Consider the following 576716-nt stretch of genomic DNA (forward strand, 5'->3'; position numbering starts at 1 on the left):
TCCAGAAACAGTAAAGCAAGGAGGAATCAGGGACAATAAATCCCCAAAACTCTCCTCGGATTTTTTGACCAGTGCCTTCCTTTGGCCAAAGTCTACTAGGAGTCAGAGGGCAAGAAAGCCTCAGGGATGGAGTCTGCAAAGGTTTGCCTTTCACAGCAGGAAAGGGTGGACTGCAAGCTGGAAAGTAATAGAGGACAGGACACAACCACCCCTCACAGTGTTCAGTTCATTAGCCCTGCCCTTATCTGCAAACATCCTCAATATCCTCGTCCCTCTGCCACATGGGCCTTGCAAAACCCAGCTTTCTGCTTTCTCCACACCTGGATCCAAGCAGGGGGTGTGGCTGCAGACAAGTCTCACTTTGAATTTATGTCCACAAGTCTCAAGGAGCCTCTGCTGTCTGATTATGTTCCCCTAATCCATTCACCCTCCCACAGTTTGACCCCATCCTCTCTTCAAACCTCATCCTCACTCCTGATGACTTCATTTCATATTTTACAGAGAAAACAGAAGCTATCAGAAGTTGTACAAAAAACAACTGATTATCATAGACTTAAATGCAAAAACTAGAACTGTAAGGTTCTTAGAAAAAACGAGTAAATTTCTGTCATCTTGCATTAAATAATTTCTTTTTAAAATGTTATTTATTTATTGGAGAGAGAGAGCGGAGTAAGAGGGAGACCACAAGCAGGGGTGGGGCAGCAAAGGCAGAGGAAGAAGCAGGCTCCCAACTGAGCAGATAGCCCATGCCATCCAGGGACTCTGAGATCTTGACCCAAGCAGAAGACAGACAACTGTCATTGCTTATGGGCCCCAGTGGCCCATAAGCAATGATTTCTTAGTACACAAAGAGCAAATGATAAAAAAGAACACAGATCCATTGGGCTTCACCAAAATTAGAAACTTTGGTGCTCCAAAGAACACCTTCAAGAAAACAGAAAGACAAACACACTAGGAGAAAATGTTTTCAAATCAGGTTATCTGAAAAGGGACTCGTATCTAGAATATATCTTAAAAACTCATAACTTAATGAATTAAAAAATAATAATAACCCAGAATATAGCAATGGATTTGAAGAGACATTTCTCCAAAGATATACAAATGGCTAGCAAGCACATGAAATGGCTAAGAATCAACAGCATTAGTAGGGAAATGCACGTCTAAGACATAATAAGAAGCAACCTTAAACCACTGGGAGGGATAAAATTACTCGATAGAAAAATAACAAACAGTGGCAAGGTTGAATAGAGACTAGAACCCCCAGACATTGCTAGTGGGATGGTGAAATGGTGCAGCGCCTTTGGAAATCAGTCTGACAGTTCCTCAAAAAGTAAAACATAAAGTTGCCATGTGACCAGCAACTCTAGATAGACACCCAAAACAAAAGTCCCTATAAAACCTACACACTAATGCTTACAGCAGCATTACTTGCAATCACCAAAATGGAGAAACAAACCGAATGTCTATGAACTGATAAATGGATAAATAATATATGATATAACGGTACACTAGATATTATTTTGCCCATAAAAAGAAATTCTGATACATGCTACAACATGGCTGATCCTCAAAACCCTCATTTATCTTAAGTGAAAGAAGCCAGTGAGAAAAGACCACAATTCTATGTATGTGAAATGTCAGAATAGGCAAATCTAGAGAGGCACTAGATGAGTGGTTGCCAAGGACTGCCAAGTCCGTGAGGGAAAATGGAGAGTGAGTGGTAACGTGTACAAGATTTTTTTGGAGGGTGATAAAAAAGCTCTAAAATTAGAATATGGGGATGGCTGCACAACTTTGTTAATGTTCTAAAAACCACCAAATTGTACACTTGAAATAGGTGAACTATGTGATAAAAATTATAAAAATTTTAAAATTTTAACTTAAATTAAAGTTAAATTTAAACTTAAATTAAAGTTAATTAAATTAATTAAATTTAATTAAATTAAACTTAAATTTAAGTTAAAATTTTAAAATGTGTTTTCAAAAAATACAGTTGAGGGGCTCCTGGGTGGCTCGTCATTAAGCCTCTGCCTTCAGCTCAGGTCATGATCCCAGGGTCCTGGGATTGAGCCCCCCATCAGGCTCCCTGCTTGGTGGGAAGCCTGCTTCTCCCTCTCCCTCTCTGCCAGCTTGTGTTCCCTCTGTTGCTGTGTCTCTCTCTGTCAAATAAACAAATAAAATCTTTACCAAAAAAAAAAAAAAAAAAATACAGTTGAATCCTAAGAGACAGAATGCCTAGATCAGTCATAGAAGTCAGCAAAGGTTTCAAAGAGATCACACATGAATGAGACTTGAAGGCACAGTGGGAGCAGGCTGGGTCTATGAAGAGGATAGGAGAAAACATTCCAGACAGAAGCAGCAGCAGACACAAAGCTGGGGGGAGCATGGAAAGAGAGTGTGATCTAGAGGTGTGGGGTCGGAAATGCTTGCACTGAGATTGGGTTTGAGCCTGTCTGTGTAGGCAAGGGTCAAATCATGAAGGGCTGTTTCATACTCCTAGCTATCCATGAAGGAAAAGGAAAACCATCAAAAATTTTTGAACCTGTTAGATGCATCATTGTAATGTAAAAACTGAAAGGTGATTTGGAGGTAAGCGAAACTAGTAATCACTTGACCGGAAAGGAGAACAGTAACAACAGTTAATTCGTAGAGAGCCCTAACTCTCTACTAAGCACTTTCCTGGAATCGTCTCATGTAATTGCATCACATTTTAACTACAAGTGCCTTCTCTTTATAAATGATAGCTGTATGGCTTGGTCCCTTGCCTCCTTAAGGTCTTCAGGCAACTGTAACCTCCCCATGCTTTCCCTATTCCTTTTACTTTCTTTTTCTCCAGGACCCTCATCTCAACTTAACCTGTTTCACTTTTCAAATCCTGTTTAAAGATCCTCTCCCCTCTCTAGAATGAAAGCTCCTAAGAACAGATTAATTTGTATTTTCCATTCAGTTCTTTATCCCCAGTTTCCTTGCATATGGGTAGATGCTCAATATTTTTTGAATAAATGAATACATAAATGAGGAAATCGAGTCTCTCAGATTAAGTAACTTGTCTACCGCCATTCAGGTAATAAGTGGCAGAATTCTGACTCAAAAACCCATCATCTTAAACCACTCAGCAATTCAACAAAGTTGTCGAGAATTGTGTAGCCAAAAGATAAGTCTCCTCCTGAGGCTGTGGCAGTGGTAAGGGGGAAAAGGAATAGAATTACCTGAGTATGACAATAGTTTGGATATGGAAGGATGCTAAAAGGTATCAGTCCAGGATGACTGTGGTTTCTGGATTTGGCAAACAGGTAAAGAGTGGTGTGATTTAAGAGAAAGAACACAAAAGAGTCTTAGTTTGGGTAGAAAGATTAAAGAGGAAGATCTGTCTTTCCCACAAACCTTTTGTACCATCTCTCTAGATTACTAAGAAATGTTAATAAGTATCAGGCAAGTAAACCCAAACAAATTCTGATTGTCTTCAGTGAGAGGCAGGGAGGGATGGGGATGTAGGTGAGACCGAACAGGAACTGTTCCTTAAAACAAAACAAAACAAAACAAAACAAAAACTAGTTCAAGCTTTCAAAAAATGTTTTTTTAAGTCCCCAACAGTGTTTAAAATAACTCTGAAGTTAATATTTAAGATACTAAAACTGAAGAAGTCACCTTACCCTTGTGTAGTGAGACTGTAATCCCATGTTTTGATTACCGTGGTGGTGGCTGTGGCTTACAAGAAGTGACAATCTATATGAAAGCAAGCACTGACACCCAAGCCCAGAGAGGCCAGGAGGGAGGGAAGGCAATGCTTTCGGCCATGCACGCCACAGCACGTGGCCATTCTCGACCCGCCGCGGACTCAGCCTGTTAACTAGGAGCGGGAAGCTCGCGCCTCAAACGACTGCCAACCTCCATCCTGGAGCGGAGCAGTGGGCGTGCCACTCTAATTCCTTACCCAGGAGAGGCCATAGGCAGACGGCCTCCGGTCCCCAGGCGGCGCTGTGGGCTCGCAGGGGCGACCCCGGCACGAGCGAGTGCCGTCTCCCCGGTGCGCATGCTCACCCCCGCTGTGGGCTTGCTTGCTTTTTTTTTTTTTTTTTTTTTTTTTTTTTTTTTTTTTTTCCGGGCGGCCCCGGCGGCTGCGTACTGGCTGTGGGATGGGAAGTGAAGCCCCAGCGAGCGGCAGCGGCAGGGCTGTGAGGAGCAGCCAGGGGGAGGCGGCGGCGGCAGCTAGTCGGTGAGCAGCTGGAAAGAGCGGAGCCGGGGAGGAGCACCTGCAGGCACGGGCGGTGGCTTCACCATGGCGATTCGCAAGAAAAGCACTAAGAGCCCCCCGGTCCTGAGCCACGAATTCATCCTGCAGAATCACGCGGACATCGTCTCCTGTGTGGCGATGGTCTTCCTTCTGGGGCTCATGTTCGAGGTGAGTCCGCCCCGCGCCCCAACCGCCCCGTCGCTCCCTCCTCGGGCTTCCAGCCTTGGCCCCTCGGCCCAGGACCGCGGGGGACCGGACCGGGGCGGGGGAGGTACCGGCCCCCCGGACCCCGAGGTGGAGGCCTGCCCTGCCCTGCCTCGCGCCGGCTTCGGGCTGCCGAGCCCCGGCAGGCCTGGCCGCCGCCCGCAGGACCGGGGGGCCGCCGCGTCGCCCCCTTAGCCGCCGCGCACACCCCGCCCCCGCCCCCGTCCCCTCCCGTCGGCCGCGCCGCGCAGTTCCTGGTTCCCGCGAAGGGTTACGTGGCAGCCGGCGAGGGGCCGGCGGGCGGCGGGGGCGGCCCCTGCGCTGCCGAGCTGGCTCCGGGCGGGCGGGCGAGTGGCTGGCCCTGGGGCCGAGTGCGTCTGGCGGGCGAGGGCTGGAGATGCGTGGAGGCCAGGCCTGGCGGGGGGCCGGGGGGCGGGGGACGCCTGTAGGACAGAGTTTGGGATGAACGCGAAACCGACGGAACCGGGCGTCCGCTCCCTATTTGAAGGGCGGTGGCCCGGGGCAGCGAGTGATCGCCACGAGTTCAGCACACTGAGGCACACCCGATTGTTTTCATTCTTCTCTCCCGAACCGGTATTATTGCCACTTGCCGAACTTTTTGCCGTGCTTTTGCTTTTCCCTTGAACAAGGTCTGATCCGTAAATCTCGCTTCTGAACAGCAGTGCCAAGAAGCCGAGTAGATTTTCTTTTTGTTTCGTGAAGTATGAGAGGATGGAAATGTCAGGAGTGTGTAAATTCTCTTCCCACATATCTAGTATTTTGATGACTTATTTAACAGCTGTTGAATGTGGGTAATAAACTTTGCAAGGTGAACGTGTATATAACATCCTACGGTTTTCTTTCCTCCGCTCCTCAGTACACACGCCCATTCCTTCTTGAACTTCTCAATTTTTCTGTATAGATGCTATGCCCCGTTAAATACACTAATTATTTTACTTATGAATTGTTTGTCTCTCTCCTCCTGGAATATAACCTCAGTGAGGGCAGAAACTGAGGTTTTATTACTCTGTTTCCAGTGCCCAGAATAGCACCTGGAACATAGTAGGTGCTTAAAAAGTATTTGTTGGATGAATGACATTAAAAATTCTTGAGAAAAACTAGTAGAATGAGACTGCCAGTGACAGCTGAATACTTTTTTTATTCATAAGATGAATAAAATTTTTAAGTGGAGTCCACGTGGGTTTTATAAATGTTATGAGATAACTTAAAATTTTAGTTTACTTTTGCTTCTCTTCTGAGGCTTTTCTGGATCTACACAGATGTTTTTATTCCTGACAGTGCCATTTATTCCACTTAGCCCACTGCTAAGGAGCAGTAGGTATGATGGAGCGGAAGGTAGAAGAAGGAAACTAACATTATGTCCCACGCTTTTAGGCTGGCCCTGTGCTACTTACCTATCAGGTGACCCAAGTCTAAGCCTCAGTTTTTCAACCTAAGGAAATAACAGCACCTGTGGTATTCTCACAGCCATTGTTAGGTTACCAGGATCAGATAATATGGTGTGACTGCGTCTCATGGTTGTTTAAAGTACTATATGAGCGTATCATATTAAAAGTGCAATTCTAAACATTTGTACTCACTTTCTGAATTTTATGTTTTTATATACTTTCTGTTTTGATATTAGAAGTAATACCTTTATATGTACAGTATATTCAACAATTTTATAAAACTTGTCATAGCCCATCTCCATATGGTAAGAATTCCTGACTCTAAAAATCTAATCTAAGAATAATATTACCTGCAGGGTATATTTACAATGCTTTGAGTGAAATGGAATATTAATCAGAAATCCTGACACTTAGAAATGGTATAACTTCGCTTTTTTGTAAAAGATTTCACAGTCTCTTACCACATTTCTCGGGAAGTTCACCACCTATACTTTGCCTCACATATCAGTGATTTTTTTTTTTTTAGACTTTATTTCTAAAGTTGGAGAGGGGGGTAGCCACAGGGAGGAGCAGAGGGAGAAGGCAAGCTGACTTTCTGCTGAACGTGGAGCCTGCCAAGGGGCTCCGTCTCACAACCCTGAGATCTTGACATGAGCCAAAATCAAAGGACTAAATGACGGAGCCACCCAGCCCCCCCATGTCAGTGATTTTTTTATAATAGAGAGTGGTTTTTATTTCTGTGTAAATCTATAAAATTTATAAATCTAAATAGAGACAACAAAGATCTAAATAGAAGCTTTTAGTTCAAAAGAGAATGTAAGGGGCGCCTGGGTGGCTCAGTGGGTTAAAGCCTCTGCCTTCTGCTGGGGTCATAATCTCGGGGTCCTGGGATCAAACCCCGCATGGGGCTCTGCTTAGCAGGGAGCCTGCTTCCCCTCCCCCACCCCCGCCTGCCTCTCTGCCTACTTGTGATCTCTCTCTCTGTCAAATAAATAAACAAAATCTTAAAAAAAAAAAAAAAAAAAAGAGAGGGGCGCCTGGGTGGCTCAGTGGGTTAAAGCCTCTGCCTTCGGCTCGGGTCATGATCTCAGGGTCCTGGGATCGAGCCCCGCATCGGGCTCTCTGCTCTGCAGGGAGCCTGCTTCCCTTCCTCTCTCTGCCTGCCTCTCTGCCTAGTTGTGATTTCTCTCTGTCAAATAAATAGTAAAAAAAAAAAAAAAGAGAGAGATAGAGAATGTAAGATATGGAAGAGCAAAGTTTGTGCAAGTTGTATGTTTTTCTTACCACATGTTAAAGTTTTAGGATTGGAGTGCATGTTATATACATATCAGGAAAAATTGACAAAGTTAGTTTGGCTGTTTGAGTTTTAAAATAATTGCTGCTGAATCTCAAAATTAGCAGAACTATAGAATTACAGTATTTGTGTTAGAATAATAGAGAAGTTGATATTTTTGCAGTCGAACTTCTTAGGCCTTTTGTGTAAATATATTAAGGAAATGTCGGAGGATTTATGGAGAAATTGACAGAGTGATAACAGATACTGTATTACTAACTAAAATGAAAAATCAATATAAATATACTGTAGAAGCATAGATGTTGTAGCTAAAGGGGCCGGGTTCAAGTTAGGGCTCCGCAACTTGCTCCCTGGGTGACCTAGGGCAGATCATTTAACTTCTCAGAACTTGTTTCCTTTCTATAAAACAGGGCTCATTGGGTTACTCGGAGAATTAAATTAACTAACGTGTATCATGGCTTTAGTTCAGTGCTTGGTTTACAGGAGCCATGCCATAAATAGTAGCTATTATCATTCATTAGATATTTATCAAAGTTGAAAATAGAAGACAGCATTTTTCGGTGAAAAAAGTGTCCCATGGTTAGCTTCTAAAGAGATTCTATGTAAAAAGGTTGATTTTTTTTTAAAAAGGTAGTCTGTTTTGGAAAAATCTAAGTTTGATTTCCAAGAAACTTCATGTTATCAAGAATTGATTGTAAATTTTGAAATCGTGGTTTTAATTACAGTCAGTATCTGTCCACATAATACAAATCATGGTCTTTGGTTAATGGCTTCGTATTTGAGTTGGGAAAATTTGAACAGTTGAAAAATAGAAGGGTGCTTGGGAATCCAGGTGAGGATAAGAGGAGTGAGAAGTTAGGGTTTCCAAGAGGAATATTTTCTTCTGGAAGGGTGCTTCTTTTCAGGAGTCTAGGTCGTCTGTGCCGTGCCGATTTGGGGAACCAAATCTTGGAACCATTTTGGAGGGTTTGGGTTTGTTTTTGGGTTTTTTTGTATTTTTAAGAATGACTCATCTTAATGCTCACATTTTCTTTCCATCTCGTTTTTTAAGAACGTAATTTTATTTAAACTTAAAGTGATGGGGAAATAGAATGTGATATTCAGAAATTATCCTTATTTTTCAGGCATATAGTCAATGTAGTAAATCACACCTGCCTCTAACAAGTACACTATAATTTGAACAAGAGAAAAATAGCAACCCCAAACTGGTGACCTCTTGATTAAGGAAACATTAGGATATTCATGATATTACATACAACATAGAATTAGATAATTCCTTAGAGTTTGTGGAGCCTGTTTAAGATGTATCTGAGTAAGTTTCCTTCTTTTCTTATAAATGGAAAGCAGTGTTATCAATATCCAAAACTGTCATAAACTCAGTTATTTTTACTTGTGAGTGTATTATATATTTCTGCAGCTTATTTTATTCCAAACTAATTTGTCTTCCTATTAATTGATTGTAATGTTAGTTTAAAGTAATGCTGGCTGGAGTGTGAGGCTTAGGGAGGCCCGGAAATGGCTAGTAGCATGATTTTTCTATAAACTTTATGAGGTGTGTAGGTTTTATTTTTCCTCTTGCTGTACTTAATGCCACATGCTAAAATAGCTGGAGACCCGATTTTAATTTTATTTGGAAACCTACCATAAAACTATAATCTAATTTTTGTTGCTTTTGACATTTGATATTAAATGTATCTTTGAAGAATTTCACTTGTCATTTGTAAAGGACTCCTGAGAAGTTTTCTTAGCTACAGTAATGGTGACCTCATATTCTAAACTAGAAACAGGTATATAGAGAAACTATGTATGTGTTGATATATGTGGAGTCTGAATAAAGATATCAAAAAATGAAGTTTGGTCATCAGTCAGCTTTATTAAAAGTAATCACATGAAAGCAGTGTTGCCCTGGAAACTCATGCCATTATTCTGCTCTGATGCATTCATGTGAATGACCCAAATGGTAGTACCAGAACCCTTGCTGGCCTTTTCTATGCAGGTGACTTTTTTAAGCAACTCACTTTAGTGGCCATACCATGGACTTTATCATGTAGGCTTGTGTTGTTTCCAGATTCTGAATTCCAGTATAGCAGAACTCAGCCACGACATTCATGTCGCTTCACCTCCTTCATTCTGCTGCTCATGTGCTGACTGTCCACCTAGTCTAAGCTTTTATGGTGCATTGCCCCCCTCATTGCTTTGCTCTCTCCCTGCAGACTTTAACTACTTGTCCACACTCCCCAGACCTCAGCTCCCTTTCCCTCTTGGTCTTTTCTCCATATTAGCCCTGTAAATATCCAACTGTGGAGTCAGCCCGCCCTCTGCCTTTTCTCTGCTTCTGCATTTGTGGATTGCTAAAGGTTGCCAGAGAAAGTCATTCACTTGTGCTGATAGATTATATTACAAATCAAAAGTTTCTAATCTCAGACATCAGTAACACCCAGTGATCTTTTTTACTTTTCTCTGGCCAGCTCCTTCCCTATAGGAGTGAAATAAATACTCATCTTTCAAATCCCTAATTATGCTTAACAGATGGCTTTGCTGTTTTTTCTCTGCCACGAGAAAAATAAGAATTTACTAGATGTTCGTTTCTTCATTTTTCCTGCCTTTTGAATCTGTCTTATCCATTACTGCCTTCTTCCCCATTTAAGAAGAAAACTTCAAGATTAACTTCTAGCTCTGTCCTCACATTTTATTTCCTACCAGATCTTTCTATCCATTACCCCCTTAAATGTTTAATTTCTTTCTTTTCCCTGGCATCTTCCTGATTGCCCCCACATACGCTCAGTCTCAAAAACAACATAAATCTTGACCTGGCATCCATCACTGGATACCACTTTGTTTCTCTTGTGTTCTTCAGTCTGTGGTGTGGTTTTTACTCTCACTGCTTCATAGGAATCACTCAAGCCATGACTGCTGATGGCTTCTTAAAATGTCCAGTCCATTGTCCTCTTTTCCTGCCAAGTGTCTTTTGAAATTTCGACTTTATTAACCACACCTTTTTGAAATGTTTCCATTCTTGGCCTTGGGGGCATCAAGCTGTCTTCATTCTTTCTGCCTGTCTGATCATTTCTTCTTTCTTTGCCACAAGCTTTTTCTCTGCCCACTCCACAGTTGTGATGTTGTCCTACTTCTCTACAAACACAATGCTGTCTCCATAGATGATTTATGTACCCCCACATTTTCAACTACCTACTATAAGTAGAGACTCCCAAGTCTTTAAGCAAGAATCTCCCTGCAGAGTGCCAGGCTTAGGCTTATCTGCCTCTTTCCACCGAAATATCTCACAGAAATCTAAGTCCATCTAAAGCTCAGAGTTTTCTCTTTTCCCTAAAAGCTGCTGCTCCTCCTGTATTCCACATTTTTATTAATAGTGTTACTTTTCACCCCTTTATTCAAGATGTTAGGTATCCATACATAATCTTTGATTCTTCCTCTCACTCCCACACCTTATTCTGCCTCAAAAGAATTGTCTCTGTCCCACTACCACTGCCTTAGTTCAGGCCTTACTATCTTTCATGTGGCTCTTGCAGAAGTCTTATATTTGACTTGTGTACTCAATCCAGTTTATGTTTTATGTAGTATTAACAGAATTGATCAGTCACTTAGCATGGGTCAGGCCCCATGCTGTGCTCTAAACATACAGTGAAGAAACAGGCATGGTCCTAGCTCTTTCGGAGCTTACTTTCTAATGAGTGTGACAGAAATTAGTGATATTATCACACTGAGAGTATGTGTTTTCTAAAAAAGGAACACACTTGTTAATTTCACAAAGGCTCTCTTGAAAAGGTGTGATCGAACTGAGATCTGAAGGGGGAAGGTTTTCAACAGGGTTTCAGATAGAATCGCATGTGCATAGACCCTGTGATGGGAGGAATCCAGGAGGCAGTGATCTGAGTTAAGAGTGAAGAGGCAGAGGGGAAGGGTCTTGGATTACTGTATGGGCCACATTAAAGATGTTGTTCCTCGGGTGCCTGGGTGGCTCAGTCAGTTGAGCGTCTGACTCTTGATTTTGGCTCAGGTCATGATCTCAGGGTTGTGGGATCCAGCCCTACATTGGGCTCTGCACTCAGCCAGGAGTCTGCTTGGGATTCTTTCTCTCTCTCTCTGCCCCCTCCACTCATGCTTTCTGAGTAAGTGAACAAATAAATAGGTAAGTAAATAAATAAATGAATAAAATATTTTTAAAAAAAGATTTTATTTTTTATCCTAGGAAGGATGGGAATCCAGAGAAGAATTTTTAGGGTGGAGGTGGGGGATGGATGGGCATGTGAAAGGTGTTAACATGGTCAGAAGTTGATTCTGGTTGCAGTGTGGAGAATGGATTTGAGGGGGCTTGAAAGACCACCTACTAGGTGTATCCATGATCTTTCCGAAAAGCACAAATGAACTTCCCCCACCTCCTAATTGTCTAGTTGTGTCAAAATAAAATCTAAAGTATTTAGTCCAACAAAGAAGGCCCTTTCTGGTGCTTGAAAAGTTTTCTAGGCTTTTCTACTGCTTACTGATGTGCATCCATGCCGGACCTCGTTTGCTGCTATTTGTGCAGAAAGCCTTTGTGCTTTCTGTTCTTCTACCTATGCTGCCCTCACCATCCCCTCTTACGAGCCTAGGGAACTTCTGTTTTCCAAAAAGAAGCAGTTCCACACCATATCCTCTGAGAAGCTTTTCCAGAAAATGCCTCATTCCCCACGCCAGGAAAAAAAAACAAAAACAAAAAAATAATTGTTTATCGTGAATACCTGTTGGTTTATAATATTATAGAATCAGGTATTCTATATTGTTATAACATATTGTTATATGTTATATGTATAACATATTATAATATTATAGAATACCTGATTCTATAATATTATAACAATATGTTTACCCATCTTCCTGACCCAACTGAGCTACAGGTGGTCAGGGATTGTATCGTTCGTCTTTGTTATTCATTCTTGTCTAGCACATTACCTGGTGCCCATAAATACTGAGTAAGCATTCCATTTTTCTGTTCTGACCACTTTACTTTTACCAATAATCAGGTCAGTTAAATATTTATTGACCACTTAACTATCCCAGGTATGTGAGAGATAAACGCACACACACCACAGACCCCACCTTTGAATCATTTTTGTGGTGGTAACCGCGCTTCCTTTTCTTTCTTAATTTGCATTTCAATTTTTTTTTAATATTTTATTTATTTATTTGACAGACAGAGATCCCAAGTAGGCAGAGAGGCAGACAGAGAGAGAGGAAGGGAAGCAGGCTCCCTGCTGAGCAGAGAGCCCAATGCGGGGCTCGATCCCAGGACCTTGGGATCATGATCTGAGCTGAAGGCAGAGGCTTTAACCCACTGAGCCACCCAGGTGCCCCTCAATTTTTTTTTTATAGGAACTTTGTTCATTGTATAGGTCTAGAGTAGAGACTCTTTGTCAAATCCCTGTTTACTGAAACTAAAGAGTGTCTCTTTTGAATTCTTAAAGTTAGGAATAACACAAACTCATCTAAACTGCAGCACTCCCAGGCTCAACCCCTAGGTGATCAGGAATTCAGTTATGCCTGTCACAGTGCCTCGAGAACTAGGGTGCCCTTGATTCTTATATTTGGGGGCAGCACTTACAATGTTTTCCTTCCTTGATCTGCTATTTGGGATAAGGTCACAAACTGACTTGATCTTTTTTTTTCATTCTTTCTTTCTAGATAACAGCAAAAGCCTCTATCATTTTTGTTACTCTTCAGTACAATGTTACCCTCCCTGTAACAGGTAGGTAGTTTTCTTTCAAGATTTTCTATTTAAATAGAAGTAAGTTTTACTTGAACAAATTTGGAGATGATCATGAATGCTAAATTCTTTGATTTTAATAGATTTCATTCATGATTAGATTGAACGTTATTTTAATTTTGTAATGCAAGATGTATTTTGTTGACTTCACCCTATAGATTATATGAAAATCCAATTTTATGTGTCTGACCTTGATTGTATATTTTGTAAATGAACTTGACTTTCCATGGGAGAACTTTTTTTTTTTGCCTTCTCTTCCCTCTGATCTTTTTCATAAGAAAATTCTAAGAATAGATATTATATATTTGTTTAAAGTGTTATTATTCAACTAAGGTTTCTAAAGATACAATGTTTAGGTTCAGTTTTTCTGACCTATGAGTTATGTTTTAGACCTAAAGTAATCGTCCTTTTGAGCCTAATTTATTTTTGTGTTTTTGTTGTGGTCTACCTCTAAATGTCAGTAAGCTCTAGGAGTTATAAACTACACTCTCAGGCTCTATTTTTTTAAAGTTTCATTTCTTTTGTTTGTTTGTTTTTGTTTTAAGTAGGCTTAAAATTTTAAAACACCCAACATGGGGCTTCACACCCAATGTGGAGCTTGAACTCATGACCCTGAGATCAAGAGTCACGTGCTACACCAACTGAGCCAGCCAGGCGGCCCTAAAAGTTTTATTTCTAAATTATGCAATGTGAAAGTCAGGTTGTTATTGAGAGTTGATTGTAGTTGAATACAATTATACAGTTAACGAGCATGGATGAGGGTATTTGGTTAATTAAATATTAATATACTCAAGACAAGTATTGGCTCTGTATTTAGAATATAGGACCAGTTATATAACATTGAATTAATTGGGTTTAATTTAGTTACATAGTTGTATACATGCCTTTGGCCCTTAAATAATGCAGAGGGTTAGGGGCTTTGACCCCTGTGCAGTCAAAAATCAACATACAATTTTTTGAGTCCCCAGAACCTTAACTACTAATAGCCTACTGTTGACTAGAAGCCTTACCAATAACATAAACAGTTGATTAACACATATTTTGCGTTAAATGTTTGATATACCTCATTCTTATAATTAAGTAAATTAGAGAAAAAAATGTTATTTTTAAAAAGATAAATGTTATTAAAATCGTAAGGACAGGAATGTACATTGGCAGTACTATATTTCTTGAAAAAAACCTGCAGGTAAATGGACCCACGCAGTTCAGACCTGTGCTGTTCAAGGGTCAGTCACATTTGATTTAGTGATTTAGATATCAGGTCACTCAAAATCACAAAGTTGTTTTGAAATTTGAATATGCCAGAGAAGAATAATGCTCTTTTTATCAAATAATTTCCATAAACATAAAGCTTGAGAACAATTTGCAGCAACTCGTAAGTATTTGATTAAGATTTGTTTTGAAAAATAGAACAATTTCGAGGATTAAAGACAATTTTAAGTGATAGTTGCCTCTATCTATAGTGCTTGTAGGTCAGAACTCATTTAGATAGAGGTTAAATCAGTTTTTCTTTTGTTTGTTTTTTTTTTTTTAGAGAGAGATCACAAGTAGGCAGAGAGGCAGGCAGAGAGAGAGGGGAGAAGCAGGCTTCCTGCTGAGCAGAGAGCCTGATGCGGGGCTCGATCCCAGGACCCTGAGATCATGACCTGAGCCGAAGGCAGAGGCTTAACCCACTGAGCCACCCAGGCGCCCCTAAATCAGTTTTTCTATCAGAATCATAATGAATGTCTAGTTTGAAAAGAGGTAGAAAATTTCAAAAGTTCTTTAAAAAGACAGACAGATAGGCTAAATATAATTTTGATGCAACCTAATCGCTACCTGGGATAATAGCAATTTTACAGTCTTCCCAAGGATCTGAGTATGGCCTCCCTTTCCCTGTTTTTTGGTCTTTGATGGCTGTAACTAACATGTGTCAAGTCTTTTGTAAGTAATTCTTGAGGCCTTGGATTTCTGGGTAGTCTTCAATTTTCATTGCTTCTAAGACTCAAGATATCCAAAAAAAAATCACCTATAATGTTTCTATAGAACTTATTTATTAGTTAGTGTTCTTTTGTTTGTTGCCATAACTATGTTGTACTTAGTACTGTTCTTATAATCTTACGTATATTTTTGTGTATGTGTGTTCTGTCCTTTTTGGCCTTCAGAAGAACAAGCTACTGAATCAACATACCTTTATTACTATGGTATCAAAGACTTGGCTACAGTTTTCTTCTACATGCTAGTGGCGATAATTATTCATGCCATAATTCAAGAGTATGTGTTGGATGTAAGTATACAATCTTAGAAATCTATACTTGATAAAATACTAGCTCTCCATACTTATAGTAGTCACATATTAAATATGCCTTATAATATATTCTTAATTACTAATGGTTATTTTTATTTTTAGAAAATTAACAGGCGAATGCACTTCTCCAAAACGAAACACAGCAAGTTTAATGAATCTGGTCAGCTTAGTGCATTCTACCTTTTTTCTTGTATTTGGGGCACATTCATTCTTATATCTGTAAGTATATACTATGCTTAAATTTTCATTCCTTAAAGTATTTATGTTATATACCCAGAACAGAAAATGATGTCCTATTTTTAATGCTTTAAGCAAATCCTGAACCTTAGAAAATCCCTTCTCTATTCTTGTTCTTATTTAAGATTAGGAATTCTCCTATTGAACTAGTATAAATCAAGTTTCAGCAGTAAGCCTCTCTTTTCATTAGTTTTCATACAGCAGAAATTCTAAACTGTGTTTAATGTTTCAAAAAGTCTTACTCGTTTTTAATCAGCCGAATGTTTTTATATCCTGTAGTCATTTGCAGATATCTCTATAGTAGCAAAAAGGGTAAGTCAGTGATAACTTCTCCTGGGTTATGTGAATTGTAATGTTTCTAATCATTTCTTCTTTTAAAAACAGTCCAAGTAGTGTCCAAGCAACTTAAAATATTTTGTGACTTTTCAGTTAAAGCTATCAAATCCTTTAATTGTATCATTCTAACTAGTGAGGGGGGGAAGGTAGTGTTTATGATAGTATTAACAGTCTCTGAAATTTATATGCACTCTAGAGTTTACATATTTTTTAGTTTGTTAGGACTCATAATTTTTTTTAATCGCCCTGTTAGAGATGAATAAACAAGCAAAGTGTGTAATAGTTAATGTTGGAAATAGATTAAGACTCAATCTTTCCAGGGCTCATGCTTTAATGATACTTTAATTTTTTTAAAGATACTTTATAAATATATGTAATTTCTGCTTAAAATATTGTATAATTTTCTTAAATATAACAATGATACATTTCAATAGGAAAATATTCTTATTAAAGATAAGTCACTTGAGAGGTTTGTTGGGGTTTTTTTGGTTTTTGGTTTTTTTACGTATACAGTAATTCTCACTGAATAGATCTGGTTGTCTAAGAAAAAGATTTGGATTAGTGTATGGACATAATCCTATAAAACTTGACAGCACCTTGATCCTCCATCTCCTGTCAGGTGCTACATCTTTGCTGAAACCCTTTTCTGATCACCCAAGACAAAATTCATCTCTCCTGTAGGTGTTGTTGCCTCTGTTATGTACCATTACTGTTTTTTTATTGTTTTATGTTTGTTCGCATACATGTATTTTTTACTCTATTGGATTGGAAGAATTTTGAAGGCCAGGAATTACGCTATTTGACTTCATATCTTTCATAGTGATTGTCATTTTGCTAAAATAAGCAATTCAACTGAATCAAAGATAACTAAAACAACTAAGAAGTTTTAGCTTCAGTGGGTTCTTTGGAGCCCGATCTGGGAATCTATAAATGTGCAAGAAATGAAAATACTGTCTTATTGTCCAAGAAATTTGCATTATACTCAATAGGCTAATTTTTATATCTTCTTTCTTAGGAAAACTACATCTCAGACCCAACTATCTTGTGGAGGGCTTATCCCCATAACCTGATGACGTAAGTCATTTTAGCAGGCTTTTCTTAGTTATGGACCATGATCATGTCACTTTTGAGCAGAACCCATTCTTGTCATTCTTTTTAACACTTTGGCAAATTCATACAATAGGTATGTCATTGGCAGTCCCTCTGCCATTAGAACAAAAACTTCTTGTGGCCTTACTTTTTTTTTATGTATGTGATAATATTTCCCACATGTTCATTAGCTGAGAAAATTGATTTTAACAATAATCTTAATTTAGTTCCCTTCTCCCTCATCCTTTCTCCTCGTCAGTTCTCCATCTTCTCCATACTTTTGCTCCTCTTCCACGCCCGAGTCTCTTTTTACTCCTTTCATTTCTTCTCTTACACTGTAAACTTCAAAGTAGCGATTGTCTCTTTTTTATCTTCCTAGCCCCCAAGGTTTCAATACAGTCCTGTAAAAAAGCTCAGTGTTACAAAGACATTCAGCTATGTTACTCATTCTTCAAGCCCAGCTCTAGCACAACTATTCCATATTTTCCCTTGCTGCGTTAGCCTATGTTGTCTTTTGCTTTCCTGAATTTGTTGTTTCTGTGTACAATATCTTAGGTAATACCTCAACATTGTCTTGGATGTTCTATAATTGTTTCATTTATGTAAGTCTTATATTGTGCCCATGCCCACCAAGACTCTGTGTAACTTGACAGCAAGTAGGAACTGTCTCTTTATATTATATATCCTTCAGTGTGCCAGGCCATATGTAGGTGATTGTCACCTAGACAACATTCAATAAATGCACTGTGATGTGAGCATTGGAGAAAAAAGTACAAAGAGAATAACATGACCATGCATACCTTTGTTTTTAAGTCCAACAATAATACCCATGCTGCTGAGTCATTCTGCCTTTTTCAAATGATACTAATCCAGTGAGCTTTTATGCAATAAACATCATATTTATATAGGACTATCTCTCCTCTCCCCCCCCACCAAAATTTATTTCCAATTGGATTTTGGTTTTCAGTTTTAGAAGTCTAGAGGAGAAGGAGAAGGGAGAACAAAGAGAAAGCAGGAGGACTGGAGGGATATAATTCCAGAGACTATTGATTCTAGGCTGATGAGCTCAATCTCCTGGGGAACATTCCATGCTGTATTCCTCTTTCTGATCCTGGTTTTCCTCCATTTATTTGGGAGCTCTCTCAGTGTTCCAACCAAGTAGAGTTACCATATTTCCCTAAGAAAAAAGTCAGGGGGTGTTTGCAGTTGTGATTATGTTCTTCTAGGCCCCTTCACCTTTGTGTCCATCTTTTTGCCCTTCCTTCTTTCCTCCTGGTGAAACCTTAAAGGTCTGTAAGGTGATTCCCTCAAAGTCATGCTCCTTATGTCTTTGGTAGCTAGCATGACAAATCAGTATTAATTTACTAATAGACTAGGGCGTCTGGTTCCTCCCCGCTAGCGTGCAGGTCATCAGGGTTCTGCAGATAATGTCTTTGCATCTGTTGTTTAATCTAGAGGAATCAACTGGTGGTGAGAATATTCTAAGGAGATAGGGAAGTGGCTGCTGGGGAGTTGTTAAAGGGGAGCAGAGTACTGCAGGGAGACCTGAAATGATAACACAAAGGTAGCTACTTTGTACATCCTGATTTCCCACGTTTGTTTTTACTTTATTCTTTAAAAATAAGGTGCTTTAAAAGGTATTTTTTTCCTTTCTTTGCAGATTTCAAATGAAGTTTTTCTACATATCCCAGTTGGCTTACTGGTTTCATGCTTTTCCTGAACTCTACTTCCAGAAAACAAAAAAAGTAAGCTGGGATTTTGTATTTTTACAAGTTGTCTTGTCATTTTTTTCCTTTTTTTGAAAAGTCACTCTAAAATTGGACATTTTCTCATGTCTCTAACCTCGATTTTTCTTTCCCACCTCAGCTCTTCCCAATTATTCTCCCACCTCCCCTCTTCCCACAAAGACTAAATATCTTCACATATTTCTTGGGGAAAATCTTTGGTCATATTTTAACTTAGAGTGGAATCTTTTACATTTGACATGTTAATCACTTGTCTTAAAATTATATTAGTGGTAATTTTAAAATTTAAACAAATTTTGAAATCTGTAATATTAATATTACAAGTAATGTAATATTAGTTGTATGTTATTGATATTCTTAGGAGTTTCACAAATGAGACAAAAGGATAAATCAGATTATTCTGCAGCTAACAGTTCTATGTGTTAAGGCCCAGTAAAAAAAATTCAGTATTAAATAAAGTAAGCCGTGGTTAAATACTCAGCAGTAAAGCTTTTCCTGAAATGGGTGGAGTGTTCTTTTTAGCATGTGAGAAAAATGTTTGTTTGTTTGTTTGTTTGTTTGAACAAATAACAACTGAAGCAGTGCAATATCCTTCTTTCCGTTTTACCCTCAGTACTTCTCAGGTCAGACTCTGTGATACTGCTGAACACACTTTAGTTTCGAAACTCTTTCTTCTCTCAAACCTTTACCACCTCCCTGTTGCTTGAAACTAAATACAGCAGGTCACCTGTGCTCTGCGGTGGTTTCTCTGGTTTGTACCACCTCCTCCCTGCTCCCTTTTCCTCTGTGCTCTCCTTAGGCTTCATTCACACTGATACTCTCTAATTTTATGATCCCAGCACATCTTTTTCTGGGAATACTGTTAAATTAATTACACATTGTTACTCCCTTTTTAGGGGAGAGATTATTTTTAAAATCCTTATACAGGAGTATGGACAAAACAAGTTTAGTCCTGAGTTCACAACTATTGAAGCTGGGTAGGGCTACGTGGGGTTCCTTATGCTCTCCCTTTGTTGTATATGTATTTACATGTGTCCACATTTAAAGCTCCCTTACTTTTCAGGATAGAATTGTAACATGATCATTTCCTTTCTGACTTCCCCAAAGCCACACTTATTTGTATATGTACTACAAGTAGTTAATCCGGAGTATAGCTACCTAATTTATTATTGCGTTGTGTCTGTGGTGTTTGTGTCCTGTGTGTTTGTCATCACTGATGCTGTCTGCTATGATGGGAAAACAGCATCAAATAGAGTTCATTTACTATGGCTTGAAAGTTCTTTTTATGTTGATTTCTTTTTCAAGTGGAGTGTTTTTCTAGTTAAGTTGATTGTAAGGATTAGGATGATAAAACCTTTGGCTTAGAACGGTGTTAAGATCCTTAAGCTCAGTTTCCAGAAGCCCTTCCATATTCAGTAAGCACCTAGTGTGAACCACAGATGTCCTTGAGCTGCACTGCCCAAAACAGAATCCACTAGCCACATTTAAAGTAATTATAATTAAAAACAAAATGTACTTTCTTAGTCACACTTAGTCCTACTGCAAGTACTCATTTAGCCACATGTGGCCATACTGTCTACCATTTTGGATAGCAGAGATAGAGAGCATTTCCATCATTGCAGAAAGTTCTGTCAGGCAGTGTTGCTGAGAACATCATTGTTTCTTAGTATCTTACTACTGTGGCTCAAATATTTAAAGCTTTCTCCATGTCCAGACTTGTATACCCATAGATATAATACCTCAAGGCTCCATTATTAATCTGTATGTCTCTTAGTCATTGACCATGTAAATAAGGAAGGACATTTCAAAGTAATTGCTCATTTTAGTTTTCAAAGTTTTCCTTTCTTTATCAATTCCTGCCAGATGGCATTTCTCCAGAAATGCAATCTAATTTTTATGGAATAATTTGCATAACTTAGAACTTAACTGAAACTATTTTTAACACCTACATATGACAGTCGAAAGTAACTGTTTCAAGTAATTAACATAATTTGAAAGTAACAGCTGCATATGTGTTAAACAGTTTCTTAAAATTTACTCTATGAAAATTATTTTTGGAAGAACACTTTACTGGAAGAAACTAGTACAGTGATTGTTTTTGAACTGATCCTACAGAGAAATGAAGAAAGAAAGAAAGGAACACTACTGTTAGTAGCAGTTCAAGAGGTGTGTTAGTCACAAATAACTCGGTTTCTTTTAAGGAGAATATTTTAAGTACATACAATATGTATGCTTTAATATAAACATTATTCCATTTTGCCCATAAGAAGATTCACAATGTAATTTCTTTTCTTTTTTTTTTTTTTAAAGATTTTATTTATTTATTTGACAGAGAGAGATCACAAGTAGGCAGAGAAGCAGGCAGAGAGAGAGAGAGAGAGAGAGAGAGGGAAGCAGGCTCCCCGCCCAGCAGAGAGCCCAATGCGGGACTCGATCCCAGGACCTTGAGATCATGACCTGAGCCGAAGGCAGCGGCTCAATCCACTGAGCCACCCAGGCGTCCCCACAATGTAATTTCTTATCCAACTTGAATATGTAGCATTTTGGGGAAGTCTCAGTGAAATAGCCAAATGTTTTATTTCTAATATTCAGTTTATTTAGTTTAATTATATATGCGTGTAAATATTTGCATATCCTGTGAATATTTTAAATTAGAAATAATGCTTTTCCCCCTCCCCACTTCATGGAAGGTATATTCACACTCTCCACATGCAGCTTTGTTGTTCGTATCTGTCATTCATCACCAGAGCCACTTTTTGAACCCTTTCAGTTTGTCCAGAGTACATCATCATCCCTCTACTGATTCCTCTACGAGGCCCTCTATAAACACTTAGAAATCACATTGATTGAGGTTTTTAAGGCTGTGTATCTTACCCAACCATGTATTTCTTATTTAAAATAATCGATATAGATCCCTATTACATAAGAGTTTTGAAAAAAAAATTTTTTTAAAGATTTTATTTATTTGACAGAGAGAGATCACAAGTAGGCAGAGAGGCAGGCAGAGAGAGAAGAGGAAGCAGGCTCCCTGCTGAGCAGAGAGCCCAATGCGGGGCTCGATCCCAGGACCCTGAGATCATGACCTGAGCTGAAAGCAGAGGCTTAACCCACTGAGCTACCCAGGCGCCCCAGAGTTTTGAAAAGTTTTAAACATGAGATGGCTCCATCTGTGGTTTAGGAGGAAATTTTGGCCTTATATGTGGGCATATTTATGATACTCAGTTTGAAGTCAAATTTTTTAGTACAGTGTAGTTAAAACACTTTTTTATAAGAATAGAAATTTACTAGGGCACCTGTGTGGCCCAGTGGGTTAAACCTCTGCCTTCAGCTTAGGTCATGATCTCAGGGTCTTGGGATCGAGCCCCGCATTGGGCTCTCTGCTCAGCAGGGAGCCTGCTTCCTCCTCTCTCTCTGCCTGCCTCTCTGCCTACTTGTGATCTCTCTCTCTGTCAAATAAATAAAATAAAATCTTTAAAAAATAAAAAATAAAACATTTTATTTAAAATTATAGTTAAAAGTGTTTTGTTGTGTACTGTCTACAATCACGTTGTACGTTGCCAGTGATTTAAACACCACATTTTGGGAAACATGATATGTGTATCATGGGGGCACCTGGGTGGCTCAGTGGATTAAGCCTCTGCCTTCAGCTCAGGTCATGATCTTAGGATCTTGGGATCGAGCCCCACATAGGGCTCTCTGCTCAGCGGGGAGCCTGCTTCCCTCCCTCTCTCTCTGTCTGCCTCTCTGCCTACTTGTGATCTCTCTCTGTGTCAAATAAATAAAATCTTTTAAAAAATGTATATCACGTATATACAGTGACACCTATATTCATAGCATGTGAAATAGCATTTATAACATTGTGGGTGAGCTGTTCTGAAATGATTTTAAGACCAGAAAAAGGTCCCCTTGTGTTGAACTTCAGCATATTATCTTGACACTGTTCTCCTATTCTCTCTCTCTCTTTTTTTTTTTAAGATTTTTTAGTTGAGAGAGCATAAGCTGGGGGGAGGGGCAGAGCAAGAGGGAGAAGCAGACTCCCCACAGAGCAGAGAACTTGATGTGGGGCTTGATCCCGGGACCCCAAGATCATGACCTGAGCTGAAGGCGGACGCTTAACCGACTGAGCCACCTCAGGGTACCCCTCCCTCTTTCTTGTAAGGAGAAATATTTCATTAGAAGTTTAAAAATTAAGACAGCTTATTTTCAGAGATCCTTCTCTCTCCAACTGGAAGAACCACTGTAAACTTGATACCATATCTTGGGTTTTTTTCCCCAAGAGTCTCAAAACATAGTAGTATATATGGTACTATTTGACTGTCTTATGTTCTCCCTTTCTAACACTTGATCTTTGTACCACTCTTACTAGAGAAGAGTTTTCAATTTCAAAACTACAGTTGTAAAATCTCTACTCTTTATCCAGAGATTCGGGGAGTAACTCTACTGAAATGTAGAAGAAGTAGTAGAGGGCCAATAAAGGCCTGCGCTCAACTGTACTAGATGCCAGAGATGAGTTTAGTGAGGTTCCAGAGGAATACAGTTCAGTTCACTTAACATCAATCCACCATTTAAAAAAATTACAGTTAGCAGCCATAGTACATCAGTAGTACTAACCAGGCTTAATATAGCCTGATACTGTATATAAGTCAGGCTACTATGACTGTGTTCCATATATACATGGAAACAGCAAAAAACAAAGTAGAAAAGAGATGTGTATGCATTTCATAAATTAACAAGTGTTTATTGAGTTTCACACGGTCAGTTTTGGGGCGCCTGGTGGCTCAGTGGTTTAAGCCTCTGCCTTCGGCTCAGGTCATGATCTCAGGATCCTGGGATCGAGTCCCGTATTGGGCTCTCTGCTCGGCAGGGAGCCTGCTTCCCTCTCTCTCTCTCTGCCTGCCTCTCTGTCTACTTGTGATCTCTCTCTGTCAAATAAATAAATAAAATCTAAAAAAAAAAAACAGTCAGTTTTTACAAACATTTGTGACTACAACTCAGATGAAAAGCTAGATTTTACATCATAATTTAGTGTGTATGTGTGTGTGAAATCTGTAATAAAATTTTAATGAAATAGTGTAATATGCTGTACACAGAAATGGGTCAGCGTGTTTAATCTATTATGCATCTCTATTTACAGGAAGATATTCCTCGTCAGCTTGTCTACATTGGTCTTTACCTCTTTCACATTGCCGGAGCTTATCTTTTAAAGTAAGTTGGGGTTTTGCTTGGATATGGAAATGGACGGGGTAGATAGTGGGTTAGTCTGTTTTAATTGGTAATTCATCTTTACATTTTAAATTTGTCTTTTTAACAGCTTGAATCATCTAGGACTTGTTCTTCTGGTGCTACATTATTTTGTTGAATTTCTTTTCCACATTTCCCGCCTGTTTTATTTTAGTGACGAAAAGTATCAGAAAGGGTAAGTTGTTTAGCCATTCTATTTCTTGTGTAATTAAAGTCAAGTCTGTGTTGCCAAGGACGGTGCTATTGCCAAGGTCCATGCTGGGGCAATTATATCACTCTGTAAGCTGTTAGTAGTAGCTTTAAATAAAATAAAACAACTTTACAATTCAGGTTGGCATTTTATTCTCTAAAATGGGAGTCTCATCTTTGCTGGAGAGATGTTATATTGGAACTTAAAATTTTGAAGGTTTTGGGGGTTTAGTTTTCTGTTATAATTGCCCTTTGGTTTAATGCATGTTTTTCTTTTGGAGGAAGAGTAATGGGGAAGTAATAATAGGAAGGAAAGAAGAAAATGAAATAAAAGATTATATAGCCTATTTATAAAAAAAAAGACTATATAGCCTAAAAGGTACTAAAACATTTTGTTGGAAAATTGGACTGAAAACAGAATTGGAACAGTATGACTTGTTAAAAAAAGAAAGTAAAACTAGGCCTATTAAGTGGGAATTGGGTGTCCTGTTTGTTAGCAGGACAACTTTTGTCCGGTATTTTTCAGAATTTTTCTGTGTACCAGTAGTCATTAATAATACTACATTTTTAAAAAGGAGATCAGCTAAACGAAAAGTCAATTATTTCTTTACTGAACTTCTAGAATCTTAAAGCTCCTGTGTTATATATCTCCAAAAGTGTGATATAATATATAGCAGATCCCAAACATTTTACTTCAGAATCCTTTTTTGCAGAACAGTAAGAAATTTTTTTTATTATTTTTATTAACATACAATGTATTACTTGCCCCGGGGGTACAGGTCTTGAATCATCAGGCATACACATTTCACAGCACTCACCATAGCACATTGTTTTAATATGCATTTGCTCAGTAGGAATCTGATTTCTATTAGAATCTATTCCTATCTTTGCAATTTTATGAGTTTGACTTAAGACATTTTCTTACAGGTTTTCTCTGTGGGCAGTTCTGTTTGTTTTGGGAAGACTGCTGACTTTAATTCTTTCTGTACTCACGGTTGGCTTTGGCCTTGCAAGAGCAGAGAATCAGAAATTGGATTTCAGTGCTGGGAACTTCAATGTGTTAGCCGTAAGGTACAGCCCATTTTAACATTTTTCTTACTTTGTACTGCTATATAGGATATATTATCCATTTATGATATAGATCACCTTAAAAAAATAAAGAGATGCAGGGAACACATTCATGTGGTTTCAAACCTGCTGCAGTCTCATATGTTTTAATTGAAATGCTAAGGGATTTCTTTTTTAGAGATTAACTATTAATGGGATAATTATTTATTAGCATCATCTTGTCACCATTGGGAATTTAGCACCAAGTTAATCCTGTCAGTGTAAGATAGAATACTTCATTCAGTGGCCATTGCTTTGATATACTCTAATGTTTTGTTTATTAACCTTAATATCCTCAGAATTGCTGTCCTGGCATCCATTTGCATTACCCAAGCATTCATGATGTGGAAGTTCATTAATTTTCAGCTTCGGAGGTGGAGGGAACATTCTGCTTTTCAGGCACCAGCTGTGAAGAAGAAACCAACAGTGACTAAGGGCAGGTCTTCTAGAAAAGGAACAGGTTTGTATTCAGTAAGCCGTGAAAAAGCTGAAGTAGAAAACTTTTTTTTTTTTTTTTTAATGTTGTGGGGTCTTATTCTAAACTTAATTAAGATTTAAAAAAAATTTTTTTCATTTGAGAGAGCAAGAGAGCGCTGTGCACAGGAGCAGGGGAGGGAGCAGAGAGGGAGAGAGAGGGATAAGCAGATGCTGTTCTGAGCGCAGAGCCCAACGCAGCGCTCAGTCTTATAACCCTGAGATCATGACCTGACCTGAAACCAAGAGTCAGACACTCAACTGACTGAGCCACTCAAGCATCCCTAAGTCTTACAAAGAAAATTTGATTCTGTTTTTAGCAAAATCAGAAGCAAAGTAAAACCCATTCAACAATTTGTTGATTCCCAGGGTCAGTTATTTCCCAAAAGCTGTCTAATAAACTCTCTTCTCCCAGGTTTTCCACTAGACCCGTTTATATGGGCCATTTTAGGAGTGAATAATAAACCCAGCAAGTGGTAGTTTGTGCTTTCAAGCATCTTACTCGTATTTAAAAAAAAAGAAAAGAAAATCCTCTTTATAGCCCCTCCCATCTGCCTTTAGTTCCCAGTAGAACAGCTTTTTCTATAACTTTTGATTGCTTGATCCTTCATCTTTGAGCCTGCATCTACTATCCTCTTTTCTCCTTCTGGCTTTTGATTGAAAATGCATTGACATTGCCATAATTTTTTCAACTAGTATTTGGTGTTATACTTGGAATTGTAACATAGAGGAGTTCCAGTTTTAAAGATGCATCAACTCTGGTTTGCTCCTTAGAAGTCTTGATATTTGATAGTTGTGCCCTCCAGCCCTATCCTATTCAGGCTTGTCTCAGCAACTGTTGGGCCTTTGCATTTCATATAAATTTTAGTACATCTTGGTCAGTTTCCACTCCCCTGCCCCCGGCCCTGCCAAAGAAACTCTTCCTGGGATATTGGATTAGAATTACATTGAATCTCTTGATCATTTTAGGAAGAAATGAACACTTCAGCCTGTGAATATGGTATATACTTCTATTTACCTAGATTATTTTTAACTTCTTTCAGTGATACTTATTTAATGACCATTTTGTGGGGATCTAGTAAATCACATACCATAGGGTTCACCCTTTAAAGTGTATGTTTCAGTGGTTTTAAGTATATTCATAAAGCGTGTGAACCACTAATTCCAGAACATTTTTATCTCCCCAAAAAGAAACCGCATGCGCACTAGCAGTCTTTTCCTATCCCTTCCTTCCCCCTGCCTCTGGCAACCACTTACCTATTTTCTGTCTCTGTGGATTGCCTTTTCTGGACATTTCATATAAATGGAATCATATAAATTGTGATCTTTTGCAACTGGTTTCTTTCACTTAGCTTGCACTTAAAGTTCATACATGTTGTAGCAAATAACAATACTTTATTCCTCTTCATGGCCAAATACAAGTCCATTGTGCAGGTATACCAGATTATGTTTATCCACTTACTAGTTGATGGACATTTGGGTTGTTTGCACTTTTTAGCTAATTGAATAATGCTGCTGTAAACATTTATGTATAAGTTTTTGTTTGAACATCTGTTTTTGCTCTCTGGGGTATATACCTAGGAATGGAATGGCTAGGACAAATGGTAATTGAGTATTTAACATTTGCAGGGGAACCAATAAACTGATTTCCGCAGTGGCTGCACCATTTGACATTCATCGTTCTTACATACGATATTCTTTTGTCCCCTGCAGCATTTGTTGAAAAGACTAATCTTTCTCTATTGAGTTGTCCTGATATCCTTGTTGAAAATCAGTTGATCAAGTGCTTACAGGGCAGAATAAATAACTTAATTTCGGTGGGGAGAGGAAATCATTTGATCAAAAAGTAGGAATTTATTTTTGGACTCAATTCTGTTGTGTAGATCTATATGCCTCTTCTTATGCCAGTACCACCCTGTCTTGATTAATGTTACTTTCTAGTTCATTTTGAAATCAGGAAATGTGAGTCTTCCATTTTGTTCTTTTTCATGATTTGGTTATTCTGGGTCCTCTGCACTTCCGTATGAATTTTAGGATCAGCTTGTCAATTTCTACAAAAGCCAGCTGGGCTTTTGATATGGATTACTTTGAATTTGTCGATTTCCTTGAAAAATAGGAACATGGATGTCTTTCCATTTATTTGGGTCTTCCTTCATTTCTATTAGTTAAATTTTGTAGTTATTGTATAAATCTTCTTTTTATTCCTAAGTATTTTATTCTTTTTTTTTTTTTTTAAGATTTTATTTATTTATTTGACAGACAGAGGTTACAAGTAGGCAAGAGAGGCAGGCAGGGAGAGAGAGGAGGAAGCAGGCTCTCCGAGGAGCAGAGAGCCCGATGTGGGGCTCGATCCCAGGATCCTGGGATCATGACCTGAGCCGAAAGCAGAGGCTTTAACCCAGGTGCCCCCTAAGTATTTTATTCTTTTTGGTGATATTGTAAATAGAATTGTCTTCTTATTTTCATTTTTGAATGTTTATTGCCAGTATATAGAAATGTAATTGATTTTTCCATATTGATCTTTTATCCTGCATTTCACTGAGCTTTTTAGGATTTTTTTTCTAAGATTTTTTTTTAATTTATTTGAGAGAGAGTGCATGAGAGGGGGAAGGTCAGAGGGAGAAGCAGACTCCCTGCTGAGCAGGGAGCCTGATGAGGGTAGATCCTGGGACTCCAGGACCATGACCTGAGCCAAAGGTGGTCACTTAACCAACTGAGCCACCCAGGTGCTCCTGAGCTTCTTAGGATTATTATTTAGTAGTAGGGTTTTTGTGTGTATTCTTTCGCATTTTCAGTATGCAGGACTATGTCATTTGCAGATGGAAATAGTTTTACTTCTTCCTGTCTAATCTGGATGATTTTTATTTCATTTTCTTGCCAAACAGCCCTGGCTAGAACACCCAAAACAATGTTGAGTAGAAGCGGAGAGAGCAGACATCCTCATCTTCTTCCTGATATTATCAGGAAAGCATGTAGTCCTTTACCATTACATATGATGTTGCCTGTGGGTTGCCTAAATGCTTTTTTTTTTAAAGATTTCATTTATTTGACAGAGAGAGATCACAAGTAGGCAGAGAGGCAGGCAGAGAGAGAGAGGAGGAAGCAGGCTCCCCGCTGAGCAGAGAACCCGATGCGGGACTCGATCCCAGGACCCTGGGATCATGACCTGAGCCGAAGGCAGAGGCTTTAACCCATTGAGCCACGAGGTTCCCTTCTATTTCTAATTTATTAGTATTTTTATCATGAAAGGATGTTAGATTTTGTCACTTGCTTTTTCTGCATCTACTGAAATCATCAAATGGTTTTTGTTCTTCGTTTTATTGGTATCATGTATTACTATTAATTGGTTTTTGAATGTTAACCCAACAGTGCATTCCTGGGATAAATCTCATTTGGTTATGGCATATAATCCTCTTTAGATATTGTTTGATTTGGTTTGTTAGTATTTTATTGAGCATTTTTATATCTATAGTCATAAAGGATATTGATTTGTATTTTTTAGTAATGTATTTATTTTCAAATGTAAAACCAGTCTTACATTTCTAGCTTAAATTCAAGTTGATGATGATAATACATAGGTTTTAGTAGATTGGTGTTTTCGGTATATTTGTTAGGATTTTTGTACCTGTGTTCATATAAAAGATTGGCCTCTAATTAGCCTGGTTTTGTTTTTCTAATGTTCTTAGCACATCTTGGTGTAAGGGTTATGATAGCTTTATAAATAAAAGTATTGGGCAGTTTTATCCTTTGTGTGAAGTCAGCATTCTTTTTTACTTAAATGCTTGGAAGAATCTACCAGTGAGGCCATCTAACCTAGAATCTTCTCTGGGGGAGGATATTTACCTATAGATTAACATTCTTTAATAGATAATAGGATTATTCAGATTTTTATTCCTTATTGTATCTCTTTTGGAAAATTGTGTTTCTCAAGAATTTTCATTTCATCTAACTTGGCAAATGTATCAGTAGAATTTTTTTTAAAGATTTTATTTATTTATTTGACAGAGATCACAAGAGAGGCAGGCAGAGAGAGAGGGGGAAGCAGGCTCCCTGCTGAGCAGAGAGCCCAATGCGGGACTCGATCCCAGGACCCTGGGACCATGACCTGAGCCAAAGGCAGAGGCTTTAACCCACTGAGCCACCCAGGCGCCCCATGTATCAGTAGAATTATTCAAAATGTCCTTTTATTAATTTGTGTAGAATAGTAGTATTTTTAATTTCCTATGTTAGTAATTTACGCCCTCCCCCCCTCCCCCATGAGCCAAAAACTAACATTTGTGGGCTTTTTTGATTTTCTTAGTCGTATCATTGATTTCTGTTCGTGGTTCTTTGGGCTTGAATTGCTATTTTGTTATTTGTGGTTTACCTTCTTGAGATGGATCTTTACATCATTGATTTTCTGCCCATCTCGTGAATTACTTGCAATTAAAGACAAGCTTTCCCTTTCAGCAGTGCTTTAATTGAATTTCACAAATTTTGATATCTTTTTCATTATCATTCACTCTAGGATATTATAATTCCAGTCTGATTTCTTCTTTGATCCACAGATCGATCATTTATTAATACATTGTTTAATTTACAACTACATGGGCATTTTCTAGTTTTCTTTTTGTTACTGATTTCTAGCTTAATTCTGTTATGGCTAAAAAACATACTCTGAATGATTTCGGTTCTTTGGAATTTGTTGAGACTTTCATTATGGCTCAGCATGTGTTCAGTTTTGGTAAATGTTCCATTTGGACTTCAAAAGAATGTGTTTTCTGAATTTCTTGGTTATTAGTTGTATATCAGGTCAGATTTGTTAGTTGTATTTTTCAATCTTTTATATCTTTACCGATTTGGTAGAAGGAGTTCTATTTGTTTAGTCAGTTATTGCAGGAGATACTGACCTTTTCCTTGTAGCTTATCAGCTTTTGCTTTAAATATTTTGAAGACGTATAAGTACATCAAAATTCAGGGTTATTATAAATTCCTGTTGAATTTGTCCTCTTTCGGAACGTCTGTCTTCATTTCTTGTAAATGTCTGTATTTACTATAGCTACACCAACTTTCTTTTGATAAGATGTTATGGTGCATCTTTTTCTATATTTTTCTACTTTAAACCTTTCTTTGTCCTTCAATATAAATTGCATCTCTTGTCAGCAGCATATAATTGGATTTAATTATCTGACAGTTATTGTCTTTGTTTTTAGGAATATGATTTTCTTTGTATTTATCCTATTCTCTGTCATACAGATCTTCCTGAATCTTGGCTTGACTTCTTTTGTCATTTTTGGAAAATTCTTGACCCTGATTTCTTCAAATATTCTTCTGCCCCCTTCTCTCTCTCCTTTCCTTCTGGAACTCCAATATATGTGTTAAACCCTTTTTACCCTGTCCATGCTTTCTGCATTTTTCATCCCTTTTTTTCTGAGTTTTAATCTAAGTATTTTTTTTTTCTGGTTCACTGATTTCTTCTGTTGTGCCTAATCTGCTATTAAATTCATTTATTAAGTCCATATTTTCAGTTACTGTATTTTCCAGTTCTAGGATTAAAGATTTCATTCTCATGAAATTCTCCATCTTTTCATTTATTTATTTATTTATTTATTTTTAAGATTTTATTTATTTATTTGACAGACAGAGATCACAAGTTGGCAGAGAGGCAGGTGGGGGGTAGGGGGTGGGGAAGCAGGCTCCCCACTGAGCTGAGAGCCCGATGTGGGGCTGGATCCCAGGACCCTGGGATCATGACCTGAGCCAAAGGCAGAGGCTTTAACCCACTGAGCCACCCAGGCACCCCTTCATTTATTTTTATTACTCATTTTATGAGTCCCTGTGTGATAACTCCAGATGTGGATCACCTGAGGGCCTTTTTCTTTTCTTTTCTTTTTCTCTTCAACAGTAAACACCTTCTTTACGTGAGTTGAAGATAGGAGGGAAGAGGATGTATTTACCTTTTGGACCTTGATTTTCCTCAAATAGAGCTCCAGCTTCTTGCCCTCTAGCATATAGCCCTCTGCTCAGCCACACTGGCCTGGTCTTCAAGCAGTGCACTCAAGAAGCCTGCTCTGATGGAACTGCTGATTGTGGCTTGCTTTTTCCTTCCATTATGTTTCTTCCGAATTTTCTTTGATTCTTTTTTGTTTGAAATCTCTTCCTCCTTAGGAGTCAACTTAGCCCCCTTCTTAAGCCCAGAGGCAGTACATAGTGGGACTCATACCATGGTCAGGATGGCATGCTGTCAATGAGCACAGTACCCTTCCTCACCAGGGTCTTGGTGTGGACTACTCATTCATTGTTGGGTACTTTGTAGATAACATCAGTAATTCCTATTTGGTGCTTCCAACACTCAGAGCCCCAGGAGACGTTCCCCACACCCAGCCTCAAGGCAGGTTACTTCTTAATGCCTCCCCAGATTGGGACTATGTGTATGGGGCAGAGCATCCCAGTCATCCTTCTGCTTCTTGTGGAAGGGCTTTCTCTTGCCCCTGGTCTTGCAAGTTGTACCAGTTGTCCCAGCAGATGCCCATCACTTGGTGCTGGCTGAAAAGAGTGAAGATCTATTCCTGATATATTTTTTTCTCTCAGTTTTTAGTACCTTGGTCTTGCTTTCTGGGATGCCTGGTAGTTTTTTAATTGAATACTAGGTGTTTTATGTAAAAATGGGTGTAGGTTTTAGGCGAGTTTATAGAGGCTCTGGATTGAATATGGGTAGATCATTCTGTCCTGTCAAAGCTGATCTATTTCCAGTTTACCCTCATTCCTAGAACATCAGCCATTTGTATAGTCTGTCTTCTCTGACAGACTCTGGATTCAGATTTTTTTCTTCTCTCATTATGAGACCAACCAAGTCTCTGTTTAGTTTTGTATTTGCATAGGAGTTGCTTTTTGTTTGATTCCTCTGAGTCTTGCTTTGTACATGCACATTCAGTAATAAGCAGATGCCTTATGGGAAAAATACAGAGCCGCCTTGGGTTTTTGTTTTGTTTTGGTTTTTTTTTTCCTTTAGACAGCCATTTTTGTATTCCAACTTTAATGGACATTTTTGGAGGGAGGGTTAGTCTAATAATAGTTACAGATCAATCGATCGATCGATAGATACCTCCATCATAACTTGAAGAAGGCAGCCATAGAATACTCCTAAACATAAAAGTTATCCTAAACACTGACTTTGTATCTTGTAAGGAAACATATCCCTAAGAACTTTGTTTACAGACAAATGTGAAAAGGTTCTTTATTGCTACAAAAAGTACTGCTCCTAAGACTATTCTAAAATTCTTGTCATTGTTTTTTAGAATTTTCTGTCTTTTCTCTATCACTTTTTTCTGCTTTCGGTAGTAATTGCTTTATGTTTTACTGAGAAACAATTGATAGTTACTTTTTTAAAAAATTGCTACTTCTAGGGGAACCTGGATGGCTCCATTGGTTAAGCATCTGGCTCTGGATTTCAGCTCAAGTCATGATCGCATGGTTGTGGGATCAAGGCCCATGTCGGGCTCTGTGCTCAGTGCAGAGTCTGCTTCAGTTTCTCTCTCCGTTTCTCTCTCCCTCTCCCTTTCCCTTATACTCTCTCTCAAATAATTAAATCTTAAGGAAAAAATTGCTACTAAACATGTGTTTAACATGTTACTGGGTTGGTTTTTTTTTTAATTATTTTATTACCAGGTTTTATGATTGGTTAAATACTAGTAAAGATTTATTACTGAGAAATAAGTTTTACTTAAGGGCATACAGATCTTTATTGGGTTTTTAAATTTTCTTTTCTGAAGGTACTTTTGTGTATAAAGATGATTTTATTTGCATTTCTTTATAAAGGAGAGTAATACTGAGGTGCCTGGGTGGCTCAGTCAGTTAAGCATCTGCCTTCGGCTCAGGTTATGATCCCAGGGTCCTGGGATCAAGCCCTGCATCTGGCTCCTTGCTCAGTGGGGAGCCTGCTTCTCCTGCTCCCCCTGCTTATGCTCTCTGTCTGTCAAATAAATGAATAAAATCTTTATTTAAAAAAAAAAGAGAGAGTAATACTGATTCTTTTCTCTTTTCAGAAAATGGTGTAAATGGAACAGTAACTTCAAATGGAGCAGACTCTCCCCGTAATAGAAAAGAGAAATCTTCATAATGAATTATAATCTAACTGATTAATGTCCCCAAAGAAATACGCTTTTTACTATATCTTTCAGCACTAGAGATTTTTTCTGTCCTTGAAAATACAGTTTGTGCTCTTTGATTCTTGCTATTGTACTGTTTCATGCATTTTTTAAAGGGCATTTGAGGGAAGGTTGATTACTATGAGTGAGAAAAATATTTAGCTTAGACTAAGCTACCTGCCTTCAGAATAGTTTAGGGACCACCACCATATTTTATTTTGTTTTTTATCTTTGAACGTTTTTCTAATGATTTGGAGAGAGAACTATTTACAAAAATTCTACATATCAGTGATAAAATTTCTTGCTCTCACCAATTTTTTATATTAGCAAGATGGCCTCTTCCAGCAAGGTCATATTTTTTTAAGTTATCTTTCAGGGTAAAAATGGAAATACTATAAAGTTGGAAGTCAAACTTTAATATGTTTTCAGTGTTCTCTAATTTTTAGGAATTTTTGTAGTCTTTACACCTGGGAAAAAAGATTTGTAAATTCACTAAAATAATTGTGTGCTTTATATTATAGGTAATGGTTGTTAATGTTACATCCCCATTTAAAAAAAAATAGTATTGGTTACAATGTGTGGAGATTATTGCCATATATATTGAATCAAAATACATGAACATAAAAGTACCTGTGGAGTAAAATCTTTCTTGTGCATTTTCAACACTTGTGAACTGGAAATCAGAAAATTAAATATGTACTATAAAGAACCAAATTCGACTATAGCCCTTTTTGATATGTTTATTAATAATGATTCTTAATGGGGCTTGTTATAAGATCAATATGCACAGCATCTTAGAAAAATATTGTTTAACCTGCAAACCCTTTTTAAAAATAATGCCTATTTGATTTATATCTATAAAGAGAATGTCGGATAATTATATTTGGAAAAACTGCATTAATCTTAAACTGAAAATTCATTTGGCTAGTCTTACAAAAGACAGTGCTTTATGTTAACTATAGCTTTGGTCCCACCTTTAATTGAGAAGCATTTATCTGTATAAAACATATTTTTGGATAAATATATATATATATATTTGTATCTCTACAGAAAGGCTCTAAAAAACAATTGAGTAAAACATTTGGTTCCCTTTTCTATAATTATCCTTAAAAATTCTTATAGCTATATTTGGTTTTTTGTTGTCTTCACAGTACCTATACTGCTCCTTTTGGTGTTCACATCTTGTTCTCCATTTCTCACTTTTGTCACCAACTCATGTTTGTGCCATTTTTAGTATAAAAGTTGCAGGCTTGTTAGGTCTGCAGTTTAATAAGTTGCCATGCTGCTAGAAAGTTGTGCTTTCTATTTCCAGCTGTTGACTTCCTGGAAAAAGTAGTAGCTCTCTGTAGCATCATGGAGTTTCAGTGGAACCAAATTTTTGCCATTAAAAACTGGCATTATATTGAACTATACGTTGAGAAATCAATCAAAATAAAATTTTTACTTTCACAAGCTGTATCCTGAACGTTTTCTTTATTGTTAGCAAGTTTTTATGCTATCTTAGACGATATAATCTCATTAAAATGTACCATGTTTAAAGAAGTATACTCTTGATAAACATTTAGAATAGCCTTTCCCAAAGAAGTGTTCTGCAAAAAGGATTAGTTTCATATAATATCTGAGAGCTACTGAGGGGGGAAAAATGGTTAATAACCAAATTCAGAGACTACTGAGTTAAATTTAAAAGGTGTTTCTTTACTACAGGACTGTTCAACCCTTTATATGCAGATAAGCTTCCTGATCCACTAAAAATGTTTGCAGTAAGAATATAATGTGCAGTGTTTTTTGGGCTGTGGAAACCCACAAGTTTCCAAGTTTATATGGAATAACTTAACAGCATTGTTTTCTACACCATACCATACCATAGGTTTAGGAAAAGGAAAGAAAAAAGCCCTTCGTTGGTAGCTAAAACTTGATAGGCACGCATATAGTCACAAGTAAAATTGTAAATTGTATAAGCTCTAGATCCCCTTGCCCCACATGCTCTCAGGAAAGTCTTTACTGGCCTCCAGATTGTGCAGTGTGTCACTGTCACCCAGGCTAAGGTCAGCTTTGAAGCCTGATGGCAAGCATGTAGGACCGTGACCCAGGACAGCTGTCAGATTCAGTGAGTAACCTTGAACTAGTTGTTTTGCCATTTGGGGATTCAGTCTTTACCTCTGTAAAAAGCCTTTTTGCTTGCCTTTTAGAGTATGATTGTGGGTGGTCCAGGTGGACTATTTTGGAACAAAAGTATTAAGAGCATTCTTCTAAAATTCAGAAATTCTGCACAGTCAAAATCAGAGCTAATCCTGAAGCAAAGCTTGTGTAGATGAAGAAACGGGAGAGATGAATTTTTTGTTGCACATTTTGTTAGCAATAACCATTGACACCTTGTGTCTGCAAGGTGTTTCTAAATGTTTTCACTGAAAACTAGTTCTACTGCCTGTCTACATATGGACAAAAATATAAAATTGTTTTTAAGAAGTGATAGTTAAATTGATCACCTGTTTGCAGTTTTTTTCTCAATGTTATTCGAAGCATTGCCATTCATTTCTTAACTCTCTTATAAGCACCAAATTTTAATATATAAGTCAGTTTGGGGGGAATCACCATCAAGAACTTCCCTCCAGAACAAAACAATGATGTTCATGCTTCCAAACAACCACATTTGAAGTCTACCAAAATAAAAACAAAAAGCCCCACACACAAAGTAGCAAAAATCACATTCTAGGAGTTCTATGCATTTAGCAGCCTTTGCTTGTGCTGTCCAATCATCCTTCAGCTGACTTTCAAAAAAAAAGTAACACCCTACCTCATCAAAATAAACTTTTCTATTTGCATTTTTTAAATTAAAAATAATGATTAAAAGAGAAAACTCGAATTCACAACTGCCTGACTCATTTCAGTGTACAGCATATGAAGGTCAGAAGGGCCATTTGCAGCACACATGATTAGAGGATACTGGTCTTCAAGGTTCATTTTCTTTTACAAACTGTAAAATACCGGCAATTCCAAGTGTGGCAGAAGAGGTGACATCTGAGAATCCTACAGGACAACACAGGTGCCCAAGCTATTCATGGAATGACGGCTTCCGTCAAATTGACACAGTTATGCTGTGTAACGTTATTTCCCATCCTGTTACAATACTTTCACTGAGAGGTCAAGAATCAGTCTGAGAAATTCCCATGTGGAATCTTCTGGAGATGCAGAGATTGGAACTGCTGTCAGATCATTAATCACATAATCAAACTCTCCCTTCTTTGGCATATGTCTTCAGCACTGAAACGCAGTCTTCTATAAGGACCTGAGAGCAGTCTCCTTTAAGATTGTCTCAGGCATCACCACATGTTTTTCACACGTATGTCTTACATCCATTGGCCACCATGTGGTCAATCTCTACCATAGTGACCATCTTTGGTTTCAGTTTGACAATTTCACGTAATATGCCCCATCTCCGTCCCCTAGAATCAGTGTGTCTTTGCCGTTGTAGTCTTTTTCACTGCCCATGATGGCCTGGGTATACCTAAATCACTCTCCGCAAGATTAACTTCCCCACCAAGGATGAGAATATTTCCAAATTACTTCGAGTGTAGAGTTTCAATGTTCTGATAAGGCGAATCTTCATCATACACCACTTCCTCTACGTCATAATCAACCAGGCAACAATTGCAGTGGGCCAGTATCTGTCCATGGCCCCTCAAACTATGGGTGGTAATTGCTTCCCCTACCTGATACTGTGCTTAGTTCTTTCACTCTTTCTTCCACTTCAATCAAAAGATATGTCAACTTCTTGGCCTAGTGAATCACCATCATAACTCTGAAGGTCCAAGACCATCACTCCATGTGGGTAAACTCTCAAATTGGCAAAGCTGCCATTGTTGTCTATGCAGGCCGCTAAATAGCCATGGTCCTGCCAGCTGTGGAGACTGTCATCCCTTGCTCCTGGAAAATGGACCAGAGGTCTTTTAGAATGGTCTCACCACCAGCTGTGATGCTGAGCATGAAGTTGAGCAAGCTATGCCATGCCACTGCCGTAGTGAGGTGAGGCCCTGTGCTGTGCCTGGGCAGGTGGCCGCGGGAGACTGGGAGGCTGCGGGACATGCCAGGCTGCAGCCCGTGGGGTGTGCCCACCTGTTTACATTTTTAAAGGAGTGGCTTCAGAAGTAATCCTGGGGAATTGCTAGGGTAAAGCTTAAACAGATTGTTCTCTCAGAGATCACCTTGGTTGTGTTAGGTGATTCAATTAACAGTCATCGACTATAAAAATTTCCGCACAAGACAGGTTTGGGAATTTCAAAGCAGACATTAACAAGTATTAGTTGGGAAAATGAAACACTAGTAACCCAGGTCATGAAGAGAGTGAATGCAGCTGGGCAAAGTCTCTAGGTGCTTTAGGCGAACCATCAGAGACTATGGACTCTGAAAAACAACCTGAGGGTTTTGAAGGGTCAGGGGTGGGAGGTTGGGGGAACAGGTTTTGCATGGAGTGAGCACTTTTTTAAAGCTATTAGCCATCTACAAAAAGCGGTGGACCACCATGGCTTCGCTCTGTCTTGTGAAGACAGCAGAGAGTCTCATACTTCCAGACAGACTAGTCCTGGGTTTAAGCATGATTTGCTTTACAAAAAGCTCTACTAGGTATCTACATGCCACACATTAAACAGCTTTATCCAAAACCATTACGGAGAAGGCTAAGCCCATTTGCCTAGCCTAACTATTTTTAGTGAAAACACTGTTTGCTTAAGGCTGAAATCAAACATTTGAGGTATCCTGAAAACAAGCACATCAGAAAAAAAAAATATTAAGAGGTTTAGGTCCATCACATAGTCTAAATCATGACTATTCGTAATTCTGAGGGTAAGGGAGTGAAAGCAAAAAGCATATTCTCTTTTGAAGATTCAACCAATTCAAGTGATTTCTTGATTTCTGTTATTGGTTTCTATTAACATTAACAGGCACAAAATGGTAAGACTAGCAGACCAGGGTCCAAATCTTGACTCCTCCAATGATAATTCTCTGTAATCTAATGTCTGTGACTCGGTTTCCTGAGATACATAATAGCACCTATCCCACAAGGTAGTTCTACAAACTGAGATAATGCACATAAATTGTGCATAGTTCCATTTCTGATGCTCATAAAATGTTAGCTGTCAGCTCCTAAGGTTGTGACAAACACAGGAAAGGAATGACTAATAGTGTTAGGTAATTTCAGTTGACTACTTCTCCATATATGATCCATTATACAAGGTATTGAGCATTCATGCTCTATCTAAGGCAAGTACAGTGTTCCATGGGTAGGCAGGCCAATAAACTGCCATGAAATGTTCCTTTTGATAGCCATTTGATCCTTGCAAGACTGCAAACATGCTTATCCAGCACAAAAGCTCATAAATCAAACATCCAAGTCTATACTGAATCATTTGTACTTAGGTGATCCAATAATTATAAAAGCAACAAATACCATGTATAGTTTCTAAAGAATGATTTTTTTTAAAATCAGATACCTAGGGTTTATGATACTGTAGTTTCTTTAGTTGGTATATACAACATCTAGAGAATTTTTAGTTGCTTGGAATTTCCTTACCTTCTAATGGGAAGAATAAAACTCCATCAGATGAATGAGAATATTTACCTAGGATAAGAAAACAATGTATTATAAGCAATGTTTATCAACATACTTGAACTAATCTTATAAAATGTCCTACGAATCCAGTTCTGTAAATGGACTGGAAGGATGGCTGTCAGAGTCTGTGTGTGGGATATACACAAAAGTGTGGATAATGCATGAAATATGCTAAAATCCAAAGACCAAGTTCCTTACTCTGTTGTCTACTTGCTGATTGACTTCTGAACTAATCCCTTTTTTCCTTCATCAAATATGAGAAATTATAATAAAACTTTTTTATGAGAATGATAGAGAATCATTTTTTAAATTCAATTTTACCAGGCTAATTTAGGTTAGTAGTGACCTCCTGACCAATTAGAATGGTCCTTTTCTCTTTCTTGCTGATTTCATTCACAACAAACAAAACAATAAGATACAGGTCATTTGTTACATAGATCAGAAAGGGAAAATGTCTATACTATACATAATAAGTACATGAAGAATGAAAAATTAAGTGTAGTTTTTAAAAGTGAATTCCATAGCTAAAATTAACAACACAGGGAACAACAGATGTTGGCAAGGATGTGGAGAAAGAGGAGCCCTCTTGCCCTGTTGGTGGGAATGCAAACTAGTGCAGCCACTCTGGAGAACAGTATGGAGGTTCCTCAAAAAGTTAAAAATAGAAGTATCCCATGAGCCAGCAATTGCACAACTAGATATTTACCCAAAAGATACAAAAATATTGATTTGAAGGGATACATGCACCCTTATGTTATAAACCAACATTATCAACAATAGCCAAATCATGGTACCAGCCCAAATGTCCATCGACTGATGAGTAAAGAAGAGGTTGTATATAAACACAATGGAATATTACTCAGCCATCAAAACGAATCAAATCTTGCCATTCGCAATGACTTAGACGGAGCTACAATGTATTATGCTAAACAAAATAAATCACTGAAAGAAAAATATCACATGATTTCACTTATCTGTGGAATTTAAGAAAAAATACAGATGAACATATGGGAAGGGGGAGAAAAGAGAAAGAGAAAGAAACAAGCCATAAGAGACTCATAACAATAGAGAACACACTGAGGGTTTATGGAGGGAGCAGGGTGGAGAACAGGCTAAATGGGTGATGGGGATTAAAGAAGACACTTGTCATGATGAACACTGGGTGTTGTATTTAAGTGATGAATCATTGAATTCTACTCCTGAAATGAATATTGCACTGTATATTAGAATTTAAATAAAACTTTAAAGAAAAAAAGAAGGTAAATTTCATTCTGTAGGATTAAGGTCTAGAAAACTACTGGGAGTGTTAGAAGACTGCTAATATGCCTAAATCCTAATACACAATGGAAGCTTTGAAAAACTTGAAAGAAAATAAGCAAGGCTTGGGGTGCCTGTGTGGCATAGAGTTGGTTGAGCGACTGGCTCTTGGTTTTGGCTCAGGTTCTTGACCTCAGGGTTGAGAGATCAAACCCCACTTCAGGCTCTGCACTCGGTGTGGGGTCTGCTAAAGACTCTCTCTCCCTCTCCCTCTGCCTCTCCCCACCACCCCACCACTCCCCCCCACAGCCCGCACACACTCAACTCTCTCTCAAATAAATAAATAAGTCTGAAGAAGAAGAAACAGAAGAAACAGAAGCAGCAGCAGCAGCAAAGCTTGGCTCAAATTTATCCTCAGAAGAACTAACATAACTGCACTCCATGAGTAGAAAGCCCCAGTTAACACCTAGAAGTCATTTCTCTGTTGATATTATAATACCGTGGGGCAACTCTGCCACCTTTCAGATATATTATAGGTACTGCGGAGTAAGAAGGAGATAAGGAGACAGTTATTTAGCAAGAATTCTCTTCCTGCAAAGAAATACTCCACAGTGATTCTCATTGAAATTTATGGAGCCCATCTCTAAACACTGGCCGTTATACAGACAGCGCGGGCTCATCGCCTCTCTGCTTCTAATATAGAGCATCTTAATTTTGCATAGCTTGTGGGTTTTTGTTGTTGTTGTTGTTGTTGTTGTTGTTTTAATGAACACTGAAACAATAAGGAATTTCGAAAGCAAAGCCATCTTGTGGACCGTAGCTTTAGGTTTAAGTAATCACTGCTTTCCTTGTTTTACTGTATTTTGATGAGAGCCAACATTCTGATTACAGTCCAGCATCTCCGGTCCGGCAGGCGGTGCCAATCACACCCCATTATATATGGATGTAGAATAAGTGCCCGTTAGGGGCTGCGGCAATCACCACCCTAATTTTCCGCTCACGCTCCATCCACGTCAGCGCTCTCGTCTCCAGAGGTAAGAGCAGCTGTACTCTCTGTACTAATTAACCCAGCCGCCCTTGACATTTGTTCCTTTTTTTTTTTAAACCTAATGTCGCAAATTCTCTGTGAAAGAAAAGACTCTCAGCCTGTGATTTTTTTTTTTTTTTTTGCATTGATTATTTCAGCTGTTTTTGGGGATCTGCCTTTGCATCTAAAAAAGTACTCTTGTATTTCACACATTGAGGTTCAAAATTCTGAACAGAAGACCTGCATGTGACCGTGACTAGATGCGATAGGATGGCCCGTGGCGGGCACTGAGGGGAATGGTGGCAGAGAGCTTCACTCATTGATCTGAATTTGGCTTTAAAAGCATTTGACATTTGTTTCTTCTTGATGTTACCAACTGCCTAAAAACCTGATTATGTAGGATATTTTAGCCTTAGTGATTCTCATTTCCCAGAAGCTTAGTTTTGATGGGTTCCTGCCCTGCTCTGACTCTCCTTTAGCTCTGCAAATGTCTGCTTTTGAGAGAAGAGCTTATATTAATTACACTGTGTCTTCATAGTTCCCTGTATGCAGCAGGGTTCCGGTGGCTAGGGTCTTGCATCTGAAATGGAAGAAATGGGGAAAAGATGTTTGCATTTTTATATCCTCATATAGCAAAGCAACGGCCTTTTCTACTTCAGTCCCATAAACATTCTCCCGAAGCTCATTATTTATCCTCCACACTCTTTTTTTCTATACATAAGGCACAATAATATTGCACTTTATTGATTCTAAAATGTACTCACCCGAAACTTTAGCATCTCTGGTTTAAGAGTGGGGTTTTTCAATCAGTGGCATGTCAGTTTCTAGCATTTTTCTTAGGGTAAAGAAAATAAGGATTTAAGAAACCTGGTGAATGCTTCGATTGTTTGAAATTCAGTAAAAATTGGTAGCATTTACTGAAGTCTTACCATGTCCCAATTATTATTTTAAGTGCTCTCCCATCTCATTTTGACCCTCCACAGAAACCCTATGAACAGGGACCGTTCTTAGCCCCGATTTGCAGAAACTGCATCAAGGAAAGATGAAGGGACATAGTAAGCAACAAAGCCAGGCTTTGAACACAGGCGTGTCTGATCACGTGCCTGTTGGCTACTATGTCTTCCCACACACCTTCTCCTCCAGCCAAGCCTGCCCACGGAAGAGGATCATTCGATTTGATCTTCACTGTTCTTCCTTCCAAGGAGTTTTGCAAAGATAAAGTTCTAAGTATAGAACACTTATCATGTAAAGTCAAATAGTTTAGGAATTATTTTAATTTATTCAATAACACTAATAGACTTTTTTTCTGGATATTACAGGGATACAAAAATTCCTAGAACACAGTCCCTGCCGTCAAGGATTCACAGTCTAGTGTGAGAGGCAGACATCCCAGACAATAGTATTAACCATGGGGAAGGTTCTAGAGCAGGGATGAGGACCAGGGACCTCCAGTATGAGGTACCTCAGGGATAATGCTAAACTTGAGCCAGACTCTCTGGTTGCTGAGAGAAGGATCCCCTGAGGAACTGACCTTGAGATTGAGTTTTGAATCATGAGAATTGACGTCGGGCTTCACACACAGTGTCAGAGGATGAATGAATGAGTGAGCGAATTATTCAGTCAATCACTGAAAAAGAAATCAACTATGGCTTGGAAGAAACTGAGCCTGCAACTTGGGGACACGGATGTGTAAAGAACAATCGGTGAAAGACAGCCTCAACTCCCATGTAGACAGCAGGTGCTGGATGCCTCCCAGCTCAGGGAAGAGGTTGTGAGGCAGTTTTGCAGGCCCAGACCACCCCTACCGTGGCCTACAGAAGATCCTATTAAAACAGTGCAGGTGAGGGTGGCGAAGGGTGCCGGCACATTGCCTCCAGCCCTCCCCTCACTGGGCACTGGGTGTGGGAATCCCAGGACCACTGTGCATGAGGCCGCAGCGCTGTGCCTCCCACCAGAAGAGCCAAGGTTGGACAGACATTCTGAGGAAAAGACAGCTTTTTCTCAGGCCCAGCTTTCAGCTCCAACTACTACTATGTCAGCTTTTATGAGTGCAAGTGTTTTTTTTAAGACTTCATTTATTTAGGGGCATCTGGGTGGCTCAGTTGGTTAAGCAACTGCCTTCAGCTCAGGTCATGATCCCAGAGTCCTGGGATCAATCCCCTGTTTTGGGCTCCTTGCTCAGCAGGAAGCCTGCTTCTCCCTCTCCCTCTGCCTGCTACTTCTCCTGCTTGTGCTCTCTCTCTGTGTGTGTGTGTCAAATAAATAAATTTAATTTTAAAAATATTTTATTTATTTATTTGAGAGAGGCAGTGCAAGTATGGGGTGGGAGGACTGCAGGGAGGGACAGAGCAAGAGGGAGAAGCAGACTCTCCACTTAGCAGGGAACCTGATGCAGGGCTCGATCGCAGGACCCTGGGACCATGACCTGAGCTAAAAGCAGATGCTTAACCAACTGAGCCACCCAGGAGTCCTGTAAGTGATTTTTTATGACCTACAAGACCTCCGTGAGATCATCTCCATGGCAGGGGAAAAAAGGAGCTCACAGAGTGGGGTTTGAAGGAGCAATGAAACAGATAAAATGAAGTCTCTTCATGATTCCACCCTACCAAACCCCATTCACTGAATGAAGAGATTACGAGCAAGAATCAGGAGAAAAAAGAGAAGATGGCATGCAGCATGGTTGCTGTGGCCGGGCTGTCACTAGACAGATAAGGGGACGTGAGGTGCAAACATGATGCCCATCCCCATCCAGGCGGGGAGGGACAACCTAGGCGTGATTCCCACCCTCACCAGGCTTACAGTGTGAAGACAAGTAACCATCTACAAAAATAGAAGGAGAGATTATAAGCGTCAGAAAGGGAGAAATCCCTGTGCTTGTAAAAAGAGGACGTGGGGGAGAGGAGGAATGACCTCTCTGAGAAAAACCAGTGCTGAGCTGAGAAGCCCAGGGTGAGGACAACTGAGGCAGAGGGTGAGGGAGACCCACCAATGACACATGTGCCATTTGGTGGGAGAGGCAAGAAGGACAGGGCCCCCAGGACTTGGTGCCGGGCCTGGGGACTCCAGCTCCTGGGCTCCTTCCTTGGTGTCAAGATATCTCCCTAGTCTTTCCATGGAGAATCATGTTCTGCGGGTGTATACACTATGCTGGGTCTAGTGAGGGAGTATATTCATCCTTTTTCCCCTCTCTGGTGTCCTCCACAAGTCTTTTTTTTTTTTTTTAAGATTTTATTTATTTATTTGACAGACAGAGATCACAAGTAGACAGAGAGGCAGGCAGAGGGAGAGGAGGAAGCAGGCTCCCCGCTGAGCGGAGAGCCCGATGCAGGGCTTGATCCCAGGACCCTGGGATCATGACCTGAGCTGAAGGCAGAGGCTTTAACCCACTGAGCCACCCAGGCGCCCCCCTCCACAAGTCTTTCTCCTGTGAAGACACTGGTGAGAGCAAGATTTCCCGGACACTCAGCAATATTTGTAAACCTGACAGGTAACGCGCTTGCATGTTTTCCAGTGCATATACTTAGTGTTACGTTACCATTTTGTTCCTTCCCCCCCTATTATTGAGCACTATTTTTTTTCAAAGATTTTATTTATTTATTTGACAGAGAGAGATCACAAGCAGGCAGAGAGGCAGGCAGAGAGAGTGAGAGGGAAGCAGGCTCCCCGCCGAGCAGAGAGCCCGATGCGGGACTCGATCCCAGGACCCCGAGACCACGACCCGAGCCGAAGGCAGCGGCCCAAACCACTGAGCCACCCAGGAGCACTATTGAATGAGAGCTTGTAGTCTAGTAAAAGAGATAAGATACTGCACGAAGTAGTTTGGAAGGAGCTTGATCTCAGCGGGAAGGCCAGAAAAGATGGCAACTGGCTTTTAGGGGCAAACATGGTTGATTTCACATTTGCAAGCTCTGATTTAAATCAGAGTAGAAAGCTACCCGAAATCAGCTACAAGGGGTCTGCTCTCTGGCTCTCGAACAATTAGTTGAAAGGCTCCCACTTTGAAAATAATTCCCAGCCCCCTCCTCTTTTAAGCCAGTGTTACTCGAACTACAACCCAGGTACCAGTTCTTGTTCCATTCTGCAAATTGTCTGTAACCAGTCTGCAGTGAGATAAGCACAGAAACAAAGTGAGCATTTAGAACTTTTATGGCAATTTGGCAGAATAGTTTTATGTCTGCTGAATTGAAAGAAAGAAAGAGAGAGAAGGAGGAAGAAAGGGAGGGAAGGAGGGATGAAGGAAGGAAGGAAGGAAAGAAGGCAGAAAGAAGGAAAGAGAGAGAGAAAGAAAAAGAATTGAGCTTGTGTTTTGTATGCCTTTGGAGGTTTTTTAAATTGAATTTTCTGTTTATTTTATTATTTTTTGTAAAAATATTGATCCACAATGGATTTAAGACAAAGCCAGTCCTTTCACACAGGTGTTCTGAGACTCCTTGCTCAACGCCGCTCAGGGGACCTCAAGGGCACTCCACTCAGAAGAACAGGCAGCTCAATACACGAAGCTCCCGAAGGATCCAGAAACACTACCAACAAGTCAGGACCCACCCTGTACACTTTCTCATTCAAAACAGAGCTCTTGGCCAGATTGCTGGCAGCTTTCCAGATTTCTGCCAGCAGGAAGCACAGATAAGGAAGCTACACTCCCCTGGAAAAATCAGACTGACCCAGAATGACGCCACCTAATTTCTCGTAAAGCCCACAAAATGTGAGCTGGCCAAACAGGGGCACAAAGAGACTGTTACCAGTGATATCTTCAGAACGAAATGTCACTTCTCTTCTTCTGACTTTAAAGGAGGTATAAGAGTCTTGAGTCCATATAGTCACAGAGCCTGTGACAGAAATCCCCCAAAGGCCATGACTGTATCATCAGTTAAATAAAATCAGGTATGACAGGTATGAAACCAGCCCAATTGTGTCACTGCACTCCGCTATACGGTTGTTCCTGTAGTGACTAAGAGAGGTGAGGTCTACTGTTAGACTGATTTTAGCCAGCGAGATGCCACAACATCCCCAGTGGGATGCTTCATTGCAACTCGGGTCTAAGGATACACTCATTGAGCCAGCCCTTTGGCAATCATGGACAATTGAGATTAATGTGTCCTTAGCAAACATCGCCAGGCTCCTGTTATTTGTATTCTTAGCTGTACTCAGATGTCTTCAGTTGGTGTCTTTCATTAGACTAAATGAGTTGGAGTTTTACAGGCAGAAAAAAATATCTTCCCATATCTTCTGTAATTTTCCCACATGTCTATTACATTCTGTGCCCAGTAGGCTCTGAGTAAATGTTGACTAACCCGTTAATAAAATGATGTAAATCAAACAGCAGGTTCCCTTTTTTTCACTTTCAGCACATTTATTCTCTTTGCTAGTGTACTGTTTTATTCAAAGCTCCACGAATTTGATTTAAATTTTTGGAAATAGAGGAACAGAGGGAAAAAATGATGCAAACTTAGTGCATTTGGATCCTGTGTACTCACGTATCACACCCACTGTAGAACTCGGGAACTATGTACCCATGCCTAATTAGCTCCGGCAAAATCCAAGCTACTCACCCATTGAGGAAGCTTTCAACTGATGAGACTTCTTGAAGGGAAATGAAGAAAGAGAGACCTAAAGTGCTTTTCTTTTCTTTTCTGTTCCCTTTTCTTACCTCTTCTTGAATTTCCCAAAAATTATGCAGAAAGGCTCAGATGGAAACCGAATGTTTTCTTTCTTGTAGTAGTGAAGTCAGCCACAACATCCCATGAACAAGGGCCTAGAGGTGAGGGAACCTGGAAGGCATGAGGGTAGCAAGGCCAAGGAAAAGAGAGCCTAAGCCGGATCTATGAAAGCAAACCTCAGGCCATCACTGTAGATACAAGCTCCATTTGGAGGAGAATCAGCAGCACGTAGGTCATAGAAATTCTGTTGCATTCTTCCCTCATCATCTCTTTATCTCCTTCTTTCCTGCATTCACTCACCCCATCCCCATCTTTGCATAGTCAACCCACTTCCCTTCTCATAGAGAAAAGAGAGGAACTTGCTTGACTAGGGTGGTGGGGGTGGGAAGTGCCCCACATTATATTTTGAAAGGAGGGTTCCATTTTCATGTGTTACCCCATTGCCTCTCTGATTTCCCTGCAAGTGGAGCCAACAATTCCTTTGAGAAAGACCCAAAACTTTTCAAATACAGTCAGTCTCAACCTCCCCAGATAAGATGGCATCTGTGCAACGAGGCCCTTTGAGAATTACAAGCTGTGTTTTTGAATCTTATTACAGATTACAGACTGTTCCAGAAAAGACCTATTTGATTATGCCACTGTAAGGCCATCTGGTAACAATATTGTTCACATAGAACAGTACCGTTCATATAGAACAATATTGTTCCGAGGACAATTGTGTTCTAAGTGAGCACAAGTCATAAGAGGGAAGGTAAAGCTAGAGAAAGAACTACAAAAAATATGATCAAATCATCAGAGGCCCAAGTCTCCAGAATCTTGTCCTTTTTCAAATGACCTTAAGAAAGCTGAAAATTAGGCAACAGGGGGAAATAAAAGAGAATACAAGGCTTTGCCTGTTCCTTCCTATTTCCTTTGTTTGGTTTTCTGAGAAATGTGTTTTGTAGCATAATTTTGGCATATCTGCTATTGGCAGAAGCTCATAGAATAATTCCTTCATTAGTGTGCAGAATTTGGTTCAACAATTCATTCTGAAGTCAGAACTTCACTACCTGTAATGGAATCACATAGGCTATATTAGGATATTTCTTAGGATATCAGAAATGGGATTTTGGTTTTTTAAAAATCAAGAAACAAAGGGAAGGAAGGACACAGAGAAAGAAAACTGGGGGAAAAAATTAAGAGCCAACTCTGAAAGGAAACAAAACATTTAATTCCTGCTAAGGTGGAGCCCAGTTACTTGCATAGCAATGTGTTCCTCATTAGTAGGTGTTTGTGAGGGTACAGAGGATGTCACGGAGAGATATGGGATGCTTCCCTAAGTCTTTCATAAACTTTCTCCATTCACCCCTAGGACAACGCCACACTCCTAGCTAGCTAACCATTTGCAGCAACAGGGGAGAATGAAGGCAATCCAACAACAGAGAGGTAGGTCTAGATTGTACCTGAGGACCTCTGTCTCCTTTCTTGGAAAAGGCTGCAGCTCCCTAACATCCTAGAGACTTGTGCACCCACTTCATTCATAGTTTGGTATCTAAAAGCAGATCCAAAGTGGAAAGAGATTGTAACAAGGTTCTAAACACCTGTTGTACTTGTTTTTAAATGGCAATACTAAGTGTGAGTATAATCTTTTGGGGGAGATGGAGGCTTACTGGATTTGGAGAGTTTTTACTCCTTCTTAAAGATCCTTTTAGGGGGTGCCTGGGTGGCTCAGTGGGTTAAAGCCTCTGCCTTCGGCTCAGGTCATGATCCCAGGGTCCTGGGATCGAGCCCCACATGGGCTCTCTGCTGAGCAGGGAGCCTGTTTCCCCCTCTTTCTCTGCCTGCCTCTCTGCCTACTTGTGATCTCTGTCTGTCAAATAAATAAATAAAATCCTTAAAAAAAAAGATCCTGTTGGGTTCCACTTGCTAGATTAGTAGTGGTAGTCACAGAGGGGATAGGGTAATTAACAAATATAGAACCCAATTCAAAGTCTGACCCCAACCAAAGATACGGACAGCAAAGCTCCTACACACACACACACACACACACACACACATACATGCACACATACATACCTACACACAGTGATCCTCCTAGGCAAACTAGCCTTAATCTGACCTTGCAGGGCCAGTGCCCATCAAACCACAAGACAGAGCTGAAGAAGCCAGAACCCCCTCTGACACTCTCTGTGTCCAGAGGTGGGTTAGTATCCAGTTTTGACCTATAGAGCCCAATATTTGAGCTTTCATTGAGATTAGCAAAGTGTGTTGCCATTCACTCATTCTTTCATTCAACCAACATTTGAGAATTTGCCAGTGTCCTAGCCCTAGATAGGAATGCGGATATGAATAAAACCAAGTCCCTGCTCTCATAGAGCTTAGATATCTGTTTCTTTGTAAATCCCTTTAAATCAATCCATGGAGGAAGGATAGAATATGAATACACTATCACAACCAAACCAAAGAAATAAAATATTTGATGAAAGCTGTGTGCATATTCTTGTTTCCTCTTTCCCAAGTCACATGTGCCTCTGCCCTCTGTCTTTCCCACATAACCCAAGCTTAAAAGCCAATGTCTTCAGCATAAAGGAGTTTCATTCTCATAGTATTTGTAAATGATTTTTATTTCATATTTCAGAGTATTTATAAATGATTTTTATTTCATATTATAAATATGAATATTTATAAACATTTCTCATAGTATTTATAAACTAAAGCAAACTTTGGAGCTAAAGTCCTCTACCCAAAAGAAACTTTTGTGCAAATGGGCTGAGCCAGAGGCATCAGGGATGGCAACAGGGAAAGGAAACATGGAGCTCAGAAGAGTGGGGGGAAATGGCTGCCATGTTTTGGATGACTCTTCCAACTGGAGGCAGGATTCTCATCTCTGGACTGGCCCAATAGGCAAGGAGTGTAGTCTTCTGAGAGAAGGAAGAAGGTAAAGTCCTGGTAAGATTCAGTGGCAAGGAAATTTGTTGTTTGAAAGCCACCGATGCCTCTATTTTGTATTTTTTTTTTCCTCAAGGAACTCAACCTTGAAGTTCATTCATAGATCAGCAAAAACTACTGAGTATCTACTTTGCAGCATGAACTATTCTGAGCACTAGACACATACATCAGTGAACAAAGTGGGCAAAAATCCCTGCTATCGCCGGGGCTTATATTCTAGGAAGAGGATAGAAAACAAAACAACACAGAGCTTAGAAGGGTGGAGAAATGGTAGTCTATCAGCAAGTGATAAGTACTATAAGTAATATACTATATACTGCATATATTATATATAAATATAAAAAGAGGCCAGGGGAAAAGAAAGTTATGTGGGGTGTGCATCATTAAAATTATGATCAGTCAAGTGGAACTAGGTTAGAAATCATGAAAATAATTTTAGAACACCCAATGGCTTGGAAGGTAGGTATTATGTATGCTTTTAAATAATTCTAAGGTCCAAAAAGAAATGGTGGTGGAAACAAGAAAATATTTTGAAGTATTCCATGTGCTGGATGTTCCCAGCCCCATTTGACACCCCCCCGACCCCACACTGTTCTCAGCACTGCCGCAGTCCAAGGTTCTTCTGGGCAGCATTTGCCTTCTCTGGTGGGGCAACTTTCAGGGTCATTAGGCTGCAGCCACTGTGTTCTACTTCCCACATTTGACTCTGCCCTATGTCCTGCACACCCCATTTTCTTCCCATCCTTGGCTCTGTCCTGCACCCAGGGCACTGTCTTATCTTCCCATCCTTGGCCCTGCTCAGCACCCAGCACTCCTCTCCCTACCCATTCACACCTCCCCTCCCCCTATGTTTTTCCAACCCACATGTCCAAGTTCTATCTCATCCCTGAAAACAGCCTCCTCTTGGCCAGACTTTGGACCCAGAGCTGCACATACCTACAGCACAGCCTACATCTGAGACAGCAGACTTAACACCAAGACTCATCTATTCCCTGGATGTGAAGGGCAGGAACACACTCCAAGTGGGCAAACATTTGGCCATATGGGCTCTGTGCCATGGAAGGAGTATAGGCTGAAGTGGGTCAGAGCCAGGCCCAGGAAAGGGGTCCTCTTGTCTCTGGATAAGGAAGTGACCCAGTGTGCACAATCTTGAGCTAATACTGTTACTGTTACTATAGCGTCGCTGCCACCACCACCACCACCACCACCAATCATCACCATCAAGGGATACAGCGTCTGTAAGTGTACCTAGGCAGCCTTTGATTATTTCCCTGTCCCCGAAGTGGTACTCCTTAAACCACAAAAACCAAATACTTACTCCATGCCATATTTTTGTAGTGTTTTGCCTTTGAACAAACATTGTTAATGACATACTCTAGAACTGGTTTATTTTTGTTTTATTTAATTGATTCCATAACCTAACTAATTATGGAATAATTAGGAATAATTAGTTAGCTTTGTCACCTATTACCTCTGAAAACAAGGTAACTTTTCCACTGTAAACAAGTGAAAAAGAAAGAAACAAACAATTGCTAAGATTAAGAAAGAATCCCCAATCTACTGGCAATGTGGGTGAAGCAAGTGGTGGTTGAGGGTTAATGAAAGACATAACCAAAGCATGTAGGAATTAACCTGAGGCTCACCGCATTTGAAGAAGAATGTATATGGAATGAAAAGGAAAAGGCCCCCACTTACTCTCCACACACATTCCCGTTCCCATGGGAGACCACTATCCAACATTTTGTGTCCTTCCCAAAAGTTTTCTCTGCTTATACAGACACCTTTATACTCTATGCAGATTCCCTTTTTAACAGGCAAGGAGAGTACCACAACTTGGATTATATTAATCTGAAATTTGCTTTTTTTCCCTTAATAATACATCATGGGCATCTTTTCAGGTGAGTACATAGAGAGAGCAACCACATTTTCCTTACTAGATGCTTAGTATTAATGGATATCCCCATTTATGATCACTGAAATCATTTCTATTATTTGTATTTCTACAAATAGTATTACAATGTGTGTGTATGCATATGTATATATTCATACGTGTTTCTGAATTTGTAGACCAGAGCCCAAGAAATGGAGCTGGTATAGGTCATATAGTACACAACTATCTTCCCAAAGTGCTGGTATCTTTTATATAGCCATCAACAGTGTGCCTTTTCTCCCTCACTTACATCAGTTAGACATATATCATATGCATCTTTTGATTTTTGCCAATCTGATAGGTAAAAAACTTTCTTACTAATTTGCATTCCTTCATTTCTTCAATTATTAGTTCAATTAGTATACATTTATATGTCCCTTGTAATTCATTCCTTAGTGAAATGCTTGTGTAAATCCCTTGCTCATTTTTATTGTGTTTCTTTTCTTTTTCTTATTGATTTGTAATAACTCATTTACTTTAGGGTTCTTAATCTTCATCCAGAATACTTGTGATAAATATTGTCTCCCACTTGTTACTGATGTTTGCACTTGTTTTTAATGTTTTTTTGCTGGAAAAGGTTTCTAATTTTTGACTCAGAACTGTCCCTTATTTCTGAATGGTTTCTGGGTCTCCTGTCTTACTTAGGAAGTTCTGTCTTACCTCTTGAATATATTCTCCTTTTTGTTTTCTTTTCAATGTATACCTGTTTTTTTTTAAAATTCTACAAATAATATAGAAATTCATACTCAAATAATTCATATAACACAGATGAATAAACAGTAAAAGTTATTTTCTCTCTTGGGGCACCTGGGCGGCCCAGTCAGTTAAGCATCTGACTCTTGGTTCCAGCTCAGGTCATGATCTCAGAGTGGTGAGATTGAGGCTCCACATCTGGTTCCGTGATCAGCAGGGAGTCTGCTCAAGATTCTCCTCTTCTGCCCCTCCCCCACACTTGCTCTATCTCTCCCTCCCTCTCTCTCTCTCAAATAAAATAAATAAATTTTATTTATTTTATTTTTTTAAAGATTATTTGTTTGGTAGAAGAGACACAGTAAGAAAGGAAACACAAGCAGGTGGAGTGGGAGAGGGAGACGCAGGCTTCCCGCTGAGCAGGGAGCCGGATGTGGGGCTCCATCCCAGGACCCTGGGATCATGACCTGAGTTGAAGGCAGGCACCTAATGACTGAGCAACCCAGGCGCCCCAATAAACCTTTTTTTAAAAAAGTTGTTTTCACTCTTTACTCTTGCCACTCTCACTTATTTCCCTGGAAGTCACCACCGTTGACTTAAAAGACATCTTTGCCTTGTCACATTGATTCTCATTTCATCTCATTTCTAAATGGGCTCAAGACTGTTTCCAAGGATATAAACAACACAGAATAAATTTATTTTAAGTTTCCCGGGAACTAACATTATAAAATGGAAAACATCCAGGTTTCTAAGATAAAAATAAGCCACGTGCTCATGATAAGCACAATTTCTGATTCTGAGATCTGAGAACATTGTCTTACTGGGAGGAGCTGGTAATACAATGAGCCAGATCCCCACGTTCACACTTAGTGGTTTCAGTCAGCTTTCTTTACAACAGCATTCGAGGTCAATGGCTTCATGCCATCTGATCAATTTAAGATAAGCCAATATGAAGCCCTACAGGTTAGCACCTCTCTGATAGAGTAAATTGTGGATGAAAGGATTTATGACACAATCTCAATTTCTTGAAGACAGTGATCAGAGAAGGGAGCAAAAAGTAAAAACACTGCAAATCTTTGCGTTTCATAAAAAGTGAGCCAATGTCTGTTTTTATTGTAATTTTGATATTGAGACAACCTTGTGAGAACAATTACGAATTGCTGCGTAGTAAGTAAAGCCAGGCGAATCTACGGAGGATGCCGGGCAATGGGCTAGAAGCATCAACGAGTCGGAAGGAGGGCCCCACCTGGCTCAGTGGCGCTAGTCAGGGGTGCAGGGGATTGGGAAGAGGACAACAGGGAAGCTGTGACCTCAGGGAGATGCATATATTGTCCAGAGCAAGAAGCTGAGAACATTCAGGAATGACAGAGAGAGTATACAGGGGTTGGCTAATGCCCAAGGGCTCGTGTAAGGGTTTCAGGACTTCCGCGAGGCATAGGAGCCATAGACAGAATGAGGAAGCTGTGATACCTGGGTAGAGATTAGGAGGGCCGGAGAGGAGGAGTGACCTGGTGTCTGGGGGCTTCGAAGAGTGAACAGAACTAAAGGCATAATGAGGTGAGTCCTGATAGACTCAAGAGAGACTGGTGCAGAGGCTGCCAGTGGTTTTTTTTTTTTTTTTTTAAAGATTTTATTTATTTATTTATTTGATAGACGGAGATCACAAGTAGGCAGAGAGAGAGAGAGGAGGAAGCAGGCTCCCCGCCGAGCAGAGAGCCCGATGCGGGACTCGATCCCATGACTCTGGGATCATGACCTGAGCTGAAGGCAGAGGCTCTAACCCACTGAGCCACCCAGGCATCCCCCTGCCAGTGGTTTTTTATTAGCAGTTAAATTATCTCCTTTTAGTTTGTTAGTTTTCTTCATGTGTTTTGGGATTTTGTTGGTGGCTTTTGTTTTCCTTTCTTTGGTTTTGCTGTGGGGTGTGTGTGTGTTGGGGGGCTGAAAGGTTTGCTTTGTCATTTCTTTCCAAGCTCACTCCCCGCCGACCCTTCCAGCCCTTTCTGCCCTTTCTGCCTTTCCCGCCCTCTGGGCCCTTTCCCTGTTGCCCGCGTCAAGGCTGCTGCGGTGGGCTACGTGAGCACCTGGTGTTTCCCGGATCCTCCTTCAACAGAGACGAAGGGACAGGGAGGTGGCACCAGACAGTTTGCAGTTGGTTCTGTGCTTGCTGCTCTATGCCGTATCGTGCCCGAGTGGATGGGCACCTTCATTCCAGTTGCAGCCCCATGCGGTCCCCGGCTCTTTTAGACTTGTTTCACACTTCGAGGCGCCCCTCTCTGCCCCAGGTTCATCCCTTGAGCCTGCCTCTCCTCTCCCAGCCAGGAGGGCGAACGCTGCAAGGCACCCTGGGAAATGTAGTTCCAGCGCTACCACACGCCTTTCTCTGACTGCGACAAATTTCAGCCGGATCAAAGATGTGAAGGTAAGAAGGGAATCTAATTTTTAAAAAATAATCAGAGCTAGGGAACGTTTTTAGAAGAAGATTGTTTTATAAATCCAAAGATAAATGATGGGGACGCCTAGGTAGCTCAGTTGGTTAAGCGTCTGACTCTTGGTTTGGGCTCAGATCAGATCACCTCAGATAGGGTGCTGAGATTGAGCCCATCTGCGCGAGGAGCCTGCTTAAGATTCTTTCCTCTCCCTCTGCCCCTTCATCCCTCTTAAAAAATAAAGAAAAAAGATAAATGATCATATAGTGAATTAAGAGCTGTTACAAATCAGTTTTTTATTAAGATATAATTGATATGTAACATGATATTAGTTTCAGGTGTACAACATAATGATTCACATTATGTGTGAATGTTGCAGAATGACCACAAAAAGTCTAGTTAACATCTATCACCTTGCATAGTTACAAATATATTTTTCTTGTGATGAGAACTTTAAAGATCCACTCTCTCAGCAACTTTCAAATACACAACACACTGTTATGATCATGGTCGGCATGCTGTACATGATCTCCCCAGGACTTATTTCCGTTTATAACTGGAATTTTTCCCCTCTCGACCCTTCCACGAATTTCACCCACCCTCTCCTCCTGTTTTCTGTATCAGTTTGGTTGTTTTGCTTCCTTAAATTTCATATATAAGTGAGATCGTAAGGTATTTACCCTTGTCTGTCTGACTTATTTCACTTAGCATAATGCCCTCGAATGAGCAAATAGCAAGAGTTCCTTCTTTTTCTTATTTCCTTCTTTTTTAAGGCAGAATAATATTTTGCTGTACACATATGCCACATTTTCTTTGTCCACTCATCCATTGATAGACACTTCAGTTACTTCCATATCTTGGCTACTGTAAAGCTTCAACGAACATGACGGAGGCAGGTATAGTTTCAAGTTAGTTTTTTCATTTTCTTACAAATTAATTTTTAAATAACCAACACCCAATCGAAAAATCAACAAATACAGACAGTTCACAGGGAAAACCCAACAAATATATATATTTTAATATGTAAAGAATCTAAAAACATCTCTTTGAAAGAGAAGCAAATTAAAGGTATATTAAATATTATTTTCACTTGTCTGTCTCTCAGGATAGGTTCTCAGCTACTCTATCTTTGTATGGTGTTGACCTATCACAAAAGCAGATGGGTCAAAGAAATGCTTAACGTATATTTGGTGGGTTTGATATCCCTCTGCATTTAAACATACTGTTCCTTCCTCAAAGAATGTTCTTTGACGATTTGTCATATAGATTTACATCTAACTCCAACTCATCTGTCAAAACTCAGCTCATCTCACCTTCTCCAGGAAGCCTTCCTTAGTTTACCATCGTGACCATCCCAATCCTATTAATCTCTCTTCTGACTTTCTGTGTAATTTTTTTTAATTTGATCATATCCTTGTCTCATTGATTTCAGTCATTGATTTACTTGTTCCTTTTCCCAACCACTCTGCGAGAGCGCCAACTCTAATTTGATTTTGCGTTCCCAAGGCCGAGCTCATTGGAAGCACTCAAAGATTCTTTGTTGGACGTATGAATGAAGAACTTGTTACTTCGCTAGATTATACATAGCTGGTTTAGCGATGCTAGGTTATGTGCTAAGCACTCTCCACTGGGAGGCAGTGTTGTGCAGTGAAAAGCTCTTAGCTTTGCAAACCAGAAAACCGGGGTTTCCACACGTTCTGCCCCCTTCTACCTGCCTTTCCCTGGGCCCTGCACAATCTTAAGTCGCTGGCAAGACGGAAAGAATGAGCAGAGAATGTTTTCCTTACAGAATTATTGTGCGGAATGTAGATAATTTAGGTAGATCACTTAGGTCAAGTATCCGGCATATTATAGATGCATTTCTCATAAGCTAGCTCTTGATTACTTACTTATATAATAGTCAGCACAATTGCAGGGGAAGGCCTAGATCCAAGAATTGTTCTTCACAGTCATGCTGCAAATGGTCCTCACTCTCGAAGCTAGCAGCCTACTTCTCACCCCTGACGGAGGGCTCAGGCTTCCAAGCCCAGGGTTCAGAGGTTTGGGGGGCTCTGTAGGACTAGGAGTTCCACTGGGGCTTAAGCAAGTCAAGGACTTGAGGGACTATTATTGCCAGGCCCTGGTTCAGCTGCGTGTGCATTAAATAGATTTTTGTGCACTGGCCTGGGAAACAAGCCACCATCTATAATTCTGTTTCTATGGGGAAAGGCTTTCTGTGTTCCAAACAACCAACTTACTAATGAACTCCTGGAACACAACCTATTTGTCGACGGGGACCGGCTGACTGGGTTTACATGGCCGAGCCAGCCGCCTGAGCGACTGCACAGTGTTGATCTAATTATAAGGAATTCTCTACGGTGACTAATCTAGCTGTGGTCGCCACAATTGAAGAGGAATTTTGAAAAATTGGAGAGTGTTCCACAAAGAACCACAAAGATGATTAAAGGACTGAAGGAAAATCTAGTCTGGTCTCTATAGTTTTAAGAGGACTGTAGAAATTACTCATGTAATAATCACTCTCAAATGAGAAAAGTATTGGATTCTGTACTGTGTCAAGTGCATTGGTCATTTGCTAATTGACAATGAATTCATTCGTAGAGAAGGGAACCGGTGTTTGTTGAACCCTCTCGGGGTATCAGACACATCACAGGCCTTTCATATACAGTATTTGAATTTGTCCTCATCGCCACCCTGTCAGAGAGACAACATTATGTCTATTTCACAGATGAGGAAACTGATTTTCAGGGAGATTCATTTGTCAAAAACTGGATTGCTAATAATGCAGAACACAGATTCAAACCCAAGTCAAGTTAATGTCAAAGCCCGTCTAACCAATGTTCTGCCCTCTAGCCAGAATGACCTTTCTGAATATAAACTTGATGATGTCCTTTTCCTGCCTCAAACAGCTCTGTGCCCCCACTCTGCTCCCAGGATGAAACTCGACTCTTTACACAGCCAATGGGACCCCGAGAGTCTTGCCTCCTGCACCCTACCCTCATCTCCTGCCTTTTCCCTCACCCCCAGGGCTGTGTCCAAATATCTTCCCATTTGTCTCTTCCTCCCTCTGCTTCCAGCCTCCTAGCCTTCACACACGTGGTTCTCTCTGCTTTCCTGCTTTTCCTCTTCTGTTGATCAACTTTCTTCTCTTCTGTGGATCTCCACTTGTACATGCCTTCTTTTGGAGTCCTTCCGCACGCCTCCAAGTACAGACTAATCGGTCCTTCCCCACCATCTCCCAGTGTATCACCTTTCCCATTACCATAGCATTATCACACCTGATTGTAACAGTGTGTTAATTTAGCCTTAAACATGCCCCTCACCCCCGCCGCCACACACATACACCCCTCAATAATGATTTGTTAAACGAATGTTGAATGACCATATCACAAGTTATTTTTACAATAGTCAAAATATTGATATCTACAAAACATTTACCTTTTTTTTTTTTTTTAAGAAGATTTGAGGTTATCCTGATCATAATAATGGCTCTCCCTTATTTTCTGGTCTGTTTTCTTGAGAGGAAGGAAAGAAATACAGCTGCCAGTAGGATGCTGGGTGTTGCATAAAATGTTTGCATGCCCATGGGAGTGTGTCCCCGGTGCACACTATCCATCATCTGGGTCATGGCAGAAAAGAGATTGAGAACCTTCCAACCTCTTCTAGCTTCAGGAAGGATCCACTGAATCCATTACATTCGAAAGAACATTGATCCTTGTAACTCCCTCCAGAGAGAAATCTCCAACCCTATCTGGTGTCAAGTGACCCTTGCGGGAGGGAAATTCTTCCTTTTGTTTAACTCTAATAAGTCCGTTTGTGTGTGTGCTCTTGGCAACAGAGTAAAAGCAGCCATCCCCCTCCATGCCGTGGGTCCTCTGAAGTTCATGTCCATTGTTGACATGTTGACTTCTTAAGTCATCCCGAAGCGTTTCCTCTCCAGGCTGCATCATCCCAGGTCCTCTAGCCCTTTTTGGCTGGTCACTGAATGACAATTTGGCTTTTGCTGTGAACTCTCTTCAGGTTCTCTCAATCCCATCGAGCTACGGAGACCAGAGCCAGCCCCAGTTCTCTGTTACAGCTCAGATCAGTGCAGAGCCGTGTAACAATTACCTCATGATACAGACATGCTTTTCATTTGCCACAGTTCTCTGCTTGCATTTTTTTTAATCATCAGAACTGCAGGGTTGTGACAATTCCTCCCGGTCAACAGGCCATCCACTAAAGCTATACTTTCAATTTTCCAGCCAACTGCTTTTGAGTGGCTGGCACCTTGCCTTTGAATATGTTCACTTTTCAGCTCCAAGTGCATAACCCTGAATTTCTCTCTGCTGAACTCCATCCGGCCTGTGTCCCATTATTCCAGCTGACCAGCATTGCCTTCTCTGACTACTCTAGCCTGCAGAAATCTTTTCCTTTTGTGGCACCTCTGGGTTTGAGTTATCAGCTGCTTACTTCCTGTGGGTATTTCCTCTAGATCAGTGCATTAGTCAGATTAAGCTAAATTGTGCTGCTGTAAACCGATCACCCTCTAAATCTCAGTGGCTTAAAACCATGGTTTTGACTTTCTTCTTTTCTTATTTGTGCTACATCACCCACCCTGACCAGCAGAGGGGCTGTAATCATCATGGTCATTCTGAGGTCCAGATTCACAGAAGTTCTACCATCTTGGGACACCGTCACCTCAGTGTGAACCTTTAGGGTTTGTTGGGGGCAGGGGCACAAAGCATGGGGGTCAGAAAGTGTCACACATTTCCTCGGAAGAGAGGGGATATACGTTCCTTATGCTACAATCTCTTTGGTTAAAGCAAATCACATGATTGTGACTGATTCCAAGGGGATGCATGTTCAGAAGGAGAGAAGAACTGAAGAGAAATCTTGGTATTCATTAGTAAGGTCTCCCACAACCCATGAGATTCTAAGTTTCCTAAACACGATGATTTGTTTTGTTCTGTTGTTGTTTCTATATCATCCATAAATTCTTGTAAGAAGACTTGTGGATCCTGGGCGCATTTTTCTCCTGCTGAGCATCTCTTAAAATATAGAAGCATTTTTCTATTCCATGAGCCAGATTATATAGGAAGATGTTAGGTTAAAGACCAGATTCCACAAAAAGCTGCTAGCAGCTTTTTAAGATTGAGTCGCTAACATCCACTTTTTCTCTACTGATAAGTGTGCTCTGCAAGACAGGATTGTTAGGAAACCAGCGGCATGAACTTGTGAGAGACCTCTCTCTCCATCTACCAGACCCACTGATTGGACAGATGGGCCCTTATAACTGACATGCAGGTTGCAAATGCAAGAGGAAGAGCTGACCATCCCCAGGGTGCTTTATTTTATTATTATTAATTTTTAAAGATTTTTTTTATTTATTTATTTGACACAGAGAGAGAGCGAGCGAGCACACAAACAGGAGGATCAGCAGACAGAGGGAGAAGCAGACTCCCCGCTGAGCAAGGAGCCCAACATGGGGCTCAATCCCAGGAACCTGGGATCATGACCTCAGCTACAGGCAGACACGTAACCAACTGAGCCACCCAGGTGCCCCATCCCCAGTGCTTTAAAATCTAAATAAGACAAAGGGATCTGGTGGAGACCTTGAGCACCACAGAAGATAAAGGACAGTGAATTACGAAGCAGAGCCTCAATCAGCCTCAAGGAACTCTATGATCTTGGGAAAGTCATCCCACCCAGGAGACCTTGTCTCCCACTCTGTCTTGGAATAGGGTGGGACTTGACCTACGCTTCTTAGCTCTAGCTGCTGATCAGAATCCCCTGCGAAACTTTTTAAAAACAGATCCTCAGACCCCCACCTAGACCTTATAAATCATCTAGCTGAAGGAGCTAGAATATTCAGAGTTGAGATGATCATCTCTGATGATATCTTTAAATGTGAACCACCCCACAGCCCCAACCTCGTTCTTCTCTCGAACTTTTCTCACTCGGTGCCATCCGTTTTCCCAGGACTCTGTGTCTTCAGTTCAAACCTGAGAAGCACAAAATCGAATTCGTCATTTTCTTCAGGCCCTAAAACCACTCTGTAAATATCCAGATTTCAGGTCGGTGAACAGTACAGCCATCCATCCAATTACTGAAGCCAGGGAGAACTGGATGCATTCTAGATTCCTCCCTCTTCCCACCCAGTTAATCCTTCAGTCCCGAGCATCTCTCTCCTTTATGCCCAGAGTCACACCGCCCCAGCTCAGGCCGTCATCCTCTACCTGGATTATTACACTAGTGTCTTTCTACCTTTCCCTGACTTGGATCTGCCTGATTCCTCCTCTTCCCCCATCCAGATTCCTTGATTTCAGAGTGATCATTTCTAACATAAAGAATCTGTTAAAATGTCTTCAATGATTCTCCCTCTGCCGCTAGTTTAAACTCTAAATACCCCTGCATGGTTTGCAAGCTCCTTCAAGTTGTTCTCCTGCCATTTCAGGGCCGTTGGCTGTGGCTTCCTGGTTCGCAGTATACCCTCCAGCAATATTGGCTAGCAGCGGTTCCTGAATTTGGTTCTCTCCAACGGAAATCCTCTTCCTACACCTGCTTTCTGGATATGACCTGCCCACCGCTAGCTGTGGGAAGACTCCACAGTCTCCTCCCAGAAAACTGACCAACCTCTCCTATGCATCCACTGAACTCTGCTCACACTTCCGTTATAGAATTGGATTGGATTATAATGGCTTCTCTGCACATCCACCCCGGACCTCCTAACTGCCCCCAAATAGAAGCTACTAAGGGCCTGGAACACTGCCTGACAAAAAAACCACAAACACATGATGAATGTATGAATGAATGAGTGAATGAATGATCTGTCAGTTCTAAATGTCCTGTAAGTCCATGTATGCTTCAGTGCGAAATATGAAGTAGAAGATCCAATTCCGTGGAGAAATGAACACCTGGGCAATGTTGTGCCGCATGGTGGGTATGAACGGAGGTCTGAGAAGGAAGTAGAGAGTGGGTGGCCCAGAGCAGGGAAAGGAAGAATGACAAAGTCATGGGGTTGCAGCCCAGGAAAATAACATCTTGACCCCACCTCTGCTCACTGTGATCCTTAGTGCTGACGTTGTGTGGGGAGACTGAACTAAGTGAAGTGGCTAGAAAATTAAGATCTACTTGATTGAAAGTCAGTGAATAGTATGATTTCACAGAATAATGGCCTGAGTTCTTAAAGCAAATTATTTTCACTTCCAGCCACTTTTCTCTGACCTTCTCCACAAGGATTGACATGTGCTAAGCCTAAAAAAAAAGCAGAACTATCCTTAGAAAAACTAAAAAATGCACAACTCTTAAAGTCAAGAAACCTTCCAATTGGCATTTCCTTGGAGGAAAGCTTCGTTGATGGGCCCCTTAATGCTCTTGCAAGGACCAGGACTCAAATATGTGACTTCTGTGGCCCAAGCCATCATCACCATAAGAAATGTCTCTCTTTTAATATGTTTCTTGTTTAAACAAACCTTAGAGGACTATTTGGTGCCAGATTCTTAGAACTGGCCGTACAATGAATTTTTTTTTCTTGAATGTTTATGCTGCCCAGCCTGTAGAATTTAACTTAACAAAGAAGGTTTAGTGTAAGGTAGCCATGTGGATGAATAGTTTTTTTGTGTGCTTGCTAAAAATGGGGGCTCCAAAGAACAAATCGAAAACCCATTAGGAATAATTCTGCTTTACCCAGTGATGGGCAGAAATCATGCAGGGAAAGGGAGGAAATTATAAAAGACCTTATTCTAAAGAGGTAACAGAGTCAAATGTCATCAAAGAACTGGGAAACCAAAACCAGACCAGCCAACAGCCAACAGCTTAGCTATAGGAATGAGACGCCACAACCAGCTCTCTGTCTCTCCTTCTGTGTTTCTGTCTCTCCCATACACACACACACACACACACACACACACACACACACACTTCACAAATGGAATTCACTCCATCAGAACTGTGTCAGGGCGGAGAACCTCTTTTGGCTTGATACTTAAACTTGGCGATAATTACTGGTATGAAATTCTTAGGCAGCAAAGAACAGCAAGCGGTGTTACTATGATCCTCCACGTCAAAAGTGTTTCACTCTAAGAAGCAGCAGGAATGATGCTAACATGGGCTATGTGGTGGTTTTAGGCCATCTCTCCTTTTGGACAACCCCCCCCACCACCACCACCGCCACTTTTGCTCTGTATCCACCACAGCGCAGATCCACAACCAAGAAGAAGAAACCCCAAAGCCAAATAACAAGATCATGGAAATTCTTTCTGCCCCTGAACCTCAGTCTGTAGCCTCTGCTAGTGGAAGGGATTGGGTCAGGTCAACAGGAGGAAAAGTCTCCTCTGACCTCGACCTTTTTCACTCTGGTTCCTCACAGACTTTGGATGAGGTATGGAGTCCTGTCTTGGGTGTGGCCGCAGACATAGAGCGGTCCCCTAATCGGGACAGTGGAATATGTGGATTCAGTAGTGGTCGATGTTCCTGCCATTCCCTTACTTTACTATGAACTTGCAACTTTTTTCAAGGTTGCTTATTATGCTAAAATATAGGTTCCTTGGAAAGGCTGACGATTACTCTGTGAACTTCAGTTAGGCCCGTAACAGCGGCATTGTATCTGACTTGTCTGAAGTACATCCTTCTAAGGAGATGCCCGTGTTCTACCAGTCAATGCCTCTTCCCAAGAGAGCTGTCCTTTGTCATCCACACTGTCACCCCCATCTTCTCTCTATCACTCAGCCTCACACCCACCCTGGTAATCTATTCTGGCTGCCATAACAAGATATCATACCGGGGCGGGGAGGGGGGGGGGCTATAAACAACAGATACTGATCTCTCACAGTTCTGGAGGCTGGGAAGTCCAAGATCAAAGTGCTGGCAAGGGACTTCCCAAGGTATGTTCTGAGGCCTCCCCTCTTGGACTTTATGTGGTTGTCTTCCCCCTGTGAGCTCACACAACCTCTTCTTTGTACTCAAGTTGGTTGTGTGTTAGATGAGGGTTGTGGGAAAGAGAATGAGAATAAGAAAGAGAAAGCAGAAACTCTCTAGGGTTTCCTCCTCCTTTTATAAGGACCTGGATCAGGGCCTGAACTTTAGGACATTAATTACCTCCAGAAAAGCCCTGTGTCCAAATAAGTCATCTTTAGGAGTTAGAGCTTCAAAATATGAATTTGAAGAAGACACAGTTCAGTCTATAGCATCACCCTGGCTTCCTCCCTCCCACCTAGTTTCCTACTTACCTTTGGCTCTAGCAACTTAGTGGTAACAGGAGGAGATATGAGAGGAAATGATATGCGATATGAGAGGAAAATAACTAGGGAAATGGTTTCTGCTGTCTCTACAGCACAGAAAGGCATGTAGAAAGAGGAAATGGATTAACTGAAGGGAATGGTACCACCATTTGTTTAGTTTTGCAGGCTTAAAACCCAAGACTGGAGCTTTAACTCTGGACCCCTCTGGTATCAGTTAGCTATTGCTGAGTGACAAACAGCTCCCAATGTTAATATTTAAAACAGCATTAATTTATTATCACTCACATATCTAGAGCTTACTTGGATTTTGCCTGGACCAGGCTGGGCTCATTGGGCCACTCCTTTTAGCTTGCAGCCTCCAGGATGCTCTGCTTCTTGGAGTAGATCTGGGGGGTGGAGCTACTCCACATTGTCTCTCATCTTTCTCAGACCAGTAGGCCCATGTGGGTATGTTCCTTTTATGATGGTGGCTGAGGCTCAAAAGCAAAGCAGAAACACACAATGTCGCTTAAATCCCAGACTTGGAACAGCACACTGGCATTTCTGTTTATGTCATTGACTAAAGCAGGCCACATACTCAAGCCCAAAGTCAACAGTGTTGACGCAGGAAGGGGTGAAAGATTCAATATACTACAGCTTCCTCTTCCTTACTTCCCATAGCTGACCCTTTACATGGGCTTATGTTATCCCCTCCATCTCCTGAATAGGTCTACTTCTTACCCTCTCTTCCATCTCCATCCTGGTCTGAGCTGTCATGTTCTACCTGTACTCAGCAACAGCCTCCTAACTGGCCTCTGAGTAAACAATTTTGGACCTAACCCCCAAAATTATTTTTTTCAAATTTTCCAATCTGCTCATTTCACTTTCTATGACTCGTCTTGGTTCTGAAGATAAAGACAAAAGTTTCTTATATCAGCTAGGGCCTAATGTAATCTCATAGCCATCAACTTTTCCACCTCAACTCGGAACCCACTTCCTCTCATTCTCCGTGTTTCAGCTCAGTGCCTTTCTTCTAGCCCTTGGTTAAGTGCCGGGCTTTCTGTCACTTCTGGGCCTTTAGAATGTCGTTTCTGTGCCTCAAACCCTAGTCTCTACTCCTGCCCTCTTAATTCTTTTTTTTTTTAAGATTTTATTTATTTATTTGACAGAGAGAGAGCAATCACAAGCAGGCAGAGAGGCAGACAGAGGGAGAAGGGAAAGCAGGCTCCCTGCTGAACAGAGAACCTGATGAGGGTCTCGATCCTAGGACCCTGAGATCGTGACCTGAGCCAAAGGCAGAGGCTTAACCCCTTGAGCCACCTAGGTGCCCCTGCCCTCTTAATTCTGATTTATCCTTCAGATCGCAACTTGAACATCCCTTCTTCAAGAAAGACTTCCTCAATACCTTTTACTGCATCAGCATATTATTTTAGAAAGTCTCATATCATCATGCACCTTTACTTCACGTCACTTTTTACATTTTGTCATGATGCGTTTCTTTGTGAGATCATTTAATTAATGTCTCATCTCCCCAACCACCAGGGGTACCTCCATGAACACAGGCACCATTTCTATTTTTGGTAATCATTATATCTCGGTGCCTAACATGGTGCTTGGTACATGGGGAAAACTCAAGGCATTTATGCTGAATGAATGAATGAACAAACTGGTCCAAACAATCAAAGAAACAAAACTAACTCTTTTCAGGGTGACTGGGTGGCTCAGTCCATTAAGCATCCGATGGTTGATTTCGGCTCAGGTCATGATCTCAGGGTCGTGAGCTTGAGCCCTGCATTGGGTTCTGCACTGGGTATGCAGTCTGCTTAAGACTCTTTCTCTCCCTCTGCCCTTGCCTGCCCTCCAACCACCCCCCCCAAAAAAAACCCCAAACCAAACCTAACTCTTTTAATTTTCTTTCTCAAGAACCTGAGAACACTCATATACTTTTTATTAAGATTTAACACAGACATTGTTCAGAGAAAAATGTAATCCAAGACAAATTACAATTTCACAGAACATTCAAGAAATTTTTAGTCACAGACTCTTTCTCTCTGTATCTCTTCTATACTTAATCCAGGTTTAGTCTGACAGAAAAAAATATCCCAAGATCTAGGGACCCTTTTCTATGTTTCACTTCATGTGTGAGTCTATGACTGCTGAGTAGACCTATTATAGAGCATGAATTCCTCTAAAAACAAAACAAAACTATGATTGATTACATGTTAAAGGAAGACAGTATTATTCATATTTTTTGTTGAAAATTATCTTTACTATTCTCAATTCCAAGAAACAATTCTGTATTATTAGCATGATGTTAGACTGTTGCATTGACAGCTGCTGTTAGTGGTCTCCCTTTAACCATGCTCTTTGCAATGTGACTTTGTGGTTCACCAAGAGATGGAGTCTGTTTTCCCACCCCTTGAATCTGGGCTAGCCTTCTTATTTACTTTGGCTAATAGAATGCAATGGAAATGACATTGAGTCAGTTATGATGAACACGTGTCTCAAGAAACCTTGCATGCTTCTGTTCTTGGACTTCTACTATTCCATAAAAATGAGCCCAGGTTAACCTGTTGGAGGATGAGAGGCTATGTGGAGCAATGTCAAGTTGTCACAACCAAGGCAATTCTTGATCAGCGCCTGCCAACCTCCAAGCAGAGAGCAGCCAAGATTGCCTTGGATCACAGAACTCTGCTCAGCCAACTTACAGATTCCCAAGTTAGATAAGTGCTTCTTGTTTTAATTTGGCATGGTTTTTATTTGGCAATAACTAACTGAGACGGTGTTTAAAGCAATATAACTAGGTTTCTAAGAGAAATTACTACTACCTCACACTTTTTGCTCCTGCTCTCAAATCATAGACTATTCAGAAAGACATATCTGGGTTTAAATCTTCTCTAAAGCATTTATTAACCAGATGGCTTTGGGTAAGTTAATTAAATAGTTCCAAGCTTCACATTCCTTACTTATAAAATAGAGTTAATAATATTGTGGCAGAGAAGGGATCTATTATCCTTTAATATTTTCTGTTCCTTGCTCTGAGTTTCAGATCCCCACATTTTTAGCTGGGCACATAGCTCCTCTCAAGGTGATTTTATGTGACTAAGTTCTAGCCAATGAGCTCTAAATGAAATGTGATGTAGTAGAAACTTTCCTAAGGAAGCTGGTACAGTTACTTTGCCCCCTTTTCCTTCATCTTTTTCTCTCTGATGACATCATGACTACTAGCCGGTGATAAGAGAGAAAACTATAGTCTCAGAGGACTTTGTAAAGCAGAACTGTGAAACCAACACTTCAGTGCCTACCTCTGTGTTTTTATGCAAGAGAAACAAAATTCTCCCTTGTTTAAGACATTGCCGTTTTAGGGGCCCCTGGGTGGCTCAGTTGTTAAGCATCGGCCTTCAGTTCAGGTCATGATCCCAGTGTCCTGGGACCAAGTCCCACATCAGGCACCCTGTTCGGCGGGAAGTCTGCTTCTCCCTCTCCCACTCCCCCTGCTTGTGTTCCCTCTCTCGCTGTCTCTCTCTCACGGTCAAATAAATAAATAAAATCTTTAAAAAAAAAAAAAAAGTCATTGCCATTTTAGGAGGCACCTGGCTGGCTCAGTCCATGGAGCATGCAACTCTTGATCGATCTTAGGGTTATGGGTTTGAGCCCCATGTTGGGTGTAGAGATTACTTAAAAACAAATTTTTTTAAAAAAGATTTTATTTATTGGGCGCCTGGGTGGCTCAGTGGTTTAAAGCCTCTGCCTTCTGCTCAGGTCGTGATCCCAGTTTCCTGGGATCAAGCACCGTGTCAGGTTCTCTGTTCCTCGGGGAGCCTGCTTCTTCCTCTCTCTCTCTCTGCCTGCCTCTCTGCCTACTTGTGATCTCTCTGTCAAATAAATAAATAAAATCTTTGGGGAAAAAAAGATTTTATTTATTTATTTGACAGAGAGAGAGAGAGAGAGATTACAAGTAGGCAGAGAGGCAGGCAGAGAGAGGTGGGGGTCGGGGAATCAGGCTCCCTGCTGAGCAGAGAGTCCAGTGTGGTGCTTGATCCCAGGACCCATCATGACCTGAGCCAAAGGCAGAGGCTTTAACCCACTGAGCCACCCAGGTGCCCCCGCTTTGTCAAAGTTTTAACTCACTAATGTAGTAAGCCTAACAGAGATGGCAAAACAGAAAAGGATTTCGAGCAGGCTCTATATAGTTCTCTTTTCCTCATAAACATTCCAGAAGTCTATTAAAATGCAATCTTCATATGAACTTGAAAAACAATGTTATACATAAAATATTATATTCACTAAGATAATATAGCTTATTATTAAATTATACATGAGCTTTAAAATACTGAACAACTTTATTTTAGATATTGGAAGAAGAAATACTTTTTAGAAAACTATTACCATTGTAACTCTGCCATTAGCTCCTTTGGTATTCCCTACTGTGAAGATCATTATTTTGAGACTTGGAAAGTCAGCAAAAAGGCATGCAGAACCTCCCCCAGCACTGAATCAATTTTTTAAGACAAATTTTCCTCAGAAATATGGTGAAACACAGAGAAGTCATTCATAATGAGTTCCTCAAGCAAAAATTCTTTTTAATTATTCTGACATTGGAAAAAGAACTCACAGAGAAATACTGTTCATAGTGGATTCCATATAACATTTGATAGTTATGTGTCATTACCAAAGTAACTAACAGGTCCCATTTAACTGGAATGGGGCTTTTCCCATTAAGGTGCCTTTTTAAATTAATCAATTACAGAAGCCTATTGTGAAGAATTTTCAGTAAGTAAGATTCCCTCTGGAAATCGATAGAGATTTTTTAAATGCCTATTAAGGAAAGTTGGTTAGAAAATTGCACAAAAGCCTAAACTAATTAGACAGTAAAGTCAAGAAAAGGTTTCAAGGTATAAGTAGACTTGAGATGTCTTAAGAAAGGATGGCAGTCTGACTAGTGAGAAACATAGTGAGTACATGAGGAACATAAGTTAAGGCAGGAAGTAGGGTAGCCTGTGGACAAGTTGCCTCTCAGTAGTGGCCAGTGAGATATTAGCTGGAAATAGTAGGACCTAAGACTGGGAATGCAGACTGTGACATTGTGGACAGCATGGTACCAGATGTTGTATCTAATTCACTCATAATCGGTAATCATTAAAGTGTTTTTAATAGAAAGATAAAAAGAAATCAATGCTGAGTTCACTAGGTGAATTCTACCAAATATTTATAGAAAAGTTAATCCAATTATTCATGAATTAGTCTAAAAGTTTGTGAGTGAAAGTGTACTTCCCGACTCATTCTATGAGATCATTCTAGAGGTATTACCTACTTTAATACCAAAAACCAGGAAGAGGCATCACAAGAAAAGAAAATTATAGACCAATATCCCTTATGATTATAAATGCAAAAATCTTTAAGAGAACACGAGGAAATCAAATCTAGCATCCTATAAAAGGATTATCTTCCATGACCAAAAGGGATTTATCCCAGGAATGCAAGGTTGGTTGAACATCAAAAAAAAAAAAAAAATCAAGTGATGTTGCCATACGATAGAATAGCAAACAGTAGCAATAGCCACATTTTTTAAAAAAGATTTTATTTCTTTATTTGACAGACAGAGATCACAAGTAGGCAGAGCAGCAGGCAGAGAGAGAGGAAGGGAAGCAGGCTCCCCACTGAGCAGAGAGCCCAATGCAGGGCTTTATCCCAGGACCCCTGGGATCATGACCTGAACCAAAGACAGAAGCTTTAACCCACTGAGCCATCCAGGCCCCCAAATAGCCACATATCTTAATAAATGCAAAGTAAGTATTTGAAAAAACAAACCGTCATGATAAGAAAAAAAATCAACAAACTAGGAAAAGCAGCTGACTTCCTCAACCTGATAAAAGCCATTTAGAAAAACTCACGGCTAACATCATGGTCACTGGTAAAAGACTGGATGCCTTCTCCCTAAGATCAGGGAGAAAGTGAGGCTCTCACCAGTTCTATTCAGCATTGTAACTGAGGTTCTAGCCAGGGCAATTAGGCAAGAAAAAGAAATAAAAGGCATGCCAGTTGAAAAATAAGTAAAACTATTTGCAAGTGATATGATCTTGTATACTGAAATACTAAGGAACACACACAGACATATCCCACTAAAACTAATAAAAAATTCAGCAAGATTGTAGGATATAGGATCAATATGCAAAATCAATTTTATTTTTATACAACGAGAAATTCAAATATGAAATTTAAAAAGCATTCTACTTATGAAAGCACCAAAAGGAATCAAATACTTAGGAATAAATTTAACAAAAGAAGTGTAAACTATATATTCTGAATACTGAAAAAATTGTTGCAAGAAGTTAAGAATGATCTAAGCAAATGGAAAACCATCCCATGTTCATGAATCAGAAGACAGTATTGTGAAGACAGTAACATTTACCAAATTAACCTACAAATTTAATGCAATAGTTATCAGAATCCCAGCTGTCATTTTTTTTTTTTAAGATTTTATTTATTTATTTGACAGAGAGAGAGATCACAAGTAGGCAGAGAGGCAGGCAGAGAGAGAGGAGGAAGCAGGCTCCCCGCGGAGCAGAGAGCCTGATGCGGGGCTCGATCCCAGGACCCTGAGATCATGACCTGAGCCGAAGGCAGCGGCTTAATCCACTGAGCCACCCAGGCGCCCCGCAGCTGTCATTTTTGTAGAAATTAACAAACTGATCCTAAAATGCATATGAAAACTCAAAGGACTTATAACAGTCAAAACAATCTTGAAAAAGAACAAAGTTGAAGGGCTCACATTTTTCAATTTTAAAACTTAATTTTTTTAATGAAGACTGTGCTGTGGCATAAGAATGCACACACACACACATGCACACGCAACACACACACACATAAAGTAACATTGAGAATCCAACAAAAATCCTCACATTTATGGTCAATTTCTTTTTAAGAAGGTTGTCAGAACAATTCAATAGATAGTCTTTTCAACAAATAGTATTGGGACAACTGGATATCTACATGCAAAAGAATGAAGTTGGACCTCTTCCTTACACCATATATAAAAACTAACTAAACATGGATTAAAGACATCAATGTAAGAGCTAAAAGATAAGCTCTTAGAAGGAAACAAAGGGGAAATCTTATCTTGGCTTTGGAAGTAGTTCCTTAGATATGACACCAAAAGCACAAGCAATCAAAGGAAAAAAAATAGGTAAAAAATTGGACTTCCTCAGAATTAAAAACTTCTATTCATTAAAGTACACCATCAGGAAATTGAATAGACGAAGCACAGAATAGCAGAAAGTATATGCAGGTCATATATGTGATAAGAAACTTATATCTAAAATACATAATATTCTAGTCAATAGCAACAAATAATCCAATTTAAAAAATAGGTGAAGGATATGAATAGATATATCTCTAAAGAAAATATACAGATGGCTAATAAGCACATGAAAGAATGCTCAGCATTGGGGAGTCTGGGTGGCTCAGTGGGTTAAAGTCTCTGCCTTTCGCTCAGGTCATGATCCCAGGGTCCTGGGATCGAGCCGCGCATCGGGCTCTGCTTCCTCCTCTCTCTCTCTCTCTCTGCCTGCCTCTCTCCCTACTTGTGATCTCTATCTGTCAAATAAATAAATAAAATCTTAAAAAAAAAATGCTCAGCATCATTAGTCCCAACGGAGATGCAAATCAAAACCATGAGGGCTCTTTACACCCATTAGTTTGGCTAGAATAGAAAAGGCAGGTAATAATAAATGTTGACAACAATGTGCAGAAATTGGTGTCCCCATATACTGCGGGCAGGAAGTAAGATAGTGCAGCCATTTTGAAAAACAGTGTGGCAGTTCCTCAAAAAATTAAACATAGAGTTACCCTATGTTCTAGCAATTCCTCTCCTAAGTATATACCCAAGAATATGTTCCCACACAAAAACTTGTAAATGAATGAGCATATAGTAATATCCATAATGGTCAAAAGGTGAAAGCAATCCAAATGTTCGTCAACTGCTCAGTGGATAAACAGAATGTGGTATGTCTACATTCTACACCATTGATGACCCTCAGGAACAATATGCTAAGGGACAGTCAGTCACAAAAGACCACAGTGTCTGACTCCATTTACATGAAAAGCCTAGACTCGGGAACTCTATAGAGACAGAAAGCAGATTAGTGATTGCTAGTGCTGGACGAAGAGATGAGAGGATTGGGAGGTGAGATTGAAGGGGCACGGCTTCTCTTCGGGATGATAAAAATGGTCTAAAATTGATTGTGGTGATGACTGCACAACTCTGTGGGCATACTAAAAAACCACTAAATTGTTTTTAAAAATCAGCTCTGTGTTTGAGGGAGATCACTCTGATGGGAGTGGAGAGAAATAGAAAGCACAGAGCCCACTCTTCTAAGCTAGACCCTAGAAGACCGCTCATCTTCAGGCCTTCTCTCTCTTCACTCTCCATGCCATTCCCTTAAAATATAATTACAATACACTTAGTCTCAAATCTATGCTTGATAAATTGATGAATATGCTAGAGGGCGAGGCTTAGGAAAAGGAGATTATAAAAGGAGCTAAACTCTTCAGTGATCACTATTATTTAAGTCACCAAGGGAAAAGACCCATTTCTCAATGGTTTCCTTAAAGATGAAGAACTTTTTTTTTCTTTTTAAGGAAGTTCTACCCCAACACGGGAGCCAGCCAGGCACCGCTGAAGGTAAAGAATTTAAACATAGATTCTGGGCAAGAAGTATTTAGCCAATGTAGAGCCTCAGACTAAATGGTGAGTAAGTTTCTGTTTTGTGCCCAACACATAGTAGTCCACAGCAATGTTTTTTTTTTTAATTTTTTATTTATTTTTTATTTTTTTATAAACATATGATGTATTTTTATCCCCGGGGGTATAGGTCTGTGAATCGCCAGGTTTACACACTTCACAGCACTCACCATAGCACGTACCCTCCCCAATGTCCATACCCCCACTCCCCCTCTTCCAACCCCCCCTCCCCCCAGCAACCCTCAGTTTGTTTTGTGAGATTAAGAGTCACTTATGGTTTGTCTCCCTCCCAATCCCCTCTTGTTTCATTTATTCTTCTCCTACCCCCCTAACCCCCTATGTTGCATCTCCACGTCCTCATATCAGGGAGATCATATGATAATTGTCTTTCTCCGATTGACTTATTTCACTAAGCATGATCGCAGCAATGTTTTTAAAGATAAATTAAATGAATTAATTTTAAGAAGAAAAATAGACTTTATGATAAGTGTTATGTAAACATGGCCAAGAAAAACATTGTGAAATGAGAAAATGACACATAATCTTAAACTGGAGATGGAGAAAAAATTAAGAATGAAGAGGAAGGAATATTCAACCATTTAACAAGATAGCAAGCCTCTGAGTTACCTCATGAGTTCCTTCCATCCCTTTCAGAAAAAACAATTAGAAAGAAAAATAAATAATAGGTTGTAAAGTTATATAAAGGAGTACGAATATTGCACTTTAAGAATCCAAACAAGAGGGGCGCCTGGGTGGCTCAGTGGGTTAAGCCTCTGCCTTCAGCTCAGGTCATGATCTCAGGGTCCTGGGATCAATCCCCACATCGGGCTTTCTGCTCAGCAGGGAGCCTGCTTCCCCCCTCTCTCTGCCTGCCTCTCTGCCTACTTGTGATCTCTCTCTGTCAAATAAATAAATAAAATCTTAAAAAAAAAAAGAATCCAAATGAGACAAAAACCAATTAATGTAATCCATCACACCAACAGTTTAAAGAAGGAAATTCATATGATCATATCGATAGATGCAGAAAAAGCATTTGACCAGGTCAAATACCCATCATGACAGAAGGTCTCTCAGCAAACTAGAAATAGAGGGAAATTTCCTCAGCTTGGGAAAGAATAAAAAAGGAAATTATACAATCCAGAAACCAAAGACTTTTATGGATGCAGAGAGAAAAAAGAAGTTGTTTCTCACGCAAAAATTTACCAAGGTAAAAAGTGCAATAGAGGTAAAAGAGATTAAGTACATGAATAAAGAAGTAAAAACAAAAAAAATAAATAAAAAGGAAAATAAAGTAAAACAAGAATAAGAATCTGTCTTCAATATCCAAAATCAAAAATAACAGTCATCAGAAATACCACCCTGGGACAGGCATGGTCTCCCCAGCCAGAGAGATCTGGTTTCTCACGCCTAGAGAGCTCCTGTTCTTTGTCCTAGGAAGTAATTAGGAAATTGGGAAGAAATAAGCCCAAGATTCGGGGATTACTAACGGCCATCTCACAGGAATGATGATTAAAATATTGTGATTAAGAATCAAGGACTTTTAGCCCCTCTGACTGCTGATTACAAAGTGATTAGTAGGGATTACTGTGAGATTAACAATGTTTGCAAGGAAGATGATTAGATTCATTCCAGGCGTTAGGGACAGAGGTGACAGATGGTTTAGTTACACCAAGAGAAACTGTAAAACACACAGTAAAAGGCAGCTGGATTCTTATTCTCTTTCATTTGAAGAAGAAAAAACAGCTCTTGATGGGTGAGGACATGTTGTTTAAAGTTATATAAGGCTTACATCATACCTTTTCAATTTGTCAGGAGTGCAAAAACGGTATGATTAGTTTCTGTCTGGGAGGAATGGAGAGATTCAGATAATGACAACATTAAGGCTAGGGTGTCCGTTTTGTCCTTTCTGTATTAATTAAAAGTCTTTGACGAGATTTATGATGTGAGCTAACTTGCTTGATTTACTATTTAGACAGGTGTGGAAGGAAATAGAGTAGTTTAGAGGTTTAAACTAGGACTTGCATATGCAGATGACATGTTAACGATTTTATCAATGGATGAGTCCGTAAAAACCATCCCTTGAATTTTTGAAACATATGTCTAAAGCAGCTGGTTCTAAAATAAGGTTAAGAGCAACTATTTGCTTGATAGGGCTGACAAATAGGAACAGGTGATTGTCTTGGAAGAGGCTGTTGTTTAAAAATGAACCAATTGGGAGTTTAGGAGCACTTGGGGAGCGTCAAAACTGAAAAATCAAACAGCAAATAGATGTAGCAGATAAGTTAGTATCTCTCTAGCAGAGTTGGAAGTTATTTTATTGTACTGAATGTGTTGTTAATCAAAAAACTTTCTCATTGCCCTGAGCCATATGGAAGTGATTTGCCATGTTTTTCTTGCTGTCCATTTGCAATGTTATGTTTGAGCGAGCTGGCAGAGTGCCTTTTAAAAAAATACTATCCTTACAAAGGTACCTTAATGAGCTGATTGAAGACAAGATTCTTTGCCCAGCAACCATAAGTGAAGCGGTTGTCTTAACTTGAAGGAGAGTCTGTATAAAAAAAGAACTTGACCATGTTTATTTAAAAAAAAAAAGATGATGAAAACAAACAAATAATAAAATAAAATGGGGGAAAAAAAAAGAACTTGACCAAAAAATTCTTTCCCAAATAATTCTGTTATTTTGAGACGTACTTAGGAAACGTGTACACTAAATATACTGACTCTTTAGAATTAGAGAGAGAAAAAAGAAAGAGACTTTCCAGTCTTTGCAGTTGGTAAGCATTATATTATAACCTTTTGGAAACCTTTAATATGATGAGGGGACTTACTGACGGTCACTGAATATTCTCTCGTGGCAAAGTAAGTGGATGGAGTCACCGGTTGTAATTTTAAATGTAAGAGCTGAGAAGGTTTTCATTGAGAAGTGACAGAGCTCTGGCTTTGTCTCGGAAACAGTGTTCCAGAGGAGGAGGATGGCTAGTGAAAAGGTCCCAAGGCAAAGGGAATGTCTGGCACATTCTAGAAAGAGAAAAGAGTCAGGGAAGCTGGCCAGAAGCAAGCAAGAGAATTAGTCAGAGAAGGAGGAGATGGAGTTAGAGAGAGAGAGAGAGAGAGAGAGTCTGGATCATACTGTGCCTTAAAGATTAGGGGTTTTGAGTTTTGCTAGAACAAACCCATTTCTGTACCTCGGAGAGCACATGCACAGAAAAGATTTGGGCAATACATTTCTACTTGTTTAAAAATGTCCATATCCCAGGTCTCAGAGCCCTTGGAGCGAATTGCCTTTGGACAGCTTCAGATTTGGTAAATTAACAATCCAGATTCTTCTTATAAGCAGAGATAGCCAGAAGCAAAATACTTTTAGCCATGGGTTGGAATCTCTCTGGGGAGAAATCAAAGTTTTTGGCTTTTTGAAAATTGCAAATTGCCAGGGACCTGAGGCAAAAGAGTTTAGAGCTTGCTTTCATCAATACCTGTGATACAATTACATACCTTCCTACCCCCCCCCCTTTCTTATCAGAAGGCTCCTGTTAACAAAAAGGGCACAAGTCGAAGCCCAAATTCTTTGAAGTAGACACTTGCCTTATCAGGAACTCATCTGTGATGTCAGCATCTCTAAGACATAAAAACCGAACCTGCTACATTAGAAACCAAGTAGAATTTCTCCAAGTCTCATTTTCCTCTCTGTGTCATCCAGCTGTTGTAAAGAATATTACTGTCCATTAACCACTGATCTGTGATGACACAAACCAAGAACAAAAGATATCTACCATTGCATTCTGCATTTTGAAGACAGTGTGGCCTCATGAATATGTGTTTTTCAAACTGGGCTCACCTAACATCCTAAAGTCCGTGTCATGAAAAGAGAAAGCATTTCATTGCCTTCTCAGAGACCCTGATTTGTAGAAAACATTATGTACTGATGTATATTAAATGTGGTGTAAACACTCTAAGAAATTCAAGTTGTATGCCAAACCTGGAGTCAAAGCACTCAGAGGGGAAAGGACTTTACCACACATGATCAACCTTGAAAACAGGGATGGGAATCACTCTTCGTTCTGCATCTGCTTCGGGACAGAAGTAAACCATCCCGGGGCACCGGGGTGGCTCAGTGGGTTAAGCCTCTGCCTTTGGCTCTGTTTGTGGTCTCGGGGTCCTGGGATCAAGCCCCGCATTGGGATCTCTGCTCGGCGGGGAGCCTGCCCTCTCCTCTCTCTCTGCCTGCCTGTCTGTCTTGTGATCTCTGTCTATCAAATAAATGGATAAAATCTTAAAAAAAAAAAAAAAAAGAAGTAAACCATCCCTGTGTAAAGGATTTTTTGCACACCCCATATGCCATTCCCACACCTCATTTTGAATAAAAAATGACATGTGAGTTATCTGTCTTCCAACTATCATATTTCATTGATTTAAAATCATATATTTTCCCATTTTCTCTCTCTGAAGTTGGAACATAGCTCACAGTGGGTGGCATCTTACAATTATAATTGTCAGCGTTTTAAATTTTTTAGGGGTACATAAAATAATAATGCATCTTACAATTAGTCATGCCTTAGAATCAATCAGGTATGGTACATACAAATAAAATTATTCCCTCGAAAGCCAGATAATTCTTCCTGAAGCAGTAATTTAAATATTTCTTGTGACAGAAATTTTACAGATTAAAAAGGATTTAAAGATGTACCAGCCACGTTTGACATGTGAATCTTGTTTGAATCCTGATTTTAACAAATGACTCTAAAGGACATTTTGGGAGCAATCAGAAAAATTTGAATACTAATTGCGTATTAGATGATACTAGGAAATTACGGTTAACTTTCTCGAAGTGTGATAATGAGCTTGTGAGTTGAGAAAAAGTTTCCTTATCTTTTAGAGAAATGTAGTGAAATATTATAGATGAAATCATTTAATGTCTGGGATTTACTTTAAAATAATCCAAGGAAGGGGTGGAGAGAGTTCAGAATGGGGAGAAAAGAGCGACTGTATGGTGGTCCTTGCTGCTGTGGGGTGACAGGGGCTGTAATTCTTTGCTGTACTTCTGTATGTTTGAACCTTTCACAATGAAAAATTTAAAAATGTCCTAACTTTGTAAGAAAGCTAATGTATTGATGTACATTCAATGTGGTGGAAACACTCAAAGAAATGAAAAAGAGAAAGAAAATAAATTTCCTCCTCAAAATATATTTACAACTTAGATAACATGTGTTTATTGACTGCTCCCATATTCCACAAATATTTGGAAGTATTTAAAATTTTAAAACCCGAACATATACAACTTTCTTTCTAGAAAGTACACATTCTGGAAGAGAAATGCTCATGAAACGGGGGCCGCGCTGCATGGCTGGAGACTCGGCAGGCAGAGGCAGGCCCCAGGCGGTGGGAATTCTAGCCCCACCATGGACAAGCCGTGGGACTGGAACAAATTAATCCAATCCTTCCGGGTTCAGTTTCATCTCCTACTGAATTGGGATAATATTAGCGGCTCTATCTGTGGCACAGAGTGGAGCATCGCATCAATAGTAAATATAACGGCCCCTTAAATGGTTAAAAAAAATTTTTTTAAGTGTGCTCTTTGTAGCAAGGGTTCAATAAAATGTACCATCAGATTAGAATCTGTGTCAACACAGCAGTTGGGAGAAAAAAAAATCAGTCATCTCACCGATTATATTGCCATGTGACACCAAACGACCAGTTTGGCTGAGTTTCTCCCTGACGTGTCTAAACAGTACAGATGTCGCGATCAGTCCTGGGCCACGCTCAGAATCAGGTACTGGGCTGCCCCCTCCTCCCCCACCCTCCCACCCCTCAGCTTCACGCTGTGCTGCTCTGCAAGGCTCCAGCTGACTCTGTGCTAACAAGGTGAAAGGAAGGGAACAGGGTAACAGGTGGTTAGACAGGTTGAGCACAAAGCGGGTTGGGATTCACAGAACCCCATTTGAGACCCTAAGAGACAAGCAGCATTCATTTGTACCAATAGCAAGCAAAGGAAGCCCCTCCCTTGCCTGGGTCCTACGCATGTGTTAGTATAGTTCCAGATAGTTTTTAAAGTTGACGACTCTCTAAAATATATAACCTCCAAGCCTCTTGTCTTCGTTCTGTGTTTCTTTCATCCCTATTGGCAATGTATTGAGTCCGTTCTTGGCAGGAAGGCATCCCTGGTGTGTACTGGGGAAAACTGTCCAAGGAGCCGAAACTCTGCTTTTTCAGAATTTCAGCTCTTCGCATATAAAGTGAGATGGTTGGAACCGAAAGAGATGGGTAAATTGAGCCAAATAATTTTTTAATCCCTCAAAGAGGATTATAATACCTTTCATTTATTAAAATGCTTATATCATTTTTTAAGACAACATGAGAGAGAGTACAGGAGGGGTAGAGAGGGAGGGAGAGGGAGAACCTTAAGCGGACTGCAGGCCCGGGCAGGGGCCCACATCGGGTACGATCTCATGCCCCTGAGATCATGACCTGAGCTGAAAGCTAGACTCCCTCACTTAACCAACTGAGCCAGCCACCCAGGTGCCCCATAAAACGCTGACATCATTTCTTTGTGAAACTTCCTCTGTTTCAGAAACAAATCTTGATTCTCTTTTCACTCTCTCATAGAATTAAAGTGCTGTTCCACTGGAAATGAGGCAAGTCTTTCCCCTGATTTTCTCTTTCAGCCTCAGCAACGTGCTTGTACCTCCTACGCCTGTCCCTGTTAAGCCACATGATCTCGTCCAAGTCACTTAACCTCTCCAAACAGCTCCTTCCTAACCTGCAAAATGAGTAAGTTTGATCAGATGCTCCTTTTCAGCTTCTGACTCTTTAATCTCTACCAGGATGCTTAGGAAGAAAATGCCTCGATGACAATATTTTTTGCCAAGTGAGGTTCAACTAACAAATAACTGTTCTTATAATTCTTTATACTTAAAAATATTTCTGACATGCATTTTGATTCATTTAGTAAATTCAGATATGACACTAGCAGATTAAACTGACAGAATATTGAAACAAACATATATCAAATCCAAGTAAAATTTATTCTAGGAATGCAGGGGTGGTTTGATATTGATAAGTGTATTAATATAACTCAGCATCAGGAAGGCTAAAGAGAAAGAAGATATGAATATATTGATTGGTAAAATGATATTCTATGAAATTCATACATTTTAAAATTCTTATTTCTAAACTAGCACACAAGGGAATCTTTAGTAATATGGTAAAAAAAAAAATTATCTTAAGTCGGTAGCCAACCACACACTTAATGGGATTCACAAAAACTTTCTATGTGGTCCATAGTCCTTGAAACTTCTAAAACTATCAACAGATTTTCTGTGTATGTGCATTTTTCTAGACTTAGCTTCTCTCACATTCTCAGAGGGATAGGGACAGAGCATACCAAAAATGCTCTAGAGGCATTACTATCATTATCAGGAACAAGAAAAAAATTCTTGCTATCACCACTATTATTTAATAATATTCTGGAATTTCTAGCTAATACCGTAAGAGAAGAAACAGAACCAAGAGGCATGCATAACCACTAGGGATGAGAAAGTTTAGGTTAACATTAGTTGAGGATAATATTGTATTAAGTTCTTCTCGTTACAAGCCTTGTAAGCATTCTCAGCTTGAATTAGTTGTATCAATCGATTATGAAAATACACCAGAAGTCAAGAGGAAAGGAATCAGTCACACTGAGTGGGACTTTGCCCAGGACAAAGGAATATGGCCAATTGTCTGATGGCAGGTGTCCCTGGTTCTTTACTCCTGTAGTACCCCCTGAGGATGATTGATCTCTTATTTCTGCTGGAAATCACTCAACAGGATCTACAGGTCCCTCCTTTGTACACAAACTTGCTCTTCCCAAGTTCCTGCCTATCAGGCCAAACAGAAGTGTCTATAAACCCTGATCTAAGCCAATGCTCCTTTTAGTATGAAGGTAAGTTAAAGGAGCAGTCCTCATCCTCACTGGTGTTCAGGGATACCCACACTAGTGTTCAGGATCCATAAAACTGAAATTTCTGGAATGTGCCATAATACTGAACGTGGCTATCTATGAACCAGACCCACATGTATTCACTCTCTGTCAATACCTCATGGGGGAAAACCAAACCAGCCATTGGCTCTGATCTAGGGAGGGAGAGTAGTTAAATTAGATGAAGTCAAAGTGTACATTCAGACTGCTTGCTAGTGAAACTGATTTGGCCCAGAGGCTTACATAAGCCTAGTCTCATACATATCAAATAATCATTATGATGAGGATAACAATGGCTATTATCAGGAATGGAAAATAACACAGTGGTTAACAATATGACCTCTGGAGCCAGACGGTCAGGATTTGAATCCCAGCTTCATTATTTACCAGCCGTTTAATATTGGGCAAGATATATAGCCTCTCTGTGCCTCAGTTTTGTGTATAAAATGAGGGCGATAGAGTTGTATTGAGGGCTCAAAGAGTTATTACCTATAAAGCACTTAGATTATTCAGTTAATGCCATATAAATGTTTGTTAAATAAATGCCTCCTAATGTTCATTGAGCACTTATGATGTGCCTGACACCATGCTAAGTACTTTACATGCATTTTTTTCCCACTTAAACCCCATAACAGGGGCACCTGGGTAGCTCAGTTCGTTAAGCATCTGCCTTCTGCTTTGGTCATGACCCCAGAGTCCCAGAATGGAGCCCCGCACTGGGCTCCGTGCTCAGGAGGGAGTCTGCTTCTCCCTGTCTCGCTACCCCTGCTCATGCTCTCTCACTCTCTCTCTCAAATAAATAGAGGAAATCTTTAAAAAACAAAACAAAACAAAACAAAAACCTATAACAACACTATGAAGATGGCACTAATAGTATAACAAGATGCTTAAAAGAGACTCCAGTTCTGCGTTCCAGCTGAGAAAAAACATTAGCAAGAATGCCCACATTCAAGAGTGAGTTGCTAACCAGCTTCCACAGGACATGCAAAGAAGGCAGCTAAGAACCATTTTGACCCTTCAGTAAAAGAGGCAAGGAGGGGGAAGGCATCTTTGGAAAAGGACACTGTACATGGGAAGAGAATAGGAATATTTTCCTGACCCCAGACCTAGTGAGAAGGGCATTAAGGAGAGTTTGCCCAGTGTCTCTTGGAGTTTGGGGTCAAAGGGGTATGGCATCATTTCTAAAAAATCTAAAGGGCTGGGACTGTCTTTTTTTTTTTTTTTAAGATTTTATTTATTTATTTGACACAGAGAGAGACAGCAAAAGAGAGAACACAAGCAGGGGGAGTAGAGAGGGAGAAGCAGGCTTCCCACCAAGCAGGGAACCTGATGTGAGGCTCAATCCCAGGACCCTGGGATAGGGCCTGAGCTGAAGGCAGGCGCTTAATGACTGAGCCACCCAGGCACCCCAGGCTGGGACTTTGAACGTGTGGATAGAGCAAAGAGAGTTATCTTCACTAGGAGCAAGCTGACCTGCCGGGGATGGCAGGTCAGAGGTATGTGATTTCCATGGATAAGATGGCCAAATAGGAGGGCAGACATGGGAGTCATTTTAGAAGGGCCTACACCAGGGACACTGGACTATAAGCAGAAAGTGGGAGGTCATCAGGGCCTACAATGACCAGTCCCAAGAGAGAACTTGCCCAGACTGGTGCCAGGGGCACTGCTAGTACGTTCCCAAACAGGGTCTCCAAGAAACCTGCAGCAACATTCCATGAGAGAAATAGTCATATTAAACATTTGTTATCTCCAGAGAACCCTAAAACCAGTGATAGTCAAGGAAGATCACAGAGGGCTCAGCTCCTCTGGTGGTAAGGGTGGGATAGGGAGGTAGGGAGTCAGGGTACAGAGATGGGCAAGCATAGGTTGGAAAGAGAGAAAAAACCAACCAAAGCCCACCCAACACTTTTCCCTTTGTGGACTCATATAATGAATTAGGACGGACATCAGGGAAAGGCGAAATGAATTTCAAGTGTAGATTTTTGCACAGAACTGGACATTGCAATTACTAAAATGTGACTGTTCTGTGACTATATGTGACAGAGAACTTTATAGTGCCCAAGAGTGACTGGAGATATCCTAGGACCTACTTAAGATTTCATCCAAGGGACAGGGAAATATTAGCCCTCTAGAGTGGGTTTGAGTGGGCAGTAGGGGAAAGAAAGCTATTTTCTTTTTTTTTTTAAGATTTTATTTATTTATTTGACAGAGATCACAAGTAGGCAGAGAGGCAGGCAGAGAGAGAGAGGGAGAAGCAGGCTCCCTGCTGAGCAGAGAGCCCGACGCGGGGCTCCATCCCAGGACCCTGAGATCATGACCCGAGCCGAAGGCAGAGGCTTAACCCACTGAGCCACCCGGGCGCCCCTATTTTCTTTTTTTAATTTTTTAAGTTTAAATTCAATTTAATTAACATAGAGTATATTATTCGTTTCAGAGGTAGAATTTAGTGGTTCATCAGTTGCGTCCAACATCCAGTGCCCATCACCTCAAGTGTCCTCTTTAAAGCCCATCACCCAGTGACCCCACCTCTCCCACCCCGTTCCCCTCAATAAAGTTATTTTTGGTTTGCCCCCTATGGAATCCTGCTCTTTAAACAAAATGGTGGCAGTGAAAATGATAATAACAATTAACAACCCTACCATTCATTGACGACTTACTATATGGCAGTTTGTGTTTAAAGGACATGAATGTCCTTGCTCATTTAATCCTCACAACAACCCGAGAAAGTGAACGTAGGGGTTTTGTAAAACCCACTTTGCAAAAAAGGAAACTGAAGCTTAGGGAAACCAAGTAGCTGCCTATGGTCGCACAGCCAGTAAATGGCCCATCTGGAACGCACGAGATGTCAGCACGCAAATATGAACGCTGGCAAATCATCCCTCTCCCCACCATGAGCAATTTAGGAGCCCCAGAGCAAGTCAGGAACTCCCTCCTGTGGAATAGAGAATGGCTGCAGGGGACGTGGATTTAATCCAGCATCTCCAGGATCATCCATGCAGATTTCTATGGGTTCCACTAGTGTCCTGATCTCCAGAGCCCTCTCCGAACTCGTGTGGCTAGTGGGAAACATTCCTGGGTAGGTCTCTTTAAGGGAAGACAAGGAAGAAGATTCATGACATACATTTGTGGTTTTATAGCAATAAATAGTTACCTTCCTTAAAGGTAACCCTTTTGTTAAGAGTGCCTTGGATTTTTTTTTTTTTTTTTTTTTTAATGAACTCAAGTCTGGGACTTGCCTGAGGGCCCAGGACTCTTTGCTCTGTTGAGTTTGAATTGGGTACAGGATCCTGTTGGTCAGGTCTGAATTTTTAACTCTGATACAATCAAACAGTCCTTTGCATTACCTGACAACTTTGTTCCTGTGTCCCCATAAATGGTAAGCTTGGGGTATTAGGCCTCTTACCTGGCAGCTGGCTATCCAGGCTTGGAGGCTTCAGCTGTCTGAATGACCTTCCGTGTGGCTTTTAACTCGACCCTGCTGTTTCGGCTCGCCTCATGCCTGCTATAATCAGTGAGCTGACTTTGGTTCAAGTTCTTGAGGTGAACTGTGAGATGAGAAAGATAAACTGGGTATTAAGAGTTAAGGTAATGCTCAGAGTTTGAAAGATGATCAAAACTAACTGAACATTCAATGGCTTAAGTTTAGGAATTCTCAAACTAGTATAAATGTCCAACAAGGTTCTCACTATGAAAATGGTTGTGTCGGGGTGCCTGGGTGGTTCAGTGGGTTGGGCCTCTGCCTTTGGCTCAGGTCATGATCTCAGGGGTCCTGGGATCGAGTCCCGCATCGGGCTCTCTGCTTGGCGGGGAGCCTGCTTCCTCCTCTCTCTCTCTGCCTGCCTCTCTGCCTACTTGTGATCTCGCTCTGTCAAATGAATAGATAAAAATCTTAAAAAAAAAGAAAAAAAGAAAAGAAAAAATGGTTGTGTCCTGGGGCATCAAGGTGGCTCAGTCAGTTAAGCATCTCCTTTTGGCTCAGGTCATGATCCCAGAGTCTTGGGATCCAGCCCTGCCCAGCTCCCTGCACAGTGGGGAGCCTGCTTCTCCCTCTTCCTCTGCCCCTCACCCCGCCCATGTGCTCTCTCTCTTTCTCTGTCAAATAAGTAAATAAATAAAATCTTTAAAAGAAAATAGTTGTATCCTAACACGCTGTACCTTTGTTACCACACCTGAAGGATTTGAAATAAACCACATGTATAGTTAGAAGGAGATATTGATAAATGCACAAAATAAAATAGTAAACAAAAAGCATATATTAAAACATTATGAGCAGTTTGCTACTGGTAGATGAAGGGATGAATATAAATGGAAAAGAATTAAGACTCTGAAATAGTTCTAAATGTGAACATTTAGTATAAGACAAAGGTGATAGTTCTATCTGGAGGGGAAAGAAATGTTGTTGGGACACTTGGCTAGCCATATGGAAAAAAATAAAGTTTGGATTCCCACCTCAATCCATATTCAAAAATAAAATCCAGATAGCCCAAAGATTTAAAGATGAAAAGTAAGGGGCACTCAGTAGCTCAGTGGGTTAAAGCCTCTGCCTTCGGCTCGGGAAATGATCCCAGGGTCCTGGGATTGAGCCCCGCATCGGTCTCTCTGCTCAGCGGGGAGCCTGCTTCCCCACCCCACCCCCACCTGCCTCTCTGCCTACTTGTGATCTCTGTCTATCAAATAAATAAATAAAATCTTAAAAAAAAAGATGAAAAGTAAAGCCGTATAGTACTAGAAGAAAACATAGTTTTTTTTTTCATTTTAACCTCAAAGTAAGGGAAAACTTTCAAAGCATAAGACAAAAGTCATAAAGGGACGCCTGGGTGGCTCAGTCGGTTGAGCTTCTGACTCTTGATTTTGGCTCATGTCGTGATCACAGAGTCATGAGATTGAGCCCTGCGTTGGGCTCCACAATCAGCATGGAGTCAGCTTGAGTCTCTCTCTCTCTCTCTCTCTCCCTCTGCCCCTCCCCCTGCTCTCTCATGCTCTCTAAAAATAAGTAAATAAATAAATAAAATTTTAAAAATACAGAAGTCATAGAGAAGATGAATACATTTGACTACATATATTAACTATTTCTATGTGAAAAGTTACCATAGAGAAAGTTGAAAAGCAAAAACAGACTCAGAAAAAAATGTTTGTGGCAGACATGATCAAATAACAGGTAAATTTCTGAGAGTCCTTAGAGAGGAAAGAGAAAGAGAAAGAGAAAGAGAAAGAGACCAAGACAGGAAAATAATGGAAGAAAGGGAAAAGAAGGAAGAGGAAGGAAGAAGAAACAGACTTGCCAAGACATGAAAAAGTTGTTTGCAGACATATATGTTTGTTTAAACACAGGAAAATATATTCATCTTCAATTGCAATTGAAGGAATGCAAAATTTAAAAACAATATTCTTAATGCACAGAAAGTCTTATAATATATTATCTAACAGAGATCTGGGGAAACAACCACTCTCTACAGTGTGAGAAGATAAATTGGTACAGCCTGTATAGGAAATAATTTGTTAGTATTGAAAACAAATGGGTTGCTCAATCAGTTAAGTGCCTTAACTCTGGCTCAGGTCATGATCTCAGGGTCCTGGGATCAAGCCCAGCGTCAGGCTCCAAAGTCAGTGGGGAGTCTGCTTGTTCCTCTGCTCCTCCCCACTCGTGCTCTCTCTCTTTCTCATATAAATAAAAATTGTAAAAAAAAAAAAAAAAGTTTAAATGCTAACATCTTTGACCCAGCAGCTCGGTTTCTAAGAATTTATGTTAAGAGTCACAAAGACTAAAAAAAAAAAAAAAAAAAGAGTCACAAAGACTATATGAATATGGATGTTTATTACAGTATTTTTAACAACAAAACACTAGAAACAATTTACATGTTTATCATTAGGTGCTAATTAAATAGATTATGGTACATTCATTCAATGGAATACTATACAGCTGTTTAAAAAAATTACAGTTTTATGGACTGATATAGAATAGTCTCCATAATATACTGTTAAGAAAAAAAGTACAGTCTATAGTAAAATGTGTAGATTATGCTCTAATTTGATATTATTAAAAAGAAAGGGCCATTCTTACATATATATGTATGTAGGTGCATATGTGGTTGTTTAGGAAAACTCTTAATATCATTTTGGAAGTAAAAATGGTATAAGCCATTCAAAGAGAAAAAAAAACCCACTTTGATTATTTTTATAGTGGCAGCAGAATCAATCTGATCAATTACACATGATTAAGGACGTCCTTGACTCATTACTCCAAACCCAGCTCTCATCCTAAAGGTTTCATTTTTTTTTTAAATAATGAATTTCAAGTATAAAAGTGCCTCTTCCAATTTCCTGTTTTCTTCCCAAAAAGATAAAAATAAAGAATGTTCAGTTTTTTACATAGTACCTTCCAATGCATCATGGTTTACGACTAAAGTTTGCTCCAGCAGTTAAAAGCAGAGAGGCAGGATGGAATCCTCCCAGCAAGTAAGCAAAAAATATCCCAGCATCCTCTGGATTACCTTCACTTTTTACAGTTTCCTATCCAGGGCAGAGGAAGATGATCAAAGATGGGTCACCACTCCAGGACCTTGTGCCAGCAGGCCAGGGAGAGGCATCAGGAAACCAGAGTCCCCAACTTTCTGTCTGGGAGCTTTGGTGGCCTTGAAGACTGAAACACCCTATATTACATTTGTTGCAAAGAAGGCTTAAGTGAATAAATGTATTTAGAAACTAGCCTAGGCTCTCACTTCCCTGAGTAAGTGATGCCCATGTCAGATTTGAGCCCTTTTCCTGGATTATGTCTCAGACCCTGTTATGACTGGCAAATGGAAATGAGAATAAACCCAGCCTCTAGACATGTTAATTTGATAGTTTCGTCGCAATACATTTAGCAGCAATCAAAATAAAAGGAAAATATTTAAGTTGGTTCTCTATCAACCTTAATTTTTCCATTCGCAGCTTAGTAGCTTATGAAACTTTAAAAATACTTGATGAGATTACTTCAGTCTGAGGCAGTGGTTCTTAGTTGGGGGGGGATATTGACCCCCAGGAGACTTTTGACAAAGGCCAGACACCATTTTTGGTTGTCACAACCGGAGGACTGCTTCTGGCATCTAGGAGGTAGAGACAAGGGATGTTGTTAGACATCTTACCATACACGGCACAACTCCCCGCGGCAAAGAGTAATCCAGGGTAAAATGTCCGTAGGAGACAAGATGGGAGACCTTGGTTGCTTGTTGCCAGTATAGCAGGGGAAGCCGCCCCCTGCTTTCACTCAAGTTCATGACGAAAATCATCAGCTTCTGTTTGATGTACAATCATGAGCTTGTTGTTTGTGAACACAATGCAGTTCTAAAATCGATCAGCTAGCTCGTAAAGTACGTATTCTTAGTATTTCCTCCTCTCTGTCTCTTCATCTCTCCTTCTTCCTCTCTCCCACTTTCAGGCTGAGTTACATATTCTTCCAGGCTCTTCCCCAAATACTCCATACCTCTGCTACCTCCTTCATAAGAACAAGGGCTCTGTGTGCTCTGCCCCATCTACGCTGGGCTACCACCCTCAGGGGGAGGTGTTAGTTTCCCTTCTCCCCTCGCCCGACTTCAGAGCGCACCTGCGCTTAGACTGCACCTTCCCTGTCACACCAGCCTGTGATCTCTGATGGTCACATCAGCCTCCCCTCCTCAGGCGGGGTCTTCTTCATTTCCCTATCTCCACAGCATCTCAGATCAAGCCTCACTGAGATAAATGATGGATGGACGAACGCATGGATAAATGGTTATATAGATATGTCCTGTTAAATTTGAAATCTTGTCACATTTATCATATCCAATAGAGATTCTCTGCCATGTAAAGCAGACAATCTATTTCAGTTTTTCTGTATGCCAAAAAAAAAGGGGGGGATTGAGAAATATTATAGTATCCAGAGGCTTCTATGAAAGTATTCAGCTAAAAATGTAAGTTTTCATCTTGAGTCAATGTTTCAGTGTCTTAATTCAATTCCCAGCGACCTAAGAAAAGCAACATTATTCCAAAAGTATTCTATTGGAAACATTTCCTAGGAACAGTTTATTTGGTTGATCTTTCAAATACTTTGTCACATGTAATAATATCTGAAGTAAGTGTTAAAATGGCTTTACAGTTTCTGTGCAGGGTGATCTGTTGTCTGGTATAATCTGTCTGTAACGTTTTCACAGGGAATGTGTAACCCTATTGTGTCTGTATAGAGAAAGCTACATAATCATATTTGGCTTGGGCTTTTAAGGACTTTGCCCTTTCCCTTCATCCTACCACCATGGAGTAGCTCTTTGGCACATGGAAAAGATATCCAAGTGTGTAAGAACGTAGTGGGATATCTGGGTGGCTTGGTCGTTAAGCATCTGCCTTTGGCTTGGGTCATGATCCCAGGTCCTGGGATCAAGCCCTGCATCAGGCTCCTTGCTCAGTGGAAAACCTGCTTCTCCTCTCTCCCACTCCCCCTGCTTGTGTTTCTTCTCTCATTCTGTATCTCTCTGTTAAATAAATAAAATCTTAAAAAAAAAAAAAAGAAAAGAAAAAATCAGGTGGCTTGTCCTTTCTTACTCAGAGCATAAGATATACAGAGAATTTTGTTTCTGTTTTTTCCCATTGTTTATTCTTTGAATTATGAATGTATGTTTATTTATTCATCCATACTGCAAAAGTGCAAAGACATCACAATGGTTCCATTAAAAAACAACAACAACAACAACTTTCCAACTCCTCATTCTCCACTGCCAATTCCTCCCCCATTAGGTAAACATGTTTTTATTAGTATTTTAATTTGGGTGTGGATCATCAATACAGGTGCAAACTTCAAAAACTATGAGAAAGTGGGGCGCCTGGGTGGCTCAGTGGGTTAAGCCTCTGCCTTCGGCTCAGGTCATGATCCCGGGGTCCTGGGATCGAGCCCCACATCAGACTCTCTGCTCAGCAGGGGGCCTGCTTCCCTCTCTCTCTCTGTCTGCCTCTCTGCCTACTTGTGATCTCTCTCTCTCTCTGTGTCAAATAAAAAAAAAATCTAAAAAAAATAACTATGAAAAAGTGGAACCTCCCGCCAATTTCCCATTACTCCAAAGTAGGTGATTACTGCCATTAATTTTATTTGCCCTTCCAGAATGAATACAGAGTTTTATAACATTGAGAAAAAAACACTTCACACTTTAAGCTAAATATTTCTGACATATAATTCACTAGACAATATATTAACATTTGTGGTCATTCCCCCCATACCCTCTTTTCAAGGTGTCTTTAGAGCAAGAGAAAGAAAAGGCACACAGGATATTCTCATTAAAATCTGAGTCGACTACATAAATTTGTTTTTTCTCAGAAGAAGGTAGCTCAGTGTTTAGATTTGCTGACTTACTAGGGAGGTAGAAGAGGAATCTTGCAAAACCTGGAAAACATTTTTCTAAGGCAGAGGTAGGAAAATGCCTCGCATTTTAGATCTGGCCCCTGGTTGTATTGAGCAAAAGTCATATATTGGCTTCAGATCCTACATTGCTTATAAATCCGAATCACAAACATCTCTGTGTGATGCAATTGTCCCAGGCAAAGGCCAGTGGTTTTCCAGGAAATGTCCTCAGTATTGTATGTGATCAAGAAATGTGCTCTCAGCGTTTTCCTAAGATGAAATCGCACTATTTCTCCATGTGAGAAATGCACTTGCCAGGGTGGACATTTCAGTCACCCCATAAAATGTGCACTTCCAAATCTATCAGAGAGCCGTTTAAATTATGGGTCAGAGTATGGGTCCGAGGCGTAACATGACAGGCAACTTTCATTTTCAGGCTTGCTTGTTCTTATTATTTTACTTTACCTCCATTTTTCCTCCGTATTTGTGTAGAAAGGAAAAATAAATTGTCAAATAATTACAGCACTCAAGCAAACAATATGTATACGATATGAACTGTACAGATTTTCTCGAAACAACACCTTCTATTTAATCGTGACCTGAAAACTCTCAAATCTCAGACTGCTCTAAAGGCTTCCGAAAAACATTTTCTTCCTATTTTAAATCTCATTAACTTGCTATTTTATCCTCACACTGCCCATACACTGAAAGTAGAGAGAACAGAGCATTATTACCTGTCTATGCATGAGAAAGCTGAGGTCACAGAAATAGCCTAAGTGCTCAGGGACACACACACACAAATCAGAGATAAAAATCTAGAGAAGATCTCTGGGCTCCCTTATCATTGTTGGCTCTGCCGAGAATACCGTGTTTGCGACATTCTCTCCTTTGCCTTTAACTAAGCAGCTCCCCTGCCTGCAACATCACACTGTTCATTTTGTCAATTGGAAACCAATGAGCAGAGAGGATGAGTGCCTCCCCGCGTGACCTGGAACCAAACACAGGAGCTAAAAATAGCACGTGCAATTGCCAGGCCCTAATCCCTCACTCAGCTCCTTTAACCTCACGTTTGGGGTCCCAATATTAGAAGATATTAGAAGTCCACGGGTCTCCTGGAATGACGGCTTCTCTCCTGCCATGGAGCTTATTGCTTCCGCTATCCAAGCCAGGGTCCTTGCTTTGCCTTTGACAAAGGGCAGGAGGGAGGGATCTTGGGGCTCCAACTTCGGAAATATGCAAAATGCAGAATTATAGGACAATTCAGGACAAGGTAGCGTTTGTCTGGAAAAAAAACAAATAGGCCAGGAAAGAACAGTTTGAAGGCCTTGGAAAACTGTCTCAATTTCCAGTTTTCTTTGCTCATGTACATACCCCCCTAAATAAGGGCACTTTCGCAGAGTAACTATGTGCCACTACGTGTCTGCGTAAGGAGGTTACGTTGAATTAATTCCCCTGGAAATTGCCCCCCCTCAGACATCCTGAAGCTGAAAATCCATTAAAGTCAGATTGAAAGAACATGGTAGTTATCTCAAGAACATTTCCATGACAGAACAGTTCCCTTGAGCAGTGAATTTTTCATTTTATCTGTTTTTAACTTTAAGGCCCAGTTAGCCTCCAGTGGCCTCCACAAGTTGCTCACCAGTGATTTTCCCAGACACGAGAGAAGTTCTGTAACAGAGAAGGAAAAAAGTTGGAGAGAGTGAGAAAATAAGATTGTACAATTAATTAGAACAAAAACGGATGCCATTTTCTACCCAAATGAGTGGACTAGCACACAGAATAAGCACTACATTTTTGGGCTATAGTAAACTCTTTTTATTATAGAAGTAAGTTTTTCTAATTATAGGAAAATTAGAAATTGCCTGTGAACAAAAAAGAAAAATCCACAGTCACATCACCAGAAATTACTATATAATTTATTGAATTTCTATCATGTTTTCTTTCAGCTCTTTTTCTGTAATACATGTTATCTATGCATATTCATGCAAAGCAGACATGATACACATCATTTGGTGAACTACTTATACCGCTTAACTATATAGCATAAATATATTTTATGGGAATAAATATTTACCTACATAATTAATTTTAATGGCTCTGTAACATTTAATTGTATGAATGTACCTAAGTTTATTTAAAAACATTATTACTGGTACCAATTTTTCAATATGACCAACAATTCTAGAATAAACAGCCTTATACAAATGTCCTTACATACCTGTTTAATTATTCCCTTATAAAAATTCCTGGAAGCAGAATTTCTGGGTCAAAGAAATGCACATTTTTGGACTATTGACTCATTCAGACCATTTAAAAATAGCAAGCAAAGAAGACTGGAATACTCTCTTTTAAAGGCAACCTGAGCAACAGAACATTATATTAGAGGAATAAATGAAAAACTGTGTCAGGAAATAGAAAGTATTTTTTAAAATAATTAATAGCTGGCAACTTTTGCAACTCTAATTTTAGCTCTAAATCTTGGTGGTTCCTGTGTGAGAAGAGAAAGGAAATGCAGAAGGGATGAAGGGATAGACAACAAAAATCTATATTAAAGAAATCAAGGGAAAGAGAAAGGGGGATACAGAGAGAGAAACACTACCACCTGCTTTAATCCTTCAATCCACTCCACACCATTCCCCCTTTGCTTTTGGCAAAAAGTCTGATATCTCTAAATGAACTCAGCCCTAAGTGTCTGGGCCCAAAACTAATGAACAAACACATACCCACTCACCAACATTCCCAGCAAAGGACACAGGTTAGGCAACTCCAACTATCTCCCAGTGACATCAGGATAGGGACCTTTTTTCACTTAGTCTCAAACTTTTTAGCATAATTTTATTGGTTGACCTTTCTATTTCACTTTCTTTTCTTTTTTTCTTTAAGATTTATTTATTTATTAGAGAGAGAGAGAGATTGCATGTAAGAGGGGGGAGCGGCAGAGGAAGAGAATCTTCTAGCAGACTCCCTGCTGGGCTCAGAGCCCCAGGAGGGACTCAATCTCATAATCCTGAGATCGTGACCTCAGTGGAAACCAAGAGTCAGATGCTTAACTGACTGAGTCACCCAGGCACCCTGCTATTTCACTTTCAAAGATGTAGGAGAAACGGAAATATTTTCTAAAGTTTCTTAGAATTATCAGAAGTAGTGTCAAAACTGTGATAAATTATGATTATTTTTTTAAGGATTTTATTTATTTATTTGACAGACAGAGATCACAAGTAGGCAGAGAAGCAGGCAGAGAGGAAGGAGGAAGAAGGCTCCCTGCTGAGCACAGCTTAGCTGTTTTCTACCTTAAGTATGATAACTGTGGCACGTTGACATTCAGTGGACAAATATGTACTTGGAATCTTTAACTTACATTCTTCACAATACTATAAGAAAAAATAAACTGGGTCATGGGAGAGAGCAACTTTTGATGAAGGGTTAGGAAGCAGCACTGGGCACAGCTGGTGAGAAAGAAGCCAGCCAGCAAGGAAGAACATTCCAGGCAAAGGACACAGGTTAGGCAGCCCAGACAACAATATCAAGGTGCATATGGCTCATTTGCAAATATGGACCCTTGAAATAAGAAGAAATGATCTCTACTCAAAGTGAAGCCATATTTAGCAGTTGTCTTAGTCCTTTCAGTCGCTATAGCATAATACCATAGGCTAGGTGGCTTATAAGCAACTAAAATTTATGTCTCAAGTTCTGGAGTCTGGGAAGTCCAAGATGAAGGCACCAGTGGATTTGGTGTCTAAGACAAGCCAACTCCTTGGTTCATAAATGGTCATCTTCTCACTGCGTCTTCACATAACAGCAGGAGTGAGCGAGTTCTCTCGGATGCTAGATTTCAAGGTACCCATTCAGGGCCATGGGGGTGGGGTGTGGGTTGTGGTCAGAAACATTCACTCTATAGCAAGGTCTTTATAACTGTAGACAAGCAGGCATAAACAAACTTCTGACCAAGTAAAAACTTTTTGATTAGTTTTTCTCTGTTTTTAACATATCACACTCAAATTAGCACTCAATCCATTAACAGCTATTATTTTCTTGTCATAATGGAGTAAACATATAGCTTGTTCCCTGAACAAGCTTAAATCTGCTTGAAAAAAGAAAATGAATACTGGAAGAATCAAAATGCGTTGAAATGTTAAATGTGAGGCATTAGCGGAAAGTTCAGTGGGAGTTCATAGATCATTTCAGAGAAAAGGGAGTGGTCTAAAGTTGGAGGTGGGACTTCATCCATTTCATCAGCAAAGAGTTGCAACATACTTATACTTAGGTTAGATCCTGGTGAAGACATAGACCCTGGACAACTGAAATATGCTGTTGTCCTTGAATGGCTCATTGTCTAATGGAGAGAGACTGCAAATGAAATAAATAATTACAAAATTAATGTCATAATATAGATATGTATAAATTGTAAAGGGTGCAGAAGGTCTTTATGGGAGCAAAGAGGAAGACTGACCCCACATCAGAGGAAATGAGAAGAAATGATATCACGCTAAGGCTTACAGAATGACTCAGGTCCTGGGGGTGGGGGATGGGCAAAATGGGTGAAGGGGAGTGGGAGGTACAGGCTTCCAGTTGTGGAGTAAGTCAGTCACAGGCACAGTGTAGGGAATATAGTCAATGGTACTGTGATAGCGTCGTACAGTGATGGATGGCCTGGATGGCTCAGTCAGAAGAGCAATTGACTCTTGATCTCAGGGCTGAGTGTAGAGATTACTTAAATAAGTGAATAAACCTTAAAATATGTATATATAAGGTCAGACTTGCTGAATCACTATGTTATGCACCTGAAACTAATGTAACATTGTGTGTCAACTATACTTCCAAAAGAAAAAAAAGAAGTATAATCACCCCTCCCCTCCAAAAAAGAATGAATCAGGTCCTATTTAGGGTTCTAAATGCTGATGTTTAAAGTGGACCCTTTAGGAGCACCTGCCTGGTTCATTCGGTAGATCACTCAAGCCTTCCTCTTGAGCCCCATGTTTGGTATAAAGATCAATTAAAAATAAAATCCTAGGGACACCTGAGTGGCTCAGTCGGTTAAGCATCTGCCTTTGGCTCAGGTCTTGATCCCAGAGTCCTGGGATGGAGCCCCGCATCAGGCTCCCTGCTCAGCAGGGAGTCTGCTTCTCCCTCTCCCTCAGCCCCTCTACCCAACTCGTGCTCTCTATCACTGTCTCCCTCTTGCAAATAAATAAATAAAAATCTTTTTAAAAATTAAAAATAATAAAATCCTAGGGTAAATAAATAATAAAAAATAATAAATAGGGTAAAAAAATAATAAAAGCCTGGGTAGCTCAGTGGGTTAAGCTGCTGCCTTCGGCTCAGGTCATGATGCCGGGGTCCTGGAATTGAGTACCGCATCAGGTTCCTTGTTCAGCGGGAAGCCTGCTCTCTCTCTGCCTGCCCCTCTCTCTGCCTCTGCCTGCTTGTGTGCTTTCTCTCTCTCTCTCTCTGACAAATAAATAAATAAATAAATAAAATCTTAAAAAAAAAAACTCCTAAATAAATAAATAAAAATAAAATGAACCATTCAAATCACCCATAAGGCACTATCTACATATATACTATATAGATATCTAGTGTCTAGTCAGCCCAACACAGCCAGATTTTCCTCCACTTTAGGAACAGATTGTTAGTTCTTCTTTGAGTACCAGATGAAGAGTTGGCTTGTGTTTATTGGCTCTGTTGTATGAAAAACACTTATCTTTAAACACTGGGATTACACCCTCTGTGGTGAGATACTCACACTAACATATGAGCGGCAAAGGGGATCGGAGCAGACTGAAGAAACAGTAGACTCAAGCCTCCCATCTCATGCTCATTCAGAAGCATAAAGTCATCCAGGAGAATGAGCAGGTATCATTGTCCCATTTCTCCGTATCTCCTTATAGAGCATACAGTCAACTTCTTAAAAATTAAACTCCTCTCTTATGTAGCTGCTCACCTTGTGAAGCAAAGGGAGAAGGGTGCTGTAGGCAGGGGAACAAGATGGGGAAAGCCAGGCAACAGGAGAGGATCTTGGCCTTCTCAGAGAAAACTAAGCCATCCAGGATGGCTAATCATTGGGTAGGGTGCAAAGAGTTTGGCAAACGATGGTTGGACACTTGTCATATCATAGAAGACTTTGGATTTGATGGTGTAGGCAATGAGGAGCCATCTGATATTTTTAAATCAGGAGGTGAGGAGATGGGCTTTATTTTTGGAAAGACCATTTTCATAGCCTGTTGAGGATGAGGTCAGCACATTTTTTTCTGTAAAGGGCCAGATCATAAGTATTTTAGGCTTTGTGGGTCATCCATTATACATCACGTCTCAGTCACAAGGACTTCTATCTGCCTTGTAGCACGAAAGCAGCCGTAGACAGTGTGTAAACAAATGGGAATGGTTGTGTTCCAGTGAAATTTTATTGACAAAAACAAGCTGTGGGCCAGATTTGGACTGAGAAGTCAAGTGTGTTGACCCCTGGATTAGAAGATGGTGAGGTTACAAGTAGAGAGAGAATAAGTAAACTAAGTGATAGTCCAGGTCAGTGGGTTTCAAAGTGAGGTCCCCTGACCAACAGCATCAACGTCACCTGGGAATTCTGGGGTGGGGGGTGGTCCCAGGACCTGAGTTGGAACAAGCCTTCCGGGTGATTCCAACGCTTGCTAATGCCTGAAAACCACTGATCAAGGACAGATGGCAGAGAAAGCGTTTCCATATTTGGGAGGAGGCCGTCAGAAAGAATAGGACGGGACAGATTTAAGATGTTCCAGCAAGATCAGATCTCACCTTCTAACATACTGAGGTAGAGGAGACAGAACTTTGGTGGTTATTGGTTGAAAGGTAGGGGAGATGGAAAACGGTAGTTAAATTCTCTTCATTGGTTCTGATCGCTTCTTGATCTTAGTATCTAGAAACAACACCAGGCATAAAGTTCTCATAAAGTATCTTTTGAATGGATCCATGAGTGATTACTTCAAGGTTTGCAGTTTAGGTGACTGAATGGATGAGAAATGGCATTCACGGGACGAGAACACGTTTTATTATCTTCGAACAGTTGGAAGGAAAGAGGACAAAGGGACATGTAGGAGTGCCAGCTTTGCCCATGACGTGCCAGCCCTTTTGTTACTATATTATCTCATTTGTTCTTCCAAACAGTATTTAAACAGCTACTATCATCACCATTTCCCAAATGAAAACAATTGAGGTTCTGACAGATAAATAATGTGGTGTGCGTCTAGTGCAGATAGTGAATCGTAACAAAACTCAGGCTCATGCCACCTTGCAAAACAGAGTTCTGTTTTTGAATTCCGGCCAGACTTTGCAGAATAGGAAACTCTAACGAGAAAACACCATGGAACTTTACTGCTTACAAAGCAGTTTCATTGATTACTTCTCTTGTAGGAAATCTCTGTGCAGCAGAAAAAAAAACATAATGTTGTAGGTTCGAGCCTTGTCACTCCTGCTGGCCCGGAGGTAGCCATGTGCTCGTCCATAAAGTGGAGGTAATGACGCTAATTATTGGGCTGCTATGCAAGTCAAATGAGATATGTGAAGCACCTGGTATGAGATGAGAGCTCAATAAATGGTGGATATTATTATTTTATAATCCTTAATACAGTTCAATGTCAAAGCTCTCTGTAACAAGGATGAGGGGCCACTCCACCTGCCTCCCCTGCCAAGAAGTCACCTGAGAGAGGTCCTCTCAGTTCAAATCTCACAAGTACCTCTTCATGGGTTCCACTGTTTTGCTTAAAGAACTTATCTCCTTGTTCAAGATGTGTTGACATTTAAACAGGTTTTGAATTTGGTAAGACCCATTCCATTTAAAGGCGGGCTTTAGCTCGCATCTTTGCTCTTGGTGGCCCCAGTGGTGGTCCGCTGGCAGGTCTTAACACTTCTTTCATACTGGTATTCGTTTTTTGGATGCTTTCATTTACTTCTTTTTCAAATCTGAAGCTTCTCCGTGGTTTTCCTGTGTCCATTCCCCAACTGGTCAAGTCAAACAAAGGCTGGGTTTGGGGATGGGAGGGAGAGAGAGTCGTCCTTGAAAGAAATGCTTCCTTGTTTCAAAGGAATTCACCTACTGAGACGAAGACAAAAAAGATACAGAGTGAAGAGAGCTGGATTTGCTAAAGAAGCAAAACTCATCACCAATTTTTGCTTCATTTATTCTTTTTTTCTTTTCTTTTTTTTTTTTTTTTTTGGTACTTAGAAGAACCTAATGGAGAGGGTGGCTATCCTCCTTTCAAAACCTGAGAACATCACTTCTTCTACCTCCTGAAAGACAAGTTCTGAACAACACTAATGCCTTTATCTCAGAGAAGTTGGTTTGTGATGATGTGCTTACCAGCTCTGAGAAGAGAACCTTCCTGTTTTCAACTGTGTTTTAGGTGATTTTAGAAAACAAGACTACCGCTTTGCAATGTGCTAGGTAAACAGCAGTTTCCATTTCAAGGGGAAATCATACTTGACCATCTTGCCTCCTTGATTCCACTAGATTAGGAAACAAGCAGAGATAAACACAGCTTGGTCGAGTTGGTTGTACACCAAGGGAAGGAATAACTGGACCTTTTAAGATAAATGGAACTGACAAAGAGTGCGTTCTGTGAAAAATAAACACACCTATAAGAGAGTTATTTTCAATACTCATATCCGCAAATGGTAGTTCAATAATTTTGATGCGAGGGTCTTTTTCTCAAGATTTAAAATAAAATCTTTCGGGCGTCTGGGTGGCTCAGTGGGTTAAGTCACTGCCTTCGGCTCAGGTCATGATCTCAGGGTCCTGGGATCGAGTCCCGCATCGGGCTCTCTGCTCAGCAGGGAGCCTGCTTCCCTCTCTCTCTCTCTCTGCCTGCCTCTCTATCTACTTGTGATCTCTCTCTGTCAAATAAATAAATAATAAAAATCTTAAAAAAATAATAAAATAAAATAAAATCTTTCCCTGACCCTCCACCATTTAACTAAGCTTTTAGTCATCTGATAAAAATCATGTTGTCAGAAATGACAGAACTAATTTGTGACTTTTTCCCAAATCAATTTTGATGTAATACAAGATTAAATGAATAGTTTCCCTTTTTTCCCCCCCTCCATGAATTAGAACAAATTGTACTGTTCGCTGTGTCCTGTCGCACAGACTGGCTTGACAGAAACCTCAGGATTTTATTGCAAGATTTGGAGAATAGTTATTAGAGATCCATTTTCCCTCAACATTTATTGGATTCACAAAAGATAACCAAAGATTTCTCCATTGTGGGATGAACACATCTAACGTAATGACGTTTGGGATGACTTTAAGGCCTAGTCTAGGTATCTCAGACCTCTCAGAGTCCTCCCATTTTTGTTTTGAATTTATTAACTGGGATGATAAGAACCAACGTCTCCCCACTGGTGTCCCTTCCACTCAGTAGTAAATTGGGAAGAGGGGGAAATCACACAAGCTATGCTTCTGGGGTTTTCTACTCACAGCAATTCACACGTACAGCCCTCTGCCAATGACACCCGTGTTTTAACTTCTGACACTCACACAGGCAGTTTCTCACATGAACATATGTTGTTCTCCCCTTTCGAGGAAATGAATCCCAACCTCTTGCACACTAGCAGGCCATGATTAGTTCTAATCCCAAGGTTTTGTGACAGGAAAATTGACTGTAAGAAAATGAGGGAAACTGACCAAGAGAACACGGAGTTCGTTTTTCTGTCTTCCAAAATGGCGTCAGATCACTGCCCCAAACTTTCCTTCAATATGCTCGTCAAAGGGTCCTCAAGGAAATCATTTTGAAATCCATAAAACTAATAAACCTGCTCCTTAGAGTTGTTTTGCTTTGGTACAATATTTGGCAGGAAAACGTGGTCAAAGAGAGTGCATCATATTAAATGGATTTTATGTTTATTGACTCCTCGTAGCTCCACTTAATTGATTTATGCGTGCTTTAGAAAGCTTTATGCTCTGAAACATAAAATATATAATTTATAGTTTATTAAGTCCTGCATTTGGTAAAAGTTGGCTTAAGGCCCGACCTAGGTCAGGAACTTTACCCTTTGCTTACAGCACTGTTTCTATAAGAAAATAATATTTGATGCACTTTATTCCCACTTATAGTAAGTTTCCTGCTAATATAATCCACACATAAAGGCTGCTGGTGCTCCCCAAGTGCTACCCACTGTCGTATTCCCACTGTGTTTGAAGGAGATTTTTTTTTCTGTGTTCTTTTGTGACTGTGAGTTGAAATAACAAATGAGAGAATGTAGTAAAAAATAAAGTGTATCTCAGGACCTAAGGTTTTATTCTACTGGTTTTTAGAACTGGCAGGAGTGGCCTAAGACCAAATGGAAAGATTATTACAGTAGCACTAGGACTTTGAAAACTATCTTGTGATAACTTAGCTGTATCTACATAGTATATACATTAAAATAATAAAATAATAATAATATGATTGCTACATGGGTGGAGTGGATAGGTGCCAATATTAAGAACTCAATTCTGGGGGCACCTGGGAAGCTCAGTGGGTTAAAGCCTCTGCCTTCGGCTCAGGTCATGATCTCGGGGTCCTGGGATCGAGCCCCGCATCGGGCTTTCTGCTCAGTGGGGATCCTGCTTCCTTCTCTCTCTCTGCCTGCCTCTCTGCCTACTTGTGATCTCTGTCTGTCAAATAAATAAATAAAACCTTAAAAAAAAAAAAGAAGAACTCGATTCTGGTCTTATGTCACCAAGGTGCCACATAAAGGGAGACCTATGAGTTCTGGACCCATTGCCCTAGCCCATTCCTGGTACCTCATTCTATCCTTCTGCCTGCCAATATTCTCTTCTCAGTCCTCCCTCCAGAATAAACTTGGCAGGTGTTTTTACTCCTGCTTCCCCAAAACCACCAGGGCAATCTACTGAACTCACCCTCATTTGGTAAGCAGGAACCAACATATACGTAATATGAGAACTAAAAATCAGCACTTTGCTCTGAAGATACAGGGAAAACTGAAGGCAGAGGTGGTGCTCTATATAGGAATTTCTCTGAATCATCATAGCCAGTATCACTTACTTCTCTTTTGAAATATGTCATGGGTGGTAACTATGACGTGTTATGTTTTGTTTGTATTCTAAGCACTAACCAACATTCAGTTAATAGCATCAGCGGAAGAGAGTGCCTGAGAGTGAGGTAAAATGGCGGTTGACGGAAACAGCACCGAGATTTGGCTTTGAAATGTGCTTCTGTTAAGACACACTTACATCTGGGCAGATCTGATTTCAAAATGCAAACAAAACCAAGTGGAGGCACGAGTCAAGAGAATCTTGCCTCCTTATCCCAATGTCTAGTCCCCAGCCCTCTGCCTTCCCATACAGCCTGGCAGACTGCTCATGTTCCCCACAGATTAACTCACCAGCCAGAACCTCTGCCTCCCCATCTTACTTGACTCAGGTACCTTTGTTTTGTTTGTTTGTTTGTTTGTTTGGGATTGGGTCAGAGTGTTTCCTTTGCTCACGGGTAAATTTGATGTAAAAATCATTGCAAATGTGGAAAACTAAAAAGTCAAAGTCAGTAATTATTGGGAACTGTGGAAGTGCTGTTTAAATTAAAAGTGAGATTTGCTGCAGGTGATCACCCTGGACAGATAGTCAGTGGCATCCCTTCGTGCACCTTGCAGATTTTTCCACAGGAGGCTTAATGGTCCACTTTGTGGATTACCGTACAGTGTCTTCCTTCTTCAACCTAGCCTCTCTCACAGGCTTTCTTTAGGGCAGCTCCCAGTGTTATGATGGAGCCAGACAGACCAGTAGTCTTCAGTTTCCAGGAGTCGTGTCCCATAGGAGCTATGGAAGTTTGGGTACTTGATTAACCTTCGTGAGCCTCATACCTCTTTTAGTGAGAGAGTTACCAATTCTGTGTGCATTACCAATTCTCTAATGCATCTCCTTCTATCATTCTGCATTGATTTACAGAGCGACATAATATTCTGATTATTTTCTTTAGCACTAAGTTTTGTCTTTTTAAGAGCAAATAGTATTATTCCTTTGGATTTGGGGAATGGAGAAAAGTTTTTTGACTCAGCATAGGTATTTACTCCATTTTGAGTGTGATCCATCCTTCTTGCTTAATTGTGTATAAGTTTGAACTGCTTTCTCAAGTAGCTTCCCGATATAGACTACTTTAGTAATAATATCTCGTCGTAAACCTGAGGGATGCATTTATCTGGGAAGGTACCTAGATTGGAAAACATTTTGATTGTGTTGGCCAAATTGATGCTGAGTCATTGCCAGTTGAGTGAATTTTATTGTGCCTGTGGTAGTGGTCCTCATCTTTGAAGCTTAGGTCCTGTGTCGCCTTCTCTATGAAGCTTTCCTTGATAGCCTGATGGGAAGCTATCTCTTTTTTTCTCTGATGTCCCATTCTGTTTTACTTACATATTCTTACATTAGTTCCAAATTCAATTTTTTAATGTTACTTTTTTAACCTTTCTACTCAATTTCAAGATCTTTGGGAGCATGAAATACATTTATATTAATATAAACAATGATTCAGTGAGGAAGTCAGACAAAGCTTTGTATCTATCAACCGTAACCTTCTCTCTGGAACCTTCTCTGAAAGGTTGAGTCCAGTCCAAGCCTGCCCAGCCTTCAATTCCTATAATCTCTATTCTAACCAAGTAATTTGCCTTTAACTATATACTTCCACAGTAGTCTCTAATTATTTTATACTTTTAAAGCCACTAATAGATTATAAACTTCTTGAAAGTGGGGACTGTCAATGAAGTAAATAAGAATATGTGAGGGTGCCTGGCTGGCTCAGTTAGTAGAGCGTGTGACTCTTGGTCTTGTGTTGTGAGTTTGAGCCCACGTTGATGGCAGGGTTGACTCAGTACTAATGATGATAAAGAATATCTGTGAAAGCTCCAAAAGAGTGTGATTCAAACAAAAGGGCTGTTGTGTTTTTGCTTTTTCATAGTGCTCACTGAACAATCTGACACTTGGAAAGAATTCAACATGTACTTGTTATGGGACTAACCACAAGTATTCATACAAGGGGAAGTTTCTGCTCAGGTAGCTGGGACTTTCAGATCAACTCTTATCTTTTTTATTTTTAATAATATGAGAAGATAATGCTCTTAACAACATAGGAAATGACCAGTGCATGGGAATATTCATGATTTGTGAGGTAAGTCAAGATGAGAAAGAAAACTGACCCTAATAACACACAGAGTGAGTGTGTATGTCCCATTTCCCACATGGCATGGGAGGATGGCACATCTAACCCCAGTCACGCTGTAAGCCAACAGGACCCAAGTCTGGGTTGCCTGTCAGAAATTATCACCAGAGCTGAAAACACAGATCAGGTACTTGGTCGACTCACCATGATCTGACTCAACTATCTCCACATACTGTCTAGACTTCTTCAGGTCGACTGTCCAGGAAACATCAATTGCTGATAATCATGCCTCAAGAAACATGATAATTTTACAAACTCAGAGCTGGGTCACAGAATGATATAAGTCTATAGAACCAACATCCAAAGTCAACCTAAGTCATTTCTTCAGTGGAAAGATATTTACTAAGCATATACTAAGTAAGAGACCAACTTAGGTGCCAGGGTATGTCAATGTGTAAGACAAACCAAATTCTCTCAGGAAGATGATATGCTGGTACCTGAGAGAAATAACAAAGCATAAACTGAAGCAGAACTAATATAAATTCAGATAGTGAAGAGCACCATGGAGAAAGGTAAAACATGTTAAGGGTTTTGAGAATGACAAGGGGCCAGCAACCTAATTTTTTTAAAAGATTTTATTTCTTTATTTGACAAACAGAGATCACAAGTAGGCAGAGAGGCAGACAGAGAGAGAGAGAGAGAGAGGAGGAACAGTCTCCCTGCCAAGCAGAGAGCCTGATGCGGGGCTCAATCCCAGGACCCGGGGATCATGACCTAGGCCAAAGGCAGAGGCTTTAACCCACTGAGCCACCCAGGTGCCCCCGGCAACCTAATTTAGAGAACACAGTACTCGAAGGCCTCTCTGTGGGGGCAACATGGAACAGACACCTGACGTAACATGCTTCTACAAGGCAAGACACTTCCACACGGACAATGCAGTGAGCCCAGAAGCCCTGGGACATGAACCGCCTTCATGTATGCAAGGAACAGTAAGAGACCTGTGTAACTAGAGACAGGAAGAGTGAGAAGCGAGATCCAGATTATGCAGGGGCTTATACGTCAGCTTGTATTTGAAAAATTTTGGAAAGTTTTGAAGGCTTCGGAGCAGAAAATTAACATGATCCAGACTACAGTTTTAAAAGATCATTCTGGCATCGGTGGAGGGAAGAGATCCTATGGGACACAATACTGGAAAGATGGAGACCAGGTCACAGACTATTGCTATAGTCCTAGCTAGTGATGACAATAGCCTAGGTCAAGGTGGAGGTCCTAGACAGGGGGAGAAGTGGTTAGATTCAGAATATATTTTGAAAGTAGTGCCACAGGACTTGCTAATGGGTTGGATGGGGGATGTGAAAGAAACAGAGGAGTCTGACCTTTCTCATCAATGGTAGATATCAGAAAATAGTCACTAAAATTCAGCTGCATAGGAATATGTGTGTCCAGATACACGCCTACACTGATAATAAGAAATAAGAGCTGAAGTCTGTCAAACAACTACTTCACCTTAAAGCATCCAATTAGCGACTGGGTTTAATCATCAATTGCCAAGTAAATGCTTGAACTGAAACTCCAGTTTCTTTCAATAACTTTTGTATGTATGGCCACATGTGTATCTCTGCTTATTTATATATGCAGCCTATAAAGCCGGGTAGAAATCTACATCTGCAGGACACTAGATCAGAACTCTAAGGGTATTGTTTTCACAGCCCAGCACCATAGAACTTTGGATGAAAAGAAGACAACCATCTAGAGATTCTCAGGTCTCTAACTAAGTAACTATAAATTCTCATTTTTATCCAAAGATTTGCTGTCATATGAAACATAGCAATCATGTGAAGATATCATCCCAGAATAGCAGTGGCATATCACCTCATTAGTGACTGCTTTACTTAGGCCTGTTCAGATCCCAGGAAAGCACCCAGAATATAAAATCAGAAGTAAATTGTAATTGGGCAAAAACACCAAGTATACGATACTCAATACATCCGAAGAAAATATTCATGATAGAAAAACATACATAGACCCAGATACCAAAACTGAAAATGAGGCAATTACCCTCCTTGCAAGAAACAAAGAGTCAGTCCCCAAATGCGGGGTGGTTTAAGTTTTGTTTTGAATAAAAAAGCGGGGCAGGGAGGCACCTGGCTGGCTCAGTGGGTTAAGTAAGCATCTAGCTCTTGATTTCGGCTCAGGTCATGATCTCATGGGGTCTTGAGATCAAGCCCCGCCTCAGTCTCTGTGCTCAGGGGCAAGTATGCTTGAGATCCTCTCTCTGTCCCTCTCTCACAAATAAATCAAATAAACCTTTAAAAAATAATAAAAAACAAGATGCCTGGCTGGCTCAGTCAGTAGAGCATGTGATTCTTGGTCTTGGGGTTGTGAGTTTAAGCCACACGTGGGGTATAGAGATTACTTAAAAAAATAAACTCTTAAAAAAAAATAAAAAACCTAACCACCTGGTTTGCCAGTGCAATTCCTTCAGATAAATCAAGTTACTCAACAGTAACAACAGTTAATATTTACGACGTCAAAGAAACTTCACAAATTATTTCACAAAGCATCCTAGCATGGGAATGTCTCATATTTTTATGGATGAAGGATGAAGAACGTGAGGCAAAGGCCCAGCTAATGGCTTGCCTATGGCTATTGAGCAAGTTGGCAGGAGAGCCAGGAGGAGAACATAGAGGAGGAGCTGTGTGGGTGAGAGGCAAGATGTGAACTTAGTTCCCACTACTAATTGACTCACGCATTGAATTATTCAGTACATAGCTCTTTTTGGCATAACTTGGATAGATTCTCTTTTCCCCTCATTTCAGCAACTAGAAGTAGAAACGTTTTTACATTAATAGACAAGTAGTAGACATAATCATAATAACGCTAACAAAGAGAAAACCAGACAGGACAGAAATGAAAGACAACTACACTTGAAAATGTCAAGAAGTAGAAAAATCTATTAAGGTTATAGTATCAAAGATAATTATAAATATGTTTTCAGTTACATAATTTGGCGTGACACAATTGTGGATAACACTGAACTTTGCCGAACGTTTATAAATGATGCCTTCGGGAATCGAGAAAGGGCAAATGTGTGAAAATATAGAATACAGAACTAGAAGGAGAACTATGACCCAAGGAACAAGATAATTAGGAAATCATAAATATCTCTTCTAGGAAAAAATCTTTGTGTATTTTAAGCCAATATCAGAGATATTGGTATGTTCACGTGACTTTTTAAATATTCAGAGCAATCTGTTAATAAAATTAGCAGCCAGAATGAACTTTCTTAATTAGAGCAAAAAGATGAGACACACCCCCAAGTAGAGAACAAATCCTCAAGACCAAGACTGGAATGAAGCAACACAACTTTACCCTGAGTTCTTGGGGTGAACAAATAGTCAAATAGGCTGAGAAATGACTAAAAATGTAGTTAGCAGATTTTTACCAAAACAGATGATTGGTCACTAAAATGTGTATATTCTTCAGGCTGCTGATGTGTTATGAAATCACAAAAAAAGTTACCCATGCACACACGAGCTAAACTTTGAAAGCCTTTTGACCTAATGCGTGTAATAAGCACTCTTTTCTGCCAAAAGGTCCAGTCAGTGCAGAGAGAGCTTGCCTCCAGAATGCCAGACATCTGTGCAAAAGCTGCAAATTTTGGTCAAGGATTTTAATGTTTTGTCGATATGATGCCAAACATCTGGGTATTTGAAACTATCTAGATAATTGACAGACTTTTGACTTTTCATCCAGATGTTTGGCATCAGAATTAAATACCAGCTTATTAGTTAAGTTTGTTTGTGAGGTGAAAGAGCTCTCAGTATATCCTTAAAAGAAAAAAAGAGAGACTTAAAGCCATGTATACAATGGGATCCCAGTCTTGAAAACAAAGAAATTCAGAGGGAAACATACTGAAACATTTAGAGCGAGTATTCCGTCTCTGGATGGCAGGATCATTGCCCATCTTGGTTTTACTTATAGTTTCTAAAAACTTTTTCTAATGTGCTTCAGTAAAACAGGCATGGCTCTTATAACCAGAATATTTTAGTGCGATTAGGCAGGATCAGTTAATTCGGGAACTAAGAAAGTTTAATTTATTGCTTGGCACAATGTATGTACAATTATAGCTATGAAGCTACCTCCTAGCAGGTTATGTTGGTTTTAGAAAAGCAAGTCAAAAGTAAGATAACAAAGTTTTGAAAGCTCTGGGAATCTGATAACTACTAGGCACACATGGCTGGAAATAGCAGACTTGACCAGATTTTTTTTGCCCCTGATTGATTCAACTAGGACTATTTTCTTTTCTTTTCTTTTCTTAAGATTTTATCTATTAGAGAGAGAGAGAGCAAGCACACGCTGGCGGGAGGAGAGGAGGGAGAGGTAAAAATAGGCTCCTGGCTCAGCAGAAGCCCCAACACAGGGCTCGATCCCAGGACCCAGGATCATGACCTGAGCCAAAGGTAGACGCTTAACCGAATGAGCCACCAGGTGGGGGTGGGGGGGCGGGGGGGGGGAATTTCGGTTCCTCCTACATCCCAGTCTAAGCCTGCCCACACATACACATACAAGCTCATATCACCTGAGCCATTCCCAGCAATATCCAGGGTTTGGCCAAAGCACTGAGAAGTCTGATCCCAGCCACACCTTGAAGCCACCACTTCCATTGCCTTTCTACCTTCTGTCCCAGGCCCCTTTGCTAGGGTTGACAAATTAAATTTAGCTCTTATTCATTTTCATGCTGTTGAAAGTTTTGACAGGTAGAAGGTTAGTGTCCTCAGTATATCTAGTCCAGATCCCTCATTGTATAGTTGGAGAAATTGAAGCCCGGGAGCTTAGATGCCAGGCCTATGATGGTACATTCAAATCTAAAACAAAACAGGGTCTATTTCCAGCTAAGGGCCTTTCTCACTGCACAGCGCTACGGTGGCTGTTCTAATCTCTAAATTTCTTCATCTATAAAATAGACAAAATATTTGTATCCAAAATGCTTTGGGATATTTGAGATTGAAACTAAATATAAATATGGCACTTTTCTTTTTTTCTTTTTCTTTTTTTTAATTTCTTTTCAGTGTAACAGTATTCATTGTTTTTGCACCACACCCAGTGCTCCATGCAATACGTGCCCTCCCTAATACCTACCACCTTGTTCCTCCAACCTCCCACCTCCCGCCCCTTCAAAACCCTCAGGTTATTTTTCAGACTCCATAGTCTCTCATGGTTCATCTCTCCTTCCAATTTCCCTCAACTCCCTTCTCCTCTCCATCTCCCCATGTCCTCCATGTTATTTGTTAATTATGGTACTTTTCTTATATATTTTGTGAAGTCTGATATTCAGTAATGCTTACAAAAATTAGATATAATCTAGATAGATGCTCCCAATCCTAAAAAAAAAAAAAAAAGATACTCCTAAAGCATCAGAATCTTAATTGTTCTGAAGTCTTTGAGAAAGCCAGTTATTATTGACATGATCTAAACAGTTCCACGTTAAATAAAGACCAAATAGTAAAGTTACCCGGAAACTTTTGAAATGGAAAATTTGAGATCCCCTTTTAAAAGCAATGAAAAGAATAAGGGAGTCTGTTGGGTGCAGGAAAAAAACTCCCTTGTTTTTCAGCCTTTGTAGAGAGCAAAGCAATCATCATTCATGGATGAATCCCAGACACTCTTCAGTTGTTGTTAATCCAAGAAGTTGTTCAAAAAACAACACTTAAAGTAAAAAAGTAAAAACCATACTCTTTATTTTAAAGTCCTTCCCATAGGTGGAAAACAAATTGAACTAACCTGAAAAAAACACCAGGTAAACAGATCTGAACTAAAATGGTCCCTCTTTCTGAGCAAATTTCAAGCTATACAACTTAAGAAATATTACTTGGGAAAGTTTCTGTCCCTCCTGTTCCCTGTCCAACAGAAGAGAAGAAAGAATTAAAATAATCATTTCTAGACAGAGAGTTCTGTAGTTACATGCAACCTGCTTCGCTCAGTTCTTCACAGCCAGACCCAAGAAACACTTCCATATTGTAAAGAAGATCACAAAACACATGCTTTGCTGTGTTCTGGAAACACCCTTAACTGTGAACACTTACAGCTTAAAAAAAAAAAAAATTATTTATTTCCTCAAGACATGTAAAATGTGAAGAAAAGCAAGAAGTGAATCTTTAAATACTTTGCCTTTTCTGTGCTTTTAAGTTTTATTTTCATGAACCAGGGCTTAGGGCCATAAAGTGACTAGTACGCAGGCTCATTATTGCTCATATATATGTGGTATTTATGTTTTCAAAGCATTTCGCCGTCATTAACTTCATGTCAGCTAAGCAGGATATTGGCCTTGATGGAAAAATGATCTAATCCAGTATGGAAAATTCTGTTCCTAAAAACCACACCTGAAACAGGAAAACTTCTCATTTTTTGTGCCAGAACCTTCTCAGCATGGACAGCTCACCGAGTATGTCCCTAAATCTTTGCGAAGTGAGGTTGTTCGGGGAATTTTGTCTCATGGAATGTTTTTGTTGTTATTGTTACTGGGGGTGGGGAGTGTTTGTTATTGGCAAGGATGGTGGCATTTTTGATAAATTTTGTTTTGTCATGGATTGGTTTGGTTTTTCAGAAGGGAAAGAAAAAAAGCATGCTTCACTGAAGTCATTGTCAAGCTAAAAATTGGAGCCTGCCGAAATTCTGGGATAATTTAGCTGATGGTCTAGAACTACCTTTGAGATAGAACAAAAGGTTTTTAAGGGGGCGGGGGTGGGAGGATCAGGGACGCTAAGGACGGTTTCCCCAGAGAAAGGTCAAACAACCGAATAGTCCATTATAAGGAAAGTTTCCAGTCAAGTTTTGATGGAGGGAGCAGCTCTGTTCTTTGCACAATTGCTAGTTTTGCAACCTGTCACTCACTCTCTTCTCAAGAACAGTTCAGAGCTGCTGAGCTGTCATGAACATGACTTGATTCCCATGAATTGACTGTGTTCCAAAACCTCATTATTGGAAAACTTTTCCATTTGATGCTAAATATAGGGTATTATATAAACACAATGTATTATAGGTCAAATCCTGCTACCACAAATGCTAAGAGGCTATCCAATTTGGAGTTAGGAAGGAAAATTGTATTAGAATTTTATAGTACACATCAAGTCTGATCACAATTGTATGAAACAAAACTATTTTCAAACCCTAGTCAATGGGCAACATATTTCAACTGTCAGTGTAAAATCCTTAAGATTTCTTCAAAATGGAAATTACTTTCACTTTTTAAAGATTTTATTTATTTGAGAAACAGAGAGCACACAAGCAGGGGGAGGGGGCACAGGGAAAGGGAGAAGCAGACTCCTCGCTGAGCAGGGAGCCTGACGAGGGGCTCAATCCAGGACCCCAGAATTATGACCTAAGCTGAAAGCAGATGCTTAACCGACCAAGGCAACCGGGCACCCTGAGAGTTTCTTTAAACAAAACACGAACTATTCTCAATCTTTTTTATCCCATGGTGATCTCATCCTCCTAAACTCATAGTACTTATTTCTAAACCACTCATTTAGAATTTCATCATCTATTACTTGATGACATGCTCATGTGTTATTTAAAGCATAACATTATTTAGCATTTTCTGTGTGTTTCATTTGTCTCTTCAACTTGATTGTAATGTATTGGAGGGCAAATACCCAGGTTTACGCTTGTGTGCTCTTCATATGACTAAGTCTAGAGAAAGTCCTTGATGAAAGTCCAGGGAGAAGAGACTAGAAGGAAGAGGCAAGACAATGGTATGGCCAACTGAGGCAGAGGAGAGGCCCATCTGAGAGGGTTTCTTGGAGATTCCGGACATTTTATTTAATGAGGAAACCTCTCATACAACACCTGAGTTAAAATAAGAGTAGATTTCATACAGCTTTCTACCTACAGACAGTCCAGACTTATAAACTCGTAGCTCTCAAATGCATTTCCCAGAAATGGGAATGTGAGTTGATCTCTCCAGCTCTAGAAGCAGGTTAACACCCATTCTATCAGTCCTCTCTGTGCAGAATGTGTTGGTTTCAGTTTCATTGCCCATGTGCAGACGGAGGCATCTCCTGTCCCGGATGTCCTTGCAAGGGCAGCATGTAAGACCGTCCTTGCCGCATGCCTGCCGCTGACTCTGGCCCTGAGCTCATCAGAATGTGCCCTAAGACCCAGGCTGTTAGTAAGGGCTGGATACAACAGCAGCACTTTGTCCCAAGCACCTAGCACTCTGCTGAATTAACCTGAGGCTAGTAAGCCTCTGGTTTTGCCACTCTATCTGAAAATTCTAAGTTAAAAGCCTGTTAGGTAAGTGATCTTCTGTACTAAGGAGTATTAACCCTTACACTTCAAGAGAATCTTTAAAATTTCAGTCTGACCTTGATCCTGAATAACAACAGGTTGAAAATACAAAAATCAAACCTTTGTACCTGTAACACAGACTATCTCCTAGAGAGTTGGGTCTGGGAAAAAGATCTTCCTTCTCGTCTTCAGCTCCCAGGTCCCTGCAATCTTCGTAATATTTATTTTGTTCCATTTACTCCCAGTAATTGCCCTACAAATAGGGTGATCGTCTAATTAATTGTCCAAACCAGGACACTTGGGATTTTGTTTTATTACAGATTTTTTTTGGCGATTTCTAAAATTGGGATTTAATTCACATAACATGAAATTCACCATTTTAGATTTTACAGTTCAGTGGTTCTCGAATATCTTCAGAGTTGTGCAACCATCACCTCCGTCTTGTTCCAACATGTTTTCATCTTCCCTAAAGAGCACCCCGTACACAGTCAGCAGTCCCTCTGCATTCCTCTCTCCTCCAAACCTGAGCAGCCCCTCCTCTACTTTTGCTCTCTATGGATTTGCCTGTTCTGGACATTTCATCTAAATAGAATCACCTAATCTTTGGCCTTTTGACTTCAATCACTTCACTTAATATTTTCAAGGTTCATCCCTGTGAGAGAACACCTCAGCACTTCCTTTCTTTTCGTGACTGAATACTATTCCATCGTACAGCTGTACCATATTTGTCTATCCGTTCATTAGTTGATGGGCATTTGGTTTGTCCCTATCTTTCAATTATAACGAATAATACAGCTACAAACATCCACTTACAAGTTTTTTTGTGGGTATCTGTTTATATTTCTCTTTCTTTTTTTTTTTTTAAGATTTTATTTATTTATTTGACAGAGAGAGATATCACAAGTAGGCAGAGAGGCAGGCAGAGAGAGAGGAGGGGAAGCAGGCTCCCTGCTGAGCAGAGAGCCCGATGTGGGACTTGATCCCAGGACCCTGAGATCATGACCTGAGCTGAAGGCAGAGGCTTTAACCCATTGAGCCACCCAGGCGCCCCCTGTTTATATTTCTCTTGATTATATAACCAGGAAAGGACTTTCTGGCTCTTATGAGAATTTATATGTAAGTTTTGGAGGAACCAGAACCCTGTTTTCCACAGTGACAGCACCATTTTACATTCCACAAGCAATTTATGAGGGTACCAATTTCTCCATATCCTCACCACACTTATTATTTTTCCTTCTTTTTTCTTTTCTTTTTTTTGGATAATAGCCTTCCTTGTGGATGGGACACAGTATCTCATTGTGGGTTTTTTAATTTTCATTTTCCTAATGATTAGAGGCATTGAGCAAATTTTCATGTGCTAATTGGTTATTTGGGGGATCCTCTTTGAAGAAAAGTCTATGCGAGTCCTTTGCCCATGTTTAAACTGAGTTATTTGTTTTTTTGTGTTGAATTGTAAGAGTTCTTTATGTATTGCAGATACTAGACCCTTACCTGGCAAATAACTTACAAATATTTTCTTCAAGATACATTTATAAATGAAGGGAGAGAGCTTTTAGTATTTATTCAGATAATACAGGCATACTCTGACCCTGTTCCAGGCACAACAGGATATATATCAAGCCACCTGTTGAGGATCTTGACCCCGCAGGTTGAAGAATAAATGTTCTGTTAATTTTAATGGGACAACTTATCTATCCAAACAATCAAATAAAATTAATGAAACTACATACCCTCCCTGCACTATCTATAGTGCTACATACTGTAGAAAGGAATCTGAAGAAATATTTAAAAATTCATAAGTCTTCAAGCAGATCAAGGTGAGAGCACAGAAGAAATGTATGCATAAACAAATAACTAATAAAGCAAGAGAAATTAGTATTAAGGTACTAAGAGAACTTCCAGCCGTGAAGGATGGGGAGCACTGAGATCAAGACAAATAGCATTTTTTAAAGGATTTACTAAGGGAACATAGTATATGTATAAGATATGTGCTAGAGGGTCAAGATGCGTAGAGCAACCTCGTATGCTCTTACGGTAAGAGAAAGAATGAGAAATAGGGTACGTGTGGGCATCTGGGTGGTTCATCCGTTAAGCGTCTGCCTTTGGCTCAGGTCATGAACACAGGGTCCTGCAATTGAGTTCCACGTTGGGCTCCCTGCTCAGTAGGGAGTCTGCTTCTCCCTCTCCCTCTGCTGCTCTTTCTCCCTGTCAAATAAATAAACAAAATCTGAAAGAAGGAAAGAAAGAAAGAAAAGAAATGCAGAAAGAAAGAAAAGAAAAAGGAAGAAAATAGTGTGTGTTTCATGTGATGGTTCTGTTCTCCCTTTTCCAGCTTCCTTACATTATCACCCCATACGGAACAAGGTCTCTAAAAATGATAAACGTATATATTATTCTACAGTCCTGCTTAGGATTCTATTAAAAGGCAATTCTTGAAGAAATATAGCAGCTGTTCAAAGTACTTTGACTTGTTGTTGCTACTCATTGCATTTCATACTGCTCCCACTGGACATTAGCCCTGGCTTTGTACTCGCATGATAGCACTTAAAGCTCTCATTGCTGCATGTGAACATAGCCACCTTCTGGTAAGACAAGAAACTCTCTGAGGACAGGCGCTTTCTTATTCTCATGTCCGCTCTGGTGCCAGCGTCTTCCATCCACCCATCCACATCTCCCTTCCACACTGCTCTCCTCTGCTCTTGCCTCCTGGTGGCTTCCTGTTGGGTAGATTCTGCTGAGTTAGTCACTGGGGAGCCCTAGATGGAGACTGGAGGGAGAAAGGAGCATGAGATCAGGATACCTGCCCCCCCCCCCACTCCCCATCCCTGCTCCTTTCTGTGAGGTCCTCTGCTCCTTGCAACTCTCTAGCGGGGCTCCTTCACCCTCCTTTCACCTTGTCCCTTCAGAACCTAGGGGTAGTAACTGTTGTGCTGATGTTGGCCTTGGGTCCCTGCACAGTCCCTCTGCACCCAAACCTTTGCAATTAAGCCCTCTTGTAAATAAATACCTTCAGATTATCCTAACTTAAATGCACCATCTGTTTCATCTTGGGACCCTAACTGATACAGTCCCTCATAGTACCCCATATTTTAGTGGGTGCTTAGCAAATATTTGTTAAATAATTAATAAGTGAAAAAATTAATAAATGAATAAATAGGGAATATGGGCTTCCATTTCACCTTGTTTCCCTTGACAATTACTCGGGTAGTGGTAAGATTTTTTTTAGATTTTTTTTTTTTATTTATTTGAGAGAGAGTGAGTGAGCATGAGTGGGGGTGGGGGGTTGGAGGAAGAAGCAGATTCCTTGCTTACCAGGGAGGCCAAAGTGAGGCTGGATCCCAGGACCCTGGGATCATGACCTGAGTCGAAGGCAGGTGCCCAACCCACTGAGCCACCCAGGGGCCCTTGGAGGTGAGGTTTTTGATAACGGCCATGGCCTTGATAAATTCTCAGTTTGCACTCAATATATAAATTTATTTTGGGGGGGAATCTATTTTTTATTTTAAAATGTCAAGTAACATATCTCATTGTATGATAAATCTGCTTTATTGTACACCACAATAATGAAGTATATTGTTTTCTATATGGCCAGCAAAAGCACATGAAGGTAGAAACAAAGGATATTCTTATTTTATTATTTTTTCTAAGTTTTACAATGTAAGTGGCAGTTTTTCTCTCATTTCAAAAACTTCCTATACTTTTTCTTGCAATTTCTTTCTTCTTCATTATTCCAATTTCTGTCTTTGACAGTTGTTACACTGACTGCTTTGATCACAGGGCAAAACAAACAAACAAAAAAGTGGAGAGTAGTACAATAAATTTTAACTTTAGTCTTCTTACCTCTTTCAGTTTTGCCTTCACTTTGTTCACTCTGATTTTCTCTTCTGTTTTGATTGTTTATGGGGTGTGTGTGAGTGTGTGTGTGTGTGTGTGTGTGTGTGTGTTCAGCATAGACATGCTAAAGAAAGAGGAATTTTTGACTTTCAAACATACTTATCTAAAAACATTTTTTTAAAGACGTATTTATTTGAGGGAGTAAGGGACAGGGGGAGAGAGAGAGATTGAATCTCAAACAGACTCTGCACTAAGGGCAGAGCTCTACATGGGGCTCCATCAACGACCCCAAGTTCATCACCTGAACGAAAACCAAGAGTCCAATGCTCAACCGACTGAGCCACCCAGGCGGCCCAAAAGACATTCTTTTCAGACTACCAGCTTTCTCACAGAAGCAAGAACTCCATAGCTAACTTCCCTACACAGACCAATAAAACTTGTTTGGCTTTCATAAATGAGCCCTCTGTGCTCTCATTTTCTTGAGGGCAAGGAGAAAGAGCTGTAGCATTAGCCTTCATTTTATCCCTTTGTAGCAGAGTTTCTACAAACTTGAAGAAAAAATGTCTATCAGAAATAACACGTATGTCTGTGTGGATTCTTTTTAACCAAGTGATGTGATTAGAGTGAGAATAAGAAAGATTATCAAAATCGGTAATACTGAATTGATACACCAAATATAGCCGTGAGAAGAAAAATGACAGTGGGAATACAGATTCACTCTCAACTAGGGATTAGAAGATTAAAAACTTCAGCCTCAAAGAAAACATTTGTGCAACAACTTTTTGGTGGATTCCAAGTGAGTCACACCATAAATCTCTTGGATGGTTATCTGACTGGGCACAATGGGTGTGGCCACCATTATTTGACTGGACACGATCCCTACTGCTTTCTAAATTAAGAGCTCGGTACATGACCTTTTGGAAAAGTTTCTCTCAAATTATTGCCTAGGCTTGTCATGGCTTGTCCAAAGCAGTCAAACAACTTCAATGTGCTTTTTTTTGCTCCAATCTAGCTGTTCTGAGCCTTGATGAGACTGACTATGCTCCTAATCTATTGAGATCATGAGGAGAAATGGCAGTTTGAATGCCTTTAACCAGAACATCCTGTTTTGATGACAATATGTTTGTTGGGTTGTTTTCTTCAAATAAATACGCCATTCTTAATTATGTATTTTTTCAAAAAATAATTCTCAGGGATGCTTGTGTGGCTCATTGGGTTAAGCGTCTGCCTTCCCCTCAGGTCCTGGGATGGAGACCTACATCAGGCTCCTTGCTCAGCGGGGAGCCTGCTTCTCCCTCTCCCTGCTGCTCCCCCTGCTTGTGCTTTCAATTGCTCTCTGTGACAAATAAGTAAATGAAATCTTTAAAAAATAATAATAGTTCTCAAAGATGGCTAAAGAGAAGTTCAATCAGAATTATGGTTGTATTAATTTTCTTGTGGAGCCTATAAACCAGAAATGAATTGCATCACTATAGTGTGTTCGAATGTCCAATACAGCCCTGATTTCAAGCCAGTTAAGCTGAATTTTTGATTGGGCCAATTCACTGACATAAAATTTCAGGAAGCTCAGCAGTCTTAGAGTTATATTCAGACGGCAGAACAATAATGAATGTTCCATTGCATTTTAGGCATAATTTAGGGTGTACATCAAACCTTGAAGATCCCAGAGGGGCAGAGGTTGTATTAAATGGCATATTTTTCATCCTTTTATTTCTTCTTACCCTGTCTCAAAAAGCTTGCAGAAAAAAGAATCATTTCTTTCAGGAAAAATCCATTTCAATGGACTTTCCCTTCAGATGGAAAAACAGAGTGAATTAGAGGAACGAGTTCAGTTCATTAGAACACTCCCGGGGACCCTCTGGGGAAAGGCAGGGAGAAAAAAAACAACAACAAAATAAACCCAAATCGAAAAATGAAGATTTACAGTATGTTTAGGGAAACAGACAAACAAGCAAAGAGAACCTCATCCCAAATCATTATGTAATGATGACCCAGGAGTGAGAGCAATGACAATTATAGTCTAGAGCTATACTGAAACTTTCCTACCGTGAAAATTGTCACCATAAGGAAAATACCCAATGGTGAGAGCGGCAAGTTCTGCGTGTCCCTCTCGACCAAGAATCTATGAAGTTGTTGTAATCCTCCACTCTTCCACAGCCCTCCAGAAGGCACCTCAGGGGTTAATGTGAGTGTGACGCCGCTATCTGGGGAACAAATCAAATTTTAGGCACCCAGCCCTGAAGCACGTAAAGGGGTTTGTTGGCGGTTCGATTAGGGTGCACAACTGCTTCTCTCAATTCTACCAAGTGTCCTGTCCTCGGGTGGAAGTGCTGCTTTAGGACCGAGGAGCAGAAATAGCCGTGTGGAGGGGTGGAGACCGCTTGCTCTGAAGGGCTTTTTGTCCGGTGATTCTGTGACTAAAGATAATATTTGTTTATCTTGTATGTTTAACTTGTGTCTTGTAATCCAGAGCGCTGGAAAAAAAAAATGTGGAATTACAAGTAAGTTAGTGAACAAACCCATACTATAGGGTATAATTTCTAGGCATGGGAAGGGCAGGAAGAACAAAATCAGCAGTTAGGACAGAATGTATTTTTTCTGCGCTCTCTCCAGCCCTTCCAGTAGGATAATTGTACAATTCAAGTGCTGATTGCGCAGCAGCATTTGATAGAAAGTTATGTTGCATTACTCGTAGAAGCAACTTGACTTGCAATCCTTTCTGACTTAGCACTCTCAATTCTTGCCCAGTTAAGTGACTTTTAAAATAATAAAGTAGAACACAAAGTCTTTCAGAGGCGCTCAGAGGACGGAAAGCCCAAGGCTGCAGAAAAAGGGGGATTTAAGACTTTCAAAATCATCCAGTCACCCAAACCTGAGTGAAGCAGCTCTGTGAAGATACCAGGTATTATTAGAGAGCCTTGGACGGCGGGGGGTTGTGTGGCGTCTAAGGGCGACGCATGTAGGCTCTTTAAGGAGACAAGGCCCAGGCACATTCCAGAAGGAGAAACTATGTTCTGTCACTCTGTCACTGCGGAGTACTCTCAGGGAGATCAGCTGCTCCTTTCTCTCTCTCTCTCTTTCTCTCTCTCTCTCTCCTTCCAGGCTCAGCTCAATACTATTGAAGTAAAGCCAACAGCAAGTTAGCAAACCAGCAGGGGAGCAAATTGATTATACAGTTAACTGTGGAAAAACTGAAATTCTTTATTAAGGGAAAATGAAATCCAGTTAATTTATGCTTCAACAGAGGCTCTCCCCACGTGGCATTTACTCCGCTGGCTCTTTGACTTCACTGCGGAGCTGTAACGCGGCCAAAAAATGACAGAAGCTTTACTGATTTAAAAATAAGGCAGGTTTTGAGCTACGCCCCCCCCCTTGCATGATGATTTTTCCAGCTACAATTACTGTAACTCACTCATTATAGAGGATAACATAGCAGGCAAACAGGCAAGAAAAAAAAGTGTGGTAAAACAGTTGGCAGGATGTAAATTGAAAGCCTTTGCCATATAATTTTAAACAGTATTTATAGAGAGCGCCCATAATACGGCATTCAACGTCTCACACAAAATCTCTTAAGTAGTAGAAACATTTACTGAAGTTGTTAGCAAAACTAGTGGACACTAAGAAGTGAACGAAATTAATACAAATCGAAACCACAAATTCGAAAAGGTAGGATAGGGAGATGAGGTCCACCAGGTGGGCGTGATTTACTAATGATTTACACACATAGAGAAAGCTGTTTCAAGATCTGCATTATATACTTTGTCTTGTGAATTCCTAAACTGGCTCCAGGTTCAGAGAATTGCTGTGTGTTTAAAAACTCTTGTATTTTGAGATCACTGGAGAGTCTCAGATCGCGGTGAGAAATAATACAGAGAGTCCGCGTACCCATTGCCCAATTTTACTCCCGGGCAACTTCTTGCGTAATTATGGTACAATCTCACAACCAGGAAATTAACACCGATCCAAGCCAGCAGCCGTCTTCAGTTTCACATGTGCTCGTGTGTGTGTGGGTGTGTATGCTCAGTTCTGTGCTATTTTGTCACATTAAGATCAGCGTGTTCACTGCCACGATCAACATATCTATTACTATTTTGCAGTAAAAATACAGTACTATACATCTTAAGAACAACTTGCTCGACTGGTTTACTAATAATTCAATATCTGCCTTTCGTTCAAATATTTATTAGCCCCCATTGCAGTGTTAACACTGTGCCAGACCCTCTGCCAGACCCTAGAACAGGGCAGAGCTATCCCACAAGTACAGTGAATTGGGACAATTGCTCAACATGGCTAAAAATTCTGCATAGTATAACGACCCTCTGGGGCCAGGGTAAACTATCAATAGAGACCCCTTTCCCCAGTCTTGGGCTATAAGATGCACTTTCGTAACATCTTCTCTTCCTGTCAACTTCAGGTTACTCAGAAAAGGACACATGTTGAGCCTTGTATCCCTTTAGAGGAGTTCATTCATTCATTCATTCATTCAAAACATCTGTTAAACACCTACTATATACAAGGACTTGTATTATGCCCTGGAAATCCATGGATGAATAGAACACTGGCTCTGTCCTTAAGGGACTCAAAGCCCAGTGAGGGAATATGAGATTGACTCTGCCTTCAAAGAATCTGCATTTTAGTTACATACTGGACGCTGAATGATGTGAGCAACACAATAAGGGCATGGATGGTAAGAATCACTCACACATGGGGGAGACCATAGGCCCAAGGGGGCATAGGCCCAAGCTGAACTTGGAGTGATGAGGATTTGCCTAACAGAGGGCTAGAGGGAAAGTCTCATTTTCAAGGGCAAAAGCAAAAGCAAAATATCTCATTTTAAATTTAAGAAGTGAGGGACACCCATCTGGCTCAGCTGGTAGACTATGGAACTCTTAATCTTGGGGTTGTGAGTTCAAGCCCTACACTGGTTGTAGAGTTTCCTTAAAAAAAAAAAAGAAAGAAAGAAGAGAAATGCAAAACTTAGGAAGCAGGAAAAATATTTTTATCAACTGGAACAGGAGTTTGTGTAGGGCTTAGTGAGTGGTGACACCAGATCGTGCCTTTGATCAGATGCTGTGGCCTGCAATGTCAGGCCTACAACTGGCCTTTGGAGTTTGGGTAATTAAAAAGATAAGGGAGCCTTTTGAATATGAGATTAATATGATAAAAACTTTGCTTCAGAGTAATCAGTCTGGCAATGTGAAGTTTATGTTAAAGATAAGAGAGTAAGTGGTCCATATATACACTGGAATATTACTCAGCCATCAGAAAGGATGTCATTTGCATTGACATGAATGGAACTGGAGGAGATTCTGCTAAGTGAAGTAAGTCAAGCAGAGAAAGACAATTATCGTATGGTTTCAGTCATATATGGAACATAGGTAATAGAGTAGAGGACCACAGCGGAAGGGAGGGAAAACTGTATGGGAAGAAATCAGAGAGGGAGACAAACCATGAGAGACTCTGGACTCTGACTGAGGGTTACAGAAGGGAGGGGAGGGGGACATGGGGTAACTGGGTGATGGGTATTAAGGAGGACATGTGTTGGGATGAGTACTGGGTGCTATACGAAAATAATGAATCATTGAACACAAAAACAAACACACAACAAAAACTTGTGCTGAACTAACTGATGCTGCCTAACTGAACATAGTTGTTGTTTTTTTTTTTTAAAGATAAGAAAGTAAACCAGATTTTGGAAACATACGTTTTTAAAAATTTAGACTTGTCCATAAAAGAATAACTCTTTGGTGGGAAATAAAGAACTTTCAGGACGCTTACAGCAGATTTCCCTCATCATCCTTCCTACAACATGGAAATGCAATTAAATAAATGGACGAGTTTATGTCTGAAGAAGTAACACATTCACAAAACCATAATCTTGTAGGCTAAGAGCTAAATCAGTGGAAAGGTAGGGAAACCAGCAAAGGGATGAATTACCAAGAGTTCAGTTAATTGAGTAAGGATATTTTGAAGGTGTTCAGACTTAACCTAAACATTAAAAGAAGAACGTACAGATACAAAAATGGGGAGGTCAGGGGTTTGGCCCTCCAGGCAGGAGGAACTATAAACCAAAAGTACAGAGTAGGCATGTGTAGGATGGATTCAAGGAACTATGAACAGAGCAATTTGCCTGAGGCAGAGTGTTCATGTCCTTGAAGAAGTTACAAAAATATATACAGGAAGTACAGAAAATCACTGCTGTCTAAAGATAGTGATTCCTTTAGATTACAGAATAAAGAGAATGTATTATGCCTATTATTATAATACATTTCTATGTCTTTTTAAAATTTGACATTTACCATGTTTTTGTAAGTCAGGGGAATTTTTAAGCTTTTTTGTAGAATGGGTCACATAGGGTGCTCAGTCAGAAATGCCCCTTCTTAGTCAATAACACTGTTTTTATTTGGGGGTACTCTGAGGTAATAAAATGTGGTCCATTGGAATCCTGTCTCTGATCACCTTACCGTCTTGGTAACACTGTGCTAGGCATGCCAGTGGCTCTGAAGAGGTCTGAGGAGAGTCATTTCACCTGTGGGGCAAACTGGAATTACTCTCCAGCAGAAGGACTAGATAGAGCAATTATCAAATGCTTCAGGGGAAAAAAAATACCTTCGTATGTCAGGAACACCACATGCTAGGACCCTTTGTGCAAAACAGAAGTCAGTAGCTGTTGGCAAAGTTATTACAAGAAAATGAATATGGCTTCAAGGAGAAATTTGACCCTATATTTCACCATTATGTATGTGTTACTTAAGTCAACAAAATTTTCTAACCCAAGGTATTTCCCTTTTTGTGCAAATTAAGCCGATTTCAAAATTAAGTTTTCAAATTAATTATAGGGTAAGGAAACCAAGCACTTAAAAACTATGTGGAAGGTTAATATACAAGATTAATGACTATTTCCATTTCCACTGAGATTAGAACAAAGGTTTCAAGTGTGTTGTTTGAGAGATTCATGTACATAAACATCCAAGGGAAGGCTAAGATACCTAAGAAAGTTGGTAAATGTTCAGCCCTAGAAATAGACAACCATCCACTTGGAATGGCTTGAATGGACTGTACTGAGTGTGTGAACTACCCAAGTGACCTTCAACACTAATGGGAATATTGATTACCTGGGGATCCTGTTAAATTTGTGCATCTGAGAAAGGGTCTGAGATGTTGCACGCCTGGCAGGCTTCCAAAAGAGATGCTGCTGCTAGTTTGGAGACGGCAAGGAGCTACACAACTGAACAGTCTTCCATAGCTCATCCAGGCTTTTGAATCTTTGGCAAGATTGCTGTCTTGAAAGAAAAAAAGGCGGGGGATTGCTGTCTTGACACATGCCTTAATTCCATAGAGCATATGGGGACTCCCTGGAGCACCTGGTGTAGGGGGAGCCAGGGCAGGGGAGTAACACAGCATAGGGTAGGCACTGGGAGCGGTATCCCTGACAACCAAATTATAGCATCAGCATCAACAGTCAACTCACACTGGACCCAGGAGGCTGTACCTTGGAGCAGGCCAACAGGAGTCTCCAGATAGAGTGATGCCTTCAGTTAAGCTGGGCAAGGAATCTGGATGGAAGCCCTTCCTCTGAGCTCCAGATTTCCCCGCGAGCTCCCCTATTATTATGCTTACAGTATTGTATTGACATTATCTGCTTGTTGAGTCTTCCCTCTCTGGTTAGGACACTTCTTGAGGCAGAGCCATGCCTTCCATTCACAGCTCATAGAACTTTGCTCCGTAAATATTTGTTGAATCGTTGCATGAATGATGAGGTACCACATCTCTTATTTGTGCTGTTTCCTCTCCTGGAATGCCTTCCCCATCTGTCTGACTGATGAGATCCAAATTTCCTGTAAGACGCAGCTCAAGGGCCCCTCTTCCCTGAAGTTTCCCCTGATCCTCCTTTCCACTGGCTGGGTAGTGCTGTCCCCTGCCCTTCTGGGATGTCCCCGCTACACCTGGTGCATGTCACCATTACTTCATCATGTGTCCATGAGCCCCTCAAGGGCAGGCGCTGTACTTAATTTCATTTTGACTCCCTGGCACTTAGCACAGTGCCATATAGGACTAAGTATAGCAAAAGCCATGCAAAATTAGGAATTCAAACCACGGTAAAAGCAAAAGCGGTATTTTATATTGAATTAGTCCCTTTCATCAGAGGATATTAAAGGATATTAAATTATTTAACAAGTAATGCTTGTTAAACTTTGTTAACAAGGTAACTATTACACTACCGATATTACAGAAAGGTACCCTTGGAAAAGGAGGATAAGCTTTTAGAAGACGATTTAGGCGGGACCCCAAATTTCTGGATGGAAAAAGGGCAACATCGAAAGCTATTTAACATTGAGGGTCCACATAATGCCCTCTATTCAGATCTGAAACATCTCAGTGACTGCATTTCCAACCCCTCACCCCAGTGTTTGGTGTCACATAGACTTAGTTCAAAGTGGAGACTTGAACCAAATTCAAATCCTGGAGAAAAATCTAAACCTGGAAGAAACCCTTTGTCTTAGCTTCTGAGAGCCAGTGTTACTTACTCCTAGATCAAGATCCTTATTGTAATGGATTTTTTTTTAAACAAACGTAACTTCATGGCAATGAGTCCTCAATATAAAACTCCCCAATCAGGCCAAGTCAATCTCTTTAAAATTTTCCCAACAGTCACAATTTATAAAACATGTAAGCCAAACCCAATAAATCAAGTAAATAGCATTGCATAATGGAGGCTTAAATATAGAACAAGACAAGCCAGAAAGGTTCAATTAAGTAAATGCTGTACATATGCCTAGCTTTGGTGAGGTCAGTATAATATATTGGGTTATTTTAGTATAAAGCCAAATAAGATAAGATAATTTAATGATTAAATAAAAGAGAGGAAGAAAAAAGAATAAAATGAATACTTGAGGAAAATAAAGTGGGCAAAATTTTTTTAGAACAAACTAGAGTTTTGAATTACAATATAGTCTTAACAGAAGCTCTTGAATAAGAAAATAGTCAGGAAAACTGGGAAACTCTCTCTCTCCCTATCTCTCTTTTCTTTTTCTTTCTTTCTTTCTTTCTTTCTTTTTTTTTTTTTTCAAGTAGACTCCATGCCCAGTGTGGAGCCCAGTGAAGGGCCAGAACTCACAACACTGAGATCAAAACCTGAGCTGAGATCAAGAGTCAGATGCTTAACCAACTCAGCCATCCAGGTGCCCCGAAATTCTCTCTTTTTTTTTTTTTTTTAAGATTTTATTTATTGATTTGACAGAGAGAGAGAGATCACAAGTAGGCAGAGAGGCAGGCAGAGAGAGAGGAGGAAGCAGGCTCCCTGCGGAGCAGAGAGCCCGATGCGGGGCTCGATCCCAGGACCCTGAGATCATGACCTGAGCTGAAGGCAGAGGCTTAATCCACTGAGCCCCCCAGGCGCCCCCCGAAATTCTCTTAACAATACAAAAACAGAGTGAAATTCTCTGAACAAATAGAAAGTGATATCGTAATTGTGATCTGTAAATCCCGAATTACTTCCAGATAATTAATACATAGCAAAAGCAAACTGTATGCACATAAGGTAAAGTTACCATAGTGGTATTAGTCTACCAAAGGAGTGTGTAACTCTAAATCATTTGGGTAGGAAATGAAAAAAAAAAATGTATCTAATTACCCAGATATTTTGCCTACACAGTTGCAAAATTATAATATTCCAAATTATCTGGGAGATTTAATGAACTTATATTTTTCCTATGACTGTTGCATTCTGGAAAACCCTTTCCATGTCTTTGCAGTAGAAAGCGTATCATATCAGTTAGGAACAAGTTACTCATGAAACTATAACTGTCAAATGTATGCACAATACAATATCCATGAGCACATGTCTATAATGATTATGCTGTTGAAAATTTAATCATTATTACCTTTTCTTTTCTAATATTATTTGCTGCACATTCATTTATTTTGTTCTTCACTATTGCTCTCTAGCAGGAAAAAACAAACACCCTAACTGGCCTCAAATGTTTAAGAAATACATATTAGAGAAAATTTTTAGTAAAGAAATCTATTCACAAATATATTGTTTTTTGTGCATTGGGAAAATGCAGCCATTATTTAATTTTACCCCCCAAAAAACAAACAAAAAAACCTTCTGTACAACTTGCTCATCCTCATGGTCTCAGAGCATAACTTGGAGGATTACTGGGGTGCCTGGCTGGCAGCACTCAGTAGAACTTGAGACTCTTGGTCTTGAGGGTTGGAAATTCTAGATCTACGCTGGGTGGAGAGATCACTTTAAAAAAATAAAATCTTTTAAAAAAATAAATAACATTGAGGATTACTTTTTCAGTCAAACCAGATTTTTCACCAGTTTCCAAACACCTTGTGCTTTTTCATCTGTTTTCCTTGTCTCATATTAATTTATTTACTCATTTAACAACTTTAACCACCTGATAGCTATTGGACACCATGCTTGATGCAGGTAATAAAAGATATAACGCACACACACAGTTGGTGCCTTCATGGAGCTCATGATCCTCTGGGGCAGATAGATGTTTGCCAAGCCATTCTATGAACGACCTTTGAATTCTATGAAGCTACAGAGCTTCTGTTGGAGAATGTGAGGGAGGTCAGGGAGGCTTCCCTGAGATTGTGGTACTTGAGCTGGTGTCAAAAGGATGATTAGGAGTCAACTAGGTGAACAGATGGTGGAAATGGTGTTCTAGGCAGAAGGAATGGCTTACATAGAGATCATAGGGCAAGAGAAAGGGTATTTGGAATGGAGACTGCCCAGCATGTCTGACTAGACCAGAAAGAAGGTAAGATTGCATTCAGGTGAGGCTCTGGAGACAAGGTAGAAGCTAGACTATGTCCCTTGCAAGGGCCTTGCAAACCAAGTGAATATATTTCATCATATGCTAAAATGTTCCTCCCTACCCTTCAATGAATGTCTTCAAAACCCTACCTGGCCTTTCTCAAATGCTACCTCCTCCAAATGCTTTCCCCACTGTTGTTCTCTTCCTCTGTGCTCCAAAGCACTCTGATAAAACCTGTGTGATCTCATTGATCCCTCTCTACTTGGTACTATGGTTATTTTGACACATACCTTTCTCCCTTGGGTGCTACACAGTCTCAGGAATGTGAGCTTATTCACCTGTATTCCACTGTATTCCACGCATACATAATAAGGGCTCAATAAATATTCTGAATGGATGGAGTCCATCCATACTTCTGGTTCTGATTCACGCTCAGCAGTGTGTGCCCCTACTTCGTCACTATCAAAAGTGCAAGTAGTTCTAGGCTGTGCACAAAGGGTTTGAGGAGATATCATAAACTGGAGACATCACGCATCTGGAGATATGACTCAGAGATGTGGGGCTCATGAAACAACTCGCAGCTCAGTGTCTACCTTCACGATTGTGTGGGGCTTAGCCTTTACTGCGTTGTGAAATTTCCTGGGAATGTTATGTGATCCTGAAGACAGGTGACCTCTAAAGGCTGGTGCTCACTTTATCCATGACCAGCTTCCACATACATAAGAAACAATGGCTACATAACACTAAACATTTCTAGAAGAGTTGTAAATAATCAGTGTCCAAGTGTTGGGCTAAAAGAGAAAAACAACAAGAGGCATGGAAATAAAATCAGCGTCTCTGAAGACTGGTACTTAGTTTTTGAGAAAAGAATGACTGCTTTTCTTCCTTTTATTTATTTTTTATTTTTTTAAAGATTTTATTTATTTATTTATTTGACAGAGAGAGACCACAAGTAGACAGAGAGGCAGGCAGAGAGAGAGAGAGGGAAGCAGGCTCGCGGCCGAGCAGAGAGCCCGATGTGGGACTCAATCCCAGGACCCTGAGATCATGACCTGAGCCGAAGGCAGCGGCTTAACCCACTGAGCAACCCAGGCGCCCCAATTTTTTTTTAATTTTTTTTAAAGATTTTACTTTATTTATTTGACAGAGATCACAAGTAGGCAGAGAGGCAGGCAGAGAGAGAGGAGGAAGCAGGTTCCCCGCTGAGCAGAGAGCCTGATGTGGGGCTCAATCCCAGGATCCTGGGATCATGACCTGAGCCAAAGGCAGAGGCTTTAACCCACTGAGCCACCCAGGCGCCCCTTCTTCCTTTTTAAGTATGGCTTTATTAAACACCGTTCAAGGAAATGGTATGAATTGAAGTCATCCTTATTTGCCAAAGAAGGAAAAACTATCATGGATGCTATTAACGACCGAGTAGTCTCTGAATTATAAGCAGCACAACGTTTAAACGCAAAGTGACCATTGACAAGAACCAATCGAGCAAGATAAAATGTAAATAGATCAAGAAGACCGAAAAACGAGAGGAAGATGTAAATGAAGCAGAACAGACTAAGTAACCCCATGTTTCCATGCGAGGCTTGCTAGGTCCTTCGCTCGTACGATTGCGTCCTCACAGCATTCCTGTGTGGCGGGGTACTATTGTTATCTCCATCTCACAGGGAGAAAACTCAGGTACAGACGTTAAATAGTTTGCACAACATCACACAGCACAGAAACAGTATACCCAGGATTTGGGGCTTGGTAGTGTGGCTCTCTAAGGGGTTGCATTCTCAACAGGGGCAAAAAATTAGTTTGTTTGGTTTTTTTTTAAGATCTTATTTATTTATTTGACAGAAAGAGAGAGAGCACAAGTAGGCAGAGAGGCAGGCAGAGGCAGAGGGAGAATCAGGCTCTCCGATGAGCAGGGAGCCCAACGTGGGGCTCTAACCAGGATCCTGAGATCATGACCTGAGCCAAAGGCAGATGGTTAACCAACTGAGCCACCCAGGTGCCCCCCAAAATTAGTTCTTGGGGGTGGAGAGGTGAGACAGTCTTAGGTATTCCCATAGTCTGTGGTCTTCTAAAGGGCCATGGTACATAAACAGACATATGGTAAGTCAATGTAGTGGCATTTCATGGGACAGGGTGGGGAGTTGGGTAGGAGAACGAGGTCTAAAAAGTCTCCTTGTGGGGGAGCAATAATAAAAACAAGGTTGAGGGGCGCCTGGGTGGCTCAGTGGGTTAAGCCTCTGCCTTCGACTCAGGTTGTGATCTCAGGGTCCTGGAATCAAGTCCCACATCTGGCTCTCTGCTCAGCAGGGAGCCTGCTTCCCCCCTCTCACTCTCTCTGCCTGCCTCTCTGCCTACTTGCGATCTCTATCTGTCAAATAAATAAATAAATATCTCTAAAAAAATAAAGAAGTAAATACAACAAGGTTGAGAGACACTACTCTCGAGTTTGTGCTGTCAACTCCCATTTCACAATGCCTCTCAATCTTCATGTTATGTTTTTTTCTTCTCTCCGAGAACAAATTGACGGGGTAACACATTTCATTAATAATGAGGATTCATGGGCTGCATAACAATGTGGATTCACAATCTGCTAAAATGTGGCAGTTCTGAAATAGCTACACTTCAGCTCTCACCAATTAATCCATTATGCATTTCTCAGCTAAAATGGAATTTACCGTATACGCATTACTTCTGTTGGTATCTGTCTTAGTTACATAACTCTAGGTTCCTATGACCGAAGAAAATTCTAGACAAATGTATGGAGTGGGGACAGCTTATCCTGGCCCTTCCCCTGTTACCTTGCAACTCATCATTCCCCCCTCTTAGTTCCCTCTCTTTCCATTTCCCCCACTGGTTCATTTATTCATTAGCCCCATAAACATTTATTGAGTACCCCATGCAATTTCATCCATGCCTATGATTTTAATGACACATATATGCTATTGGGTCTCATTTATTTAATGAATCTGAAGCCTCAAATCCTAGCATTGATTTCTCCCCTGAAGTTCCAAAGGACCAGACTGCGCAATGGACATTTTGCCTTCAAGTCTCCCAAATCACTTCAAACCCAGCATATCCAAAAGGTAGTCATCTCTTCCATGTGTGCTTCTCCTCTTGGTGTCTCTTTTAGAGGGGTGACAGTTGTAGCCACCCCATCACCCAAGCTAGAAACCAGCCAACCGGTTGTTACCATTCACCTTCAGCCAGTGACCAAGACTTGAGCATTACGCTTCTTTGGCATTTCTCAGACCTTCCTCTCTAGGCAGACTACTGTTCCTAAATTTGGAGTCTTATTGCCTCTGCCTGGAAAACTGCTCCCAGCTTTGAAACCCTTCAATAACTAGCCATTGCTTAAGGGATATAGACCCTCTATGATCTGGCCTCTGCCTACTTGTCTGCTTTGTGTGCTTTGGATACACCATCCCATTGCCACTCAAACCCTGAGCTTTGGAAACATGTAACTTCTTTTAAGCATTGTTACTTTGAAAATGTTTAAATCCAGAAGCCCAAATTCCACCAAAGTTACCTTTGATATATAGATCAGAAAACATGGGGGAAAAAAGAAAAGAAAACATGGTCTTTATTTGTTTTACTTAAACATGGATTTCTATCTAAAGTGTACCCTTCTCTCTTGGGGTGCCTGGGAGGCTTAGTTGTTAAGCACCTGCCTTCGACTCAGGACATGATCCCAGAGTTCTAGGATTGAGCCCTGCGTTGGGCTCCCTGCCGAGCAGAAAGCTTGCTTCTCCCTCCCCCACTCCTCCTGCTTGTGTTCCCTCTCTCACTGTGTCTCTCTGTGTCAAATAAATAAATAAAATCTTTAAAAAAAAATAAATAAAGTGTACTTCTCTCTTTTTAAAGTGTGCTCTTCTTGAAAGCAAGGACATTAGACTAAACATATTTCTATCACTCCTGCAGTGTCCTGCATACAGTAGATGCTCAATAAATAAATTTTAACAATGTCACTATTGACTATTATTTTACAGACTTGCATGTTCTTTCTCTTGGAAATAAAATTATGTTATGAGACCACAGTATTTCTTATTCATGTAATTTGATGGGAGGAAAGACAAAATAAACTATAAATTCAATTTGCAGACTTACTTATTGAGGAAATTGAGATATTACTAAGTAAAATATAGATATCCAGTCCAGCTCTTTCAAAAGACAAATACGTAAAAATATAGCTACTGCTAAAATCAGTTTGTGACATGCTTTCTCAATTTACTTAATGTAATTATAGCTTATAATCAATATATAAACAACAGAATTCCCAAGCAACACACAGATCTCTAAAAGAAATTGATTAGAATAAACCGTTTTTGCTAAAAACTTGGGACTTTAACCAAAACATATATTTTAATTTTAGAAGGAAAAAAAGTTCATTGAATCATAGGTACCCAGTAGCTACAAGCATATTTACCAAATCTAAATTCATTGCAGGAGATATAATGTGAAATTATCATTAAAAAGAATTTACGTTATAATTTGAGTTCTTGAGAGTCCAGTATTTCTTTTGTTTTGTGAGTGAATCTCAGGATTTTCTAGTTCAAGAGCGCAGGGTTTTGGCCTAGCACCAGTGTGGAATGAAGACTCTATCTTATAAAATCCTGTAGAGCAAATACATCCTATCTGTGCTCTCTCTCATTCTCTCTCTCTCTCTCTCTTTTTTAAATCCAAGTCCTGTACTTCCCATTGGACTAGATCCACAGAGGTATTTCATTTGTGAAGCAAAACTATCCACTTTGATCTCAACAGTCAAGAAAACTCTTAGAAAATTTGAAACTAGTAATAAAATTGGATTTGCAGAATTCTTTCAGTCATCAGTATTAGCAAGTAATGTAAATACAGTACCTGCACAAGACTTAGCCGTATACCCATCCATACTTAGGTTTATTATCAACCACTTGGTCGTGTTTAATTCACCCCCAATTGCTTGCAATCACCTCAAGGGTACAATCCTCTTTGCCATTTACTATTTCAACATACTTTTACGTCTAGCCTGGTGCTATGTTCAGAGTGCTCAAAAATTGTCTTTCCATGTGTGAATAAATCTGGGAATACCTCCTTATTTTTTAAATCAGATATAATATGAATAAAAACATTTCAGTACATCGTAAAATCAGACTGGTCACTACCATATCTTTCAAAACTCTGTAAACAGTGGCTGGAACAAATAACCTGTTTGGAACATATTTTAATTAAAATTCACACGCAAAGCCGTCATAAATATATATTAGACCATGGAATTTACATAGATTTATTGGTATTAAAATTATCTAAGCATTTTCAAGGATTGGAATACATAGAGTCCAAGGAACTAATACTTCATTCATCATGAAAGACTAATTTGCTTAATGAGCATATGGAATAGGCACTCACCACGTGAAAACATTTTACTGTAACCACCTCTCACAAATGCTGTACTTCCAGTTCTTGCTCTGTGGCGGAAAAGCTGCAATAAGCAAACACAAACACCTTTGTGGTAATCAATAAGTAACATTAGTGCTACATATATTGCTACTCCCAGTATGTTGGGTCTGTTTTGGTTTTATGTTCCAGTGTACAGCATTCTCATTTGGTGATGTCAAGAGAATGAAAGCGTGCTGTTTATAAAATGAAGAACTGAGTTTGCTTTAAATATCGCTTCTTACAAAAACACTCTCAAAACGTGGAAGCGTGCCTTCAAGTTTAACAGAATAATGTATATTGGAAAGGGATAGAAGCAAATTATTTATTAGACATATACTATAAAAATACTTATTTCATTAAAGACAAAAAAACCCCAAATACGTAATTCCACAAAACCACTGAAATTGAACTGCTCTAGCTTTTAAAGTTCTTAACCAGTCTTTACTTATATGCCAACCTAGTTTTTCCATTTGGTAATGATAGATTAGAATAAACTATTTTGGTAAGGTAGAGTTTAGGTAGTGTTTTTGTGTTTTTTTTTTTTAAGATTTTATTTATTTATTTGACAGAGAGAGATCATAAGTAGGCAGAGGGGCAGGCAGAGAGAGAGGGGGAAGCAGGCTCCCTGCTGAGCAGAGCCCAATGCGGGGCTTAATTCCAAGACCCTGGGATCATGAGCTGAGCCCAAGACCCTGGGATCATGAGCTGAACCCAAGGCAGAGGCTTAACCCACTGAGCCACCCAGGCGCCCCAAGTTTAGGTAGTGTTTTAATGTCATTTGCAACAATTCACTTTATTATTGACCCAGAACTCCAACATACAGCTGCTTTTTTTTTTTTTTAAGGACCATATAGTTTATTTGAACAGCTATTATTTTTGGCCAGGTTCTGAAAATCCATTTATTAATTAGAAATAAGCTGACAGATGAGACAGGGAAAAAAACCCTATTTATTAAAATCAACACACCTCCTCTTTTACTTCATTTCCTGGATTCTTGACTCTTTAATCCAATTAGCAGTAGGCTGTGGAATATGAAAGAGAATCTGCACAATTATTACTCAGTTAAGGGTGCTTTCTAATGACCTGGGTGTCACCCTTTTGTTCTAGTGGTGTTACTTTTTCTTCCAGTTAGGAAACAAAACAAATCTTTTTTTTTTTTAATTGCGTGAAAAGAGTGATTTTCATTTAGTTATAGATTATCAAAAGTAGTGCTACACTAATGAGCCCTTGGTGACAGCAGACAGACGGATCAGTTGTTGCCCTAAGGAAAGAGGGTGGCTAGGACGAAGCTGGGGGAGGGAGAAACCACCCACCAAGGGCACAAGGAAGCTTGGGGAAGTGATGGATGCCTTCACTGTCTTTATCAATCTGGTTGTTTCAGGGGTATGTACATATGTCAGAGCTTAACCAACTGTATTTTTTTTTAAGATTTTATTTATTTATTTGACAGAGAGAGGGAACACAAACAGGGGGAGAGGGAGAAGCAGGCTTCCTGCTGAGCAGGGAGCCCAATGAAGGACTCGATCCCATGACCCTGGGATCATGACTTGAGTCAAAGGCAGAGGCTCAACCCACTGAGCCACCCAGGCGCCCCCAACTGTACCTTTAAACATGATTTCTTGTATGCCAATTATCCCTTAATAAAGCTGTTTAAAAAAAAAGTAGTTCTGTTATAAAAGTAAAGGTAATTATTAAAGTAAAAGTAATTATCAAGTGACTGACTTACACCATGTTCCTCAAGGGGTAAGAGGTTTTTCCCTCTACCTCATTTTATTTGTGATGTAAATTAGAAAATTTAGGAAAGCTTACCTAAGGCGAGCATAACTTTCTATTTATTCTTCTGCTTGTTTTCTATTATGGTTCATAGTGACAACATCATGAAAAAATGCCAAAGCAAAGGATTCTTAACCCGGAAATTTAGAAATGTACTAAAGTCCTACATTGTTTTGAGTTCACAAATCATCTTTTGCTGATGTCTTTATGATCTTGGTCTTTGATCCTTTTTGTTCTTCAGTTTGGCGATTAAAATTTAAAACCTCACGTTTATTATTTTTTATACTCCCCACTTAAGATTAATTATGATTGTTTCATAGTTCCATTATACATATTTAATAAGTTTAAGTCTTTCCCTGGATAAGAAGAGAGTGAGATGTCAAACAAGATTCTTAAGGATGACTTTACAACTGTCACAACTCTAGGAGAAATTGCCCCTCATTATGTATCAAGTGACTTTAGTCTAGAAAGGAGCATAAATTTGAAAATGAAAAAGGAAGCAAGAAAAGATGAAAGAGAGGGAAGAAAGGGAGTACTAAGAAAGATGGCTAATTTAAGCGGAATTGTAACGCATGTCCGGCACTCCTCTTTCTGATAAGGAGGACATATTCAAGTAGTTCTGCTTAATTGAAAGGCTTGTCACCTTCTGGGACAGCATCCCCCCCCGGAGGGTGGGGGGCAGAGAGATAGCCTTCACTTGGGAGGAACAATCCAAGACAATGGTGCTCAGGCTATTACCCCAACCACCACACACATATTTTTATCAGGCTTCAAATAATTAGAAAAATTGAGCCTATTATAGCATTGCAACCAAACATCTTAAAATTGTGCTCTGATAATTCCTTAAGGTAAACTGATGCATATGGTTCTCGGCCAGACCCAGCCAAACATGCTTTAGCACAAGGCAGTAAAATTGCAAACTGGAATTTTGAAGTTTTAAGGTTTTGAAATGCAGAGAATCCAAACAATTAAATATTGACATCAGCCACAATAAATTTTCTTCTTTTTTTTTATTCTTCTTATATGAAACTGAAAATTGCAACGAAACATAGTCAGTAGTTTCCCACAGTAAGTAACTGAGATATAGTGAAATCTTTATTCTCGGCATTTTTTTTTTCCTTAGCAAATTAGTTCAGCATGGCACAAGCTGGATTCCACACCGAGGGCATATCGCTTGTTGAGCAATTTGCCCTGCAGAGTAGTTGCTATGCTGCCTTGCTTCAGGCAAAATACTAAACTAAATTTCTGTCTCCCATCATCATTGACAGTAGAACAGCTGGGAATTAAAGATTTTGAGATACATGATAATTCTTTCCTTACAAAGTAATTTTTATATATAAAACAACAAAAGTGTTTTTTTTAAGATTTATTTATTTCCTCTAGAGAGGAAATGAGCATGGGGGCGTGGGGGTAGGGTTTAGGGAAAAGGAGAAACTTAAACTGACTCTGTGCTGAGCTCAGAGCCTGAGGTGGGGCTCGATCTCACAACCCTGAGATCAGGGGCCTAACATCATGACTCTGAGATCTGGACTTGAGCTGAAACCAAGAGTTGGTCATGTAAGGGACTGCACCACGCCAGCACCCTAACAGCAAAAGTATTCTTGAGAAAACTTCAGAAGGAAAAATAATATCAACTCTATATGAGAACTACCTCACTACTTTCCCATATTTTTATGTCACTTAACCTGCTATTAAGATATATTTTATTTAAAATATTGGGCACCTGGGTGGCTCAGTCAGTTAAGTGTCTGCCTTTGGCTCAAGTCATGATCTCAGGGCCCTGGGATGGAGCCCCATATGGGGCTCCCTGCTCAGTGGTGAGTCTGCTACTCCCTCTCCCTCTGCCCCTCCCCTTGCTCATGTACTCTCTCTCTCTCTCTCTCTCTCAAATAAATAAATAACAATCTTAAAAAATAAAAATACAAGTAATTTTAGGCTTTCCATTTACACTAAAAAAAGGCTTCATACACACAGGTTTCTGTAAATTGGCACTTGTGGCATGTTTATGGTTTTGTCTATACCTAACTAAAATACCTCACTTAGCAAGCTGGAGAAGCTACAGTGCCTGGTTGGAACCTGCCTGGTGTGACTTCCTACAGCACAAATGTAAACCAATGGTTTGGCATGATGTTGAAAGAGATTCACATGCGTGTCATGAAATTTGGGGTCACGGGCTGCTCTCATAGCGTCTTCCTCCTACAACCGACTTTTGCTGCAAATAGTTTGCTCCAGTAAGTTGAGAGAAACAGAACAGGGGCCTAGAACTCAGGGAAGGTATAGCTGTTTGTGCAAATTGTGGGAAATAACAACTCAACTTCTTTTTTTTTTTAAGATTGACTGATTGATTTAAAAGAGAGCGAGAGCAAGAAAGACCGAGAGGGAGAGAGAGAGAGAAAGAGTGCACGTGAGTATGAAGGGGGAGGAGTAGAGGGAGAGAATCTCCAAGCTGACTTCCTGCTGAGTGTGGAGCCCATCATGGAGCTCTATCACATGACCTACAAGATCATGACCTGAGCCAGAACCAAGAGTCGGAACCAACTGACGGAGCCACCCAGGCGCCCCACTACTCAACCTCTTATAACATTAAAGACAGTTTACAAGGGCTTCAGAATATTCAAAGAGTAGGTTATTGAACAATTTGCTTGTTGTTTAGTGCTAAAATATTTACATGACATGGCACTATTTTGCTGACTAAGGAAAGTATCCATACAAAAAGAAAATTAATCTGAGAAAAAAAATCAACTGCTTTTAAACAGAGATGTAAGATTAATAAATGAAAAGAAGTATTGTCCTTCATATATTTGATTTTAATAAAGCATTCATATGAACACGTCATTCCTTACATTCAGATATAATTCTGTACCTGACAATATTTTAATCCTTTTTGAAGTAAAAGTGATATATTTAAAGATTCCTATCTCTTAGCTTAATTTTCATTATATTTCTAGTTTTACAAGTTTCTCTGTTTTGATAAAATGTTCTCCATTTTTCTGCCTGAAAACTAAGGACGTTTATTACTTTCAAGGCACCTTTAAAAATGTTAACACTGGGTCTACCATCCAATAATATGTCTGTAAACACTAATTCTCAGCTGAGAAAACAAAGGTATCACATTAAATTGAGAATTTACTATTTAACCCAGTAGCCAATAACAATACTCAAGTAATTAGAATATATGACACACTGACTGTAAGTTACACTTTCTTCAATGGTTTAAAAACCAAGTCAGAATTTTGCGGTGTTTCCTTCTCACCCCCATATTTAATCATCACTCATTCCAGCCATTGTTACTCAGATTACTACTACATGCCAGGCACAACGCTAGGCACAAAAACAAAATGACAAATGGCAAAACACATAGACCTGGACTCCATTCTCTAGGAACTTGCATCAAGAATTTTGAATGGATAGATAAAGCCACACACCAAAGCTTTGTAGTCAAGGGCATGCTGGGTATTGGAGAGTTCACTGTGCATACCATTAACCTGAAGCAAAACTGTATTTTCTGCTAAGTTTTGAGATTAACATACAATATATTATCAGTTTCAGGGGTACCAGTCTGTGATTCATCAGTCTTACACAATTCACAACGTTCACCATAGCACATACCCTCCCCAGTATCCATCACCCAGCCTCCCCAGCCCTCCCACACTCCTTCTCTTTGAATCAGTTCTTAGTTTATTTGCTAGTGCCTATAACTTAGTCAATTTGAATTGATTTATTCAATACAACTTCATGTAACCATATGAATGCTTTACAGAAGTCGAACTTATGACATGTAATAACTTCATCTATTAATCTTATAGTTCTGTTTCAAAATGGTTCATTTTTTAAAAGATTTTATTTATTTATTTGACAGAGAGAGACAGCGAGAGAGGGAACACAAGCAGGGGGAGTGGGAGAGGGAGAAGCAGGCTCCCCACCCACAGAGAGCCCAATGTAGGGCTCAATCCCAGGACCCTGGGATCATGATCTGAGCTGAAGGCAGACGCTTAAGACTGAGCCACCCAGGCGCGCCCCATTTTTTTTCTTAGATTTTTCTTAGCATGAATGTTTTTATTGATCATCAAGGCAGTGTCATGTCATTTATATATTTTGCTTGCTCGGACATATGTTCAGGATTTTTAAGAGCATGTTAGTTCAGCTTATCAGTTGTAATGGACGAGAATCACTAGTCTGTTTCCCAAACCTGTTATTTCCTAGTAGGAAGTATGAGGTCATCTGTCTTCTTGACCCAGAAGGCACAAATTATCCAACTACAGAGAGAAGAGTTTTTGCTGTGTACCTGGTATCTAATTTTTTTTTATCCACCCAGATTTAGTCCATGAAAAATATACCTGATAGAGCTGAGATATATGGAGACAGTGGTCCAAATAATTCTGGAAAGTCTAGCTTCATTTACATTCCCATCTCTGATTGTGCCTTAGACCTGATGCTAGGAAGACCAGATGAGTAGTGGATTTAGGGTAAGACAGGCTGGAGAGCAGGCAGTCCTCAGAGAAATGTTCCCCACCAGAATCATGCACAGTGTTCCTAGCATGGAAGGCTCCACCAGGCCAGCTGGCTTTGGCAAAAGAGACTGCCCTCAAGGGCAGCGCAACCTGGGAGAGGGTGTGGGGTTTCATTCATCATCTTTTGCTACCCTCCACTTCTTTTCCATTGTTTCCTGAATTAAACATACCACCTACTTGTTAAAAATCAGCTCCTGGGGGCATAAGCGAGGAAGACAGGTCAGGCTTGACTTTGAAGTTCAGGCAGCAGGAGGAGAAAAGTGAGGGTCTGATGTAGGTAAGGGAGAGAGGCAGGTAATAGGGACAATGGATTGCAGGCTCCAGTGGCAAAGAAGGATGGTTGGAATTGAGGTAGTAAAAGAGTAAGAAAGCTGACGAATGGAGGTAGTGGCATGGGGTCCAGAGGGGAGCCAGTTTAAAGTTTAAGGCTATAATATGGCCACAGGAGGGAGTGGCTGACATAGTGCTGGGCAGTCTTTAAAGGGGAACGGCAAGGTGGAAATCAGCAAGATCTATCATCCTTAGCACAAGGATGCCTTCCAGGAAACGAGAGTGCTAACGGAACCAGTTCTATGGAGGGAATCCATTATTGCCTAGTCTCCAGGAGATGCATTTCTGACATCACTTATCTGTCGTCAACATAGGTTAATGTACAAATAGGGATTTATTGGCTAAGATCTCTATTTTATCTACATCTTCTAGAATTTTCTTGATGGATCAAGTAGAACATGACCCCCTTGTCATTCACTCACCTAGAGCTGCAGACCACAGCGACCTTACATTTGAACACCCTGTCCATTTAGGGGTGAGGCTGGGGGTAAACTATGGTCCACGAGGGTTTTTTTTTTAACTGCCCATGAGCTAGAAATGGTTTGTACATTTTTAATTTTTATTTTTTTTAAGACTTTATTTATTTAATTGAGAGGGAGAGAGATATAGAGCCTGAAGGGGAATGGGCAGAGAGGGAGAAGCAGGCTCCCCACTGAGCAGGGAACCCGATGTGGGGCTTATTCCTAAGACCCTGGGATCACGACCTGAGCCAAAGGTGGATGCTTAACTGCCTGAGCCACCCAGGAGCCCAATGTACATTTTTAAACAGATGGAAAAAGCCAAAAGAAGAATTGTGAGAAGTGGACATTGCATGAAATTCAAATTTCCGTGTCCCTAAATAAAGTTTTATTGGAACCCAGCCACACCCATTTGTCAGTTACTGTGGTGGCTGCTCCCCTACTCTAAGGGCAGTGCTGAGTAGTTGAGACAGAGGGCGCACCTTCCCCCAAGGCTGGAGTATTTACTATCTGGCTCTTTACAGATAACGTTTACTGACTCCTGCCAGAAGCATTAAAATAACCCTTAATTTATTTATCCTTTGGAAAACAAAAGATTTGCTAGGCACCAAAAGACCCTCATCAGAAAACAAGATGTTGATCATCGGAGAGACCACTGCCCTGCTAAGAAATTGGCCAGCGGGATTCAGGCTGAGGGAAGGACAGGAGTGCCGTGTGCTCCCTCTTCTGCTGCTGTGGGACCAAAGTGTGCTGAACAGGATGGCCTGCGACAGATCTCGGGGAGATCAGACCCCACTTAAACCTTTGTACTCCACATGGTTAGGCAGTGTACCAGTTCTTTTCAGTCTCGGCTTATTATTCCGTGAAGTGGGATAGAATCATTACCTTACTGGGCGGATGACCTGTGATAACCTTTACACAGAGAGACCTTCAGTGAATGTTAGTTTCTTTCTTCCCTCCTTAGCCGTGGGATCTTAAAGAATGAAGTACAGCTTACGTCACCAAGAGACCATTTAACACACTGCAGTAATAAGAAGAAAAAAAATTATTTTCATCTTATAATCTTCACACTTCAGAGGATTCAATTAGAACCTATAAAGAAATCTCAGCCTTTACGTGGAGTCAAGCAAGGAAGAATGAAAGGAGTATGGTGGCGAAAACACACTGTTCTGTACCATGAATATCCCAAATTAGGAGCTGGTTAAGACATTAGAGGATAGCCAGGTGACTGAATATTGCAGAGCTATTAAGAGAAAAAGAACTGTTTTTAAGGACACATGTAAAATGTAAAGATATAATACTTAGTGAACAAAGCAGAATACGAATTTTAGATAGAATACAAGCTCAAGTGTATTTAAAGGGAAACACACAAAAAGAAGAGTAAGGGATAAAGAGCCCATGAACCGTTTTTTAAAAATGGTTTTATTGAGGTGTCATTCATGTCCCAGGACATAAACTTTTAAGACAAAACGGGAGATTTTAAAAAGATCTGGACTTGGGGTACTTCAAGCTACCTCCACACGGAGCATGTTTAGTCTTTGTGGGAAGCACCCATGTAGTTCCAGCTTTCAAGTCCTTCATTTTGTGGCCAAGGACACTGAGCCCAGAGAAGTGAAGAGACCAGCCTAAAAAAATGCCACAAACTGGCACCTGGGTGGCTCAGTTGGTTGGCGGCTGCCTTTGGCTCAGATCATGATCCTGGAGTCCCAGGATTGAGTCCTGCATTGGGCTTCCTGATCCGAAAGAGTGTGTGTGTGTGCTTCTTCCTCTGCTCCTCCCCCCTCCCCCCCTTCTCTCTCTTGTGCGGTCTCTCTCTTTCTGAAATAAATGGATAAAATCTTAAAAAAAAAAAATGCTTAAAAAAAGGTACCCCAAACTTGAAGCAAAGCAGGAGCTAGAACTTTAGGCTTCAAGTCCAATACAACTGAAACATCCCAATCGTTTAAATCCTCTCTTGTTCTCACCCATACCCACATATAGCTTTTATGGCAATTCAATTACAGTATAGACGCCTGTCTAGAGACCACTAATTCTTTAAAACAGTTTTCCTTTGGTCAAGTTTCTCTGTGTCAACTTTTATTCTTCTTTATGCGTTTCTCTTAGTCTGTATACCCAATACATGTGCTGTGTTTGCGAGCCTGTGGAATTTTTTTGTAAAAAGCCCAAGAAACTCAAAGGGCCCTTTTATTAGCATTTGTTGGAATCTCTGACCTCATTTTTAAATTTAAATTTTAAATTCTTTCCTCTTCAAAGTTTGCCTCTTTAGAAAGTACTTAGAATCTTTCCTTTTAATTTTTCAAGACAATAGTTACTTTTAAAAATACGTATTTCCCTCTCCAGCCCTCCTGAAGGAAGAGCTGGGCTTCTCTCAAACTTAAAACCCCTTCTCCTCCAGTAGAGGATTCTCTGCCTAGAATTTAAATAAAAACTTGAAACATTAAATAAAAAAAAAAAGGAAGGAAGGAAAAAAAGAGGGGGTGCCTGGGTGGCTCAGTGGGTTAAACCTCTGCCTTCGGCCCAGGTCATGATCCCAGGTCCTGGGATCGAGCCCCCTATTGGGCTCCTGGCTCAGTGGGGAGTCTGCTTCTCTCTCTCCCTCTGCCTGCCACTCCCCCTGCTTGTGCTTTCTCTCTCTCTCTAACAAATAAATAAATAAAATCTTAAAATAGAATAGAATAGAATAATTAGAAATTATAGGAAAGTGGGATGTAGGTAAATACCATAGTTGTATCAATAACAAATGGGGTTTGAGACTGAGGTCAAATTTGAGGGTGCCTTGAAATAACAAGAACTGGTTAAATATCAGTATAAATGATAGAAAAAAACTCATTTTCATACATGATACTTGAATTATTCAGAATTATAGGAAAAGAGAGCTGCAGAGTTAGATTAAAAGTAAATAAGCAAGAAAAATACAAGAGAAAAAGGGCCAATAGGACAGACCAAGAGTAGAATAGAAAATAACCTGTAAGGAAGGAAAAAAGAGCAAGATAAACAAAATACAAGAGTATCTCATGAAAAAAGTACAATCATTCCAAAGTAGAATTAAAATATAGTCAAGAACATCACAATGATATATTAAAGGAAAGAAAAAAATGACAAATTTTAAAGAAAACAGATCGTATATAATAGCACAGTGGTTAAAAAGAGATGCTATAACAGAAAAATCATTTACTATTTATTTAAAATATGCTATATAAAATATACCATTTTAGTTCATTTAAAAAACATTATTTTAGGGGCACCTGGGTGGCTCAGATGGTTAAGCATCTGTCTTCAGCTCAGGTCATGACCTTCAGCTAGGGTTGGTCTCCCAGTTCAGCAGGGAGTCTGTATCTCCCTCTCCCTCTGCCTCTCCCCTTGCTTATGTTCTGTCTCTGTCTGTCTGTCTCTCTCTCAAATGAATAAATAAAATCTTAAAACAACAACAACAGAACATTATTTCAGGGGCACCAGTGTGGCTCAGTGTTTTGGGTGTCTTACTCTTGTTTTAGCTAAGGTCAGGATCTCAGGGTGGTGAGACGGAACCCTGAGCAACATGTGGAGCTCCATGCTTAGTGTGGAGTCTGCTGGAGATTCTCTCTCTCCCTCTGCCTCTGCCCCTCCCCCTGTTGGGCTCTCTAAAATAAATAAATAAATAAAATCTTTTAGAAAACCCATTACTGTAGGAGTGAGCAGACTGAAAATAGAAATTTCTTAAAGGGGTGCCTGGCTGGCTCAGTCAGAAGAGCATGTGACATGGAAAGAACCTAGATGTCCATCAACAGATGAATGGACAAAGAAGATGTGGTATATATACACAATGGAATACTATGCAGCCATCAAAAGAAATGAAATCTTGCCATTTGCGACGATGTGGATGGAACTAGAGGGTATCATGCTTAGCAAAATAAGTCAATGGGAGAAAGACAATTATCATATGATCTCCCTGATATGAGGAAGGGGAGATGCAACATGGGGGGTTTGGGGTATAGGAAAAGAATAAATGAAACAAGATGGGATCAAGAGGGAGACAAACCATAAGAGACTCTTAATGTCACAAAACAAACTGAGGTTGGACGGGGGGAGGGGGTAGGGAGAGGGTAGTGGGGTTATGGACATTGGGGAGGGTATGTGCTATGGTGAGTGTTGTGAAGTGTGTAAACCTGGCGATTCACAGGCCTGTGCCCCTGGGGCTAATAATACATGATATGTTTATAAAACATTTTTTTTTAATTATAAAAAAAAAGAAGAGCATGTGACTCTTGATCTTGGGGTCAGTGAGTTCAAGCGTCACACAGTGTATAGAGATTACTAAAATAAATAAAGCTTAAAGAAAAAACTTCTTAAAGAATTGCAAAAATGTTCCTACTTAAAATTTAACATATGAACAACCTAGTAAAAGTCAAGAGTCAGCAGTGAAATCAAGCCCAATGCACTAGAATCTGCTCAGTAAGGAATCTGGGTGTCTTGCTCTTTCTGAAATCCTCCAAAATTCCTAAAAAATTCTACAAAAATCTTACAAATTTCAACTATAAAAAAATCCTGAAATTATGCCTGAGGGCTCTAAAACTTTCAGCCTGGCACTGATAACTGATTATGGACACTGATGGGCAGTATACTGAGTATACTACCCACTTTAGTGCTACAGATATACCACATTGCTGATAGTATGTTTATAACTAACAGTAATATATGAGTAAGACTTTTTTTTGCATTTACAGCAAGTTATTAAACTGCTATATTGCTAACAAAGTACTAGATTTTTGGTCACAAAAGAAAGTTGAGTTAGGCTGTTGTAACAACTGTTTCAGTGCTGGGTATATTTACAAAATATTATAAAGAGATAGTGCTCCTTGGCAAAGTAGTCCGTGATGGTAGTTTTGGCAGAAGCACTGTATGTAGGGAAGTCCCATCCATATCCAGAGTGTCTAGTCCATTAAGAAGAAATGCTGCCCCTTCCATTATGGAAATGGCCAAATGTAATCAACCTACCATCAGTTATCTGACTAATCACCCTGGAGAAGAGTGCCATAGAGGGGATTCAGTGTTGGTCTGCACTGCTGGCAGATTGGGCACTCAGTGGGGGCCATAGTCAGATCAGCCTTGGTGAATGAAAGTCTATGTTGCCAAGATGGCCACATTGTTCATGAACCCACTGCGTGATGACAAAAGTCACTGGGGTGGGAGGTGGACTGGTAGCCACAGAATGGGTCACCCTATCCACTGTTATGGTATTCCACATAACATTGCTTTTGATCAAGGAACTCACTTCACGATAAAATTTATTAGCCTTACTATGTTCCTGCCATCTTGAAGCAGTTTGTTTGATAGTGGAATAGTGGAATGACTTTTTGAAGACCCAGTTATAGGGCTGCTGATAGGTTCTCCAGGAGTCTGTTTATATTCTAAATTGGCAGCCAAAATACTGTGCTCTTTCTCCCACAATCAGGATTGATGGGTCCAAGAATCAAGAGATGAAAATTGGAATGGCAGCACTTAATACTAACCCAGTGATCCAGCAGCAAAACTTTAGCTTCCTGTTCATGTGCCCTTATGCTCTGTTGGTCTAGAGGTCTTAATTCCAGAGGCACCTGAGGGGCTCAGTCGGTTGAGAGTCTGCCATCTGCTCAGATCATGATCTCAGGGTCCTGGGATCAAGTATCTTATCGACTCCTTGTCCAAAGGGATCCTGCTTCTCCTTCTGCTTGCTTGTGTGTGCTCTCTCTCTTTCTCAAAAATAAATAAAATCATAAAAAAAGAAAAAATAGAGATCTTAGCTCCAAAGGGAGAACTGCTTCCATCAGAAGACACAGCAATGATTACAGTAACTAGAAGTTAAGAATGCCACCTGTCCACTTTGGTCTTCTCTTTCCTCTGAATTAACTGGCAACAAAGGGAGTTACTGTGCTGGCTAACTCATTGATCCTCATTGCAAGGGCAAATTGGGTGGTTTACCACACAATGAAAGTAAGGAAGAGTATATCTGAAATTCAGGAGGTCCCTTAGGGCTTCACTTAGCACTATGTCCTGGATTAAAGTCTATGGAAAACTACAATGATCTAATTCTGGCAAGACTGTTAATGGCCCGGATTCTTCATGAATGAAGGTTTTGGATGCCCTATTGGGTAAAGAACTATAACCAACCAAGATGCTTGCTGAGGGCAAAAAGTATATGGAATGGGTAGGAGAGAAAGGTAGTTATCACTTATGACCATGTGACCAGTTACAGAATGAAGACCATAATTGTTACAAATATTTCTTCCTTATTTTGTTATGAATATGCTTGTGTGTACGTGTGTATGTGTGCATGTATCTATATATTTGTTTTCCTCCGTCTCTATTCCCTTATCATATAAGATGTATATGATTTATATCATAGTATTTAAAGATTGTTAACTTTACATTATAGTATTTAAGTTACTAGATATAAGGGAAAGAGTGACCATGATCCAAGGACTTTGAACCTCTTCTAGGGAAAGAGTTAGCATGTTTTCAGTTGTAATAGGGTTAGTTGTATCATGTTAGGTGGACATATGACTTTGTTATTGTCTTTATTTGGAAATTAAGTATGGTTTAAGGAGATGTGTACAAAAATTAAGTTGATAAGCAGTAGACTGTGATGATTAATTTTATGTGTCAGCTTGTCTAGGCCGTGGTGCCCAGTTGTTTGGTCAAACACCAGTCTAGATGTTGCTGTGAAAGTATTTTTTGGGAAGTGACTTAACTTTTAATTCAATGACTTTTAATAAAGCAGATTACTCTCCATAATATGCATGCTCCACATCCAATCAATTGAAGGCATTAGAAGACTGAGGTGTGGGGTGCCTGGGTGGCTCAGTGAGTTAAGCCTCTGCTTTGGCTCAGGTCATGATCTCAGGGTCCTGGGATTGAGCCCCACATCAGGCTCTCTGCTCAGCAGGGAGCATGCTTCCTCCTCTCTCTCTGCCTGCCTCTCTGCCTACTAATGGTCTCCCTCTCTGTCAAATAAATAAACAAAATCTGAAAAAAAAAAAAAAAGAAAGAAAGAAAAGAAAAAAAGAAGACCGAGGTTTTCCAGGAAGGAAGGAATTCTGTCTCTAGGCTGCCTTCAGACTGCAATATCAACTCCTCCAGGATTTTCCAGCCTGCTGGCCCACCCTGCAAATTTTGAATTTGCTACCTCCCATAAATGAATGAGCCAATTCCTTCAAATAAATACCTCTAACCTCTCTCTCAGTCTCTCTCTCTTTCACTTCTCTCTCTCTCTCTAGATATGTAGATATTTCCATTTTAGGGTTTGCAATCATAGGTAATACTATAAAGAAAAAATATATTATGGATATCTATGAAGATGGGATTTAAAATGCTACCCAATTATTATAGAGTGAAACCTCTATTGTATTTTGTAAAATTTTGTCCTTTGTTATAATGCTGCCATAAAATGACACTGAGTACTTTAATTAAGATGATAAATCAAGGGGCGCCTGGGTGGCTCAGTGGGTTAAAGCCTCTGCCTTCGCCTCAGGTCATGATCCTAGGGTCCTGGGATTGAGCCCCACATCGGGCTCTCTGCTCTGCAGGGAACCTGCTTCCTCCTCTCTCTCTGCCTGCCTCTCTGCCTACTTGTGATCTCTGTCAAATAAATAAATAAAATCTTAAAAAAAAAGAAAAAGAAAAAGAAAAGGACAGGCAATCCTCAATGGACTTATTTCAGAAGTCTCCTTGTTCATTGTTTGGTTGTGAGATGGACTATGTTTTCCTCTAGCAACAAGGTTTTGCAAGGAGTGTAGATTCTCAGAGCTGCCTTCCTAAAACCTGTGACATCCCACGCAGTACTGCAGGGGTAATAGTGTGGAACCCTAATGCGCATGAGCCTGAGGGAAATCAGAGCTATGGCTGCTGCCCTTGCATAGGGAGTCTGCTAAGCATCTCTAGAGTAAGAAGGTGAATCTTGGAAATGGGAGTACACTTCTGCGAGTACTCAAACTCACCTGGGCTTGGCATTTCATCTTGGGGGTGGCAGCAGGGATTTGAAGCCAGGGAGACAATCCGCTCTGGAGCAGAGTAGGTCTCAGATACGAAGAAATTGTAAGATTGTGAATGAAACCACTATTAAGAGGCGAAAAGAAAGCACTGAGTGGCCTACCAAAGGAACAGGGAAAAAGGAACAAGAGTGGGGAAAGTCCAGGCAGAGGCAGAAAGAGAATGAAGTTCCAGTCAAACCAGAGCCTTGCCAATCTTAGGTGGTTGGTTGGCCGTGTATGAATCAGGGGACTGAATTTACTAGAAAGTACTGAGCGTATGAGAAAGTAATGGTTGTTTTTAAAACTTGGTCTAAAAGAAAAGCAAGATCTAAATATTAGCTTTTGTTATTTTGTGACAAAAGAATGTGCTTAAGTAAAATATTTGTCATAGGGGGAATTTTTAAAAGTTGTTTTTATTAATTACTGAATATACCCAGAATATTTTTAACATGTGTGACAGATATTAAAAACAATATATATTCACATACCTACAGTCAGTTTAAAAGTTAGACATTCATCATCTCACAAGGCTTAGGATGGGGCAAGAGAACATTTGCAATCTTTCAGGTAGTTGTGTGTTCAGAACCTCATAATCATCTTGGGGAAAAACTAAGAACAAAACAAGCCAAGAGCCTAGCCGCTTAATCAAGGATGTCAAAAACTGACATTCATAAATAATAGACTAATTAAAATATAATATTCATTGACCCTGTAAATGTTTTGAATAAAAACAGAGTTTTATATTTTAAAGCCCAAGAAATATTGCTAGAATGAGTCGTCTGTGGTAAGTAGGACTATTTGTCAAGTGGTCCATGTTTACAAAGGCCTATTTCAAAAGAAGCAAGAAGATGGCTCTTTTACTAAGGAAAAAGAGCCGTTATTCAGATGTGCTCTTTTTCTCGAAGACATTTTTCTGTCCTGGCTATAACTGAACACTCACATTCCCCTCCAGGACTAGGATTTTGTAAGAATCTCACATTTTAACCAAAGGAGTTGTTTTTTCCTTTGAGTGTGCTTTTAGCTCCCTAATACAGTATTCTTGAACTGCGTGAGATTTAAAAACGTTAAGACTCGGGTAAGAAACAGAGTCCTAGATGCATTTAATATCATGTCCAGAATATTTTCATAAAGAAGTTCTGGAGATGGGTAGTGGTGTGATTGCACAACAATGTGCATGTACCTAATGCCACTGAATTGTACACTTAAAAACAGTTAAATTGGGGGCGCCTGGGTGGCTCAGTGGGTTAAGCCTCTGCCTTTGGCTCAGGTCATGATCTCAGGGTCCTGGGATTGAGCCCCACATCGGGCTCTCTCCTCAGCAGGGGACCTGCTTCCACTGCCCCCTGCCTGCCTCTCTGTCTACTTGTGATCTCTCTCTGTGTGTCTAATAAATAAATAAAATCTTTTAAAAAAAGTTTTATTAAAAAACCCAGTTAAATTGGCAATTTTTATGTTACAGATATTTCGCCATAATAAAAAGATGGCACCAATCAGCCAACAAGATGTGCAGGTCCTGCTGGTTATGGGTTCAGATGCTAGTCTAGAACATGCTTCTCTATTCTGTGATCCTCATCAGCCTACCTGCATGGACTTTTACATTAAGTGAGTTAAGGTCAACATCTGGTAGATCCACACACCAGTTCTTACTCACCCGAGCACACGAGTTGTGATTCTCATATTGCACTTAATTTATTAGATTCTATTTTTAGTAGCTAACTTTACTTTGGAGTTATTCCAGATAAACATAAGAGGGAGGAAAATTATAGGAAAAATGTCAGTACTTCATAAATCGATTATATTTGTATGTATGTTGTTTTACTTTATTCTTTTTTTTTCTTTACTTTTTGTACTTACCCTAAAACCAAATAAGCTTTATTGGCTCCTGTATCTACTTACATTATGTAAAGTAATATTTTAGGAAGTCTCTGTGCTAAAACCTGTGAAGGATATTAAGAAATCTAAAAATGGGGGCGCCTGGGTGCTCAGAGGGTTAAGCCTTTGCCTTCGGCTCAGGTCATGATCTCAGGGTCTTGGGATCCAGCCCCGCATCGGGCTCTCTGCTCAGCGGGGAGCCTGCTTCCCCCTCTTTCTCTGCCTGCCTCTCTGCCTACTTGTGGTCTCTCTCTCTCTCTGTCCAATAAAAATAAATAAAATCTTAAAAAAAAAAAAAAGAAATCTAAAAATGTGATCCCTGCCATCAAGGAGCGTGTAGTCTAGTTGGGGAGACATCAGTAAATGCACCAATAATACTTGTAAAATTGAAGTGTAATATACATAGTTACACATGTCCATATCTTTTTTTTTTTTAAGATTTTATTTATTTATTTGACAGAGAGATCACAAGTAGGCAGAGAGGCAGGCAGAGAGAGGTGGGGGTCGGGGAATCAGGCTCCCTGCTGAGCAGAGAGCCCGATGCGGGGCTCAATCCCAGGACCCAGAGACCATGACCTGAGCCAGAGGCAGAAGCTTAACTCACTGAGCCACCCGGGCGTCCCCACATGCGCATATCTTGAATGAGTTGTACACAAAATGTTTCATGAAAGAACATGCTTGTGTCGTCTCCACTCAGATTAGAAGTAGGATTTTCTCAGCATCCCCGAATCTCCCGCATGTGCTTTCCTAGGTGCCACCTACCCCCGCACCCCCAAGAAAGTGGTGGCAACTGCCTTGGTGTTTGCCACTATAGGTTAGTTTTGTCTGTCTTTGACCTTTTTGTAAATAACATCATACAGGGCTGTTCTTTCATAGCTGGTACATTTCACTCAAGATTATTTTTGTATATGATATACCTATGTCATTGTTCATTTTCATTTCAATATAGTATTCCACTGAGCAAAACCACTATAATTTACTCATTCTTTTGTTGAGGAACTCTATTGGATATATAATTAGGAGTGGAATTACTGGGTCATAAAGCAGACATGCTCAGCATTAATGGATATTGCCAAACAACTTTTCAATTTACATTTCAAGTTTTCATTTTCTAATTGTTTTTAATATATAGGAATACAATTGAATTTTGTATATTGACCTTCCATTCCAGAGATATTAAATTTAATTCTAATAGTTTGTTGATTCTTTTTTATTTTCTACATAAATGTTCAAACGATTTGCAAATAATGACAGTTTTACTTCTTCCTTAACAATAGTTGTACTTTTTTTTTCTTTCTTTATCACATTGGCTAGAACAACATGTAAAATACTAAATATAGTAATAGTGGACATTCTGTCCCCAGTTCTCGTTCCCAGTCTGAAGGAGAGGCTGTAGATGTTTCACCATTGAGTTTGACACTTGTCGTTGGCTTTTTATACATGTACTTCATTATACTGGGGAAATTCTCTTATTCCATTTCTTTAGATGCCAGTGGTATTTTGTTCAGGCATAATTTACAGACTGCTAAATGAATAAATTGTAACCATACAACTCAATAGTTTTGACAAAACATTGTTAAAATGTAACCATCACCCAGATCAATATTCCCTTAGGTAAATACTTAGGAGAGAGCTGTTGGGTCATATGGTTAAGTGTATGCTAACTTTAAAAGGAAGTGCCACACTGTTTTCCAAAGTGGTTGTATAGTCCTGCCAAACTACAGAAAGTCCGAAAGAGAGTTCCAATTGTTCCACATTCTTACCAATATTGGAAATTGCTGTACTTTATAATTTTAGTCATTCTAGGGAGTAAGTGGTATCTCTTGTTGTTTTAACTTTAGTTCCCTGATGACTAAGGACTTTGAGCATCTTTTCATTTGTTTATTGACCATTCACATGCTTTTGTAAAGTGCCTTTTCAAGGCTTTGCTCCATTTGTTACCGGAGTATTTATTATTAATTCAGAGGTGTTCTTTACTCATTTTGGATAGAGTTATTTTGCCTGATAGGTGTGTTGCAAATATGTTCTCCTAATCTGTGGACTGCTTTTTCTCTTCCTAGTGGCATTTTTGATAAGAAGTTTATAATTTTAATGAGCCTGTATTATGTTCTAGGAATTGTTATAGGTACTGAGGAAATAAAGGTGAAAATGATGTGTGTTCTAAGGTAGTAAAGATATTCAGTTAAGTAGAATAAAATCTTAGCACAGCCTGTTAGCCATGCTGCAAAGTCAGCTCCATGATCTTGCATAAATTAATTTCTCTGCATCTCAATTTTCTCACATATAAAACAGGAATAATAATACACATAATGCCTACTTTGACTGGAAATAGAGGTGCTTGGTTGGCTCAATTGGTAAAGCGTCTGCCTTTGGCTCAGGTCATGATGCAAGGTTACTGGGATCCAGCCCACATTGGGCTCCCTGCTCAGCAGGGAGTCTACTTCTCCCTCTGTCCCACCCTTTGTACCTCCCTTTGCTCCTCCCCCTGCTCCTGCTCTTCTCTCTCAAATAAATAAATAAAATCTTTAGAAAAAAGGAAAAAATATATGTAATATGCTTGACCTATATTAGACACATTTATAGTAGCTATAATATTTAAAGGATTTGGAAAGAGCAAATAATAAGAATGAAATAGTTGGGCAAATAGTTGTTTAATAGTTCAATCATCATATTGTTAAATGTTTTAACTGATTCGCCTTCTGATAACATTTTTTAAAGATTTTATTTATTTATTTGACAGAGAGAGAGATCACAAGTAGGCAGAGAGGCAGGCAGAGAGAGAGAGGGGGAAGCAGGCTCCCTGCTGAGCAGAGAGCCGGATATGGGACTTGATTCCAGGACCCTGAGATCACGACCTGAGCTGAAGGCAGAGGCTTAACCCACTGAGCCACCCAGGCGCCCCAGCTGATAACTTTTTTTAATTAAAAAAACAAACAATCAAACCTTTTTTAAATAAAATGAACTATAGATTTTTGCTTTTGCAATTTGAAAGGAGAGTGCACCAAAACAGAGGTAAGTGTGCTATGCATGGATTTAGTCAACAAAATAATATTCCTTTTTGTCTTTATAAAGAGCTCCATGGTTAAAGTACATTAATTAACATCATTTTGAGTCTTGCAACAATTGTACAGATAAGAAACAGATATTTAGTGACTTGTCTAAGGTCACACAATAAGTAGCAAAGTGCAATTCATGTTTATTTGCCTATCTTCTATATTTTTACCATACCGTGTTCCCTTTCATTATATCATGATGCATGATTGTAGTAGTAATAATACAAAAATGGTGTTGAAGTTTCTATTTTTATGTAGTTTAACTATGAAGACAGTGAGTAGCTTGAAATTGAATGGGAAAGAAAGGCAGTCAAAATAGAAATTTCTTGTCCTGGAGCCCCTGGGTGGTTCAGTCAGTTAAGAAGTTCATTCAGTTACGTGTCTGCCTTCGACTCAGGTCATGATCTCTGGGGCCTGGTATTGAGCCTCACTTTGGGGTCTCTGCTCTGCCGGGGAACTTGCTTCTCCCTCTCCCTCTCCCTCTGTGCTCTTTCTCTCTCTCAAATAAATAAAATCTTTAAAAAAATTTTTTTTCTTGCCCTATAGTATTCACATTCACATTGTTCTAATTTTTCTTAGGTATATTGTTAAATATATAAATTGTTTTTCTTTGCTATTTTATATTGCATTTATAAATTGGCTGACTTTTTTTTTTTTTTTTTTTTTGGTTTGTCTGCTTGCCTCATCCATCCATGGTCTCTCAAGTTTCTGCTTCTACTAAATTTCAATAATTTCCTTCCCCTTTATGATTTCTACCCACATTTTTCCCCCTTATTGGCTTGTCCTCTGTTGGTAATATACCTAGCTCCTATATCTTTTTTTTCCTTTACATCACTAAGTCAATTTCTTTATTTACTGCCTTTTCTTCCTTTCCATGTTACATTATCACAGTGATAATTCACTAATAGCTAGTTTTTGTAACAATTATTCTGGCTATTCAGTGATAATTCACTAAAGGCTGATTTTTATAACAATTATTCTGAGGTCTCACAGAAATCTAGTTCTATCAAAATACTGAGAACATTTTTTATAAACAGATATTAAGAATGAAGCATTAGAGGGCGAGGTAGGGAAGGGGACATGGAGATTGAATGAGATAATGTACCACTTGTTTATGTTTTACAGATTCAGTTAAACAAAAAAAAATATGAGACCTTGTTAGGAGTATAATACAAACTAGAACAAGACATGGTTGAGAGTCCTGAGTAGCTTACAATCTAGTGAAAGAGAGAGACTAATATATACACAGCTTCAGTACAACACAGTGTTATTGGAACAGCAGCATGAAGGGCCAAAGGAGCCCCGAGACGGGAGAGCAGAAGTTACAGGATTCCTCCAGTTTCCAGGCAATTGAGTAGCAGCTGAACGTGGAACTTACTATGCTATGCTGTCAGATGTGCTTGTTTTATTTTGGTAGAAACAGTCGTGTATCTTGAGCACATAGTAAGTTTTATTGAGAAATATGGAAATGCAGTGGGGAGTCATTTATTTGCACAGATATCATGGGTGGTTTTTGACAATGTGAAATATACTGTTGCAGAGGACTGATGGACTCAGGACTTCTGCCAAAAAGAAAGCAAGAAAGAGAATCTGTTAACAACTCAGTGTTAGGGGTGAGGACAGGAAAGAAAATCTGAGTCCAGCAATGTGACAGACCTCAGGTGACTACTTCCTCATTGTAGGAATACTACGGACCAATACCAAATACTAATTTGGTGAAAAAAGACAGTCCTTTAAAACCCTCCATTTCCTGTTTCTTCTCCCAGGTTTTTGGAGAGCTGTGGGTTTTCAGGGAACATAATTGTTATGCCAGGTAATTAAAATAATCTTTTAAAATTTACTAAATTAATACACAGTCAATGCAAACATTTTAAACACTGAAGTTAAGTGTACAAAATAAAAGTGGAAGTACCCCATTACACACCCACTTATTATACTCCCCAGTGATAACAATTTGTTGTAATAGCCTTCCATTTTCCATCTATAGTTACACACACACACACACACACACACACACCCACACATTTTCTTTCCCAAATAAAATTGGTGGTATTTCCACAAATTTGAGGTTGAAGATATTAAAAGTGTGGGCTTTGGAGCCCGCCAGGACTGGGCTCAAATCCTCTCCAGCTTCTTGGCTGTTTCTACAGGCAAATTACTTTATTTCTTTAAGTTTAAATTTTTTTGTGAAAGGTAAAAACGGTAATTACCTTATAAGTCTTGAGGATCAAAATCAATAGCGTATACAAATTGCTCAGGACAGTGCCAGGCACATAGTTAGTGTTCAATAAACACTATAATTATTGTCTATGGCAAGTGACCTTTCTCATAAGACTAGAAGGAAATTTGTTATGCAAATGTTGTTCATTTTTTCCAACTATATTTAAGTGGGGAAGAGCCTGCTTTCCCAAAGCATGAAACTGATCTCAGTAATAGTCAAGTGAGAATTCTCCTCGAATTTTTGGTGCAACTCTCCTGCACATCCTCCACCCCAACATCACTTTCTGACGTCTAGGAAGTGGACTTTCCAATAAAAAACTTTTGTGATTCATGTTGGGACGAGAATGCTCAGCCAGGTTAGGTTTTACACACTGTGGGCACTTTTGCTTTATCAGGCGATTGCTGGGTGGCACCTCTTTCAGTCAGCCTCCCGCAGCCGCGCCCCTCCATCCCTTCGGGAGTTAGGGCTGCAACAGGAGAAGCCTATCTTGGTACGAGCGGAAGGAGACCTGATGGACGAGGGGCCCCTCTATAATGCAGCAGGAGACGCGGGGTGTGTGAGGTGCGTCCTAGGGGTGCAGGCTGCCGGCGGAGGGGCCCGGTCCGAGCGCCGGCGGGAGGCTCTTCCCTGGGCGAACCTGGCACTTGGCTTTCACGGATCTTCGTCCGGGGCATCTTCCCCGCCGTCTGCAGCCCCAGGAACCCACGGCCTTCACTCTGCAGCCCCGGCCAGTCCCATCCTCTCGCTTTCTTTTTTGGCACTGCCCTTTGCCCTCCCATGGAGTCATCTGTTTACTCTCCCTTCACTTGCAGTCACCCATAGGTCACCCTCCCTTTGCCACAGTCACCCATTTTGTCCCCTTTCCCTTCTCCCCCTCACTCTTCACCTCTCCCCGGGTCGCCTTCTCAGAGGACGCTGCCGACGGAGATGCTGCGGACCCCGCGGCCAGGGTCTGCTCCCCGGAGAACCCTCCGTCCACCTTTGCCCCCTCCCCGGGGGCGCGGGAGGCAAGTTTCCGCCCCGTCCTTTCCCCAGTGACAGGACTTGGCGGCGGCCACGGCCAAGGAGGCGGAGGGAGGGACGGCCTGGCTCCCGAGCCCCCTCCCCTGCTCGCGAGCTCGCGCGGTCTGTGTCTCTCTCCGCAAGTGCGGAGACGCGGAGGAGGAGGAGGAGGAGGGAGTTGGGGGAGGATCTCCATTGAAATAAACAACCAGGCAGCAGTTATTAACACGGGAACATGGCGGCCGCAGCCTCAGCCACAGCTTCGGCAGCGAAGGTCAGCGCCGACGGCAGCCGGCACCTGACGGCGTGACCGACCCGAGCCGGTAACCGCGCCTTCCCTGGGGGCCGCGAGGGCGGGCGGGAGGCGGGCGGCGGGCGGGGGGCGCCGCGTCCCCACCCCCGGCCGCGACTGTCCTTCCTGCGCCGAGCCCGGCGGAGCCGTGCGCCGCGGAGAGGGCTGTTTTTGTGTGCGGGGAGCGCTGCCGGAGTGCGCGGAAAACGGGAGTTGCATCCCGGAGGCGCCGCGAAGCTGGGGAGTTGGGGCTTGGGGGGTGGGGAGGGCGGGAAGCGGCGGGGAGACGCGGAGTCCCTGGGAGAGAAAGGAGGCGCTCCAGCGCTTTGCGAGAGCTCTGGAGACGAGTCCCGGAGCGCGAGGCGGGCGGAGGCTGCAGCCCGCGGCGCCGGCGAGAGGTGAGAGCCGAGGCGCGGCGGGGAGGCCGGGGGCGCGGGCGCGGCTCCCGCGGGAGGAGCAAGGCGCCCGCCAGCCCGCCCGGTGCGGGGTCTGCGAGCAGCGAGGCTCCTGTCCCCTCGGGGGCAGAGAGGCTGAGACGGGAGGGTGAATCCTGAGAAGGTGCATTCTTTAATGGAAACGCGGAGCGACTGCAGCGGAGGGTGGGAGTCGGGCGAGGGGAGGCAGGACTCGGGAAGTGCTCGGGGGTGTGTGAAGGTGAAGCGCGATGTCAGGGGCGGCGGGCGGGCTGAGACGCCGGGAGGAGGGAATCGGCGGCCCGGCAGGCGGGCCGGGCCCGTGTCAGCGCCGGGGGCGGGGGGCGAGGGGCGCCGCGCGCCGCGGGCGGAGGGGAAAGAGCTGCGGCGGGCAGGGCGGGCGGCGCGCTCCGGCCGAGCAGGCCGGGCGGCGGTGGGGGTGGGGAGCCGGGGGGCCGGACCGCGGCGGCGCCGAGCTGGGCTCGCCCCTGACTTAACTTTCTGGGTGCGGGCATGTGTGCAGGAGGCGCGCAGGGGCCGGGGCTGGGGGCGGGAGGCGGTCCTGGAGGTTCCGGGTTGGCTCGCCAGCGCCCCCTTTTCTCTCCCCCTTCTCTCCGCCCCTGAAGGGACAGGCCCTCAGGGCCCCAGGCGGGAAGCGGGAGGGGCCCTCCCGGCTGACTCGCGACGGTCACGCCCCGGGCCCGGGGACACTTCTCCCTCGGGCCTCTGGGGGCTGCTGAGAGAGGGGCCGGGGTCGTCGCGGCGTGCTGGACCTCCCCGTCCCCCGCCCCTCGCCCCTCCGGGGAGTCCCGGAGGCGCCTCTTCCGAGATCGGGGGTGGGTCGGTCCCTGGTTAGATGGTTCCTCCCTTTTCCCCCTCCCTCTGTGGTTTCCGGGGCCTGCGGGACCGAGGGGCGGGAATCGGGGACCCGAGCCCCTTGCACCGGCCCAGAGTTGGACCGGGCCTTACGCCTTCTGGGTCTGTCAATGGTAGGGGAAACTTTCCCAAACCGGGGACCAAGCCTGAACACCTCCTCTGCCACCTCGTCCTCTAATCCCACTCCCACTCCACCTCCTCCAACGCCTTCCCCTCCCACCGACCCGAATCTCGCTGCGTGTGACTGATGGGGCAGTGAGCCAATCGAAGGCGGGGAGCTGACCTGCCGGGTGTCGGTAAGCCAATCGTGGGGACCGGAGGAAGGAAGGGGGCGGGGTTGCTTCCCGACCAGTTAGAGAAGAGTTGCACGCGGGGCGGGGGAGTCATGGAGACGCTGAGCTAGCCACTCTTGTCCATCCCTAGTCACCCGTTCTTTGGTCTGTGCGATAGTGTCACTTATAGGGTCTCTGACCCCGGGGGCACGTAGGTTACGCGAGATACTGTATTTTTCTTGGTACCACTAGAGACGTCGTCTTAGACACGACGAAGTCTAATGCCACTTAGTATGTGGCAGTAACTCTCCGAGGCCCGTTTCTAAAATGGCATATATATTGTAATGATCGTGTTCTGGACCTCAGCGGCGGGTTTACGTGCAGAGGATCATCGGAGTTAGCAGTTTACCCCTACCTCAGTTTCACTTAGCTCCTCCAGGGTGGGAACGGTGAAATTTGCAAGGGTACTCTGAAAATGAAGGCATCGGGATAGCCTTACGTCAATTGATTATTGGGAGTGTAAAGCATCATTGTTTGTCATGGCTTCACTGGTTCCTTGTTTAGTTAGACCGCCAGCTCCCAAAGTGCGCTTGGAAGTTCGGCATTTGGGATGACATTTAAAAAAAAAAGTTGTCGTTTATGGTATGCGTTTTCTTTGTTTTGTTTTTTCTTTTTCCTGAGTAAACAAAGTGAAGTTAGGAACCAAAGCATCAGTGTTTGAAACATAAAGCGTTGGTATTTAAGAAGCAAAGCTAGTCAAAGCATATTTGTCTACAGAAAAAAGTCTAAAGTGTAGTTTGCTGGATTCCTCCCACACAAAAGATTCTTAAAAAAATAAATTAGTTTTGTTCTTAAACACACTGCTGAATTGTATAGTGTATGTGTACTTTTCTGGTTTCTGCAGGGTTAGGAGACATTTTTGGTTGTTTTATATTGGTTGTTAGGTTCAGTCCAGTGACTTTCGTAACTCCTGACTTTTAAGAATAGAGAGGATAGGTCTTTGGTTCTCAATAAAGAGCACAGGTTGCTCTTTAGGAATAAGCTGTCTTTAAAAAAGGCAGCAGCTGCTATAGTGCTTTTTTATGTGTGTGTATGTGTGCTCCTGTTCTTTGTTGGTGAGGTTTAGTGCACACTGACAGCAGCAAGGATCCTTTTCCCAACTGGAATTTGTAAAATCTTTGGGAGTTCAAAGAATGAATCATGTTAAACAGAATGAATTCATTCATTTCGTGTTAAGTATCCCTTGAATTGAACTGATCTTGAGAGGCTTTTTTTTTTGGTGTGTGTGTGGGGGTAATCTTATGTGCATGGTATTTATCATATCTATTGCTTTCTCAAGATTTTATTAATATTTGGTTACTATAAGAAAGAATTGAGGAACTATAGTTTTAGAAAACAGTATTTATTACACTCTATAAATGTGTTCTGTTGCAATACACCGTTCTCAAATTTATAATGTGAATTCTTAATTCAGTATAATTTTGAGTGTTTACATAGACAAAAATTAATTGCATTTTGCTGTAGCCCTTTGCATGTTATTTTAGTGATAAAATAATAAAAACTGTGGGGATAAAACATTTAGCTGCCAGAAGTGGGGAATATCATAAATTAAACATTCAAAATTTGACAACATTGAAAATCCCCCATCATTAGTTAATTTAGTTACTGATGGTCACTCTGACATGTGCCCTTCTCTCTTTTTTGTATGTATAAGAGCAACACATGATTTTACTTTATTTTCTACAATAGTCCTTGAAAATGTTCTCAGATTCTTGGTGGCAGAGAGTAGCAAGTCCTCTAAAGCCCGGTTAGAGGGAAAAAAAAAAAACCTCTCAAGCATATGGAGACATCTAGAAAAAGATGTGCATCGTCAGCTGTGATTCCATTGTGTGCTCTCAGTCTAGATCTGAGCCTTCTTCCTCCTGGGGATTTCAGTCTTAATAGAGGAGTTCTTTGATTTTTAGATGTCAGGTTACAGAAACAGGGTAGAAAAAAGCTCACCAATTATGAATTTAATGTTTTTTAGATAGTTTGGCTCTGATTTTAACCTTTTATTGGCTAAATATAATTTATATGACTTTCATTCACGGTTAGAGGAACATTTCACTGGAAATGTAAAATGTAAGGGGACTTGGGCTGTGGTATGAGTGCATAAAGGGGTAATACTCCTTGGTTGGCTTTATCTATAGCTATATCTTATTAAAGCTTTCTAAGCCTCACAATTGAGGACCTGTGGGCAATGCTTTCATTACACATCCTATATTTAAGGATTCAGTACCCTAGCTGTTTCAAATCACATCAGGTTTAAATGTGACCCTTAAGTTGACAGCTTGAATTTCTTAGAAAAAAATGTTTGTGTTGTATTGGTTTTAAAAGTGATTCTTTTAAGCAATTGTAGGATATTAGGTAGCAAAAAAGAAGTCTCTTTAAACAATTTTTCTAGAAGTTCAGTTTTCTGAAATGCACAGTGTGTTCTTATTTGATGTTTTGATCACTATTATGTCATGGTTGAAATTATATTTAAAAGCCTAATTAATGCTTAGCTATTTTTATGACAGAACTGCTGTTTAAGAAATTACTGGCTTTTCAATATTCTGTGTTTATAGTTTTGTTTGGGATTTTTGTTATTACATGCTCTGTCAATTTTAAATTAAGAGAATAGGAGGGAGAAAGAAAATAAGTTACTGCTTTTAAGGTATTGGCCTTTTACTGCACTAAATCTTAAAATTGGTGGAAATTAGTATCTTTTCCCCTAATGAAATAATCATACTCTATTTATATACCAGTGATGAAAGGCAAAGGAAAAGAGAACAAAACCTTTAGTTTCTTATACTTTCATACCTGAAGCTCATTTTACCTCTATGACTTGCTTTCTAAACAACAACAAAAAAAATTCTTAGCATTTATGTGTTTGTTTCCTTTTTTTTGTTTAAAGAGTTGTAGAAGGGTTTATGAATTGCAAACTGTAGAAGGAATGTTAAGTCATGTTACTCCTTAGAGTCTATTAAAAGTAATGTCTGGAAAAGCTATAAAATACAGTTTTAGTCATAGACCCTCAATTCAGAGAGCTTAAAGAAACTTGTACTTTATGGATTCTAGGTACTAAATTCTAAATAGAGGTGAGATTGTGACTTCTGTGAATATTTTAGAAGCTGTTTTAGTTTTTCTAGCTGTTGTAAAACTGAGGCAAAACTGGTTATGAAAAGGACTGGAAATCTTAAAGATAAACTTGTGTTTGATGGTAATTGAAATGAAAGGGCTAGATGGTCCGTAGGTAGATCACAATGCTCTTGGCTTTTAGGGCAAAGATTTTATGTCTTCCCTATGAAATGTTCATCAGTAACCACATTTCTGGCTTCTAGTGGCTATGATGACATAATGCAATTGTGGAAAAATTGATTCCAGGACAATTTTCAGTCGGTTCCCTAGTTGGAAATTTCTAGAGGAGAATTAAGTAAGCAGGGAATCTACGAGGCTGTTTTATTTAGCTGCTTTTGAGGGTTAAGATGTAGAATCTTAACTTTAAGAAAGAGAGGAGAACTGCTTACTAGGTAGAAGTTATTGGCAACTTGTTAAAGGTTCTGAAAGAAAAACTGGTAGAATTTATGCCTCAGAGGCAGCTAATTATGAACTGTTAAGGGTTCCCGATGAGTAACTTAAATCCCACATTGGGCCTTTTAGATCTTGTCTTTGCATTCTTGCCTCATTTAACCATTGTTTCATTCATTTGTTCATTATTTATTTGATGAGTATTTGAGTATCCCAGCATTTGGCGGTGTACGTTGATAGTGGAAACCATCTATTACGAATCCTGTGACTTAAAGGGGAACACAGAGTGGGTGATTTTTTTCACAGTGGGGAGCACAGAGAAGTTGGAAAGGTACATGTTCACCTTAATTTTCAATTTGCTTGGATACTAATGATGTTTTTTTGGTGTGTGTAATTTTAATTATATATTATCAAAAAAGTTTGATTTGGGTTTGAGCTTTTCCCCCCGAAAATAGGATTGTTTATAATAAGTTGTTAAATGTCTCCTTAGCTGAGTAGCTTACAATCAAATAATTTTCCTTTAATGGAGGTATGAATATTATAATTAGTGTTGTTTTATACTGTCTGGAGTCATGTCTTGTGTGGTCAGCATGGCAGTCTTTAGTTGGTGGAAGGTATTAGGGCAGCTAGTCAATTCTGCGGAGAGAGTGTGCCTTGCTGCTCTAAAGCTACATATTCTGGGCCTTCACACCCTCAGTTTCTAAAGGATGGAAAACTCCCATGTGCAGCCTTACACAGGTGTTCTTCTATGATTATGAGTTTTCTAGATTTAACTCATTCTTGCTCTTGACAGAAATGTCTAGTGGGAGAGTAATGACAATGCAGTGTACATGATAATAGCAGCCCTCCCTGAGAGCTGACAACCTGTTAGGGGCTTTTTGAGGTGTGTTTCATTCTTTCTTTTTTTGCCACAGCCCTGTAAAATAGAGGTTACCTCATTTTTCAGAAGATGAAGCTTAAGGGAGATTAAGTCCTTGTGCCTATGAGCAAAACTTCCAGGGGGTGGGGGGCGGATTACCCTTGACCAGCAAGGGCAAGGAAACAAATCGTAAGGATCAGAGGGAATGGTGAGTCCGAGAATGTCTTCCTTTTAGGAATCTGATAAAGAACACGTTTGCAGGCCTTTTTATAAGGCAGTCAGTGGAGGTGTTTAGTCCATAAAAGGGATGGATAGATTTGAGTGGTTCTAGTCCTGCAAATCATGCCAGCAGGTGTCCAGCAAAGCCTTGCATCCAGGCAGGCCTATACCTGGCCAGTTGTTACTTATCTTAAGATCTACAGACAGTTTCTGGCTTTTTAGTCATCAGCCCAGTGTTTTACGATTCTTAAATTGCAGGATTCTTGTTTTTTAATTTTCAAAAAATAAGAACTGTAATAGATGGAGTAAAAACAGGTAACGTTTATTGAGTGTTTACTAAAACCCATGCAGGGTTCAGGTGCCCTTACTGTATACTGTGCGTGTTTCTCCCTGTAACACAGTGAGGTGGGCACGCTTATTAGCATTCCTATTACCTGGTTCATGAAGGGGAGGCACAGAACTGTCAAGTATCTTGCCAAGGGTCACACAGCCAGACTACTGGAGAAGAATTCGAACCCAAGCAAACAACTGCCCCTCAGCTCTGTCCCCTTAATGGGTGTTCTGTTAGCTGGTGGGCTACACTTCTTTCAGCATAATGTGGTGGTGTCTTATGGAGTACTTTGTCGAGGTGACATAGATGAGTAATTCTCCCCTAGGGAAGTGGAAAGGGGTAGGAGTATATTTTGAGAAAGTCTATCCAGGTTGCCTATTTCTCACCATAAAACAAGCTAGGAAAATAAGCTCAAGAAAACTTGGGTGTGGGGACTAGGAAGAAAATAGAGTGAGAGCACTCTGTGGGGTATAGGTTTTAGAAAGGACAAAACACTGATACAGATATTTGGCTTCTTATTTCTTTACAATATATTTAATTCTAGTGTGTTTAACTGTTAGGTGGTGATTGTGTGATGCATGTTTTACAGATTTTGTGCAATCTCTGTGGCGTGGATGACTTGGTGTTGAGATACTGGAGTCTTAAAAGAAGGCTGATAATGTATGCAGTCACCTGACTTGGGCTCTGCTATTTGTGGAATTCTTCTGCCTGCTCAATTGTTTGCAAGGAGTGAGGAGAGCTTTCAGGGAACTCTTCACCTGTGCACGTGTGGGGCGCGGCACACACTGCTTCCAGCTCCTGGGGACTGAAGACCTGTTGTCATAGGTGAAAATATATAATGCCTGGTATTTTCTGTTACTCATTTAGTGTGTCCATGTGAAACGTGAACCCACATATTCCAAGGCTCAGCTTACGGAGTGTGAGTGAGTTCTGGAAGTTCCTGTTGTTGCCGACTGACCTCTGCCCGTTGAAGTAGACGTCTAACTGATCACTGTCTTTTCTAGCAGATTATTTCTGCTTATGAAATCAGCTTATTAATCAGACATGAAGTGACTTCCCTTGCCTTTGGTGGTACAGTTGCATTTGTGAGAATATTTAATATTAACTTATCTTAGAATTTCTAATTCTATTGTTAATGTGCTTACTGGTGAAAAGCTTTCAGTTATTGTCAAAATGTAAATTAAAAAATGGAGTTGCATATCTTAGAGGAACTTAGGTTGTTACTTGAGTCATTTCTAGAGTCAAACTAAAGGGGAAATTTAGATTGCTACATGGATAACAAACTTTCAGGGGCATCTGGCTGGCTCAGTCACTAGAGCATGTGACTCGATCTTGGGGTCATGAGTTCGAGCCCCATGTTGGGTATAGAGATTACTTAAGACAAACTAAAAATACGTTTTTTAATGTGCCTGTATTTATTTTAAAACTAGAATTATTCATAAGTGTGTTTATCAGGTTATCACCTCTGGTTATTGTTGGAACATAGGTGAGTTCTTTCACATATAATTTTAGATTCCTTAATAAGGAATACAGAAATCTCTTGCTAAAAATCTGAACGTCCAGAGTATGAATTTCTGTGAACATTGATAGCGTTTCCTGAAATTACAGAAGGTGGTTTTCATAGTTATGGAGACTGGCAGTAGGGGCTTGTGGGTGTTTAAGGGGATTGTGCTGTCCTGTCCTGGTCACCTTGTGCCTGCAGCCTTTGGTGGGGATCCCATTGGGTGTGCTGTGCACCCAGACTCAGCTTCTGTGCTGCCCAGTCCTTTGAAGTGAGGATGGGCTGGTAAATAGCGGCACGGCTTTGGACTGCTTCACTTTGGGTATAAATCCTTATAGACTTTTCTCCTCTGTCTCCTTTTCTCCTTCTTCCTTGGCCTTCTCAAAATTTTTTTTTTTTTTTTTCCTAAAGGATGGAAGATGGCTGGTAGTGAAGGGAACACAGTCAAGATTCTGGAGGAAGTCTGTTACTATCATTAGGTGTTTCATGTATGATCATGATCTGTGGTTTCCCTCTAACAAACACACTGGCTTTGCTAACAGCACTTAGGGAAGAAGCTAGCTATTTGTTAAGTAAGCCATTAGGTTGAAAACAGATCACTTAACAGGCGCAGTGCAGTAATTGGCTGATTTGTTGTTAGAAGTTAGTCGGTTGCTGGACAACATTGTGGTCCAGCAGACTGGGGGGTTGAGCTTCTGTTGTCTAATAGGACTGAGTATTACAGTCCCTAGTTTTTATGTATTTTATTTCTTGCCTGTTTAAGGATATTGTTACAAACTTTGTAGTGTTAGATGTCTTGAAACTGTTCTTTAGATTCAAGTGGTCCAAATGATATAAGTTGGAAATAGACAATTTAAGATGGATGGAAATTGTAACCAGATACCTGAAGCCTTAGGCATACCTACCTCTTTGGAGTTTCTGGTAGTGTATTGTATTTTCAATTTCTGGAATTCTGTTTTGATCTTATATGTAGTGTTCTTGTTGCTGTTTTAAGTAGTAATATCTTGATTCCTCAAGACTCTTCTGTAAAAGTGTGATGTAAAAAATTTGTTCCATTAAAAATGTTATTTTAATATATTATAGTACCACTAGAATGTTTTCTAAATAAACACATGGTAAGTATAAATAGTGGAACCTAGTGAAGGAAGTGGAAGTCATGTAAAGCTCTTTGATTTTTGCTGTGCTACTTGTTATTTTAAGCAGGAGGTGTGTACAGTTAATTAAGAATTTTAATAAATGAAAGATTTTAAGCAGTTACACCAAAAAATGATGTGATATTCACTGTGAACTGAACATATTGACAGTGACATTTGATAGTGACAAAAGTCAACAAATTGCCTGGACGTTGAAGGACATTAGAAAATAAAATTGGAGCATTACCCTTTTCTAGTTAAAGGATGCTCAGCATTCTTGTAATCATTGGTGATCTCATTGTAGTAGTAAATATTTTCACTTTGAGAAAAGGCATTAAGGAGAAAAGAGAGGGGATAAAGGGAACCCCAGATTTTCGACTCAAGGCGAACAAAGCCTTGGGCAGGAAGGACCTGGGTCCAGATACCTCTGGCCTGGCCTTGCTTCCCTGTGGTAGGGCCAGTGAGCTGGGCCTCCTGCAGAGGTCAGAAGTCTCACTAGTAGAGCCCCCCCACTCCCCTTCCCACTATCACTGGGAGCAGCAGCTGACCCTGTAGTGGGGAGGGAAGGAAGAGCTTGTGGTAGACAAGAGTATGGGGGGAGACCCAGGGAATTGAGGTCCCAGATGCTCACCTGCAGAATTGTTGTTTGCATCTGGGTTTCCCACCAAGAGTTGTCTGGCTCTGACATTATAATGTCTTCTGATCTGGATCCATAATTTGGGCAGTGCTGATGGCCTGTTCCCTTCGGGTACCACTGAGCCCCACAGCCCTTCTACCCCTGTGAGGTGAGAGCAGATAAAGACAAGATAAGGCAAGGGAAGACCTTCAAGGACTTGAGATTTTCAGACTGAGCACCTTGCCTTTACCTGGCTTGGCGTCAGAGGAGTGAGGGAATCCAGCATCTTCCCCCCAAAGGAATCGAGTTTTTCTGGCTATGGGTGCCCTTTTCCATTCCCTTCTTGAGAAATTTCTCATTGAGATCCAGGTGCCTCCCACAGACTCATTGTAGATTTTCTTTTTTCTTTTTTTTTTTTTTAATATTTTATTTATTTATTTGACAGAGAGGTCACAAGTAGGCAGAGAGGCAGGCAGAGAGAGAGAGGGAGAAACAGGCTCCCCACTGAGCAGAGAGCCCGATGCGGGGCTCGATCCCAGGACCCTGAGATCATGACCTGAGCCGAAGGCAGAGGCTTAAACCACTGAGCCACTCAGGCGCCCCTCATTGTAGATTTTCTGAACCTGCCTCAGTTGTTTAGAGTTGTTGACAGAGTTGTTCAGAGTTGTTGACAGTCTTGGAGAAAGAGATCAAGTGTATATGGGGGGTGGTGAGAGGAGGAAGGAAACGCATTCAGAAAGAAACTGGAGAGGCCTAGAGAGGAGTTGCTATGTTGAATCAAGGCTAAAAAGGTTAGCACCATGCAGATGGAAAATAGCAATGCAATAGAGTAGCCTGACTGAAATCTATAAATTAGTGAAGGTACATAGAGAAGAAATCCAGGCTAGCAGATACATGCCCTTGCGGCTTTAAGGACCTGCTACTAGTTTATCAACTTGATCATACTGAGTAGTTAACTTACAGTACTTGTTATTTCAAGTGGAATAGGCTTTTTATACAAACTTTTTTTTTTTGAAAGTTGAGGTAGATAAATTGTGGATTAGTTCCTAATAGCAGTAAAACAAATTAGAAATTTTTTAAAATTTTATTTGACAGAGAGAGAGCACAAGTAGGCAGAGCTGCAGGCAGAGGGAGAGGGAGAAGCAGATTCCCCTCTGAGCAGGAACTCGATCTCAGGACCCTGGGATCGTGATCTGAGCTGAAGGCAGATGCTTAACCGACTGAGCCACCCAGGCGCCCCATCAGATTAGAATTTTTTATATAAATTCTTTGGAGTTTAATATCAAGGAGGAAAAACTAAAATGCTTTGAATAATCAAGCATTAAAATTTGCCGGTCTTTTTTGTTCAGTAAAGATGCTTAAAATGACAGTATGCATTGGCTTATCTGAATGAAAGGAAATTGTACGTGTTTTCTTATGGGTTTGCTAAAAGTTGAGTAGTAAGGGGGCGCCTGGGTGGCTCAGTCAATTAAGTGTGGGTCTTTGACTCAGGTCATGATCCTGGAGTGCTGGGATAGAGCCCTGCACTGGGCTTGCTACTAGGTGGGAAGCCTGCTTCTCTGTCTCCCACTCCCCCTGCTTATGTTCCTTCTCTTGCTGTGTCTCTCTCTGTCAAATAAATAAATAAAATCTTCTAAAAAATAACAAACAAAATAAAATACATTTAAAAAAATAAAATTGATTAGTAAGGGTAGAGTACATATGTGTATATTTTTTATTTATTCATTCATTCTTTGTCCCCCTCCTTGAAAATAGTATTACAGGCAGCTTAAAGGCTTTCATTTAAAAAAAAAAGGCTTTCATTTTTAAACTGTATTTTGATTGACTTAACAAATTCTTCTTTGGCTTGTCAGCCATTAATAGACTGATCTTCCCCAAATATCCCTTTTGTAATAATACAAGTCCCCACTCATCACAGAATAACATTCCCAAACACTTACCAGATAGGTCTATCACAAACCCATTTTTTTTCCCCTATTTCTACTCTTACTCGAGCCTTTGTACCCGACAGTCTGTTCTTCCTGGCCTTTGACCATATGAGTTCAGGCTCTTTGATCTGCCTCAAGAAGACTAATGAGTTATTCTAAAATTTAGGAAGCAACCCTTTGATATAAAACTCAATTTATTGGGAGTTTATATTACTGATCTTAGTTAATAGCAAAGTATATGATCAAAACAAAGAGTATACACAGAGTCCAACAGTATTCGGAGGTTATTAGTAAAGATGCTTATTACATTGGATACAGATTTTACAAAAAAATACAGAAGTCCACTTACCTTCAAAACAAACAATAAAGACTTAAATTTTGGGCTTTCTTGCTGCTGTAAAACTGAACATTTTTCACACCGAGACTTATTATCTTTTCCCCTGCAGAATATTTTGACACTATGGTGAGAAGAGGGATTAATAATCTCAGTTTATAGTGGAAAGAGGAGAAAAAAGGTAAAGAAAACCTTGGGGAAATTCAGTAGTTCTGGAAAGGTAATAAAACAAAACCAAACACAGAGAAAAGTATACCTGGGTTGGCACTTAAATACTTCCGTTGAAGAAGTGATAAAAAAAGAGGATGGAAGCATCACTTGAAGGGCTGATGTCTCAATAGGTAAATAATGAAATTCTACAACTATCCAAAGAGCAAAGCCCTCACAGCCTGCACATCAATATATACTTGTGACAACACCTATAAAAGATATTCTCAACCTTCTTCCCAAATCTCTACTTAAACAATAATTCTCTATTTTGTGGGATCATTTTATTTGCAGAGCAATTCAGAAAGCTATCTATCTGTCCGTCTGTCAGCTATTTACATTCTGTCACCAGCCAATTAAAGTAGTAGAAACAGTATACAGCTCAGGTGGAAAAGCGGGGTGGTACTTTGGGGTCTGCAGTGTCGTATACATCTCTTTGCCTTAGCTCCTGTGATGCTGCGATAATGTGGTAGAACAAGTGGCCAAATAAGAACTATTTCAGTGCTGTGTATGCTCCTTTCTCCCTTTTCCTGTGTGTGTGTTAATGTATATGTATGTGTGTGTGTGTGTGTGTGTGTACGCGCGCGCGTGTGTGCATTGGAGGAACTATTTGAAAGTTACAGATGACCTTTTATCCATAAAGCACATTGCCTTAAAATAAAGCCATATTTTATCGAACTGCATATAATATGAATGTGACTGTTAAACCCAAGAAAACTGATGTCAAATATCAGCTGTCTAATGAGTTTTCCCAGTTGTCCTCAAACTGTTAGGTTTTGGGTTTCAAACCAGGAGCTAATCAGGTTCCCCCTTTGCATTTGGTTCTGTAGTCTCTTTTAATATGAAACGTTGCCCCTAGTTTTTGTTTGTTTGCTTTTTGTTTTTTAGGCTATTTCTTAGATTTTTTTTTTAATTAAAAAAAGTTTTTTAAACTTTTTTTAAATTAAAAAATTGAATTGTGGCAAAATACTTATACAGTTTATACCTTCTTTTTTAAATGTGTAGTTAAGTGTGTTAAGTGCATTCACATTGTTCTGCAGCCAGACTTTTCTGTGTTAAATATCAGGTTCTCTAGGGACGCCTGGCTGACTCTTTGGCGCAGTCTGAAGAGTGTGTAACTCTTTTGAGCCCCATGTTGGGTGAGAAATCACTTACATAAACAAACAAACAAATATATAAACAATAAAAATACCTCAGTTTCTCCAGAAGTGTTAGGAAAATTAAATTGTTGGGGTGCCTGGCAGAGCCTGTAACTGAAGCCTGATCTCAAGGTTTAAGTTCTAGCCACACCCACGTTGGGTGTAGAGATTACTTAAAAAAAAATAGTAATAAAATACATTAATTTGATGAGGGCTGAAGAGAAGCATAAGCTTTGAGAGCTGTATTGCTTGAGATTGTGGCATCTCAGGACATTTTGTGGGCATGCCCTCTGATGAGCGGTATGTCTGGGCCTAGACACAGGTTCTAGGAGTGCCTCACACGGAGATCCATGACTGGCTCTGGGTGGGGGTGGGGGGGTGCAAACAGAGCTGATGCAGCCTCTGAGAACCTTTACCGTAAGAGAATGCTAGGAGTTGTTTTCCTCCTGGAAAGTAGTAGATTTCTCTCTTAGGCACAGGAAGGGAGTGGAAAACTGAATTTTATAGCACAGTTGGCTAAATAGAAAGCTTTTATTCAAATACTTCTTGGAGTAACACCATAGAGACAAAAATTTGCTGAGAGTTTAAGGAGTTTGGCAACTTGAGTTTCTTGAATACATGACTATTCCATAACTTGGAATTTGAAGGTTTCTGTTTCCTTTTTCCTTTTTTGGGGGGGGGGTTGCAGTGTCTTTATTTGTTCTCCCTTCTGACTTTTCCTGCCTGCCCCCGTGATTTCTACCTTTAGTTTCTATTTAACATCCTATTCTCTTTTCTGCTTCAGAACCTTGTTAAGGTAGAGGACAGCCCTCCTGTCTTCCCTTGTTAATCACATGGATATCTGGGATTCATTCTCAGTTTGAGAATAGAGTCTAAAAGTAGAAATCATTCACAGATGTGCAGATCATACCAGCCAGATACCTGGTTAATCTCACCAACCCAAGCATGTAGAGAAGTAGTAATTATGCTTAATGTAGATCTGAAAGCCTCAGTGGAAAAGTTGTGAGTGGGAAGAACACTAGCACTCAAAGAAAACAAGAAATAACACAGGAATTTAAGTAACTCCAGAATAGCTCTGAACTTGAAACTTTCAGGCTTCAGGAAAAAAAAACAAAAAAAACCCCCAAAAACCAAGGTTCTCTTCTCTTAAAGTAATACTCTTGGAGGTGGAACATCCTTAGGCTGTTGGCCATGTATGTTGCACTTGACAGAGCACAAGCAGGGGGAGGGGCAGGCAGAGGCAGAGGGAAAAGCAGGCTGCTGTGGAGCAGGGCGCACCGAGTGGGGCTCGATCCTAAGACCCTGGGATCATGATCCCAGCCAAAGGCAGATGCTTAACCGACTGAGGTACCCAGACATCCGCTGCCCTGCACCTTTCTTAGAGGCAGCATCTTAGAGGCCCCCCCCCTTGCTGCATCAAAAAATGAAACAAAATATGCTGCTCAGGAATAATGAGAATATTACTGAATTAATATTTATACTGGGAAATCATATACTTAAGAGATGCATAAGCAAAATGAAGGATGGAAGGAAAATGGGATTGTACATAGGCCTTTTTATTTAACAGATCTGGGCAGACTGATTGATTTTACAGAGAGTGTGTCCACATGCGCACAAGCAGCGGGAGGGGCAGGGCAGAGGGGGAGTGAGAAAGAGAACCTCTTAAGCAGAGTTGGGGCTGAGCACAGAGGCCTAAGCCCAGCTTGATCTCACCACCTAAGATCATGACCCCAGCTGAAACCAAGACTCAGATAACTGACTGAGCCACCCAGGTGTCCCCAAATCTGGGCAATTTTAAAGTGCATAGAATTTAAAACAAGTGATTCAGAAATCCGATTTTCTGATTTTTTCTTTCTTTTTTGCAAAAATTTCCTGAAATGTCTTCCAGACATACCAAGAGGTAATCTCCTTGTTCCTGTCATTTTATATATATTATGCTGCTTTTAAAAAATGTTGGCATATTAGAGAGGGCTGGACAAAAATTGTAGCTGCATTTCTGAGTGGCTCTGTGCTACTTCCAAACAGATAGGTAGCAGGTAGCAGCGTGGGTCAGCAGGGAGGGAAGTCTTTTAGGAAATGTAACTGAAGCAGCAACATTATGGACAGATTGGGGAGGGGCACAGAACTAATAGAAAGAAAGTGCTATTATTGTAAAACGGTGGCTACACAAAACCCTCAGAACTTTAGAGGTTTGTGTATCTAATTTTTCTGATTCTGTTTCTTTATTCCTTTGAGCACTTGTCATTTAGGAGAAAATACTTTTAAAGATTTTTTTTTAAAGTAATGTCTGCACCCAGTGTGGGACTTAAACTCAACAACCCCAAGATCAGCACTCTCCTATTCCACTGACTGAGCCAGCCAGACACCCCTAGGAGAAAAGACTTTTCAAATGTGAAGTATTTTCCTATTTTCTAAACTGATTTGGAATGTATCAACATTCACTCAGGCCTGTGCTCTCTTCTAAGGCACAGATCTGTTTGTCTCTCCACCATGTAACTGTAAACTCTAAATTCCATGCAGCAGAATTCTAGGTAACTCCTGGACTTGCCCTTTTCTGTCTTTGTTCACTGGGTGTTATTGTGTGTGTGTGTGTGTGTGTGTGTGTGTATGTGGTAGTAGTAGTATTTTAATTACAGTGCCTTTTGTCTTTTCTGGTTTTCTGCATTGTATCTGCCGTAGGTTTAGAAACCAAAAGAAACCAGATAACCAGATTTGTTAATTCAGCAAAAATTTAATGAACACTTCCTATATACTGGACTGTTGGAACCCAAAAATTTAAAAAAGAAATGTCCCCTATCCTTGGCAGATCTCACAGGGAAGGAAGGAGTCATGTGGGCAAGTAATTACAACATATGCATTAGAATAGGAAATTGTATTAGAGGGCTGGTCAGATATTTTATGGGGGCAAATGGTTCATTTTGTGAGGCAAGGAAAGGCTTTACCAGCCACTGGCGTATTTGATTTGTGCCTAAAGGGCTGATTGAGATTTCATCAGAGAAGAGAAAAAGCATTCTAAAGAGAGACAGATGCATAGGATGAAGATAGAAAATATTATAGTATGTTTCTATTTTATTTTTTATTTATTTTAAAAGATTTTATTTATTTATTTGATAGAGCATGCATGAGCTGGGGGAGGGGCAGAGGGAGAGGGAGAAGCAGACTCCCTGCTGTGCAGGGTGTCTGATGTGGGACTTGATCCCAGGACCCTGAGATCGTGACCTAAGCCAAAGGCAGGCACTTCTGACTGAGCCACTTAGGCGCCCCTCTATTTTATTTTTTATATGCACTTTTAATAAGATTTGCATGAGAATCTAAGAGACTCTTATCTGTAAAACCAGTGATCTTGGGGCGCCAGGGTGGCTCAGTCGGTTAAAGCTTCCCACTCTTGGTTTCTGCTTGGGTCATGATCTTGGATTCGCGGAACTGAGCCCTGCTTCTGGCTCTGCACTAAGTCTGCTTGCCCTTCTCCTTCTGCTCCTTCCCCTGCTTGTGCACTCTCTGTCAAATTAAAACAAAACAAAACCAGTGATATTTAGAGCACAAAATTTGGGATATTTATTTTGAATGTTTAGAAAGGAGTCTTTTCCTCCCTTGTCTCTGTTTTAATTCTTGCTTGTGTTCTGCATTAGGGAGTTCTGTTTACTGTTGCTGTACAGTGTATATTCCATGCTTGGTGGCATTATGCCACAAATGTCGTGGGCCAGGGTTGGAAAAGCCCTGATGGACATAGCTTCTCTGCTCCATGATGTCTGGCACTCAGCTAGGATGAAGTCTCAAAGCCAGGGCTTGGCAATGGAATCAAGTGAAGGCTTGTCCGCTTAACATGTCTGGTGTTTGATGTAGGCTGTTCGCCAGGCCCTCAGCTGAGTTCCCTCAAATACCTTTGTATGGCCTCTCTACCTAGCGGCTCAGGCTTCCTCACAGCATCACAACAGGGTGCAAGATGAATTAGAATTAGAAGAAGAGTGTGTGGGATTGGAGGTTGTGGTCATCTTGGGGAACCATCATCTGTTAACAGGCTAAGTTGGGGAAAGTTGCAAGTGTTACTGCCCTTTAAAAGAAGAGAAGAGAGGAAGGATTCATTGTTTCTGGAATATCCAAAGTGTTTCCATATGAGAAGTAATGAGCAGCTGTTCTCTAGTCCTAGAAAAGGCAGTGTTCTTAAAGTATATCTAATGGGATTTTAGTTAGATGTTTAGAAGAACTTTCTGATAAAAAATGATGTACCTTTTTTTTTTTAACCGGAGGAAATTTGTGTGATTTAAAAGTAAATTTAGTACTGATTAAGTATATATTGCCTATGGGTGGATGTGTCGCCTTGAGCAAGTGATTTAATGTTTAAGTCCAATTTCCATTTTTGTTAAATGGGGATAATGACTGTTTGCCTCACTGAGTGCTTGAGGATCAAATAGGTTTTATTATTAATGAAGCCAGAATGAATTAGATGATTTTAAAGAAATTTTCTGGTAACAGATTCTCTGTTTATCAGGGATTATTAACAGGAAAATTATAGGGCGTTAGTGAATCTTTCTGAAATTGTTCTTTTAAAGATTTATTTATTTATTTTAAGAGAGGCCATGCATGCTAGAGCACAAGGTGGCGGGGGTGGGGGGGGGTGGGGGAGGGATGGAGGGGCAGAGGGAGAGAATCTCAGGCCTGAGATGAGCTGAGCCCAGAGCCTGACGCTGGGCTCAGCCGCACGAGATGAGATCACAACCTGAGCCAAAGGAACCAGGAATCAGACACCTAGCCGACTGTGCCACCCAGGTGCTCTGGAAATTTTTCTTTAAAATCTAGAATTATTTTTTTTTTCAGTACAGAAAAATGTGCCCCATTATTTTTCTTTCCTATGCATGTATTTACTGTGTAGAACTCTCAAATGATAATGGCATGTATTTTTGGACTGTTTGTTTTAGCAGGAACATTTCTAGCCCTGAAGGCCACTCATGATATGAGTAATAATTAACATAGTCCCCCCTGAAAGCACCAGGAGGGTGCTGTTTCAGCAGATCGTTTTATAGATTAAGGCAGCTTTTTGTTCAAAAGATGCTTTTTTCTTGTGCTGGGAAAACACGGATGATAAGCATTTTTATTCTGAGTCTCTAGTCCAAATTTTAGAATTTATAAATGGTCTGCTTTGCTTGTCCAAATGGAAATTCCAATGTCTCATCGAGATTTAGAAAAGTGTGTGTGTGTGGGGGGGGGGGTGTCTCTGCTTTTTTAGACTCTTCAGATACTGTGGGGAGCCCGGCTTGAGAGTCCTTTGGTCAAGGTCCTCAGCCAGGGTTAGGGGTATGGGATTCTTCTTTCCACGAAGAATCCCAGCAGCCTGAGATGAACTACAGGGTTAGGGAACCTCAGTGTGCAGATTCCCCTGCAAGACCATCTGTTGTGCGTCTTCGTGTCATAGTAAGACGTTTCTCGGTAGAAGAAAGATCAGAAAACCATACAAAACAAAACAAAACCATAAATTGAAGTAATTGACATTTTACGTACCATCAAGCACAGACTCATCCGTGGGAAAGGCTTTTCACTTTTAAGGATAGAATGAAAGTAAAATCTTTCAAGATCTTGTCATTGGTTTTTTTCTTAGTCACTCATGAGATGATGTCACTTCAGGGCAGAAAGATTATAAAATCTTTCTTAGAGAATTTACTAAAAACTTGAATGTTCGGGGCACCTGGGTGGCTCAGTGGGTTAAGCCTCTGCCTTTGATCTCAGGGTCCTGGGATGGAGCCCCACATCACATCACATCACATCCGCTCTCTGCTCAGCAGGGAGTCTGCTCTCCTTCCCCCCCCCCCCACCTACTTGTGATCTCTGTCAAATAAATAAATAAAATCTTAAAAAACTTGAATGTTCTGTTGGCAGATGTTAATATTACATTTCAACAAACCTTGGAGTTCTTAACATGCAGGAGTTTTTGGTTTTGAGTTTTGGTTTTGGTTCTTGGTTTTGTTTTGTTTTGTTTTTAAATTCTGTGAAGTCAGTATGGAGTAACATTTAGGGGCCACATTGCTTTGGATGTGGGTCTGACTCCATTACTTGGACAGGTGTGACGTTGTGCCCCAGTTTCCTTAAATGTGCACTGTTGTTATTATCATTACTTTGTATCTCCTTCAGTGGTCAGAGTTTGAGACACAATTGATGTTCAATAGATCTTGGTTAGTTTTTTGTGATTGCAATTCAGAGTAGACCATTTTAAACGCAAATTGAAGGGGATTCAAGGAGCTGTTTAGGAAGCTAATCCTGAAGACTAGAACCGCCTCTGTGTTCAAGATTATTTGTGGTCAAGTTTTTTTTTTAATCACCTTTATCAATTAATGTGTGTTCCAGAAATGCAAAGGTTATGCAGCACTCTATATTATATGTAGAGTCTGTAAGGATACATTATAAACTATTTTGTAATTATCAACTCTTTGAAGTAAATGTGCTACCACTCTGATTATAGAATGATTATTACTATAGTCACATTAGCATTTTTTGCACCTAGTAGGTCTAATTCAGTGGTTCTCAACAAGTGGGAGTGGGGAAGGAGGACAAAGATTATTTGATGTATTATTTGGGCTATCAACATTCATATCCTTTTTATGTTCATGTTGTTCCATGGTAGTTGAAAGCAAAACTGATAGTGCTATTTTGTGCAAAAGATGGAGAGGAGAGTGCTTTAAATCAATACAGTTAAAGCTTTTTATGTTTTGGAAAAATTGGAGACATTATTTTTTTAAAGATATATTTGGGAGAGCAAGCATGAGTTGGGGGGGAATGTGGGGTGGGGTGGGAAGCTGAGCTGAGCGTGGAGCCCAGTATGGGGCTTAATCCCAGGATCCTGAGATTATGACCTGAACCAAAGTCAGATGCTTAACCTACTGAGCCACCTGGGTGCCCATTGGGGAGCTGCTTGGAGAATGTTTTATTTATCATATTAAAGCTTTCAGAAAAAGTGCATAAAATTTGCCTTTAATTAACCTGGGAGATTGAATGCTTATTTGGCATACTGGTGATCAGTGGTATTCTCTGCAGGAGATAATATGAAGATTTCTCAAAGAAATGTCTAATGGGACCTCAACGTTGGAGTCACTTGACTATTGAGAAAGAAGCGGGTTTGCTGCTGAGTGCGCCCGATGCGGGGCTCTGTCTCACGACCCTGAGATCATGACATGAGCTGAAATCACGGGGAGAGATGAGATAGTTATAGTTACCAGTGAAGTACATTTAGAATGTTGGTTTATGAAAGTCAGAGGAATAAATGCCTTTTCTTATTAGTAGAGTAGGAACAGAGCACTTCTGAATAACATAAAGAAAATTTCTAGGATGACTGTAGTCCACATCTGTATATAAAATGTAATCATTTAAAAATATTTGACTTAAAGGACTCCAAACATGATTTATAAATCTTAGTAACACTGTTATACTTTAAACTGTTATCTACTACTTCACTTCTAGTCAGTCTTCTTTTTTAAATTAGTTAATTTTTACATCATGTTCAGTTAGCCACTATGTAGTACATCATTAGTTTTTGATGTAGTGTTCAACAATTCCTTAGTTGTGTATAACACCCAGGGCTCCTCACAGCACGGGCCCTCCTTAGTACCCATCACCCTGTACCCCTCCTCCCACAAGCTTTGAACCACGTGTAATGAGTAATGACAGGTTAAGGGACTAAAACAGAAGGAGATGATGATTCCAGGTCTTTCTCCTCCTTGGTGAGAGCTTTTCGTTTAAGTCTGATTGTTGCACATTCACATGGGAAGTAGCATAGCCTCTTTCACTGCCTAGCACCCCCTTGTCATTTTTAGGTAGTCTGGTGGCTCGGCAGGGCTTTTCTGGGATGCACTAGCATCCGAAGGAACTCCGTTAGGCTCTGGGTGCTTTATTTCATTTCATGTTTACCTTTCAGAGAGACGCCACTGAAGAGGATATGAAAATTCATCGTCTTCTACCGTTTTCCTTAGTTTTTCATATTTGTTTTTAATCTTGAAATAGGAACATTTATTAGTAAGTCAAATGAGCTATTCAGTCAGAGCTGTGGAAACTGTGGGGTACCATCTGTGTAGTTTGTGATGTGCCATATCAACTCATTTGAGCTTTTAGCAGGAAAAGTGATATAAAATTGCAGAGCATTATTATTAACACAGTTGATTCTATAGTGGATCAGGGTGAAAAAATGAATCTCTGGGGGACAAACTGCTTTTCTGTATTAGTTGTGTTAACCCTTCTGGAGACTGTGATATCACTGAGTAATTTACCAGTTGGTAGGTACCAATTTGCTATCTTGGTATGTTGCAAAGGAAATGTATCCATGTTTGACTTAGATCAGAGTCATTTTTACAGGGAAACTGTCATTTTCATTTACAGTAGATATGTGCTAACTTCCCTCCCTGGTTCTTCTTATGGAATTCCTGAGCAACAATATCAGATAGCTACATTTTGTATTCTAGATATTGTTGGTGGGCTTGGAGAACAAATATTTAAGCTTCCCCGACAAGGAATATTAGTGTTTCCTGGTCTTAATGTGACTTGATCCAGTGGAGCTAAGACCTTTTTAGTGTTTTCTTCCTTGTTGAAACAAAGCAAAATATGTATTTAAATTTTTTTCAGTAATATTGAGATGTAACTGACATATAACCTTGTTTTAGTTTAAAGTGTACAATATAGTGATTTATGTCTGTATTGCAAAATGATTATCACCGTAAGTTTAGTTGGCATCACATAGTTACAGATTTTTTTTCTTGCCATGAGAGCTTTTAAGATTTACCCTCTTTTATCAGCTGTCAAATTTGCAATAAAGTATTGTTAATTTTAGTCACTGTACTGTACACATTACATCTCAAGAAATTATTTGCCTCAGAATTGGAATTTTGTACCTTTTGACCACCTTTATCCCTACCTCCCTTCCCCTACTTCTGGAAACTATGAACTTTTTTCTTTTCTATGAGTTTGGGCTTTTTAAGGTTCTACCTATAAGCGAAATCATACAGTATTTGTCTTACTCTTACTTCACTTAGTGAGGTGTCCTCAAGATCCATCCATGTGGTTGCAAATGGTAGATTTCCTTCCTTCCTGACTTTCACCAGACCACACCTATGGCTCTTGATAGCTTATCTCATGTTCAGTGTTTTTTTCCTGTATATATGTGGGGTTTGTATCTTTTCTTAAAAACTAGTTTATTATTTATTTTAGAGAGAGAGCACATGGGTGAGTGGAGGGGCAAAGGAGGAGGGAGAGGGAGACTCTCAGGTAGACTCCCCGCTGAGTGCAGAGCCTGCTACAGGTCTCCATCCCACAACCTTGTGATCATGACCTGAGCCAAAATTAGGAGTCTGAAGCCTACCAACTGGGCCACCGTGGGCATCCCTAGGTTTTGTATCTTTAATGAAATTATGATCTCCTATAGCCGCAACTTGGGATAGTGTTAAGTGAAAGGAATTTGGATTGGGGCGTTTGGGGATCAGGTCTGGCTCCTTTATCCATGAGTTGAAGGCATGGGCAGATTCTTAGCTTATAAAAATATTCTCAGGGGTGCCTGGGTGGCTCAGTGGGTTGAAGCCTCTTCCTTCGGCTTGGGTCATGATCTCAGGGTTCTGGGATCGAGCCCCGCGTCGGGCACTCTTCTCAGCGGGGAGACTGCTTCCTCCTCTCTCTGCCTGCCTCTCTGCCCACTTGTGATCTCTGTCAAATAAATAAAATCTTTAAAAATATATATATATTCTCATATAATTCATGTAACCTCAGGATTGCGTGAAGAGTAAATGAGAAAATACAGAATAAGTGCTTTATAATATGTCATTACAAATGCTATTTGTTATAGTTATGGGCATGTTTAAGTATTGCCATAAGATCTTAAGCTATATGATACCTGGACTAGCTGTTGACTCTAAATGAGAGCTTCACAGGTTACTGGAAAATGTCAAATAAAATGTGTTATTTTAAAAATTGTCTAGGGATGCCTGGGTGTCTCAGTTGGTTAGGTGTCCTACTCTTGATTTTGACTCAGATCATGATCTCAGGGTCATGAGATGGAGCCCCTTCTCGGGGCTCTGTGCTGGGCTTGGAGCCTGATGGAATTCTCTCTGTCCCTCTGTGCTCTCCTCTCTCCCCTTAAAAAAAAAAAAAAAATTGTACTGTTTTGATCCCTGTACCATGTACTTCATTATCTCAGCTTCAATTTTGCATTTTTAAAAAAGATTTTATTTATCCATTTGAGAGAGAGTGAGAGAGAGCATGAGAAGAGAGGTTAGAGGGAGAAGCAGACTCCGTGTAGAGCTAGGAGCCCGATGCAGGACTTGATGCTGGGACTCTGGGATCATGACCTGAGCCAAAGGCAGTCACTTAACCAACTGAGCCACCCAGGTGCCCTTCAATTTTGCATTTCTGTCATCACCTCTATAACCTTGAATCATGTAAGGAATATTATTTACATTTGGTAATTGTATGGTGTTGCATTAACAACCCCATTTCACCTACTAGGCTGGAAAAGAAAATATGGAAGTACTTTTACATGGTTAGTGTTACTGTCTATAGCATTAACATTGTACCTTTGTAGGGCTTTCTATAACAACTTTTATCACAGAGTCCTAGTATATTTTCAGCGAGACAGGTTAACATTACTACCTTCAGTTTAACAAAGAAAACAGGCAGTCTGAAACAATGGAAACTTGATATTTGTAAGTGAATTGAGTTAAGATTAGGATTTAGGGTCCCATGGAGCATTAAATAAAATTCATTGAAGTACTCTCTTGTTTTTTGTGCTTTCTGTGCAGCTTCCTGAAATTCCTGAAATTAATATTTTTGGTATTGGCTAAAAATCTTTCACAGCTTAAAAAAAAGTTAGTGTAGAAAAGTTTAAACCTACATAAAAGTAGACAGAAATAATACAATGAAATTTGATGAAAATTACTTTGAAGGAAATCCCAGATAAATCATTTCATCTTTTTAGCCAGTTTTATAAAGAGCCGAATTCACAGGTTGTACATAAATTAACAGATATTGGCTGAAGGAACAAAATCTTGGGCTGTCCAGTCTTTTAAAAATTTTGCCTCATGGTGGAATAATCATAGAATATGGCTATTAGACTTAGAAAGTGAGCCCCTTGCTACTAAAGGAATCTCAGTAGTGGACATTAGACTAATAACACTAAATTTTAAGCTCTGAAGGGCAGGGATCTTGTCCTCTTTGCTGAGCACAGTGACTGGCACCTTGTAGAGTAAATGAAAAAAATTAGTTTGAAAAGGACTTGTTGGCAAATGAGTCTTATGTGTGTTCAGTGTCATTTGGAATTTAAAGTGGGGAGGGAGGAGAAATTGGGAGGGCAGAGAATGAATTAGAATTTGCTTTGAAGGAGAGAGAGGATTGATTTTGTCCAAACCTGATTCCTGAAACTTAGTAGGATTTCATTTTAAGAAGTTATATTCATGTGACTCTACTAAATGAAACAGAATAAAAGGTAATTTGAAAGCGTGTGCATATAATCAGTCTTCAGTGTGCAGATGATTTGTGGCATTACTGTTCCTTTCATTTTTTTTTCCCTCACATTAATAACCTGCTTGACACTTGTTTTCCTATCTTATTTATAGAAGGAGTAAAAACTTTATGTTAAGTACTCATGTTTGCATATTCAAAACATTTAGAACTATTCTGACTGCCTCTTTGAGCCCTGGTGAGTTATTTATAAACTTTGTAATCATTGACATCTTTATATCATTTGATAAAAAACTCACTGTGAGAAAATAGCATTTCGGTCTGTAATCAGCAGTTGGTCATCTTATTTAAGCTTTCATTGATATGCAAGCTAATAAGTAAATCATTATAAGAAGATAGAGTAAAAAGTTGAGTTGCTCAGAGTTATATATAGAGGATACAGACAAGTCAGTTTGGTTGCTAATTTTAATATCTAACATTAAGATTTTTAGTTGCTATAAGGAAGACTTTTCTCTCTTGGGGATATGCTATGTATAACCAACAAATGCAGTTCATTTTTCCCAGCGACTGTCCCCAGTAAACTAAAATTGTGGCAGAAACAGATAAAGTGACAGTGATAACATGAACTACTGATAAGAGGAGGATAGGCAGTCTGATGAATTCATCAAACAATAATGCATTTGTCTGGACCCATTTAGAGAAAAGGATACTTCTGTTCGGCAACTGTACCGGTTGAGAGAAGCACTGATAAATCTTAGAGAATTTTGAGTCTCCCTTCTCCTGTCATATGCTATACCTTTTTTTTTTTTTTAAAGTTTTATTTATTTATTTGAAAGAGAGAAGGCGTGTGTGCATGAATGGGAGGAGGAGCTGAGGGAGAGGGACAAGCACACTCCCTGCTGAGCAGGGAGCTCAAGCAGGGCTCAGTCCTTGGACACTGAGATCCTGACCTGAGCCAAAGGCTCCATTGAGCCATTCAGGTGCCCCCATACCTTTTAAATAAGCATTTCCTTCCTTCCTTCCTTTTTTTTTTTTTTAAGATTTTATTTATTTATTTGACAGACAGAGATCACAAGTAGGCAGAGAGGCAGGCAGAGAGAGAGGGGGAAGCCGGCTCCCTGCTGAGCAGAGAGCCCGATGTGGGGCTCGATCCCAGGACCCTGGGATCATGACCTGAGCCGAAGGCAGAGGATTTAACCCACTGAGCCACCCAGGCGCCCCTAAATAAGCATTTCTAAAACAAGATTTCTCTTATACTCATGAAGGTAAATATTTCAGTGGAAGATGATAGAAGATTTCCCGATAGGAAACAAAGATAATACTTTGAGTTTTTATAAGTCTTTTAGGAACCTGCAAACTGTTCCTAAAACTATTTTTGATAATTTAGGCTTACATGGTATTACATGTTAGCTTAAATTAGGAGGGAATACCATATAATATTATTTTCTAAAATACTTCTTGAGGCATCAAGCAATTTATCAGGAGAGACTCTCTCCCAGATTTCCTACCAGTATCCTGTAATTGCTGGTCCTTACGAGAGGAAGATGGCTCACAGACTGGTTATGAGCACACCGAGGAGCCAGAACTGCCTGAGTTGGAAACCCTGTTCTGCCAGTGGCGTTGTGGGGATCATGATAGTGGTGTCTGCAGTTTGGTTCTCTTGCTGGGAAGATGAAAGGAGGCACTGACAACAGGGCTTGAGATGTAGTCAGAGTGCTGTAAATGACTGTTAATATTACGGTGAGCATTGACGGGCTGCTTTAGCAAAGTTGAAAGAATAATTGTTTCTTAATTTTGTGTTCCAGTTTTTAGCATAGCAGCTAAAAGAGCTGGGACTTTGGAACTGACATAACGTGCATTCTCGTTGGCCGCTATTTTACTAATTGTTGAGCCTTAATTTCCTCAGTTTTGAAGTCATGATATCTCATGGGATTATGGTAAGAAGTCAGTGTAATTGTTTTTTGAGTTGCCAGATCCCTTTGAGATTCTATTGAAAGCTGTGAACCATCTCCCTGGAAGAAATGGACCTCGTTCACTTCACAGACCACCCCCCACCACATTTCATTTCACGTACTACTTCAGCCATCTGTGTAGAGACATGTATGGATTTACATTATAATGGGGGTGGGTACCTGTACAGAGGTATTGGTGTTCGCATTGCTACACATGGTTCTGTTTCCTTCAGCCTAGAGCCAGGTTTCCCTGTCAAGCTTTAAACATTTTAACATATTTTATATAGTTTATAAAATCATTAAAATGATATTTTAAAATGTTTCATAATCACAAAAGTCTGTTTGAAAATCTGCATATTTAATCATTGCTAAATAATTATTTGGATCGTCTTTAGAATCAGCTCGTGGCTATTTTAGTCAAGAACGTGGATAGACACAGGGTGTAAGCACTATCTCTGTTAAGACTGCGTTACTGACACAAATCTTCCAGGAAATAGATAACCAGAGGGAATCCATTTAACATGATCTCTTTTGGTTCTAACTTGGGAAATTTTTATGCCCAACGATGGCATTTTGAAACCCAAACTACGATTTGGGCACTGATAACTAGGCCAATATGAGCCTATGAAAATCAGAGGCAGACTTATCATTGTTAGTTTAAAGATTGGAGGACTATCAGACTTTTCATTTCCTTGGAAAACAAGAATTAAAATTCTCTGCTTTTTTTCGCATTTAATTTAGATTTATAAGCTCCAGTGGTAGCAGCTGTCTCGTTTTAGATTTTGTGCAAGAACTGTCACATTTTTGGTGCTCAATTAATGTGTTTTTACTTTCTATCTAAATTAATGATTCTGCCCATGAACTAATTTGCATATTTCCATTTGCAGTATTGCAGAAATGGGAAACATTCTTTTCAATTCAGTGCCTGGAATTCTAGACTAAAAATTCCAGTTCATCAGGCAATAGCACAAAAAACAGTTTTATTTGAAAATACAAGATAAAGCTTTTTTTTTAAACTTTTCAACCTGTTTTGCTTCAAAAGGTAGCATAAAATTGCCAAACTGATTAAAGATATAGAAAATATTAAAAGATTTCATCATTTGTAATGGGTACTTTGGCTACTACTAATAAATGTAACACACTAAGTATTACATTTTTACATTTTTATACCGAATCAGATTCACCATATGGCACTGTTTCTTTTTAAGATATTTCAAAGAAATATCAGTGTGTTAGGATTGTAGATTTCTAATAGATGGGAAATAAGATTTTCTTTGAAAGGTTGGGCTTATATTTTAAAAAAAAGTTTCCCTGTAATCAGGACTTTAGGAGTACATGTTACCCACTATGTAAGAATTACAGAAGAGCTCAGTCATTTTTTGGTTATGTTTTAGTATGAATTTTGAGTCATTAGGGAGCTTAGTTGATTAATAGGTCTTAAAAATAAATACATAAAGCACTTTTTCCCCCCCTTTGGTTGATCATAATCTTGGCATATAGAAAAAAACATTGTATAAGTGCATTTACAACAGAAAAGGCCATCATCATCATTCATGGAAAATCAATATATATTTTTCAAAATTCAGATTGATGCTCCCATGCCATCAGTGTTAGTTAAAGCTTAGGGGGTGCTTCAGGGGTCAAGAGCAGGCCAGCTGAGTTCTTGCATCATCAGTGACTATGAGATTGACTTTCTGGGGCAGCTGTTTCCGAGCATGGGTCCCAGAGTTCTTCTGACTGAAGATTAAAGATATACCTGAATAAGATTTTGACAGGGAATGGTATTAAGTGCTGCATTTATCTGTAACACTGCCACCTTGGGCTAAGATGAGTAGATTTTGCCTTGGTCTATGAACATTGACTTTCATTGGTCTTTTTTTTTTTTTTTTTAAATAGAAGTTTAGTGTAAAGTAAACCATCCAACCACAGACCTTTCAAATTTTGTTGCATTTGTACTTGTTTAATAAGCTAACAACTCAGAGATGTTAGGTCTACTCATGTTCTTCTCTCGATCTTCTATAATAGAGTTTTTCAAACTGTAGGTTATTCCCCGTTAGTGGTTGATGACTTTTGAGCATTATGACCAGCTTAAAAACAAAGCTAGAGAATATAATAGAAAAATTTCAGAGTGTATCACACAAAGTATGGGCAGAGTATAACTGTAGATAGGTATGCACTGTGTATCCAGGCTCCTGTGTGGTGTGTGTATGTACTGGGTCACTGCGTAAAACTACTTTCACTGTGAGTTCTGCTCAGAAAACCTGGAAAGAGGTGATAATATCAGTTATTCTTCCTGAAGGAGACCAGCTAATGGCTTATTTAAATTTTGAGGGTGCTTATCCCTAAAATAGGAAGTGATAGTGTACCTTCTGGTGAGATATTGTAGAATTGTCACTGCATTCTGTATTTGGAAATACTTACTCTACTTCTGCCCTGTTTGTGTTTGTTTCCCTGCTTCACTACTGTTATGTTATGGAATAATAGCTCTCAGAAAACGTGCCTATGGACTGAGGTATTTCATTACTAAAATTGGATGGAAGGGTGTTTTTCCAAACAAGTTAATGGATAGAATTTTCTCAGCAGAAGTTTCCTCTTCCGGGTTGTCTGACTCCTGAGCAAGTTTTAGACTGTGCTAGGTGTTTAAGAATCCCAACAGGTTCCCCTTGACTTCCTGATCAGTCCCTAAGTCTGAATTAGTATCATAAAACATGGGCAGAGTATCAGTAGCAATGGCACATTCACCTGGGATGTTGTTCATATTTAATAGTACTATCACAAACATATCAAATCACAGCCCTTTATCTTCTAAATTTCATTATTTTTGCCTTCAGTGATAATTTCTAGCTATTTTAGGGGTTATTGAAGCATTCTAGTTGCTTTTGATTCCCCGCGACACAGGATGAATCCTTTTTGGATTTTCTGAAGCAGCTCTCTAACCTGATGCCATAGGCAAATTTCTAGCTAAAAAAGGCTTTTCTTTAACTTAAAATTCAGATGATACAGAGTTGGGTAGCCTGCCTTTAGGACGATCTTTTCAATAGTACTTCGGTTCATATAATACATATGTTTTATTTTTATTGATGATTATTTTAATTTTTTTTTTAAATGATTTTATTTATTCATTTGTCAGAGAGCAAGAGAGTGTATGCACATGCCCAAGGAGGAGCCACTGGCAGAGGGAGAAGCAGGCTCCCCACTGAGCAAGGAGCCTGATGCGGGACTTGATTCCAGTACCCTGGGATCGTGAGCTGAGCTGAAGGCAGATGCTTAACCGACTGAGCCACCCAGGCGCCCCTATTTTGATTTTTCTTAAATTATGGAAAATATGGTCATTGTAACAATCAAACATTAGAGAAGTATGTAAGATAACAAGTGAGAGTCTTTCATTTTTCTTTCAACAGTCCTCTTGCCTGAGAAGAGTTAGTAATATATACTCATTTCATACCTTTTTTTTTTGCATTTACAGATGATATTTCAGATTAAGAATGAAGAAATAAAATCACAAAGTATCAGTTCTTAATTTTTCCTACTTGTTACTGTATAGACTTATGTTTATTAACTATATATAATTTTTTCCTTGTAAAGTTGTCCATTTTGGAAAATAAAGGTCAGTAAAAAGAAAGATAATCTTTTTGCAGTTTCACTCTTTAGAGAGAATTCTTTTACATATTGTTGTAGATGCTTTCAGTTTCTTTTACAGATGTACTTTTATGTATAGATTTGATTGAAACTAAAATGGGATTATGGTTTTTTTTGTTTTGTTTTGTTTTTTTGGGGGGATTATGTTTTTAATGTTGTTTGCCAGGCTGCTTTTTTCCACTCAGTAGAGTGAAAAATTATATGAATTGACAAGCTTGTGTTAAAATTCATATGGAAATGCATAGACCTAGCATAGTCAAAATTTAATTTGAAAATGAAGAGCAACCTTGAAGATCTTACACTATCTAATTTCAGGGCTTACTGTAAAGCTTAAAGAATCAAGACAGTCGTATTAGCATAATGACAGTCACATAGATCCTCGGAACAGGATAGAACTTACATATATATACGTACATATGCGATAGTTGCTTTTTTGATCAACAAATGGTGTTAAAACAATGGGGTATTAGTATAGGAAAGAAAATGAACCTGTCCTTGACCTTTTTCTCATAAAATTTCACTTAAAATGGCTCATAGACCTAAATATAAGAGCTTTGCAAGAAAATACAAGACAAAGTCATACCAACCTTGGGATAGGCAAATATTCTTAGAAGACAAAAAGCACTAAGCATAAAAGAAAAAAATTGATAAATTGGACTTCATCAAAATCCAAGCCATCTGCTCTTCTAAAGAAACTGTTAAGAAAATGAAAAGGCAAGCCACAGACTGAGAAAATACTCACAATATTAAAGACTTGTATTTAGAATATGTAAAGAGCTCAAGTTATTTATTATTTTTTTAAAGATACTAATTTTATGGGAGTTAGTTATATAGTTACATAGTTTAAAAAGTCAGAAGATTACATGAGAAGAACTCGGGTTATAACCTAATATTAAGAAATCAAGCAAATTTTTTGATGTTTGAAAGCTTTAGACTGATACTGCATAAAAAAGATGCAAATGGTCAATAAGCACATGAAAAGATGCTTGATATCAGAAACCATCAGGGAAATGCAAATTAAAACCACAATAAAATAGAACAGCCTAGGGGCGCCTAGGTGGCTCAGTGGGTTAAGCCTCTGCCTTTGGCTCAGGTTATGATCTCAGGGTGGTGGGATCCAGTCCCGCATCGGGCTCTCTGCTCAGTGGGGAGCCTGTTTCTCTCTCTCTCTCTCTTTCTAAAAAAAAAAAAAAAAAAAAAAGAACAGCCTAAATTAAGAAAAACTAATACGGTGTTAGGGAGAATGTGTAGCAAACTGTAACTTACTCCTGGTTGGTGGGACTGTCAACTGTACTTTCACTTAGAAAAAGTTGACTTGTTTCTTAGAAACTTCCTAGTGAAGTTTAACATACATTTACCATGTCACTCACTGTTTATCTAAGAGGACTGTAAATAAGCACATGTCTGCAAAAAGACTTCTACCTGGAGGCTTTATTTGTAACAGCACCTTACTGGGGAAAAGCCAAATGTCCATCAACAGGGTAAATGGTTGAATAAATTCTAATATTCTTACAATGGGATACTCCTGAGCAATAAAAAGGACAAACAAAAAGGACAATAAAAAGGACAAAAAGCAATAAAAAGGACAAACTCTTAGTTATTAATGAATAACTAATAGTCATGTGGATGGATCTCAGAACTGTTAAGCTGAATAAAAGAAGCCAGACATGCACTGTGTGTTCCATTTATATGAACCTTTAGAACAGGCAAAACTAAGCTGTAGTGATAAAAAATCAGACGAGTGATTGACTGAGGTGGGGGTGGGATTGATATTAAATGAAGAACATTCTGAAGTGATAGAAACATTCCATATATTAATTGCAGTAGTACACATTGTTACATGTCTGTTAAATGTTATCAAACTGTACACATTTGTTTTATACACATTTTTACGTATGTTTCGTAAGGTCTAAGCTTTGGTATAGACGTGCTTTCAGATGCTTTTTTTTTAAATGGTGGAAGGTAGTGCCTTTGAGAAGAGAGTGAATTCTACAGTTCTGCTCCCCCTGCCCCACCACACAAATTTAGGATAGGCTGAATCATAAAATAATTTAAAATGGGCATTTGTGGCATTTCTGAGAGTAGAATTTTAGGGAGGGGGATTCCTACTTAGGAGTTGTTCCTCTGACCTTAGGACCGGAGTTCTATATAACCTCTAACCTTAGCACTCCTGAACACATATTAAAATATTAAATTCTAATTTCTGTATTAATTTTTTCCCCTTCTTTTCCAGTAACTGAGAGAACCTTAGTAGTGACTTTTGTATGGGGTGGATGACCTTCGAGCTCTTTGAGTTTTAGAACAGAATCTGGTTTCCAGAAATACTCTTTTAAATTCTCCTTGGAATTTTTTTTTGGTCTGTAGGGTTTCAAAATGAATGTACCTTTCTGTCGATTTTTTTTCTTGTTTTATTTTCCTTCTCTGTTAACTCAGTAGTCCGGCTGACTGATTTTTTTCATTTTTCTTTGGTCTAATGGATTCCAGTTAATACAATTTTAGCCTATAAAAATTTTTTTCCGGATACCTTAAAAAATTATGTGCATTACAGTATGCATTTGTGAAAATTTACTATTTTTTATTTTAATGTGTTTTATTTGTTAATTTAACATTAAAGAAGTCTATTATCTCATAATGAATTTTTAAAAACCTTAACAGTTTTGGGAATAACTCCCTTAAGAGATTCTGTGATACTGGCCTGAAGTGATAGGGAATTTCCTTTTCAGGGTTTTGAGGAAACTGATGCAGTGAATGTATTTTAAAAGCCTCAGCAGTTCTTGTGTCCTCTTGGGACTGATGTGTTTCCCCAAGTGTAATATATTTGTGTTTATATGGTTTAAAAAACCACACAGCAGAAATACCTACTTCACAGATTTATATTCATAGGATCAAAGTTTTCATTGATAGCTGTGATAATAAAATGCCTATACTTTTATCAGAATATCAGGACTTTCTGTAAATCACTTACTACTTTTTTAGTATCTTTGTAAATGAAGTTCCTTGTTGATTTTTGTCCACAAAATCAAGCTGTATATTTTAAATGAGAACTCCTAAACATTTGGTGACTCTTTTATTTTATTTATTTTTTCAAGATTTTATTTTTAGGGGCATCTGGGTGGCTCAGTGGATTTAAGCCTCTGGCTTTGGCTCAGGTCATGATCTCGGTCCTGGGATCGAGCCCCTCATTGGGTTCTCTGCTTGGTGGGGAGCCCGCTTCCCCCTCTCTCTGCCTGTTGCTCTGCTTACTTGTGATCTCTCTGTCAAATAAGTAAATAAAATCTTAAACATTTTTTTTATTTTAAAATAATCTCTACACTCAGCATGGGGTTCAAACCCACAACCTCAAAATCAAGAGTCTCAGGCTCCAACCCACTGAGCCAGCCAGGTGCCCTTGGTCACTCTCTTTCAAGTGTTTAAGAATCCTAGATTGTTCTGTGCAAACCTTCCCTTTATTTTATGTATTTTGTACTGTGATTAAAAAACACATATAAGATTTACCATCTTAACCAGCTCAGTGAGGAGCCTGCTGCTTCCCCTTCACGTGCTCTCTCTCTCTCTCTCTTTTGCAAATACATGAATAAAATCTTCTAAAAAAATTTAAATCCCTAGTCTAGAATTTAAAAAAAGTTGACCCTATGCCGTTTACTCCTGGTCAGCTTTCTGCGTTTTAGGACTATTATCTTTTATTTTCTTACCCTCATGAGCTTCTTATCGTAGCTTCTATTCCTTTAGGGTACTTTCCCTGCTTTGTCATTCTCATTTTTTCTTTTTTCTTTTTCTTTTTTTTTGGCCTCTCTACAGTAGTATTTTTTTGAAAACAAAGAATAAGCCACACAAGTGGAGGAAGCAGATGTGCTTCACCTTAAATCCATTATTTTTCCTGTAAAACTTAAGTTTTTTTTTTAAAGAGTTGATCTTTATGTATACGAAACACATTCTCTTAGGATGTGCCCAGATGAAGTCACCATGGCTGAGAACCACAGTTATAATGAAATGATGGCATTTGGAAGAGCATGGGCTAGGTATGACTTGGTGTGCCAGTTCTCCTACTGCCTGTTATTCTTTTAGCTGCCACAAATCTCTTGTGGAAATGGTATAAACTGTGATGTATCACAAAAAATTAAGTTTCTTTTGTTTTAAAGAAAAATTTTTTTTTAATATTTTATTTATTTGACAGAGAGAAATCACAACTAGGCAGAGAGGCAGGCAGAGAGAGAGGAGGAAGCAGGCTCCCTGCAGAGCAGAGAGCCTGATGTGGGGCTCGATCCCAGGACCCTGGGATCATGACCTGAGCCGAAGGCAGAGGCTTTAACCCACTGAGCCACCCAGGTGCCCCCAAAATAAGTTTCTTTTGAAGTGGAATAAGTACTTATGGGAGGACAGTAATTTCGTATTTCATGACTGCTACTATTTAAAATATAATTTCCTTGATTGGGAGGTAATTTCTAGAGAGTTCCATGAACAGAAACCTGAACTTTTCTGACATAATATCCTTCATTTGTCTGTCTTCTTTTTGTAGCTCTTACCTTTTCCTTGTGTGTGCGTGTTTTAAAATATTTCATTTAGGGGTGCCTGGGTGGCTCAGTGGGTTAAAGCCTCTGCCTTTGGCTCAGGTCATGATCCAAGGGTTTTGGGATCAGGCCCCACATTGGGCTCTCTGCTCGGTGGGGAGCCTGCTTCCCCCTCTCTCTCTGCCTGCCTCTCTGTCTACTTGTGATCTCTGTCAAATAAATAAATAAAATCTTAAAAAAAAACATTTTGTTTATAATCTTGAAGAAAAGATGAATGAGACATTATCTGCCTTTACCACTTGGTAACTTCTTGTTTTACTCTTTAGGCAAACACGGAAGGTATAATGGGCTCCAGGACAGAAAGAACCTACTATGTGTCTAGAACTTTACTCACGTTGGCTTGTTTAAGCTTCACAGTATTCCTAGGAGGTGTGTCCTAGCAGCTCCTGGCCATCCCCTTGCCTCCTACATGTATACTCAGCCTGTGGAATGGTTGGCACTGTCTCAGACTCATCACTGGCAAAAGCAGAATTTAAATTGAAAGCTGATTATCAAGATTGCGTGCCTTCTGCTCTTTTTTGCCGCCGAAACTTGTGGATTAATTGGGTCCATGCTACTCAACATTATGTATTTACCAATCAAAAAACTAAATTCCAATTTGTAACATTTCTCTGATATGTTATAATGGAAGTAATTTTAGTACCATGTTTATAAGCCAGTTTTTATAGCACTAGCTAAAAACCACAAACTTGAATAAAATTAAAATCCCAGTTTAATAAAGCAGATTACTCAGGGCTCATACTCAGTTTACATTGGTGTATCTCAGTTTTTTTTAAAGAATCAGTTGTACTAATGGCATCCTTAAATGGACAGTTTTCAAAGTACGTTTAAGCTGTTTGAGTTACAAAAATTGAATTTGTGTGGAAACTTTCAGAATACATCCTGTGTGAAGTGAACTGTGAGTTTCAAGTGAAATCCATGCATTTGGATAATGGATAAAAAATAACAAAGCATTTAAAATGCCTTCGAAATGTATTTTTTAGGCATAATATTAAATGTAGAGAAATTAGTAAATGTATAATGAAGTAGTTAATAGAACAGACTTGGAAAGTGTAAAGAACGTCATAAACTTTTTTGGGGGGACTAATGTCCTTTTTTATAGAGGATTTTATAACGTAAACTCTACGCCCACTGTGGGGATTGAACTCACAATGAGATCAAGAGTTACATGCTCTGCGGACTGAGCCAGCCAGGCACCGCCTGACATTTTTGGAATGTTTAATTTTGTTTACTATTTTAGTTTAGTAGCCATGACATCAAAGATGCTAATTTTATGATGAACTTTCAGAGTACATAACAAACTAGAATTTCCTACAGGGAATGAGAAAGTAAACTGCTCAGTTTCGGGAGGAATAAGTTGGATTGACTGACTAATAAATGAGATCTTCTAGTGCTCAAATGGTACCCTGTGGCCTAAGAGAATCAACAAAGCTGTGGAGCAGCATGTAGTTCCTCTTGAGAAAGGCTTAAAACCAGTAATAACAGTTGTCCTAATTTTTCTAAACGTAAGATTTTTACATAAGTACAGCTTGTCCTGTGACACTTTAGAAATACAGTGCAGGGTTTTAATAAAATAAACCATCTCAACTATATTTAATTTGTTTTCTAAGAAAGATGAAGAGTTAATAAATTTCACTGATACAGTTAACCAGTTACTTTAGCCTCTAGTAGATTTTTTTTTGACTCAAAAACCTAAATAATGGCTTTATTTCCCTGCCTTAATTGATTATGTACTATTTTACCTTTTTAGTTTTTCTTTTATCTTTTCTTTTTCTTTAAAGATTGTATTTATTTGAGAGAGAGTGTGGGGGTGAGGTGGGGTGGGGTGGGAGTGATGGGGTGGGTGGGGCAGAGGCAGAGGGGGAAGCAGTCTCCTCGCTTGAGCAGGGAGGCCAGCGCAGGGCTTGATCTCAGGACCCTGAGATCATGACCTGAGTTGATGGCAGACGCTTAACTGACCGAGCCACCCAGGCACTCTACCTTTTTGGTTTTTCACTAATCTACCCTCAATTCCCTTTGCAATTAAGCTTTCTAAAACTTTTCCTTTCATTTCTCCCTTAACTTTTCAGTGTCTTGTAATTGCCGATTGGTTGAAGTCCCGGCCCAGTGTGTTCTATATAGCCTCATGCCATGAACTCAAGCCTTGAACTTTGGCTGCTATTAACTGATCCTTGCTTGTGGTGTTCTTAGTCTCTCTGCCCATCTAAATCTTATGCGTGCTTTACAGTTTAGAAGATTAAAAGCTTCATTTAACTTTCCAGACCAAGCAAGCACACTTTTGTTTCACATTTGATGAGAATGTTGCTGCTATTTCTATGCCTTCCGTTTGGTATGTAAGCTATCATTCCTTACTATATTCATCTTATAACATTATTAAACTCTTACATTGTTTGTCTCACTTCCTGGTTGTCATTTGAAATCTTCCTGAGGGCAGTGTCCTGTGCTTTCTAGGTCTGAATTTATATTGAGTTCATTCCTGTAGCATCTACTTCAGTATTTTGCCCATAAAGAACTATGTGAAACACATAGAATTTATAAAATTATAGATTTTTAGAGCTACAAATATTGGTCAAATGTTGTTATTTATAGTTGAGAGTCCGAGTCATATAAATGTTGATTTGGGGGCATAGCATCTTCTTGAAAACATGGTATGTCTTGGGCATGTTTTATTATCTGTGTTATTTTTATTTCAGCAATGTCTTTATAATTGTATTTCATTTTCGTTGCTTTTTATAAGTAGCTTTTAAGAAATCCTAAACATTTAGATATGTGATTATTTTACAGAGAGACTTTTCAAACATTTTGAATAGTACTACTTAATACATGGAAACTGATTATCAAACATTTAAATTGAAAATGTTTGTACCTGCGAACTGGTTTTTACTAAAAGCTGGAGTACTGTGATTATTGGTCCCTCTGTGCAGTAACTCCAAAATCTATGTTATACTCACAGCAGTCCTATTTTATATATGTTATTGGTGTGACTATGACTCTGTTGGTAGTCTTTTCACTCTGTCTGGAAATGTAGTCCACCTCCTGAGGAAGAAAGGGAAAAAATAGTAGCATTTAATTCCATTATTCCCACAGAGCTTCAGAAATTGGCACAAAAGTTTTCATGTTAATCTCACAAATGCTGTTATTTTGAATTTATTTCATTTCAAAACAATATTCAGTGTCTTTTAATGAAATATAGGAGCTGAAACAAGGTCAGTGTTGTAGAAGGGAGAAATAAGAATGGATGGGGGTTTGTATGAAAGGAATAGCAATGGTTGAAAGAAAACTGGGCTACTAGTAACTTACATTTATTTCTAAAAAAGAGTCTTCCCAAGGAGTTGGTATGGTGTTGTAAAGGTTCTACATTAAGTCAGACATGATTGGGTTGCTGTTACTTTCCTTCAGGACAACTATAGAAGGTTTCTGCTGTGCCGTATCAGTTATGAGCTGTTGCACATAGATTTGGAGTATACTGGTTACTGTTACTCTGCGTGCATCTTTTGTCTTTGGGAAGTTTTAGCACATTAAGGGAGTAAAGAATAATCATCTCAGGGTGCTCTGGGTGGTTCAGTTAGTGTCTGACTCTTGATTTTGGCTTAGGTCTTGATCTTGGGGTCCCAAGTTCAAACCCCACATTGAGCTCCACTCTGGATATGGAGCCTACTCAAAAACAAACAAATAAACAACAAAAACCCCAGTATATCATCTCATACACGGGGTTGACTAGTATTTGACTAGTATTCTACCAGAATGTGTGAATTATAGCCACGGAATTCTCTTGGAGTCCCATCTTTGCTAAAACCAAAATTCTAGAACAGCAAGCATTTAATAAGTATACCAACTTGCAGGTAATTTTTTTCTTTCTTTTTTCAACCAATGGCTGTTTAATTTTACAGAGTGGTTTTTCTGGCTTATTTTCTGGATATTATTTACAGACATGTACTCATGCAGGCAGTGGAAATACAACTCTGAATTTTGAGTACTTAGGGAAAAAACCAATGTAAAAGGGAATTAAAATCTCTTCAATAGAAAAAGCTCATTTGTAAATTTTAGGTTGACAGCTATCATTTTTTTTTTAAAGATTTTATTTATTTATTTGACCTAGGGGATCACAAGTAGGCAGAAAGGCAGGCAGAGAGAGGGGGAAGCAGGCTCTGTGCAGAGAGCCTGATGCGGGGCTCGATTCCAGGGTCCTGGGATTAAGACCTGATCCAAAGGCAGAGGCTTAACCCACTGAGCCACCCAGGTGCCCTGACAGCTATCATTTTTAAACACACATGTATATCCATATACCTACCCACACGTATTTTTTTCTCACCAAAGTCTTTGAGTATTGGACTCAACATTGAGCCTTTTCTTACTAAGTTGGACTAAGACCATATTAGAGACAGTTCACCTGGAAACATTTAATATCCTTAATATTATTTGTTCTTTTTCATATTATTTTTATTATTATAATAAATTTGTATTAGAAAAATATGCAGATCCTGCTGTGGAAGCTCTGTAAACCCACACTCTAAATGTTTCCCCCATCCTTTGCATTGGTCGAGTACGGAATATTTTGGACCAGCTTATGTCCTCTCATACCTCCCTTTTTGGATACCCCTTCTTCTCCCTAAAATGTGGTCACAAGAGCATTGTGTTATGAGGGCTGTCCCCCAGGTTTGGAATCTGCTTAGATTCAACATGCAGGCCCTAAGTGAGTCTTGTGGCCTTGGAGGCAGGGTAGTGAAGAGAGTGCTCTGCCGGTAGAGAGGCACGTGGCTCATGGCTTTAGTGGCTTTAGTGGCTTTAGTGGCCGTTGTGTAAAGCTCTTTTCCCTGACCAGGTGCAGACTTGGGTAATTCCGTTCAGTGTTTGCTTATTTCATTATTTCCTCCTGCCCCTTTTCTTCATTCTTTCATTAAAATAAATGGTGAATAAGGGCCCTTTCACCTGTTGATTTTCCTGGGTAGTATCTTTCTACACATTTTTTTTTAAATTTTTTTTTTAAAGATTTTATTTATTTGACACACAGAGAGAGATCACAAGTAGGCAGAGAGGCAGGCAGAGAGAGAGAGGAGGAAGCAGGCCTCCTGCTGAGCAGAGAGCCCCATGTGGGGCTCGATCCCAGGACTCTGAGATCACGACCCGAGCCGAAGGCAGCGGCCTAACCCACTGAGCCACCCAGGCGCCCCTACACATTTTAATTTATCCTCTTCTTTTATTGTCATGTATTTGCCCATTTTACCCCTTGCTTTTTTCCCCTTATTAAAAAAAAAAAAAAGATTTAGCCTGAGAGAATTTCCCAAGGTGTGGGGGGTGGGGAGGGGGAGAGGTAGAGGGAGGAAGAGGATCTCAAGCAGATTCCCTGCTGAGTTTGGAGCCTGGTGGCGGTGGAGGCTCCATCCCATGACCCAGAGATCATGACCTGATCTGAAATCAAGGGTTGAGTGGTAAACCCACTGAACCACCCAGGAGCCCCTTTCCTTACCATTCTGAAAGACAAAATTAGGGAACTGTTTTCTGTCACCACACTCCAGTGTGGAATGCTTGAAAGGCATTTTAAAAGCATTTATGTCTGTAATTGGAAAAGGGCACTATGGGGGACACCTGGGTGGCTCAGGTCGTTAAAGGTCTGCCTTCAGCTCAGGTCATGATCCCAAGGTCCAGTTCCACATAGGGCTCCTTGCTCAGCTGAGAGCCTGCTTCTCTACCTGCCACTCCCCTGCTTGTGCGCACTCCCTCTTTCTCTCTCTGGCAAATAAATAAAATCTTAAAAAAAAAAAAAAGAAGTAAAGGGCACCATGGGAAAATATGAGCTTTGATTGTTAACATTCTAAAAGTCCATAAGATGAGGGTGTTTTTCTCTGAAAGAATACCATATGGGCTAAAAAAAAAAAGTATGCTATATAATCTGGTTCTGAATTAGATGATTTAGAAACTATATAAATGCTCAGAGAAAGGAAAAAATAAAATTGGCTCTATGTAGCGATTCCTTGTTTTCAGCTAGGACAAGATTTTATTCATTGGGCTTATTCCTTACAGCTTATTTTATAAAGTCCTGTGCGGTGTGAGTTGGTGTTCTGTAAGCATTCATTGGGATGAAGTGAATATATTTTTCTGTTCCAGTTGTCTCTCTGTACCGGATAACTATTTACCTCCAATGAGATAAATTACATAAAAATGGGAAATAAATAGAAAGATGTTAGGCCAGAGTAAGGTATTGCTAAATAACCATGTCATTTGGCCATTGTACCGAAATGCTCCTAGATGTGCAGCAAACACTTGGCACCGCATCAGAGCACACAAACAGAGATGATCATTCCTACTACAGAATTCCTGTGCTGATATGTACAGACTACAAAAACAAAACAAACCGGAAACAAACTCCAAATTCCACTTGCTTTATAAGACCCTTCTGGCAGTTACTGAGTATTGCTTCGCTCCTTAAGTTCATTGGTATAAAATTGTTCTTTAAGTATTGTTGAGCAATAAAATAGTAATGGTCAAAAGAGCTTAGGCTGTGGCATGAGACAAACGGGGTGTCAAGTCTTAGCTCTTCCATTTATGGCCCTGTGACAGTAATCATCTGTGGGATTAGCATCCTGGCTTGAACACCTTTGTGTTCATTGTTTACAGCTCAGAAAGAGTATAATTAAATAACAACTATTATTGGCATTTTTACACTGCACTGGTTTTGGACTTCCGTGTGTATTATCTGATTGAGTTCTCCAGGGTCCTTTGACTCTGTTTTTTGCCGTTTCCCAGTTTGCCCCATTTTCTCTCCCAAAAAATTATAGTTTCCTTAAAAAGTCAGAATTGCTGTTATCTTCAACTTAAAGTTGATTAAACGTTTCCCCATGTATTTTATGTTTTTAGCTTATACTGTTTCTTTTTACCCTTCCCTCCTCTTTCTGCAGTACTGTATTGGAGGACTGAGTTTTGTAAGTTTATTCTCATTTCTCAATGTGGTAACCTTTTTCCTAGTGTTCTGGGATTGGCAAGTAAGATGTTCTCTCCCCGGATATTTTTCCTGGCAATTGAGACATCTACTTTCAGTCTTTGTCTATCTGGAGTGAGTCGCCATATAACAATACTCTTTTCCCTTTATCATTTTTGTGCCATTGTTTGAGTCTTCTCTGCTTATGTTTTTTCACTGTTGTGTCCCACAGTACTGCACATAGTATTCAAGTGATAGAAGAAACATAGTTTTATAACAAGGTAAAGAATGTTTTTTCCCCCCAGGACACTCCTCGTGATGGTCAGCACTCTCTTGACCTTACATTGAGCATTTTTTAAACTTACAAATTATTTAACAGGCAGTATAATTCATTTTAAAAATGTATAATTCTGTGTATTTTGACAAATACATATAATCAAATGTATATAAATATATAGTCATGTAACCATATATGTAGAATAGTTACCCCAAATTTTTACTGTGCTTTTTTTTAGTTTATTTATTGTTTTAGTTTTCTCTATACCCAGAGTAGGGTTCGAACTCACAACTCTGTGATTAAGAGTTGCCTGATTGAGCCAGTCAGGTATCATACTGAGCTTTATTTCAATCCATCCCAACCATCATCTGTTAGTCCCTTACAAGCAGTGATCTGTTTCTGTACTTTTGCCTTTTTTAGAACGATATATAAATGGAATCATACAGCCTCACAGGTTTGGCTCCTATGTGTATCAGTACTTCATTCCTTTATTGCTGATAATATTCCTTAGTATGACTGTACCACAGTTTATCCATTCATCACTTAAAGGATGTTTGGGTTGTTTCCAGGTTCCAGCTATTACGAATAAAGCTGCTATAAACTTTTCCCTACAGATTGTGTGAACATAAAATTTCACTTCTCATAGATAAATATCCAGGAGTGGGGTAAGTTTAAACATGTTTACTTACAGACTTCATAAGAAAGTGCCAAATAATTTTCTTTTTTAGGATTTTTAAAATTTATTTATTTACTAATTTTTAAAGATTTTATTTATTTATTTGACAGAGAGCACGTGAGAGAGGGAGCACAAGCAGGGGGAGTGGGAGAAGGAGAAGCAGGCTCCCCACTGAGTAGGGAGCCTATGTGGGGCTGGATCCTGGGACCCTGGGATCATGACCTGAGCCAAAGGCAGACGTTTAACAACTGAACCACCCAGGTGCCCCAAGATTTTATTTATTTATTTGACAGAGAGAGAGAGAGCCAGACAGCACAAGTGGAGGCAGAGTAGGGGGAGAAACAGAGGGAGAAGCATGGTCTCTGATGAACAGGGAGCCTGATGTGGGGCTCAGTCCCAGGACCCTGGGGTCATAACCTGAGGCAAAGGCGGACAGGTAACTGACTGAGCCACCCAGACAAAAAATTTTCTTAAGTAGCTGTAACATTTTACATTCCCACCAGCAATGAGAGAGAATTCTGGTTGCTTTGTATCCTTAATAGTACCTCTTACTGTAAAGTTTTTTCTTCTTGGAACCCTTCTAATGGGTGTATATCTAGTTGCAGTCTGAGTTTGAATTTTCTTGATGACTAATGATGTTGAACATGTTTTTGTGAATTTATTTACCATTTGTATATATTCCTTGGTGAAGAGCCTGTTAAAGTCTTTTGCCCATTAAAAAAAAAATTGATTTGGGATGCCTGGGTGTTTCAGTGGGTTAAGCCTTTGCCTTCGGCTCAGGTCATAATCTCAGGGTCCTAGGATCAAGCCCCGCATTGGGCTGTCTGTTCAGAGGGGAGCCTGCTTCCCCCTCCCTCTCTCTGCCTGCCTCTCTGCCTACTTGTGATCTCTCTCTCTCTCTGTCAAATAAATAAATAAAATCTTTTAAAAAAATTGGCTTGTTTTCTTACTGAGTTTTGAGAGTTTTTTATATATTCTGGTCAGAAGTCTTTTATTAGTTTATGTTGATGTGTAAATATTTGTAAGTATTTTCATCCAGGGGGTGATTTTTTTTTCACTTATAAATTTTTTGATAGATTATTCTGAGCATTGATTTTTATACTATATAAATAAAAGCTTTTAACAAGAGCATCTAAGTATGCCTCTGTTCATTAATGTAGAGGTATGGTTTTGATTATCCTATTTTATTTTCCTTCTTTGACTTTGCCTTTGTTTCCTTCATTCACCTCTCCCCATACACACACACACACCCATTTTTTATTTGTAAATTAGGTCTTTTAGGACAATACAGTAAATATCTATGCTCCAAAATAATCAATCTTGTCACACTTATGTTTAATGGACTTTGAAACAATGCAGCTGTATAAGGGAAATGAATTCTGTTCTCTGTAGAAGGATTGCTTGTTTTAACAACTATTGAAGATGGAAGCATTTATGCCATAGTCATATAGCTTGTCAAAACTGGATGTGTTCCTGTGTTTAAAATATTTGGGATTTTCCAAAAGTTGCCATTTCCTCTTGATCCTTTCTAAGGAGGGTTTGGTTTCTGATTACACTTAACCCCTACTTCACTGTTCAGTTGCCTTTGAATAGACTTAAAGTATTTAGTTCATTTAGAAAAATGGCTGAACTTCTTAAGTGTTAGCATTCCATCTGCAAATGGTGGACATTTAGAAATGTATTTATATATAATTGGATTATTTTGGATTTCTATAATAATAGAACAGGTTGGTTCTAAGTTCTGTAAAAATAGATTTTCAGGGAAACCTGAAGACAACAGCATATTCTATTCTTTTTGAATCAGTGGTAGGAAATAATATATGTCAAACGGTCCTCATTTTTCCTCATTAAAGAGCTAGAATTTGTATATAAGAATCTAAAATGAATTAGAATTTCATAATCATAATTTAATTCTTTTCTACTCAGTCATTTCCGTTTACTAAGGTTTTCATTTTAAGTACATGGTCTATAGAGACATAGTTTTGTTATGAAGAAGCTATTGTTAAAAGCTGATAAGATATAAGAATCAGGGTCATTTTACTTAACAATGCAAAGTTATTAACAAGGGTGACTTTGGGCATAGACTTTTAATTTTGTCTCTAAAAATTTTTTAATTTGGCTTTTGTTAAAAAAGTTTTTGCTATTTAAGTGATGTGTTTAGCTGAAGCTATATTAGAATTATTATTTAAAAAATAACATTTTTAATAGCAGAGGTATTTCAGTCCTCTGATCACGGGGAAATGAATGGTTTTGTGTTAATCTTGGCTTTTAAACAGGTGTGTTGCAAGAAACCCTTTTGGTGGGATGAAATAACCATGAACATAAAATCTTCCAGTGACCTCTTTTAAAGGCTCATGTACTGTAATTAACTACCCTTTAAATATAAGGGTTCTGTTTGTACTGCTAATTAAATTCATAGTTAAGACTTGTAGGGCAGCATTTAATTTATGTGTTGTTTTGTCTTGGGACTTCAGTAATTTGGAAGGTGATATGAAGGTATAAATAGTGAATTTGCATCAAAATGTACCAGAAAGATACATGCTAAATTCTCAGATCATAACCTGTCTAAAAACCAAACATAAGGGTGAGAGAAACTCAAAATTTTTTATTTCTCTAGCTATTTACTGTTGTTTTACTTTAGGCTCTGTGATTTACCTATTGATACTGACTAGACTTTAGAATATCATATATACATAATATGTACTTAAAATTTGCTTGGTTATATCAGGTAGATTATTTAGTATATGATGTTGATATACTACAAATAAGGAATACATTACTAAATTTGTTTGGTTAATGCAGAGTAGGGATACCTTCAGCATACATGTCTTAAAGTTTTTGTGTTTATTTCTCTCCCCTAAAAGACTCCAGTAAAATAAAGATGAGTTTAGGAAGAGAAACAAGCCTAACAAGAATGGAACTGGGAGGGAGAAGACTGTACAGTTAGGTAAAATGAAGTGATCCACACAGAAAGGAATAGGGTAGGGTGTATGTATTTGAAATGCAGATAAAATGTAGAATGATAATCACAATGTTGATTAGAAGAAAAGCATTTAGTACATTAACAGTGTTGTACAACTACCACCTATGTGTAATTCTAGGTGTAATCTACGCCTACGTGTAATGTAAAATTCTAGAATTTGTCAAATGTAAAATTTGTAAAATCTAAATTTTGTAAAATGTAAAATTATAAAATTTGTAAAATATAAAATTATAAAAGATTTTTCTTACCCCAAGAGGAAACCCTATGGTCATTAAACAGTTACTTCCCATTTCCTGTTCCCACAGTCCCTGCAAACCCGTCTGTGTTCTGTCTCTATGAATTTACTTCTATGGATATTTTATTGTAAAAGGAATCTTGCAGTATGTGACCTTTTTGGTCTGGTTTCTTTTACTTATTTAGCAAAGTGTTTTCAAGGTTCTTCCACATTGTAGTGTATATCAGTACTTTATTCCCTTTTATAACTAAATGATAATACATTAGATGAATATACCACAATTGGCTTATCCAGTCTTCCATTAATGGAGATTTGGGCTGCTTCCATCTTTTGTGTGTTTTGAATTGTGCTGCTTTGAACAAATGTGTACATGTACTTGCTCAAGTACCTATTTTTACTTCTTTTGGATATATACCTAGGAGTGGGATTATGAAGTCATATGGTAATTCTGTGCTTAATTTTTTGAAGGAAGTATCACACTCTTTTCCATAGTGGCTGCATCATTTTACATTCCTACTGGCAATGTACAAGTTTTCCTATTTTCTGTAATCTCACTAACAGTTATTATTTTCTTTTTTTTTTAATTATTATTATAGCCAACTTAGTGGGTATAAATGGCACCTCATTGTGGTTTTGAAATGCCCAGTGATATTGAATGGCTTTTCATGTGCTTGTTGGCCATTCATGTGGCTTCTTTGAAGAAAATATCTCTTCAGGTCCTTTGTTCATTTTTTTAATTGTGTTATCTTCTTGTTACTGAGCTATAATAGTTCTTTATGTTTTGGATACTAGACCCTTATCAAATATGTGATTTGCAAATATTTTTCTCCAATTCTGTAGGTTGTCTTTTCATTTTCTTGATAATATCCCCTGATGCACAACTGTTTTTAATTTTGATGAAGTCCAGTTTAACTGTTTTGTTTTTGTTGTTGCTTTTGATGCCAAATCCAAGGTTGTGAAGATTTACCACTATGTTTTCTTCTAAGAGTTTTATGGTTTTGGTTCTTAGGTTTTGGTTGTTGATCCATTTTGAGTTAATTTTTCTTAAAGATTTATTTATTAGAGAGAGAGGATTTGGGGGGGAGGGCAGAAAGAAAGAAGACTCCTACTGCCTATGGAGCCCGACGAGGCACTCTATCCCATGACCCATGTGATCATGACCTGAGTTGAAACCAAGAGTCAGAGGCTTTTAACTGACTAAGTCACCCAGGTGCCCCTTGAGTTAATTTTTGTGTATTTTGTGTATTTTATGTGACATGGGTGTTCAGCTTCATTGTTTCTTGTGTGGCTATCTTAATTGTCCCAGCACTATTGGTTGGCTAGACCATTCTTTCTTTTGAAATTGGGAAGTGTGAGTCCTTAAACTTTGTTTTTTTCCACTATTGTTTTGGTTATTTGGAGCCCCTTGGAATTTCATATGAATCTGAGAATTGGTTTTCCAGTGTCAGAAAGAGCTACTGGAATTTTGATAAACATTGCATTGAATCATTCAATTACTTTGGGTAATATTGCCATTTTAATAATATTAAGCCTCTGAGGTGTGAACATGAAATGTCTTTCCATTTATTTAGGTCTTCTTTAATTTCTTTTTTTTTTAAGTTTTTATTTTAATTCCAATAAGTTAGCATAGAATGTTATAATAGTTTCAGATGTACAGTTTAGTGATTCACCAATTCCATCTATCTAATTTTTTTAGGGAGTGTTTTGTACTTTTTGTACTTTTGTACCAGTCTTTCATCTTATCTGCTAAATTTGTTCCTATGTATTTTATTTTGGATGCTATTATAAATGGAGTCATTTTCTTAATTTCCATTTTATTTTATTTCACTTTTTCTATTTTAAGTAGGCTCCATGTCCATCATGGAGTCCAATGCAGGTCTTGAACTCATGACCCTGAGATCAAGACCTGAGCTGATACCCAAGAGTCAGGTGCTTACCTGACTGAGCCACCCAGGTGTCCCTTCTTAATTTCTTTTATAGATTATTTATTGCTGATATATAGAAACAGAGCTGGTTTGTGTGTTTGTGTGTTGATCTTGGACTGTGGCAGAAAATATACTTAAAATAAATTTTGAGGGGTGCCTGGCTGGCTCAGAGGGCGAGTAACTCTTGATCTTGGGGTCTTGGGGTCATGAGTTCAAGGCCCACATTGGGTAATGGGTGTGTGTGTGTGTGTGTGTGTGTGTGTGTGTGTATGTATGTAAATAAGTAACTTAAAAATCCAAAGAGATTGCTAAAAATAAATAAAAAAATAAAATAACTTTTAAAAATCCAAAGATTTAAAATAAATTTTGAAGGTTAGAATTTGATAGCCAAAACAGTGTGGGAGAAGTATATTTCAAGCACAGAGAACTCCTTGAACAGACATTTATTAAACTACCTTTGCCTGGGGATAGTGGGGAAAAGCAAAGAACTATACTGGGGGGAAAAAAGCACAGATAGTAACTCTAATAGAAAACAGATTATGAGACAGTTTAGGGAGAGGGCAAAGAAAAAAATGAATCCATATCTAATGTTTTCTGTTTTGTGAAAACAACTAGCCAAACTTGATGGCTAAGTGAAATAATGAAGGTGAAAATACATGAAAATCTAGCAAGGCATTATGGAAATGTAAGGTGAAGTGATTTCTCCCATGCCCTTCGGTTTCCATATCAATTTGTATAATAATCAACTAATAGGGAAACTAATTTGTTTTTAGGGAGTTTGGCTGGTTTTAAAGAGTTAATCAGCAAGAAATTGTGACCTACTTGCTTTTGGGAACAGAGCTGTTTACTTATAATTACTACACACTCCTTTAGTAATGAAATATATAGTATATGAAACTTTCCAGCCTTTATCCTTACCCTTTTCACGTTTTAAATCATTGGGATGGTAGTTTAACAGAATTTTCTATAATTCAGTTTCTTAGGTGTATAACAACTAGTGCTATATTACTGTCCCTGTATTGCTGTAAGAATGATGAGTTTAATGTTTCTGTTTTGTGCTAGAGGGACATTAATTGGGAGGGAAAAAAGAAATCGACTTTTACAAACAGAGACAAGGGCTATAAAATCTCTTCATAGTCTTCTAAAATTTTTTAAAAAACAGGTAAAGGCTATTATTGTAATTGTGTGCTTGGTCAGAGAAGTGGGAAAATACTTTGCTCTTGTGTGGAAATAGTTTCATTTGAATATAGCATTCCTCTGCTTCAGTCGAAGTGGAGATAACCATTTAATCCCATTCGGAATCACAAAAGAGGTCAGCACACTTTGAAAAACTTCATATTATTAGATTAACTTTTGTGTGATAAGTAAGTAGGACAGAAACAGGAAAAATAATTACTTAAAATGGGGATGGCAAATTTAAGTTCCCATTCTGTCTTTCACTGTTCATTGTATCCATAACAGATACTGCTAATAAACCATAGCTTTTCTGTTGAATTTTGTTCTGGCCTTAGAAATTTTCTCAGTCTACGGGCAGTATTTAGGAGTTAGCATGTGACAGGAAACCCGTTTCTGTCCTCTGTTGAATATGAGTTTCACAAGGGTAATTTTCTCCTTCATTTTATTCATTCCTTTATCCCCAGTACCTAGAATAGTGTTTGACACAAAGTAGAGACTCAGTAAATGTCAAAACAAATAAATGAAGAGATGAGTATCTGTTTCAGAAAGTGTTTGTGAGATAGGCAGGCTTGGAGACTTGAACTTTGATTCCTTTGTTAAAGCATCAGAATCTGTTCCCCTTTAGGTGGATGTTTGTGTGATTTTATTAGCTTAGGTCAGCACAGTCTTTCTTCTGGTCTTGAATATTCTTGCATGTTTTTCATACTGAGCATGGCTGATCTGGCCATGTGCCACACATATGGTTGACATCTTAGAGTAACAGAGATAGAAGTACATTTGATAGCTTGATCAGTATTCATTTCCCAATATATAATAGCTTAATTTTGTTGAATTTGCATTTAAAATATTATAGACAGTGTGATAATTACTGCAATGTCAATGTGGATTAGACAGCTGACAAAGCAAACAGTCGAGGACCAACATCTGTGCCAAAACACCTTTAATTACAGTAGGCTTTGATCGGCCTATTTTTTCCATAAATAAATTCATTATATTGGAACTGTTCAATCTCTGAGAATAATAAGCCAACAAGTTTTTTTTTTTCAAAATCTGTACTACATGAAAGAATAAATGTCTTTTTCCATTCTTGCTTAAGTAAAGTGCTGTTATTTTTTAAGATAGCTGTTAGGCAAATGTATTTTTCATAAAATCCCCTAGCATGAAGTAGATGCTTGTTTTAATTTTTATTAATATTAAACTTCTAATATTATGTATCTAAGAAATTTTAATATTTTTCTGGTAGATGCTATTGTCGAGTGATTTTGTCCTTGGGAAATTAGAGACATATTGTTACTTTTCATAAAAGACGGAGGGTAGGTGTCCTTGGTCTCTGAACTGTTGGATTAGGGCTGTGTGACAGTTTTTAATGTATTTTCAGACCGCTGTATAGTACAGTTATTCTGTGCTAATTTTGGAGAAAACAATTGTTACCACCTTCAAAGGACAGGGATGCACAGATGATCTCTGAATTTTCTACTAGAATTACCTTTGGGAGCATCTGTATGAGAAAGCACAAGCTTCTGAGTGTTTTGTAGTTGAATATAAATTTTGTTCTTTCCAGTCTTTTAGAACTTAAACTAAAGCTGCATCAAAAAACATGAAAATAAACAGTTGTAAAGTTCAGTAAGATTTATGATTTAGTATTTGAAAATAGAACATGGTTATATGGTGATGACTTTTAAAAATAACTTTAAGATCATTTCTTATACAAAACAATGCCCTGATAATCTAAGATGAAAATGACGTATGTTTTCATATTGTTTATGACACATTGCAATGCGTTTGAAATTACAGCTGAAACCTTTGTTTCTACCCTTGGGAGAGGTAGATTGTGCAAATAAAGAGAGCAATTCCTTTTTTTAGAGAAGAAATGGGTTTTCTTTTGATGGTTAAGGCAACATGATGGAATCCAGGGCTAAGGTCTTGGCAGGCATTATGTGCAATTAAGGAGATTAAATATGAAACTTTCAAGTAGTTCTGTGGCTAAATTATATTTACCATACTTAACAGTTTATAAGGGTCAGTTTATTTGTAAAACATATTTAAAGACTTTATTGAGAAGTTAAAATGTAAACACAGAAATCCCTTAGAGGACAGTGCAAACAGTTACATAATCAAGTATACTTGAGTTGTGTAGGTCAAAGCATAATTATCTTAGAATTTTTTTTTTTTAACCTTAGAATTTGAGATAAGGTAGATAGCATTGTTGGCTATCTGGGGTAGTGGTTTTTTGGGGGGGGGGTCTAAGATTTTATTTATTTATTTATTTGACTGAGCGAGCATAAGGGGGGGACTGGGAGAGGGAGAAGCAGGCTTCCCGGCTGAGCGGGGTGGAGGGGGGGGGCTGTTGCAGCACTCGATCCCAGGACCCAGGGATCATGACCTGAGCCAGTGGAGATGCTCAACTGACTGAGCTACCCAGGCACCTGGTGGTACTGACTTTTGTAAGGTGTGGACAAAGTGTAGCATGTTGGAAACAGACCACACTGATAGATAAAGCAACCAAGTTCTAGTCCAAGTTCTGGACCATTAAGGACATTTTTTACTTCAGTCAAATTATTTAATTCTCCTTAATCCTTTTTTTTTTTTCATTTTTGAAATGTGTGTATGATCATTTATAAATGATGTTTTTGTTTTCTCATTTCTAAACTCTTCATCTATTAAGCTAAAAAAGATTTACCAGATTGAAAACAATTTTTTTAAAGGAAAAAGTTGGCTTATCTAAACTCAGTGTTTAAGAATGGTTTTGGTTCTTTTAAACACTCAAATTGGTTGGTTTTCTTAAATATGTTTTCTTTAATGATAGTAGACTGTCACTGTGAAATGACTTCAAGCTAGATTGCTGCAGTTAATTTTTTTTTTTAATATTTTGTTTATTTATTTGGCAGAGAGAGATCACAAGTAGGCAGAGAGGCAGGCAGAGAGAGAGAGAGGGAAGCAGGCTCTGCTGAGCAGAGAGCCTGACGCGGGACTCGATCCCAGGACCCTGAGATCATGACCCGAGCCGAAGGCAGCGGCCCAACCCACTGAGCCACCCAGGCGCCCCGCTGCAGTTAATTTTTAAAAAATATTCTCAAAGTAAAATTTTAGTTTGTGTTAGTAGTTTGGATGAAACCTAGTATTTTCAAATTAGGAAAAATTGGAAGCTCTCAAAAATAGTATATCATTAAATATAAAAACATTAAAATGTAGGGTGGTTTGAATGATCTGTTACAATACTACTAAGCATAGTAGCAAAATTAGCCCTTACGAGTGTTATTTACCATAAAAGCTTTGTTTATAAAGGATGAGCAGATTGAATCAGAAGCAAAAATGGAGCTTTCTTCTGGTCAGCCTTATTATACAGGAGAGTGTTTTGCAAATTGGGGTATATGACCTGTAAGTAGGTTGTAAAATTAATTTAGTGGGTCATGGCTAGCATTATAAAAAATATAATGTAGAGGTGCCTGGGTGGCTTAGTTGGTTGGGTGTCCGACTCTTGACTTTTGGCTCCCATCATGATCTTTGGGTTGTGGGATCCCGCCCTGCCTCGGGCTCCATACTGAGCGTGGGGCCTGCTTGGGACTCCCTCTCTCCCTCTTTCTCTCCCTTCCATTCACGCTCTTTCTCTAGGAAAAAGAAGGAAAAATATGATATAGATAACAGTATATTACATGTAGTGACAGTAAACACTTTTTCATGCAACTTTGATTTCAGTTATTGTGTATGTTGGTTCACAATGTAAAATGTATTTCTTAACTGACCTCCATCTTTAGTATGAGCACTTAGCACAGCACATAGTATATTCAGGGTAAATGCTCAGCTGCACAAAATCTAATTTAGTAAATCTATGGGAGAGACCCCAAAATACTTTCAGTAAAGTTTTCTAATACAAAATGGCATTAAGAAGATTGCTCGAAGTTTTATGCTGTGTTGGGATGGTTTTGTTACATGCCAGTGGCCTTCCTGGTTATAGGGACTATGTCTCATTGAGTTTTATATCAGTGTGCATGATGGGAAGGGACTAATTTTTAGAGTCAGAAATCTGGGTTCTATTTTTGAGTCCTAACACATATAAACTTTGGAACATTTGACAACTTTTTCTAGTACTCTTGAGCTTCCACTTCTTTATTTAAAAAGGAAAAAAATAGTACTTCATGATTAAGAGAGATACCACTTATAAACACCAAGTATTTTGCCTGGACATATTAGATGCTTAATAAACATTTTATTAAGTTAATTTAAAGGCTATAAAAATAATTGAATATTAGTGTTTATTTTAAAACACTGTTTTGAGTATCCTGGAAGAAGTATGGAGTGTAAGATTAATTGGATCACATCTATGGGTAGACATTCCCCATGACCTTTTGCAAAATAAAAAGAAGCCATAATTATAAAAGACAGCGTTTTTTTTTAAAAAAATCAAACATTTCCCAATTAAGAAAGTGTAATGTGCAGGTTGTAAATTAGAAATCAAGTAGGCCAAAATCAAATCAAAGAGTTACTTGTTAAGATTAAAAATGAATCCAAGTAAACCCTCCTCAAGTCAAAAAGTCCAGGTAGAGTCATTAGTAATCCTTGGAACTGTTGATGTTCATGTGTAAATTATATATGCAGGGATGAAAAATAGAAGTATGTTTAGATGGAATCTTGATCTAAAATGTTGTTTAAAATTAGAAGCAGACAGGACTGTTGAAAGAATAGAATATTCTTGGCTTAATTAGCAAACAGATTCAGTCAATCACTTCATAAAGTGGTTCACTCTGTAGTTTTGAGAAAATTAATGGCTGGAGTTAATGGAACTGTTGGCTGGATTTATGTATTATAAAGATAGGTTATCTATATAAATCCCATTATAAGAAAGTTTGTTGAGAAGTCACCGAAAGTCGTGTGTCAACTAGTCTTGCTATGTGTTTTTTTAAGATTTTATTTTTAAGTAATCTCTACACCCAGTGTGGGGCTTGAACTTACAACCCTGAGATCAGGGGTTGCATGCTTTACCAACTGAGCCAGCCAGGTGCCTCAATATTGCTGTATTTTAATATTTAGATATTGAAACAATAATGATTGAATCTGGTTTTACAAAAGAAAAGCCTCCTTCATTGGCAAACTGGAGTTATTTTAGAGGATTATTAGAGTATGTTGATGAGAGAGAAACAGTGAAGATTATCTGTGAAAGCTTTATAAAACCTTCCAAAGTTCAGATCCAAAAGGAATAAAAAAATTTTGTGTTACTGTAGAGTGGAGGAGAAATGTTTATTCATGGAGCCACATTGGCTTAAAACTGGAAATAAATATTGGTTATGAACTGTCATTTCTCTAGAAGAAAAAGTGTGTGTGTGTGTGTGTGTGCGTGCGCGTGCAAATGTGTGTTTGTGGATCCCCAAGAAATTGGTACTAGGAATAATCTCATTCCGTATTTTTGTAAATGCTGTAAAGAAGGGTGTATACAGTCAACATTTAGCTCCTTTGGGTAGTGAATGCCCCAGGGAAAAAACCTCTAACTGCTGGTAATGTATGAGGAAAAAAACTGAGTGAGCTAGTGTGGTATAGTTTTCAGTGGTTTATTTAGGAAAAATCATATGAATTGTATTTATTAACTGAGGAGTCCTGAATTCAGTTGTAATCGGGATAAGAATCAATAAGCTGTTGTAGATGGCTCTCTATAGCTACAGTGCTAAGATCAGTAAGATGCTAGGCATTCTTTGGAAGAGTGTGAGAACGGCATGTTATCTTGCCTTTGTACAAAACTATGCTTTAGAAACACAAAAAAGAGAAGTGCTGTATGTTCTTCTGTTAGATGAAAATAATGAACTAACTGGACACATGGCAGTAAACTACAAATACTTCTTAGAGCTGTTAATACCGAGAGGAGGACATAATTGAGGTTATTGAAATAATGATCTTCGATAAATTCTTCAGAGTCCATCACGCTGGAATTGAGGGTGGGTTAAAAGTGCTTCTAGGAGTTTCATTGTAAGAGTTAAGTTTTAGGATAACTTAAAGAGCTCTCCTATATATTCAAGAGTAAACTTGTGGAAATTAGTACTACCAGATAGGATATAGATTGAAAAAAACATTCATGAAAATTAGATTCACAGATGATCCTGCATAACAGAATATTAAAGAAAACTGGAGATAACCTAAAATGATGTTTTTTTCCATTTGGAAAATGACATGAAGGTTTTCCTCAGTGTCAGACAGAATTCAGAATTTGGTGGAATGCTGACCTGACTGCACATGCAGTCACTTTTCATTTGAAAGTTTGGGGAGCAGAGTTGTCATGACTGGAGACCACCCGGGGTGTGTAGCGTCTCTCGGTGCCCTTGAGGCGTCAAGAAGTCCCCTTCTGGGGCGCCTGGGTGGCTCAGTGGTTTAAGCCGCTGCCTTCGGCTCAGGTCATGATCTCAGGGTCCTGGGATCGAGTCCCACGTCCGGCTCTCTGCTCTGAAGGGAGCCTGCTTCCCTCTCACTCTCTCTGCCTGCCTCTCTGCCTACCTGTGATCTCTCTCTGTCAAATAAATAAATAAAAAATCTTTAAAAAAAAAAAAAAGAAGTCCCCTTCTGTATTTAGTTTGCTAATAGGTTTTTTTTTTTCTTTCCAATTTGTATCTAACGATATTGTTGTATAGTTTGCTTATTTTGTCTGTTAGGTAGGTGCTCTCAGGTAAAAATTTATTTTTCATGATTATCACAGGGTTTTAATTTATTCTTGAGGCAAATTTTTGATAATGTATATTTTTCTGGAATATTATCAATTCTATATTTTTTCAAATATTGGCATAAAGTTGTTCCCAATATTCTTCTATGGGTATTAAAAGTCTCTGTTGGGGGTGCCTGGGTGGTGCAGTCAGTAGAGCGCCTGCCTTTGATTCAGGTCATTTTGATTCAGGTCATGATCCCGGGGTCCTGGGATCGAGCCCCACATCGGGCTCCTTACTCAGCGGGTGCCTGCTTCTCCTCTCTGCGGGATTCCCCTCCCCCCAGCTTCTGCTCTCTGGCTCTGTCTCTTTGGCAAATAAATAAATAAAATCTTTAAAAAAAAAAATAAAAAAAATAAAAAATAAAAAAGGTCTCTGTTGGTAGCTATAATTATGTCTTCCTAAGTTCTTTCTGCCACCCCCCCGTTTTTTTTTCTCGCTTATTTTTTTGACATCAGATTTATAAAGTAGGAACTTTACTATTTATTCATCATTTTACCCTAATATAATGCCCTCATATAACAGGCCCCCAGTTAACTTCTGCTGAACTGAACTGAGCCTGACTTTAGCTCTTCTGTCTCTGGCCAGTAGTGTTTGTACGTTGCTCATTTTTCTTTCCTGTTTGCCTCCATCCCTGAAGGCAGGCGTTTTCAAACATTTTTTCCCTCTCTTCTGTGCCAGTGTATTCTTTTTATTGGTGATCTTATCCTATCCTAGCTATTGCCGTCGCCTTTACTTGGATGGCTCCCGAATTTATAACCCCAACCTGACCTCTCCTCTAAGCTCCAACTGCTTGCTTGACGTTTCTGTCTGCTCCACCTTCAGTGTAGCCCAACCAGGGTGAAACTCTTTCCTTCCCTCCACCCAAACCAGTTCTGCCTCCAGATTTCCTGTTTTCTGTTAATTGGCGCTGCCACTCTCCCCGGCGCAAAACATCAGTCATTGCCGCTCCTTTCTTACCTTCTACGTATCCTCCCCTGCCAGGTTCTTTGCAGCCCACCTTCACCGGGTCTCCATATGTAGGCATCCCTTTTGTCCCCTCTGTCCCCACGTGCATCTGTCCCCACGTGCATACAGACCCTCAGTACTTCGCGCCCTGGCTGTTGCAGCACCTCCTGCCTTTTTGGCCGAGCCCGTTCATCTTCCGGACTGAAGGACGATTTACCTTGCTGCCGTACCATCATCAGCGCACGTGGTAGCCTCAAGTTGCACAGCTCTCCAGCAGCCTTCTCCAGTAGGTCCGACCCCCTGAGCTTTCCAGGTCTTCAGCAGTCATGCCCACTTCCATGTTGGTGTGTCTCTCCCTTACTGCCTTGCCCATGCTTGTGTTCCAGCGTGAGCGTTTCATCTCTGTTGCTTTCTTGTATTGTCCAGCTGCTGACTCTTTTTTTTTTTTTTTTAAGATTTTATTTATTTATTTGACAGATAGAGATCACAAGTAGGCACAGAGGTAGGCAGAGAGGCAGGCAGAGAGGCAGGCAGAGAGAGAGAGAGGAGGAAGCAGGCTCCCTGTCAAGCAGAGAGCCCGATGCGGGGCTCGATCCCAGGACCCTGGGATCATGACCTGAGCGAAAGGCAGAGGCTTTAACCCACTGAGCCACCCGGGTTCCCCCAGCTGTCAACTCTTCAAGGAATACCCTTTCCTTCCCCCGTCTGTCGAAAGGAAGCTTGTCAAGGGTAATCTCTTACATACTTGGCTGCCTTTGGGAACCTGCAGAACATTTCTTGGTTTTTGTTTTGTTTTGTTTTTCCTAGGGCACTTACCTCCCTTTGTGATAGAGCCATTTGTGTACTTACTTAATATACTAGATCATAAACTCCTAGTGGGGAGGAATTGTTTCTTAGCTTTTTCTTTTTTTGTTGCCTCAGAAGTTTGTTGGCAGGAAATACTGATTGAAAAAACTTCAAGGAAATTTCTTTCTTTTTTTTTTTTTTTTCCTAAAGATTTTGTTTATTTATCCGACAGAGATCACAAGTAGGCAGAGAGGCAGGCAGAGAGAGAGAGAGGAGGAAGCAGGCTCTCTTCTGAGCAGAGAGCCCGATGTGGGGCTCGATCCCAGGACCCTGAGATCATGACCTGAGCCGAAGGCAGCGGCTCAACCCACTGAGCCACCCAGGTGCCCCTCAAGGAAATTTCTTACACTCTCTTCCTTAAGTCTTCCTAAAACATTTACTGTAATGTGAATTCACACTATAGAAGCGCCATAGACTTGGCCTTTCTAGAGACTTAGCGGCCGGTGTACCCATCCTGCTCCTGGGGGACTGGTGTTACCTTTCTCACAGGTGCAGTCTTTATAACTAAAGCTTCTGCTAGGAGGGAGTCTAGAGACATCACAACAGAACATGAATTTCTGCTGTGGCAGGCCTCAGTTGTATCTTGTGTTGTCTCTCTTTTTTGGGGTGGGTGGATGGGGCTTATTTTGTTTAAATGAAGGATTTCAAGAACTCATGATGGATATTTTAGTTTAAGGTGAGTTAATGTATGTGAAATGTGGATTTATAAATATAGGAGGTAAATCTCACTATTTTTGTCTCTTAATCTGTAGAATGAACATGATTAAAAATGAGAGATTAAATTTTATTTACATTAAAGAAAGGCATTTTAGGCCATTCTGTCAGTATGTTTTACATGGATGGTATTGGCAAATATTAAAATTATGCTTTGGAATTATGATTTGAAAAATCCTGATGAACCTGTCCATTAGCTTGTCAACAATTTAAACTTTTGAAATTCCATCATGATAAAAGATTGGGGAATGTATGGGAATATGGTGAACAGATATGCATAAGAATTGTATTAAGCATTTGGGGCGCCTGGGTGGCTCAGTGGTTTAAGCCTCTGCCTTCAGCTCAGGTCATGATCTCAGGGTCCTGGGATCGAGCCCCGCATCGGGCTCTCTGCTCAGCGGGGAGCCTTCTTCCCCCTCTCTCTCTGCCTGCCTCTCTTCCTACTTGTGATCTCTCTCTCTGTCAAATAAATAAATAAATTCTTTAAAAAAAAAAAAAGAATTGTATTAAGCATTAGTTTGCTACCATTTATGAAGGTTAGGTTTCTATTCTGCCCAACAGCTTGAGTACAGAGATGGATGTGCTAACCCAGTCTTTGTTCTATGGCTTCCACTTCTCCCTCCCTCCTTGCCTTCCACAAGTGTTTTCTGAGTTCTTAGCATGATTAAGGTACTGGGCTAGAAACCAGCGATGCAGTGGTGAATAATGCAGATCCCGAAGCTTCTAGGCCGGTGGACCCCTTGGTTATAGATGCATAGGATAAAGTTCCTGATTTTGTAAGAGGAAAGTAATTTCCTAGTTTATATTTTTATTTTATTTTTTAAATGTTTTATTTATTTATTAGAGAGAAAGCACTAGCAGGGGGAGTGGCAGGCAGAGGGAGAGGGAACCATATGCGGGGCTCGATCCCAGGACCCAGAGATCATGATCTGAGCCAAAGGCAGACGCTTAACTGACTGAGCCTCCCAGGTGCCCAGTGTTTATCTTTTTAAAGGAGAGGCAGGTAGCTCAAGTTCAGTTTGATAGTCATTTCACCAGTAACCAGAATTTTAAGGTTTAGAAGTATAAAAATACTGTTCTCAGGACAGGCACAGACATTTTAATCTGAATCGTAGTATACTGATCTCTGTGAATAGGGATGTTACCAGGAGTTAGTTGGCTTATCTCTGTAAATAGGGATGTTATGAGAAGTAATTAATGTTTAGCAAGCACTTTGATATTTACGCCCAGTGGCTGTAAACAGTTATTAAAAAGTCATTTTACAGGTCAGAATGGCAGTGCAGTGGTGGGGCCAGAGTGAGAGCCAGAAAAGCAGGGTCTTTACAGCTTTGAAGGAGACATGTGAAAATGTTCTGTTCCTGAGTAAATGTTTTATTATTAAACATTTAGAGTTAGGATTTCATCTGTAGATTTCTGTACGCTTCCCGGTGTCCGAGGAAACCATGTCAAGCTCTATTTATGAACACACATAACTTGATTATTTGTTGATTAGAGTGGTGTATGTACAGTACCCCGGATTCTAACTCTTCATATGAGCGTAACTCCCTTAGAAGTGTCATTTCATGGGGAAACCGCAAGCACTATATTCTTTGTATTTGGGCATGAGCAGTGGCGGGTGGGAGTTGCAGTTTGGTGTGGGGAGAAAGATGGTGGACATGGAGCCCTGGTCCTAACCGTCTGCTCGCCTCCTCTTGGCTTCTCCTGGCTGGCCCGTAACCTTGAAGTTGCTTATTGCTGTCTCCTTTGACACTTAGTCAAGCACTTGTATTCTTTTGTCTCAGTCACTTAAAAAATTTTGAGAGTTTTAGAATAAAACTTCTTCAGATCCTGGTGAATAATAATCATAATCATAAATCTGTGATTTGGAGAGCAGTTGCAGAAAATAGTAGGCAAAATAAGTTGGCGTTTATCATAGATTATTTGCGAGAGGGATTCAATACTTGCGTTACATTTAGGAGTTTACAGCTTCAACAAATCCAAATTATGAGTGATTGGTCATCTGAATAGGATTTTACAAGTTACTCGGACTGGGTCCAAGCATATGTATTTCTATAAGTAAAGGTTTAGTAGCTATCAAACTGCTGCTAATTGTTTCTGTAAGCTCACTGGGTTCTGTGGTGCTTCCTTCTCCCCCAAGTGAGGAGAGAAGATAGTGCTCATGGGGGCAGTGGTTGAGTGCATGTGCTGTTAATCCCATGGAAAAAAATTACACTAAGTTACTTCTTTAAAAAATGCTTTGAAATTTTATCTGGCTGAAAAATTACTGGAGACAACTCCTGAGCAGAGAAAAAAAATTTATAAACCATGCATGGCACGTTTACAAATTCTTTGAAAAAACTTGTCTCTGAAGGTCTTTGGAGTGATTATTTATCCCTCTATTCCCATATGTCACACATTGCCTTTTTACCCCTGGGGAGTAACCATATTGCATTATGTGATCCTTTGGAGTTGTATGAAATGATAATTTAACTTCTCAGATGTGGTTAATCTACAGGCCCCGCTTCCTAACCATTAGCATACATGGCATGACAGGCTTAAATGTTTCCAGGTGTGATTAAAGAACTTGGACGGTAAATTACTCCTAGATTATCTTGGCCACTGTAATTTACTACAAAACTGCAGCTTTGGCATCAGCAGTCGAAAAGAGTATGTTAACAGTAACTCCACTTTGAGACACATTTTACATCAAATAAATTAACTGTCTTCTTGAGACAGTTAAGTGTTTCTTTTTTATACTATGCAGAACCGTATTTTGTCTTTCAGATGGCTGAAGTTTCGTTAATAGGCACTCTGGATTTACATAATTGAATTGTTTTGTAAGACCTAGGGTAGTTTGGGAGTTCTCTCCCCACTGCCATCAGAAGCTCTGCTTCCCTCAGCCCCCGCTTTTTATTTCTGCCCTGGTCCACAGAGAAGCCATCATCTTTCCTCCACTCCACAGCTCGTCCCACTTCAGGGAATGGAGTCTCGTTTTCCTCCAAAAAAAAAAAAGGCTCACCATTAATCAATGCATAAGAGAGCCCATTTAACACTCTGTTGTGTTGTTAGCAGTAAAAAATCCTTGGAGATCTAAGAGGATGTGTTCTGTTTTGTAGCTGGCCAGAGGCAGAGTGAAAGTTGGGGCGAAGGTAGCAGGTGGGGTGAGATGAGAGAGAGGCAGCAGGCTGGCCAGCGGTGCTGGAAAGCATCCTCAGCTGAGCTCTCCTGGCACACGCTGTTCTTACCCATGGTCGTCTCTTCAGCTTAGCACCTGCCCTCAAATCTCCAGTCCCTGTACTGGTCTTCAGCCCTGCTTAAACCGTGTCTCACCTTTCCCTGCCCATTACCTGTCCTGGAACATTTTCTGCATCCTAGGGCGCCTCCCGTCTGGCCTGACTCTGTGGGAGAGAGATATAGTGTTCTCTCATTCCCCAGCCGAGGGGAGGCAGGCGTGTCCTCTATCCCACTGCTGGAGGGGAGGGAGATGCCCGAAACCCCCCGGAGATTTCTTACTGAAATGTTTTTACTCATGCTGTTAGCTTTTACAGAACTGTAAGCATTTTCTAGTGCTATACAAATAGAATATATGTATTAAAAAGGCTTTTGTTGCTGGTCTGAGGCAGTGTGATAACCATTTATATAACATTATCATTTTGAGAGTGTCCCAGGTTCCAAACAATTAACCTAAAATGGGTTTTTGAAAATATTTTTCTAGGAAGACCATTTTATCTGCTGCAATGGAACTCAAGTTCAGTATCCTCCTTCACGTTTCTTAACCTGGATTTATTTATTTATTTTATAAGTGAACTCTACCCCCGACTTGGGGCTCAAACTCACAACCTTGAGATTACTGACTGAACTAGCCAGGTGCCTCTTCTTAACCCTGTATTGTAATGAAAGCTTCAAGTAAGACTCAGATTCTTAGTGAAAGAGAAGATAGGGATCTTTTTTCCTCGTAATTTTGCATTGGTTGCCCGTTTTTTAAATCTTTTTAAAAGATTTTATTTATTGGGTGCCTGGGTGGCTCAGTGGTTTAGGCCACTGCCTTCGGCTCAGGTCATGATCTCAGGGTCCTGGGATCGAGTCCCGCATCAGGCTCTCTGCTCGGCAGGGAGCCTGCTTCCCTCTCACTCTCTCTGCTTGCCTCTCTGCCTACTTGTGATCTCTCTCTGTCAAATAAATAAATAAAATCTTTAAAAAAAAAAAAAAAGATTTTATTTATTTATTTGTCAAAGAGAAAGCGAGTGAGAGAAAGAACACAAGCAGGAGCAGCAGAGGGGGAGAGAGAAGCAGGCTGCCCACTGAGCGGGGAGTGTGATACGGAACTTGATCACAGGACCCTGGGATCATGACCTGAGCTGAAAGCAGACGCTTATCCAACTGAGCCACTCAGGAGTCCCGGTTTTAACATGCCAATGTAAATCGTTACTGATTACTTGGGTTTGGGGATCATCTTGGAAGTATTCATGGTATGGAAAGATACATCCACTATTTTAGTTATTTTTGACATTCTAGTAAGGGTGTTACATATGGCAGAATGAAACTTAATGGACCAGAAGGGGCATAAGGGCATAAGTAGAAATTTTGCATGATTTTATTCACAAAAACATAAATTTTAAAGGAATATTTGATCAGAGGCATTGAATAAACTTCAATTCTCCTAGTGACTTTGTTCCTTGAAAATTGTTTACTAACCTATGGGGTTATAACTAGAGGCATTTGCTAATGTATTTGCAGTGACTGTTGAAATAATTCAAATTTATTGACCATAGGAGGATATTAAATATTTATCTTTTCTGCTTAGTGCCTGTAGTGAAATAGAATATAAGTTAATGGTTAATGGCTTATAGGCTGTTATTTTTGAAATAGTCCTTTTATGTACTTTATCCAGTGGTGTTACTTATATTTTATGTGTTAAAAAGCATATCTGGAATCAGCCATACATAAATTTTCCTGCTTAGCAAAACAATATTCCAGAAGAGATATTTAGCTATGTAGGGTGTGTATGTGTGTGTGTGTGTGTTTAACTGCAGAGGGAGAAAAGTATGTAAGTTGTGGGCTATACACAACTTACACAATATACAATATACACAATATACACAAGTTGTGGGAGATATCTCTTTTTCTTCAAACAAACAAACAAACAACAAACAAACAAAGGGGCACCCGCATGGCTGGCTTGGTTAAGCATCTGTCAGACTCTTGATTTTGGCTCAGGTTATGATCTCAGGGTTGTGAGATTGAGTGCAGCCTGCTTAAACTCTCTCTGCCCCTTCCCCCTCTAAAAATGCAAAAATAAAAAGCCCAAATAGAATGGAATAATGATGTATTAATGTTATATAGTGTGTGTTCTGGCACATATGTGATACCTAGTATAATCTAGAATTATAAGGTTGGTAGTAATTCAACATATGAGAATCTGGCAATTGCATTAGATTAGTATTAAGATAACCAAACCAAAAAATGTGTTTGTAGATGTAGAATCAGAGAAAAAAAGCTTACTTATTTAGGTTTCCCTCAAAGTAATGATAATGTCGTATCAAACTAAAAAGGTCTTAACATGAAATTTTATTTGAATTGGTATGAATGTTAAGGACACAAAGCAGTATTGTAAGTTTTAAACTTTAAGGAAAATAATTTATAGAATTATTTTGAATTCCTGAAACCTAGATGTTCAAATTGACTTACAAAAGATTATAAGAGAAGTTGGTTTTTCTACACCCCTGAGGGACTGTTTGAGGGTTTTTGTTTTGTTTTGCTTTCTATTATATTAATTTTCAGGATTCCAGAGTTGACAACATTAACGTGGTTATGTTTTTTAAAAAGTTTAGATATTTTAAATTTTATTTATTATTATCGTTTTTTAAAGATTTTATTTATTTATTAGAGAGAGAGAGCGCGCACGAGCAAGCGCGTGTGCGCACAGGTAGGCAGAGCGGCAGACAGAGGGAGAGGGAAAGTCAGAGTCAGACTCTCCTCTGAGCAGGGAGCCGGATGTGGGAGGGACTTGATTCCAGGACTTTGGGATCATCCTCTTAGCCGAAGGCAGCCGCTTAACTAACTGAGCCAGCAAGGTGCCCCTGAATATCTCGTATTTTAAAACTACAAGGTACTTAATTTAAATGCCATTTGTTTGTCAAAACAAATTACTTAGATAACTACTTCTGTATGTGATACTGTTTCAGTGATATTATATCATGTCAGGTTTATTACTGAAATCTACAGTAGTTTAAGATAAGAACAGACTTTAAAAATACTTCAAATCCTAGTGTCATTCCAAAAAATCTTTAATTTCTTTAAGAGAAAAGAATCCTAGAAGTTTTGTTTTTTTTTTAAATTAACATATAATGTATTATTTGCCCCAGGGGTACAGGTCTGTGAATAGTCAGGCTTACACTTCACAGCACTCACCATAGCACATACCCTCCCCAATGTCCATAACCCAGCCACCCTCTCCATATCCTAGGAGCTTTTTTAATTGGCTATAGTTTGAAAGTTACTGATATAGAAAAAAGAGATTTGTACGGAATTAAATTTTTTTGTATAACTGAAATGTAACATTTACACAAAAATACATTGAGGAGACAACATGGTATTGAACATGTATTATGAAATGAGTATTCGAGTATTTGAGTATTGGAAAATTTGGCCTCAGGTCCTTTCTGTATGTATCTGCCAGTGTTGTGAAAAGTCACGTAGCTTATTTCTCCTGCTGTTTTGCTGGATTGACTAATTAGAAAAATATAAAGAAATATGAAGATATCAAGTAATATTTTAAGTACTAAATAGACATTCATGAGTAATATCTGTTTTCTTTGTTTAAAGAATATTCATTTGTAAATAACAAATCAGTGAAGGTACTTTTTGGGCATGCATCATCACAATACAGTTTTACTGACTTTCTAGTTACAAATAACTTAATTTGTGGCTATGCCCATGTATGTTGAGGGATGTACACATTTAAAAATTGAAGTACCAGGACTTCATTGTGTCTTTGTGGTATCACTTGTTTTCACAGAACATAAACTGCCTGTTTGTTTTACAAACACTTATATCTGTAGTGCTCACCTTGGGACAAGCATTGCTCTAAGTGCTTCATTACTATTAACTCATTCACTTGGAACCTGATAGCAACATTGTGAGGAGGGTATGGTTATTACCTCTATTCTGCAGATGGCACACAGAGGTTAGGTAACTTGCCTAAAGTCCCATAGCTTGTATGTAGAGGGTCACTGTTCGAATCTCAGTGCTGCCTCCAGAGTGCGTGCTCTGATCTGCTGCCTTATCCAGAAAGATCTTTCTTGGAAAGTTGAGTCCAGATTCTTTCCTTTTTCAGGCCCCTTCCTTCCATGCTTTTGCTGACCAGACAGGGGATGCTGGGAGGGATTTGTTGGCAGGAATTCTTACCATCTTGCTCTTCTAGATGTTTGCGAGGCAGGCAGCATGACAGCTTCTGAGTGTGAGTGACCTGGATCCGGCTTTGTGTACAGTCATTCACAAATCCTCACTCTATAGCAGAAAGTTTCCTGGATCAAGAACGAATTCTACCCTCTTATCCTGGAAATTAGGGGCTAAGAATGTGAGTTATGTTCGAGTTCATGGGAGGAGCTAGCAATATGGAAGAAGATAAAAGAAGATAGTATTATCGCCTAGTGGAAAATATGAGCCCTGTATATAATAACACAAGTGCCAGCGTTAATGGGGCTGCTTTTGTCCAGGAAGGCTTTTCTAATACGTTCCAGGACAAGCCATAGCAAGGGCTCATTTGTTAGAGTATAACTAGCGATTCTTCTCAGCAATGGAGGAGAGGCCGTGTGTGTGTATACACATGTACACAGCTGTCATTCTTAAAGTTGTCAATATTGGGTCTGTACCATGTATTAAAAAATAGTCATGTATTTATGTTAGCCCTAAGCACTAATTTGTTTTGCGAGCAGCTCTTGGTCCTTGACATCTTCAGGTGTCTAAACCCATCTCCCCCAGTATTGGGAGGGGCACTTGTCTTTCAGTTTCACCTGCTTTGTAAGATGACTGTCTTTGCCTTCGACTTTACCTTTGTCCTCTCTCCCTGCAGCGCCCCCACCAAGAGTGATTTTGAGTTATCTTAAAACAAACCCTGAGTCGTACACAGCAGCATTATTCATGATTATTCATAATCGCCAAAAGGTGATAGCAACTCAGTGACAGATAAAGAAGTAAATGCAGTGTGGTATATGTGCACGATGGGATATTATTTAGTCTTAAAAAGGAAGGACATTCTGACAACATGGATGAACCTTGAAGATAGTATGCTTAGTGAAATAAGTCGGTCAGAGAAAAGACAAATAATGAATCCATTCATGTGAGGTTTCTAGAATGGTTAAATTCATAGAGACAGGAAATAAAATGGTGCTTGCCAGAGGCAGGAGGGAGTTGAGGGGTGGGGAAAAGGGAGTTATTATTTAGTGGGTGTAGAATTTGAATTTTGCAAGGCAAAAAGATTTCTGGAGACTGGTCGGACAATAATGTGAATGCACATTCACATTCAGTACTGTTGAACTACACCTGTAAAATGGTCATGATGATAAGTTATATGCTTTGTGTGTTTTACCACAATTAAACAACAACAAGCCTTTCCAGTCTAGTGTAAAATCTGTTCAGGTGTTTTAGTGCAGTGTTTTAATTGACAGACACTTATTGGTAGCAGTTGGCTCCAAGCCGGTCACAGGCAAGTGGCTGCTTTCTAGAGAACAGACATTGTGGTATAAGTGTGAGTGTGTTTTTATCATTCCAGAAAAAGCTTATTGTGGAAGTTGAAGAAAGGGGTAAGCAAGTGGCGGGGGGCAGTGTGAGCAGAGCTGGACTGTATTAGGGTGGCTGAGAAAATGATCGTGGTTTATGTCGGGAGAGCAGAATGACTATATTCGGGCAAGGGCGTTAGCAGATTAAATCCAGATTTGTCATTTTAACTATTTTATTTCTCAGCATATCTACCAGGTAGAGTATTTGATAGCTTCTCCCAAGGATCCATTTATATATCCAATATAAATATAAAATGGAATATATATCCAGTATATTTCATTTATTGGTATTTATGATAACTGGTATTTTAAGAATGGTTCTGGGCTGTGAGTTATTAGGATTGAAGGAAAGATCAGGTCAGAATCCCCTGCCTGTAAGAGCTGCATGCTCTAAAAGAGAAGATAAGATGTGTGGACCAACAGAACTAAAATACAAGACAGTATCTGATAAGCAGTATAAAGAGAGTTTTGTGGAAGCACAGACTAGAGAGATCTGATTCTCAGAGGTGAGGTCAAGGAAGGATGAAGTAGGAGCAGAACCTTGAAAGCTGAGAAGGATGTTAATAGGTAGAGAGAAAGGGTTATGGATCTAAGGTGAGCACTAGATCCAGAGAAGGCCAGGGTGATCCCTGCTAGGAAGGGCCAGAAGCTCAGTGTCCTATGGAGAACAGGATGCTTGGCAGTTGTAATAAGAAGAAGTCAAGAAAGACAGGTTGGTGCCAGATCGTGGAGTATTTTGACTGTCGTCTTAAGGAGTTGGAACTTAATTACATAAACAGTGTTGAGCTCTTGAGAGTTTTTTTTTTTTTTAAGATTCTATTTATTTATTTGACAGAGAGAGAGAGATCACAAATAGGCAGAGAGGCAGGCAGAGAGAGAGGGGGAAGCAGGCTTCCTGCTGAGCTGAGAGCCCAACTCGGGGTTCAATCCCAGGACCCTGAGATCATGACCTGAGCCAAAGCAGAGGTTTAACTCACTGAACCACCCAGGTGCCCCATCTTGAGAGTTTTAAATGTGGGAATGACATGTGTTGACATCATCAGAGGTCAAGCTGACAAATGCACGTTAGGAAGCAGGAGGGCTGACTTGGTCCTATTTGTGATTGTTTAATTAGGGAGGCTGATTTGGTTCTCTGGTGTCCATCCCAAGTAGGAATCAGATTGGATAAATAAATTGGGAGGGATACAAATTAGGCCTTATAATTTAGAGAGAGGTGTTAAGAATTGTTCCGGATCACAACATAGAGATAAAAGCTATTTTAAGGATCGTATGGAAGAGATTGTATAGATGAGAGATGTCAGTGAAAAAGGTTATTGAACAGTGAAGTTATGAAGACCTGGACTAGGGTAGTAGCAGTAACAAAAAAGGAAAGGATTGATATGAAACAGGGGAAATGGTGAAAGGAAGGGAGGAAGAAGTTAAATTCACAATCAATGAGCATATTTTCTGTTCATAGCATTTGTTGCATGATAGTATAACTGACCAGTATTACCCACTCTTGGAAAATAGATATACTGTGTTGGTCAGGTGAGGGGCCCTGGGTGAAGAATTTGGGTTTAAGCCAGCTGATGGAGGGCCCTGGGTGGCTTTTAGGACTGATGAATTGACAGGTGCACATCATGGTCACCATCAGTGTACTGGGTTTGTTGACTGGGTCCACAAGGGCATCCACACCAGACGTTCTCAAACCTCCATGCCTTGGCACCCTGGTAAACAGCAGACCCTTCAGGAACCCTGTGAAATTTTGAAATTTTGGGTAAAGTTTTTGCATATGGTTTTTTTACATTGTCTGGCAGCAAGTGAAAAAGAATCTAACTAACCAGATGATTCACTGTGATGCTGGAGAAGGGAAATGAACGCTGTTACTGAGCAAGAAGCTTAACCTCTCGGGCCCTGCTGAGGACAGAGTAGTGTTTACAGCTCCCTGTTGGTCCTGGGAGGGTTCAGGAGATCCTACTAGGCCCCGAGCAGTGCAGAGCTGAAGGGGACCTGGGGTGATCTTAACAGCCCCGGCACCCTAAGATACGTGTCCTTGTAATAGCGAACACTTCTGATTATTCTTGATTTTGTGCAGTTTGGTTCTGGGTCTTAGTTTCTCCCAGTCAGCTAATAAAAAAAAAAAGTCCAGTCTTTGAACATGCCCTGCAAGTGGTCGGAGAAGACCAGTCCTGCCAGCTCTTTGACAAAGGCTGTAACCAAATATTGAGTTGGATAGAGATAGAAAATGGAATTTGGAGTATGAAATCTTAGGTTCGAATCTTGGCTTTGCCCATAGCAACGAGACTGTAGGGAGATTATTTAAACTCAATTTTTCTCTGTTTCTTCGTTAAATGAAGCTAATATTTACCTTTCAATTCTGCTCAGTTGAGCTGAGATAGTAACTGTAAAATGTAGGCACTGTACTCTGTGAATAAAAATAATTTATTCCCTATCTCCAACGGGATGATTACAGTGCTTTATACTCTGTATTAAGCAACCATGTCCAGTTCTGTAAAGCATGAGTTTCCCTGAACTATGGACTCTTGGAGTTTGATCTTTAAAGATTAGCACCAAAAACAAGCCTTGGTCAGGAGTGAGTTTTTTTTAAATGGGAAAAAAATTAATTTGATGTAAGCATCAATATTTGTTGTAAAGTCTATTTAAATTACAGTATATCTTGTATATCTTAATGTGTATTCTTTTTACCACCTGCTCCCCAAACACCAGCAATAACAATAAAACGTAACTACTAAAATAGTCAGAGGGGATTTTGGCAGAATTTTCTGTTAACTTCCACAGAAAAAGACCCATTTTAATACCTAGAACAAGGAATAAGTTGGGAAAAAGTTTTAGTCAGACCAGCATTCTTGAAATAGACTCAGAATCATATTGTAATATATTGTGGAGCATGTTCAAGTGTAGGTGGTTTTCTTTTAATTTATTGAGCATAGTTTTAAACCTGTAAGTTTTAAACCTTACAAATCAAGCCATTTTAATTCACAGTAGACTAAACTTGGCTCAGATACTCTCTGCTGAAACACAAGTGTAGTTGTGTTTTTTAACTGAAAAAGTTGACTAGCTTTTTTTTTTTAATTCCTAGAGATTAAAAAAAATGGGAGTATTTACTTTTTCCAGTTTTAGCTACAAGCAATTGTGTTGGCTTCATCACCAGCCCCTTCTGAATTGTAGTTACTGTTTACTATATACTTGAGTTTTTAGTAAAATAGTTGATTTACAGGTCTTAAGATCGCTTCCATTATCACATAGGGACTGCTTTTCATAAGTATTGTTTTTTTGAAACCTCAGTAAAGGAATTCGTGTAACTGGGAAGATAAAAGTAAATCCGTTGACCTTAAAGTGACTTTGCAGTCTAACCTTTTTGAGCATCTCTATTCATGTCATGATGGAAGTCATGACTTATTGTTTAAAACTGTAATTTGTCTCTGTGTGAAAATGCATTTTTTTTTCATACTGCCTTTCCTGGGACTATAACATCATAATGATTTTGTTAACAATATATTTGATTGCTGCCTCACTGAATGAGATTTTGCTTTAGAAAATTTAAATGTAAGCACTTAAAGATAAAGCTTAAATGAAAATCAAAGCCTAGCTTAAAATGAATTTGGATAAGGTCTGATTTTTACTTTGGTTTCTCTGGTGGTATGCAATTGAATGCCAGAAAGAAAAAAATGTAGATATAAAAACAACATCAAAGTGTTTTGCTTTTTAAAAGTTGACACAAATTAATACATAGCAGTAGTTTCAGACATTTTAGCTTATGGTAGGAATATCTCAGTTACTTTGACCTACGCATTTTCATAGTGAACTGAAAAGAATTGTGAAAAGGAAAATATCTATATACATTTTATATAGTTGTGGAGGTTTTAAAAGTAGTTTAAAATTTGTAGTAGCATTTTATATTTTGGCAAGGTAGAATTTTGAATTAGAATAAATTCAAAGACCTGTAGAAGCTATAGTAAAAATTCACAGATTGAAATGACTGTGATTACTTCTGTGCTATACTTTATCCTGTTGGGTTATTTTAAGCTTTTTACTTTAGCATTGTGGCATTGCACTGGTCAGTAAAAGATTCTATTTTGGTTTGTTTAGTAACAAAACTTTATGCTGTTGTTTCTATATGCAGAACAGTTTGAAGGGATAATAATGTTACTTTTGACCATTTTTGTAAGAAAAAATCCAGGAATTACTATGTTAAAAATGTAATATTTTTGCCAAAGTTGTAATTGAAGCATGGAGTTTGCTTTTTATAATTAAATGCCCTCATAAGCAATTTGGAATGAACTGTTTCTCTCCTTTGCGTTAGAACTCTTTTCTATGCGGATTCCTCTGAAGTGAATGAGAGCATGAGAGGTTTTAAAGTAAATTAACTTATTGAAAGTTTTTGTTTAAGAGAGAAGAAATTGCTGTATTAATTTCTTATCTATTTGCTTTGCATAACTCCCTTTTTCAGATGACTGAACAACCAACTTTAGATGTTAGAACTGCTTTATTTTATTTAACCACTTCAACTAGAAGTCTTTCCAGGTGTATTATACACATTCATAATCTTTAATATTACATAAGTATAATTTTTTTCCTTGGGACTGTGCGTGAATTTTTGTTGTGTTCAACTTTTTTTTTTTTTTAGATTTTATTTATTTGTTTGACAGACAGATCACAAGTAGACAGAGAGGCAGGCAGAGAGAGGAAGGGAAGCAGACTCCCTGCTGAGCAGAGAGTCCGACGTGGGGCTTGATCCCAGGACCCTGGGATCATGACCTGAGCCGAAGCCAGAGGCTTTAACCCACTGAGCTACCCAGGCGCCCCAACTTTTTGTTTTTATGCTGTGTTACATTGGACTAGTACAGATTTTCATTTATTGTGTCTCATTTTTTCTTCCGTAAGTGTCAGCTGGTGCTTTCTACTGTTGACATTCATAAATCCTCTCACCATGTTCCTCCTTTGATGCAAATAAGAAATGAGGTATTAACAGTTGTGGTTTTTTTCAGTGTTTTATAAAGTTAATATTAACCCTTTATCAAAGATATTATCCCCATCCTAGAGAGGAAAGATGTTAGATTTGGAGAGGTTAAAACTTACTGAGGGTTAGGAAGCCAGTAAGTGGCAAGATGGACTATGACTCAGATGAGTTTTTACATATGTGTAAATATACATACATCTTTGTAAATCCTATCCAGATCAATACATAGACTCTTTCCAGAGCCCATTAGTCTCACTTGTGTGCCCCGTCCCCTTAGTGTCCCCTCAGAGATAACTACTCTTCCGCTCTTGATCCCCATAGATGGATTCCATCTCTCTCCCCTCTTAATTAGTTTTACCTGTTCTTGAACTTTATAAAAACTGACTCCTATAAATGTAGTTTTTGGTATCAGGCTTCTTTTGCCCAGTATTGCATCTGTGAGATTCATCCATGTTGTAGCGTTTCTGTTGGATTCTTTTTTCATTGCTGCTTAATGTTCCGTTAGGCGAATATATTAAAATACATGTATTCATCCTATTGATGAACATCTGGGTCATTTCCATTTTTTGGCTATTATCAATAAAGCTGCTATACACATTTTTTTTTTAAAGATTTTATTTATTTATTAGAGAGAGAGAGCAAGCACAGGCAGACAAAGTTGCAGGCAGAGGCAGAGGGCAAAGCAGGCTCCCTGCCGAGCAAGGAGCCCGATGTGGGACTGGATACCAGGACGCTGGGATCATGACCTGAGCCGAAGGCAGCCGTTTAACCAACTGAGCCACCCAGGCGTCCCTGCTATACATATTCTTGTCTGTTTTTAGGTTTTTTGTTTTTTTTTTTTTTAAAGATTTTGTTTGAGAGTGAGAGAGCGTACAAGCGAACACAAGTGCGAGAAGGGGCAGATGGAGGGGGACGAGTTAGGTTCCCCGTGGAGCAGAGAGCCCAGGACCCTGAGATCATGACCTGAGCTGAATGTAGACGTTTGATGGACCAAGCCACCCAAGTGCTTCCGTGGTTTTAGTGCACTCACTTCTCTTGGGAAGAAAGTATGGTGACCTTTCGTAGGTACTGCCAATCAGTTTTTTTAAGCGTTTGTACAAGTTTACCCTCCTACCAGCAATGTATAGGGGTTCTAGTTGCTTACCATATGTTGGTATTCTCAGTGTTACTAATTTTTTCCCTTTTTGATTTTACTTACTCTGGTAGGGTATCTAGTTTTATATCAGGGAGATGCAAACTGAAAGTTATGTTTTTTTAAAAAATTTTTATTTTTTTATTAACATATAATGTATTATTAGACCCAAGGGTACAGGTCTATGAATCATCAGGCTTACACACTTCACAGCACTCACCATAGCACATACTTTCCCCAATGCCCATAACCCAACCACCCTCTCCCTTCCTCCCTCCCCACCACAACCCTCAGTTTGTTTTGTGAGATTAAGAGTCTCTTATGGTTTGTCTCCCTCCTGATCCCATCTTGTTTCCTTTATTCCTTTCCTATCCCCCCAACTCCCCACGTTGCTTCTCAACTTCCTCGTATCAGGGAGATCATATGATAATTGTCTCTGAATGATTTATGAAAGTTATGTTTTAGAATGAAAAAATATTGAATGTAAATGTACATGCTTATTCATATATAGAGATTAATTTAATACTGCTGAGGTTTGGTTTTGGTTTCTTTCCTAATCCTTGTCTTTATAAGCGAGCCTTGATTGCTTGTTTAATCACTGAAGTTAATAAAATTTTTCCTACAATAAGGACAAGTGCAATATTCTAGAAACTACTTGTTTCATTCAGAATTTTATTTAAGGGAATTTTCAAAGGAATTTAGGATGGTAAAGATCTTTATTCACAAATTTACAAATTGTAGAAGAACTCAGTAATGACCTTTCTCACTGAAAAATCAAGGTCTTTTTTGCCTCAGAATACAGCAGTGACATACGATCTCTAGGACTTGATCTAGGATTTTATTCATCAGTTGATTTTCATGATCTTACAGTAAGTTACTCTACTAAAAATGGCTTGACTTGATCAGTTCTTGTTTTTCCAAGTTCGTGCAAGTTCCACGTGTTTGGCTTTCCTGTATGAGTCTCAGGTACGCTGATTAGTCAGGCGGTCTCATCTGAAACTAATGTATAATAGTGCTGAGTTGTAGAACTTGCCATACCAGTTTCATAGTGTTTGTGTTTTGCTCAAGTAGATGAAAGGTTTATTTAAGTGTGGCCACACTGGTACTGCATTCCTGGTGATCTTGGTAGGTTAATGACAATCTTTGTCATAGAAATCAGGAAATGTGGGTTGAGCCTCTGGGATGCATGTTGTTGGTTCATTAAAATGCAGGCTCCCAAAGGACTGAGGATTATTGGAAGCACTTGGTAGGTAATGCAGCTTTAAAAACCTATCTGTCTGTCTATCTGTCTATCTTCATTCTGGTTTTTCACCTCTTTGAATACATCAGTGTTTAATCATATTATCTAATGTATGAATGCTTTCTCTAGTGAGACTAAACATGACTTTGGAAATCCACGTAGTTTTCCTTCCACAGTTTAGTAGGTTTGTTTTAGCTGGGATGTTTTGGTTGCTCGTGAACTCATACTGTCAGATTGTACTGCTGCTTTGTTGAACTGGTTGACTTTTAACTGAATTAATCTACCAGCCAGTGTGATTGGTCCACTATTTTTTGGTTACTATTATTATAGAGAATGGGTTGAAGAATTGTTTAGAATACTTATCTTTGAAATATAATCAGTTAAAGCATGTTGGTACTTAGAAAGGTTTGAGGTATCCTTTGGACAGTATTTGAATGGATTGTAATGATTATGGATTTTATAAGAATTTTAGGATAAATGTAGCTGTACATCTATGAGGACAGGAGGCATAGTGCAGTATTCTTTTACTGGGCACAGTGAACTTATTTTAGGTATATTCCTTATGTAATACCATTATTCCAAATGTAAACGAATAGATGGCATGATTGTTGTTGATTTGAAGACTGGTCACATGTGCTTGTGTTGTAAGGAAAAAGATGACATGAAGCAGAATGTATTAACCTCTCTGGGTGAACTTTAAGAATGTATGTAATTTTGTAATAGAGATTGAAAATTTTGAGGTTGGGCAAGGAAAGCTAAAGCAAAGGTATGGGACAGGACTGAGTGAGTTACTGATTGTCCTGTCGAGAGTGCCGTCTCTAGAGAAACCCAGTAAATAAGTTATTTATTAGAACCTCAGTGAGGTAGCTGACTGAGGCCTTTTATTTTTTAAAGACCATTTCTGCCTTTTGTAAATCAGTGTTGAGTTTATAGACTACCACCAAGAAAATTTACCTGAAAGTTTAAAATCGCTAAAAGTTAAACTTCTTACCACCTCTCCTCTTCTACTGTTTACCCATCTAGAAGATCATGACTGTTGGGAAAATAGCTTAAAGCTACTGGTGTGTCTAGGAGTGAGTTTGCACAAGGGCACTTCACCAGCTTGGGGGCTTAACTCTTCAACATTGGATATGTTTGGATATGGCCAGCAGTCTTCCTGATTCATCATATATAAGTAACATTAAATTAAAACTAAAAACTTGGGCGCCTGGGTGTCTCAGTGGGTTAAGCCGCTGCCTTCGGCTCAGGTCATGATCTCAAGGTCCTGGGATCGAGTCCCACATCGGGCTCTCTGCTCAGCGGCGAGCCTGCTTCCCTCTCTCTCTCTCTGCCTGCCTCTCTGTCTACTTGTGATCTCTCTCTGTCAAATAAATAAATAAAATCTTAAAAAAAAAAACAACTAAAAACTTGCTGTCACTTTTCCTTGTGTGAACCTTCCATATTACAGATAATTTTTCAAAAGACATGCCCTTCAATTACTTTAAGTTCTTTGTATAATTGTAAGGATTACAGCACTGTGCTTCTGCGTGCTCTCTCTCTTCTCTGTGTCTCTCTTTTTTTCTCTCTCTGTACTTGAAGAACAGAAGGGTCCGTTTTCTGTGACTTTATATTAGTTTTATTGCTGTCACCATTTTGAACTAGTAACAGTGAAATACCTGTATCCTTTTACGTGTTTGTGAGAAAACATACATAATAAGGGTAAGAGCATGTGTGCTTTCTGCATATATGTATGACTGCTGTGTATCGGGTAGGAACTTAACAAAGGTAAGAAGGTGTGTAATTTATGTACAAATACACACACACACACACACATACAGACTCAGCAGTTTGTGTTATAAGTACTGTGCAACTTTGAAAATAGTAGTACATTGAAGTATATCATATAGGTACTAAGGGAAAATTGAGACAAAATATTATTAAAAACAGTTGGAGTTTCTGTGGAAATCAAGACAAGTGAAATTTTTGGCCTGTCTTGCTAGTTAGTTATGGAAGAGGTAAAGAGTTGTACATGCTGGTTTGCTGGTGGCTCCATTTGAGTTGTCTCTGTCACTGGTATGGTAAATATGTCTTGGGGAGAAGAGCCTGCTGCTTAGAATGTTGGTGGTAATGGCTTCCATTTATGAGGTGATGAGGTAGAGGTGACTAAGCTTTGGCCACAAAGACCAGACTGCTAGACCAAGTTAATGGACCACCCATGGCAAAGATTGTGGGGCAAAGCTAAGTTTCATTTTAGCATCTGTGAAAATTAGATTAGATTTTAAATTTAAAAATACAAGTGAAAACTGTAGTAAGAATTAATAAAATGAATGAATGAACGAGTCTGCCCTTTGTTAACTAGGTTGTAATTAAATAACATATTCATGAACTACTAGTTTGTGGTGTAAATTGTATTTTCTGAAAATCACTTTGGCTTCAGAGATCAGGAGCCTTGCCTTACAATCAGTCAGTCGTATCCTTTGACCTAGGAATGCCACTCCTACTATTCTGTTTCAAGGAAGTAGTCGTATATCTAGATGAAGATTTATGTACAAAGATTTCCACCTTGCCATTTCTGTAAACAATGAAACAGTACTGTTAAATAGGGATGAACTGGTTCAAGTAAATGCTGACATATTCTTATGAAAGCAACAGTAATAATAAGTAAAATAACATAGTAGTAAATGGTTATTTAGACTTAAATGTAATCATGTAATAAAGATATGCATAGAAAAAACACTGAAACAAATACACTAAATAGAAATAGAGCCGAACTATTAACAAAAGGTGTTTTAGGGGTGGAGGGATTATAGTGAACATATTTTTCTCTCTCCTACTTTTCTCTGTTTTTCAAAATGAACATTTGTTCATTTTATAATCCTAAAAAGGAAATCTAAAAAGAACAGAGTAAATAATAACTTCATTAAAGGGAGAAAGGTAGAACTGACTTCACCTGAGGAGCTGCTCCAGCGCTGAGGCCAAGTTTGGGAACAGAAGACCTATTCCTGCTCTCTATGGAGCAAGTTCCAGGGATGGCAAAATCTCCTTGGGATGACTATAAAAGGGTATTAATTTTCTTTTAGAGATTGTTGGTTTATGGAGTACATTCTGGTAGAGTAAGGACAATTTTAATACAACTTTTTTATACCCTCTGGCACCTGGACTTGCTAAATTTATAGGGAATAAAGGAATGAATTTGGTTCTAGATTTTGAACACAAATTGAGAAGATAAACGTCAGCATACTTTTTGGAGTTGGATGCCATATATATTGAAAGGATGCAGATGATTTGGGAAATTTGAAAATAATCACCAGCTTATTTGGTATATTTTGTCCTAAGAATGTGTATCTCAGACATATGAATGTCAGTCTTGAGAAATGGACTGCTTTATTATTTAAGACTGATCAGGAGAGAGAGAGAGGAAAAAAGTAGTTGCAGAGCTCATTAGGATGTGTGGGACCAGTCATGGGGGCAGTTGAAGGTCTGGGCCCAAGGAAGTGAGACCCTGAATACTCAGGGACGTTTGTTCATCCCTTCTGAGGATCAGGATTGCATGGAAATACTTAACTTGCCATGTAATACTTGAATAGTTGTGTGTGTATGTATGTGTATGTGTGTATTTTATTTAAATTTTGGCCCTTTTTGGATTTTATTTTTTCCTAGAAAATCTGAAAGTTACACTCATAGGCTCACACCAGATGACAGAAAGATTAAAGATAATTTGGTAGGCAGTATTTACCGAGTGAAAGAACATAACTCTATAATCAGTAATTGGATTTACCCATTGTTTTATAGAAACTTGGTCGTGGTGATAAATTCAGTGTCCTCAGGAAATTATTTCCCCCACCCCAGCCTGAATAAATAGCAAAGGAGTTAATGTACTCAATACTCATTTAAGATATTGTATTAAATTTCCAGGTTAGGCTGTTACCACTCTAAAAATCAATAACTTTTAAAAGTTTGCTAAATGTTATTCTTTTCCTACCGCAGGAAAAGATTGTTTGCTTTTCACTGTGAAAATTACTTACGTCTCATCCTGCATTGATGTGCTTTCTTACTGTTGCTACATTCAGTGTCCAAATTGTAATTTATATTTATAACTGCTTCTCATCTATTAGTCATCCGTGATATTCTCTCCTGTTTTTAAAACATTTAAAAAAAAAAAACTGACTCAAAGAAGCTTTTCTAGTGAACATCAGTTATCCACCAACCATTCTGCATAACCGTCTTCAGCCAACTGTTATACTAAGAATATTATGCTTTCCTGCATTTTTCTTTAATTCCTCGTTTGTTTATTTCCTATAGATGATAAACTCTTTGAGGGCAGGGATTAGGTTGGATCATTGATGTGTATGCCAAGTTTCCAGTACTAGGTTGTGTACACAGTAGACTCAATAAATACTCACTGACTAGCTGTTGAAAAATTTGATGAGCCTCCCAAAGTGTTTAACATAGTTTGAGTAGTTTATGAATTAGTTAAATCTGACTCAGTAATTGGCCGTCCTTGGGTTTTAAGTAGTGATGGAATAGTGGCTTGCGTCTCACTAACGTCAAGAAAGTACCTAGTAGAAGAGTCTTATGACACAGCCTAATGACAGAGATGCTATGTGGCTTTGTAGCACCTAGAAATACAAGGGTAAAAATACTTTTAAAACAGATTCTTTGAAATCTTCCTGAAAGTCCTGAGCACTTCACTTTTGAAGCTATTTGGCTAGTTGGTTGATCTCTGCAACTTGAGTAAAGATCATAGTCATTGCTGTAATTACTAGGCACCTGTTGTGGGCCAGAGCCTTCCATACGTGGTCTTCACGCATGGAAGGCTCTTCTGTTTTCTACTTCTCTTCTGTTTTCTTATACACTCAAAAACTCAACATGGTACATATTATTCACATTTTACAGTTGGGTAAACTAAGGGGAAGAGAGGTTTTAAATTAGCTTGTTCAGGATCATACGTAATGGTAGATGGCCGTAGTCAGTATTTGAACATTGGTTTATTGGGGTCCAAAACATATAAATTTAATTATGTCTTAAAACCTCTCAGAGATGAGGATACTAAAGGGAAAAGCATGGATATAATAATGGAGTTAGAGACTAACATTTTGAATAATACTAGTAAATTTCCTATTGCTCTGATAGTATTGCCTGTAATCATAAATAGTTGGTGTCTTGCTTACTGAGGTCTGTGGTTTTCTGTACTTGGAATCAATACTGCTTTCTAAGTGAAAAGGAAGCTCGTAATTTTTTTTTAAAGATTTATTTATTTTAGAGAGAGATGACGGGGAGGGGCAGAGGGAGAGGGAGAGAGAGTCTTAAGCAGACTCAGTGCTAAGCGTGAAGCTGGACACAGGACTTAATCTCACCACCCCAACCAAGATCAGCACCTGAGCCGAAACCAAGAGGCGGATGCTTAACAGACTGCGCCACCCAGATGCCCCAGGAAGTTCATAACATTTATCTATGCCATTTGTGTTATAATAATCACTACTGTTTATCTTAAATATCAAATCTTCATAATAGGAATGAACTCATATTAATAGTCTTGACTAAGATCTAGAGGCACAATGACTTTGTTGAAGAAAGCAGATTTCAGTAAGAACCATGCCAAAAATATTGTGGTATAGGTTATCAGTGTATATTTAATGGAAAACATGATGATTTTCTTAGTGCTATATTTAGGTGATGTGATGAAGTAAGTAACTTATTGGCAGTTTATAGATAGGTTTCTCTGCTTTGTCATTCTGCCTTCCTCTCAAAACTTTATTTTAGAACTTAGACGAAAGCATTATCTAGGAAGCAAATTTATGAGGTACACTCTAGCTTTAAAAAGAAATGGCATTCCTAGTACAATAGTAAGCTGTTTTACTTCTTCCTGTTTGGTGAAGAATGTCCTAGTATCCCTACTTCCTCTGTGAGGAAAAAAATGGATGTCACACAGCCAGCTCTTCAGGTAAACCTACTCAGATCTCTTTTGAGTGAGTAATTTCTTGAATGTTCTGAGAAGAAAACCAGAGTGCTGCTTTAGAGAGTTCTGTAGGGATTGAGATAAAGTGTTTGGGATTTGTGTGGGAAGGTGTCTAGCTTCTTGGAGTCAGGTGAGAGTTTCATAGGCCATGCTCCCTGGGCTCGGTAAAGATGTGGTGCCTTTAAAACAGTGCAGTAAACAACCCTTGAGCCCTTGTAAACAGAGTTCAGGCTCCAAATCTAAAGACTTTCTCTTCGACTTCAAGAGGAAACTAGACTCTTAATGGTTACACAAACATAGTTTACCAAGAGCAGGTTTTACATGAGGCATACCTGTGAATTACTTCCCCACATGGTGCCACCTCCGCCCTCCGTTGTGCGTCAGGTGGGTATCTTTTTCTCCCTAGAAAGCATGCACGTACTTTTTAATACTTCGGACAGTTCATGATTAACTAAAAAGGCCCATTTCGAAGCAGTGTTTCTTTAGGCTTTTTCTGTGAAAGTTATAATCATCTATTTAGCTGAATTTCTGGCTGCCTTAATATTATAGCCCAGCAGGGCGGTGTTTCATCAGAATCAGATGAAGGCTTAGCTTAGTCCTGGGACCTACTGATTTCTCTTACTATCTTGGTTCCTATCTGGAAAGCTTTCAAGACCGCCAGCTGTGTGGCCTGTTTGAAAGCAGGAGGCTTGTGGCAGGAATGTGGGTTTGCCCTATTAGTGTTGCAAAATCACTTCTTATAGAGAGTCTTGCTTTTCTCTTGCCTCCTGTAGTCTGGTTTTAGATTATTTTTCTTGTGGTTTTGGTTTGTGATTGTGTTCTCACGGCTTTCATTTCCTTTATTCCTTTCCCTTCCTTCACAACAGACAATGAGAAGGGAATAACTTTGAGGTATTTTTGTATTTGTTTACATTGCCAAGTTATATAGGCAACTTCCCTTTTATCTTACAGAAAATAAACCCAGGATGGTTAAAAATACTTGAAATCATCAGTTTTAACTTGTGTTCTCAACAATGCTTTCATTGTTTAGTCTAAATATAACTATTGATAATATGGTTATATTTCGAAGGTGTGGACATTAAAGAATTACCCACAATGGCACCATCCTCACACAACCACTTAGTATTTTAGTGTATTTTCTTTTAGGTCTTTACGAGATCATTCTGTTTGTTTTGTTTAAGTGCTTTTACTGGGGATGAAATTCATACATTGGAATTTTACCTCATTTTCTCAACCCTTTCTTTTCCTTAGAGGTGTTCAGTACCCAAAGAAATAGCCAAAATAAAGGAAGAAGAAATCACAGGTGGAAGGACTTTCACATTAATAACAAGTTGGATGATCAGTCCTTTATAATCAGGGTCAGGTGTCTTACCTGATTTCTACTATAAGTTATGATCAAGGAGTGATTACAAAGGACAATGCATTATCTTCTTTAGCACTCCACACTTACTTACCAGTATTTTATTGAACATGTTGGAGTTTTAGGCATTCAAAGAAAAGGCTCTGATGTGTAGGAGTGAGTAGTGTCAGTCCGCATGGGTTTATCATTTCTGCACTCATTTTGGTTAAAAGGAACAGTAATTCACCACTTCACCACTGAAGGCAGTGTCCTCTGGAGAGCATTGATTGCTGACGCAGAGCTTTATTTCTGTAATCTTTTGGAAGAGAGCTCATCAGTGAGAAATGGTTAAATTCTCAGAGTTAGAAGACATGTTATTGAAAATACAGTTGAGAAAGGCAGCAGTCTTCTTCACACACACAAATACAATTTTTATATTCTAAAAGAAAGCTAAACTACTGATGAAAAATTTCAGAATGCTTGAGTGTTAATCTTTTCCATTAGGCTTATTTTTTTAAGTTCTGTTTTTCCCTCAGGAAATACATACTGCTTGCTTACATATTCAAAGAGCATTTCAAGGCCCTCACTTCCCAGTGTTATACTTGAAAATGAACTGAAGGTGAATAAATAGTCCATTTTAGCAGCCTGCAGAGTGCACATTTCTTATTTCCCCCATAGAAGCTAATTGTGTTATGGAGTTTGGGTAGTTTCATTTTTTTGATGTGACCTCCAAAAAAATGCTGTATGTTGTTATTTCTCTTTTCTTTGGGTGGGAGTGGATCATACGTTATATTTATTTTTACAGCCTGCTTTTTACATCTGCCAATACACTGTAATCATCTTTCCAGGTCAATAAATGTTTATTTCTCTACTTATTATTTTCTTTAAAATTGTTTTTTAATGTTTATTATTTAATGTTAATAATCATAATAGCTGAATACATTTTTACTTTTGCCATTTTATAAGTGAGTCTTGGTTTTTAGACTTGTTCATCTTCCTTAATCGGGCACATTTGCACAAAGGTGGCTTTTACTCCACAGCTGAAAATAGGATAACTATAGGTTGGTGATGCATATTATACTTCGACAGATTTTGTGAGTCTTCTTGTGGTATTCTGTGCTTTATTTTAAAATATGACTTGTTCATGTATTTGTGGATAAGGAAGTGGCTTTTGAAATTTACTCAGTATCTGAAAATTACCTTCCACATTCTAAAATGGATTTAAGAGAGAAGTGGGTAGGGGTGTGTGTGGGGGGACACTTGTGTAAACATTTAAGGATTAGGAAGAACAGAAATATCAGAATTTTTTAGGCAACACTGACTGCTTCTATTCCTAAAAAAGATTTTTTTTGATGTAACTTTAAAAATGAATACATAACTTATTCTGCTGTAGTTTCTTTCATTTTTAAACATATTTAATTTGTGAATTACATAAGCATTAAATTTCATATATATGAGGGGAAGAGTGAGGTTTGAGACTAGAAGCCACAATCTCTTATTTTCTCAAAATAGCTCTCTTCACTCTGCCATGTTACCGCTATTACCAGTGACAAGTCATACCTCTTTGCCTGAAGTGGTGAGTTCTACCACTTTTAAAATACCATTACTAAAAACAGCTCAAGTTCCTAAGCTGCCTTATATTTCCAAAAGCATTTGAAAGTATTTTTGGACCTGCTAAACATCATTAGATGGAAGTAAGAAGAAAGTGTATTTAGTTAATTTGTATTAGAGAATTCATAGTTGTCTGGAGGAAGGGTTAGAAATGTCTCATTCCTTTGGGACCTAAATAAATTCATCAAGTGTTACAAAATCAGGAGTACAAGATACATTCAGATTAGCTAATTAGCCTTTGCCTCCGAGTTTGCTATTTTATAAATAGGGCAAAAAAACCACACTACAGTAGTTACTTCCATGTTAACTGTTAGGTTAACTGGGGCCCAGTGATTAAGTAATTTGACTCACCCTTTACTTGGAAATGTTTGCTCCCAATTTTAGACATGAATCCTTATAATATTTTAAGATTGGTTCAAATATTATTGCGGTAATGAATATTTCCTCTAATTACATGTCTTTGCTAATACCTTTTCGAAGTGTGTGCTTCTGTCTGAATTGTGGTCTCTGCTAAAGTCCTTCAGTGTCAGTTCTGGGTAATTGTTGAGCATGACTGCTGAGGGTAATGTTTTCAGGTGATGTCATTTGTGTCACCAAGAGTACACTTTATGATTTCGAGAAGGTTTTTGCAGTAGTTCCTCTACTCCAAGTTGCTGTTTATTGTAAAATACAGTATTGGATTAGCAGCTTTCCAGGAAAAATAAAGAGAAACACTGTCACATTAAATGTACACTTTTAAGATAGTTCACCTTTTTAGGAAATATATATATTCTGGGGAAGTAAGAGAAAACTATAGTTTTTTTTTTTTTGCTTAGCAAATGATTCTCTTTTTAAAAAAATGTATGGAAATATTTTCAAGGATGGGTTCATTGGAATAAAAGTGCTTTAGAGTGTGAGTTGGTATTTTTTTTTTAAAGATTTTATTTATTTGACAGAGAGATCACAAGTAGGCAGAGAGGCAGGCAGAGAGAGAGGAGGGGGAAGCAGGATCCCCGCTGAGCAGACAGCTCAATGCAGGGCTCCATCCCAGGACCTTGAGATCATGACCTGAGCCGAAGGCAGAGGCTTAACCCACTGAGATACCCAGGTGCCCTGAGCTGGTATTTTTTAAAATGTTAGAAATGTATATTGATCAACACATATGCGAAATAGTACATGAAACCGAAAAGCTTGTGTACACTATGAATTTACATATATTTTCAGATTTATTTTACCACTAACCCTTTTGGTCAAGGAATGTACATCAATTTAGGGAACCTTGATATATGCCAGAATTTTAATGACACATTTAAGCCAATGGCATTTAAAAAAAAAATAATTTTGAGGCATAAAGGCCCCAAATTGTGTTATCTTAGGGAATTTAAGATCTAGGATATTAAGATTTAAAGAAACAATGTAACCACTCAAAAATAGCACCGTATTTTTTCTTTCTTACTAGCATATAATTTATTTTGTAGTTTAAAAGTGGCTTACTCTGGAAGTTTAAGCAAAGCCGAGAGTAAGAAGATCAGATTTCTAGGCTTTTCTGGAGGGGGTCCTGAGTGACTTGAATCAAATCACATAATCCCAGCAAACCTCCTTTTTGACATTTGCCTCATACATAAAATTATTACGTACTCAAAGTCCACCTCACAGAATTGTTGTAAAGATAAAATAAATGAAAAATAATCTCTAAGTGTTTGAAATTTGTTAAGTTTAATGTAAAATTAGGGAAATGGTTGTGTCTTGATATTAAGCAAATAAAAGATGTGGGTGTCTTCAAACCCTATTTATTTCGACTAATGGCCCTTTATTTGAGGACAACAATATTATTTATTTATTTTTTAAAAATGATTTATTTCTTTGACAGAGAGAGAGAGAGCAAGCGAGCACAAGCAGGGGGAGTGGCAGGCAGAGGGAGAAGGAGAAGCAGGCTCCCTGCAGAGGGGGGAAGCTGGATGTGGGATTCGATCCCCGGACCCTGTGATCATGACCTGAGCCAAAGGCAGTCGCTTAACCAACTGAGCCACCCAGGCACCTCGAAGACAGTAGAATTTTTTAGAGCTAAAGTGGGATTTGGAGATAATTGTGCCACTCTCTTGTTTTTTTACTGAGAAACTGAAGCCAAGAGATAGTAAGTAATTGGCCTTGAGTCTTATAGGGAAATCTAGGAGGACAGCCAGGTCTCCTGACGCAAGTTCTCATTCCATACTAGCCTCCCAAGCAGTCTAGAAGAGAGAAACAATGAGCTACCTGTTGAGTCAGATATTTTTGAGTATCTTCCTCCCAGATATTGTTACTTTTTATAATGAGATGTTAGTATTATCATTTTTAAAGTCCTAATTCTCGCTCTGTTTTGACTTTATAGTATATTTCGGCTAAAATATTAAGGAATTGCTTTTTAGCAGATTTTTTTTCTTTTGTGTCATGTTTTAAAAAAGAAATTTTGACAAATTACTGTGTAATGTGCTAAAACTGAAATGATGAGAGAAAAGATAAACACGGGCCATTTATAATTTCAGTTATTATTTGTCACACCTTTATAGTTTTGATGTTTAAAGCACATAGAATTTGTTAACATATCCTCTCCACCATACCTCTTGCAGTGTTTTGAAGAGAAAATGAGAAGGTATGTTTCTTTGTGACCACTTTTGAAAATATTATCCTTTTTTTCTTTGCCTCAAATATTTACTGAGACAGAAAATAGCATTGCTTATTTTTATTGAGCACACTTAAAAAATAACTGGGTATTGAATAAATGTGTTATCAGTCAATACATATTTGCTGAGTACCCTCTACCGAGGTGGTTTGTTAGGTGCCGATGATTTTAAGGCATGCTATGGTCTTTGGGCCAAGAGGCCATGAACATATTTATTTACTGTTGCATTCTTTTACAGCATGAGATCAAACATTTTTCTGTATTTAAAAATACCTAGTTTTTTAAAAAAAAACTTTTAAAATAATTTTCTCTATTTGTTTCTTTTTGCCCTTGTGTGAAATTTGAATAAAGAAATACTGTAAATAGAAAAAGTGTGAATAATTTTAGAACCCTCAGAATAATATGAAAGGTTAAATTGTCTATGCTTTAATAAAAGAAGCAGTTAAAATTATTTTAGTCACTGGAATAGTAAGTGTGTTTGTTTAAACTGTAGCACACCTAGACAGAAATAAATCTTGTTAAAACAACAACTTACTACTGACCTGCTTGCTTTGCCCATTCTGGGTCCCCGAATCTCAACTGCAGTAAAATAGAAAAAGTCTCCTCGGCACATTTGTAATAATAGCTCTAAAAGTTTCTTTAACCTGATACTTTATGAAGAAAAAATAAAAAGGATTAGCTACGCATGCCTTGAATTTATAGTCTGAAATGAGAATCCAAACGTTTTATTGTATACTATAGTTACCTGAGGCATGCTTAGATACTGCAAACTGGAAATGACCTTTTGTGGGATTTTGATTCAGTCTTCAGTTCTGTCTCAGAGAGGAACCCCAAGTCACTCTATGAGTTTGGTCTGCATAGTGGTTTGATCTGAATTGTTGATTATGTTATTTTTGTGAAAAACATTAAAAAGTATATAAGAAGACACTGGTATACATAATACTTTCTAGTCTGTAAGTTCCTTGAAGTCAGAACCTTTTTTTTTTTTTTTTTTTTTTAAAACATCTCCAGAGCCTGCGTATATTCCTATTGATAGGTCCTGGTATTTTAAATATTTGTTGGATAAGTGAATAAATGGATTTATCTTATGCACCATAATCTTCTTTTGTATCTGATACCATTCTGGGTTTTAGCTAGTCTTCCTGAGACATTTCCTTTTTTGCTTTAAAGTCTTTATTACTATTTATGAAAAGCTGTTAGTTTTTATTCTAGTTATCTGTTGCTTAAACTATTACGTCTCCTAATTCTGTGGGTTATGAATTTGGACAGGGCATAGCAGGGATGGCTTGTTTCTGTTCCATGATGTGTGAAATCTCAGCTGATATGACCAGGAACTGTTAGGAGCTGGGACGGCTGGAGAGCGTATCTTTTCTTATGGCCTCTTTACATGACTGGGCTTCCTCATAGTATGGTGGTTTCAAGGTAGTCAGACATATGTAGCAGCTCAGACTCTGAGATAAAGGGCTCCAAAATCATAGACTGCAGGTTCAAAGCTCTGAAGTTCCAGAATATCACTTCTGCCGCAGTGTGTTGGTCAGGCCAGTCACTATGGCAGCCCCAGTGTCAGGGGGAGGACGGTTACTCTTCACTTCTCAGTGGGAGGAGTGGCAAAGAGTTTATTGCTGTCATGAGTCTTCCAGTTTCTAGTCTTTATGTATTACTTGCCATTGTTACTATTAACCTTATTAGGCTGTGGTTTTATTTTAGAATGTTCAGGAAAACGTTCACTGTTAAGTACTTAGGGACCTGATGGTAGCTCCTTTCTCCCAGTCTCCATGCTGTGTGTGGCTTGACTGCCTGGAGTACTCTTTGTCCTAGACCTGTGCTAGGGAGGAGCGTTAAAAATTTCTTTGGGTAGAAGCAAGAACTTTTTGGTTGGGAGTTCATGCTCAAAATGAATTTTCCCCATGGTGCCAGAAGGGAGTACCTATACTTGTATTTCTGTGTGCGTGTGTGCACACACATGTGTAGAAATACACCATTTCATACCAAATGGCCAGTGGTACTTAGAGATCTTGATTTTATGTATTATTAAAAATTTCCCCCCAAATCTAGGGAACCGATGACGGGATTGCCAAATTTTGAATTTTGTCAAGTTATTACCTGAAAAAAAAAAAATGACCATCAGCTACAACCACCATTTCAGAAAACAGAAGGAAAATTTAACCCCATAATATAATAAGCTCACAATCTAATAATAAAGGAGAATCCTAAAATTTAATAAAATTTACCTTTATAGAAAAATAAACCTCTACATTTTTTCCTCATTTAGGTTTCAACCTGGAAAAGCTTTGTTCTTGAGCTATATGCAGACATTTTAGGAACCACTCTGGTAGGGCCTTATTTTGATCTATCAGCGGAATTAAAAAAAAAAAAAAAGTTGTACCTGAAAGATTTTTCAAAATCTACATTTCATAGCCATATTTATTATGTAAACATTAGGGGAATTAACTGACGTAATGGTCCTTCTGAGAAACATCCATTTTAGTGTATGTTACTCGATTCCTTTTCAGTACAGAAAGGTGTTAGTTTCATTAAGACCTATAAAACAAAATATGATTTAAATCACCAGCGCCATGCAGTGTTGTCTGGTCGTAACAGAGTTGCTGTTCGCAATCCGCTGAGCTCAGGTTCCATCGAGTTCAGCATATTCTATTATTTGTGTGAAGATACTTCAGATCGCTCCCCTTATTTGTCTTTCCTTAAACTAATAGGAAGCTTTGTCCCTCAAGACTTGGTATGAATGACATTGAAATAATGCTAGTCTTAGTCTTACTCCAACTGTAAGCATAAATGCGAGTACCGAAATGAAATGACAGAAAGTCATCAGTGATAATAATGGTTATCCATATGATTTAGCATATCCATATAATTAATTTTAGATTGTCATCGGAACAAAAATATGGTACTAGAAAATTTTGTGGACAATTGTATATGCTATTGGACTTTGAGGCTCCCAGATGGAGGAAAAATTCAGCCACCATGGGCAGTTTTCCTAGCTCTTCCATGTTAGGTTTTTAGAATTGCTTTCTTTTCTTTTTAAATTCGATTCTTTGTGTTGGATAAAGTTCTCTTCTTGTCACAGCTCTTGAATTTTTTCTTCACACCTGTCTTTTAGCCTACAATAGTAGTATTTTCTTCCGTTTTCTTTGCTTATATAGGCATAACGGGCCGATAATTGAATAATCTTGTTAGTGACGCATTTTGGGGCAACTCACTGGGTCGTACTGAGTGAATTTGTTGGGTGACTGATGCTTGTGGCTATTTTTGTAATAGCTGGATGTTAGAAAGCATCTCCTTGACACCAAATTGTTTTTTCTGGGTGGGGAGGAAGGTGGTGGGTGGGGCCAGAAGTGCAGAGGAATGGAGCCGGGGAGAAGGAACTGAGATGGAAACAACAGAGGAAAGTGGAGGGCTTGAATTCAGAAGAACAGAGATTCCACTACTAGTTCTTCCTCTTGGTTAACTTCAGCAAATCACTTAAGTTCTGACTTAGTTTCCTCACCTGCAAAATGGAATTGATAGATGCCGTGTGGATGAAACCTGTATGTGGGAAACAGTAAAAATAATGCTGGTAACAATTGTATCACAGCAGCTGATACCTGATACTTAACAAAAGGTAGCTCTCCTCCTTACCCTGTATATTTTGGATATTAGAAAGCTCATTTCCAGATCTTTTCAAGTTTAATTTATATTTTGTATTGTTAGATTTTTTTTTTTTAAAGATTTTATTTATTTATTTGTCAGAGAGAGCGTGCACAAGCAGGCAGAGTGGCAGGCAGAGGCAGAGGCAGAGAGAGAAGCAGGCTCCCCACTGAGCAAGGAGCCCGATGCAGGACTCAATCCCAGGATCCTGAGATCATGACCTGAGCCGAAGGCAGCGGCTTAACACACTGAGCCACTCAGGCGTCACTGTTAGATGTTTTCTTACATGTTCTAGATTCATAACTAAGTTACCTCTCATACATTTTAGTGTATGTAATGCCCTTCTGTGATGTGAAGGTTGACACATAAATTTGATGATTTCTGTAGTAAAGATATGATGGGAAAACCAGTGTCTTTAGGGTAGTGTTTGTTTTGGGGCTCATAGAAACTGCTTTAGTAAGATGATGGAGTGAGGTACTGTTGTTGTCAGGTACTAGTGAGGTACTAATCTCTTTGAACTTCAGTTTCCCCTCTTTAAAACAAGTAGTTAAAACAAGTTATTTTCAAGTTTCTTCCAGAGCTAAATTTTTATTCAGAATGGTGCTAATGCCACAGGATTCCCATTTTCTCCAGTATTCTTCACTGTTTTTGTCAGAACGTAGACATGCAGTAAAATGAAAAACTGCATTTTAAATTTTTTAAAAAAACAGGAAACTCTATATAGGCCCACACAATAAAGCACATTTCTGATGAAATATCTTTTTTGGTAATATTTTTTCTGAGTGACAGTTGGATCCATGGGTTGACTCAGTGACATCATACAGACAATAAACATTTGACTAGGTACTAACTGTACTCCAGGGATAAGCTCTCCATTTTCCAACATAGTAAGTTGCATAGCTTTTTTCTTAGGAATCTGGTACTGATTTTTGGAATACCATATTCTTGCTGGAACTCTGTAAAATATTGCTACATTTAATTATCTTATATAAATTTGTAATTTTACTTTTTAAAAACTTACCTGTGACATAAGATTACAACCATGAACATATATTATACATATGTGTAAACTGTTTTCAGCTTTTGAAAAGTACCATTTAGGGCTTGCTAGCTACTTTTCCCTCTGCTTTTATTTATTTTTTTAAAGATTGGTGCTGCCTAACAGGCGATCAGAGTGGTATGAACTTAGTGCGGGAGCCAGGTGGTCATGGGCTTGACACCAGCTCCATCACATGTCCTATAACTTTAGAGAAACTGTGTTACCTTTTCCTGGTTATAAAATAGGTGTGACAGAACATCTTTTTAAGAAGACTCCTATCCTCCTTCATACTCTGTGTGTGTGTGTGTGTGTGTGTGTGTGTGTGTATGTGTATGTAGGGGGAGCTAATGAACCTTGCTTTTATTGTGTTGAAATGATGATTAGCTTAATATGGTCATATGCTTTTGAAAGGTGTGCCCCCCCCCCTTAAGGAGGTGGGAACTGACAGTGACAGTAATTTGGGGAAAGAGGCCTGTCCTGAGAGAGAAAGCAGAAACTCAGAGGGGGGACAGAAAGTTTGTGCTGGTCCTTGTGAGGCTGGTTTTTGAAATTACTGCTAGTGCTAGGGGTGAAGATGGTGTCCCTGCCCTGTGTAGGCAGATTATGTAGTTCGTGTTGCTTTTGGTACAGTTACTTACCTCTTGTTGCTCCGTGGTACCGAGGTAAGTTTTACACAGGCTTGTGTGCATTGTCCTCAGGGATATTAGGGAAGGGTTGTAGGCTTATTTTGTGTGGGTCAGAGTGGTCACTGCAGCATTGATTAGTGAGGAAAACCTCAGGAGAAGGTAAGTTTCTGAGAAGAGTTCACAATCCTATTTTATTTTCTCTCCCTAAGTGGATTTCTTTCCTCTACTGTTGATATTTGCAGGGTATGCATTTTATTAGGGAAGGTAGACATTTCCTCTCAGACTGGTTTGTTGTGAAAAATAAACTGATAATATATGGAAATCCTCTACTATTCTGGTATACACAGTAAGCTTCAGGAGCTATTCTCATTTTAAGGAGAATGAAAGGAAATATCCCAGGCAAAGATTATATGCATTATTGGGAGAAAAACAGTTAAAATTCTACTTGTTGCGTGTTGGGGCCTTTTATTTTGGGAAGACTGGTTATCAGATTGGCATGCTGTAGTCTTGGTTGGGAGTCATCTCAGAGCCTTTTATCTTTGTTTAAGAAAGATTAATTTCTGCTCAGTAACTTGTTTTTTCTATTCTCTCCTATAATTCCATTAAAGACTATATTATTGTGTGAAATTTGGGCCTGAGCTCCCTAATTAGAGCCCCAGGACTTCTGTAGGCATGTTGTTTAAAAATCACTAATCTAGGGGCGCCTGGGTGGCTCAGTGGTTTAAGCCGCTGCCTTCGGCTCGGGTCATGATCTCAGGGTCCTGGGATCGAGTCCCATGTCGGGCTCTTTGCACAGAGGGGAGCCTGCTTCCCTCTCACTCTCTCTGCCTGCCTCTCTGCCTACTTGTGATCTCTCTCTGTCAAAATTAATAAATAAAATCTTAAAAAAAAAAAAAAAAAATCACTAATCTAGCAGCAGGTTGTTTCCTTAACCAAAGGGGGATGAAAACTTAGCCTTGCCCTCAAGAAGCCCACAGTCTAGAGGGGAAGATTAATTTTAGCATAAGGTAATAGTGATAGTAATCATTTGCACATGCTGTGCCCAAATCCTTGTATCCTATTCATTTGTCAGTACTCTCAGTTTCTTCAGTCTGCTTTGTATCTTTGTCATTCCAGTGAAACTGTCCTAGGAAGGTCATCAGCACGTTCAGCTTGCCAGAGCAAGTAGAAACCGTGGAATTCTCAGTAGCATGGAGAACTCTCTTCTTGGCACTGTCTCCTCTTGGACTCTGTAGGACCTGTCTTTGCTGGTCTTCTTTCTGCCTATGTCTTCTCCCTAAGTAATTTTAATCATTTCTTTGGATGTAAATGCTATATTTAGGTTAGTGACTCCACAATTTTTTTTTACCCCTGCGCCCCCAGAGACTCCAAATTAGTATCTTTAGTTCTCTTCCAGATGTGAGCCATGTTCTTTCAGCTACACGTATGACATTAATTTTTCCTGTAAGTCTGTCTCTGGACAAGAATACTATTCTTTGAAGAGTTATTGTTTTATGATAGTTGCTTTATTTTCTTTGGTTCAGACCATTCTGAGAGACAAAAATGAAAGGAATGATCATATGAGATTTATGAATTTGATGGGGAGGTTGTTTTTCACTATATCATATACACCAGTTATATATGTGCACCTGCCTGTAGCTTAGAATTTATTTATTTATTTATTTATTTATTTATTTATTTTGGCTTAGGTATTTTTATAGAAATAGTTTTTTTTTTTTTAAAGATTTTATTTATTTATTTGACAGAAAGAGATCACAAGTAGGCAGAGAGGCAGGCAGAGAGAGAGAGAGAGAGGGAAGCAGGCTCTCTGCTGAGCAGAGAGCCCGATGCGGGACTCGATCCCAGGACCCTGAGATCATGACCTGAGCCGAAGGCAGAGGCTTAATCCACTGAGCCACCCAGGCGCCCCGGCATAGGTATTTTTAAACTGATCATATATCCTTTCCTATATATCTGTTTAGAACTTTTTTTTTACATTTAGTGTAGAAGTTATTCAATTATAAATCTAAGTCTCTACTTGTTTTAACTTACAATTAACTGAACTGAAAGCATTTTATTAAACTGAATTAAAGTAACAAAAGAATATCTTAAGATGGGGCTTCAGTAATTTAGGCACCAGTTCTCAAAAACGGAAGATTTCTCTAAGCAAAACCTCAAGTTTAAGAGCCTTAAGTTAGATGTATAATAGGCAGAATGAGTAGTTGGAAAGAATAATTACAAGGTCAATTAATGTTAATACAAAAGTTATGAGCTAAATGTCGTTTTAAGGCAGTCTTGAGATGACAGTGTTGAGCATCTTAAAAGACTTTGGAAAATGAGAATTATTTGTTAAAGAGTTTAATTAGTTAAGAGTCATTGTCTGCAGGGTAGGTAGAGACTTTTTTTTTTAATGTCAGAATAAAATTTTATTCTGCTATAGAAAGTTTATTTTACTATGCCCAATACATGGCAGCCCCAGAAGGAAAACCTGGCCAATGGAGATTCAATGTCCCTGGCTTTTCCTGTCATGTCACTTCCTCTCTCGTTAATTGCAACAGACCAGTTGCTATTCTTCTGGAATTCATATTTGCCATTATCTGAAGGAATACAGATTTCTTAACACAAAATGCCCTACTATGTACTAGGATAGTAGGTGGCTTCATGCCTTATATGCAGTTGGCATTTAATAAATTTTTGTCCAGAGAATATTAAAATTAATTATACATTGTGAAGTCTGACCATACTTGGACCTTCTCCCTCCCTTTGATTTCACATATACCTATTATGTTGTCCTAATGCTCTGATCAAATAGACTCTGATGGACAATAAGACCTCTGGAAATGCACTGAACCAATTAACATGCTTCATATAGCATATCATTTTAGGTAGAGACTTTTAAACAAAGAAAACATAAGCTGTCGGAAGTATATATAGAAGTTAATCAGTTACCTTATAAATTATTCTTGAGTAGTCTAGATGTTATTTTTAGCATCAACTTAATAATTGGGAAAGAATTATACCTTATATAGTCCACATTCTTTATACATTATTTATATTATTAAGATTTTTGCAACACATCAAATTTGGGATCTTAATATTATAATATTTTGTAATTAATAAGAATATTTTACATATTTAATATTATATTGCTTAATATTTAATATAATATTTTATTAAAATTTGTGGAAGCCATACTTTAGGATACTTTTTTATATTATATAAAATGTATGTAATATAGATAAAATAAAAATAGAGTGTCTTGTTCAATAATCTGAAGTAGTTCTCATAATGAAGTCTTAAAAGTATGACTTTTCCTCTTGATGTAATACAGTTTTTTTTGGTTTGTTTTTTTGTTTGTTTTTTTTTAATATCTTATTTATTTGACAGAGAGAAATCACAACTAGGCAGAGAGGCAGGCAGAGAGAGAGGAGGAAGCAGGCTTCCCGCGGAGCAGAGAGCCCGATGTGGGGCTCGATCCCAGGACCCTGGGATCATGACCTGAGCCAAAGGCAGAGGCTTTAACCCACTGAGCCACCCAGGCGCCCCTGTAATACAGTTTGAAACATGCCGAGGTAAAGGTATGTTCTCTGGGGCCCCTGCATGGCTCAGTTGGTTAAGCATCTGCCTTCAGCTCAGGTGGTGATCTCAGGGTCCTGGGATCAAGTCCCCTTATTGGGCTTCGTGCTCAGCGGGCAGTCTGCTTCTCCTTCTGCCTCCCCCTCCCCTTGCTTGTGCTTGCTCTCTCACGCGCGCTCTCTCTCTCTGATGAATAAATAAATAAATTTTTTTTAAAAGGCATGTCTGTTAAGTTATTTGAGAGTTTTTATGTTTTTAGCCAAAAGAAAACAAATTATCATACTACCACTGCATTAGTCCCGTGACCTTGGACAGAGCGCGTCACTTGTCAATTGCATTTCTGTATCTACAAAATGGAGGCGAGAGTAGCAATACCTGCCTCTTAGGGATATCAGGAGGGTGAAAGTGGGTAACTTATATAAAGCCCTCCGCCAGAAAGAAGCATTTAGCCAGAAGCATTTAAGAAATCGCAGTGATTGACGATGATGATGGCGGTGGTGCTAGTACACCAGAACAGCAGTCTGTGGCCCATCTCTCATTCTGGTCGCGCGACATGCTCTTTTAGCTGGTATCGCAGATGTCACTTCATTTTCTTCCTAGCTTGCTTTGCTTCCTCTGGCTCTGTTCCTAACTCTTCATGTAAATAGATAGATCGAGAGAGAGAGAGAGAGAGAGTATGGAGCCTATCTTCTCCTAACCCTCTGCTACCTTTTGAAAAATCATCAATCTGTAAGTTTAATGCTGTCAGCAATCTTTTTCCATGCAATGTGTGCTCAGTCCTGATTTTTTTTTTTTTTTTTTTGCCTCAAAGTCATGATGTGTTATTTGTGCAGCCAAATTGATGCTCTCCTTGTCAGATGTTTACATCATTTGCTACTAGAATTGCCTTTGTTGGGGTGCCTGGGTGGCTCAGTGGGTTAAGCCTCTGCCTTCGGCTCAGGTCATGATCTCAGGGTCCTGGAATAGAGCCCCACATTGGGTTCTCTGCTCAGCAGGGAGCTTGCTTTCCTCTTCCCCTCTGCCTGCCTCTCTGCTTACTTGTGAGCCCTCTCTCTCTGTCAAACAAATAAAATCGTAAAAACAAAACAAAACATAGAATTGCCTTTGTCCCTTACATCCCTTTAGTGACACGGTAATCATAACTATCACCTAGGAAGAAAGGGCAGGTACATAGTGGTTTTTAAAAATTGTTTATAATTTTTTTAGCATTGAAAAATTGTATAATTTGCATAGCATGAAATGCACCCATTTTAAGGGTATTATAGGATGAGTTTTAGTGAATGTACGCAGGTATGTGTGCCTTGTGTTTCCTACACATCTTTCTTTAGCATCACCGACAATCTAGTTTTAGAACCAGTCTGTCAGCCCAAAAGTTCTCTTGTGTCCATTTTCAGGCGATCCCCACTTCTGTTCCTTAACTCAGGACGGCACTAACCTGTTTTTTTCTTCTGTAGTGTTACTTTTTCTAGAAATTTCAAATTAATGGAATTACATAACATGTTATCTTTGGCTTCTTTGATTTGGCACGTGTTTTTAAAGGTTCATGTTGCTGTGTCCACGAGTCATTCCCTCCTTGTTGTCGAGTGGTATTCCAATGAATGATGTCCTGCATTCTAGAAAATCCATCCTCCAAAGATAAACAGTTGGGTTGTTTGCACTTTCCAGCTGTTCTAAACATAACTGCTAGGATCATCCTTGCACAACTGCTTGTATGGTCATCTGTCCCCAAGAGAAGTGAGAACACACGTTGGTGTGAAATTGTTGGGTTATAGGATGAGAAACTTCTAAACCATTTTTCATTGTATCAGGTTTTTTTTCTTCTATGGTCTTCATTTTTATTTTATGCATGTAAAATATACATTTATGTGGTGTAATAGCTAAAAATTTTTTCCTAATCTACAATGATTTTCTCTAAGAATAGTCTTCTACAAGTTTTGTAGTTTAGTTCTTAGTTTTAGGTCTATGTTTCTATCCATTTTGAGTTAATTTTTGTACATGGTACGAGGTAAAGGTCAAGGTTCTTTTTCCCTCTCTATGTGTATAACAGTTTTGAGCATCATTTGTTGAAAAGACTGACTTTTTCTCATTAAATTACCTGGGACCTTGTTGAATATGAATTGATTTAAATGTGTGGGACCGTTCCTGGACTGTGTTCTCTTCTGTTGTTTAGCCTTACGCTAATACCCCACTGTTTTGATTGAACTTTATAGTAAGATTTGAAATTAGGTAGTTTTTTTTTCAACTATTGATATTGTTTTAAGGTAGCCCTGGTTCAGAAATTTCCCAGCAGTCTCCTTGTTTATATGTCTCTAGAGGGTTATGAGCAGATAAGACCATTAGGACATTCCAAGGAAAATTGGTTACTTAGGGTAGGACAGGCCTGAAGCTTCTATTTTTTTATCATTTCATTGAGTTACCTGTCAGAGCTAGCTTAATTTAGCAGGATCATATACTTGGTAGGATAAATGTAATGCCTACTGTATACCAGGTGCTTTATGTAATCATCTCATTTAATACTGCTGCAAACAGGACATTATTATCCTCATTTTATATTTGAGTCCACAGTAACGCTTCCTAGGTCACATACCTAAGCTGCTGCTAATGATAGAATAATATTAACAGCAGCAGTATTTATATGATAAAGCCAGGTTTCGAAACTGGTCTGTCTGATGATGCTTAACCCTATGAGATTCTTTCACTGTTTCGTGCTGTCTTCTTTTTCTTTTCTCTTCTTCTTCTTCTTTTTTTTTTTTTTTTAAGATTTATTTACTTATTTTAGCGAGAGAGTTTTGGGGTGGGGGGAGCAGAAGGAGAGAGTCTCAAGCTGATGCCATGCTGATGGTTGAGTGGTCTCACCACCCTCAGATCATGACCTGAATTGAAAACTGGGAATCGGAGGCTTAAGGGACCAAGCCACCCAGGCGCCCCTCCATGCTGCCTTTTAATGGTGACCCATTGCTTTGTAGAGAGGCAGTTTGTCTTTTTTAGCTGCTACCGTGGAAATAGCAATGGTAGTAAGAAAGAAGAAGGTGACATGTATCTCTCCACCCTTTCTTGTAAGGTTCCTGCCTCCCTTGTGTCAGTCAGCCAGGACCGGGAAAGACTTCTTCCCCTCTCCCTTCCTTGAAACGCACTCCTGAAGGAACTTGGTGAAAAACTGTCGAGAGTAGAATGATGTGACTTTCTGGCAGAGTTGTTACTGCCCATACTACTGGCTTAAATGACTGAGATTTTCCCTTAGTAATGTCTTAAGACATTTTGTGATTCTGTGGGTTTTTTTTTTTTTAAGATTTTATTTATTTATTTGACAGACAGAGATCACAAGTAGGCAGAGAGGCAGGCAGAGAGAGAGAGAGGAGGAAGCAGGCTCCCTGCTGAGCAGAGAGCCTGATACGAGGCTTGATCCCAGGACTCTGGGATCATGACCCGAGCCCAAGGCAGAGGCTCTAACCCACTGAGCCACCCAGGTGCCCCTGTGATTCTGTGTTTTTAAGTATTTTATTAATACTTCTTATTCAGAATGTTACACTAAGATATTTTGTACTGTGGAAATGATCCGCACCTTTACGTGTCCTATATCTTTTTTCAGCATAGGTGCGTTGGCACCTTCTCCTCATATATCTTAGCACATGAATGACAACTTACTGAATATTATAGATCAAGCAGTAATATTTTAATAACATCATTCCTACTAATAATCACAACTTTTGGCTGTTGATTGTTGCATAGTGTGATGTCCTTGAGCGAATTAGTTGTTGGTATAGAATTATAATGGGCTTAAGTAGGCCAGCATAATGAATACATTTAGCCTAGCAGAGCCGGAAAGAATTGATGACTCCTATTACATAACAGTTTATTGCACACTGCTCACTGACTGCCACTTGAGGAGAATCCATTCGTTTTACTTACTGTGATAACTTCTTATTTGCATACAGATTTTCTTTTTGTTTTTCATGAATCATCTCTAACACCCTAGCTGCATTTCATTACATTGGATGATCTCCAGATCTCCAGACCAATCAGGGCCTGGTAAAACTCAAAATGGACTTTTTTCTCTTTCCTTCCCCTTTAGACCTCTTTAGATTTAAAGTAGTAAACATTAATACACAGAAAACAACATAAGCATGTACTTGTTTGTATTCCTCACTGTGCATCTTGGAAACAAACTTCTTTAGTGCAGTGAAAGTGATTCTTGTGTGGATCAGAAAAAATGCTGCAGGTCTTTGCTCTCAAAGATTCATGCAGAAGAGCAGGTGCCTTCATGATTGAAATGCTCATTTCTTCCTTACCTACATTTGCTCTTATAAATTGTTAAGATTGTCATATATGTACATATAATTCATATATGTGACATATATGGCATGTTTATATATATGTCACATATATATATGGCATTTCTGCATTATTTTACTCAAGTTTTTTCTTGAGATAAATTATTCCGTCACTTTTGAACTTCTTTATATAATTATGACTTAGATTTTTATTTCGACAGCTTCAGGCCTTTTGATTCCTTACGGTAAACTATGAATCAACAAATTCAGATTGCAATGTGAGTTTTATTTATTTGTTTACTTAGCCAACATTTACCATGCACTGTGTTACTATGCTCTGGACGCTGGGCTGGTCCAAAGGAAGCAGTCTTGACATAGGGATCTTGGGTCTCTGCTGCTTCTCAGCTTCCAGTGCTCCTGATGAGACCTAAGCAGCTACAAGGAAATGTAGTAAGAATTATGGTGGGAACTCAAAATTTGTAGACTAGACACCTCATAATTCACAATGAAATGAGGCCTTACATATTTTACTTTTTTTTAACCAAATAGAAGTAATGCAGCAAGTCTGCTTCTTGATTTATCATACAATTTAATGGCGAGATGTTATTAATGAGTTACTTGTATATTGGTTGTAAAATCACATCCACTCTAATGAGTCCAAGAGGATTCTGTGTCTTTTTATTCATGTTTGCTTGTTTGTTTGCATTGCAGATTTCTCTTGGATTTGGCTACAAATTTATAGATCTTCTGCACTGTGTACAGGCACAGGTGAGTCAAAGTTAAGTCTTTCTGTTGGAATATTTTGATTTTTAAGTAAACTCAAATTTTAAAAAGTATAGTTTAGCAAAATAAATTGTAAACAAAGCAAGTATAAATAAACAAAATGTATATTTCTCAGCATTTCTGTTGTATTATAAAAATTCTGTGGAAAGGTATTTAGAAATGAATTTGAAGGTCAGGTGATCTTACCACTTATCAGTGTTTACTGTGTATATTTAGGAAGAGTTTACACATACCCATTGGATGAGGTGATATAGAATGTCCCAGCCTGGCAAAATGTTTACATTTCTTTTTGTATATAAATAAAAGAATAGCTGTTGTCAATTGTGGCAGCAAATGGAGCTAAATGTTTTAAATTTAATGAGCAGGCTTTTCTTGTCCAACTAGTCTGAAATAGCTTCTCAGTCACTTCTTAACACACAATCATGATAGATTTTTATCATGATATTTATTATCACCTGATATATTCTTATTTTTTTACAGTCTTCCCTACGAAAATATAAGCTACATGAATATTGAGACTATTTTTGTCTTGGTGAAAAAATGGTATCCCTGACTTGTAGAATAGCACCTGGTATATGGGAAAGACTGAATAAATCTTTGCTTAATTATTGGGTAGTAAATACTAAGAATTTATTTATATTCAGAGTCATTGAACTCTGCTTCTATAAATAAAAGCTAGAAATAGTTTTTATAATTATTTTTAAATACGAAATTAATTTATATCAGGTACTTAAAGTATATGAGTCTTAAATGTTCTGAGAAATTACCTATGTTGCATATTTTATGTCCTAAAGTGTGCTTAATCAGGATAGAATTCAGAGGGTAATGCTTCCAATTCTGTATTTATTTTGTCACTACCCTAGAAGGTTCTTTTCAAGTTACGGACAAACCTGAAGCAGGTCTGAAAACTTCTTACTTCCTTCCTTACTGGATTATGCTACCATATCAGATAGGTTTTGTGGTATCTTGGTGGGGTGAGGGAATTAAAAATCTCTAAAAACCAGATAATTAAAAAATTTCCCACTACCTGTCATTGGAGACAAAATTTAACTTCCTTACTTAGTTTTCGGTTTCTAGATTGGGGAGATTTTTTGGGTCATTTTTCCACCGTCTATACTGATGTTTGAATTCGTTATCCTAGAGCTATAGGAGGGATGCTTGGCTGACTTAGTTGGTAAAGCATGCTGCTCTTGATCTCTTGACCTTGGTGGTGAGCTCCAGTCCCACACTGGTCATCGAGCTTACGTACATACATACATACATACATACATACATACATACATACATAAATAACGCGATAGGAATACACAGACTACCTATTTCCTTCTGTCCTTGGCAGTTTTCTTTAGATGTTCAAGTTACTGGTTGCTATTATTAGTTTCTCGGTTTGTTTGTTTTGTATGTTTTGTTTTTTGATCTTTCTTCAGGCTTTGGTCTCTTCTGCCACCATGATTTTCATTTATAGAAAGAATTAAGTCTGATCTTTAGGGTTTTTTCCTATGTAAAATTTTATAAATTATTTTATTTCTTATTCACATTTAATTTTATAAGTGCAACTTGCAGAGATTTCCTTGATAATATTAATAACAGCAGCTATTACTTATTGCTCTCTTACTGTGTGCCAGGGATTATGTAAGTGCTTTTGAGTTATCTTTAGAATAACAGATAAGGAAATTGAAGCTTAGAGAGGTTAAGTGACTTTTCCAAGGTCATATCAAGTAAGTGGCAATTTGTCACTCCAAAGACCTTGATTTTAACCACCAAGCTCTATTTTATGTCCAAATGACCCTGAATACACGTATATTTGTGGCAGTAAGTATAATATAGGAAAATCATGTTGATACGTGAGGACTTCAAAATTAATTTAAAAGTCAAACATTATTTTGCTTCTATTTCATTAGCAGGTCCTAACTTTTAACCTTTATTTCAAACTGTGAAACATGACAACTCATTAGAAATTTAATGACTACCTAAACAATTCTACTAAGTTGGAGCTAAAGTTCCATCCTGGCACTTTCATTTCATGCTCACTTTTGGGGACGGGGGAGAAGCACATGAGGGAAAGCCATTTGGATTCGTTTTTCCGTTATAAATGTGGTATGCTATGAATCAGCATTCTTTATCCCTTGAAATATTAGAAATTATAGTTTACAGGTGGCATTTATAGTTTGGTAGATGAATCATTTTTCTTAGAACAGGTTGTATGAAATGTAGTGACTATAGAATTACTTAGAACCCTTATCTTGAAAGGTAAAATAATTTATATCTCTGGCAAAATATTTTTAATTATTTAAGAAATGAAGTGGCATGGTTTTGAGAGCAGAGTTGGCTCAAATAGAACTTCAAATAGAACTTTATTTAGTTTATTTTCAGGGCTGAGAAGGACATTATATAAAAATATTTTGAGTCTTACATGTGTAATATTGTGGACAAAATGTTCTCGAAGACAGTGTTGTTGAATACATCATAAAAATTTTGATTTGAGAACAAGATTGATTATATTTCCTCACACTTTCCAACAGGTTTGTGTCTATGAGTACAAATACAAATTTCAGATTTGAGTATATGGAAAGGAATTTCTGTAGTTTGAATTAAAAAGTCAAAATTTATTTAACAGACCAAACTGTGATTTTTCATCTATAGCTACATCAGTATTTCCATTCCACTCTCACATTTTAAGCATTTTTAAAGTTAGCCAGTAAAATATTCTTAGAATTGATAGTCAAAACAGGAGCAAACATTAGATAAATCTGTTTGACAATATAGCCTTGAAATGTAATTTTCTCTTCACTATGGAAAATTGAACTCAGTGTGGAATCATATGTACTTTGTATTTTTTTCTAAGTCTGTTTTCTGTATGCCAGAAGATTTGGGATGGGAGAACAGGGTGGGGGAGGAGTGGGTGAAGAATTGTTTACACCCACTAGTTAGAGCCAGACTCTTCCATGCTAATAGATGGAGAGGGAAGTTGTCCAAAGTACAATAAAGTGTGATACACTTCTTGTAATACTAATATACTTTACTGTGTACTAAATACTAAAAATCTTATTAAGCATTTCAAGACATAAAAGAAATTATGTCCATGTTGGCTATGGCTGTGACATAGTCGAAAGTACATTTCAAATGAGTATTTGTTGGGTTTTGAATTCCCTCTTCATTCATAGATGTGAGATGAATGGCTGCCTGATTTAACTAAGAGATGTGTAAAATTCCCCTGAACACAGGGTGGCTTGATTTGAGTTGGAGATCTGAGCCATTGAAAATCAGTATTAATATAAACAAACATTGAAAACATTAAATATATATATCTTCCTTTAGGCCAAATCTGCGGACATTTAATTGTATTGCTACTTTGTGGTGTTTCCTTGAAATGTCAACATGGTAGGCACTGTGATCTGGAAAGTAACAAATATTTTGACAGCTGGCAAAATGCCCTCAGTCATTTAACTATGGGAGCTGGAATCCTAACCCTAGCCTCCCTGGGTAGGCTCCTCTGGTTTCTGTGAGCAGAGCGGATTGCTGAACTCGGGCCTACTGGTAGGTGGAAATTGCCTTGCAGTGGGTGTTACTGACACAGAGCCATCAGTTGGAAACTGTTTGGATGACAGGCCAGTTTTGAAAGCATTTTTACTATTCCACTTTCCTCCTTTTTTATGTACACACTAGCGTAAACAGACTGGCTTACTTTTCCCCATGAAGCTAAATTCATTCAACACTCTTAACTTTCCTTTCTCGCTCCCCTCCTTCCTTTTACCTTTAGGGCCATGATTCTTTTCCTTCTGATTCTCCTTCCTTTTGGAAATATTTATTAATTATTTATATTATGCTAGACTATGCTAAGTCCCATGGAAACTAGCACTTTCAATACCCCAAATTATTAAACTGGAAAAGGAATATTGCTACAAGCTTAACTCCATATTTCCTCGCTCAGTGTTTTCACATTGAATTTTGGCTTTCTGATTTTTCTTTTAAGGAAAAAACCCGAGCATTGATTTGTGAATGTCTTTTCTTACTAAAAGTCTTAATCTGTACACGGTAGTAGAGGTTATAGCACCAGCAATGACAACAAAAAGCTATCTGACATAAGTAAATGTTTCGTTTGTATGGAGTTCACAAGGCTTTCAAAGTGGACTCTGGGAAAGGTACACACCTCCTGAGGTAAGTGTGCTGTGCTTAGTCAGGTTGAGGTAATCACAGAGTCTAGGGAATCTGTTTAGAACCATATCCTTGCAATTTCCATAGGTACAGACAAGCGGAGTGTTGTTGTTAAGTGTAGAGTGTTTTTGAAAAACATACCAGAAATACAGGGGAGCCTGATCTTTCTGATTGACTTAAATTTTAGAATAGCAAAATTTAAAATTGCAGACAGCAATTTAAAAACATGTTTTTGGGGACACCTGGGTGGCTCAGTCGGTTAATTGTCTGCTTTCGGCTCAGGTCGTGATCCCAGGGTTCTGGGATCAAGTCCCGCATCTGGCTCCCTGCTCAGTCGGGAGCCTGCTTCTCCCTCTGCCTGCCACTCCCTCTGCTTGTGCTCTGACAAAAAAATAAATAAAATCTAAAAAAAATAATAAAATAATAAAAACATGTTTTTAAATAAAATTCATAGGGCTGTTTCTTAGATTATAAGAAAGTTGAGTTTCAGTTTAGAGCCATTTTACTGTGAGATCACTTTCTTTCTTTCTTTCTTTTTTTTTTTTTTTAAGATTTATTTATTTATTTGAGAGAGAGGGTGTGGGGAGGGAACAGGGAGCCTGAGGCAGGACTCCATACTGCTGTGACTCTGGGATCCTGACCTGAGCCCCTGAGCTGGAGGCAGATGCTTAACTGACTGAGCCACCCAGGCACCCGAGAATGCTTTTTTTTTTTTAAAGATTTTATTTACTTATTTATTTGACAGAGAGAGAGAGATTGCAAGTAGGCAGAGAGAGAGAGAGGAGGAAGCAGGCTCCCTGCTGAGCAGAGAGCCTGATGCGGGGCTCGATCCCAGGACCCTGGGATCATGACCTGAGTGGAAGGCAGAGGCGCCCAGTCGCCCTGCTGAGAATGCTTTTTTTTTAATTGGAAGTTCCTAAGTGTGACTTCTGTTGCTGTAGCTGGAGTTTTTGGAAGTCATTAAAATTAAAAGTATCACCAGTCTATACGTGTATAAATCTTTTGAGTTAACATGTCTTAGGGGAGGTAGCGCCAGAGTGGGAATTGTCTGAGAAGATTAGAGTGGACACTGATTTCTCAGCTGTGGTTTTCTGTACTGCACTGCGGGTGGATGTGTGTGGAAATGGGGAGAAGTGGTTTATAGATGGTTAGCAGAGTGTTTTCCTGCTTTGTTCTTGTTGTGTTGGCCTTTAGATTTCAGTTCAAACCTGTATACTCTTACCTGGATACTAGAGTCGTTAGCTTTAAGGACAAGGTCCACAGTGAGCAAAATTTCACATGAGTGAGACCACAGTAACTTCAGGAATACATGGCACTTGATTTTAGGATAGTAGGATTTTTAGCTAAGCCGTTCACTCTCACTTTGGAAGGAAAGTGACACGTGTTATTTAGAAGATAACACATGTTATTTTCTAGATAGGTGTTGAATTTGAGTCACTTGACCTTGCCAGAATCTCCTTAAAGATAAAATGGCAAATACATCAGGCCACTTCCACTAAACACGTCATAGTCTACTTTCGAAGCTCAGATCATTTTATGTTATTCTCCATTGTTTACCATATCTAGATGTAAAGGATAAATTAAACATTTATTTATGAAATTATTCATATCCATATAATTAAGTAGGTTTTCTTTTCTTTTCTCTTCTTTTCTTCTGTGATTCTTTGGCCTTAGGATATAGATGTTTCCGTTGAGACTTCTGTGGCTAGCTTAAGACTCAGATAAACTGGAGGAATCCAGAGAAGTTAACAGCAAATTTTACAAATTGTGATTTTTAACCTGCTTCCATGCATTAGGTTGTCTAAGCATTATTTGCTACCTCCTGAACGATTCATGGGTGTCTACAGTCAATGGAAATACATTTTTTGTCCTAGTTACACCCTGCCTTCCCATCCAAAAAGAACTAAAGGAGGATAAGATGTATTTAGCACTTAATAATGGCTTAAGGGTAATTTAACCATATACTGTAAATGTATGTAGTTTACTTTTGAAGGATTTCTTAAATATATGTCTGCATGCAAGGTTGATTTTTGTGGTATCGTAGCCTATAGGATTGTTTGCCTTCACTGCTTTTTTTTTTCTTTGTGAAGTATTTAAAGATACTAAATTGGTTTTGAACTGATTAATTTGAGGACTTTCTTTAACAGTTTTGACTTTTTGATGCTAGTTACATAAATGTTATAAGCAAAATCATACACTTGATATTTTGTGGCCTCGACCTAAAGGTCTGGAAATTTGCCACCTCTCAGTGTCAAAGAGTTGGAGCACAGTTTTGCTACACTTCCTTGAGAAGTGAAAAGGACTGAAAAGGCAGAAGTGTCATAGGCCAAGGTGAATTTCAGTGGAAAGATGAATGGGGAAGTTTAGACCTACCAGTGCCTTATATGAATACTGAGATATATGAATACTGAGGTGTTTTGACTTTAAACTCTAAAATAGTATTTTCAAAAGAAGCAACTGTGTCATAACCATTGAATTGGTGGCTTCAATTAGTGTAACAAGAGTAGGGGTGAAAGGAAACAGTTGATTTCTCAATTTCTTTCAGTTCTTTGTCACTCAAAGAGTGATTTGATCTAGGGACACTTGGGGACTCAGTTGGTTTAAGTGTCTGCCTTTGGCTTTGGCTCAGATCATGATCCCAGGGTTCTGGGACCGAGTCCCATATCAAGCTCTCTGCTTAGTGGGGGACTTCCTTCTTCATCTACCTGCTTCTCCCTCTTCTTGTGTTCTTTCTGGCAAATACCAAAAAAAAAAAAAAAAAAGTGATTTGATCTAGATTTCTAATTCTTTTCTTTTATTAAATGGCAGTTTTATTACAGTCCAGAAAATAAAGTTTTGTTTCATAGGTTATAAGACAAAGTATAAAAAAGAAGATAGTTTTACTGACATGTTTTGAACTATATTGTGGTTACTCATGCTATTATATTTGAATAGAATAGAAATGTAAAATTCCTTTGACTTAAACATCTTTTAGACAAATTAGTCTTGTTTCATGAGCATTATTTATATACTAAATAGATTTTTTTATTTTTTATTTTTTTTTAAGATTTTATTTATTTATTTGACAGACAGAGGTCACAAGTAGGCAGAGAGGTAGGCAGAGACAGGAGGAAGCAGGCTCCCTGCTGAGCAGAGAGCCCGATGCGGGGCTCGATCCCAGAACCCTGAGATCATGACCTGAGCCGAAGGCAGAGGCTTAACTCACTGAGCCACCCAGGCGCCCCTAGATTTTGTTTATTAACCTAGTGGAATCTAGAGTTTATCTTTTCTTTGCAACTAGATGCCTTGGAACACGTAAGATTTTCTCTAATGTAGACATTGGGTGTTTAATGTTGTTGCTGCTTCCAAATACACAGATTTTCATAAAATCTTTGTTGTCTTACGTGTAAGTTATTACTTCTTTGAACTTGTCCACTGATTTATTTATATGACATGTCATGGTCAGGTTCACACTTTCTCTTTAAAGTATCTTTTGAAAATATAAAAGCCTTTTGTAAAATACTGCTGTTATTTTGTGAATGTATTTTTATTTTAACTTATCCAAATGCCAGTGCATTATTGCATAACGTGCACTCACCCTATTTATCTATTTCCCATCTTACTTTTCCCCCTCCTTATTTTTAAGAGGAAAGCTGTCCACTGTGCCGGCCATAGGCCCCACAGACATGCTGCCATGGTGGCTGTCCTCGAGTCCCTGAGTCCTGTCCTGCAAGTCTACACCTGCCACACCAGGAGCTATACACTTACTTACTGAGCCTTTGTGATTATTTTAGGGATAGCAAATAAGAGGCATTTATTTATTACTTGTTTATTCCAGTACATTTGGTATCTTTGGCTTATTGTGATACTTCTGCTTCAGTGTTTCATTTAATTAAGTCATTATTTTTACTGAGGTCTCTGTTGATGAAGGGTCCTATTTCCTACTAAATTACAAGGGCTGGTTATGAAAATAATATATCTGATCATTGTTTACATAGCACGTTGAGGTTTCATGAGGTAGTTAAAGTTTTCACAGTGATTTGAAGCAGAGATAAATATAGGTTACCTTGAGGGATAGAGAGAAAAGGAAAAACAAACATTTACTATTCCTTTTGGCAAGACATGGTTCTTGGCCTTGGCATGCGTTGTATCAACTTAAACCCGGGATAAATTCCTTGTGTCAGAATGTGAAGCATGTTCTGAGTGTCTCTAAATTCTCTGATTTGAAGTTGAAATGAAACCACTTTTTATTTTCGAAGTATTCAAATTTTATTTCTTACGCCATAATGTATATAGTGAAACAGAACCGGGTCTTTCAACTCATCTGCTTTTAATTGAATCTTGTAACAGTTGCAAACAAGTTTTGTGCTGCCTTCTAAACAAGTTAAGTAGGAAAAATTATTCTGATCTCAAAAATGGGAAGTTTTGATTAACTGATCCCATCAGGTACTGCAACATGAGCTTTGTCAGAAGAATATGCTCAAAAGTTGTAAATCAAAGATGTGAAGAAAATTGAGTTAGAAGTATCCTACTTTATTTTTTCTCATTATGTAGAACAACATGTCAGTTGATGTTCTTTCATTGTTTTATTCACAGAACATTCTTCACATTACAGTTGCCTGTATGTGTATAAGTAATTTCTGTGTCAGTGTTATTATATATATATATATATATAAATTTGTCTTATTTAAAATAATAGCACTATAGGGGTGCCTGGCTGGCTCAGTTGGTGAAACACATGATTCTTGGTCTCGGGGATGTGAGTTTGAACCCCATATTGGATGTGGAGATCACTGAACAATAAAATCTTTAAAATAAATTAATTAATTGAATAAATATCATTATATTGCCAAATAGTAATAACCATGATGTAACCCCAGACAGGTAGAAACTAGGACATGAACATAAATTAAGAGGTATATGTTTAAGTCATCTGTTTAATTAAGTGTAGTTTGCTTATATTTGAGTACATTTCTTAGTTACAGAACAGTCATCAGTGTGGTTTCAATGTAGAGACACAGATCTGGAAACAAGTATTATAAACACAGATCCTGTTTCAACCATAGTACGGGTGGAGTGGAAAGTCCTTGGAAGTGAAAGATGATTTATAATTGCTAGCATGCGTATTGTGCTTATCATGTGCCAGATGGTGTTCTGAGTTCTTCTCATAATAATCCACATAATCCTCAAAAGAAATTTATTAAGTAGCTGCTGTTACATTATCATTTTAGGTAGGGGAACCGAAGGCACTGAGGGGTCCAGTTGACTTGCCGAGTGATGCTCACCTGCTTTTTATTAGCTTGTTAGAGGCAAAATTGGGATTCAAACCTCAGGTGTCATTGGTGATGTTTTTGTTTTGTTTTGTTACCAAAAATTGAGTGTATTGGGGAATAGCCAAGGAATTGCAGTTTGGGAAACACTTGTTGTAACAAGCTACTTGTGAGTCTTTTGAGGGTTTTAGGTGGGGTGTACTTATATGCAAAGAGGGGGAAGTCCCTCCAGACTCCAAGCCGTAAGTTTGTTGGCTTGAAAATTGGGAGTGATTCTTGGGAGGATGTTCATTGGTTAGGAGATAAGTCTCAGTCTTCTCTAAATCAGACATTTAGTGGAAATCGGTCCCTTGATTCTTAAGTTCCATTCTTCTGAGGGCACATGCACAGGGTTTTCCATTTCATATCCTCAAGTTCCATTTTAAAGCTTTTATTTATGGGATGCCTACATGGCTCAGTTGGTTAAGTATCTGCCTTCAGCTCAGGCCTCCTTGCTCCTTACTGGGGAGCCTGTTTCTCCCACTCCCTGCTTGTGCACACACTCTCTCTCCCTGGTAAATAAATAAATAAAATTAAAGATTTGTATTTATTAGACAGAGCATAAACAAAAGCTCAGGGTGGGGTTGCGGGGGTAGGGAGAGAGAGAATGCTAAGCAGTTGCTGCTCTGAGTGTAAGGCCCGGATATGGGGCCCGATTTCACAATTGAGATCCTGACCTGAGCTGAAAGCAAGAGTCAGACACTTAACCGACCGAGCCACCTGGGTGCCCCCTCAAGTTCCATTTTAGACTGAAATTTTTCCCTTTTGATCATGCTCTTTCACAGAAAGCATTGCTGATCAACCACGTTGTTTAGGCATTATTTTCCTTCTCTCTTTCTCTTTCTCTCTCTTTGATTAGAGACATAATTAGATGGAGTACATTTCCCTTGGGGCTGAGGAGGACCATCCTCAGGTGTCTTGTGCCACAGAGGAGAGAAATGGCAAGTGATTTTATTGGACTCTTTAAGCAACAAAAGAATAAGAAATGGAGAATCTTAGTCATGCTTCTCTAAGATGGTTAGCTCATTGTCTGGTCAGTTGAGCTTTAGGATAAACATAAACACAGTACTTTTAATACAGTGAATATTGATGGTGCTTTGCCTATAAAAGTTTGCTCTCTTAAAAAGTAAAGAACAGGGGCACGTGAGTGGCTCAGTGGGTTAAAGCCTCTGCCTTCCGCTCAGGTCATGATCCCAGGGTCCTGGGATCCTGCCACACGTTGTTGGGCTCTCTGTTCACCCCACCTGCCTCTCTGCCTACTTGTGATCTCTGTCTGTCAAATAAATACATAAAATCTTAAAAAAAAAAAAAAAGTAAAGAACAACAACGAAAAAGATAAGGAATTTCAAAAAAGAATTTCAGACCAACCAAGTATGGGGAAAGGTGTCACCAAGGCTTAGCATTGTGTTTACTGTCCCCTCCCTTCCTGTAAGGTCTGTAGGCCCATATTCTTGTGGCAACTAGTGACCCTGAAAGTCCATAAAGTTGCTAAATTGTGTGTCAGAAATGATTATTTGACATTAATTAATAGAGGAAAATGCAGGTCACAGAAATGATACTAAGCTGTTCCTTGGCTTCAAATGAAGTTACATAGATAATTCAAGTAGTAGGATTTGTGTTTAGACACAAATTGATTTAATATGCGTACTTTTGCTTGAAGGATGCAAAAAGGGGCCAGCCCAGTTTTGTTGTTGTTGTTCTTTTCTTTAAAAATAACTTTAGAACTTTCCCTGAATTAAAAAATATTAAAAAAGGGACACCTGGGTGGCTCAGTGGACTAGGAGGCTGCCTTCAGCTCAGGTCATGATCCCAGAATCCTGGGATCGAGTCCCACACTGGGCTCCTTGCTGGGCGGGGAGCCTGCTTCTCCCTCTCCCTATGCTTGCTGCTCCCCCTGCTTGTGCTCTCTGTCTGACAAATAAATAAGTAAAACCTTTTAAAAAGTATATATTAAAAAGGAATTTCCTGGGTTTCCCGTAATGAGCTTACTTAGGACTGTTTCACACAAAGCGAAGGAAATTTTCAATTCCAAAGCAAATTTATATTTCTTAGAGTGACTAGAGAACCCTTTCAATTACTTTTTAAAAGCTTAATTTATATTCAGGTACAGTTTCTATTTCATGTTGACTCTTAATTTTCAGGTAATCGTGATGTAACCTAACTGACATGACATTTACATTTTACCAAATGTAAAAAAAAATTAGGCCACCCATTTTCTCAGATTTCCTCCAGGTTTTTTTTGCATAGGGAAATTATACCTGCTCCGTAGGATTAGTGTATAGTGTTTTTAGTTGCTTATGAGTTTTGTGATATACTCATATTTACTATGAATACAAAAGGGTTTTAATTACTTAAACCACCTCAAATGTATTTCATTCACAGCTGCCATTTGCCTTTTTCTCTTTTCTCTTAAAGCTGTTTTTAAGCATATACATGATGAAGTTACAATTTAATAAATACTGTCAACTATGCTTTTAATGTTTTGATAGTTCATGCTACCTCTTAAATCAGTGGTTAAATTTAGCTCTAAAAATTTTGCTTTTGAGTCTTTATACTGTAACTATGGTTTAGTGTCTGAGTCTTTTAAAAACTTTGATATACCCTCTAGTAACAGCTTGACCACATACTTTCAAAAGAAAATGTGGAAATAATATTTTTATATCAGAATATAAGCACGTTTTAAGCAAGGATCTTTTCTTGCCTACCTACCTACTGCTAGTGCCTAATATATATTTTATTGTATTCTTAATATCAGCTTGGGAGAGAGAAGTTATCCCCATTTTATAGATGAAAATACAGAGTTTCAGAGAGATTAGTCAAGCTCAGATAGTGAGGTGTAGGTAGAGCTAGAATTTGAACCTGGAACTATATATTTCCCAAATCTAATCTTTCTCTAGAATAATTTAGAGCTTCCTCTAGTGGTACCAGTGGAACTTCATGATTAGTTGCAAGCCCTGACTTGTTTTTCATTCCCCAGCCAAATATAGTCTATATTCATTTCTGGAAGAGTTAAGCATCAGACTCTTAATTTTTGGCTCAGGTCATACTCTCAGGGTTGTGAGATCAGGCAATACAGCCTGCTCAGGATTCTCTCTCTCTCACCCTCCGCCCCTCCCCATCTCCCTTTCAAGAAAGAAAGAAACATATACAATGGGGAATGCACACAAAAAAGTACTAGACATCATCAGTCATCAGAAAAACAGAAATTAAAACCAAAACAAAATATGCTAGACATGCAGTAAAACATACAGTGTTGATAAGGTCAGGAAGAAACTAGAACCCTCATATGACATCCCTTGTTGGTGGGAAAGCACGATGGTGCGGCCATTTTGGGGAACGGATTGGAAGTTTCTCATCCTATAACCTAACAATTTCACACCAACGTGTGCTTCACTTCTCTTGGGGACAGATGACCGTACAAGCAGTTGTACAAGGATGATCCTAGCAGTTATGTTTAGAACAGCTGGAAAGTGCAAACAACCCAACTGTTTATCTTTGGAGGATGGATTTTCTAGAATGCAGGACACCATGCTTTGGAATACCACTCGACAACAAGGAGGGAAGACTCGTGGACGCAGCAATATGAACCTTAAAAACGTGTGCCAAATCAAAGAAGCCAAAGATAACATGTTATGTAATTCCATTAATTTGAACTTTCTAGAAAAAGTAACACTATAGAGGAAAAAAACAGGTTAGTGCCGTCCTGAGTTAAGGAACAGAAGTGGGGATCGCCTGAAAATGGATACAAGAGAACTTTTGGGCTGACAGACTGGTTCTAAAACTAGATTGTGGGTGATGCTAAAGAAAGATGTGTAGGAAACACAAGGCACACATATCTGCGTACATTCACTAAAACTCATCCTATAATACCCTTAAAATGGGTGCATTTCATGCTATGCAAATTATACCTCAACTCTGCAACTCTGATGTCTTCTAGATCATTACAGCTGGAGTAGCTAGAAATAAAACTTAGAAATATGGTTATTTTTGTTGCTGCCTCCAGTGCCACAAAATGCCCATTTCTTGAACATTCTCATCAATAGAGGTTTTATTGTAGAGTCTCCCCATTTCACAGGTAAGAAAACTTGAAATTCTAAAGCTGAGTGTTTTTTCAAAACAAATACCGCAACTATTACACATATTGAAAACTCCTGCCGTGTTCCAGCCACTTAGTCCTGGGCCTTGGCCACGTAATGCTGCATGGTGTTAAAACAAGGCACTGTGAGCAGAAGGCTACATTTCTCTTAGAGGTCTCTGATTCTGTTCAGTGTTGTTACTTTTGCTGTTCCCATCCGACAAAACTCCATGGGACGATGAGTTTCCAACAGAGGCGTTTCTGAGAATGCTCTCTGGCCACTTGCAGTTAATTTACCTCCCCCCCCACCCCCCGAATCTCCTAGAGACCACAAACATAATGTTTCCTGTGTTACCAGCAGCTGATGGTCCCTGAATGGAAGAGGGATTTAAGTTTCTACAGCTACAGAAATGTCTTTTATACCTGGAATTTCCAATAATCTATTCATTCCTAAATTTTAATGAGTGAGTCCTGATGCTTAATTAGCGCCTTCTGTAGATGCTTCCATAGCCAGGATGACTGATACATGTGCCATTCCTCCCCTCCCCTCCTTCCCCTTGCAGCTATCTGTAAGTGATGTGGTGTTCTTTACGCCCATCCGACAGGGTTCTCATCCTTGCTGTTATATATGGAATGGGAAGCCACCTACAGTGTTATACCAAACCGTTCTTCAGGAGTCTGGTAGGCATGGGTAGATACCAGCCCTCAAACCCAATTCTGATTTTTCTTTGTCATATTGTTCTTTCTGCTATATTCTACCAGTCACTGAGGACAAAGATAATGTCTCAATTTCAATACCTTCCCCCTATGCCCAAGAAAAGAAATTTAGCCTAGGTGAACACCCAATTTTGTAATATTTCACGAACACTCTATTCAGAAAAAGTGGCTTCACCCTTCTTACTTCACTGATAGGGAAGTAGTTGGTGTACTGAGTATAAAATTTAGTATTCCTATATCTTGCATGAAATTGGAGAGAATTTTACATAACCAAACCTGATCCTTTAGTTTTACCCAGTTAGATTCCCTAGGAAACAGGTGAGTTTTTATTTCACCCATAGTTGTGTAGGTTAAAACAAAAAATATCTAAGAATTAAAGTGAGTAACGTGAACTCCCACAGAATCACGGTCTTTTCTCAGTTGAGTTAATTCTCATGCTGGCTTTTGTCGTTCTGAAAGCTTCAGATGTCCTAGGATTTGGCCTTGGCTCTGCAACCTACTTGCGTTGTTTCACTCACCAAAGGAAGTAGTAGGAGTCCAGCTCTGGTACTAGAAGTCATGCTTTCCACTAAGATATCCATAAGAATAGGGCATATTCTTTGGGCTCTAAACCACATAAATGTGCAAAATGACAGATGATGGAAAGGTAGGTACAATCTTATTTTGATGCCCAATTATGGGCTAATACAGATAAGTGATTCCTGATGTGTGGTCCTGGATCCTTGACTGTCCCAAAGAAACCCAGTTCAAACAGAATAAGCAAATTTGGAATTTATTAAGTGGGAAGTCCAAGGCTATAACTAGCTCTGGGTACACGTGTATAGGAGGACGTAAATAATCTCATCAGGACCTTTTCTCTTTCGTCTGTACTTTTTTCTGTGTCGGTTAGGAATTCAGTGAAAGCAAAGAAGGTCAGCAGCAGCCCCAGCTTACATCATTTTAACAGTCAGTGTTCCCTTTAATGAGAGCGGGTTTTCCCCCCTAATAACGCCAATAAAAATCTCAGGAACAACTCATTGGCCCAGGTCACACTACCTGCCCATTTCAGAACCAGTCATGACAAGGAACTAAGGGTAAAACTAACATTTTGGTCATTCCCTGATCACACCAGGGGTTCTGTGAAAGGATGGATCTGGGTCCCAACAGGAACCCATATGACCTGACAATGAAGGGCTGCTTGCCTCGCTTGGAGAGCAGTAGCCAAGATTAAGGTTTGTGTTTCGTGTTTCGGGGTTATTGTTGTTGTTGTTATTGTTGTTTTCATTTATTTTTTTCCCAAGTCCAGAATTTAGAAAAGTCTTATCTATTCACAGGAATTAGGTTTGCTAATAAATAGCATGTCCTTCATCAAAGTCACAAATATGTGTTGAGAATCCATTCTATGCCATTCCTTGTATTAGATCCACTAGCTAGAAGAAAAGACAAATTTTGCTCCCTTGAAGCTTATGTTAGCATGGAGATCTTGCCATTTAAAAAGGTACAGTGTAAACGGTTCTGTGGGTAAGGGAAGCACCCACACGGGGTAGGTGGGGGCATTTCCAGGCAAAGAGGGCCACATGGAAAAAGGTCCAGTGGTGAGAGGGTCATTAACTGAAGTGGTTCCTATACCTGCAGCAAATAGGGCCCAGATGATATAAGAGTCTTTTACTTGCGAAGACGTTTTTACTTTAATCTCGAGTGAAGGATTTAGTGCAGGGAAGTGAAATGATGACAGGTTGTGTTTAGGAAGCATCCCCTGTGCTGGAGCGAATGGACTGGAGGAGAACAAGACAGGAGCACATTTAGGCTATTGAAGTAGTCCAGGTAAGGTGATGGAGATTAAAGAGACTTGAGGAATATGAGAGCAAGTTGGAAGGAAGGCAGTAATCGAAAGTTCAGGGAGGGAGGAATCATTGTAGGTCCTACAAAAAACCTGGGTTTTGTCTCCTTTGGATATCTAGTCTCTCCCCTATGGTCTACATCGTCCCATTAGCAAAAAATAATTAGTAGATTTTCTGTACTGACAAAAATATGAATAGGGGAATGTTTGCAGCAGCATTATTTATAGTAGCCCCCAAATAATTCAAATGTCTATTGGCTAATGAACAAGTAAAAAAAATGTGTATGTGCACTGCAGAACATAATTAGGCAATAAAAAGAAATGAAGTAGGGATACAATGCTATAAAATAGTATGAACATGAACAAAATATTTTGTGAAAGAAGCTAGTATTAATAGGTCACGTATTATATGATTCTGTTTATATGAAATGTCCAGAATAGACAAGTCTATATAGATACAAAGTAGATTAGTCATTGCCAAGGGAAACGGGCTGGGAGTGGGGAGGGGAGTGGAAATGGGAGAGACTTAGTTTCTGTTTAGAGTTTGAAAATATTCTAAAATTAATGGTGGTGTTGATTGAACAACTCTGTGAAACCACTGAACTGTACATGCCAAATGGGTGAATTGTCTGTTGGAAAAAACATGAGTATGGGAGTAAAGTCACCCTTATCTAGAAATCAACAGACCATCTGGTAAAACCAGGCATATAGAATACATCAAGAAATAGCAAAAAAAAAAAAAAAAAAGGGAAAAAACCTCAAATGTCTAACAGTAAGAGAATGGGTAAGTTATGATATATATTCATAAAAAAGGAAATAATGAAAATCCTGACAATATATCTACATTTAAAAAATTAATAACTTACAGATGTGTCCTAAAAAATAGTATGTTTGGAATATTTAATTTAGGAATAACCTAACTCTAACCCTTAATACCATTAATGTGTTACCAAAGAACACCATTTAAGAAGGCAAAGAATCAATATATTTTAGAGTGATTTTATTTTAAAATGTAGAGGTGGGGTTTTTTGTGAGGGGAGGGTCTTTTAAAAAACTCTTAGGGTCTGTTTCATTTAACAGAAAAATTTAACGTATTGCACATCTTCAAAGGAGATCAAGTAAACAGTTTCTCCCCTAACTTTGAGTTTAAGAGGAAAGAAAAGATTATTACTTGAAACAACAGAAGAGGCAGGATAATTACAACAACATTAATAATGTAGGGCAAAAATTCAGCATGATAGAAAGCATGGCATAATCATGGGAGGTGAAATAACACCAATAAATCCACCGGGTTATAGAAGGAAATTAGACATTGAGCATCACCAAACATGTATGTTTTCTGTCGTTTATACTTTATTGGGAAAACATTTTGCAAACCACTTTGACCCTTTGATGGCATTTTAAAAAAATTGAGGTATAGTTGATACATAACGTTAGTTTTGGACATACAACATGGTGATTCAATATTTGCATATATTGCAAAATGATCGCCACGGGAAGCCTAGATAACACCCATCACTGTTCATTGTTAGAAATTTTTTTATCTCTTAGGATGATGTCTCATTTTATTTCTATAGGATCACTAAACCAATCAGGGAAAAAAACAAAAACAAATATTTTTATCTTAATAAGGAAACCAAGGAAATGAGAAGTTCTAGAGAGTGCCCATGGTTGGGATTGGGGAATAATGGGTAAAATAGAAAGTGGAGAAACCTTCCAGCGGTCTGCCTAGAGAGAATCTTAAAAATAGTTTTAAGACAGACTTCGGCTTCAGTAAATCGGTATTTTATCATCATTTTTTGTTATTGATTGTAAAATTATTTTATTTGTAAAATGAGACAACAAAAATATAAGGTAGAATAGAATGTTAGTGGCTAATAAAGAATGAAAAATTATCAAAGATTTTAGAATGTCGTGTATTTGTAGATGATGTCTGTGTATTTTAAAGGTCCATGTATCCAAATTTTAGAGGATTGTTTTAAGACCACTAGCTGTACTTTCATTTAAAATTTGGCATTCAGAAATCCTTGCTGTGGCATTTTTTAATTTGCTTTTTAAGTCTCCTCAATTTGCTATCCTTGAATCTTGTCCCCCTCCTAAGAATAAGTCCCTCATCTTAGAGACTAGAGGATTTATTTTTCTTTCCTGAGAATTTCCTCTCCTTACCTTTTTAATTGCAGTGCTGTTATGGGTCCTGTCCCAAATTTCTTTCTTAATTTTCCTCTGTTTTCATTTAATTTTGCATATCCATTTCACATTAGGGATGTGCCTCTTTTTATCTTAGGAAGAAATTGGTATTCTCTGAGTGAGTAAAATTCTCCTACTTAAATTAATGGCAAACATTGAAGTATGTTTCTGATAATTAGAGAGTCATTAATAGAGGAACAATTCTAAGTCTTTTTAAAAGTCTTTTCAGTCAGTATTTTACATTATACCTAAATTGACAAAAAAGCTGTAAAAGCTGTTCGCAAAGTTTAGTGTGATTTTGAGAGCAGAATGAACTTATTTTTTGGCCAAAATATTTCTGCTATACCACCAGCTGTATAGCCTTTATAATTTTGAAAAGTGTTCTTATTTAAACATAGGAACTGACATCTATCTAGTAACATGGTTTTATGTTTTTGTTTTTGTTTTTGCAGTTGTTTTCATTTGAGTGCATGTAGTCTGCTGTTGCCACATCTGTCCCATCCTAGTTCTCTGAAAGAATTGCCAATTAGAGTTTAGTTCTCTGTGTTGATGTTCTAATTAATCAGGGAAGGAATTTGCTTTTAAGTCTATGTGAAAGTCCTTGCTAATTGGAAACATTAATTCAAAATTTCTTTCATATTTTCTCCACTGAACTTCTTCGTTTAGCCGGGTTTTGGGGGTTTTGTTTTAAAATTAGAGTAGTATCACGCTGTTTCAACTTGTCTTAATATTATCAAGTTCTTCCATATAAATAGTTTAAGCAGCATTTAATCATTTGTACTGCCAGATTATTTGGTTTAAAAGAAGGCTTCAGAAGTGTTCTTTTAAATATTAATTTCTCCTGTCCATTGAAAATAAATTTCACAACACAGAGTACTAACCACTATATGATCACGGCAAAAATAAATTTCAAATTTACATGATCTACATAGTGTCTTTTATAAGCTAAACTGGAACAAGTAATACTTTCCTATTTCTTTTAAAGGACTATATTCTACCCTTAGATACTTTCCCATTACTCCTACTGAACTTATGGTGATGATTTCAACTTAATGGAAATTTCTTGTGAATTAAAATTAGAGTTTGGCAAGTAAAGTTTGATAACTGTAATGAAGTAAATAAAACTGAAAATGAGAATTTTAGAAAATGGCATTTGTGCCTTTTGAAATTTTTGGATTGATCGCTGATTTAAAATCATCAGCGCTGTAAGCCAATTTCCTGACTGGGTAAAGTGTCCTTTTTAGTAGACGTGGATTGCCTTTTTATATGCAGACTGAAATTTTAATAGATTTAAGTGTATTGTAAATTTGTTTAGTTGAACTCACTATCAGCTCTTCAGTGCTGAACCCTGGTGGTGGGAGTAGTACATCAGTGTTTCTTTCTGTTGTACATAGTGGAGCTGGAATGAGTGGGGTTAGTGAGCATACTGAAAAATGGGATTTTTAGTAGCAATGCACCTGAGGTTCTGAGTATGAATACTTTTTGATTCACCTTCTGTATAGATTCGGGGTCACAAGCTTTCAGTTTCTTAAACGAGTCTTAGAATAATTACTAGCATTCTGAAAGGATGGGAAAATTCTGAAAGTCTTTGGGAAAATTATTTTGGGGAAAATTCAACCCTTTTGCCAAATGTGGAAATAAACATAATTTGTTTAATCAGTAAAGACTATCTGTAATATGAATGTGAAATGGATTTGGGGATAGAGCTCTGTATTCTGTGAATTTACATTTGGGTAGTACCAAAATTGTTCTGAGAATTGTTCAAAGATGACATAAATCAAAGGATTTTGTGATTGGAAATAAGTACTGTAAACTTTTGACCCTACCTCAAAAAAAAAAAAAAACAAAACAAAACCCCGAACTAGAGTTGTGTTAAAGCGCCTACAGATGGCAAGGTTTAGCATATAGTCAACTCTTACCCTTCACAGCAATTATGATCAGGTTACACTCTAGACACTTAGGAAACTTCAGTGTTTTAATGGGGTAAAGTTGGATTTCTGAATTGCCTTTAGGGTGCTTATATATATTAGAGAATCATCAGGAACATTTAGCCTAAAAAATTCAGTGTTTCGCCAAGTTTTTATTGTTGCTTTCCTTCTGTGTTTCCTTAACATACTTTTTTTTGGCATGAATTATAAGTTAAAGCCATTTAGACTGGGATTTCTGAGATCTTTGCTGACTGCCTTAGGCTACTTTTATCATTTAAAAAACTGGAGGTATATTTTCATAACACATAAATAGGTACTGATTAACGTTTTTGTTCACTGCAGTAATCTTAGAAGATTTATAAACACAGACATTAAAAGCAGTTCACAAGTCCTTTTCTTAAATATAAAATACCAAAGATAAACTCATTTTTCTAATAAAATGCGTAAGTAGCTATATATATTGTATAGGATGTTTGTGATTAATGCATTTCACTGATACTATTTCTCCTGGCTTTAAATGACTTAAAACGGGGGGACCTTGAAAGGATCATTTTATTCATTGGAAATACTTAACTCTGTTTAATACTATTAAATACGTCTTCATAGATTGAACTATAAAAGGGTTATTATTTTACATCTAAAAGAGGATTTCTATTTAGGAAATTTGAGACTTTTTTTTTTTTTAACATTAAACTGTTTGTTATTTCTGACATGGTGTCCCTTTTTGTAAGATAGTGTCTGATAAAGAACTATCATGATTTCTGCTGATGACCTCAACCACTATAACCACTGTTTTTTTCTTTCCCTTGTGTTCCCTCTTCTCTTATATACCCCCTTGGTCGCCTCCTCTGGGTTGATTTGTAATCTGACTCTCACGACAGATGTTAGAAGGTGGAGTAGTCTCTGCTTTTAGACCAATCAGTTAAGAGGCCGCTGTATTAAACCTGTGGTCAGAAGAAAATTTCTTTATCCTTTCAAAATTACTGCCATCAAAGGAAAAGTACATGATAACATAAAAAATGACAGAGCAAGATGAAGGGAGGAGTAGGAGAGACAAGAAGTCAGACAGACACAACTAAGGATGTTTTAGAGGCGGGGGTAGGGTTTTCGTGTTGAAACTTGTGCTTTGCTTTGACTGAATCGGGCTTAATTTCTGTAAACATCCCTCCTTCTGGGATGAATCAATGCATTTCAGCCATGTCTGTACCTGCAGCAGAATACTGATGATGAAAGTTTATAGGCGGTTTAAAGATGAGGGGAGAAAAGTGAAAAGGCTTGAAGTTTCAGAGATCCCACAAGATTCTGCCAAGTCTGAGCACATGCTGAAATACCAAAAAACAAAACAAAACAAAAAAGTGTGTACTTTCAAAACACAGTCTGTTAAGTATTTAGAGGTAAATTTCCCAAAGTTGGACCTCGGTTGCCTCAAAATACATACTTACAATAATTTCTTTTGGTAATTGTACTTTTGTGCAGAGTCCCTAGAGTTTTTTGAGATCTTTATCCAATTTACTAGAATCTCTATAAAATGTTTTCCTGTGGAAAGTACTTTCCATGTTGAGTGAAAGGGCTTAAATAGGAATGTCCCTCACTGGGCAGTGTGATGGAGGAGCGAGGGAAAGAGCGAGTGGTTGGATGCACCGTGTTGACGAGCACGAGAGTTGTGAGGGGGTGCACAGGTACCCCAGAGCAGAAGCAAAGCATCATTTTGTCGCTCCAGTTGGCTGTGATGTCTGTGTCCATCCCAGTGACGAGGACCTGGCCATCCTGGGCTATTGCTCACTCTCTGTCCAAAGCTTGGTGGAACAGAACTCCCACATGATTCTGGTTTTACTTACTGATGTTGAGAGCGTGAACATATAAGCTCTGGAAAGCGTTTGGTTGCTGTAGTTTCCACACAGTCATGTCCAGTGAGAGCATCTTTTAGTAATTTACAACTTTAGAAGTGGAGTATTTGTTCCCTTAGAAATCTTACTTTATTAAAGAATTTAATTTAAGAAAAGGGGAAGAGCTTCTCAGTTTTCCCATCAGAGAACACAAAAGAAAGTGCATAATGACTGCTCAGTATACAGTCCTCACAGAAGTGGATCAGTTTAAATTTACAACTTAGGTACCAGTTACAGGCTCATATAGTCGGTTGAAACATGTAAAAAATTAGTATTAATAAGCTCAGCCTCCTTGACAGCACTCTGGTGCTTGCTTTGCTCCCATTTCTTTGAGTTGATTATTTTCTGTTAACTGAAAAAAGCCTCCAGGGGCGCCTGGGTGGCTCAGTGGGTTAAGCCTCTGCCTTCGGCTCAGGTCATGATCTCAGGGTCCTGGGATCGAGTCCCGCATCGGGCTCTCTGCTCAGCAGGGAGCCTGCTTCTCCCTCTCTCTCTGCCTGCTTGTGATCTCTCTCTCTAAAAAAAAAAAAACCTCCAAATCTGTCATTTACTGTACTGCATCTTGTTTACAGTCAGGATGAGAAATGAATTAGTTTAGTTGAAAGATGACAAAGAGAGGGCTCCTTGCTTGCTTTAAGAAAATGCTTAAAAGGGGAGCTTGGGTGGATTGGTCGTTAAGCGTCTGACTTCAGCTCAGGTCATGATCCCAGGGTCCTGGGATCCAGCCCCACATTGGGCTCCCTGCCTAGCAGGAAGCTTGCTTCTCCCTCTCCCACTCCCCCTGCTTATGTTCCCTCTCGCTGTGTCTCTCTCTGTCGAACAAATAAATAAAAATCTTAAAAAAAAAAGAAAAGAAAATATGCCTTCATTGACTTTTTTAATGGGCCATGATATATTTCATATATCTTCCCTTTTACTACATATTACAAACAAATCATTAACAAAATTAGCATTCCAAAGTGTTTTTATAGATTTTTGGTTGCTAATTTAAACTGCTTTGAAAAGTCCTACAAAACAGTACTTTGAAATAAATATGGGGTAGGTAATTCGTTATAGTTGTCTTTTTCTTTATCTTTAAACTAATTGCTCATATGTGTATGTTCAAAATATATGAGTTCAAGCATGATTTCATACCGCATTCTTTTTTATTAACTAAGTGAACACATTTATTTAAACAAACAATATTAATGTCTGTTGATTAGGCAGATTTCACAATAGGTTTCCTTGTGCACCAGAAAAGCAAATTCAAGTTCCTTCAATGAAAGTAACTCCAAACATCTAATTTCAATATTTTTGTCGTTGTTATTAAAAGGGGTAGGGGAGGGGCGCCTGGGTGGCTCAGTGGGTTAAAGCCTCTGCCTTTGGCTCAGGTCATGATCCCAGGGTCCTGGGATCGAGCCCCACATCAGGCTCTCTGCTCAGCAGGGAGCCTGCTTCCCTTCCTCTCTCTCTCTCTGCCTGCCTCTCAGCCTACTTGTGATCTCTCTCTCTCCATCAAATAAATAAATAAATAAATAAATCTAAAAAAAGGGGGTGGGGGTAGGGGAGCCAGGGTGGCAAGAAAGACCTAAAGTGGTGGTAAGATATGATTTCTGTTAGTAAGAATCATCTGTCCTCTGGTAGTAAGTGATTTGCATGTCATTTGCTTATACTGTAATCATCTTTATTTCTTAGCATCTTTGTTTTAGAGCTAGAAGAGGCCCAGGAATCATGTAAGTCTTTAAAAATTAAGGCCTAAAGTTAATAAATGATTTTCTGGCTGTTTCATAGATACTAATGCGCTCTCTTGGGACATGAATCCAGGTTCTCACCTTCCCAGTTCATTGGCTCTTGTTATCAAATCATATAGCTTCCCCTAATTGTTTCTGTAAATGAAACATTTGGACTGGTTGCTGTTAGTCAATCAAAATGTAATGTGTGTTGATCCTGGCAAAATCCATTAATTGGGATTTCAGTGAGTGTGTGTATGTTTCCTTTTAAAACCTACCTGATAAGGCACCCTTAAGGCTATTAGATTGAAAATTAAAGTTGACATAGAACCATCTATAAAATTTCTTATTGTGGGTGAATTTAGATTGACTTGTTTTAAATCAGAATGTAAATGTGTGTGTTTTGTATATTGATAAGTGTTAATTGGTTTCTGTGTTCCTAGTGAAAAATAAGAAATACTCCTATGAAAATTAGCATTGAAGTTGAAACCACAGCTTTACTGTTTCTCTGTTTTTGCATTCATTAGTTCGGTGCTGCAGTGGTTGTTTTTGGCGATCTAAACATTAGAATGATGCTGGTTTTTGTACTATAGAAAGTGATCAGGACGCACATAAATGTAGATCGATTATCGTCTCTTGTGGCAGGTGTGCTTATGTGTTAAGGTGAGAATCAGTGGTGTGATTGCAGTTGTTTTAGGAAAGTCCTGTCTGCTTTTGCTGTACAATATGAGTTCAACCTGGAATATTATGATGCTATTAATATCATGTTTTCAAAGCCTGAAATGATAAGGAAAACTACTTTTGTAATGCTGGTAGGTGCCAATGGTAGGATTCAATTTATACAGTTGATATTTTAAAATAATATTTGCTCAAGAAAAATTCCTGGGAGTAAATACATTCCAATCTTAAATAGTATCTTCAGACAGTGGAAATATAGCTGTTTTTCTCCTTTCTTTACTTGTCCCTATTTTCCACATTTTTTCCTAGTGAACATTTTTCCTTATAAAAATTATAAGCTGGAATTAAATTATAATTATTTGTCCTTGTTGATAAGCTAGTAGATAGCTAATAATGTATTTATAATTTTTTAAACTTACAAGGGCCTAATTTACCCAAAAGATTCCTGTTTAACCTTACTGTTTAAGCACTGAATCTATATTTAACAGCTCATTCCTCCAGTAACTGAGGTTACTTTCTATTAAAAGTACAGAATTGTACAGAATTTGTATCAGGTGCTGTTCTGTTTTACTTGTATTAATTTAATATTGCACTTTTATGAGATTTTTGTGGTGGGTGGTGGGGGTTGCTCTTTCAGAGAAGAAGAACCTGAGGCATGGAGAAGTCAAATGATTTTTCTAAGACAACACACACAAAAACCAGTGCAGCCAGGATTTGAACTCGTCTGTCATGAGAGTCAATAATTTTAAAATTATGTAGTGGTTGCCTAAATTTTTGCATTGTGAATAGAAAACTATGACCTAAGAAGAAAAGATATAAGGAAAAAAAAAGTCAAACTATGTCCAATGTTAGATTTTGCCTACACACTGAATGATAAATGTAGAAATTTCTGTCTGTTGCCATACCATGTAAAAATGGCCAGATTGAGTATCATTAAATCCAGAGGGTATGTTATAGGCTAGATGGTCTGCTGAAAATTAGTTTTCAGGGATGGATCTCCATGTGCTCCCAAGTCACTGAAAAGGGGGGACAATGAGAGATCTGTGGCACTGCTGAATGGGAGAGTTGGGCCTGGTATAGTAAGACGGTGAGGACAGGTAGCAAATAATGGTTTAATGAATGAGTTCCAGTTGAAGGTCACGAGGGCAGATGCCAAATTGTAGAAATTGATTTCAAGAACAGCTGCTTCTTACAAGGGCAACTTTATGTAGCAGTACGGATTTATAACAAAGGTTAATAATTCTGAAAAAACAGAGCCAGGGGGCGCCTGGGTGGCTCAGTGGTTTAGGCCACTGCCTTCGGCTCAGGTCATGATCTCACGGTCCTGGGATCGAGTCCCGCATCGGGCTCTCTGCTCGGCAGGGAGCCTGCTTCCCTCTCACTCTGCTTGCCTCTCTGCCTACTTGTGATCTCTCTCTGTCAAATAAATAAATAGGATCTTAAAAAAAAAAAAAAAACAGAGCCAATCCTTAGTGAATTCCCATGTATGCTACTTAAGATAGGAAGTCAGATATTAAAGTAATTTTATGTAAAAGGAAGTAAAATTTTATTGAGATCATATTTATTCTAATGAGCAATTTTGTAACTTCTTTATTCTCTTTCAAACACCAGTTTTCTTGGTGTTTTAGCAGAGCCTGCCTACCTACTACCTGTACTTTATGTGATAAATAGAATGATAAAGACCTCTTAAATAATTTTAGGGCCGCAAGAGTTTACTATTTAATATACAATTAAGATACTTTAATTGGCCATTTTTGTTGGTCCTTTGTTCTTTCATATATTAGCCAAAGATGTCATTTTTATCACCTAGCAGAAAGAGAATGGATCTTTATAAGCTCTTCTTTTAGGAAGTGGGGATATTGGCATCTATTGAAACAACCTAGTCAATCTCTGTAGGACTAATGAATTGAGTGGTAGATATTCCCCTAGCATAGTAATATAGGTCTTTTCCTAATTTACTCATTTTTCATTGTCCTCTCAGATAGGTGTGAATGTTTTCATTTTATGGAAATTAATGACAGAATTACGTGGCCAGAGAGTACATAGTGGAGCCCAAGTTTGAACACAGACCTTCTGACTCCAAGTCCATTGATCTATTGTATACATATGTACATCACAAGAAAATGTAAAAATTCAGAGCTCCAAGTATAAGCATTAGTTATTTTTTATTAAGAAATTAGACAATATAACTGTAACATTTCAGATTTTGTTTAACCAGAGAATATTTACTGAACCCTTACCACCACAAAGTACTATGTAAGTTGCTCTGTGAGAAAAAATGATCTCTTGGGCTCTTGGGTGGCTTGGTCAGTTAAGCATCTGCCTTCGGTCATGATCCCGGGGTCCCTGGATCCAGCCCTACTTCAGGCTCCCCGTCATCAGGCAGTCTCTTCTCCCTCTCCCACTGCCCCTCCCCCCACTCATGCTCACTCTCTCTTTTTCTCTCTCTCAAGAATAAATAGATAAAACCCTAAAAAAAAAAAAAACAAAACCCTCTTGCCTTTAAGAAGCTTACAGGTGTGTGATGTTGACATATACATTAACCAAAAGATCCATACACATTAACAAAAAGACCAGGGCAGGGTTTTTTGGGTTTTTGTTTGTGTTTTTTATTTTGGTGATTAAAGATGAATAACTATTTTGTTTTTAATTTTTTTAATTTTGTCAAGTTTTAAAATTTTAATTCCAGTAAATATACACTGTTAATTTTAGGTGTACAGTATTCAGCAATTCTGTGCACTACTCAGTGCTCATCGTGATAAGTGTATTCTTAATTCCCTTCATGTATTTCACCCATCCCTCCACCTATCTCCCCTCCGGTAACCATCAGTTTTTTTCTCCACAGTTAAGAGTCTTTCTCAGTTTGTCTCTCTTTTTGGTACCCCCTCCGCCTTTGTTCATTTGTGTTTTTTTCTTAAATTCCACATATGAGTTATATGGTATTTGTCTTCCTTGAACTGGCTTAATTTCCCTTAGCATTATATTCTCTAGCTCCATCCATGTTGTTTCAAATGTCAAGATTTCATTCTTTTTTATTTTTTTTTAAAGGTTTTATTTATTCATCTGACAGAGATAGCCCAAGCAGGCAGAGTGGCAGGCAGAGGGAGAGGAGAAGCAGGCTCCCCACCGAGCAAGGAGCCCAATGCAGGACTCAATGCCAAGACCCTGAGATCATGACCTGAGCCAAAGGCAGCCACTTAACTGACTGAACATCCCAGGCATCCCAAGATTTCATTCTTTTTATGGCTGAATAATATTCCATTGTGTGTATATACCACATCTTCTTTATCCTTTCATCTATTGGTGGACACTTGGGCTGCTTCTGTGATTTAGCTGTTAGAAATAATGCTGCAATAAACATAGGGTTACAGATAGACCAAGACATTTTTAAATTCCTGTGTAGGATACATAGGTATTCTATGAGTGACCAACCCCAGAACTATGTCTGCTGCCATGTGTGTACATCCAGTAAATACTTAAATGAATGAATGAATCAGTGAGTCCAAATAGAGTCAGTTGGTTAGAGATGAATTTACGGGGGGAGAGAAGACTTGGGGCAAAGGCTTGGGACAGGTAAGATTTGGGTACCTGAAAAGGGATGGTGTTGAAGTGGTGGTGGTCCAAGCAAGAGACACAGCGTGAACAAAAGAGGAAGAGAAGGGAATGAGCAAAGCCTCTGCCGAGCTTTGAATAGAACATTGGCCAGAAAGAGAGCCCTTTGTACAGAGAGAACTAAGTAGAAGATACCATTAGACATACAGCGTGGAGCTAGGTTTTGAGGCCTGTAAATGCTGGGTTAAAGTGTTTTCCTTTTATTCTCTAGGCAGTAGCTGCCCTCAAAGATTAAAAGTTCAGGATCTGATGAGTGACATTACCAAAATGGCATTTTATGTTGATTGCTTTGCTTTTGGTGTAGGGTGAATTTGAAGGGTGGAAATGGAGGGGAGGAGAAGAGTGAGGGAGCCTGTTGGTTTAGAGCAGTGGGCACAGCATTCCAGCTGGACTTAGGGTCCTGACAGCAAGAAGGCAGCTTGTCAGAACCTGGCTACTGATTGTGTTAGGAAAGAGAAATTCAGTGTAAAAAAATAGAATTACAGGGGCACCTGGGTGGCTCAGTGGGTTAAAGCCTCTGCCTTCGGCTCAGGTCATGATCTCAGTGTCCTGGGATCGAACCCCACATCGGGCTCTCTGCTCCACGGGGAGCCTGCTTCCTCCTCTCTCTCTGCCTGCCTCTCTGCCTAGTTGTGATTTCTCTCTGTCAAATAAATAAAATATTTAAAAAAAAAAAAATAGAATTACACATAGAATAATAGCTTCAAAGTGCTCTGAGAACCAAGTGTGTTCTCAGAAGTTCTGTGATCAGAGCCAAGAGATAGCATTCTTTTTATCTGGATTTTAACAACTTAGCAACTTAAAAATATAATACTTTTTTGACATCCCCCCATTTTTTGGGATTATTTATAGCTTCCTCTTCTTTTCTCACAGGTAACTGCTATCCTGAATTTGTTGTTTGTTCTACCCATGCCTTCTATTTTTGTTTTTTTACTTTTACTCTTTGTGTTTTTATAATATTTGGTATTATTTTCTGTGTTTAATTTTTTTTTCTTTTTTTTTAAGATTTTAAGATTTACCTATTTATTTGAGAGAGAGAGAGAGTGCAAACACTGGGGGAGGGGCAGAGGGAGCAAGAGCGAGAGTGTGAGCGCGCGCGCGCGAGAGAGAGAGAGAGAGAGAGAGAGAGAGAGAGAGAGAATTTCGAACAGACTGCCCCCCGAGCGTGAGCCTGATCTGGGGCTCAGTCTCACAACTCTGAGACCATGACCTGAGCCCAAATCAAGTCAGATGCTTTACCAACTGACCCACACAAGCACCCCTGTTTTCTGTGTTTTAAAACTTAATTAAACAGTACCACACTGTCTATATTGTTCTGCAACTTGCCTTTTTTCGTATACCATTATAGTTTTTTTGAGCAAAAAAATCTGTGTATTTACAGGTCAGTCACATGTACAGTATTCCATTATATGAACATTTTACTATTTGTTTTTCCCTTGATGAATATTTAAGTTGTTTCTAATTTTTTGCAATTACAAGCATTGCAGGAGCAAATATTTTTGTACCTGTCACCTTGTATACATAGGCAGGTTTGTTTGGGGTGTTACCTAGCAGAGTGATCGATTGCTGGGCTTTAGGATATGTGATAAGATTTAATATTTGAGGGTGCCCGGGTGGCTCAGTCGTTAAGTGTCTGCCTTCAGCTTGGGTCATGATCCCAGGATCATGGGAACGAGCCCCAAGTCAGGCTCCCTGCTTGGCAGGAAGCATGCTTCTCCCTCTCCCACTCCTCCTGCTTGTGTTCCCTCTCTCGCTGTGTCTCTCTGTCTAATAAATAAATAAAATAAAATAAAGATTTAATATTTGACAGTGTTAAGGGTGTGAAATGGTATTTTCAGTTTAGTTTAAAATGAATTCTCTGATTGACATTGAGGTTACACATTGGGCATTTGGGTTCTTTCCTCTGAATTACCTGTTAATATAGTTTGCTCACTTTTAATTGGGTTGTATTTTTCATACTGATTTATAGTTACTGATATTCCAGATACTTCAGGTTGGCATTTTTAACCTTTGGTTAACTCTTTACCTGCTGTTCCTTTGGTAATCTGATAAGACTATGTATCAACTTTGGGGGCGCCTGGGTGGCTCAGTGGGTTAAAGCCTCTGCCTTCGGCCCAGGTCATGATCCCAGGGTCCGGGGTTCGAGCTCCACATCAGGCTCTCTGCTTAGCAGGGAGTCTGCTTCCTCCCCTCTCTCTCTCTGCCTGCCTCCCAGCCTACTTGTGATCTCTCTCTCTCTCTCCATCAAATAAATAAATAAATAAAATCTTAAAAAAAAAAAAAGACTATGTATCAACTTTGATTTTAGGCAATGTCTAACAATGGCACCTGATTGGTAAACCGCATCTTGACTAGGCTACATGGAATATAAATACCTGATGGGGGAGCCCTAGCATTGAGCTTCCCGGGGTGCGTGACTCTTACCAATGAGTAGTTCCCTTATGAGGACCTTGGGAGCTTTGCCTATGAACTTGGTAAAAGAGATACTGGCTTCTTTGGAGCAGAAACATCTCAAAGGGATACCTCCTGCGTGTAGGCAGCATGCACCTGAGTTAAATGGATGCACGGTCCGGCAGAAGTATTTCCTCAGCAGAGTGGGGCCTAATGCTTCCCTGCCAGCAAGCTGTGTCCTGCCTCTATTCTTCTCAGGAGACTGGGGCCAGGTGTTGCTGAGGATAATTGTGTGAGCCTGAATGCGGAGCAGAACCTAAGAAACCCCTTTGAGGAGTGTTGCAGCTATGTTAGCACTTAAAATTATTTGAAAGAGAGTTAAAGCATTAGCTTCTTACATATTATACGCTAATGAAATAGCTTTGTCTTAATTTTCTTAGAAACCATCTTAAAATATAGCCTCTACATCTGGATTTTGCAATCCTAAACCTAAGTAATAGACTCTGTTAAGGGAAGTGGGGAGTATCATAATTTCTTTCTGTATTGCTCTGCTGTCTGAGTTTCCGTTGTCCAAAGTGGAAGGCGTCGGCTAACGAGGCCATGCTCTGATCATTTTTTATTGCTTTTGATTTTTAGAAGAGATAGACTTACACCAGTGAGCACAACTGATGGTTCGCAGATCCCCGTTGGAATACACACTTCTTCAGCATGTGGTCAGATCTCTCCAAATTCTTAGCTCAACCCATCAGTGTGATTTTTCTTTTTTATGGGAGCATACTTGTCCAATATGACATGTCATTTAATAGGAAAATAGTATTTGACATGTGAAAAACATTTCACATACATTTAGTGACCTATTTGAGATAAGGAATGTATACTGTGTCCTATTCTATTTAAAAGTATAAACACATATTTTCTGATTCAGTTAAAAGAGTTGTTAAATTTGCTTTCTGTGGAGACATACCTATCTTTGTATTATTTTAAGAAATTATTTCAGTAAATTTCAGACTTTTAGCTAATCTTTGATAGACCCATGTATAGTTGACAGCCCTAATTCAACAATATGCATTTGACTAACTCTTGATTTTTGGAACAAAACGAAAATGGTAAAACTTTATCTTAGATGGTGCTATAAAAGGTAAGAGGCTTAGAGGTGCATGGCTGGCTTGTTGGAAGAGCTTAGGACACTTGATCACAGGGTTGTACGTTTGAGCCCCACATTGGGTGTAGAGATTGCTGAAAGTAAAAATACATAAATAAACTTATAAAAAATAAGAGGCTTAAACATGGCTCTTTCTGTTTTCTAAAAATGATCATAACCATAGACGTGAGAGTGATGACTCTGCTTGCTTAGTACTTCATGTCCTTAGAGATAAAAGAGTTACAGTCTTTTTCGGATCAAGGTTGAAGTTAAGACTGCTTTCTCAGGCTTTCTTCCTTCCTCCCGCATTTATCACCAGCTGACTTTTAGCCAGATAGCACTTGCCTCCCTGGCCTCTTGTGCTCCCTCCCTTTCCCCCACGCTTGTATACAGGCGTACCTTGTTCTGTTGTGCTTCACTTTGTTGAATTTTTACAAATTGAAGATCTGTGGCATCAAACTCTGAATCAGGCAAGTTGATCAGCTCCATTCTTCCAACAGCATTTGCGTACTTTGTATCTCAGGGTCACATTTTGGTAATTCTCACAATACTTCGAACTTTTTCATTATTATATTTGTTGCGGTCATCCGTGATCTTTGATAGTACTGTTATTTTGGGGTGCTGTGTACCCCTATGAGGGAGCAACTTTTTTTTTAAGTTTTTATTTGAATTCTAGTGAGTGGCCACAGTGTAATATTAGTTTCAGGTGTACAGTACTCCACACTTTCTGTACATTGCCTTGTGCTCACCACAAGCGCACTCCTTATGCCCAGCATCTGTTTTAACCCATGCCTGCACCCGCCTCCCTTCTGGTAATCATCAGTTTGTTCTCTGTGGTTAAGAGTCTGTTACTTGGTTTGCCTCTCTCTCTGTCTTTTTTTCCCCCTTCGCTGGTTTGTTTTGTTTATTAAATTCTACATATGAATGAAATCATATGGTATTTGTCTTTCTCTGACTGGCTTCTTTGCTTAGCATTATACTCTTTAGTTCCACCCATGTCGTTGCAAATGGCAAGATTTCATTCTTTTTATGGCTGAGTAATATTCCATTTGTGTGTGTGCACGTATACATATCACACTTCTTTATCCATTCATCAGTTGATGGACACTTGGGCTGCTTCCATAATTTGGCTGTTGTAGATAATGCTGTTAGAAACATCGGAGCATGTGTCCCTTTGAATTAGTATTTTTGTATCCTTCAGGTAAATACCTAGTAATGCAATTGCTGGATCATAGGGTAGTTTTGTTTTGTTTTTTTAAAGATTTTATTTATTTATTTGTCAGAGAGTACACACAAGCAGGGGGAGAAGCAGGCTCCCCACCAAGCAAGGAGCCCGATACAGGACTCGATTCCAGGACCCTGGGATTATGACCTGAGCTGAAGGCGGCAGCTTAACTAACTGAGCCACCCAGGTGTCCCGTGTAGTTCTTTTGTTTTTTAACTCTTGGAGGAACTTCCATACTGTTTTCCACAGTGCCTATACCAGTTTGCTTTCCAACCAGCAGTGCAAGACAGTTCCCCTTTTTTCCACATCCTTACCAACGCCTGCTGAAGAATTTCTTGTGTGGTTGATTTTAGCCATTCTGACAGGTGTGAGGTGATATTTCATTGTGGATTTGATTTGTATTTTCCTGATGGTGAGTGATTTTGAGCATCTTTTCATGTGTCTGTTGGCCATCTGGATGTCTTCATTAGAGAAATGTCTGTTCATGTCTTCTGCCCATTGTTTGTTTGTTTGTTTATTTGACAGACAGAGATCACAAGTAGGCAGAGAGGCAGGAGGGAGCAGGCTCTCCGTGGAGCAGAGAGCCTGATGCGGGGCTGGATCCTAGGACCCTGGGATCATGACCCGACCTGAAGGCAGAGGCCCCAACCCATTGAGCCACCTAGGCGCCCTTCTGCCATTTATTTTTTTTTTTAATTTTTATTTATTTTTTATTTTTATAAACATATAATGTATTTTTATCTCCAGGGGTTCAGGTCTGTGAATCGCCAAGTTTACACACTTCACAGCACTCACCATAGCACATACCCTCCCCAGTGTCCATAACCCTTCCCCCCTCCCCTAATCCCCCTCCCCCCAGCAACCCTCAGTTTGTTTTGTGAGATTAAGAGTCACTTATGGTTTGTCTCCCTCCCGATCCCATCTTGTTTCATTTATTCTTATCCTACCCCCCTAACCCCCCCTATTGCATCTCCACTTCCTCATATCAGGGAGATCACATGATAGTTGTCTTTCTCCGATTGACTTATTTCACTAAGCATGATACCCTCTAGTTCCATCCACATCGTCGCAAATGGCAAGATTTCATTTCTTTTTTTTTTTTTAAAGATTTATTTATTTATTTATTTATTTGACAGAGATCACAAGTAGGCAGAGAGGCAGGCAGAGAGAGAGGAAGGAAGCAGGCTCCATGCTGAGCAGAGAGCCCGATGTGGGGCTCGACAGGACTCTGGAATCATGACCTGAGCTGAAGGCAGAGGCTTTAACCCCTGAGCCACCCAGGCGCCCCGCAAGATTTCATTTCTTTTGATGGCTGCATAGTATTCTATTGTGTATATGTACCACATCTTCTTTATCCATTCATCTGTTGATGAACGTCTAGGTTCTTTCCATAGTTTGGCTATTGTAGACATTGCTGCTATAAACATTCGGGTGCATGTGCCCTTTCGGATCACCTGCCCATTTTTAAATTGGACCATTCATTTCTTGGGTGTTGTGTTGTATACGTTCTTTTTTTCTTTTTTTTTCTTTTCTTTTTTTTTTTTTTTGGTCAGAGAGAGAGAGAGAGAGAGAGAGGCAGCATGAATGAACAGGGGGAGCAGCAGGCAGAGGGAGAAGCAGATTTCCCACTGAGTAAGGAGCCCGATGCATGGGGTGCCTGGGTGGGTTAAAGCGTCTGCCTTCAGCTCAGGTCGTGGTCTCAGGGTCCTGGGATTGAGCCCCTCATCGGGCTCTCTGCACAGTGGGGAGCCTGCTTCCTCCTCTCTCTCTGCCGGCCTCTCTACCTACTTGTGATCTCTCTCTCTGTGTTGAATAAATAGGTAAAATCTTTAAAAAGAAAAAAAAAGGAGCCCAATGCAGGACTCAATCCCAGGACCCAGGGTCACGACCCGACCCAAAGGCAGATGATCAACTGACCAAGCCACTGAGGCACCCCTATAGATTCTTTATACATTTGGCTACTAACCCTTTACTGGATATGTCATTTGCAAATATAAGATGGCAGACCTAATGGATAAATGGCCTGATCAGTTGGTCCCTTACCTCTATCTCTCCCTTTGCTCCAGCCTCCCTATTTCCTGAGACACCAATACTAAATTTAGGCCAGTTAATAACCCTACAATGGCCTCTAATTGTTCAAGTGAAAAGAAGAGTTCCTTGTCTCTCACTTGAAATCAAAAGCTAGAAATGAGGAAGATCAGTGAGGAAAGCTGAGACAGGCTGTAAACTACATGTGCCAACACAGCATCCATTCTGCAGCCCATCAATCAAGGAGTGATTTTGACTTTACAGTCTTATTATGTAAGAAGTACATTTCATAAAGTTTAGCTGCCATAGATCGAGAGCCCTCTGATGGATTTGGACAAAGTAGACTAAAAACCTTCTGGAAAGGATTCACTGTTCTAGGTGCTATTGAGAACATGTGTGATTCATGGGGAGAGGTCAGAATATCAATATTAACAGGAATGTGGAAGCAGTTGATTCCAACTCTCATGGATGACTTTGAGGGATTCAGGACTTCAGTGGAGGAACTGCAGGTGTAGTAGAAATAGCAAGAACTTGGGGTGCCTGGGTGGCTGAGTTGTTAAGCATCTGCCTTGGGCTCAGGTCGTGGTCTCAGGGTCCTGGGATCAAGCCCCTCATCCGGCTCCCTGCTCAGTGGAAGCCTGCTTCTCCCTCTCTCACTCCCCATCTTGTGTTCCTGCTCTTGATGTCTCTCTCTTTTTTTTAAAAAAAAGAAAAGAAATAGCAAGAACTAGAATAAAAAGTGGAGCCTGAAGATATGATTGAATTGCTACAATTTTATGATAAATCTTGAACAGATGAGGACTGACTGCTTATGGATGAGCAGAGAAAGCAGTTTCTTAAGATGGAGTTCACTCCTAGTGAAGATGCTGTGACAGTTGTTGAAATGACAACAAAGAATTTAGAATATTACATAAGCTTTGTTGATAAAGCAGTGGCAGGGTTTGAGAGAATTGACCCTAATTTGGAAAGAAGTTCCATGGGTCAGATATGCAAATATCTGATATGCAAATATCAATGCAAATAGCATTGCGTGCTAGAAAGAAATCATTGGCAAAAGGAGGTCAATCAAGGCAGGAAACTTAATTGTTGTCTTATTTTAAGAAATTGCCGTAACCAGTCCAGCCTTCAACAACCACCACCCCGATCCATCAGCAGCCATTGGCATCAAGGCAAGACCCTCCACCAGCAAAAAGATGCCTACTCACTGAAAATTCAGACAACGGTTAGCACTTTTTTAGCAAGAGAGAATTCTTAATTAGTGTCTTTATATTTTCTTAGACATAATGCTATTGCACACTTAATAGATTATAGTATAGTGTAAACATAATTTTCATCTATATGCTCTGAAAAAACATTTCATTTGATTCACTTTATTGCGGTAATGGTTTTATTGTGGTGGTCTGGAATCGAACCTGCAATGTCTCATTACATCTCCAGCCTATTGAGAGACCATGGTTTGCCTGAGGATGGGCAGTGGTGTCCATGTATGCCTCCCACAGTGATCCCAGCCATGCCTCTGTGTGAGTTATGATTCCAAGAAATGCAATAAGTGTAACTGTCATTTCCTTTTTCCATGTCTGGAACCAGTTATCATTACTGTGCCTCTCTCCACTTCTCCATGTAGAAGTACTTTAATGTGTATAGATCAGATTTGAGTAATCCAGATTGTTATTCCCATTTGACAAGGGGATTAGGCATATTAATTACTGTGTGTATGTGCTTGGTCATTAAATTTACATGAAAGTTAATACAGTATTAATGCATGGTCAAAGAACCACATGTTAATATATATACATAAACACATATATGGTAATACAGTATATATTACTGTAGTAGTTAAAGAACCAAGTCAGATTCTGGGTGTGAATCCAAACTTTGACAAATGGGGATAATATAAATATCTGCTTCATAGGGTTGTTATTAAATGAGATAATGTGTGTAAAGTGCTTAACACTAGGCTTAGCACTTGGTTAGCACTCAATAAACATTAGCAGTTCTTAAAATTACTTTAATTTGAAGCTTTGATATTTAAAAAGGTATTAAAGTATGAGGTCCTTGCTAATTTCTTTGCTACAAGTATTTTTATAATGTCTGCTATAAGTACTAAGGGTTTTTTGATTTAGCTTTACAAGTTTTACTAAACTAAGATTCAAGTTTTACTGCAGTGTTTTGCCACCGTAGTCACTATTTGCCATATCCTGACCTTTTCCTTTCAACTAGAGCAGGCATATGATTTTGTCATTTCTTCATCTTTTCTCTTAAAGCATATTGTCATATCATGAAGGGATGGGGTTAGCTTTGAATATTCCCCTTTTATACAATATGCTGTTTTATCTTTATCATGACCTATCCTAGGAACCCAGATAGTGTGGCTTTTCCTAATGAAGTAGCTGTTTTGTTCACTTACCAGTTCATGCTTCAGTAATTATAGTGATTCTTCCTCTTTTTCGGTAAGCTCTTTGTAAATATTTTTAGTTAATTTTTTTTAATCTGGGAACTTAAAAGGTCTGTTATTTAAGGAATAAGTTTCTTATCAAAATGAGTGATATTGGTCATGCTTTTAAGGAAAACAAATTGATAGCCTTTAGCATCTTAAAAGTGTGAGATAGATATTAATGTACTGTTCACTAATTTTTTAAGTTTACTGTTTATTTTTATTTTTTGTTTTTAAAGATTTTAAGTAAGTTCTACACCCAAAATGGGTGTAGACCCAAAATGGATCAACCCCAAGATCAGGAGTCACATGCCTCCCCCCGCCCCAGCAAAAAAGGGGTGAAGCACCTGGGTGACTCAGTTGGTTAAGGGTCAAACTCTTGATTTCGGCTTAGGTCATGATCTCATGAGATTGAGCCCTGTGTTAGGCTCCATGCTGGGTGTGGAGCCTCCTTCAGATTCTCTCTCTCTCCTTCTCCCTCTGCCTACCCCCCACTGTCCCTCCCCAGCTTGCATGTGTTTGCTTGCTCGCTTGCGCTCTCTCTCTCTCTCAAAAAAAAAAAATTTATATGCTTTACCGAATGAACAAGCCCGTCTGTCCACCCACCCCCCCCACTGCTTGTATATGCTTGCTTACTCTCTCTCTCTCAAAAAGAAAAAAGAATCACGTGCTTTACCTACTGAACCAGCCAGGCACCCCAAGTTTACTGTTTAGTTGTGGTTATGATACTTAACACTTGAAGTTGAACATTTAACAATAATTTTTTTAAAGATTTTATTTATTATTATTATTATTTTTTTTTTTTTTTGAGAGAGAGAGCAGGAGCCAGGGAGAACAGCAAAAGGAAAGGGAGAAGCAGGCTCCCCACTCAGCAGGGAGCCCAGTGTGGGGCTCCATCCCAGGACCCTGGGATCATGACCTGAGCTGAAGGCAGACACTTAACTGACTAAGCCACCCAGGCTCCCTGAAGTTGAACATTTAAACTATTGACTTGTTTTTCATTGTTCTTTTTAAAGCAAATGATTAGGTGTAATGCCTAGGTCACCACCAAGAATAAATAGGCCGCTAATCCTTATTAAACCCTACCCCATTGAAACAGAATTAAAACTCATTTGAAAGTAGTATGGTGCAGAAATAATATATTTGAAATGTTAAGATTTATTTCCACTCTCTGAGCATGTAGCCATATATTTATAATAGCTAAGCTACTGGAGTGACTGCCTCTCATTTTATTTTAGATAACTTGGTTACAGGGGACCGTGTTCTATTTCTTAGAGATATTGAATATGGAGGGAAGAGTTTGAGTAGTTGTTTTCTGTCAGATTTTCTTCACACTTTATATTTGCCTTGTCCTTCTGACTAATAAGTCTTGTGTTTCACACCTGAGTCAGGGACTCAGTGCAGTGAATTTGTTCTTTATTTAGTCCATTTAATTTCTCATTTACATATGGCACAGTGCATATCAGCCATTAGACTTCGACATGGGACATCTCCCCTAAATTACAAAACACAGAAATACATAGGAAATGTTAGTAGAAGGATTGAGGGTTTCAGGAAGTTTGTCTTATTCTTATTCATTGCTTTGACATATTCTTTTTTTTTTTTTTTAAGATTTTATTTATTTGACAGAGAGAGACACGGCAAGAGACAGAACACAAGCAGTGCAAGTGGGAAAGGGAGAAGGAGAGGGAGAAACAGGCTTCCCGCCAAGCAGGGAGCCTGAGGCAGGGCTCAATCCCAGGACCCCAGGATCATGACCTGAGCCAAAGGCAGATGCTTAACAACTCAGCCACCCAGGCGCCCCTGCTTTGACGTATTCTTTAGACTCTAAAATTTAGGCACCATTGTCTAAGATTTTAAATTCTAATCCTAGTTTTATGTTTAGATCGCAGTAAACTTTTATACACCTAATAGCTATATAATAATAATTTTTCATCTGACAATTTACAAATAATAGTAATTTCTTTCACATGTGTTTTAGTAATAGTTTTTCATTATGAAACCCCATAAAAGTCTCTGGAAACGATATTGAAATATAACAAAATTATTATGGTTGCCATCCACTATAGCAATTTATATTACATACCAAGGTGTCTTAATCAGTGCTGTAGAGAATACAAAGATGAGTAATACACAGACTGTGACATCAGAGAGCTTATAATCATAGGGTTGGACCACTTTCAAGTTTATAATTTACTTAGGGTATGATAAGTATGTGGACTATAATAACCATGATACACCAAGAATACAGTAGTTTTTTACATTTGTGCCCTCAGGTTCTGATACATTGCTTGGCGCATATTAAGTGATTAATAAATATTTATAGCTTTACTGAAAGTTGATATCAGATTAGTTTGATGGTTTCCGGGCATTGGGAAAGGGTAAAGGGCTCTCTCTCTCTCTCTTTTTTTTTTTTTTTAAGTAGGTTCCTCACCCTATGTGGGGCTTGAACTCACAACCCCCAAATCAAGATTTGCATGCTCTACTGACTGAGCCAGCCAGCCACCTTGGGAAAGGTCTCCCTCGAGCGAAGGGCTTAGGGACAACTTCCTGAGGAGGAGGCCATTGATATGATAAACATTGGAGGGTCTATAGATGTACATCGACATGAACGGCAGGAGAGGTCAGTAGAAGGGTGTGAACGTGGTGGCCACAGGGAAGTGCCAGGCCACGTCTGAGAATACCGTACTCAGGTTTGGCCAGAACTGAGACTGTGGAGCTAGGGGACTGTTTGGTGGACAACAATGGCCAGGCTCCTGTTTGATTTCAGAGAGTAAAAGTAAGAGAAAAGGAGAGAGACCTGACGTTTATTGAGTCCTACCATGTGCTAAGAAGTATGGTAGTTGATTACTGTTAATTATCACACTTAATCCTCAGTACTCTGTGGTAATTTCCATCCTGTGTTCAGCTTCAAAGAACCGTGGTGGTAGAATTTGATACTGGCCCTAAGGGTAAGTTGAGAGAGGGAGAAACCTGACACAGGGAGAAGTTCCTGGAGAAGCCTGCTAAGAGAGAAGGAAATCCTGGTAGTCGCAGAGAGATTGGACAGAAGCTGGTGCAGTCAAAACAAGCTGCAAAAGTAGAATCTAAAGATCCTGGACATTGATTGGATTTGAAGATGGAGAGAGAAAAGAGTTAGAAGGTCTTACCAACAACAGAGATGATGAGGCGGCAGATGTGGCAGGAGGGGCTTCCTCGGAAAGGGGAGGAGCTCCATTTCGCAGCAGCTGGCTACGGAGGCCTGGGAGCGGCTGGAAGCTGGGCCCTGGGGCGGAGGTGGTATCAGCGGGCTGCGCCCCCACCTTCCTGGTCTACAGATGAGATCGGTGAAACTGCATCTGCAGATACTAGCTGCAAGGAGGGGCTGTGTGGGGAGAAGCGAGGAGGTTACTCAAGTAGTGCTGGGCAGGCTTGCTTCTCCCTCTCTCTCTTCTCCCCTCCCTTCCCCCTTCTTCTTTCCCTCCTTCTCTCCCTCCTCCCTCCCTTCCTTCCTCCTTTTTCTTTCCTCTTTTTTTTTTTTTTTTTTTTTGGCTTGGTGGCAGAGGGAAGTGGGCCCAGCACAGGTGAGACAGATAGGATGAGAAGTCTAACAGTGCGGTGTCATTGAAGCCAAGTGTTGAAAAACGTGTTCTGATAGAGGCCAGATTGTACAGGGCTTGAAGGAAATGGCAAGAAAATAGGGCTTCTTAGGTTATCCGGAAGGGCCGTGATTCTGCGTGTATCTGGGGCGGGGCGGGGGGCTGTCGGGCGGTCGCAGGGATTGGAGGCTTGCCACGTGTCTGAAGGCCTAGCAAGGAGCGGGACAGTCCCTGGCTGCCCTCTGTGAACATGTACCCCATTACCCCACATAGGAAGCACCTCAGTGAATAGTTGATGACTACATGTTGGGAAATTCTAGTGATTTGTGTAACACTTCTTTGTCCCCCTTTATACCCTGAGTTTACTGAATGGAGCTGAGTCACCTGCATGCCCCTGCAGTGCTGTACATATGGCTGCCGAGGTATAAACATTTCTTTAGACCAGCCTCCTCAGGGGAAGAACTCAGGCTTTGGACTCAACTGGTCTGACTTAGAACTTTTCTTCCTACTAATCTGATTCTAACCAAACTATACAGCGTTTTTCTAAGCCTCGTTTTTCTCCACTGTAAAATGGGGATAAATGAGCACCTCTGTTACAGGGCTCTTGAGAGGATTAAAGATACAGTGTAGTCCGAGTGGCTGGCGTGTGTGGTTGGCCCCAGTAAGTAACTGGTGTTTGGCAATCTTCCTATTGTGTAACCTTGAATAAGTTACTTAACCTCACTGACCCTCGGTGTTGTTGTCTCTGAAAGGGGAAGATTAAACCCATCTCATGTGGTATTTGAAGGAACCAGTGAGATGCCACATGCAAAGCCCTTAGCTGGCACAGTGCCCACGTACTTGGCAATCACGGAGCATGTGTGCCTTTCTGCTTTTTGTGTATAAATACAGTGGCTAAGAGCACAGACTGCGGAACCAGACTGTGCAAATGCAGCTTCTGGCCCTTTTACTTACTAGCCATACTTGACCTCCCTGCGCCTCGGTTTCCTGTAAATTGGGAGAAATCATAGTCCCAGCCCCATAGGATTGTGGTGAGGAAAACAGATATGAGTGTCAATAAAAAAAAACTTAAGCCCATGCCTGGCACATGGTCAGCGCTAGATGTGCCTGATTTCTAAAAACGTGTCGTTAGTGCTTTCTTTCCCTCTCTTTAGTCTATTAAGTAGTTTTAACCTGATGTCATCTGACTAGGATGTCTTGCTTATAAAGAATGGGGTCCCTTTATGATGATATTGGCCCTGTTTGTGGGGTGGGGGAGAATATCATAAAACATTAAAAACAATAAAACTGCCTCTTTGTGGTTGGGCCCAACTGGATAACATGGCTGTGGCTTGGAATCTTCCATATACAATGAAAAGGCTACACTTTGGCTCCCATTCTGGTCAAGATCCACTCCAGAGCAATGGCAGGCTGGCTTAGATGTTCTCGTTGAAAAACTTTTTTGTCACTTGCAAATTTGCCTCCATTTCTCTGCTCCCCCCTCTTCTGCCAGCTGGTTTCCAGGAACAGTGGGGAATGCAGTTTGAGTAGAACCCAGGAGGAAGCAGCAAAATTGGAAGGACAGGTGGTGAGTAGTTGGCCAATCTGGAAACCTCTCCTCTCCTGCTGGGGAAGATTTTCTTTTACTAGCAAGGCATTTTTCTAGCAAAATTTGAAATTGTGCCCCTCGCTTCTTCAGTCCTGTCAAAGATAAAAGCTCTATTTTCAAAGAACTACAGAGTTTATTATGTCATTGAGGGCATGGCTGGGTCTTTACTGGTGTCTGAAACAGGTTTCATAGAAGAGAGGTGGCTGCGTCAAACCAACAGATTCCGCTCCCGTTCCTGTGGCACTGTTGCAAAATCTGTTGTGCTGTGTTGTGTTGTGTTGGTATCCTCTCTCCCCTAGGAGAGACTCTGGACTGCATCTCCTCGGTGATTCTTGGCCGCCCCAGATCCCTCTCCCATTTCCACCCTGGTGTTGAGATGGCAAGCAGACTTCATCTCTGGTGCCAGCTCCTATTGATTATAGTGATTGCCTGGAGTGCTGTGTTGAGAAGAATTGAGAGGCCACATACAGGCTCAGAAGTGATTAATTAGCAGTGTCTGCTGTACCTCGGGAGAAGGGGTGACTAAGCGTGCGCTGTGCGTTTGCCAGACTTTGTGCATTCCGTGATAGGGTTTAGCCTTGAGAGCCTCATTTTTGTGTTTCAGCATTTTTGTCGTCGTATTCGTATAGGTCACTTACTTTATTCTACAGTAAAGTACAAATAAGTAGAAGTGATAGAATCGTGTATTAGCTAAGATTGTGTGGGGTTACCTCTGTGAACTTTTTTGCATTGCTTTAATTAAGGAGGATCTTAGATACCTAACTTACTCTTCATTTTCTCACTTCCGAAATGAGTAAATTGTTCTCTGACCTTTTTGTTGAGGTTCTCTTGCTTAGTTAACACATGGTTTTATCTTTATTTTGTAAGTCTGGCAGAAAATACTCCAAAATTTTGGTGGTAATTCTACTTATTGGACTAATAGTAAATGAACATGAATCACTTGAAACCTTGGGCACACAGCAGGCAGCTAGACCAGACTTGGGGCTTATAAACATTTCTTTAAAAAGGAGATAGAAGGCTATTGAATATACTGCAAGGGAGCAGCAGGCAGGGCAGCAAGAGAGAGACTGTCTGCGGGGGGTTATAATCATTATAGAACAAACCAGACATGGTCATTCATAAAGGCATAGTCACGTGTGTGTGTTGTCCTTTGGCTTCCCTCCTTAGAGGCCAGGAATAATTTTGGTCTAACCACTCAGGTCTAAAGGTATTACTTCTTATTGTTTTCTTTTTCATGAGTCAGGGTAAATCTTTCCTTTTCTGGCAGCTGACAGAGAATATGCTTTCATTGAGGCAATAATGATACTGTTGAAAATGTAAGCAAAATTCCAAATATGAAGACATTTTTTACATTCTCTAACTCAAGGATGGATATAGTAGACTCCTTAGAAAATTGTTTTACCGTTTTAAGTGTACAGTTCTGTGACATTAAGCACATTCACATTGTTGTATAACCATCAGCAATATCTGTCTCCAGAACTTGTCTTACTCAGTTGAAAGTCTGCATCCACTAAACACTATCTTCCCATTCCTTCTCCCCTCCTTTCTCTGGCAAACACTGGTCTCCTCTATGTGAACTTGACCATTCTGGGAAGCTCATGTAGAGATTCTAACCTCTAGTTACTTATTTCACTTAGCATGTCCTCAGGGTTCATCCATCTTGTAGCATGTGTCCACATTTCCTCCCTTTTTATAGCTGAATAGTATTTCATCATATGTATGTATCACACTTTATCCATTCATCTGTCGGTGGACACTTTGGTAGTTTCCACCCTGAAACAATTGTGAATAATGCTGCTATGAACATAGGTGTATAAATATTTGTTCAAGTCCCTGCTTTCAGTTTTTTTGGGTACATACCCAGAAGAGTCACTTGGTCATTTTATTTTCAATTCTTTTGAGGAATCATCATCCAGTTTTCCGTAGTGGCTGTCTCACTTTATAGGCCAACAACAATGCACAAGGGTTCCAGTTTCTCCACATCTTTGCCAGTATTTGTTTTTTAGTTAGCTAGTATGTGTGTTTTTTTAAAGTAGGCTCCATGCCCAGCGTGGAGCCCAGTATGGGGCTTGAACTCATGACCCTGAGATCAAAACCTGGGCTGACATCAAGAGTTGGATGCTTACCTGACTGAGCCACCCGGGTGCCCCTCTAGTTTTCTGATAATAGCCATCCTAGTAGATGTGACATGGTACCTTGTGGCTTTGATTTTCATTTCCCTAATGACTATTGAGGTTGAGCATCCTTTTATGTGCTTATTGCCCATTTGTATATCTTCTTTGGAGAAGTGCCTGTTCAAATTCTTTCCCCATTTTTTAAAATCAAACTGTTTATGTTGTATATTGGATATTGATCTCTTATCAGATATATGATTTGCAAATATTTTCTCCCATTCCATAGATTGCCTTTTTATTCTGTTGATAATATCTTTTGATGCACAGAAGTTTTTAATTTTGAAGTCTGACTTAACTTTTTTTATTTTTTAAGATTTTATTTATTTACTTGACAAAGCGAGATCACAGGCAGGCAGGCGGAAAGAGGCTCCCCACTGAGCAGAGAGCTGGATGCGGGACTTGATTCCAGGGCCCTGAGATCATGACCGGAGCCGAAGGCAGAAACTTAACTCACTGAGTCACCCAGGAGCCCCAACATTTTTTTTCTTTCTTTCTTTTTTTTTTGGTTACGTGTGCTTTTGGTGTTATATCTGAAAAATCTGTTGGATTATGAAGCCCAATATCATGACATTTCCCCCTATGTTTTCTTATAAGACTTTTATAGTTTTAGCTCTTCTGTTAAGGTCTCTGACCTACTCTTAAGTTAGTTTTGTATATGTAAGCCAAAAGTCCATTTTGGGGGGGGTTGTGAATATCCGATTTTCCCAGCACCATTTGTTGAAAAGACAAATGTAAGGACCCCATTGAATGGTCTTGGCACCTTTGTCAAAAACCATTTGACCATATATGTGAGGGTTAATTTTGGGGCTGTTAGATAACTTAGATAACTTAGCTGACATCTAGTCTCATATTTCTCACTGATATTATTGGTACAGTTTCCTAACTGTTCTCCCTAACTCGTATCATTTCTTGAAGTCCATTTCGCTGGTAAACTTATCTCTTTTTCTCTCTCTCTCTCTCTTTTCTCTGTCTCTCTTTTTCTCTTTCTCATTTAGTTTAATCTTTTAAAATATTTTATTTATTTGAGAGAGAGAGACAGACCACAAGCAGGGGGAGGTACAGGGACAAGCTGACTCCCCACTGAGAGCGGAGCCTGAGATCATGACCTGAGCCAAAGTTAGACATTCAACTCACTGAGCCACCTAGACACCCCTAAACTTCCTTTAAAAAAAAGTCATGTTAGGGGCGCCTGGGTGGCTCAGTGGATTAAGCCGCTGCCTTCGGCTCAGGTCATGATCTCAGGGTCCTGGGATCAAGCCCCGCATCGGGCTCTCTGCTCCGCGGGGAGCCTGCTTCCTCCTCTCTCTCTGCCTGCCTCTCTGCCTACTTGTGATCTCTCTCTCTGTCAAATAAATAAATAAAGTCTTTTAAAAAAAACAGCTGCTCAGTTGGGTTTCCTATTTCCTGCAGGATGAATTTCAGCCTCCTTAGCTCTGCAGATAAAGCTTATCCTCCCCTTGTTCATGCCCACCTTTCCAGCATTTTTTCCCCACCACTTTTTTTTTTTTTAAGATTTACTTATTTATTTGAGAGAGAGAGAGAGAGTGAAAGAGAGCATGAGAGGGGAGAAGGTCAGAAGGAGAAGCAGACTCCCCATGGAGTTGGAAGCCCGATTCGGGACTTGATCCTGGGACTCTGGGATCATGACCTGAGCCGAAGGCAGTCACTTAGCCAACTGGAGCCACCCAGGCACCCCCACCACCTTTTTTTTAGGGACCCTCATGGGGATTTCCTTAGAGCACTAGTAAGAGATTTGCTTTTATTCTCTCCTGCTTGTACACTTATTTCTCCCCTTCCTCATACACTTGATACAGTCCTACTTGTGTCCTGCTATCCTTTGAAATATTTCTTGGTTGGGCCTTCCTTTCCAAAGTTAGGCATTCTCTCTCCTTGATCCTATAACAGCCCAGACCTTGAAATGGCATTTTTTAAAATCATATTTCATAAATTTTGCCGACTTTCTCCTTGCCCTCCTTGATTATAGGCCTCATGAGGTCAGGAATTTTGTTCTGTTCATTTTTGTATGCCCAGCACCTGACTTAGTGCCTTACATGACATTGGCAATTGATAAATATTGGTTGGATGAAATGAATTAATCTAAAGCTTAAAAAGGAAAACTGTTAAGGAGAGAAAGACAGCAGGTCAGGTATCAAAAATGTTTTTCCTTTCTTAGAAACTATTGCTGTGGCCTGTGGGCTCCAAGGAAAGACTTCTTTTTTCCCCTTAAGATATTTTCCCTCTTACTCTATACTTGTGACTATGATTGCAATCATTATTACCCTCTTCCAGACAAGGACACATAATCTTAATGATATTTTGAGAGGAAGGAGAGAATAGGAGAAGACAGAAAAAGAAGGAGCCCCAGTGAGGGGAAGGTGAAAGAAATCATCCACCTCAAAAAGCATTCACAAGTGACACTTGAAGTTGAGTTGGGATTGACTCGAGGTTCTGAGATACAGTGATCTGCTGTGAGGGATGCAGTCTTATAGACCAACGTAAAACACATGTCCCTTAGCACCTTTTGTCACAAGGGCCTCTTGTGCCTGTGAAATTTGGAATAGGTGGATAATTAATTATTTGCCTCAGAATATGGCATCTCCCACCCAAAGAGCAACTTTTTGTCTAACTTTGATGATTCTGCTTCTGTAGCCAAGTTTGTGAATAAATGAAGATTTCTGGTCAGATTTTAGTTAAAACAGGTTGACACAAAAGTCTTAACATCTACCTGCGTAGCACTCCTTTATGATACAGTGAGAGGAGTGAGCCACATTCTTCCAGTGCTCTGTGTGTGTGACTGACATGTTCTTTTGGCTTTATTTGGGAGAAGTTAATGACTAGAGGATTCAGAGAATAGCAGGACCAGAAAAACAAATGTGGTTAATCCCCAAGAGTTAAGGATGACAAGAAGGTTTGTGAGGCCGGGAGACATCATGCTCAAAGGACGTGTTACTGCTCTTCTGTGTTATCCCTGCAACTGCAGTCCTCTCTAATGTTTTGAAGGAGCAGTATGGTCTAGGCTCCGCCTTTGGTTACTTTTCGGACCCTCAGCAACAGTGTGGGACGTTTTCTCCCTCAATATGTCAATGATTCTGAAGTTAAATGTTTGAAAAAGAAGGGGTGCTTGGGTGGTTCACTGGGTGAAAGCCTCTGCCTTCGGCTCAGGTCATGATCTCAGGGTCCTGGGATCGAGCCCTGCATTGGGCTCTCTCTGCTTGCCTCTCTGCCTACTTGTGATCTCTGTCTGTCAAATAAATAAATAAAAATCTTTTAAAAAGTACATACTGGAGACTATGGAGTTACCCCAGTTTGGGAATTTGAAATGGTTAGCTTCCAGGGTCCCGGGACTGGGTGGCCCTCACATTCTTTTTGGTTCCGAGATTTTACAATTCTAAATGGTCATTGATCCTGGCAGAACTTTTTGGGGAATAATGTCTATCTTAGAGGGATGGATTCTACCAGTGAATTCAATTCTTGAGATATATAATCTGCTTCCTGAACCTTAGGCATTTTTGGAAGCTTGAGGTATAAAACGTATAAACCCCGATAGGTTCCTATGCTTTTCGTTAATTCTAGCTAACAGACCACCTCAGCATTTTAATTGAAATCTCATGGTGGTACTCCAGTGACTTCAAAGAATAACCTCACCTTTTAAAGGCAACTTACTTTCGATGGTACATGTGTGCTAGTTGGGAAGAATCTGATTCAGTACTTGAAGCCTTCAAAATCCTTGGATGAGGTACAAATGCTGAGATGGGAGTATAGTATGCTATTTGTATATTATTTCATTTCATGAAGTGGTAACTTGGCAGAGTCATATTTAGAAGTGATTGCGCTCTATCGTCCTTCTCCTCAGCTCTCTTTTGTGTGGGTATAATCGACTGCAGTAGTATCATAGGCATTTATGCACTGCTGTTTGCATAAGCCTTTTATTGGAAATAACCCAACAAAATAGCTCTCACTGCTCGCTTAGCACAGTTGGGCCTTCTCGAAGGCTCATTTTCCTCTGTATCGAAAGAACGAAATCTTTGGTTAGTGATGGCAGGATAACATCGATGGGCAGGATATTCACAGATAGGCCTTTTCCCTTATCACGGACTCACCTCTTGAAGAAGGAGGTCAGGGGTCTAGTGACCTAATTCTGTGGACTGTATGTCTAATGAAAACAGCCAGTTCAAATGGACATTACTTTTCTTTTCACTTGATTATCTTACTATTTATGACTCTTGTTCCTCATCATGGTAAAAATACATTTAACAGATATATGGTTCCAAGATATTTTATCAGGTTTTAGAAATCTGATCTATGTAATTACAGTGTTAATGGGTTTATAAATTAATATCCTAGATGACTTAGTTTGTTCACACTCGGCAATTTGTTAAGTGTGACATCTTCAGAGTGTATCTCATTTTTAAAATATGAATAAATAAAATATATGATAATAGCATACCACGACATCTTTGTTGATTAAAGATTTGCTATTTTCTGGCTCAATTTATTTATTTGTATTTTGGAAATTTAGAACAGTGTTATAAGCCCCCACATACCCTTTACCCAGCTTTAGAAGCTGCCAGCTTTTTAAAACTGATCATTTAAGTAATGCCATTATTTTAAAATTACGAAAATCACCCGTGGTCCCATCCACCTAACACAACTCTTAACATTATATATTCTTTTCCTCTTTCCTCAAAGTTATAATTGATATGGCTTCCCTCTTCTTTTTGTGGAACATAATCAAACTAAGAGCTGGTAATAGCTCCCCTTGATTGATGTCCTCCTCTGCTAGGTGCTAGGCTAGTTGCTTTCAATGTAATTCCTAGAATCTGCACAATAACAGTGGCGTATAGGCATGGCACTGCTGCTCCTCCCGCCCCCCGCCATTTACACAGCTGAACCTGACTCCGGTTAGCTTACTTGCTCAGGGGTCATCTAGGTAGTATATCACTCCCAAGGTTGCACTCCTGCCTTTCTATAAAAGGGCCTCTTCAAAAGTATTTCTTTCATATTGCTACATAATTGCCTTTAGAAGTAAAAGAAATGTCAGGGCGTAAATTGGACCAGTAAGCTCCAAAGTAGTGCTCGGAGAGTTGGTGCTGGGAACTTTAAGAGCAGTAACTCTAAGAGCAACACGAGGTGTGATCCCTGCCCTTCAGTCCCTGTGCTGCAGTGTGGCTGGACCTCGCCCCTGTGAGATGCTAACGCAGAATATAAAACAAGACTGACTGTGGTATTATTAGCTGTAAATGTTCTAAAAGCTCCACAGAGAAGGAGATGGTTGAGGATTGCGCCCCATCTGTAGAGAAGGCTGCTAACAGATTTAGGATTTCAGCTAAAATTAAAAAGACTGACAACGCCAAATGCTGGTGAGGATGTGGGGCACCCAGAGCCCTCGTGCGTGCGAGTGTGGCTGGTGGAAATATGAGATGGTAAGAATGTACATATCCGTGGGCCCGTGATTCCGCTCCTAGGTGTTTACCTCCAAGAAATGAAAGCGTATGTCTTGCAAAAGACTTATATGTGTGTATTGGTAGCAGCTTGTATATAATAACTCTGTGTTAGTTTACTTCTACTGTGTAACAAATGAACAGAGACAAACTACACCCACATATTAGCTCACTATTCTGTGTAAATCAGAGATTCAGGGGTGCCCATGTGGCTCAGTCACTTAAGCATCTGACTCTTGATTTCAGCTCAGGTCATGATCTCGGAGTCATGGGATCAAGCGCTTGTTGGGCTCCTTGCTCAGCGGGGAGGCTGCTGGAGATGCTCTTCACCCCTGCTCTCCCCCTCTTTTGCTACCCCCCCAAAGATCATAAATCTTAAAAAGGAAAAGAAATTCAGCATGGCATGGCTGGATTCTATGCTCAGGGTTATCATAAGGCTGAAATGAAGGTGTCAGCAAGAACGAGTTCTCATCTGGAGGCACTGGAGGAAACACCCACTTCCAGCTCATTCTTATTGGCAAAATTCAGTATTTTGCAGCTGTAGGACTTGAGGTCCTGCTTGCTTGCTAGGTGTATGCCGTGTGCCACTGTCAGCTCTTAGAGGGCCCCTGCAGTCCTTGACTTGTGGTCCCCTCCAACTTCATGTCCACAATGGTACTTCAAATCCTTCTTGTGCTTCACATTTCTGAGGTTTGCTGCTGCCAGCGGAGAAAACTCATTATGGTTAGACCAGGCCCACCCCAGTAACATCTCTATCCTAAAGTTAGTTGTGCCATATAATACAGCCTAATCACTGGGGTGAAAACTCACCATACTTGGGCTTATGCAGGGTGTGTAGACCAGGAGTTGGGGAGGCTTGCAGAGCCATCTTAGGATTCTTTTTACCACAAGTCCCTATTGTAAACAACCCAAGCCCCATCGAGAGGAGAATGGATAGACAAACTGCGGTATATTCGAATACCCTTATGCGGTAACATGAATGGGTCTCAAAAACTTTATGCTGAAAGAAGCATAAAGAGTCCTTATTGTATGATTTCATTGATTTGAAGTTCTAGAAGAAGCAAAACTAATCTGTAATAATAGAGTAAGATTGGCAGTTGGTGGTGGGGATAAGGAGAGAGAGATTGCCTGAGAATGGGCACAAGAGAACTATTCAGGGGGCACAAAAGTGTTCTACATCTTGATAGGAGTGTGGGCTACATAGGTGCTTTCATTTTTCAGAACTCATTTTTTTTTTGAAGATTTTATTTATTTATTTGACAGACAGAGATCACAAGTAGGCAGAGAGGCAGGCAGAGAGAGAGGAGGAAACAGGCTCCCCGCCGAGCAGAGAGTCCGATGCAGGGCTTGATTCCAGGCCCCTGGGATCATGACCTGAGCTGAAGGCAGAAGCTTTTTTTTTTTTTTTTTAAAGATTTTATTTATTTATTTGACAGAGAGAGATCACAAGTAGATAGAGAGGCAGGCAGAGAGAGAGGGAAGCAGGCTCCCTGCTGAGCAGAGAGCCCGATGCAGGGCTTGATCCCAGGCCCCTGGGATCATGACCTGAGCCGAAGGCAGAAGCTTTTTTTTTTTTTTTTTAAAGATTTTATTTATTTATTTGACAGAGAGAGATCACAAGTAGATAGAGAGACAGTCAGAGAGAGAGGGAAGCAGGCTCCCTGCTGAGCAGAGAGCCCGATGCGGGACTTGATCCCAGGACCCTGAGATCATGACCTGAGCCGAAGGCGGCGGCTTAACCTACTAAGCCACCCAGGCGCCCTGAAGGCAGAAGCTTTAACCCACTGAGCCGCCCAGGCGCCCCTCATTTTTCAGAACTCTTGAACTTTACTCTTAAGATCTGTTTATTGGACTGAATGTAAGTTTCACCTCATTTTTTTTTTTTAAAGATTTATTTATTTGACAGAGATCACAAGTAGGCAGAGAGGCAGGCAGAGAGAGGGGAAGGAAGCAGGCTCCCTGCTGAGCAGAGAGCCCGATGCGGGGCTCGATCCCAGGACCCTGAGATCATGACCTGAGCCGAAGGCAGAGGCTTAACCACTGAGCCACCCAGGCGCCCCGTTTCACCTCATTTTAATAAAAAATGAAGCATTACTCTATGGAATCCTTGTTTTACCTCTCACCAGGCTTTTGGTTTAAGAATGAACCACACTAACATATATAACCACCATCAGAAAACATGAAAGCTAGAAACAACTTTGCAAATTATCTAGTCTAATTCCCTTTTAAACACTACTGTCTTGATGACAAAAAAAGTTTAAAGTTGCTGCAGCCACCTTCTGTACTCAGGAGGGGAGCTAGAAAATTTTACCTATTTGTGCTTGCCAGCAGAAAATATGACAGAAGGACAGATTTGCTAACAGCAATACATCTTGAAGTGTAAGTGCAGAATCTGGATCAAGACATTTTACTTCGATGTATTTGGCAGGAGACATTTTCTTACTGCTGTTGATTTGATCGGGAAATTCATAGCATTTTGCTGTTGCCTGTGATTTGGCTGAGAAATCATTTGTAAAAACTCCATTGTAGCTAGTCAAGGACACATGGTGTTCGTTTTAGAGTATTTGTGACCTCAGCCTACCTCTGTAGAAGTGATTTCTGCGATAACCAAAGATTTGATAATATGAGTGGGAGAAGGACATATGTAGGTAGATGAATTTCACAAAACTGCCCCTTGTAGTTCCTGTGCTATTCTTTAAAAAAAGTTTTCTCTCATTATCTACTAGGAAAATAATTTCCTATGATACATCAATTTCCTGTGATGCCCTATTGACTTTAGATTTTAAGTGCATACTGAAAATATTTGGATATCTATTAAAATCATTACAATGCTAAAAGGTTTTATTTTTTTAACAATTACTTTAGTCATCTTAATAATTCTGAATTGTGCTTTGACTTTTTTTGTGATACATGTGCCAGCATTTAAAATTTTTTTAATTTATTTTCTTAGAAACATTTTATTTTCCAATTGAATTTCTTCACAGAGGTCTTCAGGAAGCTTATGTTCCTTGACACCTCTGTAGTCATTTTAGGCTCTGTTAGTTATTAGGGCAGCTTTCCAGAGTGGTGGTGGTTCCAGTTAGTGATGTGGAAAGGGTGATGTGGAGAGAATTGGTAAACAGCCACTCTGTCTTACCCAAATTGTTGATATAGTGTGGAGTGGGTAATGTAATCAGAGTGAACTAAGACTCTTGGGATTAGAATTGACCAGTTCTTTTGAGTTCTGAGAAATTAAGAGTTTTTTTGTATAGGTAACTTTTTTTTTTTTTAAAGATGTTATTTATTTGACACAGAGAGAGAGATCACAAGTAGGCAGAGAAAGAGGGGGAAGCAGATTCCCTGCTGAGCAGAGAGCCCGATGTGGGGCTCGATCCCAGGATCCTGAGATCATGACCTATTCCGAAGGCAGAGGCTTAACCCACTGAGCCACCCAGGTGCCCCTGTATAGGTCACTTTTATATGATAATCCCTCTATGTAGTTGTGTCTATAACAGTTCTTGGTTTTTCTGTATTAAAGACTCTAATTTTGGCGTGGTTTACTTATAATTGTAGTTCATGTAAAATGATTTTGTGAGAGGAAAGCTCTTTGTTTTGATCTCCAGCTATTAAAATAATTATTCTATAAAATATCTGTACACAAAAAGCCAGGTCCTGTATGATTAACACTTATATGAGGTGCCTAACGTAGTTAAATTCATCGATACAGAAAATAGATGACGGTTGTCAGGAGCTGGGGAGAAGGAGATATAGGGAGTTGTTTAATGAGTATTAAGGTTTCAGTTTTGCAAGGTGAAAAAGTTTAGGAGATCTGCAAAATAGGGAATAAACTTGTCATTGGACTGTATACTGTAAGATGGTAACTTTTATGTATATTTTGTCATAGTTAAAAGTTAAAAAAATTGTGATATCTACTTTTCATGCTACATTTGCAGTGAGCACTGAGCAGTGTATAGAATTATTGAATCCATATGTTATGGACCCAAAACTAATATAAAATTGTATGTTAATTATACTTCAATTTTTTAAAATCCCTGTTTTCCATTTTTGAGATAAGAAAACCAAGGCAATAATTGTAACTAAGGAATGTAAAATGTAGCTTAATATATTGATTTCAGTGTAACAGATTCTTTTAGCCGCATTGTGTACATCTGTCTTCAGTGTGCGTTGTGCTTCAGTATGGTTTTCTCCTGGGGCAACTCCTTAGCCCATCTCTTTCTGACTTCTCAACACACTCTTAGACTTAAACTCCTTCCCCAAATTGCTTGCTTGGTCGATTTGATTTGAAAAGTTTTAATAAGAAGACGATCATAACTGAAAATGATGTAAGTCTGTAATGTAACCTGCAGTCTCTTTGCCTAGTATTTTAACCTGTTACTAGAGACTGTAAGAACCGTTCTGGGACAAGGACTCTGTGTCAGGCACTGTGCTAGTGCTTCCACATGATGTGTGTCGCGAGTCGATTGTTTATCAGAAATAAATCAAACTGGCCAGACTGAAAGGAACTTTTGATTATTATTTTGGAAGATGGCTTTGGCCATGGGAACATTTTTCTTCTTCGAACAACTTATAAGTTACTTGATGAGGATATATTCCTAACAAGTGTACCTTTTGGTGTTTAAAAGTGTGCTTACATATGTTTTACTAATATAGGGAACCCATTTCCAATATGTGGATAGCAACAATGTCTCCAAAGTTTTTGTTATGCCAGATCTATGAGATTTAGATCACTGGGGGCTGGGCTCCAGAGAATGAATGAGAGAGCACGCCTTTTCTTCTAACTATAGCATTTATATCACTGCTCATAGGGGACTGTTGATGGCCAGCATGCTGCAATGTACTGAACGGGAGGCCATGCATCAGAGTGTTTGTTTTTAGCAGTTATTTTTAATAGCAGAGTTAGAAATTGGTAGCATTTTCATTTTAGGGTATACTTTTTTATTTATTATGGTAATTCCAAGAAGAGTAAATAATTTTAAACATGTGTATTGAATGTATGTGTGCATTATGCCCACGTGTGTGCGTGTGTGTGTGTGTGTGAGAGAGAGAGAGAGAGAAGAAGAAAAAGACATTCTCTTAATAACAGGAGGGGTAGAGGCTTAGTCTATTATCATAAAGCTCTGCTAATGTAGCTTCTGAGTCATGTGACTGCAGAAAAGGCTATTATCTCAATGAAAAGGAAACCGGTTTTTAGAGCAAGCAATAGAATAGAAGCAGGAAGAATTTTCGAGTGTTCCACCATGCTGGATTGTCAAAGGGGGATCTGTCTGATCAGCAGCTAAAAAAGGATTTGTGAGGCTAGTTTGTCAGCTATCGTTAGAAACAAATGATAGAGGAGATAAGCGGCAGGGGGCTCAGCATGTGCTTAGGTCACATCAAGGCATAATGTTGGTCTGGTTTAATAGAGGAGATTTATCTCAGAGGCAATAGATGTTTTGCTAATTGTGGGGTTTGGGGGGGGTTTGTGCTTTTCTGAAGAGTGATGTGTGGTATTTTTATTTACATCACTGGTGAAGAGGAAGACAAGCTGCTGAGCCCCGGTTTGAACTGCAGAGGCTGCGGACAGTTACAAGGTGTGTTTCCCAAGTGCTCTGACTTAATATTTGGTAATGTTCTTGGAATTCTGTGTGCTGGCGGATCGGAGGTGCGTGCTGTCCAACAGAGGACGGAGCCTGACAGCCAGGCAGTGACAGTGTTCTCAGGAACAGATAGATTCAGTGCCATCCAGACTGATTGCTTCGTGGTCCTTATTTCTTTTGTATTTATTTCATGATTAAAGGTTTTTTACAGTGACTTTATGTGGCCAGATACAATCTCATGCTTGTTTTAGAAAATATTTTGATAAGCATTTTAAGAAGAATTCGATCCAAATCTTAATCACTAAGGAATAAGTAGAAGCTTTATATTTGTATCTCTGTGGGGTTTTTTTCTTTTTCAATATCCTTTTGTAATTCAAGCTTAAGAGAGTTTTGCAGTGAATTTGAATTTACTTAATTCTTGGTTAGTTAATAAAGCTTTCTTTTTTGGCTGAGGCCTTGAATGAATGATTTTTTAAAAAATTATATATAGTACCTAACTTTCTCTGATTTCTTACATCCTTATACTATCACATGCAGAAAGCTAAAAACATAGTTAATCTTGAGACCGCTTGTCCAAGTTTTTCTCATGCTAATGCTATTAATTCTCTTAGCAGTCTGTACTTTGTTCTTAACCTTGGAAGGTGTAGTACTTAAAAATCTAAGACTGGGGAAAAATAATCGTTAGCTTTATCTGAAAAGGGTTAACTGTTAATGTTGTATACCCAAGGAATGAATTCACTAATATGTTTTTTATTTAACCTCTAGAGCAGATATGCCCCACTTAGGGAGAATGCTTTCAAATCATGTATTTTGAAACTAAACTATTTTGTACATACCTTCTTTTTTTTTTTTTACCTTCTTTTTGAAATTGACATTGGAGAAGGTAAATCTATCAGGCTCTGATGTACTGTATAGACAGTGTACAAAGAATTAAATTATTTTATCTTTTGCAGTAAAAGATGGTGAGAACCGCTCAAACAATTTTTAATTATAAGTGCAGGAGATTCTCTCTCTCTCTCTTTTTTTAAGATTTTATTTATTTATTTGATAGAGAGAGACAGTGACAGAGATAGCAAGAAAGAGAGCACACAAGCAAGGAGAGCAGCAGGCAGAAGGAAAGGGAGAAGTGGGCTCCCTGCTGAGTTTGGAGCCCGATGCGGGACTCGATCAGAGGACCCTGGGATCATGACCTGAGCTGAAGGCACATGCTTAATGGACTGAGCCACCCAGGCGTCCCCAGGAGATTCTTTTCCTGTTTATATCTACAAACCATATCTTAGCATGATAGAGTTTAACCATTCATATTATTGAGATTTTCTTTTTAAAAACATACTGGCACTTTTGTCAATCTACTTAAAAAGACAGCTTGGTTCAAATAAACAGTTAATTAACTGTGATTGTGATCATTCTAGAATTTTTTTTGACTCATAGGACTCTTCCTGCATTCTTGCAAGTAGGCTGTAAGACAGTTACTGGTTTAACCCCAAGACTCACTAGCATCACATGTTAAAATTTTTGAATAATAAAATTTGTATAGCTTGGGGCACCTGGATGGCTCAATGGGTTAAAGCCTCTGCCTTCCGCTCGGGTCATGATCTCAGGGTCCTGAGCTTGAGCCCCGCATCAGATTCTCTGCTCAGTAGGGAGCCTGCTTACCTCTCTCTCTGCCTGCCTCTTTGCCTACTTGTGATCTCTCTCTGTCAAATAAATAAAATCTTAAAAAAAAAAAAATTTGTGTAGCTAGACTGATTGGGTTTTCCTTGTTTTTACTTTTAAGTTTTATTTTGTTGCCTTACCTGACTTTAAATCAATGCAAGGATTCTGGAAAAATTCAAGGTGTTTTTACTGAGTACCTGCTATTATTACAAGATACTCTTGGAAACACTATGAGAAAACAAAGGCAAATAAGATATTTAAACAAGATAACCTGTATCTGGCACTGGAACCCAGTCTCAATAAATGTAATTATCCTGGATCTTACAGGACTTTTACATTATTAAGGATTTTTTTGTAAAACTTGTTTGGCTAATCAGAGAATACATTCCTGATAACTCTGCAACTTTTTCCACAAGCAGGCTTAAATGGTCGTTTTAACTGGTCTCCATTTGTGCCAGTTCATATGTCTTTTGTACTTACAACAGAAATACGTTCATTTTTTGCAGTCTCATAAAACTAGAATAGCTTTTCTGATCGTGTTGCTTTTCTCCTAGGATGCCAAACACCAGTCCTTTACAATTTTAAATTACTTTTATCAAAGGACAAATGATACATTGTGTTATCTACAAATATCTTTACTTTTGGAGGCTGGGGAGTAAGAACCCCAATCTTATTATTAGAGTTAAAAGACAGAAGTTTTGACGGTCAGGGTAGTGCCTAAACAGGCCAGATGACTAGACTTGCAAATCCTGCTACACTTAAGAATTCCAACACAATAATTAACCACAAATATTATAATCAGGTCTGATCTTGTCAGGCTGAGGGGGTTTGCTTCCTGGAATGATTTTTAATTTATAGGAAAGATAGGGTAATTGGGGAGGGGAGGCGAACCATAAGAGACTATGGACTCTGAAAAACAACCTGAGGGTTTTGAAGGGTCAGGGGTGGGAGGTTGGGGGAACAGGTGGTGGGTGATGGGGAGGGCACGTTTTGCATGGAGCACTGGGTGTTGTGCAAAAAGAATGAATACTGTTACGCTGAAAAAATTAATAAAAAGGGGAAAAAGAAAAAAAAATAAATAAATAAATGACGTAAAAAAAAAAAAAAAAAAAAAAAAAAAAAAAAAGAAAATACCAAATTAAAAGTGATCTTAGTTAGTATTCAGTGTTGTAAAACTCCATCAAACATGTTTATAAGAGATTTTAGGGGTTATTATTATTTTTTTTGGAGAAAGTCAAAGTTTGGGAAGATTTTGGCAAGATGAAGGTGTTGGGCAATATTTTAGACAGTTTAATTCTTTGAAAGCGAAGGGGATATAAAAGGGATGAAGTAAAGAAGTCTGTGCAATAGCCTACAAATTGTTCCAAGGTACCTTTTACAGGGTTTACTCTAAAACTGATCACTCATGAATGTGGAGAGAAGCTTAGAGTCCGTTGGCTTGCACATGTCTCCTACAGGTGTTGCAGTCCTTAACATTAAATAGAGAAGACTTGGCATTTCTGGTGTGTTAACAGGTGTAGCAGTGACCCTCTCACCAAGCTTAGGTTTAACACGCAGAGTTACAGCTTGTAATATGATGATCACTAACATAGGATAGCATAGACCTACATTAGCTTTAAATGTAAAGATAACTTAGTTATTACTGTTTATCTATTTTTAAAGGTTTTGTGAGAAACACCAGATGCTGTAGTTTTGACATTGAATGAATTGTTCTTTAAAAACCAGCTGAGTTGAGAAATATTTTTAAGTAAAAGCTAGACATTTGATTCCATCATTTTAGATAGCAAATCAAATCATAATAATAAATTAATTGGCTAGAATGAAGGGTTGTAAAAGCACTCTCTGAGATTTGTATTTAAAATTCATGTTTTATGTCTAAATCCTTAGATTCAAGTCAAAATAAATAATAAATATTATGCAAAAACTTTCTTGGATAACAAGAACTTTTGAAACTTTTGGTTTTTTTAATTGGCCGCTCCAAGTTTTTGCTTTCCTGCTTGAGAATTTTAAGTGAGAAAATACCCAATTTCAAAAATGTTAGTTTTATGTATGTTTATTAAAGATAATATTTTGTGGGCTTTTATCTTTCCCATCTGTGATGAGGAAAATGACAGTAGCAAAACAATTAACAGTGATTTTGTTAATCATGAAGTTAACTTTCATTTGGAGCTTGTTATGTGCCAGGCATAGTTCTAAGGACCTCACATATATTCATTTAGTCTTTTTTTAAAAATTAACATATAATGTATTATTTGCTCCAGGGGTACAGGTCTGTGATTCATCAGTCTTCCACAATTCACGGCGCTCACCGTAGCACATACCCTCCCCAATGTCCATCACCCAACCACCCCAACCCTCCCACCCCTCTCCCCTTCAACAGCTCTCTCAGTTTGTTTTCTGAGATTAAGAGTCTCTTATGGTTTGTCTTCCTCTCTGGTTTCGTCTTACTTCATTTCTCCCTCCCTTCCCCTATGATCTTCTGTCTTGGTTCTCAAATTCCTCAAATCAGTGAGATCATATGATACCTGTCCCTCTCTGATTGACTTATTTTGCTGAGCATAATACCCTCCCGTTCCATCCATCATTTAGTGTTTATAGCAACACTGTGCTATCCTGTATGTGTTTCACAGTTGAGGAAACAGAGACACAGAGAGGTAAAGTAACTTGTCCAAGCTCACACAGCTTAATAAGTAGTAGAGTTGGATTCAAACAGGTAGTTTGCCTTCAGAATCTGTGCTCTGAATTACTATGTAACTGGTTTCAAGTAGTGTTGCCGGTTTATTCTGGAATGAGAACAGGATGAACAGAGGGACAGGAGAGAACTGTGTTAAGACTGAAATGATTTTGTTTCTCCGTGTTTGTACTTTGATGAGTTTTACTTCTGTTTCACTTCAAATATGTAAGATGAAAACATCATTCAAATGGTGTTTGGTTTGCACTGAAAAGAAACACGTTCGTGAAAAGTAACTCAGCTAAGGCAGAAATGTGCTTTCGAGGAAGGCGATATGAAGGAGAGCATTAATACGGGGTAGCAGAGAGAAATGTACGGGGTACAAGAAATGGACTGTGAATTACCATGAGATTAATGTGGCGAGGAGAGGTTCTGAGTTGTGGGATCTGAAAGATGTGTATCACGTATTTTCTTACTTAGCTACTTTCCCTTTTTTTTGGCAAGTGGAGCCCTTTACTCACCACATTGCTGTGATGGAGCACGCAGGTATTAAAACCACAAAGAATTCGAATTCAGACACTGAGAACAAACACCTCTGGAGTATAACCCGTTGCCTTGAGATTTGTTGTAAGTCATTTCGTATCCACACAGATTCCTTAAAGAGGAGTTCCCGTCTGGATAGTCTTTCGGAAGGGGATCCCTATGGTTCGTCAAACTTTAACAGCTAACAGGCATATTTATTCCTAGGTGATGTCACTCATTCTTGTCAGTATTCATGGTAGAAAAGGCTGGACCTTACTAAATCCTTGTAGATTGGATTTGAGTGGGAGCGAGTGGGAGAGTAAAGTATGGATATAGCTTTATCATTTGTCTTTGGTCTCCCTTGATGTACCCTCCATTTTATTTCAAAAATGCAAAAGTAGCCAGTTTCATTCTTGAACTTAAATCCTCCTGCTCATTTCTTTAACTGTTTAGTGTAGGATTTTGTTAGAGGCTTCACTAGTACAGGAGAAGAATAACCGACTGTCCCTGGGGGTGAGGAGAGGAGAGGATTGATCAGGGGACACTTAGTGGAGATGTTGAAGGTTGAGCTGCTTCTTAGATGATCACCAGGCCCTGGTGGATTTACAGGGCACTCTAAGCCTCTGCTGGCCATCATAGGAGCCGCTAGCCACAAGTGGCTTTTGATCATTTGAAATGTGGCTAGTGTTTTTTGACCGCAGAATGCACTCAGATTTTGAAGACACTGCCCCAAAAAATGTAAAATAGCTCAGTAATTTTTACAGTATTGATTGCATGTTGAAAAGATACTATTTTGAATACAATGTGTTAAAATATATTGCTAAATTTAACTGCAGATGTTTCTTTTGACTTGCAGTGTGGCTATTAGACAATTGGTGGCTCAGGGTGTCTTCTGCCCTCTCTTTTGCTTTGAGCCAGGAGGACAGCATGTGTAAAGGGAGGTGGCGTGAGGTAGCAGTCTTTCTCATAGTTGATACATCTGTGCCGACATAAGGGATACGCTAATGAGCAGGAAAGTATAGACCCTTCCCAAGCCCACTGTCTTCTAATCTGTAACCAGATTAGAAGTAACCAGCAATTTGATGTCCACATTCCTTGGCAGGGAATAGAAGGCCCTTTCATGATCTCCCTCTACCCTTCTAGATTCATGGCTGCCCCCCGCCCCCAAACACTGGCACCTGCAGACATTGTCCCATGTTCTACATTTAATGAAAACTACAGCTGACTCTCATTATTCGGGGGAGTTACGTTCTATAAAGTCATGGCAAACAGTGAATTAGTGAATGCGGAGCCATTGCTTCTAGGGAAAATAGAGTTCGGTTTCTCTGTGTCTCTGGTCATGACATTTTAGTTATTCGATTAATACATACCTTTATTTTAAGTGTGTTTCTGTTAAATACACCTTCTTTAACATAGATTAACATTTAAGACTTCACCAGCAGTGTTCTAACTTGGGCCTGGATGCAGCTTATCTAACACTCGCATTTTCTCCATAAGGCGCATCACAGACTCTTGTGCTTGGGAACACTAGACCTCACTTCACTATGTGTGGAGGCCATTTGAAACAGGGAAAGTCACCAATAAAGAGCACAACAATGCGAAAAATGTGGCCCTGAGGATACGGCAGAAGGAATACTCCTTCTGCAGTGTAAGAATTGAAGCAGGCAGGCAGTATCACTTTGTTCAAATAGGAAGTGCTATTTGTGGAGTACCTACAACGAGCCAAGTAGTTCAGATAATAATGACTGTTAATAAAGGCAGCTGGCTCTCTTTCAGGAGGCAATTTCTGTGCATCAGGCTGTGCACTTACATAGTTGATTGCATTTAGTTTTCATACAAACTTTAGGAAGTGATTATTATTTCTGAATTTTACTGACATGGAAACTGAGGCTCAGAGAGGTTAAGCACCTGTCCCAATGTGTTGCACAGTGATTGAACGATGAAAGCGAGAGATGAGCCAGACTCTCTCTGCCTCGGGGGCTGAGGAGGGGGATGAAGTTCAATACAGCTGTCATGCTCAGTAGGGCTTTTGTCTTCGGTGGGAGGGGTGGAGTTGCAGCCCCTGGTCTACAAATTCCCCTGCTTCTGAATCTGTCGGACAGCCTGAATATTGGAATCTGGAGGAACGGAGCCTGTGATACCATTTACTGTGAAGAAAGGCTGAGAACCGCCATGTATTTGTTGACTGTGGTGGCAAAGGTGCTCTCCGTCTGCTTCAGCTGCTTCTGTTTCACCAACTAATCAAACATTTCAAACTCAGTGCATATCTTTTTTCTGCTTTGTAACTTTGGCTCCTTCGTCGCTCCATATGCCTGTATTATCTTGTGGTTTCCTTCTTTGTGTCTTTTCAACTTCTCTCTCTGCCCACGAACAGCCCTCCTATATTCCACAGGCTGAGAATCTGTTAGACTCGAGTGATCACCCTTATCTTTGCCTGGAAGGAACTTGGGTGCCAGATCACTCCAGTAGACCACTGGGCAGCCTGTAGATGGGACACCTGCGTCGAGTGCCTCATGATACTGGGGTGGTGTCTTCTGGGGGAGGAGCTGGATAAAAGCAGCCTTGGAAGAGTCTCCTGAGGGTCTTTAGGAAGGGGTGTGGACATGCTTGTTAGGTCCAGAGCAGAGCACGGTAGAGTCTGGTGCTACGTGACATATACAGAGACCATCTACGGGACTCTGTGCCTTGTGTTTCTTCACATCAGATATTAGAAGGCTGATTTCAGTTCCCTGACTTTTCTTCTTGGTTGTTTGTAGAGTGTAGTCGTTCATGTAGATGAAACTGGTCTGTTTGTTTATTATCAGAGTTACCCATTGCCAAGTTAACATACAGCTACCTCTGCCAGGGTAGAAACAGAATTCCTACAGTGACCCATTCCAGAGGCCCCTTCTGGCTTCTCTGATCGGATCTTTCGTCACCTCCAGATTCTTTCAACTCCCAGGTAACCTTCAGACAGTTGGAATTAGATTCTGGAACATAATTTTCTAATGTACTTGGTTGGATATGTTATCAGGGCACCTAGGATTAAGTAGGAAGAAAGACAAGGTAACAGATGTAAACAGGAAGTTGTTTCTTGTATAGGGGTCATTGTGAGCACAATGTACCAAAGTGAGAGAAATTGACCCAATTATTGCCACAAAAAGCAGATTTTCACTGGTATACAAGGAGAGGGCTGTGGGTGTAGAGATAAATTGGGGCACAGTTGAGTTTGTGGGGTCCTGGCATAATCCTAAATGTCAAACCACCCAAGTTCAGCAATACTTTGTGGTTCAGGCAAGTGATGCACTGTGTTCACTGTAGTTACATTTGGTACGTGAAGGTTGTGGAATTAGTCTGCGGGCTGGAAATGAACAGATCGCAGAGGGGCATATCACTGTGACATGAGAACTCAAAAGGAAATTCAGGGAAGAGAAAAGTTTGTGTTTCCTTGGTGATACCAAGAGGAGAGAACAAAACCTCATTCGTTCCTAGCATAGCATTGTACGGTCTTCAGCTTTTGGATCCTCTGTTGGTTGGTCAGTTCACATTGGAAGGTCAGTAATTAACAACGTGTGCCAGTGCCAATCCCATGTGGCAGTTCTGGTACAAACTCTCTGTCCCTTTCATGATGTTACAGTTGAAGATCCCCATGGATAGACATTCCACAAACTTTGAGGGTGATGTGTTCATCTTTTTTCTAGCAATATTTTACCTAGATCATTTTCTTGTACCATCACCTGACAACTCTCCTGCTATATATTTTGAGATAGTCATTTAATGGCTTTTTAAAAAAGATTTTATTTATTTATTTGACAGAGATCACAAGTAATAGTCGTTTAATGGCTTTTTTTTTTAAGATTTTATTTATTTATTTGACAGACAGAGATCACAAGTAGGCGGAGAGGCAGGCAGAGAGAGGAGGAAGCAGGCTCCCTGCCGAGCAGAGAGCCTGATGCGGGGCTCAACCCCAGGACCCTGAGATCATGACCTGAGCCGAAGGCAGAGGCTTTAACCCACTGAGCCACCCAGGCACCCCCGTTTAATGGCTTGTAATTAGAGAGCATGAGTAAGTGTGGAAAGAGCATGGACTTTGCAGTTAGAGCGTGGTTTGAAACCTAGCGATTTAACATACAAGCTTTGAGACTTCGGACAAGTCATTTGACTTCCTTGAATTTGGTTTCTCTGTAAAACAGGGGATGATATCTGCTTTGTAAAACCCTGTGAATTAAATTAAATGATGCAGTGCCTAGTACAATGTCTAATACTTAATAATTACCAAACACCTTAAACACCTTTTCTCTGTGAGATATCCCTTCAGCATGCTTGGTGTGTTTTCTTATGCATGTTTCATTTCCCCAGTAGTTTAACGTACACACACACACACGCTTGTTTAAATAAGTTCTTAGTGTCTGTTCACTGACTAAATTCCCTATGAACCTGTTATTTCTCACTTCTGGAGCAACATAGAATCTCGTGCTTCTAAGTGAATTGCAGATTTTTAATTTTGCCTTTATTCTTGCAATCTAAGAGTACATTTGCTATTTTATTTCTAGGATCAAATCATTTGGTTGATTCACATTAAACTGGCAATCAATAAAAATCTCCTGCTCATCCTCACCTAAGTGATCATCATCATGGTTTCCCCAGTTTAGAACTTCAAACAGTTGATCCTTTTTCCCCCCCATCTCATTGCAAGATTCTGCCCTTCTTTTTGTGCGTAGTTACCATGCCGTTTATGAAGACTATGGAGGAACCTGCTTAAGTTTTCTTAAATTTTAAAAGATATAGAACTGTATGCTAAGATTATATCTTAATAACCATGGTGATAAACACTGAAACAGTATCTGTTAGAGGACATGAGACATACACAGGTACGAAGACCTGCGTCTTCATTAGGTAAAGAGGCTGCGTATTTCAGGTAGGCTCTAGAGTCAGCAGCTCAGACTGTAGTCCCCATTTCACTTATCTCTTGACTTGTATTCGACTTTGAATGTGTTTTTTTATTTTTCTGGGCTTCAGAGAATGGTAATAATAATGACTTCCGAGGGTTTTTGTAAGGATCAAATAAAATAATACCGGTAATAGTGCAGGTATAGCAAATGTTCAGTGAGGTTACCTGTGTTGGCGAAGTAACTTTTATACTCAGTAGCAGTTTGTAAAACAATTTATCCAGTGAACTTTAAGGGCTTCTATGTCAGGCATTCTGATAAGGGCCTAGGATAAAGAGATGAAGCATACTTAGTCTCTGCCTCTCAAGGAGCTTAAAATTGGGTAGTGAAAAAGACATAAGTAATTACGCTATACGTGGTTAATGGTAGAGTTATATATAGGCTATTAAAAGAAGAAGTGAATTTAATCTTGGGGAGAGGGCCATGTGGGCTGGTTCTAAAAGATGAGAGGTAATCAGCCCAAAGGGGGAAGACACAGGGAAGAGATGACAAGTACATAGTAATGTAGTAGGTGAGGAACCATAGACAGTTTACATTACCGGGTCAAACAGAATAGGGTGGGAGAGGAGCCTGGAGAAATAGGCAAGGGCTAGATCCCAAGACATGTGACATCTGAGGCAGCACAGACTTCCTCTTGGAAGAAGAGAGTCTACTGAAGGTTTTGAGAAGGGCAGTAATCTGGAGGTAAGGAAACTTAAGTGAGATAATCCAGGTAAGAAGCGGTGACGAGCTGAGCTCAAAGCTGTAATGATTATCATAGTGACAAGAGGGGAGACTGTTTATGAGGCAAAGTCACGTTGTTGATGATTTGATGGGAAGAATGCAGAAACTTAAAGATGATGTTCAGTGCACAGTCGCTCTTCCAGGTTGAGGCAATTTTGGGGTGCAGAGAAGGAACGGATGGACTTGGTGAGTTGGATTTTGAGGTGGAAGCTTTGAGGGCTCAAGGCTGGAAAGAAAGATCTGGGAAACCATGGAAATAGGTGATACCACTGTGGGGAGTATTAAGCTGAAGTTCTTAGCCCGATTTGGACATTGACTGGAGAGTTTTTAAGCAAAATACTCATGGTCGGACTGCACATCAAAGATTTAATGGGTCTGGAGTGGTGTTCTGGTCATCTTGTTTTATGTCCTCTTTGTTTTGTTTTGTCCATATGTGTTTTTTAGATTGTGATAAAATATGCATAACTTAAAATTTATCATTTTAACTATTTATAAGTGCACAGTTTAGTAACATTAAGTATGTTCACAATGTTGTTTATTTCCAGAACTTTTTAATCATCCCAAACAGAAACTCTGTACCCATTAAACAATAACTCCTCATTCCCCCTTCCTCCCAGCCACTGGTAGCTTCTGTTCTACCTTCTGTCTCTGTGAATTGATTATTCTAGGTGCCTCTTAAAAGTGAAATCATAGTATGTGGCCATTTGTGTCTGACTTTTTTTACTTAGTGTAATGTTTTCAAGGTTCATCTATGTTGTGGCATGTGCCAGTATTTTATTCCTTTCTAAGACTGAATAATATTCCATTGTATGTGTGTACACATTTTGTTTATTCATCTGTTGATGGACATTTGGGTTATTTCCATCTTTTCGCTGCTGTGAATAATGCTGCCAGTACTATGAATGTATATGTATCTGTTTAAGTCCCTGCTTTTAATTCTTGCAGTATTTAACCCAGAAGTAGAATTGCTGGATCATGTGGTAATGTTGTATTTTTTAAAAGCTCCCCAAGTGATCTTTAAATACGTGGTTATGGCTGAGAACCTGTGATACAGAATAAGGGTACTTAATCTGGAAGACCCATAAAATGGTCTTCATGGGTTAGTGACTTCTTAGGAGAATTGTGTGCTTTGTTTTGTATATCTGTGGTTTCACGTTTTGGCTTTGATCCCATTCTCAGAAGAGTTTATAACTTCAAAGTGGTACTAGGAATCACTGTAGAACCTAATTTTAAAATAGACCAATCTCGGAGTAGACATTTCTCCAAAGAAGATACACAGTGGCCAAGTAAGCACATGAAAATGTGCTAAACATCATTAGTCATTAGGGAAAAGAAGGTGAAACCCAACAATGAGGTACTATTTCATATGAAATAGGATGGTGATAATTTTTAAAAAAAAAGGAAAATATTAAGTGTGGATGAGGATATGGAGAAACTGGAACCCTTGAACATGACAAATGGAAAACTAAAATGGTGTATCCACTTTGGAAAGCAGTTGGGCAGTTCCTTAAAAAGTTAAACATAGAGTTACCATATTACTCACCACTTTGATTCCTAGATATTTATCCAAGCGAACTGAAAGCTTATGTCTCTGCAAAAACTTGCATGCAAATGTCCATAGCAACATTATTTCTAATCCAAAAAGTAGAAACCCAAATGTCCGTCAGTGAGGAGTAGATCAATAAAAAGTGGCATATTCATACACTGTAATATTTGGCCATAAAGAGGAATAAATTACTGATATGTGCTGCAGTATTGCAGAAACTTGAAGATACACAGAAGGCCACATATTATGTGAGCCCATTTATACGAAATGTCCAGATTAGACCAAATCCACAGAGACAGGGAATGGAGATCAGTGAATGCTAAGGCATGGGTGAGAAGGGAATGAATAGTAATTGCATAATGGGTATGGGGTTTCCTTTTGGGGTGATGCAATTTTACAGAATTAGATGTGATCGTTGCAAAATTATGTGATTAGACAAAATCATGCAATCTACATGTTTTTAAAAGGGTGAATTTTGACAGGATGGGATGCCTGGGTGGCTCAGTGGGTTAAGCCTCTGCCTTCGGTTCAGGTCATGATCTCAGGGTCCTGGGATTGAGCCCCGTCTTGGGCTCTCTACTCAGCAGGGAGCCTACTTCCCCCTCTCTCTATACCTGTCTCTCTGCCTACTTGTGATCTCTCTCTCTTTCTGTGTCAAATAAATAAAATATTTTTTTAAAAAAGTGAATTTTGGGGGTGCTTGGCTGGCTCAATCAGTAGAGCATGCCTCTTTCTATCTCTGGATCATGAGTTAGAGCCCTACATTGGATGTAGCGATTACGTCAATTAAAAAACTTTAAAAAAAAAAAAGGGGGGGGTGAATCTTGTGGCTTGTGAATTATACCTCAGTAGAGCTGTTGAAAATAATTTTTAAAGGAGCACCTGGGTGGCTCAGTTGGTTAAGTGCCTAGTCCTTGATCCCAGCTCAGGTCTTAATCTTAGGGTTTTGAGTTCAAGCCCTGCATCGGGCTCCCCACTGGGCATGGAGCCTACTTAAAAATAAATGAATGAATAATCAATCAATCAGTCTTTGAAAAAGAAGGAGGAGGAGGAGGAGGAGGAGGAGGAAACAGCCGATGGGATGGTTGGCTGAGATGGAGGTCTGGATACCTGCAAAGGGGACGACCCACAAAAGAGATGGGAAGAGGATAATGAAGCCCTGTAGGAGGAGGACCTATGAAGAGTTCTTTGCTGTGGAAGCCTTGGAATAGAGAGATTGAGGAGGGCCCCTGGGGGGATGTCATCCCGACAGGCAAACCCAGCAGAAAGGCGAACATCACACACGGTGTGCCATGGAGTCCTGCAGGTTTGCATGTGAATGTTGTGGAAGGCTAGGGGTGCCATATTTGATAGAGTGGCGGGGAAAGAAATGTAATTGTTTTGGATCCTGAAGTGAGTGGAAGGGAATTGGAATAAACCACAGGCCTAGATTCCCTTATTTTGAATCTCAAAATTGAACAAACTCTGAAAATGGAAAGGTTTTTATAACTCATTTGGCAGTAAAACCTGACCTGAATGGATGTGAAATGATTTGTAATCTTCATTTGTCCCAGTTGGTGTGAATATTCATACATTTCACTGCAGAAATAATATTGAATTCGATTACAGAATGTTTCCGCAGGCCCCTGTGGGGATATTGTGATAGATGGTGTATGCCCCATGTTCTCTTCCTAAGATTAACATGTATCTGTCTATCTGGGTTCTAAATTCTTTGGCCCCCCAAGTGTTTTGGATAAGGGACCACAGACCTATAGTCATTGGGCAGGTCTGGTTATGAAGAAACAATGTGAGATTGAACAGTTGCTAAAGAAGGATTCAGGCTCAGGGGCATGGGGTTTTTTTAGGATGGAAATGACCTGAGTGTGCTTATAGGTTAAAGGAGAGAGGAGGAGGTAGAAATTTTGGCAAAAAGAGGCTTGGTAGCAAAGTCTTGGAGAAGATGTGGAAGGAAGTAGGAGACGGGGTTGGAATGTTGGTGTTTACAAGAGGAGGGATCACGCATCCTCTGAGACACCAGGAATGATGATGAAGATAGCAGTGAATATCTTTGTGAGGAGGAGGAAGGGAAGTTGAGTAAAGTCAAATTGAACAGCTATTTGCTGAAGTGGTAAAAGCTAGAAATAATTGTTGGCATAAATAGAAGGAGCTGACTTGAGAACAAATAAAAGGGTTGGCAGGCAGGACTATGGGTCCAAGTCAAGTTTAGAAAGCCTTAAAATGTCTGTGGGGCTATTCTGCCCCTTAGCTGTATGATTTTCTGTGTCAGTGCCACTTCCACGAGTAGAGAAATCTTGGGATTAAGTTTTGAAGAGTGAATCTTGGGAGAGGAGAAGTGTGAAAGGGAACTGAGGGTGCCCAGGGGCTGGTGGTAGTTGCAGCTAGCTAGGGAGGAAATGGGGTGAGTGCAAGGCCCAAGGGACTAGGGTTCCTTGTACATGGAAGACCGGTGATTGAGGAGGAAGACAGTAAGAAATCTAGTGTGCTGGGAGATGGTGGGGGAAAGTGGCATTCAAGTGGCAACAATTCTGGGTGGTGACAAGACTCAGGGTATGATCGTAGGAGGTAGTGGCTAAAGTGAAATGGAGGTGAACGTTGTTGGAGCTGAGACAGACGAGGACCTCTGAGAATGGGTATCAGCTCATCCACACAGACTTTGAAATCACCCAGGATGATGACCTATTTGGGCTGAAGAGGAAAGCTCAAGCTTTTCAGTAAACGTGGAGGATTGAGAGGCATGTTGGTAAATCTCCGACTTGAACACAGATAGAGGGTGTTTTATAACATGGGTTTCAAAGAACCAGATCTTTATGCAAGGTAACTCTTGTACTACAGCTGTGACCTAATAGCTGCTCTGAGGAGTGTGGCGAGTATGACCCCACCTTCTCCCCCAAGTATGTGTGTAATGAGGGAATGGGCAGCTTCTGGAATGGACTACAGGAGGCCCAGCAGGGGAGCCAAAGTAGCTCCATACTCTGTAATCGGGTCAAGGGTGTAGGGGAATTTGTTACCACAGAGTAAGGGCTTCAGAAGGCACAGGGAGAGATGTAGGGTGGAGTAGAATTGTTAGAGGTTGTATTAGGGAAGAAGCACAGGTTAGATTAAGAATAATGAGTGGTGACCAAATGTGAGAGTAGTTTCATCTTTGCTCATATTCAAATACCAAATACACTAGAATAGAAAGATTGTGAGGGGTTTTCCTTTTTCTGTTTTAAAATTTAAAATTTTATTTTATGTACTTGTTTTTGCATGTATTCCCATTATTTTAATACAAAGGTATGTAGTATAGTGTCATCATGCTGGTTTGGACTTTTTATTCTGGACTGCTAATACTTAGATTTTCCCTAAATGTCATCTTGTTATCACACATGACAGCTGTGTTTCGTGTCATCTGCCTATCTGATGAATAGATAGTTTGGGTTTTTTGTTTGTTTTTTTTTTTTTTTTTTGAGTCACTGATTAAAAAAAATAAACCAGACTTGACTGGAGAACTTCTCTTTGTTTATAATAACCAGTTAATTAATGCCAAGAATGTTATTCCACAACCTGGACTGATTCTTCATTGTCATCCATCCCTGTAGTTCTAAGTTCTGCTTTCCTTTCCAGATAGTACTGGGCAGGCTTTGGCTGATCACCTGGGGTCCTTCTGCAAGGGATTCTGGTGTGGTTGGTCTGGGGTGGGGACAGGAAATCCATACGTTTAAAAGCTCTGTGGGTGATTCATTAGCAGCCAACCTTGGGAACCACCAGTGGAACCCATATTTTTCTTTCATCTCCACAGTGACACTATGTCAGATGCCTAGGGGACTGGCACATAATGTCCCTGTGCCGTATCCCTGACTCAGCATTCTTTTATCAAAATAGAAATGAAGTTCTTGTAAACATTTTAAAGGTATTCAATTCCTAGTAATCAGTTTAAATTACAATGTCATGCCATAATCTTCAAATTAGAGTGTGTTAAAAAAATCATAATACCTATTATTATTGTGTATTTTGCTGAAATGGGAACTCTCATACCCTGCTGAGGTGATTGTAAGTTAATAACAGCTTTTTTGGAAAACAACTTGATAATGCCCATAAATAGACTTAAATACAGTCACACCCTTTGATCTAGCAATCACATTTCTGAGACTGTTATATTGAGACTATTGATTATTGTTTTTTAAATTTTTAAATTTTTTTTTTTTTAAGATTCTATTTATTTGAGAGAGAGAACATGAGCGGAGGGGAGCTGCAGAGGGAGAGGGAGAAAGAGACTCCCCACTGAGCAGGGAGCCGGATGTGAGGCTGGATCCCAGGACCCTGGGATCATGACCTGAGCCGAAGGCAGACGCTTAATGACTGAGCCACTCGGGCGCCCCAGAGATTATTGATTATTGTTAATCAGAAATATGGATCAGTATTTATATAAAAGGTTTTTATTACAGTATTATTTATAATAGTAAAAAATGGAAGCAATCTTAATAATTAACTATAGGAAATGATTAAATACATTATGGTGGGCACCTGGGTGGCTCAGTTAGTTAAGCGTCTGCCTTCTGTTCAGGTCATGATCCCAGGGTCGTGGGATCGAGCCCCATGTTGTTGGGCACCCTGTTCACTGTGGAGTCTGCTTCTCCCTCTCCCTCTTCCTGCCACTCCCCTTGCTCGTGCTCTCTTCACTCTCTGTCAAATAAAATCTTTAAAAATAAATATGTTATGGTATCTTCATATGATGGAATAGCATAGAGCCATTAAAAAAGTGTTTATGAAGACATTTAATATCATGGAGAATTTTTAGTGTGTAACAGTAAACACAGTAAAAACAGTAACAGAAAAGCGTGTATAAAATTGTATATCTATAGTTTGTGCTTAATTGTATATAGATATATATACACAATACATCTTAAAATACTAAGAAATGTTTTTAAGTTAATGGTGATTCTCTGGGTCGTGGAACTACATGCAATTTTACACGTTAGCATTTTTTATTTTCTATACTAAGCACATATCACTTTTATTAAGCAAAACTAATAAAACTTTTATAAAAGTAAAATTCTTGGGGCGCCTGGGTGGCTCAGTGGGTTAAAGCCTCTGCCTTCAGCCCAGGTCATGATCTCAGGGTTCTGGGATCGAGCCCCACATCGGGCTCTCTGCTTAGCAGGGAGCCTGCTTCCCCTTTTCTCTATGCCTGCTTCTCTGCCTGCTTGTGATCTCTGTCTGTCAAATAAATAAATAAATAAATAAAATCTTTAAAGTAAAATTCTTGGGCACCTGGGTGGCTCAGTTGGTTAAGCGACTGCCTTTTCAGGTTGTGATCCTGGTATCCTGGGATCAAGTCCTGCATCAGGCTCCCTGCTGGGCGGGGAGTCTCCTTCTCCCTCTGACCCTCTCCCCTCTCATGCTCTCTCTCTCTCAAGTAAATAAATCTTTTAATAAAAAAATAAAATAAAATTCTTAGTTTTTTTTCTTTTTTCTTTTTAAGATTATTTATTTATTTATTTATTTGACACACAGAGAGAGTGAGAGATAAGCACAGAGAGAGAGATAAGCAGAGATTATTTATTTATTTATTTATTTATTTGACACAGAGAGAGAGAGAGAGAGATAAGCAGAGAGAGGGGGAACAGCAGGCAGAGGGAGAACTAAGAGCCTGGGATCCCAGGTCCCAGGACCCTGGGATCATGACCTGAGCTGAAAGCTGAAGTTTAACCAATCGAGCCACACAGGCGCCCTAAAATTCTTACTTTAATCTCTTTAGCAAAATTCATTTGGGATGAGTTGTTGGAGAAGTCATTCTTGCTCATAATAATCACCAGTGTGTTTTCTAAATATTTGCAGACCACCCCCTATCTGTTCAACAAATTAGCCGGGTTATCAACATCAGGCTTAAAAGTCGTGGGGCTTGTTGTTATTGTTGTTCTCTACATGTTTTGAATAACAGCATTACTGAGATTCCCTGCACAGAACATATAGCTCATCCTTTGTAGTGTACAATTCAGTGGTTTTTAGTTGATTCACAAATTGCATAGCCACCACCATCTAGATTCAGAACATTTTCATTAACCTGAAAAGAAACCCTGTACTAATTAGGAGTCACCCCCCATTTCCCTTTCCCCTTAACCCCTGGCAACCACTAATCTGCTTTCTGTTTCTATGGATTTACTAATTCTGGAGCGTTCATATAAATGCAGTCGTACACGGTGTGGCCTGCAGCAGTTTCCTGTCGGCTGGTCTTCAGCCCCTCCCCCCTCCGCTGCCAGAACTGTCATTTATGCCCCCACCATGCCAGTCTTTCTAGCGTCACTGTGACTTTACCACCTCTGGCTCAGAACTTTTCGTTGTGCCCCTAGTTTATGAAGTCAGCAGGAACTACTACTCATTCTGGCATTTGAGGTTTTCTGTCCTCTGACTCTACAAAGTACGCACTTACTAAATATCTGGTGAATAAATGAATCCAATGAATAAAATGTACTCTGCCTTATCTGTCCCTTTCCTTCTCCCTCAGGGAAGAAGATAATTACTCGGAGTTAGTCGGATTTCAGGTCACTGATGGGGCGAGAAACCCTCTCTCTGAAGTTTAGGGCAGTGGTAAACTTTAGCAAGCATCCAAGGACTGTCAGCGGGGCTTGGTGGAGGGCTGGCCGCCCCCCAGAGGCCACCCCCAGAGGTCCTTATTCCCTCAGGTGGGCTAGTGCAGCGTTGGTGGTATAGTGGTGAGCATAGCTGCCTTCCCTCGGGCTGGGCTAGAGCCAGACTCTGCATTTGTGACCGTTCCTGGGCAGCACTTTCAGACCACAGTTCCAGAGCCTGATAGCCCACCAGGAGGGGGAGAGAGTGGGTGAGGACACAAAGATCAGCTCCCCAGTGGCCTAGTGCTGTGTGTCACCAGCAACTCTGGCCCAGCCTTGTTTTCCATTAGCTGTAGCAGGCGCTCTGCTCCTATCTCCTGCCCCAACACCCCCACCCCAGCTTCACTTGGGAAAATTGTGCCCACTCTTCCAAACCCAGCTCAGGTGTTCATAAAACCCTCACCACGGCTCCCCACAACAAGAAGCAATTTTCTCCTTAGTACTACTTCGTATTTCTTATATATACTGGATTCTGGTAATTCCATTCTTGTTTCTTCCTCCTAAATCTTTGCTTTCTTGAGACTAAGTTGAGTTTCTTACTCAGTAATTGTACTGCCTTGTCCGTAGAACACAGTAATTTGCCCGTAGCAGCTTACTCAGTAATTATTAGTACAGTTGAACATCAGAAGGAAAGAAATGCAAATAGATTTTTAAATTAAAACCCTATAATTTAGGTTATATTTTTAATACCAAAAAGAGACCTACCTGTATTAATTAGAAACTTAATCTCATATGAAATGTATTTCTCCAGGACCAAGTGTGTTTTTGTCCTAAGTAACAGTCATCCCTCTAGGTTTTGAAACATTGGCCTAAAACAAGACACCAAACTAAAGAAATCATATGCCTGTGTTATGTAGACACACGTGGTATGTCATGATAGCACTGAGAGCCAGCTGAATTTCCTCCACGTTGTCAGCCCAACTGCTGCCACGGTTTGGGTTTCAGCATGAATTCTTAACCCTTTTTTGGTTTTGGACCAGACAAAAGGAATATGATATAGTTAGCTGTCTCTGATGTGTCAAGTAATTATCTTAATTTCTTGTAAGTGTCATTTCAAGTTTATTGCTTGCCTGTTAGGGTTAAATAAGATGTAGCTGTCTTACAAATCTTTATCCACAGGTGTAGGTCTTACAGAACAGTTATTCGCACGTTGTAGGACTAATGAAAAAAAAAGGTAGAGAACACCACATTCTCTAGTGGGAGTTGGTTTTAATCTTTCCAGTGTCTATTCTAGGCTATTTATTTAGTCCTTTAAGTTATTATTATTTGAAACACACTTTAAGCTAATTTGGGTCTGAATTCTATAAACTACCCAGTAGGTAATTAGAAGCTACCATTCTTGAGTCCAATTATATTTATAGTTCTACAGAATACCATAACTCTCCATCTGAAGTTATTAAAGGGAGAAAACCCTCCATTTACAACTCTCCAGGACAACTCTGTCCTCTTCAAAAGTCCTCAAAACCTGAAGGCTCCCTGGCCTCGGGTCCTGAGGTCAGATAATTGAACACTCTATTGCACATAGTCAAAATAATAACAATACGATGGTACTTCTGAAAGCTGTGTATCCCAGGTTTGAAACTTGAACCGAAACATAAATCTCCTATCAATTACTATAATATGGTCAGTTTCAGCAGTTGAGATCCAACATTTGAGAGAGGAAAAAAAAAATAGTGTTTTGGTTCATATTTTTAGATGCCAACTTTATTTAAAAAATGTTTTCAGAATAATGATTCTTATAAATAACTTTCTACATTCTAGTAATTCTCAGTAAATGATTCTGTGGGTATGTTATTTGCAGGTAAAAATGCTTAATTTGGTTTTTTTTTTTTTAAACCAAATTGGATGGGGGCCGGGGCTGTCAATCTGGAGCTGCCCTTTTCTATTTATAATGGCAACCGCTGCCTCACAGCAAGTAGTGTTCAGAGTTATTGTAACGATGCGACTGAAAGAAAGTTTATAGGAATTGGTATGGTGAGAAAATGATTCAGAGGTCCTCCCATCAAACCAAGTTTTCCTCCTTGCTCACTTTCCCCTCTTGTGGAAGAGTGGTAGAGAACAGAGGAAAAAAAAAAAAAATACTTCAGAGAGCCTTCTCACACAGGTTTTACCCTAGTCAGGAAACATATTTTAAACTGCCAAAGGGGCTTGTCGCCCTGTGCTAGTTTTCCCTCTAAGCACAAGCACTGAACTTGGTTCCTAATACTTTATCCCTGGGATGTGCTGACATATTTTGCCTGTACTTTGTTTTCCTTTTTGATTGGAGATAAAGAACTCCCAAGAAAGTCTGGAGTTAAAATGAGTGAGAATGAGAAAAGGCAGGAAAGAGTGAGTATCCCAGGTCTCATCTGTGGCACCCAGAGACTGCGGTGGGAGGTAGCTGGCTGAGCTTGCCGCCGGGAGAGTGCCCTGGACCCTCTCCAGAGGGAAGCAGCTAACGATGCAAGAGAGAGAAGTGTGGTTTTAGTTTTATGCACCTTGAGCTAGAGGAAAAGTAGAAGGGAGCCTTTCATTTTTCCTGCTGGAATCCAGGAAGCCTTCATAAAGAGGATGGTTTTTCAGCTGAGCTTAAGGGATAGGATTTTCCTGAGGAAGAAGAGCAATTTAGTTACCTTTGCTGGAAGGCTCTTATGATGTGGGCATTTTTCTTGCTTTAAGAGAGTCACATCAGTAGGAGAGAGAATATGAGAAAATATGAGAAAGTTCCTGAAGTTAAGGAGAATAAATGATAAGTCCAAAATGACCAAGAGCTTCCATCTTTCTTACATAGAAATAAATTTGGAGAAGCCTATGTTGGTTGTAAGATCATTTTAGTAGTCTCGAAAGTTGTGGGATATCTTTTATTAAAGGAAGTAATTTATACCTCAGATTTCATTTAAATGAAGGTCAGTTTCTTATTTCATTGATTTGGGGCAGTCTTTGTCTTTCTCTTACTATAAGGTAGGCTTACTTCAGTTTATTCAATATTCTTTCCAAAAATATGCATGTAAAGAACTTGTGCATTTGTAATTTTCATTCCAGAAAACTGATTATTTAAAAAATTTCTTTCTGATCTGTTCCCCCAACACACCCCCACCAGCAATACAGCCAAGTTTCTCTTTCTTCCCCTTCCCTTCTTCCTCCCTTCCTTCTGTTCCTCCCCTTACCCCTTTCCCTTTTCCCCTTTCCCGTCTCCCTCCCTTTTCAAAGTCTTCCCTTCTTTCTCCCTTACCTTCCTCACCTTCCCCTCCCTCTTCTTCCCTTTTTTTTTCTTCCCTCCCTCCTTTTTTTTTTTTTTAACTCATAGAATTCTGATGTGTTAATGAAAGGAAATTTGGAGAAGAGAAAATTACAGCCAAAGTACCCATCAAAACAATTTAACTGCTATTATTTGATGAATTTTCCTCTAGTTTTTTCTATAAATTAATCTTCTTCTCCATCTGTTCTCACCATCAGCTTAAATTATTTCATAAACATTTACATCCTATCAAATTCAACCTATAATAGCTTACATTTATTAAATAAGCCCTTGCTAGGCGCTAGTCACTGTTGTATGCCTTTTAACAGCTCTGGGTCTCAACAAACTTAAAAAGATGGGTATTGGGGTGCCTGGGTGGCTCAGTCGGTTAAGCGGTTAAGCATCTGCCTTCAGCTCAGGTCAGGATCCCAGTGTGCTGGGATAGAGTTCCACATTGGGCTCCCTGCTCAACGGGGAGTCTGCTTCTCCTTCTGCCTGCTGCTCTCCCTGCTCTTGCTCTCTCTCTGACAAATAAATAAAATCTTAAAAAAAAATTTTTCACAAGAAGGTAGTACTTACCCTTTAAAAAAAAAGATGGCTTTTATTTTTTTCTTGAGGAAATGAAGATCCTTAAGTTCAAAGAGCTTAATTAACATAATTAACATAACTAATAGGTGATATTCCCGGATTCCAAACCGGAGTGGACAGCAGAGGATGTGCTCTGAGCCACTGTACATTGTCCAGCTTTTCATGGTTGCGTAATAAATTGTGTTATGAATCTTAGAGGTCTGTTAGAAAGGTCTTTGCCCCGATGTCCCTCTGTCAAAAGAGAACTTTCCTGACCACTCATTTAAAAGTCTACACTGTGCTCTATGCTAACCCTACCTTACTTTTCCTTAAAGTGCTAGTCAGTATCGGATAAAGTAAATGTTTATTTGTTTTACTATTTCTTCCCTCCCCACTTTCTTTTTTTTTAAGATTTTGTATATTTATTTGATTGATAGAAATCACAAGTAGGCAGAGAGACAGGCAGAGAGAGAGGAGAAAGCAGGCTCCCTGCTGAGCGGAGAGCCGGATGTGGGGTTTGATCCCAGAATCCTGGAATCATGACCTGAGCCAAAGGCAGAAGCTTTAACCCACTGAGCCACCCAGGCGCCCCGCCTCTCCACTTTCTTATTAGAACGTAAGAGTCACAGATAAGACTTGGTCTGTCTCGTTCATTGTGGTAGCCCCCAGTATGTAGAACCGTGGCAGGGCACCCTTCAATAATACGTGTTGAATGACTGAATGGCCTCGCCGTTGCGTTACCTTTGCATGAATTCTGAGTTTCTTAATCAGCCTCCGTTGGGACTAATGGGCTACAACAATCACATGCTCTGTGCTCCCCTCTGTACATCCGCCCTGAGAGCCTGCAGCACTCCATATCCAGCAGTGACGCCTTACTGCAACCCAGTGGGCTTCTTATGTAGACTGGCTTGTGCCACTGCTTGTTACATCATTTAATCAACTATTATGTAACTAAGTATGAGTTTGAAAAGACACACATGCTTCTTAAACACGAGGATGAATGCTTTGAAAAACTCTAATGGACAAAAATCACTGTCAAGTAAGTATATGCAACGCAACTGTAATAGGAAAAATAAGAAAAATATACCTCATAAGCACTGTTAAAAAATCAGATTCTCTACAATTTCTAGATGTGTTTTAGACAAAGAATGAGTAGACAGTGCCTTAATAATATCAGTTCAAAACTCCAGTGGAGAGGGATAGTCTGGTGTTTATTTTTATGTTGAAAGCCAAAACAAAATGATTAAAGGTAGAAGGTGTCATTTTTATCATTGCTTTTGATACGTGACTTTTAAAGTCAACCAATTGCTATTTCTGTTCTATAGGAAAAGAAGGTTTTTACTGTTTCGAATGAAACTCAGCCTTCTTAGTGTGCCAGAGAAAATTTCTAGCTGGTTTTGTTATTTCAATAACTTCATAATAAATTCAGTAATAACAATACTAGTTCATTTCCCTTCAGGGAGTAATTGCTTGTGAGCTGAGGAATGATTTCCTCTCTGCACTAGAATGTGAGCTTCAGGAGGACAGGGACTTTGTTTTTTTCATGGCCCTGTTTCCAATGCCTGCAGTGGTACCTGGGGCATTCATCAGGTACTGAGTGGATAGACAGATGATTCCAAAGTATGTATGTTCTTTGTAGAAAGAAATATTTTGCATTTTGCAGTAATAATGTTAGATTTTTAGCAAGAACAAAAATACTTTCAAATTATGTATTCACTGGTGATCAAAGTAAAATATACTGCTTTCTATAATATATATTAGTTTCTCTCTTTAGTGAAAGTATCAAAATACAGGAACCTCAGCACTCACATTGCAGTGGTTAAGAAATGAGGAAGTGTTTGGATTCACTTATAAGCTCTAAAACTTCCTAACTGTGGCGTTGGTCAAGTTGCTTTATCTGTATCTCCATTTCCTCATCTGTAAAATGGGGCTAACCTAGGTGGTTATAAGCACTGAAGTATTCATAGTGTCCATAGTGAGCACCTGCCAAGCTAGGAAGTACTCAGTGAATGATAGTTATTATAATTACAATTACATTATTACAATTATACCTGAGTTTGACTCCTGACCTGTCACTTATTATCCGTATCACTTGGGCAAATGAGTCATGAAAACAGGTCAGAGAGTTTAGGTGATCTGCAAGGTGAGAAAGAGAGTGTGTGTGGACTCATGTATAAAAACATAAAAGTGGGGATTTTTTAGCAAGAAGATGTGTGCCAAGTGCTCAACCTCATAGTAAGTGTTTCCTGAATGTTAGTGAGTACACACACAAACCCCAACATGCTATACTATGACAGGACTTTCATTTATTTATTTTAAGAATGTTTTACAACTGGAATAATAAAAGTACTCTTTATATAGAAACAGACGGTCTTGCCCTTGCCATTTCTGTAAGTTTTTCTCATAAATTGAGACTTTTTTTTTTTAATCTCAAGAAGAATTTTAAAGACAGTTTCCGAATAAAGACAGATAAATGAATTTTAATCTGGACAAGTTAGGAAACTCCAACACAAGCCCTGCATTGTAGTTGTTGGTTTGATGACTTCTTTCCAGAATGCTCAGCCTCCAGGGAAAGCTGGGGGCTCCGAATGTTGACTGGGGGCTGAGTACACTGCGCTTCAAGGGGAGGGCTGTGCCTACATTGTGCGAGGGACCCAGCTCCTTCCTGAGTCTTCTCGTGGAGTCTTCTCGTCCGAGGCCTCACTGAACCTCGCCTTGCTATTCCTGGCCATATTAGCGCCGGCTGACATCGCTGGGGATAGAGGCAGCCCAACGACCGGCTAAATTAAGGAACTTAGCCTATGAGAATTCAGAAAGTAGAAACCATCTTCTGCCACTGATGTCATACTAGACATTTTTCCCCCTGTTGGTAATGATAGTTTAGAACGGCTCTCTGCAGTTCACATATTCTGCATGGGATTTTGCTCAGCTCGGGCTCCAAGAGAGGAATTTGCCTGCTCTAGGAGCTGTGTGGATGACGGAAATGTTACAGCAAAATATCTGTACCCGGTGAACGTGAACTTCACCGTGCCTTTGATTGTTGCAGCATGTGTTACAGAGCTGCGGCTGCCCGTTTGCAGCCTAATGTGTTTATTCCAGTCTTCCCAATGGCATCTTGAAGTGTCTTTCAGCTAAAAAATTCATGAGTATTATTGGCTTTCAGTCAGAAAATGGAATATGTCTTCTAGTTACTGTCTGATACACCACTTTAAGGCCATTATACAAAAGTAAATCTAAGAGCATATTGAAAAGGAAGGACTTTTTTAGCTTAAACATTTGTGTATACACTGTACTACTTTGGCATGGAGTAAGAAACAGCATGAGACAAGGTAGGTGCTGAAGCCATTTTACTTGGGAAATAGCAGGACAGAGTTGCAGATCATGTTATTTTCTTTAGTCCCGTCTCCAGCTGGAAACTGCTGGTATTTTATTATTGAAAAATTATGTCTTAATAATAGTACTTTGCATTTGGCTTACTGCAGTTAATAAAAAAAAAAGTCAGGCATACAGTAAGTTGCTTAGAACTAGTGAAGTTAAACAGAGAATTTGCTTCCAAATAAGATGCCTTTTATTCTGTATTTATATGAAGTGAGTTTCCTACAACTTCACAATAATCGCACTGTTGTCACTGTATGAATTAATGTGCGGTTTTATGAGTTTGACTCTCTAGCTGCATGCTGTAATATGTGAGATAGATTAATGTTCTATGTAAAGCGTGAAGCAATATCGTGTTTTGTAAAGATGAAGTTAAAAGTGTTCTTATGATCTAGTTAAAAAGGGTTCTGACACTTTGAGAAGAATAATACACCCTTTGATGAACTACAGTTTATTTTTGAAATACTGTATAGTATCTTCTGTCACTGTGTTCAGTGCACTAATTGTTTTGCCAGTGGAAAGAAAAAGTCTGATTTTTCTGTGCGCTCTCATCCCTGCCGTTAGTAAATCTACACAGTTAGATTTATATTTGTATGTGTAATGTCCTTTGTTTGCTTATTTATATGAAGCAACAGTATATCCTTGCGTAATCTGTATATTTACTGCAGAGAATATTTATTTAATTCTTGCCAAGAGTTAGGGTCTTGCCAGAACAATGTTTGCTTTGGATGATTTTGTCCACTTGACACTTTTGCAAAGAGGTCTTTCCCCTCCTCCGTCAACTCCGAGTTTTTATCTCTGTATCAGTTTACTGACTTCCAAGGTCTGGCCATTCTCTGCTTTCTGCCTTTCTCAGGCATCTGTATCCAGAAAAGCACATTTGGCGTAGTTGAACACTAGATACTGTTTTTTCTTTGACTTATCAGAGACTGGCGCAGAAATTGTTCTTTCTAAAGTAAAAGGGACCCCTCCCGGAACACAGTATACTTTAAGGGAAAAAATGTTTTGAGTTTAGAATGAGTAAATGTTTTTGCTTGTGATAAAGAAACAGTGAATGCATCTTTCACTGCTGAGGTGGGCTTCTGAAAAGATTATCATCCTTTGGTAATTTAATAGAATAGAAATCGAAAGGAGTTTCAGTGAAGTTTCAGGTACAGCGGCAGCATTGAGTATTTCTTAGTCTTACAAAGAGTATGAAGAATCAGACTGCAGAATACACAGCAATGTCATGTAGCTCTTGTAAAGAGAATTCAGAAAGAACCCGGAAGGCCTTGGAAGCTGTAGGAGCCTTTCTGGTCTCGTATCAAGAGCTAGAAGATTTATCAGGCATCGCCTCCCCTTGTAGGAATTAATGAGAGAAGTTGTTTCAACAGCTCTTTGTATATCATTTCATTATAAATTTCATCTCAAAGTAAGGAGTTTCAGAGGGTCTAACTTTTAAAAAATATTTCTTGGAACTAGCAATAGAGAGATCTGATGTTGATTACTTATTATATTTGGATTTTAGCAACAGTGTTATCCTTACTTATTCTTTAACTGAGTTTGTTCCACATATAATAAATCTGACAGTTTTACAGGCCTTGTTTGGAAGATGGCCAGTACTGATAAAAGATAAAATGCACATTATCATTCGCATGAAGTCTGGATGATTAACTAGCTTTAATGGTATGAGGCAGTATTGTGAGCTGCACTTTGTTACCTGATAAGTTATATTGATGAATTTCATGAGTGAAGAGTGCAGTTTTTAATTGTGTTGAGGCTTTAACATTGCATTTTGCTTTCTGTCCTCATGCTAAGGATATAACCGGCATTGTTCACCCCTCCCAGAATATCGTTACTTAAAAAACAACAACAACAAAAAAAGCAGGTCTTGATTCTGGTGGCTGTAACACTTTACCGTCTAGTTTATACAAGTTGGTATCAGGATGTCAGGGAGGAGGGACTGTCACAGTGAGCGCGGGATTATTTGTTGTAGCTAACAAGATCGGACAAATTGAAACTCCTTTTCCAGACTTGTCCTTTCACAACCCCCCACATCTGGTAGAGACTGGCTTGTTCTCAATGACTGTAATTACCATCAGATACGACCCAAGAGTTGGCTTGTGTCATTTTCAGTTGTTGTGATTTACATTGAACCGATTCAGAACTGAGAGTGAAATGCTCGAGAATTTTAATTTCATGGGAATGTTGAAAACGTGCGGAAACTTTAAGAAACTATTAATCTAGCCCACTTACAAAATAAAACAGGGATTTCTAAACCTTCACTGCTGCCCTTCACTATTTCTCTCTCTCTTACCCTTCTATTGGGAATTGATTTTTGACTTTGGTCTACAAAAATGCATTAAAACTCATCAATCCAGGGATCCCTGGAGTGGCTCAGTCGGTTAAGTGACTTCTGCTCAGGTTATGATCCCGGGGTCCTGGGATCAAGTGTCGAGCTCCCTGCTCAGCAGAGAGCCTGCTTCTCCCTCTGACTGCTGCTCCCCCTGCCTGTGCTGGTTTGGGTGTCCCCCCCCCCCCATAGATAGATGGATAGAGAGATAAATCAAATCTTAAATAAATAAATAAAACTCATCTATCCGTAGAGTTTATTTTAGTTGATTTGTCTGTGTCTGAGTGCACACTAGGGGTCATAAATCTGTGTATTGAAGCTGTCGTTCTTTCTCCTGTAGCTGTGTCACTTGAGTGGGGAGAAAAAATTCACTCACCTAGCCCCACAGCAGGTTCCCTTGTGAAATCCTGGTGCTTGCTGCCAGCCAAGCATCACCTAAGGCATGAAGAGTATCAGTCAGAGTCCTCTAGATTAGAGCACCACACTTCTCTTTGAGCACCTCATTAATGAGGCTCACTGTTATTCATTTGGTTCATCCACCAAGGACCAGGGCATAAATCCACACGTCTCCTCCAGGATTTCATCTGCTTCCAGCCCTGTGGCAGGCAAAAAGGAGGAGCCCAGGACCTGCTGCTTGCCGCCTGTCAGCACCTCCACCACCTTCCTCCTTTCTAGGCTTCAGCCCTAAATTTGCTCTCTCACTTGCTTTCTTTCTCCCTTTCTTTCTCTCTCTTTCCCTCCCTCCCTCTGTTACTTCCTTCCTTTTCTTTCTTTCTTGTTTTTCCTTTCTTCCTGGTTCTTCCTTCCTTCCTAGTTTTTCCTTTCTTTCCTTCCTTCCTTTTCTCTTCCCTGCCTTCCTGTCTTCCTCTTTTTTGTTTTTTTCCGACCTGAGAGGCTCATCTTTTTTCCCCTGGTTGATGAGCAGAGTTTCAGAGGGAACATCCCTAACCTGATACCTCGGCTGGCAGAGTGCATCCACCTGCCCCTAATTGCTACAGACCCCCTCTTTTTTCTTTCCTTTGGTGGTTTAGAGGTTGGTTTGTGGTGTGCACTGGGTATATGTAACCTCGGGAAGATTGCTCAGAAAAGAGGACATATGGGGTAGACATCAAAAAATAAGTAAACACGTTCATAAAGCTTTTTTTTTTTTTTAGGAAATGTGTTTAAGGTACTATCACATAATAATAAAAGAGAAAATTTAGTCTATAGTAACTTACTTAAAGAGGAAATTAATCGTGTTTTAAAGTTAGAAGCAGAGCGGTTTGTGAGCCAGTGTTGAGTAGACTCAGGTAAAATACAAACGGTTTTCTGTACTTCGACCAGAAACTGTTAGCATCTTGCTCTGCTCCTTGTCTCCTTCTAGCCCTTCTGTTGAAATACGTCAGTTCTGTCCCTCCGTGCAACATTACAATTACTAGGATATATGTTTTGGGAAATTTAATATAGATGATGGCTAAAGCTAATGTTAAATCCCAAAACTAAGTACAGACTTTAAGTAAGATAATCTTTTGAAATTAGAAATCTGATCTTTCTGATAGTACTGTATTTTTTAATATATATGGTGATACTTTGTTGGGGGGGCAAATAACCATTTTAATCAACAGACAATACATACAGCTGCTATAGAGGGCATTTTGTTATATATTGTTATATTTTGATGATAAAAATTTACTTGAATTTCTATGATTTATAGAACACTCCTTTCATAGTGAAAATCCTGGAGGTCACTTGTTAAAAGCTTACTTAGATTGGATGGGTAATGTTTTCCCTTACATGCTCATAAGTGAAACCATGAGAATTGTGGTTCCAAGAGAAATAGAGAAAAGGAATGTTCACGAGTATCATCCAAGAAGGGTTTTGGTGTTGAGGTTATTGCGTCTCCTGTTGTCCTTTTATACCTCCTGCAATGCCCTGGCTCCCTTTCTCACCATCAGAACGCCTAGGTCTTCCTCAAGGCCAGCTCAGTACCTCCCTAGCCCAGCCAGCAGTGTTCTTCTTTCTTGGACCTTAAAGTACATGGGAGTGTGCAGGCACCTGTTACAGAATACTTTTACCAAGTTTACTTATTGCCATTTTTCCCATATACATATCTCCTCTCTTACCTTGTTTTCTTCTGGAGAGCAGCATTCCTCCTCATGCTTCTCTTGCACGGAGCCTGACACATCCTGGCAGTCAGGCAGTCTTTGAATGAATGAGTGAATGAGTGAGTGACATTGACAATGACAATGACACTGAGATGAGGGGAAAGAGTCAAGCATGGAGACAAACACGGTCCGTATCTTGCAACTCTTCCTTCCTGACCTGTGCTTATGTGATTACTGGAAGAATGGCTTCTTTGATCAGGAGACCCTCGCCAAAACATCTTCGTTAAAAGTAGGAGTGTGTAACCCTGTGTAGAAATAACCCCAGCTCTGCCATTTGCTAAGCTGCTCAACTGCCCTGGGCTGGAGATGCTAATGATTATCCCCATTTAACAGAAAAGGTCATTAAGCCATGAGAGGTAACTTTTTTTTTTTAAGATTTTATGTATTTATTTGACAGAGATAAATACGCAGAGAGGCAGGCAGAGAGAGAGGAAGGGAAGCAGGCTCCCTGCTTGAGCAGAGAGCCTGATGTGGGGCTCAATCCCAGGACCCTGGGATCATGACCTGAGCCGAAGACAGAGGCTTTAACCCACTGAACCACCCAGGCGCCCCGAGAGGTAACTTCTTAAGGTCCCACAGCTAACCAAGTAGTAGAGCTTGACACGGATTACGTGGATACAGCTGCTCTGCCCAATTGCCCCTCATAGTCTATTTCGATGATTAAATCGTGTCCAGCAATTGCTGGATGCATAGTAAATGGTAAATGAACAACTCAATACAGATTATACTTATTATCAGCCCCAAACTGTGCCCACGGTACAGGACCTTGGGACTTGGCTACATTGCTCCCAAGGCAGGAAGCTCAGGCGTTAGCTTTCAGATTGTCCCCTCCTGTGTGACCTCGTGAATATAATGTGCAGTTGGTGCAGCCTCCCTCAGCTGATACAGTGTTTCTTCATCCTGCTTCCACATGACTCTCAAGAAAATTCATTCCTCTGCCCCCTTGGATCAGAGCTGTGACCAGAAGGAGTGCTTATAGGGAGACTGAGCATTGCAGATTTCGCGGAGTGAAGGCTGGGCAGTTTGATGGGTATGTGACAGTGCTACAGTGACCAGTCTTGGGTGATGCTTTCTTAGCCCACCTTCCTCTTTGTCCTTTCTTCATGAACCTGTTACTCTCTGGCCTTTTTCTGAAGTTCTTGACCTGTTCTACTGTCTTGCCCTTCCATCCGTTTTTTCCAGTCTGGAAAGGAAGAAAAACCACTATAGAAAGTAAAGGAGGGCGAAGGTGACTTTAGACGCCAGGGAGACAGAAGGAAGGGGAAAGCTGCAGAGAACTGGAACTCTAAGAAAGACGTTTAAATGCTGACGTCATCTTTTTAGGCTGCATTTTTTTTTCTTTTGCTAAGCAGTTATTAAGCACCGTGTGCTGAAGCGACTACATCATTCCCCCAGTGTCTTCGTTAGTTCTTTTGTTTAGTTTTCGTAGAATTTAAACGTCTGTCACCCTGATCTTTGCGTATTTAAATATTATTTTGATTTTATTAATGATGAGCGTGATGATTCTCTTACTTTATGTCCTTTTATTTTCTTACTGGAAGGAACCCAGCAAGCAGGAGCCAGTAAGTGTCCTCCTTCGTTAGGGTCAGTAATGTTCCCTGAATTTTTTTTTTAAAGGATATTTTAAGACCTTTGGTGATAGCAGCTAGAATTAGCCGAGGGAGGGAGTATCAGGAGCGGCAGGATGTGAGAGAGGAAACCACGGAGGGGAGGTGTGTTCAGGAAGCGAGCTGCCGGGGAGAGGGCGCCCCCCGAGGGCGGGCGTAGCTGCAAGGCAGCTGCTGCAGGGATGGAGGGAACCCGAGACTCCACCGGGAGGCGCAACCTCCTCTGTTTGGAGAGCATTGCTTCTGGAAGCCTCAAGTGGGGCCAGGGTCCATTGTAGCTGGACAGATTTGGAAACATTGAGCTTAGTGGTGGGGCACTGCCTCTTCCCAGGGCTGTCTGCCATGGGTGAGCTATTGCAGCACCCACTTCACATTGGTTAACCCCAAACAGAGACTGGGAGGAGCCCCTTACAATACCTGTAGTTTCCCCGTGGTGCAAGATCACTCCTGAAACTGAGGGCTGGTTGCAGAAACCTGGGGCCAGCAGGTTGTAGTTCATGGTGCTGCTGAAATACATCGTCTGCTTAAAGAGTCTAGGCCCAGTGAGGTAGGCTTGTTGGCTTTTGAAGTGTGAACCTTGACGAATACTTAACTTGTAAACAAGGTCAAAAAAAAAAAAAAAATAGAGCCCTTTCATTAGGAGTTACACATGCATATTAATCCAAACAATGTGTTAGTAACTGTGGTCAAATTTCTGATTGAAGTTGAAGTTCTTTTATTGGTGGTAAATTGATCAGCCACTTTATCATCAGCTCTGTTCTCTCTCTCTCTTCCCCCCTCCCCATTTCTTGTTTTAGTTGCTGATATGTGTTCAAGATGAGTGGGATTGGAGAAAACACCTCTGACCCATCCAGGGCAGAGACAAGAAAGCGCAAGGAATGTCCTGACCAGCTCGGACCCAGGTTAGAACTTGCTGAGAAACAGAATCAGTATTCTCCATGAAAGCCACGTGCGTGCAGCATTGACTTGACACACATACACACACACACACACACACACACACACACACACACACACACACTCGTCAAAATACTGTGTTTGGTTTTTCTCCTTAACAGTTAAACCTTTGACTATGTATTATTTGGCTTACATTTTGGTTATGCTGATCGGTTGCAGATTTTACTATTCTTTACAAGAAGACGAAAGCTTCATGCTGCTTCTGATGTCACCTGTGTACTTGACTGTTAAAGCAGCTTATTATATGATTTTTGAGTCTTCCACATTTTTTCTGTTAGATCACAAGACATGATAAAGACAAGAAGATCCCATAGCAGAAGTTGCTGTTAATTTTACACTAAATTTTATTTTTATTTTATTTTTTTTGAGTTGGTGACAAAGATTGTGGGCCTTCAGTGAGTAAAGTAAGTAATTTAAAGCAACTTCCATGTCATATATTATAGACGATAGTGTGAGTTGCTCTGATCTCCATGCAGGGTAATGTAGCATGGTCTAGTAAAATTATAAATGTGTATCCTCTTTGAACTGCAGTCCACTTCTAGGAATTTTCCCAGAGTATGCTTTCACACTGGCAAAATGATAGACACTGAGGTTACTTATTACAGCATTGTTTAATAATTGCAGAAAATCAGGGAAAACTTAAATGTCTGTAGGGAACTATTTAAACAGCTATGATACCTCTATAATCTGGAATGCAATACAGCAATGAAAAAGAGTGAAGATGCTTAATGGATTGATAGAAAAAGAATCTCTTAACATTGTTACAGAGAAAAACAAGTTGTGAAGCATGAGTATGGAGTACTACCCTTCGAATAAACTACTCCTTCGTATAAACCATTTGTTTTAGGATAATGAAGAAGCACTTAAGAGTTATTAACACATTTTGGGGGTTGAGAACTAGTCTAATAGGGAACAAAGGTAGGACAGAGACTTCAATCTTTTGGTTACTTAAATCATGTAAATGATTTAAAAAGTTCAATAAAAGCAGCAACTTCTCTTAAATAGCCAGTAAAAAGATCAGCTGGAGAAGAACAGGGCAGAGGACTAGGAAAAGTCATTAAGACAGGAAGAGAGAGAGAAAGAGCAAAAATATTTTATGTTCCCTTTTCCCCTATTCCTGCCAAACAGAACAAGTCTATTAAATTGCTACTGAACACATCCCAGCCCCCAACCCTCAGCTGCAGTATGTGGCCTCTAGGTTCCCCAGTACCTCCTGGCTGTCCACAGCCATCTGTCTGGCAAACTGCCTTTAATGCCCAGAAGCCCACTCGAGGAGGCGGTTTGATAAAATGGAGACCATTTTGACAGAGGGCAGTTCTCCTGTGTCTCGCTGCGCTGGTGCCCTGGTGTAGGGCGGGGAGCCTCCAGACCCCCTGCCCCGGTGCTCTCAGGTCTTTGTAACACAGTTCCCCTTTCTCACCTTTTTGTCATGTGTTCATTCGTCTTGTGGGGAGGGGGAGCTGAAGAGAAGTTGAGGGGGGCTGCGGGGTCTGGGGGGAACTTGTCTCCTCCAGGAGTCCCAGCCACTCCCTACCTTTCCCTGTACTTAGTGAAGTAGAAGCTAGGAATAAAAATGAGATGTCGAAAAACCAAATTCTGGGCCCGTCTCTACCAGTAACTCACTGGGTGATCTCGGACAAGTTGTGTAACCACGGTGAAATGGAGAAATTGTCTTCTGTCTCAGCTTTATTAGTTTATGAAAATAAAGCTGATACTTGGAGGGAAATAGATGGAAGTCTATGACAGACTACAAATTCTTATCAGTTGGTATTATATATATTAAAAATATAGAAAGCTGCTACATGAAACAACTTACATTTCTTATTTATTGTATAGTTTGAATGGCATTTAGTGGGCCCTCTACTAAAAAAAAAACTAGTTATATGCTGTTATTATCAAAGGGAACTTGCTATTTTGTCAAACTGAAATGAGAAGATCTTGCCAATTTTTCTTTTTCCCTCCCTTGCATTAATTTTTTAAAACTTAGTTGAACTTGGACCATTTGTATATATTTTGTACGTCATTCAGCTTGGATAGTTAACAAATACTCTAGGTCAGTTTCACTTTTTGTTTCTGACTATACTATGGTTTTTTGCATTATCTAAAAATACTTGTTTGGTTTGATAACCAACATCCTAAAGAAGTCTATATGGAGATTTACTTTTATCTTTTTATACTTTACCAAAAATCCCCACAGTGTATTTATTCCCATTATAACGAGGTTAGGTTCCCTTTCTTCTTTTACTAACCCTCAGTAAATTTAAAATATTTTTATAACATAGTCTGCCTTACTTTTCCTCTGTGTATTCAACAATAAACTTGATGCCTGCCTCTGCCAAGTGTTGTATTAAGCACAGCGATGAGCAAATCATCCTGAGCTTTGTCACTGTGAAGCTTACTGTTGAGTGGAAGACATGATATACATAGAGCAAACACTCACGCAAGTAAATCTGTGATCATGTACTGGGATGAGTTTGATTTCAGAAAAAAAAGAATGCAATTTAGGACAAGTTGAGGGGTTTTTTTCCCTCTGCAAAGTACTTCATGTTTAGGTAAGTAACTTTTGTTTGCTATCTTTATATTAGAACTTGTTTAGCATGCTTATGTTTTTTTTAATAGTCCCAAGAGGAGCACTGAGAAGCGTAATCGTGAACAGGAAAATAAATACATCGAAGAACTTGCAGAGCTGATTTTTGCAAATTTTAATGATATAGACAACTTTAACTTCAAACCTGACAAATGTGCAATCTTAAAAGAAACTGTGAAGCAAATTCGTCAGATCAAAGAACAAGGTAAGAAGCCTGAATTAATCTTTTGGAGAGTTTAGCCAGGTTCTGTTTTTTCATGTGTGAGAAGTCCCTTCAGAGTCCCTTTAATCCATTTCTTATGCTTAAATTATTGATGAGGAAATGATGTCACAGCGCAGATGAATGCAAGTATCACTTGCAGGGGTTTATAAATAGGCCTTATATAAAATTCAGCAATTCCCTAAAGACAGAGGAGACTGAGGTGAGGCAGGGTGATGTAACTTTTCATCTAGTAAAACTCAATTAGGTGCCCACTGATTCTCCTCCCCTACCTTGGAATTTTCATTGCCTGCACAGCAAGGGTCTGTCATAATTTGCAAGCGAGGAGCCAACTAAAGATGGAAACCAGAAGTAAGGAAGTGAGCCACCTCCTGTCTCAGCTAGTCAGCATATTTGATTAAGTCTCAGCCTCAACTGGCCATGCCGCTAGATTAGAATTTCATATCCTGAATGACAAGAGATTTGAAAGGCTCAAGCCTCTAGTCAGAATTCTTTTGTGAGTTGAAACACAGAACATGACAGCTTTCTTCCTGGGTTTTTTTTTTTTTTTCCTAAGATAATTTTCTGCCTCTCTTCTTTGAAGAAAAAGAAAATTTTAAGAAAATAATATTTTAAAAAACACATTGGACTTTCCTTCAGGGCGAGGGAGATTATGATCTCTTGTAATCTGCTTTTGAATGCATCCTCTCAGAGTTCTTTTTTTTTTTTATCTACCTTTTATGTGATATTCAAAAGAGGCAGATTTTAGAAAAATAATGTCTTGTCTGTGTAGGTATATGACCTGAAACTTCCCATCTGTCATCAAACCTTAGCTACCTATTTGCATATCATCATCATAGCATTTTTCATTTTCATACATTTACTATTAAGCTAAGTTTTATATAAAACAGTGTTACAAATGTAGTTCTGTCTTCTAAGAACTTAAAAATACATGCCTGAGGTACACAACGCAGTTTCTAATACAAGCCCACTCTGAAAATCAGTCTTTATCTCCTGGTTTCGCCACCAAAGTTCTGTTACTCGGCAGTCAACATTCCATGAGTTTCTGCTCTCAGTGCCTGCCTCGGTCTCCCTTCATCTCTTTCTTCTTCCCTCTTTTCCTTTGAGATCCACCAGTTATCAAAAACTCAGTTTAATCTCCATTTTATATCTTCTTCATTTTGGGGGCAGACCAGCAAATGGATAGAATAATATTCCTGCAGCTCTTAGGAGAAATAATTGGTTAAAGTTTCATAGTACTTTGAAGTTGCTGTTTCTCTCATTGCTGAGATTACGGTGGAGAAGCAAGCTGCTTGCTTCAGGCTTCTGGAGATTTTGAATGATACAATTTTGTGAACATTGCATGTTAGGCAGTGCTTTTGCACTTTAAAACAGTTATGTATTTTTTTACTATCGAGGTCTTGCACAAGGTTTTTAAAGTTTTGCAAAACCTTGGTAATTCCCCCTTGCAACCATAAAACACATTAAGATGTGCCACGCTGGGACTCTGCCATACTTTTACTGTAGGTTTAATCATAAGGCCGCATACCACAACCACCCAAGAAGCAGCAGCAGTAAACACCCTGTCATGTCTTATTCTTATAATGTTCCTATTAATTTGCAAAGTAATGGGTTTTGAAAGGGGAAGCAGAAATTAAAAACCAAATGAAAAACACAGATGCACTTTCATGTTCTAATCTAATATTTTAAAAGTATTTTTTGTGTAACAAATTGTTTTTTTAAAAACAGCAGGACTTCAGAATCAAATCAGACAGAAGCTAGCTATGAATCCTGCGTCTGCCACTTACAAGCTCTTTGAACCTGGGCAAATTATTTTCTCTCTCTCAAACTCCCGTTTCCTCATACAGAATTTAGCAGTCATAATATTGAAGTTGTGCGGTTGTTGAAATTATGAGCTATGTAAATGCACTCAGCCAGTACCTGTCAGCGTGAAGGTTTGGTAGGTATTCAGTAAATATCTTTTTCACGCTAAGCAGAAAGTCGCCTTCTTTTCTTCACCTATGCTAGGGTCTTCAGCGAGCTCTTACTTCAGATGGAGAATGGGAGATAAAAACGGTGGGAACGTGGGTTATGAATATCCTTTCCTATAGGGTCGTTGGAAGAAGGTATGGTTCTGAGGCCAGAGAACTCCGCGTAGCCTTTGCAGACCCCTCCGCTGCCAGCTGAAGTTCAAGAGCAGCGCAGAAGTCAGACCCGAGCTCTTCTCTCTCGTTCTTCATGCCCAACAGATCCCCCTTTTGATCGGTATAAATTAGGTCCAGCCATCATCTTTCCAACATTTCCAAACTTCATTTGTACTTCAGTCGCAGGTCCCAGATTGAGTAAGATCCTAATTGTGCTAGAGCAGTTCAGCTGGATTGCTTGAGGATCCCCACTAAAGAATCCACCTTGGGGCCGGGGGGTGGAACCACCTCGGAAAAGCCGGGCTCATATTGAAGGCACCTGCCGGTGTCAGAAGCTCAGGGAGCTGAGCCAGGCATGCGGCGCTTTTCCTCAGGAGTCTGCTTGGTCATCAGCTGCCCCTTGAGTTCCCATCCACTTTGTAAATAGAGGAGAGGAGAAAAGGTGTTTTAAAGTAACCGAAATGATCGGACTTTGGTGGGAGAATTGCCGGCTGTTGAAATACGTCAGCCTTCTCCTGTGTAAGCACGTTGTGAGACCCATGCCTGACAGACCCCAGCCCCCCAACAGCACGCGCCTTGCGTGGACCCCGCGGGATTGGAGCAGATACACACGCTGTGGACTCAGGCCCTTACACCAGCTTTGTGGTATGGAGGTGTGATGTTTCGTCCCATTTGAGATGATACTGATAATGTTTAAAACTTCTGGCTCCTATAACTTAACGATAATAGTTCATGAATAGTGAATAACCTTTTTTCATAATTGGGGAGGCTAATATTGCTTCTGTTCCACAGCAGAAGAATAACTAGTATGAAAAATACAGATGATTTAATTTGGAATTACTGTGTCCAACTTCACACTCCTTAGCTGGAAACTTCCATAAAAATTTCTGTGGAAAATACCTAGTAATTCCTATGCTCTTAAAAAATAAAATTGAGGGGCGCCTGGGTGGCTCAGGTCATGATCCAGGGTCATGAGGTAGAGTCCCGCATGTGAATCCCTGCTCAGTGGGGAGTCTGCTTCTCCCTCTGCCCTTCCCCTCTACCCTTGACTTGTGATCCCTCTCTCTCAAATAAATAAATAAAACCTTAAAAAAAAAAAAAAAGAAAAACAGAAAGAGAAGAAAAGTAACAGGCTACCTAAAAGACCATTCTGGTTTCTCATTGTGATTACTCTAATGACACAGTTTTGATTTCAGTGCCATTTTGAGAACATTGGGATTCCAGATTGCTTTGTACTTGTGAATTTCCCCTAATATAGAAAATAACATTAAAAAAAGTATTTTAAAAGAAGGTGAGGTCCTATGGTATGCTAGAATCACTCATATCAACCAATGAAAGCCAGTTTTTCAGTTTTAAGAATTTTTTAAGCCAACTGATGAGCATAGCCATTGTTGAAAATTATACAGACTTAAAAAAAGTTACATAGACTTACAATTAAATTACATTTTAAAAAACCAAGGAAGACTTAAATTTATCATTTTCTAATTCTTCTACTGCATTTTGCTGTTATCTATGCACTAGAGGCTCGTGGCAACTTGAATCACCTACGTGATAGAAGTACTATGAAGTGGTGACCACTCTGCGTCTCTTCTTAAGTCCACCTTCAATAATGTCACCATGGCTGATTGCAAATACAACAATCTTGACACCCTAGAAATCAAGGCTTGATTTATTGTTTCTTGGCTGTCATTTTAGACTTAAAAAGTAAGGGAGATTGGGGGGGGGGATTATGGAGAAAATGTTAATTACTTCTGACATTTTTTTAATCAACTGACATTTTAACATTAAGTAACCATTATGTGCATATACAAAAGATAATATTCAGTTCAGCAAAAAAAAGGTCACTTGCACATTGACAATTGCATTTCTGCACACAGCATCTTCATACATTTTCATTATTTCATTTTTGTCTTATTAACTTAAATGAAAATTTTAACCAATATTCATATTGGAACTGTTTTCCATCGATGGTAATCAAAGGTTGATTGCAATCCAAGAATTTGGCAAAAATTCATGGAAGCATTCTGTAAGAATCAGTTGGCTATGTAGAATTGACAGTAAAGAGTATTGTATTATCATTATATATTATATGCTGTACATCCTTTATGTGAGTAAAATTTGTAGTAAACTTCATGATGCTTACTATTTTTCCCCCAGAGAGCTGGGTTTTTAAGTATTTCCCAGTATACCACTTATAGCCACAGAGATGGGAAGGTTGGTTTATAAATGTAGGTGAATCAGATTCATAAACTAATGAGATTATTTAAGAATTCAGAAAAATAGTAATGGAAACAATCTAATCTTAGCCCATAAAAGTTCATATGGAGCCTATTAAAAATAGGTTTTTCTTTTCCTATTCTTTTTTTACCGTCTTAAATGCATGAAGTTCTTCCAGTGGAAATTGTCATTCAAGCTGAAGCCTGAGCTTGAGCTAATAGCTGTTATGAAGCAAAGTAAGCAGAAGGGCTCTGATTATCAGAGCCTTTGTCTATGTCTTTCAGGGATAGGATTTCTATAAATCAGGCTTTTGGGGTGATGCTCCTCGGCCTTGGTTATATGATGAAACCTTAGGGTGTTGATGGCAGACGCGGGTTAGGAAACTCCACCTCTCTTGGACATGCACTTGTAGATAATAATCCGTGTAATAATCTCATTAAGATCATAAGCTTTATCTAAAATGAACACAGTCTCTCTTCTCCCCAGTTGTATGACCACTTGCAAGTTTCTTAACATCTTTGGGTCTTCACTTCCTAATCTGTAAAAAGAGGGTAAGTTCTTGTTAGCATATGCTCAATAATGTTTATTTAGGACTTAAATCTAGTTCTTGGCACATACTTACTAAACAGTACTTAATACTCTTATTATTGCTTCTGACATCTGTACGTGGAGTCATCATCCAAGAAGATCTAGGTTTTCTCCCTGGTGACTTCAGGACTGGGGACTCATTGCTGAAACTAGATTTTGGATATTTTCTTTGTTACGATTTTAAGCCTTAATGTTCTTATAGTGTTGATTCTTTTAAATTTTAATATAAAAGTAAGTAAATAAAAGCTATCCAATTACGCAGTCAGACAAAAAAATACACATAACAGATATGACTACATCTGGATCCCTCCCTCTGACTCTCTTGCTCCTGCTGGACCTTTCTGGTACCTGCTTGTCCCTATTACCCAAGTGGCATTTTCGAGAATCTTGCTTTAAGGAAAACTAAAGAGGGCAGAGTCTTGGCAGTTTTTATTTCATCTGTATTTATTTGAATGCAGGAATGAATCTGACTGGCCTTAGTTTTCTCTTAAAGACCTGAAACTGTTATATGTTTCCATACATCCAGTAATAAATCAGACTTTATTTCATCGATAATATAGTCAATGATTGGCATTATGTTCTTGGCATTGCAATTTTTAATAAAGATATTTTCTAATGATGTATAAATAATTCACTTTCATAGTTTTATGTGAATTAATGGCTCATATTATTAATGAAATCCTTAAAATTAGCGAGCAGGGGTGGAATGCCTGCTGTCATTTCTTCTTAGGATTCCCCCCCCCTTTTTTCCTAAGTATATGGAAGGGGTTATTTTGTTTATTTAACAGTTTATTTTGTTTATTTAAGAGGATTTAAGTAATTTAGTGTACGCTAATGCTTTAGGATTTCAGCAGTTTATGACATGAGCTGTGATTTCAAGACTTAAGCTAGCTTCCATACTCTACAGAATGTAGACATCCTTTCTCTTCTTGATCATCTACTGGTATGGAAAGAAGTTAATTCTGAGGGGGTGCCTGGGTGGCTCAGTCCATTAAACGTCTACCTTCAGCTCAGGTCATGATCCCAGGACTGCCTGGAATTGAGCCCTGCATCGGGCTCCTTGCTCATCGGGGAGTCTGCTTCTCCCTCTGCCCCTCCTCCACTCATTCTCTCAGTCTCTCTCAAATAAATAGTCTTTTTTTAAAAAAAGGAAAGTAATTCTGACACTGCACTGCGTGTGTTGATTTCATTCAAAAGCAAGCGTCATTTGGTAAATGTTTTATTGAGTAAATACTACATGCAAGACATACTGTTCATCACTAGGCGGGAATCCAACAATCAATCAGTAACGTGATTGTTTTCCCTGGAGCTTTCACTCATTTGGACATTGGCTTGTAGACAGCTAACTGAGGAACTATAGAGGACAGTGGAAATAAGAATGATGACAAATGCTGGTGAAAATTGATTGATTTGTGGGAGGGAGCAGGGTGGAGGAAGGTGGAGAGGGAGGGAGAGAGAGAGAGAAAATCTCAAGCCATCTCCATGCTGAGCGCAGAGTCCGACGCGGAGTTCAGTCTCATCACCATGACATTGTGACCTGATGAGAAATCAAAAGTTGGACACTCAACCGACTGAGCCACCCAGGTGCCCCTTTATTTTATTATTTTTAAGTTTCAGTTGTAGTATAGTCAACATACAATATCATATTAGTTTCAGGTATACAATGTTACAATTTGACGTTATGTATATTACAGATTTCCTCACCATGATAAGTGTAGTTATCATCTTTTACCGTGGAAAGTGAATGCAGTATTATTGACCGTATTCTCTATACTATACTTTTTCATTCCTGTGACTTCTTTTATAACTGGAAGTTTGTACATCTTAATCCCCTTCATCTACTTCTCCCATCCCCCTGTCTCATGTCTCCCCTCTAGTAACCACCAGTTTGTTCTATGTATTTACAAGTGTTTCTGGTTTTTTGTTTGTTTTGTTTCTTAGATTCCATATGTAGGTGAAATCATATAGTATTTGTCTTTCTCTGTCTGACTTCTTTCACTTAGCATAGTACTCTTTAGATCTGTCCATATGGTTTCAGATGCAAAATTTCATTCTTTATTATGGCTGAGTGATAACTGTACATGGTATAAACACACACCCCACATCCTTTTTATCCATTCATCTATCAGTGGGACAGTTGGGTTGCTTTTGTATCTTGGCTGTTATAAATTATGTTGCAGTAAACATAGGGGTGCATACAACTGTTTGAATTAGTGTTTTTATTATTTGGGGGTAAATGCCCAGCAGTAAAATTACTGGATCATGTGATACTTCTATTTTTCATTTTTTGAAGTACCTCCATACTGTTTTCCCTCAATGATTGTACCAATGTACATTACCACCGACAGTGCAAGATGGTTCCCTTTTCTCCACATCCTCACCAGCACTTGTTATTTCTTGTCTTTTTGATACTCATCATTCTGACTGGCTATTTCACTGTGGTTTTGATTTGCATTTGCTGGATGGTTAGTGATGTTGGGCATCTGTTGTTGTTGTAGTTGTTGAGCATCTTTTCATGTGCCTCTCGGCCATCTGTATGTCTTCTTGGGAAAAACATCTATTCAGGTCCTCTGCCCATTTTTTTTAATTGGATTTTGGGGTTTTGGTGCTATATCATTTACAAATATCTTCTCCCACCATGAATATTTTCACTGTTCTAATTTTGTAATAATCACAGCAGGCTACCCATTTGCTATAATAAGACCATGCATGTGTCCCCAGACTTCATTCTTTCCCTAGGTCTGGTTTTATCAGTGCTGGTGATAAACCAAGTCTAATTTTTTTTTTCCCGATGTCTGATTTACATGATGCATCATATGTGGAAAATGTCTATGACTGTGGGTATATAATCATCCTTGAGAAATGACAACAAAGCAAGTGTAATAACTTTTGAAGATAACCATTGCTAATTTGATGATTTACCAGTTGCCATTAAATGAATTGTAAAACTAAAATCAAAACAAATACCTTCTCCTAATCAGTAGGTTGCCTTTTCATTTTGTTGTTGGGTTCCTTCCCTATGCAAAAGCTTTTTAGTTTGATGTAGTCCCACCTGTTTATTTCTTGCTTTTGTTGCAGTTGCCTGAAGAGAAAAATTTTAAAATGTATATTAATAAGATCGGTGTCTGACGGTTTACTGGCTGTGTGTTCTTTCAGGTCTTAAATTTAGGTCTTTAATCCATTTTGAGTTTATTTTTGTGTATGGTATAAGCAGTTGTTTCAGTTTCTTCTCTTGCATTTAGTTAGTTGTTCAGTTTTCCCCAGCACCATTTATTGAAGAGACTGTCTTTTCCCATTAGACATTCTCGCCTCCTTTGTCATAGATTAATTGACCATACAAACATGGGCTCTCTATTCTGTTCCATTGATCTCTTTGTTTTTGTGCCAGTGCCATACTGTTTTGATTACTACAGCTCAATAGAATAGTTTGAAATCTGGGGTGGCACGACCTCCAGCTTGTTCCTTCTCAAGATTGCTTTGGCTATTGAGAGTCCTTTATGCTTCCATGCAAATTTTAGGATTATTTGCTCCAGTTCTGGGAGAAATACTATTGGTATTTTGGTAGGGATTGCACTGAATCTGTAGATTACTTTCACTACTATGGACATTTTCATATGAATTCTTTTAGTCCATCAGCGTCTTTCCATTCATTTGTGTTATCTTCAGTTTCTTTCATCAATATCTTACAGTTTTCAGAGTATAGGTCTTCATCTCCTTGGTTAAATTTATTCCTACTTTGTTTTTTGTGGGGGGGGGGGGTGGGGGGGGTTGATGCAGTTGTAAATGGGAAGTTGTCTCAACTTATCTTTCTGCTGGTTCATTATTACTGTATAGAAATGCAACAGAATTTTGTAACCTGCCACCTAACTGAATTCATTTTTTAGTTCTGGTGGGTTTTTTGTGGAGTCTTTGGGTTTTGTTTTTTTTTTTAATTTTTAAATAAATAGGTTATTTATTTATGTGAGAGAAAGCAGGGGGAGGAACAGAGGGAGAGGGACAAGCAGGCTCTGCACTGAGCGCGGAGCCCAGTGTGGGGCTCAATCTCATGACCTTATGATCAGGATCTGAGCCAAAATCAAGAGTCAGACTCTCAACCAACTGAGCCACCCAGGTGCACCTAGGAATTAATTCCTACCTTCCTTTCTCTTTCTCCGTTCCCCTCCCTTTCCTTCTCCCTTTTCTCCCCCTTCCCTTCCCCTTTCCCAAGATTTTATTTATTTGAGAGACACAGAGTGAGCAGAGTGGGGGGGGGGGGGTCAGAGGGAGAAGGAGACTCCCCACTGAGCAGGTGGCCTGAGGGCTCTGTCCCAGGACCCCAAATGCAGCCACCCAGGCGCCCCTAGGGTTTTCTATATATAATATTGTGTCATCTGCAAATAGTGACAGTTTTACTTCTTTCTTACCAATTTGGATGTCATTTTTTTCTTTGCCTGCTGTGACAAGGATTTCCAGTACCACATTGAATAAAAGTGGGCATCTTTGTTTTGTTCCTGATATTAGAGGAAAAGCTGTCAGCTTTTCACCATTGAATACGAGGCTAGCTGTGGGTTTGTCATGTCATGTATGACCTTTATTATATTGAGGTATGTTCCCTCTATACCCACTTCACTGAGATTTATCATCAGGGGATGTCTAATTTTGTCAAATGATTTCTACCCCTTATTTTGTTAATGTGCTGTATCACATTGGTTGATTGATTTGCAGATACTGAACCATCCTTGCATCCCTGGAATAAATCCCACTTAATTGTGGTGAATGATCCTTTTAGTGTATTGTTGAATTTGGTTTGTTGATATTTTGTTGAGGATCTTTACATCAGTGTTTATCAGTGTTTGGTTTTAGTGTCAAAGCAATGCCTGCCTCATAGAATGAATTTGGAAAAATTCCTTCCTCTTCAATTTTTTTGGAATGGTTTGAGATGAATAGCTGATATTCTTCCTTAAATGTTTGGTTGGATTGCCTGGGAAGTCATCTGATTCTGGACTCTTGTTTATTAGGAGTTTTTTTAATTATTGATTCAATTTTATTACTAGTAATCGGTCTGTTCAGATTTTCTGTTTCTTTCTGATTCAGCTTTAGAAGATTGTGTATTTCTAGAAATGGTTCCATATCTTCTAGGCAGTCTAATTTGTGGGCATATAAACTTCTGTATCAGTCTTTTATAATCTTTTGTGTTTCTCTACTGTCAGACGTGACTTTTTCTCTTTCATTTCTGATTTTATTTGAACCCTCTTCCCCCGCCCCCCCTTTTTTATGAGTGTGGCTAAAGGTTGTTACTAATTTTTATCTTTTCAATGAAGCAACTCTTAATTTCATTGCTCTTTTCTATTATTCTTCTAGTCTCTATTTAACTCACTTCCACTTTGAACTTTATAATTTCCTTTGTTTGTTCTTCTTTTTCTAGTTCCTTTAGGTGTAAAGTTGGAGCATTTACTTGAGATTTTTCTCATTTCTTGAGGTTGGGCTGTATCTTAGAACTGCTCTTGCTGCATCCCAGAGTTTTTGAACCATTTTGTTTTAATTTTCCTTTATCTCAAGGTATTTTTTTATTTCCTCTTTGATTTCTTTGTTGACCAGTTTTTTGTTTAGTAGAATGTTTAGTCTCCACATACTTGCTTTCTTTTTTCTTGTTTCCCCTCCAGTTTTCTTCTTGTAACTGATTTCTATTTTCTCACCACTATTAGAAAAGATGCTTGATATGACTACAGTCTCCTTAAATTTTTTGACACTTGTTTTGTGACCTAACCCAATTTGTCCCAAAGAATGTTCCCTGTGTACCTGAAAATAATGTATCTTGTGCTGTTTTGGGATGGAGTGTTCTGTGTGTATATATATCTGTCAAGACCATCTGGTCTGAAGTGTTATCCAGAACCACAGTTAACCTGTTGGTTTTCTGTCTGGATGATCCATCCATTGATGTACCCCTACTCCAATTGTACTCCTATCAATTTCTTCCTCTCTGCCTGTTAATATTTGTTTTATATTTTTAGGTGTTCCTATGTTGGGTATACAGATACTTAGAATATCTTGTTCAATTGATTATGCCCTTCTTTGTCTCTTGTTACAGTCCTTGTTTTAAAGTCTGTTTTGTCTGATATAAATATTGCTACCCCAACTTATTCTTTTTTGCTTCCATTTGCGTGGGATATCTTTTTCTGTCCTTTCGCTTTCAGTCTACATGTGTCTTTAGGTGTGAAGTGAGTCTCTTGTAGGCAGCATAGAGATGGATTTTATTTTTTAATCCACTTAGTCACTCTAGGTCTTTTGATTGGAGCATTTAGTCCATTTAAAGTGATTATTGGGGCACCTGGGTGGCTCAGTGGGTTAAAGCCTCTGCCTTTGGCTCAGGTCCTGGGATTGGGTCTCTGCTCAGCATGGAACCTACTTCCCTTCCTCTCTCTCTGCCTGCCTCTCTGCCTACCTGTGATCTCTGTCAAATAAATAAAATCTTTTTTAAAAAAATAAAGTGATTATTGATAGGTATGCGCTTATTGCCATCATATTAATTGTTTCTTAGTTGGTTTTGTAGTTCTTCTTTGTTCCTTTCTTCTTCTAGAAAAGTGAGGTTGTAATAGGTGAGATAGTTATGGTCCAGCAGAGAAGCCATCCAAACAGGAAGCAGAGGAACCTGAGCAAAGACACAGGAGGTCTCAAAGCATATACTGGATGTGAAGTCAGACTATTGAGCTACAGGATAGGATATTTTGAAGCATTTGGTTGATTTTGAGGCTGAAGAGGGCAGGTGAGAGCGAGATGGGACAGTAGGTAAAGTATTGAAGCGGTATTAAAATTTGGAGAAGGTGACATAAAATGAGAGACTCTTAGCAGTCTTTATTAGAGTTGACTTAAAGTTGTCCACCATGGTCTCTAGATTCTAGAAATACTAGAAATGGGATTTTTTTTTTAAGATTTTATTTATTTATTTAAGAGAGAGAGAGAATAAGATAGAGCATGAGTGGAGAAAGGTCAGCGGGAGAAGCAGATTCCCTGCCAAGCAGGGAGCCCAATGTGGGACTCCATTCCGGGACTCCAGGATCATGACCTGAGCCGAATGCAGTTGCTTAACCAACTGAGCCACCCAGGCGCCCCGGGAAACTTTTTTTTTAATACTACTGACTTCAGGGGGGTGGGGCAGGGGGAAGGTACATAACCAATAAAACAGGAATAACAAGAAAAATCTAAGTTAAAACATGCTAAATAACTATAAAATACCTTAGTCATCTTTAATAAATATTTTATATGTAACGTCTTACTCATTTATATAACTTGTTGAGGGGCATAGAAGTAATAGGAAAGAAGTGAAGAGGGAAGGACAGAATGGAAAGGTTGTAAGTGAGGCCCACAAAGAGACCAACAAAGACAGACAAGAGCAACATACTAAGAAGCATACATGTTCACATTTAAACAAAAAGATAAATTTTTTGATATAAAATTTTATTTTGTAGTCTTTTATGACATTGTCACTAATGACTTAAAGCCTTGTCTTTTTTTATAGATTTATTTGTTTATTTGAGAGAGAGAGAGAGAGAGAGAGAGTGCATGCTCATGTAAAGGGAAGGGCAGAGGGAGACAAGCAGGCTCCCCGCTGAGCGCAGAGCCCAGTGCAGGCCTTGACCCCAGGACCCCGAGCTCATCACCTGAGCAGAAATTGAGTCAGATGCTTAACTGACTGAGCCATCCAGGCACTTCAAGCATTGTCTTATTTGACAACTGTGAGCCCTTTGATAAGAGCCGGTGGCCTTAGCTCCCTTGCTCCCTCACCTTCTGCGTAAATCCCTCCCCAATCCTTAGTGAAGAGCGCCCACACTCGTGTCCGGGCTGCTCAGCCTTCCCCTGTCCTTGTCAGCAGGAGCTGATTCAGTGTCTCCCCATGCCTGCCTCTCTGCTGGGACTCAGAAACAGCCCCATCTGTCCGTGCACACAGGGGAGCAGTACTGGGCCATTCCCACACAGCAGTCCACTAGGAGTGCTCCCTAAAACCCTGGGAAGGGGCCAGGTTGGTACTCTGCCTCAACTTCAGGGACTGCCTATAAGCCCTGTGACGGAGTCCAGAAGAATGGCCCTCACCACAGCATACAGGTCCCTCCATGATCCGCTTCCAATCCCTTCATATTCTCCTTGCTCCAAGCCACCAACTCCGTGAACTCTTATCCCCTCCTGCACACCTGGCACTGACACAGCACAGCATCTTGCCTCTGTGTCTTCTGTCTGGAATGCTTCTCTCCTCTTCCCCCTAGCTGGTTGACTGTCACCCACCCTTAGTAGTCCAGGAGGGTGGAGTGTTACAGCTGCTTGAGGTTTGTAAGACACAGTGAAAGGCTGGCTGGTAGAACATCCAGTGGCAATGCGCCTTCACCACTACCCCACATCTGGCCGGTTTAGCCCACTACTGTGTTCTTATGTCCCATAGCCTCAGTTGCGTGCACTCTCAGGCTACTACCCTAGACCACTTACTGTTGCTAACCCATATTTATGGGGTTTTGCTTTTGCATCATTATTCATACCCTTCCCTCCCTATCTGGAATGCCTCCTTACCCTGTTTCTGTCTATTCCCACTAGAGTCTTAGTGTTCATTCTTCAAAATTCGTCTCAAATACTGCTGTCTGAACAAAGAACTTCTGTATCCCAATCCATATAGACTGATCTCTTGTGAATCTCCATATCATTTCTTTCTTCTGATTAGTTTTTATGCAGGTTTTCCTTTTCCCTTCCCAATTGAATGACAAATTCCTTGATGTCAGAAATCCTATCTACTTACCACTCAACACCTGTGGCATTTCTGAGCACAGTGTTTGCTCTTAGTCTGTAAAATAAATGCCTTAAAATTTTGTAGCATTGCATAATGGCTTTATATTGTGGGAAGATAGCACCCCAAAACTAAGAACTTTTTATTCTAGGGGCGCCTGGGTGGCTCAGTGGGTTAAAGCCTCTGCCTTCGGCTCAGGTCGTGATCCCAGGGTCCTGGGATCGAGCCCCACATCGGGCTCTCTGCTCCGCGGGGAGCCTGCTTCCTCCTCTCTCTCTGCCTGCCTCTCTGCCTATTTGTGATTTCTTTCTGTCAAATAAATAAAATATTAAAAAAAAAAGAACTTTTTATTCTAATAAATTTATTCTAATAATTGAGTAAGTACATTCTGACTCTTGTACAATGATGTTAAATTACAACCTCTTTTGCGACAGTATTTATAATATTTTAGTTTGTGTCCTGAAAGTGTGTTTGTGTTTCCTCAAGTGCATTTGGTAAACTTTTAACTTTCTTAGGCTCTAATAAGTTTAGTTCTTGAGACTGTTTTAAAATAAGGATGACAGATGTGCACAACTTGTCAACTAGAATATATTTTGAAAAGCAGGGTAGGGGAGTATTTTACAGTTTTTGTAATTTTATTATGATCTTCAATTAACTTGGATATTTTCCCTGATTTTAAATAGACATATTGTGTTAGACTAGAATATGTAGCAAATAGAAAGCACGCTCACATTTTATATTTAGTGCTATGTGATACTGGATGTATTGGTTTTGAAAGACCCTATATCTCAGATCTTGTCAGATGTATTTAAATTTCCATGAGCTGCAGTTACCTCTGATTAATTCTTCTTAGTTTGAAGAATGATACAATTTTTGAGAAATGAATTAAATATTTGGGATGTGATAGGGAGAAAGGAACAAGAGTTTCCAGTTGCATTATAGTTTGCTTATTATATAAGTGTGTCTGTATGTAATTTATTCACTACTGAAGGTTAAAAATAATTATTAATAATTATCATTAATAATAATTATTATTAACTATTATTAATTATTAGTAACTAACATTGGAATAAATAAAAGGTGTAGAGCACGAATACCAGTATTTGACTGTTAATTGTTGTTATTCTCTGGTTGGTTTAGGCATTCTACTTACTTTTGTTTTCTTTTTTTTAAACCAATTGAGTAAGAACAAGTCTATTTGCCCAACTTGTTGTACTAGTAGAATGAGGAAGAGGGAAATGGGACTGTTTTTGTGTACTTTAGGTTAAGTTAATTTTTGGACTATATGGACTAAATGGATTATACAGTAATAAATTATTGGACATGAAACTATTGGTCTTTCTAAGGAGACTTTTTTTTCTGGGTTGATGAGGGGTTTTTTGGTTTTTTTTGGTTTTGTGTGTGTGGGTGCTTAAAAAAACAACACAAATTTGCCTTCTTAGCCATCATTAAGTGTACATTATTGTATTGTTAGCTATACAAGAGGCCTCTAGAGCTTTTTCCTCCTGCATGGTGGAAACTATGTACTCACTGAATAACTTGTCATTTCTCCCAACCCCTGGCAACCACCTTCTACTTTCTGTTTCTATGACTTGGCTATTTTAAATGCCTCCCATAAGTGGAATCAGTTTGTATCTTTGTGATTGGCTTCTTTAACTTAGCATAATTGGACTCAAGGTTCATCCTTGTGTAGGTCAGGATTTTTTTTTCTTTTTAAAGGCTAATTAATATTCCATTATACCAAATTTTCTTTATCCATTCATCCATCAGTGGACATTAAAGTTGTTTTCACATCTTGTTATTGTGAACAGTGCCGCAGTGGATGTGTGTATGCAAATATCTCTTCAAAACTTTGTTTTTGATGCTTTTAGATAAATATCCAGAAGCGGCATTGCTGTGTCATATGGTAGTTCTGTTTTTAATTGTTTGAAGAACCTCCGTACTCCATCATGCGCTTTCCATAGCATTTGCACCATTTTGCAATCCCACTGACAATGCGCAAGGGTTCTGATTTTTCCATATCCTTGTCAACACTTGTTTTTCTGGGTTTTTTTGATAGTGGCCATCCTAAGGTGTGTGGGAACAATACCTCATTGTGGTTTTCATTTACATTTTCCTGATGATTAATGATGTTGAATATCGTTTCCAAGGAACTATTTTGAAAAGATTGAGTAGCTAATACTGTATTGGAGCACTGACTGCCCCCTGTGGTCAAATATCTTAGTATCACATATTGCCAAACAGTTGAGGGCACCGAACAGGACCTTAAGCTGAGAAGATGAGGAGGAGGTTCTGAGGTCAGTAGGAAATGAGGAAGAGGTTGTGAGGTGCAGAAAGACTCCTTGAGGCAAATCTGGGGTCAGTAGGAAAATTAAGATTTCTCTTTTAGATACTCTGCCTCATTTCAGTCATTTCTCATGTTCCCCTAAAGGATGTTTCTCTCCCTGAAGTCTTTTACTACATTAGCCTTCTTTATGTAGGTTACAGGAAAAGAAGGAGCATGACCTTCATAGATCATACGGTTTATAGGTAGTTCGGGGGTGGTGGGCAAATGTAGGCACTCCTGTGCGTCACTTCCCAGTTCCCTTATTATTGTTGTTCAGTCTAAGATACTTTACTTCATTTCTACTTAGAGAATGTTCACTTATCGCTAATTACTGGGTCATTTACCTGTGGTCCTAAGTGCAGTAGTCCGTTTTTGTTGTTGTTTTTTCTTAAATCTTCTCTCATCTTTTCTGTTACCCCCGATGTTTTAAAGGTAATAATTCTGGAAAAACAATGATCATGTTATTCGTCTCAGCTTTGTTGGTGAGAAATGAAGACCTTTACAAGTTTATGCTTTGCTATCAGCACAAAGTCGAGTAAAAATTGGCCCCCTGCAAATTTTGACCTTAGAATTGTTAGTCCAGTTGTTACTCTAGACTCTGGTCTTATCAGCGTATCATAGGTCTCAAATCCTGTTTTGTTTTCTAAGACCACAACAGTGAAGGATAATTCACAGAATATAAACATTGCAGATCTGCTTATAATACTTACTAACTAAAGATTGGAGGGGCATCAGGGTGGCTCAGTCAGTTCAGCAACTGTCTCTTGATCTCAGCTTAGGTCTTGATCTCAGGATTGTGAATTCAAGCCACGCATTGCTGGGGGGGAGTGGTGGGGAGTTGGATACCAATTAACTTTAACTTGAGAATTTATTTTAATTTGACCTTTTTTTATTGTAAAATATATATAACATAAAATTTACCATTTTTAAGTGTTGGGTAACATTAAGTATACCTTCACATTGTTGTGCAACTATCACCAGTATCCATTTTCAGAATTTTGTCATCATCCCAAACAGAAATTCTCTGTTAGATAGTACTCATCCCTCCTCCCACCAGCCGCAGAGACCAGAGACCACTGTTCTACTGCCTGTCTTTGAATTAGGCTATTCTAGGTACCTATTATACATGGAATCATATAATGTTTATTTTTTGTGATTGGCTTAATTTCACTTAGCGTCATGTTCTCAAGGTTCATCCATGTTCATATATATATATATATATAAGCATTTCCTTCCTTCTTAAGGCTGAACAGTATTCCATTGCATATATATATATACACCATATTTTGTTTATCCGTTTATCCATTGATGGACATCTGGGTTCTTTCTACCTCTTCACTGTTGTAAATCGTCGTTACAAACATTGGTGTACAAGTATCTGTTTAAATCCCTGCTTTTATTTTAGGGGAATGTATACCCAGAAGTAGTTTTGCTGGATCATGCAGTATCTATATTTAATTTTTTGAGGAATCACTATACTGTTTTCTACAGTGGCTGTAATTTGACTTTTCAAAATCAGGTTTTAAAATATTTTGCTGAAGTTTAGATTGAAAATTTACCAAGAGTCAAAGTACCCCATTCTCTTACTTAGAAATCTTAAAGTGTTATTTTGTCTCCTAAGTGGACTCCCCATACCTCCTCCTTTTCCTTTTCTGTTTATCAGAGGACAGTCCAAAGGCCAGTGGTGGTTGTCATTACCGCCATAGTCGTAAGGTAGAACCGTGAAATGAAAATTACGCTCCCAGTTCCCAGTTGTGAAACTTGGTTAGAGCGGGTCATGGTGAATCAAGGAAAACAACAACCAAAAAGCACCACAATTTTTTGAGTCAGAAAATACGTTGTGAGGCCTTCTTTTTTACTGAGCCCTAGATACAGCAACACGTTAGGTAACATGGTTGCTGCCATCATGGAACTTGGAATGTAGTAATAGGAAAGCTCGGCCATGGATATAAGTATGTAGCAGTGCTAAATGTATCTCCACTGTAGGGCCAGTGTGCCCTAGGAAGTATATATTCTTACCTGGGGTTCATGGAAGGTCCTCACTGACATTTCAACTAGAGATGAGAAGATAAGCCAGGGCCCATAACACTGAGTTCTTAAAATGTTTAATGTACATACTAACAGTGGTAAATGCATACAGTGTATAGACAAATCCTTATTTTGTGTACATTGTACATGCCTATCAAAAATACTGATAGAATGAGTTACCAAAGAAGGTTTTTTCTGGAGAATCCTTGCCTAGTTGGCTTTCAGTGGATGCAATCAGCCTTAGCTAACGGAGAAGTGAATAGAGAGACATCAGGATGTGACCTGGGGCTCCAATGCCTTTTGATGATGGTTTCCTTCTCCGCACGACACTGTTCCATCCTTCTTCATCCCTTATTGCCATACAAATGAAGTAAGTTACACACTCTTCTTGGCTGTGTGGTCACTAAAATCTAGCCTGTTGGCCTGCCACATCTCATCAAGCAGTGCTCCTGGGAAGACCAGCAGTGACTTCCTGTTCACCACACCGAGGGCCTCCTCCTCCTCCCTAAGCTGTTTAGCTTCTCTGTGGCTCTGTGTCTGTTAACCATCCTTCCTCAAAGCACTTCTACTTTGGGTGCACACTCTGTCCATACCCAGTCACTGTCTTCTCTTCCTTTTCTAACCCTGGGCCGCCTTTTGTCCCCAACTAAAATCCCTTCCTTAATCAGTTTTAGCTCTTTACAACTTTGTTTGCTACCAACATTCATTTCCTAAAAATACATAGATATGTAACCACTGTTCTCAGAACTTTGTGTGTCCCCTATAGAGATGAAAGTAAATTGTCCTCACCTGGCATTTAAGGTACCATCTGTCCAAACATTCTTCTAGGCAGAGCCCTAAGCCTTAGTTACTCTTTAACCTGTAGCTACACAGCTTGTGAGCCATTGTTAGATAAAATATTTCATTTTGGCTTGTCGTATAATAGTTCGAGCTTTAAAAAAAACAAAACAAGACCAAAAAAACCTCTCTACTACCATTTAAACTCTTTAATGGAAGAACCATTACTTACTCATTTTTATGTCCTTTCCCTAATGCCTTGCACATGAGAGATATTTAATAAGTGTTTCTGTAAATAATGGACAAAATTAGGGTTTAGAGGAAATGTGAAAGCAGCAAGAAATTCACTGTTTTCTTCAGCTACTTCAAGAAGGTGTGACTAGAATGATGGGGCTGATAAATGACTGAAGACATTTAAGGACCATCATTAACAACTGTGTGAGCTTGAAATCCCAGCACATAAAATGAATTTCAACGGCATAGTCTGGAAATGACCAGGGCCCATGTCATAACTATTTTGGAAGATGATGATTTCTCATTACTTCGTACTTATATTCAAGATGCATTTACCATGTGCCTTCTGTGTGCCACATACTGTGCTTCAGAGATACAAAAAGAAGTCAAACACTGCCCCTACCATCCAGGGGCTTATTAATAAAGAAGTCATTAAAGCCTTTTGAGAATAGCTTATGCTCACCATACGCACATCCTTCTCCCTGACTTGAGAACGCACCCGAGAGGGAGACCTGTGGTTGTTCAGCTCGGCCTGTGCCTACATTTATTAATAAGTGACAAAGCCAGTATTTGCATCTAAGAAAAAGAAGAAATATGGCAGGAAGTGCTGTGATAGATAGATGGGTGTAGATCTATAACTAAATCAGATAGAACTAGAAGGCAGACTGTGATAATAGAAGAGGTAGGAAATACAACCTTTTGACCTAGAAGAATATACTGAAGTTTACTGTGTGGGTAATGCTGAGATAAAATCTGATGTCAAGGATCGGGATTCCTTATACCCAAGGCTGCTGGGTTTTGTTTTTGTTTTTTGCCCTGAAGCAATATTTTTTAAATGCCATATAAATAGATCTATGCATCCTGTTTTCATCTACCTTCTCATCCCTTCTGGAAGCCGCCTGTGTTCTGTACGGTGTCATTGGGTTACTGCTCATGGCCAGACTCACACTCTTTCAGGGAGACTTGATACTATGGTCCATGTTTGTAGATAAGGAAACTGACCCGCAGAAACAGTAGTCAGGTTGAGGCTAAGGCCTCTAGTACATGACAAGTAAGAATTCCAACCACAATCTGTTGGTGATTCCAAAGCCTGTGATCTTTCTACTGTGTTCCATTACGTGCCTCTGACGGTGGTGGTCATGTCTTCAACTTTGCCTTTGTTTATTATGAGAGAAAATGTTGATCTACAGAGAAATTCCAAAAGTAACATACTCAAAACCAAAAGAAAGATTTACAATAGTTACTGCTGTGTCATTAGGGGTAGTTTTAACACATCATGGAAGAGATTTGAGGATTTGGGGTTAGATGTGATTTCATTAAATATCTTAAATCTGTGGAGGCTGCACTTAAGGGCTGTGAAGCTTGTAGCTTGAGCCGTGAGAGCAGATGGCTCCTGAAGGTTCTAACGCCTCTAACCCGGTTCCTGTGTGCTCACACCTCCGTGGTTCTAACGAGGCTTCTTTGATTACTGATAAGTATCTCCCAGTACTGTCTTTATTGTCTTTTTCTAGTTATCTCAGTATCAAAGAATGGAAAGGGAAAGATGCATAGAAAATTCTATGAGAAAATTCATATTTCTCCGGGAGCCAGATGTTGACATGAAAAATAAGGGAACTAAGTTAGGAATTTGCCTTGTATACTTTCAGAAGCAGAATTACCACCAAGCTAATGAAAGTTAAGATGCAAGGCCTCTTACTTGTGCAGGCCCCTGCGAGCACTGGGACTTGGAGCACGTGTGGAGACGGGGAAGCCGCACTTCAACTGGGAAGCACTTCTTCATAAGCATTTCCGATAATTACCTAAAGAGAGCTCAGAAGAAGAAATTGAGTTTTTTTTTTAAAGCCCTGGTGTTTTTTTCCTACTGTTTCTTTTCCAAGTATAAGAATGAGAATTACACTTAATTTTGTGTTCTTGGAGTGAGTCCCCTCACACTGTATCAGCTTCAGTCCCTACAAAACATCGATCCATCCCTGTGAACTAGCACATATATACTAGGTGAAAAGCAAAAGGCCCTGCCTCCGCAGGGGAAAGAAGAGCTGACACATCCGCAGCGCTCACGTTGGGCCACGCGCCGCAGTTCACCTTCATTGTCTCATCTCACCCATGCAGCACCCCTGGAGGGCAGCTCCAGTTACCAGCTCTGTTTTGCAGATGAGCAACCTAGGGTGTCAGTCGCTGGTCTAGAGTCACACAGCGAGAAACTGGTGGAACTGGAACGCAAATCCAGATCCCTGCCTTGCTCCAAGTAAACTGGAAGGATAAACACACATGACACCCAGCTGTTTACTCTTGCTTTTGTCTGCCGTTTGGAGGAAGTTGTTATGAGTGAATTGGGTAAGCATGGTATTGGGTGGATTTCAGAAGATCTACTGGTGCCGGTTTCGTTACTGGGAAGAATATTTTTTGCAGATCCTTATTTCAGAAGATGTACGCTTTTAAGGCAGCTCAGCTTTTCCTGTCAGGAAAAAAAAAAAAAAGATGATAAAAGATCCCAAGAAAACAGAGGGGTTGCTATCCAGGCCAGAAAAAGACTTCTTGGTATTTAGCCAGAAAATTGGATGCCAAGCTTGTTTTAGAGCATTCATTTTGCATTTTGTACCCTGATGTGAACAGATGAGGAATTGTTCTGTCAGCGTGAACGTCTCATCATTTTATCTGCCCATCTTTTCGTGCAGTGTAACCTCTAGATAAACAACAGTTCTGGCCTGGTTTAGGTGTTCTCTCCCATTTCAGGAAACATATGGGGAGCAAAACAGACTTTACCCATTTTAATCACTGTGAGCACCCTGATATTCGTTACCTTATCGACCAGGAGGAAAGGAAAGGAACGGAATCTGAGATCCCTGTTTCACACAAGAGTACTTTGCTGTATACAAGACTGCGTCGTGTGTGTTTTAACTTGGGTGCTGAAAAGGAAGTGTGTAAAACGCAGACTTCCATCTGTAAAATGGATTTATTAGATTTCAGATATTTAAACTGAAATTTTTAGATATCCATAGCAAAAGGGTAATTTTGCCTTATGTTTTTCATTTCTGTCATTTTGAACAGAAGAAAGCCCCAATTCAGCATGTCACAGACCAAAACTTCATTGATTTTTACCCAGGAGACAAAAGTTGTTCATTGAAATGGACTTGGATTGTGCTCTTACAGTGGTAGAACCTTGATCACCTATAATAGATTTAGAGTCCTTTTGGGCCCATCAATTTTAGAAACAAGACATTTTGTCTTGTAGAAGAAAGAAAAGCGAAATAAATAATGCCAGTACTTGGCTTGGTGCTGTTTCCCATTTGTTCATTACTGAGATGCCTTTTCACTCTCATTAAGGCCAGATAGTGGACATTATAGAATTCCTGGCCATTTTGGGGAGTCTGTGTCTTCCATTTCCTTAGACCTTAACTGCTTGAAGAATTCATTTTTTTTTCTATTTACATGTTTCTTTTTTAAATTTTATTAGTTTAGTTTAGCTTAGCTTCATCATGTACTCTTTAATCCCCATTACCTATTTCACCACCACCCACCGCCCCCCCCCCCCAGCTTCCCCTCTGGTAACCATCAGGTGGTTCTCTATACTTAAGAGTCTGTTTCTTGGTTTGCCCCCTTTTTTCACCTTTGCTCATTTATTTTGTTTCTCAAATTCCACATTTGAGTGAAATCATATGGTTTTTGTGTCACTGATTTATTTCACTTAGCATCATACCCTCTAGTTCTGTTCATATTGTTGCAAACAGCAAGATTTTATCCTTTATTTTCATGGCTAATATTGCATCAGATAGATAGATAGATAGATAGATAGATAGATAGATATCTCACATCTTCTTTATCCATTCATCAACCAGTGGACACTTGGGCTGTTTCCAAAATTTGGCCATTGTAGATAATGCTGCTATAAACCTAGGGGTGCATGTGTCCCTTTGAATTAGTATTTTTTAATTCTTTGGGCAAATACCTAGTAGCATGATTGCTACATCATAGGGTAGTTCTGTTTTTACCTTTTTGAGGAACCTCCATACTGTTTTCCACAGTGGCTGCACTGGTTTGCATTCCCACCAACAGTGCAAGAAGGTTCCCATTTCTCCACATCCTCACCAACATGTGTTGTTCTTGTGTTGTTGATTTTAGGTGTTCTGACAGGTATAAAGTGGTATCTCATTGGTTTTGATTTGCATTTCCCTGATGATGAATGATGTTGAACAACTTTTCATGTATCGACCATCTGGATGTCTTTGGAGAAATGTCCACTCATGTCTTCTGCCCTTTTTTTTTTTAAAGATTTTATTTATTTATTTGACAGACAGAGACCACAAGTAGGCAGAGAGGCAGGCAGATAGAGAGGAGGAAGCAGGCTCCCTGCTGAGCAGATAGCCCGATGCGGGGCTTGATCCCATAACCCTGAGATCCTGACCTGAGCCGAAGGCAGAGGCTTAACCCACTGAGCCACCCAGGCGCCCCTTCTGCCCATTTTTTATTAGATTATTTGTTTTAGGGTATTGAGTTAAATCAGTTCTTTATATATTTTGCATACCAACCCTTTATCAGATCTGTCATTTGCAAATATTTTCTCCCATTTAGTAGGTTACCTTTTAGTTTCGTTGATTGTTTCCTTCACTCTGCAGTAGCTTTTTATTTTAATGAAGTCCCTGTAGTTTATTTTGCTTTTAGTTCCCTTGTCAGGAGGAATACCTAGAAAAACGTTTCTATAGCCAGTGTCAGAGAGATTACTGCCCGGGCTCTCTTCTAGGATTTTTATGGTATCAACTCTCACATTTAGGTCTTTAACCCATTGTGAGTTTATTTTTGTGTATGGTATAAGAAAGTGGTCCCGTTTTATTCTTTTGCATGTGACTGTCCAGTTTTCCCAACTCTGTTGAAAAGACCTACTGCCATTCTTTCCTAAGAAGTACAGAGTCTTGGGATGCCTGGGTGGCTCAGTCAGTTAACCGTCTGACTCCTTATTTCGGCCCAGGTCATGATCTCAGGGTCATGAGATTGAGCCCTGCATCAGGCTCCTTGCTGGGCATGCAGCCTGCTTAAGATTCTCTCTCTCTCCCTCCCCGTAGTCACCCCCTTCCCTGCTCCCTGCTCTCTCTCGAAAGAAAGAAAGGAAAGAAAAGAAAAAAGAAACACAGTCTTCGACTTTAAAAACCATTTTCCCCCTAAGTTTTATATGTAAGTTGTTTGGAATGGAGGATATTTTCCATCAAAACAGTGCAATTTCAGTGATTAGATTCCTGGACCAGTTCCATAAAGCCTATTGTAACCAATAATGCTTCTAATTACAGTAGTTCTTAATATGTGAGGTAGGTACAGCTGTGTTTCCAATAATATATAGAGATGTTGTAGAGATAAATAAGATACAAATTCTTCTGGAAGCATTACTAAATTTATTGTAACTTTTCTTTCTATTACATATCATTTCAAATATAGATACTAAGGGGTTGCATGCATAATACTGATATTTAAAAGAGCCCTCCTAGGGCGCCTGGGTGGCTCAGTGGGTTAAAGCCTCTGCCTTTGGCTCAGGTCATGATCTCGGGGTCCTGGGATCGAGCCCCGCATTAGGCTCTCTGCCCAGCAGGGAGCCTGCTTCCTCCTCTCTATCTGCCTGCCTCTCTGCCTACTTGTGATCTCTTTCTCTGTCAAAAAAAAAAAAAAAACCCTCCTACTCCAAAAGGTGGGAACCGCTGGCCTGATATTTATTACAAGGTAACGGGTACTGTAACAGCTCATCAGTCAGCACATCCTTACATTTCCTGGGAAGAACTCTCCTGGATTTTCAGAACCTGGTGCATTTCCAAACCTGGAGCATGGTTTCTTTCTCCTTCGATTCTGCCCTTGTAGGCTGTTCTGGACTCCTCCCCTTCCGGGCCTCCAGTTACTAGGTAACAGCAGACACCAGTCAAGACCCATAGGAAAGAAGCAGAGTTCCAGCGGGCAGGTCCATGGGTAATGAGGAAGTCCAGGCCTGGGTGTTTGAGTGTGTGGAACCGGGAGTCCCTGTGGTCTCAGGCTGATAGAGTAAAAAACTTCATGGACTCAGGGCCCGGGCTGTCTTTCTTCTTCAGGGTTCACCTGCTTCCCCTTCCACTGTGTTTCTCTACCACTCCCTTTATTTCTGCTGGGAGTTTTCTTCTCCCCTAGTCGACTGCAACACAACTTTCAAGTTTTTATGTGCAGTTCTTGTTTCTGAAGCAAATGTTTAATTCTGGAATTGTTTAGCTAGTGAAACACAGTAAAAAAAATAACAAAGGGAAAGTCACAAACCTTCAGGAAGTCTTTAAAACTCATCAGAAATCATGTGCCAGATGTTCTTTGAAATATAAATGAAGCTCTGTTTCAATCTTTGTATCCCAGTTTCATCTTCAGTCTTTAGAAACCCCTAAATTTATCTCTTGATTCCACAGAAAAGCCCCCTTATTTTTATATGTATCCCCCTTGTATCTGTCTTTCTCCCTCTTTCTCTTTAGTTCTGTTGAGTCGAAGACCATATGTATAAATAGTGCGTCTTAGGTTTAATGAGTACTAAAGAATGGCTCAGCTATGTTTTTGAGGAAATCTTCAAGGTGGGGCTGCTGAGAAATAGGGGTTAAGCCATCTGTGCAGTTGGAGAGGGGGGTAGGAATCTACTGTGTCTGTCTTGACTGGCTTTATTTCAGTACTGAGGTGAATTTACATTACCTAACTGACCAGGTGGACATTGGAGTTTTTGATCCCACTCACTGGCTTTGAAGCAATAGCAGTTTTGTCTTTGATATCCATCTTCTCAATACAGTAGTTACTCAGAACTTAAGAATATACTTACTGCCTGTCCTTTGCCTATAGAACATACTAAAGCTATTTTCATATTTAAAACACACACATACATGAATTAAGATAACAATTAATTTTGCCCAAATTGACCCTCAGGGAGGGGGAAATGGTCCTCATGACCCTGAAGGAGTAGAGATCCAATGTCAGGAGTTGTAAAGACCTGCTGTATTAAATATTCTCATGTGAAGTCGTAGCTGCTGCATTTCTCAGTTTTTCTATCAGGTCTGTGCCTTGGCTTCCTACCACAGTGTCCTCCCAAAGTAAACCTTGTCTTTCAGAAACATCTCACCCCTCCCCAGTTTTTCGCTTTCATAAAATAGTCACTTTGAATATTTGTCTTCTCCTACTTTTCCTTGACTTTCCTTATAGGAAGTTGATTGTGATAATTCCCCTATATTCCTTATGTATACTAATATTAGGAGCCCTATGTTCTTACTACGTACCATATGAAATCCTCCTCCTTTGGAACTGAGGTTTTAAAACCAAGCTCCTAATTTTCATATGGAGTGAAAGAAAAGATCTAGACCCTTGTGTGTTTTAGCTCCACTCCTGACTCAGTGACTCATCCTTTTCTTAGAAAGGACACATACACAGTCCATCTTTTAGGCACCTTTGGGGTGAAGTGATTACAAGTTTTTCTCTTTAAAGTTCACCAATGAGGGGTGCCTGGGTGGCTCAGTGAGTTAAGGCCTCTGCCTTTGGCTTCGGGTCATGATCCCACATCCTGGGATCAAGCTCCACAGCGGGCTCTCTGCTCAGCAGGGAGCCTGCTTCCTCCTCTCTCTCTCTTTGCCTGCCTCTCTGCCTACTTGTGATCTCTGTCTGTCAAATAAATTTTTTTTAAAAAATCTTAAAAAAAATAATAAAGTTCACCAATGGATTTAACTTTGAAAAATTGACAGATTATTTTTATGCCTGTAGATGCCTGAATTTTTGAGACCTGTAAGTCTAATTTCCTTGGCAGTTGGGTTTATCCTGAGACTGGACTGTATCATCCTGAGAGGATGATACAAAAGATCATTAACCTTCACATTTTTATTTTCCAAAATTCTTTTGAGCTGCTACACTTCAGAGAACTAATTAGGCCCTGTTAGCATCCTGAGGTGTATGCATTGTTCCTGGTGTGTTGATGGAAGTTTATTTTGAGTTAAGTAATCAGCTCTTACCATGCTCAGTCTCTGATGAAAGCATTCTCAGTGGAATCTTAGATAATTAAGAGTCTCTCTTCATTCAGCATCTGGATCAATGCAGTTTCCTGAACTTAGCTGAGTCTTCCAGCTAAATAAATAAAAAACCTAATGCTTACAAATTTATAAATTTCATTTTTCTTTTATTGCATAAATCCACAACACTTTACAAAGAAAATGTACCAACTCCGTTTTGGGACTTGGCTTAATCATTATAGTGTACCTTAAACACAGAGGAGGGTAAGGCTTGTCTTTTTTATCTTTGCATCCTCACCATCTAATACCATGCTTATGTTTATGCCTGGGTGGCTCAGTTGGTTAAGTGTGTAACTCTTGATTTCAGTTCAGATTGAGATTTCAGGGTTGTGAGATCGAGCCCCAAGTTGGGCTTCGTGCTCAGTGGGAAGTCTGCTTGAGATTCTCTCTTCCTCTCTCTCTCTCAAATAAATAAATCAAATAAATAAAACATGAAATACTACCTTTCTGAAAACAAACAATAGAAAGTGAAATCACTTGTTCTCTCTGTGTGCTCAGAGTTGATTCTGTACAGACTGATTTTCGTGCTAAGTGAAAGAAAACCAGACCACTTGAGGGATTCATTCCATTGCCTTCTTCAGAGTGGGTATCAGTTCCACTCATGCTTATTAAGTGTATCTATGTGGGTCAGAGATTGCAGTTGAAGATGGGGATGCAAAGATGAAAAATAAAATTTCTGGCTGAAGGACTCAACAGTGTGAGGGAGTCCAGATCAAATCAGATGATTTCCATATGATGCAGTAAGTGATATTATGGCAGTGTTGTGGAGGAACAGAGGGTAAGCAGGGAAAAAAGATCTTCTGAGATCCCAGGAAGATGGCCTGAAGGAAATGATCACAGGTACCAAAAAGGCCCCACTCACAATCCAGGAAAGATAGTGGCACTGAAGAACCCGGTGATGCTGACTCAACCTGGGCCTGCTCTTTTGTGGACACCCTAATTAAAGCAGACCTGCCGCTTGGGCTTGGCCAGAGAACAAGAAACAAGTGTTTGCCGTCTAGGAGATGTGCTATGGGGAGAAGGGAAGCAGCATTGTCTTAATATTTTTTTTAATTGAAAAAAGGTTTTTTTCTTAATTTACACTTAGTAAAATACTCAGGTTTTATCCCAATAAGAGTTAAAATTTATATTTTAAGTGTAACTGATAACTAAAGAAATTACTATTAATACTGACTTTGATTTTTACGAATTTATTGGGAGAAAAACTATAGAAATGATACTAAATTTAGTTCATTAATATCAGTGTCTCAAGATAACATCAGTAAAATATACTCTTCCAAGTTTCTGATTCAGTTTCTGTTTTACCAAAACAGAATGTAATTTTCTTTTAGTAGAAACATGTCTAGTTCTCTTTTTTTCATTTTGACTTTGCCTTATGAAGTGCGTCCATTCCGCTTTTTAAACATGAATGATTGTACATATTTTCCTTTGTTATATAATTATTTATGTTAAATTATTTAAAGTCGTTTTTATTTGTAATTTGTGGACAAGTTTATTGGATTCTTGCTTTGTGAGACTGCTTGTAATTATAAATGCAGACTATTACTGCTTAGCGCCTTTCTTCTGTGGAGCTCAGAGTGCTTCTCATGCATTATCTTATTAAGCTTCATAACATCCCTGGGAGGCAGGGGCATTTTGCAAGCGATTATAGATTGCTTTGCTGAATCAGCACAGCCTTACAGCATTATGATAAGCTTGGAAAAGATTGAGGTCGTGTGCTAACTTGCTCTCAGGAAACCCTATTTGCAGCCAAATATTTTCCTTGGCAATACAGAGCTAACAACTGCCACCATTCTAGTCTCTGGGAAGCCCAATGTCCATTGACACACACAAAAAAATAAACTACATTTTGAAGAAGCAAATCTAAGACTGTAGACTTGAGAGGCAGCTAAATTACTTAGCAAGAGTACAGCATCATCTTCCTGTCCAGACTCTATGTCTACAGGGGAACGACTACCTCTGCTCTTGCCGTGGCTCTCAAACCTGGACCTGCCCACTTGTCATGTCTGTCATCTTCCGCCACTTCATCTGCTCCATGATAAGCCATCACCTGGCAGGCAGGATTTCCAAAAACGGGTTTCTGGAATTCAACCTGCCCATCTGTGTTGCAGCTAAACCTAGTCCAAAATGCCATTGGGTAGAACTTTTCAGAAGTCTTGATGACAACATTCTAAATCATCTAGCATGTGGAAGCTTAAGGCAGATAATTAAAATTGAAAATAAGAATAAATTTACTGAAGATTTTATGTCATTATTTGAAGAGTTTAAGAATGGTGGGGAAACTTATTTCATGGCTAATGTGTGTAAAACAAAACTGCACTCTTAAGCTAATTTAAACCAGTTAACTTGAGAGGAAGTAACTTAATCACTATTATGTCTTTTTTCAGACATAATTAGATAGTTAATTTTTATATATTCTGTGGTCTACATGGAGGATCAAAATTAACCCCCTGAGGATTTTTCTTTTTGACTTATCCATTGGGTAGCCTTGTACTCATTTGTAAGTCTCTCAGTTGTGGCTTCAACTTTTCCATAACTTCTATTGGAGAACAAAATTGTCAGAATTTAAAATAGATAATTTCTTACAAGTGGATTTGACTGCTTAAGTAGTCTTTGTATCTGAGAGAGCACTTAACAGATACAAAATCTAAGACCATTATGGAATTGCTGAGGAGGTATCCTGTTTTCCCCGTAACTTAAAAAATTTGCTGGAGAAATTTAAAAAACAGACAAAAGATTTGCTGGAGAATATAGGACTATACATGAAGAAAGGAAAGGATTTCCTTGTAGAAATGGATACCAAGTTTAGGGGTCTTTGTAATGTCAGCCTTTTTTTTATTTCACTTTAACTTCCTCATACTAATTGTGATCGACTCTTGTCCCTACTTTCGCTGGGCTTTGATACATACAGCTGTCAACAGTTTCTAAGGGCCTCCTGTCGGCTCCTAGTGTCTGAGTGAAGCTGATCCCAGTTTTCTTTTTAATTGCCTACTGCTTTAGTTGTGGAAGGTTGGTTGATGATTCACTGCCACTCCCATACAGTATTTAAAGGGTCACTTTAAAGGTGTGTTTAAATCTCCTCCCATTGTCATTATGAAACGCGGTATTGGATGGATATTTGACAGGAACTCTCTTTCTAGAATGTCTTTTGAACTTAGGATACTGATAATGAAACTTCATTATTTTAGGAATTAGGAAGATCTCCTTTGGAATTATTTCCTAAATGCGTCCCAGTCCTTTTTCCCCCCCCCTTTCTGCCTAATCTGTTACTCTAAATACAGTGATCCTTCTCCACAATCAGACAAAGTTCGGGTGCGTGTATTGAAAATGTACAAATACAAATCTGGTTTCTCTTTGTTGGGTAGGCAAACCTTGCTTTAAAAAAAATTGTGAAGCAACATCTATTTGGCATTCAAAACAAGTCAGACCCGTTATTTTACCAGGCTTTTACCAAATTTCACATTTGGTCCAGACAGTTTTAAATGCCATCCTAAAGTGACAGCTGTAGCCTGTGTGAGGGCCCTGATGACCTTAGCACTGAGGATGAGTCATTCCTAACGGCTCTGCCCCTCTCTGGACCCTCTTGACATGGTCAGCACTAATGGCCGCGCCACCTCAGTGTGTAGCCCAAGTCCATCGGACCAGGACCGGTTCAAGATTCATTGTGAGGAGAGGGATACTCACACTTTTGTATGTAAAAATATGAGTTCCAGCCAGAAGCATTTCAAGCATTTGAATATAATAGATTAATGTTCTGTTTCTGTATGAGATAAAAATGATTCTTTGTGTCATTTCTTCCACAAAAGTCCTGTTCTGGAGAACATAGATCTTCTGACAGTTAAGTTCTTCTTAGAACCCCGATTACAACTTTTCACTTTTACTCCTTCCTTTCTGCCTGATGCCCTGGAGAATAAACTTGGTTACTTTCCTGAGTTGGCTTTCTCTGAAATGAGTATGTAAAATTTTTACAGGTTTTTCTATTTGTGTTGTATTTTTTTTAATTGTTAGGTAGCTTCGCTTCCATGCATAGCTCCTAATAAGTTAAAAAAAAAAAAAAAGAAGAAGAAGAAGAAAGAAAAAAACCTAAAGCAGAAACTATCTTTTTGAACCAGGAAGACCATAAGCAAACACATAAAGAACTATTATTGAAACAACCAGTGATGATGGTTTCAGTTTCACGAGAAATGGTAAACTTGGCCTGTGTTGATTGTTCAAATGCCTAAAATGCTTGAGACGATACCTACTTTCTTTTTTCTCTATTTTTTATTTACATATAATGTAGTATTTGCTTCAGGGATACAGGTCTGTGAATCATCAGTCTTACACAATTCACAGCGCTCACCATAGCACATACCCTCCCCAGAGTCCATCATCCAGCCACACTTTCCCTCCCCCTTCACCCCCCAGCAACCCTCAGTTTGTTTCCTGAGATTAGGGGTCTCTTATGGTTTGTCTCCCTCTGTGCTCCATCTTGTTTCATTTTTTCCCTCCCATAGTCTCTTCTTTTCTTCCTTAAACATTCACATAGAAATTACCTTGTGTTTATTTATGTCTTAGTAATTAGACGGAACCTCCTTTTTAGCTACTAGAGATTTTCACTCACAGGAGAGTTCGGTGGTCACAGATGGTAGAATTTTCTGGAGCCCGCCTCTAGAGTTGGGCCCTTGGGGGCCTCCTGACCCTGGGAGTGGGCACTGTGTATGCTGGTCCTCTCTGGGCCCTGTCCACAGGGAGCTCTTGCCGTGGACCCTATGTTCACCTTACAGTTCTCGTGAATCCTCAGGGCTTGATCCCTTGATAGCGTGCCCTCCCCTCAGCTCCATCTTCCCCTGCCTCCTGTGGTGGGCTGGAGCCACGGTGCTACATATATTTATGTGGAGTTCTCGCATTGTTATCAGTGCTTTGCTTTCTCTACTAGGATGAGATGATTTAGCATAATTTAATGTTTTAGGTCTCTAAATTGGATGATTCTATGTTCTATTATCAGCTTCTTGCATTAGGTGTGCCTTAAATTGGGAACACCTGTTTTTTGAAAAAAGCAAGCTCATGAGGCCCTCCCGTGATTGCTCAAGCAGAGACTGCAAGCCAGGGGATAAATGGTAGTAGGCAAAATGAAACCAGGAATTTCAGCTTCCCTGTGGTATTGTTAGAATTACAATCGGTGGGGGGGAAAGAGAGAAATATCTCTAGAACTAGCTGTCGCAGTCTCTCTGGGAGGCCCAGGCATCAGGTCCTGCGTCTGTAGAGAAAAACTGGAAGGAACAAATAGCCAGATGGGAGAAAAACATACAAAGAGAAAAGCTAGCAGGTCTTACGCAGAGAACGTAAAATGAATCCGAGAACAAGCTGCATGTCAGTGAAAGGGAAGAGGGGTGCACAGAGGACGTCTGGGCGGGGAAGAGTGCCCCCAGGGGACAAATGAAGGTCAGGTCCTGGAAGACATTTTAGTCCCTGAAGATTCCACCGCTGAGGTGAAGCAGAGACTTGAGACTGAAGCCCTGTGAGCAGTGGGAAGGCAGGAAGGATTCGTGGCAGGGTCAGCAGCAAGGGATAATGGGAAGCAGGAACCAACCCTCCTTCCTTTCCCCATCCCCGCCCTCTCCCTTCCTTCCCTGTGCTTCTGTTGGACATCATTATGGCCATAAATGTTATGTTCACCCACCTAGTGAAGAAAGTTGATGAGAAAAGAACCTTACCAGCCTCTCCAGGAATTTCAGTCCTTCCTCTTTCTAGATGGCCCTCCTGGCTCAGGCAGTGACCTCCCCTGCAGAGGCCACGGCGTCTCCCAGCCCGCCGTGTGGAAGGAACAAGAAACCCAATCAAGCATTCTTTTATTCAGGGTGCACAGGCAAATGGGTCACTTGTAGGACTCTTCCTAGGTTGGTTTATTTAGTTAAGAGCTAAGAGTGGCTGGGAAAATCCCAGAGTCTGATTAAAAATTCCCATGATGCCCAAACTTCTTTTTTTATAAAGCAAGTTATACCTTTCTAGATGATAATCTAGAATAATAAAGTTCATCTGTTTTTGTGGGTTTTTTGGTTTGTTTGGTTTTTTTTTTTGCCTTCATCTTCTCTCAGGTATAGAAAGAGCCTTGGTGACTCCCCTCGCAACCACCACCAAATACTTTCCTCAATGGCCTGACCACCATAAGAATTCTCTAGATGCCCTTTAGCATATGGGGTCTGACTTTTTTTTCTCACCACTTCTCTACCTGATACATTGACTCCAAAAATCAGTCTTTTTTTTTTTTTAAGTTTTTTTTTGGTCCATTTTTTAAAATTTCTTTTCAGTGTTCCAGAATTCATTGTTTATGCACCACACCCAGCGCTCCATGCAATACGTGCCCTCCATGATGCCCACCACCAGGCTCACCCAACCTCCCACCATCCTCCCCTCCAAAACCCTCAGTTTGTTTCTCAGAGTCCACAGTCTCTCATGGTTCGTCTCCCCCTCCAATTTCCCCCAACTTACTTCTCCTCTCCATCTCCCCATGTCCTCCATGTTATTCCTTATGCTCCACAAATAAGCAAAACTATATAATTGAGTCTCTCTGCTTGACTAATTTCACTCAGCATAATCTCTTCCAGCCCTGTCCATGTTGATACAAAAGTTGGGTATTCATCCTTTCTGATGCACACATAATACTCCATTGTATATATATGGGACCATGTCTTCTTTATCTGTTTATCCGTTGAAGGGCATCTTGGTTCTTTCCACAGTTTGGCGACTGTGGCCATTGCTGCTATAAACATTGGGGTACAGATGGCCCTTCTTTTCACTACATCTGTATCTTTGGGGTAAATACCCAATAGTGCAATAAATACTTGAATAAATGGTGCTGGGAAAATTGGACAGTTATGTATAGAAGAATGAAACTCGACCATTCTCTTATACCATACACAAAGATAAACTCAAACTGGATAAAAGACCTCAATGTGAGCAGGAATCTGTCAGAATCCTAGAGGAGAACATAGGCAGTAACCTCTTCGACATCGGCTACAGCAACTTCTTTCAAGATATGTCTCCCAAGGCAAAGGAAACAAAAGTGAAAATGAACTTTTAGGACTTCATCAAGATCAAAAGCTTCTGCACAGCAAAGGACACAGTCAACAAAACAAACAGGCAACCCATGGAATGGGAGAAGATATTCGCAAGTGATAGTACAGACAAAGGGCTGATATTCAAGATCTATAAAGAACTCCTCAAACTCAACACACGCAAAACAGATAATAACGTCAAAAAATGGGCAGAAGACATGAACAGACTCTTCTCCAAAGAAGACATACAAATGGCTAACAGATACATGAAAAAATGTTCATCATCATTAGCCATCAGGGAGATTCAAATCAAAACCACATTGAGATACCACCTTACACCAGTTATAATGGCCAAAATTAACAAGACAGTAAACAACAAGTGTTGGAGAGGATGTGGAGAAAGGGCAACCCTCTTACACGGTTGGTGGGAATGAAAGTTGGTGCAGCCACTTTGGAAAACAGTGTGGAGATTCCTTAAGACATTAAACACAGGGCTTCCGTATGACCCTGCAATTGCACTATTGAGTATTTACCCCAAAAATCAGAGTCTTAAATCTCCGTTATGTCAGATGTACAATAAGGCTTTTCAGAATAGATCTCTCTGAAGAGAAATTTGTGATTTTTAGATCCTGGCTATACTGAATTTTCAGTTACAGCTGTAGAACTGTCCAGTATTAACACCCATGTTACCGAGCACCCACTAGATGCCAGGCAGTGAACACAAAGACCTTTCTTGTAGCCAGGGGGCCACCAGTGCCATGAAAGGAACAGATCAGTAAACAAATCAAGCATTTCAAAGCACTGGGTCATTGAATGTGGATTTTTAGGGGAATGGGCACAGGGCATTGCAGAGACACAGGGGAAGGCTCTCACTTAACTGTAATGAGCTTCTGAAACAGTGATGGGGTCTTAGAATGGTTGAAAGGACATGTGTGCAAATGGAACGGTCTGAGAAAATGCTTGAAATCTGGAAACAGTATGATGCATTTGGGGCGATAAATAATTGCTAGAGTGTAAGGTAGGAATATTGGGAGATGGTGTTATTATCTATGCCAATAAACAGAACAGTGATATGGGAGAGAAAATATTTACACTTCTTAGACCAAAATCTTTTAAAGGATTTTAAAGGCAACTCTTTCTGTCCTTTCCATATTTTAACCTCTTTATCAGAAACTTTATTAAGTGCTCCTATAATGTAATTTTGTTGGCCTTGGTTGAGTTAATGTGTATCTGAAAGAAATAAAATATTTGTATAGTTTGGTCTTTGAAGAATGCTGCTTTTGGTATTCTGACTTAGTTCCGAGGTTGCACACAGCACAGGTATATTTAGACTGTGTAAAAGAAAGAGATTTTGAACAAATTGTCATATACTCACGTAGCTTAACTGCGAGAGACTGTCCACGGTCTTTTTTTTTTTTTTTTTAAGATTTTCTTTATTTATTTGATAGAGACACAGTGAGAGAGAGAGAGCACAAATGGGGGAGAGGGAGAAGGAGAAGCAGGCTTCCTACATAGCAGGGAGCCCAATGCGGGGTTTGATCTCAGGAGCCTGGGATCACGACCTGAGCGGAAGGCAGACGCTTAACCGCCGAGCCACCCAGGTGCCCTGTCCATGGTCTGTTTTACCTCACAGAGCATTCCATGTTGATAAGTCATAGGTGAAGTGGGGACTAAATAGAATTCTGTACTGGGGATAGCAGATTCAATGATAAAGAACGTTCTTCGAAACAAAAGTCTTGTCTTTTTATTAGCTAATACCTAGAGACTGTGCTGGTTACTATCTTCTCTTGATAAGCATAGTACATTAATTTTAAAAGTAGGGCCTTTACATTCCAAACTTGTGGCATGATTGTCGCTTCTATTTAAGTAGCCGTGCCCGTGCCATTGGTGAAGACAAACCCAAGCATGTCGCCTTCTCTGCCGCAGAGCTGGGTGGGGGTGGGGAGGGGGATGGGGGTGGCCGGGTAGAGATAGCCTTGAGATTGGCTCATGTCGCTGTTTTTTCGCAGGGAAGAGAAACCATGGTATGTTAGCAAGAATCTCAATGTCGGAAAGAGGGAGGTGACTCGGGGCTGAGGTCCCTCCCACTCCTAAAGAAAGTGCAGCTGCGCGGTTTTAATATGCACGGCAGGAGCTCTCAGCAGCTCGATGATATATAGTGCATTAATGTTGAAAAGATAAACACATTTGGAGAGCGCAGGAAGGGCCTTGTGTTTTTATGTTAGCAGAATGCTTCCTAATGAATAAGAATGTGCTGCTGGCTTCACAGAGCCATATGGCAGCTTTTCTAATTTTAGTTGGTGCAGATGCATAATTCTCTGGTTTTACCTTCTAGAACCTTTGAGATGCTCCATAACTTTCCCCGTAATATTTAATCTCTAGCGCTGGGCCAGAAATTGCCTGTCATTGTCCCAGGGACTTGGCTGCACGTGTGCCTCGCTGCTGCCGGGTTTGACAATCGCTTCACCTGCAGTCGTCCAGCTCCTAAATGCAAGAAAAGATGAAAATTGTGATCTATTCCCACTAGAGTCTTAAAATTTGTTGTGGAGGTGATTAGACTTGTGTTTGATGTCAGTCTCGTGAAAAATTGATAGTTTCTGGGTGAGTGATTTTACTCATTTTGAAGCAGCGGAATTAATTATAAAACCCGCATAAAGTATCAGGTTCCCGTCTAGTAAAGATTCTAATACTTTAAATAACACTGCTTCGGTAAAAGCGACGATCCTCATGCTTGACCCAACATCCGAGTAACTTTTAAACTGCTACTTGGCTTCACATGTCCGAGGCATCAGAACCTGGGCAGAGCTGAAATTTTTCTACATACGTGTAAAGACCCTGTGATTACCTTTGCGCTGATGTATTTTTACAGAGTGAATAATTGATATTTGTTTGAATTCTGACTTCTTAAAGGTAGACTAATTTCCACAAGTTTTCCACAATCTCTTCAGATGGTTTAAAAAACCATGAAGAAGAGTATAAACCTCTTCCCTAAGGCCACATCACCCTGTCCTCCCAATGAGCAGATAGTAAACAGCGTTTAGGGTTCTAAGACTTTATCAGTGGTGGTTGCCACCGCCGCTGCTGGGCTTACAACAATTATGTAGCTGTCCCCTGAGCCAAGACTGCCATCTCTGTGAGAAGATAGCACTCTGTTCTGCTGATGGTTTCTGGGAAGAAGCTTGGAATTTATGTTCTTGGTTCAGGTGCCTAATAAACAAATAGACAAGACTCCTGACGTTACCAAAAATCAGTAAGTGAAGTTTTAAAAGAACACGTAAGGATCTTTTTAAAAAATTACCACCCCCTAATTTAAAAATAGCTAATTGTGGTTTTTGGGTTTTTTTTTTTTTTTTTTTTTTTTTTTGAGATAAATACATGTTTTGCTAGGATCACAGCTTCTGATTTGTTGCTGTTCTCACCAGAAACTTAAATTTTACTTTCAAATTTATGTCTGTAGATGCCAGCGATAAAGAGCAATTTAATCCAGTTGCTTCAAAAAATATCTGTGTTTTAAAATCACTTACCTTTCTGGAGATCAAATGCTTCCCTATTCACTTTTCCTTTTGTTCTAAGAGACAACATGAACAATAATTACTTGTAAAGAAAAGCATATGGAATATAATATTAATGATTTTCCCCCAGTTTGTGGTATGACTCATCCTAACGCGGTCCCTGAAGAGATGGGGTTTTGTTCTTTTCTTTGAAACTGGAAATCTAATTAATTGGTATTGGATTTCTGGAGTGCAGGCAAATGGAGGAAAGAACCGGACGGGATTGCTCTCGAAGCAGCCACCCGGGAGGGAAGGGACACTCAGAGAAAGATTACAGAGGCATCCTCGGACAGTCTCTCATCAGGGTTTTGCATTTGTAAAACTGTGCTATTAAGAAGATCATAGCTGTTTTATGGCATTTTTATCTTTGGGGGGGGTGAGGAAGAAAGGAAGAATGTTATTTTTATTGTTACTCTCTTAGGCCATATTCTTTATCTAAAAAGAATAACTTTAATGCTGAAAGTGCAGCAGAAAGAAGTAGAAGTCAAGGCATGAAGGAGAAATCTTTCTGTAGGCTGTGAAAATTAAATTTTATCATCCCTTTTTCTGATTTAAGAGTTCCATCTATAATAATGAGATTTCATAAGGTTTTGACCATATGAAACTCCAGGACATCCTTCTACTCTCGAGTTTACTGAAGGATATTTTTGTAACAGAATATATTTTTATGGCTAATGGATGCAAAATATAGAAAAGTAAATATAATTTGTGACCGCTGAGAAAACTGCCTAATTTAAAAATATTAAATAGTGTGTTTTGGTATAGTAATGCTGTACTTACAGAGGTATAAATATATCTAAGGATTTAAGCTTATTTATATCTGGCCCTTAAAAATAGCATACTAATTACTGAAAGGTTCCATCAGGATACCAGTATATGTCCGGTTATCATAATAATGCATCTCTCACTAGAGTCCTTTCCTTCCTCCTATTTAATGTCAAGGTTCAGCTGAACGTTGAACAGAACTAGTAATTACTTCATGAAAAGGACCCAAAAACAAAAATTCATGGCCAGTTTAATTTAGGTTTCATTTACATTGGTAAAGCCATACTTCTGCGTGTTTTCTATCATTTCGTATTATTGATTTTATTCTCTTTAATATTGAGAAATGATGAAAGCACAGATTCAATGCAGAATTGAATATTAGACAGATTAGTTGGAAAGGCATATAATGCAAACATTTAGTGAGGACAGGAGTGAAAAGCCCCAGGTTCTTTACCCTTTGTCTCTATTTCATATTTACTCTCTGAATAGTGAGAATTTCCCATTCCCTTAATTACACGAATGTATCGAATGTATCGTGTAAATATTGGAACATTCTCTTGCAAATAATCAGTAGACTCATTTAGAGTTTTTTTTTCAAAGCGTATGTTCCACTAATAGAATTTTCAAGTTGATCTCATGAAATTTGTGTTGTTTTCATTTTTAGTCAGGGATTCCTCGAATTGCAACTTAGACAAACTTTTTGCCAATGTTCCTTAGCTTAGCATTGGTTTTCAGAGGCCAGGCTGACATTTTCTCAGAGCCAGATGCCACATGTCCATTCCCACCGGTTTCCTTCGTAGGCTCTTGGTTCTGCCATCCACTTGCTTATCCTGCCGAGTCCAACTCAGATACAACGTACGTGAAGTATTTTCAGCTACGTCCAGCGATTTTTATCTCTTCTTTGAACTTTAAGTTATTTCCTTGCAATTATCCCTGCCTTACTCTCATTTAGTTCAATTGTAATTGTTTTACCCTCCCAGCTAGATTTAATCTCTCAGCTGACAAGGAATAGTCACTCCACTCGCACCACATGCACAGCGAGACATGGGACGCAGAGACAGAGAGACTGCTGAACAGATCCCATTGTTACTGAATGATTTCCTCATGGCAGCCACTCAGTCTCTGGGACTTCCTGTTAGCGGCTTTTCTCCTCTGAAAGATTTATCAGTTGAATGTGATAAAGAGAAAAAAAGGCATGTCTTACCATCACCAGTAATTTTTCAAGAGGATCATTGTTTTTATCCAAACACATGTTTTGTCAGATCTGAATTATCTCCTTTAAATTTCAGGCTCTTATCTTAAATTTCAGCTGATATGTACATTTCTAGAATAATTCTACATATTTTCTGCTAAGAGTTCAAAATTCAGTGTCTGAGCATGTTGCTAGAATAGTTAGGACACCCCAGCAGGAAAGTTTCTCAGTGTTTAGGAAAAACCTGCATGATTGGGTTGTTTTTTTTTTTTTTTAAAGATTTTATTTATTTATTTCACAGACAGAGATCACAAGTAGGCAGAGAGTGGGGGAAGCAGGCTCCCCACTGAGCAGAGAGCCTGATGTGGGGCTCAATCCCAGGACCCTGGGATCATGACCTGAGCCGAAGGCAGAGGCTTTAACCCACTGAGCCAACCAGGCACTCCATGATTGGGTTTTCTTATTGTTTTTTAAATTCTGCAAAATATTCAAGGATGAATTGAGGAAAATTTGGGTGTTCAGAATGACGAGCAGATCCTCAAAATGTGTAAACATCTCACAAGGTATATCCACTGTCTTTAAAAGGCTTGGAAACAGAATATCACAGATACTGTTATTTTGTATTTATTTTGCTCAAAAAATGGCATTATCATAGACCCCACAGAAAACAAGAATTTCTTACTGTTGTGAATGCAGAGTCTCATAGATCAAGTAGCCTGCTCTTTCCTAGCAGTCAGCAGTTGAGGCGGAATTGCCCTGTGATCAGTAAGTAGCTTGTGCTTCACGTCTCACTTTCCCCCAACATAAATCTGAATTCATCAGTCCATTCTTTAAAAAGAACAAAACTGCCAGCTTCAACAGTGGAAGAATGAGAGAACTGGAGACCTGAGAGAATACCAGATGCCCTGAAACTTACTGAGCAAGGCAGGGCAAGATGATTTCTTTTATTTCCTCAGGAAACCCTTTCCCTATATTTCTGACCCTGCCTATCTGTCCCATCCCCCCCCCCTTAGGGGGCTGTTTTGCCTAAAGTGGGGACTATATTCCTTTTTCCACCCACTGCCACCTTCAGTGGCCTCTTCCATATCTGGGATTACGTGCCCAACATGCATCTGGTCTGTTAGCCTCCAAATACTTAGTGAAAACCTGCTCTGAAACAGGGACGGTGCCCGTTGCGGCTGCAGGCACAGTGCCCCCTTCGTGAAACTTACCTTCCGATGGGGGATCGAGTACTATTTCCTGGACTGTGATTACTCCAGGTAGTGGGGAGGACTGCATACCTTCCTAGGAAGAGGTACCAGAATGTCATACAAAGAAAGCCTTTCTAGTCCTCAGACTCTGATAGATCCTCTCTGGGGAGGCTCTCTTCTCATGTACACCATTCCGGTTTGAGAATCCTGGCTGCTGCCACCGGAGGCTCCTGATGGGAGCACAGCGCTCCTGCCAACAGTGAGGAAGTGGAGCAAAGGCTGTGATTGCCTCTTTCTGTGGGCTCTCGGCACATCGCTCTCACATTGCCGCAACACGAAAGACAAAAAATGAATTAGAATACAGGAAGACCACATAAATATATAATATCCATTTTATGAGTTTTAAGATTTAATATTAATGAAACTCAGGATCCTTAGGCCCAAAGCCTGCTGGGACCTCCACAGTACCCAGCTGCTAAATTAGATGAACTTGCAGTTGATCGGGTCGGTTCTGTCCCTGGACTGGTGGGTAGGAAAGGGAGTGGAAACCTAAGAGAAATCTGTAGCCTTACAGAGTGAACCAGCAAAGGGTAGGGAAAAAAAAAAAAGGTATGTGCCCCAGTTTGCATGTACGTGGGGTATATTTGGCAATGAAAAAGATTCTAGGAAATTGGGGACGGCCTTGGGGGAGGGAGGTCATATGCAGTAATTGTCTGGAAAGCCTGAGGTGTATCCTGCCCCATTGAGGCTGAGGAATTGGGCTGAGATCTAGCCTTCAGAAAGAGCCAGGAGGTAAGGTACCCAGCCACCAGGAGTTAGGGAAGGCAGCAAGAAGAGAACTAAATGAAGACTGACAGATCCTCACGTATTTATTGAGTTGTAAAGGCTACCAGAAAAGTCATCTCTCTCTCTCTCTCTTTTAAAGATTTATTTATTTGTTTTAGGGGTGGGGAAGGGAAGAGGGAGAGAGAAAATCTCAAGCAGACTCTGTGCTGAGCGAGCATCCCAGTGTGGGGCTCCATCTCACAACCCTGAAATCACAGCCTGAGCTGACATCGAGAGTCAGAGGCCAGAGCGACTAAGCCGCCCAGGTGCCTCAAGTCCTGTCTCTCTTAATGGGAGGTCACGATTACTCAGATCTAAGGAGGTGAACCAAGAATATAGTAATTGGAAAAGCAGATACAGTCTCCTTATGATAAGCTCTGCAAAGAAGTTACTACACTTGGAACTCTACTACCCAAGGAAGAACTAACACACACAGATAGGCTAATAGTAAGTTGCATTTGTAAACTACTTTATAGTTTTTAGGGCATATTTTACCTGTCATCCAGTTTTCTCCTGTCAGTCCATCGTGTACAGAAGGCAGGTCCTCCATGACCTTAAAAAGTTGGAATGACTTCCTCTGGCTCGTACTTCTAAGTGGCTGAACTTAGACTTGAGCTCACACAGGTCATCTTCCCTTTCCCACTGAGTGTACACGTGGCAGTGCTCCATCATGGCAGTGGCAAGATTTGGAGGACCTGCATAATTCCTAATTATGTTCTAGGTTCTCGGGTACATGTGAAGTTTTCCAGATCTTCAGAATACTCTGTAAAATCTTTTTTACAAAAAAAAAAGGAGGAGGGACAGCCAAGTTTACCAAGGTCATGAAAGCAGGTTGATCCTGAGTACTAAATTGATTTACAGCTTTATTTGCATTTAATTACAATGCTAACATGCAGTGTAAACAAGGATATAATTTATTCAGATACAAATAATTGACACATTGTTTTTGTGTTGTTTTCTCGCAAGTTGACGCTATGTATCTGTTATGCTTTAAACTTTTTTTGATGTTCTTAAAATAATGAGTTTGCATATATGTCGATAACTGTGCACCTGTTTGTTCTCTGAGAATTATCCGTGATGGGGCACTGTCCCAGCACCCCCCCCACCCGCCGGGCCCGAATGCTGCCTTGGGACGTTGTAATGCGGGAGCACGTATTGTCTGTCTCCGTACTAGACAAAAGGGCAGCCACTGAACCCCTCCCGGTGCCTGAGAGAGTGCCTCTTCTCTCTGCCATTAATCGGTGAGCACCTTCTATGGGATAGGGACCCCTCTTTCAGGCTACTCCTGTGTTAGCATGGCAGGAGGTGGAGCAGTACAAGCGTCCAGAAGGGAGTTGTGAGAGCACGTCACGAGGGGGCAGCCATAGCAGGAGGGACTTCCCCTTCCTTCCTTCTTGAAATACCTGCAAATGTACCTCTGTTTATGCTCCTGAATCCTGAACAACAGACCTCTCGTTATCCCAGTCTGCGGAGTCCCCGGAGCAGAGACTAATTGTGCCGCAGCGTGTAACAGTTTGTAGTTGAGAAAAAAAAAAATGCTTGTCAGGGACTAGCACGAAACCACTAAACTCATTTTACCAACTGCCTGGGAGGGTCTCTGAGCCCCACATCCTGGAGGTGAAAAGGTGCTGTTGTGTTCCTTCCAGCAGCATCTCCCATTCGGCGGCGGTATAGACGGACTTGAAGTCTTCCAGTGCCCCGGCTGATTCCACCGGAGATCTCACAGATCATTACAGTGACAATGTTTCTGTGTCATTCTGTCCTTGAAGAAGCACAGCCATTTAATTCACACTTCTGTTTATTGCAGAAAAAGCAGCAGCCGCCAACGTAGACGAAGTGCAGAAGTCAGACGTGTCATCAACCGGGCAGGGCGTCATCGACAAGGATGCGCTGGGGCCGATGATGCTTGAGGTAGCGTACCCTCATTCTGGCTCTGCCTGCTACCCTGTCGTTGGTTGTCACGTTATTGTGTTCCCTTCTCAGGTGGATGGAATTTCAGCACAGTCTACACTTCGTTTTCACTCATAAAGCTTGAAGTACTGCTGACTTATGGAGCTTACTAGTACATACGTGCCTGGCTCCAGATTTCAGCCTACATACGTTTCCCAGTAATAACAGAGCATTGCCTGAGCTAGATTATAAATTGACAAAGTAAGCATTTGTTTTGGAAAATCATGCTCAGAAGTCCTATTAAATTCAGCAATAGAATTTTCATTTGAAATGTTCCCCCAATTCTTAGATTTTACATATGCCATGTATGGATGTCCATACAGGCAGGTTAAAATTCAAGGACCAGATGGAGGCTTATGTTTTTTATTTATGCTGCTTCAGACTAGTTTATCTCATAAAGATGAAAATGGCAATAATAGGCAGAGCTGTTCAGGTAGGCATCACAAGTGTAGTGGTTGGTCTTAACTCCCTGTTCTTTATTAACTTTGAGAAGTTTTATGACCAGACTCCTGTCTAGAATTTGTGAGGTCTCGTTTTCCTCTTTTATTAGCTAGTACAGTATTAAACACCAAGTGCTTTGCTGTACCTATTCCGAAATTAAAATTCAAGATGTAGGCTACAGGAAGATCAGGGGGAAAAATGTCGGTGAATATATAACAAGAAGCAGAGGAGACATAAATTATGTCAGATCTCAGGATAATTTACTCTGCTGATGATATGATGAGATTGAAAAGTACCGCGTGGCCGCAAGCTGGGCGGCATCGTCACGCAGAATCACTTACCTCATGGCAATAGCTGCCCATAGAGGAGAAAGTAGGATTTTTAAAGCAAAGATCACCAGTAATTGCCCCTTTTCTTTCAGTTGGTACATGTGATGATCTTTAATTTTAGAGAATCTGATTCTGTGAAAATTTATCCTACACTTGGAAGGTGGTGGGGGAGGGACCCAGAAAAAAATTAAAAATCGTCTGACCCAGTCTTTGTATTTAGAAATGACAAGATTCTTGACCCTGGCCCTGCTAGCCAAAAGACTTTAAATGACCCTGTGTTGTCCCTTGCTTATTCCTCTTGAGTCACTAGCTTGACAGTATCCAAGTACAATTTTCAGGGAAAAAGCAAAAACACACTTAACCTGATTTTCCAGAGTCAACAAGGAAAGCCAGAGTGCTACTTCCTGCTTGGTTCTAAGAAGCAGAAAACTCTAACCAGGTGGACTATTAGAATTAGATGAAAGTAGATAGGTTTCTGTGAAGAAATTTTTAATTATAAACAAAACTGATTTGAAAATTATGGTAATCTAAATTATTAGCTTATTAGGAAATTCCCAGATATCTGCATTGGTTCCCTATATGGGGGAAGATTACAGTAGGGTGGGAACTCCTGAAAAGATTACTGAGGCTTCTAAAAAGACATGTTTGGAGTAACCACAAGACTATGATTCAGGCCCTCTGAGAGCAAGTTCATTGATTATAGAAATCAGACTGCTGGGTATCAGTGGGCCTTCTCTCATAAAATCAGACCAGCATTTTTACTGTTTAAAAATAGTCTTCTGGGGCGCCTGGGTGGCTCAGTGGGCTAAAGCCTCTGCCTTCGGCTCAGGTCATGATCCCAGAGTCCTGGGATCGAGCCCCGCATCGGGCTCTCTGCTCAGCAGGGAGCCTGCTTCCCCCCCTCTCTCTGCCTGCCTCTCTGCCTACTTGTGATCTCTGTGTGTCAAATAAATAAATTTTTTAAAAAATAGTCTTCTGAGAATTCAGTGGCAAGGACTTCTGTGGCAGGACTTTGGTGCTGAATAGGTTAGAGGGTTAATGCTCAAATCTAGTGACTTAAGGTTTGAAGTCTTTATCCCTGTTTACATGGAATAATTTAAACAGGGAAAACTTGTTCTCGTTGAGCTGTTCCTAGGCATAGATGCACACTCATGCTTACATCATAGCATAGTGGTTGCTAGGCAACGAAACCAAATGTCAGTTTTTTTCATCAGAGCATATCACAGTGTGCTTTAAAAAACACGGTCTTATAAGATGAAACACTTTCATCTTTCAGTCATACTATGCTACAAATCAGTCTTTTTGTCATGGTACAAAGCAGTGGGGAGCTCTCTGCATTTTCAAAAGGGAGCTATAGGTAATATAATTATGAAAATCCCTGTGAATGTATATCTGAAGCAGTTTATTTGTTTTATTTTTTTAAAGATTTTATTTATTTATTTGACAGACCTCAGAAGTAGGCAGAGAGAGAGAGAGGAGGAAGCAGGCTCCCCGCTGAGCAGAGAGCCTGATGTGGGGCTCGATCCCAGGACCCTGGGACCATGACCCCAGCCGAAAGCAGAGGCTTTAACCCACTGAGCCACCCAGGCACCCCTGAAGCAGTTAGTTTAAAAAGACACGTGACACATAACTCATCAACTGACTTCCTTCCTTTCCCCCTTCACAGACATACACCTGCATGCGCTTACTCACACAAGGCTTTCAAGGGTTGCTGCCAACCTGTTGTGGAAGGCCATTTACATACAGTCTTGCTTTGCCCTGCACATCATTCACACCATTGGTAAAACCTGACAGAATATTTCAGAAAGACTTAAAATTGAATGGTGTTACTTTTTTTTTTTTTTTTTAAAGAGCTATTCACTAGTGCCTTATGGTCATTTCTAATTTGAGAGAACACTTAGTTTTGTGATGAAAATAGAATTAAAGATGGAATATATTCAAAGAAAGCTCACAAAATAGGAGCCTGTTAAGTAATAACTTAAGGAAAAAGCAAACTAGGATAAAAGTAAATACTTCGTGCCCCAGCCATACACACTGTCATGTCAATATGTACACATAACATTGATGTTAAAAACAGTAGTAAATACATAGCACAGGGAAGCTGTGTGACCCAAGCTGGATAGACCAGGAGGCCCTGTGTCAAGGTGTGCCTGATAAGTATCAAGCCTTCTGTAGTCTTTTTTTTTTTTTAAGATTTTATTTATTTATTTGATAAATAAAAGAGAGATCACAAGTAGGCAGAGCAGAAGGCAAGAGAGAGACAGAGGGGCGGGGCGGAGCAGACTCCCTACTGAGCAGAGATCATGACCTGAGCGGAAGGCAGAGGCTTAACCCACAGAGCCACCCAGGTGCCCCTAGCCTTCTGTAGTCTTGATCACTCACCTAATCTGTAAAACAGGGTTCTGACGAGCACAGACCCAAAAGGAAAAAGAGGAGTCACAAAGCGAACCTCGCCGAACTCTCAACTTCCATATCACCAAGGTGAACATGATAGGAAAAGATTTGGGGCCAACACTGAAGTAGAACTCCGCTGCAGAATAATCCCAAGCCGGAGCTTTTGAGTCCACCTGGATTCAGATTCCAGCTCTGCCACTGAGTCGGAAAAGCTTATGTAAACCACTGCCCCTCTTAGAGCCTCAGTTTCTTCCTCCTCTGTTAATTGAAGAAGGTAGCACATTCCTTCCAGAGTTGTAAATATTCAGATGACCCAATGTGTTTGGGCACAGTAAACATGCCCAGTAGTTACTCTCATTATCTTTATTTCCTGAAATGATCCTAGAGTCTTTCTGTCCTTCCCTAATCCAGATTGGAATGACAACAGGGAGGAGTGGGGCCAAGCCACATTCAGGAAAATGTTAATGTTATCTAGGCGGTTAGGGACCTGCATCTCCATGACTAGGGAGCAAGTCATAGAGAAGGGCACAGTTAGTTAACTTTGCAGTTCTCACTGTCAAAAACCAAAACCTCAAGTCCCCTTCCAGTCTTCAGACTCTACGGCTGACGTCTCAGCGTGCGGTCCCCGTTGCCGTTATCGGAGAGATGTTTATTTCCCAGATCCTTCCCCTAAACAATAAAGGATTGATGTTTGAGAACACCTGCAGTTCTTTTCATTTAAACCCTGGCAGCTTTAATGGTAGCAAAGTTTGGGGTTTTTAATCCTTAAACTGAAGGAAAATTATCGATGACCCTTTTCCTCCCATTGTGTTACATGAGAAACAGTAGAACATAATCGCATTGTACTGCATTGGTAACGTAAGCGTTGTCCTTGGCCAGGTGGAGTTCATCAGTATAATTTGGAAAATACAGATAAATGCCTGCACTTACATGGCAGTAGTTATCTCCTGGTAAAATAACAGAGTTAGTATTTGTCATTTATTTTGCGACAGGAAACCCTGATCTAGGCTCTTTCCCACTTACTAAGACAGAACAATTTCACCTCGTGAAATTGCTCATTGTTCCCCAAAACTAGGAGAGGGGCGAGAGAGAGAGATCTCTTTTTTGTCCATGTGTGAATTCCACCCTTTCCTTTAAGGGGATCATCCCTTCTTAAAAGCTGCATATGATTTTTCTCTTGTGTCCTTTCTAACACGGTTTGTGCCTTTTCTCGTAGGCCCTTGATGGGTTCTTCTTTGTAGTGAACCTGGAAGGCAACGTTGTATTTGTTTCAGAGAACGTGACACAATACCTAAGGTATAACCAAGAAGAGCTGATGAACAAAAGTGTATATAGCATCCTGCATGTTGGGGACCACACTGAATTTGTCAAAAACCTGCTGCCAAAGTCTATAGGTAAATGCTTGTCTGCTGCTCCCTCCTCCCCCATGGTTGGAGGGGGTCACATAGAACTGGGCGGTATGTCAGTTGGGGGTAAGGGTAACTGGTAACTAGTTCTTTAGAGAAGCTTGTATTAACTATTTAAGCTTCAAAGTCGTGGAGAAGAGGACATCTGCAAATAGTGATCTTGAATGAAAGATTGTTTTGATCCTCTATTTAAAGTACATGAAAATAGTTCAGATGGAAGGGACTCCTGCGGCAACTGCTTTCATGGGGTTTGTTTCAGTGTTTTTTAAGAGCGTGCCACACTGCCCCCCACTCTGTCCAGCGCCAGCCGCCTCTGATTGGGCTCATGCCCCATGGTTCTAAGAGGTAGAAGGTCATGAGAAGTTTGAGATTGGACTTGAGAAAAACAAAATTTTGAGCGCTGCTAATGAAGAGAGTCTGTGTGTGGGTGCGTCCAGTATCCTGAGGCCACGACGTTAAGTGACAAGTGGCACATGGAGGGTCAGATGCTGTCGGGCCGGCAGCCCTGATCGGGCTCTTCCATGTTCCAGATGCTTCGGTGGCTCTGCCTCCTTACCCACTCTCCCTGGTCCACAGCGCCGACTTCCTGTCTCTCTAAAGATGCTCTCCAAGGGTGTCTGGGAGTCGCGAGGGCCACGGTTTCAAGTGGGTGGTTCGCAGCGTGGGCCCACCTTCCTTGCTGCTCCAGAGTATTGCCGTTCCCACTTACTAAGTGGTTCTTTTTTTAATATTCTCACTTAGACTGATGATGCTAAGAACATCTTCACAGATAAAAGGAAGTGCATATTTTAGTACAGAATAAGGTCAAGTCCTGAGTTAGCAAGTATTTCTGTTCTTTTTTTTCAAACGGTTTCTATTAGCTGGTCTTATTGTTACCACAGTAAATAGGAGAAGGCCCTTTTTGAATTCCATAAGGGCTAGCTTTTCCTTGGTAGGATAACCCTTTCTTCAAAGTGACTGCAACAGTAAGACAAAATATATGAATATTCATGTGAGATTCTTTTATTATATTCTCTAGTAAATGAACAAGAAAATGGGATTTCTTCAAGTAACTAATACTTCAAATCTCTTCAGTAATTTGATGACTTCCTCAAAGGACCTGTACTTATTAATTCACTATTATTAATTCACTTGTCTAAAGAGCTCTTTTCCTGACTTTATACTGTACTTCTTTTATATTTTAAAAATTACTTATTAACCTAAATTAATAAGAACTCTTTTTTTCTTTCTTCTTTGATTTTTCTCTATGTAATATCCATTGTGTAAATAAGCTTTTAAGAATACTGATGGCGGAAGAAACTTCCCAAATGTCTGCACAGACATATAAAGCTAGCTATGGTTCCTCCTATGATTCTAAAACAGTTTCTTGCAGTTAACTTGATATTTCCTTTGTTCTTTCCAGGGTGTGTTTTCTTTTTTATTCCTTTGCAGCCCAGTGGCTATGGGCTTAGCATCGCATTCACCAGAGCACCTAGATATCCTTTTAAGTATTTTCCCATGAGTAAGCTTTGAGAGTGTGTTTCCTTATCTTACCACTGGCCCTTTTTTTTTTTCGATCCCCTCTTTCATTGTCCTACTGATTGTAATATTTTTTAGATAAAACATAAAGAACAGTAAAGAAAAGGATACCAAAAGGAGTATTAGGATGGTTCTGATTCCGGCTCTCCTTTTATTTCTCTTGATTGCTTTAACCCATTTACCCAAAAACGTGTCTTTCCTCTGTGTCGTTCTCTCTTTCTTGAATTGATGGATTTCTAAGGATTGACACTAAAGTAGAAGACATGTGACATAGCCTTTCCCTTAGTAAAAAATAAATGATATTAGCAGGGCCTCTGCAGGGAGTTTTCAGTTGACTTGAGGAAATGTACATGAAACAAAATAGAGTCATTCAGCAACAGCTGACTTACACAATACATACCAAAATTTCTGTAAAATCCTACGGAAGAAAGGTCTGGGAGAGGAGGAGATGATGAGATCTCGGCCTCAGAGCCAGGTACACTGGGCTGGGAGAAATAGTGGCAAATAAGGTGACAGGAGCACCAGCGTCCCTGTGGGACCAGGTGTGGAGGCTAGTGGGGGAGGCCTGTGCTGGCCGGTGTGAGGGATCTGGTTAGACGGGTAAGATGGGGCTGCTTAGTGAGATTTGGTCCATCAGTTCCAGTGGCCTTCGTATCCCTGACTACATCAAGTCTGCATCCTCTTAAAGAGCTTGATGCGTGTGGCACTTGGTGCCAGTTCCAGATTTTTGAGGAGGGATAACATATCTAAAGGGCATAAAATATCTAAAGTACAAGTAGGTTGAACCAGATTTCCAAGACACCAGAGTAAGGAAAATCCAAAATTGAAGAGCAGTGTTCTAATAATAGTTAACCAAGGCCTGATCTTGAACGAAGGAGTCAGGGTGAAGAGTAAGAGGGCTAAAAGTTATTTTGGAAATCCCAAGCATTTTTCCCAGCTTGTTTAACATCAGCATCATTTCGATAATTTGGCAGCAGCGAGCCTGGTATTGGTTTGTAATTGTCGGATTGCTTTTACCTCCCTCAGTGAATGGGGGATCCTGGTCTGGCGAACTTCCTAGGCGGAACAGCCATACCTTCAATTGTCGGATGCTGGTAAAACCTCTACCTGATTCGGAAGAGGAAGGTCACGATAACCAGGAAGCACACCAGAAATATGAAACTATGCAGTGCTTTGCTGTCTCTCAACCAAAGTCCATCAAAGAAGAAGGAGAAGGTAGGACAAAATCTGCAGGCTGTCTTACATGTCTGTGTGTTTATCCCTGGGCTGCTTTTTTCATACTTAATTATCTAAAATGAGTGGCCACACAAAGAAGAATTTAGACATGGTTTCTCCATTCTCTTTAACCTACTTAATTATTTTTTTTTTTAAGATTTTATTTATTTGACAGACAGAGATCACAAGTGGGCAGAGAGGCAGGCAGAGAGAGAGAGGAGGAAGCAGGCTCCCTGCTGAGCAGAGAGCCCAATGCGGGGCTCGATCCCAGGACACTGAGATCATGACCTGAGCCGAAGGCAGACGCTTTAACCCACTGAGCCACCCAGGTGCCCCTTAACCTACTTAATTCTTGTGATAAATTCGTCTTTTTTAAAGATTTTATGTATTTGTCAGAGAGAGTGCACACAAGCACAGGCAAGGGGGCAGGGGCAGGCAGAGGTAGAAGCTCTGGTAGAAGCAGGCTCCCCGCTGAGCTGGGAGCCTGACGTGGGATTTGATCCCAGGACCATGGGGTCATGACCTAAGCCGAAGGCAGACCCCCAACTGACTGAGCCACCCAGGTATCCCTTAAGTTCGATTTTTAAGTCTTTAGAACAGCACCGTCCAGTAGAATGTTCTGCAGTCATAGCACTATTGTGCATCATCTGTGTCCAGCGCAGGCCCCACTAGCTACACGTGCCTACTGAGCACTTGCAATTTCAGTAAGGCCACTGGGGGACTGAATTTTGTATTTTGTTAAGTTTACATTTACCTAGCCACTAGTGGCAGCCCTGCTAGAGAAGCTCTGGTAATAGTTAAGCTTCCCGGGGATCCGAGGCTCCTCTGGATTGTCTTCTGCAAGCAGCGAGCCACAGACCTAGAAAAATGTGCAAGTACAAACAGTATTTTTCATATACTTTCTGGGGGTTCATGGATTCCATACAGCTGATCGTGGATGCAGGGTCCAGAATGCAGTGTACTAGAATGATCCATAAGAGAGGATAGAGATGGGAGTGACTGAGGGAGAGGATTTCAAGCTCTTGAGTTCTTAGTCCCTTCCCCTTAAAGCACGCGGCTGTAGCATCCACCCAGATGCCCTCCAAGCAAGCCATTCTGTGCCGCAGAGGTGCACTCGGGGGTGAGAACCTAACAGGCTTTATCATCAGACACGCCAGCTCCTCATTCAGCCACTTCCCAACTCTGGCTTTGGGCCAGTCTTTTGACCTCTCTGAGCATCAGTTTCCTCTCTTCTCTCATCAAGTGAGGTCAACAATGCCAGGATCAGAGTAAGGATTAAATGAATACTCCTGAACCATGATCAGCATTAAATAGTCCAGAACATCCCCAACTTCGGATGGTTTGACTTACTATTTTTTTGATATTAGGACTGTGCAAAAGCCATACACAGTCAGTAAGAAACCATACTTCAAATTTGTAAATTCAACTCTTTCCCTGGGCTAGCGATATGCGTACAGTCCTCTCTCAGGATGCTGGGCAGCGACAGTGAGCCACAGCGGAAGCCACACTTCTGACAGTTCTGTACCCGTTGTGTCATTCGCCTTCAGTGTTGTGTCTGGTAAATTACATGAGATAGTCAGCACTTCATGAAAACACAGGCTTTGTGTGAGATGATGTTGCCCAACTGTAGACTAGTGTGTCTGAGCACATTTAAGATGGCCGTGGCTAAGTTATGATGTTTGGTAGGTTAGGTGTAGTAAATGCATTTTCACCTTACAGTATTTTCTTCTGAAAATAGGTTTGTCAAGGGGGGCACGTGGGTGGCTCCACCAGTTGAACATCTGACTCTTGCTTTCAGTTCAGGTCATGATCTCAGGGTCTTGGGATCAAGCCCCTCGTCGGGCTCCACACTCAGCAGCGAGTCTGCTTGTCTCTTCCTCCCTCTGCCCCTGTCCCTGCTTTTTTGCACTCTCGCTCTCTTTCTCTCTTTCTCGCTCGCTCTCTCAAATAAGTAAATCTTTAAAAAAAAAAAAATAGGTTTATCAGGATGTAACTCCATTGTAAGTTGAGGAAGATCTGTAGTTCATTCTTTTTTTTAAAGACTGTGAAAGTAATTTGTAATTTAAATTTTATTGAAAAGTAATGGAGCTCTCATAGATGACATAATTTTTCAAAATTAAGTTTTTACGTAAGTATGCAATGTTGAGGGATATTTTTTTCTTTTTATGCAACAGACTAAGTGCTGCCAATTCACCCATCTAGGATGCCATTCCAAAGTGGAAAAAAAAAAGATATAGCTGATCTAATTTGTGGTTTTGTGCTATATATTTAAACATTTTTGTACATTTAAAGTCTGGTTCTCAATGTTAACATAGTATGGCTGAGGGGGATTTCTGAGCCATCGTGTGCTCAGGTTTGAATCCTGGCTTCACCAGCTTTGTACACTGTTGGGCAACTTACTGAAACTCTGTGCTATGGTTTCCTCCTGTGTTAAATGGAGAGAACACCAGTACCTGCCTCATAGAGCTGGCACAAGGACGAAACGAACCGGTAGTCTCTAAAGCAGCTAAAAAAGATGACTGCCTCATAGTGTGTGCTCAGAAATTTAGCTTTTTATTATGCTGAGAATTAGGATTACATTTATATTTGGGATACTCACTATTCCTGGGTATATTTAAAGAACTCCTTCCCCAGATTTCAAGACGAGCAATCATAAATCAAGGACATTAAGATATGAAGACTGTTTTTTTACCTTTTCCCCAGCATTTTGAAATTGAAAGAGCTACACAGTGTGCCCTGCATGTTACAAAGATAAATAAAACATTTCCCTGTTCTCTAGAAGTGAACACGGATGAATAAAACAATGTCAGTGGGTAAGGAATGAAGGCTCAGCATTGGCTCTGTGAAAAGCCAGCCGGGGCCGAGATTCTGACCGGTAGCACGGCCGCTCCGGCACATGCTGCACTTTCCAGGATTTGTTCTCCGAGGTCACCTCCAGGCTCGGTTTACATTCTTGGTTTGAAAGCGCATGTTGCCGTTCTGGGGGCAGCCGCATCGTTGGGTAGAGGGGATGTCTAGTGTTCCGGTAGCATAGTGAGCCAAACACTCAAAAACCAAATGCTTGACAGAGCAGAGTATGGAATTTGAGTTTTCATCTTCTGTGTACTGATGTTGAAATGAGCTTCTTGTCGAGGTCCGCCACGCTCCACCGCCGTCCCTGGGAAGGCGGTTGCAGATCATGGAGCCGCTGTGGTGGGTGGACTTCGGCCACATGTGTCCGTGGCTTCAGCGGTCTTCCCCGACCTCCCCCAGCTCATTGTGCACAGCACGCCCTTGCCTGTCCCCCAGCTCTTCCCACTCAGGCGGGGAGAGGGCGAAGCTGGGGAGGAGCAGGGTGCACAGTATTGGGTCATCCCTCCCACGCTGATTGGCAATAATACACTTGAGTTTGTGTGACTCGCTGAAAAGGCCTAATGTGGTAACCATGAATGTATGTGATTGAAGATTTGCAGTCCTGCTTGATTTGTGTGGCAAGAAGAGTTCCCATGAAGGAGAGACCAGTTCTTCCCTCATCGGAAAGTTTTACTACTCGCCAAGATCTCCAAGGTACATTTTCTCTCCAAAGCAATCATTTGAGAATATCGACCTATTCGTAAGGCAGGGGCTCTGTTCAGGAGATAAGGAAGAAGCTGGGAATGGTGACGGGCGCTAGGGCAGAAGCCTCGAGGCGCCGCAGAAAGGAGAGGGAGGGACACTTCTTTTCACTGTCTGCCCTTGTGGTCCATGTACTTGTGCTGCCTATGCTAAAGAAAGACGTTTTTCTCTTGTAAAATGCTAATCACTTCCATACACAGAGATGAGTGTGTAGGTGTAATGCTTGCTGTCATTTCATAGGCAAGATCACTTCACTGGACACAAGCACCATGAGGGCAGCCATGAAACCAGGCTGGGAGGACCTGGTGAGAAGGTGCATTCAGAAGTTCCACGCGCAGCACGAAGGGGAGGCTGTGTCCTATGCTAAGAGGCATCATCATGAAGGTAAGCGTCCCCACGTGCTACTCCTCTCGCAGTTGACATTGCTGTATGACTGCTTCCTGCGGGAGCTTTCTCTGAAACCGTGAGCCTGAAATTCACCTCAGGAAACTTGGATCTGTTGACTTTTTATGTTTAGATATGGTTGCATCGTCTGGCCCAGAAAATGTCTCCATCTAAATTTAAGGAGCGCCTGGGTGGCTCAGAGGGTTAAGCCTCTGCCTTCAGCTCAGGTCATGGTTTCAGGGTCCTGGAATCGAGCCCCCCACATCAGGCTCTCTGCTCAGTGGGGGCCTGCTTCCCCTTGTCTCTGTGTTTGCCTCGCTGCCTACTTGTGATCTCTCTCTCTCTGTGTCAAATAAATAAATAAAATCTTAAAAAAAAAAGGAAAATTTAATAGAACCTGTAGGACAGAAGAATGAGATAAATCAGAGATCATTTCATAAAAACAGAAGAAAGGGAAGGAAAGAGATCATTTTTTCTGATCCTAGGGCTTCTGTATATAAATAAGACTATATAATAAGGGACCACTTAATATCAAAAGAAATCTCTGAATCATAAGGAAGATCTGGAAATAAGAATGAAATGAAATTTGCAAGAGCAGCTGAATTCCTAGTAGAGGTGACAGTGAGATCCTGGGCTCACTTTCCAGATGAGGACCCCTGAAGATGTTTCTAGGAGGCCCAAAGAAATGAAGTCACTTGTCTTTGAGGTCACAGGACAGCTAGATTGACAGTTAATTAGCAACATGACTAGAACTAAACCCAGGATTTCGAAGTCCTACAGCAGTAATAATAGCAGCCCTCCTGGGCACGTGGTCTTTGTGCAGTTATCTTCCTTCCTTACACTGTCTTGTGGACCCTCAGCACAACTGTGAGGTAGGTGTTAGGACTCGAGCTGGAGATGGGGACCTCGAAGCAGATGAAATGACTGGCTTGTCGGTGCTGGAGCCTAACTTGCCGTCCCTCTGCTGTGCAGTCCCTCTGCTCTGCTGCTCCTGGAGCTCTTCACACTCAATCACATTTCCTCAAATGCCTTCTGGTTTCTTGTTCTGTCTGTGAGAACGAAGAAAAACTGCCTTTCCCTGGCCCTTATTCAGAACTAAGTGGGGGAAGGAGACACTTCTCCTGGTCTTTCGGTCCTCCTCTCGTGCACACTGCGTGTCCTGGCAGGGGGCACCTGGGTAGGAGGCCTGGATTACAAGGGAGGGGCCATGAGGCCTGGACCAGTGGGGCCCAGCAGAGTTTGCTGGTAACTTGGTTTGACAGATTGTCGCATTTTGGCAGAAAAAAAGTCCTAACTCCCCAATTGAAGTCAGAGTTTTAGGTTGTCCTCCTCCATTTAATGTGCATCTGTGACCTTAGCATTTTACCAGTAGTGTTTGTATGCTTACACTCTGTGCTTTAAGGTTGCTTACGGAAAAGTACAAATCATAGTAGATGACCTCTCTCCCCATCCTCTTATGTTTGTCTCATCTTATTCCTCTTTTTCATCTTCTTTATCCTTCTTAGAAGTAAGTACATAATCCAGCAATTTATGCCTTTCAGCATCTTTCTCTAAGTTGGAAAGAATGAGGAAGTAAAGATTCTATATTTGGCAGAAATCAGTATTTAACCTACTATTTCACTAGATCTGGTTTAAAATTTAAAAAATAGTAACAGTGGGGGCACCTGGGCAGCTCCGTTGGTTAAGCCTCTGACTCTTGTTTTTGGCTCAGGTCATGATCTCCAGGGTGGTGAGATTGAGCCCCAAGCCCAGCTCCAAGCTCTGCTGGACGTGGAGCCTGCTTGAGATTCTCTCTCCCTCTCCCCCTCCCCACCTCCCTCTCTCTCTCACTCAGGCGCATGCTCTCTCTCTCTCTTAAATAAATCTTTCCCAAAAAATAGTAACAACAGGGGGCACCTAGGCATCTCCGTTTATTAAGCATCTGACTCCAAGGTCCTGATCTCAGGTTTGTGAGATCAAGGCCCAAGCTCAGCGAGGAGTCGCTTCTCCCTCTCCCTCCCTTTCCCACCACTTGGGCCCTCTGTCTCACTCAAATAAGTAAATAAAAATTCTTGTAAAAATAATAAAATAAACAGTAAGAATAAGAAATCACCATGAGCAAACACATTCAGTGTCCTTGAGCCCTGGGTAACAGTGCCCTCCACTCAACTCTGTGGTCTCCCGATTCCTTACAGAAGAGTTTGTAGAAATGTACCAGGCACTGTGGTAGGCTTAAACAGGCGGGGAAACTACAAAACATATGAAATACCCTGCATCCAAACATATGAAGTAGGTAAGATCGAAGGTAATCAATCACATTGAGTAAAAATCTACAAGTCTGTGTTTAAATGGAAGAGCTTCCTAAATGAATTCAGGTGCATGCTTAACCATGTCTAATTAAGTAGAGATGTTTGGTGTAGACCAGATGGAAATAGAAAATCTTAAGGGATCACAGATGAAATTCCAAAATTGTTAAGTTTTTCAAAATAGGAATCCTATTATAAATATTGTATTTATTCTGCCTTATAGGAACCTACTCACTGCAAAAAGCAAACTACACATACGCACAGTAATTCATTTCCAGGACCGCCACTCCTGAGTAATTTCATGCAACACTTGGTGGCAGAAATACCTAAGCACTGAATGTAACTGAAACTGCGGAGGGGGTTTCATTAGGGAAATTGCTCAAAGTGAACTTTTACCAAGAAAAACCCAAATCCATACTGTGTGTCAGCGACTCCCGCCCTCACTCCCTTGTGGCAATTTTGTAGAGTCATGAATGTGCTCGATCTGGCTATTCATGGGGCTAGCTCTTCAACTTACAGAATTTGTTTAGAGGATTATGTGATAAAAACATGGTAGTTTTCTTAAAATTGCTTAAGCGGGTTACCAGATTATATGTCTACTTTTTTTCTGAATCGAGATGGTCTTTTTTTTTTTAAGTTCTTTTTTAATAGGCAGTATTTAGTTGTTTTAAAAGATAAATCTGAAATTTTACTTTAAGAGACATTATTTTAACCTAGTTGATTTGTTATATTTTCTTCTCTTGCCTTGAAAATGGAAACACCAGATTCTTTATTCAGAAATTAAACTAATTGTAGTTTTATTGTTTCAGTTTTCTATTTAGCCTTTTTCTCTTCTGAATAGACTTTTCTGACTGTTTATCTCTTACTTCCTGTTGTCCCATCCACAGAAATAATACTCCTTACACACTGAGAAGCAGAGTGGAGGATAGTATTATGAGATGATGAACAGTAATAACTTGAAGATGAATATTCGGAGAATATAATGTCATAAATTTTACTGTAATATTTTTATTAGTTTAAAAGGAAATTAAAGGCAAATTATAATCTTTAAAGATATTATGTTTATGCATTGTATTGTTTTCTGGTATTTTAAACATACCATTGCAAAGCTAGTTTTAAGCCAACAAATGGTTTACACTCTTTTTTACCATGGTACTGAAGATTTTAAAAAGAACATAGTTCGAGGGTCCAAGCCATATTTAAAAAAAAAACAAAACCAGTACGTTGAATTTATTAGTATTTTGAGTAAAAAAATAAATGTGCTTTTAAAATGTTAAAATGTTTCAATATCATGAAATAGTATTTCCAACTCTTGTTAACATGCTAGTAGGAAAATATGAAAATGAAATTTAGTACTATTAGTGTGTCTTATCCCGCCCCCCCCACTCTCTGATTTTTTTTTTTGTAAACGTGAATTCTGTTTCCTTGCTTGCCCACAGTGCTGAGACAAGGATTGGCGTTCAGTCAAATCTACCGTTTTTCCTTGTCCGATGGCACTCTTGTTGCTGCACAAACGAAGAGCAAACTCATCCGTTCTCAGACTACTAATGAACCTCAGCTTGTAATATCATTACATATGCTTCACAGGTAATCCTCGTTCTAAGAAATCACTCTTTCCCTTCCCCAAATCAAGAGGAAATGGTTCCAAAGCAACAGATCCCCCTAGAGCTTTTCAGCCGTGTTAGATATGTCTGTTCATCGGCCGTACGCAGGTACAATATAAAATTAAGTTGCTATTAACTTGTGGCTAAGAGACAACTTAGGATACCGGCAAAGGAGGGCTATCCCTTGGATTTGTGCCTTAATACTAGTGAATTTTTAAAACCTGCTGGAAGAACACAGGCTTCCGCTCATGGGGCTCTGACAGGAAGGCCTGTCCCAATAGGGAAGGGAAGTTGGGCCGTCCCCTCGGTGGGGACACGTGCGGTGAAGTAGGAAAGCCACTAGGAGGACTTCTGCTCCTGTGTGTGGAAATCTGAAACTTCCAAGTATATCTACTTAGAGGACTTGTTTTAGGACTTTTTCCCCCTCAGGTTTAAGTTAACTTCTTGACATTAGCCTTTCAATTGAAAGGTAATAAACATTTCCATTAAAAAATGACAATACAGAAAATTGAATATTGATTTTAAAATAAATGTCATAAACTATATTGTTTTAGAGCACGAATTTAGGGAAATGATTACATTTTGCCTTACATAAATATTTATGTATGTGCTGTATAAAATTTTACGAGGTACTATCAGAAGATACATAAAGTTGCTCTGGTGAAAGAGTCCCCTTTTATTATACTTCTTGATTGTATCCTTTCTTATTTGGGAATTAAAAAAATCAGGCAGCCCTGTTTGCCAACTGTTAATAAATCTGACCTCAAACTGAAACAATTTGAAAGTGATTACAGATGTGCCAGATTTCACCCCCCTAAGTGAAAGCTGATGTTTGATGATTTGTGAAACCTGTTTTGTTTGGATTTGTGAACACATGTGGTAACTCACAAGTGACTGCCAAGGCTGTAAATTAAAGCTCATAGGGCTTGGAAAATCATCTAGCCCACAAAGGTTGCCTTGAGTCACCAGTAAGGGAGTGGATTGGAGTTGTCTGGACGTTGGGGGGTAAGATCACAGAGCACAGTCACTCTAAAGTTCAGCCGCACATTGTCTGTGCTAGAGTCTCTTGCTTTGACCGGCAAGGGGCTCTGTTGGACAAGGTGATCTAATTCACAATACTTTCAATAACTTCACTGGCTCTAGTACTTGCGGAGTTCCTACTGGTTGAGGCGGGCTCCCCCAACCCCACCCTCCAGTTTTGAAGTTTGCTGTCCATCTGGAGCCAAGTAGTACACCTCAGAGCTCTCTGGGCTTACTAATGTGTCTACAGTTAGGAATTGTGATTTGGCAGATAATAGAAGACAGCTCTGCTTGTTAGGGTCCTTCCTTGAAGCTGGGACAAGTTCTCAGTTATCCACGATAATATACCATGTAATGAGAAAGATAATATTATGTAAATGGAACCCCTCTCGTGTCTTGTCTGGTAACTACGGTTTCAATCCAGTAGTAGTCACATTTAAAGACACCTCCTCTGTAAAACCGCAGACATCTTAATGAGTTGACTGCAAAACATCCCTCTTGGTCCAGAATTATGCGTGCTCGGTCTTGTCCATAATTGCAGATTGTTTCATCCAAGTATTATCTGTCCTGTAAATGTAGGCTGTTCTTTTAAAGAAAAGAGGCCATCTCATTTTTTAAAAAATTAATAGCAACTTGCTAAATGCGTTTCCTTTTATATTTCTCTCCTCATCGTACAGAGAGCAGAATGTGTGTGTAATGAATCCGGATCTGACTGGACAAGCGATGGGGAAGCCATTGAATCCACTTAGCTCTAGCAGCCCTGCCCATCAGGCCATGTGCAGTGGGAACCCAGGTCAGGACATGACCCTCGGTAGCAATATAAATTTTCCCATCAATGGCCCAAAGGAACAAATGGGCATGCCCATGGGCAGGTTTGGCGGTTCCGGGGGAATGAACCATGTGTCAAGCATGCAAGCAACCACTCCTCAGGGTAGTAACTATGCACTCAAAATGAACAGTCCCTCACAGAGCAGCCCTGGCATGAATCCAGGACAGCCCAACTCCATGCTTTCGCCACGGCATCGCATGAGCCCCGGAGTGGCTGGCAGCCCTCGAATCCCACCCAGTCAGTTTTCCCCTGCAGGAAGCTTGCATTCCCCTGTGGGAGTTTGCAGCAGCACAGGAAATAGCCATAGCTACACCAACAGCTCCCTCAACGCACTTCAGGCCCTCAGCGAGGGGCACGGGGTCTCACTGGGGTCGTCGCTGGCTTCACCAGACCTAAAAATGGGCAATTTGCAAAACTCCCCCGTTAATATGAATCCTCCCCCACTCAGCAAGATGGGAAGCTTAGACTCCAAAGACTGTTTTGGACTTTATGGGGAGCCCTCTGAAGGTACACCTGGTCAAGCAGAGAGCAGCTGCCATCCCGGAGAGCAGAAGGAGACCAGCGATTCCAGCATGCCCCAGGTCGTGAGCGGTGAGAGAGCCGATGCACAGAATCGGCTGCATGACAGCAAGGGACAGACCAAACTCCTCCAGCTGCTGACCACCAAATCTGACCAGATGGAGCCTTCGCCCTTATCCAGCTCCCTGTCGGACACAAACAAGGACTCCACGGCGAGCCTGCCTGGCTCTGGCTCGACACACGGAACCTCGCTCAAGGAGAAGCATAAGATTTTGCACAGACTCTTGCAGGACAGCAGCTCCCCCGTGGACTTGGCCAAGCTAACAGCGGAAGCCACGGGCAAAGAGCTGAGCCAGGAGGCCAACAGCACAGCTCCCAGCTCAGAAGTGACTGTTAAACAAGAGCCCGTGAGCCCCAAGAAGAAAGAGAATGCACTACTTCGCTACCTGCTAGACAAAGATGATACTAAAGATATTGGTTTACCAGAAATAACCCCCAAACTTGAGCGACTGGACAGTAAGACGGACCCTGCCAGCAACACAAAATTAATAGCTATGAAAACTGAGAAGGAGGAGATGAGCTTTGAGCCTAGTGAGCAGGTAAGTTGGGTCCTGTGTTCTCTCAGGTGTGCCAATCCATACCCAGCAAGGATTTTCACGGGGAGGCTGCAGGTGATGGGACAGAAATAAGCCTCCTCCTTTGCTGTTCCTACGTGGAGACAGAGTTCAGAGTTCAGCTTCTCACTGAAGTTCCCTGTCCGAGATACTCCTGTCTACCAACGAGAGACATCACCATCAACCAGCGGTAGGCTGACTGACCTTTTTTCTCTTGTGAAGGGCCAGTGGTAAGTATTTTAGGCTCTGTGGACCATCCAGTCTCTGCCACTGTGGTACGAAAAACAGCCATAGATACTATGCGAACAAATGAGAGCTAATAAAACTTTACTGACGGACACTGATCTTTGGATTTGATACAGTTTTCATGGGTCACAAAATGCTCTTCTTTTGATTTTTTTTTTTCAATTATTAAAAAAATGTAAATCCCTTCTTAGCTCAGGGCGTAGGAAAACAGGTGGTGGGCAGGATTTAGCCCACAGGCCAGCTGTAGTTTGCTGCCCCTGTTAATAGAAGATGCCTGAATCTGAGATAATCGCGTCCTTGAAATTGGCTCTGTCAGGACAGACTTCGTTGAATTATTTCCCATTTACCTTTCTCTCTCTTTAAGATCAGAGTTTGGTTTTCAAACCTAATGAATATCATCGCACCCTTCTTTATCGTCAGCTGAACCTTCTGGTTAATGTTAAAGAATTATTTGCTTTTTTTTTTTTTTTTAAAGAGTTCTTTCTGACGTAGTGGTTTGGCATAAGATGTTTCCTGGGGACTCAGTGACGGGCTGAGTTAATGATCCAAGACTTCACCCTGCATCATCAGCTCGCTTTCTAATCCCTGGGAATAGCCTTGGACTTCAAATCTTTTAAGTCCTGATTGGTTAACAAGTGAAGAAGCCACATCGGCCTTTCTACTTGAAAGGGTTCGCTAATTTGTCTGGAAATTCGTTTTGCAAGTGGAGAGTTTATGTGTCACTGTCTTGGGGGACTAGGTGTGGATGGGGAGAGAAGAGGGCAGCACTCCCTTGCTACAAGTCTTGAACTCTGCTGAGTCAGCGGAGGCTGGCCCAGGGGCAGGGCTAGGATTGAAAGCAGGAATCAGGAAGGCTGAGGCCAAACACCCCCGCCCCTAGAGCTGGGCTCCATCCACCGCTGTTCTAAGTACTTAGCTTCCTTCATTTCTTTCACTTTGATGTCTTGGCAGCTGCTACATTCCTGTAAGACAGACATGATTTTTTAAACCTACGTGCCCTTCAACAGAGAAACATCCTAATTCTATAATCATCTTTGATAATTAACCCTGGAACATAGACGTTAGTGGAGGGTTTGACAATACAGCTATTCTGTAATGCCGTGAAATTGGTTAAGTGGGGGAAACTCAAGAGTTTCTTTCAGCAGAAAGTTAATAGCAACACCTTGAATTAAGTGTAGGGGGAAGCTGTATTGATGACTGTCAGTGTTGAGGTTTACTAATTAGAATATACAGAGCGGGTGGCAGGCACAGATACTGTCCCCCAAATCTCCCTAACACATGCTAGAGGGAAAGAGGGTGACTCAAGAGGGCCACATTAGCTCACTGGCTAAGTGGCCGGCCCCTCCCTATTCCATACACAGAATTTATTTCATTCCCAGGCCTGAGGCCCGAGGGACTTAGAGGGTCAGGGAAGGGGGACACTGTTTGGCATGTCTATATTTAGTGTGTGACGACGCTGACTTCAGACAAGAAACTGACACACTCAAGGAATTTTTTTTAAGACTTTGAGTCACTTGCCGTTTCTAATTGTTATTTAGGAGAAACATTATTCTAATCAAAATCATCTTACCTAGGGAACATGAGCACAAATCTGTTATTTTGGATGGACCGAAAAGCAGTGTACAGACACATACACACACACTTTTTTTTTCTTAATGAAACCCAGTCCCTGGTCTCACCTTCCATTCACTCCCATTTAAAAATAAAACTCCACCAAAAAAATACTGCTTCAGAGCAAATTTAACATTGAAAACATTGCAACTTGAAAAGAAAAGTTACCACAGGAAGTATGCATTACCTAAATTTAGATCAAAGTCAGAATGACTTACTTTAAGGAAAAAACAGTGATTCTTTCGTCTCCTGCTCTCCTTCTCTATTCCTAAAACAGATTAATTGTATCTCCTTTTAACTGCTGTACCGGTTTGTTAGTTTTTCTTTCATTTCAGGGGAATGCGAGTTTTTATTTAATGAGATAAACTGTTAGGGAGCCTGAATTATACACTCAACTGTCGTGTTATTTTGACTCAGAAAAGAGCCATTAACCGAGTGTGTGTTTAAGCTACCTATAACTTATTAAGGACAGGAAGTACTTCGATGGGGCTGTTATACCTAAAATAGTGTTCCTTACTGAGTAGAGTATTTAAACAACATTTGTTTCTACGGCGTTTTGTCACCAACAGGAAGCAGTAACTGAAAAATTTCCAATATGTTTACCGACTTTCAAGTTACATACTTACTTACCCAGTGGGGCATGTTGATGGTCTTAGGTTCTTTCTAATGCTACTGGGCCAGTTATAATGAGGGCCTAGAACTCATCTAAAAGGAACATGTTGTTATTTCGCTCCACTAGAAAGGCAAACCATATTTTAAATGGGCAGTGTCCTGAAAATTTCCCTCCAAATGGGGTATATTTATATTACCATCTTTTAAAAATTTCACCATTTTTTAAAACAATTTTATGTTAGGCCAGTGTGGTAAAATTACACTTTTTATTTAAATTTTTGAAACGATGTTTTGTAACTTATTAAAATACTTATGTTATTAAAATGCATGTGCTCTTTATATTTGCTTCAGAGAACAAGTTGATTTGACACATGAAAAATTCATAAAACCAGAAAAATGAAAAATTAAAGAAATCAAGTCCAATTTTCATTTTGTAGAACTTTTATAAAAATCTTTCTGACTCATTTTCTGCCTGAAATAGTTTAAACTAACTATTCAAATTGATGTGGCTAATTTGAGCATTCGAATAGATGCCTAAGCAAAACTTTGAAGAATCTTGGCAAAGCATTTTAAAGGAAGGCATTAATCTTTTTGTCTTGTGAAGAAAATGCCTAACAAAGTAGACATGGACTAGGGGAACTTTTGGTGAGAATTAAAGCTTAAAAGAATTGGGGGGGGGGGGGGCTGGAATATTAGATCAGAAACTTAATGTGATCAAATCTATCCCTTCTAAAACTTACATGACTACGGAAGAAAATTCCCATAATTGTCAGATTTTATTGCCAAACAGGCGAAGGGGTTATAATAGACATTCTGAATTTTATGTCCTTGATGAACATTTAAAGTATACTTAAGACAATCTGATGAATGTTAAATGTGTACTCCAGAAATTAACAAGAAATAAACACAAGCAAAACAGTATTATCTCTGGTGGGGAAAATTACATAATGTATTCTTCTGATGGCGAGCTGAGTGAATTCAAATAATGCCCATAGTTATGGGGATCCAAAGAACCAATTTCTTTGGAATATGAAAACAAGAAGTGCCCACATGGCTTTCTTAAGACAAAAAAAGTGTTCAGTTACTTGTCAGAACTAGACTGATCCCCCAGTTGAATCTGGTCAGCAATTAAAATGGCAGAGATTAAAATTTGGAAATCAGTTTTTAATACATGCTTTTTTTATAATAAATGCTTTTTAAAAATAAAAATCAACCAAGGAAAATACTGGATTTTAAATTTTCTAATTATTTGAAGTTGAAAAACCAAAAAATTGATTTAAACCATTCAAATAATTATTAAGATTTTGTTTTTTGAGAGAGGGAGAGAGCACAAGCTGGGGGGTGGGCAGAAGAAGAGGGGGACAGACTCCCCACTGAGCAGGGAGACAGACGTGGGACTTGATCCCAGGACCCCAAGATCATGGCCTGAGCCGAAGGCAGAGGCTTAAGCAACTGAGCCACCCAGGCACCCAAGCCATCCAAATATATTTTAACATTTTATATGTATAACGTCTAGACTTATTTTCAGTTCATTATATTAGACACAAGAGTAGATTACAAAGGACGAATCATGAATCTTGTTGATAGAACTCTTTGAAACTATGATGATAGTTATCTTTCTGTTTGAGGAACGTGGTTTACAGTTTAATTTTTATTTGCGTGATAAGAGTCAAGGTAAAAAGGAAAGATAGGAGTCTAGACACAGGCTGTTGTTAATCTACATTATAAAAACTTTCTTCTACACATAAATGGGATTGGGGGCAAGTATAAGAGCGTCTATTGAGGATAATAATATACTTTATATTTATTATTGTTTATATGAACCTTTTTATTTTGACTGTTTCTCATCCAAGGCAATCTGCAAAGCTTTCTCGAGAAGCAGCTTATTATTTACTCACCCCCTCCTTCCTCCTCCTTCACCCCCAACTCCCCCCACCCCTCTGCCACACACACAGTGAGCTTCCTCAAGGGCCACTTTTAAAAAATGCTCTAGAGAAGGCAGCAGCATATTAGGGAACTCGGTTTCATAGGACAGCAATAAATTTCAGTTTATTAGAACTTCTTTCTTATGTCTATAGTTATTTTAATGACACAATTACAAGGGTATTTATTATACATTCTTATGAAATATTTTTCTAAGAAAATAATGTCAATTATAGGAATTTCTATGAGAAATTTAGTTGATCCTGGAAAATTTTCTTAAATCACAGGATAATATGGTTAAAGGAATTCATTCAGTTGACTGAGTGTCCATGACTATGTTCCAGGAACTGTCCTTGGAGGACAATAAATGTTCATGCTGATGTTTATACCTTTTGTATTCAGTAAAACATGATAAAGATAGATTTGCAGTGGAGTCACTTTATTTGTACATTTAACTTGCACAAAATCCTGTATACACATTCAGAAGAAAGGAAGGGGGCAGCAACGAAGTGGTTTAAGTAGTGTGAGCAGTTCTGCCCACCATTATACCCCATAAGTACGTACCCTAGCAGAGTGATCATGAGGTGGGTGACAAGAGTTTACTGGGTGTGGGTTCTCCTGTGGCTCTTACAGCATGAACATTAGCTGCATGTTTTTAAAAGTAGCACAGCCTCTACACGCGACACTACACTGTTTAGTACTCCGCTGAAAAAAACAGCTTTGTGCTTCCACTCCAGAGGAGAAACTGACTATGTTGTCCTCGGAGGGGGCACAGGTGTACAGCGAGGTGTCTCCCCAAGGATCATTTTATCTCTGTCTGTCTATACTTTAGGATGCTGACTTCAGAGCCCAGCCCTTACCTAAGAGGTATCTTTCCCGTTTTTGATGCCTCCATCTTTTGTCGGAAATGGGTCACTAAACTAAACTAGAAAATGGTTTTGCGATTGCCCCAGCAACACACTGGGAATTTCCTCCAAAAGTGGATCTTTAGGTTATTACTAAGCTAATTGACTCTGAAGAAGGAATCAAATAAAATGTCACTTCAATTTCTCTTTCTTAACTTGAGAAACATGGCCAGTAAGACTTCTCATACAGGTATTACATTTGCCATAAATTACAGAAAACCTTAGTAAATTCAACCTTTGTATGGGGAATAGGAATTATATATAGAACAAAACTGTGAGGCATTTTGCTTCAAGTAGTCCTCCTATCAGGTGTAAACAATTCTATCTGAATGCCCTGGGTGGACAAAATAGTCATGGTCAAGGATTCAGAGTCCATCCAGTGACTTTGGGGGAATTACCTAACTTCTGTGTTTCCACCTACACATCCAAGAGATCAGCACTTTCTTCATTAGAAACGACTTCTAACATTTAATGTCTTCCTTTTCTTGTGCGGTTGGCACTGCCTGCCTTCGGCTCGGGTCATGATCTCAGGGTCCTGGGATCGAGCCCCGCATCGGGTTCTCTGCTCCGCAGGGAGCCTGCTTCCTCCTCTCTCTTTCTGCCTACTTGTGATCTCTCTCTGTCAAATGAATAAATAAAATCCTTAAAAAAATTTTGAAAAAAAAAAAGAATATAAAATAAGTTGAGCCTTCTGGAGGAAAAGTAGTAGGTGTGAGATAGTGGTAATATGTACCTTATTATTTTGATGTTGGTCATTGAAATGAAATGACTTCTGTAGAAGGAAAAGCCCTAGGAAACCCTGTTCTGCCTTCTGTGAAGTCAGGTTAATAGATGCCATGTACGGGGACACCATGTTTGTATCCTGCTTCCCTACATTTTGTCGCCTAAGCTGGTGACTGACTGAGAGAGCTAGTGGCGTTTGAAACTGAAAGTGCGAGCTGGAAAAAAAACACCAGTCAAATTGAAAAGGCAGCGTGTAACTATTCATGGTGACTTTGAGCTGATTTTTCACTTATTTTGCATTTTACCACCCCCCTCCTTAAAAAAAAAAAGAAATCCTAGAAGGGAATGACCACCTACAAAATACTGATGTAGTGTACATTAGATCATTTTTTTTAACGAGTTTTTCATTGTTGTTATTTCTTAGTGTTAACCATAAAACCTAGACCTGGACTCTTAAGTCTAGTATACTCAGAGTTAATCAGAAATATATATATACTCATGACTGATTATTATAATCATTTGTTATTATAACTAGTAAATTATTAAATATTTATTAGCATATAATATTATTATTATTAGCATACAGTAAAGGGGAATTTATACATTGCCCATGAAGCACAGCACTGGAAGGGAGCTTTCTAATTCAGTCACGACTCTTCTAGATGAGGAAATAGAGGACTAAGAGATTAAGTTATTTGGCCTTTGTCAGTTATTTTTTAAAAGATGATCAAGCCCCTCATTAGGCCAGAGGTCCGCACATGTGTCCACATCCTTTGCGTGGCCGTGGTGGTGCCTCGGGCCAGCTGGGTCTGTAATTGCAGTTGGGGCTGGGGTGCCCACTCTCAGGGTGGGACGGGATAAACTCTTCTGTTTGTTAACTGCAGCCTGGCAGTGAGCTGGACAACTTGGAGGAGATTTTGGATGATTTGCAGAATAGTCAATTACCACAGCTTTTCCCAGACACGAGGCCAGGCGCCCCTGCTGGATCAGTTGACAAGCAAGCCATCATCAATGACCTCATGCAACTCACAGCCGAAAACAGTCCTGTCGCACCTGTTGGAGCCCAGAAAACAGCATTGCGAATTTCACAGAGCAGTGAGTATGCGATATTGGTGGTTATGCCAAGAAATTCCCATAGAATCACCATTAGAAACAGTGATTATTAAAATCTGATACAAACAGCTTAGTCACTTCAAGGTTTCTGTGATCCAATAGCACCATCTACTGTCCACGTTGTTCAAAACGCCTTTCAAAATGGTCTCCAGTGAACAGGGCTTTCCAGCATTCTCGTGCAGTTAATTTCATCAGCGCCCGAGTGAGACTGACCTACATAGATAAAGTTCTTTGGATGGTTGTCGTGTTTCCCTTTATTTTTGCTACTGCCTTCAGAAATGGAGTTTAAAATAGACTTTATGTGTTTTAGTATATAACTGGATACTTTAAATACAGAAAATAAGAAAGGCTGATTTTTTAGGAATAAAATGCTATTAAAAATTCTTAATATTTAATCTTAATAAATGGGCTACACACATTAAAAATACCTTATCCCGTCTCTTAGAAATAATCTTAGAAATGTCAGTTTGAATGGAACTTTATCATACATGTTTTCTAAGTGCACATTAACGAATTTGATATAAAGCTTGAAGACCTGAGGCTATTTAGAAAATACATTTTTCTTCATTTATTCTTTTTATTTTAGATTTTTGTAAGTTTAAGATGAATTCTTTTTTCACCAGGATCACTTAGTTTACAAGCTCCATAATTACCTGAAGTTGTCCAACAGTTGTGAATGGAAGAAAATATCTTTCCTGTGCAAAGAGACATAACTTATACAAACATAAATGACATCCTTAGTGTGAACTTGGTAGACAGAATGATTTTTCCCTTATTGAGTACAGCCCGATTGAGTGCTCAGCCTTTGTTCTCAAACCAGAATTGGCAACCATCAACCAATTCACAAAACATCTTTAGTCACTAGGTCTTTTTTCAAGTAATTCTTAATGATTCTGAAATGGGTAAAACAAAATAGTTGGTGTTTGTTATCATTTCTCAAACCTTTGTATTTCTTGAGGAATGGAAGGTACTTCTGGACCATAGACGCTCACAGTCAAAGAGCTGGGGAGTGAGTAAGAGGCACACTAGAGAGCTTATGCTCATTAATCAGAGGCATTAATGAAGGGCGGCGTGGGAACTCACGCTTTCTCCTCTGTTTGTACCTCCTGATGGTAATCAGATTATTGAGTGCTAACCAGAGAGCTAAACCTGAGGGAGTCGTGATTAAGCGTAGACTATTTCCATTCCGGGCCCTAATTCTTCTAAATATTTTATTTCTGTTACTAATTGTTAAGAACTTATTTATTCTGAATGTTCTGTTTCATACTATGTTTATATAAGTCAGTAAAAATAAAATACTTGATAGTATTTAACAAAGTAGCTCTATAAACTTTTATAGTGTCTGTATACTTTTGAAATTTAATCATGTTCTTATCAAATTATGGGTTGTCTCTGTGACAGTACAATGCAGTGACACCTCACAGTGGATTCTTGTCAGCCACCCATAGGAGTCCTTTCAAATCTAAATGTGTCCGGAATTTAAAGAAGCTGTATTTAGAAGATTAAACAGAGCCCTAAAGCTTTAATACTGACTTCAGGGGGCAGAGTTCACACTTAAAAGATTTTAACTTCCAAGGCAAATAGATGCTTTTAACCTAATTCTACTCCTAGGAAAGTCCAGTTAAGAAATGATACATCGAAACCCCAGGTGTCTGGGTTTGGCGCTCTCGACAGGAGCGGTTCCTTCCTCGCTGTGACAAAGCGCTGCGCCTACATTCGGGTGGATAGTGGCACAAATGGACAGGGCCATCCGAGCGTTTTACCCAGCAAATATGACTGCATGTTAAAGATTAGTGTTGGGGAGGAAAACACATGGTAAAAGACATGCAGGTTTTTTCCTCTCTTTCTGCAAGACTGTTAAGAGTCAAATAAGAGAATTGTTGATTCGATTACGAGTCCACATTTTGGTGTTGTATATGGTTTTGGTGTCTGTGAGTTCTTCCCTGTAATAGGCAGTTGGTCCCTGATGGGCATATCTTTGATACGTTACAGACAGCATTTTCCCTGAAGACTGCTTCTGTTGCTGTTCTTTCCCATTATCCTAAATTAACCTTCAATTTTCATTTGTTTTCTCCTTAGCTTTTAATAACCCACGACCAGGGCAACTGGGCAGGTTATTGCCAAACCAGAATTTACCACTTGACATCACATTGCAAAGCCCAACTGGTGCTGGACCTTTCCCACCAATCAGAAACAGTAGTCCCTACTCAGTGATACCTCAGCCAGGAATGATGGGTAATCAAGGGATGATAGGAAACCAAGGAAATTTAGGGAACAGTAGCACAGGTAAGGGCTCAAATGCACTGTTGCTTTCTTGGTGGGTTATTTCACTTAATGATGCATTCATCCACATCAAACTCGTAGGATTTTTCAAATGAATTTTTTTATGTTAGAAACGAATACTGGAAGGTAAGAAAGTTCTACAGAGTTTCCCTGGGAGAGTGGCATGCGATGCGAAGCATTGGGAAGCATTCCAGTAAGCTGACCATTTTATACTGTGATCATTACTTTGACAAGGTTTCTAAGCATTAATCCTATAGCCTAGGCTGTCTTCTATTCCAGTTTACTGTACTAGACATTATAGTGTTCTGTGTAAAATAATTTGGTGGTTGCTGGCATCTCATGTAATCTGCTGATAATCTTTAAAACTTCCTATCAATTGATGATTTGTTTTTGGAGAATTTCAGAATCAAAGTTTAAAATGCAGCCAACTTTTCATACTTATAAATGACACATTTCTTCAGAAAAATAGTAATTAAAAATAAAGAACTTTACATGGTAATATGCTCGGTCTATGAGTACCAGGTCCAGGGCTCCCCTTTTGAAGATGGTTAACTTTGCCTGTGATCTGGTTTGGACCTTGACTTGCTATAACTTCACGTGTCTGCCGTGTTGCCCCTGCACAGTTGCTAAGTGGTAGTCAGTATCCTCACAGCTACCACGTTCCCAACTTCCATCTAATGAAGGCTAGAAATCATCTCAGCAGCAATGATTACTATTCCCACCATGTCCCGTCCCCCCATTTGTTTATCACAGACCTAGTAGCAGAGCTTCCTAATGAAGAACTCACAGTTCATAGCCTTCTTCCTTTGTCAGAATGAAGTACTCAGGAAAAAGGCATTGAAGGAAATATATACTATGAAAAGAATTTGTATTCTTTTTTTTTTCTTTTAGCTTAGTTATTTAATCTCTATATACACATTGCCATTTTAGACAGCTCACTGAAAATGAGTGTTCAGTTTAAGGGGAAAACTTGGATTTATTCACGTTCAGGTATTGATGCAATTCATGGGGAAATGTGTACTGTGCTATATTAAAATCGTTGATTCCTTCAACAAATATTTATTGGGCGCCTATCATATGTGCAAGGCACTGACTTCTCCGCTACTTTATATATCCACAGAAATAAGGGCTGTATTAATTTTATAATTGACGATAAAGTGTTGATTTATATAAACAAAATACTGCTTGGGACTCCTGGGTGGCTCAGTCGGTTAAGCGGCTGCCTTTGGCTCAGGTCATTATTCTAGGGTCCTGGGGTTGAGCCCCACATCGGGCTCCTTGCTCAGTGGGGAGCCTGCTTCTCCCTCTCCCTCTTTTTGCTGTTCCTCCTGTTTGTGCTCTCTCTCTCTCTCTCTCTCTTTCTCTCTTTCTCTTTCTCAGATAAATAGAAATGAAATGAAAAAAAAAAAATTTTTAATCCTTAAAAAAATACTGCTCTCTGCAACAGTCTTTAACACCAGAGGAGCCAGTGACTTATTAAAAGCACTTCCTTAGGGGTGCCTGGGTGGCTCAGTGGGTTAAAGCCTCTGCCTTTGGCTCAGGTCATGATCTCAGGGTCCTGGGATCGAGCCCTGCATCAGGCTCTCTGCTCGGCAGGGAGCCTGCTTCCTCCTTTCTCTCTGCCTGCCTCTCTGCCTACTTGTGATCTCTGTTAAATACATTTTTTAAAAAAATTTAATTTAAAAAAATGCTTCCTTATTAGAACACAAGAAGCTCTGAGTTCTTGGAGGGAGGAATTCAGGGGTACACCTGTTTTGAAATTTGGGCTGCCTGGAAATCACTGATGTCTAGACTCTGAAGATCATATAATGCCTGTGATTTGTTTCAGAAAAGAAAGCCTGAAAGAGACTGAGTCCCCAGTTTTTATAATTGCAGGAATATTGTTGAATTGCAGGTCATTTTTCCTTCTGCTTTCTGGACTTGCTATAATCTTGTTACATTATTTAGAGACCGATTTTCTGAAAAATACAATACCTGTTCTCCCATAATATACTGTGTGGTTCAAATTTAATCTTCAAATGGTTTTTAAAATATATAGTACTATAATATTGTTCTAACTTTTTCAGTCAGATTAATTACCCTTTATTCCTAATCATCCTAACGTAGCACATTCTCATTTCACCAGTGAAAAGCAACCCATAATACATGTTCTCTCCGTTTCTTAAATATACCCCATTTTTAGTTATCGTAATTCAAGTAAATGAAAGCAAGCCATCTATTTGAAAGCAGAATTTTTTTGTTTTTTAAGATTTTATTTACTTATTAGAGCATGAGCGGTGGTAGGGAGAGGCAGAGGGAGAACGGACTCCAGGCTCAGCAGTGAGCCCAACACAGGGCTTAATCCCAGGACCCCAAGATCATGACCTGAGCCAAAGGGAGATGTTCAACCGACTGAGCCACCCAGGTGCCCCATCATGAAAGCAAGACTTTTATAGATCCATCATTCAACATTTCGAAATGCTGGGTTTTCACTTGGAGTTTTTTCCCTTTAGCCAATATTTGGCCGCTGTCAGCATCCCCAGAGGCCAGGCCTGAGAGAGCGAACATTCGCTCCTGTCTGGAGTATTGTGCTCTCACTGTTAGGTGTGGCCCAATAACTGATAATATCTCAAGTATAAGAAGGTTTTTACCAGTCTGCCTTAAGCCATTCTAGATCTATGTGATCAGGAATGTGGTGGTCCAGGTATGCTAAAGTTCCCTAGAAGTGGGAGTTCCCTTCTTGCGTTGGATATAAAAAACTGTGGTAGAAAGGTCCTGTAATTTCTTCGTGTTTTAGAGTCTACCGTGGTCCGTTTCGAAGCTTAACAGATTATAGTACTCCGAAAAGGATCTGAGGATTTAAAGATGTGACAGCAGCTTCCTGGGCCGTTCTGGGATATGGATTTATAACCAGAGTATTGATGACCAGCTTAAACCTTGTTTCTCTTCGCCCTCACCTCCCTTTTGGAAAGTAAAGCACTGACGTGTAGATCAGCTAATGTGATTCACTTCCTGAGGAAGGAAGTTGGGGTTATCCACACACCACAGCACCTGTTTCTAAGTACATATGGGAACAATTTTAACAGCTTTTCCGAACCATGAAGAGTGGCAAGTCTGTGCTTTGAAAACTGTAGAAATTGCCAACTCTTGTTTCTTCGCCAAGGGTCTGCGTCTGTCCCAACGAGGGCGTTACCTGTTGGGCTAACTGTGTATTACAGAATGACTGTCTTACACAGAGTAAGAGCATCTGGTGTTCCTCCGTGCTGCCTCTGCTTTCAGTTACTCCATGTCTGTTCCCTTTGGCTTGCCTGCAGGAATGGTGGGTAGCAATCCTCCCCGGCCCGCGATGCCGTCTGGGGAATGGGCGCCACAGAGTTCTGCTGTGAGAGTCACCTGTGCTGCTACCACCAGTGCCATGAACCGGCCAATCCAAGGAGGGATGATTCGGAACCCAACAGCCAGCCTCCCCATGAGACCCAACAGCCAGCCTGGCCCAAGACAGATGCTTCAGTCTCAGGTCATGAATATAGGTAAGGTAGTTCTAGTGCTCTTTTTTTTTTTTTTTAAGATTTTATTTATTTATCAGAGAGGGCACACACAAGCTGGAGGCGGCGGGGGTGCGGGGGACAGAGGGAGAGGGAGAAGCAGGCGCCCCCTGTAAGCAGAGAGCCTGCCATGGGGCTCAATCCCAGGACCCAAGATTATGACCTGAGCCGAAGGCAGACGCTGAACCGACTGAGCCACCCAGGCGCTCCTCTAGTACTCTTTACTTTTTTTTTTTTTTTAAAGATTCTATTTATTTATTTGACAGAGAGAGATCACAAGAGAGGCAGGCAGAGAGAGAGGAAGGGAAGCAGGCTCTCCACTGAGCAGAGAGCCCGATGTGGGACTCGCTCCCAGGACCCCGAGATCATGACCTGAGCTGAAGGCAGCGGCTTAACCCGCTGAGCCACCCAGGCGTCCCAGTGCTCTTTACTTTTAATCACCATGCTTTCTGAGAAGAGAGTGACAGCTCCAAAAGTTTTTTCAAGATATGCTCTTCATTTGCAGTTTAGATGATTCCCCTCATGGCACACTGTCAGAGGGAGATTTTGCTAGAACTCTGTATAGAATCATAGAATCTGAAAAGCTTTCTAGTTACATTAGAGAACCAACTATATTTGTGGTGTTTTATTTTTATTAAGTTATCTCATTTCAACCTTGGGGGGAAGTGAATTGGAGTGTCACACTGTGAATGTTATACATATGCGATGTTTAAGAAGTATTTTAATGTTACAGCAGTGGTTCCTAACTCTGGGTGATCATCAGAATCATCTCAGGACATTAAGATGCAGATTCTTGGGGCCACCATCCTAGACTATTAAACCAGACTTTCCAGTGTCTTCTAGACAAGGTTTTCTAGAACATCTACAGGGTCTTCTAGAACATCTCATAAAGTGTGAGGATAGCTAAAATTCTATTTGGATACAGTTCACATGTTATTAAAATTAATGGTTTGATACATTATATGGCACCATTTTGTATGAAGTGCCTAGAATAGACAAATCTCTAGAGAGAGAAAGTAGTAGGGAAGTGGTTGCCTAGGGTTTGGAGTATTGGGGACATGGGAAGTGACTCCTAATGGTCATGGGATTTCTTTTGGGGGGAATAAAAATGTTTTAAGCCCCATTGTCGTAATGGTTGTACAACTCTGCAAATACACCGAAACCCACTGAGTCATATACTTTAAATGGGTGAATTATGTGGCACGTCCCTTATACCTCAGTAAAACTGTTATCTTAAAAAGTTAATGGTCTGTACAACTCATACTTGGGATTGTTTTCTTAATCATTGACATAATAACCTTCTTCTAAATCTTGCACATTAGCATAATTCAGATAAGTTAATGTTTATGTCCTTTGTCATATACTTAGGTATGGTACAATGAGTAAGAGCTAAATCATTAACGGAAAGCTACCAGGATTGTTTTGACAAGACAATGCAGAATTCTCATCCTACCTCTGGTCTGCGCTTTCCTACTTAGTTGTGTAATTGCTCAGCACATTTTGGCATGTTTCTGAGAGGTGACATTCAGATAGCCTTTCTGCAGAGAATGTACTTCGAATTAATGAGTGGTTTCCAAACATAAATTCATATAATTTGAGGCTTCTATGGAACAGTGCTAAAAATGACCAGATTTTCATCCAGAATTAAGCTGGGAAATCTTTTAATATATTGATTTATTTATTTAAATGTCATAATTAAGGGCACTTAGCTGGCTCATTCAGTAGAGCGTATGACTCGTGAGCTCAGGATCATGGGTCTGAGCCCCATGTTGGGTATGGAGCTTGCTTGAAATACAAAAGAAAAGAATAAATAAATATCAATAAATCCATTATATCCAGAAATTTAATTTATTCTCTGTGTTTCTTTACTGGAGGGCACCTCACCTGGCCTTTGAGCTGTGTATTATGTTGCTGAATTTCTCTGATTTTTAACAAATTCAAAAAAGCCCTAAACAGAAAATTATCTATTATAATGAAAGACAGGTCTGCAGATGGTGATAACAATAAAATCACCGAAAAGCTCGTGTCACCCATTAGCTTTAAACCTCTAAAAAGAATTTCTAAGAGAGCACGTCTGAGTTGTCTGGGCTTGCTTTCTGTTCCACCCTCTCTCTCAGGAAGAGCTAAGTGAATGACAGTTAATATAAAAGCTCAGTTCCGTAATAATCCCAAAACCCTCCTGGCCATCTTCACTCTCACCTCTCACAAGCGTACAGTCGAGTTCTGGAATTTACGTGCTGTGCGCTACCACTGTAGGGGGAATGTGGGAGCATGTAGCAGTCTCTGTCTGGCTCTCCTCTATCAATCCAGACATTAAAGTGATTTTCCAAAGTCTGAAACAATGCCAGTAATAGGGTTTTTCCACTTCTTGTTTAAAAAACTTGTTTGGAGACACTGGGATAGTTCTGTTGGTTAAGCGACTGCCTTCTGTGCAGGTCATGATCCGGGGGTCCTGGGATCAAGCCCTGCGTTGGGATTCCTGCTAGGTGGGAAGCCTGCTTCTCCCTCTCCTTCTGCCCCTCCCCCTGCTTTGCTTTCTCATTCTCTGTCAGATAGGTAAATAAAATCTTTAAAAAACAAACCAAAAAAGCTTGTTTATATTAACATATAGTGGATTTATTGTAATTTTTTTAGGATTTTTTATTTATTTATTTAACAGAGAGAGAGATCGCAAGTAGGCAGAGAGAGAGGGAGAAGCAGGCTCCCTGCTGAGCAGAGAGCCTGATATGGGACTCGATCCCAGGACCCTGAGATCATGACCTGAGCCGAAGGCAGTGGCTTAACCCACTGAGCCCCCACCAGGCGCCCTTGTAATTATTTTAAATGAGTGAATAATTGTTTTCTTCTATTTTCCAATGTTAATTCTCCATACAGTAAGCATCAATAAGATATAACCCACATCAACAAAACTAAAAGGTCAGGGTGCCGGGGCACCTGGGTGGTTCATCACCTTGGTTTCTTTCGGCTCAGGTCATGATCACAGGGTCATGAGATCGAGCCCCCACTCCACCCACCTCACTCCCAAAGGGCTCTGTACTCAGTACGGTGTCTGCTTGAGATTCTTTCCCTCTCCCTCTGCCCCTCCACCCCACCCATCCACTTGCTCGCTCTCTCTCTCAAAAAAAAAAAAAAAAGAGAGACTATAAAAAGTTTAGAGCTGGCATTCTAGATATTGCCTAAGTGGGTGATAAGCCTTGATATTTATTGCCTTTGTTTCTGTTTCAGACCAAAAATTCAGTATTATTTTCACCTAATTATTGCATCTGTCTTTTTCACTTTATGTAAACCAGGTACTTCACTTTATATTATGTAGCAGAAATAGGCACTTCCTTGATGACAAGTTGTGAAGTTTTTGGATTTTTGTCTTCTGTCTTTTCAGGGCCATCTGAATTAGAGATGAACATGGGGGGACCTCAGTACAGCCAACAACAAGCTCCTCCAAATCAGACTGCCCCGTGGCCCGAAAGCATCCTGCCTATAGACCAGGCATCCTTTGCCAGCCAAAACAGGTAAGTCCTGAGCACCCACGAAATCCAAGAGAATCGTGGTTCATGGTGAGTTCTGGAAGTTATTTGAGACCTCTGCCGGAAGTTACTCTTTTTCTTCTAAACAGTTGGTCCTGGCCAGTTTTCATGTATTCAGACTAGATCATCAGTTATTGGACAGGGGATGGGGTATAGAGGAGAAATCCAAAAATCAGGGAGACCTAGGGCATGTCTTTAAAAAGTTATGATTTAGTTGGAAAATAAGATGTACATTAATAACTGCAATAGAAAGTAGTATGTACTATAAATACCATAAGAGGAATAAATTGGGAGAGAGCGTCCAACTGGAGTGGTTGGAGAAGGCTTCCAATCCGGAAGGAAAGATGTACTTCAGGAGGCAGGTGGCAGGAAGCCAGTCCAGCCGGTCAAAGCAGCACAGTCAGAGCCTGGAGGTTGCAGAAACAGCTCGTGTTTAGGGCAACTGAGAATTGTCTAGTTTTCTGTCAACATATATTTTACCACTTAATATGTAGCAAAGGCAGTACAAGAAGACTTGGCAAGAAGAGGGATTAGTAATAGATTTATAGAAGGTCTTAAATCCCAAACTCTGAAGAATTCAGACTTTTTCATTAAGTCACTGAAAAAGTTTTTTGAGAAAGGAAGTGTTAAGTGATCATGTTTGATTGAGATTTTTTGGTTCGGATTATCAGTCAATCATTTTTCTTTGTGGGTGATCTTTTCTGTCTACTTGCTTTTGAAATACTTTTGGTATTTTCTGTGTTGAACCTTTACTACAACGTGTCTCAGTGTGGATTGATTTATACTGCTTGGTACTGGGTGTATGCTGTACTTTTTTTAATCTGTAGATTCATGGTTTTCATCAGTCCTGGAAGATTTATAGCCATTATCTCTTTATATTCTACCCCCTCTCTATTTTCTCTATTCTGTCCTTCCGGGATTCTGGTTAGACCTATGTTACACCTTTTCTGCCAACATGGGATTTTTAAAAATTCTGCCCTCCAGGAGCACATGGGTGGCTCAGCCAGATAAGCATCCAACTCTTAATTTCAGCTCATATCAGGATCCCAGGGATGTGAGATCAAGCCCCGAGTTGGGCTCTGCACTGGGCATGGAGCCTGCTTCAGATTCTCTTTCCCTGTCCTGTGCCCCTCCCCCCACCCAAATAAACTCTGCTTTCTTAATCTGTGTATTTTCCATCTCGTCTCTCAGTACTACATCAGGATGATTTTTTATCCAGTTCTTTATCTCTTTAGCTATGTTTAGTCCGGTCATGTTTTTCATTTCTATAAGTTGTATTTGCCTGGTCTGCTTTTCACAGCCTCATTGTTTGCTTATTTTTGTGGTTCCATCCTTATATCTTTAAGCATTACATTCATCATTATTTTTCTGAATTTCTTTAATTCCAATGTCTAGATTTCTTAAAGGTCTAAAATCCAATATTGACTCTCACTTATGAAGGCCTATTTCCCTGAGTATTTTGGTAATCTTGCATTGGAAGTTCGTAAGTGTCTCTTGGCCAGTGAAACATCTAAGGTCGAAACTGTGGACACTTCCCTTAAAAGCGAATTTGTAGTGCTCTCTGCCAGGGGTGGGGATCTGCTCCAGGTTCCCTCAGTTCAGTCCAGCAGCCTCAAGTTAACTTTTATTCCACTTTGGCCCAAAACCCTAACTCTCTTACTGCTTTATGGATAAAACACACCTATCACCAGTGGCTCAGGATGCTCAAGTTTTAGCTCACAGGTGGTCTTTTATTTCTGCTTGGCTTTTTGAGAGTTCCACTATTCCCTGCAGACCAACATCACAATTATGTTCTGTGCATAATTTCGTTGTTTTTAGTGGTGCACTGAAAGCACATGGTGCTCAGGTGACCTTGAGCCCTATGGGATGATACCACTTGGCTGGTTGGTGGGTGGCAACAGTCCCAGAGAGATAGAAGGCTGAGCCAGAAGGCACTGTAGGAGCTTAAAGGATGCACCCACAGTGTTTTCCAGAAAGCAAACTTGTTAGAAAACTTAAACTATAGCAAGCTGGCCTTGAGGTTCATATACAAGGAGTTGGAGTTGAAGGCTCAATGAGGACCCTACTGCAGAATGAACATTTTGTCCCTTGGGGATTATTCTGGTTTAAAATAATGTAATATTCTTATCAAATGCACAGATGATGAAAGGCAACAGGGTTTCTGAAATGTCATAAAGTAGAGTACATTTCCAGAGTTTCTTATTATTTTTTTTAATACAGGTTTTAGGGCACCTGAGTGGCTCAGTTGGTTAAGCATCTTCTTTGGCTCAGGTCATGCATGATTCCAGGGTTCTGGGATTGAGTCCCACGTTGGGCTCCTTGCTCAGCAGGGAGTCTGCGTCTCCCTTTCTCTCTGGCCCTCCCCCTGTTCATGTTCTCTCTCAAATAAATGAATAAATAAATCTTTTTTAAAAATAACAGGTTTGGGGGCACCTGGGTGGCTCAGTGGGTTAGGCCTCTGCCTTCGGCTCAGGTCATGGTCTTGGGGTCCTGCGATTGAGCCCATCGGGCTCTCTGCTCAGCGAGGAGCCAGCTTCCATCTCTCTCTCTGACTGACTGCCTACTTGTGATCTCTCTGTTAAATTAATAGATGAAATATTTAAAAAAAAATAATAACAGGTTTCGGGGCACCTGGGTGGCTCAGTTGGTTGAGCATCTGACTCTTGGTTTCAACTCAAGTCATGATCTAGATGCTGTGTAGGTTGTAAAAGTATTTGTAATTGCCCAAATGCAGGGTAATAGGTAGGCATTTTTAAAGTTGGGATTGAAAGTCTGGATTGGTGTTTTTCCCCATAAGCCAGTCATATTATGATGTCTCTAGGAAGTGACAGACGTGTGGTATGCCCAAGTTTATCACATCAAGCCACAATGCACCGTACTTTTCTGAGTATAAGGTATGATATCCTGGCTTCATCGGGAGCCTTTTATTTTCGTCAGCTAGAAATTTACTGAACCTATGCAGTTTCAAGTACTGGGGTAACACGGAGATTTAAGATCTCCTCACTGGGTACAGTCCAAAGCTGATGTTTTTAACATAAATAACAATATCAGTTTTAAGTGGAAAAGAGAGGGGGAAGCCTGGAATGACAAGTTGTGGCCTTGTAGTGGTGTAGAAGGTATCTTCTGGAAAAAGATCAGTTGCTGGGGCTCATGGGGAAGTTGTGGACGTTGAGTTTTGGAACGATCTGGCTTTACCAAAGTGTATGTATACTTAAATTCCACCACCACCATCTGTCCAGGGACATAGACATTTTCCTGGAGAGCTGAAATAATAATTTTGAATCAGCTCAGTAAATAAAATTCGTTTTGGGAAAAGGAACCTGACAACTTTGTATAAGGAGAACTGAAGAGAGGCTGACTCGACAAGGGCCTTGACCAGAGTAGGAAGTCCTGGAAGTACTGTTTGACTTTTCAGTCTGCATCATACATTGGTTTGATGTTTGGTTTGGTTTGGTTTGGGTTTTTTTTTAAAGATTGTGTTTATTTATTTGACAGAGAGAGAGATCACAAGTAGGCAGAGAGGCAGGCAGAGAGAGGGGGAAGCAGGCTCCCTGCTCAGCAGAGAGCCTGATTCAGGGTTCCATCCCAGGACACTGAGATCTTGACCTGAGCTGAAGGCAGAGGCTTTAACCCACTGAGCCACCCAGGTGCCCAGATGTTTTTTTAATTAAGAAAAGAAAAGCATGGGACAAAAATGGGTTATTTTATTATGCTGGAAATTGTTTTAAGTGCAAATAAGCATTTGCATTAGTTTTTTTTCTCCTTTATGCCTTTGGATGTATCTTTCCTAGGGTGGCTTTGTCTTGCAAAGGTGACTGTGCCTCCCTTCCCTTCTGACACTGGGTTTCAGTCTGTTGCAAAACTGGAGACTCTGGGTTCATGCGAACCCTTAGCCGTCCCAGACTTAAGAGAGTAGATCTCAAGGGCACCTGGGTGGCTCAGTTGGTTAAGTGACAGCCTTTGGCTCTGGTCATGATCCCAGAGTCAGCAGGGAGCCTGCTTCTCCCTCTCCCGCTCCCCCAGCTGAGGCACATGTTCTTTCTCTCTCTCTGTCTCTCTCTCTGTGTCAAATAAGTAAATCTTTTAAAAAAGGAGTAAATTTCACTTTAGCCTGCCATCAGTGAAGGGGTATGCTTGTGTGGGAAGAAACAGAAGTTGGAAATTAGGGAACAAAGCTAGACCAAGAAAATCTTTTAATGCCTCATGTAACTAGCATTTTTAGGGAATGAGGTCCCATGTATAAGCGATTTGATAAACAGACAACATCCACTCTTGGCTGACTTGTACTCTCTTTTTTCACGAAACTTACCCACATCCAAATGCTGGTCATTCCTCTGGGGAAGTTCCTCCTCCTGTTGCTACTGTCACATGTGGTGTTTCTCTTCCTTGTTGCCACTTTTCTACATCTGCTCCTTCCTCCTCCCACTCGGTAAGTGTGGCAGCAGAGTGACCCGATCACCCTTAATGTTTCAAAACTGAATTCTGGAAGGGTGCAGATGCCGGAGAGGCAGGAAGGGCCCGGGGAACCGTTTTCACTAATGATGTCTTATTGAGGAGCCAGGCAGTGACAGGGGAAGAGGCAGGTGGAGAAAAGGCCCCAGAACTGCAGAGCACGAGTGAGTGGCAGTTGCCTTTAGCAACAGGAGACCCTTTGAATGGACCCAGTTGGCTGCGTCACACACCACTTGGCGTGTGGTGGTGGCTGCATAGCCGGGTTGCGGTGGTGGGAACGTGGGCTTGGAGGCAGTGACAGCAGGTGAGCAGTGTCATCGAGGGTGCGGTTAAAATTGGGCAATTTTCTTTGCAAGTTACTAGGGATAAAGGGAGGGTATTAATTGTTTTTTAATGCACTGTATTATAACTGTTTGAAATTAATTGTTGGCTTTAATAGTCAGCATTTCAGGACTCTAGGCCAGAGTGGCATGTTAAGCTGTCTTTAGAAAACATGGCCTATGAAAGGGGGTTAGAGAACTTCATCCTTTGACAGATCTATTCTCAGTGACTTAAAAATGAAGCTGCTTACTCATAAACTTTTCTTTTCTCCAGAACATCACACGGTAACTCTAAGTGGACAGATTAGACTCTTTTGGCAAAATACAAGTATCATTTTCCCTTCTGATATTAAACTAATTCAGAAGTTCTTTTTAAACACCCCCCACAACTTGTCAATTGATTTAAATTATAAGAGTTTCATACTCCATAGAGTTTGGGAATTTAGTGTTATGGTTATATCACCGATGACCTTATGTAATAAATATAACGTGTACATTTGTGATCTATTTTTCTTGAGTCTCTCAGAGAGGCCAAGAGCCACACTTCCTGAGGACTTTAAGAAATGTTCACAAGGCCTGCTTATGCATGACTAAAAAGTTTCCTATTAGTCCAGCCAGTGTTAGTCTAGCGACAGCTGAATTCAAAAACATTAATGTACCTTTTATGCTTCTAGGTCTCTAGTCTCTCCCAGGTGCATCATCAGAGCCTCATATGAAATAAGGCTGTTCCGTCAACTTTGTGTTTCCTACTAACGTTCAGAAAAATCCTTTGAATTACTTCAAGGCAGAGTAAATACACACACGCCTGAGACCTCTGCGCACGTGTGTGGCAGTACGGGGATCGGGCAGCCCTGAACCCATGCAGGCCCGTGCTGGTGTCCCTGCACCGCGGGATCTGCTCCTGTGATCCCCGACACGTGGCTGAACGTCCCTCAGCCTCCACATCACCGGCTTTCCTTGTGTATCTCTTATTTTTAGAAGTATTTTTCTTATTACAAGACGATTACAGTTATTTATTTAGCTTTACCAGCCTTAAAGTGGGGGCAGTAACAACAGAAATCATACATCCCATGCCTCGAGTTGGGTCTGGCCTGTGTGAGGCACTGAACAAAAGTGTGTCTGTCACTGTGACTTGTCATTTGGTTCTATGTCTGGCTGGTACAGTATTTTATTACGAAGACCCTGGACGCCAACTGGTTGACTTTTGTCAACTTTTAAGAGAAAGCAAGTGTTCTCTAATCTGCTTGCTTCTCCCCGGGCCCGAGGTGAAGTCTGTCTCCTTACAGGCAGCAGTTCGGCAGCTCTCCAGATGACTTGCTGTGTCCGCATCCTGCGGCAGAATCTCCGAGTGATGAAGGGGCTCTCCTGGACCAGCTCTATCTGGCCCTGCGGAACTTCGATGGCCTTGAGGAGATTGACAGAGCGCTCGGGATACCCGAACTGGTCAGCCAGGTACGTGCCGCGGGGCACTGGTGGGGGCCCAGCACTCTTGTGGGCACAAGATTGTCCATTTTCTTCTATTTATGTTGATCTGCAGTCTGCTTTTTAGAGTGCCGCTTTACCTCCTATCAAACTAACTCCGTTTTCTTTCCTGCCCTCCTTGTTACTGTCACATAAACTTTTGCCCAAGGATGGAGAACACTGAAAATGTGCTTTACATATAATTTGGGTTATTGAGCTGAAAGGCAGAAAGACAGGGCTGGCTCACCTAATGACAGGGAGGGACTCACGAGGACCAGAGAACGGGGAAGTCAGGAATGGAGCATTGCTGCCCCAATGACCTAGAACCCTTTCTTCTAAAAAACCCGTCCATATCCATGATCATCTTATTCAGTCTTTACATTTGTGGGCTGGTGATAGGAAGCTCTTGTGCTAAACGAATACTTTGCACTTAAGTTAGCAGAAGTCATTTTAGAAGTAGCTGCAGTTCATTAGTCATTTTTACCTTTGTGTGGGTTGAGCCCACAGTAATTTGGGGGATATTTAAGCATAAATGGGAATATAAGGGAGTTAACCAGTCTTAATGTGCTTATTTAGCTTTCCTCCTCCTGACAATTAGTTGGTTCAAGGAATTCTCTGCTTTAAAGAGTACTTTATAGCAATAATACAATAAACCTCACGCAGTCTCATGCAATTGCACCGTATTTTCTGTATCTGGCTACCCGGCTAACCGTGCGCGAAGCAGACCTCCTGATTGACTTTGTAAAGCATATCAACAGCCACAGATTTAAAAGAACGATCGCAGTCTCGGTACCGTCTTCCTCTTTTTTCAGCACAAATCATCTTTGTTTCTTACTGTTGAAAAGGACCTTCCCGTGTCCACCCTCCTTCTCGGGCACGTGGCGTGTCAGGAGGGTCTGTGTGAAGGCGACGCAGAGCCAGCAGAGGCTTCTCCGAAGCACAGAAACAGTATTGTCATCGTGCCCGCCGTGCAGCAGACAGGGGGTGGGGGTGAAGATTGTCAATTCATATCGAGAAGAGCAGAATGGAAAGAAATGACTGGAGAGGTTACATGATATAACCTGAAGTAAATCGAGAAAGGAGCATGGAATTTAAATATTTCCTGTGTGGCCGGCTGGCTCTGCTTTAGCAGTAGTTAGAAGTCGGCCTCGTTGGTATTGTTATCCTCGGGTTTGCTCCAAGTGACATTTAAAAAATGTGGCTGTTGGGATTGCTGAGCAACCTATAGCATTATTTTTGTCAAAGCTAGTGTCATTTCATCATTAATATTTTTAGTCTCCTTTATCTCTTTCTCTTCTGTTTTGTCTCATCACACCTGTCGGGTATAGTATTATCATATTAAACTGAATTACAGGAACATTATTCAGTGGAGTCAGGAAATGGAGAGTACAAATGGATTTATTTGTACACATCAGAGTTGTGTGTTTTCTTTAAAAAGGGAAATTATTGGAGCACCTGGGTGGCTCAGTGGGTTAAGCGTCTGCCTTTGCTCAGGTCATGATCCCGGAGTCCCCGGCTCGAGCCCCTCACTAGGCTCCATGCTCAGTAGGGGAGTCTGCTTCTCCCTCTCCTTTTCCTTCTGCTTATTCTCTCCCTCTTATTCTTTCCATTTAAAAATGGAAATTATATAATTAAATTTCTTCTTAGGGCACCTGGGTGGCCCAGCCATTAGGCATCTGCCTTTGGCTCAGGTCATGATCCCATGATCTTGGGATCAAGCCCCACATTGGGCGTCTTGCTCGGTAGGAGGACTACTTCTCTTTCCCCCACTCCCCCTGCTTGTGTTCCCTCTCTCACTGTGTCTCTCTGTCAAATAAATGAATGAAATCTTTAAAAAAAAAAAAAAATTCTTCTCTGTTAAAGATGGGCAAATATTTAAAGTTCTGAGATAGTTTTGTAAGTGTGGTTAGAACAATAATTCAATAATGAATGGTTTCCCCCGGGGTAGGTTCCATCCACATTTTTTCAGAAGGCAGCAGCCCCAGGCTCCTGCTCTGCCTTGGATAGACTGGTCTGAGTGAGGCCTAGGACACGACTAAGCTGAAGATAACTTAAAGAGATGCCTTTCCTTCCCTCCTTATATCTGGAGGTTTGGAGCAATCCACCCAGAAGTAGAAGGAAGAGAACTCCCAGGTGCTCCTTCATGCCCTAGACACAGACACTGAGGCGCTCCCCCTGGCATTAGTTCTGGATTTTCTACACCTGTCTCATTCTGATCCAGATAAATAAGACAGCCTAAGAAGTCAAGAACAGCAAACACATCAAATATGTCTAGGAGATAGTAAGATGGGGGCTAACTATAGAAAATTCTGTCGGCCATAGAAGACAGTTGCACCAGGGCAGTGTATCATGCTGGCGAAGAGCTCAGGCGCTGGCTCATAACCGGAGGGGACCCACCGCTTACCTAGCCAGAGGGGCCTGCTGCAGCTTGCCTCTTGGCTCCAGGTCTCAGTGTTTGATAGCTGCAAAATGGGAATAACCGTGGTGGGCACCCCAACACAACAGATCGCAGCTAGGCTCCAGGGTGGTTGTCTGGCTATAATGATTGATGCAGGTATGAAAAATGAGCGAGAACATGTAACACTTCTAGGGGACATGCACATTTAAAGTCCGGGTCAGTCTCTGACTGGCGAAGTGAGGAGGAGTTGCGTAGTCAAGGCCTCGTTCTCACTTCCTTTGGAAGAAGCATCGCTGGGAGTCCGGGCCAGCCCCACTTCTGTCCTCACACACAGGGGCGTGTTGAGCAAAGATACTCTCTAGGAGGAAACCAAGTACCTTGAGTCGTAAGTGAGGAGAGAAAGCTTCAGCTATGTGACCGTGAGAGAAACTCAGCTGATGTTGACTCTGCTGTTTCCAGTGGTTTTCCTTACTGGTCTGGGTGGTGTCTGGACTTTCTCCGCAGAGCCAGGCAGTCGATCCGGAGCAGTTCCCGAGTCAGGACTCGAACATCATGCTGGAGCAGAAGGCCGCCGTTTTCCCGCAGCAGTATGCGTCTCAGGCACAGATGGCCCAGGGGAGCTATCCTGCCATGCAAGACCCAAGCTTTCACGGCATGGGCCAGCGGCCGAGCTACGCCACACTCCGCATGCAGCCCAGACCTGGCCTCAGGCCCACCGGCCTGGTACAGAACCAGCCAAACCAGCTGAGACTCCAGCTGCAGCACCGTCTCCAGGCCCAGCAGGTGCACTCTCGTGGGTGCCTGGGAAGGTGGGCGGCCGGGGGCAGTTAGGCGTGAGAGGGCATAACCATCCTATGTCCTTGGGGAGGACTGGACGCTCGTCCCAGCCCTTCCAGGATAATCCTACATCTCCTGCTCTTGCCTGCTTTGCCGGTTTCTCTTCTGTCTCCCCAGCTAACTCCACTCCAGCCCAGAGTAGCTGTCCGTCTGTTTCAGTGTTTCCCAGCCCTGTTACTTATTAACAGTGTAGCCTTGAGCTCTCCAAGCCTCCGTTTTCCTGTCTGTAAAATGGGGCTGTTATGTGGTGTTGTGCAATGTGTACGTGAGTAAAAGGACCTCACGTGGTTTCTAACCCAGTGTGAGCCCGCAGGATAACAGTAGCTGGAGTCCAGAGTCCTGCCCCGTGACAGAAATAGTCACTCTTAGCTGAATGGGGACAGAGCAGTGCTGCCTTATGGAACACCTAGATAGCTCAAGCACACGTGTTCTCATTGAAACGATGATTTCCAGCAACAGTCCAAAATACCTTCTCTGTTTAAGCAATGTGAAACCTTACTGATAGTTAGCTTTCTAAGGGAATTCCGCCATAAACTATGTGGTTTCAGTATCTAATGGCATTCGGAGGTTACACTGGGGAGGGTGATCTCTCAAGAAAAGTGATTTAAAATATACTCTGTTTAAAAAATATATTGATTCTTCTGTGTGCATGCATTTAGAATCGCCAGCCGCTTATGAATCAAATCAGCAATGTTTCCAACGTGAACTTGACTCTGAGGCCTGGAGTACCAACGCAGGTAAGGAGCAGACCAGCCGTCAGCTTTCACGGCATCTGTTGATTTTCTGTCACTTCTTCCTCCTTGATATTCGGTGCAGAGTCACTCGGAAGCCATCTGACCCAGATCAATGCCATGGATCTGTTGTGTCATTCACATGTCCATCTTGCCTGCCCCCTTTTTTAAAAAAAAGATTTATTTATTTCAGAAAGATAGAGCAAGCTAGCATGCATGCTTAGGAGAGGAGCAGAGGAAGAGAGAAACTCAAAGCAGACTCTGAGCTGAGCTCAGAGCCCAACACAGGGCTTGACCTCGTGACCCTGAGATCATGACACGAGCCAAAACTAAGAGTCGGGTGCTTAACCGACCGTGCCGTCCAGGCGCCCCAGCCTGTCACTTTGTAGGTCCCTCCTAAACACCGCCATCTTCACTGCCAAGTACAGTCGATTCCCCGTATTTACTTTGGTTGCGTTCCATAAAGTTAACGCAAACACTGAATTAGCGAACTGGAGAAAGAAAGGGTTCGGTTCCCGCCGGCCTGTGGTGATGACATCATCCTCAGTCCATCAGTACAGAACCCTGTTTCTCATGGGTGTTTGGGTTTGAAGACACTTTATGTGATACGTACTGTTGATGCGCTACTCCCCACCTTGCCCCCATTTTAGGCACCGATTAACGCACAGATGCTGGCCCAAAGACAGAGGGAAATCCTGAACCAGCATCTTCGACAGAGACAGATGCATCAGCAACAACAAGTTCAGCAGCGAACGTTGATGATGAGAGGACAAGGGTTGAATATGACCTCAAGCATGGTGGCTCCTGGTGGCTTACCAGCAACTCTGAGCAACCCCCGGATGCCCCAGGCAAACGCACAGCAGTTTCCGTTCCCTCCGAACTACGGTACTGGGCTTCCATCCCCACCACCTTTACCAGTCCTTTCTCCCCAGTGTCCCCAGTCTTGGGTCTCAGCTCCGCCCTCACAGCTGTTTGCATGGCTCCCAGATGAGTCTGTCTAACCAGGGAGTGATAGGCAACCTGGGAGGACAGCTGGGGCCGGTCGGGAGGCCCCAGGTCCAGCACAGTACCTTTCCGTCTCTCAGCTCAGGTACCGCCTTTTCTCTGAGTGCAGTTCTTACTTTAAGAGTGACCGAAGTAAGTGTGTGTGTGTACAGTCCCTCGGTTGTGTGTGTGAGTGTGTGTGAACACACGTTTCTGTCAGCGTTTGGACACACGGGGGCATAGTCACGTGTTTATGTTTGAAAACCTCTGAGTGTGACTCAAACAAATCAACAGATACGTACAAAATGTTGAAAGACCTATATAAATACAACTATTAGACATTCTGTAATTTTTGGAAAAAAAGATGAAGCTTTAATGAATCGATAATTTGTGAGAAGTGTTATCTAGAAACCCCAGTGGAAGGCCTCTTGGTTTTCTTCGTGTTGGTCTGTTGTTTAATGTCAGTCTTAAGAGACAGACGTCTGATGTCATAAACATTAATATTTGTGTGCATGTCATGTTCAGTAAATGGTTAAATTATTGATAAAAGTAAGTGCTTAATCTTGTTCCTATTCTAAATGATTTTACCTATCTTTTGCCAGAGTTATCTATAAAAATCCAGTCTATGTGGTGCTTACATTCATGTCTCTTGTTTCTTTAAAGAAACAGATACTGTGCAGCTTTTTCTATGTAATCATAAACTTCTCTTTCACAGCTAATCTAAGTATCAATTAAATCTGCATGTTGTACACAACCAGCAGAAACACGCTTCCCTTACTGTCCTGAAATATCCTGAGTTGCTGCCTTTGTTTTGAAGCTCCTTTCCTCTGTGTCCTTTTTGATGACTTCGAAAAGTCTTCTGAAAGTTCTCTCCTTGTAGCGTAAATGCCGTTTGCTTCTACACTAACAAGAAGCTTCGATAGAATTTGTCTGATTCTTGCTCATCTTAGATAGCACTGAAGTACCATAGAGCCCTTTCTAAAGATGAAACAAGCTAATCGTGATGCAGTTACTTATTTTTAAAAATGCATTGATTTCATGACAGAATGACATGATTCAATAAAAAATTATTCAGGTGTTAACTTTTTATATACAGCTGAACTTTAATCTTATCTAAAGTTTATAAACAACCCAGTTATACTGATACATAAAAATGTAAAGACTGTTTCAGGTAAAAGAGAAATATACCTGTTTGACTCATTCTTGATTTGGAGAGGGATAAGGGGACAGAACAATATATTCTCCATCTCTAGTCATGGTGGTTAACATGGTTCTTAGACACCCTTGTGACCACTGTAGAGAAGTAAGATATGGAAATTTCTTGCTTCATGAATTATATCCCATTTTGGAGTCTCTTCAAGGTGTATATAATTAACCAGCACATGATCAGGTATTTGAAATTAATTTTCTATGTGTATGTTAATTTGAACATTCTCCTTTTTTCTCCCTAATCTCTACCATAACACTAACAATCTCCTTCCAATTTCTGTTTTGTTTTTGAAGGAATAAGTCAGCAGCCTGATCCAGGCTTTACCGGGGCAACGACACCCCAGAGCCCTCTGATGTCGCCCAGAATGGCGCACACTCAGAGCCCCATGATGCAGCAGTCTCAAGCGAATCCAGCCTACCAGGCCTCCTCTGACATGAACGGGTGGGCGCAGGGGAATATGGCCGGAAACAGGTATGCCATGTTTCTGTGGCATTTTGATATAAATGATCACCTGTCTCTTTTCTATATTTTTTTTTTAAACTAAGTAAGCACTATGCCCAAGAGGGGCTTAAACTCACAACTCTGAGATCAGGAGTCACTTGTTCTATGGACTAAGCCAGCCAGGTGCCCATCTTTTCTGTTTTTTTCTTAACTTTTTTGCTCAAGCAAGCAATGTCAAATAATACTAAGGAAGTTTACTTTTCCTAGGCAGAAGTTGTCAGAACTTACAAAAGCTTAGCATATCTTTTCCTTAGGAGTGAAAGGAACTCCCCTCAGAAGGTATCACCCCACCAGTTTAAGCTAGAAACTACTCTGGATGGCAGTGCCCTAGAAGCCATCCTTTATCAGTACATGTAATAAAAGCAACCAGATAAAAAGCTTGTCAGGTGCAGACATGAAAGTGGAAACTAGATCTCTAGACCTTCCCAGTGACCTTAGGAAAAGGAGAGGAGCGTGGTCACCCCTGCAGCTTCCTTGAGCACTTCCCCTTACCATTTCGGACTTCACCCCTGCTGGCTGCCCCACCCTGGGTTCTTTCAGCCTAGACTTACTTTCTGAAGTAAATGAAGTAACTGCCTGAGAAGCCAGCGTGCAGAACTGCCTGCCTGTTTGCCCTACAAGTCTTGACATTTTCATCTTTTCCTTGGGTTCTAGCATGTTTTCACAACAGTCCCCACCACACTTTGGGCAACAAGCAAACACCAGCATGTACAATAACAATATGAACATCAATGTATCCATGGCGACCAACACAGGTGGGATGAGCAACATGAACCAGATGACAGGACAGATCAGCATGACCTCAGTGACCTCCGTGCCTACGTCAGGGCTGTCCTCCATGGGTCCCGAGCAGGTGAGCACCCTGAGAAGCAGCCCACTGTCTTCTGATCAAAACTTTTTGCCTATTTCTGCACTCAGTGTATCTTGCCATGTACTTAACATCTACCATCAACTCCCACTTTTACTTTGATGAGTGTTTTCTCACCTTACTTTCACCTGTGTTAGTGCCATTAACAGAAATACTTGTTAATGACGAAATAAACATGAAAGGATTCTTGACTGCTCAAGGATCTTTGAAAGCATTTAACTTTGTCACTTAAATTATTTCAGGAACTTAGCAGTATCTAAAGTGAATCTCTAAAAATGGAATGGTAATGTGCTTCTTAAATGGCTTTATTTTGGATTTATAGTTTAAGAACTGATTTTCTTCTAAATGAAAAATCAGATGAATCGCAAAGGCCGACCTTACTGCCTGCCAATCCCATTAGCTTTATTCCCCACTCCATCCCCCCCGCCCGGTCCCCATCCAGGTAGCTTTAAATGCTACATTACACGTGCAGGGAGACTGACACCGGTCATCCAAAAGCTATTCTAGTCATGATCTTGAGGATGTGAGTGCCATGATTTTCTGGCCAGTATTTTTAAAAGACTTCTGCTTAAGACTAATCCTGACTAAGGCTGTAGTGATTCTACTATCCCTAAGAGCACACCAACTTCACTTGGTCGCAAAGAGACTCAGCACACTGTTACCTCAGTCAGCCGGGGATTCAGAATCTGAGGCAGCTGATCCACAGGTAAAAATATCAGTTGGCAATTTTTAAATCGTATTTACAGAAGACTTCTTTCTAAAGGGCACAAAATGGCTTGGCATTCTACTACCTCAGTAGTTCACGCAAAGTAGAGATGTGGCAAGGACCCCGAGTGTTACTTCATGTATGGAGAAATTGAGGCATGGAGGGTTTAAATGACTTACTAAGTCACTGACAGAACTGTATATTCCAGTTAGATGATAATTATGAGAATGGTGAAAGATTCAGAGTTTGATCAGGTCTATTTAATCTGATGTTGGTAAACCACAATTTGTGTGAAAATTTTACAGCTCCTCAGCATTTTATTCTATAAGATGTTAATAAAAATGCAGAGTAGTGCGTGAGAAAATTCAAAGCCCTTTGCAATTTAAGAAAGCTCTGTGTGTGTAATAATTTGCACTTCTTGTAGTTGAATTGATGGTGGCTAAATGCTTACTTGGGTAAATTAAACAGACATAATTAAAGATAGACTCTTAATCGTTTCAGTGGAGAAAACATGGTGTTGATTTTGCATTTTCTACAAAAAGGAACCAGTAGTGGTTCCTGATTCTCTTTCTAGGGAAACTATAAAGCCAGGGCCCCTGACATGGTCTAGTCTAGCATGGGTCCTACTCAGCCCATCTGGAAGTAAACTGCTGCATTTTTAATAACCCAGATCACTTCTGTATAGAAACTTGTGCATAGATTTAAACCTTTGAGTATCAGAATTAATTTGAGAAGCAGAAAAAATACAACTGTAGCGTGTTTCTTCAGACAAAATCAGTCCTATACAGTATTAGTATTTGTACCTTTACTAATGGTATGAATGCTAATGAATAGTTCACTTGGTTGTAGAAGATTCCCCCAATTCAGCACTGTTGGGTACTCAGACTTGCTCTTGCTAATCAATAACTAACTTAAATAGCAAAGATACTAGGAGCTTCTCAGATGACTTTAAAGTCCCACATACAAGTAATTAGTATCATTAGAATCAGCCAAAAAGGTGAACGTATTAAGGCATGAAAATGTTTCTAGTATTATTGTCTCTGTCAAATTTCTACACAGAAGGAAAATTTTAATTTTGAAGGCAGTTAATGTGACTTTTATTTTCTTGTTCCTCCATACTGCCCCCCCCATCTGTACGTGGGAGAGTGGATACAGGGATGGAGCCGTTTTTACATAGTCCTCTTTCTCCATAATTCTGTTCCTAAAAACCAAGACAAGGAGGAAGATTGATGGTTGGTTTTTTCCCTAGTACCCTCTTGGACGTGCCACTGAAGGTAGCCACTGTGCTGTCTTGTGCCCTCAGGTTAATGATCCTGCTCTGAGGGGAGGCAACCTTTTCCCAAACCAGCTGCCTGGAATGGATATGATTAAGCAGGAGGGAGACGCATCACGGGTAAGAAATAGCGAAGGGCGAATAGGGTAGTCAAGTGAACTTGGGTATTTTATAGACCAAAACTGGCAGATACATTGTCAGCAAGTAGACTGAAGATCATTGTAACACTTGTGACTTTGAAAAATACCTTGTAATTTTATCTGGCATACAGTGGTTTTCTGTGAATAATTATTTCTTTAAGTTCATTTTAATTGAGCTAATGGTGGTGTTATGAATTAAGAACACTAATTTTGCTCTGAAATGATATTATGATAGCCAAAAAAGCAGCAATGAATCAGTCACGTTTGGGCAAACTTTTATTTTTACTTTTTCTGAATCATGATGTTAGATCTTCAGGAGGATGAAGAGGAGCTAATTGTTCTCTATCCCTTAATTAAGTGTATGTTTATTCTTCTTAAGGGTTTTCTCTATATTTCATTTTGTTTGGGCAACAGTCATGTATATTATTTGTCTATTATCTTCAGCACTTTTTCTAAAGAGAATGATATTACCGTGTTCAATCAAATCTTGAAAAAGTTGGGTACTTAGACCCAACTGAATTGTGTGCCTAGCAGCAGATCCGTTAACAGGAAGGCTCTGGAAGCAGTTTAGCACATAGATAAATGAGCCCGCAGGGGCCCTCTTAAGCTAAGGGATATAATCCTAGCAGTAGATAACTTTTTTTTAAGTTAAAAATTCTGTCTAAGTGGAGAAAATGTAGGATCAATGTTCAATTTCCTACAAAAGAAGTGGATCGTGTGTGGTGTTAATACCTAAGTTTAAAAATTAATAGATCCATGGGGTGCCTGGGTGTCTCAGTCATTAAATGTCTGCCTTCGGCTCAGGTCATGATCCCAGCATCCTGGGATGGAGCCCCGAGTCAGGCTCCCTGCTCAGCGGGAGGCCTGCTTCTCCCTCTCCCACTCCCCCTGCTTGTGTTCCTCTCTCACTGTGTCTGTCAAATAAATAAAATCTTTAAAAAAAATAAAATAAAATTAATAGATCCAGGGTGCCTGGGTAGCTCAGTCAGTTAAGCATCTGACTGTTGACTTTGGCTCAGGTCATGATCCTAGGGTCATGGGATCCAGCCCTGAATGGGGCTCCCTGCTCAGCAGGGAGTCTGCTTCTCCCTCTGACGCCCCCTTCCTGCCCCCACTTAATGTGTGCACACATGTGCACTCTCTCTCACAAATAAATAAAACACTAAAAAAAAATAGAACCATAGTCATGCATTGCAGAGAGGCCCATGGGTGGGGAGTTCTATAGATATGTTCTGTAAGTACCCAGATACACAGCTCATCTAAATGGTTAATGTTGCTATAGTGAATCATATAGAAAATAGAATATATTTCATATTGGCCCTGTGTTTAAACTCTAAATGTGCCATTTTTGAAGTTTGAAGCCCCTTACAGGGCTGGCGTCTCCTTGCTGCCAGTCCTGCCTCCCCCACCCAACCCCTTACCCCACTGCACCTCTACAGAGAGTGGCCACATAACCCACTGATGCCTTGTGTGCAGAAACTAGAAGCTTAAAACCTAGGATGGCACTTCCCAGAGGAACAATGACATTAGTGATAATTAGGCTTCCAGAAGTGCCAGGGAGCTTAACCTCTGGGCACATCACAGCTCTGTGGCAGGAAGAAAGCATTTGGGGCCAGGATCACATTTTCCTCCCTGAACCCACCACCACAGGATGAGACCTCCCTTTGGCCACCTTCAGTGTGACTATGTGCCAGCCTAGGCCAGCACCCCCACAAAGCAGGCACCCATAATCTTTTTTGTTTGTTGAAGATCTTTTTTATTTGTCAGAGAGAGAGCACAAGCAGGAGGAGCAGCAGGCAGAGGGAGAAGTAGACTCCCCGCTGAGCAGGGAGCCACACTCGGAGCTCGATCCCAGGACCCTGGGATCATGACCTGTGCTAAAGGCAGATTCTTAACCAACTGAGCCACCCAGGCATCCCCATAATCTTTGCAGAAACAACCAACCGGTATTGAGCATTTACCACAAGCATGATTGTCTGCCAAGGACTTCATTTAAACTAGATCGCTTAAACCACATCACAACCGTACGGTAGAACTACTGTTTTAAGGGTTTCATGACTTGCCCGAGGTCCCGTCACACCAAGAAGGGAACCCAGGCAGGCTGACCCCAAAGGGTGTATTCCCAGCACCTGCACCCTACCTCCCACTTCCCCAAAGGGGACACAGAGCTCCCGTGATACCTTTCTAAAAGTTTTATGCAAGTAACATTGCAGAAGGCCCCCAAAAAACAAATTGGTTGCTTTTCCTTTCTCTCATTTTATAGATCCTAAAGGGAAAAGAAACCTTCCCATATTCTATAGGACAGGCAGACAGTGAAGATTCAGCTCCGTGTTGAGAAGAGCCCTCAGCGTCAGGCACTAGGAAACTTCCTCTCAGGAGGGAAAAGCCTCTGACGTGAAGCAAGGGAACATACCATTCGGTCTCTAGCGTACAGGGACATGCTGGGCCCATCAGAGATTTAGCCCTTCCCCACGCTCATCGATGAAGAGACTGAGTCTCAGAATTAGGGAATTTGGCTAATTCCACACAGCAAGTGTGTGGGGGTATCCCTCCTAGAAGGGAGGGGGACCACTCCAAGAAGCAGAATGCAGCAGGGACTTCCCAGGCTGGATCGACTAATCCACAGAGGGGTCCTGGGCACAGTGGAGAGGCAGAGGTACAGGGAAGGTGGGCCGGTAGGCCCAGGGTATTCACCTGCATGCACATCCAGGCGCCCAATGGGTGCCCGCTGAAACTGAGATGGAATGATCAGCACCACAAAAAGCAGCTTTCAGTAAATACAGGATGTTCTGCCCATCCCAAGTATCCGTCAGGATGCAGGGTAAGAAGGCTCTGCCTGTTGTCATCTAGCCTGGACCATTCGTGCCCCTCCCACTTTCCCTGTTTTTCCCAGTCCCCCTCTTGAATCATGCTCACACCTCTGTACTTTGTTCGTGTGAATGTTAAGGCCAGAGAACGGTCTGTCAGATGCTCTTGTTTCCTCCAGGGGGGTAATATGTACAGTATATCCCTTCTAATCCATGAGTGATGACTGGCCGTTACCCCGTCCTTGTCACCGTGCTACTGATGTGTGCACAGAGGGCGAGCCAGTCATCTGCAGCCTCTTGTGTTTCTGGAATAGCTTTGTTGCTGTTGTGAATTAAGGAACTGTTTCCAGAATTTTTATCCGTAACCTTTTTCTATTTGTTGAGCTGGAAACCGCTGTGATTCATTGTTAATTGAATCTATGTTCCACTTATCTTGAAATGGAGATTAAAGGGGCGCCTGGGTGGCTCAGTGGGTTAAAGCCTCTGCTTTCGGCCCAGGTCATGATCCCAGAATCCTGGGATCGAGCCCCGCGTCAGACTCTCTGCTCTGCAGGGAGCCTGCTTCCTCCTCTCTCTCTGCCTGCCTCTCTGCCTACTTGTGATCTCTGTCTGTCAAATAAATAAATAAAATCTTAAAAAAAAAAATAATTAAAAAAAAAAAAAAAAAAAAAGAAATGGAGATTAAAAATGTACCTTGCTTAAAGCAGAGCGATTTACCAACACACCCTTTAGAGAAGGGCGGTTATTTCATATCACCAACGATTCTTCCTTTACAAGGACTTAGAGTATGCCTCTGCGGTTTACGTATACTTAGACCAAAATCGTTCAGCTGCTACATCATTTTGTTTAATCCTCATGACAGCCCTAGGAAGTATGAGGGACAGAAAGATTAAGTGACCTCCCCGCCAAAGTGACACAGCCAGATGCCAAGCCAAGCAGCATCCCTCTAGAGATGCGTGTCCCACTCCATGTTCTCTTTCACGACACTGATCCTGCCTGATGGCTGCTTACTGGTGTCCATTCGTGTGAGAGAACACTGCTGCCTTCAAGTGGCTAAGGACAGGGATACTTCTCAATAGAATTTGTTTTTCCAGACTAACTGGAAAATTGAAGGATTTTTTTCCTATTTCAGTCAGAGCCATGGAGTATTTCTATATAAAATCACATAAGTGACACAAATTGGGAATAAAGGTAGACATCAACTGTCTATTACAGAGAGAAGGACGTTCACTGTTCTCCACAAGGAGCTGTAGCCAGAGCAGGTCTCGTGCACACGGGTTAAGCTTGGGGGAGCCACGCAGCTGGCGGGGGGGGGGGTGGGGGCGGGGGGTAGCCCTGTGACCATGAGACTGCACGATCTGGCAGCAGTCTTCCCAGATCTCTCTTTCCAAGGGACTAGGTGAAACTTCCTCTCCAATCTGACTTAAACTAGACCATCTCTAGTGGCCCTGATGTGCTAACTGTGTCTAAAGATCTAAGCCCCAGAAGCAGTTGTTACTCGTGCCCACAGCAACCAACCAGTATTTCCTCTCGTGGAATTCGGACCATGCTGTTTCTGCACTGGCTGGCCCACTCAGTGTTCTGATAGCAGTGACCAGAAATGTATTGTTACGGTGATATCCCCAGCACCTGGCACAGAGTATTTCCTACATGGATAAAATATCTCGGGGGGAAACATAGTCAGTAGCCAAAGAAAAGCACTGACAGATAGAATTGGCGCCAACCAAGCAGATAACCTCCACCGGGGTCTTGCTCACTCCAGCCCTCCATGTTCAGTCATTCAGACTGTCACTGCATAGCAGCCAAAAACTAGCACGAATGCCCCGAGAGCCAAACCCTGCCTATTCAGTTTGCTGAAGCCAGGAAAAAACCCACGGAACCCGGGGCATCTCTCCACAAGGGAGAGCCAAGATGGACATTTTGCTGAAAGTAGGTTTGTACCAGATGATTCTGAGGAAGGAATAAGCAACTTCTGAACTACGCTGTCGAAAAGCAAGGGCAGTTCAGCAACGAGGTATCTTAGTAATCTCGTTGGAGAAGGTGGGAGAGATTGAACTGGTCTGGGATATCGATGGGAAGAGAGCAGCAGTCATTCAGGAGAGATGGGTGATCCACTGCAGTCTCTCCGTCTTCAAAACGGTAGGTAGGATCCGCTGGCCTTTAGAAATAACGCGTCCAGTTAGGACCAGTGCCTTCTGCCTGTCTGCGTCAGAATCAAGTGTAATTCACCCAGATGCCGCCTTCGGGATGGGCAGTATTTAAAATGTATTTAAAAGTACCTGAGGCTAATAATACATTATTTGTTAATAAAAAATTTAAAAAAATAAAATGGCCAGGTATTCTGGTGACCTCATGATGAGTGTTACAACGGTGTTTGATAACAAAGTCAGAGGTACTTGACACTCTTCTCTGTTTTCCTGCAGAAATACTGCTGACACTGAAGGTAGCTGGTTGCTTCTCTCTTCAGCTGACTGGGCTCACTTGCTCAAAACACTTACCAGCCTGGAGAGCTGTGTCTATTTGTTTTGACCCAATCGACCTGCCAGCCAGTTCTGCCAGAGCCAGGTCAGCAGATGGGCCTGGGCCCCAGCTCCCGGGGTGGAGTCCACTTGGCTGTTGCAGGAGGAGCTGCCTCTTCTCTTGACAGTCTGAAGCTCATGTCCAGACAGTTGCTCAGTCTGTTCACTGCATTCACCTTAGTGCAACTTAGATCTCTCCTGCAAAGTAAATGTTGACAGGCAAATTTCATACCCATGTCAGATTGAATGTATTTAAATGTATGTATTTAAGGAAAACAACCATGCTCTTGTTCTGTTCCTGTTTGGTTCCAGACACTGGTTTCTTGCTTTGTTTTCCCTGGCTTATCAGTCTAATGCAAAAGATTAAGATTTCATCTCGGGGAAAGAAAAGAATTACACAAACAAACAAAATCAAACTAAAGGTGTTCTAAACTAAAGCCTGCATTTGGGATAAAAGCAGAGCAGACACCATGGACAGCACTGTATGTACAGACACCCAAGGATTGAAGACCGATAAAGTCATAGTTGTATCTTTGTGGAAGTTCTAGAGACCATGTTGGGAAGAGTTTCCAGTTACGAAGAGATGAAAGGGAGCCTGTGAGAGGGCTGTTAATAAGATCAAGTGCTTTTTCCTTTTTTTTTTCCTTTGTCAGAATCAAGCTAGTTCACCTAAATTGTGAATCGAGAAGAAACGTTGTTCATTTCCAAACTAAGCTCCCTTTAGGCTGCTCAGACAGCTTTGACTCGGGCCTCTTCTTCCCCTGTGTGATCCTGACCCTCCCTCCCCTCTCGGCCTTCCCCACCTCTCTCCTACATTCACTCATCTTGCTAGAAAAAAATTTAAAAAGCAACAGAAACCAGGTAAGCCCTTCATTTCCTTAAATGTTTTGCCAGCCACTTAACAATTGTTAACTATTAACTTTTAGAAAAATGCATTTACTGGCAAGGAGAGGAGCAAAGTTAGGACTTGATACCAATCAAACTAAGGATACCTGCTTTGGAAGCATGTTTATTCTGTTCCCCAGCAACAATGGCCCACAAAAACGGGCAACAATAGTGTGTTTAAAATTGACAGCAGATATCACAACAGATTGAACCTCCGCCATGTGTTTTTTATTTTGTTTTTTAGCAGTGCTGACTAAGCCGAAGTTTTGTAAGGTACATAAAATCCAATTTATATGTAAACAAGCAATAATTTAAGTTGAGAACTTAAGTGTTTTAATTGTATAATTTTTGTGAGGTATACATATTGTGGAATTGACTCAAAATTGAGGTACTTCAGTATTAAATTAGATATCTTCATAGCAATGTCTCCTAAAGGTGTTTTGTAAAGGATATCGATGCCTTGATTAGACCTAATTTGTAGACTTAAGACTTTTTATTTTCTAAACTCGTGATTCTGCTCATAAATCATTAATCTATATGATATGCAGCCGCTGTAGGAACCAATTCTTGATTTTTATATGTTTATATTCTTTCTTAATGAACCTTAGAAAGACTACATGTTACTGAGCAGGCCACTTTTATGGTTGTTTTTCTTGCCCACTCTGGTAGGGGAATAATCTTTTATTAATTGGCGTCAGTTTCAGAAAACCGCAATACTGAGAAACTGATGGCCTTTTTTGAGCTATTTCCCCCGATCCCCTAATTCACATACTTTCTTACCTAAATTTCAGAATGATGTCTTTTTGATGTCTAAAAAGCAAAGCATTTTATATCTCATTAGCCAGGCTTTTTAGGAACAGAGAGGTTTTTCCTTGAAATCTGATTGTTTATTTGTGGCAGGGTGGAAAATGTACCAACTACCCCTATTTCTATCTCTCTCTATGGGCAAATAAGGGCGTATAGAAAGAGATCTAGCCCAAAGATAAATGGTTAAGTAGACAGTCTGAAAGTGTTGCTCCATACTAAAGAAATTTTCTGGAAATTTGCATTTTGATACCTTGTTCCACTTAAGAGGGGTCTTACTACAGGGAAGTGGCCAAGGAACAGCACTTCTCGGCGGCCACCAGTTCACGTGGCCCCTCGAGAGGCTCTGTTCGTCTCCACCGAACCACTGGGTTGCCCAGCAGAGATGGGAAAAAAATGAGCAGATGTTGGCCCGGAACTCCGTGACCTCATCGGTGTGATGAGGCTCACATAACACAGTTTACTGTGACCAGTTTTAAGTTGATTTTTAGAAATATGTGAATCGGAATGACTTCAGCTTCACACAGCACAAAGGAGAAACGGAGTTTAAACTGGCTTTGTTTTGATCTCAGTCCCTTTTCACCAGAACACTGTCCCCAAAAGTATCTGTGTATCTTGTATCGTTGACCCATCTGCCCACTGTCTTAATGTCCATCCCAGTTCAGACAAATCTGCAAACCTGTGACACTGGTAATTTAGAGTAATTCATGATCATTACTGTTTGGAAGGAAAAGAGATGATAAATTCTCCTGTGGCTCAGACCAGGTAGTGGATTTTGCTTTACATCTAATTAAGGAAAGTGAGTGAAGGAATCCTCTGATCATATTGATCACTATAGAAGCAAAAGCCAAAATCAGTCCCCTTCATTATCAGTATTTCTCATGCTGTAAACAATAAATTTGTTAGACTGAGTACTTGGTTTTGTTTAATAGAACAAAATAATCAGTGTTTTACTTATATTACTAAATGTGAAAAACACATAATGTGAAAAGTATACATACATTAACTTGGTTGTAAAACTCATTTAAGTGTTCAAGTAATGTGCTAAGTTTAACAAGTGAAGTGAGCTGTTTTACTACAATGAATTCGTTTGACTCAAAGACTAAAAATGCCCCTCCCACGTGTATCTCTGATGGCCTGTAATAACCGAAAGCAATGTTTTTGCAGTTTATATAATGCAATTTTTAATCTGTGTTTAAAAATGGAGTTCATATGGGCTTAACACATGAAATGGGTGGCACAGATCCACTTGCAGAACCCAAAGATACACAATCAATTTTGAAATGCAACTTAAGCCATTAATTGTTGGTGTGAATTTAAAATTTTCTAGTATTTGTATGGTAGTATGCTGCCTAAGAGCAAAGCATTCTCTGCACAAAAGAAAATTACTGTAGTGGCTTCGATTTTAATTAGAATTTTCTCCCTGGTGTTTCTTTATAGACTAAAACAAAATCTTTTAAGTTTCTTACTACAGGTAAAAGCTATGTGCAAGAACCTCAAAATGCTAAAATCTAGCATAATGCCTTAGATCTGTTTTTAAGTCTTGTATATTCCTACATAGCTGTCCAATGTATTATATTTGTATAGTGAATTGTGTACAATTTTTGAATAAGTGCATCATCACTTAACCTTTATGTTGTTGAATAGTGATGATGATACATTTCTTCAAACATTTAACTGTCATTTTTGTTCCTTTGTCATTTGTGGGTTTTATTTGTACAGTTCCTCATGAAGTTGCATCTGAGATGTGTGTATATGAAAAGATTATACAAGGGTAAAATTAAGCAATATATTAACTATGGTTCTTCAGGAGAAAGCTTACAGTGTTTCAGGTTGTGATTTATTTTCAAAATGGAGTTGACTCTGAACATCACTTTGTTCACCTGCATTGATGTTTGTATTTCTAGTGTGAGCAGTTTATGCAAAGGTAGATATATTCAGAGAAATTTTAAATACATTTATGCAAGTTAATATTGCTTTGCTGATGCTATTTGCTTATTTGATGTTAAATAATGCTATTGTAAATAAAGAATTCTGTTGTTATTGCATCATTTAATAAATTTTAATGCCTTCGGGTTTTACATGGCTTGGCGATTTTAATGTGTTTATATTGTATTTTCATTCATAACTGCATTTAAAGTTAAAATACCTGACCTGTAGTTAAATCATTTCTCACATTCAGACAGTAGTTGATGCTACTCCTGGCACTTTAACGTTTGAGTCCCCCGCTGACCCATTTCACAGATTTTTTTTAACGTGTTTTTTTTTTTAAATATTTATCTATTTATTTGACAGACAGGCAGAGATCACAAGTAGGCAGAGAGGCAGGCAGAGAGAGAGGCGGAAGCAGGCTCCCTGCCGAGCAGAGAGCCTGATGCAGGGCTCGATCCCAGGACCCTGAGATCATGACCTGAGCCGAAGGCAGAGGCTTTAAAATTTGTTTTTGGATTTTCTTTTTTTTTTTTTTTCTTTTGAGGTCTTACTTATTTGACAGAGATCAGAAGTAGGCAGAGCAGTAGGCAGAGAGAGAGGGGAAGCAGTCTTCAGATCATGACCTGACCCAAAGGCAGAGAGAGAGGCTTTAACCCACTGAGCCACCCAGGTGCCCCCATTTCACAGATTTTCACTTTGAAGCTGAGAGTTATGTCTTAAGATTGTCTAGCAACAGGGCACCTGGGTGGCTCAGTGGTTCTGCCTTCGGCTCAGATCATGATCTCAGGGTCCTGGGATCGAGCCCCACATCAGGCTCTCTGCTCAGTGGGGAGCCTGTTTCTCCCTCTCTCTCTGCCTGCCTCTCTGCCTACTTGTGACCTCTCTCTCTGTCAAATAAATAAATAAAATATTTAAAAAAAAAAAAAAGATTGTCTAGCAACTTAATGGCAAATACAGACTGAATGGAGGCCCAGTGAATCCCAGATGATGTCAACTGCTCTCCTCACCGGACTATTCCACCTCTCATCCCCATCTCTCCAAAAACAAGAACAATGTGGACTTCCGACTGGTTATTCAGGATATACGTTAGATTTTAGGGTATTTGTGATGGTTTTAATCGATTGATTTGTTAATAGTTGATAAACAATACAAGCACAGTTCCTAAAACCCAAGTCATAAACGACAGGAAATACTAGTAAATATAATCTGGAACTGTGTTTTTAAAAGATATAAAAAAATGAATAGAAAACTCTTATCAATGCTGGGGCGCCTGCTGGCTCAGTCTGGAGAGCAGGTGACTTATTTTTTTCCTGAGATTGATTTATTTGAGAGAAAGAGAGTAAAAGTTGGAGGGGGGAGAGAAGGGCAGAAGGAAATTGAGAAGCAGACACACACCGCCCCCTGCGGAGGGACTCGATCCCAGGACTCTGAGATCATGACCTGAGCGGAAGGCAGAGGCTTAACCCACTGAGCCACCCAGGCACCCTGAGCATGTGACTCTTGATCTCTGGGTTTTGAGTTCAAGCCCAACACTGGGTGTAGAAATTGCCTCAAAAATAAAATCTTTGGAAAAAAAAAAATGAAACTCTCAATACTGTTAACTGTACTAAATTAAAGGAAGGAAAAACCTGATTAACTTCAGTAGATATCTTTTAGGAAATTTGCATAGGATAAATTTCAGCCCCCTTTCATGAGAAAACCTCTAGGAAAAGTAAATGTCCTAAAGTTATTTAAGGTTATCTAATGCGGTCCCACTGACACATCTTACTTAATGGTCAAATTATAAAAATATTTTTAAAAGACTTAATATTTTACCATTAAGTTGGAACAAAACAAGGAAACCTCATTACCAGTGCTGAGAAATGAGGTATAACGACTGGAGTAGACACGGTAAAACATTTTTAGTCAATCTGACCATCTATCCTGAAAACCCAAATGAATCAGCTGGCTTTTGGAATGAATAAAAAATCTCAGTCAGATGGCTAGAATATACAAAAATCGATACCTTCTGTCCACACTAAAAATCAATTTTTTCAAATCTCCATTTATAGAAACAATAATACAATGCTTACAAAATAAGATAACAGCTAACACAAAGTGTGAAAATCCTTTGTGAAGAAAACTCTAAAGTCTTATTTAAAAGGCACAGAAGGGAGGGAAAAAAAAGATCTAGAAAAGTAGACCTGAAAAAATGGAGACATCTTGAACCCAGGAAAAAAAAGGCCCTATATTTAAAAACCATCAGTTCCCCAAAATCATTATAAATCCCAATAAAAATCTAAGAAGTAAAAATGCCTTTGGGAGATAAGACCTGCAATCATTGAAATTTTGAGTAAGAAAAACAATGTAGGACTTTTGTTGATGAGTGTTGTAAAATACTTATATAGAAATGGATAAATACATAAGAACAGAACCCAGAAATAGATTAATTATATATATATTTATTATATGAGAGATGGCATTTTTAGTCAAATTAGTAGGAATGCACTAAAAAAAATGATTTTGAAACAACTGGCCACGTTTCGGGATTACATGGTTAGAAACCGAAGGCATTCTTTAAAGGACAAAAGTTGGGGTACCTGGCTCAGTTGAATGTCTGCCTTCAGCTCAGGTCATGCTCCCAGGGTCCTGGGATGAAGCCCCATGTCCAGCTCCTTGCTCATGCAGGAGCTTGCTTCTTCCACTCCCTCTGCCACTCCCCCTGCTAGTGCATGGATGAACACACTCTCCCTCTCAATTAATTAATTAATTAAAATCTTTTAAAAAAATAAAAGACAAAATTTACTAAGAATTAATTTATAAAACTTTAATATTCTACGAACAAAGTTAAACTGAAAAAAGAGCAAACAATGCAGCAAAGTGATGTTGAAAACAATAAATGAAAAGAATTGGGAAATGAGCACGGAATAGGAACAGATAATTAATGAAAGTGAAATCAGCTCTGGTGTCCAGAGGACAGCAAGAAGGCCACTGGGGCTGGAGAAGAGAACTAACTGATGGGGTGAGCAGCAGGATATAAGGCCTGATTCTCAGGCCTTATAACCAGGGGCCAAATCACGTAAGATCCTATAGGCCTAGGCAAGGAATTTGGATTTTATTCTAAGTGCAACGGGAAACCATTGGAGAGTTTTCAGCAAGGGAGTAACATGATCTATGTTTTTAATACACTGGCTACTGTGTGAAGAATAGCCTATAGGAAACCAGTTAATAGGCTATCGAAGAGACCAGTTAAAAATAGAGGACGGAGGACTTCAAGTCCATCTAAAAAAAACCCACTAAGAAGGAAAAAAAAAAGGAGAGAGAGGAAAGCAAACCATAAGAGACTCTTAAAGATAGAGAACAAACAGGGTTGATGGAGGGATGTGATGTGTAAATGGGTGAAGGATATTAAGGAGGGCACTTGTTATGATGAACCCTGGGAACTGGATATGTGATAAATTACTAAATTCTATTCCTGAAACTAATATTACACTATCTATTTGGAATTAAAGTAAAAATCTGAAAGAAAAAAAAATTAAATATCCCACTAAAACAATAAAGACCATTCTACAAAGGCATAAACCCACAAGGACAGGGATGATAGGAGCCAAAAACAACAGCAGCGTTTATAAGCTGAATGCTAAGCTAGCCAGAAAAGTGATGCCAGAAAGCAAGCAAAGTTTGACCACAGAACTTTTTTTTTTTTTTTTTTTGGAGATTTTATTTATTTATTTGACAGAGAGACAGCGAAAATGAAAAACATAAGCAAGGGGAGTTGGGAGAGGGAGAAGCAGGCTTCCTGCCACTGAGCAGGAAGCCCAGTTCAGGGCTCAATCCCAGGACCCCAGGATCATGACCTGAGCTGAAGGCAGATGCTTAATGACTGAGCCAACCAGGCACCCTCATTACAGAACTTCTTAGAGGCTCAGGAATTCGATGCCTCTGGATGTGGGTGTGAGAAGCCTGGCCAAAAAGCTGGTGGATGTGCTTCTCTGCTCCAAGCAGACAATCTCCCCGACCTGGACAGAATGAAGTTATATTGTACAGAAAAGTTTAGCAGAAGGGTGGGCAGGAGGTGCATACTAAGAACAGTATGAAGTGCGATCTGCAGTCAGAATGTTAACCCCTTTGGGAGCACCTGGCTAGCTTAATCAGTTAAGCATCTGATTTCAGCTCAGGTCATGATCCCAGGATCCTGGGATCAATGCCCCCCCAAGAGCCTACATAACCTCACACAGCTCCTCATGGCCCCTCATAGCTCCATGTAGCCCCACATAGCCAGGCATCAGGGAGTCCGCTTGTCCCCTTCCCTCTCCCTCTGCCCATCTCCCCACTTGTGCACTTGCACTCTAATAAATAAAAATCTCTAAAAAAGGCAAAAAGGGGGGGGGGCAAGATGGCAGAAGAGTAGGAGACCTAAATTTCATCAGGTCCCAGGAATTCAGCTAGTTATCAAACCATACTGAACACCTACAAACTCAACAGGAGATCGAAGAGAAGAACAGCAATTTTAGGAACAGAAAAGTGACCACTTTCTGTAAGGTAGGAAGTGCGGAGTAGTGAATCCAAGGCAATATACAAGAAGGCAGACCACGGCAGGAGGGGCCAGATCCCAGCAAGCAGTAGAGCAGCAGAGCAAAAAATTGGAACTTTTAGAAGTCTGCTCCACTAAGGGACATTGTGCCAGAGGCTAAGCGAGGGGTGAAGCCCTCACGGGGACAGTGTGGTCTCAGGACCCACAGGGTCACAAAAAGACCAAGGGTGTCTGAGTGTGGCAGAACTCCCAGGTATCAAAGCAGGGAAGCCGGCTGCAGAGACAGAGCCAAGGCGTGGACTCTCAGCTCAGGGTTGCCATAAACCGTGATTCCTGGCACAGCTCAGCCACTGTTCCTCAAGCAGGGACCCAACAAGTGGCAGATCCAGGGAGACCCCCTCCTTCCTCCTCCAGGAGGAGCGGCACAGGAGCACACGGCAGGAATCTGCTGGGTTTGGAAACTCCAAGGGGGCCCTGCACCAGAGACAGAAATGTTTGGTCACAGGCTGGGTGAGCTCGGAGCGTGGCCGGAGACCAGGGAGATGGGAGGGATTGACTGCTTTTCTCTGAGGGCACACTGAGGAGTGGGGCCCCAAGCTCTCAGCTCCACCGGGCCGGAGATTGTGAGGCCACCATTTTCATTCCTGTCCTCCAAAAGCTCTATGGAAAGCGTTCAGGGAACAAAAGCTCCCAAGAGCGAACCCGAGCAGATTACTTAGGCTGGCCCCTGGCAAGGGCAGTGCAATTCCACCTCAGACAAAGACACTTGAGAATCACTACAACAGGTCCCTCACCCAGAAGATCAGCAAGAACATCCAGCCAAGACCAAGTTCATCTATTAATGAGAACTGTGGAACTCCAGAGCTAGGGGAATGCAACACATAGCTTTCATGGCTTTTTTCCCATGATTCTTTAGTCTTTCAACATTTTTTTATTTTTATTTTTTTATTCCATTTTTTACATTTTTCCTCTTTCCTATTTTAACCTTTTAAAACTAGTTTATCAATACCTTTTTAAAAATATTTTAAAATTTTCATTGTTATATTTTATCCCTTTATAGTATTTAACTTTATTTTTTGTATACACGTTAGTTTTTTTTTTTCTTTAAAATTTTGGGATACAACAGATCAAACAGATATAACAGATCAAAATATACCCTAAATCTAGTGTATGGCTTTATTCTAGTCTCCAGCCTGATCACGTTCTCTCCTTTTTCTTTTTTCATACTTTTTACTTTTTTCAACCAACTTATCAATTCCTTTTTTAGAATCTTTTTAAAAAAATTTTCATCTTTACCTTCATACTCCATCCCTTCATTGTGTTTACCTTATTTTTGTATACATATAAAAGTTTTTCTTTAAAATCTGGGGAGGACACAGGGTATGAGAATGAATAAAAAAACAAGACCCATCAATATGCTGTCTGCAGGAAACTCATTTTAGACCCAAAGACACCTCCAGATTTAAAGTGAAGAGGTGGAAAACAATTTACCATGCTAATGGACATCAAAAGAAAGCTAGGGAGGCAATCCTTATATCAGATAAATAAGATCTAAGCAAAAGACTATAATAAGAGATGAGGAAGGACATTATATCACACTTAAAGGGTCTATCCAACAAGAAGAAGAAACAAATTTAAATATCTATGCCTCTAACATGAGATCAGCCAGTTATATAAAACAATTGACAACAAAATCAAACACATCAACAATAATACAATAATAGTAGGGGACTTTAACACACCCTCACTGAAATGGACAGATCCTCTAAGCAAAAGATCAACAAGGAAATAAAGGCTTTAAATGATACACTGGACCAGATGGACATCACAGATATATTTAGAACATTCCATCCCAAAGGAACAGAATAAACATTCCTCTCTAGTGGACATGGTTCATTCTCCAGAAGAGATCACATCCTGGGTCAAAAATCGTCTCAACTGGTACCAAAAGACTGGGATCATTCCCTGCATATTTTCAGACCACAATGCTTTGAAATTAGAACTCAATCACAAGGGAAAAATTGGAAAGAACACAAGTACAGGGAGGCTAAAGAGCATCCTACTAAAGAATGAATGGGTCAACCAGGGAATTAAAAAATGATTTTAAAAATCCATGGAAACAAATGAAAATGAAAACACAACAGCTCAAAATCTTTAGGATACAGCAAAGGCAGTCCTAAGAGGAAAGTATATAGCAATACAAGCCTTTCTCAAGAAACAAGAAAGGTTTCAAGTACACAACCTAATCCTACACCTAAAAGAGCTGGAGAAAGAACAGCAAAGAAAGCCTAAACCCAGCAGGAAAGAAGATATTTAATAAAAGATCAAAGCAGAAATCGATGAAATAGAAACCAAAAGAACAGTAGAACAAATCAACAAAACTAAGAGCTGGTTCTTTGAAAGAATTAATAAGATTGATAAACCCCTGGCCAGACTTATCAAAAAGAAAAGAGAAAGGACACAAATAATTAAAATGATGAATGAAAGAGGAGAGATCACAACCAACACCAAAGAAATATGAACAATTTTAAGAACATATTATGAACAACTATACACCAGCAAATTTGACCATCTGGAAGAAATGGATGCATTCCTAGAGACATATAAACTACCAAAACTGAACCAGGAAGAAATAGAAAACTTGAACAGACCCATAACCAGTAAGAGGATTGAAGCAGTCGTCAAAAATCTCCCAACAAACAAGAGCCCAGGGCCAGATGGCTTCCCAGGGGAATTCTACCAAATATTTACAGAAGAATTAATACCTATTCTCCTGAAACTGTTCCAAAAAATAGAAATGGAAGGAAAATTTTCAAATTCATTTCATGAGGCCAGCATTACCTTGATCCCAAAAACACACAAAGGCCCCATCAAAAAGGAAAATTACGGACCGATATCCCTGATGAACACAGATACAAAAATTCTCACCAAAATACTAGCCAACAGGATCCAACAGTACATTAAAAGGATTATTCACCATGACCAAATGGGATTTATTCCTAGGCTGCAAGGTTGGTTCAACATCCACAAATCAATGGGATATAATACATTAATAAAAGAAAGAACAAGAAGCATATGATACTCTCAATAAATGCTGAAAAAGCATTTGACAAAGTACAGCATCCTTTCGTGATCAAAACTCTTCACAGTGTAGGGATAGAGGGTACATACCTCAATATTACCAAAGCTATCTATGAAAAACCCATGAGTATCATTCAAGCGAGTATCATTCTCAATGGAGAAAAAAATTGAAAGTTTTTCCCCTAAGGTCAAGAACATGGCAGGGCTGTCCACTATCACCACTGCTATTCACCATAGTACTAGAAGTCCTAGCCGCAGCAATCAGACAACAAAAAGAAATAAAAGGCATCCAAATCGGCAAAGAAGTCAAACTCTTATTCTTTGCAGATGATATGGTACTTTATGTGGAAACCCCAAAAGACTCCACTCCAAAACTGCTAGAAGTCATACAGAATTTCAGTAATGTGTCAAGATATAAAATCAATGCACAGAAATTAGTTGCATTTCTATACACCAAGGGCAAGACAGAAGAAAGAGAAATTATGGGAGTCAATCCCATTTATAATTGCACCCAAAACTGTAAGATACCTAGGAATAAACCTAACCAAAAGGCAAAGAATCTGTACTCAGAAAATGATAGTACTCACAAAAGAAATTGAGGAAGACACAAAGAAATGTAAAAACGTTCCATGCTCATGGATTGGAAGGACAAATATTGTGAAAATACCTATGCTACCTAAAGCAATCTACACGTTTAATGCTATCCCTATCAAAATAACATCAATTTTTTTTTCAAAGAAATGGAAAAGATAATCCTAAAATTTATATGGAACCAAAAAAGGCTCCAAATAGCCAGAGGAATGTTAAAAAAGAAAACCAAAGTAGGCAGCATCACAATTCCAGACTTCAAGCTCTATTACAAAACTATAATCATCAAGACAGTACGGTACTGGCACAAAAACAGACACAAAGATCAATGGAACAGAATAGAGAGTCCAGAAATGGACCCTCAACTCTATGGTCAACTAATCTTTGACAAAGCTGGAAAGAATGTCCAATGGAAAAAAGACAAGTCTCTTCAACAAATGGTGTTGGGAAAATTGGACAGACACATGTAGAGAATGAAACTGGACATTTCCTTACAACACACACAAAAATAGACTCAAAGTGGATGAAAGACCTCAATGTGAGAAAGGAATCCATCAAAATCCTTGAGGAGAACACAGGCAGCAACCTCTTCCTAGAAACATCACCAAAGGCAAGGGAAGCAAGGGCAAAAATGAATTACTGGGACTTCATCAAGATCAAAATCCTCTGCAAAACAAAGGAAACAGTCAACAATACCAAAAGTCAACCAAAAGAATGGGAAAAGATATTTGCAAATGACATATCAGACAAAGGGCTAATATCTAAAATCTATAAAGAACTTATCAAACTGAACACCCAAAGAACAAATAATCCAATCAAGAAATAGATGACATGAACAGACATTTCAGCAAAGACATCCAAATGCCCAACAGACACATGAAAAAGTGTTTAACATCACTCAGCATCAGGGAAATACAAATCAAAACTACAGTGAGATACCACCTCACACCTCACTCAGAATGGCTAAAATTAACAAGTCAGGAATTGACAGGTGCTGTGAGGATGCAGAGAAAGGGGAACCCTCCTACACTGTTGGTGGGAATGCAAGCTGGTGCAGCCACTCTGGAAAACAGTATGGAGGTTCCTCTAAAAGTTGAAAATAGAGCTACCCTACAACACAGCAATCGCACTACTGGGTATTTACCCTAAAGATACAAATGTAGTGATCCGAAGGGGCATGTGCACCCGAATGTTCCTATGAGCAATGTCCATAATAGCCAAACTATGGAAAGAGCCTAGATGTCCATCAACAGAGATTAGATAAAGAAGATGTGGTATATATATACAATGGAATACTATGCAGCCATCAAAAAACGAAATCCTGCCGTTTGCAGCGACATGGATGGAACTAGAGGGTATTATGCTTAGCGAAATACGTCAATCAGAGAAAGACAATTACCATATGATCTCTCTGATATGAGGAATTTGAGAGGCAGGGTGGGGGGGTCATGGGGGAAGGGAGGGAAAAAAATGAAACAAGATGGGATCAGGAGTGAAACAAACCATAAGAGACTCAATCTCAGGAAGCAAACTGAGGGTTGCTGGAGGGTGGGAGAAGGGATGGGGTGGCTGGGTTCTAGACACTGGGGAGGGTATGTGCTATGGCGAGTGCTGTGAATTGTGTAAGGCTGATGGTTCACAGACTTGTACCCCTGAAGCAAATAATACATTATATGTTAATTTTTAAAAAGGGGGGGAGCTACCGGTAACTAGACACTGGGAGAAGGGGAACAGGCAATTATCGACACAGAATCTGAGTTGACACAGATACCTGAAAACAAACATCATTGAGAACCCCCTGTTGGGGGGGCACCAAAGAGGACACCAAATCAATGGAGTCCTAGCTGAAGTCCCACTAACAGCAAGCCTACTGCTTCCACGCACCCATTCAGTGGGTGTTTTCCCAGCCCCCAAGTGTATAAAAGGAATTCATACCCTTGGCAGTTGGATTGACCCTCATATGGCAAGCGGAAACTGCAAAACTGCACCTCAGCTAAGACAAATCAAAAACCATATTGCTTTGGGACAGGGAGACGAACACCACTATTAAAGACCTGAAGGATGCAGGATGGCAGTCATGGCATTTGACAGGCCCCTGGCAAAGCAGCCTAGGAGGGTGACCACAGACCAGCACAGATTTAACTCCCTTAGGTTCTTACTGCGGCCTCTCTGCAGGATGTGGTAGGGTGGCTAGAGCACATGAACAGGACATCAGACACAAGGCACGCAGCCAACGACTGATTTGGCAAGTGCGTTCTCTTTTCTTTTTTTAAAGATTTATATATTTTTTCCAGCTTTACTGAGGTATAATTGAAGTAAAATTGTCCACAGAATTCCAGTAAGTATGGGTATGTTACATGTGGCATCCCTTGGAGATAAGGCTCAAAGATCCTTTGCTTGAGTCAAAGTGACATTAAAAAGGCCAGGAGCCACTCCAGGGGCCCCGAGCTGCACGGGAGTTTGAAGGCAATGCTATCTCCGTGGATGGGGCTTTGAACTGGCATTGTGGGTCCAGGCAGCCTAGGGCTGGGAAAGCCTTGCCGCTGGCGCAGGAACCATGCCTTGGACCTTCTGGGCTCCGAGGAAAAGGAATGTTTAAATTGAGATGTGTTATGTTGCCTGAAAACCCACCATCAGATTCCGGCTGATTTTAACACTAGTGCTTCTTTCGGGGGCAAGCAATTGGAACCTATGTGTCTTAGTGTCGATAATTGCTGTTCCCCCTCTCCCAGAATCTAGTCATCCATAGCTCCCTTTTTTTTGTTAATTGGAATTTTGGACTACCTTGGATTATATCACTGAAGAGCTATGGTTAGAGGCGCCTGGGTGGCTCAGTCAGTTAAGCATCTGCCTCCAGGTCAGGTCATGATCCAGGAATCCCAGGATCAATTCCAGCATCAGGGCTCCCTGCTCAGCGGACAGCCTGCTTCTCCCTCTACCCCTCTCCCCTGCTCAGCAAGCAAACACATGCTCCCTCTCTCAAATAAATAAATAAATAAAATCTTTTTTAAAAGAAGAATATAGTGGATACAAAATTCCCATTCACAATACCAGTTTAAATTATAAAGTTCTTAAGGATAACCTAATTTACAAATATATATAAGTTCATTTTACTAAGGAACATAAAAGATTTAAGCAGAAGGACATGAAAATGTCAATTTTTCACAGCTAATTTGTAAGTTTAATTTCAACTCATGTTTCAATGGGATTTTTTAATTTGCCAAAATTATCTAAATTTTATCCACAAGAATAGGTTAAAAATAGGCAAATTGCTGGAAACCACATTTTAATATAAATAAATAAATATTTGACATTAAAAGTCTGGGAAAAAATAGCCCAGAATAGTAACAGTAGTTTCTCCATAGAAAGAGATAGAGATGATATTTTTTTTCCTTCACTATAGGTTTACTGTATTCTCCACATGTCCAAAAATAAATTAATTGCATTTATAAGAGAAAAGGAACAGAAAGAGGGTTTTGTTTTTTTTTTAAGATTTATTTATTTGACAGAGAGAAATCACAAGAGAGGCAGGCAGAGAGAGAGGAAGGGAAGCAGGCTCTCCGCTGAGCAGAGAGCCCGATGTGGGACTCGATCCCAGGACCCCGAGATCATGACCTGAGCTGAAGGCAGCGGCTTAACCCACTGAGCCACCCAGGCGCCCCGAGGGTGTTATTTTTAATTCACCTAAGACACTCTTTTTTAACATGTTTTCTTGTAGTCATCATATGCATTTTATTTTATTTAAAATTTTACGTATTTGAGAGACAGTGAGTGAGAGAAAGAGAGACCACATGAGCAGGGGCAGAGGGAGAGGGAGAAGCAGACTCCCTGCTGATTAAGGAGCCCGATGAAGGACTTGATCCCCCGACCCAGAGATCATGAACTGAGCCACAGGCAGACACTTAACTGACTGAGCCATCCAGGTGGCTTCCATCATATGCATTTTATTTTTTTTTAAGATTTTATTTCTTTATTTGACAGACAGAGATCACAAGTAGGCAGAGAGGCGGGGGGGGGGGGGCGAAGCAGGCTCCCTGCTGAGCAGAGAGCTCGATGTGGGGCTCAATCCCAGGACCCCAGGATCATGACCTGAGCCAAAGACAGAGGCTTTAACCCACTGAGCCACCCAGGCACCCATCATGATACGCATTTTAAAAACAATCTGGGTCTGCAGTGCATCAAACTTGTGTATCCCACTTTTCTTATTTGAAGTAAGCATTTTCTCATGTTAGTAAAAGACGGCTTATACAGGTTTAATAGCCTACACAACATCCCATTGACTTTAGTCATTTCTAACTTTTCAATAATATGAACAGTACCAAAGTAATTTTGTGCTGACAAATGTCTGTATTTCAGATTATCTGCCATAGGAAAGATTTTCTGAAAGCATGCACCATAATTTATTCTGTCACCAACAGTATAAGAATATTTGTACCACTATAAACTAGCATGATTTTTCTTTCTCTCTGTGAGAGATGTTTAAAAAGAGCTGATGGGGCACCTGGATGGCTCAGTGTAAGCCTCTGCCTTTGGGTTGGGTCATGGTCTCAGGGACCTGGGATTGAGCCCCGCATCGGGATCTCTGCAGTGGGGAACCTGCTTCCCCTCTCCCAGTCTCTCTCTCTCTCTCTCTCTGTCTGCCTGCCTCTCTGCCTACTTGTGGTCTCTATCAAATTTAAAAAAAAAAAAAAAAAAAAATTTAAAGAGCCGATTATAAATAACTTTTTTCTTCAACTCTTTTCTAACCTTTGTAAATATCCTAGGATGACTGACCATGAACTACTTTTATTATCAGAAATGCACACGCACAAGCCCTGTGCACAAAAGGCATGAGGATTTCCCCACTGGGGGGCCCCAAACCCTAAGCTAATGCCGCGGTAATGCCTACCAGAAGGGGGAGTAGCGAGTGTATTTGCAGCTTCTCAAGAGCTCACTCAGGATCATAGAACCCAGATAGATCATCCGGAAACTTCGCTTTTCAAAATTTGATCCCTTATTTTTGGTCCCAAAAGCTGGCCATTTCTCCCCTACTGAACTGTCTCCCTGCCGTTTCAAAGACACAGCCCTGCACCCAGCCTCAGGCTAAGACACTCTCCTGAGAGTGGTTTCTCCAGCGGAGAGGGAAGCTCTCCTAACAGACCTTGTTTAGTCTGAATAACCCAAGAAGAGTTAAAAACAAAACACAGATCACGGAAAATGATCGTACCTATAAAGTGAGTGCTTTCTCTGAATCGTCCCATTCTAAACTACCCTAGAGAAGATTTATCTCACTTCAGTGTGTGTACATTTATATTTCCGACGTGTAAGCAGTAACAGCAGCTAACACCAGAGGGTCAGGAGACAGGGGAGACCCAGGCCATCCGTCCCGCACCCACAGCCTAGAAGTCCCCATGGGACGAGCACGTAAATGACAGGTAGACAAGGGAGAAATGTGGGGTGTCCATCATTACACTGCACTCCATCCAGAACCACGGAAGCCCTGGGGGCAGCTCGGAGTGGCACACAGCACCATTCAAGAAATGATGACCAATCCTGCTGAATCTATTTGGTCTCTTAAATGAAACAAAGCTCCTATCACTGGGTAACGCCCTTGCAGTCTAGATGAGGACCCCTGAATTCATCAACCCCCGTGGAGTTCTCTCACGCCCAGTGACCACAAGCACAGACTCCGTTAACGTTCTGTTGGATTGTCAGAATCTGTGATGCTAAACAGCAAATTAGCGTGTTTACCCTCCTTCATGGCTGCTTTGATTTTCCAGAAGCCCCTGAAACTCAAAATTAGTGGGCAATGGGCCAAAACACCCAGCCAGGTTAGCCCAGCTCTAGTGTGGGGCTCCGACACAAAGCACACCACTCTGAGGTCTGGCTCCTGCACGTGGAAGGGCACTGGGTGTCCACACGGGATCTGCAGGGTAGTGCGAGTGCCGAATTACACATGCGTTCACCAGCAGACTGTTGCGCAAACACGTGTTCAGTTACGGTGTAGGCATTCTGTGTGTGTGGGTGACTTGAAGCTCTCCTCTATTTCTGCTCCTGACAGGCAGGTGTATAAGGGCTCCTCTTAAGAAACTGGCACACTGTGGTCACAACAGTGAAAAGCACATTTCTGTCCCACTGGGTAACTGGCTTCGAGCATGTAACTATGGAAAAGACAGAGCAGGAGCATTTTGGCTGAGAGAAGAAAAGGGGAAAGAGCCAGGTGGGGATGGGGGTTTGCTGGGGGTGTTCAGAGGAAAATGGAAGGGAAGAAAATGATGAGCAACCAGTGTAATCCATTCCTCTGCTGAGTCACAAAATACTGATTTATTAAGTCACTAAGAGTGTGCTTACAGTCTACCCGGAAGTTAGAGACATAAGCAAGTAGGATTAAAGTTATTGTAAACCCAAGTGAAGTCAGTTTAAAATATTATAGGGGTTGGGGTGCCTCAGTGGCCCAGACCGTTGGGCATCGCACTCTAGGTTTCGGCTCAGGTCATGATCTCAAGATAGTGGGATCGAGCCCCTGGCCAGGGCCTGTACTCAGTGTGGAGTCTGCTTGAGATTCTCTCTCTCCTTCTGACCTTGCTCTGCCCCACCCCTCTCTCAAATAAATAAATAAATCCTTAAATAAAAAAAATATTATAGGGAATTGGACTGTCTACTTTGCACTATTAGATTTCCTGGAAATGGTAGCATTTAAGGTTTCCCAAGGGGCAGGACTGAGACTCGGGAGTTGAGAGAGATCTATTCCAGGTAAGGAATGAAGTGCTACCAGCCTCCTCACTGGCAGGGAAGCCCTCTGGGGCCACGTTTGGAGAGAAACCATAGGGTTTTCCCAACGTACAGATACCGTGCTAAGCCCAGGCTCCTTCAGCAGATGAGAAGAGACAGAAGCAACAGGCCCGCTGGCACTTGGGCCCTTCATTCCAGCAAAGGTCATACCCTTCTCAGCTGAACTAACCCCCAGCACTCATGAGACAGCACAGTTAAAGTAATAGGAGGACAGAATGGAAGGCAGGAGGAGTTCAGCACTTACTTGGTGTAAAAATAATAGTGAACTATTAGAATCAAAAGGCATTTCACATTTAAGTCCCCTCAGCACCACTATTTTATTATTTTTTAAGATTTTATTTATTTATTTGACAGACAGAGATCACAAGTAGGCAGAGAGGCAGGCGGAGGGGGGGCGGAAGGAAGGCAGGAGGAGGGGGGAAGCAGGCTCCCTGCTGAGCAGAGAGCCCGATGCTGGGCTCTATTCCAGGACCCTGGGATCATGACCTGAGCCAAAAGCAGAGGCTTTAACCCACTGAGCCACCCAGGCACCCCAGCACCACAATTTTAAAAACAAGGAAAATCTAGCTAGATTTGCAGCAGGAAAAGGCCTGGATTTGTTTCCCTACTGGACTTTATGACCTACGTCCTCTTGGCCCCAAATTCAGCCCACTGGAGTGCTCTATGAAAATGAATCTGAGCCCTTTGGATAGCGGCGCTGAAGCTTTGTCAGAAAAGGGTGCTGCAAAGGCAGTACAGGAGGAAGGAACTTTGCTGGATCTTGGAGGGGTATCCCCCCCCCAAAACCGCCCCCCCCCCCCGCACCATGATGGTGGCTTCTTCAGCAGCCCCCTCAGGTGCTTTTGTAGCAGCGTCTCCAGTGAGACATCTCCCTATGAACAACTTGCCCCAGCACACTAGAGGGCTCATTTCCAGCAAATTCCACTAGAGAGGCACTATGGCAACTTGTCCAGCATTCAGGGGCCACTTCAACAAGGTCTACATCTCAGCTTATAGGGCATGGGGTAGCTAATAGATGTAGTATTATACATTATATTTACTATTATATATCTGCTACTCCTATGTTCTCAAGAGTTTTCTTCACTTCTTATTCACCATTCCCTCATCACTGCAATCTCCTGCTACAGACAATAATTTTTTTTTTTTTTACTTTTTCTTTAAAGCTCTATACACAATGTGGGACTTGAACTCACAACCCTGAGCTTAAGAGTCACGTGTTTTATTGACTGAGCTAGCCAGGTGTCCCTAATATCCTTTATATTAAGCTTTTCCCTGTTCTCTTTCCTGATTGGTCCCAGACTAATAGAATGTTCAACAAAGACAACTTCTTATTGGGGCTGTACTGGTGCAGGGAGAATCCTGCTCTTCAAGGTAAAAATTTTATACATAGGAGTAATCTGTTGTCTATATTACAAATTACTGAAACCGCAAAAAGTAGTGAAAACCAGAAAAATGGGTGCCTGGATGCCTCAGTTGTTAAGCGTCTGCCTTCAGCTCAGGTCATCAACACAGGGTTCTGGGATTGAACCTCGCAGGAAGCTCCCTGCTTCTCGGGGCAGAGTTCCAGTCATCCTCCCCTCTCCATTATCACTGTTGTGCTTCTTTTTTCTTTTATTATTAAAGATTTTATTTATTTGACAGAGAGAGAAATCACAAGCAGACAGAGAGGCAGGCAGAGAGAGAGAGGAGGAAGCAGGCTCCCCACTGAGCAGAGAGCCCGATATGGGGCTCGATTCCAGGACCCTGAGATCATGACCTGAGCCGAAGGCAGAGGCTTAACCCACTGAGTCATCCAGGCGCCCCTAAAAGATATTTTTAAAAAGAGGAGAACACAGGCACTAAGGAGAACGGGTGACAAAGCAAGAAGAAAACGGGATGATATTCATCCATCATGAAAAGACATTTGCTTCTTCTTATATACTGTTAAGAAAGGTTGCAAAATTTTAAAATGACATTGGAAAAAATTCAGTTAAGACTGCTATTGCTGTGAGTAATAAACCACCTATGGGGGCTGCCTCTAAACCAGTGACAAGCTGGCTCACGCGGAGGCGTGCTGGACATGGGCTGCGCCCTGCTCGCCCACTTCCTGCCCGCCGTCTACGCCACCAGCCTTGTCCTGGCTCACCCCTCCCATAACCCCCAACTCTGAGCAGAGCCATTCACACCCAGCCCAACTTAGGGCCTTGGGGCCGTGCCTGCCACCCCCAGAGGCCCGTACCATGCCGCACCTGTATGCGGTGGCCCCCGTGGTCCCCTTGGTTCCTACCTCAACACCTCCCATGGCCTGGACCTCAGCGGGAGCCTAGGGGCCACCAACGTCGAAGTTAGGGACGTGGCCATCGGGCGTGTGAAGGCGGACGCCGCCCTCAGGGACCTCCTCCCGCCTCTGCAAGGCAGCCTTTCTCCGGCCTTCCGCCAGGCTGCCCGAGCTCTCCGGAAGTCCCGCCTCCTGGCCTTGAATACCTACGCCGCAGCCAAGGTCGGACCCTATCAGAACCTCGCAGGCAGCTGTCCCTCCTCCTGGACCAGCAGGGCCTGCGGCTTGGCCCTCGAAGTCAGTGGTGGGCTAACTCAGGCTGAAGCCCACCTCCTGAGCTGAGCGGGGAAGGTGTCCTGCTAGAGAAGGGTGGGGAGGCGCCCAGGGGGGAGGGGGGCGGGGAATGGGAGATGCACAGGGCAAAGTTGGGGTTGCAGGAGGGGCCTGCATGGTGGGGGAGTAGGGGCTGCTGCACATTCGGCCTCAAAAAAAGGGCGGTTTTTGGTGCAAAAAAAAAAAAAAAAAAAAAATCTCTGATCCAGGATTCTGGTGTCTTCCGCCAGCCATCATGAAACTGTGGTAGACTATCTTAGTAACTTTGAATAAGGTGAAATCTCAGGATTTTCACGGTTTTGTTTTTTGTTTTTGGCTTTGTTTTTTTAAGATTTCATTTATTTATTTGACAGACAGTGAGAGAGGGAACACAACCAGTGGGAGAGGGAGAGGGAGAAGCAAGTTTCCGGCAGAGCAGGGAGCCGGATGCCAGCCTTGATCCCAGGACCCCAGGACCATGACTCCAGCCAAAGGCCCTGAACTTTCACAGTTCTTTTTCTTTTTTTTTTTTTCTCTCTCTTTTTTTTTTTTAGATTTCATGTATTTATTTGACACAGAGAGAGATCACAAGTAGGCAGAGAGGCAGGCAGAGGGAGAAGGGGAAGCTGACTCCCTGCTGAGCAGAGAGCCCGATCTGGGGCTCGATTCCAGGACCCTGAGATCATGACCTGAGCCAAAGGCAGAGGCTTAACCCACTGAGCCAACCAGGCGCCCCAACTTTAACAGTTCTTGACAGTGGATTGGTAGAACCTTGTCTTGTTATTTTTATTTTTTTATTATTTTTTAAAATATTTTATTTAGGGCGCCTGGGTGGCTCAATGGTTTAAGCCACTGCCTTCGGCTCAGGTCATGATCTCAGGGTCCTGGGATCAAGTCCCGCATCGGGCTCTCTGCTCAGCAGGGAGCCTGCTTCCCTCTCACTCTCTGCCTGTCTCTCTGCCTACTTGTGATCTCTCTCTCTCTCTGTCAAATAAATAAATAAATAATCTTTAAAAAAAAAAAAAAAAAAAAAGATTTTATTTGCCAGAGAGAAAGCGCCAGAGAGGAAACACAAGCAGGGGAAGTGGGAGGAGAAGCAGGCTTCCCACAGAGCAGGGAGCCCAATGCAGGGTTGGATTCCAGACCCCGAGATCATGACCTGAGCCAAAGGCAGACACCCAATGACTGAGCCACCCAGGCAGCCCTCAAAAGTATTTTAGAAAGCATTTTTAGCTGGTCCACCTGGGTGGCTCATCTGGTTGGGCATCTGCTTTGGCCTCAGGTCACAATACCAGAGTCCTGGGATCTAATCCCCCATTAGGATCCCAGCTCAGCTGGGAGTCTGCCTCTCCCTCTGCCTGCCATTCCCCCTTTTATGCTATCACTCTCTCTCTCTCTCTCTCTCTCTCTGCCTTAAAATCTTAAATCTTATATTTAAAAAAAAAGAAAGAAAATAGAAAGCAGTATAGCTATGAATCTTTTTTCTACTTATGGCTTTGACTGTCATAATTGTGAACATCATATGTATAAGACAGAACCAAGCAACAACCGTATCAGTTCCTCAGTTACAATCATGGCAGTGTTTTGTGCTTTGAGTACTTCTTTCTTCAACCAGAACTTCTACCAACTATTGCCTTGAGAAATTAGCCAAAGAGTCATTTCACTTCTGATATCCTATCCTAGAAACTTCCACACCCAAACTGTAAGAATAAAATTCTTAAAAAAGTTTGTACACTAATTCACCATAACAAGAAGCATTTCAGCACTGTATGTGGGATGTTCTCACAAGTTGCTTTGTTGAAGGAGGCTTTCCACAATTTGGAAGTCCCACAGGGACACAGCCGTGACCTCTTGCCGGGTACAAGGACCCAAGTACCAGGCATTTAGGTTTCTGACCTAAAACAGAAAGAGGTGAGTCACACACTCCATCTGAGCTCAGTTTTCATTGATATTCATCATTTTCTTTGGAAAATTAGATGTCATTCATTGAAATCTCTGTTTTTCAGATTTGACCTAGATTTCTAAAAATTCTTGGTGAAACTATGTTCCTCATCTAAACTTATCTTTTTTTTTTTTTCTATCTTACAATGTGTCACTGGCTAAACAGGGTAAAGAGTAAAGAACGGTGAATGAGCAGAATCCAAATAGGTCCATGTCATTAAGACTCAAAAGTTTAAGGTCTTGACATGCCTATGTCCCTCAGGCAAGTGAAATCTGCCTTGAGTAACCACCTAAAAAGCTTACAAAGTCTATTATTCCTCCAACCTGTCTTTATATCCTTAAGAATTGGTTTGGGGGGGGGGGAATTACTCCAAAATCTTGACTCACCAGAGGCTGCGGTTGTTGAGTCTCTGGCCAGAGATAGCCAACCTCTGGCTGGGGGCTGAGGGCAGGTATACAAGCAACAACTGACTGATCATAATAAATTCTTTTTTTTTTTTTTTTTTTTTTTAGGATTTTATTTATTTGACAGACAGAGATCACAAGTAGGCAGAGAGTCAGGCAGAGAGGGAGGGGAAAGCAGTCCCACTGGGTGCTACCCAGGCACCACTCATAATAAATTCTTACGGGGTCATCACAGCCCAAGCCCATACTTCTAGGAGGCTAAACATCTGTTTCTTATGTACAGTGTCTTATTTGATTTTATTTGTTTATTTTTGAGTAAGCTCTATGCCCAAAGTGGGGCTTGAACTCATGACCCCAGGATAAAATAGTCACGTGCTCCACTGACCAAGCAAGCTAGGTGCCCCTGTATATTCTCATTGTAATCCAAACGCTTGTGTATATGTTACAAAATGGCAGTTTGCCAAGTGACCACTTTGAGGAACTTTCAGTATGAGCAAAACTGTCCATCTTAGGAGCACTTTAAAACAAAGGGGTAGGGGCGCCTGGGTGGCTCAGTGGGTTAAAGCCTCTGCCTTTGGCTCAGGTCATGATCCCAGGTCCTGGGATGGAGCCCCGCATCGGGCTTTCTGCTCAGTGGGGAGCCTGCTTCCTCCTCTCTCTCTGCCTGCTTCTCTGTGATCTCTGTCTGTCAAATAAATAAATAAAATCTTTAAAAAATATATAAATAAATAAATAAAACAAAGGGGCAAAGGAGGTTCAGCAAATTTAATTAATTACTTAATTTAATATTCAATTGTCAGCCTTTTATGACCCATATGAAGAACTTTATGATTTAAGATAGGACAGGGAAGCTGTAATCCGAGCTTCCCTCACCTACCTGAACTAGCACAAATATTAATAGGTCCTTCATATGTTCAACCCTTGCTTGAAAGTGTCAGAAGAACCTGGGGGATGCCTACCTGACTTGGTTGGTAGAACATGTGACTCTTAATCTCAGGGTCCTGAGTTCAAGCCCCATATTAGGAGCCTACTTAAAAAAACAGTAATAATGGGATAGGGAAATAATAATAAAAATTAATTAATAAATAAAAAGAAGAACCTGGGAAACCATATATTCCTGAAGTTCATCAAACAGAACAGAACAGGAACCAAAAAAAGCACAAAATGATGGAGGAGCATAGGAGAAGAGAAACAAAAATAAAACTCTTAATCATAGGAAACAGGATTGCTGGAGGGGAGGGAAGTAGGGGGGATGGGGTAACTGGCTGATGGACATTAAATAGGGCACAGGATGTGATGAGCACTGCGTATTAGGTAAGACTGATGAGTCACTGAACTCTGCCTCTGAAACATAATATATTACATGTTAATTAATTGGATTTAAATTTTCAAAATAAAAAAATAAAATTTAAAACACAAATGTAGTTTAATATTTAAAAAAACAAAAACAAATGAAAAAGAAAGCACAAAATATGACACAATTCTAAAAACAACACCTATTTTATTTCGAATCCATACTGACTGGACATTAATCCCATTTTTTTAAGATTTTATTTCTTTATTTGACAGCGAGAGAGAGATCACAAGTTGACAGAAAGGCAGGCGAAGAGAGGGACAGAAGCAGGTTCTCCACTGAGCAGAGAGCCCAATGTAGGGCTTGATCCCAGGACCCTGAGATCATGACCTGAGCAGAAGGCAGAGGCTTAACCCACTGAGCCACCCAGGCGCCCCTCCCATTTTTTTGAAAGAACAAACTCATTGACAATTTTAGAAATCGACTTCAGATAACGATCTGGGGTAGATCAATAATGTGAAGATCACATTATCTTTGTTTTGTAATGAACAGTTGTAAGCCAGAAACCAAGGATTTGGCTATTTGAAGGCTGGTATAAGAAATCTATAATCTCTAATAGATCTATAGCTTTTTCCAAACATTTTGAGAAGGTTGTATAACAAAAACAGAGTTAGACCATAAGCAAATTAACAGTTTTTCAAAGTAAACAATGGGATGGCCCCAGAGAGTCCATATGCCTTCCCCAAAATGTCCGTGGATAAGGATACCTGTTGCTACAAATAACAAAAAGGATGCTGGAAAACCAACATTCCCACTCTTGGCAAGGAAAAATCTAATAGATAATGAGAGAGTTTCAAGGGAGAAGGTAGTACACAACTGCCAATTCCTTCCTTAGAACTCATAGGAAGAATTATTATAAACTATTCTGGGCCACACTCACTATTTTCTTACAGTTATGCATGTTATACTTTTAATAATAACCCTGCATGTAAGTTCATCACTCTCCCTTGGAGACAGTGAAAACTTAAGTGGGTAGTTCCAACAGCCCTGACTTCCTCTATGTCCCAGCTGCTATTACTCTTAGTCTTTTCATTGAAAACGTATTCTTCCCTTATGATATCACATTAGCTTAAACTTAATGAGTAGAAAAACTTATTATGGAAATGGAACTGACAGATTAAGATGTCCTAGAAACTAAAGCAACTAAACACACACACACAATTAAAAAATAGACAGAGAGCACTTTTCCAAAGAAGACATACAGATGGCAGCAGACACATGAAAAGATGCTCAACATCACTTATCAGGGAAATGCAAATCAAAACCAGGCTGAGATATCACCTGTCTCAAAAAGATACGTGATAACAAGTGTTGGTAAGGATGTGGTGTAGAGGGAACCCTCCTGCACTGTTGATGGGAATGTGAATTTGTTAGGCCACTATAGATAAGAGTATGGGTCTCTTCCATGAAATTCTTGAGATGGTACCTAGTCATAATCAGATCACGGCAAATCTGGATAACAAATACATCAATCTGATACAACTTGAAGATTGATGTGAGGTACCAGAGTCCTAATGGACTAAAAATTTACCACCATTTTCAGGATTATTGAGGCTGAGCACCTCAAGGTTTAAACTGATCCATCCCAGGGGGCCTGGGTGGCTCAGTGGGTTAAAGTCTCTGCCTTCAGCTTGGGTCATGGTCTCAGAGTCCTGGGATTGAGCCCCGCATGGGGCTCTCTGCTCAGCAGGAAGCCTGCTTCCTTCTCTATCTCTCTCCCTGTCTTCCTCTCTGCCTACTTGTGAGCTCTGTCAAATGAATAAATAAAATCTTTAAAAAAAAACAAAAACAAAAACTGATCCATCCCAACTTTTAAGTGTCCTTAAAGCCTGAAGAAAAGGATGAATTAAAGCCCATGCTAAAAGGAATAATAGACAAAGGACTCATTTCACCTTGCACTAGTCCTTATAACACTACCCTGAATATTAAGTAACTAGGTGTACAGATTTATTCACTATCTCAGGGTTAGCATTAATAAAATTACATCTCACACTACAGTGCCAATACCATACTACTCTTACCCTAACCCTACGCAAACCCATCAGGTTTAGGGTTGTGCATCTATGATCTGGCTTCTTCAGAGCCTGTTCTCATACATTCAAATTAACACCTACTTACCTGTCTTTTGAAGAACCCACAGTACATCTGCATTATCATGCCCCAGAGATTCACTGTCCTTTATCTATCACAAGTTCTTAATCAGGACCTCAAAATTTTGCTGTAGGATGAGTTTTCACCAAGCTTTAAAGCTTAGAGAAAGCATGAAAATAAATTCTATCGACTTTCTTGACTTTTAGCACAAAAGGACAAAAAAATTGCAATTTTCCCCAGCAAAAGGGTCATTACCTGGGGCATGATTTGTCTCAGGCAAGTTGCTTATCTCCAATTGACTGACGACAGGCTGTGCAGAACTCGCCAAGACTCACTACTTAAAAATTATTCTAGGTCTCACAAGACATGGTAGACAGAGTTCCCAGCTTCCCTGAGATTGCTTCTTCTCTAGGACCAGACTAAAAATCCTTGGTAACGGAGCCCCTCTCCTGGAAACACAAGCATGAATGTACTTTTTGCTGACTGGAGCTAGCTCTTCAACCATCCTCTGTCAGTCTAATTTACCTGAAGTTCTAGAATCTTTCTTGAACCTAATCATCCCCCAAGCTGTACAACCTTTGTTACTTAATGAAATATACTACGATCCTAGCCGAGACACTTTATACCCTCTGCAATATCATTACTTATCTCTATTCAGTACTGTCAGCCTTTGAACCTTGCTATGTTCCTTCCAGCCCCCAAGTAGGGAAAACACATTTTCCTGGGCATTTTGTACAAGCATCATTCATACTCACACTGCAGACTTACTAGAAATGCTTTTGGACAGTCCACATTCGACCCGGATAGTTGATGGGTCATAGCCACAGGCAGAAACGGTAAATGATCAGGCTGACTATGTCATAAAGATCTCAAAATCACTCTTTTTTAAAAAGATTTTATTTATTTGAGAGAGAGTCCAAGTGAGAGAAAAGCAGAAGGAGCAGCAGAGGCAGAGGCAGCGGGACACAGGGCTCAATACCAGGACCCCCAGATCATGACCCAAGTGGAAATCAAGAGTCGGACACCCAACCAACTGAGCCACGCAGGTGCTCCAGACACTGGTTGTCATTCTAAACTGTGATGCTGTTGCTGGGAACTTCTTGTCTGCCAACGATACACTCCAGGCAAAAGCTAACCATGAGAGGCAGGGCATGGACACGAGTCCAAACCTCAAGACCCATCTGAAGTCTTCTAAATGAGCTGCAGATAATCACTGCCTGCAGGGGAGCCTGAATGTGTTCTTGTTGCTTATGCTTTTTTCCAGGGTGCATCAAAACATTTCACGGTCAGAGTGAAGGCTCTGAGAGTACACAGAACAGCACATTCTGTATGATTCCATTTATATGATGTTATAGAATAGACAAAACTCATCCGTGGGGGAAAGAAAGCTCAGAACAATTGTCTCTGGGGTAGTTAAATACAGGGATTACCAGGGAAGGGGCTTGAAGGGGTGATGCATTCTTTTTTTTTTTTTTTTTTTTGAGAGAGAGAGAGAGAGTACACTTGCATGTGGGAGCGCCGGGCCTGGGGATAGCAGAGGGGGAGGGAATCTGAAGCAGACTCTGCTGAGGTGGAACCAGACATGGGGACTCAATCTCACCACCAGGAGGGAGATCGTGATCTCAGCCAAAACCAAGAGTTGGATATTCAACCGACTGAGCTCTCCAGGCACCCTGCATTCCATATTTTGAGAGGGACTAGGAATGCACTGATTTATGCAGCTGGCAAAACTCATGGTCCACTGAAGATGTGTGCATTTTGTCACATGTAAATTTTAATTTAAAAACAAAGAACCATAGGGCACCTGGAGGCTCAGTTGGTTAAGCATCTGCCTTCCTAAGGTCATGATCTTAGGGTCCTGGGACAGAGCCCGCCTCAGGCTCCCTGCTTGCGGGACGCGGTGTCTCCTTCTTCCTCTCCCTCAGTCTGTCTCCCACGCTTGTGCTCTCTCTCTCTGAAATAAATAAAATCTTTAAACAGACACACCCACACAAAGAACCACATATATTGAACTTCGGTTAATGATATTTATGCTGAAATTATTTAGGCATGAAGTGTACTGATGGCTGCAATAGCATCCTACCCCTTTTATTTATTTTTTTAAGATTTTATTTATTTGACAGAGATCACAAGTAGGCAGAGAGGCAGGTGGGGGGCGGAAAACAGGCTCCCTGCTGAGCAGAGAGCAGAGTGGGGGGCTTGATCTCAGAACCCTGAGGTTGTGACCTGAGCCGAAGGCAGAGGCTTAGCCCACTGAGCACCAAGGCACCCCTTCCTACCCCTTTTAAAGACTACCTATTACTCCTTCAATAAACACTTGCAAGTAAGGAAGTAAGGACACTTACCAGTGTCCCTTGAAAGACCTGGCCTCTGCTGATTCTGTGATTTCCTCAGCTGTCTCCACCATGCCAGGATCCCTTCAGTCCTGTGAAGCAGCTTTGCTCCCTCCAGGCCTCAGGGCCTTGGCCCTAAGTGTGCCCCGGACATGGAAAACCACCTGCTCTCATCATCTAGTTAACTTCTGCAGATCTTGCCAATCTCATAGGGCAGGAACCTTTTCTGTCCTCCCTGCCTAGGTCAGGACATGTTCCTCTTCCTCTTCCCCTATATTTTCTTCTCTGGGCCCATCACAGTTCATAGCTGCACATCCATCAAGTAATCACACAAACACTTACCTTCCTCATAAGACTGTTACAGGGACCAAAGCTGGATAGGGCTGCTTTGCTCACAGTTGCATTCCCCGGGTCAGGCTTGCTGCCCAGCACATCAATAGCTAAGCATTCGGGAAGTTTAATGGATAGATGATTAAAACCAAATTAAAATAAGACACCACTTTTCACGTGAAAGATAGCTTTAAAGGATTAGCAATATTCAGTATGAAGTGAGGGTGTGGAGAAACAGGGCACTTGGCCCTTGGTGGAGGTATAAATCGGCATGGTTTGAAGTCCTATCAAAATGTTCAACGTTAGGGCATGTGGGTGGCTCAGTCATTAAGCATCTACCTTAGGCTCAGGTCGTGGTCCCAGTGTCCTGGGATCCAGCCCCACACTGGGCGCCTTGCTCAGCAGGAAGCCTGCTTCTCCCTCTCCCACTCCCCCTGCTTATGTTCCCTCTCTGCCCTGTCTCTCTCTGTCAAATAAATAAAATCTTAAAAAAAAAAAAAAAGTCAATGTTGGTACCGGTGAAGCCAGCAGTTTCACACCTAGGTACTTATCCAACAGGCACGGTAGTATAACAATGTTCCCAGAAGTTACTTGAAGTATTGAAAAACTGGCAACAAACAACTTAAATACCTTTCCAGAGGAGGCTAAAAAACTAAGCCACACCCATAAAAATAATTTCTGCACTCTACAGCCATTATAAGGAATACAGTTAATCCTTCTGTACTGATAGGAGCAATGATTAATAGTGAGAAAAAGCTGCACACAAGTATAATCCCATTTTGCTAAAAAAAAAAAAATCCCACATACATAAACGCAATTTAAAAGTATGGTATTTTTAAAAAAGGAATGCGGGTAGGACTAAACCAAATAAACCAATGGGGGTAGGAATAAACCAAACTATTCATCAGTATTGCCTCCAGAGAGTAGGGAGAGGAGGCAGTCAGTGACTTCTACTTTTACTTTATGATTATTCTAAACCAGCAAGTCTTATAATTAATTTTTTAAAAATATCTGAAACTCTATTTCCATAACAAGGCTTGAAGATAAGGTTCCCGTTGCTTTTGTTAAAATAAAGCAACAACCAGTGAGTGACCGCTCTAGAAAATGGCTCCTAAGGACCTGACTGCCACAGACCACCCAAGTGTCGGCGCATGTCTTCAAATCCTACAGGTGAGGTCTGGGCGGAAGGAGGATAGCGTAATGGAAGTGAGTAGTGGGCGTACCTCCTGGATAAGCCAGCAGCAGGACTTAATTCGGCTTTTCCAAGGAGAAGACCCTTTCTAGAGCTGCTGTCCCTTGAGAAAAGATTCGTCGGGAACTCTTTAGACTATTAGCCAAGTTCCCCTAAGCACTGGGTAGAGATCTAACACACGGAGAAAAGGAAACCCTGAGCTCCCTGTCACCCCATCCGGGATGAGCAAATAACGCTCTCATCTCACATGCCGAGTGAGGCTGGGAAACCGGTCTGCACGAGAGCAGCGCTGGCCCCGCGGACGGAGGCCGGGCGCGGTGACCTGGCCCCGCACGTGCGAGCGGGAGGCGGCCAGGCGCGCACTCCGGTGGCCCTGGAAGACAGCGGGCTCCCACGCCTTCCTTCCCTGCTCCCGCATCGCCGCGCCTGGGCGCCAGCCCCGCTGCGGCGGCTCGCGAAGGTCGGTGCGGTCACGCAGGAAGTTGCGCGGGACCAAGGGTCTTTCTCCTCCGCCAGCTTTGGGATCTTTGCCCGCGTCTCTTAGCCGTCTGGATGCTTCCTCCTTTTCCCGCCCTCCACCTCCACCAAGGTCAGGCCTGGCGTGAGGGTGTACGCCCCACTTTGCAAAGCAGCAGCGGCTGGGGTGGCAAGGAACCTGGCCAAGGTCACCCGGCAACTACAAGGGTTTCTCCCCCACCCTAGATGCTTGCATGTGAATGTGATGGCCCTAAGCGCTCCTTTCTTTCCCTCAATGGCCGGTACACAGACTAAAAATGCAGTCTTCGAGCGCCGAGGACGGGTCTGGACCTTGCTTTTCTGAGTCCCGCGCGTCCGGGGTCTGGCGCGTTCCCCGGGGGCAGCCGTGGCGGCGCCAGGGGCGGGAGCTCCGACTTCGAAAGCGACTTGAGAAAACGCCCCGGGGAGGGCTAAACGACCCCCAGGAAACCTCGGAAGCGTCCCGGACGCCGAGCCCACCGCATCCAGGTGCCCCCACCCGCGACCCGCGAGGCCCCGCTTCCCAGCCCAAAGGGCGGTCGGTGCCAGCCTCCCCTCGAGGTATCAGGGACAAACATCGATCCGGTCCTTGGGGCTTGACGCCGCCTTCGGCCAGGCTTGATTCTTGGGAACTCAAAGTCTAAAGGCAGGGGCGAGACCCCGGGACGCAAGTCCCAGCCTTACCCGGCGGGTTCGGGGTCGATGCGTGAGCACCGGGCCTTATCCGAGACCCTTGCGCAACTCCTGTCAGGCTTTCAAACCTGGTGGGGCAATGGTGCCCGCCGCAGAAGGCGGACGGCGAGCGCTCTCCGCAGGGTACGGGGAGGGGTTGGAGACCTGAGGAGTTAAATGCGCGACCCCCTGGGGACTGGAGGGCTAAAGGGAGCGTCGGCCAATAGCTGCGGTGGGCGGGGAGGAGACGGACTGAGGACCTGCGTGGGCCGCGTCCCTTCCCCACCCTCGCCCTCTCTATGCCCCGCGGCTCCGCCCGTCCGCTGCCCTCTTAAACGCCCCGCTCGACCCTCCCGGCCCGCCCAAAGCCTGCCGGTGCGGAGTCCGCGCCACCGTCAGGGTCCTGGAGGCGCCCACCCAGTGGCGGCGCTCTAAAAGGTGGGTGCCGGGCTGGGGTGCCGCGGTGGCCCGGGGCCGTCGTCCGCCTGGGCGGTGGGGAAGCGCAGGAAGCAGGCGCTGGCGGAGTTCGTCCTGGGTGGCCGTTTTGCCCGCTTGGGGCTTTCACTCCTTAAGTGGCTTGCAAGCCCCAAGTGGCATACCTTTGCGGTCGGCGGAGGGCAGGAGTCGAGCGCTTTTCGGGGCTCAGGAGGAGACGCAGATGCCTACGTCGTGGCTGACCTCTTCTCCTGACCCCGTGTTCTTTAATTTCTGAGTCATGACCCCGCTGGGTTTCCTTATTGGGCTCATTGATCTTGCCCTCGAGACCCGCCGGCCCTGAAGGGGCTCCCTTCCTCAGCCTTGGTGAACTCGTGTCCATTAAAACGCTATCCTTTCGGGGTGGGGCGGTGGCTGCCGAGGCTTCTCTCCCACCTGGCCTGAAGCTCATCCTTGTCTATGACCCCAGGCGCCCTAACCCCCGAGGTGGGGTGACCAGGGTTCCTGGAGGGACTTGGGGAATGTGGCGAGACTCGGCCCACGTGGCAAACCCGGCGCTGGCTGCGGAGTTCTGAGGAGAGCCCAAGGTGGCGCCCTCCTCGTCGCTGCAACGCGGCCCGTGGGTCCGCGGGGTCAGACCCTGTGCTCAAGGAGGGTCCTTCCGGACCTGCCCTTGGCTCCAGGAGCGCGTCTCTCTGGGCGAACCTCCCGGGGGCCCTTGGCCCTGCCTTCGCCTCTGGGTACCCTGGAGCTCCTGGAGCAGCCGCCTGCCCCAAAGCCCAGTAAGGCCTCGCGCTCGGCTCCGGTCCCCTGGAGTGGGAGGGCCCGGGGGCTCCGACCCACTCTGTAAAAGAGTTTTGTTGAGCGGAGGAGCGGGCGGAAGAGGGAACTTGAAAAGGATTTTGCAGGAGCCGGGTTTGGGTTCGGTAGTAGAGAATGGGTTGTTGGAAACCAGCTGTGCTTGGGCAAGGTGTGCTTGGGGAGGGAAGGCAAAAGCGACACTTACCGGGAACTTGGAGTCGAGCAAGATCCCGGAAGGTTTTCCGTTTGGGGTTTTGTGTGTTTGCATTGCAGTTTTGTTTTGCCATGTTTGTCGGGGTAGGGCTTGCGGGATCGAATTGGGAGCTTTAAGAGATTCCCTTGGACCCGGAGCTAGCTTGGATGGTGGAGGGTAGGCAAGTGGCAGCGGGGCCGCCGCGCCCCGCGCCCCTCAGCTGCGCTTGCTTTTCCGCAGACGCGCGGCGCGCTGTTTCGGGGGATGGCTCTGCGGCCACCGGGTGAAGCTGGACCCCAGGACAAGGTGTGCTACGCGCCCGAGAGGCTCCAACGCACCCCTCAACACCTGGACGCCTACTACATGCCTTTCCCGCCCTATGGCCACTATGGGAACATGCTAACCGCTGCGGAGGAAGACTTCCAACCTTTTCCGCAGCTGGAGGCCGCAGTGTCTGCATCCCACGCTTTGCCCGCCTTCGCCTTCCGGCCGGCGCCTCCCTTACTGAGCTCCAGCCTGGCCCTGCAGAGGGAGCCGCTCTACGATCTGCCCTGGTACAGCAAGCTACCTCCGTGGTACCCAGTACCCCACCTCCCCAGAGAGGTGCCTCGCTTCAACAGCAGCCACGAGTATACAGGCGCCACCAGTGAAGACTTGGGACACGTTGGTGGCCGAAGCGACAGTGGCCAGTGTTGTGGACCTGAGATTTTAATTCCGCCGTCGGCTGCAAATGCTTCCTTGTTGCCGGAGGGGCTGAAGACGCCCCAGTTATTACCTTGCTCCCCCAGCAAGCGGTCTGAAGAGGGTTCCAAACTCCCGAGCCAACAAGGAAAGTCGTCTCACCGTTACCACTTCACCCAGGAGGACCTGCACTTAGTTCTGTTCGGGGTCATTCCCAGCGTGGAGCACTCCACCCCGCTGCACCATGCAATTTCCGGCTTCCTGGTCCCCACAGACGGCTCTGGTAAAGGTGGTCATATTGGGAGGGAGTCAGATTGGCTGGGAATAGAGGTGGGAGCAGGAGTGGGAAAGTAGGGCGTCAAGGTGGATCTGAGACTGTCCCAAGTCTGGTGGCTAAGTGTATATATTTCTCATCAAGAGTATGGAGCTTGGGGACGCCCGGCTCACTTCTGAGGCTCTACTTGCCTAAATGCATGATTCCCAAGGTTGGTTTTAGCAGAAGCTGAGGGTCAGGAGACACATGGTTCACACACAGTGGACTTGTCAGCTGGGATCAGATTCTACCAGGATGTACCGGGTATCTCTTTTGAGAGCCTTGGAGTCGCAGCCTCACCATCTAGCTTGACCTTAGTCCCAGCATTATCTCTGATTCTCAAGTTATTTAAATATGCAGAATGGGGTTAATTACATAACTTTGCAAGGGTTGTTCTCAGTCTCAAAGGAGAAATTTTATGTAAAAGGAGCAGGAAAAATAAAAAGGATAATGGTTACCTCCAAGAAGTAGGGAGGGAAACACCTTATGAAAAATAAAATTAGGGGTGCCTGGGTGGCTCAGTGGGTTAAAGCCTCTGCCTTTGGCTCAGGTCATGATCCCAGGGTCCTGGGATCCAGCCCCGCATTGGGCTCTCTGCTCCGCGGGGAGCCTGCTTCCTCCTCTCTCTCTGCCTGCCTCTCTGCCTACTTGTGATTTCTCTCTGTCAAATAAATAAAATATTAAAAAAAAAGAAAGAAAGAAAAATAAAATTTAACCCTTTTTTCTAGGATCTGATTCTCTTTGTCAAACTCTGGATAAAGACTCCCTTCAGCTACCAGAAGGTAGGCAGGGCTTCTTGCCTGGATTTCTGTCCCTGAAGGAATACAGTTTCTTCACTGGCTTTCCTACCTTGGCTTTCCGCTAGGTCTCTGCCTCAAGCAGACAATGTTCGGTGACCTGCTGCATTTTGGCGTGTTCTGCAGCAGCCTCGTTGCTAAAGGAGTCAGGTTTGGGCCCTTTCAAGGTAAAGTGGTCAACGCCAGTGAAGTCAAGACGCATGGAGACAATTCTCTGATGTGGGAGGTAAATGAAATTATGTTTCTGGCGGGTTGACAAAGTGGGAACTGACACTGTGTAGGGAACAGTGTTGGCTTCTAGCCCTCTGGGAGAGGGTATGCTCTTGCTGTCCGAGCTGTCCCAACTGTCCATTTTGCAAGATGAAGAGAAGGAAAGGCAGATGCTCATTCCACCAAGATAACACCTCTGCATGCATTCTTGGTGTTTTGTGGAAGAGGAGCAATGAAATATATATTCAAAGAATTAGTATTTGTCTATATTTATAGGCAACACCAGATGCTTTAGAGGTTATACACAGTGTGCTGAGAATAGGCCAAAGAGAATAAAAACACATTTTTAAATTTGTGATATCATTTGCCTATGAAATTAGCTGTAGATTTTGAAAATCTGATAGCTCTTGATTCTGTTTGGGACATGCTAGTAGGATTCCAGTCAATATATCCGATCCCTCCCCTTGACCTTGATTTTCTACTTCTAGGAATATGGTTGATTAAGGTAATCTGAAATTCGGAGTATGTGGAAGATGTTAATCACAAAGTTGCTTATAATAACAAAACACTGGAGCTGGTGGAATTGCCCACAGCAGAGAAAGAGTTAAAATATGGCTCTGCTAATATGCATGACAACTAGGTGGGGATAAAGAACAAAACTAATTGGTTGTCTTTAAGTTGGGAATTAAATGCAGCCTTCTCTTGGTCCCCTTTTCTCTGCTTATGGAATTAACATACTCGCTACAGAAATTTGGAAATTAAGCAAGTGATGAGAGTAAGAATCTTTAAAAAATGCCACAGCAGGGGCGCCTGGGTGGCTCAGTCCTTAGGCTTCTGCCTTCCGCTCAGGTCATGATCCCAGGGCCTTGGGAACAAGCCCTGCATCAAGCAGGGAGCTTGGCAGGAAGCCTGCTTCTCCCTCTCCCGCTTCCCCTGCTTGTGTTCCCTGTCTCGCTGTGTCTCTCTATCAAATAAGTAAAATCTTAAAAAAAAAAAAAATAATGTCACAGCACCTATAGAGATATTCTTAAGCTAATAATTCTATTTTGGCTTAATACTAATAAATAATAAATATATCTAGTGGACTCATGCATGAGATTTGGACTATAAATTTTTAGTAAGTAATTTTACTTTATAGGTTGGGGGGAGTGCATTTTAAACTTTGTTTTATTTTATTTAGATCTTTGAAGATGGTCATTTGAGCCACTTTATAGATGGCAAAGGAGGTGCAGGGAACTGGATGTCCTATGTCAACTGTGCCCGTTTCCCCAAGGAGCAGAACCTAGTTGCAGTGCAATGTCAAGGGCAGATCTTTTATGAGAGCTGCAAGGAGATCTGCCCGAACCAAGAGCTCCTTGTGTGGTACGGAGACTGCTATGAAAAGTTTCTGGACATTCCTGTGAGCCTTCAAGTCACAGAACAGGGGAAGCAGGCGCCTGGGCCCTCTGAAGGTGAGTGCACACCTTTGCCTTTCCCAGTGAGGCTCTTCTGGTAAAAGGACTTGGCTCTTTTCTGAACATGAAACACCACCACCCCACCCCACCTGCGCCAACAGCGTGTCTGCTAACCTGTGGAGCTCCTCCCCATCAGAGGCTAATAATGCTGCCGGGGAAACGTAAGTGAGGGTGTCTCTAACCAGGGGGCACTACCCAGCTGGAGGAAAATGCCTTCATCTTTCCAAAGCTGCTGAAGCTACTTCTATTCACAAGGATACCTTTTATTTTCCCCCCTTCACCTCCTTCTGGAGAAAAAAATTGAAGCAAAATAAATGGATGCAACCTCTTGCCTAGGTGAGCCAGTTTCTGGTTCATTTCTGCTCAGACTGATACAGCCGATGACTCCATCAAAGCTCTATCCAGAGCAGGGCTTTCCAAATGGGGGTTGCAGTATCTTAATGTGGTGGGAAATCAATTTAGTGTTTTAGATCATCTTTAAAGGAAAAATACATAAAGGAACTAGAATAAAGTAGAATAGAAATTGTCGGTGGGAATCTGAAGTATGAGCAGGCATTGTTTTGGTGAAGTTTTTGTTTCCAGTGGAGATGTGTGTGTGTGTGTGTGTGTGTGTGTGTGTGTGTGCGTGCGTGTGTGTGTGCTGAGTCTCAAAGAGAAAATGTTTTTCTTACTGTGGATTTTAGTCGCCTTTGGGAAGCATTGAGCTAGACTCTTGCTCTCAAATTTTAATGTGGATTTGAGAATCTGGGAATCTTGGAAAGATGCAGATTCTCAGTCAGGCCTGGGACCCAAGATACTTCGCATTTCTATCAAGTTTCCAGGGGAGGCTGATGCGGTTGGCCCCTGGACCACATGTGAGCAGCAAAGAGCTAGAGGACCAGAAACCCACTCCCTGGAGTGAGCCTCTGGAATTTGCATTTTTATCTGATTTTTGCATACACAAAAGCTGAATCTTTGATCTAGTAGGTTGTATGAGATAAATGCAAATTACTATATGTGTGTAATACTGTGGAAGCCCACCTTATGTTATAATAAATGCAATAAGCAACAAGTTAAAAAGGAAAAGTGAATTGCTTTCATCACACACTACGTGATTGTATGCATGCAGATCTCCCTTGTAAACCGAGACCCTTCAGAGCAGAAAATAATCCTAAATACCTTAATATCCCCTTCTGGATCCCAGTGTATATTGAATGAAAGCAGAAGACATCAGGAACAACACAGGAAAAGCTCTTAGGGATGAGATGGTGTTGGGCTGGGAGAGGGAAGGCAATCCAAGTTTGGGGAATAGTGAAGCCAAAGAAAAGACATGCTCACGGGGCTTAGGAAGTGAATGATGAACAGCCTCTTGTTTCAAGAGTCCAAATAATGAGGGCCTGTCAAAGTTGTTTTGATAAGCCATCTTCCTGCTACCCCCAACATGTGAATGGCATGGGGATAAAGTCGGGGGTGGTGGTGAGATTGTGGGACTCTCTGAAGTCTGTGGACCTCACAGTTTCTTACTTAGCACCAAAACAAGTAACCTTTGTGGTCACTTCCAAAGTGTACTGTTTTCGAAACAAAAGTGAAAAATGGGTTTGAGGAAAGTCCATGCTTGATAACCTACAAACTACAGTCAGCTGTTACAGTGATCATGACTTTTGATTTCTCAAGAGTACTCTTCCCATAATTTGTCTTCAGAAAATAGTCCAGAAGGGAAACCTTTTGTCTGTGAGGATTTTTATTATGGCACCATCCCTATTAGTGAAAATTAACAAACAACCTTGGGGCGCCTGGGTGGCTCAATGGATTAAGCCGCTGCCTTGGGCTCAGGTCATGATCTCAGGGTCCTGGGATCGAGCCCTGCATTGGGCTCTTTGCTCGCAGGGAGCCTGCTTCCTCCTCTCTCTCTGCCTGTCTCTCTGCCTATTTGTGATCTCTGTCTGTCAAATAAATGAATAAAATCTTTAAAAAAAAAATAATAACAAACAACCTAAATGCTCAATAGCGGAAAAATTCTTATGCAAATGATGATATATGAACATATAGACTAATATGCAGAAATCAGAAATCCTCATCTGGTAAACAGGAACAGGGATGAAGGCTTAGGATAGTAAATGGGGTTGAATAATATGTATTTGGGACAACATGTGGAAGGAACTTGGTAAACAATTTAATTCATTGGAAAGAATTATGGATGAATTCATTTGGTTTCTATTGTGAAGTGGTTTGGGGTAAGTTTAAAAAGGAAAGAAAAATGAAAATTCCTCTCTCGTCTCAAAAGAACCGTTTTCCTCAAAGGCTTTTGGTGAGGATTGTTGGGAACTTCACCTTTTCAGGTCTTGAGTGGGAGGGAAGAGTCTGGACCCTATGTGGGCGGGTTACTTGAGTATGCAGGCCTGCAGAGTGTGTGTTTTGGGGGATGGAGGTGTGGAATGTGAAGAGGGCTCTTAATTGTTACGGAACTCTGAACTGTGTGTGGTGGGGCAGGAAGCATCATTGTCAATATTGGGAAACCCCTTGGCTAAAAAGAGTAGTTGACCAAGGTGGGACATGGGGCGGGACGGGGAAGAAAGAAAAAAAGGGAACAGGATGAAATCATTAGGTTAAGTTAAATTTCCAAAGACCTGAGCAGAAAATGTAGGCAGCGGAGCACTAATTCGTAAGGGTGGCTTGTCCTTTTTTTGCCTAAGCGGTTCTTCTGCACGCTCAATATTGAACCTTGATTCTGAATTTTGCTGTGCTTTAGTGCTTTAAATTGTAATATTACTGATCCCTATCTTGTAGACCCTCTCTTCCCACTGCTGGAACAGGAAGGCCCGGCATTTTTGACCAATAAAAATGCTAGCTCTGATCTAAAACCATCTCAGCAAGGGAATTCTGAGCGGATTAGCACCTCAATGAAAGTGATAGACATCCCAGGCAATGGATAGTCCTGGGGTTGGCGGTTGCCTTCCTGGTTATTTACTTAATGAATGGTTTATTTCCTTAGCCACCTGTTAAACGTGCCTGGGATGTAGTTATCAACTAACAAAGCCCCTGATGGATAGCTTCCCTGCAGTCCTGGTGCTAAGAAGATTTCCATCTACAGACTCCTGCATATACTTACTGCTGGCTCTTCTCTCCCTCCCTGGGGCCAGACAATGGGGTCTCAGTGATGCATTCACAGTCAAAGCCACTTGATCCTCCGGAATCCAGAGTGTCCTCAGCAGGGATGCTTTTGTAGGTGGCCCCAGTCCTCTCCCCTCCCCCAACAATAGACACCCCTGAACCTGGGGCCTCCCTTGCTAGAGTCTGGCTGAACCCTCTCTAACCTCTCTCCCCCTCCCTCCTCCATTGATAAAAACAGATTTACCTTTCTGGGTCTTAAGTCTATCACTCAGCGATAGTATCACTCATATTGGTAAGAGCTCAATAAGTGATAGGATTAAATTAATCATCATGATAACCCTCTGAACATAAGAGAAGGCAAGATAATGGTCACCCTTACTCCCTGCATTTTGGTTCTAGCTCTGGAATCCTTTCCAGAAGTTCAGGGAGGTAAACGGCAAGCTAAACAGGTACCTAAGACTTTGTGAATGTGGGAACAGCCCTTGTGAAGTCTTGGAAGTAAGCTGTTGGTGTCCATCATTGTCTGGTCACCATTGACCAAGGTGAACTGCTCTGAATTTAGAGCTTAGCCTGATCTGAAAGGGACACACTACGTATGTTTGGTATGTTAACCTAACTTCCCAACACGTGCCAGTCCAGTCAAAAGTGTGTTTAAGAACTGTAGGGTTGATGGGGTGCCTGGGTGGTTCAGTCATTAAGCATCTGCCTTGAGCTCAGGTCATGATCCCAGAGTTCTGGGATTGAGTCCCGCATTGTGCTCCCTGCTCAGTGGAAAGCCTGCTTCTCGCTCTCCCACTGCCCCTGCTTGTGTTCCTTCTTTCTCTGCCAAATAAATAAAATATTTAAAAAAAAACAAAGAAGAAGAAGAACTGTAGGGTTGGGTGGGGCACCTGGGTGGCTCAGTCCCTTAAGTGGTTAAGTGTCTGCCTTCTAAGCATCTGCTCAGGTCATCTCAGGGTCCTGGGATTGAGCCAGCTTCATTGGGCTCCCTGCTCAGCAGGGGAATCTGCTTCTGCCTCTCCCCCTGCTTATACGCTTGCTCTCTCTCTCCTCTCAAATAAATAAATCTTAAAAAAAGAAAAAAAGGAACTGTAAAGGTTGAAGTGCACTTAAATAGGGCTGGAGGCAGGGCTTCAGCAGATACATTTCAGGGAACAAAAGGGAAGGAGAACCTACAAATTAAGAGATTGAACAAACATAGCAAACACAGACAACAAAAAGACTTTGAATCCGAAATTGAACTGATTGGAAAATAATTAAACTTGTATGTACACATGTATTTCTTTAAGGAGTAAGAGTTAATTGCTTAGGTATGACAATATGGTTACTACTTTTTTAAAAAGTATTATCTTTAAAAGATTGCAGTTTGAGGTATTTATGAGCCTAAATGATTATTAGTGTTGAAATAGTCATGGAGGCAAGTGATACAAATGAAAGCAAAATTAGCTCTGAGTTGGTCATTGTGAAAGCTTGGTGTTGAGTCCATGAGGGTTCATTATTCCATTATTTTGACTTTAGCATATGTCTAAAATTGTTTGTCAGAAAGTTTTTAAAAATCCTTTTAGAGGAAGTTAAGAATGAGGGACGGGAACTGACTAAGCCACGGGCCCTTATTCCCCTGTGTTTGACAGAGGCTGCAGAAGGCTACAGATGTGAAAGATGTGGAAAAGTATTTACCTACAAATATTACAGAGATAAGCATCTGAAGTACACCCCCTGTGTGGACAAGGGTGACAGGAAATTCCCCTGCAATCTCTGCAAACGATCCTTTGAGAAGCGGGACCGGCTCCGGATCCATGTCCTTCACGTCCATGAGAAGCACCGGCCTCACAAGGTAAGAAGGAGGGTGGGGAATGGTGGGTGGCCCATGACTCCCTTGGCTTCCGTGCTCCTTCCTCAGACCCCTGAGTCCACACCGAGGGTCCCCCCTCCCCCCAGGTCTGAGCTGCTAGGACACAGTGCCTGATGACACAGGGCCTGTGAGGGAACGGTGCCTTGAAGGGCAGACGTGAGCTAGCGCCATGGCAGAGTGCTGGGACAGATGCACAGGTAGAGAGGGGCACAGAAAAAGGGGGTGGTCTTGAGCTAAGTCTAGAAGGACAGTGGGTGTCTGATTTATATCCAAGGCAGGGTTAGTCGGGGATAGGGGAGGGTTGAGGCATTCCAGGTGGGATGGAGCCTATACATGCTTTTAGGTAACTGCATTTTGTTCCATTATCTGTGCAGGCATATTGACAATTATAGACAAACATGAAGCAAGGGCATGGCTCAGGAAATGGAAGGCCTTTGTGGCACGCTGAGGATTTTGTCAGGAAGAAAAGCAATAATGGCAATAGGGAGCCATTTTCTGCCATTCCAGATAGCTGGTCACACTGCCAGGCTTGGTACAAAAAAAGTACAAGTGACCTTTGGACTTAATCTAGAAGAAAGGATGGGACCTGGGTGCAGACAGACGTGGGTTTGACTCCCGGCCCTGTCAGGACTAGCTGATGAGGCTACCACCTGAGTGACTCCAGAGTCCCAGTCTTGTTCTTTAGAAATCTGAGAGTGGTTTTCATAAAATTGCCCTTTTGCACCACCTCCCATTCACAGCTACACTTCCAGAAGAATCCCAAACAATCATGGCATTATGTAAAGTTTGAGTATCTTTACAATAATCTAAGAATTCCTTTTTGCTCATTAAAAGACATGTAATACAATTAGTTCTATTTTTTTTTTAAAGAGTTTATTTATTTATTTGATAGATCACAGGTAGGCAGAGAGGCAGGCAGAGAGAGAGAGGAGGAAGCAGGCTCCCTGCTGAGCGGAGAGTCTGATGCGGGGCTCAATCCCAGGACCCTGAGATCATGACCTGAGCTGTAGGCAGAGGATTAACCCACTGAGCCACCCAGGTGCCGCTACAATTAGTTTTTAACAGCCCCTTGGTGGTCTAGATCTAGGAAGATATCCACGCCACCCCAGACCCCTCCAAATCCCACTTCCTATAGAAAAGCACATACTTAACCAGAATTCTATGAACTTTTGAAGTATTGACAGTGAAATTATTTCTCACCCATTGATAGGAAAAAGGGAAAAAATTACACTCCAGAATTCTGACAGTAAAAAGTGAGATACCATGTGTTCATCAACACAACTGGTTGTATAAATTTTGGTTTGCTTATTAAGCCAAAACAAGTTGCAGAATATGTATAGAGTGATACCATTTGAAATGGTTTATTATGTAGGCCACACATGATGCTCACACACAAATGGAAAAACACCAAGTAATGCCTCCAACTGCTGTCATTTTGGGAGAACAATTAAAAACAAAGTCAAGAGGGCACATGGGTGGCTCAGAGGATTAAGCCTCTGCCTTCAGCTCGGGTCATGGTCTCAGGGCCCTGGGATCGAGCCCCGAATCGGGCTCTCTGCTCAGCCGGGAACCTGCATCCCCCATCTCTCTCTGCCTGCTTGTGATCATCTCTCTCTCTGTGTCAAATAAATAAATAAAATCTTTAAAAAAAAAAAAGAACAAAGTCAAGAGCAATTTTCACTTTCACTAAAGTCAATGTTTAGTTTTTTTATTTCCAGTTTTTACTTTTTTTTTTTTTTTTTAAAGATTTATTTATTTGACAGATAGAGACCACAAGTAGGCAGAGAGGCAGGCAGAGAGAGAGAGAGGAGGAAGCAGGCTCCCAGCCAAGCAGAGAGCCCGATGCGGGGCTCGATCCCAGGACCCCGGGACCATGACCCGAGCTGAAGGCAGAGGCTTTAACCCGCTGAGCCACCCAGGCACCCCACCAGTTTTTACTTTTTAACATGAGAAGAGAATGTATGCTTGGTAAATAAAATTTGGAAAGAACGCAGCAGGCCACCTGATAGGCTATGCCCCACATGAAGACATTTAAGGTGTAATTTTTTTTTTGATGTGTTTATGTAAACATACATGTATTTTTAATATACTTGTGGTTACGATGAAGCTGCTTTTCTGACTTAACACTACATCATGAGTAATTTATAAACTTAGGAATGACTGCATCAGTGTGTGACATGGATGGGCCTTCACTTAGGTCGCCGGACCTGCGGATTTCCCCCCAGTGTGTCTGCAGTGAACGATATTCCATAGAAATCATCACAATTTTCCCTGTTTGACTTCCTTGGGATAGATTCCTAGAAGTAGAAAAACTGGGTCATAGACTGTGTATAATTTGAAGGCTCGAATGGAGAGGTGAACAGCTTTCTGGGGAAGATGTGGGTTTATAATGCAGACGGTGAGCCTTGCCATGAAGGAGGCAACACGGGGTCTCCTACCGACCATTGGCTTTCCATGCCGCCATTTTGGTAAAAGAAATGGTATCTTGCTTTAATGTGCATCTTAATTAATAACGCGGATTAAACGTTTTAACTATATTTTCTCAGCTCTGTATTTGTCCCGTGATCTGTCCACATGTGTCCTTGGAAAATAGGTCTATTGCCACGTGCTTTTGTAATACTATTTTACAAGCCATAGTTTATCAGTTCTAGATTTTTATGTTTCTGAAGTGTATGTTTTCGGAAACCGAATGTGTTTAACAAGGGGTGGTATGCCATAATTTTCATTGGTAGCGTTTTCTTTCCCAGTTAGCACAGCAAGTGATCCTAACCTGAGGGGTTGTACACCGCTGGGATATTTGTCAGACTTGCTGCGGCTAGATCAAAGGGTGTTGGTTAAGAAAGTAGAAGCTGAAGGGCTTCTTGAAGGTCATCAGAGCTCCATCAAGATATTTCTGCTAAAATGTTGACTGGGTCCTTCGCTTAAACTCTGGAGACAGTGGTAGTCTTGGGTCGGGGTTTGAGGGGAGAAGTTGTACTCAGATGCTGCCATCTTTGAAACTGGGGGACCGTAGACCAGGCTGTCCGTAGATGACAGGGATGACAAGGAAGGCGTGGAAGCTGGGAAGAGTGAAGCAAGGAGCCAGTTTTATGGTAGAGTGGGGGAATAATCATTTTATTTATTTTTTTTAAGGGTTTATTTTGTTTTGTTTTGTTTTGTTTTGACAGAGAGACAGCGAGAGAGTGAACACAAGCAGGGGGAGAGGGAGAGGGAGAAACAGGTTTTCTTCTAAGCAGAGAGCCCAACGCGGGGCTGAGTCCCAGAACTACGGGGATCATGATGACCTGAGCCAGAGACAGACACTTAATGACTGAGCCACCCAGGCACCTCAGGAATAATCATATTAAATTGGCAATACAAGAAGATGAGTCCCTTGTCCTTCGTGTTCCGGAGAGTTCTTTAGTGATCTTCTTTCTCGAGTGGTCTTGTCTTTTATCATGACTTGGCGGGAGGCGGCAGGTGGGAGGGGGGCGTTGGTTAGACATCTGGGTGGCTTGGTCGCTCAGGTGTCATGATCTCAGGGTCCTGGGATGGAGCCCCACAGCGGGCTCCCTGGTTAGCGGGGAGTCTGCTTCTCCCTTTGACTCTCCCTCTGTTCTCTCTCTGTCTCAAATAAATAAATAAAACCTTTAAAATATATATATCTTGACTATACATAGCATTTCACATGAGTATGGACTTCTATCCAAGAATTCTGTCCTGAGCTCATGTAGCGTATGTCTAGTTGCATTCTGAGCATCTCAAGTGGAGTTTCTCATGGCACCTCTGTTTCTTATTTTTACTGCCAAACATTTTTTATGCTCTTTTAGTTTTCTTCATTTTATACTAAATTTGGTGCTTAGCTTTTAAGGTGGTGAAATATATTTCATTTCCAGAAGCCCGAAACAAAACATTTAACTTGAAAAAAGGCGGGGGGGGGGGGGGTCTCCAGTGAAGCAGACATGCAGAAACTAAGATAAATCATTAAACAAAAAACAAAAACATTCAGTTTCTTCATGAAAGAGAAAAAGATTGACTGACAAAAATGTCAGAAGATGGTGGGTGCATAACCAGCAGTGGAAAGCCCTGTATTATCACCCCTGTTTCCAGCATTTAAAACCTAAATGTACCTGCCTCCTTTTCAGATGACTGGTCAAGCAAAATTAACGAAGACCACAAAACTGTCAGAGGAAATCCCTATAGTTCATAACAACGAGTCCCAAAAGTTTATCCAGGAATTTAGAATGTCAGTCCTCTCCAACGTGAAATTCCTGACCAGTGGAGAAAAGCTTGTTTTTCCAAAAATCATTGTTTCTTATATTCCATCAATTGCTCAAAATTATGCCAGATTTTAACTTTCTTTGTTTTTTGGTTTTGACTTCTAAGCTTTTTGTTTTTGCTAGGATTTCTAATTCCAAGTGGAAAATGTAGTTTCCTAATTGTGTAATGATACATTGTCGTTGAAAGCATTCTGCAGGGAACTACTCACATTTGAACCTGTTGCTTGCTAGGCCTGTGAACTGTCATCTTCAGACAGCTATCATCACCTTTCTAAATTAGTTCCACTGGTTTTTTTTTTTTATTCCACTCTTCCGCTTTCTTGATTTCCTTTTTGTAATACTGAGGTATATCTTCAAATAATTGTTTTTAAAGGTACATAGTGAAAAAATTTTGAGTCTTTTTTGTCTTTTCTGTGGGCTGCATGCTCAGCGTGGAGCTCAGTGCAGGGCTTGAACTCAAAACCCTGAGATCAAGACCTGAGCTGAGATCAAGAGTTGGACACTTAACCGACTGAGCCACAGAGACGCCCCTTCTTTTGAGGACATTTTACTTGCATATATTTTTGATAGTTTGACTAGATACAAAGTTTTAGGTAGAAAACTTTTCAAAAACCTTCAAGCATCTTTCTATTTTATCATTTGATGGCAATTTGTTTCTTATCTGTTTATAAGTAACTGGTTTTCCTCTTTGTGGAAATTGTTCTTTATCTTTGGAATTCTGAAGTTTTAACAGAACATGTCAGGTTGGATGTCTTTTCCTTTTTTTCCTGTTTTGTAATCAGTGAAGTACAAAGTACTGTTTCCGTTTGAAGGCACAAGTCCTAAACTTGACAGGAATTTTCTGTTCATTCTTTGGTTATTATCTGTCTTCTAGATCTTTGTTCTCTCCTGGAACTCTGTTTGGCCAGATAATCAGGTTGAATCTACCTCCCTGTGCTTAACTTTTAATTTTTTTTGTCCTCATTCTCAGAGAGTCAGTCCCCTAATCTTATTTTTCAAATTATGTATTTAGACTTGAGATTTGAGCTGTTCTTTTTGCAGTATTAACTAAAGCATCTGACCAGAACCCATACTTCCAGAATCGTCAGCATAGCCCTGGGTAGTCTTTCTGCTGCCCTAATTAGACCCCTCAGCCTGAGTTCTATAACCTTTGCCTATAGCCATAACAATATTTCACCTCTTACTCCCAGATAAACATAATGGTAAAATGAAGACGTGATTTTAACTGTATGTTTCTTTTACACCTTAGTGTTCTACGTGTGGGAAATGTTTCTCTCAGTCTTCCAGCCTGAACAAACATACAAGAGTCCACTCTGGAGACAGACCATACCAGTGTGTATATTGTACAAAGGTAAATGGAACCTTCTTCCAAGGGATCTGCCTTGAGCCCTGTTTGGATGTTCATGGATAAGAACTTGAAGCATAAAGCCTGGCTTATAAGGAGTTCTTGGTTAGTCCATTATCAGTCCCATCCCCATTTCCACCCCTAAAAAAAGCTCCAGTTTGCTTAAGATGGTCAGATACGACCTCCTGTTACGAAATTGGCATTTAAGACATGTGTCATGAAATATACCCCCAACGTCTCTGGGATGGCTCAGTCGGTAGAGCATGAGACTCAATCTCAGAGTTGTGAAATTCAAGCCCCACATTGGATGTAGAGAGTACTTAAATAAACAAACAAACCAAGTTTTATTTTATTTTTTTTAAGATTTTATTTATTTATTTGACAGACAGAGATCACAAGTAGGGAGAGAAGGAGGCAGAGAGAGGAGGAAATAGGCTCCCTGCTGAGCAGAGAGCCCAATGCGGGGCTTGATCCCAGGACGCTGAGATCATGACCTGAGCCAAAGGCAGAGGCTTAACCCACTGAGCCACCCAGGCACCCCTATTTTCTTTTAAGATTTTATTTATTTACTTTTTTTTAAAAAGATTTTATTTATTTATTTGACATACGGAGATCACAGATAGGCAGAGGCAGGCAGAGAGAGAGGGAGAAGCAGGCTCCCCGCTGAGCAGGGAGCCCGATGCGGGACTCAATCCCAGGACCCTGAGATCATGACCTGAGCCGAAGGCAGATGCTTAACGACTGAGCCACCTAGGTGTCCCGAACAAAATTAAAAATAATAATAATAATAATACACCCCAAATTTATAGGGAAACTTGATGATGGCAGACGTGATTACATAGTATGTAAGAGCACAGGCTCTCAACATTCTAGACCAACATTGCCCAAGTGGAATCTAATGTACATTATACAGAATACTGAGTGATTAAAAATGAAGAGACAATTAAGTGGTTAGGGGTTTCTGGAATAGAACTGTAGTTTGACCATGCCTTAGAGAAATATTACCAAAATACCTCACATCTTTTTTTTTTTTTTTCCTTTATTTATTTATTTATTTGACAGAGAGAGAGAGATCACAAGTAGACAGAGAGGCAGGCAAAGAGAGAGGGAGAAACAGGCTCCCTGCCAAGCAGAGAGCCCAACGTGGGGCTCGATCCCAGGACCCTGAGACCATGACCTGAGCTGAAGGCAGATGCTTAACCCTCTGAGCCACCCAGGTGCCCCACTTCATGTCTTATTTTGAGGATAAGCATCTGAACTGTCCAGTACTTAGCCATTAAACATATGTGGCTATTTAATAAGAATGAAATGAAATGGAAAATTCTGTAGTTTGGTTTCATGCTCCACATGTGGCTAGTGACCACCAAGCTGGGTAGCATGGACATAGAATGTTTCCATCCCTGCAGAAAGCCCCTGTTTGACAGCACTGGAATAGACTGATCCTATCGTCAAGTTACTTAAATTTTTTATGATAAAGCCATAAAAGAAATGCAGGCCATGTTAGGGGGACATCTAAGCCTCCCAAAGAAGCATAAAACATTGAGTGTACCAGGCTTAGGGAAACAATACTGCTGAAGAAATTGCATCTCAATAGAATGGAAATAATGAACAGGAAAATGAGGCTGAGACACAAGTAGACCAGATGGAACCAGCAGAGTGAGGAGGTGATCATGAATTTGTGTGAAAAAGGCAGGCTGTCCTGGGGGATACATTCTGTCTAGCAGGATATTCAGAGCAAGGTCAAAATAGCCCCACAACACATCCTGTTTCTGGAGTTCTTACTCTGATCCCCACCTTGGACTTGTAGCTCAGCTGGGGTCGAGAGATGCTCTGAAGGGGAACTAAATCCACTTAGGACATGAACGAGTTATTTGGCATCCCAGGTTAGACTCCAGTTACTTAAGCTGATGAAGACTGACATGTTCCAAACAAGTGTGGCTTGTGCACCTTCCTAGGTAGTGACCCAAGTCCAGACCCCTCAGGGTGTGGTGCTTCTCTCCCAGCCCCCAAATCTGAAGCCACCAGTTCCACCTGGTGATTTCTGTCAGTGGACCCCCAAACGGAGTCATTATATCTCTAATATACTGCCTGAAGGTGACAAAGGTCAAAGCATAGTACTGAAATGAATAAGGAGAAGGGTTATAAATCGGGGAAAGAACAGAAGTGGCCAAGAAAAGATGTAAAAACAGCAAAGTACTAGTGTTACAGCCATTCTGGAAAAGTTTGGCAGTTGCAGTAAAAATGAAACTTCTTAACTGCCGTACAACCCAGCTGTTGTCCTCCTGGGCAATTACCTCAGAAGTGAAGGCTTTACCTGTACACAAATGCTTGTCGCAGCTTTGTTCTTGAGAACCCAGACCAGAAACAACCCCGACGTCCATCAAGGAGTGAGTGAGTGAAAAGACTGGGGCCCACCCTCACCAGGGAGTACTATTCAGCAATTAAACAGGCCTGGACTGGGAGCGCCTGGAGGGCTAAGTCAGTTAAGCCCCACCTTTGGCTCTGGTCATGATTCCAGGGTCCTGGGATCAAACCCGGCATTGGGCTCCCTGCTCAGCGGGAAGCCTGCTTCTCCCTCTCCCACTCTCCCTGCTCATTCTCGCTCTCTCTCACTCTCCCTCTCAAATAAATAAATAATACCTTTATAAAAGGGGAGGGGAGACTTGGATCCATGGAGACCTCTGTGGATCTCCAGAGAATTATGCTGAGTGAGAAGAGTCAATCCAAAACGTAATATTCTTGAAGGATTAAAACAGTAGAAATGGAGAACAAATAAGTGACGGCCACAGCTTAAGAAAAAAGTGGGAGGTGGGTGGGGGGAGATGAGTATGGCTCTAAAAGGGCAACCTTAGGGTGCCTGGTGGGTCAGTGGGTTAAGCCACTGCCTTCGGCTCAGGTCATGATCTCAGGGTCCTGGGATAGAGCCCCGCATCAGGCTCTCTGGTCAGCAGGGCGCCTGCTTCCCTCTCAATCTCTCTGCCTGCCTCTCTGCCTACAAGTGATCTCTGTCTGTCAAATAAATAAATAAAATCTTTTGAAAATAATAATAAAATTAAAAAAAATAAAAGGGCAACCTGAGGCGTCGTTTGACAAATGGCCCACATCCGCGTCCTGGCTATGACACTGTACTATAGTCGTGTAAGAAGCAAGCACTCAGGGACGCTCCATAAAGGGTACACAGAATCTCCAATAATAAAGTTTCAAGTTTTTGCTTGTTTTTTAGGGAGCCAGCACATGTGAGCCAGGTGGAGGGGTGGATTGTAGAGGAACAGAGAACCCCAAGCAGGCTCCATGCCCAGTGCAGAGCCTGATGTGGGGCTCGCTCCCACCATCCTGAGATCATGACCTGAGGCAAAATCAAGAGTCGGATTCTTCACCAACTGAGCCACCCAGGTGCCCCTCAGAAAGTTTAAGTTATAAAAAAAAAAAAAAGAGGGGGTAAAGGAACCGGAGCTCCTGGCTGGCTCAGTCAGTGGAGCATGCAACTCTTGATCTTGGAGTTGTAAGTTCAGGCCTTGTATAGGGTAGAAAGAGTTACCTAAAAATAAAATCGTAGAAAAGAAAAAAAATCAGTAAGATGCTGATTGATGCAGAGACCTTGGCCAAGAGTAGCCACTCCCCTAATGCAATTTCTCTTGGGCTGTGGTCCGGTATCCACCTACGCTGGGATTTCTGATTGAAATGGAGGCTCCTGAGCCTCCTGTCAGTCAAGCCCTTTTTTATGAAGGTGACTACTGTTGACCAGACGTGCTGCTCTGTAGCCTTAAGACCCAGATTCATCCATCAGAGAACTAAGGCTCGGTAACGGTGAACTTAAGCCCTTGCTCTAGTTGGCTGTCCCGGTGAAGGAAGTTTACCTTTTCTTTTGCTTTTCATTCTCTGCAGAGGTTCACAGCCTCCAGCATCCTCCGCACGCACATCAGGCAGCACTCCGGGGAAAAGCCCTTCAAGTGCAAGTACTGTGGTAAATCCTTTGCATCCCACGCTGCCCATGACAGCCATGTGCGACGCTCGCACAAGGAGGATGAGGGCTGGTCTTGCAGCATCTGTGGAAAAACCTTCCCTGATCAAGAAGCATTCTACTCCCACGTGAAGCTCCATGAAGGCTACTAGCCCTCAGAGTACGGGGACCACGGAAAACCAAAGGCTAGGATCCGGTCTGGGTTTTCCTTGCTTTTGGGGTGTGTCGTAGGGGCAAAGGGTAATTACATGGAGACGAGAAACAGAAAAGTGGAAACGGCCAATAAACTGAATTTATCAGATTGATTTTTGCCAGCTTGCACAGAAATGTGTTTCACAGGAATGGAGTATTGGTGAATTTATCTAGAAATAGTGTGAGCTGGCTATTAATATTGAGCTTCTGGGTCTGGAAACTCAAGACCAACCCTGAGAGAGGGACTATATTTTACTTTGGGGACTGGGAGTAGAGTTTGATTTTGTGATGAAAAAGACCTTTTCTCTACTAGTTGCCTTGGGTCCCCAATTGTAATATGGCTGTGGCTGTTACCTGGTCTATTCTTCATAGAATAAATTCTTGAAAAATTCATTCAACCCTGAGCTTCATTAGTCTTGTAACTAAGTGTTCAGACATAAATTAATCTCCCATCTTTTTTGGATTGATTTTCAACCCCTAGTACCCACTCCTCCCCCCATCACGTGACAGAGGCCTGTTTGTTTAGCACTGTACAGAATTACTCCTAGGACGCAGAAACTACTTATTCACCTCATCTTGAGCTTTGTAATTGGGAAAGAAAAATTATTACCAAACTAAGAAAGGCTTAAAAATTGCAGTCGACTAACAACGAATACTGTTACGCTGAAAAAATAAATAAATTAAAAAAAAATTGCAGTCGACTAAAAAATAAATGTGTTTTTGTATTGCTCTAGTTTCAAACCCAGTTTCATTGGGAGAAACAAGTGGGATCTTTTCAGGTCTGATTAGCCCGTTCATACTAGTATATAGAATGTCAGAAAAGGAGGCCCACTGAAGAGAAAAATGTGCCAAGTCCATTATCAGGGGGCTGATGCAAACCTTGGGGGGATATCTGTGCTAACATGCAAGAGAGAAGCTCATCTCATGTGCATAACAGCAGCCGATGTTTGTAAATGAGCATGAGCCCTGTAAGATGGTACCCTTGCGCTCACCATCTATAGAGACGGAAATCGAGGCTTAAGAGTCAGGAAGTGGGGGGAAATCGAGGCTTAAGAGTCAGGAAGTGGGGCGCCTGGATGGCTCGGTGGTTTAAGCCTCTGCCTTCGGCTCAGGTCGTGATCCCAGGGTCCTGGGATCGAGTCCCGCATCGGGCTCTCTGCTTGGCGGCGGGGAGCCTGCTTCCTCCTCTCTCTCTCTGCTTGCCTCTCTGCCTACTTGTGATCTCTGTCTGTCAAATAAATAAATAAAATCTTTAAAAAAAAAAAAAAAGTCAGGAAGTGGTGCAGCGTTCACCTCCAAGGGACAAGGCCAGGCCTGCCCACTCCACCACCCAGCTTCCTAACGAACAAACCAGTATGCTCAACTGTGAATCCTGGTAAGCACATAGCCCTTTTCTATCAGTTACCCCGATATCAAAGCAAACAATGACCTACTTTTTAAATATTCACATGGGACATTTAAGACCAGAATGGGTGTTCCATGATGACCCTAACTTCTAAGCTGTTATGTCCCATGCCTAGCCATGGTGAATTGACTGCTTAGGAGTTTTCTTCACCCTTTATCCATGGTCCGTAGCTTTCAAAGTGGAGCAAATTCAATATGGAACAGATGCCCCATCCAGAGGGAGGCTCCCAGCTGTAGCAGAGTCCTTTGAGAAAGAGCCATAGTGCAGGTGGAAAGGCAGTGACAGATTTTCCTCTGGGGACTCCTCTGCTGCGTTGACCGGGGCTGAGTAATTTATCCTAATGGGAATGTGCCCTGTTGTTTTAGGACTGTTTTAGTTCATGTTAATTAAGTCAGAACAATGGTCTTTTGAAAAAATCCCGGCTCATCCTGTAATTAGGCAGCCTTTCTTTGACTGCTAGTTCATTCTACAATCAAACAGGAAAGCAAGACATCGAGAACTGGAGAACTCGTGTGATGCTGATTTTTTCACTAGTTGAATCCTTCGAAGTAAGTACTTTGTTCTTCCAACTAACATAGTAGCAAAGGAAGGTAATAATGGTTTTGTTTTGGGTTTTTTTTTTGTTTTTGTTTTTGCCCTTTTCTAACAGTCACTCCAAAATGCCCGCTGCCAAATAGCACTTAACGTGGACCAAGCAGGCCGCAAGGTTTGGATCATCCTGATCAGGTTCCAGAGCTCAATTTTTGGTATGGAAAATGGAGTCAATTTACAACATCCTTCTTTAGTAATTCCCTTACGCTCTCTTGTGTTTATTGAAAACATGTATCTCATCTATATATATATATATATTTATTTATTTATTTATTTATTTATTTATTTTTTTTTTAAAGTAAGCTTTATACCCAGTATGGTGCTTAAACTCAAGACCTTAAGATCAAGAATCACATGCCTCCGGGGCACCTGGGTAGCTCAGTGGGTTAAAGCCTCTGCCTTGGGCTGAGGTCATGATCCCAGGATCCTGGGATACAGCTCTCTGCTCAGTAGGGAGCCTGCTTCCACCTCTCTCTGCCTGCCTCTCTGCCTACTTGTGATCTCTGCCTGTCAAATAAATAAATAAAATCTTAAAAAAAAAAAATCACATGCTCTACCGACTGAGCCAGTCAGATGCCCCTTAAATATGTATTTTTAAATATTCTTAAAGATAAGTTGAGTCACTTATAACAATTTTTAAAAAGACTAAGGCTGTCAATTTAGAAGACTAACCATTACAAAGTAGGATGAAATTAAAGCTCTGGGCTGATACAATTACACTGGCTGGACATTGCTCGAACATAACACCTACAATACGGATTTTGGAGTTGGACAAACTTGTTTTGTCTGCCATTTCCTCATTTGCATAATGTCGGGCAAGTCGTTCATGTCTGATATTTAACATTCTCATCCGTGAAATAATGTCATAATTACGTTGTCGGGTGTGATGAGGATTAAATAAAATGAGATGACTTCCTTTCTGGGTGATACCTACGAAAGCCATTTCCTTTCTCTTGTCAGTCAGGCAAAGGGAGACAGAATTACGTCGGTTTTATTGTTGCTATCTATCCTTTCAGGGTTCTCAAGAAGTGTGATTCCTGTATCAGCAGTGTCAATATCACCTGGGGACTTGTCGGGAAGGCGACTTCTCCAGCCCTACCCACTATCTCCTGAATTAGAGATTCTGGGGGGAGGGGCCCCACAATCCATATTAAAGTTTGAGAAACGTGGCTGTATTGGATTTCTCTATCTAGGCCCTATAGCGTAGAAATGGGTGAAACTGAGTAAGTAGCTGGATGACTGGGCAAAATCCCCAAAGCTGTGCGTTAGAAGGAACCATTAGAATGCAGACTACAGGCCCACTAGAGCTCTTCCTTGCAACAGTGGATATCAACAGAACCCAGTTTCGTCATTTTACCGTTGGAAATAACAGAACTCCTTCTGCAGCTCGTACCAGATGGATGGAATTTAGAAGCCTTCTATGAGTTATTCCTCTGGTTATGTTTCTTTTCCCAATCTGAGTCTAAGTCTGATGATAAATATCATCTGTTCAATCATTAGAGGTTTTTTAGGTTGTTTTTTGTTTTGTTTTGTTTGGGTTTTAATGTATAAATAGGGACATCTGAACCCTGGAAAATAACTAGGCTCAAAGTAAAGTGGTCTTCCTGATATTGATGGAGCTCTTAATGGGCCCTCGGGGCGTCCTTCTAGGACTGGGGGAAGTTGCTGTTCGTAATGAACAAAGCTATCAAAGCAGACAGATGCTCCGGACCTCTATGAGCTTGCACTGGGTTCAGCCTCAGGGCCATAAAGTCATGGCACCCTTTGTACCCAAGCAGTGCAGGGCAGGGTGGGCCTAGGAGGAGCTGCCTTCACTACGTGATAGAGATAAGGTCACAAACACTGTCCTAGACCACCGATTATCTGCGAACCTAATTTGGACATCATGGGTCATACAGTATTTCAAAGATTTTAAGTACTTTGAGAGTTATTTATGACTTCTTAGGGGCAGTAATTACACCCAACTGTGATTTCTTGAACCCTATGTAAAGTTCAGAAGAACAAATTTCTACACTGAATTCTTTCCATAAAACTAGTTAACTAAAACATAGTATTGTGTACTTTTTTTGTTGACTGACATACGTCAAAAGGGAATACCAAAACCTTTAAGGAAGAAGAGTGTTAAAATAGAGATAAACTACCTCATCGAAAGTCTCTTCATAGAGTATGGCAATCTCATAGAAAACAATAGTTTTCTGGATTACCCTAAGAAGTTATACAAAAGATTCAAAGCACATGATGCTTTCCTTTATTGTTGCAAAGAATTCTTACTTTATTTTTTTGTTGACTTAAGGTAACATTGATAAAATGCAGTATTTTGAAATGACATATTTAGCCCTAATCGCAGCAAAAGTAGAGAAGGTGAGATGCCTGAGTGGTTCAGTGGGTTAAAGCCTCTGCCTTCAGCTCAGGTCGTGATCCCAGGGTCCTAGAATCGAGTCCCACATGGGGCTCTCTGCTCAGCAGGGAGCCTGCTTCCCTTCCTCTCTCTGTCTGCCTCTCTGCCTACTTGTGATCTCTTTCTGTCAAATAAATAGATAAAATCTTAAAAAAAAAAAAAGTAAAGAAGGCTCAGGGAGAAGATTGTGGTTTTATGTTTACATACGTTCTCAGGATGAAGTATGCTCTCACTGTCACTTTTTTGTCTTATCTACCTCAAGATTTTTGTAATCTCATATATTAAAAAGTGGGATAGGGGCGCCTGGGTGGCTCAGTGGATTAAGCTGCTGCCTTCGGCTCAGGTCATGATCTCAGGGTCCTGGGATCGAGCCCCGCATCGGGCTCTCTGCTCTGCAGGGAGCCTGCTTCCTCCTCTCTCTCTGCCTGCCTCTCTACCTACTTGTGATCTCTCTCTCTCTGTCAAATAAATAAATAAAATCTTTTAAAATAAATAAATAAATAAAAACTGGGATAAATTGTATATGTTTTCACATATAAATTCTATCTATACACTTGTGAAATTTGACTTGGATTCATTTCTAGCATGGTACTTTGGGTTGAAAGCAGTTTGCTACCAAGAAAATATACATCAGGGACGCCTGGGTGGCTCAGTCCATTAATCAGCTGCCTTCTGCTTGGGTCATGGTCCTGGGGTCCTGGGATTGAGTCCCACTTCGGGCTCCCTGCTCAGTGGGGAGTCTGTTTCTCCCTCTATCCCTCTCTCTCTCTCTCTCTCATTAATAAATAAAATCTTAAAATATATATATATGTAGATATATATCAAAATCATTGAAATTCCATTCTTAATTTTTATAAATGGTTTAAGAATGCCACTTGCTCTCACGGTAGGTCCTAGTCTACACATACTTAGAGCCATTCTTTGTAAGATGCTCATAAAAATAACAGGTAGGATTTTAGAACCAAGTATGTGCTCTTTCCTCATTGTTAACCAGTTAGACGCAACAAGACAACTAAGAAGGCAACACAGTCCACCCACATCCCTTTGAGCTTATTTTTGACAATTAGCAGCATTTTTCCTTGGCAAAGCTTTCCTCAACCTCTGACTGCTCGAAGACTGGGAGTACTTGAATGAGGGAAGGGGGGCAGGAGTCCTTTTGGTGAATTCCACTCTTGTGGATTATCTGATTTAAAGGTGACAGAGCCAAATTCTTCAATTTGATTTTGAAACTCTTCCACTAAAAATGAGCAAGGTGGGGCGGGGAGTCTGCTTCTCCCTCTTCCTCTCCCCACCTCTCACTCTTGCTCTCTCTCTCTCTTTCTCTCATAAATAAATAAGGAAATCTTAAAAGAAAAAGGTGGGGGGGTGGGGGCAAGGTAGCTCCTAAGGTTGTTCCAGTTTCTTACTTAGAGGAAGGCTGCTCTCTCTGTTTCCCATTCTTTTTAAATTTAAATTCAATTAACTAACATATAATGTATTATTAGTTTCAGTGGTAGAGGTTAGTGATTCATCAGTCTTATATAATACCCAGTGCGCATCACATCCTGTGCTCTATTTAATGTCCCTCACCCAGGTATCCCATCCCTCCATCTTCCCTCCAACAGCCCTTAGTTTGCACCTATGATTAAGAGTCACTTATGGATTGTCTTCCTCTCTGGTTTCATCTTGTTTTATTTTTCCCTCTCTCCCCTATGATCCTCTGTTTTGTTCTTAAATCCACACATGAATGAGATCATATGATAATTGTCTTTCTCTGATTGACTTATTTTGCTTAGCATAATACCCTCTAGTTCCATCTACATTGTTGCAAATGGCAATATTTCATTTTTGATGGCTGCATCATATTCCACTGTATGTATGTACCACATCTTCTTTATCCATGCTTCTGTCAATGGACATCTAGGCTCTTTCCATAGTTTGACTATTGTGGACATTGCTGCTATAAACACTGGGGAGCAGGTGCCCCTTTGGATCACTACCTTTGTATCTTTGGAGTAAAAACTCAGTAGTACAATTGCTGAGTCATAAGGTAGCTCTATTTTTAACTTCTTGAGGAACCTCCATACTGTTTTCCAGAGTGGCTCTTCCGCTGGCATTCCCACCAACCATGTAAGAGGATTCCCTTTCTCTTCATCCTCACCAACATCTATTGTTTCTTGACTTGTTAATTTTAGTCATTCTGACTGGTATGAGGTAGTAACTCTTTGCTTTGATTTGTATTTCCCTGATGCCGAGTGATGTGGAGCATTTTCTCATGTGTCTTTTGGCCATTTTTATGTCTTCTTTGAGAAAGATCTTTTCATGTCTTCTGGCTATTCACATTCTTAAATACCAAACCCCCTCAGCTACAAATACACCCCTGGACAAGCCCAAGGCAAGTTTATTCCCTTAGCAGGAGGGCCTGAAATTTTCCCAGGTGACTGGAAGCTTAGGGCTGGGCAGCCAAGAGCAAGCTTGAGATGGGATTCCGGTCTTTTCCATTTGCCAGATGGGAAGGCTTAAGGTCCTGGAAGGACCAGTGCTGAAGATAGTGCACAAATACAAAAACCAGAGCCCCTTTGCCTGTCCCCAGCTCTGGGAGCTTGCCAGTGAATTTTGAAAGAAGACCTTTGAGCATGGCTGCCAGGAATTTTGATACAAATTGCAAAGGCCTCAGAGACAACTAGTTGGTTTGGTCAGTAGAGCATGCGACTCTTGATCTTGGGGCTGTGAGTTCAACCTCCATGTTAGGTGTTAGACATTACCAAAAAAAATTAATAAACTTTAAAAAAAGAAAGAAAATGAATTGCAAAGGCCTCTCCTGGTTCACTAGTTGCCAAAGTATTTACATGCAATTTTTTTCCCAAGGAGTAGCAGGATTTGAGTGAAGAGAAATACAAATGAAGAAATGGGTGTTCAGGGGTGCCTGGGTGACTCAGTCAGTTAAGCGTCTGCTTTTGGCTCAGGTATGATCCCAGGGTCCTAGGATCGAGTACCACATCGGGCACCTTGCTCAGTGGGGAGCCTGCTTCTCCTTCTTCCTGCTACTCTCCCTTCTTTGCTCTCTTTATCAAAAAAAAAAAAAAAGAAAAGAGAAGAGAAGAGAAGAAACTGGTGTTCATAATCTGTATCACTTGAATAACAAATACAAATGTCGAGAGACACTAAATACAAATACAAAATGTCAAGAGACACTAAAAAGGGGCGCCTGGGTGGCTCAGTGGTTTGGGCCTCTGCCTTCGGCTCGGGTCATGATCCCAGAGTCCTGGGATCGAGTCCCGCATCGGGCTCTCTGCTCGGCGGGGGGCCTGCTTCCTCCTCTCTCTCTCTCTGCCTGCCTCTCTGCCTACTTGTGATCTCTCTCTCTGTCAAATAAAAAAAAAAAAAATCTTTAAAAAAAGAGACACTAAAAAGTGGGAGTCTGCATGTGAATAATATTAATTGCAGAAACACTTCAGAGCAGAATAGGGGAATTCTGAGAAAGGTAATCCCACAACTAAGGTCAGTCATCTGTGGGGTCTATCAGTCCGACTTAAAGACTACTTTCTGATGTAAAATGAGACGGGTGGGTTTGTGGCTACCGATGTCCACTTACTCATCCTGTGCCTGGCCCCTAACTTTCTAATAATAGACAACAAACTCCAAGAATAGATAACAAAGATCACAAAGACCAAGAATCCATATTTTGAAAGAATACAACCAGCCATTCAGTTATCAAGTTTGATGTTTTTAACTCCCAAAGAGAAGGAGTTTGTTGGTGGTGAAGGGGTCTGTATTAAGCTAACGCCTGAGTTTCTCTGACTTGCCTAAAGATCTGATCTTTATTAGGGATACCTATTAAACCTCGGTCCCCTGAACCCTCCTCCAAAACACTGACTCCCAGTCCGGGTGAGGTGAGGATCTAGGAATCTGAAGTTTTTATGAACACCCAGATAGTTCTTACGAGAAGTTTGGGAAATGTCCGTCATCTTTAAAAACATTTTGTGCCATTGTTGTAGTATATACTCTGAATAGTAAATGCTGAGGGGCACAGGTGGGGAGGGCAGGAAGGATGCTCCAAACCAGGCATTATTTTTTCGAAGTATCTCGGGAAGGCTTTCTGGGTCTCAGAGGCTTTTTTTTTTTTTTTTTTTTTTTTTTTTTTTTAAAGATTTTTTTTATTTATTTATTTGACAGAGATCACAAGTAGGCAGAAAGGCAGACAGAGAGAGAGAGAGGAGGAAGCAGGCTCCCCGCTGAGCAGAGAGCCCGATGCGGGGCTCGATCCCAGGACCCTGGGATGACGACCTGAGCCGAAGACAGAGGCTTTAACCCACTGAGCCACCCAGGTGCCCCGGTCTCAGAGGCTTTTAAGTGGCGGGTCCACTGGGTGGCTCAGTGGGTTAAAGCCTCTGCCTTCAGCTCAGGTCATGATCTCAGGGTCCTGGGATTGAACCCCACATCAGGGCTCTCTGCTCAGCAGGGAGCCTGCTTCCTCCTCTCTCTCTGCCTGCCCCTCTGTCTGCTTGTGATCTCTGTCAAATAAATAAAGAAAGTCTTAAAAAGAAAAAAAAAGGAAGTTTAAAAAAAAATTTTTTTTTAAAAAGGGCACCTTCCTCTCTTGATGTTAGGGTTGTGAGTTCAAGCCCCACATTGGGTGTAGATGTTACTTAAAAAATAAAATTTGGGGGTGCCTGGGTAGCTCGGGTGGTTAAGTGTCTGCCTTCAGCTCAGTTTGTGATCCCAGCATCCTGGGATGGAGCCCTGCATCTGGCTCCCTGCTCAGCAGGAAGCCGGCTTCTCCCTCTCCCTCTGCCTGCAGCTCCCCCTGCTTGTGCTCTCTCTCTGTCAAGTGAATAAATAAAATCTTAAAAAAAAAAAAAAAAAGACTTTTTTAAGAAACTGAGACATTGGCAGATACTACAAATGGACAAACCATCTGAATTCTGGGGTTCTAGAAGTACCATCCACTCCCAAAAGAAAAAAGTACCACCCAGATGGAAGGCCTTTCCTGAACTCCGAATGGCTACCCCCCCTGTTATCTAGTCTTTGTTCCTAATCTCTTCCTATGGGATCCCAGCAGTAACTGTAATGTGAGGGCCGGACGCTCTCTCACTCCCGAGAGAAGCTTCACTTTCAGTGTTTACCCCATATCCCCTCTCTAAGTGGCTACCTGTCAGTTTCCATTTCAGCTCTACCTTTCTACTCCCAGGGCTGCTGACCACCAGCTGACATATTACCTGTATTGATTGTCTAAGAGCTGTCAAGGTGGAGGGAAAGACTATTCTAAGGCAGCCCCAAGCTCTTAGCTGAGTGGGATCATAAACGCCCCCATTAAAGGTTTCATTCAATAACAATCTTTGCTAAAGTAAATGGACATCAGTCTCCCACCCCCACAACGAATACAGAGCCCATTATCAATGGGCAGAGAGCGCTGGACGGCGGCGGTATCAGTTTCCACGTTTTCAAATGATTCCTTTAATGAAAAGCTGCGTTCTTTTCGGGCCATAAAACACCCAGGAAAAGTCTATTCATTTAGCTATGGTACATATTAGCTTATTTATTTATGGCTAATGCTGCCATCAGCATTCCCTGGATGTGGAGTTAACTCATTTAATGATTGCTTGATAAACTGCTAAAAAGCAAATATGCTGAAACCGGCTCTCACGCAGGGTGCACTGCCTAGAGCCATCATGCAGAGTGATTTAAGCTGATTTTTTCATTTCAAACACAAATCCGCTGGTCTATACACCCTATGTAAAAATATTCGTCTCCCCCGTAGAGCATTTTATATTCGCATGTCTAGTTGATCCAGAGCTCACAGAAATTTATTTTCCATCAATTTCGTAGGAAATAAGCATAGTGTCATAATTTAACCAAATATCTTTAATCTTTAAAGAAAATCTTTACCTCCAAATTGTGGTCTCTCTTTGGCAAGAATGCCTTCCAATTCTCTTCTTCCCTACCTCCCCAACATCTCACACTGATGAAATAATTACCAAGCTCCTAATCTGGAGCATCTCAGCAGCTGTGTGTCTTGTATGACTGACACTCAGTGATTGTGGACAGAATCAAGTTTATTGAGTTAAAAATAGGGCCTAAATGAGGCTGGTCATTGAGGGATAGGGGGAAAAAATTGGGACTTGTACATTGGTATTTGCTAAAGGTTAGGGTTCAGAATTTAATTCACTGTGGGGCACCTTGGTGGCTCAGAGGGTTAATTAAGCCTCTGCCTTGGGCTGGATCATGATCTCAGGGTCCTGGCTGGGACTGAGCTCCATATCAGGCTCTCTGCTCAGCAGGGAGCCTTCTTCCCCTCTTTCTGCCTGCCTCTCTGCCTACTTGTGATCTCTCTCTCTCTGTCAAATAAATAAAATCTTTAAAAAATTTTTTTTGATTCATTATTTTTTAAAAAGATTTTATTTATTTATTTGAGAGAGAACGAGAGAAGAGTAAGCTGACCCGCTGATCATGGAGCCTGTTGCAGGATGCCATCCCAGGACTCTGAGTTCGTGACCTGAGTCGCAGGCAGACGCCTAACCGACTGAGACACCCAGGTGCTGCTGATTAGTGATTTCTGTTAGTGCAGTTCTAAAGATATTTTTAAAAGTTCAGTTGTATTTATTTGTTAGTGTTAATAGTGCACATAATGGAGCTATGAGTAATGAAAGTGTGTACAGTGAAATAGAAGTGTTCTTTCATGAAGTTACCCCCCTTTACTGTTGTTGTTAGGTGAGACTATAAAAAAGAAAGGCCTTCAAAGTCACTTCAAAATCCTGTCCTGCTGAGACACACGGAGGCAGAGAGAGGACTGCTAGGCAGCCTCATAGTGTGTGAGCCCAGAAAGAGATCAAGTAATTTCCACTCCTGCCTTCCAGGCAAACCCCACAGCTACTCTAATGTCCACCTGGTGTCGGAGAGATGCAAGTCTGCCTCTGAAACTCATCAATCCTCCCAATGTGCTGGCCACTCCTGTTTCCTCGGGAGCCCTTACAGGGTCCCTTCCTGACTTCATCTGTAAATGCTGCCACCCTGAAATGTCTTCTCACTGTACACTGTCATCCCGGTCTCCTGCCTTGGCCTTGCTGGCTCCGCTGGTCATCTCTACCCTGATAATTCCTACCTTCTTACCTGACTTCTATTTTTTTTTTTAAGATTTTATTTATTTATTTTTCAGAGAGGGAGAGAGTGCACAAACAGGGGGAACGGCAGGCAGAGGGAGAAGCTGGCTCCCCTCTGAGCGGGGAGCCCCATGCACGACTCAGATCCTAGGACTCTGGGATCATGACCTGTACTGAAGGCAGATGCTTAACCCACCCCGGCATCCCCTGATCTGACTTCTTACTTGGAATCTCTGTGTGCCTTGGAAGCAACTGATTTCAACACATCTGAAACCAAACTTTAGATCTTTCCTACAGGGGCACCTGGGTGGCTCAGTGGGTTAAAGCCTCTGCCTTTGGCTCAGGTCATGATCCCAGGGTCCTGGGATTGAGCCCCGCATCGGGCTCTCTGCTCAGCAGGGAGCCTGCTTCCTCCTCTCTCTGCCTGCCTCTCTGCCTACTTGTGATCTCAATCTGTCAAATAAATAAATAACATCTTAAAAAAAAAAAAGATCTTTCCTACAAACCTGACTGCCCACCAGACATCCCTGTCTTATGAATGATCCCGCCACCTGCCATCCTAGGAACCTGGTTGTCACGGCTAACATGCAGCTCATACAATTCATTTCCAAACCAAGGGCCCATCATCTCAGTCTCAACCTGGGCCCACAGGGTAGCTATCACATCTACTCTTGCCCTCCTCCAATCATTTGCTCCTGGCAGGCCAGAGGCATCTTTTCAAATCTCATATCTGTTATCATTTCTTTGCTTGAGCACCTTTAATTAACTTCACATTCATAACTCAAAACCTTTTACCCTGGGACATCTGGGTGGTGCAGTGGTTGGCATCCGACTTTGGCTCAGGTCATAATCTCGGGTCCTGGGATGAGCCCCCACACACTGCCCCTGTCGGGCTTCCTCAGCCAGGAGCCTGCTTCTTCTCCCTCTCCTCTACAGCTCCCCCTGCTCTGCTCGTACTCTCTCTCTTTCTCAAATAAATAAATAAAGTCTTTGAAAAAGGGGAAAAACAAAAACAAAAACCTTTCAGCCTAGTCAGAAGGCCTCCAGTTTCCTTCTGAGACACACTCCTCTTGAAACTCTGTGTTCTGGCCAATGAGCCACACTGTTCCCTGCCCCAGGGCCTTTACTAATTATATCCCTTCAACCTGGAACATTCCCCCCTCTTCTGGAATCTAGCTTTAAATGCCACCTGCTCGGATTTGGGTCTAGGCTCCACCATTTAACCTGCCGTGTGACCTTTAACTTCTGTAGGCATCAGTTCCCTTATCTGCAAAATGGGGGAAATAAGAGTACTTACCTAAATGAGCTATGATAAGGTTAAGTAAAACCATGTTCTCAACACAGTGTGTGGCATTTAGTACATGTTCAATAAATGCTAGATACTAAAATCTGTAATTATTTCCTTCTACGTTTCCAGCAGGCATATTGCCTGGATATAGTAAGTGGCTCAATAAATATTTGTGGAATGAATAAATGAATGGACAAGTGTAGGAAAGAAAGATAAGCTTTGGCCTTCCCTTTATTGCCATTACTGTGGAACTAAAATATCCCTATGTAAGAGTGACAGCAGCTACCCAGGATATCTGACAGCCCGGGGAGGGAAGACAAGGACACCAAGCAAAAGAACAAACAGGAAAGCACAGCATGTGTGAAGACAAGGAAGGGAAAGACAGTACAGTGATGAGTTTATTATACCTTGTGCTAGAAGACAGCGACGACGGCCCTGAGATCCACTGGAGGACCAGCGGGATTGGGGGTGAGCCGTGGGAGGCAAGGTGGGAACACATTTACTCGGTCAACAGTATGCAAAGTCCTAGGTGCTAGAGATGCCAAGTACAGCGGGTTCAACATGCAGTAAAGAAGGTACCCCACTGGGGCTCCTGGGTGGCTCAGTTGGTGAGGCATCTGACTGCTGATTTCAGCTCAGGTCATGATCTCAGGGTCCTGAGATCAGGCTCTGCACCAGGCTTGGAGCCTACTTAAGATTTTCTCTGTCTCTCTGTCTTACTCTCTCCCTCTCCTTCTGCCCCTTCCATCCCCACTTGTGCCCTCTCTCTCTCTCAAAAGGAAAAAAAAAAGAAAGTACATTACCCTGTAATGCCTCTGGAAAATCCCATATGGCCACCATCTAGCTGCTTCTAGACCTTGTTATTTTCATGCACTCAGTAAGTTCTCAACATCACCAGTAATCAAAGGAAGTGGGCACACTCATTCTACCAGGAACAATGTAAAACTGACACAATCCCTTTTTTAAAAAATAATTTTAAAGATTTTTTAAAAAAAGATTTTATTTATTTATTTGAGAGAGAGAGAGACAGAGTGAGAGAGCATAAGAGAGGAGGTGAGAGGGAGAAGCAGACTCCCGATAGAGCCGGGAGCCTGGTGCGGGACTCGATCCTGGAACTCCAGGATCATGACCTGAGTGGAAGGTGGTCACTTAACCAACTGAGCCACCCCAGTGTCCCAACACAAGCCTTTTAGAAAGCAGTTACATGCTGTGCATCCAAAGCCTGGAGAAAATCTGTAGTTTGTAACCTGGTAGCTCCAGTTCAAGGAATCCTTTCTACAGACTCAGACGTGCAAAGGTTTGTGAACAAACACATTCCTGCCTGCACTGCACCGTTGTTAGTAACAAAAATGTATAACAAGGTAAGACGTAACACGACGATAGGATGGGGTACTGGGTGGCTCTTAAAGTTTTTCAAAGACTGACATTCTTTCTACAAACCAGTGTGACACTGGGAAAAGCTTACAATATAATGCTAGGCCAAAGAGAGTCCAAACTCTCACTAGCAGTGTATGTCTATACAGAGATTGGTACATGTAGCTCTTCATTTAAAACAGATAAAAATTACAATTTTCCAGGCATTAGTCCCTAGGCGGAGGTAAATTACAGAGGAAACCCTTCTAACAAGCTTCCTCAGGTCTAACTCGAATTCTTTCAAGACTCTCTCTAAGCAAGAAAGGGATCACACCATCCAGGACTGGCCTGTCCCCCCACTGGCTTCAGTTTGATTTTCTGTCTAAAGAGGAGATGGGACTCTATTATCGCTAAGGCTTTTGTGAACAAATAAATATGCAAGGTAGCCACCATCTCGGTTAACATCTGCCATTGTCAGGACTTCCTCTTTCTTGGTCCCATTTGGAAAGGCTCCATTGGGGTGCAAAGCTAATAAGCATTTGAATTGGAAAACTCCAGAAATAGCTAGCAGCCTCCAACAGGGGAACTGAGGCAGAAAGAGAAAAGAACAGAATAGGGCGTCCAGTATGTTGGGGGATGGGGTGGGTAATAGGGCAGATTGTGAAGAATACAGTCACCGCTCCTAGGGACCCGCAAGCAGTTGCCTCCGGGCCAGCAGATGGCCGGGACACCTTCTCCTGGCTGCGTCCCCGGGGGCCCAGCGACCGCCCCGGATTCCACCCCCTCCGTGCTCTATGGTCCCGAGTGGGCGTGGGTCTGGTGAGTGTTCTGAGCAGCTAAGACCTTCCCTTTCCGCCACCATGGGGGCGGGGGAGGTGAGGGCCGCGGGGGGAGGCGCGGCGCTGCCTCCTCTCCCTCCTACGGTGATTGCCCTCGGCAGATTTCGGGGTGAGGGGAGGCCAAAGGTCACCGCGGCGGAGACCTCCAAGGGACTGAGGGGCTGTTTGAAGCCTCTCGGGCCTAACCAGAACTCGAAATCGGAGAGCATTTAATTGGCCTTGTAATTTCCGATCGATTCCCGAAATCAACACTCGGGGCGAGAAGGGTGGAGACGCCACGACCCCGGCCCGCGGCCCACCCCACCCCCCAGCAGAAGGCGGGGGTCCCGACGGCCCCCACCCCTCGCTCTCTCGGCCTCGGCTTGTAGTGCACCATGGAAGCGTGGCTGGGGTGAGGGGGGACGCGGAGGGGACGCGAGCGAATACCCTTCTCCCCACGGACAGCGCGAGGAGGCAAGAGGGAGAGAGGATTTCCAGAGCAGCAGAGTCGAGCATTCTAAAATAACTCTTTTCCTTTTTGCCCTTAGGGAAAGTTGATGCTTAACATCCAGACACCTAGAGATAATTATCTTCCAGCCTCTGCCCATTCAAATTGTCTATATGTCTTCTTTATTAAACAGAAATGGTTTTGTAAACTGTCCCCTCCTTACTACGTAGTGAACGTTTTCTGTTTATCATTAAGTATTCTTCCATAAAACGACTTTAAACGTGCGCATTGAATTCCACTAGAAGGATGTCCTATGAGTTAGAATCAATGGCGTACTGTTGGCTATTTAGGTAGCTTCCAATTTTTCAATATTACGAGGAGCTGTGCTAAACATCTGTGTAGATAAATATTTGCCTGCATCCCGGAGTGCCCCTCATTCGGATCGATTTCTAGACGCAAACTAAGGGGACCAAACAGCGGGAAGGAATGGGAAGATTTAAGGTGGGCCCAGGTGTGCTGAGAGCTGACAGCACCGCGGAGAGACTAAGGCTGGGGCTGAGCCCTCCACAGTGGCTATTGTTATTTCTTCCTGACTTACCCTCTGGCTTTCTCCCCTCCCCCCTTCATTATTATTCAGAGCTTTCTTGGAGAAAGCAGGGCCCTGATTTCACCGGGACTGCCAGAGGTTTCCCAGGTAGGGAGGACTGCCCCCGCCTAGAGGTCCTCATCGGGAGTGGAGGTGGGAGTGCTGGAGGGGATAGAGGCACACACGCGGTCCAGATCCAGTTTGTGGATGGATGTCCCTCCCAGGTGACACCCAGGGCCCGGCATACCCCCCACCCCCACCCCCCGTGCGTGGGCGTAGCGGGGTGTGTGTGTCCGTGACAATGGCCAGGACTGGTGACCCTCCTCTGAGCTGCTGGCCATGGGACCCCACAGTCTTCCCCTTCCCCCTTTTTCCTCTCCCTCCCTAATCCTGCATCTTCGGACCTCCTTCTCCCCTCCACCCTCCGCTGCCGGAGCCCCCACGCCCGGGGGAGTGGTAAGCCCCGCCGCCAAGTATGGCCTCGGGCTAGAGAGGGCGCGGAAGAGCTCAGCGGCAGAGAGAACCCTGCAGAGGGAGAGAACTGAGGCAAGGACTCGCGCCCTCCCTCCCAGGTCCCCGCCAGCCCCAGGCGAAGCCGGGGGCTGGAGCTCCTCCTAGACCCGCCCCAGGCTGAACCCCGGCCCACCCAGCTCACCGCCCTAAACCTGGAGGCTGGGCGGGCTCTCCTGTCTTTTCGAAGCTGCCCAGGTTGCTGCTAGAGACCGGGCAATTGAGGACAGGGTCTAACTCGGGGTTGTCTACCTGCGCGCCCAAATGGGGCGGACTGGTGTCTCTTGGTGACCTTTTTCTTTTTGCTGGCACGTGTCCCGAACCTCAGAAGGAGCTTCTTGGTGGGGCCGGGCTGAAGCAAGACCTCAAAGGGCAGGCAGCCTTTTTCCTCCATCCTTAGCTTCTCGTTTTGAGAGCTGGTCAGAGAGAGAAGGGCTGAAGCCTAGAGTACAAGCTTGGGGCAGACCACGCACCTAACATTTTGTTATTCACTCTCCCGAAGGCTGACGCTCTGTATACCCTTCACTGCTGTGTATACTTCTTGAATGCAAGGGCCTACCTCTTACACTTCTTAAGTTCTTCCTCGATAGATGAATATGCATATGATATGTACTTTCATATACTGAACATATATTTTTAATATATAACCCACCTGTCTGTATACAACTCTTTGGGCAAGAGCGAAAGCTTGGTACAAAACCGCCATCAGGTACGCGAAGATAGGCGGCCTCTCATGCTTCCTGCCTGTGAACCATAGTTAACGGGAATGTCCTCTGACTAGGGTGGGCATGGAGACATGTGTGTGGATCATTTTCTCTACCTGGGTCACCATTTCTCTAGCTAAATTCCACATCCTTATGTCTCCACATCCTATCTGTCTCTGATCGTCCCCAGTCCACTGAAAGTGGAGGGGTATGAATCATGAGAGGTATACGGTGTTTACTTCCAGGTGTAAAAGTAAGCATGAGGGGCGCCTGGGTGGCTCAGTGGGTTAAGGCCTCTGCCTTTGGCTCAGGTCATGATCTCAGGGTCCTGGGGTCAAGCCCTACAAGCTCTGCCTCTCTCTCTGCCTGCCCCTCGCCTACTTGTGATCTCTGTCAAATAAATAAATAAATAATCTTAAAAAAAAAAAAGAAAAAGAAAAAGAAAAGTAAGCATGAGCGTAAAATATGCACCCAGTGTACCGCTACTGAGCTCCAGTGAACCAGAAGGGTTGGACACAATGAAATCGAAATGAAGGGAAAGCTTTAATGGAAGGCAAATCTTGTGAACAGAATTTCAGAGAAATAGAGGGACCACATTCAAGAAGAGGGATGAAGTCTTATTAGACTGTCATACTAGAAAGATTGACTTAAGCTGTGGGAAATCATAAAAGAAGTCAAGCAGTTTGAAAAATCTAAAGTTTTATTTGTTCTCGTTGTATTTCTGGGAGCAAGTGTGATAAAGACGGTAAGATTGGTTAAGTCTGTAAGCTTATGCAAAATGTAAATTAGGAAAAAAGTGTTGACTTTATTTTGCTTGCTTGGTTTGGAAAGTTCAGAGGAAACATGGCAGTTTGAACCCAGATGCTTATAATCCACTCCCTCATAAAACCCTACTGAAATGATACTAAAAGGCTAAAAAGGGTTCCTGGGTGGCTCAGTGGGTTGAGCCTCTGCCTTCGGCTCAGGGCGTGATCTCAGGGTCCCAGGGTCCTGGGTTCGAGCCCCACACTGGGCTCTTTGCTCAGTGGGGAGCCTGCTTCTCCCCCTCTCCGCCTGCCTCTCTGTCTACTCGTGATCTCTCTGTCAAATAAACAAATAAAATCTTGAAAAAAAAAAAGGCTAAAAAAAGAGGGCAGAAAAAGTACAAGGACAAAGGGAAAAGAAATAACAGAGGATGAGATATTACGACAAAATTTTGGAAGCTGGAAAGCAGATAGTCAAGTGTTAGCCAAAGCCTACCTGAGAGAGCTGATTCTCAAGACTGACAAGAACCAAGAGGAGCACTCCACAGATCCCAGGAAGGTTCAGGAAATGAGACAACCAGTTCTTCTGCCAGGGGGAGTGTGGGTAGGGATGAAGTTAAGAGAACCACTTGAAGGTTTTACAAGGACTGGTTAGATCTCAGATCTTATCCCAGCCTGTGTGTCCTCACCTTATGCCAAAGTGTACATCTACATCCTGAACGAGGATTGCTGACATTGACAGAGATCAAAGTAAGAAACAAACAAACAGGGGCACCTGGGTGGCTCAGTGGGTTAAAGCCTCCGCCTTGGGCTCAAGTCATGATCCCAGTGTCCTGGGATGGAGCTCTGCATCGGGCTCTCTGCTGGGCAGGGAGCCTGCTTCCTCCTCTATCTCTGCCTGCCTCTCTGCCTACTTGTGATCTCTGTCTGTCAAATAAATAAATAAGATCTTAAAAAAAAAAAAAAGAAACAAACAAAAAATGAACTGGGAGGAAACAATGTATAAAGCAGGAGAAAACTTCTTAAAAAACTCAGACCTCTAGTAGAGACACATACTAGACGATCTTGCATTCATGGAACAAAAGCAGGGTCACTAAGCAGGAACCCAGAGGACAAGAACCTCTTGGTAATTAAAAATATGTTAGCAAAACAAAACAAAAACAAACAAACAAACCCAGAAGAGTTGGAAAAGCAGAAGTTGAAATTGAGGAAATTACCTAGAAAGTAGAACAAAGGGGTTAAAAAAAAAAAAAAAAAGGAAAATGGGGAAGAAAAAATTAAAAGTTCAATTCAGAAGACCCCAAATCCAAATAGAAATGACAGGTTCTCCTTTACCCCATAAGCACCCTTTCCTAGAAATCTCAGAAGGGTGTTCTACGAAAAAACAAAGGCCACAACCAAGAAAAAAAAGTCATAGGATCCAGGAAACAGAGGGCACAACACAGATGTGTTGTATCCCAGGATAATGGCAAAAGAAGTCACAGGATGCCATGTCACAGAGCAGTCCCAAACAGAAAAAGACGGAGGCCACCAGGAGCGACATCTCCAAAGGGATGGGGAAGAGAGTGAGAAAACCCCACCGAAACCAAGCAAGCACACAACCAAAAAAGGCAGACAGCTATTAACTTGGGGGATAAAAAAAATGACACAAAAAGGAAAAGTACACTGTAACCAGTACATATTTTGGCTCTGTTGGAAATAATATTTACATCCATAGTGACAAGGAATAATATGTATAACTCTGAGCATATTGTGAGGGTACACAGAGGGAATGAAAAGAAATGGCAATATATACATGTTATATAGAAATTTGGGGATAGCTACTGCTTATAGCTTTATTTGGAAGAATAGATATCACAGCCTAGAGAGCTAGCGTGAGGACATGCTATAACTTTGTAAAACTGCGTGAGTCTCCAAAGTTTTCATTTGAAATATTTTAAGCCTAAAAGGAAGTTGCAGAAAATACTACAGAGAGTTCCCGTGTACTTACATCCCATTTCCCCCACTGATAACATCCTGTGTAACTGTAGAACATACCAGAACGAGGGGATAACTTTTATTACTCATTTCTTTTTTCTACATAAATTTTACAATTGTGTTCAGGTTATTATTTTGTTTTGGGTAAGCATTTTAAAAAGTCTGGGGCCTACTTTGTCCTTAAATGTGTTGATATAATGTTGTATAAAACCATTCTCATAATTTAAAAACCTCCTTGGTGTCTGGATTATGTCTGTTTTCTGTTCCTAATGTTATTCCGGTTTCTCCCTCATTCTCATTCTCTTGTCCTCTTTTTTTTTTTCAATACCACACAAAGTTTTCTCTTTTGTTGGTCATTTGTTTTGTTGATCAATTCTAGCAGCCTTTTTTTTTTTTTTTAAAGATTTTATTTATTTATTTGACAAACAGATCACAAATAGGCAGAGAGGCAGGCAGAGACAGTGAGAGGGGGGAGCGGACTCCCCGCTGAGCAGAGAGCCCTATTTGGGGCTCAGTCCCAGAACCCTGGGATCATGACCTGAGCCAAAGGCAGAGGCTTTAACCCACTGAGCCACCCAGGCGCCCCCCCCCCCGCTTTTTTATTTGTTTGTTTTTTAAGATTTTATTTATTTATTTGTTAGAGGGAGAGCAGGAGCACAAGCAGGGAGAACAGCAGGCAGAGGCGGACTGAAGCAGGCTCCCCGCTGAGCAGGGAGCCAGATGCGGGGATCCGCCCAGGATACTGGGATCATGACCTGAGCCAAAGGCAGACACTTAACTGGCAGGGCCACCCAGGCGGCCCTACTCTAGTACGCTTCCTATACAATTTTTGTTTTTATCTTTTTCTTTTAAAGATTTTATTTATTTATTTGTCAGAGAGAGAGAGAGAGTGCGTACAAGCAGGCAGAGTGTCAGGCAGAGGTAGAGAGAGAAGCAGGCTCCCCACTGAGCAAGAAGTCTGATGTGGGACTCGATTCCAGGACCCTAGGATCACGACCTGAGCTGAAGGCAGTGGCTTAACTGACTGATCCACCCAGGGGTGGTCTTCGGTCTCTCTCTTTTTTTTTAAAGGGGGCGGGGTGGGGGGGGGGGGACTTGCGCATGCGCGCACGCGGGCACATGCTGGCAAAGGAGGAAAGGGGAAGAGAGAAAGGGAGACAGCGAATTTTAAGCAGCCAGGTGAGCCAGGTGCAGGTGAGCCAGGTGCAGGGCTGGATCCCACCACCCTGAGATCATGACCAGAGCCAAAATCAAGAGGCTGAGGCTTAACAGACTGAGCTACCCAGGCGCCCCTGTTTGTGTCTTTATCCATCACTGTTCCTGCTTTCTTAGAGGTATATGATGTCTCTTCTTCCCATTTCTTGAGTTGACACTATTTGTTTCCAGTCTTGTATCAGGCAAATTCTAGCAGGAAACAGGGTTGCTTCAAGAAAGTTGAATAAAGGCACTACTTATAAAGGTGTGATCACCTCTACCTTCTGTAGACTAAGTGCCCCCACGGTGGGAGTCTGGGGAGTAGAGACCTGACCTGAAGGGCATAAGCCCTTCTCTGACATATGCCAGTGTTGAAGACCGCTGAGGGTAGGGAGCTCTTTGATGCGATCCATAGGGTCATTTTCTCCAGGTCCAAACAGTATGTAGAAGGGGAAGAATGAATATGAAAGACTAGTAGAAGATATTCAGAACACCTTTTCTTAATAAAGTCATTGAAGGCAGTAATTCCTTTGAGTATTACTTTGGCCACATTCTTGATTCCTGACTAGTTTGAGATTTCCTCCTTAAACCAATAATTTTTTGGAACAGTAAGGTTAAAATTCCAAAGAGAGAAGGGTCATACCTTTTGGTTAACTTCAAGTTTTTGTACATTATAGCCAATGAATGTGGCTTCTGTAATTTCTAATTTGAGGAATTCATTGAATTTTTTACTGGCCTCATGAATATATGGCTAATATTTGCAAGTATTCAGTGGATGTTTGAAACGGATGTGTATTTTTGTTGTTGGGTAAGAAAATCTGTACCTGTTTAATGTTTTATTTAATCTTTTCATCTGCATTTTTGCATAAATTTGATCTGTTGATTTTTGAGTGATAGGTTAATATCTCCCACTTTCTTTTGGGTTTGTCAATAGCTTTTTGTTCTGCTATCAGGTTTTGCTGTATATATTTTGAATCTGCTATTAGGTACATAAAGTTACCTGGCTGTTTTATATTTTTGGTGGATCATAACTGTTACGAATTTAAAATAGTCTTCTTGTCTTCTTTAAGACTTTCAGCCTTGGGGCGCCTGGGTGGCTCGGTGGTTTGGGCCACTGCCTTCGGCTCGGGTCATGATCTCAGGGTCCTGGGATCGAGTCCCGCATCGGGCTCTCTGCTCGGCGGGGAGCCTGCTTCCCTCTCACTCTCTCTGCTTGCCTCTCTGCCTACTTGTGATCTCTCTCTGTCAAATAAATAAATAAAATCTTTAAAAAAAAAAAAAAAGGACTTTCAGCCTTGATTTCAAATTTGTCTGATATTATTTTTATTGGCACCTACCTCATAGACCAATTTCTTTTTTCAATTCCTTTCTTCCCCCCTTTTTTTTTTTTTTTGGTCTTCTATGATTTTGCTTTTGTCTCTTATTATACTCAGTGAAAGAGAGAAAACGCTGAATCTAATAGTGATTTCTACCATTTTTGTGGTCATTTTCCAAATTGTGTCAATATAGTTTTTTTTTTAAAGATTTTATTTATTTATTTGATAGACAGAGATCACTAGGCAGAGAGGCAGGCAGACAGAGAGAGGGGAAGCAACCTCCCTGCCGAGCAGAGAGCCGGGTGCTGGCTCGATCCCAGGACCCTGGGATCATGACCTGAGCCGAAGGCAGAGGCTTTAACCCACTGAGCCACCCAGGTGCCCCTGTCAATATAGTTTTGTTCTTTATTTCTTTCTGTTCAGCTAGCTCTGTTCTGGATTTCACTAAAAACCTTCATCTGCCAAGGGAGGAGCAATGAGGGGGTCTCAGAGGCTGGGCAGTGCACTGGTGGCTGATGTCTTTCAGGAGGACCAGGAGTTTCTGCACCCATAGTTCTAGAACAGCTTAACTATACTAAGCCATGCTCATTTTGATAAGCTCAGTTTTATATGTTTGTTACCATTTTTAGTTTTGAATCCCATACTAGTTTGAGTTGTCTCAAGTAAAAATTATACATGAAAAATCCATATTCAGGTGGTTTTTATGATTTTATGATATGCAATATGGATATTGAGTGAAGTCTAGATAAGAGTAATTAAATTGTTTGGAAGGTGTGTGTAAACAGGGTAAAAAAATTCTATTCACATCTATTCAAGCTATACATAAAGTAAAATCACCTACCTCCTTCCAATTCAGTCAATGGGTATTTATTTTCATCGTGTTATTAGAAGAGCTGTTAATTGATCTATTTCTTTAGGCTGAGTTTTCACACTCAGAAAGCATTGCCTAATCTACTTGCCTGCAAGAGACAAAAATACCAAAACATAAAATACAAAAATAATACAAAGATACCAAAGGTATTTTGGTTTTATTAATGACTTCGAATAACTTTCTGTGATTTGTCCTGCAGCATTTTTTGCACATTCCGTGAAATTCCAAATTTGTGTTTCCCATTTGTTTGGGGGAAATGTCCTTTTGTTCTAGACATTTTCCTTTTTTCTTTTTCCTTTGTAAAGTCACCATCTCTTTATTGAAATGTATTCGGTCTTCAGTCTTACCAAGCAATTTATCTTCCTGAACAAGAAACTCCAAATCATTGAAAATATTTTGTCTAAGAATTTCAGATAAAGAGTTGCTGATCTATCTTTTGACATAGTTTGGTGGAAATCATAACTAAATCTTTTTTTTTTTTTTTGGCTTGGGGCATGAATTTGAGAGAACATGTAGTCTTGACCATTTTTTCATTAATCATCTGGTACGTATTTCTGGTTGTGTACGCACCTCTGAGCAAACACTGTAACTGATTGAACATTTGCTCTAACTCACGCAAAAGGCTTCTTCCTAGAAATTGATTTGTTGATTTTTAAAATGCCTCTTAGAATAAGAATCCCCATTAAATGTCATATTGGAAAAAGAAGCAAAATGCATGATGGACATCACAGGAATGTCTGTATGCTGCATGTGTACACTTTTTTGCAGTCATTATATTGAACATGCCTCATTTTGAAGATATGACCTTGAGTTGTCATTGCTTTAGAAAACGCGGACTGGCTAGGACATCCATTACTGTCCTCGAACAAACGCTAGAGCAGAATCCCCAGGGGAGACAGAGATTTTACTGGGCTCCGGACAAAGGAATCCATTTCTCGGAGCATATGCTCAGTGTGACGAGCTGTAAAATGAAGTTAATTTCTGGGTCAGTCCAAACAAGGTGAAAGACTGAGTAACGGAACAGGAGGGAGGGAGACTGCATATTCCTCAGACAGAAGAATAACTACATCTTTTCAGATAGTGTCACCCACATTTGTGGTCTATTTGACAAGGTCCCTGTAGAGCAGTAAAGAGGAGTGTAATCTCACAGCTCCGTGTTGGTGTCTAGGAAGCTTTCATTTTGAAATCTTTTATTTCAGATTGTATTTCATGCAGAGTAGAAGGTAAGAGGACAGTACCTCATTGCTAAGAGCATCCTGTAAGTGGAAAAGCTATGCATATTCTCCTGAGTTCTTGTAGCTGAAGGTTTGTTTTTGTTTTTGTTTTTTTTTAATTTTATGTATTTATTTGACAGACAGAGATCACAAGTAGACAGAGAGGCAGGTGGCGGGCAGGGGGAGCAGGCTCCCCAGTGAGCAATGAGCCCAGTGCGGGGCTCCATTCGGGGCTCAATCCCAGGACGCTGGGATCATGACCCAAGCCAAAGGCAGAGGCTTTAACCCACTGAGCCACCCAGGCACCCCTGTAGCTGAAGTTTTAAAACAGAAGAGTTGGAATTTTCTGTCTTCCATTTGGGTTACTTGATTATCAAATCAGGAACAAGATAACATTTTTGTTTTATATTTATTACTAGGGGTTAATTTTGGGAAGTTTCAGGGTATTTTTCTAGATGAGATTCTCTTTAAGTTAGTGATAAGTTATTCTATTATTTTCCATGCAAAGCTTTCTCCCTGCTATTTATTTATTTATTTTTTTAAAAGATTTTATTTATTTATTTGACAGAGAGAGAGAGAGATCACAAGTAGACAGAGAGGCAGGCAGAGAGAGAGGGGGAAGCAGGCTCCCCGCTGAGTGGAGAACCCGATGTGGGGCTCGATCCCAGGACCCTGAGATCATGACCTGAGCCGAAGGCAGTGGCTTAACCCACTGAGCCACCCAGGTGCCCCTTTCCCTGCTATTTACAGCTGCCCTGATATATACTTTTTTAAATGTTTTGTCTATTTATTTATTTATTTATTTTTTAGTAGTTTCTACACCCACTGTGGGGCTCGAATTTAGAACCAGGAGAGAGATCAAGAGTCACCTGTTTTACTCACTGAGCCAGCCAGGAGCCCCTGCCCTGATATTTTTAAACATAATATACACTATATTGGAAACAAAGCTCACTTTGTGTGTGTGTGTGTGTGTGTGTGTGTATGTTTAAGGTTTTATTTATTTATTTGAGAGAGAGAGTGAGAGAGAGAGCATAAGAGGGGAGAGGGTCAGAGGGAGAAGCAGACTCCCTGCTGAGCAGGGAGCCTGATGCAGGACTCATCCTGGGACTCCAGGATCATGACCTGAGCCCAAGGCAATCACTCAACCAACTGAGCCACCCAGGCACCCAAAGCCCACGTTTTTACTCTTTCTCACCCTTCCCTACCCCGACTCAGTCATAATTGCTTTGTAAGCAGAGTATTAGCCTCACAGTACTGCCAAGTATGATAATTAGTTTGGAGATTTTTAAACTGTTTTATTTAATTAATTAATTAATTTATATTTATTTTTAATTTTTTTAAGATTTTATTTTATTTGAGAGAGAACATGAGCTGGGGGAGAGGCAGAAAGAGAAGAGGGACAAGCAGACTCCCTGCTGAGTGCAGAACCCAATGCAGGGCTTTATCCCAGGACCCTGCGATCATGACCTGAGCTGCAGTCAGGTGCTTAACCAACTGAGCCACCCAGGCGCCCCAAACCCTGTATATTTTATGTTTTTTCCAATGAATACATACCTATAATAAAGTTTAATTTATAAATTAGGCACAGTAAGCAATTAACAACATAATAAAATAGAACTATTATAACAATATGTTGTAATAAATGTTTTGTGAATGTGGTCTCTCTTTCCATTGACTTGACAACAAAATGGGCGGCCATTTGGAAATAAAGATCAGCCCTGAAGCTGGACATCAGGGTCCCAAGCACACCTAGGGGTCAGTCAGCCTCTCTCCTATTCCCCACAGTGGCTGTTCTGAATCCTTACCTCTCTCAGGTTCCGTTTCTAGTCCCAACTCCTGCGACAGAGCACTTTACCTCCTTTCTATCCCTGGGAAAAGAGAAGTCACCAGTTTCTACCACCATACTTCCTGTACACCTTACATTAGGGAGTTGTGAGAAGCAGCACTGGCATACAGTAGGTGGTCAATAAAGTAGGTGTTGAATGACGGGAAGAGCATGGGCTTTGCATTTGGGTCTAGAATGTTAGCCCATTATCTATTCTAGTTTTCCTAGAAAATAGAGCCTGAGGCAAGGCTTACGTGCCGGTCCTTTATTGGGAGGTGGGACTCCAGGCAACAAGAGGGAAGGAAAATGAAAAAAGAAAGGATGGGAAGAAAATACAAGGTGGGGTGCCTGGTAGAGTGTGTGACTCTTTTTTTTTTTTTTTAATTTTTTTAAAAGATTTTATTTATTTGACAGAGAGAGAGACAGTGAGAGAGGGAACACAAGCATGGGGAGCGGGAGAGGGAGAAGCAGATTCCCCATGGATCAGGGAGCCTGATGTGGGGCTCAATCCCATCACTGTGGGATCATGACCTGAGCCGAAGCCAGATGCTTAACACCTGAGCCACCCAGGCGCGCCAAGTGTGTGACTCTTGATCTCGGGGTTATGTGTTCTAGCCCCATGTTGGGTATAGAGATTACTTAAGAAAGAAAGAAAGGAAGAAAGGAGGAAAGGAGGGAGGGAAGGAGGAAGAAAGAAAAGAAGGGGGGCAGCACCTGGATGGCTCAGTCAGTTGTGTCTGACTCGAACTCTTGATTTTGGCCCAGGTCATGATCACAGGGTTGGGCTCAGCCCTCAGCGGGGAGTCTGCTTGAAATTCTCTCTCCTTTCTCCCTCTGCCCACCCCCCACCCCGAAAAAGAAAAGGAAGGAAATAAAAAGTAGTGTGTATCGAGAACCCTGCTTTATGAAGGCCCACAGTCTCATCCACAGACACTCTTCTAGGAAGACTTTGCAGCAATAATATGTTCTACAAAATATTTCAGAAGGCAAAATTGAGAGGGACTTAATCTTCTGGCCATGGGGAGTTAACGTCTGCATCCCTTGGGCAGCCACTGGAGAAGCTCTGCTGTCTGATGAATTAGATGTCTGGAAACTGTAGGAGGAGCCAGTGAGTTTGGTGGCCAAGGACTCCAGGGTCAGGCAGGAAATAGATGAACCGAGGAGGCATGAAAAGAGCTGTTCAGCAGACTAGCTGGGAGACTAAACTCTGATGGTGAAAAAGCTCTAAGCTCTTTTTTGCTCACTTTCCTTATCTTTATTTTAAAAAATCTTTAGGATTTTATTTTTTTAAGTAATCTTTACCCAACATGGGGCTCAAACTCACAACCCCAAGGTCAAGAATCGCTTACTCTACCAATGAAATCAACAAAGTGCCCCTCCTTATCTTTAAAGTAGGGATAAGGGGCATCTGGGTGGCTCAGTGGGTTAAATGTCCAACTCTTGATTTTGGCTTAGGTCATGATCTCAGGGTCATGAGATGACCATGGGCCCCAAATCATGCTCTGCACTCAGCAGGGAGTCTATTTCTCTCCTTCTCCCTCTTCGTCTCCCTTTGCCCCTTGCCCCACTTCCTCTCATTTACACGCTCTCTCTCCAATAAATAAATCTTTAAAAAAAAAACATAAAATAGGGGCACCTGGGTGGCTCAGTCATTAAGGGTCTGCTTTCGGCTCAGGTCATGATCCCAGCATCCTGGGATGGAGTCCTATATCAGGCTTCCTGCTGAGCAGGGGCCTGCTTCTCCCTCTGCCTACTGCTCCCCCTGCTTGTGTTCCCTCTCTCGCTATCTCTGTCATAAATAAATAAAATCTTTAAAAATAAATAAGTAAATAATAATAAATAAAATAAAATAAAATAGGGATAATAACAACCTTTTAGGATTAGTGTGGAAATTAAATAAAAAAATGATTACAGTAATGATAAATGAAAGATAGCCTCTAACATTTCCTGAGCAAATACTGTGTATGCTCTGAGCATGGCGCTAAGCGCTGTACTTTAATTGCCTTCTATAATCTAAATAGTAATCTTATGAGGTGATATCTTTTTTTACATCAGCAGGTGAGGAAATGAAGGTTAAAAAAGGTTACACAGCTGGTGAGCGGCAGAGCCCAGATGTGAATTCTAAGTGTGAGTAATTAGTATGCTCTTTCTCATGTGTTAATTCGTTCATTCATTCTTTTGCCAAATATTTTTGAGAACCTATGCTGTGTCAGGTATGTTCCAGGTGGGTGGGACACATGGATATCAAAATCCAGACCCCTGAGCTCATGGAGTTTAAATTCTAGTGGTAGAGAGTCGGGGAGACAGTCACTGGAGAACAGACGCAATGATAAAAGACGTTTAGTACGTCTGAAAGCAAGTGCCTTGGAGAACAAGTCAGGTCTGGGAGGCTATATTTGCCCAAGGGGAGTTAGGCAGGGCCTCACCACCAAGGTAAGGGAGTCGTGGGTGGCTATCTGGGGAGGGTCCTACCACTCTGAGGAGCAGGCACATTAGGTCTTAGGGGCAAGGTGTGTCTGTGATGAAGGGACAGCATGGCAGCCAGGCTGCCTGGAGCAGGGGCAGGGAGAATGATAGGATAGAGGAGTGGGAGTGGTGGGTTGGGAAGGGTTGGGGGGAGGAAGGTTGCAGATCACAGGGTCTTGAAGGACCTTGGAGGCCATCGGAAGGGTTTCGCTTGTACTCCAAGGAGCATATGACATGCTATGATGCTATATAATGTAAAAGCACTTATTACATCAAAGCATTTATGACCATGGCAATCTTTTCATTGTCTTCTGTCCTCAGCACAGCACTGAATCTATTCTTAATAAGATCAGTAATAAACTCCTAACTGGCAAATGCATGTACATTTTTTTTTAAAGGATTTTATTTATTTATTTGACACAGAGAGAGATCATAAGTAGGCAGAGAGGCAGGCAGGGAAAGAGGGGGAAGCAGGCTTCCTGCTGAGTAGAGAGCCTGATGTGGGGCTCCATTCCAAGACCCCGAGACCATGACCTGAGCTGAACAGAGATGCTTCACCCACTGAGCCACCCATGCACCCATGCAGGTACACTTTTAAAATCTGTTTTTGTTTGTTTGTTTGTTTTTAAGATTTTATTTATTTATTTGACAGCCAGAGATCACAAGTAGGCAGAGAGGCAGCAGAGAGAGAGGGAGAAGCAGGCTCCCCTCCTAGCAGAGAGCCCGATGCAGGGCTTGATCCCAGGACCCTGGGATCATGACCTGAGCCGAAGGCAGAAGCTTTAACCCACTGAGCCACCCATGCATCCCTGCACGTACACTTTTAAAATCTTAGCAGCTCTCTGTTGCATTTGGCTTCTACTTGACCTTCAAATGAAGCATATTTCTTTATACTTAAGATGCTGTATGTAATATCATAAATGCAAACTGATCATAAGCTTCATTTCTGTGTTGAAAATTTTTTTTTTTAAAGATTTTATTTATTTATTTGACACACAGAGAGAGATCACAAGTAGGCAGAGAGGCAGGCAGAGAGAGAGAGAGAGCGCAGAGGAAGCAGGCTTCCTGCCGAGCAGAGAGCCCGATGCGGGGCCCGATCCCAGGACCCTGAGATCATGACCCGAGCCGAAGGCAGCGGCTTAACCCACTGAGCCACCCAGGCGCCCCTCTGTGTTGAAAATTTTAAAACGTGTGATAAGAGTCAAATTGAGGAAATGTGTAGGTAGAGACTTTGCAGCTGGAAGCAGCGTTCTTGACCCCAGACGTAGCTCCTTCCAACTGTATTCACTGTGTGGCTTTAGGCAAATTAGTAAATATTTTCTAGCTTTATTTTTCTTATCTTCAAAGTCTTCAAAAGATTACTGTAAGTAGCTTATTGTTATACCCATTCTGCAGATGGGCAAACAAATCGAGTGAGATTGAGGAGCCAACTTCATATTCCCCTCTGAACAAAGACAAAAATTCATCTGCACCTGTGAAAACTGGGAAGCCTAGTGATCACCAATGCTTCCATAAAGCACAATCCCAGCTCAGCAGAGGTGGGCTAAGGCAGCAACAGCTCACAGGACCAGAATTCTCTCTTAAATAATTTTAGATCCACACTTAACTTGCAGGTAAAAGGACACTTGGAGCCCTGAGGTCTACAACTCTACAAGATCATGGCTATAATAGTTCTAGTATGGCCTAGAATATTTAAAACCAGATGTAACCAAAAAAAAAAAAAATGCAATTATCACAACACACCAAAAAACCCAGATGTAACCAAAGATTAATCTTAGAGCTATATAGATATATGCGTATCTATAAGGCTTCTAGTATTGACCAATACATCTTTCTGTTCCTTCTTAAAATTAGTTCTTGGTGCATCGTTAAGACTGGTAAAATTTACATTAACATAACTGGAGTGACAGATTATAAATTATGAAGGTATTATGAATAGGGGGAAAGCAGAAATTAATGGAGAAAATGAAAGAAAAGCTGACATATAAATAAAACCAAGATCTGATTATTTGGGGGAAAAACAGCAAATAAAGAAATCTGACCAAGATAAAAATAAAGAGTGGCACGTGGGTGGCTCAGTGGGTTAAGGCCTCTCTGCATTCCGCTCAGGTTGTGATCCCAGGGTTCTGGGATCGAGCCCCACATCGGGCTCTCTGCTTAGTGCGGAGCCTGCTTCCCTTCCTCTCTCTCTGCCTGCCTCTCTGCCGACTTGTGATCTCTGTCAAATGGATAAATAAAATCTTTTAAAATAAACAAATAAAATAAAAATTTAAAAATTAATTAAAATAAATAAATAAAATTCTTTAAAGAGAGAAAAATAAAGAGAAAATACCAATAAAAAATATTAGGAGTAAGAAATAAATCCTGAAAAGGACTTTTTCCCACAAACCGTGAGAAGATGAAAAACTAGGACAGTATTACTTAAAATATTAATAAACTTGAAACTATGTATCACTGAGTGTAAAAATATTCTTTCAGTATATCCTATGAATATATGAACTAGCAAAGTTGTTTTTAAAATCTTTTTTTTTTAAGATTTTATTTATTTGAGAGAGAGACAGAGCATGAGGAGAGAGGTCAGCGGGAGAAGCAGACACCCTGCTGAGCAGGGAGCCCAATGTGGGACTCAGTTCCAGGACTCCCTGAGTCAAAGGGAGTGGCTTAGCCAACTGAGCCACCCAGCTGCCCACAAAGTTGTTTTAAAAAAGAGGTTGAAAAATTGATTAGAACAATAACCTTAGAAAGAACTGAACATGTTGCTGAAGATGTATTTCTTAAAAGGGTATGAGGACCCACGGGTTTTATACGTTATGTGAATCTGTGCAACCTTTAAGAAACAGATGAGGTGGGGCACCTGGGTGGCGCAATGGGTTAAAGCCTCTGCCTTCGGCTCAGGTCATGATCTCAGAGTCCTGGAATCGAGCCCTGAATCGGGCTCTCTGCTCAGCGGGGAGCCTGCTTCCCCCTGTCTCTCTGCCTGCCTCTCTGCCTACTTGTGATCTCTGTCTGTCTAATAAATAAATAAAATCTTTAAAAAGAAAGAAAGAAATAAAGAAAGAAACAGATGAGGCCTGTCATTTAAATGGCTCCACATTATAAAAAAGGTTGGAAAAATTCCCCAAATCCTGAGGGAAAAGACATAAATGGTAGTCTAGAAGTTTGGCATTGTCCAGATCTGGTTAGAAAATAATAACATTATCTATCCACATCACTGAGTTCCATGAGGAACCAGAGCTGGCATGAGCAAAAATGTGGCAGAGAGCTCAGTTTGCACCACCCATGTGAAAAGCAGTCCTTAGGGGCGCCTGGGTGACTCAGTATGTCTTCGGCTCAGTTCATGATCCTGGGGTCCTGTGTTAGAGTCCTACATTGGGCTCTGGGCTCAGCGGGTAGTCTGCTTCTCCCTTTGACCTTTTCCCCTCTCATGCTCTCTCTCACTGTCTCTCTCTCAAATAAACAAATAAAATCTTTAAAAATAAAATTTAAAAGTGTAAATTGCCTTGGTGGTAATGGAAATGGCTATTTTCAGTCCTCATCTTTGGGCTGGTTATTTCCCATTCCTGCTCCTTGAAACATTCTCTGTCCTTCACTTCTCGACAGGATGGCTTCTAGGGAGTCCTCTTGTCCTTGAGGCCCTTGTTTTCAATGTTGAATGGTCCCCAAGCCTCTCGGGTGGACTCTCTTCTCTGTCTCCCTACGGATCTCATTCACCCCTTTGACTTCAAATACCACATTTACACATTTGGTTCCCGAACCTAACTTTCCAGTCCAGACGTCCCACTAGCCCTTTCCATCTGCATGTCCCACAGGCACATCAAGCGAGCAGTGCCCTCAGTAACTGTCACCCCGTCTCGAGACACCAGATGCCGAGTCAGAAATAAAGGGCTTGTCCTTGATCCCTCCCTTCCTCTCCCTTGGACACGATGTCTGGTCCCCTCGGTTCTATTTTCTCGTATCCTTTACTCTTGCCAGCTTCTCTCCGTCTGTACTGCCACGCATAGTCTGAGTCAGTCTGCATTTGCCTGCTGTTGGTGGTGCTCTTAGGCCTTTTGGGGGATCAGGGTCTGGCTTGGGACTGGCTATGTATATTTGGGAGCCCTCAGCATGTGGGTGAAAGTTAAAAGCTGAGATTGCCAAGGAGATGTGGAGAGGCGTGTGGCAGAGAGTTTGGGGCCGGCCCCTGGGGAGCCTCAGCACCTACACACTGGGCCCCCAGTTCCCCTGGCACACAGCAGGCAGCCAGAACACTCCATATGTAGATCTGTAGGTGAAATGACTGGCTTCTTCTCATGGAATCTTGGTCCTTCTCACTTCTTTCCCCAAATTCTGGCCTTTCGGTGAAATATTTCCAGTAGCCCAGTGAATGGGAGACTGGGTCCTTCTTGAAGTAGTCAGTGATAAGCCTATCTATGGATGTAATCCTAGCCCAGGGCAGGAGTAGGGGGGAGAGCTCAAATATGTAGCTTTCCTTCTGTTACTCCACTGGGAGCAGGTTATCTCAGGCTGTTACTCCTGACTGAGCCGGGTGCGGGATGCCAGGTCCTTGAGTTCAGGGACTCCTCCAGTGGTGTGCTGCTGACAGACAATGTTAGGATTTCCATTACAAAGAAAAAGGGAGGGCACAGTTTTCACTTGTTTTCTGTATATTTTTTTAAAGATTTCATGTATTTATTTAGAGAGTGTGCATGCTGGAGCAGCGAGGGGAAGGGCGGAGGGAGAGAATATCTCAAGTAGACTCCAGGCTGAGCATGGAACCCCACATGGGACTCGATCTCATGACCCTGAGATCATGACTGGAGCTGAAATCAAGAGTCAGACAGTTAACCAAATGAGCCATCCAGGTGCGCCTGTTTCTTTATTTTAAATTATGATTCGGGCTAGCCCGGCCTTGATAGAATTTGCTGGAACCTCTATAACCCTGGTGACCACGGTCCTGGTAAGAACGTGGGGTGTCCCCACCCCAGGTCTGCTGTGTTCAGCCTTGATTGAGTTGCTGGGTGACCAGACACTGCCCCAGTGCCCAGGAGGCACACCACGCATCACAAAGAAATCACAGCACCCCACTGGGCTAGAGCAGCTTCCCCTCAAGCTGACCTTTCCCCCACCCCTCACCATGCCTGCAAAGATGGGGCCCAGCTCACACGGAGACCCAATACCAACAACGAGGGTGCTCCCCCACTGCTTTGGCTCACCTACTCCCTAAAATAATCTTGGAACACCATGGATACTCTCTCCACATTTTAAACTTAACATCTAAACGTGTTTAATGTAAGTTTAAATAATTGTAGAGGATGACTTTTAAAAATAAATAGGTTGTCAAAAGACAACCTACAGAATGGGAGAAGATTTTTTTTTTTTTTAAGATTTTATTTATTTGACAGACAGAGATCACAAGTAGGCAGAGAGGCAGGCAGAGAGAGAGGAAGGGAAGCAGGCTCCCTGCTCAGCAGAGAGCCCGATGCAGGGCTCGATCCCAGGACCCTGGGATCATGACCTGAGCCGAAGGCAGCGGCTTAACCCACTGAGCCACCCAGGTGCCCCGGGAGAAGATATTTGTAAACAACATATCAAGATAAAGGGCTAGTATCCAAAATCTATAAGGAACTTAGCTTAGCAAACTCAACACCCAAAGAACAAATAATCCAGTCAAGAAATGAGCAGAGAAAAAAAAAAAAAAAAAAAAAAAAAAAGAAATGAGCAGAGGACATGAACAGACATTTCCGCAAAGAAGACATGCAGATGGCCAACAGACACATGAAAAAGTGCTCCACATCACTTGGCATCAGGGAAATACAAATCAAAACCACACTGAGATACCACCTCACACCAGTCCGAATGGCTAAAATTAACAAGTCAGGAAATGACAGATGCTGGTGAGGATGCAGAGAAAGGGGAACCCTCCTACACTGTTGGTGGGAATGCAAGCTGGTACAACCACTCTGGAAAACAGCATGGAGGTTCCTCAAAAAGTTGAAAATAGAACTACCCTACGACCCAGCAATTGCACTACTGGGTATTTACCCTAAAGATACAAACATAGTGATCCGAAGGGGCACATGCACCCGAATGTTTGTAGCAGCAATGTCCACAATAGCTAAACTACGGAAAGAACCTAGATGTCCATCAACAGATGAATGGATAAAGAAGAGATGGTATATATATACAATGGAATACTATGCAGCATGAAATCTTGCCATTTGTGACAACATGGATGGAACTAGAGGGTATTATGCTTAGTGAAAGAAGTCAATTGGAGAAAGACAACTATCATATGATCTCCCTGATATGAGGAAGTGGAGAAGCAACGTGGGGGGTTTGAGGGGTAGGAAAAGAATAAATGAAACAAGATGGGATCGGGAGGGAGACAAACCATAAGAGACTCTTTTTTTTCTTTTTTAAAGATTTTATTTATTTATTTGACAGAGAGAGATCACAAGTAGGCAGAGAGGCAGGCAGAGAGAGTGAGAGGGAAGCAGGCTCCCTGCCGAGCAGAGAGCCGGATGCAGGACTCGATCCCAGGACCCTGAGATCATGACCTGAGCCGAAGGCAGCGGCTTAAACCACTGAGCCACCCAGGCGCCCCCCATAAGAGACTCTTAATGTCACAAAACAAACTGAGGGGGGCCGGGGGGAGGGGGTTCGGAAGAGGTTGGTGGGGTTATGGACATTGGGGAAGGTATGTGCTATGGTGAGTGCTGTGAAGGGTGTAAACCTGGTGATTCACAGACCTGTACCCCTGGGGCTAATAATACATTATATGTTTATTAAAAAATTAATAAAAAATAAAAATAAATAAAATAAAAATAAATAAAAATAAAAAATAAATACGTTTTGGGATGCCTGGGTAGCTCAGCCAGTAGAGCACATTACTCGTAATCTTAGAGTCATATGTTCAAGCCCCATGATGGCATGGAGCCTACTTAAAAAAATAAATAAAAATTAAAACATTGTACATTTAAAAAAAGATTTTATTTATTTGATAGAGGTCACAAGTAGGCAGAGAGGCAGGCAGAGAGAGAGGGAGAAGCAGGCTCCCTGCTGAGCAGAGAGCCGGATGCGGGGCTCAATCCCAGGACCCTGGGATCATGACCTGAGCCGAAGGCAGAGACTTTAACCCACTGAGCCACCTAGGCACCCCTAAAAAAAGATTTTATATATTCATTTGAGAGAGGGAAAAAGAGCACATGGGGGGAGGGGTAGAGCAGAAGGAATAAGCAGACTCCAAGCTGAGCAGGATGCCCATGGCAGGGCTCCATCCCAGGACTCTGGGATCGGGACCTGAGTCGAAGGCAGACACTTAACTGACTGAGCCACCCAGGCACCCCAAGGTTGTACATTCTTTAAAAAGTATCTAGTAGAGGGGTGCCTGGGTGGCTCATCGGATTAGGCCTCTGCCTTCAACTCAGGTCATGATCCCAGAGTCCTGGGATCGAGCCCCACATCGGGCTCTCTGCTCAGCGGGGAACCTGCTTCCTCCTCTCTCTCTGCCTGCCCCTCTGCCTGCTTGTGATCTCTGTCTGTCAAATAAATAAAATCTTTAAAAAATTTATTATTTAAAAAAAAGTATCTAGTAGAGGGATACCTGGGTGGCTCAGTCAGTTAAGTGTCTGCCTTTGATTCAGGTCCTGATCCCAGAGTCCTGGGATCAAGTCCCACAACTGGCTCCTTGCTCAGCGGGGAGCCTGCTTCTCCCTTTACCAGCTGCTCCCCTGCTTGTTCTCTCTCAAATAAAATAAAATCTAAAAAAAGTATCAGAATCCCTCATATTGATGACTTAATAGCCACCATTATCCATTTCAAAATAAGCTAATTCTTTAGCATTTGGAAAAGTTATATCTTTCTTTCTCTCTGAACATTGTATTCCACTTACTCCATGGATTATTATACATTTTCTTGCTTGAACCATTAATATCTCTTTCACATGGAATATGTCTCTCTCACAATGGAATGCAGAAATAAATTTTTTATAGAATTTAAATGGTTTATTTTCTGTGACCATGAGGCAGCTGTCAACAAATATATTCTGCGTTCAGTTATCATTATAATTATTTGTTCATAATTAGTATAAGTATGCTACATATTTTGACAAGTATCATAAAAAGTAAACTTACTGAAAATGCATCTTTTATTGACAGAACTTGTGGTTACATTTTTCCATGTGCTTAATGAAGGAGAAAGTTAAAATGCTCCTAAAATGCTCAAATTGATCCAGCAGCTACATATAGTTTCATTTTGAGTTACTACAGTATAGAAGATATTATTGGAGGGGCGCCTGGGTGGCTCAGTGGGTTGGGCCGCTGCCTTCGGCTCAGGTCATGGTCTCAGGGTCCTGGGATCGAGTCCCGCATCGGGCTCTCTGCTCAGCAGGGGACCTGCTTCCACTGCCCCCTGCCTGCCTCTCTGTCTACTTGTGATCTCTCTCTGTCAAATAAATAAAATCTTTAAAAAAAAAAAGAAGATATTATTGGAGATAATTATTTAAGATATTAAATTATTTTTATTTATTTATTTATTTATTTATATTATTTAAGATATTATTTTATGAAATAAATGTTTTACTGATCCAAACTCTTTTGCCTGTTTAAAAGTAACCCCTGCAGTATGGAGTCCCAGGATTGAGTATTGAGAAAAACTGAAAAAGAATTTCTTTTTTAGCATTCAACACGCCTTACTGATGCTCTTTCCTTTTTTTCTTGGCACCAGCTCTCAGGAATGAAGCATTCTTTGACAAATGATCAGGGAAAGAGGAAAATTCTCCTTATCCCACCATTTACTCTATCGTATATTTAAAAACAAAATACCCAGTGCAAACCAAAATACCACATTTCTTTTTTTTTTTTAATTTTAAAGATTTTATTTATTTGACAGAGAGTGATCACAGGTAGGCAGAGAGGCAGGCAGAGAGAGAGAGAGAGAGAGAGGAGGAAGCAGGCCCCCTGCTGAGTAGAAAGCCCGATGCGATGCCGGGTTCAATCCCAGGACCCTGAGATCATGACCTGAGCCGAAGGCAGCGGCTTAACCCATTGAGCCACCCAGGCACCCCCCAAATATCACATTTCTAAGGCCATGCTTTTCCTTTAATAGAGTTGTGATTATACAGGGAAATGCAAGTCCCAAGGATTTATCAAAGGTGACGGGTGGGGTCATTTGGGACCCCAGGAGGGCTGTGCACCCTGGAGCAATGGACCACAGTTCGGTTAGGATGGGTGAGAGTTACACTTTTCTTTTTTCAAGCCATTGCAAAGCTGAGTAACTACAGAAGTTAAGGGTCTGGAAAATAATTTCTTCAAGACCGTCCAAGGTCGTATGATCTCTGGAAAGTGTCTACCCCAAGGTATGTGTACTCCAGTTTGAAGTCTTGACCTTGGGAGTGGTCTGTGAAGGGCAGAGTTTTCAATTCCCCTAGGGCCCTCCATCTCTACTTGCTTGGAGGCCACAGAGAAAGAGGCTGACTCTCATGCATATTAGAGATATAAAATAACCAAGGTGTTAAGAGAAGTGCTAGAGCTTGTCTAAGGTCACACAGTTGCTAATGGCAGAGGCAAAAACTGAGATGGTCTGCCTCCACAAGCACACCTCCACCCCCATCTCCACTCTGCTGTTACTTTGCCAATGCTCTGCTGTCCAACAATCTAAAAGTCTTAATTATTTTCAGCGCTCTTCTATGATCATTAATTCCTTTCATCCCCATGACAATGTTGTCAGGTCAGGAGGTATAACCTCCATTTAGTAGGTGGTTACTTATTACAGTGGGGCAGTGGTGGTCAGGGAAAGCTTTCTGGAGAAAGTGGTGCCTATACTGAGTCTTAAAAGGAAAGCAAGTGTTAGCCAAACAAAGAAGGGGAGAACTTTCCAGGTGGAGGGAACAGGATGCTGGAAGGCAGAGCAAAAATGAAGACATCCCGACGAAGACAAGGAGGTAGAAGCAGTCCCACAGATGGAGGGTGAAGTGGGAGGCTGGGAATGGAAAAGACATGACAATCAGAATCAGGCAGGGGACTTGTAAGCCATGAATGCCAGAGTGGAGGTCGCTGGAGAGTTTCGAGAATGACCCCAGACTGCTGCTGTAGACTTTTCCGATGGCACTATGCACAACGGGCAGAGGTGGCCAGAAGACTGGAGAGTGGGGAGAACATTTGGAGGCAGTGTGAGTGTAGGAGTGGGCAGATCATATTTCTGAATTACTCTAACAATGGCCGTCTTTACCTAAAGCAATGCTCACAGTGCTGAAGAGAGCAACACAGAGCTATTGGTTGAAACCTAATTATCCCCCTCCCCACTTTGCTTCTCCAATCCTTTACGAACGTCTTTTGTGTTGCTTCTTCAAAGATAAAAGATTGTTTTATGACACACAATATTCTTTTTTGTTTGCTTGTTTTGTTTTTTTAAAGATTTTATTTATTTATTTGATAGAGAGAGAGATCACAAGTAGGCAGAGAGGCAAGCTGAGAGAGGGGGAAGCAGGCTCCCTGCTGAGCAGGGAGCCCAATGTGGGGCTCCATCCCAGGACCCTGAGATCATGACCTGAGCCAAAGGCAGAGGCTTAACCCACTGAGCCACCCAGGTGCCCCAAAACCCAATGTTCTGTTTGCAATCTTCAGAATATGAAGAAAGAGCTTAAGCTTCTGAAATTTCCTTTTGAGATTTAGTGAAAATGTGGTTTCTTGCCTATCTGGAGAAGCCACAGTCCAGTCACTGAAGAAGTATTTATAAAGCACGCTTATGTGCATATTTCTTGGCTAGCAATTCAATGATATCGAAATATTTCTTGGCTATAAATATTATATTCTTTTTGAAAAGTTGAATGTTGTTTGATTTTGTTCTCTTTTTTGAATGTTATTTGATTCTTTAGTTTCGATTTTTTAATTTATTTTTAAAAGATTTTATTATTTGAGAGAGAGAGAGCACAGGCCAGTGAGGGGAAGAGGCAGAGGGAGATGACTCCCTGCTGAGCAGGGAACCGGATATGGGAACTTGATCCCAGGACACCAGGATTAAGACCTATAAGGCAGAAGATTAACTGACTGAGCCACCCAGGCACCCTTATTTTTATTAATTTTTGTATTAGGTAGACTCCACCCCCAGCATGAGACTTGAACTCAGGACCCTGAAGAGTTGCACACTCTATAGACTGAGCCAGCCAGGTGCCCCCTTGGTTCGTTCTTTCTTTCTTTCTTTCTTTCTTTCTTTCTTTTTTTCTTTCTTTCTTTCTGTCTCTGTCTCTCTCTCTCCCTCCCTCCCTCCTTTCTTTTTAGACCATTCTTTGATTCTTTTTTTTTTTTTTAAGATTTTATTTGTTTAACCTAGAGAGACAGAGCGGCAGAGGGAGCACAAGCAGGGGGAGTGCGAGAGGGAGAAGCAGGCTCCCCGCTGAGCAGGGAGCCTAATGTGGGGCTCGATGCCAGGACCCTGGGACCATGACCCGAGCTGAAGGCAGACGCTTAACGACTGAGCCACCCAGGTTCCCCCTATTTGATTCTTAATATCAGATTTTATTGCAGTTGATTTGTGCTTTCTTAACCCTGAATGCCAATTTTTAAAATTGACTATTAGAATGGATTTTTCTTTTTCTTTTTCTTTTTTTTTTTTTTTTAAAGCTTTCTGGAATGAAAATGTAAAGATTGCTCGGTCATCAGGTTACTCTGCCTAAACCTCAGGGCCGTTAGCTGGTTGCAGTTCACCTTTCTCTATTTCCCCATCTTTCATGTGAAAAGATCCGTCTGTTGTATCCAATTTTGAGGAAGCCGTGTACTGTATTTATTGGCTCTGGAACTGTGCTTGTGATATGATTTATTATGATTGTTTTACATCTTCGAGATGAAGCAGGGCTGAAACCGCAAACTAGCTGCCTGGTTTCTCTCACGTAAAAGAAAAGTGCGCGCCTGGTGTGTGTGCGTGCGTGTGTGTGTGTGTGTGTGTAAAAGCGTATATATACATTTGTGGGTAGATTATCTCTGAAAAGGCACACAGAATAGTCAGAACACCTTACGTTCCTAGGAGGGCAATTAGATGGAGAAAACCAGGACAAGGGGGAAGGAGGCACTACTTTCTCACTGACCGCCCTTTTATAGTGTCCGAACTGGTTCCTTTGCGCATGCGTTGCTTTACTAGCAGAAAGAACTGGAGACGAAAATAAGAAACTGCTCATTCGGTGGTGATTTTCTTTCTCTCTTTCTTTCTTTCTTTTTTTTTTTTTTTTTAAGATTTTCATTTATTTATTTGACAGACAGAGATCACAAGTAGGCAGAGAGGTAGACAAAGAGAGAGAGAGAGAGGAGAAAGCAGGCCTCTGGCGGAGCAGAGAGCCCAATGTGGGGCTCGATCCCAGGATCCTGGGATCATGATCTGAGCTGAAGGCAGAGGCTTTACCCACTGAGCCACCCAGGTGCCCTCGGTGGTGAGTTTCTTAAGCTGACAGTAAAGGGAAAAGCAGCCTGAGGTGGTAGGGGAGGGACTGGTTGAAAGAATGAGCCAGAAGCTGGCCCTGCCCCTGCTGCTCAGAGCCTTGGTGTCTGGTGAGTAAAAAGCCTTCCCCAGAGGCTTCTGCAAGGTAGAGAGAGCTCTTGGCAGGGGAACTGGTGTCTGCAGACACAGATCAGGAAGACAAAAAGCTGTTTCAGTTTTGTACATGCTTAGTGCTGACCTGATTTCAGGGTTCAAAACAAAATCTAGTCAATTCCTTAAACTTTCGAATTTCATGTGATTTGGGAGGAAATTGGAGGGTTGAAGCTAAACCAGATTTTGATTGAATGTGATGGAAGAGGAAAAAAAGAAAGAAAAGAAAAGAAAAAAAAGAAAAGTGATGGAACAGAACCAAGACCAAGTCATGACCCTGACTGGGTGGAAGGGGATGTCGCTTTTGTACAGATCTCTGTAACCTTCTAAGATGGGTTGAAATCAGTCCTATTTTTAAAGCAATGGTTTTCAGAACCAGTACTATAAGCATCACCTGGGAGTTTATTAGAAATGTAAATTCTCGGGGTGCCTGGGTGGCTCAGTCGGTAAGTGTCTGCCTTTGGCTCAGGTCATGATCCTAGGGTCTGGGGATGGAGCCCCCCCTCCCACCCTGAGGGCTCCGTACTCAGCAGGGAGTCCACTTGTCCCTCTCCCACTCCCCCTACCTGTGTTCCCTCTCTCTCTGTGTCCCTGTCAAATAAATAAAATCTTTGAAGAAAAAAAAGGAAATGTACATTCTCAGGTGTCTGAGTGGCTCAAGTGGTTAAGCCTCTGCCTTCCACTCTGGTCATGATCCCAGTGTCCTGGAAGTATCCTGGGATCCAGCCTCATCTGGCTCCATGGGCAGTGGGGAATCTGCTTCTCTCTCTTCCTCTGCCTCTCCCCCTGGCTCATGCTTTCTCGCCCTCTTTCTCTCTCTCAAATAAATTAAATCTTTAAATCTTTAAAAATCTTTTAGAAAAAAAGCACAATATCTTGTCCATTGATGGATGAATGGATAAAGAAAATGTGGGGGAATATATATGGCCTCCCTACACTGAACAGAATATTATTCAGACATAAAGAGAAGAAAATCTTGCCATTTGCAACAATATGGAAGGACCTTGAGGGTATGATGCTGAGAGAAATTAGTGAGACATAGAAAGACAAATACTTTATGATCTCATTTATATGTGAAATCTAATAAAGCTAAACTGATAGAAACAGGAGAACAGTGGCTGTCCCCCCGGGCTGGGGGGGGGGGGGGATGGAGGGGGGAGGAAATGGAAAGATGTCGGTCAAGGATACAAACTTGCACTTACAACATGAATACATTCTGGTAATCTAATGTACAGCCTGATGAGTAGTTGACACTGTTGGATTATATGTTCGAGAGTTGTTAAGAAAATAGATCTTACTTGTTCTCAATACACACACACAAAGATGAGGTGATGAAAGTTTTAACTAACATTATTGTAATCATTTCACAATAATACATGTATCAAATCATCACACTCTACACCATAAACTTAAACAATGTTGTATGTCGACTATATTTCAATAAACCTGGGGCTGCAAAGCACAATATTTTATATATATATATATTTTTTTTTCTTTTTTTTGGTAAAGGAGAGAGACAGAGGAGGAGGGGAGAGACAGAGAGGGAATCCCACACAGGCTCCACACGTAGCACAGAGCCCTACGTGGGCTCAATCTCACAACCCTGAGTTCACGACCTGAGCCAAAATTGAGTCAGACACTTAACTAACTGAGCCACCCAGTTACCCCTCTCATTAATAATTTTATATGGCTTACATGTTGCAATGATATTTTTAATGTTTTGGATTATAAAATATGTGCTTTCAAAATTAATCTCACTTGTTAATTTTTACCTTTTTAATGTGGCTACTAGAAAATTTAAAATATTTCCATTGGATAATGCTGGTTTAGAATATTGAACTGTTGGTGGTTCTGTTGGTGGTAAGGAACTCCCTTTTTGGGTTTAGAGGGGAGGAGTTTCTTGTTACCTGGTTTGTCAGTTTCCTGCAGAGAAGGTCATCATTATCATCATCATCATCATCATCATAGCCATCATCACATTCTTTCTCTGGCTTTGGGCAACACCTACCTGATTCCCAGAATAATAGAAGTCTTGTGTGGTTAATACAAGGTCCCCAAATAGTGCAATCAAATAAGACTGTTGCAGCAAGTAAAATGGTTCTCTGTCTTGAAATAAAATTGCCTCCTTAGTTTGCCCTTGCACAGTTTCGCATCAGTGCCTTATTGATCCGAATTAGGAAGTTAATAAGGTTTGGGCTAATTAATCAGATGGGTAGGGACTGGAACTGCACTGCAAGGCTTAATCAAGTCATCAAAGCTCTCAAGCCATGAAGAAGGTAATTAAAGGAAAAAGATGCCTGTTATATAGTAACAGGAGACCAGGAGAGGACAAGAGCAAGATAGAGAACCTCCATTTTCTTTTGTACATTTTCCTGATATAAATCAGACCCAATGACCAGAGCACGTTGCTTAGCTTCCTATCAGAGAATTAAGTTGAATGAATTTATAAATCACCTCGTTGGGTAATTTACTTGCCCTAGACCAAATGTCAATGAAACTGTACTTATTCATAACAAATTTTATCTTTGTCAAGTTCCACAGGAATGAGTTCTTTAGGATAACCTATAGTTGTCACTAAGGACTGCAGCCATTTTGATTTATAAGCAACAGATAATTTGGTTGATTATTCAACAGATACAGAGTACCTCTGCTTCCAGACATTGTACTAGACACTACTGTGGACTCTGTAAACTGAAGAGAGCTATGTATTCGGGTAAATTATGCTGTATGGCAAATGGTGGAGATGCTTGGGGAATCTTTTCTAACCTCAGGGACTCCCTCCATCTGTCCCCATACATATCCTCCCTCAAAATACTTAGGAACTCAAGTGGGACAAGAATAAGGACTGTGTTTTGGGGGGGAGGCTGCGAGGTGGGGAATAAGGTGGAGGGGAGGAGGAAGCCTGGAAATAAGGCAGATATTTCTGTGTGTGATCCAGATGTTACTGTGTGGGGATTGGACTGTCTCTAACGGGAAAGACAAATTCTAAAGGAGCTGAGGTTTGAAGCCATTTAAACTGCGTCTGGTCTCACAGCTTCCTGAAGGTACCAGCAAAGTACTGCTATATTTTGGAGATTAGCCACAGGACCCTAAGAGAAGAATCCATGTATTTAGGAACCAGAAAACCGAGTGTCCTTGTCCAGAGCTGGACAGTGAAGTGGAGAGAGCAGAAGCCAGATGGAAGTCGGGGTGGGGTGGGGTGGGGGAGAGCAGTGCCAGCTTCGTCTCTCCTCTTCCCTTCCTCTGTAGAAATTCTTCCCCCTTCTCTTTCTTTCGGGAAAGGTGTCTGTGTGGGCTAGCAGAGCTAATTAACGTCTGAATGTTCCCTCTTTTTCCTGCCCCAGTTAAATCTCTGATTCTTTGAGTTTCTCTAGTATATACTTTATTAAAGTGGAAATGAGAAGTATCTCTGAATTAATTCGAAGTCATGCGATTTCTTCATATTAGCTGTGGAAACTCGCAAAATCAGCAAATAAAAGGAACGAGGGAGTTCTTAGCAGATTTCAAACTGTTTTGTAAAATGTCAGTCAGTGAAACAATTTAATATTGCCACATGAATATAGGGATCAAGAATATTTAGATCAATGAAACACGACAGGAAGTATGGAAATAAAGAAAATTCACTTGAGACGTTAGTATGGTATAGGATAAAGGTGACATTTCAAGTCGCTGAGGTAAAATACAATTTAGTCAGTAAATGATGTAGAGGTAATTAGCTTTCTCACCTCAAAATGAAATTCCAGATGGAGACAAACATATGCAAGGGTGATAATTACTAATTTAGTTGTAATAGAAAATGATGGGAAATAACCTAAAATCTGTTGTAGGGTTAAATAATTTCTGGTAACTCCGGAATATTGGGCTGTCTGAAAAGGAAAAAGGTGTGTTGTAGCAAATGATTCCAATATCTATTGCTATATATGGAAAGGAGGGCAAAAAAACACATGTAACTGTGTATATACACATATACACATCTATGTGTGTGTGCAAGGAAATATTCTAGTAGGATATTGAAGAAACTAGGAGTGGTGGAGACACATTCTACTGCACCAGACTCACCTGAAGGCTTTCATTATACATGTCCATCTTTATGGGTTAAATTTTTGAATAATCTTTAAATAAATTAAATTTAACAAATTGTTTTTATTATTTCTTTTAATTCAGTAAGTTCTGCACTCAACGTGGGGCTTGAACTCATGACCCCAAGAGTTGGATGCTCTACCCACTGAGCTAGCCAGGTACCCCTCTTTCACCTCTTTTTTATACTAGTTTTTAAAAATTAATTTGGGGGCACCTGGCTGGCATGGTCGGTAGAGCATGAGCCTCTTTTTTTTTTTTTTTTAAAGATTTTATTTATTTATTGGAGAGAGAGAGTGAGAGAGAAAGAGAGGACACAAGCTGGGGGAGGCGGGGAGGAGAAGAGGGAGAGGGAGAAGCAGACTCCTCACTGAACAGGGAGCCTAACGTGGGGACTCGGAGATCATGGCCTGAGCCAAAGGCAGACACTTAATCGACTGAGGCACCCAGGCACCCCCAGAGCATGGGACTCTTGAAATCAAGGCAGTGAATTTGAACCCCACATTGGGTATAGAGATCAGTTAAATAAATAAAGTAATGTAAAAATAATAATAAAAATGAAAAAAAAATAAATTTATTTATTTTTATTTATTTATTTGACAGAGATAACAAGCAGGCAGAGAGGCAGGCAGAGAGAGGTGGGTTGGGGGGGCTGGTTGGGAAGCAGGCTCTCCGCTGAGCAGAGAGCCCGCTGAGGTGCTCGATCCCAGGACCCTGGGATCATGACCTGAGGGGAAGGCAGAGGCTTTAACCCATTGAGTCACCCAGGCGCCCCGAAAAAATAAAAATAAATTTAAAAAGATGTGAAAGAGAGGTACCTGCATGGCTCAGTAGGTTAAGCCTCTGCCTTTGGCTCTGGTCATGATCTCAAGTTCCTGGGATTGAGCCCTGCATCGGGCTCTCTGCATGGTGGGGAGCCTGCTTCCCCTTCTCTCTCTGCCTGCCTCTCTGCCTACTTATGATCTCTCTCTCTGTGTCAAATAAATAAATAGAGTCTTAAAAAACAAACAAACCAGGAAGAATAATCCCTGACTTTTAGATTTATTTTGAAGGTCAGATGAATTAATCCATGTGTGCAATTCATAGCATAATGCCTGACTTCATTTCACTGATGAAGTGCATATTCTCTTCATTTTATTACATATGTATGTATGTATTTTTAAGACTGATTTATTTACTTCTGGGGGGCAGAGAGAGAGAGAGGGAGAGGGAGAGGGAGGGGGAGGGGCAGAGGACTAAAATCCCCAGGCTGACTCCCCACTGAGCTTGGAGCCTCCAGGCAGATTCCACCACCCATGAGATCACAACCCCAGCCAAAACCAAGAGGTGAATGCCCAACTGACTGAGCCACCCAGGTGTCCCAAATTCCCTCTGTTTTAAATAACTCCTTATGTCAGGGAACTACCTTCCTCCCTGTTCCCTTTCAGAGAATTCTGTTTGACATGGCTGTGAACTTAAGCTTCTAACATCAGAAAATAAAATACCTTGGTGGCCTAGTTACTTTTTCTCAATCTCTGCCCCTCTCCTGTCTTTACTTTCTTTCTGGTCAGTTCAGATGTCCCGGGGACTCTAATCACTCTCCTGCCATAGCCTTTCGCCCTTTCCCTTTGTCCTTTCGTCACCTTCACTGGGCAAAACCCAAACACTGGGCCATTTCATTGCTGCCTTCTTGAAGCCTCTGTCTCCAACCTCAGGTGAACTCTCAACACCGCCTGGCAAATCTTTCTTTGCCCTAGTGAGCTTGCTTTTCCACTCATCCCAATTTTTATTTCAAACCTCTCCTCTCCTAAAAACTCTGGGCCTTCTAATGCTGTCAGCAAATGTGCACAGTCTTTAATTTCACAGAAAAAAATGGGAGCCATCAGAAGAGAAGAGCTTTGTGTTCTGGCCTGTTCTGTGCTTAAATTACATTCTGCACTCACTTGCTTTCCTTCCCTCAGGACAAAAGGGAAAATGTGCCCTTTATTCCATCAAAAACTAATCCCAAACTCTGGATTAGTTTTCTCCACGCGTTCCTCCGTCCTCCGAATCAAGGACTAGTCTTTCCCCCCTTCCCTTCATTCAACTCACTCCAGTGTCCCTATCTCAAGCAACAGCAAGGACAATAACATTATCACCATTGTTATCTACCACCTCCTCACCAGCGCCAACTCTAAATCCTTCTTCTAAAACACAACAAAAAACAGACAAAAGCTTTCCCTAGAATATCTCCAGTTATCACTGCCACCTCTTCCTTCCCTTTTACAACCAAAAGTCTGCAAGAATTTTGCACACTCACTGTCTCTACCTCCACACCTTCCACCTCCCTCGCTGCCTCTGGCTTCTGTTCCCTCCTCTCCACCCAGAAGTTCTTGATTAGGATGTAAGATTGTTCTGGTTGTTAAGATGGACCCTTCTTGGGGCACCTGGGTGACTCAGTCGGTTAAGCATCCAACTCTTGATTTCGGCTCAGGTCATGATCTCAGGGTTGTGAGATCAAGCCCCATGTAGGGCTCCGTGCTCAGCTGGGAGTCCACTTGAGATTATCCCTCTGTCCCCCTCTCCACTTGTGCTTTCCTGCTCTCTCTAAAATAAATAAAAAATAAATCTTCAGGGGCGCCTGGGTGACTCAGTGGGTTAAAGCCTCTGCCTTCAGCTCGGGTCATGATCTCAGGGTCCTGGGATCCAGCCCCACATGGGGCTGTCTGCTCAGCAGGGAGCCTGCTTCCTCCTCTCTCTCTGCCTGCCTCTCTGCCTACTTGAGATCTCTGTTTGTCAAATAAAATCAATCAGTCAATCAATCAATCAATCAATCTTAAGGGAAAAAAAGGACTCTTCTCTCATCTTCATTATCCTGTCAGTAGTGTTTGCATCTGTAGATCGAACACACACGTATTGCTTCCTTGGCTGGAGAAGCCACCTTCTCGTTTTCTTCATATCACTCTGACAAGGCTTCCTCTTTGTTAGCCTTGCTTCCTTGGTCTTTCCCTTGAACGTTGGCACTTCATGGAACTCTGTCTTACCTCCTACCCCTGTTCCTACGGTACACACTCATCAAGGACAATCTCCTCCAGCTCTGTGGCTTCAGACACTATTTGCTAATGATTCTCTCATCCCTACCTTCAGCCCAAACCCCTCTGGGATTTCAGAACCATACCTACTTCTGCTCGCTCATTCATTAAATGATTTGTTCACTGAGCAGTTACTAGATTCTTGGGAGCATAAAAGGCAAACAGAGTTTAACTCTACTGTTTCTTCCTGTAAGTGTATGTTCAAAAATTTAATAATATTTCAATTTAAGTCTCATTTTTCTTCTGGGATCTCTATTTGGGAATCACCAATGTGCAAAACGACCTACATTCAGATATATCCAAACCAAAGTCTTGATATATGTGTGACTCTTCATTTACCTCCTTCCTAAACTAATTATTCGCCAACCTCTGTCTATTTTTACTTCTTGAATCTTTCTCTCTCTTTTTTAAATAGCTCTTTAGTTCTGGAACTTTCTACTTCTTCATATTTACTGTCACTTCCGTAATACGAGCCACATCACCTCTTGCCCTACATTGGGCTCCCTGCTCAGCTTTTCCCTCTGATCCTCCTGCCAGCTGTGCTCTCTTTTTCTCTGTCTCAAATATATGAATGAAATCTTAAAACAAAAGCAAAACAGGACATTCTTGTTAATTGCTACTTTGCAAGTCCGCATCCCCCCTATGAAGGCATAGGCTTCCTCAGAGCTGGGATCATGTCAGTCTTGTTCACAACTGTCATCTCCAGTACTTAGTTTAGTGCATACAACATTAAAAATAATATAATTAATATATCCCAGGTGCCCCATTCATAATTTCTAAGGCCTAGGGATAAAGTAGAGTTTCCATTTAGATTCAGCCGCATTTGGGGGCGCCTGAGTGAGTCAGTCAGTTAAGCACCTGCCTTTGGCTCAGGTCATGATCCCAGGAGCCTGGGATAGAGTCCTGCTTGGCAGTCCCTGCTCCATAGGGAGTCTGTTTCTCCCTTTGCCTTTCCCCAACTCGTTCTCTCTCTCTCAAATAAATGAGTAAAATCTTAAAAAAAAAAAAAAAAAAAAGGAAAAAGAAAAAGGAAAGGGAGTCTCCCTAGATTCAACCACATTTAAGTTTGCTTTGAATTAATAATCAAAAAACAATAAAATTATATGCTGATTATTAATTTTTTTTTTCAAATTTCAAACCTGGAGAGAAATTTCAAGGAAAGTGCAAAGAATTCCCATATCCCCTTGACCAATAAGATACACCAGTTTATTTTTTTTTAAATCACTAAAATAAATAAATATTTTAAAAATCACTGATCACCTAAATTTTTTTCCACACTTTAAAAAAAAAAGATTTTATTTATTTATTTGTCATAGAGAGAGAGAGAGAGAGCACAGGCAGGCAGAGGCAGAGAGAGAAGCAGGCTCCCTGCAGAGCAAAGAGCCTGATGCGGGGCTCAATCCCAGGACCCTGAGATCATGACCTGAGCCGAAGGCAGAGGCTTTAACCCACTGAGCCACCCAGGCGCCCCTCTTTCCAGGTGTTCTATCACAAGAAAACTTTTTGGGGTGCCTAGGTGGCACAGTCATTAAGCATCTGCCTTCGCTTTAATGGAAAGTGCATGAGTTTCGAAGTCAGACAAACTTGGAATTGAAGGATCATGGTTGCTTACTAGCAGTAGGAATTTGGTCTTCAAGCCTTGGAGTCCTTACCTGTAAAGTAGCTGATCAAACAGATTCCTACAAATATTAAACAAGATCATCTAGGCAAAGTGCCCAGTACATCATAGGTTTGATAAACAGCACTTAAATGATCTGCAGATTGTTAGGAAACTATGAAGTCTAGGAAAATAGAAAGGAGCATAACAATGGAGCATCTTCAGACCACACTGACCCATAAGTCACTTTGCCTCGTTGCTGCTCTAGACTTGCACACTGTCTATGGCTGTGGTGCTTCTGGGAAGGCCTGTCCCCCCACCCCTTTATCTTTCTAGCAAAGTGTTCTAATCCATCCTTGATCACTTTTCTCTTGTGAAATAGCTAGGGACCCTTTATAATCTCTTACGTCTCTACACACCAGTTGTCATCAACTGTCTGACTACTATCTATCCATTGATCAGATATAGTATCTATATTTATATCCATTGCCTATTCCTACATCCCAGTTTCTTTTGTTGACATATTTAACTTCCTGTAGTAGATATGAGGTCCTTGACATTAAAGGATTTTTGGTCTAGGTCACCGTGTATCCTCAGCAGGTAGCACAGTAAAATATTCATTACACGCTTGTAGAATGAATAAAAGACCAGAAGATGATCACATAAATTATGAGTTAGTGTTCTGGGAAGAAAGTGCATGATCTGGCCTCGCTGCAGCTCATCAAGATAAGGACATTAATCATGAAGTCACTGCACACACTGACACATCATAGTAAATTGTTAGGTCATTCACAAATACTGTATTTTCCCCAGTAATATATTTCTCGGTTGTAATCTAGGTATATTTCCAACCATGTTGGTTTGCTTAAAAAGGAAATCGGAGCAGATTTGAGATTATCCATACAATATCACTCCTCCTTGCTTTCCAGTGTGCTGCTTTCTTGACTGCAAGGAAAAAGGGTGAAGTTAGAAAGGGCCAGTCAAGACTGGTGCCCCATCCTGGCGATGCTCAGACATACACTATGAAAGTGGACAGCAGCTGTTAGGAGTTACAGAGGAAAAGAGGACAAGACTTCCAGGTGAGAAAATCAGGATGAAGGAGCCTGTGGGATGTTGATTCCAGGGGCAGACTATGAATGGAGCAGAGGCCGTCATGTCAAGGACGCATGGGGAGGATGGGAATTTAACAACATTCTCATCCTTGGCCCATAGAGTAGATGCAGCATTCATGTTTTCTTTTTTCTAAACATTCAAAGCCCTGGGCTGACTAGTAGCCATATTTTTTTCTGGATCTGCAGTGAGGTTTTCTAAAAGAAAGACGCAGACTTTCTTGGAAAACATTATGAATCTCACGCATTTAGAAAGATTTCTAGCTAAAATGATCAGAAGCATTGGTGATACAAGTTTCTGTGACCTGGAAAATTCATTTGTTTTTACTTCTTTATGGCTGGAGTACAAAGACCCATTGTCTACCGATTCCTCTGAAAGTTCAATTATTAGAAAATTGATCATATGTCGAAAAGTGACAGATTAATTGCCCCAGAAATCCAAATGTGTAAGGGGCTGGCATCTGCACACCACTGGCGCTTGCATGTTTGACTTAAGAAGAACTGACCAGGCTCAAACACATGTGTTGTTTTGGCTGTTCAATAACTAAATAGTGCCTCATCTAGGTTTGGTTGGGGGTATAGGGTGATTCAAAAGTGGCAGCCCATGATGATAATGCTTGTTTCATTTATTTATATATACATTTATTCTAAGGGAAAATCTTGAAGAATCTATGTGCATTTTTCTGCCAAGATTTTAAACTGTTTGTTTGTTTGTTTGTTTTTAGTAATCTGTACATGCAAATGCGGGGCTTGAACTCACCACTGACCTGGAGATCCAGAGTCACATGCTCTTCTGCCCGAGCTCCCTGACACCCCATTCCGAAGCTTAATTAGAAATTAAGAATGTTGGGGCGCCTGGGTGGCTCAGTGGTTTAAGCTGCTGCCTTCGGCTCAGGTCATGATCTCAGGGTCCTGGGATCGAGTCCCGCATCGGGCTCTCTGCTCAGCGGGGAGCCTGCTTCCCTCTCACTCTCTCTGTCTGCCTCTCTGTCTACTTGTGATCTCTCTCTGTCAAATAAATAAATAAAATCTTAAAAAAAAATGTTAGAAATTAAGAATGTTAAGAATGGGGGTGCCTGGGTGGCTCAGTTGTTAAGCATCTCCCTTTGGCTCAGGTCATGATCCCGAGGTCTGGGGTCCTAGGATCAAGACTCCCATTGGACTCCCCATTCAGCAGGAAGCTTCCCTCTCCCTCTCTCACTCCCCCTGCTTGTGTTCCCTCTCCGGCTGTGTTTCTCTTTCAAATAAATAAATAAAATCTTTTTTTTTTTTTTTAAAGAATGTTAAGAATGGCCATTGGTACTTTCATTTTAACTACATGAAACAGATAGGTGCTGTGTGCTGGTAATAATAGCTAATACATTGAGTGCCATTCTGAAAAGTGTCCTGGTTTCTATGATACTATCCCCCTACTCACTGAGCACTTACTTTGTGCTATGTGCTCTTTTAAACTTTATATGGACTCATTGATGTATGGTCACAGTCCCATAGATCATAAGACCATGCCTTCAGATTTTGAAGACAATTAACCATTTGGCATCAGCTAAATGATATTGTGCATGCTGTTAATAGACTCTCAGCATTTTCATCAGTCAGGAGTGTAATGGTGCTGGGAAAATCTAATAATAAAGGTAGGCAATGGTAATTGGTTATTATGGATTAATCAAAGAGTATATAAAGCAGAGCATATAAATTTTGGATCTAATCATCAATGTTTGGAAGTGTTCTATGTCCTTTCAGGGAAGATAAATGAGCATGGAGAAAAAACTGACATTTTTTTCTCATTAATGACACTTCTTTTCATTAAAGATGAGTTTATCATTGGTAATTACCTTCTTTCCTTTAAGTAGGCTTGTAGAGAATAACATGGCTAGAGAAAAAAGTACTAAAAAATTTACCATAATCAAATGGTAATTGTTGGTCCTTTTACATTTGCTCTCTTGTATAGCAAAGGTTAAATTTTAGGTCCCTGACAAATCTGTGAATACAATAAAAACCACTGAATTGTACACTTTAATTGCATAGTATGGGACTTATATCATAATAAAGCTGTTATTTAAAAAATGTAGGTCCCTGTGCTACTGGAGTTTATAATCTCAAAAAAAAAAAGTATTGACGCACATATTGTATAAACAAAAAGTATATGTAACTACGCCAATTTCCATCTGGTGCAATTTGTAAATTATTGCATGTTTTTGTACCATAATTTTACTTGAGAGAGGAATTATATGATATGGGAAAAAAAAAAGGGACATTGTATGTTCTATAAAAAGACTGAAATGTGCTTTAATAGGATTGATTTTCATGTAAACTGAGCAATGATAAACACAATTTAATAAACACAAACCCACCAAATACAAAAAGTGGAATCTCGCCTAGTCACACCCAGATCTATCAAAGCAGAATTGCTGTGTGTGGGATTGGAGCATCATTAGCTTTAAGTTTCCCAGGTGGGGGCTCCTGGATGGCTCTGTCGGTTGAGCATCTGCCTTTAGCTCAGGTCATGACTGGGGATCAAGTCCGGAGTCTGGCTCCTTGCTCCGCTGGAAGCCAAGCTTCTCTCTCTCCCTCGCCCCTCGCCACTGCTTGTGCAGGAATGCCCGCCTTCTCTCTCTGACAAATACATAAATAAAATCTTTAAAAGAAGAATTATTTCTCGCCTCTTTGCCTCTCCACCTTTCTCTGCCCCTCCTCCACTGTGGACCCTCTCTCTTTCTCTCCCCACCTCTCTAAAAATAGTTTCCCAGGTGATTTCAATGCACCAGGAAGTTGACAGACACCACGTTAGCTGAAAATGGCTGGGTTACCATCACCTTCTTTCGCTTGGATATGCTAGAGATGGGCTTTCATCTGTAGTAAGAACTGCTTTGCTTATAATTTAGTAATTTTTGGATGAGCTCAGGACATACCAAGTGGACCAGAAATAAGAGGAAAGCACATCTAGAAAGGGCGGGAAGCATGAATTTAAAAATAATAATAATAATAATAATAATAAGGAAGAGCTAAGAAGGCAAATGGGAACCGATGTCCTTCCATTGTTCTTACATTTTAACACTCGAAATGACATTAAGAATCCAATTCAATATCCACATTTTTCCCGGTAAGATAAAGGATTAGAAGTCAAGCAGTGTGTCCAATGGCATATAACTAGTTCCAAACAAAATCTTGAGTACAAGCCAGGACTTGTCAGTACCTGTTCATTCTATTCCTAATACCGGGTGGGAGGTGCTCCTTTTTTCCCCAAAGCATCTGTTGCTGAAATTTTTGACTTCCAGAGAAGGGGCAAAAATATGTAGATAATTCCCATCGACCACCCTCCCAGCTTTCCTTATTGTTAACCTCTTTCTTAGCCAAGGCGGGAAGATCAAAGCCAGGAAATTAACATTGGTACAATGCTGTATTCTTTTACAAATGAAGAAACTGAGGTCTAGAGAGGGTAGGCAACTTGCCCAAGGGCGCACAGCCAGTAAGTGGCGGAAACCCACTATATGGATGGAGACTCCAGTTTCCTTTGTTTCATCTGAAATCTATTTTACATTAAAATGTATTTCTAGAGTGACCGCTGGGGCCAAGCATCTTATTGTCCTGCAGACATCAGGGATGCCAGACGTCTTAAGGGCATGGGAGAGCCCTGCCTCTCCAGAGGGCCCTCGCTCCTTGATTAATGCTCTGCTACAGTCTTGAAATTCTTCTTTTTCTTTTTTAATCATTTTATTTCATTTATAATTTTTTATAATTTTAATAAACATATAATGTATTATTAGCCCCAGGGGTACAGGTCTGTGAATCGCCAGGTTTACACACTTCACAGCACTCACGATAGCACATACCTTCCCCAATGTCCATAACCCCCTCCCCCTCTCCCAACCCCACCTCCCCCCCTCCCTCCCCCGGCAACCCCCAGTTTGTTTTGTGCGATTAAGAGTCACTTATGGTTTGTCTCCCTCCCAATCCCATCTCCTTTCATTTATTCTTTTCCTACCCCCCCAACCCCCCCATATTGCATCTCCACTTCCTCATATCAGGGAGGTCATACAATAATTGTCTTTCTCTGATCGACTTATTTCGCTAAGCGTAATACCGTCTAGTTCCATCCATGTCGTCGCAAATGGCAAGATTTCAGTCTTAAAATTCTTAATAGTTTCATGTGGGAACTTGTGTTTTGAAAATAAAGGCTGATGGTACCGAGAAGCAATAAATCAACAGGCTGCCGGGCCTGCACTTCCGCTTCCGGGCTTCACTGGGTGGGCTCCTGGACCACTGGCCTGAGCTTAGTTGGCATGCGCGGACCTCTGGCAGTCCCAGGCTGCAGCCGCCCGCCTTGAGCCCAGATAAGTGGTGTCCTGGGTTGCTGCACCTGCGAAGGCAGGAGGAAGGTGGTCATCCATACATCTGATCTCACGAGCCCAAACCAGCAGTAGCTCTCTGGCCTAGAAACTTTGTCAGTCAATTACTACAAACAGAGCCGTGCTGGTGGGCATTACAATAAAGCATATGGAGAGGGGCGCATGGGTGACTTAGTTGGTTAAGCGTCTGCCTGCGGCTCAGGTCCTGATCCCAGGGTGCTGGGATGGAGCCCTGCATTCGGCTCCCTGCTCAGCGGGGAGCCTGTTTCTCACACTCCCTCTGCGCCACCCACAGCGCAGCTCGCGCTCACTCTCGCTTTCTCTTTGTAGCTCAAATAAATAAAAGAAAAGCATATCAAGAGTTACTAGAGGAGCGCATGGATGGCTCAGTGGGTTAAAGCCTCTGCCTTGGGCTCAGGTAATGATCCCAGGGTCCTGGAATGGAGCCCTGATTCAGGCTCTCTGCTCAGCAGGAAGCCTGCTTCCTCCCCCCAAGCCCCTCTCCCCCTCCTCTCTGCCTACTTGTGACCTTTGTCTGTCAAATAAATAAAATCTTTAAAATAAATTAAATAAATAAATCAAATCTTTACAAAAAGTTACTAGAATCTTCAATGAGTTTATTAGGATCTCCAGTTCTGAAAACTACCTGCAACATTGCAAAAGACAATATCCACAGATTTAGGAATAGGAATTAAATAAAAAGATTGTCACATTCAATGAAAAAACACGATTTTCACATGATGCTTCAGATGAGCCAATTATTAACGAAGACGATGTTAAAACTGATTTTTCTCCTGTAATGCATAAACAGATGTTCTGAGTTAGGTAGAAATCATAAACCCACTTTCGTTTTTTTGTACAACCTCCATGAGTCTTAGGAAATGTCAGAGGAAACATTAAACTGACATTGTATACATTTGCATTTAAAATTAAGTTTAGGAGCACCTGGGTGGCTCAGCGGGTTAAACCTCTGTCTTCTGCTCAGGTCTTGGGTCCTGGGTTTCAGAGTCCTGGGATTGAGCCTCACATCAGACTGTCTGCTCAGTAGGGAGCCTCTTCACCTTCTCTATCTACCTGTTCTCTGCCTACTTGTGATCACTCTGTCAAATAGGTAAATAAAATCTTAAAAAAATAATAAATTAAATTAAGTTTACCCCTCACTGTCTGATTTGCATAAAGACCTAAATCTTAAAAAAAAAAAAAAAATTGTCCTGGGGGTGTCTGGGTGGCTCAGTCAGTTGAGCATCTCAGTCCTGATCTCCGCTCAGGTCTTGGTCTCAGGGTCCTGACTTCAAGCCCCAGTTCGGGCTCCACCATTGGTGTGGAGCCTACTTCAAAAATAAATAAATAAATAAATAAATAAATACATAAATAAATACATAAATAAATAAATTATATATATATATTACATATATATTTATATATAAATTTTTTATATTTATATATAAATATATATTTATATATTTATATTTTATATATTTTATATTATATTTTTATATTTATTCATATATTTATTATATATATTTACATATATAATAAATATATATACTTCATGAAAATTATCAGTAATGAATGTGCTAAAATAAATATTTTGAAATAATTTACCAGAATTGACCCAAATTTGCCATGGCTTATAAAATAGTCTTCAAAACTACAGTAACAGTTGCATCATCAGAAAAGTCTTTATCAGAAATTATTTGTGATAGCACATTTGCCAAATGATAATTATACTATTTGAAAGTGAAATATAGGGATGCCTGTTTGGCTCAGTCAGTGAAGCACGCCACTCTTGATCCCGGGGATGTCAGCTCGAGCCACACATTGGGTGTAGAGATAACTTAAAAATAAAATCTTTAGGGGCGCCTGGGTGGCTCAGAGGGTTGAGCCTCTGCCTTCGTCCTGGTATCCAGCCCCCACATCAGGCTCTCTGCTCAGCGGGAAGCCTGCTTCCCCTTCTCTCTCTGCCTGCCTCTCTGCCTACTTGTGATTTCTTTCTCTGTCAAATAAATAAGTAAATAAAATCTTAAAAAAATAAAATAAAATCTTTAGGGGTGCTGGGTGGCTGCATCGGGCTCCAGCCCTGCATCGGGCTCTCTGCTCTCTGGGAAGCTCTCTCCCTCTTCTACTCCCCTTGCTTATGTTCCCTCTCTCGCTGTGTCTCTCTCTGTCAAATAAATAAAATCTTTTTAAAAAATTAAGTCTTTAAAAAGAAAAAAAAATGAAATTTTAAGAAGTACACATTTTTGGCGGGGGCGAGCATAAATTTTGATGACATCATAAATGAATTTGCAGGAAAGTCAGCCTGAAAAGTCTTATGATCTGTCAAGATATCCATTAATAAGGTCTTATTGTGTTCTTAAAATTAAGATACTACAATCTTTTTTTGCAATTTTAAGTTTGTTTTTACTCATGTATCACTGTTATTCCTATTCTATTTTATATGTCATAAAGTATTTTTAAAGGAAAAAGCTTTATATTTCAATACTAAATGGCACTTTTTTCCCTGCCCTTCCAACAAGAAACTGCACTTAGGTTTTGCAGCGTGTCCTCCAAATTATGTAACTGGGCCTTCTGAGATCACCACCCTTTTCAGAATGGTGTTACTTCTGCTTCCACATTTAACTGGAGATTTAAAATCTCTGGCAGGTGTGTCTGTTGGCAGAGCCTAGGTCTGAACCCTTGCCCTTGTTGTCCATGAGACTGGGTGGCTGGTATATATATGTATTTGGATGCTTTAATGGGAGGTGGCTCTGTCTCATAACTTGAGGGATTATGGATCCAGGGAGGAGGTTCAGATACTAAGCAGCCAAAAAGAAAACGATGACTATCTACTACCAGGGAGTACCCTAAGACTGAAGTAGGAATAGTTGCTACACAGGACCCTGTGGATTAGAAACCCTCTGAGGTAGGGGCCCTGGCTGGCTCAGTTGGTAGAATGTGCAACTTTTACTTTTACTTTTTTTTTTTAATAATCTCTACAGCCAACATGGAGCTCAAATTCACAACCCCGAGATCAAGATTTACACACTGCACTGACTGGACAGAGTCAGCCAACTCAGCATGTAACTTTTTTTTTTTTAAGATTTTATTTATTTATTTGACAGAGAGATATCACAAGCAGGCAGGCAGAGAGGGGGAAGCAGGCTCCCTGTCAAGTGGAGAGCCCGATGTGGGGCTCGATCCCAGGACCCTGAGATCATGATCTGAGCCAAAGGCAGAAGCTTAACCCACTGAGCCACCCAGTTACACCCAGCATGTAACTCTTGATCTTAGGGTTGTGAGTTCAAGACCCATGTTGGGTGTAAAAATAATATCTCAATAATATCTCAAAAAATACTCTGAGTTAAAAACAGATGCATTTAATAGTGATGTTATTATTGACTTAAACTTGAATTCTGAATAAAGGTGTCAGTTGACTAAGCAGCTTTGTAACATTGGCTACCTAATGAACACATGGCTGTGAGTGAATGCCAGAATTATTGAATAGAGACCCAGTCAGAAGGCTTGAAGCTTAGAAAGTAGTGTGTCCCGTGCCTGAATGATGATTATGCGGTTGGGTGTAAGGAATGAAATTGGCCAGATATTATGTGTTTTTCAGCCTGAGGAACCTGATTCTCAATTACAGTGCAATTCTGTGTTCAGGGAGTGGTGGACATTTAGGTCTTGTATTGAACAGAGACTCACAAAGGGACAGGAGCCTAAAAAGATGCTACTGAAGATGAGTGTAGGAAAGAGATTTACCAAAGATTCTTCATTTAAATTAACTTTTGGGGGGCGCCTGGGTGGCTCAGTGGGTTAAAGCCTCTGCCTTCAGCTCAGGTCATGATCTCAGGGTCCTGGGATCGAACCCCGCATCGGGCTCTCTGCTCTGCAGGGAGCCTGCTTCCTCCTCTCTCTCTGCCTGCCTCTGCCTAGTTGTGATTTCTCTCTGTCAGATAAATAAAATATTTTTAAAAAATTGTTAAATTAACTTTTGGTTATCATGGCTTGCTCCAATTTTAGTCAACCTGTAGGATTTGACCTTTTAACGAATAACTGTGAAAGGGCTAACCAGAAAATCCAAGTAAATATAAAAGTGAGACATTTGCCTTAGTGTCCCTTTGGTGCCCCCATAGTAAGTTAGCCTTTGTTTTTTTGCTGTGACTTGTCATTATTTTATTGAGATGATAAGATATTTAACATCCAAAGGAGTAAATATTCAGACATGGTAGTTGCAGTGGGGTAAATGGTGGACCACCAGAAGATATGTCCCTGTCCTAACTTCCGGAAACTGAAACTGTGACCTTATTTGGAAAAAGAGTCTTTGCAGGTATAATTAATGATCTTGAGATGTGTTCATCCTGGATTATCTTGGGTGGGCCCTAAATCCAGTTGAACAGTGTCTTATAAGAGACAGAAGACAGGGCAGAGGATGTGTGGGTGGCTCTTTTGGTTAAGCGGCTGCCTTTGCTTTGGGTCATGATCTCAGGGTTCTGGGATCGTGCCCCGTATCGAGCTCTCTGCTAAGGGGGCAGTCTGCTTCTCTCTCTCCCTCTCCCTCTGCTCCTCCTTGCCGCACTCATACTCTCTCTCTCTCAAATTAAAAAAAAAAAAAAAAAAAGAAAGGCAGAGATGGGAGTCATGCAGCCACAAGCCGGGAATGACTAGAGCCAACTGAAGCTGGAAGAGACAAGAAAAGATCTTTCCCCTACACCCTTTGGGAGGTGTCAAGGTACAGACACCTTGATTTCAGACTTCCAGCCGACAGAACTCTGAGAGAAGACATTTATGTTGTTTTAGGTCACCCCGTTTGTGGGACTTTGTTTGTTTGTTGTTGTTGTTGTTTTTAAGACTTACTGATTTATTTATTTGACAGAGAGAGAGATCACAAGTAGGCAGAGAGGCAGACAGAGAGAGAGGAAAGCAGATTCCCCGACTCGGGGCTCGATCCCAGGACCCTGAGACCAGGACCCGAGCAGAAGGCAGAGGCCCAACCCACTGAGCCACCCAGGCGCCCCTTTGTGGGACTTTGTTAAAGCAGCGTGGGAAACTAACATGATAGTCTCCAATGGTTAGCAAAGCCGAATGCACTTCAATGTCCACTACGTCCTTAGAGGAAGATTTATTACTCATGTTACTTATGAAAGTGGTGTTTCAACTGCATCATCCAAAGCTGTCCCATGGCTCCTTGATCTTGCCACCAACATTGTCTAATGCCATGGCCACCTCCCCCTTTCCATTTTTAATTTTTTTCTTGAACAGCTGGTCTGAATAGGGCATACACAGGTAATACTCAGGGTGCCTTATTAGTAAGACAACTACCTAATTTAGTATTCCAACATCTGAAAACATAAATGTAATGAAGGATGATTTTTACCCAAATGAAAGTCAGGAAGGTCATCATCACAGTGATTGTGAGGTGAAGTGATCAACATGATTTCCTCCACGTATTGCTTCTCCGTATTAACAGAGCACGACCCAGGCTTGGGAACACCTTATTAAGAGAGGAAAATACTCTTTCTCCTAAAGTTATAAGCCACATTTTTCTTGGTATTCTCCTTTGGACTTAAAAAGTTTATACTTAAGCAATCAGGGGCACCTGGGTGGCTCAGTCATTAAGCATCTGCCTTTGGCTCAGGTCATGATCCCAGCATCCTTGGACTAAGCCCCACCTGGGGCTCCCTGCTCAGCGGGGAGCCTGCCTCTCCCTCTGCATGTACTCTCTCTCTCTCTGTCAAATAATATGTAGAACCTAAAAAAAAAAAGACAAGTAGCTACCTTCCTGGGTTATACCAATGGAAAATTCATTTAACAAACCACTTTTTGGGGCACCTGGGTGGCTCAGTTGTTAAGTATCTACCTTTGGCTCAGGTAGTGATCCCAGGGCTCTGGGATGGAGCCCTGCATTGGCTCCCTGCTCAGCGGGAAGCCTGCTTCTCCCTCTCCTACTCCCTCTGCTTGTGTTCCCTCTCTCCGTGTGTCTCTCTCTATCAAAAAATAAATAAAATCTTTAAAAACAAGCAAACAAAAACCCCACTTTTCAACTGTCGATGATATATTCTGTATCTTTCGACAGCTTTAGGAAGCTCTTGCACAACATGTTTAGTGACTTAAAATTTGCTCCCATGGCTTCATGTTTAAGCTCTTTTTTCTGTAGCTCTTTTTTCCAACTTGTTTTCTGTTAAATGCACATAGACCTCTCTCATTCTCGGCGGCGTAATGGATCAGGATTATCAGAAAGGATAGCTTCCAAACTAACACAACAGTTCAAAACTTGTTTCAGAATATCCTCCTACAATTTTATTTTTTTTTTAAATTTTGTATTTTTTCCCTCCTACACTTCTAGAAGACCCTCTGCCCATAGGCACACAAAACAGAAAAGGGCTCCTGGGTGGCTCAGTTGGTTGAGCGTTCTGCTCTTGGTTTGGGCTCAGATGGTGATCTCAGGGTTGTGGGGCTGAGGCGTCGTTGGACTCCACGCTCAAGCAGGGAGTCTGCTGGAGAGTCTCTCTCTCCCTCTGCCCCTCCCCAATGTGTGCACACAACACACTCTCTCTCTTTCTCTAAAGTGAGTAAATAGATCCTAAAAAAAAAGAAAAACCCAAAAAATAGAAAGGCAGTTTACAATGGGACATACACCTGTCCCAAGCAGTGGGTGCTGCATGTGTGAATTGAGGACCGCACTTCCTCTCGAGGCAAATGTGCTTGGGAAAACAAACTATAATCCGAAGGTGGCTTGGGAGCATGGAATCGAAGAGATGGATATGCTGATCTTGCTGTCTGGGGTGTCCAAAAAAATCATACCTTCAAAGAAAATTTAATTCTTCTCTTTATTATTGCCCTTATATAAACACTCATGCACGTGCACAAAGAGAGCATTTACGGTGAGACATTGGAAAAAACTGCATATCCCTGGTATGGGAATGGGCAAATGTCCATCCCAATGTACAAGGTGGCAGTTAGGAAGAATGATGAAGATCTGTGTTTACGGATTGAAAACCAAAAAACATATTTTATTTATTTATTAGAGACAGAGAGAGAGTGAGCAGGTGGGGGGGGCAGAGGGAGAGGGATGGAGAGAAAGAATCTTTTTTTTTATAAGATTTTATTTATTTATTTGACAGAGATCACAAGTAGGCAGAGAGGCAGGCAGAGAGAGAGAGAGAGAGAGAGAGAGAGAGAGAAGCAGGCTCCCTACTGAGCAGAGAGCCTGATGCGGGACTCGATCCCAGGATCCTGGGATCATGACCTGAGCCAAAGGCAGCGGCTTTAACCCACTGAGCCACCCAGGCACCCCTGAGAGAAAGAATCTTAAGCAGCCTCCATGTTCAGCTCAATGTCCGACACAGGACTTGGATCTCAGGACCCTGAGATCATGACCAGTGCTGAAATCAAGAGTTGAACACTTAACCAACTGAGCCACCCAGGTGCTCCGAAAAAGTGTATTTCAGATTCATGGCTATTTAGTCCTTGGACTTCCAGCTTTCCAGCCTCATAGCTTTAAGAATTATCTTTATGCGGAAAAATCTTACATCTCAGCTTGGACCTCTTTCCCAAACCTAGATAGTACCCAACATCTCCACTGGGAGGTCACTGGGAAGTCAAAGAGACATGTCAAACTTAACTTGTACAAAAGCAAACTCATGATCCTCCTGCCTCTCCCGCTTCACCTGATGACCTCCCTGTCTCAGTTAGGGCCACTCCAATCTCCAGTTGCTCAGACAAAGACAAACAGCCTCCGTGTCTTCCTTCATCCTGTCTTTTACTTTGCATTACATCCATCAGCAGTCGCTGTGATCTCAACCTTACACAAATGTCTGGAATCCGAGCAGTCCCCACCACCTCTGTGGCTCCTCTGTAGATCCTAACCTCTGTTGTCTCTCTGTGGCTGTCCAGTTGTTTCCTAAGTGGGCTCCTTCTCTGCTCTTGCCCTCCTCTTCCCAAGCACTGTCTGTTCTCTACGCAACAGTGACACAGATCCTTTCAAAACCTGAGACAGATGATGTATGACACTCATCTGTTTAAAACCTGTGGAGTAAACAGAGACCAACAAAATGAGAAAAGCAAAGGCTATTGATTTAGAATTTGCTGGACAAGGGAGTCAGACACTATCACTTGCATGTTGACAGAAACTCAGAAGTAGACAGGAACGTGGGGAAGCTTTATTTTGAAAAAAGGAAGGAAGGCTGCAGGTGTGCCCTGATTGGAGTCTGTTGACCTGGGGAAGCTGGAGATGGGAGAATAGGGGTGGGCATTCTATGTGATTGGTTAGAGGAGCATAGGTGGCCTTCTCTGGTTGGTCCTAAGTTGGAAGTTCAGACAAAAGTCAGGGAAGCTAGTAGTTATTAATCAAGTCCTGGCCATTTGGGGCCAATTGTTACAAAAGTTATTGTTTAGTTTCCTGGATTATTATTAGAGATAGCAGCCTAGCTTCCTACAAGTCTGGCTTATAGCAGAATTTAAAATTTAAATTTGATTAATTAACATATAATGTATTATTGATTTCAGAGGTAGAGGTTGGTGATTCATCAGTCTTATATAATACCCAGTGCTCATTACATCATGTGTCCTCCTTAACATATATGACCCAGTTAGCCCATCCCCCTCCGCCATCCCCTCCAGCAAACCTGTTTGTTTCCTATGATTAAGAGTCTCTTATGGTTTGTCTCCCTCTCTAGTTTCATCTTGTTTATTTTTTCCTCTCTCCCCTATGAACTTCTGTTTTATTTCTTAAATTCCACATATCAGTGAGATCACATGATAATTGTCTTTCCCTGATTTACTTATTTCACTCAGCATAATACGCTTTAGTTCCATTTATCATTGCAAACAAAGTTATCTTTTCTGGTGGTGGGTTATTATTAAGTATTTGGTCCAAAAAATATTGAATTTGATGGCCAAATTTTCAAAGTTGTGCTCTCATTATTGGTTATATATTCTATTCCTAGCTGATATATTAACAGATCAAGTAAAGAGTCATATTGGCCTTTAGGAAAGATGTGAGGAATAACCGGGTTGGGCCCAAAAGAGAAAGTGCAACAAAACAGAAATTCTTTTTATTCTGAACCATGCAGTTTATGCTTACATCTTAATGATACTTAGAACGTCTTGGCTTTGGTGATCATTGGTTATCCTCTACTTTATAGTCAGTTTAAACCACAAACAATGAGTTTTACTGGGCAAGAAACAAAGACAACTACCTTTGCCTTTATTTCCAACTCTAAAGGCTACTGTTGGGGTGCCTGGGTGGCTCAGTGTCTTAGGCCTCTGCCTTAGACTCAGGTCATGGTCTTGTCATCCTGGGATCAAACCCTCATCCACATTGCATCGGGCTCTCTGCTCCGCGGGGAGTCTGCTTCCCCCTCTCTCTTCGCCTGCCTCTCTGCCTACTTGTGATCTTTGTCAAATAAATAAATAAAATCTTAAAGGAAAAAAAAAAAGGCCACTGTTCCTTAATTTAGCCAAATAACCAGACATAAAATTACTGCATTTTAGACTAAGAAATGCCAGTCCTAGAATCCTTTATTTTAAGTAAAAAAAGGGTTTTGGAAGGAGGCCGTATGGTGCTTAGATCTGTTTACTATTTTATGGAATACTTGTGTTTTTTTTTAATTAATTTTAATACTTCATTCCGTTATTATGTGGCTAAACACGTCTGTGGTTTTTTGGAGCTCTTGGTCTGTACAATGGGAGAATTATTTCGGCTATATTTTAAACTCCTGGAGGTTCTGTTTAGATTTCTATGCTTAAATTGTATAGATGAGAATATGGTATTTGTCGATTTGGAAAAACTAATATTCTGTATCCTTTAGAAGAGAATAGCAAATGGATATTTCTCATCAATCTCCTTTTCCCCCTGCGTTCAGGGAAGGAGCAGAAAATTGCTCAGTAGTCAACTTGGTGAAGTTAGAGGCGCCCCTATAGATATATATTCTCTGCATCTCTTTTTCTTTTAAAGATTTTACCTTTAAGCGCACTTGGGTAGCTCAGTTGGTCAAGGGACTGCCTTCAGCTCAGGTTGTGATCCCAGGGTCCTGGGATCCAGCCCCCCAATGGAGCCCAGCATTGACCTCCATGCTCAGCAGGGAGCCTACTTCTCTCTCACCCTCTTCCCCTCCCTATAGCTGGTCTCTCTCTCTCTCCACAAAAAAAAAAAAAAAAAAAAAAAAAAAAAACCTTAAAAAAAATTTTTACCTTTAGGTAATCTCTACACCCGTGTGGGGCTTGGACTCACAATCCCGAGATCAAGAGACACATTCTCCACCAACTGAGCCGTCCCAAAGCATCTGCTTCTAAATAGTGTTTCTCACTCCATTTTTAAAAAAGATTTTATTTATTCATTTGAGAGAGAGAGAGAGAGTGGAGTGAGGGAGAGGGAGAGAGAGAATCCCAAGCTGATGCCTTGCTGAGCACAGAGCTGACTGATCCTTGGGCTCTATCCTAGGACCCCAAGATCATGACCTGAGCAGAAACCAAGTCAGACACCCAACCCAGTGGGCCACCCAGGTGCGCCTTTCCCACTCCATGTCAGCTATAGAGTGTGATGGATGAGGACAGGTGAGGGGCACTGAGGATGAATGTTTCACAATAATACCTGTGTGACAAATTTGGATTAAAAAAACTTGCACACTGGTAAAATCAATCAATCAGGGGTGCCTAGGTGGCTCAGTGGGTTAAAGCCTCTGCCTTTCGCTCAGGTCATGATCCCAGAGTCCTGGGATCGAGCCCCGCATCGGGCTTTCTGCTGGGCAGGGGGCCTGCTTCCTCCTCTCTCTCTCTCTCTCTCTCTCTCTCTCTGACTGCCTCTCTCCCTACTTGTGATCTCTATCTGTCAAATAAATAAATAAAATCTTTAAAAAAAATCAATCAATCAATCAATCAATCAATCACAGAGTGTTATACTAATTTATGTTAGGCTGGTTTGTTGTATGAAATATAAATGAGGGTAAGTTTAACTTTTTTTTTTTTTTAAGATTTTATTTATCCATTTGACACAGAGAGAGCCAGCAAGACAGAGAGCAAGCATAATCAGGGGAACAGCAGGCAGGGGAGAAGCAGTTTCCCCGCTGAGCAAGGAGCCCGACAGGGGGCTGGATCCCAGGACCTTGGGATCATAACCTCAGCCAAAGGCAGCTGCTTAGCCCACTGAGCCACCCAGGTGTCCCCAAGAGTAAGTTTAACTGTTAAAGCAACTGTCCATCTAACACTGGTCATCAGTCACAGAGGGGACGAAAAGCTCACCTGTCTTTCCCAACCCAATCAATCACCGTGAAGCAAACAGACTCTTGAATTTCATCAAGATTTATACTCTTTTGAATTTATTCTGATTCAGAATTTTTTTTTTAAAGATTTTATTTATTTGACAGAGAAACAGCAAGAGAGGGAACACAGCAGTGGTAATGGGAGAGGGAGAAGCAGGCTTCCCGCTGAGCAGGAAGCCGGATGTAGGGCTCAAACTCAGGACCCTGGGATCATGACCTCAGCAAAAGCAAATGCTGACTGCTGAGCCACCCAAGCAACCCCAGAAATTTTTTTTTTAAGATTTTATTTATTTATTAGACAGACAGAGATCACAAGTGGGCAGGGAGACAGTCAGAGAGAGAGGGGGAAGCAGGCTCTCCGTGGAGCAGAGAGCCCAATGCGGTACTCGATCCCAGAACCCTGAGATCATGACCTGAACCAAAGGCAGAGGCTTAACCCACTGAGCCACCCAGGTGCCCCAGAAATTTTTTTTAAATGAAAGAAGTACCAACAGATACATGCCTGAGATAACATTTGTACAATATCTCCTTCCAAAGAGAGATTCATTACCCCCTGGGATTGAGGCTTATTAGCCTTGGCCTCACTGTGGTCTGGAGCTGTTTCTCATTTATTATTTATCTTCATACCCTCTAACCCAGATCTCTATCCATTTTAAACAAACAAAGCAGCCCTAAGGGCTCTCTTACACCACCTAAAATATAAGCATTCTTCCACTGCACATAGATGCTAGGTCTACTTGCAAGACGTGACTGATCTGTGTGGGACCAGTGGCAGGACCAGATTTCTTGACATAAGTAAGACTTAATTCTTGCATTTTTTTTTTTAAATTTTATTTATTTATTTGACAGATAGAGATCACAAGTAGGGAGAGAGGCAGGCGTAGAGAGAGAGAGAGAGAGGAGGAGGAAGCAGGCCCCCTGCCAAGCAGAGAGCCCGATGCGGGGCTCGATCCCAGGACCCTGGGATCATGACCTGAGCGAAAGGCAGAGGCTTTAGCCCACTGAGCCACCCAGGCGCCCCAATTCTTGCATTTTTAAAAAGAGATCCAAGACTAAAGAGCTACTGAAAGAAAGCTGAGGGTTACCATTTAGGGCATTTGTCAGAGGCCTGGAGTTCTCCAGGGCGTGCTCCTCTGCCTGGGCATCAGGGGTGGTCCTGCTTATGGGCACTGTTTTCAGTGTCAGCCCTGAAGGTAAGGTCCAGTAGAGTGCTGGAGTTGTGTGCACAACTGAAATGGTAACTCAGCACTCAGCCAATCCCTTAAATTACAGATACTGATTTTAAAATACCCCACTAAATTAAGTGGTCAATTACACACTATTTTCCTAACCTCCTTGCCTGGCAGATATTTATCAGCAAGTAACCGAAACCAAACCAAAATCTGCTTTCCCTGTTTCCTTTGTCTCCGCACACAAGGACATCTTTCTTATTGCCTTTGTCTTCCAAGGGCAAGGGTTTCTTTAAGTGGTGGAAACAGACCATTTACCTCCCTCAGGCTTCCTCATAGGTCTAGTTCATGCCGGAATCCTCACCCTCTTCCCCTCAACCTCGTGTTTGTTCTCTTTCCCATTTTAAAATACGGTTCTACTCTAGCAACAAAGGAAAAGCCAGACTTAGAAAACAACGATAAAAAAAAACCTTCCAGAGATAAATCAATGCAGGTCTTTCCAACTTTGCCCAAGAAGAGTCACCCTGGTGGCTGGTTAAGATACAGACTCTCTCTCTGGGGGCACAGCAGCTCCACTGAAACATTTCCAGGCGAGGATTCTGGAAATAATTCGTTTTAATCAGGGCTCCACGTTATTCATTCATTTATTCATTTATTTATTTATTTATTAATCACTGGAATAGTTTAGGGAAACAACTATTTCAGCGATTCTCAAACTTTAGCTTGTCTCAGAATCCTTTAGAGGGGTTGTAAAAATTTAAAATCTTAAAAAAAAAAAAAAAAAGATGCCTGGACCCCACCCCCAGAGTCTCAGTTTCCGTTGGGGTGGGGCCCAATATTTGCATTTCTAGCCAGATCCCAGCAGCACCGGCTGCGGGCCTGCAACCCCACCCTGACAACCTCCGCCTGCTCTGAAACTGGATTAGTTAACTACTGGGGAAGGTGCGTGCTCATGGTGACTGATACCTTACATCTGTGCCAAAGAAAACGCGAGCCCTACTTCTCGATTAAAATACACTACCTTGAGAACTCTTATTATAACAAACAAGCCCGCCTCCGAAGTTCCTCAACAAATCCGCAAAAGTCCCATGTGCTTTTCTCACGCATAGTAATTACTGATAAATAACCCAATTTCGTACTCTTTGTTCTCAAAGCTTTAATTTCATTTTTTGCTTTCCATTATCTCTTAATTGCAAATGATCAGAAGGACTTAGGAAGCTTTTCTATCCTAGCCAGAGAACCTCACAACTTTAACATAGTGTCGACAGGGAAAGGAGCTCCAGTTCCAGACCAGCGCGGAACACACGCGGGAAGCGCGTCCCGGAGGTTCCTGCGCGGCGCCTGGCCTGTTCGCGTGGGTTCGTTACCCGCGCTGGAAAAGGTGCGGGACCCGAGCTTCTGCCTGGAAGCGGAGCGCACCCGCCCGCATTCTGCTGATCAATGAGGCATCGATGCGCTTGCTTCTGTAAGTAGGTCTTCGGGGAGAAACTAAAAGGGGATCCAATACTTTGATGCTGCGCTACTTTGCAGACATTATGAGAGTTAATAAAACTCATTACCGCTTAGCTTTTTAGCTTCCTTCTTTCAAGGGACAGAAAGCTAATTTACTCTACGCACAGCCCTGTGCGTGTGTTCGCGTGCAATTAAAGTAACTGGCGTGGAGAGAGAGGCAAAGTGTGAAAACTGGGTTACTGACATTTATCCGCCATGTATTTGTGAAAACCTACAGCTTCGGTGTGTTGTAATGATTCTATTTTCTTGGACTGTAACCATCAGCGAGAGAATTTATGGTAACCTGGTATGCATTAAAGATAAACATTTCCATTCATTGCCGCGGACCTAGGAAAAAGTGTGGAATGCACCACTCAGGTCGGCGGGGGAGAGAAGGAGCGTGCGTGGAAATGTTAACTTTTGTTTCACGGTGGACAGTGTGCACGTGTAACGTGAAAAAAATAATTTAACAGAAGGGAAAGGGCAAACGTTCTTTGCAGGATCTTTAGGCAGAAAAGTTCAAATTCATGACAGAGGGAGACAAGTAAGTATAGAGATTCGTTTTAATTGACGGCAACAATTGGCTTCACAAAGTTTTCAATACTTCCTAAAGTCTGGGTAAATACTGGGTACATATAATGGATAGTCAAACAGGAAATTAGAGATGAATCAAACGAACAAGTCACTCGCCAAAGGCAGTCAGAGTTAAAGAAAAACATGTAATCAAATCAAAGTTCTGTTTTCAAGACTATTTCATGCCTTCTTTCAAGATGTACAAACTTAGTTTTTATCCGCTGAGGAGAGAGGAGACACTCAGGTTCAGTTTTGTACACGGTGCAGGAAAATAACTCAGACCCGACGTGTCTGTCTAGTGAAACATTTTGGAAGAGCCTGTAGGTAAGATGTGAGGTAATTCGATGAAAAACCAGGTTCTGGGAAGGTGTGCCTCAGAGAAATCCTGTGAGGCGAGTAGTCACCACACATTTTGTTGAACAGATGAACTGAAAGATAGTCTGCATCCTGCATACATTCCTCTTTCTTTCTCGAAAAACTGAAAGTTCTAGATTTTGTCAAAATATTTTTTATTGTTATTATTTTTAAGTAAGGTCTGTACCCAGTGTGGGGCTTAAACTCATGATCCCAAGATCAAGAGTGTCAGCTCTACCGACGGAGCCAGCCAGGCACGCCTAATCAAGATATATATTTTTTTAATTTTAAAAATTGTTGTTTCGTGTGATTGCAAAGTACTGTGTGCTCATCATACAAAACTCAAATACTACCGAAGTGTGTGCGACGTAACTACTTACCCCAATATTTTTTGAGTAGGGTCAGCACTAGCATTTCCATTTTAATTAGAAAACTAGGATAGATATGATAAATGCATTCACCAAGCATCCTAAAGAATTAATTGGAGGGGTGCCTGACCGGCTCAGTCAGTAGAGCAATGTGACTTCTTAATCTTGGGCTGGTGGGTTTGAGCTCCCTACACACTGGGTGTAGATATTACTTAAAAATAAAATCTAGAGGCGCCTGGGTGGCTCAGTGGGTTAAAGCCTCTGCCTTCGGCTCAGGTGGTGATCCCAGGGTCTTGGGATCGAGCCCCATGTTGGGCTCTCTGCTCAGTGGGGCGCCTGCTTCCTTTCTCTCTGCCTGTCTCTCTGCCTACTTGTGATCTCTGTCTGTCAAATAAATAAATAAAGTCTTTAAAAAAAATCTACAAAAAAGAAAAAGAAAAGAAAAAGGAGGGGTGCTTGGGTGGATTAGTTGGTTAAGTGTTTGCCTCGGCTCAGGTCAGGATCCTGGGGTCCTGGGATCTGATCTAGCCCCGAGTTGGGCTCCCTGCTCAGTGGGGAGCCTGCTTTTTCCCTCTCCTTCCTGCTTAAGCTCTCTCTCACTATCTCTGTCACTATTTGTCTCTCTCTCTCAAATAAATAAAAACCTTAAAAAAATAAAGAATTGGAAATTATAACCATAGAATCTTAAGTTCGAGGCATGCTTTTCTAGGCTTTCTCTCTGTGGACTTCTAAAAATATTTATAACGTCTTTACTAAGCTGCCTCCGTTAAGAATAAAATTTAGGGTTAGATTTTGGCATTAAGTAGGATCTGTCCATTAATCATTCTTTTATAGGATGAATTATTGCACATAAATGCTTCACTTTCCCTTTGTGGTCCTATTAATCCATTCATTGATGAATGTCTCATGAAAAAATAAAAAGGTAAGAATGGACTTTATGGCATATAGACCCACCTAGTTAATAATCTACAGAGTGGACCTGTCTGCTCCTTTAGGAAAGACCCGGCCCCAAACACTATGACTTAATAAGTTTAATTAGTATGTGTTAAAATAATTGTGGTTGCTGCAGTATGGTTAGGAATGAGTGACACCGACGACTTTTGGGGGGTGGGGGAAAGGGAGAGTTTTTAAAACCTTTAGAGATTTTTCAGTTTTTCATCTCATTGTAATCACGTAAAGATGTTGCAGGGACCCACGACTGACTTTGGTTCTTTGTGCTAGTGGGGTCTCTATTTAGGTTAAAACGAAGCACTTAGCTCATCATTTAAACAATGCAAGGTAGTCACGCTCTAATACCTTAACCCCGGGGAGCTATTGTCTGCTTGCAAGTATATTCTATAGGCTTTGCATTTAAGATTGATCTATGCAAATAAAAAATCTTTTGTTAAGTAAATTTCGGAATGCAAATAAATATGCAAGAAAAAGAAGTAATTAAAAAATCTTTAACTTACACCAGTAGTCACTCAAGTCAGAAAGCAATGGAGGAAAAAGGAAGAGACGATGTGGGGTTGTAAATGCTTACTTATTAAGAGTTGCAGTAGATTCTGTAGTTAAGGTAGTGCTGTGAAACACAGAATTGTACCCTTTGTAAATCTATGGGGAGCAGATAAATGGAATTAAGGGAAACATTTAGGAATTTATTCTTATAATATCAATATATTCCAATCATGTTTTATCTCCTGAATATAATTACAGTGTGCCAGATATAGTCTAATCATTCACAATTTATTTTTTGTTAACTTTATTTAAAGGGGCAAGATAAACATCAAATCATGTCTTAAGAGAAAGTTTCAAGAGAAGTACTTTTTACTTTGTTACTTTTGGTGATCCTTTATCCTCATGGTTAGAACTATGGGGACATGATTTTACCTAGTAATTCTATATAGGGCAGGTCTCAATGACATTTTACCCAGTATAGAAATTTCCGAATGGTCATGGGGGGAGGGGGGGGAGATGAGGAGCACACAGAGCAGGCTTTGTTATTCCTTCCCTAGCTTTTGTCCTGGGCCAAGGCCTTCTTCCTTCTCCCATCCTCCTTTGTGCTTATAATGAGTGTACGACCTTGAGCAAGTAAATTAACCTCTCAATACTTCAGTTTTTTCATCTGTAAAGTGGGAATAATAAACATAATACTATTTGAGAGAAATGCTATGCAAATTGAAGAGACCAATGCAAAATGCCCAGCACCATCTTTGAAATCTAGCAAGTGCTTAGTAGAAGCAAGCTGCTTATTATTATTATTGTTATTATTATTATTATTCTATAGTATAATAGGGTGTAGAGAGAATAACAACCGACGTTCACTGAGTATTGGCTTGGGGACAGGCGTGTTGTTTCTCATTTGATTGTCACAGTTATGTCTTGGGGCAGAGCTGGGATGGGGTGTCCCGCGTATCAGGATCTAGCGCTGGGCACATGCTCATTGTGTGAGGTCACTGTTGGCTCAGTCCTTAGCCTTTTTTTCTCTAATTTTTTGAGTGAATTCATCCTTCTGTGTTTTCTCTATCACTGGTGATTTTGTAGTTCCGGCCAGATCTTTCTCCTGAGATTGAAACCTATTACTTCCGAATGTATACTCTCTATATCTCAAGTTGAACTCCTTTCCCAACTAACCCTCCCTCCTGAATTCTCTACTGTCACTTAATGGCAATCACTAGAATGTGGGAGTTACCCAGGACCCTGGACTCCTCTTTCCTTTGTCTTCTACATCTAGTTGGTCACCAGGTCCTGCCCTGTTCCAACTTCAAATCACCTCTAGTTCAGAGCCTCATGAAGGACTTCCCAAAGCACACCCAGATCAAGTCTCTCCTTTGCTTTAAGTTTTCCTTTGGGATTCTCCCCACTGCATTCAGAACACATTTCACACTCTCTAGTGAGGCTTACATGTCACTTTATGATCTGGCCCCTACCCCTGACCATCTTCAATGGCATATGTCCCTCATTCCAGATGAATCCACTGACTTAAGTTTTGTGGAATGATCTGGGCTGCCCCAAGCCTCTGTGTATGGGCTTAAGTTATTTTTGTGGGTTGAAATGTAAACTTCTTGCTCCTGGCCCTTCTGATTTGGGGACCTCCTTTTCCCTAAAGACTGAGCTCATACATCCTGCCTAGCTTCTCTTCACTATCATCTTCCCTGGGGGGGAAATTTTGATCTTTCTATGTAATACCCCAAACACTGCAACTTCCTTGCTATATACTTACCCCATTGTAATTTTATTCATCGTTTTCTTAGTTATCTATTAGTTTGAACTTTTGAAAATCAAGAAGGCATTGGAGCTAAGTAGAAAACACATGGTCTTTGACAGAGACACACAGGGCTTTTTAACTCCGTGACTTTAGGCAAAAGTTGGCTCTATTTCCTCTTCTGTAAAATGTATGACATCTGCTTCATGGGATTGCTATGAAGATTGAATGAGATATTGATGGCATTATTATTATTAAATATCTTTAACCAACATATTAACATATTGAAAGTTCTAGCAAGTGTCACACAAATTAATCAGTTTATTAATACTATAAATATTATATAATAACATGTTATGTATTATATAGAATTATAATCATTTATAGTTACTGTTAATCATACTATAAATATTAATATATTCTGTCCTTTCTTCTGGTGATCAATAGGATGCAATTGTAAGACAAAGACATCCAGTCATGGTTAGGAACATCTTTATGAGTAGTTGGTTCTAGTGAAACAGTACATTGTTCTCTAAGAAGGTATGTTTGAAATTAGTTTGATGTGATTTAATGAACCATACAGAAAATGATTCTGAACTTTTTTGTTTTTTTTTTAAAGATTTTATTTATTTATTTGACAGACAGAGATCACAAGTAGGCAGAGAGGCAGGCAGAGAGAGTGGGGGAAGCAGGCTCCCTGCTGAGCAGAGAGCCCCAGGCTGGGCTGGATCCCAGAATCCTGAGACCATGACCTGAGCCTATGGCAGAGGTTTAACCTACTGAGCCATCCAGGCACCCCTCTGAACTATTTTTTTAAATTCAGTTTTAAAATTTGGAGAAATAAGGATTTAGAATTAGAAAACTGTCTGAGGATGTCTGGCTGGCTCAGTCGGTGGAGCATGTGAGTCTTGATCTTCGGGTTGTGACTTTGTGCTCCATGTTGGGTGGAGAGATTACTCAAAAATAAAAATCTTTAAAAAAAGAACCCAAGGTGCACCTGGGTGGCTCCGTCGTTGAGCGTCTGCCTTTGGCTCAGATCATGGTCCCAGGATCCTGGGATTAAGCCCTGCATTGGGCTCTCTCTGCTCAGCGGAAATCCTGCTTCTCCCTCTCCCACTCCCCCTGCTTGTGTTCCCTCTCTCTGGCTGTATCTCTCTCTGTCAAATAAATAAGATCTTTAAAAAAAAAAAAAAAGAAAAAGAAACCCAAACCTCTTAAAAAAAAAAAAAAAAGAAAGAAAGAAAGAAAGAAAAGAAAACTTCCAATCAAGATTTAGAGAAAATTTCTTACACAGGATAGAGAATGAGCTTTGGGAGTTACTTCTCATCAGGGGCAGAGAGGAGGTAGTAACTCACTATGCCTGTGGCTGTCAGTCAGGGAGGTCTGGTGCATATGAATGACATTGATTAGATTCCTTCTACCTTGCAGCCATTACCAGAAACAGCTCCAGACTGGAACATTGGATTTACCATACTCATATGTTTTTTTTTAAAAGGTAACTGAAGAAGATTATCTGTCTATCTATCCATCCACACATACTCACAACATATTTTGTATATAATAGTAAATAATATATAATGTGTATTTATATGCTATGATTTTTTTTTCCTTTTTTTTTGTAAAAATAAACAAATCTATTTTGAGGGGCACCTGGCTGGCTCAGTCAGTGGAGCTGCAACTCTTGATCTTGGGGTTGTGGGTTTGAGCCCCATGTTGCGTGTGGAGATTACTTAAAAATAAAATAAAATAAAATAAATCTATATTGAGTGGAAATTTGAACTCCATGTATTCTAAAGTTGCTGTCATCTCAATTATTCTCATTTTGAATCTGTAGCTTTATGGAATATATATGTATTTTTCATTATAGAAATGGGTTTCTGAGGGGCACCTGGCTGGCTCAGTTGGTAGAATATGTAACTTTTGATCTTGAGCTTGTAAGTTTGAAGCTCCATGTTGGATATAGAGATTACTGAAGAATAAAATCTCAAGGAAAAAAAAATTGGGTTAAAAAATTTTTAAAACTTTAAATTCCAGTATAATTAACGTTATATATTATGGTTTTTTAAATGAGATTTTTATTGATTGATATGTCAGAAAGAGAGCCCAAGCAGGGGACCAACTGTCAGAGGGCGAAGCAGACTCCCTGCTGAGCAAAGAGCCCGATTTAGGACTCTATTCCAGGACCCTGGGATCATGACCTGAGCCAAGGTAGATACTTAACCTTCTGAGCCACCCAGGCAGCCCTATATTATGATTTTTAAATCTTTGAAATTCTTTTCCTTCAAGCGGGTGGCAATGCTTTATTAAAATTCTCACATCTTACTGCCAAATATTAATGACATCATTAGTCTCATTTATTTATTTATTTATTTATTTATTTATTTAAGAGAGAGAAAATGAGTGGTGGGGATGGGCAGGGGAAGAGGGAGAAGCAGGCTTAGCAGGGAGCCGGAGGCGGGGCTCCATACAATGACCCTGGGATCCTGACTTGAGCCCAAGGCAGACTGGCAGATGCTTAACCAACTGAGTCACCCAGGCACCCAGAGATCATTAGTTTCTAATCACACTATGGAGGTCTTGTACATATAGGTACTCAATAAACATTTCTCAAATAAGGTTCCTGAATTTATAAAAGGCATGAATCATAGGAAGGGAGGGATTGTTAGAAAGAACTGCTTCTATGGCTTGTGGCTCTATTAGTTCTATTTAGGAATTTGCACAGAGTATTGGCTCAACTTCTTATGATGACAAGTGTAGAAACTGGCTCAAGCTAGAATTCATTGTAAAGACAGGTAAGCCTCATGGGAACCTAGACCAGACACTAGAGCTTATCCGTATTCCTGCAGATCAATCTCTCTCTGCAGTCTCTCTCCTTGACTCTCTGTCCACATGGCAGGGGGTGACAAGGCTGCCTCAGGTATGAATTTAGCTGTTATAGGTCCAGCTACCTGGAGAGGTTAAGTCTCCCTCTGGGTCCCAACCATGTACAAAGGAGGAAAAGATTCTTTTACTTTTTAAGATCCTAGCTTAAAAAAAAAAAAAAAACCTTGCTTAATCTTTTATTTTAAATTAAATTTAATTATTTTTATTCTGTTTTATTGAGATATAATTAACATACAGCACTGTGTAAGTTTCAGATACACTGCAAATGACCTGACTGACATATATTGTGAAGTGATTACCACGATAAGTTAACATCCATTATCTTGTATTGATTTATTTTTTTATTTTTTATTTTTAAAGATTTTATTTATTTATTTGACAGAGACACAGCGAGAGAGGGAACACAAGCAGGGGGAGTGGGAGAGAGAGAGAAGCTGGCTTCCCACTGAGCAGGGAGCCCCGATGTGGGGCTTGATCCCAGGACCCCAGGATCATAACCTGAGCTGAAGGCAGTTGCTTAACGATGGAGCCACCTAGGTGCCTCTCTTGTATTGATTGAAAAATAATTTTTTTTTCCCTTTTGATGAAACCTCTTAGGTTTAATTCCTTTAGAAGCTTCCAAATACACCATATAGCAGTGTTAGCTATGGTTCTCATGTTGTACATTACAGCCCAGTACTCCCTGGTCTTGTAAATGAAAGTTGTACCCTTCTCCTGTCTTCATCCAATCTACCCTTTCTGCCTCTGGTAACTGCAAATGTGATCTCTTTTTCTATGAGTTCTTTGAGTTGTTGTTTTTTTGATTCCACATACGGTATTTATCTTTCTCTTATTTCACTTAGCATAATGGCCTCAAGACTCATCCATGTTGTCACAAATGGTGGGGTTTCCTGTGTGTGTGTGTGTGTGTGTGTGTGTGTGTGTGTGTGTGTGTGTGACATTTTCTTTGTCCATTTCTCTATTGATGGACATTTGGGTTGTTTCCATGTCTTGGCTGTTGTAAAGTAAATAATGCTGCAGTAAAGATAGGGGTTCAGACATCTCTTCAATGTAATGACTTTATTTCCTTCAGATATGTACCCAGCCAGATGTGAAGTTGCTGGATCATCTGGTAGTGATATTTTAATTTTTTTGAGGAGACTCAAAAATGCTGTACTGTTCCACAGTAGCTGCACCAATTTGCAATCCCACCAGCAGTGCACAAGGGTTCCCAAGGAAGAAAGGATGATTGCCACAGTCTGAGCCAGGCTCCCCATGGGACTAATCAGCCATGACCAGGTTAAGGTTGGGTCCCCCCTTGGACCTGCAGGGAGTCCTTCCTACAACCAAGAGTGTGGACAGAGGGCCCTCGTCCTACTGTCTTAAAACAGTGGGCCACTTGGCAGACAGTAGAAGAAGGGTCTGCTCTGCAATATTATAGCACTTCTGTTAAGAATATTTAAAAGTAAAAAAAAAAAAAAAAAAAGAAAAGAAAAGAATATTTAGAAGTTATTAGCCAAGACCTAAAATATCTGCCTTGTTTGCTCACATTTTTTTCTAATATTCATTCAAAAGAAATACATTAGCTGAATACCACTTAACAACAGAAACATTCTTGGGGTTCCTGGCTGACTCAATCAGTAGAGCATGTGGCTCTTGATCTTGGGGTTGTGAGTTTGAGCCCCATGTTGAGTGTGGAGATTACTTAAAAAAAAAAACAAACCAAGAACATTTCAGAACATTCTTGCCATATCTTTTATTTTTTCCCTAGCAATCTGCCAACCTTTCTTTTATGATGCTTTCTGGGTTCCTATCTTCTGCTGGTGACAGTCCAACGCCAGGCTGACACTGAATGAGCCCTCATGACAACCATTAAATGCAAGAGATTTTTTTTTTTCCATTGTAGTCTTTTAAAAAAAGATTTTGGTTTTTTAAAACAATTACTTTAAAAATATGTAGATATGTATGAACTTAATGTAAAAATAGAAGAGGAAAAACAAAAGGTATACCTTGAGAAATCCTGTTGTCTTCTTACTCCCATCTATCTTATTCCGGTTCCACTAACCTTTCCTGTAGGTAAGCACTTTTGTTAATGCTTGGGTCCCATGACAGTGTTTCTTTACTGCAAAACAAGAAAATACAATTATATATTATTTTTCTCCTTTATTATGCAAACTATAGCCCGCTGTAAACACTGTTGCATTATTTAACTGCTGCTGCCTGACAGATTCCATTCCCCCACCCCCCCATCCCCCAACAAGAAAACTTACCCAGCATTGTAGAGCAGCAAACATGTATTACCTCCTAGTTTCTGAGAGCTCTCAATCCAGGACTGATTTGGCTGAGCAGTTCTGGCTCAGGGTCTCCCGTGAGGTCTCTGTCAAGCCTTGGCCGGGGCGGCGGTCATCTAAGAGTGTTACTGTGGATAGAGGATCCACTTCCAAGC

General features: G+C 40.7%; 3 protein-coding genes, 1 non-coding gene and 2 pseudogenes across 13 annotated transcripts; 4 read left to right on the forward strand and 2 right to left on the reverse strand.

Annotated features, from left to right (window-relative positions):
• The first annotated feature begins 2136 nt into the window (after window positions 1-2136).
• On the forward strand, window positions 2137-35191 carry TRAM1 (translocation associated membrane protein 1). Its single transcript, XM_046022336.1, has 11 exons — window positions 2137-4402; window positions 12821-12884; window positions 15047-15168; window positions 15292-15408; window positions 16778-16836; window positions 18512-18596; window positions 23731-23801; window positions 23908-24012; window positions 24954-25097; window positions 25433-25593; window positions 33632-35191. The coding sequence occupies exons 1-11, from the start codon at window positions 4280-4282 to the stop codon at window positions 33703-33705; spliced, it is 1125 nt and encodes a 374-aa protein (XP_045878292.1). The 5' UTR covers window positions 2137-4279; the 3' UTR covers window positions 33706-35191.
• LOC123952827 lies at window positions 31362-33026 on the reverse strand (annotated as a pseudogene).
• A 1492-nt stretch (window positions 35192-36683) lies between the features above and the next one.
• Window positions 36684-37816, reverse strand: LOC123944459 (annotated as a pseudogene).
• Window positions 37817-155134: 117318 nt separating this feature from the next.
• Window positions 155135-449745, forward strand: NCOA2 (nuclear receptor coactivator 2). 10 transcript variants are annotated; one of them, XM_045998826.1, is made up of 24 exons: window positions 155135-155440; window positions 162518-162753; window positions 255207-255263; window positions 343602-343706; window positions 346381-346553; window positions 390005-390108; window positions 394528-394705; window positions 397262-397450; window positions 400895-400996; window positions 401285-401428; window positions 405153-405300; window positions 407015-408284; window positions 415204-415414; window positions 417512-417718; window positions 421009-421224; window positions 424619-424748; window positions 430822-430987; window positions 433899-434177; window positions 434891-434968; window positions 435613-435847; window positions 437450-437627; window positions 438312-438510; window positions 440535-440624; window positions 445875-449745. In XM_045998826.1, exons 4-24 carry the CDS (start codon window positions 343621-343623, stop codon window positions 445884-445886), a joined length of 4395 nt encoding a protein of 1464 aa, XP_045854782.1. In that variant the 5' UTR covers window positions 155135-155440; window positions 162518-162753; window positions 255207-255263; window positions 343602-343620; the 3' UTR covers window positions 445887-449745. The 10 variants fall into 10 exon arrangements, with proteins under 10 accessions (XP_045854782.1, XP_045854799.1, XP_045854746.1 ...); XM_045998843.1 differs by lacking the exon at window positions 162518-162753 and adding an exon at window positions 310846-310902; XM_045998790.1 differs by lacking the exon at window positions 162518-162753.
• On the forward strand, window positions 354133-354264 carry LOC123928609. The gene has a single exon (XR_006815782.1). It is a non-coding gene; the product is annotated as a small nucleolar RNA SNORA72 (small nucleolar RNA).
• Window positions 449746-479619: 29874 nt separating the features above from the next.
• PRDM14 (PR/SET domain 14) lies at window positions 479620-497469 on the forward strand. Its single transcript, XM_045998072.1, has 7 exons — window positions 479620-480319; window positions 481078-481131; window positions 481215-481372; window positions 482537-482807; window positions 487532-487734; window positions 493261-493362; window positions 497242-497469. The coding sequence occupies exons 1-7, from the start codon at window positions 479620-479622 to the stop codon at window positions 497467-497469; spliced, it is 1716 nt and encodes a 571-aa protein (XP_045854028.1).
• Window positions 497470-576716: the final 79247 nt, after the last annotated feature.

The sequence above is a fragment of the Meles meles genome, chromosome 1 (assembly GCF_922984935.1).
Source record: "Meles meles chromosome 1, mMelMel3.1 paternal haplotype, whole genome shotgun sequence".
Classification (NCBI taxonomy): Eukaryota; Metazoa; Chordata; class Mammalia; order Carnivora; family Mustelidae; genus Meles; species Meles meles.

Bases quoted from the DNA above. Each gene is read 5' to 3' on its own strand.
- NCOA2 (XM_045998826.1), top strand. From the start codon at position 343,621: ATGAGTGGGATTGGAGAAAACACCTCTGACCCATCCAGGGCAGAGACA. The intron at 343,707-346,380 runs GTTAGAACTTGC...TTTTTTTAATAG, and splicing joins CCTGACCAGCTCGGACCCAG to TCCCAAGAGGAGCACTGAGA. The intron at 397,451-400,894 runs GTAGGACAAAAT...ATGTGATTGAAG, and splicing joins CATCAAAGAAGAAGGAGAAG to ATTTGCAGTCCTGCTTGATT.
- PRDM14 (XM_045998072.1), top strand. From the start codon at position 479,620: ATGGCTCTGCGGCCACCGGGTGAAGCTGGACCCCAGGACAAGGTGTGC. The intron at 481,132-481,214 runs GTAGGCAGGGCT...GCTTTCCGCTAG, and splicing joins CTCCCTTCAGCTACCAGAAG to GTCTCTGCCTCAAGCAGACA. The intron at 487,735-493,260 runs GTAAGAAGGAGG...TTTACACCTTAG, and splicing joins AGAAGCACCGGCCTCACAAG to TGTTCTACGTGTGGGAAATG.
- TRAM1 (XM_046022336.1), top strand. From the start codon at position 4,280: ATGGCGATTCGCAAGAAAAGCACTAAGAGCCCCCCGGTCCTGAGCCAC. The intron at 15,409-16,777 runs GTAAGTATATAC...CTTCTTTCTTAG, and splicing joins GCACATTCATTCTTATATCT to GAAAACTACATCTCAGACCC. The intron at 23,802-23,907 runs GTAAGTTGGGGT...TCTTTTTAACAG, and splicing joins GCCGGAGCTTATCTTTTAAA to CTTGAATCATCTAGGACTTG.